The 576,716-nt window shown below is 38.9% G+C and overlaps 3 protein-coding genes, 2 long non-coding RNA genes, 3 other non-coding genes and 1 pseudogene across 15 annotated transcripts; 5 read left to right on the plus strand and 4 right to left on the minus strand.

The window, feature by feature from the left end:
• The first annotated feature begins 3,478 nt into the window (after positions 1-3,478).
• WNK3 (WNK lysine deficient protein kinase 3) lies at positions 3,479-191,692 on the plus strand. The gene is given in 24 exon segments (XM_070366298.1): positions 3,479-3,702; positions 24,250-24,904; positions 50,202-50,374; positions 50,962-51,182; positions 52,041-52,198; positions 63,711-63,799; positions 67,313-67,532; positions 77,517-77,811; positions 78,605-78,724; positions 78,727-78,796; positions 78,965-79,115; positions 130,966-131,030; positions 138,090-138,237; positions 138,876-138,992; positions 140,172-140,327; positions 140,409-140,460; positions 141,999-142,139; positions 142,664-143,592; positions 148,076-148,166; positions 148,702-148,832; positions 149,571-150,190; positions 152,543-152,754; positions 183,713-183,915; positions 188,229-191,692. Coding segments are annotated over 23 exon segments (5,229 nt in total). The 5' UTR covers positions 3,479-3,702; positions 24,250-24,367; the 3' UTR covers positions 188,559-191,692.
• LOC138986553 (small nucleolar RNA SNORD52) lies at positions 36,072-36,133 on the minus strand. Its single transcript, XR_011463366.1, has one exon. It is a non-coding gene; the product is annotated as a small nucleolar RNA SNORD52 (small nucleolar RNA).
• TRNAS-GGA (transfer RNA serine (anticodon GGA)) lies at positions 172,111-172,182 on the plus strand. Its single transcript has one exon. It is a non-coding gene; the product is annotated as a tRNA-Ser (tRNA).
• Positions 191,693-206,854: 15,162 nt separating the features above from the next.
• On the plus strand, positions 206,855-331,585 carry FAM120C (family with sequence similarity 120 member C). The gene is made up of 16 exons (XM_070366291.1): positions 206,855-207,834; positions 253,858-254,104; positions 255,639-255,721; positions 260,496-260,624; positions 275,886-275,985; positions 276,555-276,631; positions 277,080-277,360; positions 278,150-278,423; positions 279,057-279,228; positions 290,483-290,732; positions 309,797-309,911; positions 311,835-312,044; positions 315,451-315,649; positions 320,835-320,973; positions 321,360-321,417; positions 324,967-331,585. Exons 1-16 carry the CDS (start codon positions 207,136-207,138, stop codon positions 325,216-325,218), a joined length of 3,285 nt encoding a protein of 1,094 aa, XP_070222392.1. The 5' UTR covers positions 206,855-207,135; the 3' UTR covers positions 325,219-331,585.
• A 13,843-nt stretch (positions 331,586-345,428) lies between these two features.
• LOC138986452 (uncharacterized) lies at positions 345,429-351,704 on the plus strand. The gene is made up of 3 exons (XR_011463303.1): positions 345,429-345,588; positions 349,081-349,185; positions 351,572-351,704. It is a non-coding gene; the product is annotated as an uncharacterized lncRNA (long non-coding RNA).
• Positions 345,618-349,066, minus strand: LOC138986450 (tropomyosin alpha-4 chain pseudogene; annotated as a pseudogene).
• LOC138986451 (uncharacterized) lies at positions 351,005-364,395 on the minus strand. 2 transcript variants are annotated; one of them, XR_011463302.1, is made up of 4 exons: positions 364,259-364,395; positions 360,950-361,225; positions 359,094-359,183; positions 351,005-351,261 (listed from the first exon to the last, which is right to left on the minus strand). It is a non-coding gene; the product is annotated as an uncharacterized lncRNA (long non-coding RNA). The 2 variants fall into 2 exon arrangements; XR_011463301.1 differs by having other exon boundaries at positions 351,005-354,973.
• LOC138986537 (U6 spliceosomal RNA) lies at positions 361,781-361,884 on the minus strand. The gene has a single exon (XR_011463352.1). It is a non-coding gene; the product is annotated as a U6 spliceosomal RNA (small nuclear RNA).
• Positions 364,133-461,935, plus strand: PHF8 (PHD finger protein 8). 7 transcript variants are annotated; one of them, XM_070366294.1, is made up of 23 exons: positions 364,569-364,761; positions 365,359-365,526; positions 365,728-365,917; positions 395,572-395,657; positions 396,041-396,149; positions 398,664-398,824; positions 400,048-400,189; positions 400,915-401,101; positions 403,500-403,662; positions 410,369-410,456; positions 410,815-410,921; positions 412,120-412,211; positions 414,538-414,627; positions 416,493-416,795; positions 417,562-417,665; positions 422,036-422,214; positions 422,501-422,586; positions 423,068-423,201; positions 423,805-424,118; positions 442,480-442,575; positions 453,762-453,871; positions 458,094-458,430; positions 459,337-461,935. In XM_070366294.1, the coding sequence occupies exons 3-23, from the start codon at positions 365,820-365,822 to the stop codon at positions 459,423-459,425; spliced, it is 3,075 nt and encodes a 1,024-aa protein (XP_070222395.1). In that variant the 5' UTR covers positions 364,569-364,761; positions 365,359-365,526; positions 365,728-365,819; the 3' UTR covers positions 459,426-461,935. The 7 variants fall into 7 exon arrangements, with proteins under 7 accessions (XP_070222396.1, XP_005888522.1, XP_070222397.1 ...); XM_070366295.1 differs by lacking the exons at positions 364,569-364,761; positions 365,359-365,526 and adding an exon at positions 364,133-364,318; XM_005888460.3 differs by lacking the exons at positions 364,569-364,761; positions 365,359-365,526 and adding an exon at positions 364,387-364,526.
• The last annotated feature ends 114,781 nt before the right edge of the window (positions 461,936-576,716 follow it).

A 576,716-nucleotide genomic window follows, 5' to 3' on the forward strand; every position in this document is an offset into this window, starting at 1 on the left:
GATGGAATAGCAAGTGGTCCTGGCATTGAGTTCTGTGCCCCCAAGTGTGGAAGAGATGTTGGAGAGGACACAGTGCCTGAAAAATTCCACGTGGGCAGAGGGCTAGCAGTTATTGACAGGATCTAAGGACTTGGAAGCATTACCTTTACTGTACCCCCTTGCTTGGGTACTACATAAGACCCCTAAACTATAGCATCACCTGGGATAAGGGAAAAGAACAAGAATGACATATTGTTTTCCCAAAAATCTGGTCAAAGGAGGGCTCAGGGTCAGAAACTGAGTTCCAAAAAGAGTCACTATTCTACTCAAGGCTGTAGTAGTCAGCTAAACTTTGATGTTCATCTTAGTTCTATCTTGTTGGTTGAGGAGTTACCATCTGTGTGGTAAAGAGGAGATCAGCACCTAGTAGGGCCATGAAACTAACCCCCATCCCCACCCCTGTGGGATGCTGGGTTCAAAAAATAGTTCCTGTGAAGCCTTTGCTAATTTCTTGGCACCAGAGTCTTCAGACAAGATAAACTAGATTATTGGAAGGATGTTTTCCCAGAATAATGTAAAGCCAAATTACAAGTGGTCAATATGAATTACATTTTCTATCTGGTGAATAGAAACATCACAAGTGCCATTTGAGAGTAAGTGGAAACCAGTGGATCAGAAAGGAATGGTCCCTGCCATACATTACTGGCTAGCTATAATTGCCCTCTCCCCTTTCTTCTTATGGTGGCATCTGTGCTGAGTTATGGACAGGTTTTTTTCAAACAGAAGAGCACATCTATCAATAAAAGGTCTAAATTGAGAAGGGCCTGTATTTTGATGGGAAGCAGACTTAAATTTGATTTTCTAATTTCTGAGATTTGTAAAAGTCATACTACTTCATAGTTGTTTAGCAAATGTTTGACTGAAGAAGAGGACCTTTGCAGAAGGGTTCACATCTGAGCAGGTTGACGGGCTAACACACAAGGCTCAGAAACAAATGAAGAGGAGCAGGCCACAACTGAGGGAGGTACCTGTTGATTTTCTTAAAGGTGGATAGATGTGTGTGGTGGTGGGAGTAAGGTGACATTGAGAAATAAAAGGAAAAGGGCACAAGTTTGTAGTTACCATCTCAGTGGGAGTTGGGACCTACAAAAGCTTGAAATAACTTGGTAGCTTTTGATAGTACCCTTTGGTGGTTATTTGGCTGTACTTCCTGTTTTCCCCATGTGCTGTGTGTGTGTGCTAAGTCACTTCAGTCGTGTTTGACTCTCTTCGACCCTATGGACTATAGCCCGTCCGGCTCCTCTGTTCATGGGATTCTCCAGGCAAGAATACTGGCCGTGCCCAGCGATCCACGTCTTATGTATCCTGCATTGGCAGGCAGGTTCTTTACCACTAGTGCCACCTGGGATTCTACAGGAAAAAGGAACTATCTTCAGGGACAGTGAGGGAAGACAGAGTTTGGGAGACCCCATCCGTTCTGCAGCTAATTTGGAATGCAGAGACCTTTCAGGTAAGGTAGTTGCACTATTTGAAAAAAATCACATCTTGCTCTTTCAATTTTAGCTACAGGTGGAATAGCTGAACCTCATAGTCCTGAATTTAGTTCCTCAGAGTCTCCCTCCCTTGTCAAAAATGGAAAGGGGGTGGATTTATTAAGGGCACACACGGGTCTGGTTTCCTTATATTTTCTGGCAATACTAGGATTAATAAGTGACCTTCAAGACGAAAGGTGCAAAGACAAGAAACAAGGGCTTCAAGGTCTCCCATCATTCCACTCCCTTTGGACTTTGGAAACCTCAGTTAAATTTATTGATTTTTTTTTAAGAGCTGAAAAAGGCTGAGGTTCTGAGGTGTACAGTACGAAAAAGAAAATGGTGGAGAGGAGAGATTAGTACAGCTCTGTGATGGGGCCCCGAGGTTGGCATTTGAAAATATTAGCCTGGCATTTTCCACACACCCTCCTACCCTCAGGGCATCCTACTAAACCTTGAAGGGCATTCAGAAAGAAATACCGCCCTTTAGGAGTTTTCTTCTGGGTCTCTGATACCAGATGCAACCTGAGGGACTGAAAATTTCAGGCGCTCTGGAGTGAACACACCTGGGTTAAAGATCTGACTCTTCCATACATAGTTGTGCCAACTTGAACAAGTCATGTCCATTCCCCGCCTCCCCCCGCCAAGCCTCAGTTTCCTCCTCTGGAGAGTCAAGATTGCTCACGTGAGAGTGATAGAAACAATTCTGTATTGCAGTTGATACAGTGCAGGAAGCAGTTCTTAGATAAAGTCACTGCGTGGAGGTTAACCTGCTGTGAAAGCTCAAAGAAGGTAGCAGTCACTAACAACTAACTAGTGAATCTGGGAGGTGGACTGCAGGAGACGGTGAGAGCCAGCCTCACCGGGAGGTGACCTTTTCGCATGCGCGCAATCTTGGAGCCCGGCAGAGCAGCGAGGGGGAGTGGCCAGGTTTCTGAGGGGTTGCTATGGCACCGAGGGGCCAGGGGAGGTTAACTGAACCCTTAAAACATTATTCCCTCCCCCACCCTCCGCTGCCTCGGCCGAGGGCCATTGTTCCCGGCAAAATGGTGTCAGTAATCCCCCTCTTGGACAGAGGCCTAAGTAAGGCTGAGGTGGGAGTGGGACTGGAGGTGGGAACAAAAACTACAATTCCCAGGGTACACCGCACCCGCCCGCGAGGCGCAGGGCACGTGCCCAGGCCTAGCGGTTACATGCCGTCAAAAATCCGTTTCATAGCTTCCCTTTTCCATCCCAGCTTTCGTGGTTGCCCAGCCCCCGCGCGCGCGCACTGCGGTCCTGGAGGGTAGGGGGTACATACTATGGCTATTGCCGTCGCAGCATAATCGGGAGACCGGTATTTGTAAATGTGTGCTTCGACTTCTAATCCCGAAGCCGGCAGGTATGGGTCTCGCGAGAAAAGTCGAGAGTTGGAAAAAGGGAGTTAGGGGTGGCGGGTGAAAAGATGCTGGCGAGTACCACATCTCGGCCGAGCGACCGCATTTAAAGGCATGTAGAGAACTGAGAATGGGCGGTGGGTATCTAGGAAGAAGTGTGTGCTTGGATTTTCTTTTGAAGGGAAGAGGGTAAAACAGCCGTGGAGAGCTTTTGAACACACAGGAGATGTCACGCGTGGCTCCCCACAGATTTTCTTTTTGGAAAAGAGCGAAGCCTTTCTCTTGACGAGCATCCCTCTCTCCCGCTGCGCTGAGGAGAGTGGGAGAGGAGTGCGCACGCTCTAGTTGGGTAGCCACTCGGCACCTCGCTGCGATAGGGGCACTTCGGAGTTGGGGCTGCTCCGTCTGCTTTCTCCGCCCCTCCCCCCTCCTTTCTTCCCCTCCCTTCCTCGCCCCCCTCCGTCCCCCTCTCTATCTGAATTCCCTGACAGGAGTACGCGTGCGCCTGCTCAGCTCCCGGGCAAGCGCGAGCTTGGGCTCGTACCCCTCCCTTAACCCCGCCCTCTCTTTACCTACCGGCGGTAGCTGGCCGGGTGGGCTCGCGCTGAGACGCTCGCGCGCGCACGCGCACACAACGCGGAGCGGAGCGCGAGACATCTAGGAGGGGAGTAAGAAGCATCTGAGGAGGCGACAGAGGAGGCGGTGTGTGTGTATCTGCGTGTTCTATGGTGTGGCTACTCGAGGGTCGAGCGGAGGCTTGAAAGAGGGCGAGGGAGAAGCGAAAAGAGTCTCCCTCAGCGAGAGCCTCTAATCTGGTGAGGGTCCCGAGCTGGCCGGGACGGTGGGAGTGAGGGAGGAGGCCGGGGGGCGTGTCTGGGATCCGGCTGAGAGATGAATGGGCCGGGGATGAATGGAGGGGAGGCAGCGGCGACCAAGAGTCTGTTCAGAGTAAGCGCGTTAGTGGGGGGCGGTTTGACCGAGGCAGGGTGATTGCAGTCGCCGAGACGTGTGGGACGAGGCCCGGCTCGGGTCGTTAAGAGTTGTCGGAGCTGCTTTCGGTGTGAGCCAACAGGCTGAGAGGAAAATTCTGAGGGGAAAAGTGGGGAAGGGTAGGTTTGAGGTTGAGGTACATTTTTTTTTTTTTTTTTGTCTTTTTCGTTGAGGAGTGACAACTTTGGGAGTTGATGGGAGACTAGGGGATGGGGGGGGGGCGGGAAGGTGAGGCGGTTACATGAGGGGACCGGGTGACGGTTGACAAACTGATCATTTAAGTGAGATTGGAGCTACTGAAAGCGAGGATCGCGTCGGGTTTTGGAAGTTGAGTTTCAGTGTATGAGGGAAAGTGAATTTAATTTAGAGATTCAGTTGATGTGTGAAGGTCGACAAGACTGTATTCATGTGGGGAATGCTGCTGGATGTTTGTGTTAATGGGTTAGGTTCAAGGAGATTGAGAGGTGTTATTTGGGAACGGTGTGTTCTGTGACTGATCGGATGGGAAGGAGATGGTATGGTGAGGTTAGTATGAAAGTGGTGTGGTGTACTGTACTGTACGAGGTTTTGTCTAGTTAAGAATGGTGAAACATTTACGTAGTGGGTTGTGGGTGGATAACCTGCACGTGTGTATCTCCCTATCTTGAGACTTGATAGATCTTGTTAAAATGAGATTGAATCCTCAAAACAGATGCAAGTGGTATGGCTATTACTTCATAAGAGTTACTGTGGACTGAAGCAATTGTATGATAAGTAGCCTTTAAGTTGTGGAAATCTTCTGTATAGTGATGATTACACTCAATTTGGGGAAGCATTGTTACCTGTTTTTCATCTGTAGTAAATTGTAATACCAAGAGAACTTTTAAAGAGGTCTCCATATATGACAACAAAGCAGTAGATGTCTTCTAGACAGTCTCTGTCGTTTGGGTTGATGAATTTAAAAATTGTTTTAAAGTCGGCATTCCAAAGGAAAGATACCTTGCATTAAAGGATAGCTAAAATACCTATTTTGAATGCTAAAATAATTATATGTGATTTTTTTCCATTAATCTGAATTTACCTTGTTTGAAAATTGACACTTTTTGGCGTGAGTTTAAATCACTGCAGATTACTTGGACATGCTGTTCTCTAAATTCATATCTTCTGGTAAGGATGTCTTGTGATGGTCTCATTCTGTTCTGGGTCAAGATTAATAGTTTATGGGTTTCCAACTTTTCATGCTTACTTTTTACATACTTTAATGACATATTCATTTATCTTGGAAATATTGCAAATTTGAGAACTTTCCCATGCCCTTTTTCTTTTATTCTGCTTTGATGTTGGAAAGAGTGTAATCCTTGTTTTGGCTACCCAGAGTTTAAAAAGTTAATACTTCGTTCATATTCTCTTTGATTAAATGAATACTTAGTATACTAAGCAGTAGAATAAAAGTATAAAAGCACCATGAAAGCCTGGAAATGTTGCACCAACTCTGGCAGGCAAGCTGGTCTCCCAGTTTCAAAACTAGATGTTCCTGGAGTGGAAGAACATTCAAGTATTGAGGCAGGGAGTGTAAGCATGGTATATTTGGAGAATGGAATGAGATAAGGCTGGAATCTCAGGTTGAGGCTGAAGTGAAGGACTACCCTGCAGAGTTAGGAGCCTTTGACTATTTACCAAGGAGTGAACAGCATAAGCAGATTTGTGGTGTTCATTCTCTGGCTTTGCTTCTGATCCTGCCCCCCTCCCACCCCAAATCTGGAATTCTCTCTCTCTCCCTCCCATTAAGTTTTAATTCATTCTTTTTATACTGACCTCTGTCATTATTCATGAAAGCCTTTCCTGATCCCCCATTTTTCCTTTTCCCAGCATCCTCCATCAGGCTAGGTTAGGTGCCCCTCTTTAGTGGTCCTATCACACCTTGTACATATTTTTATTACTGTACTTCTTTTGGGAAGCAGGCAGGAAAGTTATTTTCCTTTCCTGAGAAAGAAAACAAGGCTCAGAAAAATAAGACTCACCCTAGTAAGTAAGTGGTCTATCCTGGAGTTCTGACTTCTAGGCCAATGTTGATCCCTGTATCACAAGTCTACATTCATTGATGTAATTATTCTATAGTGTTTTAGGAGTTAAATTTTTGTAATGTGGACTTTACCTTTCTTCCCTAGGGGAATTTTCTTTCATTTAGGTGTCTGTCACTTAGCCAGGAAATGATAAAGCCAGTGGTTGCACAGAATCAAAGTAGTCAGAAGTAAAGATGAGAACTGTTATATTACTATTAAATTTCCAGTCCAGTAATTTACTTAAAAATAAGGGAAGGCCTACATTTTTGTGTGTATGTTTGTGTGTGAGGGGGGAGGGGTAGTGTGTAAGAAAAATCCCTTCCTTCCTCACTCTCCCATCTTAGTATAAGTAGACCAACTCTGTTTGCAGATATACTTGATTATGTCTCTTGGCTAAAAACCAGAATACTTTCAGAGGTGTGGGTCTTTTCCATTTTTGTTTGAGATCATAAAATTTATGGTACTTTTAGGATATATTTGATGACTGTAAAGAACATCTATAAAGGCATTCATACAGAAATTCCCAAAGCTTCAAAGTAGAATTTGATGCCAGTTTTTAAAATTTTTATTTATTTGTTTTATTTTTTGGCTGTGCTGGGTCTTCGTTACTTTCTCATTGTAGTGAGCAGGGGCTACTCTACGTTGCAGTGCAAGGGCTTCTCATTGTGGAGACTTCTCATTGTGGGGCACTGGCTCTAGGTGCACTGGCTTCTGTAGTTGCAGCATGTGGGTTCGGTAGTTGTGGCACACGGAATTAGTTGCTTTGTGGCATGTGGAATCTTCCTGGACCAGGGATCAAAGCTGTGTCCCCTGCCAGTGGATGGCCAGCAGATTGCCATCCACTTTGCCACCAGGGAAGTCCTGATGCCAGTTTTAATTGTTTTGGTAGAGCTTCTTATGAGGTATTTGGTTTGGAAAATGTTGAGATTAACTTACTGCAAGTGTACCTTTATTGCCCCTTCAAGGAATATATTATTTTTTTCATGAACTTTTTAGAAAATAGAAATGAAGAAATCTTCTGTGTTTTAACCTTATAACTTTCTATTGTGATAAAATTCACATAACATAAAATTTACTGTTTTGGAGTGTACAATTCTTAATTGCATTAAATACCTTAATAATGTTGCATATATAGTTCCAAAACATTTTCATCACCCAAAAAGGAAAGCCTATGCTCATTACGTATTCACTCCCCATTCCTCTTTTCCCCCAGTCCTTGGTCACCACTAATTTCCTGTCTTTATGGATTTGTCTATTCTAGATATTTCATACAATATGTAGCCTTTTGTGTCTGGATTCTTTCACTTTGCATATTTTTGAGATTCATTCTCATTGTGGCATGTATCAGTACTTCATTCTTTTTTATGGTTGAATAATATTCCATTGTGCGGATATACTACATTTTGTTTATTCAAAATGGACATTTGGCATTTTTCTCCCTTTTGGCTTTTGTGAACAATGATGTGTGAGTATTTGTGTACAAGTTTTTGTTTGAACACCTGCTTTCACTTCTTTTGGATATGTACAGGTATGGTAATTCTATGTTTAACTTGTTAAGGAACCATCAAAATGTTTTCCACCATTTCCACCTCCAATGTATAAGAGTTCTAATTTTTTTATATCTTCCCCAGCATTTGTTACATTTGGATTTTGTGTTTGTGTGTGTGTGTGTGTATGTGTGTGTTTTATGGCCATCTAGTGGGTGTTTTGTGATATCTCATTGTGGTTTTGATTCCCATTTTACTAATAACTAGTGCTGTGGAGCATCTTTTCATGTGCTCATGTCTATTTAAATCTCTTCTTTTAAGAAATGTCTAAGTCCTTGCTCATTTTTACATTTGGTTATCTTTTTATTGTTGAGTTGTAAGAGTTTTTATAAAATATATTGTCAATACTAGAGCCTGATCAGACATATGATTGTAAATTTTTTCCACTCTGTGTTTATCTATTTTCCAGTTTTATTGAGATAAAATAATGATTTGATTTACAGACATCATGAAATGATTACTGTAGTAGGTTTCAGTTCAGTTCAGTCATTCAGTCGTGTCCGACTCTTTGCAACCCCATGAACTGCAGCACGCCAGGCCTCCCTGTCCATTACCAACTCCTGGAGACCACCCAAACCCATGTCCATTGAGTCAGTGATGCCATCCAACCATCTCATCCTCTGTCTTTCCCGTCTCCTTCTGCCCTCAGTCTTTTCCAGCATCAGGTCTTTTCAAATGAGTCAACTCTTCACATCAGGTGGTGCACACCTATCATCTCATACAGATACAATGTTAAAGAAATAGAAAAAAAATTTTTTTCCTTGTAATGGGAAGTCTTAGGGTTTATTCTCGTAACAACTTTCATGGAGACTTCCCTGGAGGTCCAGTGCTTAAAACTCCACGCTCTTAATGCATGGGGTACGGGGTCAATCCCTGTTTGGGGAATTAAGATCCTGCATTCCGCGTGGCATGGCCAAAAAACAAACCAAAAAAGTTCATGTGTGACATACAACAGTACTAATTATTTTTTTCCATATATTATTATTCTTTTTTAAAATTTTAATTTATTTATTTTAATTGGAGGCTAATTACTTTACAATATTGTATTGGTTCTGCCACACATCAACATGAATCCGCCGTGGGCATACACGTGTTCCCCATCCTGAACCCCCCTCCCACCTCCCTCCTTATTTTTTATCATGTTAAATATTATATCCCTGGTGGTGGTGGTTTAGTCACTAAGTCATGTCCGATTCTTGCAACCCCATGGACTGGGAACCTACCAGGCTCCTCTGTCCATGGGATTCTCCAGGCAAGAATACTGGAGTGGGTTGCCATTTCCTTCTCCAGGGGATCTTCCCGACTTAGGAATCGAACCCAGGTCTCCTGCATTGCAGGCAGATTATAGCCCTAGTGCTTATTTATCTTATAACTGGAAATTTGTACTTTTTGACTACCTTCAGCTAATTCCCCTTTCCCCTACCATCACCTCTGGTAGCCACAAATCTCATCTCTATTTCTATGAGTTTGTTTGCTTGTCTTTGAAGTATAATTGGCCTACAACACTGTGTTAGTTCCTGGTTCACAACATAGTGATTCAGTATTTGTATATATTGCAGTATGATCACCAAGATTAAGTCTAGTTCATCTGTCACCATACAAAGATATTAAATAATTATCAACTATATTCCCCACACTGTACATTTCATATGTGTGACTCATTTACTTTGCAACTGGGAGTTTATACTTCTTAATCATTCTCACCTATTTCTCCCCTCCCCGCAACCTTCTCCCCTCTGGCAATTTGTTTTTGGTGTCCGTGACTCTGTTTCTGTTATGTTTGTTCATTTGTTTTGCTTTTTTTCTCTGAATTATTTCACTTAGCATGATACCCTCTGGCTCCATCCATGTTGAAATGGCAAGATTTCATTATTTTTATGGCTGAGTAATATTCCATTGTGTGTGTGTGTGTGTGGTGTGTGTATATATATATCTATATCTATCTATCTATTTATCTATATATATACATACCTCATCTACTTTATCCATTTATCTGTTGAGGGGCTCTTAGGTTGCTTCCATATCTTGGCTATTATGTATAATGCCATAATGAATATAGTGGTGCATATTATATGTTAAAATCAGTGTTTTTGTTTTCTTTGGATAAATACCCAGAAATGGAATTGCTGGATCGTATGATACTTCTATTTTTAATTTTATGAGAAATCTCCATATTGTTTTCTATAGTGGCTGTACTAGTTTACAGTTCTACCAACAGTGCATGACGTTTCCCTTTTTTTCCACATCCTCACCAATGCTTGTTATTTGTTTTCTTTTTGATAATAGTCATTCTGACAGGTGTGAGGTGATATCTCATTATGGTTTTAATTTGTATTTCCCTGATGATTAGTGATGTTGAGCATCTTTTCATGTGCCTGTATGTCTCTTTTTACTTTCTTTATAGTGTTTTTTGGTGCATAAAAGTTTTGAAATTTGATGAAGTCCAGTTTATTTTTTTCTGTTGTTGCTTGTGCTTTGGGTGTCATATTTAAGAAACCACTGTCAAATCCAAGATCATGAAGGTTTATATTTTCTTTGAAGAGTTTTGTAGTTTTTGGCTTTAATATTTAGGTCTTTCATCCATTTTGAGTTAATTTTTGTATCTGGTATGAGATAAGAGTTCAACTTCATTCTTTTGCATGTGGATTAACTTGAAGATTTTTAAACTATAAAATACATAATAGTACTATACATCTATGTTAAAGCTATTTGTGGTGATACTTAATCACTCTTGGTAGTTGTGGGGAAGAACTGTTTTTAAATGCATTTTGAAGGTCATGTCTTGTATTTGAAGTATGGGGATTCTAAAACTCTTTGTGAATCAATGAGACTTTTATGATCAGGAAACTTCAGTATGGCAAACTAGATGATCCTTATGCTGCTGGGGCTGCTGCTGCTGCTGCTAAGTCGCTTCAGTCGTGTTCGACTCTGTGACCCCATAGACGGCGGCCCACCAGGCTCCCCTGTCCCTGGGATTCTCCAGGCAAGAACACTGGAGTGGGTTGCCATTTCCTTCTCCAATGCATGAAAGTGAAAAGTGAAAGTGAAGGTGCTCAGTTGTGTCTGACTCTGTGTGACCCCATAGACGGCAGCCCACCAGGCTCCCCCGTCCATGGGATTTTCCAGGCAAGAGTACTGGAGTGGGGTGCCATTGCCTTTTCCGATCCTTATGCTAAAGTTACATAAGTGATTATTTCCCCCTTTGTTTTGTTTTTTGTTTTTTTTTGGCTACACCTCATGGCTTGTGGGATCTTAGTTCCCTGTCTAGGAATTGAACCCTCACATTCATCAGTGAAAGCATGGATTTCTAACCACTGGACCACCAGGGAATTTCCCATGAGTGATGTTTTATGTAAAGAATATTATTGTGGTTTTAAAATTGTTTGTGTAGGGTGAAATCTCTACTTACTGGGGAAAAAAAAGTAGATTTAGTTTTTAATTACCAGAAATTGATATTAGGTTTATGCTGAAAGTAATTTATGTGTGTGTGTTGTATAGCTTATGTTTGTGAGCCAACTTCTTGATGAAAACATTTAACAGTTAGTACCGTGTGGAGACTTTTTACTTGTAGCTTGGGCTACATTCATCATATATTATTGGGATAATGTAAGATTATTTGAGTTTGGTTTCTTGTAAAAATGAGAATTAAAATTTAGCACAGCACAATTCTTAAACCTCAGCCTCTAGTTAAGTATAATTAAAATAGAGACAGTAATTAGAATTTTTAAATTAGAGGATGTGTTTTAATACAAGAATGAAAAATCTGCTTAATCAGTCTTAAGATCTATAAGGTGCTAGTTCAGCTCATTATATCCACTGCTACCCAGAGAATAATTTTTGTCCTGCTGGGCAATTGTGGCATTTCCATTGAATTCGTCTTTGATGGTGTCTTTCTGGCAAGAGAAAAAGCTCTTATTGAAGATGTGTATTTCATTTGCTAAGGAATGTTTCAAATATGCTGATAACTTATTCTGAATCTGTGAGTTACAGAATATGATTTACCCAATGTACATGTAGGTTCTACCATTCATTCAACAAATATTTATTATGTTCCTCCTGTATGCCTGGATTGATGTGCTGAGGATGGATGAAAGGAAGCAAAGCAGGCAATGGCCCTGCTATCTTTGAGCTTACATTACAGTGGAGGGCAACATATGGTCAGCAAATATTTCAGAAAATAAATGCTAAGAAGAAAAAATTTTAAAGAGTGTTGGGGTGTTGTGGGGAGCCTCTGGCTCACATGGTTATTTTGTCAGGCTTCTTTGAGAAGGTGACTTTGAACAGAGATCCAGATGTTAAAGAGTATCCCTTCTGGTATTATTTTGTTAAATTGTTAGTTTATCCTTTCTAAAATAAAGCTTTCGTTTCTTTCTCTTAAATGCTCTTTTTTTTTTTTTTTTTTTTAGTTAACTGCTTTTTATTTCTAAGGGGGAAAAAAAAAGAAAACAACAGGTACATTCCTTGTGAGAAGAGACAATGTTCCCGAATAGAACTGTCGGAACTGTCATTGGAGTAGGGGTCAGCCTGGATGCTGGTCTTGCCTTAGTATAATCTTTTGCAAGTCTGTATGTTTCCTTATTTGTTACTAAACAAAAGCACTACCTATTTAGCAGGGTTTCTTTGCAAATTAAATGAAACAATATACTTTGTAAATTATACAACTACATGTGAAATGCAGTGTATCCTATTCATCTATTTTTGGAGTCAATTTAGACATGTTTTCTGACCAGTTTAAAGCTTTTACCAGTCCCTCCCCATCTGGTAAATTTTAGCACCAAATGTCTAAACTCATCGATTAATCAGAAGGGGTTGGGTTCTTTGAAAGTGGTAGTGTGGTAAAAATTATGTTGGATTTGAAGCTAGAAAACTTGGGTTCCAGAATTCTGCCTTTACTTACTAGCTCTGTGACAGGCAAGACACTAAACTTCTTTGAGCCTTCTTAATTTTCAGAATTCAGGCAAATACCAAGTAGCTCTCAGGGTTGTTGTTAGGAGTAATGAGTTAAATAGATGAACTTCTTTTGAAAACTGTAAAGCGAGATTTGATAAACTTTCTCCATAAAGGACCAGATAGTGAATATAGCATTTTAGGCTTTGTGGGCCATGGAATCTCTTTTGCCACCACTCAGCTCTTCTGTGTAGCAGTCATAGATATATATAAATGATGAAAGTGGCTGTGTTCATAAATGCTATTCATGAACACTGAAATATGAATTTTGAATAATTTTCATGTCATGAAATACCATTTTTCTTTTGATGTTTTTCAACCATTTAAAAATGTAAAAATCTTTCTCAACTTAGCTGCTTCACAGAAACAGGCTGGGAGGTAAGGTAGGTTGGCCTGAGGGCTGTATATAGTTTGGCTACCACTGTTGTGAAGGATTAAACTGAATAAAGTGGTAATTAGGGATTAAGGGTAGGTGATTGGTAGATAGAGATTGTTTAAGGAAGATGGAGATGATTTAGATTCTTTTTCTAATGTGGATCCAGAAATATTTTCACATAAAATGAGCATCTTTAATTGAGGGAATGACCTTGCCAAACAAAACTGGAAGATGGAAATGAGGATGAAGACAGTTATAAACTCCCAAGGGCTGTGATGTGGTTATCTAATGTATGTATCTGTACAGTTCAGGATTATGTATAGTGTGTACATGTGGCTCCAAATTATGTGTGGCCCTATATTGATTTGCCAGGTGGCGCTAGTGATAAAGAACCTGCCTGCCAGTGCAGAAGACGTTAAGAGATGGGGATTCTATCCCTGGGTCAGGAAGATCCCCTGGAGGAGGGCATGGCAACCCACTCCAGTATCCTTGTCTGGAGAATCCCATGGACAGAGGAGCCTGGTGTGCTAGGATTCATAGTGTCACAAAAAGTCAGACACAACTGAAGTGATTTACACACACATGCACACACACACACGAGTGGATTTGGGAGTCAGTTGCCTGGGTTTAATTTTGTCCTTGGTTTTTACTAGCTGTGTAATCTTAGGAAAGTTTAACTTAATTTTTTGAGCCTAGTTTTCTCAGTTGTAAAATGGGAATAATTTTATCTTAAGATTCTTACGATTACATGAGAAAATGCATGAAAGGACTTAGAGTGCTTAGCCCAAAGCATTCAGTAAGTGTTAACTGAGAATATTTATTTGGATATAAGTTGTACATACCTAATTTGTTTTGTCCTTCCTTCAGTTATTTTAAGAAATTATAATATCTTTAACTGGTTCTTGGTACAGGTTATTGATGGACAATTCTGCTTTTATGAATTAAAATAATACAGAGGTAGATTAAAACCTTCAAGTCCTCCTTTACCCAATTTCCTGCCCTCCCAGTGGGTAATCATTATTAAGAGTTGAATATGAACTTGTACAGTCCTTTTTCTCTGTATTTACATGTATATGTATGTGCATATGCAAATAAAATGTATTTTTTGACTTATTTTTTTCCCAAAGTATATGTGTTAAGGCTTTCATGTAAGTATATGTATGTTGACTTTGTTCTTTTTAAAGGAGACATAGTATTTCATACTACATGCTTCTTTAACCACTAGAATCAGTTTAGAGCATATCCTTCCAGTCTTTTTAATATGCATTTACACATATATGAGTACATTTAGAAACATAAAGTTTTGTTTGTTTTTATATATGTGTGTGTATATATATATATAACATATGTATATATGATATATAGATATATGTGTTGTACAACTTACTTTTCTTAACAGTATATATATATGTGTGGGAGACTTTTTATACATCTGTATAACCATTTCTCAGTTTTTAAACAGATGCATATTATTACGTAGTACATTTTTATTTCACCTTTCTCTTATGGATGAATATGTAAATTTTATTCATTTTTTTGCTGTTACAAACAATAAAAAGCCCTTCAGTAAAAAAATCCTTGTACATACATATTTGTATACATACAGGAATATTTGTCATGTAAGTACTAAGAAGTGGAATTGTTGGATGACAAGTATGCACTAGATATTTGGAATTTGCCATATGAAAAGGCTATTCCAGTTTATTTGTCAACAGTGCATGGTGTGCTAAATTTCTCACACACTCAAAATGTGATAGTAACAGATAATGTAATTTTCTCTCACCTAATAGACAAAAAATGATATTGAATTGTTTGAATTTGCATCTCCCTGCTTACTAAGGAGTTTGAGCCATCCCTCTGCCATGCATGTATTGTCTATTTATGTTTCTTATTACTGATTTTTTAGTTCTTTATATATTCTGGATATTAATGCTTTGCTATGCATGTTGCAGATGTTTGCTTCCAGTCCCAGTCTGTTGCTTATCTTTTAACCTAGTTCATGGTCAAATGGCCAAATGTATTTTTTTGTCATTGTTATTAATGGTCTTCCTATTTTTATCTTTTTAAGAAAGCCTTTCTTCAGGTTAGAAATATATTCTGCCATATTTTTTAATAGTTACATAGTTTTTTTTTTTAATGTTTAGCTCTTTAATCTATCCGAAATTTATTTTTGTGACTGGTTTTAAGTGGGCTTTAACTTCTTCCCCCTAAATGGATAGCCAGTTATTCTGACATCATTTATTATGCTATCTATTCCTCATAAATTTGAAATCTATCTTTACCACGGAGTACCTTGCTATACATACATGTGTCTGTTTCTCTACTGATTGTTCTCCATTAGTCCAGTTGTGTATTTCTGTGATGAAAGCACATTGTTTAACTTACTATAGCTGTAAGTATTATTTGGTAAGGCAAACTCTCATTGTTCTTCAAGATTTTCTTGGCTTTCCTTGTACTCTTTTCAAATCAATTTGTCAGTTTGGGACAAAAACATCTCTTTGGGATTTCTGTTGGACTTACATTGACTTTGGGATAATCTCAGAGGAGGGTTTCTGAAGATGCTAATATTGGGTCTTTCAAACAAAGAAAGGTGTATCTTATGTACTTCAGTAAAAATTTTAGTCTTCTTTATATAGGTGTTGCATATTTCTTTTGAGTTTATTCCTAGATTAATATTTTATAGCTCTGTTGCTCTTATGAGTGTGTATATATATATCATATATATATACATATATATATAGTAATTGCAGTGACCTGCCTTTCTTTCAGGACACCCTTCCTGCCCTCTCCTGGTGCCATCTTCCCCTGGAGCCTTTACCTTAGGATAGTTGTTTTTTAAATTATATTTTCTAATTGATTATTGCTGATGTGTATCAAAGGTATTGATTTATTTTTTGATTTTGCATTTAATGTTTCTATTGACCTTTGTTGTTAGTTCCTATCATGTTTTTTTTTAGTTGAATTTGCTTAAATTTTCTAGATAGATATTCATATAATCTGCAAGTTTTGAGTTTTGTCTCTTACTTTCCAGTATTTGTATGACATGTTTTATTTCCTTAAGTGTTAGCAGTGATAATAGCAATTCTTGGTTTATTCCTGACTCTATTGTTTATGTGAAAAATGCTTAACCTCACTCATGAGATAAATGCTAATTGAAACCACACTGTGATTCCTGTTTAAAACCTTTCAGAGTGTTAAAAATCAAAATGTTTGACAGCACCTTTTTTTATTGTTGTTGTCAAGGCTCTGGGGTAAAAGACACTTTCACACATTGCTGGTGGGAGTTTAAATCAGTACAATGCTGTGGCAGACAGTTTGGCAGCATTATATAAAGATACACATGAATTTTGTGTACTCTTACTGATATATTAGTGTATTTCAATAAAAGGTAAATGTGCAAATTTCCTTTGAGCCAGCAGTCCCACTTCAGGGAATTTACATTCACACACAATACACACATGTATATACACAGACATACATATATGTGAAATGAAATATTCAATTTTGTCTGTCATAGCAAATAATCAAATACTATTACTATATAGATATAAAAATAAGAATGAAGGAACCTCTGTGTACTGACCAGGAAAAAAGTATTTTAAGTTATTCTGACTATAAAAAATGCTTGATACGTATTATGCTACTTTTCATGTAGAAAAGGAGAGAGAACATATATTTGCTTATTTGCCCTAAGAAACTCTGGAGAGCTACAGAAAATCTAATGAGTGGTTATTTGTGGAGAGAGTTGGGGGGAATTGAATGGATAGGAAACAGATTTGGGAGTGAACCTGTTCATTATATACCTCTTTCTTTGATTTTTGAATCTTATGGTTATATCTTAAAAATTAAATTTAAAATGATTTCTTGAATTATTTCAGCTCTTCCAAGGACATTTTCTCTGTTCTTTCTCTTCTGTGTTATATAGGTTTTCTTCAAATGGCTGCCTCCTGATTCTGTTTGTATTAAATAACGAACTAGTAAAAGGGCTGACTGGGAATTCCGTGTTTCTAGGCAGGGATGTCAACTGGTTTCGGGGGGAGTGTGTGGGCAGCTGGCTTTTACACTTGGAGGGCCCAAATGCCAGAGGGCAGAGGGCTTTGTACTAGGGTGCCCTTATTCTTCCTTGCTGTTGTTCATTCTTCCTAGTTTGTTGAATTCGGTATTGTGTATGCAGGAATTTATTTTGGGGGGAGAGTTCATCAACTGTCATAATTCAGAGCTTCAGTTAATCCATGTATTTAGCCTGTTCTCATTTTAGCCCTCTTTAGGATCAGTCTTCTTTGAGTGTGGAACCCCTCTGGGGTTTTGCCCTGTAAGTCTGCTTCCTCCTGGGTTGGAACCCTTTCTATTTCATATTTTAGGTTGTAGCATTCCTTTGATTTGTATTATCAGCCAGTTCTTTCTTGTCTGCTTTCTGTCATAAATTGTTGAAATCTTGTATTTGCTATGCCATTTTCCATTCCTGTCCTTAACTTGTAATTTTACTTCTGTACTCTTACCATCACTTTTTCAGAGTCTTGGAAAGTACAAGAGACATAGGTGTTCAGTTCATTGTCTTGAACTAGAAGTCAACAGAGGTATATTTTAAGATTGTAAAACTATAGGCTCCTTGAGGACAAAGACTGACTTTTGTTCTTTTAGCCACAGACCCTAACCCGGTGCTTGGCACTTAGAGTGTTTATTGGTATGAACACACGTGTATGAGAGAGAGAATTGTTCTTGGAAAATTTTATTATATAATTCTCATTCCTTATTTTAAAAAATATATTTGTTAATTTATTTGGCTGTGTTGGGTCTTAGTTGCGGCATGCAGGATCTTTGTAGCCTCATGCAGGATCTTTTCGTTGCTGTGCACAGACTCTCCAGTTGTGGCACATTGGATTAGTAGTTGTGGCGTGCGGACTTAATTGCTCTGCAACATGTGGAATCTTAGTTCCCCAACCAGGGATCAAACCCAAGTCCCCTGTATTGCAAAGAGGACATGTAACCACTGGACCACCAGGGAAGCCACATTTCTGGCTATTTACAGATTCAGTCTTACAGTTGCTGGTTCCAAAAGTTGAAGAAATTATTGAGTCACTGACTAAATACTGATTGTATGCTGGATTTCCCATGGATACAACCATGATATGCTTATGGGGGGAAATTATCTTGAGCTTTTAACTGAAATGCTCCAAGCTTGTATATCAAATATATTGAAGGATTAGATACGGGACACAGATTTATGAGATTTTCCCTATAGAGGCTTTCTCTATAGAAGTGCTTTTGTGATTGTCTTTATGCATATTCCTAGGGCTTAAATCAATGTGTTATCATTATATGAAGGAAAAAATGGTCACATGTAGGTTATGATACATAGCTGTTGTACTCGGTAAAGAAATTTCAGGTTTGAGGCCTGATTTTCAATCCCTTGTCACTGAGCTATGTTTCTGCACTGCTGAGGGTGGAAGAGATATTATCCTGATCGTATCCCTTTAGCAATGCCACCATGGTTTCTTACTGGAAAGGTTTAAAAGAATGTATTATATACTTTTCAGCCTTACTAAATAGTGTTCTGAAAAATCATTTTATGTTTTCTTGAGTATTGTTGAGTTGTGCTTTAGTATAGTGCTTCCCCTAGGGGTTAGTAAGATGTAGGAAATAAAAGCTTCCATTTATTTTTTTTATATTGTGCTGGGCACTGTGTTAAGTACTTTACATGTATATTTCCATTTTATTTTCATGATAGTCCTGTGAGATTTTACAAATGAAATAAAAAATGAATGAGGTTAAGTAATTTGCCCCAAGTCTCTGAGGAGTGAGAGGCAGAACCATGATTGATTCCAGGTTTCTCCCACTCCGAAGCCTGAGTTCTGAAACTCTTTTTTATGGTTAAGTAGCTATTGGATGGAGAAGGCGATGGCACCCCACTCCAGTACTCTTGCCTGGCAAATCCCATGGACAGAGGATCCTGGTGGGCTGCAGTCTATGGGGTCGCGAAGAGTCAGACACGACTGAGCGACTTCACTTTCACTTTTCTCTCTCATGCATTGGAGAAGGAAATGGCAACCCACTCCAGTGTTCTTGCCTGGAGAATCCCAGGGACGGTGGAGCCTGGTGGGCTGCCGTCTATGGGGTCGCACAGAGTCGGACACGACTGAAGTGACTTAGCAGCAGCAGCTATTGGATACATGATGAAAAGGCCACTGATATACTCTGCTTAGTGAAGTTCTTTACCTGTTTTTTAAAAGTTTGTTTTTCTTATTCATTGTTTACCCTTAGGCCACCAGCTATTACATTTTATTGTTATCAGGTCTTTTCCCTTCAGACCAATGATTCTTAACCCAAGAGGCCAGGCAAAAGATGAGGAGAGTGGTTAGAATGGGGTGGGGGTGGTGGTGGGGGAGGTAGAGAGTATAGTTTTAAAAAGATATATTTGATATTATGATGGCTTTGATTTTAGTCACAATATTGAAGATTCTTAAAGGACATATTTTATTGAGATATAATTTATATATCATAAAATTCACCAGTATAAGTGTCAGTGGCTTTTAGCAAATTTATCCAGTTGTATAACCTTGATTGCAATCTAATTTTAGAACATTTTCATCACCCCCGAAAGTTTTCTTGTGCTAGTTTGCAGTCAGTCCAGTTCCTATGCCCCAGCCTAAGGCAGCAAGTAATCTATTTTCTGTCTCTATAGATTTGCATTTTCTAGACAATGCATATAAATAAATGTAACCATGCAGTATGTGGTCTTTCCTCTGGCTTCATTCACCTAGCATAATATTATCAAGGTTCATCCTTACTGTTGCATGTATCAATACCTCCTTTCTTTTTATTGCCAAATAATATTGCATTGCATGAATATAACACATTTTTGTTTATCCAGCTGTTGTTAGACATTTAAATTGTTTCCACCTTTCAGCTATTGTGAGTAGTGCTGCTGTGAACACTTATGTATAAGTTTTTATGTGGACATAAGTTTTCCTTTCTCTTGGGTATTCATATAGTAACTCTATGTTTAACTTGTTGAAGAACTGCCAGACTCTGTTCCATTTTACATTCCCACCAGCAGTGTATTAGGGGTCTATTTTCTCTATATCCTTAGCAACACTTGTAACTGTCTTGTCTTTTTTATTGTAATCATCATGGGTATGGAATAGTATTTGATTGTGATTTTTATTTGTATTTCTCTAATGAGTGGTCCACCTTCTCAATTTTCTTTTATCACTTGTATTTCTTTTATCACTTGTACCTCGGTACAGTATGATTTCATAATTTTATTGCATAACCCAGAGTCCCTAGAATTTAATGTTTTCTTCTGAGAGTTTTGTAGTTTTAGCTCTTACATTTAAGTCCATGTTCCACTTTGAGTTCATTTCTTGTATGGTGTGAGGTAAGAGTCCAACTTTATTCTTTTGTATGTGGATATCCAGTTGTCCCAATACATTTTTTGAAAGACTCTTCTTTTCCCATTGAATTGTCTTGACCGCTCCATTGAAAAGCAGTTGATCAGACTCTCAATTCTATTCTACTGATCTATATACACTTATTCTGTTCATTTCTAATTTAATTATTTTGTGGTAGGAGAGTATACTTTGGTTTCAGTTCTTTTAAATTTTTTGAGATTTATTGCATAGTACATGATCTGTTCTGGAGATTTTTCCATGTGTACTTGAAAATAATGTGTATTTTGTTTTTGCTGGGTGGAGTGTTCTATAGATGGCAGTTAGTTCAAGTTGACTGATACTATTGGTCAAGTTTTCCAGATTCTTGATTATTTTATGTCTAGTTTATCTATCTCCCCAGTAGTGAGAATAGGGTATTAAAATCTCCTACTATTACTACTGAATTATTTCTCTCTTTGGTTTTGTCAGTTTTTATTTAATATATTTTGGGCTTCTGTTGTTAGATGTGTATATGTTTATAATTGTTACATTGTCCCGATGAATTAATCTTTCCATGCTTATAAAGTGTTCTTTGTTTTTAGTAATATTTTTTGTCTTAGGGGTTGGTTTTTAAGACTAAAGGAACACTGATTTCCTCATCTCTCTTCTTTGCTGCTGCTTATTCCATGGTTTGGGAAACCAGGTGACCAGACATTATAACTATAGTTGTTATACCAGGGCAGCACTACTTGCCCCTCTATTTTTATATTAGGGTTCTGAGTGAGATTTCATATTTTTTAAAAAAAGAGGTTCTGCCGTTAAAAAATCTTGAAGGCTTTTCCAACTTAAATTCTTTGATTTTTTTTTTTACCTGTTTTTGTCTGCTTAGCAGCAGCAGCAGCAGCAGTCCTTTTGTCTTACTTATGGATCTTTGCTTTTGAGGTTTCTGAATAAGTTACCTTTAGTTAGGTGAAGTGGATAGAGTTAGTCTTAAGAATGTCCAATCTAAAATGTTAACATCTGGGGATGTGAGTGAAGGGTATACTAGATTCTTTGTATATTCTTGCACGTCTTTTTCCAAGTCTAAAAATAAGTTAAAAATATCTCTACCTAAATGAGGCATTGTTAGTTACCTTTTCCCACTTGCAGGTAATACTAGTCTTACTGACTTTCAAAATCTATTAATTTCGCAGTGTAACCTCATGTAGCACATCATGAGCTATTAGTTTCTTAGCTCTGTCCTAGCTGTGTCATCTGATAGGCAAATTTCTAGGAGTTAGCATAGACTCTTCCTGTTCCTTCACAGTCATATTCATTCAGATAGTAAATCTTGTATTTGGTACTTCGTTAATATATCTTACCTCTTGACACTATTTTCACTCAAACCTCAGCAACTCTTCCTTGGATTATTACAGTAGCTCTCTAACTGATCTTGTTTTACATTGTATATCGTAGAAATCCTTGGTGACTATCTGCTCTTTGTCCTCATCTTCCTGCTTCTAGTATTGCTGTGCTTTGTCGTTCAGTCATGTCCGACTCTTTGTGACCCCATGGAGTGTAGCCTGCCAGGCTCCTTTGTCCATGGGGATTCTCTAGGCAAGAATACTGGAGTGGATTGCCATGCCCTCTTCCAGGGGATCTTCCCAACCCAGGGATTGAACCCAGGTCTCCCGCATTGCAGATGGATTCTTTACTGTCTGAGCCACCAGGTCTAGTATTGCTAGTGAATTGTTTATATACTTGTTCTGCTATTTCATGACTTTGCTTGTCATCTTCTCTCTGCTTGGATGAGCTAATTTTCTTTCTTTGAGACTCAGTTCAGGCATCTTTTCCAGGAAGCGTACTTAACCTGGACTCCCAAGAGTCCAACTTCATTCTTGTGTATGTAGACATCCAGTTGTCCTAGCACCATTTGTTGAACAGAGAGTTTTTTCCCCATTGAATTGTCTTGGCACCCTTGTTGGAAATCAGTCGACCACAAATATATGTGTTTATTTCTGGACTCTGTATTTTTATTCCACCTATCTATCCATCTATCCTTATGCTGGTACCACACTGTCTTAATACTGTAGCTTTATAGTAGGTTTTAAAATTGGAAAGGTTGAGTCCACTAGCTCTGTTCTTTTTCAGGTTTGCTTGAACTTAGCTATTCTGGGACCCTTGAAGTTTTATATGAATTTTAGGATCAGCTTGTTAAAGAAACCAACTGGAATTTTGATAGGAATTGTGTTGAATGTATAGAACAGTTTAGGATATGTCACCCAATTTTGTTTGTTTTAGTTTAGAGTTGTTTTTCTTCAGTTTTTCAAATTTGTTATTGTATATTTTTGGTTTAACATGACAAATTCTGCCTTCTAGGTTATATAATATCATAACAGATATACATGCTTAACTTTGTGATGTATGTTTGTGGTGAGAAGGAAAGAATTTTCTATTGGTTTGACCAATCATTTGAAAAACCTTTTAAACAGTTTTCCCTTATATGTTCCACATATTTCCACATGTTCTTTGTGGAAAATATTAGAAAATACAGAAAAGCAGAAAGAAAAAAAGTCCATAATTCCACCTTTCAGAATTAACATCGTGTGTGTGTAACGAAAGTTTGTTGTATATATTTCTTTTTTCATTTAACCATATGACATATGGGAAATGTCTTTTCGTCTCACTACTACAGTGTTTTTAAAATGCTGTACCCTATCTCATTTTGAAATACTTAATTAAACCCCTATTATGCTTGTATTTAGTTATAGTTTTGCCAAATTATAAGTGCTGTAATGAATGTCTTTACAGTTAAATCTTTGCACAGATTCTTGACTATTTTCTATGACAAGTTCCTATGAATGGAATTGCTGGTTCAAGAGGATACATATTTTAAGTCTTTCTTGCCATTTTTAAATAGTATGTGTTATTATTTGATAGTAGTTAAAATCTTCCTATTGAAATATGAAGGCAAGCTCAATAGACAAGTATAATATTTTCATTATTCAAAACTACTGTTGAATGTTCATGGTAGCATTATTCACAATAGTTAAAAGGTGGAAACAATCCACTGACTAGAAGAATGGATAAACAAAATGTGTTATATACATATAATGGACTATTATTATTCAGCCTTAAAAAAGAATGAAATTCTTTTTATGAAATACATGCCATAATATATATATATATATATCAATGAAACTTGAGAATATTATGCCAAGTGAAATATGCCAGACACAAAAGGACAAATATTGTATGAGTCCTTACATGAAGTACCTAGAATAAACAAATTCACAAGGACCTAAAATAGAATAGAGACTACCAGGGTCCGGGGTGATGAGGAATTATTGTTTTAATAGGTTTCAGTTTGGAAGGATGGAAAAGTTCTGGAAATGGATAGTAGTGATGACTGCACAGCATTGTCAGAGTATTTAATGCCACTGAATTGTACACTTAACAATGATTAAATTTTGCCACAATAAAAAAAATCTATGGATTAGTTCCAGAATTTTAGAAAAAACCACCTACTGAGAAATTATGTGCTATTTTTGCTTATTGTGTGTATTATGTGTGTGCATGTTTAGCCATGTCCGACTCTTTGTGACCCCATGACTGTAGCCTGCCAGGCTACTCTGTCCATGGAATTCTCCAGGCAAGAATGCTGGAGTGTTGCCGTTTCCCTTCTCCAGGAGGTCTTCCCGACCCAGGGATTGAACCATGGTCTCCTGCATTGCAGGCAAATTTCTTTGCCATCTGAGCCACCAGAGAAGCCTATTTTGTGTATTACCTTGTAGCTAAGCAAATTCAAGGTTTGGATACTTGGTTTAAATATGATAGATTCATAGAAGGGGCTGAGAACTTGGTTTATAAACAATGTTCATACAGTATGAAGACTTGTTGAGCTGTATGCCAAGTAGTCTGCTAGGCACTGAAGACTGCAATGGTAAACAAGATAAGACATAGTCCCTGGAGGCTGCTGGTTGCTAAGACTGGACAGAAAAAGAACAAACTTCTTATTAAGAAAAAAGGGATTAAACAGTCAGGTGACTTTTCTCCTTAATGATTTCCTTTGTGGGGTGATTTTAATATATCCTTTCCCCCCCCCCTTCAGGTTGCTATGGAAACATATGACCATATAAAAGGAAGTCCATCCTGATAATTCTGATACCTGAGATGCAACTGAACTGAAGAGTGGGACAGGAAAAAGTTTAGTGCCAACCTTAATTACAATGGCTACTGATTCAGGGGAGCCAGCTAGCACAGAAGATTCTGAGAAACCTGATGGAGTTTCATTAGAAAACAGAGTTCCTCAGGTTGCAGCAACTTTGACAGTGGAAGCTAGACTAAAGGAGAAAAGCAATACCTTCTCTGCTTCTGGAGAAACTATAGAAAAGAAAAGATTCTTTCGAAAGAGTGTTGAGATGACAGAAGATGACAAAGTTGCTGAATCTTCCTCCAAAGATGAGAGAATAAAGACTGCAACAAATATTCCAAGAGTAGAAAAGCTTCCTACAAATGTGCTAAGAGGAGGACAAGAAGTTAAATATGAGCAGTGTTCAAAGGGAACATCAGAATCCTCAAAAGATTATTTCAAGGAGAAAAATGAAAAGGAGATGGAAGAAGAAGCAGAAATGAAGGCTGTAGCTACTTCTCCTAGTGGCAGGTTCCTGAAATTTGACATAGAACTGGGAAGAGGAGCATTTAAAACAGTATATAAAGGACTCGACACTGAAACATGGGTAGAGGTTGCTTGGTGTGAGCTGCAGGTGGGTATATAATCTTCTTGGTTTTAATAAATTCCAGTTTCAGCTGGCCTGGACTTCTGAGTGATCCAGGATTAAAATGTATCATGGATTAAAATAAAATGAAGGACTTGTCCCCACATCCCTGAAGTTATGCTCCTTTCTTAAATCCTTTTAGGAGCTCATGCCAAACTTTTTTTTCCCTACTGTTTGCCTCTCTGTTTTAAAGGTGGGAAAGTCTGTTCTGGCTTTCTTTGGGGAAATGATTCTAATTTATTAACCTTAGGAAATTCTCAAAACTCTTAATGTCTCATTTTGAAAGTTTTTAGTAAATGTATGCCTTATGAGTTGATATGTTAGGGATATATTCAGTATGATATTTTCCATTTCTCTGTCAATAGACTTTTGGGGGTTCATGTGCTGTTTTTCAGAACAGGAAATGCTTTCCTTGCTTCTTTGAAGGCTTCTAGTAGTATAAATTCCTCTCCATGCCTTTGAGTTTGCCTCAGAGAGGATCTTTGGATGAAATAATCGCCAGAATCTACTGGGATTAGTCAACTGGAATGTTGTTTAGGAAGGAGAAGTGAAAGCATCAGAAGAATAGTTGAATTATCTAGATATTTGGTTCCATAGTAAATGTCTATATAGTACTTTTAACTAATGTAGGAGTAAATAGAGACAGAACATCATAGAAAAGGTTATAATAGGAATAGTTTCAGACAGATGTAGATCAAACATAAAGAAAACCTTTGTGACCTCAGTCAGCTCATGGGAAATGATCAATGTTCACAAGAGACGCTTAAAATTAAGATTAAATAAATCTGGTTGCTAAATATAGGTTTTTGTTGTTCATATTTCAGTGGTTGCTGCGTGTGGTGTATAGGTATGTTACATGATTTCACCCATTCTGAATTTGCTGTAGTTTGCCGTTTAAATAGGTTGAAATTTAATCTTGGTCCTTTCATTTCTAGGAATCTTTTTGTTTCCGAAATTTACTGTGTTTAAGAGTCACTGTTTGCTTTGTATGCAGATTTAGGAGCCTACATCAGAGATTCAGATTCTGTAAGTCTGGGGTGGGATGCAAGACTACAGTTTTAACAAGATTTGAAGTGCTTTGAATATAGGAAGTCCCTTGATGACTGTTTGGAGTCAAGCCATTAGAGTAGTTCTTGAAAGATGTGTGCATGTGCTATGTGGGCTTTACTTGATTTTCTTCTCACCCCTTTTTACCCTTTAAGAATTTTATTATAAAGTCTGTGTCATAGTAGGAATATTAGATCCTTCAAGTAAACAAACATTAAGATCACCTGAAATTATAATTCTTTGAGGATGCTTTAACCATTTTAACATATATCTTTATGGACTCTTTCTTTTGAATAAATGTATATATGATTGTATGCACCCCCATGGAACCATACTATAAGGTTTGGACAAAACTTTGTTTTTAAACTTAATCATGAACATCTTTTCATTACTGGTAGTTGTACATTTACATCATTATCTTTGATAGATGCCTTTATAAGATATTTAATCAGTCCTCTATTGTTGGACTTCTAGACTTTCTCCAGTATTTTACTATTATAAACATGGTTGTGATAAACATTTTTGCATATATGTGTGTGTGTGTATAAAGTTATGTAAATTTTAATTTAATCTCTGCATTGTGATTTCAGTAACACTCATCTTTTTTGGGGGTAGAGACCTACAAAATGTAAAATACTTATTGTCTGGTCCTTTGTTGTTGTTATTGTTGTTTGCTTTTTTCTTCCAATTTTATTGGGATATAATTGACATACAACATTGTGTAAGTTTAAAGTATACAGCATAATGATTTAACTAAGATACATCATGAAATGAGTATAGCAGTAAGTTTAGTGAACATCATCTCAGATACAAAATTAAATAGAAAAATTTTTTTCCTTGTGATGAGAACTCCTAGGATTTACTCCCGTAACCATTTCTATAGATAACATAGAGTAGTGTTAATTATCTTTATCATGTTGTACATTATGTTTCTAGTACTTATTTATCTTATAAATGGAAGTTTGTATCTTTTGACTGGAGTAACACTCATCTTTTAGTGTTATTCTGTTTGTAAATGGGGGAGATAATTTCCATTCACTTGGTAGTAGGACACATAGTAAAGATGTGTCAAATATTTTGCAAGTTGTATACTCTAGCTATGCTAAAGAATGTTTCTGTAAAACTTGAAAATATTTCAGTAATAAGAACTGCATATGGGAATACCTTTTATTATTCACATGTGGAAAGACTGAAAGATCCTATGAGGTCTTACTACTCCAAGTGTACTCTCTGGACCAGCAGCATGGACATCACCTGGTAACTTAGAGCTGCAGGTCCCCAGGACTCACCCCAGACCTATTGAATCAGAATCTACCTCTTAGTAACATCTGCAGGTGATTTTTATGCACAGTAGAGCTTGAAAAGCCCTGAAATAAGGGATCAATTCCAAGAGCCAGCTGAATCACAGGAGGAATTCCCTTAATACACCAACATTAGCTTTATATAATATTATATCATATATACTGATTCATGGGAGAAGGAAATGGCAACCCACTCCAGTGTTCTTGCTTGGAGAATCCCAGGGACAGGGGAGCCTGGTGGGCTGCTGTCTGTGGGGTCACACAGAGTTGGACACGACTAAAGCGACTTAACAGCAGCAGCAGCAGTAGCAGCATACTGATTCATGGCATCCACTGCAGACTTTCGGCTCAGGAACTTACTTTTATTATTTATTTATGTTTTAAATGCAGTTTTATTATTATTACTTTTTGTTCGTGCTGTGCAGCTTGAGGGATCTTAGTTCCCTAACCAGGGATCAAACCTGTGGCCCCTGCTGTGGAAGCGTGGAGTCCTAACCACTGGACCACCAGGGAATTTCCCCCAGGAACTTAGTTTTAAAAGTTCTCTGGGTAATTGGATATATAGCCAGATTTGGGGATCTGTCATGGAGAGCAAATGTAAATTTTAATTTACAAAGATAAAGTATGTTTTTTGGGGAGCTGCACTGGGCCTTCATTGCTTAGTGCAGGCTTTCTCTAGTTGCAGCGAGCAGGGGCTACTGTTCGTTATGGTGTGTGGGCTTCTCATTGTGGTGGCTTCTCTTGTTGCCATGTTCTAGGCAACATCTTTTGCCATGTTTTAGGCATGCAGGCTTCAGTAGTTGTGGCACACAGGCTCAGTAGTTGCAGCTTGTAGGTACCAGAGCTTGGGCCCAGTATTTGTGGCGTAGGGACTTAGTTGCTCCACAGCATGTGGAATCTTCCTGCACCAGGGATCGAATCTGTGCTCTCTGCATTGGCAGGCGAGTTCTTATCCACTTTACTACCAGGGAAGTCCTAAAGTGTAAAGTACATTTTAATTTACACAAAGAACAACAATTGAAGTTTTCTTTTCTGAATTGGGCTTCCCAGGTGGCACTAATGGTAAAGAATCCACTTGCCAATGCAGGAGACTTGGGTTCCATCCCTGGGTGGGGAAGATCCCCTGGAGAAGGAAATGGCAACTCACTCCAGTATTCTTGCCTGGAAAATTCTGTGGACAAAGGAGCCTGGCGGGCTGTAGTCCACGGGGTTGCAAAGAATTGAACATGACTGAGCGACTGAGCACATTCTGAAAGGAATGTCGAAATTAGTGGACCTAGTTGATATTATTTTTAGACATCATGTTATTTTTTGCGTATTTGAAATTAGGAAAAACTAACTTATTTAGAGGGCATCCCTGGTGGGTCAGTGGTAAAGAATCCACCTGCCAATGCAGGAGACACGGATTCAATCCCTGGGTCAGGAAGATCCCAGGAGAAGGAAATGGCAACCCACTCCAGTATTCTTTCCTGGGAAATCCTATGGACAGAGGAGCCTGGTGGGCTATGGTTCATGGGGTTGAAAAAGTGCCAGACATGACTTAATGACTGAAAACAGCAACAATAAAGTTATTTGGAATCCCAGGAAGATAATAAGGACATCATCTTTTAATTACTTTCCTGTAAGTACTATGTAATTTGTAATGTACAATTTCTCATATTTTTTTCAGTAAAATCTTACTCTTTATTATGTAATTAAGCAATTTTGTTGAAAAATATCCCAGTGAACAGTTTAAATTATTCTATATTCTTTCCTTGGAGAAGGAAATGGCAGCCCACTCTAGTATTCTTGCCTGGAGAATCCCAGGGACAGAGGAGCCTGTTGGGTGCCGTCTATGGGGTCACACAGAGTCGGACACGACTGACGTGACTTAGCATAGGTGTGTATGTATAATATATAAAATTTGAGTGTCTATACTTTTGTTTTATTAACTTGATATGTATTTTCTATTTATTAACATCATTAAAATATGTAAGCTATATTTTTATTGCATACATACCACCTCTTAATCTTCTCCCCTGAAATATGAATTATTTTCCTTTTTAAAATTTTACTTTTTCATGTTTGATTTGAAATTCATAGCTCAGAAAAGACTTTTATACCTTTTTCTCTTGATGGTATTTCCCCCTATGGTAGATACTTGAGCCTTGTCCAGCAATTCTTAAAAACCTCATACCCATTTATTTAGAATACATTGACTTTAGGGCAGTGCAAGAATCAGGATATATAGATTGTACTGCTGATGTTTGACTTTGAGGATGTTAAAAACAGACAAACCCTTTGATGATGTGTGTCAGATTTAGGATTTGGCCATAAATACCTGCATTTCAACAGTTTGTCATATTTTATGGTTTCCGTAATTTGATTTATTTTTTTCTCTTCCATAATTTGATTTTTTAATGCATTAGTGGAAAGACTTTGATCTATTGTTCTTTGTAAACAATTTGTAGATTACTTGGTAATTACTTGATAAATTGGTAATTTACTGTGAGTGAGGGCTGTCAGTCATACGTTTTATTTAGAAGACTTTAGTTCATGATGCAGAGAAGGCAATGGCACCCCACTCCAGTACTCTTGCCTGGAAAATCGCATGGACGGAGGAGCCTGGTGGGCTGCAGTCCATGGGGTCGCTGAGGGTCGGACACAACTGAGCAACTTCACTTTCACTTTTCACTTTCATGCACTGGAGAAGGAAATGGCAACCCACTCCAGTGTTCTTGCCTGGAGAATCCCAAGGACGGGGGAGGCTGGTGGGCTGCCGTCTATGGGATCACACAGAGTCGGACACAACTGAAGTGACTTAGCAGCAGTTCATGATGTTGAAAGACCTGGTCAGATGTTACTGAAAGCCCTGTTTAGTAAGTTTTAGGAGGAGTCGGTCACACGGGTTTGTAATCGTTTTCTCCACTGTCAGCTTGAAAAATCAGTAGCACTTTGCTTTTACACATGGGAACACAACCAGCTTCTGCTTTACTTTCACTAGTATGCCATTTGTTTTCTTGATGGAACTGAGTTTTCATATAATGGGGCTATTTTCCAATCAGAGGAATCACATAGATATATGAATTTTGTTATTTGACTGTTTCTAAATATATTTGCTTATAATAAGCTTCACTGTGGGATCAATTCTGTGATTACGTGCTTTTCAAGGTAATTAAACAGGCCATCTTTAAGTAGATCTAACAACTAGACCTCTAACAAGTCAGCTATAGTCTCTGAACTGAACTTTTAAAAATGCTACTGAAAAGAAAGATTAGAAAAAAGACATAGTTGACTATAGCAGGTTGACATGTTGAGTGAGCATTCTAATACACTTTGATTATAGTAGTGAATATATTCCAAGCAATGCAGTAGAAGTAACAGTTTAAAGATCTATACTTCCATGCTTGAAGTATCTATCAAAATTTTGGAGAAACTTGTTTCTGTTTTATTTTCATTTATCAAAAACACTTTGGGGAGAAGTATATTTTTAGGCAGCCCTACATTTAATTGTGAAATTAGAAAATAGTGTGAAAATACCTGAATTTCCAATAGAGGAAAAGATAATTTTAAAATATATGCTAGAATTTGTTTCTGAATAAATATTGTTGTCCAAAGTATTCATACTGGGATACTTTTGCTCTTAAAATATTTTTGTTATGACCCTTTTGGAAGTGTTTCTAGATTCTGTTAGAGCTATCAAGAAGATGCTTCATTACATATATGCATACCCTGAATAGTGTTATTTGATTTTAATTTCCCACTGTTTTCTTTGGGCTCAGCCCTCAAAGTGGAATACTGTCATAGGCAAAGAATAATTACATCAAATGGAGGAAGAATACAAATTACTTAAATATAGTTAATGCTCTGATTTCCCTGGCAGTACAGTTGTTAAGACTTGGCCTTCTAGTGCCAGGGGTACAGATTCAATCCTTGGTCAGGGAGCTAAGATCCCACATGCTTCATGGCCAAAAAACCAAAACATGAAACAGAAGCAGTATTGTAACAAATTTAATAAAGACTTGAAAAAAAAAGCTATAAACCAAAGGCAGATGTTTTCATGAAATGACAGAGGTTGTGAGAGTAGCAGGAGACAGACTTGGTCTGAGAAATATAATTAATTTTCCCAGTTCAATTAGTTAGTTAGTTTTGAGGTAACTATCTGCTTGTTAGATAACAAATTGATACATATAGTTGTACACTCCAAAGATGTCCATGTCCTAATCCCTAGAACCTATAAATATATTGGTGGTGGTGGTTTAGTTACTAAGTTGTTTCTGACTCTTTTGTGACCCCATGGAATGTAACTTGCCAGGCTCCTCTGTCCATGGGATTTCCCAAGCAAATTTCCTGATGCTGATAGACCTTGGTATGTGTTACCAAGGGAAGCAAAGGAATCTCATTTTTCAGAAGTATTAAAAACATGATAGATTCTTATCTCCCCAACAACAGCATTTAATGGATTCTAGTCTAAGAAGAGAACTGTTCTAGAGAGTCTTGGGATTATTCAAAAGCAGTAGAAGGCATTCTCTAACTTTGAAGAACTTTGAATAAGAGGAGAGAATATGCAACTGTAATATTTTCCAAAAATACTGGACTAAAGTAAAGCTGGCAAACTAAGTTGGAGAGTAGACAGTTATGGCAATGAAGTAGCCATATAAAAAGAGACACAGAATGATGGAGAGGAGAGGCCTTTCAGTGTTGTGGAAGGTAGGGAGAAGATCTAAATCTACATGAGAGCACTAAATGCCATAAAAATAATCTGATGTATTCCATTTCCTCCTCTATAGAAACAAGAATTTTACGTTTTCCACATTGTAAGTTTACTTGTACTGGAGTGGATTGCCATTTCCTTCTCCAGGGAATCTTCCTGACCCAGGGATCGAATCTGTCTCCTGCATTGGCAGGCAGATTCTTTACCACTGAGCTACCTGGCTGCTGCTGCTGCTGCTAAGTCACTTCAGTCGTGTCCGACTCTGTGTGAACCCGTAGACGGCAGCCCACCAGGCTCCCCTGTTCCTGGGATTCTCAGGGCAAGAACACTGGAATGGGTTGTCATTTCCTTCTCCAATGCATGGAAGTGAAAAGTGAAACTGCAGTCGCTCAGTTGTGTCCAACTCTTGAGCTACCTGGGAATCCCTATAAATGTTACCTAATGGATTTTGCAGGTACAATTAAATTTAAGATCTTCTGATAGGTAGATTATCCTGGAATATCTGGGTGGACCCAGTATAATCACAAGGGTGCTTTTGAGAAGAAGGATGCTCATTAGTCAGAAGGAGATCTGACACTGGAAGCTGAGGTTGGAGTGATGGGAATGTGGGCAATCTCTAAAAGTTGGAAGAGGCAAGCAGTTTCTTCCTAGAGCACACAGAAGAAACACAGCCTTGACAACACCTTGATTTTAATTGAGTGAGACTCATTTGGACTTTTGATCTCCACAACTGGAAGATAATAAATTTGTGTTGTTTTAAGCCACTAAATTTGTAGTAATTTGTTATAGCAGCAACAGGAAATGAATACAGAGAAAACAGCTGTCATTCATTCATTGTTCATTCATTCATTCAACAAGTAAATGCTCAGTACCTACAATGTATCAGAGTTATGCTAAGTGCTAGGGACATAATGGGGAGAAAAAGCAGATTCAGGCTCCATTTTCATAAAAGCTTATATAGTTGAGGGAATTTATAATCAGTAAGAAGAAGGCTTGGAGATTGAAATTAGTGAAAAGATGAAAGAGCTGTTAAATATAGATTTGTTTGAAAGAAGTGATAGGGTTGGAAATAGCAAGAAACAGGGATCCTATTTACCAATTAGTTTTTCCTTTACTAATTAGTTTTCTTTTTTATTTTGAGATAATTTGCTATTAACAGAATAGTTACAAAGATAGTATAGAAATTCCTCTATGTCCTTCACTCAGTTTCTTCTTATGCTAATATTTCAACCAGAGAACAGTTACCAAAACTGTAGGAAATTATTATTAGTTCAATACTGTTAACTAAAATATAAAACTTGTTTGAATTTCTCCAGTTTTCCTTCTGGTGTTCTTTTTTTCCAGATCAGGATTCCACATGGCATGTAGTTGTTACGTCCCTTTAGTCTCTTCTCAGTTCAGTTCAGTTGCTCAGTCATGTCTAACTCTTTGCAACCCCATAGACTGCAGCACGCCAGGCCTCCCTGTCCATCACCAACTCCTGGAGTTTACTCAAACTCATGTCTATTGAGTCGGTGATGCCATCTAACCATCTCATCCTCTGTCGTCCCCTTCTCCTGCCCTCAATCTTTCCCAGCATCAGGGTCTTTTCAAATGAGTCAGCTCTTCGCATCAGTCCTTCCAATGAACACTGAGGACTGATTTCCTTTAGGATGGATTGGTTGGATCTCCTTGAAGTCCAAGGGACTCTCAAGAGTTTTCTCCAACACCACCATTCAAAAGCTTCAATTCTTTGGCGCTCAGCTTTCTTTATAGTCCAACTCTCACATCCATACATGACTACTGGAAAAGCCATAGCCTTGACTAGGCAGACGTTTGTTGATAAAGTAATGTCTCTGCTTTTTAATATGCTATCTAGGTTGGTCATAACTTTCCTTCCAAGGTGTAAGCATCTTTTAATTTCATGGCTGCAGTCACCATCTGCAGTGATTTTGGAGCCCAGAAAAATAAAGTATGCCACTGTTTCCACTGTTTCTCCATCTATTTCCCATGAAGTGATGGGACTGGATGCCATGATCTTAGTTTTCTGAATGTTGAGCTTTAAGCCAACTTTTCCACTCTCCTCTTTCACTTTCACCAAGAGGCTTTTTAATTCCTCTTCACTTTCTACCATAAGGGTGGTGTCATCTGCATATCTGAGGTTATTGATCTTTCTCCTGGCAATCTTGATTCCAGCTTGTGCTTCTTCCAACCCAGCATTTCTCATGATGTACTCTGCATATACGTTAAATAAGCAGGGTGACAATATACAGCCTTGACTTCCTCCTTTTCCTACTTGGAACCAGTCTGTTGTTCCATGTCCAGTTCTAACTGTTGCTTCCTGACCTGCATATAGGTTTCTCAAGAGGCAGGTCAGGTGGTCTGGTATTCCCATCTCTTTCAGAATTTTCCACAGTGTATTGTGATCCACACAGTGAAAGGCTTTGGCATAGTCAATAAAGCAGAAATAGATGTTTAGTCTCTTCTAATCTGTGGCAATTCTTCCATCTTGGCATGTTTTTCATGATTTTGAACTTTTTTTTGTTTTTTTTCATGATCTTAAACTTTTAATGAGTATTGCTCAGTTAGTTTGTAGAAAGTGAAATTGTTAGTCACTCAGTTGGGTCCAACTCTTTGCAATCCCACTATAACCTGCCAGGCTCCTCTGTCCATGGAATTCTCCAGGCAAGAATACTAGAGTGGGTAGCCATTCCCTTCTCCAGGGGATCTTCCCAACCCAGGGATTGAACCTGTGTCTCCTGCATTGCAGGCAGATTCTTCACCATCTGAGCCGTCAGGGAAGAGTATTCCTTAATTTGGGTTTGTCTTATGTTTTTATATGATTAGCTTTAGGCTTATGAGTTTTGGCAAGAATACCATAGAAATGATGCTCCATTCTCAGTGCATCATAGCAGGGTATATATGATGTATGGATTACTGGTTATGATAACCATCATCATTTGGTTAGGGTGATGTCTGATAGGTATTCTCTATTATAAATTAATATTTTCCCTTTGTACATATTTATAAATAAAGATCTTAGGAGTAGATACTTTGAGCCTATGCAAATATCTGTTTCTCCTCAAACTTTCCCTTTTTTTTGGCATCCATTAGTATATTTTGCCTGTAATAAGTATTAACTCTGGTGTTCTAATGGTGATTTTCTATTTTCCACTCTCCTCCATTTATTAATTGAAATTACCTTTTAGTTTTATGTGGACTCTTCCTAAATATAACAGTTGGGTTCTGAAAACCCAACAGGTAATTTGTGGTTTGAGGAACTTATCTTAAGTTACTAATAATGGTATTGTACACTTTTGCATTTATCAAAATTAATACATTAATTGAGCACTTATGCAGGTACTTAATTTGAATATTTTATTTAATCTTGCAATAGTTAAAAGAGGTAGGAATGATTACTTTTCAGGTGGTAGAAGTGAGGTTTAGATACATTAAGTAACTTGCCCAAAGGGATAGAGCAGGGATTTATATTCTATTAATTGTATATATATAACACTTGTCAGTTCAGTCGCTCAGTCCTGTCCGACTCTGTGATCCCATGGACTACAGCACACCAGGCTTCCCTGTCTATCACCAGCTTCTGGAGCTTGCTCAAATTCATGTCCACTGAATCAGTGATGCCATCCAACCATCTCATCCTTTGTCGTCCCCTTCTCCTACCTTTAATCTTTCCCAGCATCAGGGTCCTAGTATTAGGTATATTGCTATTGCTATTGCTGAGTCACTTCAGTCGTGTCCAACTCTGTGTGACCCCATAGATGACAGGCTTCCCCGTCCCTGGGATTCTCCAGGCAAGAACACTGGAGTGGGTTGCCATTTCCTTCTCCAATGCATGAAAATGAAAAGTGAAAGTGAAGTCGCTCAGTCTTGTCCAACCCTCAACGACCCCGTGGACTGCAGCCTTCCAGGCTCCTCTGTCCATGGGATTTTCCAGGCAAGAGTACTGGAGTGGGATGCCATTGTATTAGGTATATAAGTACCTGCATATAACACTTACATAGATGATTTAAGAATTTCCTCCTCATTAGTTATTTGAACAGTTCACTCTTTCATGTTTTCAGCCATTTTACAAGAAATTATTTCTTAAATGGGCATTTTAAGATTCCCTCTCCCTAAGAACTTAATTTTTGACATCAAGACCTGCATCAGAGACTCTACTGAGAAATCATCATTCCTGTAAAATAATGTTCTTAACATTAAACTAACTGCTCAAGCTCAAGGGGTACTAGTTAATGGTTTCATTTAAGGACATTCTCTGGCTTGGGGATTCTGAGGAACAGTTTCATGGTTGGGTTGCCCTGGTTCAATATCTGGACTTCACCTTTCGTCAGTGTCCAGAGGTGGTTAGACACGTTGAGGAGACTGACTAGTGCTAACTCAAATGCTTAGATCTAGGACAGAAATTTATTAGTTTAGAACAAATTAATGAATTCATTTAACCTGATATAGTTGTTAGGCCATATGCTCTAATGGTCTGCAGGTTAGATACATGGGAAGGTAAATTATAATCAGAAGCTAGTATAGAGTCAGAACAAAGGAACTAGATGTTCCTGTGTGTCTGCTAAGGCAGTATACTGACCAAATGAACTGGATGTTCAGGTCCTAACTGGATGAAGAATCCTCTGTGTTCAGTGGTACTGGAAGACAAGTGAACCTGGCTATGTCTGCGTTTCATCTCTCTTTCTATATCTTATTTTGACCACCATTGATGAGCACTTTCGTTTAGGTATTGATACATACCATTGCTGTCTAAAAGCTTTAATATGCTCTTATGGCCAAACTGTGATTATTATATGCTGATTTCTTTGTTTATATTCTGATTTCTTGATTAATACTCGGATGTTACCATCTACAAATTATAATTACCCTAGTGTGTGTTTGTTTCATTTAGTTTTAGTTCTAAGGTGCTACACATATCTCTTCATGGAAAGTGGTTTGTGAATGAGGTGTCTGTAGTCATTACTGTGAATATTGTTTCTGAGGGACAGAGCTTTGAACTAGGAAGTGCTTAGAATTCATAATATAGCAGACCTAAGTTCCAGTTTATCTGTGCTAGCTAGGTACTGTGGGTAAGCTAAGTAGTTTAGCATTTTGGAGCTTTACTTTTTCACTTTTTTTTTTAAAAAAGAAAAGTATAATAGATGTTTCTGATATCTGAATAAAGAATAATATGGTGGAAATTGTGTACCTACTGTTCAACTTGAGAAATAAAATGTTGAGAATTAGAGATAATGCTTATAAAGCATGAGGTACCTATTTGAGTATTCAGTAAATGTTAGTGATAAAATACTTAGTGATTTTGTATTTATTCAGAATATTCATTGATATTTAAGAACCATTTTGAAGCCTTCATAGCATTCATCTTTAATTGAACAAGTTATAATACAGCTTTTGTAACAATGTTAATGATTTCTTCTTCCTTCTTTCATGTTTGCAGAAACAGATTCATATAGCCTCTGACCTGGTTCTGTAGTTCATTGTTGGTGTTTGCATTAAGAGACATAGCTGATAAGGCCATAGTTTACCTTTTGGAAACTAAATGCTTCTTATCTTGAATAAATACATATGCAGGTTAATCGTGTTGATATTGTGCCTTGTCTCAGGAAAGATTTTGTGTACATTTTTAGCATTCCATATATTATAATAATGTGTTTAGTTAACATTCATAACAGGACAGTATTTCTTTTGAAAGAAGTATGGAATAGTTGAAATCTATTTGGTAAATTTGTATTTGACCTCTATTATATTTATCAGCCATATAAACTAATATTTATAACACTGAAAATTGATATTTGATACTTTTTGTGACCTTACTGCTTAGAGACAGTAGATTTAGGGATCATTTTTATAGACTATAATTTTTCTGGTTTCTGACTGTGTCATCTCCATTAGCTATCGCAGTTTGCCTTCTAGATCCTTATTCATTTCTTAGTATGAACTCTACTCATTGGCGATATATTACAATTAACTTATAAAAGTGGTTATCATCAATACAATAGAGTATGTGTGTGTGTGTCTACATGTATCAATCTGTCTGTGTTTTAAGATTACTATAGTAGCTGAAAACTTTCCTCTGGATTTTGGTGCTAGTTTGACAGGTTTATTTTCCTCTCACTGAATTAGAAGTGGACCTTTGAAGGTCTTGGCCATACCTTTTTTAGTGGACTTCCAGCAATATTTCTGGGACAGCAGTTGTAATTTTGTAAAGTTGTTTACTTTTAATGCTGACTAGGATCAAAAGGTACAGTAATTTGATTTGGTAGATGAAAGACTTGTTTTCTGCTAATTTAATCAGAAAGCATCAAAATCTATTCGTTATTCTTCAGAGCATATCTACTGATCTGTCATGAGAGGATGACTCCTAGCCAATTTCAGGGACGTTTAGAATTTATTAGTCATTTTAGATTAGATAGAAAAGCATAAACACTTTACTTGTTTTCAGCTGTCTTCTAAATTTGTTATTCCTTGCTTTTGTTCTTTGAGTTCCTTAACTCTTTTTTTTTAGGCTTAAAAAAATTGAGATATGCTGTGTAAATTTAAGGTATAACAACCCACTGTTGGTTTGATACATTTATATACTGCAATATGATTACTATAGTAACATTAGTTAATACCTTTATCATGCATGTTACATAGTTATTTCTTTTTTGTGTTGAAAACAGCCGAGATTTAGTCTATTAGCAACTTTGAAGTTTACTATACAGTATTGTTTTTTAATTTATTTATTTTTGGGGTCTGTTGAGTCTTAGCTGTGGCATACAGGCTGTTCGTTGCGGTTTGCAGGCTTCTCTAGTTGTGTCGAGTGGGCTTAGTTGCCCCGGCAAGTGGGATCTTAGTTCCCTGACCCTACAGGGATTGTCTCTGTCCCTTGCATGAAAGGTGAATTCTTAATCCCTGGACCACCAGGGGAGTCCCAAACATACAATATTGTTGACTATAATCACTGCTGGTTAGATCTCCAGAACTTCCTTCTCTGTTAAGTTTGTACCCTGAAATTACATTCCCCTACCCTTAGTACCTGGTAACCACTATTCTACTCTCTGTTTTTACAAGTTCAGATTTTAGATACCACATATAAATGGTGTCATATGGTATTTGTAATTTGAAGGGATATCTGCATACCCATGTTCATTGCAGCATTTACAGTAGCCAAGATATGGAAACAACCTAAGTGTCTGTCAAAGTGTCTGTCAACAGAAGATTGGGTGAAGTAGATGTGATGTATATATGTATACAGTGGAATATTATTCAGCCTCAAGAAAGAAGGAAATCCTGCCATTTGTGACAACATGGAAAGACCTTGAAGACATTATGCTAGGTGAGATATTATGCTAGGTGAGATAAGTCAGAGAAAGACAAATACTATATGAGTTCCTTAACTCTTTTTTAAAATAAATTTTTATTGTGACAAAATGTAAATAACATAAAATTTACCATTTTAATTATTTTAAGTGTACAATTCAGTGGCATTAAGTACATTCACCCTCACTACCACCCATCTCCAGAACTTTTTCATCATCCCAAACTGAAACCCACTAAACAATAACTTCCCATTCCCCACTCTTCCCAGCCCCTGGTAACTACTATTTTACTTTCTGTCTCTATTAATAATTTGTCTATTCTAGGTATCTCATTTAAGTGGAATCATACAATATTTGTTCTTTTGTGTCTGAGTTACATCACTTAGTGTAATGTTTTTAAGATTTGTCCACGTTGTAGCATGTTTAAGAATTTTATTCCTTTTTAAGAACTTGTATGTATATACCACACTTGTTTTGTCCATTCATCCATTGATGGGCATTTGTATTGTGTCCACCTTTTGGCTATTGTGAATAACATTGCTATGAATATTACTGTACAAGTATCTGCTCAAGTCTCTGTTTTCAGTTCTTTTTGGTATATACCTAGAAGGTGGAATTGCTGTATCCTATGACAATTCTGTGTTCACTTTTTTAGGAATTGCCATATTGTTTTCCATAGTGTTCATTTTACGTTTCCACCAGCAATGCATAAGGGTTCTATTTACTCCACATCTTTGCCAATATTGCGTGTGTGCTTTTTAAATAGCCATCCTATGTGTGTGAAGTGGCATCTCATTATGGATTTGATCTGCATTTTTCCAGTGACTAGAGATGTTGAGCCTCTTTTTTGTGCTTATTTACCATTTGTATTTCTGTTTTGGAAAAATACCTATTCAAGTCCTTTGCCAATTTTTGAATTGAGTTATTGTTGTTGAGAGATAGAGTTCTTTATATATTCTGAGTATTAATCCTTTGCCAGATATGTGAGTTGCAAATATTTTCTCCCATTCTATGGATTGCCTTTTTATACTCTTAATAGTGCGTTTGATACACGAAAGTTTTTAAGTTCAGTTTATCTATTTTTTTCCCTGTTGTTGCCTACGTGCTTTTGCCTTAGAAATTCATTGTGAAACCCAGTGTCATGAAGATTTCCCCCCTATGTTTTCTTCTGAAAGTTTTAGCTCTTATGTTTTTGATGCATTTTGAGTTCATTTTTGTATGTGGTGTAAAGTAAGGTTAACCACTGTGCTACTATGTTTTTATAAGTTCTTCATTATTTTGCACATGGATACTCAATTTCCCCAACTTTTTGTAAAGGGACAATCCTTTCTTCATTGAATAATCTTGATACCCTTGTCGAAAATTATCTATTTGACTATACAAGGGATTATTTCTAGCTCTGTAGTCTGTTCCACTGATCTTTATGTCTGTCTTTGTACCAGTATCACAGTATTTTGATTATTGTAGCTTTGTAGTAAGTTTTGAAGTCCAGAAGTCCAACTTTGTTCCTTTTTTCAAGATCTTTTTGTGTATTTGAGGGGCTTCCCTGGTGGCTCAGAGGTTAAAGCATCTGCCTGGAATGTGCGAGACCCGGGTTTGATCCCTGAGTCAGGAAGATCCCCTGGAGAAGGAAATGGCAACCCACTCCAGTACTCTTGCCTGGAGAATCCCATGGAGGGAGGAGCCTGGTAAGCTACAGACCATGAGGTCTCAAAGAGTCGGACACGACTGAGCGGTTTCACTTTCACTTTTGAGATTCCATATGGATTTTAGCATTTTTTAAAATTTATGCAAAAATATGGGATTTTGACGGATTACATTGAATTTGCAGATCTCTTTTGGTATTGACATTTAACAGTATTAGGATTTTCAATCTATAAATATGGGATGTATTTCTATTTGTTTGTGCCTTCTGTAATTTTAACAGTGTTTTGTAGTTTTAAGTGATAGAAGTCTTTTTGCCTCCTTAGATACGTTTCTTCCTACATATTTTATTCTTTTTGATGTGATGAATGGAATTGTTTTCTTAATTTTCTTTTAGAATTATTTATTTTAGTGTATAGAAACAACTTTTCCTTTTTCATTAGGGTAAATTTATTTATCATTACATGAATACTATCCCCCTTGGGGTTCCTAACTTTATTTATGCAAGATATCCTTTTAAATTCTGCTGCTGCTGCTAAGTCGCTTCAATCGTGTCCGACTCTGTGTGACCCCATAGATGGCAGCCCACCAGGCTCCCCCGTCCCTGGGATTCTCCAGTCAAGAACACTGGGGTGGGTTGCCATTTCCTTTTCCAATGCATGAAAGTGAAAAGTGAAAGTGAAGTCGCTCAGTCATGTCCGACTCTTAGCGACCCCATGGACTGCTACCTACCAGGCTCCTCCATCCATGGGATTTTCCAGGCAAGAGTACTGGAGTGGGGTGCCATTGCCTTCACAGTTTATTTTTGAGTGTTGATTTTGTATCGTGCTACTTTGCTGAATTAGTTTATTAGTGTTTGATTTTGAATGTCAGGAAAAGGAAGCTAACCACTAGTAAAAAGGAGAAACAATATAAAATACTTTTAAGTTAACAGGAATAAAAGGAAGCAGCAAATTAAGATAAATAACTTAGAATAAAATGGAAGGAGTAAAATGAAATATATCTTTTACTGTATCAAATGTGGACATATTATACTTGTTTGTTAAAAAACTCACATTTTCAGATGGGATTAAAAGACAAAACCCACGTGTATTGTTTACTAGAAAAAATACTTAAAACAATGATAAAGCAAAGTTAAGGTGAAGCTATAAACCAGCAAAGAGAAAGCAGGAGGAGTACCAACCAATATTAATATCTATCTCAGAAGAAAGAAAGTAAAATTAAAGCATTAAACAGAAATACCTGTTTATTATGAAGTTATTTGCTTCATAGTTTAAGAAGATAAATACCATTGATAAAGACTTGTAGGCACCAAAAATATTCTGGTTAATATTTTAAATTCAGAACATCAAATAGATGAAAGGAAAATGGATAAATGAATAACTGTAGTAGGAAATTTCATACACTTCTTTCAGAACAGGGCAGATCAAGCAGACAAAAGTGAATAAATAGGAACTGAATAATATCATCCATAAACTCCATTTGACCTTAAATATCCTCCAAATAGGAAATACACATTTTTATAGTCTACAAGCTACTAAAAAATTGGTTAAATATATGGCTCAAAGAAAACCGTATGTTAAAAGAAAAGAGATTTTATATTCTGCATCACTCAAAATTAGAAATAAATAATGAAACAAGTAACAAGAAGATTCTTAACTAACTGGAGATCAGAAATCACAGTCCTATATAAAATTTAGGTCAAGGAGGAAATAAAACTGAAAGTATGAACTACCTAGAAAGCAATGAAAACGAAGGTATTTGCAACAAAATTTGTGAGTCATTGCAAAAGCTACACCCAGAAGAAAATTTATCACTACAATGCCTTCATTATTAATGAACAATAACTAGAAGGAATTTAGTACCTATCTTAAGCCATTAGAGAAGTAACACTGAAAGAAAGCAAAAAAGAGAAAGAGGGAGTTAATATAAGATAATTGAAATTAATAAAAATTATACATATAAAATATGATAAATTCTAAATTTTTTTACTCTCTGAAAAGGGATTAATGAACCTGATGAAGGAAAATATGAGGGTAAAAATATATGAGCGAAGAAATGAGAAATGCAACATAGCCAGCTATGGAAGAGTAAAAGAATGATAAGAGAATGTTACGTGTACATTTGACAATAAATTTTTCTAGCATTTTCTTGTGAAACATTTCAAATCTAGAACAAAGTTAAAAATCTTAGAACATTCATAATACCTACTGTCTAGATTCTATTTTTCACAATGATAACACAGATTTAATTGATAACAGATTTAATTTTAAATCTTAATAGATTACTCCTAATCAAAATTAGGAGAAAAAGAAGAAAAGTAGGCTAGGTATTAAGATGATTTAGAGAGGGGATTTAAGCTCTTCCCCCCGCCCCTCACTTAATACCTGGTAGCTCAGCTGGTAAAGAATCCACCTGCAATGCAGGAGGCCCTGGTTCAGTTCCTGGGTTGGGAAGATCCCCTGGAGAAGGGAAAGGCTACACACTCCAGTATTCAGGCCTGGAGAATTTCATGGACTGTATAGTCCATGGGGTCACAAAGAGTCGGACACAACTAAGTGACTGTCACAATACCAGGGCAAGGAGCCATCCCAAGAATATGCAATGCAAAATTGTTTATAATAAAGTAAACTTTGATCAATCCAAATGCCCATCAATGGGTTGAATGGATAACTTTATTTATCAGTGTGGTAGTACTGTCTAATGAGATCCTGTATAATAGTTAAAATGAATAAGCTCAAATTATACATATCACAGTACATAAATATAAAAACATTGAGCAAAGTAATTTGCAGAAGGACACATAGCATGTGATAACCCACCTATATGTTTTAACATGTGTAAAACTATATTGCTTATGGATACAAGGATATAATTAAAACTTCTAAAAACTTTCATGGATTAAAAACCTAACTCAAGCAGTGGTTACTTCTGGGAGGGAAAGGAAAGGTATTGAATCAAGGAGTAATATGTAGAGGTCTTTAATTCTATAATGTCTTGTTAAAATGGAAGCAAATTTGGCAAAATGTTAAAAATTAAACAAAGCTGGTTGTTACACCTTTTTGTTTATGCCTGAATATTTTTGTAATTTAAAAAGAGAAAAAACACATCAGGAGAAAGTAGATTCAGAGCTTGATTTCTAAACAGCCTTTAATTGACAAGCTGTTCCAATGTTAAACTGTTTAATCCCAGTTAATTTCATGAAGCTGTATAATCTTAAAACTAAATGCTAGTTTTGTACAAAAAGGAAAACTATACCTCAGTCTCATATATGAATGCAGATATTAAAATCCATAGGAAAATATTAGCAAATAGAATTCACCAGTGGGTCAAAAGAATAGTGTGCTAGGCTTTAAGATTTGAAGAATAGTTCTTTGTCAGGAACCTGTCAATAAACCTTATGATCATATCAGTAGGTGTTGAGAAAATATTTGGTAAAATTCAACAGCCACTCCTAATTAAAAAATAAAAGTAACATAGGAATATAAGGAAATTACTTCAACATGTTAAACTATTTGTGGAAATAAAAAAAATACTGTAAACAGTCAAGTTATGAGATAAGGCTGTTTTTTAATTAAAGTACAATAAAAGACAGTCGTGACTGTTATCACAATTATTTTTTGGTGTTGTGGATGTTTCAACAGAATCAATAAGATAAGAAAATAAACAGCATAAACATTGGGGAAGAGATAACGTTATCTCTTCTTTCTGATGGTAGAATATAATACCTGAAAATTCTCAGTCTTTAATATCTGCTCTCTAGAAGACCCATGGAGATGAAGTTAGAAGGTATAGGATGACAAAGTGGAGGCCCAAACCTTCATTTGTATACTAACTTTCAGAGGAATGATTGCTCAAGAGAGCAGAGCCAGGAGTCAAGCCAGCGCCTACCCACTTAATACCCCAAACAGTTAAAGACATTACTAGAAAACTATAGAGCAGTATCCCTCATGAACATAGATGAAAAAATGTTCAACATAACATTAGCTAATAGAATCCAGTAATATATTAAAAGAGTAATACATGATGACTAGTGTGGAGTTTTCCAAGGGATGCAAGGATTGTTCCACATTTGAAACTCAATGTAATTTGACATATTAATAGCCTGTAGAGGAATCAACATGGTTATTTCAATAGTTGCAGGACAAGCATTTGAAGAAATTCAATATCCATTCATGATGAACTCAGCAAACTTGCTGTAAAAGGAAACCTGAACCTGATAAAAGACATCTATTTAAAAAATGCAACTATTAGAATGGCTTAAAACAGCTGGCATCATACTTAATGGTGAAAAGACTGAATGCTTTTCCTCTAACAAGGGAAGGATGTCTTCTCTCAACACTTCTGATATGATGCTCTCAACATCATTGTTCTGGAAGTGCTAGCTAGTGAAATAGGGGATGAAAAAGAAATAGAAGGAATACAGAAGAAAGGAAGAAATAAAACTGTCTTTACCTGCAGATGTCATGATTATCTACATGAAAAATCTCAATGAATCTACAAAAAGTACTTGAAACTAATAAGTGATTTTAACAAGTTTGCCAGATACAAGGTTAATATAAAAAAAAAAGTTATATCTCTCTACAGTAGCAATAAATAATTGGAAATTGCAGTTTTAAAAAAGTACTATTTACAGTAGCACCCAAAATGAAATACATAGGTATAAATAACAAAGTATGTGTAGAATCTGTATGCTGAAAACTAAAAAACACTGTTAAAAGAAATCAAAGATCTAAATAAATGTGTTGGTTGGAAGATTCACTGTTCTTAAGATGTTCATTCTCTCCATATGACCTAGAAATTCAAAACAATTTTAGTAAAATCCCAGCAGGAATTTTTTTTACATGTTGACAGACTGACTCTAAAACTAATATGGGGGACTTCCCTGGTGGTCCAGTGGTTAAGGATCCACCTGCCAATGCAGGGGACATGGGTTTGATCCCTGGTCTGGGAAGATCCCATGTACTTGGGGCAGCTAAGCCTGTGTGCCACAACTACTGAGCCTGCACGCTGCAACTACTGAAGCACTTGCGTTCTAGAGCCCACGCTCTGCAAGAAGAGAAGTCATCACAATGAGAAACCTGCACACCACAACTAGAGAGTAGTAGCCCCCATATGCCACAACTAGAGAAAGTCTGCACACAGCAATAAAGACCCAGTACAGCCAAAAATAAAAATAAATAATAATAATAGTAAAAAAAACCACTAATATACAAAGGCAAGGATAATAAAATAGCTAAAACAATTCTGATAAAGAACAAGTTTGAATAATTCATGTTAACTGATTTCCAAGCTTACTCTAAAGGTGTAGTAATAATACATGTATGATATTGGCGAAAAGGTAGGTACACATATAGATCAGTGGAACAGAATAGAGTTCAGAAATAGACCCAAACAGATGTGGTCAGGTGATTTTAGAAAGAAAAATGGTGCAGTGGTGATTCAGCATAGAAAGGATGTTTTTTTCAACAAAAAGTGCTAGACATACATATTCAAAAAAACGAACCTTGACCTAACTCTCACACATCACAAAATTTTAACTCAAATTATAGCCCTAAATAAATTATAGACCTAAAAGGGGCTTCCCTCATGGCTCAGAGGTAAAGCGTCTGCCTGCAATTCAGGAGACCTGGATTTGATCCCTGGGTCAGGAAGGTCCCCTGGAGAAGGAAATGGCAACCCACTCCAGTACTCTTGCCCAGAAAATTCCATGGATGGAGGAACCTGGTAGGCTACAGTCAGTGGGATCACAGAGTCGGACATAACTGAGCCACTTCACTTCAACTTCATAGACCTAAAAAGTAAAACATAAAACTAGTTTTAGTGCCAGGTGGGTTTTTTACCACTGAGCCACCAAGAAAACCCCTTTTATGTACAAGGTGTCATAAATTTCTTTCAGATTTTTTTCACTCAATAGTAGGCCTTAAGAGATCTATCCACATTACTACACATAGACCTAGCTTATTCGTTTAACTGTTAAATTTGTTTATAGCCAAGTTTAGCATTCTATATAACCCATTTGATCCTGGACAAATTACTTAACCTTCTTAACCTGTTTCTTTATTTGCAAAATGGTAATGACAGTATTAGTGACTATCACAAAGGGTTATTGTAGGGACTAAAAGTGTTAATTAATATACAAAAATATTTAGGACAGTGCTTGGCATATAATAGACTTTGTTATTGACATTGTGATTATTTCTGCTGCTGCTGCTAAGTCACTTCAGTCATGTCCGTCTCTGTGCAACCCCATAGACAGCAGCCCACCAGGCTCCCCTGTCCCTGGGATTCTCCAGGCAAGAACACTGGAGTAGGTTGCCATTTCCTTCTCCAATACATGAAAGTGAAAAGTGAAAGTGAAGTTGCTCAGTTGTGTCCGACTCTTAGCAACCCCATGGACTGCAGCCCACCAGGCTCCTCCATCCATGGGATTTTCCAGGCAAGAGTACTGGAGTCGGGTGCCATTGCCTTCTTTGTGTGATTATTTCTAATTTTTCACAATTACAAACCATGCTGCAACCGACTCTCCTTTTACATATTTTCATATCAAGGAATAATATGAATAAAGTAACCAAAAATGAAATTGTCAGAGCTGTGGCTGTGCTGCTTACCTAGGGTTACTATGAAGTCTTTAAAAAACCTTTTTTAACAGAAGTCTTTTATCAAATTGCCATTTCTTATACTCTCATGAGTTTCATATAACTGCATTCTATCAGGGTATATATTTTTTATCTTTAAAAAATCTTTAGTTTGAACCCATCTCACATTTAAAATACTACTGTAGATTTATTTATATATTTCTTTTGTCATTTTGGTGGGGTGTAGGAAGGGATGGGAATTAATATGTTGTCAACCATCTTGAAATGGAAATCATACCTAAATTTTTAACTAACATAATTTAATTATCTATTGACATCAAAACTTAAAATAGTTCTATCAATCCTTTCTCTCCTCTCCCTTGCCGAAGATAGAAATTGTTTTTATTCTTCCTTCTGTATTAGATTTTAATGAAGTAATTCCAGATTTATCATTTTGCATTACAGTTGGCCTTTGAACAATGTGTGGGTGAGGGGTGCCAGCCCTAAGCAGTTGAAAATTCATGATAACTTTTTAGTTGACTCTCCATATTTGCAGTTCCACATCCAAGGATTCAATGAACAATGTATCATATAGCGCTGTAATATTTATTGAAAAAAATCCAGGTGTAAGTGGATCCATGCAGTTCAAATTTGTGTTGTTCAAAGGTCAGCTGTATATATCTTCAGTTTTAATTACTGTTTAGAGAACATCGCCAACCATATTAGCCACAGTTACTTAAGCTTCTTTTTTAAAAAGCATTATTGAAAGTTTCTTACTATTCATGACATGCTGCACCCTCTTTTTCTAATGATATTATTTGGCCACATTTAATTCTTTGAGTACTATTTTCAGGATTGGTAAATGATGTGGTATACTTCCTGTGTCTTTGTTTTCATAGAAATGTGTGTATTTTTCCCTTGTAAACTTGATTGATAGCTTGTCTGGGTTCAGAATTTGAGAGTCACAGTCATCCCTCAGAATTCTATAAATATTTCTCGTTTGCCTTCTAGTATTTAATGTGGCAAATTACAGGTCCAATGCCTGTTTGAATGTCTTTTACTGGTTGGTAACCTTATACTTCTGTCTGGAAATATGTTGCCAATGTCTAGGTGTCTAACATTCTGTTATTCCTTCCCTGACATTATAGATCCTTAGATGTGGAAATTCAAAGATTTCTTAGGGAAAGTTTTTTATTATCTGTTTTGATTGTTATTGTTGTTCAGTTGCTAAGTCATGTCCGACTCTTTGTGATCCCATGGACTGCAGCATGCCAGGCTTCCCTGTCCTTCACTGTCTCCAGGAGTTTGCTCAAACTCATGTCCATTGAGTCAGTGATGCCATCCAAACATCTCATGCTCTGATGCCTTCTTTTCCTCCTGCCCTCAGTCTTTCCCAGCATCAGGATCTTTGCCAACGAGTCTTCTCTTCGCATCAGATGGCCAAAGTATTGGAGCTTCAACTTCAGTATCAGTCCTTCAATGAGTATTCGGGGTTGATTTCTTTAGAATTGACTAGTTTGATCTCCTTGCTGTCCAAGGGACTCTCAAGAGTCTTCTCCAGCACTACAATTCAGAATCATCAATTCTTCGGCACTTGGCCTTCTTTATGGTCCAACTCTCAAATCTGTACATAACTACTGGAAACACCATAGCTTTGACTATACAGACCTTTTTTGGCAAAGTGATATCTCTGCTTTTTAATACACTGTCTAGGTTTGTCTTAGCTTTCCTTCCAAGGAGCAAGCGTCTTAATTTCATGGCTGCAGTCACTGTCCACAGTGATTTTGGAGACCAAGAAAATTAAGTCTGTCACTGTTTCCATTGTTTCCCTATCTATTTGCCATGAAATGATGGGACTGGATGCCATGATCTTAGTTTTTGAATGTTGAATTTCAAGCCAGCTTTTTCACTCTGCTCTTTCACCTTCATCAAGAGTTTCTTTAGTTTCTTTCTCTCTCTCTCTCTTTTTTTTTTGCCACTAGAGTGGTATCATCTGCATATCTGAGGTTATTGATATTTCTCCCAGCAATCTTGATTCCATCTTGTGCTTCATCCAGCCCAGCGTTTCTCATGATGTACTCTGCATATAAGTTAAATAAGCAGGGTGACAATATACAGCCTTGACATACTCTTTTCCCAATTTGAAATCAGACTGGACTGGTTTTGATTATTACTTTTTCTCATTTTGAGATACTATTTTTCTTTTCCAGCAAAGGAAATTTTATTATTCTAATTTTGTTGCAATATAATTGACATATAACAATGTATCAGTTTAAAGTATACAACAAACAGGGCTTCCCTGGTGACTCAGTGGTAAAGAATCCACCTGTGATGCAGGAGATGTGAGTTTGATTACTGGGTCAGGAAGATCCCCTGGAAGAGGAAATGACAACTCACTCCAATATTCTTGCCTGGGAAATCCCATGGGCAGAGGAGCTTGGTGGGCTGCAGTCCATGGGGTCACAAAAGAGTTGGACGTGACTTAGCAACTAAACAACAACAACAAATACAACAAACAACTGCTGCATTTTGCTCTATGAGAGGAGTCAGAGCAAGTACCTAACAAATATCAGTGATTTTATAGGTACTGAGAAAAAGATTGACAGGTGAAAATAGATACATATATATATATATGCATAAATAAAATACTCATTTGAGTGGTATTATAAATATCCAAGACAATTTCTAGACTTTAATTTGGAACTTGATCTTCCATTTTAGGACCGGAAATTAACCAAAGCCGAGCAGCAAAGGTTCAAGGAAGAAGCAGAGATGTTAAAGGGTCTCCAACATCCCAATATAGTTCGATTTTATGATTCCTGGGAGTCTATATTAAAAGGAAAGAAATGTATTGTATTAGTGACGGAACTTATGACATCAGGAACCTTAAAGACGTAAGTTGACCCTGATAGTGCCAATGGAGTTTTATTTGGAAATAATTTTCAAGAGTCACAAAAGTTTTTGGCAAAGTAACATTACATGGTTAAAGAATTGGTAGAATCTGAATCTAGTGACTGTGTTTCAGGGCAGGTTAAAAAATTAGGGTGTTAATGAAGTTTGTTAGAAAATACAATGTTGAAAAATTAATGTTTGTGGCATATCATGGAACTTAAGAATTAGAAATCATTATAGAGATAATGTCATTTTGTAGAGGATGAAAGATTGGGGATGTGGCAGGTTCAAATATCTAGTGAGCAATGCTATATAATTATAGTCTATTGTTTTGTTTCTGACTAGAGCATTTCATCTGATGGTACAGCCACTTATTTGTGACTGTTATATGTGGTATGTACTTTTTCTGTAGGGGGGGTATACTTTGAGGCTTTATACTTTAAAATATTTTGTTAGACAATAAAAAATAACTCAGTGATGGCAATCATAATACATACTGTATTGGCTGGCTTATGTGATTTACCATAATGTACTTATACAATAAGCTAGGTATGTTTGTTTACATGTGATCTTTTGTTTCTTTGTGTAGGTACTTAAAACGATTTAAAGTAATGAAACCAAAGGTCTTAAGGAGCTGGTGCAGGCAGATTTTAAAGGGGTTGCAGTTCTTGCACACCAGGACTCCTCCTATTATTCACCGGGATCTGAAGTGTGACAATATTTTCATCACGGGACCCACTGGATCTGTGAAGATTGGTGATCTAGGACTAGCCACCTTAATGCGAACATCATTTGCTAAAAGTGTCATTGGTGATTAACGTTTTATAGTTTATTGATTGTGTAAAGGAAGATTTTTTTTTTAACTGTATATTTCTAGAACAGAAATCATCAAACCACAGCCTGTGGGCCAAATCGAACTTCCCTGCCTATTTTTGTAAAAAAAGTTTTGTTGGAACACAGCAATACCCACTCATTTACATATTGTGTATGGCTGCTTTTGCACTACAGTGTCAGAGTTAATTAGTTGTGACAGAGCCCATATGGACTGCAAAGCCTGAAATATTTACTGTTTGACCCTTTATAGAGAAGTTTACTGGCCCCTGGCCTAGAATGTGAGTTTACTTTGAAATATCTATTCTATATTGACTGATTTCAGAGACATCCCAGTGTATTTCTTTTGTGATGTATTTAATAATATTGAAAAATTCTGAGGACTTATAAAGAGGATTTACTACTTCAAAAGTTTTACATAACTAAAATGAAAGATAGAAAGAAAAACAGATTTTTGTAATCATTACCTATGAGCATTGCAAACTGTCCTTTATCAGTATGGAAAATTAAGGAAATTAAGGACATTTTATGTGTGTGTGTGTGTGTATGTATGTATGTATATATATTTATATTTATATATATATATATATGTATGTATGTATGTATTTTTGCTTTTAGGGAACAGAAATTCTCTCAAGTAATCCTTATGGCAAAGGGAATGTGATCTTGGCATAGATTTTTTTTGTCTACAGTACATGACTTGGGGGATCTTAGTTCCCTGACCAGAGATTGAACCTGGGCCCTAGGCAGTGAGAGCACAGAGTCCTAACAACTGGACTGACAGGGAATTCTCTACATTTTTCTTTCTTAAAAATACGTGGTTGTGGTATTTTGTAGGTACTCCCGAGTTTATGGCCCCAGAGATGTATGAAGAGCACTATGATGAATCTGTGGATGTCTATGCTTTTGGAATGTGTATGCTGGAAATGGCTACTTCGGAGTACCCTTATTCTGAATGCCAGAATGCAGCTCAAATATACCGTAAAGTAACTAGTGTAAGTACAACTTTATTCTTTTTACTTCACAAATTGCCACATTTCATGGTAAAGTCAACCACAAGTCAACTTAGTCAAACCTAACTTTGGTTTAGTTCTTTTTAAATAGTGCTAAATTTAACATAATTGTAATGAAACAAGCTTTAGATTTATGCTATGTACCCATACTCAAATGGGGTAATATAAAATGCTCTATATTAGTATCTTTGGGGAAAATGTATAGATATATTATCTATATCCATTTCTTTGTGAAGAATTTTTAGATATTTATTCAGTTCAGTTCAGTCGCTCAGTTGTGTCTGACTCTTTGTGACCCCATGGGCTGCAGCACGCCAGGCCTCCCTGTCCATCTCCAACTCCTGGAGTTTACTCAGATTCATGTGCATTGAGTTGATGATGCCATCAAACCGTCTCATCCTCTGTCATCCCCTTCTCCTCCTGCCTTCAGTCTTTCCCAGCATCAGGGTTTATTCCAGTGAGTCAGTTCTTCACATCAGGTGTCCAAAGTATTGGAGTTTCAGCTTCAGCATCAGTCCTTCCAGTGAATATTCAGGACTGATTTCCTTTAGGATGGACTGGTTGGATCTCCTTGCAGTCCAAGGGACTCTGAAGAGTATTCTCCAACACTACAGTTCAAAAGCATCAACTCTTTGGCGCTCAGGTTTCTTTAGAGTTCAACTCTCCCATCCATATATGACTACTGTAAAAACCATAGGTTTGACTAGGTGGAACTTTGTTGGCAAAGTAATGTCTCTGCTTTTTAATATGCTATCTAGGTTGGTCATAACTTTTCTTACAAGGAGCAAGCATCTTTTAATTTCATGGCTGCAGTCACCATCTGCAGTGATTTTGGAGCCCAAGAAAATAAAGACAGCCACTGTTTGCACTGTTTCCCCATCTATTTGCCATGAAGTGATGGGACCAAATGCCATGATCTTAGCTTTCTGAATGTTGAGTTTTTTTTTTTTAATTTACTTATTTTAATTTGAGGCTAATTACTTTATAATATTGTGGTGGTTTTGCCATACGTTGACATGAATCAGCCATGGGTGTACATGTGTTGCCCATCCTGAACCCCCCCTCCCACCTCCCTCTCCATCCCATCCCTCTGGGTCATCCCAGTGCACCAGCCCCGAGCACCCTGTCTCATGCATCAAACCTAGACTGGCGATCTATTTCACATATGATAATATACATGTTTCAGTGCTGTTCTCTCAAATCATCCCACCCTTGCCTTTTCTCACAGAGTCCAAAAGACTGTTCTATACATCTGTGTCTCTTTTGCTGTCTCGCATATAGGGTTATGATTACCATATTTCTAAATTCCATATATATGCATTAATATACTGTATTGGTGGTTTTCTTCCTGGCTTACTTCACTCTGGATAATAGGCTCCAGTTTCGTCCAACTCATTAGAACTGATTCAAATGTATTCTTTTTAATGGCTGCATGATGTTCCATTGTGTATATGTACCATGGCTTTCTTATCCATTTGTCTGCTGATGGACATCTAGGTTGCTTCCATGTCCTGGCTATTAAAAACAGTGCTGCGATGAACACTGGGGTACACGTGTCTCTTTCAATTCTGGTTTCCTCAGTGTGTATGCCCAGCAGTGGGATTGCTGGGTCATATGGCAGTTCTATTTCCAGTTTTTTAAGGAATCACCACAATGTTCTTCATAGTGGCTGTACTAGTTTACATTCCTACCAACAGTGTAAGAAGGTTCCTTTTTCTCCGTACCCTCTCCAGCCTTTATTGTTTGTAGACTTTTGGATAGCAGCCATTCTCACCAGTGTGAGATGGTACCTCTTTGTGGTTTTGATTTGCATTTCTCTGATAATGAGTGATGTTGAGCATCTTTTCATGTGTTTGTTAGCCATCTGTATGTCTTTTTTGGAGAAATGTCTGTTTAGTTCTTTGGCCCATTTTTTGATTGGGTTGTTATTTTTCTGGAATTGAGCTGCAGGAGCTGCTTCTATATTTTTGAGATTAATTCTTTGTCAGTTGCTTCATTTGCTATTATTTTCTCCCATTCTGAAGGCTGTCTTTTCACCTTGCTTATAGTTTCCTTCATTGTGCAAAAGCTTTTACGTTTAATCAGGTCCCATTTATTTATTTTTGCTTTTTTCCCGATATTCTGGGAGGTGGGTCATAGCGGATCCTGCTGTGATTTATGTCAGAGTGTTTTGCCTATGTTCTCCTCTAGGAGTTTTATAGTTTCTGGTCTTATATTTAGATCTTTAATCCATTTTGAATTTATTTTTGTGTATAGTGTTAGAAAGTGTTCTAGTTTCATTCTTTTACAAGTGGTTGACCAGTTTTCCCAGCACCACTTGTTAAAGAGATTGTCTTTTCTCCGTTGTATATTCTTGCCTCCTTTGTCAAAGATAAGGTGTCCATAGGTGCGTGGGTTTATCTCTGGGCTTTCTATTTTGTTCCATTGATCTATATTTCTTTCTTTGTGCCTGTACCATACTGTCGTGATGACTGTGGCTTTGTAGTAGAGCCTGAAGTCAGGCAGGTTGATTCCTCCAGTTCCATTCTTTCTCAAGATTGCTTTGGCTATTCGAGGTTTTTTGTATTTCCGTACAAACTGTGAAATTATTTGTTCTAATTCTCTGAAAAATACCATTGGGAGCTTGATAGGGATTGCATTGAATCTATAGATTGCTTTGGGTATTATACTCATTTTCACTATATTGATTCTTCCAATTCATGAACATGGTATATTTCTCCCTCTATTAGTGTCCTCTTTGATTTCTTTCATCAGTGTTTTATAGTTTTCTATATACAGATCTTTTGTTTCTTTAGGTAAAAAATATATTCCTAGGTATTTTATTCTTTTCGTTGCAATGGTGAATGAAATTGTTTGCTTAATTTCTCTTTCTGTTTTCTCATTGTTAGTGTAGAGGAATGTAAAGGATTTCTGTGTGTTAATTTTATATCCTGCAACTTTGCTGTATTCATTCATTAGCTCTAGTGATTTTCTGGTGGAGTCTTTAGGTCTTTTCTATGTAGAGGATCATGTCATCTGCAAACAGTGAGAGTTTTACTTCTTCTTTTCCGATCTGGATTCCTTTTATTTCTTTTTCTGCTCTGATTATTGTGGCAAAAACTTCCAAAACACTGTTGAATAGTAGTGGTGAGAGTGGGCACCCTTGTCTTGTTCCTGACTTTAGGGGAAATGCTTTCAGTTTTTCACCACTGAGGATAATGTTTGCTGTGGGTTTGTCATATATAGCTTTTATTATGTTGAGGTATGTTCCTTCTATGCCTGCTTTCTGTAGGGTTTTTATCATAAATGGATGTTGAATTTTGTCAAAGGCTTTCTCTGCATCTATTGAGATAATTGTATGTTTTTTATCTTTCAATTTGTTAATGTGGTGTATTACATTGATTGATTTCTGGATATTGGAGAATCCTTGCATTCCTGGGAAAAAGCCCACTTGGTCATGATGTATAATCTTTTTAATATGTTGTTGGATTCTGTTTGGTAGAATTTTGTTAAGGATTTTTGCATCTATGTTCACCAGTGATATTGGCCTATAGTTTTCTTTTTTCGTGGCATCTTTGTCACGTTTTGGTGTTAGGGTGATGGTGGCTTCATAAAATGAGTTTGAAAGTTTGGCTTCCTCTGCAGTTTTCTGGGAGAGTTTGAGTAGGATAGGTGTTAGCTCTTCTCTAAATTTTTGGTAGAATTCAGCTGTGAAGCTGTTTGGTCCTGGGTTTTTGTTTGCTGGAAGATTACTGATTACAGTTTCGATTTCTATGCTTGTGATCGGTCTGTTAAGGTTTTTTATTTCTTCCTGGTTCAGTTTTGGAAAGTTGTACTTTTCTAAGAATTTGTCTATTTCTTCCAAGTTGTTCATTTTATTGGCATATAGTTGCTTTTAGTAGTCTCTTTTTTTTTTTTTTTTTTTTTGAGTGTATGGAAAACATTTTTCATCCATTAATTTATTTATTCAATCAATTAAGAGACATTTCTTGAGCGCTTATGATGGGCCAAGAAATATGCTAAGTGCTGGAAATACAAAAATAAAAGACATATGATCCATGCCTTCAAAGAACTTATTCTCAAAGGGCAGACAGACACAAACACATAATTATGGTAGATTGATTTGAGTGCTATTATAAACGTATAAGCAAAGTCCTGTTAGTTCCCTGAAAAAGAAAGCTAATAACTTCTTTTTTTAAATTTTATTTTATTTTTAAACTTTATAGTAGTCTCTTATGATCTTTTGCATTTCTGTGTTGTCTGTTGTGATCTCTCCATTTTCATTTCCTATTTTATTGATTTGATTTTTCTCCCTTTGTTTCTTGATGAGTCTGGCTAATGGTTTGTCAATTTTATTTATCTTCTCAAAGAACCAGCTTTTGGCTTTGTTGACTTTTGCTATGGTCTCTTTTCCCTAATTTTTAAGATTTCTTTCCTTCTACTAACCCTGGGGTTCTTCATTTCTTCCTTTTCTAGTTGCTTTAGGTGTAGAGTTAGGTTATTTAGCTGACTTTTTTCTTGTTTCTTGAGGTAAGCCTGTAGTGCTATGAACCTTCCCCTTAGCACTGATTTTACAGTGTCCCACAGGTTTTGGGTTGTGTTTTCATTTTCATTTGTTTCTATGTATATTTTGATTTCTTCTGTGATTTGTTGGTTATTCAGCAGCATGTTGTTCAGCCTCCATATGTTGGAATTTTTAATAGTTTTTCTCCTGTAATTGCAATCTAATCTTACTGCATTGTGGTCAGAAAAGATGCTTGGAATGCTTTCAATTGTTTTGAATTTACCAAGGCTAGATTTATGGCCCAGGATGTGATCTGTCTTGGAGAAGGTTCCGTGTGTGCTTGAGAAAAAGGTGAAGTTCATTGTTTGGGGGTGAAATGTCCTATAGATGTGAATTAGGTTTAACTGGTCTATTGTAGCATTTAAAGTTTGTGTTTCCTTGTTAATTTTCTGTTTAGTTGATCTATCCATAGGTGTGAGTGGGGTATTAAATTCTCCCACTATTATTATGTTATTGTTAATTTCCCCTTTCATACTTGTTAGCATTTGTCTTACATATTGTGGTGTTCCTATGTTGGGTGCATATATATTTATAATTGTTATATCTTCTTCTTGGATTGATCCTTTGATCATTATGTAGTGTTCTTCTTTGTCTCTTTTCACAGCCTTTATTTAAAGTCTATTTTTTCAGGTATGAGTATTGTTACTCCTGCTTCCTTTTGGTCTCTATTTGTGTGGAATATCTTTTTCCCACCCTTCACTTTCAGTCTGTATGTGTCCCTTGTTTTGAGGTGGGTCTCTTGTAGACAGCATATATAGGGGTCTTGTTTTTGTATCCATTCAGCCAGTCTTTCGGAGAAGTCACTGGAAACCCACTCCAGTACTCTTGCCTGGAAAATCCCATGGACGGAGGAGCCTGGTAGGCTGCAGTCCATGGGGTTGCTAAGAGTCGGACACAACTGAGCAACTTCACTTTCATGCATTAGAGAAGGAAATGGCAACCTACTCCAGTGTTCTTGCCTGGAGAATCCCTGGGACGGGGGAGCCTGGTGGGCTGCCGTCCATGGGGTCGCACAGAGTCAGACACGACTGAAGCAACTTAGCAGCAGCAGCAGCCAGTCTTTGTCTTTTGGTTGGGGCATTGAACCCATTTACATTTAAGGTAATTATTCATAAGTATGATCCCATTGCCATTTACTTTGTTGTTTTGGGTTCGAGTTTATACACCCTTTCTGTGTTTCCTGTCTAGAGAAGATCCTTTAGCGTTTATTGGAGAGCTGGTTTGGTGGTGCTGAATTCTCTCAGCTTTTGCTTGTCTGAAAAGCTTTTGATTTCTCCTTCATATTTGAATGAGATCCTTGCTGGGTACAATGATCTGGGTGTAGGTTTTTCTCTTTTGTCACCTTAAGTATGTCCTGCCATTCTCTTCTTGCCTGAAGAGTTTCTATTGAAAGATCAGCTCTTATCCTAATCGGTTTCCCCTTGTGTGTTATTTGTTGTTCTTCCCTTGCTGCTTTTAATATTTGTTCTTTGTGTTTGATCTTGTTAATTTGATTAATTTGTGTCTTGGGGTGTTTTGCCTTGGGTTTATCATATTGGCACTCTCTGGGTTTCTTGGACTTGGGTGACTATTTCCTTCCCCATTTTAGGGAAGTTTTCAATTATTATGTCCTAAAATATTTTCTCATGGCCTTTCTTTTTGTCTTCTTCTTCTGGGACTCCTATGATTCGCATGTTGGGGCATTTAACATTGTCCTAGCGGTCTCTGAAGTTTTCCTCATTTCTTTTAATTCTTTTTTTCATTTTTCGTCTCTGCTTCATTTATTTCCACCATTCTATCTCCTACCTCATTTATCTTCTACCTCACTTATCTTCTGCTTCCATTATTCTACTGTTGGTTCCCTCCAGAGTGTTTTTGATCTCATTTATTGCATTGTTCATTATTTATTGACTCTTTTATTTCTTGTAAGTCCTTGTTAAACATTTCTTGCATCTTCTCAATCCTTGTCTCCAGGCTATTTGTATGTAACTCCATTTTGTTTTCAAAATGTTGGATCACTTTTACTATCATTATTCTGAATTCTTTTTAAGGTAGACTCCATATCTTTTCCTCTTTTGTTTGGTTTGGTGGGCGTTTATCATGTTCCTTTACTTGCTGAGTATTTCTCTGCATTTTCATCTTGTTTAGATTGCTATGTTTGGGGTGGCCTTTCTATATGCTGGCAGTTTGTGGTTCCTCTTTATTGTGGAGGTTACTCCCTGTGGGTGGGGTAGGACAGGTGGCTTGTCAAGGTTTCCTGGTTAGGGAAGCTTGCATCGGTGTTCTGGCGGGTGGATCTGGATTTCTTCTCTCTGGAGTGCAATGAAGTGTCCAGTAGTGAGTTTTGAGATGTCTATGGGTTTGGTGTGACTTTGGGCAGCCTGTATATTGCAGCTCAAGGCTATGTTCCTGTGTTGCTGGGAGAATTTGTGTGGTACATCTTGCTCTGGAACTTGTTGGCTCTTGGGTGGTACTTGGTTTCAGAGTAGGTATGGAGGCTTTTGATGCGCTCTTATCGATTAATGTTCCCTGGAGTCAGGAGTTCTCTGGTATTTTCAGGTTTTGGACTTAAGCCTCCTGTCTCTGGTTTTCAGTCTGATTCTTACAGTAGCTTCAAGGCTTCTCCATCTATACAGCACTGATGATAAAACATCTAGGTTAATGATGAAAAGATTCTCCACAGTGAGGGAAACCTGGAGAGGTTCACAGAGTTACATGGAGAAGAGAAGAGGGAGGAGGGAGAGGTGACCACGAGGAGAAGAGGGGGGAATGAAAAGGGGAGAGACCAAGCTAGAGAGTAATCAATTCCCTATGAGCTCTCCACAGTCTGGACCCCTCAGAGAGGTTCATGGATTTACACAGAGAAGAGAAGAGGGAGGAAGGAGACAGAGGTGACCAGGAGGAGAAAAGGGGGAATCAAAAGGAGCAAGACAGATCCAGCCAGTAATCAGTTCCCTAAGTGTTCTCCACAGCCCGGAACACAAAGAGATTCACAGAGTAGGGTAGAGAAGAGAAGGGGGAGGGAGGAGATAGAGGCTACCTGGTGGAGAAAAAGGAGAGTGAAAAGGGGGAGAGAGCAATCAAGCCAGTAATCGCACTCCCAAGTAAAAATGGGTACTGAAGATTGGGTTCTTAAAGGTACAAAATTGATAACAGATAACAAAAAGGAAAGATTAAAAATCTAGAGTAGAGGTTAGACTCTCAAAAATACAATACTAAAAAAAGTCACAAAAATTATAAAATATATGTATGAAGTTTGCTTTATAAATAGGGAGGGTCTTTTTTTTTTGCAAGGTAATAGTAGGTTATAAAAATGAAAATTAAAGGAGTAATGACTTAAAAATTAAAAAAAAACTTTTTAAAGAATTTAAAAATGATAATAGTAAAAATATATCTAGGAATTTCTCTGGGGCTGTTGTGGGCAATGTGGGGTCAGTTCAGTTTCAGATATTCCTTGATCCGGCTTATACTTCTCAAGATCTATATGCCCCTTCCAATGTAGTCAGTGCTAACTACAGGGTTTTAATCTGTTGCCCCTGTCACTTCCAAAGCGGTTCCCTCTGTTTATTTTAGCTTCTTCTGTTTGCTGGTCTCTTCGGTTTCTAATTTCCGACCTGACACAAGGGGGCGAAGGTGGTCCCTTATTTAGGCTCACTTGTTCAGTAGTGCTGTGGGAAGGGAGGAACACTGCAAACAATAGCACTGGTATGTGAAGGGAGTGCTTACAGTGTCTCGGCTGCACTGGATTTTCCCCTGCTCGTGGTGCGTGCACTTTCCCAGTCTAAACTTCTCAGGCTCTAGGTTGCTCTGCCGGGGAACTGTCTGAGGCACGCCCTGGGTTGCGTGCACTTCCCAGGTCTAAGCTGCTCAGGTTCAGGTTCTTCGGTACTCCACAAAGACACAGACTCAGTTGGGCCTGCATTTTGTGCCCTTCCCAGGTCCGAGCAGCTCAGGCAACCAGGTGCTTAGCCAGTGCACTCTCCCCAGGTGGGGCAGTTTGGAAACTTCTCCTCTTTGATGACTCCCTTCCTGGGATGGGTCTCCATCCCTTCCTCTTCTGCCTCTCTTTTTATCTTTTATATTTTGTCCTACCTCCTTTTGAAGACAATGGACTGCCTTTCTGGGTGCCTGATGTCCTATGCCAGCATTGAGAAGTTGTTCTGTGGAATTTGCCCAGCATTCAGATGTTCTTTTGATGAATTTGTGGGGCAGAATGTGGTCTCCCTGTCCTATTCCTCTGCTCTCTTCTGAGTCCAGTCTCTGAATGTTGAGTTTTAAGCCAACTTTTTCACTCTCCTCTTTCACTTTCATCAAGAGGCTCTTTAGTTCTTCTTCGCTTTCTGCCATAAGGGTGGTGTCATCTGCATATCTGAGGTTGTTGATATTTCTCTCAGCAGTCTTGATTCCAGCTTGTGCTTCATCCAGCCCAGCATTTCTCATGATGTACTCTGCATATAAGTTAAATAAGCAGGGTGATAATACAGCCTTGATGTACTCCTTTCCGTATTTGGATCCAGTCTGTTGTTCCGTGTCCAGTTCTAACTATTGCTTCTTGACCTGCATACAGATTTCTCAAGAGGCAGGTCAGATGGTCTGGTATTCCCATCTCTTTAAGAATTTTCCAGAGTTTGTGGTGGTCTACACAGTCAAAGGCTTTGGCATAGTCAATAAAGCAGAAGTAGATGTTTTTATGGAAGTCTCTTTGTTTTTCAGTGATCCAGCGGATGTTGGCAATTTGATCTCTGTTTCCTCTGCCTTTTCTAAATCCAGCTTGAACATATGGAAGTTGATGGTTCACGTACTGTTGAAGCCTGGCTTGGAGAATCTTGAGCATTTCTTTAGTAGCATGTGAGATGAGTACAATTGTGTGGTAGTTTGAACCTTCTTGCATTGCCTTTCTTTGGGATTGGAATGAAAACTGATCTTTTTATTTCTTAGATGGATGTTATTTTCCAAAGCTAAATAATAAAGATTGGCTAAATGTTTTGAAGACTTTTTCTAGTTCTAAAAGCCTCATTATTAAGTGATAGTCACTGCTATGAGTAATTTTTTACATTAGAAATTACAAGGAATGTGAGTAAGATGTGTTTGCCACCTACGAAGAGTTTACATTTTTAGCAGGGCAGTGATATAAACTCACAAATGACTACAAAAATAAGAGGATTGGAGTATAGAAGGAATTTAAGGGAGATAGAAGCAAAGTGTTAGGATTGTTCAAAATAGATCTCTTTCATGTTCAGTTGGGTGGCTCAAGGTAGGCTGCAAAAGAGATTGTTCACGTGTTTCAGATAACTAATGAGGCTGCTGCTGCTGTTGCTGCTGCTAAGTCGCTTCAGTCGTGTCCGACTCTGTGCAACCCCAGAGATGGCAGCCCACCAGGCTCCCCCGTCCCTGGGATTCTCCAGGCAAGAACACAACTAATGAGGCTGCTGCTGCTAAGTCACTTCAATCGTGTCCAACTCTTTGCGATCTCATAGACGGCAGCCCACCAGGCTCCCTCGTCCCTGGGATTCTCCAGGCAAGAACACTGGAGTGGGTTGCCATTTCCTTCTCCAGTGCATAAAAGTGAAAAGTGAAAGTGAAGTCGCTCAATCGTGTCCGACTCCTAGTGACCCCATGGACTGCAGCCTACCAGGCTCCTCTATGCATGGGATTTTCCAGGCAAGAGTACTGGAGTGGGTTGCCATTGCCTTCTCCAATGAGGCTAGAATGCTCTTTTAATTTGGGCCACAAATGGAAGAGTCTGTGCTTGATTTTTTAAGTTTCAGCTCCCCAGTTATTTCCCCCCAGGAGCAGAGAAAAGCAATAATTTTCTAGGCCTAGGGAGTAATTAAGAGATCAGTGCAAAGGTCAAAGAGGGTATTTTCTATAAGAATTAAAAACTCCATTTTTTGATTGGTAACTTTATTCTTTTATATCAAAGTCACAAAAATGCAATATCACAATTCAGATTTCCATGTCTACTAAAGCTGCTTGAATTTGAGGCCCAAATTAACTCCTAATCTCACCAGATTTATCTACAATATGATATTTGGCTTTCTGATTCTATATACTGTAAGGTAGTGTGACAGACCCAGAACGAAATCTTAGATTGCCTCATTCTGTGATAATTATTCTATTATACCTTTCTGCTTGTAGCTTAATTTGGAATTTTCTATTAAGTGATGGCAGCAATCTCGTATTATTTTTTAAATATAAAACTCATAAATTAAGGGTTATAGAATGTAAAATAAGCAGGTTTAGGCAGCAAGCACAGTTATAAAAACGTTTTGAATTATATGGACCTCATTGATTTGATATTGAATTCCTAGAACATGACAATTAGCTTAAGGTTCTCTCAATATTTTGATATTGTTTAAGGATAAAAACAATATAAATTTCTTAAAAGTTTATGCATATAACTATATATATATATATTATATGTATATTTATTGATTGTGTCTAGCCATTCTAGAAGACTTTGAAATACTGACTTGATATGTTGGCAGTAGAAAATTCCTTATTTAGAATTTCTGAAAGTGTTTTTTTAATAACATTGATTTTTCTGATTCCAAGAAATACTTATTTATTATATTTTACTGATTGGGGTTATACTGTAGGTACATTTTGAAATCCTGTGTTTTTTCTGCTTAATGTTGTAGTATGAGAATTCTCCATTGTTTTAATTACTGTGAGACTATTTTTAGTTTCTGTTTATTAGCATTTGTATTTATATGTATATCACATAGCTTATATACTATTACTTCTGTTATTAAAGATTTAGATTGTTTACAGTTTTTCACTGTTGTTTGTAGAATGGTGACAAAATCCTTGTCAAAAAGTTGTTAAACTTATATTGTTTATATATATTTATTTCATTTAAGGTTTGAATGTGGTTTAGTGTTTAAAAAAATCATTATTTTACTAAGTGTCATGTTGGTCTGGGGTTTCAATTGCTTAATTTGTGACTAGAAACCATTTTTCCTCTTCCAGGGTATAAAACCAGCCAGTTTTGATAAAGTCACTGATCCTGAAGTGAAAGAAATCATCGAAGGATGTATTCGTCAAAACAAATCTGAAAGGTGGGTGCATATATAGTGAAAAGACATAACTAATGGATGAATTTTTCTCTTATCTTGCTTTGGGTCTTTTTCTGACCTTTGAATCATGCTGGGTATGACTTTTGAGTGGAAGCCAAACCACACTGTTTATAGTGAAGTGTATTATTGCCTTTTGTTGCCATTTTAAATTTATATTATGTATTGAATTTTCCTTGACCTGATATTAAGCTTCATCACTTTTAGCCATCAGTTTAACAGTTCCCTCTCAGGTAAACTTTATTCTAACAGTTAATAGATAGTGGAGAGTTTCTGCATTGTCAACTTCACATAAGTACTTAAATGGTTTTTTATGATAGTTTAAGAAAAATTTAAGCATCAACTCACTAGCTATTTTTTTTTTAATTTGTCCATGTGTTCTTGTGTCATGATAATGGTAAAGCTGACAGGGCTATTTTTTTTCAAGAAATAATAATTCTAAATTTATTTGTGTCACAATGTATATTTTTCTCACAATTTTAGTTTTAGCTTTTCTCTTTAATTTGAGCTTTGAACAGTTGCTTACTTAAATTGGTAGGTTAGTGTTTTATCTCCAGTTGATTATGATTAAATTGGATAATAGATCTTTTATAGAAATTATTTCCACCAGCATTTCACTGACTCTCTCCCATTTTTATTAGTTATCTAAGCTTACTGTTGCATATCTGAAAATATAAAAAGCCACTAAGATAAAGCCTGTTTAATTATAGCTTTATTATACAACATTCTTGGTGTTTGTACCAGTAGGCTATATCTATATATTTTAATTATGGTAAAATATAAATAACCTAAGATTTACCATTTTAATCATTCTTAAATGTACAATTCAGTGGCATTATGCACATTCACATTGTTGTACAATCATCACCACTATTTCCAGAACTTTATCATCAACCCAAACAGAAACTCTGTGCCCATTAAATAGTAACTCCCCATTCCCTTTCCCCTCACTGCCTGCCAATCTCTATTCTACTTTGTCTCTACCTCTTTTGTAGGTACCTCCTATAAATGGAATCATAATATTTGTCCTTTTGGGTCATATAATATTTGTCTTTTTGTGCTCTCATACGCACACCATTTTGTTTATCCATTCATCTGTTGATAGATACTTGGGTTATTTCTACCTTTTTGCTATTGTGAATAATGCAGCATGAACATTGGTGAATAAGTATCTTCTTAAATCTCTGCTTTCAGTTCTTTTTGGTATATACCTAAGAGTAGAATTACTAAATCATATGGTAATAATATGTTTAATTTTTGTGAAGAAGCACCAAATTTTTTTCCACAGTAGCTGCATCATTTTGCATTCCTTCCAGCAATGTATGATGGTTCCAGTTTCTTAACATCCGCACCAACTGTTTTTTGGTAATATCCATCTTAATGGGTGTAAAGTGCTATCTCATTTTGGTTTTGATTTCCATTTCCTTAAGGACTAATAATGTTGAGTATCCTTTCATGTGCTTATCAGTATTTGTATGTTTTCTTTGGAGAATTATCTATTGAAGTCCTTTTCCTTTAGAAAAAAATTGAGTTGTTTTATTGTTGTTTTTGAATTGTAGGAGTTTAGGCATGCTTTTTTTAAAAGCTATGCTAAAACTACCATTGAAGTAGCTGTTTTAGTTTGGTTTCTGTTTGTTTTTTATACAGCATTTTAATAATGATCTATTACCAAATAACACTGGAATATTCAAAAAAGGTTCATGGCACATTAGTGTTTTGGAAAGAGCCTAGGCTTCCATAGCAGAAGATTCAAATCTGGAGTCACACTTAGCCAGTGTGATCTTGAGCAAGTTACTTAGGTGTTCCTCAAAATAGGTATTATTTTGATGATTAAAAAGATAATGAGTATAAAATACCTAACAGAATAATAAATATTTAATGAATGATACTATCTGCTGTTATTGCAGTGATTATTCCATAGTAAAAATATCTAGGCAAAACTTTCATTGAGAACCAGAATACTTAACTTAATTGTACCTTCTTAAACACATCTCACGGCCTTAAGACTAATTAGTCTGAGCAAGCATATTCTTTTCATAAAAACTGTCTTAGTTAAATGTTTATCTCTTGATCACTAAAGTGTAGAAGGTTGAAAATCCTCAACTTACAGGATACCGTGCTGTCAACATGCTTTCAGTTCAGTCTCAGTTCAGTCACTCAGTTGTGTCTGACTCTTTGCAACCCCATGGACTATAGCATGCCAGGCTTCCCTGTCCATCACCAACTCCTGGAGCTTGCTCAAACTCATATCCATCAAGTCAGTGATGCCTTCCAACCATCTCATCCTGTATCGTCCCTTCTCCTCCTGCCTTCAATGTTTCCCAGCATCTGGGTCTTTTCCAGTGTGTCAGTTCTTCACGTTAGGTGGCCAAAGTACTGAAGCTTCAGCTTCAGCATCAGTCCTTGCAATGAATATTCAGGACTGATTTCCTTTAGGATTGACTGGTTTGATCTCCTAGCAGTCCAAGGCACTCTCAAGAGTCTTCTCCAACACCACAGTTCAAAAGCATCAATTCTTTGGTGCTCAGCTTTCTTTATGGTCCAACTCTCACATCCATACATGACTACTGGAAAAACCATAGCTTTGACTAGATGGACCTTTGTCAGCAAAGTAATGTCTCTACTTTTTAATATGCTGTCTAGGTTTGTCATAGCTTCTATTTTAAATAGTACAGGAGGAATTATGGAATATATCAGTTTTAGCTCTCACTGGCCTGTAATATAGATATTATTTCTCTATTTTAGAAGTTGGTCAAAGAAAGGGAAATTACCTTTCCAAGCATATAAAAAAAAAATTTGAACCTCTGTCTTTTTTTTCTTCTCTTAACCTAATATTAACCTAATATTAGATTAATCCCTAATATTAGGCTGAGTTGTATCCATTATGTGTATTCTTTGGCATAGGACACTGGCCTTAAATACTTCAAGAAAACTGTATGACTTTGCTGAACTAAATTAGCTTCACCCATGGCATTCTCTAAAGAGTGAATGCAGTACACTGACTAGATTACTGTTAATTGAGTTAATGAGTTCGGTTTATAAATTTTGTTAAAAAAAAGTTTGAATTGCTAATTTACTTTAGAGTTTATATATCTGGAAGAGTTTTTAGTTTCCTTGCTGACAATCCATTGTTAGAGTTTTAGTGACTTAAGCCAGTGATTTAGGGAAGATACTGAATCCATCTAACATACTGCAGCACTTTTCAAATTATCTCTAGGCATACGTTTAGATATGTTAAACTTCAGTATCTGGATATGTTACTGTTAATGGTCCTTAATTAAGATCACTACAAATGCATGTTAATCGAGGTTTGTTTGCATCCTTGATAATAATAAGTGGATATAAGATTTTCTTCTTATAATAAGACAAATTAATGGTTTAGTTAATAGAAAATTTTAAATAAACTTGTTGCTTTGACAGATTTTTTTACTGATTAAGTGTTCTATGTCTTGTTTGTGATTGGAAGAATTGATAACAGGTTTGTATATTGTTTATTAGGTTGTCTATAAGGGACCTACTAAACCACGCATTTTTTGCGGAGGATACTGGACTAAGAGTGGAGTTGGCAGAGGAAGATGATTGCTCAAATTCATCCCTGGCTTTAAGACTCTGGGTTGAAGACCCTAAAAAATTGAAAGGCAAACATAAAGATAATGAAGCTATTGAATTTAGTTTCAATTTAGAAACAGATACACCTGAGGAAGTAGCATATGAAATGGTAAGTGAATCCTATCCCCAGCCTCCACTCCCGTTATAGTATCAGAGTTGCAGCCTTTCTCTTTCTGATTGCTTTCTTTTCTCTCATTTTCTTTATTTAAATTGAAATTTTATTATGAAATATATCTATGCAGCTGAGTATATTAAATTTGTATGTACAGTATAAAGAATAGTAAAACTCTACTTTTGTTAAGAAATGGAACACTACTGGTACCTTAGAAGTTATCTGTGTGTCCCTCCTACTTGCATTCCCCTCCCTCATCACTATAGATAATATCTACCCTGACTTTTTAAAGAATTAATTAATTTACTTTAATTGGAGGCTAATTACTTTACAATATTGTGGTGGTTTTCTCCATACATCGACATGAATCAGCCATGGATCTACCCTGACTTTTGTGTTACTCTTTGCTTTTCATTATAGTGTACCTAAATAATATATATTATTTTGTTTTGAAAACTAGAGTGCCCAGCACACACCTAGCTGGTTACTGAAGTTACTGTTAGGTGAAGATACCCAGGAGAGGTAAGCTGAAGAGTCTCTTGGTCATAGTCTGGCTCAAACTTCCCTATGAATTTATGAGAGCTGAGTCTGGGAAGGTCAGACTTGTTAACCTCTACTTTCAGGCATCTGGGTGGGCCAATAATCAGGGAACCTCTGATGTAAATAGTTGTGCATCTTTTTTCTTGAATTGGCCAGATTCTCCAGAGAATTATCTTTCAGTATCCTGCCTGGAGGTTAAGGATGTGGTTATTGGTGCATTTTGGTAGCCAAGTGGGGAAGAGTGCTGGCAGTTTCTGTGTATGGCATTCAGCATGCATATGGTCATATAATCTTCTTATTTTTCACATGATAGCTATACCTTCAACTGTGCCTGGTGTTCCCTAGTCCAGAGATCCTCTTTTACCCTTTCCAGAGAACAAAATTTTAGACTTTTTGAGTAGGGGAGAAGCAATCACCCAAAGATGTGGAAAGGAGGGTGGGAGATCAGAACCTAATACCTAACTACTTCTGAAAACCTTTTCACTTAATCTTCCTTATTTTAGTCATCTCTTGACTTTACCCACTTCTGTAAGTACCTGGTATGGCTAGTTCCTATATATTATGAGTTTTATTCAGTATAAATGAGAATGATTCTCAGCTTTCCCTGACTCACCTTTACCAGTTATTATCTGTTTTCGACATCCCCAAATGTCCAAAATGTTTGTTGTTGCAGTTGACTTTATTCTGTCTATCCTTGTGAGTTTATGACTTAAAAATCCATTTACTCTGGATTTTTTTTTTGAACTTTGTGAAAGAGTGAAATTAAATATATGGATTCCATCTAACATTTTAATCATTTTTCAACTATGATGAAATTTCCCCAAATCTGTAGAACCTTGAGACATACTTTAAAATACAGACTGTAGAACTGAGAATAATATGCCTGACATCTCTTCAGGTCATTATCTGTGCTACTCAGCCCTATTCCTTTTAGACAACAAGCCCTTAATGTCTCTCATGTAACTCTACTAACACCTAGTAAGATATAGCACTTTGCTATGAGCATACATCAACTGCCTAGAGTGCTGATTGCTGGACTTCATCTACCTCTCCCTCAGTAGCCTTCAAGTTCCTTGTTTTATTTAATCCAGGTCAGACTTTCCCTTCTTCTGTGATTCTTTCTCTACTTCCACTAGAAAGGCTTCTGTTCCTTTAGGGCTTATTTTGAAGCAGCTTATTTCTACCTCTTATTTCATTTTAAATTTTTATACATTTCTTACCACCAGCTTGTGTGTACTTATAGGATAAAGGACCAACTTAGGCACTTATGTTTCTGGAGCCTAGTAATTTTTTTCCTATTCCAGGCTCTGGCATTTGTACATGTCTGACTAAGAAAGAACATTCAGTTCAGTTCAGTCACTCAGTCATGTCCGACTCTTTGTGACCCCATGAACCACAGCATGCCAGGCCTCCCTGTCCATCACCAACTCCCGGTGTCCACCCAAACCCACGTCCATTGTGTCAGTGATGCCATCCAACCATCTCATCCTCTGTCATGCCCTTCTCTTCCGGTCCTCAATCTTTCCCAGCACCAGGGTCTTTTCAAATACGTCAGCTCTTCGCATCAGGTGGCCAAAGTATTAGAGTTTCAGCTTCAACATCAGTCCCTCCAGTGAACACCCAGGACTGATCTTTAGGATGGACTGATTGGATCTCCTTGCAGTCCAAGGGACTCTCAAGAGTCTTCTCCAACACCACAGTTCAAAAGGATCAACTCTTCTGCACTCAGCTTCCTTTATAGTCCAACTCTCATATCCATACACGACTACTGAAAAAACCGTAGCCTTGACTAGACGGACCTTTGTTGGCAAAGTAGTATCTCTGCTTTTTAATATGATATCTAGGTTGGTCATAACTTTTCTTCCAAGGAGCAAGCGTCTTTTAATTTCGTGGCTGCAATCACCATCCACAGTGATTTTGGAGCCCAGAAAAATAAAGTCTGACACTGTTTCCACTGTTTCCCCATCTATTTGCCATGAAGTGATGGGACCGGATGCCATGATCTTAGTTTTCTGAATGTTGAGCTTTAAGCCAACTTTTTCACTCTCCTCTTTCACTTTTATCAACAGGCTCTTTAGTTCTTCTTCACTTTCTGCCATAAGGGTGGTATCATCTGCATATCTGAGGTTATTGATATTTCTCCTGGCAATCTTGATTCCAGCTTGTGCTTCTTCCAGCCCAGCGTTTCTCATGATGTACTCTGCAAATAAGTTAAATAAGCAGGGTGATAATATACAGCCTTGACGTACTCCTTTTCCTATTTGGAACCAGTCTGTTGTTCCATGTCCAGTTCTAACTGTTGCTTCCTGACCTGTGTATAGGTGACTCTAGAGGCAGGTCAAATGGTCTGGTATTGCTATCTCTTTCAGAATTTTCCACAGTTTATTGTGATCCACACAGTCAAAGGCTTTGGCATAGTCAATAAAGCAGAAATCGATGTTTTTCTGGAACTCTCTTGATTTTTCAATGATCCAGCAGATGTTGGCAGTTTGATCTCTGGTTCCTCTGCCTTTTCTAAAACCAGCTTGAACATCTGGAATTTCATGGTTCATGTATTGCTGAAGCCTGGCTTGGAGAATTTTGAGCATTACTTTACTAGCGTGTGAGATGAGTGCAATTGTGTGGTAGTTTGAGCATTCTTTGGCATTACCTTTCCTTGGGATTGGAATTAAAACTGAATTTTTCCATTCAGATGTAACCTAAATCAAATCCCTTATGACTATACAGAGGAAGTGAGAAATAGATTTAAGGGACTAGATTTGATAGAGCGCCTGATGAACTATGGACGGAGGCTCGTGACATTGTACAGGAGACAGGAATCAAGATCATCCCCAAGAAAAAGAAATGCAAAAAAGCAAAATGGCTGTCCGAGGAGGCCTTACAAATAGCTGTGAAAAGAAGAGAAGTGAAAAGCAAAGGAGAAAAGGAAAGATATACCCATTTGAATGCAGAGTTCCAAAGAATAGCAAGGAGAGATAAGAAAGCCTTCCTCCATGATCAATGCAAAGAAATAGAGGAAAACAATAGAATGGGAAAGACTAGAGATCTCTTCAAGAAAATTAGAGATACCAGGGGAACATTTCATGCAAAGATGGGCTCGATAAAGGATAAAAATGGTATAGACCTAACAGAAGCAGAAGATATTAAGAAGAGGTGGCAAGAATACACAGAAGAACTGTACAAAAAAGATATTCATGACCCAGATAATCACAAAGGTGTGATCACACACACTCACCTAGAGCTGGACATCCTGGAATGTGAAATCAGGTGGGCCTTAGGAAGCATCACTACGAACAAAGCTAGTGGAGGTGATGGAATTCCAGTTGAGTTATTTCAAACCCTAAAAGACGATGCTGTGAAAGTGCTGTACTCAATATGCCATCACATTTGGAAAACTCAGCAGTGGCCACAGGACTGGAAAAGGTCAGTTTTCATTCCAATCCCAAAGAAAGAAAGAACATGAAACAAATTAACTATTTTTAATAGCATTTGGAATTTGGGGTAGGAAAATAACTCTGCTAGTAAAAAATAAAAGTAAAAATCTTAAATGTTAAAGATGTGACTTTGAAGAAAATTGAAATTGTATCAAGCATCTTCTCTGACCACAACGCTATGAGACTAGATATCAATTGCAAGGAAAAAGCTGTAAGAAACAGAAACACGTGGAGATTAAACAACACGTTTCTAAATTACCAGTAGGTTACTGAAGAAATCAATAGGGAAATTATAAAATTTCTAGAAACAAATTACAGTGAAAACATGACAACTCAAAACCTATGGGATGTAGCAAAAGCAGTTCTAAGAGGGAAGTTTATAGCTACCTCAAGAAACAAGAAAAACATCTAATAGACAACATAACTTTACACCTAAAACAACTGGAAAAAGAAGAAAAAAAACCCAAAATTAGTAGAAGGAAAGAAATCTTAAATTCCCGAGCATAAATAAATGAAAAAGAAATGAAAAAAACAATAGTAAAGATTAATAAAACTAAAAGCTGGTTCTTTGAGAAGATAAAATCGACAAACCCTTAGCCAGACTCATCAAGAAAAAAAGAAGAATCAAATCAACAAAATTAGAAATGAAAAAAGAAAGGTTACAACAGACAATGCAGAAATACAAAGGATTATAAGACACTATTATGAATAACTATATGGCAATAAAATAGATAACCTAGAAGAATGGACATATTCTTAGAAAAGGTCAGTCTTCCAAGACTGAACCAGGAAGAAATAGAAATGATGAACAACCCAATTACATGCACTGAAATTGAAGCTGTGATCAAAAATCTCCCAAAACACAAAATCCTGGTACCAGATGGCTTCACAGGAGAATTCTGTCAAACATTTAGAGAAGAGCTAATGCCTATTCTTCTAAAGCTGTTTCAAAAAATTGCTGAGGAAGGAACACTTCCAAATTCATTCTACAAGGCCACCATCAGCCTGACACCCAAACCACACAAAGACAAGACAAAAAAAGAAAACTACAGGCCAATATCACTAATGAACATAGATGCAAAAATCCTCAACAGAATTTTAGCAAACAGAATTCAGCAACACATCAAAAACCTCATACACCATGATCAAGTTGGGTTTATTCCAGTAATGCAAGGATTCTTCAATATATGGAAATCAATCAATGTGATACACCATATTAACAGATTGAAAGATAAAAACCATATGATCATCTCATAAACTCAAAATGGATTAAAGATCTAAACGTAAGACCAGAAACTATAAAACTCCTAGAGGAGAACATAGGCAAAACACTCTCTGACATACATCACAGCAGGATCCTCTATGACCCACCTCCCAGAATATTGGAAATAAAAGCAAAATAAACAAATGGAACCTAATTAACCTTAAAAGCTTCTGCACATCAAAAACTATTAGCAAGGTGAAAAGACAGCCTTCAGAATGGGAGAAAATAATAGCAAATGAAGCAACCGACAAACAACTAATCTCAAAAATATACAAGCAGCTTCTACAGCTCAACTCCAGAAAAATAAATGACCCAATCAAAAATGAACCAAAGAACTTTTGAATCAGTTCTAATGAGGTGGATGAAACTGGAGCCTATTATACAAGTGAAGTAAGCCAGAAGGAAAAACACCAATACAGTATACTAACATATATATGGAATTTAGAAAGATGGTAACAATAACCCTGTATAGAACAGAGACAGCAAAGAGACACTGAGATGCTTAAAAATAGAACCTGTATATCTGTAAATTCATTTTGATATTTACAATACAATTATGTAAAGTTTAAAAATCAATTAAAAAAAAAAACCATATGATCATCAGTAAAAATAGCTTCAGCACCGTTTAAGCATTCCCCCTAAGATCTATATATGATAAACCTAGAGCAAACAAAAGACAAAGATCAGGTGTCCACTTTCCCCACTATTATTCAACATAGTTCTGGAAGTCCTAGCTTCAGCAATCAGAGAAGAAAAAGAAATGATTCCAGATTGGAAAAGAAGTAAAGCTCTCACTGTTTGCAGATGATAGGATATTGTACATAGAAAACCCTAAAGATAGTATCAGAAGATTACTAGAACTAATCAGTGAATTTAGCAAATTTGCAGGATACAAAGTCAATACACAGAAATCACTTGCATTTCTGTATACTAACAATTAAAATGTCAGACTTTATTTTGGGGGGCTCCGAAATTACTGCAGATGGTGATTGCAGCCATGAAATTAAAAGATGCTTACTCCTTGGAAGGAAAGTTATGACCAACCTAGATAGCATATTAAAAGCAGAGATATTACTTTGCCAACAAAGGTCCGTCTGGTCAAGGCTATGGTTTTTCCAGTGGTCATGTATGGATGTGAGAGTTGGACTGTGAAGAAAGCTGAGCGCTGAAGAATTGATGCTTTTGAACTGTGGTGTTGGAGAAGACTCTTGAGAGTCCCTTGGACTGCAAGGAGGTCCAAGCAGTCCATCCTACAGGAGATCAGTCCTGGGTGTTCATTGGAAGGACTGATGCTAAAGCTGAAACTCTAATACTTTGGCCACCTCATATGAAGAGTTGACTTATTGGAAAAGACTCTGATGCTGGGAGGGATTGGGGGCAGGAGGAGAAGGGGACGACAGAGGATGAGATGGCTGGATGGCATCACCAACTCGATGGACATGAGTTTGAGTGAACTCCGGTAGATGGTGATGGACAGGGAAGCCTGGCGTGCTGCAATTCATGGGGTTGCAAAGAGTAGGACATAACTGAGCCACTGAACTGAACAATGAAAAATAAGAAAGATCAATTAAGAAATCAATCCCATTGACCATTGCAACAAAGAGAATTAAATATCTGGGAATAAACTTACCTAAGGAGACAGAAGAACTGTACACAGAGCATATTGAAAAGCAGAGACATTACTTTGCCAACAAAGGTCCGTCTAGTCAAGGCTATGGTTTTTCCTGTGGTCATGTATGGATGTGAGAGTTGGACTGTGAAGAAAGCTGAGCGCCGAAGAATTGATGCTTTTGAACTGTGGTGTTGGAGAAGGGTCTTGAGAGTCCCTTGGACTGCAAGGAGATCCAACCAGTCCATTCTGAAGGAGATCAGCCCTGGGATTTCTTTGGAAGGAATGATGCTAAAGCTGAAACTCCAGTACTTTGGCCACCTCATGTGAAGAGTTGACTCATTGGAAAAGACTCTGATGCTGGGAGGGATTGGGGGCAGGAGGAGAAGGGGATGGCATAGGATAAGATGGCTGGATGGCATCACTGACTCGATGGACATGAGTCTGAGTGGACTCCGGGAGATGGTGACGGACAGGGAGGCCTGGCGTGCTGCGATTCATGGAGTCGCAAAGAGTCAGACACGACTGAGCAACTGAACTGAACTCAACTGAATGAAAGAAATCAAAGATGACATAAACGTATGGAGAGATATTCCATGTTCCTGGGTAGGAAGAATCAATGTTGTGAAAATGACTATACTACCAAACACAATCTACAGATTCAATGCAATCCCTATCAAATTACTAACAGCATTTTTCACAGAACTAGAACAAAAAACTTCACAATTCATATGGAAACACAAAAGACCCTGAATAGCCAAAGCAGTTTTGAGAAAGAAGAATGGAGCTGGAGAAATCAAGCTTCCTGACTTCAGTTTATACTACAAAGCTACAGTCATCAAGACAGTATGGTGCTGGCACAAAAACAGAAATACAGACCAATGGAACAAGACAGAGAGCCCAGAAATAAACCCATGTACCTGTGGGTACCTTATTTTTGACAGAGGAGGCAAGAATATACAGTGGGGCAAAGACAGCCTCTTCAATAAATAGTGCTGGGAAAACTGGACAGCTACTTGTAAAAGAATGTAATTAGAACACTTCCTAACACCATACACAAAGATAAATTCAAAGTGGGTTAAAGACCTAAATATAAGACCAGAAACTATAAAACTCTTATAGGAAAGCATAGGCAGAAGACTCAATGACATAAATCAAAGCAAGATCCTCTGTGACCTACCTCCTAGAGTAATGGAAGTAAAAACAAAAGTAAACCAGTAGGACCTGATTAAACTTAAAAGCTTTTGCACAGCAAAGGAAACTATAAGCAAGGTGAAGAGACAACCCTCAGAATGGGAGAAAATAATAGCAAATAAAACAATTGACAAAGGATTAATTTCCAAAATATACAAGCAGCTCATACAACTCAATACCAGAAAAACAAACAACCCAATCAAAAAGTTGAAACTCCAGTACTTTGGCCACCTGATGCAAGGAGCTGACTCATGTGAAAGGACCCTGATGCTGGGAAAGATTGAGGGCAGGAGGAGAAGGGGATGACAAAGGATGAGATGGTTGGATGCCATCACCACCTCAGTGGACATGGGATTGGGTGGACTCTGGCAGTTGGTGATGAACAGGGAGGCATGACGTGCTGTGGTTCATGGGGTCGCAAAGAGTCAGACACGATTGAGTAACTGAACTGAACTCTATCAAAAAGTGGGAAAAAAGACCTAAGCGGACATTTTTCCAGAGAAGACATATAGATGGCTAACAAACAGATGAAAAGATGCTCAACATCACTCATTATTAGAGAGATGCAAATCAAAACTACAATGAGATACCACCTCACACCGGTCAGAATGACCCTCATCAAAAAGTCTACAAACAATAAATTCTGGAAAGGGTGTAGAGTTAAGTGAACACTCTTACACTGTTAGTGGGAATGTAAATTGATATAGCTACTATGGAAGACAGTATGGAGATTCCTTTAAAAACTAGGAATAAAACCACCATATGACCCAGCAATCCCACTCCTAGGCATATACCCTGAGGAAACCAACATTAAAAGAGAGACATATATCCCATTGTTCATTGCAGCACTATTTACAGTAGCTAGAACATGGAAGCAACCTAGATGTCCATTGACAGATGAATGGATAAAGAAGTTGTGGTATATATACACAATGGTATATTACTCAGCCATAATAAAGAACACATTTGAGTCAGTTCTAATGAGGTGGATGAACCTAGAACCTATTATAGAGAGTGAAGTGGGTCAGAAAGAAAGATAAATACTGTATTCTAACACATATATACAGAATCTAGAAAAATGGTACTGAAGAATTTATTTACAGGGCAACAGTCGAGAAACAGACATAGAGAATAGACTTATGGACATGGGGAGAGGCGAGGAGAGGGTGAGATGTATGGAAGCAGTAACATGGAAACTTACATTACCATATGTAAAATAGATAGCCAACGGGAATTTGCTGTATGGCTCAGGAAACTCAAACAGGGGCTATGTGTCCAACCTAGAGGGGTGGGGTGGGGAGGGAGATGGGAGGGAGGTTCAAAAGGGAGGGGATATATGTATACCTATGTCTAGTTAAGGCTATGGTTTTTCCTGTGGTCATGTATGGATGTGAAAGTTGAACTGTGAAGAAGGCTGAGCACCAAAGAATTGATGCTTTTGAACTGTGGTGTTAGAGAAGACTCTTGAGAGTCCCTTGGACTGCAAGGAGATCCAACCAGTCCATTCTGAAGGAGATCAGCCCTGGGATTTCTTTGGAAGGAATGATGCTAAAGCTGAAACTCCAGTACTTTGGCCACCTCATGCGAAGAGTTGACTCACTGGAAAAGACTCTGATGCTGGGAGGGATTGGGGGCAGGAGGAGAAGGGGATGGCAGAGGATGAGATGGCTGGATGGCATCACTGACTCGATGGACCTGAGTCTGAGTGAACTCCGGGAGTCGGTGATGGACAGGGAGGCCTGGCGTGCTGCGATTCATGGGGTCGCAAAGAGTTGGACACGACTTAGTGACTGAACTGAATTGAACTGAACTGATGGCTGATTCATGTTGAGGTTTGACAGAAAACAGCAAAATTCTGTAAAGCAATTATCCTTCAATAAAAAAATTAATTAATTAATTGAAAAAAGAGATGTTATTTGCTTATTATGTTTTGTTTGTAGGTCAAGTCAGGATTCTTCCATGAAAGTGATTCCAAAGCTGTTGCTAAGTCCATTAGAGACCGAGTGACCCTGATAAAGAAGACAAGGGAGAAGAAGCCAGCTGGCTGTTTGGAAGAACGCAGGGATTCCCAGTGCAAGTCTGTAGGGAATATACTCCCTCAGCCCCAAAATACATCTTTGCTCCCTCCTCCTGTTCAGCACACTGGGGCGGAATGTGAAGAAACTGAAGTTGATCAACATGTGCGACAACAGCTTCTACAAAGAAAACCACAATATCATTGCTCCTCTGTTACAGGTAACACAGTTATAATGTATAAAAGGAAACATGTAATTGTATTCCATTATCTTTAAATAGTACTTTTGTATGTTTCAAAGCATTTTGTTATCTATTCTTTCATTAATCCTTTTCCAAAATCTGTAACTAGACAAGCCAGCTAGTTTCCTTACTTTAAAATTAAGAAACTGTTCTGTTAAGTGACTTGTCCAAGGTACTAGTTGAATCAGGATTATAATCTTTTTACCATTTTTAAGAGTCTAACATGAATCTTTTAGTAAAGGAAATATGGATCTAAAGATAGAACTTATTTTTCAAGAGAAAATTTTCTGGACTTTAAGACCTTTTGTATTTTAGACTCAAGTATAAAATTAACAGTTTCTCTAATTTTTCTGGCTGTAATGCGCTCTCTTCTCTAGAAGGACAGAGTGTTTTCATAGTGATAACCCATTGTTCTATAAAGGCAAGGCAGCATTATTTTGTGGCCAGGTTCTATGAAAATGAGAATATTAACTGAAATCCTAATGGCACACATAGATTAGTTAGGATATGCATGAAATGGCCAGCAAATGGAGTTAACTTTTATGTAATTCTTTGTAGTTTTGCTTTACTAATAAAATTTTAGTTATACCATAATATCAGCATGGAAAGTTTACATGATGGTTTTTGATTAATTCTGCAGTGTACATATCTTATTTGAAGTTGTTTCAGGTTGTCAGAGTAAAAAAGAAAAAAAAGAGTGCTTACCATTTCCTATTCCGTCTGGACCTTGTGTTTTGAGTCTTTCTCTTCTACCTTATTTTCTTTGTCGTAGGTGACAATTTGTCTGAGGCAGGAGCAGGATCAGCTATACACTCAGATACTTCAAATCAGCCCAGTGTAGCCTACTCCTCAGACCAGATGATGGGCTCTCAAATGGTTTCTAATATACATAGACTGAAATAAATATTCTGGAGAAAATTTATCCATCCCAGCAACTAGTGGGACATTACCAGCAGATTTCAGGGTGAGATGAACTGTTATATATATATATTTTTTTTTAATATAAATTTATTTATTTTAATTTTGAGGCTAATTACTTTACAATATTGTATTGGTTTTTTAAAAATATATCATCAGTATATTTACTGTAAATGGGAGAATTTATCTTTAATCTTTTTGTTCTTATTTAACAGTTGCAGAAGCAGCCAAAGCTGACTCAGCCCCAAATTTTGCCTTTGGTTCAAGGTCGGTCCACTATTTTGCCTGTACACGTCTTTGGACCTCCAATTGTCTCACAACCCCAGGTTTCACCTTTAACTGTCCCAAAGGCCTCACAGATAAAGGTAAGATACATTTTAGAGGCTCTGTATTCAGTTAAACATATTTAACACTGCCTAGGGCTTCCCTGGTACCTTGGGCTTCCCTGGTAGCTCAGCTGGTAAAGAATCCACCTGCAATGCAGGAGACCCCAGTTCGATTCCTGGGTCAGGAAGATCCCCTGGAGAAGGGATAGGCTACCCACTCCAGTATTCTTGGGCTTCTCTGGTGGCTCAGATGGTAAAGAATTTGCCTGTAATATGGGAGACCTGGGTTCGATCCCTAGGTTGGGAAGATCCCCTGGAGGAGAGCATGGCAACCCACTCCAATATTCTTGCCTGGGGAATCCTCATGGACAGAGGAGCCTGGCGGGCTACAGTCCTTGGGTTCACAAAGAGTCAGACATTACTGAGCAACTAAGCACAGCACAGATTTTTCTGACAGGCAAAGGCTCTCTTACATAGATTCATCCTAGTTTATATAAAAGTCACTGAAAGCTTAAAGTTGTTTGTATTTTCCTCCACTTAAGACATTCTTCTTGAGGATGTGCCTAATATTGTGTAACTAGAATCTTGAGACACTACTTATACAATTGGAAAAGAAACTGAGAATTCCATATACGGATAAAAAATTTATTTAGGACTCTAATCCCTTTTTCTTGGTTTGTTTTTTGTGTTGGACTTCTTAGCATGATTTGGATGTGGAGGGATGTCTTTTGTAGTTAATTAGAAATAGTATCTCATAGACTGTTATAATTTTTAGTACTTTGATCTAAATTCTTGACTTGTTTTGTTCACATTTATTTCTGTAGAAGAACGTGTTTTTTCATTTAGACTCTCAAAGTCAACATAACTCATTTCTGACAACGAGTACACATTCTTTCTGAGTGTTTGTATATCAGTACTATATCCTGGTTTCCTAGGTTATAGACTTTGGATACATGGTTGGGCTTTTCTTTGCCATCCCATTTTCTTTTCTCAACTTCACCATCCCCTACGTGTGTCTTCTCTCTTTGGGAATGAGATCATCTGAGCTCCTAGGCATTCTTTGTATATGATTTAGTTAGCAGCTGGTGCATCTGTTGGTTTTAAGAGATTAGTATATAGTCAAAGTTCATCAGCACACTTTTAATAACTGCCATCTCTCGGGGTATAAAACAAGATAAAATATGGTCCTTGCCCTCAAAAAGCTCAATCTTGTAGGGGAAAACATACACATACTTGACAAATGCCAGACACATTTAAAATCTGCTGGGGATATATTTGGCAACCCACTCCAGTGTTCTTGCCTGGAGAATCCCAGGGATGGGTGAGCCTGGTGGGCTTCTGTCTATGGGGTCACACAGAGTTGAACACAACTGAAGCGACTTAGCAGCAGGGGATATATTTAATATGGTATAGTTGACAGTGCATGGTGTGTGGCTAGTGTTTGTAGCTTATGTGGTATATGTTCATTCTTGAGTTCATGTTGTGGTTGGATTTATCTCTTAAGACTGTAATGCAAAGTGTGTTGGATGGATGCTTAAATTATTAATAATAATTTAGGTTCAACCACATAAATATACAGGTTTGTGTATTTTGAAAAAAAAGGATAAAAAACTTATGAAAGTGTTATTTACCTATTTAAAATAAAACCTGCTGGTGTGGCTAAGTCATTTCAGTCGTGTCCGACTCTGTGACCCCATAGACGGCAGCCCACCAGGCTCCCCCGTCCCTGGGATTCTCCAGGCAAGAACACTGGAGTGGGTTGCCATTTCCTTCTCAATGCATGAAAGTGAAAAGTGAAAGGGAAGTTGCTCAGTCGTGTCCGACCCTTTGCGACCCCATGGACTGCACCCTACCAGGCTCCTCCGTCCATGGGATTTTCCAGGCAAGAGTACTGTGTGAAGTGCCATCGCTTTCTCCAAAAATAAAGTCTGCAAAGTTATAAAGAAGACAGTGAAAACCATATACTATCTCCAGCTAGAAATAAATTATCATTTATATTTGGGGGTAGAGACTCTAGATTTGACTGTGGTTCAGATCATGAACTCCTTATTGCCAAATGCAGACTGAAGTTGAAGAAAGTGGAGTAAACCACTAGACCATTCAGGTATGACCTACACCAAATCCCTTATGACTATACAGTGGAAGTGAGAAATAGATTTAAGGGACTAGATCTGATAGACAGAGTGCATGGTGAACTATGGGCGGAGGCTTGTGACATTGTACAGGAGATAGGAATCAAGACATCCCCAAGAAAAAGAAATGCAAAAAAGCAAAATGGCTGTCTGAGGAGGCCTTACAAAGAGCTGTGGAAAGAAAGGAAGCCAAAAGCAAAGGAGAAAATGAAAGATATACCCATTTGAATGCAGAGTTCCAAAGAATAACAAGGAGAGATAAGAAAGCCTTCCTCCATGATCAATGCAAAGAAATAGAGGAAAACAATAGCATGGGAAAGACTAGAGTTCTCTTCAAGAAAATTAGAGGTACCAAGGGAACATTTCGTGCAAAGATGGGCTCAATAAAGGATAGAAATGGTATAGACCTAACAGAAGCAGAAGATATTAAGAAGAGGTGGCAGGAATACGCAGAAGAACTATACAAAAAAGATCTTCACGACCCAGATAATCATGGTGGTATGATCACTCACCTAGAGCTGGACATCCTGGAATGTGAAGTCAGGTGGGCCTTAGGAATCATCACTACGAACAAAGCTAGTGGAGGTGATGGAATTCCAGTTGAGTTATTTCAAACCCTAAAAGACGATGCTGTGAAAGTGCTGCACTCAATATGCCAACACATTTGGAAAACTGAGCAGTGGCCACAGGACTGGAAAAGGTCAGTTTTAATTCCAATCTGAAAGAAAAGCAATGCCAAAGAATGCTCAAACTACCGCACAATTGCACTCATCTCACACACTAGTAAAGTGATGCTTAAAATTCTCCAACCAAGCTCAGCAATTCGTGAACCATGAACTTCCAGATGTTCAAGCTGGTTTTAGAAAAGGCAGAGGAACCAGAGATCAAATTGCCAGCATCCACTGGATCATCGAAAAAGCAAGAGAGTTCCAGAAAAACATCTATTTCTGCTTTATTGAATATGCCAAAAACTTTGACTGTGTAGATCGCAATAAACTGTGGAAAATTCTTCAAGTGATGGGAATACCAGACCACCTGACCTGCCTTTTGAGAAATCTGTATACAGGTCAGGAAACAACAGTTATAACTGGACATGGAACAACAGACTGGTTCCAAATAGGAAAAGGAGTACGTCAAGGCTGTATATTGTCACCCTGCTTATTTAACTTATATGCAGAGTACATCATGAGAAACGGTGAGCTGGAGGAAGCACAAGCTGGAATCAAGATTGCCGGGAGAAATATCAATAACCTCAGATATGCAGATGACACCACCCTTATGGCAGAAAGTGAAGAACTAAAGAGCCTCTTGATGAAAGTGAAAGAGGAGAGTGACAAACTTGGCTTAAAGCTTAACATTCAGAAAACTAAGATCATGGCATCCAGTCCCATCACTTCATGGCAAATAGATGGAGAAACAGGGGAAACAGTGTCAGACTTTATTTTTTGGGGCTCCAAAATCACTGCAGATGGTGATTGCAGCCATGAAATTAAAAGACGCTTACTCCTTGGAAGGAAAGTTATGACCAACCTAGACAGCATATTGAAAAGCAGAGACATTACTTTGCCAACAATGGTCTGTCTAGTCAAGGCTATCGTTTTTCCAGTGGTCATGTATGGATGTGAGAGTTGGACTATAAAGAAAGCTGAGCACCAAAGAATTGATGCTTTTGAACTGTGCTGTTGGAGAAGGCTCTTGAGAGTCCCTTGGACTGCAAGGAGATCCAACCAGTCCATTCTGAAGGAGATCAGCACTGGGATTTCTTTGCAAGGAATGATATAAAGCTGAAACTCCAGTACTTTGGCCACCTCATGGGAAGAATTGACTCATTTGAAAAGACCTGATGCTGGGAAAGATTGAGGACAGGAGGAGAAGGGGATGACAGATGATGAGATGGTTGGATGGCATCACTAGTTCAATGGACATGAGTTTGGATGGACTCTGGGAGTTGGTAATAGACAGGGAAGCCTGGCGTTCTGGCATTCATGAGGTCGCAAAGAGTCGGACACGAGTGAGCAACTGAACTGAACTGTGTCTTTAAATCTTATGAATGTATGAACTCTAGATTTGTCTTTTTGTGTACACATATAACTTTTTTTATACATACATATGTATATCACATACATACTATTTTGTAGCCTGCCTTTTTCACCTAATATTTAGAATTCACATAAGTAAGCACTTTGACCAGTGAGGGTCTTTTTATAAACCTAGTGGTTTAAGTTTTAGGAATTATTACAGGCAACCTATATGTATTCAACCAACTCTCTCCTCTCCTCTTGAGAGAGCTTCTTTGTTCCTTTTAGCTATGATATTAAAATCCTTTTGAGATTTCTCTTAGAACTTCCACTTTCTGGTGTGTGAAGGTGTCAGATTCAGTTACTCTGAATTTCTACCATGGTTTGAATGAGTTATGTGACAAGTTCAGTAAATGAGAGGCCATGAGCAATATTTTGTTGGGGGCTAGTCTCAGTCTGTTAGTGTCTTCAATTAACATTTGTTTGTGGTGTTATTAATAGAATTTTTATAGGACTAACACTATACCCAACACCTTTTGGATAAGTTCCTAAAATCTTTATAGTGTGTTAGTCTCTCAGTCGTGTCCAACTCTTTGCAACCCTATGGACTGTAGCCTGCCAGGCTCCTCTGACCATGGGATTTTCCAGGCAAGAATACTGCAGTGGGTTGCCATTTCCTTCTCCAGGGATCTTCCTTACCCAGGGACTGAACCCAGATCTCCCGCATTGCAGGCAGATCCTTTTATTTTCTGAGCCACCAGGGAAGCCCCCAAATCTTTGCAACATAGCATTATTTTACCTATCATTCTGTCTGGGACTCCCCCCATTAAATTGAACATGCTATATGCATTTATTTTATTTTTAATTAAAAAATTTTTGGCTACACTCTGCAGCTTGTGGGATCTTAGTTCAATCAAGGATTGAGCCCAGGGCCCTGATAATGAGAGCACCAAGTCCTCACCATTGGAGGCCAGAGAATTCCCATGATACATGCATTTATAATTTGAATTCTTTTGCATCAGCACCAGGAACTACAGCTGAGTTTTGGAGCAGATGTACAAATTTTAGCTCAACCTGTGGCTTTAGACTTGTCAGTTACTGGAGTTCCACAACCAGTCTTGTTTGTAATTTCTCCTTAGACATTGCATGCTTCACAAATGATTTCCCAGGATCTAATGGTTGGTCTTCAACTTGAACTTGACCCTAGAAATGGGAATCAGGCATTAACTAAATTACCAAATGCCAATCAAATTTCTAGTTTCTTATCAGTTAATCACCTCCAGCTTTGTCAAATTATTCTTTTGCCCAACTTGCGAGCAGTGCACAGAATGCTGGTGGTACAGCTTAGCTCCCTTCTAATTGCATTGAGGTGCATTCGAGGGCCCATTAGCCTTCACAAAAGATACATTCAGTATCCTAGCCATAATCAGTGGTATATCAGAAGTCTGTAATTCCAGATTCTTCAGTTCCACAAAGCCAGACTGCATTTAGAGAAGCATTGTTTCTAAGCCTCTATTCAGCAGCAGCCATTAATTTTACAACCTAAGATTATATTGTTGTTGTTCAGTGGCTCAGTAGTGTCTGATTCTTTTTGATCACATGGACTGCAGCACACAAGGCTTCCCTGTCCTTCACTATCTCCCAGAGTTTGCTCAAACTCATGTCCATTAAGTTAATGATGCCATCCAAGCATCTCTATCATCCCTTTCTCCTCCTGCCTTCAATGTTTCCCAGCATCAGGGCCTTTTCCAACGAGTTGGTTCTTTGCATCAGGCGGCCAAAGTACTGGAGCTTCAGCTTCAGCATCAGTCCTTCCAATGAATATTCAGGACTGATTTCCTTTAGGATGGACTGGTTTGATCTCCTTGCAGTCCAAGGGACTCTCAAGAGTCTTCTCTAGCACCACACTTCAAAAGCATCAATTCTTCAGCACTCAGCTTTCTTTATGGTCCAACTCTCACATCTGTACATGATGACTAGAAAAACCATAGCTTTAACTATACAGACCTTTGTTGGTAAAGTGATGTCTCTGCTTTTTAATATGCTGTCTAGGTTTGTTGTAGCTTTTCTTCCAAGGAGTAAGCATCTTTTATTAGATTGTTACAAATGTAATTGTAGTTTCAGACTATGAATTTTAAATCATTATATCTAGACTCAAACACATCTTTATTAATCACATCTTTATTAATCAAACTATAAACCATTACAGTCAACACATTTTTGCCAATGAGAAATAAGTTTGATTATTCTTGTAGTGTAAAAATCTGTGCTTCAGGATTCGATGAACTCTTGGAAATCATTTTCTGCATTCTGCTGGTTGTGGAAGCATTTTCCCTGTAACAAGTTGTCAAGCAACTTTTTAGTTGCTTGAAAAGTGATAGTCAGTTGGCAAGAGGTCAGGGGAATATGGCAGATGAAGTAAAATATCCTAGTCCATTTCATTCAAGTTTTGAAGTGTGGTTGTATAACATGTGGTTGGGCATTGTCATGGAGAAGAATTAGGCCCTTTCTGTTGACCAATGCTGGCTGCAGGTGTTGCAGTTTTCAGTGCATCTCATCAATTTGCTGAGCATATCTCTCAGATATAATGGTTTTTCCAGGATTCAGAAAGCTGCAGTGGATCCTACTAGCAGCTGACCACCAAACTGACCACGACCTTTTTTTTGGTGTAAGTTTTTTTTTTTTTTTTTTTGGGAAAGGAGTATGTCAAGGCTGTATGTTGTCACCCTGCTTATTTTTTTTTTATTATAATTTTTAATTTCAGATATACACATGCTCCCCATCCTGAACCCTCCTCCCTCCCAACCTCCCCATACCATCCCCCTGGGCCCTCCCAGCGCACCAGCCCCAAGCATCCAGCATCGTGCACTGAACCTGGACTGGCATCTCGTTTCATACATGACATTTCACATGTTTCAATGCCATTCTCCCAAATCTTCCCACCCTCTCCCACAGAGTCCATAAGACTGTTCTATACATCAGTGTCTCTTTTGCTGTCTCGTATACAGGGTTATCGTTACCATCTTTCTAAATTCCATATATATGCGTTAGTATACTGTATTTATGTTTTTCCTTCTGGCTTACTTCACTCTGTATAATAGGCTCCAGTTTCGTCCACCTCATTAGAACTGATTCAAATGTATTCTTTTTAATGGCTGAGTAATATTCCATTGTGTATATGTACCACAGCTTTCTTATCCATTCATCTGCTGATGGACATCTAGGTTGCTTCCATGTCCTGGCTATTATAAACAGTGCTGCGATGAACATTGGGGTACATGTGTCTCTTTCCCTTCTGGTTTCCTCAGTGTGTATGCCCAGCAGTGGGATTGCTGGATCATAAGGCAGTTCTATTTCCAGTTTTTTAAGGAATCTCCACACTGTTCTCCATAGTGGCTGTACTAGTTTGCATTCCCACCAACAGTGTAAGAGGGTTCCCTTTTCTCCACACCCTCTCCAGCATTTATTATTTGTAGACTTTTGGATCGCAGCCATTCTGACTGGTGTGAAATGGTACCTCATAGTGGTTTTGATTTGCATTTCTCTGATAAAGAGTGATGTTGAGCATCTTTTCAAATGTTTGTTAGCCATCTGTATGTCTTCTTTGGAGAAATGTCTATTTAGATCTTTGGCCCATTTTTTGATTGGGTCATTTATTTTTCTGGAGTTGAGCTGGAGGAGTTGCTTGTATATTTTTGAGATTAGTTGTTTGTCGGTTGCTTCATTTGCTATTATTTTCTCCCATTCTGAAGGCTGTCTTTTCACCTTGCTAATAGTTTCCTTTGATGTGCAGAAGCTTTTAAGTTTAATTAGGTCCCATTTGTTTATTTTTGCTTTTATTTCCAATATTCTGGGAGGTGGGTCATAGAGGATCCTGCTGTGATGTATGTCAGAGAGTGTTTTGCCTATGTTCTCCTCTAGGAGTTTTATAGTTTCTGGTCTTATGTTGAGATCTTTAATCCATTTTGAGTTTATTTTTGTATATGGTGTTAGAAAGTGTTCTAGTTTCATTCTTTTTACAAGTGGTTGACCAGATTTCCCAGCACCAATTGTTAAAGAGATTGTCTTTAATCCACTGTATATTCTTGCCTCCTTTGTCAAAGATAAGGTGTCCATATGTGCGTGGATTTATCTCTGGGCTTTCTATTTTGTTCCATTGATCTATATTTCTGTCTTTGTGCCAGTACCATACTGTCTTGATAACTGTGGCTTTGTAGTAGAGCCTGAAGTCAGGTAGGTTGATTCCTCCAGTTCCATTTTTCTTTCTCAAGATCGCTTTGGCTATTCGAGGTTTTTTGTATTTCCATACAAATTGTGAAATTATTTGTTCTAGCTCTGTGAAGAATACTGTTGGTAGCTTGATCGGGATTGCATTGAATCTATAAATTGCTTTGGGTAGTATACTCATTTTCACTATATTGATTCTTCCAATCCATGAACATGGTATATTTCTCCATCTATTAGTGTCCTCTTTGATTTCTTTCACCAGTGTTTTATAGTTTTCTATATATAGGTCTTTAGTTTCTTTAGTAGATATATCCCTAAGTATTTTATTCTTTTCGTTGCAATGGTGAATGGAATTGTTTCCTTAATTTCTCTTTCTGTTTTCTCATTATTAGTGTATAGGAATGCAAGGGATTTCTGTGTGTTGATTTTATATCCTGCAACTTTACTATAATCATTGATTAGCTCTAGTAATTTTCTGGTGGAGTCTTTAGGGTTTTCTATGTAGAGGATCATGTCATCTGCAAATAGTGAGAGTTTTACTTCTTCTTTTCCAATTTGGATTCCTTTTATTTCTTTTTCTGCTCTGATTGCTGTGACCAAAACTTCCAAAACTATGTTGAATAGTAATGGTGAAAGTGGGCACCCTTGTCTTGTTCCTGACTTTAGAGGAAATGCTTTCAATTTTTCACCATTGAGGATAATGTTTGCTGTGGGTTTGTCATATATAGCTTTTATTATGTTGAGGTATGTTCCTTCTATTCCTGCTTTCTGAAGAGTTTTTATCATAAATGGGTGTTGAATTTTGTCAAAGGCTTTCTCTGCATCTATTGAGATAATCATATGGTTTTTGTTTCTCAATTTGTTAATGTGGTGTATTACATTGATTGATTTGCGGATATTGAAGAATCCTTGCATCCCTGGGATAAAGCCCACTTGGTCATGGTGTATGATCTTTTTAATGTGTTGTTGGATTCTGATTGCTAGAATTTTGTTTAGGATTTTTGCATCTATGTTCATCAGTGATATTGGCCTATAGTTTTCTTTTTTTGTGGCATCTTTGTCAGGTTTTGGTATTAGGGTGATGGTGGCCTCATAGAATGAGTTTGGAAGTTTACCTTCCTCTGCAATTTTCTGGAAGAGTTTGAGCAGGATAGGTGTTAGCTCTTCTCTAAATTTTTGGTAGAATTCAGCTGTGAAGCCATCTGGACCTGGGCTTTTGTTTGCTGGAAGGTTTTTGATTACAGTTTCAATTTCCATGCTTGTGATGGGTCTGTTAAGGTTTTCTATTTCTTCCTGGTCGAGTTTTGGAAAGTTGTACTTTTCTAAGAATTTGTCCATTTCTTCCTCGTTGTCCATTTTATTGGCATATAATTGTTGATAATAGTCTCTTATGATCCTTTGTATTTCTATGTTGTCTGTTGTGATCTCTCCACTGTCATTTCTAATTTTATTGATTTGATTTTTCTCCCTTTGTTTCTTGATGAGTCTGGCTAATGGTTTGTCAATTTTATTTATCCTTTCAAAGAACCAGCTTTTGGCTTTGTTGATTTTTGCTATGGTCTCTTTTGTTTCTTTTGCATTTATTTCTGCTCTAATTTTTAAGATTTCTTTCCTTCTACTAACCCTGGGGTTCTTCATTTCTTCCTTTTCTAGTTGCTTTAGGTGTAGAGTTAGGTTATTTATTTGACTTTTTCTTGTTTCTTGAGGTGTGCCTGTATTGCTATGAACTTTCCCCTTAGGACTGCTTTTACTGTGTCCCACAGGTTTTGGGTTGTTGTGTTTTCATTTTCATTCGTTTCTATGCAAATTTTGATTTCTTTTTTGATTTCTTCTGTGATTTGTTGGTTATTCAGCAGCGTGTTGTTCATCCTCCATATGTTGGAATTTTTAATAGTTTTTCTCCTGTAATTGAGATCTAATCTTACTGCATTGTGGTCAGAAAAGATGCTTGGAATGATTTCTATTTTTTTGAATTTACCAAGGCTAGCTTTATGGCCCAGGATGTGATCTATCCTGGAGAAGGTTCCATGTGCGCTTGAGAAAAATGTGAAATTCATTGTTTTGGGATGAAATGTCCTATAGATATCAATTAGGTCTAACTGGTCTATTGTATCGTTTAAAGTTTGTGTTTCCTTGTTAATTTTCTGTTTAGTTGATCTATCCATAGGTATGAGTGGGGTATTAAAGTCTCCCACTATTATTGTGTTATTGTTAATTTCTCCTTTCATACTTGTTAGCATTTGTCTTACATACTGCGGTGCTCCTGTGTTGGGTGCATATATATTTATAATTGTTATATCTTCTTCTTGGATTGATCCTTTGATCATTATGTAGTGACCTTCTTTGTCTCTTTTCACAGCCTTTGTTTTAAAGTCTATTTTATCTGATATGAGTATTGCTACTCCTGCTTTCTTTTGGTCCCTATTTGCATGGAAAATCTTTTCCAGCCCTTCACTTTCAGTCTGTATGTGTCCCCTGTTTTGAGGTGGGTCTCCTGTAGACAACATATGTAGGGGTCTTGTTTTTGTATCCATTCAGCCAGTCTTTGTCTTTTTGTTGGGGCATTCAACCCATTTACGTTTAAGGTAATTACTGATAAGTATGATCCGTTGCCATTTACTTTATTGTTTGGGGTTCAATTTATACACCATTTTTGTGTTTCCTGTCTAGAGAATATCCTTTAGTATTTGTTGTAGAGCTGGTTTGGTGGTGCAGAATTCTCTCAGCTTTTGCTTGTCTGAGAAGCTTTTGATTTCTCCTTCATACTTGAATGAAATCCTTGCTGGGTACAATAATCTGGGCTGTAGGTTATTTTCTTTCATCATTTTAAGTATGTCTTGCCATTCCCTCCTGGCTTGAAGAGTTTCTATTGAAAGATCAGCTGTTATCCTTATGGGAATTCCCTTGTGTGTTATTTGTTGTTTTTCCCTTGCTGCTTTTAATATTTGTTCTTTGTGTTTGATCTTCGTTAATTTGAGTAATATGTGTCTTGGGGTGTTTACTTTGGGTTTATCCTGTTTGGGATTCTCTGGGTTTCTTGGACTTGGGTGATTATTTCCTTCCCAGTTTAGGGAAGTTTTCAACTATTATCTCCTCAAGTATTTCTCATGATCTTTCTTTTTGTCTTCTTCTTCTGGAACCCCTATGATTCGAATGTTGTAGCGTTTAATATTGTCCTGGAGGTCTCTGAGATTGTCCTCATTTCTTTTAATTCGTTTTTCTTTTATTCTCTCTGATTCATTTATTTCTACCAATCTATCTTCTAATTCACTAATCCTATCTTCTGCCTCTGTTATTCTACTATTTGTTGCCTCCAGAGTGTTTTTAATTTCATTTATTGCATTATTCATTGTATATTGACTCTTTTTTATTTCTTCTAGGTCCTTGTTAAACCTTTCTTGCATCTTCTCAATCCTTGTCTCCAAGCTATTTATCTGTAATTCCATTTTAATTTCAAGATTTTGGATCAATTTCACTATCATTATTCGGAATTCTTTATCAGGTAGATTCCCTATCTCTTCCTCTTTTGTTTGGTTTGGTGGGCATTTATCCTGTTCCTTTATCTGCTGGCTATTCCTCTGTCTCTTCATCTTGTTTAAAATTGCTGAGTTTGGGTGTCCTTTCTGTATTCTGGCAGTTTGTGGAGTTCTCTTTATTGTGGCTATTCCTCGCTGTGTGTGGGTTTGTACAGGTGGCTTGTCAAGGTTTCCTGGTTAGGGAAGCTTGTGTCAGTGTTCTGATGGGTGGAACTGTATTTCTTCTCTTTGTTCAGTCGCGCTGTGGGGGAGGAGGGAGGATGCTGCAAGCAAATAACACTGGCGTGCGCTCGCAGTGCCTCAGCCACACTGGGTCTGCCCCCGCTCACTGCGCGTGTAGCCTCCTGCCCACACTGCTCGGGCTCTGGGTTGTTCCGCCAGGAACAATCCGAGGCTGGCCCTGGGTTGTATGTACCTCCCAGGTCCAAGCCGCTCAGGTTCAGGCACTCGGGTAGTCCTCAGAGGCGCAGACTCAGTTGGGCCTGAGTATTGTGCTCTTCCCAGGTCCGAGCAGCTCAAGTGATGAGGTGTTTGGCGGCGCCAATGCTGCGACTTATCGCCTCCCGCCACTTCGGTTATCTGGGCGCAAAACCGCGCACCTTCTTAGGCAGATGTTAACCGTCCAGACCCCAAGAAGTTTTAGTTAGCAAAGAAGCCTGCTTACAGTTTTATAGATAATGTCTCTCTGGGGCTGCGATTGCCCCCTCCGGCTCTGGCTGCCTGTCACCGGAGGGGGGTCTGCAGCCGGCTATCTCTGTTCAATTCTTTGTTCCGTCGCGGGCCTGGCGGTCTTAGGTTGGGGCTGGCTTTTCACGTGGTAGATATCCCACAGTCTGGTTTGTTAGCCCAAATTATTTCGCTCAGATAGTGCTTAGGGTATTCAGGCCAGATTCTTACTCTAAGCGATGCAGCCCGGCGCTGCGCCTCCCTGCCCAGCCCCGCTTGTTAATGGCGCCTGCAGGCGCCTCTGCGCTGCTTCTCCGCTGGGGAGTTATCGTAGGACTCGCAATCTTCGAGTTTTAATTGTTTATTTATTTTTTTCTTCCTGTTATGTTGCCCTCTGTGCTTCCAAAGCTCGGCACAGATTCGGCAGTGAGAAGGTTTCCTGGTGTTTGGAAACTTCTCTCTTTTTAAGACTCCCTTCCCGGGATGGAGCTCCGTCCCTCCCTCTTTTGTCTCTTTTTTTGTCTTTTATATTTTTTCCTACCTCCTTTCGAAGAGTTGGATTGCTTTTCTGGGTGCCTGATGTCCTCTGCCGGCATTCAGAAGTTGTTTTGTGGAATTTACTCGACGTTTAAATGCTCTTTTGATGAATTTGTGGGGGAGAAAGTGTTCTCCCTGTCCTACTCCTCCGCCATCTTGGCTCCTCCCCCTGGTGTAAGTTTGACTTTGGAAAGTGCTTTGGAGCTTCTTTTCACACTGAGCTGTTCACTTCTGGTTGTTGTATAAAATTCACTGCCGGGGACCAGCCCCGGCTGATCCAGGGTATTCGAAGGAGAGACGGCATAGGCGAGAATCAGGATACAATAGCTTCAATTAGATATTAATTAAAGATATAAAGAGTAATAGAATAAGGATAGCTCAGTAGGAAAATTCAGTGGAGAAAAGAGGCTGAGTAGCTTGGTTTACGCTGGGAGACCAATAAAACTTCAAGACAAGAAGTTTGCACCACTTACGTAGGCATGGCGCCCTTCCGTTCTCCCGAAGGAGAGGAGACACTGAGGCCTCCCGGTCGGATCTTAGAAGCCCAGGCATAATTAGTAAGCATGGTGGGTTCCGGGTTCGCTCCAGATGGAGACTCAACCAGAGTGAGAGAGCGGCGACATGGGGAGACCAGTATTTCGAGAAACTGATCCCAATTCTTTATTTTCCAGAGTCTGTTTTTATACACTGAGATGTTATACAAAAGTCACGTGGGGACAGCAGTCCTGACTTTTATTAAAGTCAGGTGCTTCACACAAATGTATACAGAGGTCTTAGGGGTATTACATCATCTTCTGGCCAGGGGGGCCTGCTGACAATTCTGACCCTCTCCTTGTGACAGCGGTCAGTCAATCAGGACACTTATTTCTCCAGGGCTGATTATTCTCAAAACAGACGCCACCCAAATAAAGTTACATTCCTACAGGGTGAGGGTGTAGTGGGTTTTAGTTAAGGAAAGAATTTACTTAGCCTAAGGTCTAACGTGATTAATATCAAAGGTTAATACTTATTCCTTCTATATATTCATTAATGTGTGTAAGGGCAGGGGATATGGAGACTTAGCAACAAACATTGGCTCAACAAATGAAAAACCCTTCACCAACACAATTTCTAATCAGCCCATTATACTTATACTAATAGTTTTCTAACTTTTCTAAGGAACCTGTTTTTAGAAGGTTTAAAGCATCTCATGCCTCTCACGTTTGGGAGGCTGTGAGCAATCACATGTGGCCGGACGAGCCTGTCAGGCAGGCTAGAGAACCTTCAGAGGAGTTTGTAGGTTAAAACACTCTTATCACGCCCAGGAATTATTATTAACTGGAGCTCTAGGTTAACTCCTTCTCCGAAAGAGGTGGTGGGGGACAGCCCCTCGTAAAGTCAGAGGTGTAGGTAAGAGCACAAAGTAGTAAAGTAGGCAGGCTCTGGTTATGGGGGTAGATGCTCGAGGAGTTCCAGGGGGACTCCTGAGGCTCGATCCTGCCTTTGCGTATGTCGAGCCTCCTTCCTCATGACCTTTGTCACGGGCGGAGTACCTCACTCTGGCCCCCAACAATTCACTTTTTGTCGCACATCACAGTCTGATCGAGAAATTGTTCATTGTTGTTATGTAGAATAAGTAAAGATGACAATTCAAAACAACAATTTTTTGATTTTCGGTCAGCTCATGAGACACCCACTTACTGACCGTTTTTCACCTTTCCAATTTGCTTCAAATGCTGAATGACTGTAGAATGGTTGACATTGAGTTCTTTGGCAATTTCCCACGTATGATGATGGCTCTCAGTTGGTTGTTGTCAACTTCCGATGGCTGGCCACTACGCTCCTCATTTTTAAGGTGCTCATCTCCTTTGAAAAACTTCTTGAACCACTACTATACATTCGTTATCAATTCCTGGGCCAAATGTGTCATTGATGTTGTGAGTTGTCTCTGCTGCTTTATGACCTATTTTGAACTCAAATAAGAAAATTTCTCAAATTTGCTTTTTGTCTAACATCATTTCCACAGTCTAAAATAAATATAAAATAAACAACAATCAATATATAAATCATTAGCAAAAAACATAAAGCAAGAAATGTACATTAAAAGAATATATAACATAACCACATTTAAGAATGTATCCAATATTAAACAGCAAATTTCAACAATGCAAAAACCACAATTACTTTTACACCAACTTAATAACATCACCACAGAAACATGTTCAGTGGGATTGTACTCTGAAAAATCTGAAACTCATGTAAGTTGCCAGTGTCATTCAGGCCCTGAAACAGCCATCTTATTCTGTTCAACACACTTATTCAGGACCACCTGCAGAACTGCCATCCTTCCCATTGAAGGCTCCTGAGCAGCTGCACCTTGTGATACTTCCGAGGAATAAGCTTCTTAACTCATCACAGCTGACTTACCCAATAAAGGCTTCCACACAGCCTATTTATTTACTACCATCCCAGAGCATCCTGTTTACACTGTACAACCTCTAGCATCACAACCAACCTATTCTATAGACTTCTTATCCAGCCCTACCTGTGGCATAGCCCTCTTATTTGGCCCCAGTCCAAGGGTAGCCTGTTTATACAGTGGAACCTCTGGTTTGGTCTCCTTTTCCAGACCAGCCAGAATGTATAATCCAAGCAGCTTACCCTGTGAAACCTATAGAACAGCCTGCTTACCAGGCATTTGAGTATGTCCCTTATTCAGAACACAGTGCTTACACTATCTAGACAACTTAGCAGACAACCTTCATCACCCAGTGAGTATACAAATTAAATTCTTCTGATGGCAAGCAAATACATATTACAAACTGCACATCAGGACTTTTACTCAGTACCACCTTATGTAGTGCAGACTTCTGAGCAACAAGCTTATTTAACACAACCCCAAGGTTCTTAAACAACATTGGAGCAAAAGACATAAGTCATACTTAACATTAACCTTAGATACACAACACATTCTATTGAGCCTTTATTTAATGTGTAGAATTCAGCCTACCCAACAAACAGATGTCAGTTTTGGGCACCAGCAGCTAAAAGCCCATTCAATTAGCATTACATCTCGGAGGGCTGTGGAAGGACAGCTTCAACACCCGGCACAAATGTCCTTCATGCTGCTGCTGCTGCTGCTGCTGCTGTTAAGTCGCTTCATTCGTGTCCAACTCTGTGCAACCCCATAGACAGCAGCTCACCAGGCTGCCCCGTCCCTGGGATTCTCCAGGCAAGAACACTGGAGTGGGTTGCCATTTCCTTCTCCAATGCATGAAAGTGAAAAGTGAAAGTGAAGTCACTCAGTCGTGTCCGACTCTTAGCAACCCCATGGACTGCAGCCTTCCAGGCTCCTCCGTCCATGGGATTTTCCAGGCAAGAGTACTGGAGTGGGGTGCCATTGCCTTCTCCGAATGTCCTTCATAGGCCTCTTCAAAGACCCAGATCCAGCCCCCATACTTCTCTGCACAGCATTTCCAATCATATTAACAAGAAGCCAGGCTTCTCACTCAGCTTTCTTTCATCAGCAGCAGATGACTAATTTATCTCATAGGCAAGCACAGAAAAGCCACTGTGTACCCAAGAAGATCCCCTAAATCAACAGCAGTCTTTATATATCCAACGTGCTGCTTTCCAACAGCAGGTACCTCATTCACATGCACCTAACCAGATTCAGCCATTACCAGGTATTCCAAAAGCCATTACACATGTGGCCCTGATTATATATCCTTTGCAAGAACAGTTGCAACCAGCGTCACTGAAGCACCAGCATGTAATACAGCCTTTTGAATAGCCTCGAGTGCTTCTGGCATTAGACAGGAATTAAACGTTTCCCCTGCAAAGAAACTTAGCACAGCAGTCCAGCCAGCATGCATTCAGCAGTAGTCTGCTGTCCAGCCACAGTGGCAGTCATCTTCTAGCTTAGCATTTCGTTCTGGGTCATCAGAAACACAATTACAACACCAAACTCTCATCCAGTTCTGGGATAGACCTTACAAATCAGCCATCTTCTTCTGTTCATTTGTCGCCACTTAGTATTCCAGTACAGGCTTCTACTGCCTCTCAGAGCATTTCTTTGTTACGGACAGAGCAGTATTTGCAAGGCCAACAAATTTCAAAGGTAAATTCTCCTGGGGGGAAAATATGGATGATTGTGCATTTTCTGTAATGTTCAAGGATCCAGGATATAGTGAGCTATAGTAAAAATGGCAATGGGACTGGAAGTCACAGTCCCTGTTCCTGGCTTTTTTCCTTAATCAGTAGGTAGCTTTGATTCAAGCCTTTTTAGCATTTCTTCATGAAAGAAGTGAAGGGATTAGACCAGATGATGTTAACAAAAAATATTTGAGCACCTACTTGGAATATATCAGTGAATAAAAGACAAAAATTCTTTCTGTCATTGAGTTTTGTTTCTAATGCAGGGAGACTGTCAATAACCACAATAAAAAGTAAATTATATAATACAGTAAAGGGTTGTTATTCAGTCACTCAGTCATGTCTGACTCTTTGCGACCCCATGGACTGTACCACACCAGGCTTCCCTGTCCTTCACTATCTCCCGGTGTTTGCTCAGTGGAGGCTAAGGAGGAAAGTGGGTTGCAATTTTAAATAAGGTGATGATCTGGGTAGGCCTCATTGAGAAGGTTGACAAATTCAGCACACACTTGAAAGAGGTGAGGGAGTCCTTAGTGCACATTTCAGGCAGAGGGACTTTGAGAGAAAAGTGGGTTTGGCATGTTTGAAGAACAGCAAGTCCTAATACGTTTCAAGTCTATGGCTATCTTACTGTTCTACATTTATTATATAGCATTGGATTTTATGGGATGATAATAATGAGCACTACTGAGTGATTCTTAGGTGCCAAATACTGTTCTAATGGCTCTATGTGTACTATCCTCAAAACAACCCTATGAATAGTAGCTTTCATTAAGGGTAATTGAGGTTCAGAGAGGTTAAATAACTTTCTGAGTATCATATGAGAGGGCCAGGATTTCAACCCAGACCACCTAGCTGCAGAGGCTGTTCCCTTAAATCATTACATCATCCATCCTCTTTAAAAGATAGCTATTCTCCCTGCCAGAATTTGAGTAAAAGAACATGATGACTTCAGTGAGATGTAGTTAACTCATGGGATCGATTGAATTAATTAAAGGTAGGAACTGAGAATTCACTTTATTTTTTCTCTTCTGTTCTGATTCAGGTATTTCTAAAGACTGAATTTATTGAGTTTAGCTAATAAAATGCTTTGAGGTCCTTAGGTGATAGATGTGCTATGAGTTTTTTTTCTTTTTACTGGTGATATTACTGTTTTAAACAGCTATGATCTTAAGTATTGTGTATTTTATGAAATTTCTTCTTCATCAGGGGCATAAAGTATAATGAATTCTAATGTGTGCATGTTAACTTCTATCAGGAATGATCAAGGATTAATAAAGGTCTTTGAAGTTTCTTCAAATCATGCTATTCCAGGACATTCCTTTAGAATAAATTTTTTCACAAGGTATTTTAGATTGGAATGTTCATTTCTGTGGGCATGTGTTGTATACTTTCCTTACCTAATTAAAAATTAGAAAAGACCCTGATGCTGGGAAAGATTGAAGGCAGGAGGAGAAGGGGACAACAGAAGACGAGACGGTTGGATGGAATCATCGACTCAATGGACATGAATTTGAGCAAGCTCCGGGAGATGGTGAAGGACAGGGAAGCCTGGCATGCTGCAGCTCATGGAGTTGCAAAGAGTTGGACATGACTGAGTGGCTGAACAACAAATTAAAATCGGCCCCCCAGCATTTTATTAAGAAGAATTTCAAAGATACAGAAAAGTTGAAGAAAAAGTGAATGTACATATATCTACCAGCCAGATTATACAGTTAATTTTTGTTGTATTTGGTCTATCTCTTATCTATCAACTACTTTATCCATTTATCAGTAAATTCAAAATTAAAGTTGCTGACATTAGTATATTTTATCCATAAACACTTCAGCATGCATATCATTGACTAGAATTCAGTATTTGTTTATATTTTTTAGTTTAAATTTTTTTTGAACTTTTTCCTTTTTTTAATTTAAATTTATTTATTTTAATTGGAGGCTAATTACTTTACAGTATTGTATTGGTTCTGCTACACATCAACATGAATCCGCCACGGGGGTGTACACATGTTCCCCATCCTGAACCACCCTCCCACCTCCTTCCCCATACCATCCCTCCAGGTCATCCCAGTGCACCAGCCCCAAGGATCCTGTATCGAACCTGAACTGGCGATCCATTTCTTATATGATATTATACATGTTTCCGTGCCATTCCCCCAGATTATCCCACCCTCTCCCTCTCCCACAGTTTAAATTTATGTGCAGTAAAATGCAGAGATCATAATTCATTGAGTTTTGACAAATGCTTACACCTCTGTAACCCAAACCATTATAAAAATAAAAAAAAGATGTTGGCAAATATTTTCTGTAGGGTTTAGATAGTAACTATTTTAAGCTTTGTGCTCTATGTAGTCTCCATTGCATTTACTCAACTCTGCTATTGCATGTGTGAAAGCAGCCATAAACAATATATAAAATATTTGGCATGACCGTGTTCCAATACAACTTTATTCACAAAAATGATTGGTGTACCAGGTTTGGCTTGCAGGCTGTAGCTTGCCCACATGATAAACAATATTGCTATTACTGCAGAAATTTCCTTCATTCCCCTTCCCAGTCAGTGTCCAACCACACACCTCCCACCAGTTGACCACTGTTGATTTTTTTTTTCACCGTAGATTAATTTACCCTGCTCTAGACCTTCATAGAAATGGAATCACACAGTATGTACTCCTGTGTAAGATTTCTCTCATTCAGTATGTTTTAAAGATTGATCCATGTTGTGTGTATTAGTTTTTTTTGGGTGGGAGCTATTATGAATAAAGCTGTAATGAACATTCTTGTATAAGTCTTTCTGTTAATACATGTATTCATTTCTCCTGAATAATACCCAGTTGTAGAATTTGCTGGGTCATAGGATAGCTGTTTAACTTTTTAAGAATTCTCAGTTTTCCAAATTGGCTGCTAACACCAGCAATATATGAGAGATTCACACCCTTGCCAACATTAATTTTAGTTATTCTGGTGAGTATGTGTGTGTGTGCTTAGTCGCTCAGTCGTATCCAATTCTTTGTGACTCCATGGAGTGTAGCCTGCCAGGCACCTCTGTCCATGGATTTTTTCAGGCAAGGAATATTGGAGTGAGTTGCCATTTCCTACTCCAGGGCATCTTCCTGACCCAGGGATCAAACCTGTGTCTCTTGTGTCTCCTGCATTTTCTGCATTTGCAGGAAGATTCTTTACCACTGCGCCACCTGGGAAGCCCCTGGTGAATGTGTAGTAGTACCTTATTGTGGTTTTAATTTGTGCTTCCCTGATGACTGATATTAAGCACCTTTTTGTATACTTAGTGGCCTTTGTCTGTCTTTATATGGGGTTATATCCTATGTAAATGCATCATAAATTGAAATAGAAAATGCTGTTAATATACTTAACTTACTGAACATCATAGCTTAACCTAGCCTACCTTACATGTGTTCAAATCATTTACACTAGCCTACAGTTGGGTAAAATCATCTAACACAAAGGCTATTTTATAATAAAGTCTTGAATATTTCTTGCAGCTTACTGAGCACTGTACTGAAAGTGAAAAACAGAATAGTTGTAAATGTATTGATTGTTTATTCTCATGATCACATGGCTGACTCAGGAGCTGTGGCTCACTGCCACTACCCAGCATCACAGAAAAGTATTATACTACATAGTTAGTCTAAGAGAAGTCAATATTCAAAAATAAAAGTACAATTTCTAGTAAATGTGTATTGCTTTCACACCATTATATGGTTAGAAAAAATATTGTGTCAAAGACCAAAAGTCAAAGACCATCTGTATTCTTTCCCTATTGAATAGACTTGGCACTCTTTTTTTTAAGACATAGCACTCAATGAAAATCAGTTGAATATAAAAGCATGAGTCCTCCAATTTTGTTTTACTTTTTCAAGACTATTTTAGCATTTCTGTGTCGCTTGCACCTCCATATGATTTTAAAATCAAGTTTGCAAAAAGAAAAAGAATCTCCTCCCAATATCCAGGTTTTAATAGAGATTGATTTAGTTCTGAATAGTATTGTTCCCTAATAATAATCTTCCAATCCATCAACATGGGATATCTTTTCATTAAATTTTGTGTTCTTTAATTTCTTTCAGCAACATTTTATAGTTTTCAGTATACAAGTCTTACACCCTTATTCTTTTTTATGTTATTGTAAGTGAAATTGGTTTCTTAATTTCCTTTTTGGATTGCTCATTGGTGATGTATAGATATAACTGATTTTTGAGTGCTGTTCTGGTATTCTGTAACTTTACTAAAATAGTTTATTAGCTCTAATAGGTTTTTGGTTATTTTTTTTTTTTTTTTTAGGGTTTCTTTTTTTTTTTTTAATTTTATTTTATTTTTAAACTTTACATAATTGTATTAGTTTTGCCAAATATCAAAATGAATCCGCCACAGGTATACATGTGTTCCCCATCCCGAACCCTCCTCCCTTCTCCCTCCCCATACCATCCCTCTGGGCCGTCCCAGTGCACCAGCCCCAAGCATCCAGCATCGTGCATCGAACCTGGACTGGCAACTCGTTTCCTACATGATATTTTACATGTTTCATTGCCATTCTCCCAAATCTTCCCACCCTCTCCCTCTCCCACAGAGTCCATAAGACTGTTCTATACATCAGTGTCTCTTTTGCTGTCTCGCACAATCGGGTTATTGTTACCATCTTTCTAAATTCCATATATATGCATTAGTATACTGTATTTATGTTTTTTCCTTCTGGCTTACTTCACTCTGTATAATAGGCTCCAGTTTCATCCACCTCATTAGAACTGATTCAAATGTATTCTTTTTAATGGCTGAGTAATACTCCATTGTGTATATGTACCACAGCTTTCTTATCCATTCATCTGCTGATGGACATCTAGGTTGCTTCCATGTCTTGGCTATTATAAACAGTGCTGCGATGAACATTGGGGTACACGTGTCTCTTTCCCTTCTGGTTTCCTCAGTGTGTATGCCCAGCAGTGGGATTGCTGGATCATAAGGCAGTTCTATTTCCAGTTTTTAAGGAATCTCCACACTGTTCTCCATAGTGGCTGTACTAGTTTGCATTCCCACCAACAGTGTAAGAGGGTTCCCTTTCTCCACACCCTCTCCAGCATTTATTATTTGTAGACTTTTGGATCACAGCCATTCTGACTGGTGTGAAATGGTACCTCATAGTGGTTTTGATTTGCATTTCTCTGATAATGAGTGATGTTGAGCATCTTTTCATGTGTTTGTTAGCCATCTGTATGTCTTCTTTGGAGAAATGTCTATTTAGTTCTTTGGCCCATTTTTTGATTGGGTCATTTATTTTTCTGGAGTTGAGCTGGAGGAGTTGCTTGTATATTTTTGAGATTAGTTGTTTGTCGGTTGCTTCATTTGCTATTATTTTCTCCCATTCTGAAGGCTGTCTTTTCACCTTGCTAATAGTTTCCTTTGATGTGCAGAAGCTTTTAAGGTTAATTAGGTCCCATTTGTTTATTTTGCTTTTATTTCCAATATTCTGGGAGGTGGGTCATAGAGGATCTTGCTGTGATGTATGTCGGAGAGTGTTTTGCCTATGTTCTCCTCTAGGAGTTTTATAGTTTCTGGTCTTACGTTTAGATCTTTAATCCATTTTGAGTTTATTTTTGTGTATGGTGTTAGAAAGTGGTCCAGTTTCATTCTTTTACAAGTGGTTGACCAGATTTCCCAGCACCACTTGTTAAAGAGATTGTCTTTAATCCATTGTGTATTCTTGCCTCCTTTGTCAAAGATAAGGTGTCCATATGTGCGTGGATTTATCTCTGGGCTTTCTATTTTATTCCATTGATCAATATTTCTGTCTTTGTGCCAGTACCATACTGTCTTGATAACTGTGGCTTTGTAGTAGAGCCTGAAGTCAGGTAGGTTGATTCCTCCAGTTCCATTCTTCTTTCTCAAGATCGCTTTGGCTATTCGAGGTTTTTTGTATTTCCATATTGTTTTTGTTTTTTGGTGGATTCATCATTTGTCAGGACTTTATGTAAGATATTATCATCTTTTTTTTCCAATTTAGATGCTTTTATTTCTTTTTCTTCCTAATTGCTTTTTCTAGAACTTCCAGTAGTTGTTCCTGATCTTAGTGAGAAAGCTTTCAATGTTTCATCATTAAGTATGATGATCTTTTAATTAGTGTAATAGCCCCATAACTTCATCCTTAGTAATTCTTTCCTCTGAATTCTGCATTTTCTAATATTACATACCCACTCCTGCTTTCTTTTGACTAATGTTAGCATGATATATCTTTTGCCATCCTTCAGTTTTCAACCTGTTTATCTTATGTTTAAGTGAGTTACTTGCAAAAAGCACATTTGTAGTTGTTGTTCAGTTGCTAAGTCATGTCCAACTTTTGTGACCCCATGGACTGCAGCATGATGCCAAGCTCCTCTGTCCTCTATCATCTCCCAGAGTTTACTCAAATTCATGTCCATTGAGTCAGTGATGGTATCTAACCATCTCATCCTCTGCCACCCACTTCTCCTCATGCCCTCAATCTTTCCCAGCATCAGGGTCTTTTCTGATGAGTCAGCTCTTTGCATCAGGTGGCCAAAGTACTGGAGCTTCAGCTTAAACATCAGTCTTTCCGATGAATATTCAGGGTTGATTTCCTTTAGGATTGACTGGTTTGGTTTCTTTGCTGTTCAAGGGACTCTCAAGAATCTTCTCCAGCACAATTTAAAAGCATCAGTTCTTTGGCGCTCAGCCTTCTTTATGGTCCATCTCTCACATCCTTACATGACTACCAGAAAAACTGTAGCTTTGACTTATCCAGACCTTTGTGAACAAAGTAAGTGATGTCTCTGCTTTTTAATACGCTATCTAGGTTTGCCAGAACCTTCCTTCCAGGGAACAAGAATCTTTTAATTTCATGGCTGCAGTCCCTGTCTGCAGTGATTTTGGATCCCAAGAAAATAAAATCTGTTACTGCTTCCACTTTTTCCCCTTCTATTTGCCATGAAGTGATGGGACCGGATGCCATGATCTTAGATATGTGAATGTTGATTTTCAAACCAGCTTTTTCACTCTCCCATATCAGCTTTATGAAGAGGCTCTTTAGTTCCTCTTCACTTTGTGCCATTGGGGTGGTATCATCTGCATATATGAACCAGTCTGTTGTTCCATGTCCGGTTCTAACTGTTGCTTCTTGACCTGCATATAGGTTTCTCAGGAGGCAGGTAAGGTGGTCTGGTATTCCCTTCTCTTTAAGAATTTTCCACAGTTTATTGTGATCCACATAGTCAAAGGCTTTAAGGTACTCAATAAACCAGAAGTAGATGTTCTTCTGAAATTCCCTGCTTTCTCCATTATCCAACATACGTTTGCAACCTGATCTCTGGTTCATCTGCCTTTTCTAAATGCAGCTTGCACATCTGAAAGTTCTCAATTCATGTACTACTGAAGTCTCGCTCTAAGGATTTTGAGCATAACCTTGCTAGCATGTGAAATAAGCACAATTGTATGGTAGTTTGAATATTCTTTGGCATTGCCCTTCTTTGGGATTGGAATGAAAATTGACCTTTTTGAGTCCTGTGGCCACTGCTGAGTTTTCCAAATTTGCTGGCATATTGAGTGCAGAACATTCACAGCATCCTCTTTAGGATTTGAAATAGCTCAGCTGAAATTCCATCACCTCCACTAGCTTTGTTGGTAGTAATGCTTCCTGAGGCACACTTGACTTCACATTCAGGGATGTCCGGCTCTAGGTGAGTTACCACACCATTGTGGTTTGGCTTTTTTTTTTAATTAATTTATTTGTTAATTGGAGGCTAATTAATTTACAGTATTGTAGTGGTTTTCACTATACATTGACATGAATTAGCCATAGGTATACATGTGTTCTCCATCCTGAACACCCCTTCCACCTCCCTCCCCATCCCATCCCTCTGGGTCATCCCAGTGCACCAGCCCTGAGCACCCTTTCTCATGCATCGAACCTGGACTGGCGATCTGTTTCACATATGTTAATATCCATGTTTCAATGCTATTCTCTCAGATCATCACACCCTCGCCTTCTCCCACAGAGTCCAAAAGACTGTTCTATACATCTGTGTCTCTTTTGCTGTCTCACATACAGGGTTATCGTTACCATCTTTCTAAATTCCATATATATGCGTTAGTATCTATATTGGTGTTTTTCTTTCTGGCTTACTTCACTCTGTATAATAGGCTCCAGTTTCATCCACCTCATTAGAACTGATTCAAATGTATTCTTTTTAATGGCTGGGTAATATTCCATTGTGTATATGTACCAAAGCTTTCTTATCCATTCATCTGCTGATGGACATCTAGGTTGCTTCCATGTCTTGGCTATTATAAACAGTGCTGCAACGAACATTAGGGTACACGTGTTTCTTTCAATTCTGGTTTCCTCGTTGTATATGCCCAGCAGTGGGATTGCTGGGTCATATGGCAGTTCTATTTCCAGTTTTTAAAGGAATCTCCACACTGTTCTCCATAATAGCTGTACTAGTTTACATTCCCACCAACAGTGTAAGAGGGTTCCCTTTTCTCCACACCCTCTCCAACATTTATTGTTTGTAGATTTTTGGATAGCAGCCATTCTGACTGGCGTGAGATGGTACCACATTGTGGTTTTGATTTGCATTTCTCTGATAATGAGTGATGTTGAGCATCTTTTCATGTGTTTGTTAGCCATCTGTATGTCTTCTTTGGAGAAAGGTCTGTTTAGTTCTTTGGCCCATTTTTTGATTGGGTCGTTTATTTTTCTGGAATTGAGCTGCAGGAGTTGCCTGTATATTTTTGAGATTAATTCTTTGTCAGTTGCTTCGTTTGCTATTATTTTCTCCCATGCTGAAGGCTGTCTTTTCATTTTGCTTATAGTTTCCTTCATTGTGCAAAAGCTTTTTAAGTTTAATTAGGTCCCATTTATTTATTTTTGTTTTTATTTCCATTACTCTGGGAGGTGGGTCATAGTAGATCCTGCTGTGATTTATATCGGAGTGTTTTGCCATGTTCTCCTCTAGGAGTTTTATAGTTTCTGGTCTTACATTTAGATCTTTAATGCATTTTGAGTTTATTTCTGTGTATGGTATTAGAAAGTATTCTAGTTTCATTCTTTTACAGGTGGTTGACCAGTTTTCCCAGCACCACTTGTTAAAGAGATTGTCTTTTCTCCATTGTATATTCTTGCCTCCTTTGTCTAAGATAAGGTGTCCATAGGTGCATGGATTTATCTCTGGGCTTTCTATTTTGTTCCATTAATCTATATTTCTGTCTTTGTGCCTGTACCATACTGTCTTGATGACTGTGGCTTTGTAGTAGAGCCTGAAGTCAGGCAGGTTGATTCTTCCAGTTCCATTCTTTCTCGAGATTGCTTTGGCTATTCGAGGTTTTTTGTATTTCCATACAAATTGTGAAATTATTTGTTCCAATTCTCTGAAAAATACCATTGGGAGCTTGATAGGGATTGCATTGACTCTATAGATTGCTTTGGGTATTATACTCATTTTCACTATATTGATTCTTCTGATCCATGAACATGGTATATTTCTCCATCTATTTGTGTCATCTTTGATTTCTTTCACCAGTGTTTTATAGTTTTCTATATATAGGTCTTTTGTTTTTATAGGTAAGTTTATTCCTAAGTATTTCATTCTTTTCATCACAATGGTGAATGGAATTGTTTCCTTAATTTCTCTTTCTGGTTTCTCATTGTTAGTGTATAGGAATACAAGGGATTTCTGTGTATTAATTTTATATCCTGCAAGTTTACTATATTCATTGATTAGCTATAGCAATTTTCTGGTGGAGCCTTTAGGGTTTTCTATGTAGAGGATCATGTCATCTGCAAACAGTGAGAGTTTTCTTCTTCTTTTCCAGTCTAAGTTCCTTTTATTCCTTTTTCTTCTCTGATTGCTGTGGCTAAAACTTCCAAAACTGTGTTGAATAGTGGTGGTGAGAGTGGGCACTGTTGTCTTTTTCCTGACTTTAGGGGAAATGCTTTCAATTTTTCACCATTGAGGATAATGTTTTCTGTGGGTTTATCATATATGGCTTTTATTATATTGAGGTATGTTCCTTCTATGACTGCTTTCTTGAGGGCATGGTTTGGCTTTTTATCCACTCTGCCAATGTCTCCCTTTTAATTGGCATATTTAGACTACATTTAAAATAATTATTGATATCTTAGGACTTAGTCTACCACTTAATTTATTTTAATGTTTTACATACTTTTTAAAAATTTATTTATTTTTTATTGAAGGATAATTGCTTTACAGAATTTGGCTGTTTTCTGTCAAACCTCAACATGAATCAGCCATAGGTATACATATATCCTCTCCCTTTTGAAACTCCCTCCCATCTCCCTCCCTATCCCACCCCTCTAGGTTGATACATAGCCCCTGTTTGAGTTTCCTGATCCATACAGCAATTCCCTTTGGCTATCTATTTTACATATGGTAATGTAAGTTCTCATGTTGCTCTTTCCATACATCTCAGCCTCTCCTCCCCTCTCCCCATGTCCATACGTCTGTTCTCTGTCATTTTAGTATTTGCTTTTCCCCTATGTTTTTCTTTCCTTTCTTTCTCTTTTTTTGCTTTACTATGGAGTACTTGTAAATTTTTTCAAATTCCTACTTGTTTTATTTACACTTTTTTGGGTATATTGGGATATAGTTTACTTAGTGATTGCTCTTTCTATTTTTTTAAATGTTTATATTTTATTGAAGTATAGTTAACCTACAATGTTTCAGGTGCACAACTAGGTGATTCAGTTATACAAATAGACACATATTATTTTTGAAATTATTTTCCATCATAGGTTGTTACAAAATATTGACTCTAGTTCCCTATGCTATACAGTAAACCTTTGTTGCTTGTTGCATATCTATTTTTTAGTTAGACATCTAGCATTCTATTCATATTAAGTCAAACGAGTAGAAGTAAAACATAATTTTTTTGTTAGGCAAAAATCCATAAGTTTTCTACAATATATATTATACATATATATATGTATATATACAAAAGCTTTTCTACTACACTTGATAAAAGCTTGAGAAAGAACATCAAAAAATATGAGAGATAGAGAAATTGTAGAACATAAACTAAATGAAATAGGAGTTCTGAATATGAAATAGAAAAAGTGAAACAAACTGGATAAAAGTAAAAGATAATCATATAGTCCAGTTGTTTTTAAACATGACTGTTTATTAGAAACATATCTGGAGTTCTGATGAAAAAAAACAATACCTGAGCATTTGTATTTTTCATAAAATTTCAAGATATTTCGGATATGCATCTGGTTTTTAAAAAGTCATTTCTGGTTTTTCTATTAGATCCTAGTTTTGGTGATATAGAGTTCTAATATTTTTCTGTTGACCAATCATGATACAATGGTATTAAGTGAGTAGTAGTTACATAATCACAATAGTAAAAAATATTTATCAGTTTTCACAATCAATAGCCAGACAAAAAATAAAAGATAATTACAATTGCAAGCCATAATGGGAACACGATTAACTTAACGAGATAAAATAATTACATACAATTTGGGATGTGAAGCAGAATGATGAGGTAAGTGAAAGTGCATACATGCACATGTTTTCACCCACCCAACCAGTCTGTGTCTTTTGGTTGGTGCGTTTAATCTATTTACATTTAAGATAATAATCGATATGTATGATCCTATAACCATTTTCTTAACTTTTTGGGTTTATTTTCTGTAGGTCTTTTCCTTCTCTTGTTTTCTATATAGAGAAGTTCCTTTAGCATTTGTTGTAAAGCTGGTTTGGTGGTGCTGAATTTTCTTAACTTTTGCTTCTCTGAAAAGCTTTTGATTTCTCCATCAAATCTGAAGGCATCTACAAATGCCTTAATTGTAAGTTTCTATATACTGAAAGGACTTTCTTCTGTTTGTTGCCAAACTTAATTTAATGGCATACCTGACATTTCTTTTTAAAGCAGGTTCATTCTTTTACATTAAGGATTACATAATTGGTATGTGTAAGCCCTATCGAATAGAATTGAATATTCTTAAAATATTTCAATAGTTAACCTGTATTCTTGACTTAAAATATAATGTAACAATATTTATGTTGAAAAATTTTAAAATATTTGTAATGCAAAAATATTTCTAAGGAACAAGGAACACCCATATATCCATCACCCAACTTAATAAATAAAAAATTATCAGTGCATTTGCAGTCTCCTGGAGACTTGTATTTTTCTATAAGACTTAAAATTTCATGGAAATGGTATCTTAACATTTATATTCTTCTGCAGTTTTGAAAAAAAATAACATTGTAATATTAATTAAGCTACATGGTGATATATATAGTTCTAGTTCATTCATTTTCCCATCTCCCATTGATGTACAATTGAATTCTTTCCATTAATTTGCTTATTCCTCCATTTCTGGACCATTACTTTGGGATAGAGTTTGTATTATTAATTTTAATGGTTGCTAAGCCTCCTCCCATGTTTTTGCCTTTTTTTTGGCTTATTACCTTATATTTAAAAGTGAAGGTCTGATTGATCAGCATTAGGAGCTGATTTGGGGTTCCTTTCCTTAATTAAAGTATGTTAACTTTGTGGCTTTTAGTTTATTAATCTTCACCTCATATCTCAAGAATGCCTGCAGTAGCAAAAAATCTTTTGTAGTTTGCTGTTCTGTGTGTGATGTTTAAGGGCTGTTTCTGAAGCCTGTCAGGTTCTTCATTTTTAACTACTCTCCAAAGAAAATTTCTTATAAATATATGAATCTTCTCCATAAGAGCAAAAGAAAAAAAAAATTAGTTCAGGATCTAATCCAGGATAACTGGTTGCATTTTATTGTTATGCTTCTTTCATAGTTTCTTCTAATTTGGAACAGATTTTTTTTTTTTTTAGTCTTTCTTTGTCTCTCATGACCTTGACATTTTTGATGAGTATAGGTCAGTTTTTTTTTTTTTTTTTTTGTAGAATTTCAACCCATTTTTAGAGTTAGTCTGATGTTTCTCTGTGATTAGATTCAAGTTAATGCATTGTGGCAGGAATACTGTAACGGTGATGTTGGGTCCTTTTCATTGTATCATATCAGGAGGCACAAGATGTCCCTTGTTTTATTATTGATGATGTTAATCACTGGGCTAAGGCAATATCTATCAGGTTTTTCCACTGAAATGTTATCATTTATTACTTTATAACTGGGCTTCCCTGGTGGCTCAGTGGTAAAGAATCTGCCTGCCAATGCAGGAGACACAGGAGACATGGGTTTGATCCCTGGGTCAGGAAGCTCCCCTGGAGAAGGGAATGGCAACCCACTGCAGTATTCTTGCCTGGAAAATTCCATAGACAGAGGAGCCTGGCAGGCTACAGTCCATGGGGTCGCAAAGGGTCAGACACAGCTGAGCACACACACATGCATTATAATTAGGTAATTTGTGGCAAGTTACTTTGAGACTCTGTTTATTTTAAAACTTTACTCAGTTTTGGTAGCCATTGAAGATTTCTTACCTGTAGCAATCACTATGGTGATTGCCAAATGTTGATTTTGGGATTTGTGTTTATTATTTAAATAAAAGCAGGGGCATCATTTTGCTGACAAAGGTCCGTATAGTCAAAGCTATGGTTTTTCCAGTAGTCATACATAGATCTAAGGGTTGAACCATAAAGAAGGCTGAGCACTGAAGAATGGATGCTTTCTAAGTGTAATGCTGGAGAAGACTCTTGAGTGTCCCTTGGACTGCAAGGAGATCAAACCAGTCAATCCTAAAGGAAATCAACCCTGAATATTCATTGGAAGGACTGACGCTGGAGGTGAAGCTCCAATACTTTGGCCACCTGATGCAAAGAGCTGACTCACTGGAAAAGACCCTGATGCTGGGAAATACTGAAGGCAGGAGGAGAAGGGGACGACAGAGGATGAGATGGTTGGATGGCATCACCAGTTCAATGGACCTGAGTTTGAGCAAACTCCTGGAGATAGTGAAGGACAGGGAAGCCTGGCCTACTGGAGTCCATAGCGTCACAAAGAGTCGGACACAACTGACTGACTGAACAACAGTTATTATTTGGATTAGAACTTTCCATTCTTCCCCATTTATTTATTAATTCATTTATTTAAATGTAACGTGTGAATTTTAATTTTATTCTAGGAACTATAATCCAGTAGTATCATTGTTTACTTTGATGAATGAGCTATCTTTTAGATTCGGCTAGTGATCCTCTTCAGGCTGGTTCCTTTATCCTTTTGACACGTCTCCATCATTCTTTGAACTTATCTTTATACAACAAAGTAGTCCATGCTTTTTCTGTTATTCCCTGCCCCAACTTCATAATTGGTTGTATTTCCGTGAGCTCTGGCTGAGAGGGTTTTATTGGAGATATAATCTCATATTTATAAGAGGAATGATTTATGTGTGAGGGAAAAATAGGTGAGATAAGAGAGAGAAAGGAGAATTAATGGATTGATATCCTTGAGAAGATGCGAGGGGATAAAGTTTAGTTTCTAAATAAAGGAGCTAGCCTTAGCATAGGAGTCCTGACAGGTTGTCCATAATACTGATAATATGGGCAAAGGCAGAGCATTTGGCCACAAATGCTATTGGGTGAGTAGATGTGGTAATGGGAGCTTATGGAACTTCTCTCCTTGTTGCTTTTTTATTTTCTCAGTTAAATAGAGGCAAGGTCATCTGGGCATGACTTTGGGGAGGGAATGTGTGTTAAAAGTTTGACAATGGAGAAGGTATAAAGTCATTTTTTAGGAGAATAGTAGAATGAAAGGTAGTAAGATTGCCAGACAGCTTCAAGTACCTACTTGAAGTTAATTGTTCTAAAGACTTAATTTCTTTGTTGAGTTTGGTGCTTCTCTTCTTGTAAGCCTTGGTGTTTCTCAGGGGTTTGGTGATTCTTGATTTTCTGTCCTTGTATTTAAGGATCCTGCTCACCTGCCTGATTTGAAAACAGTAGTCTACCTCCCTCTAGTCTCAGCAGAGGAGGAATAAGTTATAGAGGGAGCATATTTTCTTCAGTAGTCACCTGTGGATCTGTCCTTCTGCCCAGGCTATAGCTTGAGTTTGGGGGCAGATTTTATTGCTGCTCAGCACAGCACAACGGGGGTTTGTGGGTGGATAGGACTGCCCAGTTGCTCTTAATTTACCTTCGCATTTAATGAATTGAATTCCTCAAGGCCAGCCTATGCTTCTGGTATCTGTTGAGTAGGTTTGGTGCTTCCCAAATCACTCCTAACTTTGTATTCATTTTCTCCTGTATATGTGTGTTTGAAGCTTTCATTTCTGTAGATTTTGTTTCCGTATAGATGTGATCTACTGGTTTCTATTTCTTTGGAGATTCTCCATCATTTATGATTTGTAGATGGCACTCTTTTAGTTTTTTTAGATGTTATATCTTCATTCTAGTTTATTAAAAATGTAATTACTGTTGCTTTCTAGAGTATTAGAGTGTTAACATGTGTTCATTGTTACCATATTGAATCAGTCTCTTGGAATTTTTTTTATGTGCATGAAAAATGTGCATTAACATTTTAAGAGAAAGGTCACTTTCCCTCCTTCAAAAGGTCCCATGCATGCACTTCTACACTCAGTGCCCCCAGTCCTGCAGCAGGTCACTGCTGACCCACCCCCCTGCCGGAGACTCCTGGACACTCACAGGCAAGTCTGGGTCAGTCTCTTGTGGGGTCACTGCTCCTTTCTCCTGGGTCCTGGTGTGCACAAGGTTTTCTTTGTGCCCTCCAAGAGTCTGTTTCCCCAGTCCTGTGTAAGTTCTGGTGGCTCTATGGTGGGGTTAATGGTGACCTCCTCCAAGAGGGCTTATGCCATACCCAGATCTACTGCACCCAGAGCCCCTGCCCCTGCAGACCCGTACCTCCTCAGGAGATACTCAAACACAATTCTGTCTCAGTCTCTGTGGGGTCTCTGGGTCCCGGTGTGCACAAGATATGTTTGAGCACTCTGAGGGTCTCTGATGGGTATGGGGTTTGCTTCTAAACAGGATTTCGCCCCTCCTACCTTCTTGCTCGGGCTTTTCTGCCCTTGGATATGGGATATCTCCTCACAGCCACTCCAGCACCATGTAGTCGCCACTCCAGTGCCATGCAGCCATGTTAGCATATCTGTAGTCATATGCTGTACCACTAAGCTATATCCCCCATGGTAGCATATCTGAGCTGTATATTTGTAAAATTACTCTGGAAATTGTGTTTTTTATTAGCATTTCCTACTTTACTACCGTTTTATCTGTTTTGTAGCTGATCTCTATGGAATCATCATAATTTTCAGCTCCAGTTTCTCAATCAGTGAAATAATATATGTTTCAGTCTTCAGTCAGGTGATTTTAATTCTAGCCATAATATGTTTAAGACCCATAAAGATAGTTACTGAAGATAACAGTGCCTTTCAGATGTTTACTTTATCCCTTGTTATTTAATATGTTTTGTAATCAGTTTCTAAGGCATTCTAAAGAATAAATCTTATAGTTAGGGAGCTGACATTAAGGATCTGCTATGTATCAAGCAGTGTCATTTCATTCAATCTTCATTGTAACTTCATCTATAAAGAAGTTCATTCCATTAAATAAAATGTTTGAGTAAAAATTGATCACTAAAGTTTTGTCTTTGCCTGAAGAGAGAGATTGTGGCTTCCCAGTTATTAGACCATTTATATCAAAATTCTATTTAGCACAATATTGTATTCATGTGAAATTACTTTGCTCTAATTGAAGGGAAATTGGTCTAAACAGCACGTATTTTTGCTGAACATTGTAAAAAAACAAAAAAAAAGTTCCCAAAAGGCACATATTCTTTAGTGTATATTCATAATGTTAAAACTGGTAAATTTAAGGACATTAGTCATTTGGATTGATTTACAGCCACATTATTTAGCCTTTTTTATTTAGCCACATTATTTAACCCATATTTTTGTTCTTTTGTAATGTAAATTAGTTGGAAATAGAGGACTTTGAAGGGATGGGAATCTTTCAGGTTGATCCCATTCTCCAGGAGGGAATCATCCTACAAAATAGGAGCACCACTGACATCTTCGATTTAGGAGGTTAATGAAAAGAGCTGAGAAGCTGGTTATCTGTAGGTTACTGTTATATAAGGTATTTAAGGAAAAGATAAGCTGTTGTTTTGGGGGGATGCAAGAAGTAAAAGTGTTAGTCGCTCAGTCGTGTCAGGCTCTTTTGAGACCCCATGCACTGTAGTCTACCAGGCTTGTCTGTCCATGGAATTTTCCAGGCAAGAATACTGAAGTAAGTTGCCATTCCCTTCTCCAGGGGATCTTCCCGACCCAGGGATCGAACCCGAGGCTCCTGCTTTGCAGACTGATTCTTGATAATCTGAGCCAGTAGGAAATGCACTTAGAAAGTTTATCATACTATGTCTATTATGTTTTCAATTTTTATCTGTTTAACCAGTTTTAAAATACAGTTTTAGCAATTTGAACTTAATACTATTCATTTTAGTACACTGGTTTTTAGTATGAAACTTCCAGTATTTATACCACAAGTTCCCTATTCTTGATTCTTAACTTTGGCTGAGTTTGAAGAATGGCTTTGTGTAATTTTTCAAGGTTACTTGGATATACAGTTTTTAACTCTTTGGCTCTCTGAAACTAACCCATGAAATATAACACATGAAATATTACTTGGCTGAATAAAAAAATAGAGTTAACAGCTTTTCTTTATATCTACAAGATATTTTGTTCTGTTGGTTTCTAGTTAATGCTGCAGAAGAGAAGCCTAAAGCTAGTCAAATTTTTGCTTCCTTTTTCCTCCTTAGTGTTTATAGGTGGCATTTGGTATGTGTCTTTTATATGTCTTTGGTATGGATATTTTAAATCCTCATATGAAAATAGCTTTTTAAAAATAACTTTTATTCTTATACTCTTAAAAATACAGAAAAATATAAAGGAAAATTGCCTGTAACCCCACCTCTGAGAAATTAAAACCTTTGAAGTTTTGCACATTTTTTTTCTGTGCATATACATACACAAGCACATTTTTTAGTATTTATTTGATTAGAATTGGATCATAGTAGCTTTTAAAAAGGTTTCTTTTTTTTTAAATTGAAGTATATAAGGCATATATTTGGAGAAGGAAATGGCAACCCACTCCAATATTCTTGTCTGGAGAATTCCATGGACAGAGGAGCCTAGTGGGCTACACTCCATGGGGTCACAGAGTTGGACAAAACTGAGTGACTAACACTTTCAAGGCATATATACATTGAAGTAGCCTAATCTTAAATGTGCAGCTTGATGTGTTTTTGCACATGTATTCCTATGTGAAATGCAAATGAAGATATAGAGCACTTCCAGCTCCCTAGAAAGTTCACTGACATTCATCCACATTGTTGCATGTATCAGTAGTTTGTTTCATTTTTTTCTTTTTTGGTATGAATTGTTCAATTGTAGAATATACCCACAATTCAGTTATTCATTCTGTTGAAATACATTAAGATTGGTTCTAGTTTTTGGCTCTTATAAAGGTACTGTGAATGCTCCTCTATGTATTTTCGATAGACACACACACTCATTTCTCTTGTGTATGTACCTAGGAGTGGAATTGCTGGGTCACAAGATAAATGTATGTGTAGCTATACTAAATAATGCCAGACAGTTTTCCATAGTATTAATAGTTGTCCAAAGTGCATTCTCAGCAGCAATGTTTAAAGTTCCAGTTATTTCACATCTGTATCAACAGTATTGCTAGTCCTTTACGTTTTAGCTGTTCTGGTGGATGCGATATGGTATATATCATGGTTTACCTTGCACTTCCCTGATAAGTAATGATATTGAGCATCTTTTCATGTAATTATTAAAGATTCAGATATCTTCTTTTGTGAAGTGTGCCTCATCAAGTCATTTTTTAAAAAATTGTTTGTCATTTTCTTTAGTCTGCTTTAATCTCAACCAGTTCTTCAGTCTTTGCTTTTCTTGATAGTATTGAAAGTAGAGGCCAGTTTTTTATACAATGCCCATCAATTGGGTTTGATTAATATTTCCTCATGATTAGAGTCAAATCATACATTTTTGACAGGAATACCATGTATGTGGCATTGTATTCTACTCAGGCCACCTTATTAGGAGGCATACTGGTAATGCCAGTATTGATGATATTAACTTCTATTACTTTATTATTTTATTAATTTATTACCTTTATTACTTTATTAAGGCCTGCTAGGTTTTTGCACCATAAAGTTACATTGTTTTACTTTATGAGTAATTTGTAAGGAGATCTTTTGAGGCCATGTAAATATGCCTTTCCTCATCAAAACTTTCACCCATTAGTTTTAGTATCTGTTCATGATATTCTAAGTTCATCATTCCTCCTTATATTAATTAGTTGGCCTTTATGCCTCCTTTATTCACTAATTCATTCATTCAGTCATTTGTTTATGTTAGTATGGAGTCATGTTGTTGTTCAGTTGTTCATTCATGTCCAACTTTTTGTAACACCATGGATTGCAGCACACAAAGCTTCCCTGTCCTTTGTCATCTCCCTGAGCTTGCTCAAACTCATATCCATTGAGGTGGTGATGCCATCCAACCATCTCGTCCTCTGTCACCGTCTTCTCTTCATGCCTTCAGTCTTTACCAGCATCAGCAATTTTTCCATTGAGTCAGCTCTTTGCATCGGGTGGCCAAGGTATTGGACCCTCAACTTCAGCATCAGTCCTTCCAATGAATATTCAGGGTTGATTTCCTTTAGGATCGACTGGATTGATCTCCTTGCTGTCCAAGAAACTCTCAAGAGTCTTCTCTAATTCCACAGTTGAAAAGCATCAATTCTTTGGCACTCAGCCTTCTTTATGCTCCAACTCTCACATCCATATACACTACTGGAAAAACTGTAACTTTGACTATATGGACTTTTGTTGGCAAGTAATGTCTCTGCTTTTTAATACACTATCTAGGTTTGTTGTAGCTTTTCTTCCAAGGAACAAGCATGTTTTACTTTCATGGCTGTAGTCACCATCTGCAGTGATTTTGGAGCCCCAGAAAATAAAGTCTCTCACTGTTTCCACTGTTTCCCTATCTATTTGCCATGAAGTGATAGGACCGGATGCCATGATCTTAGTTTTCTGAATATTGAGTTTTAAGTCAGCTTTTTCCACTGTCCTCTTTTCACCTTCATCAAGAGGCCCTTTAGTTCCTCTTTGTTTTCTGCCATAAGGGTGGTGTCATCATCTGAGGTTATTGCTGTTTTTCTTGGCAATCTTGATTCTAGCTTGTGCTTCATCCAGCCTGACATTTCGCATGATGTACTCTGCATATAAGTAAAATTATCAGGGTGACAATATGCAGCCTTAATGTACTCCTTTCCCAATTTTGAACCAGTTCATTGTTCCATGTCCAGTTCTAACTGTTGCTTCTTGACCTGCATACAGGTTTCTCAGGATGCAGGTAAGGTGGTCTGGTATTCCTATATCTTGAAGAATTTTCCACAGTTTCTTGTGATCCACACAGTCAAAGTCTTTAGCCTAGTCAGTGAAGCAGAAGTAGATGTTTTTCTGGAATTCTCTTAGTTTTCCTGTGATCCAATGGATGTTGGCAGTTTGATCTCTGGTTCCTCTGCCTTTTCTAAATCTAGCTTGTACATCTGGAAGTTCTCAGTTCATATACTACTGATGCCTAGCTTGCAAGATTTTGAGCCTAATCTTGCTAGCATGTGAAATGAGTGTAATTGTGTGGTAGTTTGAGCATTCTTTGGTATTGCTCTTCTTAGGTATTGGAATGAAAGTGGACCTTTTTCAGTCCTGTGGCCACTGCTGAGTTTTCCAGATTTGCTGGCATATTGAGTGCAACACTTTTACAGCATAATCTTTTAAGATTTGAAATAGATAAGCTGGAATTCCATCACTTTCACTAGCTTTGTTCATTGCGATGCTTCCTAAGGCCCATTTGACTTTGCATTCTAGGATGTCTGGCTCTAGGTGAGTGATCACACCATCATGCTTATCTGGGTCATTAAGATCTTATTTTTTGTATAATTTTTTTCTGTATTCTTGCCTCCTCTTCTTAATCTCTTCTGCTTGTTAGGTCCATACCATTTCTGTTCTTTAATGTGCCCATCTTGGCATAACATGTTCCCTTGGTATCTCTAATTTTCTTGGCGAGATCTCTGGTCTTTCCCATTCTATTGTTTTCCTCTATTTATTTGCCTTGTTCACTTAGGAAGGCTTACCTATCTCTTTTGCTATTCTTTTGAACTCTGCATTCAAATGAGTATATCTTTCCTTTTCTCCTTTGACTTTTGTTTCTCTTCTTTTCTTAGCTATTTGTAAGGCCTTCTCAGACAACCATTTTGTCTTTTGCATTTCTTTTTTGGAGGATAGTTTTGGTCACCACCTCCTGTACAGTGTTACAAACCTCCATATATAGTTCTTCAGGCAGTCTATCAGATCTAATCCCTTGCATCTATTTGTCACTTCCACTGTATAATTGCAAGGGATTTGATTTACATCATATCTGAATGGCCTAGTGGTTTTCTGTACTCTCTTCAAGTTACGTCTGAATTTTTCAATAAAGAATTCATGATCTGAGCCAAAGTCAGCTCCCAGCCTTCTTTTGCTGACTGTATAGAGCTGCTCTGTCTTCATCTGCAAAGAATATGATGAAGAAGTTCTCGAACTGTTGCAAAAGTTCTAGGCCCCACAACAGATTTCCCACCTGGGCATCCGGCAAAAGGACTGAGAATCCCCAGGGAATTTGACTTTTGAAAGGCCAGTGGCATTTCATTACAGAACTTCCACAGAACTGGGGAAACAGAGACTCTTTGAGGACATGAGCAAAACCTTGTGCACACTAGGACCCAAGAGAAAGGAGCAGTGACCCCACAAGAGACTGAGCCAGACTTGCCTATGAGTGTTTGGGAGTCTCCTAGGTGTGGGTTGACAGTGGGTTGCCTTGGGGTCAGGCACACTGACTGCAGCCATCCTGGGAAGGGCAGCATGCTGGCATAAGTTCTTTTTGTGGAGGTCGCCATTACACCTACCTAGTTTGGCCTGGCCAAACTACAGGGAGGGAACACAGCACCATCCATCAGCAGAAATTGGATTAAAGATTTACCAAGTATGGCTTTGCCTACAAGAGCAAGACACATTTTTCCCTACAACCAGTCCCTCTCATTAGGAAGCTTCCACAAGCCTCTTATCCTCATCCATCAGAGGGAAGACAGAATGAAAACCATAATCACAGAAAACTAATCAAACTGATCACATGGACCACAACCTTGTCTAACTCAATGAAACTTAAGAGCCATGCCATGTAAGGCCACCCAAGATGGATGGGTCACGGTGGAGAGTTCTGACAAAATGTGGCCCACTGGAGAAGGGAATGGCAAACAACTTCAGCATTCCTGCCTTGAGAATCCCATGAACAGTATGACAATGCAAAAAGATATGACACTGAAAGATGAACTCCCCAGGTTGGTAAGATGTCCAATGTGCTACTGGAGAAGAGCGGAGAAATAGCTCCAGAAGGAATGAAGAGACTGAGCCAAAGTGGAAACAAGGCCCAGGTGTGGATGTATCTGGTGGTGAAAGTAAAATCTGATGCTGTAATGAACAGCATTGCATAGGAACCTGGAATGTTAGGTCCATGAATCAAGGTAAATTGGAAGTGGTCAAATAGGAGATAGCAAGAGTGAACATCTACATTTTAGGAATCAGTGAACTAAAATGGACAGGAGAATTTAATTCAGATGACCATTACATCTACTACTGCGGGCCTGAATCCCTTAGAAGATATGAAGTTGTCCTCTTAGTCAACAAAAGAGTCCAAAATGCAGTTCAGTTCAGTTCAGTTGCTCAGTCGTGTCCAATTCTGCAACCCCATGGACTGCAGCACACCAGGCCACCCTGTCTGTCACCAACTCCAGGAGTTTACTCAAACTCATGTCCATTGAGTCGGTGATGCCATCCAACCATCTCATCCTCTGTCATCCCCTTCTCCTCCCCCCTTCAATCTTTCCCAGCATCAGGGTCTTTTCCAACGAGTCAGTTCTTCACATATGGTGGCCAAAGTATTGGAGTTTCAGCTTCAGCATCAGTCCTTCCAATGAACATTCAGGACTGATTTCCTTTAGGATGGACTGGTTGGATCTGCTTGCTCTCCAAGGGCCCCTGAAGAGACTTCTCCAACACCACAGTTCAAAACCATCAATTCTTAGGTGCTCAGCTTTCTTTATAGTTCAACTCTCACATCCATATATGACTACTGGAAAAACCATAGTTTTGCCTATACGGACCTTTGTTGGCAAAGTCATGTCTCTGCTTTTTAATATGCTATCTAGGTCAGTTATTTCTCCATTTCTCCATGGGGCTTTGTTTCCTTTTAGCAAGAAAGGTAATTTAAGGATCAAAATCTGGATGTTGGGTGTGTTTGATGCTTCTTGGGAGTCGTAGCTCCTAGGATTCCCATTGCACAGATTAAAATGTGTGTGCACACATGCAGATGTGTGTGTGTGTGTGTGTGTGTGTGTGTGTGTGTATGTATTTCATCCTGATACCTCCAGTCCATTTTAGATTTGACTTTGTTTTCTAGGAAAATTTTTTGCCATATTTCCATAGTATACACCCAATATCTCCACTTGATTGTATAATAGGAATTTCAAATTTAATATGTCCAAAATTAAACACTTTTTTTTGCACTGCCCTCCCACCACCACCTGAAGCCTGTTCTTTCCACAGTTGTCTTCATCTCAGTAAATAGCAACTCAGTCTTTCCTGTTACTCAAGCCATATATCTGTGGTCATCTTTTATTCCTCTCTTCCTCTCATGTTTCACTTCACATCATCAGAAAGTCTTTTGTCTTTTCCCTTGAACTATGCAATCTGAGCACTTGTCACCACCTCCACCATAATTACTGCTGCTGCTGAGTCACTTCAGTCGTGTCTGACTCTGTGCGACCCCATAGACAGCAGCCCACCAGGCTCCCCCGTCCCTGGGATTCTCCAGGCAAGAACACTGGAGTGGGTTGCCATTTCCTTCTCCAATGCATGAAAGTGAAAAGTGAAAGTAAAGTCGCTCAGTCATGTCCGACTCTTAGCGACCCCATGGACTGCATAATGATAACCATGCTAGTCTACTTTCTCTTTCTTGCATCATTTCATTAGACTTCTGATTGTTCTTCCTTGTGCTTTTGTTCTTTTATTACCTTTTTCTCATGATAGTAAGCAGAGTGGCCCTTTTAAAAATGTGTGGATCCATCTAACATATATGGATACCAAAATTTTTCCTTTTCTGCATCCTTGCTGAGTTGGCTTAACTTTATGGGGACTCCTCCTCCTAGAATGCCAAATGACTCAGTCTTCTTTTTATCTCCAATATGCATTCTCACTTCTACCATTAAAATAAACAAACAAAAAACAATGTTGGTTGCTGTCTCCAAATAACTATGGGGCTTCCCTGGTGACTCAGATGTTAAAGAATTTTCCCGAAGTGCAAGAGACCTGGGTTCAGTCCCTGGGTCGATAAGATCCACTGAAGAAGGGACTGGCTACCCACTCCAGTATTCTTGCCTGGAGTATTCCATGGACTTATAGAAAGTTTGGATGGGCTGAGACAAGAGTAGTGCAATTTGCTGGTTGATACAGACTCTTGATAACTCAACTAGCAACAGATACTAAGGGGGAAAATATGAAGTATGTCTCCTTTAAGTTAGCTTCTCTTTGATGAGGCGATCTCTAGGAAGTTGCTGGAATGAAGCCTGAGTAATGTTTTCTTCAGTTCAGTGCTACCTGCCCTATAATTAATGAAATTTCTTCCAGTTTCTATTACTCTTGTCTGTTAATCACTGTGTTGATGGTATGTTTCCATCTTTTTTATTCCTGTTTGTTTAATAGCCTGGGCATCATTATGTGAGTTTATTCATGGAACTATGCTGTGTGTGGATCAGTTATTTCTTAGGGTAAATTTCTTTATTCAGAATCTTGGCTTGGCCAAAAAATGGAATTAGATAAGCAATGACTTTATAGATAAAGGGTTCCATAAAAAATATGGAAATGGGTATCATGCACCTTCCTCACCTGATAATTTTCTTTAATTAAATAAGCAAAATTTCACTGTTAAATAGGTGTATACATCATAAAAATAGGTTTGAGCTACTTTATATCTTTAGTTGGGCCTGAATTTGAATTCTTGCTCCTTTAATTATTTATTGTACGATTTTAGGCAAGTTATTTATTTTAGCTTAGGTTCTTTTCATCTTTAAAATGAAGTTTTAAAATGCCTATCTTGCATTTGGAACTTACTTTGAAATGCATAAAAAATAAGATGGATTGATGGATATACGTTTGATAATGCAAATATAGTAAAATATTGTAGACTGTGGGTGGTAGATGTATGGGCTTTCACTGAACAATTATCAGGTTTTCTGTATGTTGGAAATTTTTCATACTGTTAGAAAAAATGCCTATTTTGAAGGCTAAAGACTACATGAGATACATGTGAGAAGTGCCTCAGTTCAGTTCAGTTCAGTTCAGTCGCTCTGCCGTGTCCAACTCTTTGTGAACCTGTGAATTGCAGCACGCCAGGCCTCCCTGTCCATCACCATCTACCAGAGTTCACTCAAGCTCACATCCATCGAGTTGGTGATACCATCCAGCCATCTCATCCTCTACTGTCCCCTTTTCCTCCTGCCCACAGTCCCTCCCAGCATCAGTCTTTTCCAATGAGTCAACTCTTCACATGAGGTGGCCAAAGTACTGGAGTTTCAGCTTTAGCATCATTCCTTCCAAAGAACACCCAGGGCTGATCTCCTTCAGAATGGACTGGTTGGATCTCCTTGCAGTCCAAGGGACTCTCAAGAGTCTTCTCCAACACCACAGTTCAAAAGCATCAATTCTTTGGTGCTCAGCTTTCTTCACAGTCCAACTCTCACATCCATACATGACCACTGGAAAAACCATAGCCTTGACTAGACGGACCTTTGTTGGCAAAGTAATGTCTCTGCTTTTGAATATGCTCTCTAGGTTGGTCATAACTTTTCTTCCAAGGAGTAAGCGTCTTTTAATTTCATGGCTGCAATAAATGCTCAATACATAATGGTTGTTTAAAAGTACTTTGTGGGAGAGACATGTTTTATAGTGTCATTAGTACCAAGGAAGTTTATAAAATGTTTTAAAATAATAGTACAATCAGGCAGATTATAAAATGTTTCAAATAACTTTAAATAATTTTTAAAATAAAAACGTTTCCCAGTTTTACTGCTTTCCTTCATTCCAGAATAACTGAATAAGAATCTCTAGAATGTGCTTGAGCTTGGATTTTCTTTCCCTTTTTAAAATTTTTTCTCCTTTTTCCTTCTCTCTGCCTTTTCTTCCCTTAAGATTACAAAGTGCACTCAGGGCCAAGAACCATTGATGGGAGGAGGGCAAGTAATAGTGAAGTAAAAGTCTTAAAAAAGAGAGAGAAGGGTTAAGAACTAACAGAAAAGCTTCTGTGGTATGCACAAGACGTCTCTGCTCTTCAGTATTCTTTGGAGTCATTTGTCTATTCATTCATTTTCTTTGTTTTAATTTTTGCCTCCATCAGTTGTAGTCTCAGTTTCCTTATTGGTAAAACAAAAGTAATAGTACCTATGCTTAGAGTTGTCATAAGGGTTGAATTTAGTTAAATAATGAATATAAAGTGCTTCCTTGGTGGCTCAGATGGTAAAGAATCTGCCTGCAATATGGGAGACCAGGGCTCGATCCCTGGGTTGGGAAGATTCCCTGGAGAAAGGAACAGCTATTCTTGACTGGAGAATTCCATGGATAGAGGAGCCTGGCAGGCCTCAGTCCATGGGGTTGCAGAGAGTCAGACATGACTGAGCGACTTTCACTTTAGTATTTAATAAATACTCAATAAATAGTGATTGTTTTGTTGCTATAATAACAATAAAAACAGTAAAAATGGGAACATTATAATAGTGAAAGATTTTTGAGCAGCTATTCTTATTTCAAGTGTTGGTTAGGCACTGGGGATATTGTGATAAATCTTACAGACACAGTCTCTTCCCACACTGTCATAGGAAATAAAGATCAAGTAACAAGTTCAGGAGAGCATTTTATTTATTTTAATATTTACTTATTTGTTGCGTGGGGTCTTAGTTGTGGCAGGCAGGGTCTTTGTTGCATCATACAGGATCTTTCATTGCAGTGCACAGACTCTCTAGTTGTGGCTCATTGGCTCAGTGGTTGCAGCATGGGGGCTTAGTTGCTTCTTGGAATGTGGGATCTTAGTTCTCTGACCAGGGATTGAACCTGAATCCTCTGCATTGCAAAGCATATGCTTAACCACTGCACCACTAGGGAAGTCCCAAGAGAGCATTGGAAATACAAAAAACCTCGAATAGCCAAAGCAATCTTGAGAAAGAAGAATGGAACTGGAGGAATCAACCTGCCTGACTTCAAGCTCTACCACAAAGCCACAGTTATCAAGACAGTATGGTACTGGCACAAAGACAGAAATATAGATCAATGGAACAAAATAGAAAGCCCAGAGATAAACCCACGCACCTATGGACACCTTATCTTTGACAAAGGAGGCAAGAATATACAATGGAGAAAAGAAAATCTCTTTAACAAGTGGTGCTGGGAAAACTGGTCACCCACTTGTAAAAGAATGAAACTAGAACACTTTCTAACACCATACACAAAAATAAACTCAAAATGGATTAACGATCTAAACGTAAGACCAGAAACTATAAAACTCCTAGAGGAGAACATAGGCAAAACACTCTCCGACATAAATCACAGCAGGATCCTCTATGACCCACCTCCCAGAATATCGGAAATAAAAGCAAAAATAAACAAATGGGACCTAATTAAGATTAAAAGCTTCTGCACAACAAAGGAAACCATAAGCAAGGTGAAAAGACAGCCTTCAGAATGGGAGAAAATAATAGCAAGTGAAGCAACTGACAATTAATCTCAAAAATATACAAGCAACACCTGCAGATCAATTCCAGAAAAACAAATGACCCAATCAAAAAATGGGCCAAAGAACTAAACAGACATTTCTCCAAAGAAGACATACAGATGGCTAACAAACACATGAAAAGATGCTCATCATCACTCATTATCAGAGAAATGCAAATCAAAACCACAATGAGGTACCATTTCACGCCAGTCAGAATGGCTGCGATCCAAAAGTCTACAAGCAATAAATGCTGGACAGGGTGTGGAGAAAAGCAAACCCTCTTACACTGTTGGTGGGAATGCAAACTAGTAGAGCCACTATGGAGAACAGTGTGGATATTCGTTAAAAAACTGGAAATAGAACTGCCATACGACCCAGCAATCCCACTGCTGGGCATACACACTGAAGAAACCAAAATTGAAAGAGACACATGTACCCCAGTGTTCATCACAGCACTGTTTATAATAGCCAGGACATGGAAGCAACCTAGATGTCCATCAGCAGACAAATGGATAAGAAAGCTATGGTACATATACACAATGGAATATTCAGTTCAGTTCAGTTCAGTTGCTCAGTCGTGTCCGACTCTTTGCGACCCCATGAATCCCAGCATGCCAGGCCTCCCTGTCCATCACCAACTCCCAGAGTTCACTCAGACTCACGTCCATCGAGTCAGTGATGCCATCCAGCCATCTCATCCTCTGTTGTCCCCTTCTCCTTCTGCCCCCAATCCCTCCCAGCATCAGAGTCTTTTTCCAATGAGAACTTTTCGCATGAGGTGGCCAAAGTACTGGAGTTTCAGCTTTAGCATCATTCCTTCCAAAGAAATCCCAGGGCTGATCTCTTCCAGAATGGACTGGTTGGATCTCCTTGCAGTCCAAGGGACTCTTAAGAGTCTTCTCTAACACCACAGTTCAAAAGCATCAATTCTTCGGCGTTCAGCTTTCTTCAAAAGAATACATTTGAATCAGTTCTGATGAGGTGGATGAAACTGGAGCCTATTATACAGAGTAAAGTAAGCCAGAAAGAAAAACACCAATACAGTATACTAACGCATATATATGGAATTTAGAAAGATGGTCACGATAACCCTGTGTGCGAGACAGCAAAAGAGACACAGATGTATAGAACAATCTTTTGGACTCTGTGGGAGAGGGTGAGGTGGGATGATTTGGGAGAATGGCATTGAAACATGTATAATATCATATGTGAAATGAATCGCCAGTCCAGGTTTGATGCATGATACAGGATGCTCAGGGATGGTGCAGTGGGATGACCCAGAGGGATGGGATGGAGAGGGAGGTGGGGGGGGGTTCAGGATGGGGAACACGTGTACACCCGTGGCGGATTCATGTTGATGTATGGCAAAACCAATACAATATTGTAAAGTAATTAGCCTCCAATTAAAATGAATAAATTTATAGTAAAAAAATAAATGCTATGGTAAACAGGAGAGAATGGTGTTGAAAGGATGTTATTGAACCATGCAAAGATGCAGGGATTCTTCACCTCTGGAGGAGAAGTATTCAATCTGGGGCCAGAGATGAGGCTTAATTGCTTAGAGCTTTTGTGTAATAAGCTTTTATTAAAGTATAAAGGAGATAGAGAAAGCTTCTGACATAGGCATCAGAAGGGGGCAGAAAGAGTACCCCCTTGTTAGTGTTAGCCATGGAGTTATATACTCCCTTATTAGTTATTACAGTGAATCAAAAGAATATCTGGAGGTTATAAAGACCTCACTAGACCTACTCCCATAATTTACACCTTAAGACAACAGGATTAGCCAGAAAGTTTTTTCCAGATACTTTCCTCAAGCAGGATACATTATTGTTATATAATCCTAAGGAATGTAGAGGGACAAAAAAGTTTGTCCTTTCTTCCTCCTTGAGAACTCCAGACCCCTTTCTCTTTGGGAATTCCTGGACTTCTTATCAACCTGCCTAGGAAAGGACTCTCTCAGTGTGGCCCATGGAATTCAGGCCTAGATTTGCTTCTCATTTTGGCCTTGTCCTCATTCTACAAGTGATAAGAGGTACTTTAGTTATATTGAAATTTGCTAGCTAGTTATCAAGGTCTCAGATATCCAGATATCAAAGGTCTCATTAGGAAAAGGGATTCGTATCTGTCTTTGATTTGGATTTGAAGGTAAGGACTGGGGAGAAATGAGAAGAATATACCGTTTTCTACTTTCGCCTTCCCCCATCTAACCCGGTCAATTCATAATGAAGTTTTTTCCCCCTGTATAAATTAGATTGGCTTCTAATTAGAGATTAGATGATTAACTCTTTAATATAATCACTGTTTACATTTCAAAGTATTTGAAAGCAAATATTTTGGCAAAGAGATTTCTTTTTTTTGTACACACAACATTAACAACATCTTATTTTATCCAACTTTAACAAATGTTTGTATTAAAGAAACTTTAAAAAATTATGAGGAGTCCTAGCAAGATGGAGCAGTGACATGGGGTCCTCATGCTTAAATCTGGAGGTAACATAAACAAAACGTAGTTTCTGTGACAACAATCTGGAATTATATTTTATAACCACTTATAATTATTATTAACAATTATTTTGGTCCTCAGAATCAAAGCTAATAGTTGATTCATCTGCTTTTTTAATTGCCAGCTTCATATCAAGTTCTGTCATAATAATTCTGGGAGTTCAAAATTAATATTTGCAAATAGATGCCTGGCCATTTTTGTAGATGTTTTTCAAATTTAGTAAAATGTTCCATTTTTACTTTTGTCTAAAACAACTATAATGTTGCACACTGAAATAAGGGGGACCAGCCCTGAGATTACCAGATTTCAGGGTTGATAAATCTGTATAAAGTTCTTATTACCAAAGCAAGATGAATATAGTTAAGCTTGCTTAAGACGAAGTGTGTATTCTTCTAGATCATTTTATAAGCTTATGCATATATGCAATTTTAATGTAACCATAATGTATATAAATCTTTTTCCACTTATAACATCTTACATGTTTTAGCACATTTTAAAGGGCTGCATAAAGCCTTTAGTATGGATGTACCATTATTTATTTTTGTTGTTGTTCAGTTGCTCAGTTGTGTCTGACTCTTTGAAACCCCATGGACTGCAGCATGCCAGGCTTCCCTGTCCTTCACCATCTCCCAGAGCTTGCTCAAACTCATGTCCATTGAGTTGATGATGCCATCCAACCTTCTCATCCTCTGTCATCTCCTTCTCCTCTTGCCTTCAATCTTTCCCAGCATCAACGTCTTTTCTAATGAATCAGCTCTTCGCATCAGGTGGCCATATATTGGAACTTTAGCTTCAACATCACCCCTTCCAATGAATATTCAGAGTTCATTTCCTTTAAGATTAACTGATTTGATCTCTTTGCTGTCTCAGGGACTCTCACGTCTTCTTCAGCACCACAGTTCAAAAGCATCAGTTCTTCAGTTCTCAGCCTTCTTTATGGTCCAGCTCTCATATCCATACATGACTACTGGAAAAACCATAGCTTTGACTATATGGACCTTTGTTGGCAAACACATGTCTCTGCTTTTTAATACACTGTCTATATTTGTCATAGCTTGTCTTCCAAGGAGCAAGCGTCTTTTAATTTCATGGCTGTAGTCACGATCCACAGTGATTTTGGAGCTCAAGAAAATAAAGTATGTCACTGTTTCCATTGCTTCCCCATCTACTTTCCATGAAGTGATGGAACTGGATGCCATGATCCTAGTTTTTTGAATGCTGGGTTTTAAGCCAGCTTTTTCCACTCTCCTCTTTCACCTTCATCAGGAGGCTCTTTAGTTCCTCTTTGCTTTCTGCCATAAGGGTGGTATCATCATCTGAGGTTATTGATATTTCTCCCTGAAATCTCGATTCCAGCTTGTGATTCATTCAGCCTGGCGTTTCACATGATGTACTCTGCATATAAGTAAAATTAGCAGGGTGACAATATACAGCCTTAATGTACTCCTTTCCCAATTTTGAACCAGTCCATTGTTCCATGTCGTTCTAACTGTTGCTTCTTGACCTACATACGGGTTTCTCAGGATGCAGGTAAGGTGGTCTGGTATTCCTATATCTTGAAGAATTTTCCACAGTTTCTTGTGATCCACACAGTCAGTCAAAGGGTTTAGCGTAGTCAATGAAGCAGAAGTAGATATTTTTCTGGAATTCTCTTAGTTTTTCTATGATCCAACAGATGTTGGCAGTTTGATCTCTGGTTCCTCTGCCTTTTCTAAATCCAGCTTGTACATCTGGAAGTTCTTAGCTCATGTACTGCTGACGCCTAGCTTGCTGGATTTTGAGCCTAATGTGTGTAATTGTGTGGTAGTTTGAACATTCTTTGGCATTGCCCTTCTTTGGTATTGGAATGAAAGTGGACCTTTTTCAGTCCTGTGGCCACTGCTGACTTTTCCAAATTTTCTGGCATATTGAGTGCAACACTTTTACAGCATCATCTTTTAGAATTCCATTACCTCCACTATCTTTGTTGGCAGTGATGCTTCCTAAGGCCCACTTGACTTCACACTCCAGGATGTCTGGCTGTAGGTGAGTGATCACACCACTGTGGTTATCCTGCTTTATCCATCATACATTATTTATTTAATGGAGCAGGTAAAATAAACATGTGTCTATTTTTTTTCTTTTTCTTTTTTGCTGTTTGTAATTATATTCCATGTTGTGAAGAACATCCTTATAGCTAAATCTTTGTATGAACTCTTGATTTATTTCCTGATTTTACTATAATTTACTCAGACAAAAGGACCAGGGTAGTATAAAACTTTTGAATATTATTTTACAAGCTTAAAACCACTGTATGACAAACATTTGATTATCATTTGGCAGTGCCTAGCAATATATGACTAGAATTTTTACATGTTGCAGATTCTAATGTTAAGGTTAGAATTAGAATTATTTACAACTCTTTTGATTCTGTGTTGTCTATAAACTCTGTGGAAAAATATGGAATTATATAAAATGGGATGCTTTTATATCTTCTTTTCCCCCAAAATTACTCAGATTAATAGGATGTGTAGTAAGATATTGTCAAATTTACAGTTTATTGGATTCAGCCTTCTCAGTAAGTACCTACATGATAATATATTGCTATAAGCCTCACCTAAATATTTTTGTTAAAATAAAATATTGTATAATATTGGGTTAAAATCAGTGTTTCTTTGAGTAGCTAACTTTTGTGCATTTGAAGCAGTTCTACTTTTCCATTCTGATATAATTCTTTGTTGTCAGCTGAAAGTGAAAGAAGAAACTTGAACTTGTTAATTTGATTTCATATCTTGGTTTACAGAACACATCTTAAAATCAGTAGAAGAATTAACAAAATGTAATACATTTTTTTTCCATTGAGCACACTTGATATTCTCGTGTGCTTATATTCAGTTATGGCATTTCTTTAAGTTTGTTCCTTTTATAGGAAGAGTATTTATCAATAGGGTTTCCCTGGTGGCTCACGTTGTAAATAATCTGCCTGAAATACAGGAGACCCAGGTTCAATCCCTGAGTCAGGAAGATCCCCTGAAGAAGGGAATGGCTACTCACTCCAGTATTCTTGCATAGAGAATTCCATGGACAGAGGAGCCTGGCTGGCTGTAGCCCTTGGGGTTGCAAAGAGTCAGACACAACTGAGTGACTCACATACAGTTTTTTTTTTTAATTTAAATTTATTTATTTTAATTGGAGGCTATTTTTTTATTATTTCCTTGGGTTAATTTTCTAGAAATGAAATTGCTAGACATTTTAAAAACTTGGATAATTTAATTGTTGAATTACCCGTCAGAAAGGTCTAACCAGTTGACAGTCCCATAAATCCTAGTGGTTTATGAAAATGCCTATTTTTCTATACACTTAGTATTTGCTATCCTTTGAAAGTTTTGAATTATACAATGTAAATAGTAACATAAAAGCAATAAAATGGGGAAAAATAACCAAAAATGCTATTTTCTTAACATGGTGATTATAATATTTATTATAAATAGTCCAGGGAGATGAAGGAATATAAGTAGAGTCACCAGATATGGAAAAGCTCGACTCATTCACAGGAGCTAGAGTTCGGTGTGACTTCAAGGGGAGAAGAACTAGAGAATTAGGCAGGGACCAGTTCATTAAGGACTTAATTTGTCATCCAAAGGGACTTAACCTTATAGAAGATGAGGTGCCATCATTAGAGAATTTGAACTAGGTAGATAAGTGATTGATTTTGATACATTTGCATTTTAAAGTCACTCTGCTGTCACCAGTGGCAGTACATTGATTGGATTAGATAAATGTTTAAAATTATTTTCCAACAGAGTTGAAACTTGCATTTGTAAAGGGCTTAAACTTTTCTCCTAGAAGCCAGTATTGCAGCTGTTGGATACCAACACCTCAAAGGGATTGTTGGCAGTAGTTTAGTGAAGAGAGAACAAGAGAGAGAGAGACCATACAACATGTTAAACCTTGAATCACTGATTTATCTGTTTCTGGAGTGATAGCAATTCATTAGTAGTTTTACTATTAGGACTGGAAGCCATTGAAAGATAACAAACAAAAGTATATGAAACAATGCTATCTTTTTTATGAAAAAGTCTTGGTGAATATCAGTACTGCTGCATTTTGTTTTTCTTTTTCTGGTAGTAACATCAATAGTAGGATTGATATAGACATTCAGTAATGTAGACATTCTATCTGGTTTGTGTGGTAACCAAAATATGAAATGTAACAGACGTGTTTTCTGCAATAATAGCAAATTGCACCTTCAACTGGAAGTTTGCTGTTATAATAAGTTTTATTTCTGTGCTATTTACAGCCTGTATCCCAAGCAGTTGGAGCTGAACAGCAAGCAACTCTTCTAAAACCAGATTTAGTTCGAAGGTGAGTATCTTCAAATTAATACCATGAAAGCAATGAGGGCATGTTGAAGTATTTGCCTTCTTTAGGTGCTTAGTCTCTTGACTACAGAAGCTTCTGTGTTCTAGTATTTGTGTGTATGTTCAATAAAAATAGTAGATATTATTATTACTTTTTATGTTAATAAGGATCATATGGATTGTAATATTATTGACCATTTTCTTGTTCACATTATTATAATAGTCTGGATTTTTTTTTTTTGGCATGCGGGATCTTAGTTCCCTGACCAGGGTTCAAATCTAGGCCCTTGGTGGTGAGAGTACAGAGTCTGAACCACTGGACCACCAGGGAATTCTCTTCATATTCTGTTCTTAAGAAAAGATTGTAAGAATTTTAAAAAGGAAATAATGTAATTTAAAGTTCCAGCTAATCTAAATAAATAATTTACAACCAGATATAATAATATATTATTATAAAAACCACATAATTTTATGTATTGTATATATATAATTGTATTTTCATTTGGTAATAACTTTCTGACCCAGGAATCAAACTGGGGTCTCCTACATTACAGGCAGATTGTTTACCAGCTGAGCTACCTGGGAAGCCCCTATCTTGTTCAGATTGGCTTAATTTCATTTGTTTTGTATTCAAATTCACTGATATTGATTCTTTCCTTTGTCCTATTCATTCTGCTATTGTGCAAAATGAATCGTTTATTTTTATGATTATATTCCTTTTATAATTTCCATTTGGTTCTTCCTTAATATATTCTATTATTATGAGATTTTCTGACTTTGCATTTGTTTCAGGAGTAGTTGTAATTGATCTTTGAAACAATTTGATAATGGCTGCTTTAAAATCTTTGTCAGGTAGTTCTGATTCATCCTGGTTTTGGTAGTTCTGATTCATCCTGGTCTTGGCATCTCTTGATTGACTTTTCACATTCATGTTGTGATTTTCCTGGTTTTGGGTATGACAAAGAATTTTCATTTGTATCCTGGACATTTTGGACATTATGTTAGGATATTCTGGATCCTGTTTAAATCCTCTATTTTAGCAGGCAGTCACTGTGTTTAGGTGCCAAGGTACTCATTTATCGATACTTTTGTGGACTATGGTTCTAATGCCAATTTAGTTTTCAGAGTCCCTGTAGTACTATTCTGGTCTGCTTTGGTTCATCTTGTATCACTGGGGCCCACTGCTGGACCAAGGGGTTGGAGAACAATGCCCTAGGCCCACTGCCCTAGGCTCTCTCTCCAGACCACATGCTACTGGTAGAATTCCCACCAGCATCACCAAGGGAGGAAAGGGCCCACTTTAACTACCTTCTGTTGCTGAGTTGGGGCTCAGGAGACCACTGTGCTTGAGCTACCTTTGCCTTTTGGCCAAGAGTCAAGAGACACTGAACGTGGACTGCTTTCTGTCACTGGGTGGGTAACCAGGAGATGCTTAGCTGATATATTTTTCTTCAAGTCCTGGGAGTCCCTAGCCAGTCTGCCTTCATCTTTTCACTCTTCAGTGCCCTCCTGTGATACTCTACTGTATTATTTCCAGATTTTATGGTTATACTTAGGGGTATAATTTCTGCCATCTTGTTCCAAACCCTAAACTAGTGTTTTAAGACAACTTTGTAAAGTGAATGATACAACTGCATTGACTAAAACTATATCCCTTTTATCCTCTTAATGTGTTATGTTACTGCTATTTCTCTGTCTATTAAAGAACTAAGAGCATCTTCTTTCTCCACTTGTAGTTATGAAAATTCTTTTTCACAGGGACATAGAAAAAATATTAGGTGTTGTTTTTCTTTTATTGTATATCTTTTTTTTAAATTTTATTTTATTTTTAAACTTTACATAATTGTATTAGTTTTGCCAAATATCAAAATGAATCCGCCACAGGTATACATGTGTTCCCCATCCTGAACCCTCCTCCCTCTTCCCTCCCCATACCATCCCTCCGGGTCGTCCCAGTGCACTGGCCCCAAGCATCCAGTATCGTGCATCGAACCTGGACTGGCAACTCGTTTCTTACATGATATTTTACATGTTTCAATGTCATTCTCCCAAATCTTCCCACCCTCTCCCTCTCCCACGGAGTCCATAAGACTGTTCTATACATCAGTGTCTCTTTTGCTGTCTCGTACACCGGGTTATTGTTACCATCTTTCTAAATTCCATATATATGCGTTAGTATACTGTATTGATGTTTTTCTTTCTGGCTTACTTCACTCTGTATAATAGGCTCCAGTTTCATCCACCTCATTAGAACTGATTCAAATGTATTCTTTTTAATGGCTGAGTAATACTCCATTGTGTATATGTACCACAGCTTTCTTATCCATTCCTCTGCTGATGGACATCTAGGTTGCTTCCATGTCCTGGCTATTATAAACAGTGCTGCGATGAACATTGGGGTACACATGTCTCTTTCCCTTCTGGTTTTCTCAGTGTGTATGCCTAGCAGTGGGATTGCTGGATCATAAGGCAGTTCTATTTCCAGTTTTTTAAGGAATCTCCACACTGTTCTCCATAGTGGCTGTACTAGTTTGCATTCCCACCAACAGTGTAAGAGGGTTCCCTTTTCTCCACACCCTCTCCAGCATTTATTATTTGTAGACTTTTGGATCACAGCCATTCTGACTGGTATTGTATATCTTTATACACATACTTCATGAGTAGTTCTTTAGGAGAAAGGACTTAACCTAAAAATCAATTTTAAAAATATCTGGTGCATACAGACCTCATTTAAGTTTCAAATGTATTTATTGAATATATTCAAATTTATTAAGGAAAAAGCTGAAAAATACCTTTGATACAGATCAACTGAAAGTCTGTCCTGTCATAATCATATTGACTTGAACATGCAAAATATAGCTAGTTAGAATTAATCATGTTGAATCATTTTCACATTATTCATTCAGTTTTTTTTAACCAAATTGTGGTGTATTTTTTCTTCTTCCCTCCTCCCCCACTCCCTCCCTCCTCCTTTGTTTGTTTCTTTCTTTCTATTGAGGTAAACCTGACATACACCCTTATGTTAGTTTCAGATGTACAATATAATGATTTACTATGTTTATATATTGTGAAATGATCACAATAAGTCTAGTTTAAAAATTCATCACCATATATAGTTAATAAAGATTTTTTCTTATGATGAGAACTTTAAAAATCTACTCTGAGAAACTTTGAAATATGCAGTACAGTATTATTAACTATCATCTCCATGATGTACATTATATCCCCATGATTTAATTATTTTATAACTGGTATTAATAGTTTGTACATTTTGACTCTCTCCACCCATTTCACCCACTCTCTACCTTCCCCCCATTCCTGCCTCTGGCACCCACCAGTCTATTCTCTATATCTTTGAGGCTGGGGAAGTTTTTGCTTGGTTGTTTTTTCCTATTGTTAGATTACACAAAAAGATCATCAGTTCAGTTCAGTTCAGTTGCTCAGTCGTGTCCGACTCTTTGCGACCCCATGAATCGCAGCACACCAGTCCTCCCTGTCCATCACCAACTCCCGGAGTTCACTCAGGTTCATGTCTCTCGAGTCAGTGATGCCATCCAGCCATCTCATCCTCTGTCGTCCCCTTCTCCTCCTGCCCCCAATCCCTCCCAGCATCAGAGTCTTTTCCAATGAGTCAAACTCTTCGCATGAGGTGGCCAAAGTACTGGAGGTTCAGTTTTAGCATCATTCCTTCCAAAGAAATCCCAGGGCTGATCTCCTTTAGAATGGACCGGTTGGATCTCCTTGCAGTCCAAGGGACTCTCAAGAGTCTTCTCCAACACCACAGTTCAAAAGCATCAATTCTTTGGCGCTCAGCCTTCTTCACAGTCCAACTCTCACATCCATACATGACTACAGGAAAAACCATAGCCTTGACTAGACAGACCTTTGTTGGCAAAATAATGTCTCTGCTTTTGAATATGCTATCTAGGTTGGTCATAACTTTCCTTCCAAGGAGTAAGCGTCTTTTAATTTCATGGCTGCAGTCACCATCTGCAGTGATTTTGGAGCCCAGGAAAATAAAGTCTGACACTGTTTCCACTGTTTCTCCATCTATTTCCCATGAAGTGATGGGACTGGATGCCATGATCTTCGTTTTCTGAATGTTGAGCTTTAAGCCAACTTTTTCACTCTCCTCTTTCACCTTCATCAAGAGGCTTTTTAGTTCCTCTTCACTTTCTGCCATAAGGGTGGTGTCATCTGCGTATCTGAGTTTATTGATATTTCTCCCGGCAATCTTGATTCCAGCTTGTGTTTCTTCCAGTCCAGCGTTTCTCATGATGTACTCTGCATATAAGTTAAATAAGCAGGGTGACAATATACAGCCTCGATGTACTCCTTTTCCTATTTGGAACCAGTCTGTTGTTCATGTCCAGTTCTAACTGTTGCTTCCTGACCTGCATATAGGTTTCTCAAGAGGCAGGTCAAGTGGTCTGGTATTCCCATCTCTTTCAGAATTTTCCACAGTTTATTGTGATGCACATAGTCAAAGGCTTTGGCATAGTCAATAAAGCAGAAATAGATGTTTTTCTGGAACTCTCTTGCTTTTTCGATGATCCAGCAGATGTTGGCAATTTGATCTCTGGTTCCTCTCCCTTTTCTAAAACCAGCTTGAACATCAGGAAGTTCATGGTTCACATATTGCTGAAGCCTGGCTGAGAGAATTTTGAGCATTACTTTACTAGCATGTGAGATGAGTACAATTGTGCAGTAGTTTGAGCATTCTTTGGCATTGCCTTTCTTTGGGATTGGAATGAAAACTGACCTTTTCCAGTCCTGTGGCTACTGCTGAGTTTTCCATTTGCTGGCATATTGAGTGCAGCACTTTCACAGCATCATCTTTCAAGGTTTGAAACAGCTCAACTGGAATTCCATCACCTCCACTAGCTTTGTTGGTAGTGATGCTTTCTAAGGCCCACTTAACTTCACATTCCAGGATGTCTGGCTCTAGGTCAGTGATCACACCATCGTGATTATCTTGGTTGTGAAGATCTTTTTTGTACAGTTCGTCTGTGTATTCTTGCCACCTCTTCTTAATATCTTCTGCTTCTGTTAGGGCCATACCATTTTTGTCTTTTATCAAGCCCATCTTTGCATGAAATGTTCCCTTGGTATGTCTAATTTTCTTGAAGAGATCCCTAGTCTTTCCCATTGTGTTATTTTCCTCTATTTCTTTGCATTGATCATACGGTATTTGTATTTCTGTTTCTGACTTACTTCACTTAGCATAATGCCCTCAACATCTATGTATGTTGTTACAAATGGCAAGATTTCATTCTTTTTATGTTGTTGTTCAGTTGCTAAGTCATATCTGACTCTTCACAACCACATGGACTGCAGCATGCTAGGCTTCCCTATCCTTCACTATCTCCCAGAGTTTGCTCAAAGTCATGTCCATTGAGTAGGTGATGCCATCCAACCGTATCATCCTGTTACACCCTTCTCCTCCTGTCTTCTGTCTTTCCTAGCATCAGGGTCTTTTCCAGTGAGTCAGCTCTTCACATCAGGTGGCCAAAGTACTGGAGCTTCAGCTTTAACATCAGTCCTTCCAGTGAGTATTCAGGGCTGATTTCCCTTAAGATTGGCTGGTTTGATTTCCTTGCTGTCCAAGGGACTCTCAAGTGTCTTCTCCAGCACCATAATTTGAAAGCATCAATTCTGTGGCAATCAGCCTTTTTTATGGTACAACTCTCATATCTATACATGACTACTGGAAGAACCATAGCTTTGACTATATGGACCTTTGTTGGCAAATGAATATCTCTGCTTTTTAATACACTGTCTAGGTTTGTCATAGCTTTTCTTCCAAGGAGCAAGCGTATTCTAATTTCATGGCTGCAGTCACCATCTGCAGTGATTTTGGAGCCCAAAAAAATAAAGTTTGTCACTGTTTCCATTGTTTCCCCATCTACTTGCTGTGAAGTAATGGGACCAGATGCCAGGATCTTTGTTTTTTGAATGTTGAGTTTTAAGCCAGCTTTTTCCACTCTTCTCTTTCAACTTCATCAAGAGGTTCTTTATTTCCTCTTTACTTTCTGCCATTAGGGTGGTATCATCTGCATATCTGAGGTTATTGATATTTCTCCTGGAAGTCTTGATTCCAGCTTGTACTTCATCCTGCCTGGCATTTTGCATGATGTACTCTGCATATAAGTTAAATAAGCAGGAAGAAAATATACAGCCTTGTCGTACTCCTTTCCATTTGGAACCAGTCTGTTGTTGCACGTCCGGTTCTAACTGTTGCTTCTTGACCTACATACAGGTTTCTCAGGAGGTAGGTAATATAGTCTGGTAGTCCCATGTCTTGAAGAATTTTCCACAGTTTGTTTTGATCCACACAGTCAAAGGCTTTAGTATAGCCAGTGATCAGGAGTAGATTTTTTTCAGGAATTCCTTTTATAGCTGAATAATATTCCTTTTGTTTATCTCATTTTCATTTCTTGTTCTGTTTCCTGCACTATTTCTGTCTTCCACACCTCGTCTATCTTCTGTTGATTTTCTTACATGAACAGGTATATTATTTTGAGTTAGAATTGGTTTTTAGAATTTTATTTGAACATATTAATAAGAAAAACCCTAAACAAACAAAATAAAATTGGTCAAGAACATCCACTGATAAAAGGTTCCACAGAGGTCCATCACTAGCAGTGTTTTTTTCACTCCCATTACTGTGAGATGTTTGCCTCAAGTAATCTCAGTGTTTTGTAACTTTTAAAAACAGCTTCATTGAGACATAATTCACATACCATTAAATTTTCACCCATTTAAAGTGTACAATTCAATGGAATTTAGTATATTTGCAAAGTTGTACAATTATAACTTTTTGAGAGATATTGTACAACTTATATATTTTATTTAAACTCATTTATTATTTTGTAATAGAGGGTTTTTCTTAGAATTTTACCATCAAAATGGAATGATTCTAGCCATACAGGGATTTCAGATATAAATCAGTTATAAATCTGATTTGGGTTAAATATTGGACTTTGAGAATCATAGAATAATGTCTTCTCTGAGAAACTGAATTGGAGTTGCTTTTGTTTTTTTTTGTTTTTTTAAATAATAGTTTGAGTCATGATGTGGCACCTGTGAAGGAAAACACAAATACCCTTGATAACCCAAGTGGAAATGGCAAACAAGATCGGATCAAACAGAGAAGAGCTTCCTGTCCTCGGTCAGAGAAGGGAACTAAATTTCAGCTTACTGTTCTTCAGGTCAGTGTGTAAATATGATTTGGTTAAGAGTGCATGTTGAGGTCTGGGCAGTCAGGGAGGGGCAATGTTGCTGTGGCAGTGAGTATAGAGTATTATGAAATTCTTAAGCAGATACCCTTGAGCACAAATCTTTGTATTTGTGGTGATTATTTCCTTATGATAGATTCTTGGAAGTAGAATTATTGATCAGAGTATGAAGATTTTTAAACTTTCTCAATACATATTTCTAGATTGCTGTCCAGAAAGGTTGGACCAGTTTACATTTCTATTATTAGTGTATTTTCCTTTGCTTAAAGGTCAATTTGTGAGATTGGGAGAATTTTGAAAATGATTACCCAGATTTAGATCTTTGCATTGCAGATAGTTATAGGGATTATCGTAACTTTTTTTGTATTTTTATAAAAGTTGTGCTCCTTTCCTTTCCTGATTTTTTTGCTGAATAATTTGAGCCTTAGATTTGTCATACAGTGGTTATTTAGACAGTATTTCACCAAGGGAAAAGCAGAATCTTTTTAGATTCTCAATATTTTAGACCATTTTTTCATATATTTTATGTGAGCTCATCGAAATATTTCCTATTCCCTTTGCAAAAAGAAGGCAATGACTGACTCTTAAACTAGTAAAATATTTGTGTCCAGGTTTCAACCTCTGGAGACAACATGGTGGAGTGTCAACTGGAGACACACAATAACAAGATGGTCACCTTCAAGTTTGATGTTGATGGTGATGCACCAGAGGATATTGCAGACTATATGGTAAGTACAGAAAAGACAAACCGTTTTCCCTTCAGAATTGTTTGTCTTTTTCCCCTTTAATTCTCCCCCCTCATTTACTGAGAGCTGTATTTTCTTAGGGTACTGCTGCTTTTTAAAATTCGTAAAGAGCTAAATTGGTTATGATCAAAAGTAAGTCACTATACCCCCTCTGGTGTCAGTATATTTATGTGTAAAATATGAGGGAGTTTCATTAAGAAAGGAGCTAGGTCAGTGGTTCTTAACTCTAGCTGCATGTCAAAATCAACAGAAGAGCTTTTAAAAAACAGTCCTTTGGGGAATTCCTTAGAGGTCCAGTGGTTAGGACTTGGAGCTTTCACTGCAGTTGCCCAGGTTCAGTCCCTGGTTGGGGAACTAAGATCTTGCAAACCGCATGGTATGGCCAAAAAAACCCTAAGACAAAAACAGTTCTGTTTCCTGGGTCCCTAATTAAATTAGGATTTTGGAGGGTGAGGCCTAAGTATTAATAGTTTATACAGTTATAACATCTTACATATAGGTGTTCAAGTAATGTTCATCATTTCATTTAGTTTTTGTATTTTCTTTGAATTGTTAGGCTTAAGTTAGTATTCCCCTCTTTTTTTAGGGGAATGGGCTAGGGTGGCAGGAAGAGTACATAATACTTTTGTTTCTGCCAGTTTTCTTTGGATATACATTCCTAGCCAAGCAGAATTTAACATTTGAAAATGTTAATAATATTGTGAATTCTGCCTCTTATTCAACTTAGTATTTTCTGAACTGTCTTGGGGCCATACTTTATCATCTTTAGAGATGTTTCATTTTGTGATTTTTGATTTAAAAGCTTTTGGGTTTGGACATCCTAGTTTTAAATGTAAACATTGCCTCAGTTATGTTCTTCAAATTAATTTATAGAGTTAATTAATTTTAATTAATTAGAATTCAAATTAATTTATAGAATGCTAACATTTTTTTAAATGCTGGCTTCTGGTAAGTAGTGCCAATCTGACAAATGCTGGTGATCTCAAGTAGAAAGAATAATTTAATGTGTTGTCTGGCATTTTATTGCTAGTCTTTTCTTAATTCTGTTGTGGCAATCGGGTCTAAATAGCAATTAATTTTTCTTTATGGTAGTCACCATATTATAATTTCAAAGAAACTAAATACATTCTTTTGAATAGACTTACTTTTCCTTTTGGATAGGTTGAAGATAACTTTGTCTTGGAAAGTGAAAAAGAAAAATTTGTGGAAGAATTGAGGGCTATCGTAGGTCAAGCCCAGGAGATCCTTCATGTTCACTCTGCTACAGAAAGAGCTGTTGGAGTTGACTCTGTTACTGTGGAACCCAGCAGTAGCCAAGTAAGAGCAGTTGCTTAGCAAATAGGTCTTCTCGAATATGTATCAGGAACTTCTTTATTTATCTATTCATTTTTAATTCAGACAGGATCATCTGAACAAGTACAGATAAATTCTGCATCCAGTCAAACCAGCAGTAAGTATATTTAACAAAATTTACCATTTGGCTTTTGAAGCAAGACATTTGGAAACTTAATTTACATACCTTGGGAAGGATATCAGCCAATAAAGGAATTTGATAAATTGTTAATATAGGTTTCCCCACACTTTGAAAGGACTTTATAGCTCAGAAATAAGAAGTAAAAAAAGTGAGAAGTAAAACTCTTCTCCAAATTTCCTCCAAGTATTGGTTCTTTACCTGATTAATTTATTTCTGAGTTGTCGTGTGGTATGTTACCAGAAAAGCAGTCACAGTACTGATGACCTTTAACAGCTTTAATGTTTGAATTTAACTGGCAAGTTTTATTTTTCTCCTGATATGAGATGGACAGCGACTTTCTTAACTAAAATCACTGTATTCTGAGTTTGTCTCATGTTTAATATCAGTAGCATTCGTTTCTTGATTTCATTCCACCAATGATATGCTTCTACCTGCTCTGATCACTAATAAGTTTTTGAAAATCAGATACCAGATAAATTTCCATGGACTAAAAATGAGGTCTTCTATTTTCTCTTCTCACAACCTTTTTTCTCCATTCTTTTCAGCTCTGATCATAGATATATTTAGAGTATCTGTGAGGGGGAGAAGAACCATAGACAAATGAGGACCTCTGAAGGAATTACAATAGCATGAAGAAACAACAGGTGGTGTGGGAGTCATGGAACCAGATACCATTATCCTGAAAGTTAGATTGTTTTAGGGTGCTAGGATTCTCCTCTATCTTCATTTTCTTATTAGTAGGAGTTTGAGTAGATTTCTAACTGGCAAAGTAGGGTAAAGTTTAAAAGAGAATTACTTATTTGAATAAGTTAACAAAGTAGGAATACAGATGTAGGGCCTTATTTTACTTTATTTTTTAAGTTGTTATAAAGTAAAATTGGCTTTTTTTCTTTTGGTGTAGAGTTATGTAAATTTTTGTCCTCTTATAGATATGTGTATCTATACACAGATCTATACACATATACACAGGGGCTTCCCTGGTGGCTCAGAGGTTAAAGCGTGTGCCTGCAGTGCAGGAGACCTGGGTTCAATCCCTGGGTGGGGAAGATCCCCTGGAGAAGGAAATGGCAACTCACTCCAGTATTCTTGCCTGGAGAATCCCATGGATGGAGGAGCCTGGTGGGCTACAGTCCACGGGGTCGCAAAGAGTCAGACACGACTAAGCAACTTTACTATAGATATGTGTAAGCACTACCATAATCAAGATACAAAACAAAGATGTAGGTTTTAATGGAAAAAATGCTTTTCATTTTTTTCCAAAAAGAAGTGCCCTGCTTTTCATCACTACTGATGCAGTGTTTGTTTCTGAAGAATCCCAAATCCTTTTCTAAAGATATCTTGCGCTTAGTTTTTTAGAGTATTTGTCAGTCAGGTTTGGGAGGTCTGGTCTTATAAGTTGCTGTTGGAAATAGAGATAAAAGACAATTTGTTGTTTTAACCTTATTTTCTTAGTTAACAAGTTAAATATATTGACAGTTGCTTAGCATATTAATTTTTGCCAATTCTTTCTACAGATGAATCTGCTCCTCCTCAGTCATCCCCAGTTGGTCGATGGCGATTCTGTATAAATCAGACAATAAGAAACCGTGAAGCTCAATCTTCTCCTTCTCTTCAGCAGTACATGCCTACAGTTCCTGGGTTAAACCTACTTTCTAGTAAGTGTTTGTTGGCTGCACCTTTATTCAGACCTGGGAGATGGGGATGCAAAATATATACCGTATCTTTAAGTTGTTTTCATGGAAAAGACCCTAATGCTGGGAAAGATTGAAGGCAAAAGGAGAAGGGGGCAGCAGAGGATGAGATGATTAGATAGTATCACCAACTCAATGGACATGAATTTGAGCAAACTCTGAGAGATAGGAAAGCACAGGGAAGTCTGGCGTGCTGCAGTCCATAGGGTTGCCAAGAGTTGGACACGACTAGCAACTGAACAACAGCATGGGTATTTTATTCCATTTATGAGAATTTCCATAAGCATTTTTGAAGATGTTAATATTAGAATATAACTTAAGCCATTTAAATTTTATTATTTATGAAAAAAATATTTTTCTCCTTGTCAAGAGTAGTTTCACACTGGTTCTGATTTGCCTCTTGTTTCTCTTTGTCCCTTTTGAGTTTGGACTAGTCTATGCTTTGTACTTAACAATACATGCTTAGCCATTCTTTGTTATTATTCTAGGTCCAAGAAACATAAGTAATAAGGAAATATCACAGGACACACTGCTTACTCTAGAAAGTAATCCGTGCCAGCGTGTACTTTTCACCTCCACATCACAACACAAGGATGTAGTTGATGGTAAGATTTCTGAATATGCCAGTGTAGAAACTAAGCAGCCAGCTATACTTTATCAAGTGGAAGATGACAGGCAAATAATGGTACCAGTTGCTAGTAGTTCCAATCATACTGCTACTTCAGTTCGTGCAGTTCCACTTGAATGTGAGGGACTCACCAATGAAGCAGGCATATTTCTACCTGTGTATCCAGGTCACCAAGCTGCCAGTCAGGCAGCTTCTGATGAGTCAACTCAGATTGCAGCTAACTGTCTTACAACCCCGGCATTTATATCTGATCAAAAGCCTCAATCCTTACTAGTGCAGCAGCGAACTACGGATGCCGAATTTATTTCCCAAGAAGGAGAAGCTGCAGTGAACATGGAAGCAAGTTCTCCTAAGATGGTCGTTCCCACTCAGAATCCTGGCATTGAACCAGCCAGCCTTCTATCCTCTACTGTCCTGGAATCAGATGGGGAAAGACCTCCAAAAATGGAATTTGCAGACAACCGAATTAAAACTCTGGATGAAAAATTAAGAAATTTGCTGTATCAGGAGCATAACATACCTAGCATCTACCCTGAGAGTCAGAAGGATACCCAAAGCATAGACTCTCCATTTTCTTCCTCTGCTGAAGATGTACTCTCATGTCCAGTGCCAGAAGTCATAGGCACCAGTCACTGTGGAATTCAAGATAGTCCTGCACAGTCCCCTAATTTTCAGCAGACAGGCTCTAAGATTCTGTCCAATGTGGCTGTGAATCAGCCTGCTAACATATCAGTGTTCAAAAGGGACCTGAATGTGATAACTTCTATACCCAGCGAATTATGTTTACATGTAAGTATCATTCTTTCTAACCAATTCCTTATGCTTTTAAAAGAAATGCCTTCTTTTCTAAAGTTCTGTCCTTTGAAATGAAATTATCTATGTCATAAGATTCTGAGGTCACAGGTGTTTAAAAGGCCATGGCTTAGGATGAAGGGGCCTAAAACTTCTCAATAGAGGCAGTAGAACTATCTTTGGTGAGAGACCCCTCTGTTGAATTAGCTAGGAACTTGTGAGCAATGTTTATGTTTATATTAATGACAGAACAGGACTGATAGATTGTTTTAGGGGGTAGGAAGAACTTGCTTTTAGATTTCCACTTAAAAATACCTATTATCAGTTTCCTTTTAAAAATTGTATGGTTTTAATTTAATCTTGTTTGTGAGTTTTTTATTTATTTGAGAACATTTTTTAAAAGAAAATTAAAATCCCCCATAATCTCCTGACTTGTTTTTTTTTCTTAATTTATGTAATGTAAGAATTTAACTTCTTTTTCTGTTCCTTCAGCTCATAGGGATAACCACTATCTGGTGCTTATCTACTATATGGTACTTATCCTTCTTGACTTAAGCTTATACAGATCTAGTTAAAAACCTATAACTTTTTATTCAATAAAATAGGATTGTGCTATAAACATATTGGTCTACAATTTAATTTTTTATTTTATAGTATATCATAGACATATTTATCACTGTATCTCTATTATTATTATTATATAAGTAATATATGCATATATATAAAGTAAAATTCACCTCACTTCAAAACCTATAGACACAGCTGTTAATAAATCTTCCTAGACATGGTTTTAACTAACATACAAATATTTATATAGCACTTTTTATATGTATTATATCTATTTACAGAGATACAGATATATACTATATATTTATATACATATACTTCCTTATATACATGTGCTGTTCTGCATTTTTCCCCACTTACAGACATCTATCCATATCAGAATACATAGTTTTACCTCACCTAACAGCATAACATCCCATTGAATAAAAATAACTTACTTGTTTTTTTGTAAACTAGTAATTTAAAATTATGCAGTTGATGCATAAACACAAAAATTCAGAAGGATAGGAAATTAAATTGTTGTGTTGACACTCCCACTCCCCAAACATTTAAGTTCCTGGTTTTAGTTCTGTGGTCATTGCTATTAATAACTTGTAAATAATATACTTACTGATTTTTGGATTTAGCAGTTTCATATAATAAAATCTGACTCATTTCTCGGAATGGTGGAGAAATTATATTTTCTCTTTCCTCTATTTTTCTTCCCTGTACACCTCCCATTTTTATTACTTAAATTACACTTTAGCATTAACAAAGTTTATAACATATACATTTTTTAATAGTTGGTTATGCCTTGTCTGTAGGTTGATTGGAAGAATTGAAAATCAGTAAATAACATATTATATGTGTTATCTGATGATCATGTAATGTGATTAGAACCATAAAAAATGAAATGTAATTCTCTATTATTTAAGCTTTGTTGCTCAAAAGAAAATCTTCCAAGTGTCAAAGTCAAATGGATTATTTTATTTGTTTCAAATGTCCACTTGCTACATCTAGATCAAACTTATTACCTGCCACTATTTCTGGTGTCCTAGAATTCCGTTTTGTTTTCCCCCTCAAATGCTTCTATAAATAATATTTTTAAATATGTTGCATGGATTAGCAGTTTGATTTTTTTAAATGTCCAAAAATGTCTTTATTTTGTTTTACCCTTAGTTAAGTATAGGTAGTAACATCATTTTGAGTTAATTTTTGTATATGGTGTGAGATAAAGATCTAGCTTCATTTTTCTGCATATGATCATCCAGTTGTTCCAGCAGTGTTATTTTATTCTCTTTACTGTTATTATAAATGAAATTGCTTTTTTAAATTTCCTTTTCTGATTTTTCATTGGTAGCATATAGAAATACAATTGATTTTTGATTGTTGATGTTATATGCTTCTACTTTGCTTTGTTTATTAGCTGTAATAGCTTTTGGTGGATATTCTATATAATATATAAGATTGTATCATCTGTGAATAGACAATTTTATTTCTTCATTTACTTTTTTTTTTTTTCTTACCTATTTAACTTTTCATTTCATGTTTTCCATCTCGTCCTTTTGCTTTTTGTACTGGGAGAATTTCTGTATTTATAAGCTGTTTATAATCTCCTATTCAGCTATTTTTTATGTGAAGGATTATATTTTTAATTTCTAATAATTTCTTTTTCTTATGGATGTGTATATTCACACATGTCTTTGAAGATATTAAAGCCTTATTCTATGTTATTAATGTTATTTCCTTGGCTATTCTATTTGTTGAGTTTAGTGTTTTCTTAAAGTACTGATTTCCCAAAAGTGTTGGTGATTCTTTATTGCGTACTCAGTTTTTCTTTTTCCCCTATGAGATTCCCTCTTTGTCTGTTTGTAAATGCTATATACAATTACTATAGTCTTACTCTAGTAATTATGAGGAAAGCGTGGGACATGCTTCCTGGCACTGGTTATTGCAACTTGTCTCTGATGCTGCCTAGAGGGAGGTCTAATAGCTAGTCTTCAAAAGTAGCAGGGCTTCCCCTTAACCTCCTAGATCTTATCTCCTCCCTATATTGCTGATATTTTTCTTGGCCACAAACATTTTCCTCTTGCCACTCTTATTTGGGAGCAGATGCCTCTGATGTCTTTTCTTTGTTGTGGAGGTGGGGTAGGAAGGTGCAGAACTGCCTGGCTGTTCCTTGTTTGGTACCCTAACCAGTTCACTCTTCCATTCAGTGGATATCTACTGAGCAGTGAATAAGTCAAGATCTCTGTTTTTTGTGGAACTCATACTCTAGTGGGGGAAAATAAATCCTAAACAAATAAAAAGGGCTACGATAGGATGACTAAGGAATTACTTTAGATAGAGTGGTCACGGAAGGATTGGTTTGCGATGGTGATATTCACAGGTAAGAGACCTGTTTTAGGAACCAAAAGAAGGCCAGTAAGTAGTAGGGTGTTACAAGATGATGTTGAAGTGACAGATAGGAGACAAATTGTGTGTAGCTTTGTAAGCATTCTATCCAACTACTCATCCTTTTGGTTGTTCAGGGTGCTCTCTCCTGCTGCCCATATCTCCCACCTGAGTTTACTGCATTTTGAAACAGTTCTTGCATATGTCATGCAGATTAAAGGAGGCTACTTTTTCCTCCTTTAATCTTATATGCCTGTGTCTACATCTGTTTTTCCTGTTGCACTTATAGCTTTGGGTTGATAAGAGAAGCTAGAACTTGTATTTAATTTATCATCTTGATCCAGTTATTACTTAATAAAAATCTTTTCTGTAATTTCAGTGGGACCAATGTTATTGAGAGTTTTTTTTTTTTTTTTCTCTTTATGAAAGTAGTATTGGTAGTCCAAAATAGGACTTTGGAAAATAAAAACTAGTTGTTCAGAATTTTACTTTTAATGACTGTTGACTCTAATAATTAAAAATGCTTATCCCAAACTGCAGTTTACTTAGTGCTGCTTTTAGGCTGTCTTGGAGAAGGAAATGGCAACCCACCCCAGTATTCTTGCCTGGAAAATCCCATGGATGGAGGAGCCTGGCAGGCTACAGTCCATGGGGTCTAAAGAGTCGGGCATGACTGAGCGACTTCACTTCACTTCAGGCGATCTTCCTTCAGACAAATGCTAAATCCTATTCTTTGAGCTTTTCAATACTTTTTTAATTTTCTAAATTTGTAGGGGCCATTCTCAGGTTTCCCAAAGTATTTGTGGCTATGTATATTAATTTTTTGTATGAGTTATTATAAGGAATTTATTTTTAAAGTACTCAGAAACAGCAGTTAATTCTTATTTTTCGGGGGGAAAATGGGAATACAAGAGGGAAGTGTGATTTTATAGTCAGCTGTGGCCTGATGTTAACAATTTTTAGAGTTTGAATTTGAAATAATTTTGAGATCCATTTTAAATTAAATTTCTGTGTGATTACATAATATAATAAATTTGATTTGGTAATATATTTCTGTAAATCTTAATGCCTAGATATCTTGATTTTCTATGTTTATCATGTGTGTCAGGCATCTTTAACTGTCCTAAGTAATATAAGCATAGATGAAAATTTCCATTTTAAGATGATAAGATTTAACCTTTTTTTTTTTTAGTAAATTGGTGTAATGAAGGTTTTTTATTGTTTTAAATCTGTTTACTTCAGATTTTAATTTTCAGTTTTCAAAGTTGCTATGATAAAAAATATTCTAGGGTGGAAATTTAATATTCTGTGATTTTATTTATGTGAAGTCTAAATAATATTTTTAAAGAAAAAGAAGGCTTAATTCCTATATGTTCAATACTTCAGGTTTAGTCTGACATAGTACTATTAATAGAAATATACATAGCATTCTGTTTTTGATTACTGACTGGTCCATACAAGAAACTCCAATGGTATAAATAACTGCTCTACCTCACGTAAATTATTACCGTTTTGGTTTTCCTCTTTTTGTCTCCATTAGGAGATGTCCCCAGATGCTTCACTTCCGGGAGATCCAGAGGCCTATCCTGCTGCTGTGTCAAGCGGTGGAACCATTCATCTACAGACAGGAGGTGGATATTTTGGCCTAAGCTTTACTTGTCCTAGTCTCAAAAATCCTATTAGCAAGAAATCCTGGACTCGCAAATTAAAAAGCTGGGCATACAGGCTACGGCAGTCAACCAGCTTTTTCAAGAGATCAAAAGTCCGTCAAGGTAGTGTGCTTACAGTCAGGGACGTAGACTAGGTAACATCATTTTTCATTTACTTCTGTTTCTTTCTGTTGTTATTCATACACAAATCTTGCCACCTTTTCCGTATAGCCCATGTATGTAACACGTCCCATTAATGTCATTTCCATTTTATTTTTCCTTTTGTAACTAATTCAGTTTTAAAGTATTCATTTCATATAGACACTAAGTCTCAGGATAAATCTTGAAATGTCTGATTTAGAGGTAGGGGCTTCTACAGTGTTGCTTATTACATTAACACTTTTTTAATTGTCTAGCAGGAGTTAAGCTTTTTCTACTTCATTTCTGGTAATGTAAACAAATGTAATATTAACAAACAATTTTCTCCTTTCTGCTTACAATTTGGCAAAACTTGCAGTGGAAATAGAAGATACGAGATCAGCAGTTGTTCCTGACCCCAGTCATCTGACAGGAGAGTCCACAACTGATACTAGGTCTTTGAGTAAATGTAAAGCAATGAGTGGATCATTTCAGCGGGGTCGGTTTCAGGTTTGTGTCTTTGGTAGAATCATTTTCTACAGGGACATTATGAAAGGTGACAGCATTGAAGATCTAGGTCTGTAGATGGTAATTATTTTAAATGTAGATTATTATCATATTTAATTTTTCCCCCTTATATGTATCTTCTCACCTTCTGTAGCCATCCACTAAAGGTGAGTCTAAAGAAATGAGGATTTTAGTAACTGGAACAGAGCATAGATCTGTGTCATTGTTTTTTGGTGGGTGGGAGTCATCTTTTTTATAAATCTGATTTCATGTCCTTTAGAATCTTGGCAATTAAAATATTTTTAATTTTTTATTGAAGTATAGATGGTTTACAAAATGGTGTTAGTTGTATGTGCACCTATGGAATGTTTTAATTGCAGAATTGTATTTGAGCAATATGTAGCCAACTGAATTTACAAAGGGCCCAACTGAAAACCTTTGAATATGGCAAGAATAAATGGGATTTTTTTTAAACTTTTTTTTTCCTTTGGCTGCTCCATGTGACATGCAGAACTTCCCTGACTAGGGGTCAAACCTGTGGCCCCTGCAGTGAAAGTGCAGAGTCTTAACCACTAGACCACTGGGGAAGTCCTAAATGGGGTTTTAAAGTTTTGGTATTATCAATGTGTATACATTGCAGAAGACCATCCAATTGTCTGTACCATATAATATATTGAATTTCTTTGTGGGTTTACTCTTTGGTTAGGCAAAGCCAGCCACCTCTGCCTTTTTGTATTTCAGGTGATTACAGTTCCCCAGCAGGAGTCAGTGGAAGTGACATCTTTTGGAATAGAACACATACCAGCATTCAATGAAATGACAAGTCAGTCTAGTGAAGAAGCTTTAGCCTTTACTGAAACAGCAAAGTCTCAATTGGTAGAAATGGAACCTGTCACACACAATCCACAAACTTCACTTTCTCCTCAGAAGTTACAAGCTCTTCATGAAACCTTCAAAGAAGATCCAAGAATTTCCAAACAAACTGACAACTTTTCATCTTTTAGTATAGCTTGTGAAACTGATATATCTTCAATGAGTACAGAAAAGGAATTGGAAGAAAATTCAGCCACAGGAAGTAGCATGCAGTCTGGATCTGAACTGCTTAAAGAGAGAGAGATACATACTGCTAGGAAACAGCCTAGCTCTAATTGTGAATTTTCAGCCGCTCTTCCTGACAGAGGGAAATCAATGGCGAAGACTGGTACAGAGAGAGAAAAGTGCTTACCACTCTGTGAAGAAAAAGCCTGTGTTCAAACACAGAGCTCGCACTTTTATTCACCATCTTCCCCAATGAGCAGTGATGATGAGTCAGAAATAGAGGATGAGGACTTAAAGGTGGAGCTTCAAAGATTACGAGAAAAGTAAGAACTGTTTCTCTTTTGTCACAAATCTGATTGCTTTGGGTTTTATAGAACTAAGTATTTGACTGGTAGCTAATTGAGATTGGTGACATTTTGTGCTGTGTGATTAGTCATTCAGTCGTGTCCTACTCTTTGAGACCCCATGGACTGTAGCCTGCCAGGCTCCTCTGTCTATGGGAATTGTCCAAGCAAGGATACTGGAGTGGGTCGCAATGCCCTCCTCCAGGGGATCTTCCCAACCTAGGGATCGAACCCAGGTCTCCTGCATTGCAGGTGGATTCTTTACCATCTGAGCCACCAGGGAAGCCTGGAGTGGATAGTTTATCCCTTCTCCAGGGGATCTTCCCGACCCAGGAATTGAACCGGGGTCTCTTGCATTGCAGGTGGATTCTTTACCAGCTGAGCTACCAGAGAAGCCCTGGTGACATTTTAATGATTCAAAAAAATTTGTTATTGAAAACTACAAAGATAGCATCAGATCCCAGAGGCTAAGGGCTCAGTCCCACAAGACTGCCCCCTTCAGATGCCCATCACAAGTCCAAGTAGTGTTACCTATGCTTCTGACCAACCTGTTACCACAGGTTTCCACAAACCTCTCCTCAGGTTTGATTAACTTGCTAGAATGGCTTATAGAACTCAGGAAAACAGTTTTCTTACTAGATTATTGGTTTATTATAAAAGGATACAACTCAAGAACAGCCAGATGGCAAGGTATAGAAGGGGCAAGGAACCTCATGGCCTCTCAGGAGTGCCACTGTCGCACCTACATGCCTCCTTCAACCTAGAAGCTCTCAGAATCCCTGTAATTCACAGGTTTTTATGGAAACTTCATTATGTAGGCATGATTAAGTAAATCATTGGCCATTGGTAATTAATTCAACCTCCAGCCTCTTTTCCCTCCTTAGAGGTACCCATCCTTAGGGGCTATCCAGAAGTCACTTTGTGATTTAAAGGGGCTTATTTTGAATAACGAGACACTCCTTTATCACTCTGGAAATGTTTCAGGAACTGGAGCTATTTGAGGACAAAAGACCAAACATTGTAACAAAAAATTCTTGGATCACTCTTATCATTTAGAAAATTACAAGGGTTTTAGGAGCAGTGTGCCAGGAATAGGGACCAAGATCAAATAACATCTTATTTTTATTATAAATCATAATATCACAACAGTAAAAATGCACACAAAACAGTCTATTTCTCATGCTCTAACCTCATTTCTCATAGGCAACCACTGGTATATAACTTGTCCATCATTTTTTTATGCATTTACAAATATAGTTTTTAAGTTTATAAAAGTAGGATCATAATATACATGTTATTCTGCATTTTTTGGCTTAACATTGTCTCCTCTTCATGTTTGCACAAATAATCTTTATTCCATGCATTGGGATAGCATATAGCCATTTATTTGTGTGTGTGTGTGTGCACAGTTGCATCTAACTCTTTGTAACCCCATGAACTGTAGCCTGCCAGGCTCCTCTATGAATTTTTCCAGGCAAGAATACTGGAGTGGGTTGCTATCTCCTTCTCAAGGGCATCTTCCCTACCCAGGGATTGACCTCTCGTATCCTGCATTGGCAGGTGGATTCTTCACCACTGCACCACCTGGAAAGCCCCAAAGTTTATTTAATCCCTCCTTAATGAGAATTTCAGTTTTATCCCATATTTTGTTTATATAAAAAATGTTGAAGTGAACATCCTTTTATGTTTGTGTACTTATATTAGAAGGATACCTAAATTCCTGGATTAGAGGTTTGTACAAGTGCCTGTTTTCCCACTCCTTCACAACATTAGACTGGGTGTTATTGATTCTTTTAATTTTATTCCTATCAGATGAATAAAAATTATTTTTTAAAATTTGTGTTCTAATTAATACTAAGGTTGTGCATCATCTCATATTTATTGGCTACTTGTATTTCCTTTCCTTTAGAGTTACTTTTTCTTATTCTTTCCCCCCTTTTCTATAAAGTCATTGATTTTTGGCAGATATTTATATGTTCTGAATAGTAACCTTTTACTATGTTGAAAAATTATTTCCTGTTTACACTTGCAAAGAATAATCATGTTAATATTATCAATACTATGGAACTTTAATTTTTTAAATTATCTTTTACTATATTGAGGTTTTATAAATTTGTTCTTGTCAATTTATTGAGCTTTTTCTTTATGTCTGATTAGTTTAATGTTGCACTTTAGGAAGGCACTGATCATATTAATTTTGTGAAAATATTCTGTATTTCCACATTCTTAATCTAAATTCCTTGTTAAACTTTACTTGTACTGGTAGAGTTCCTTGGCTCATGTATATGGCTCCTGTGCCATTAAAGTGCTTTCTGCATGATTTTCCTTCAGACATATTCAGGAGGTGGTAAATCTTCAAACCCAGCAGAATAAGGAGCTACAGGAGCTCTATGAACGCCTTCGAGCAATTAAAGATAGCAAAGTCCAATCATCAGAAGCTCCTGTATCACCTGCATCACCACGTAGACCAAGATCTTTAAAAAGCAAACTTCGAAGCCGTCCCCAGTCCTTGACACGTGTGGACAGTGGCACAGTTGCTACAGGTAAATCAGTCTTATAAGTGATTTTAAAAGCCTGGTCAAAGATCAGCAAAATTAGAAAAAGAACACTAATAAACTTATTTTTTATTAACCTAAGATTATTTAAAGAAGTACACATTTTTCTGACATTCTTTTCTTTTTGGTGCTGAATGTTCTTTCATTAAATAATGATAAGAATAGGTGATAGATTTTGGAGAGCAAACAAAGGTTGTTTTCATTTGGAAAACAAATACCTGGAAGCCCAATTTCAATCACCAAAACAGTTTTTGAAATGTTGGTAGTCAATGGGAACCGCTGGTCTAGCATTTGGAGTTTGTTGCTAACAAAGATAATCTTGAAAGTAAAGTCATGTTCTATCTGATGTAAGAGATCTTTATTTATTATGAGAATATTAGAAAAAATATATGTCTTTGAATTTGTAAAAAGAGAGGATCAATCTCTACTTAACTAATAAACAAGTTAATCACATCAGACTTCCTTGGTTCCATCTGCATAGTTAAGGTGAGGGTTGAGGGTGAACTATAAGGGTATGTAGGAGATCTCAACAGAATTTGTGGTAGACAGAATAATGATTCCCCCCCAAAGATGTCCATGTACAAATTCTTGCAGCCTATGATTATGTTCAGTTGTATGGCAAAGGGTAATTGAGGTTGTAGATGGAATTAAAGATGGTAATCAACATTTTAAAATAGATATCCTGGATTATCTGAGTGGGCCCAGAGTAATCACAAGTTTCCTCTGAAGTACAAGAGGTAGGAGAAAGGGTCAGAGAAAAGATGTGAAAAAGGAAGCAGTGTCAGAGAGAATGCAGCATTACTGGCTTTGAAGGTGGCAGAAAAGGGTCACAAACCAAGGAATGTAGGCAGCCCTTAGAAGCTAGAAAAGGCGGGGGAACTTTGAAAAAACAAGGTTAATTATTCACAGGTTATGGGGAGTACACATTCTGTGGGGTCACATAATGAGAGGTTTGGTTGGGATATGTGAAACAGGAGCACACACTAGAGAGCAAGAGCAAATACTAGCAGACCTGGGGTTCTTCATTTATTTGGGTTAAGGGTGGGGTACCTAGGGTTTTGCAAGTTTACTCCTTATAGGTTAATTTAAAAAGAGAGTGGGAATTAAAGCATGGGGAGGGAAAAGCAGGATCACTCAAATGATCAGTTACCTAGGTCAGCCAGGACTTTCTAAAAGGGCAGCTTCATGGGTGGGGTGGCCTGGCTCTTTATCTAGTTGTATAGCTGGCAGTGTGTTTATTTGAGACAGATTTCTTTGAAATGTATTGTTTAGTTGTTAGGTCATGTCCCACTCTTTTGAGACCCTGTGGGCTATAGCCTGCCAGGCTCCTCTGTCCATGATATTTCCCAGGCAAGAATACTGCAGTGGGTTGCCATTTCCTTCTCCAGGGAATCTTCCCAATCCAGGAATCTTTTATGTCTTCTGCACTGGCAGGCAGATTCTTTACCACTGAGCCACTTTGAAATACATACCTCAGCAATCAAAAGCTTAATGCCAACCTAACTCTACACCTAAAGAAACTAGAAAAGGAAGAAATGAAGAACCCCAGGGTTAGTAGAAGGAAAGAAATCTTAAAAATTAGGGCAGAAATAAATGCAAAAGAAACAAAAGAGACCATAGCAAAAATCAACAAAGCCAAAAACTGGCTTTTTGAAGATAAATAAAATTGACAAAACATTACCCAGACACATCAAGAAACAAAGGGAGAAAAATCAAACCAATAAAATTAGAAATGAAAATGGAGAGATCACAACAGATAACACAGAAATACAAAGGATCATAAGAAACTATTATCAGCAACTATATGCAAATAAAATGGACAACTTGGAAGAAATGGACAAATTCTTAGAAAAGTACAACTTTCCAAAACTGAACCAGGAAGACATAGAAAATCTTAACAGACCCATCACAAACAGAGAAATTGAAACTGTAATCAGAAATCGTCCAGCAAACAAAAGCCCAGGACCAGACGGCTTCACAGCTGAATTCTACCAAAAATTTAGAGACGAGCTAACACCTATCCTACTCAAACTTTTCCAGCAAATTGCAGAGGAAGGTAGACTTCCAAATTCATTATATGAGGCCACCATCACCCTAATACCAAAACTTGACAAAGATGCCACACAAAAAAAGAAAACTACAGGCCAATATCATTGGTGAACATAGATGCAAAAATCCTTAACAAAATTCTAGCAAACAGAATCCAAAAACATATTAAAAAGGTCATACATCATGACCAAGAGGGCTTTATCCCAGGGATGCAAGGATTCTTCAATATCCGCAAATCAATGTAAAACACCACATTAACTAATTGAAAAATAAAAAACATATGATTATCTCAATAGATGCAGAGAAAGTCTTTGACAGAATTCAACATCCATTTATGATAAAAATCTTCCAGAAAGCAGGAATAGAAGGAACATACCTCAACATAATAAAAGCTATATATGACAGACCCACAGCAAACATTATCCTCAATGGTGAAAAACTGAAAGCATTTCCCCTAAAGTCAGAAACAAGACAAGGGTGCCCACTCTCACCACTACTATTCAACATAGCATTGGAAGTTTTGGCCACAGCAATCAGAGCAGAAAAAGAAATAAAAGGAATCCAGATCGGAAAAGAAGAAGTAAAACTCTCACTGTTTGCAGATGACATGATCCTCTACATAGAAAACCCTAAAGGCTCCACCAGAAAATTACTAGAATTAATCAATGAATATAGTAAAGTTGCAGGATATAAAGTCAACACACAGAAATCCCTTGCATTCCTATACACTAACAATGAGAAAACAAAGAGAAATTAAGGAAACAATTCCATTCACCATTGCAATGAAAAGAATAAAATACTTAGGAATACATCTGCCTAAAGAAACAAAAGACCTATATATAGAAAACTATAAAACACTGGTGAAAGAAATCAAAGAGGACACAAATAGATGGAGAAATATACTGTGTTCATTGATCAGAAGAATCAATATAGTGAAAATGTATATACTACCCAAAGCAATCTATAGATTCAATGCAATCCCTATCAAGCTACCAACAGTATTTTTCAGAGAACTAGAACAAATTATTTCACAATTTGTATGGAGATACAAAAACTTCAAATAGCCAAAGCAATGTTGAGAAAGAAGAATGGAACAGTAGGAATCAACCTGCCTGACTTCAGGCTCTACTACAAAGCCACAGTCATCAAGACCGTATGGTACTGGCACAAAGACAGAAATATAGATCAATGGAACAAAATAGAAAGCTCAGAGATGAATCCACACACCTATGGACACCTTATCTTCGACAAAGTAGGCAAGAACATACAATGGAGGAAAGACAATCTCCTTAACAAGTGGCGCTGGGAACTGGTCAACCACTTGTAAAAGAATGAAACTAGAACACTTTCCAACACCATACACAGAAATAAACTCAAAATGGATTAAAGATCTAAACGTAAGACCAGAAACTATAAAACTCCTAGAGGAAAACATAGGGAAAAAAACACTCTCCGACATAAAACACAGCAGGATCCTCTATGACCCACCTCCCAGAGTAATGGAAACAAAAGCAAAAATAAACAAATGGGACCTGATTGAACTTAAAAGCTTTTGCACAATGAAGGAAACCATAAGCAAAGTGAAAAGACAGCCTTCGGAATGGGAGAAAATAATAGAAAACGAAGCAACTGACAAAGAATTAATCTCAAAACTATAGAAGCAGCTCATGCAGCTCAATTCCAGAAAAATAAATGACTCAATCAAAAAATGGGCCAAAGAACTAAACAGACATTTCTCCAAAGAAGACCTACAGATGGCTAACAAACACATGAAAAGATGTTCAACATCACTCATTATCAGAGAAATGCAAATCAAAACCACAATGAGGTACCACCTCACGCTGGTCAGAATGGCTGCTCTCAAAACCTCTACAAACAATAAATGCTGGAGAGGGTGCGGAGAAAAAGGAACTGTCTTACACTGTTGGTGTGAATGCAAACTAGTACAGCCACTATGGAGAACAGTGTGGAGATTCCTTAAAAGGCTGGAAATAGAACTACCATACGACCCAGCAATTCCACTGCTAGGTATACACACCAAGGAAACCAGAACTGAAAGAGACCTGTGTACCCCAGTGTTCATCGCAGCACTGTTTATAATAGCCAGGATATGGAAGCAACCTAGATGCCCATCAGCAGACAAATGGATAAGAAAGCTGTGGTACATATACACAATGGAGTATTACTCAGCCATTAAAAAGAATACATTTGAATCAGTTCTAATGAGGTGGATGAAATTGGAGCCTATTATACAGAGGGAAGTAAGTCAGAAAGAAAAACACCAATACAGTATACTAACGCATATATATGGAATTTAGAAAGATGGTCACGATAACCCTGTATGCGAGATGGCAAAAGAGACACAGATGTATAGAACAGCCTTTTGGACTCTGCGGGAGAGGGTGAGGGTGGGATGATTTGGGAGAATGGCATTGAAACATGTATATTATCATATGTGAAACGGATCGCCAGTCCAGGTTCAATGCATGATACAGGACGCTCGGGGCTGGTGCACTGGGATGACCCAGAGGGATGGGATGGGGAGGGAGGTGGGAGCGGGGGTTCAGGATGGGGAACACATGTACACCCATGGGAAAAAAAAAAAGCTTAATGCCAGGCACTTATTTATATTACAATCAAACAAATTGTCAGGCACTTGCACTACACCGCATCTTTCTAATCAACCATGGGATCTCCTGGTAAGAAAACATGCCTTTTGAGATTGCCTTTTTTGACTCAGAACATTGTCTTTGCTATTTTTTAAGTTATTTTGTGTTTTAATAGCTTTTTCCTTTTTGTTTCTGAGTAATATTCCATGGCATCACATGGCATGATGTACCACAGCTTGTTTATCTATTTACCTGTTGAAAGACATTAGGATTGTTTCAGTGTTGGGTTTTACAAATAAAGCTGCTGTAAATATTCATGTGCAGCTTTCCAGTTCACTTGGATAAAATACTCAGAAATAAAATTGCTCAGTCATATATATGTACATTTTAAATTTTTAAGAAACTTCAAAACTGTTTTCCTAAGCAGCTGCATCATTTTCCATTCCCATCAGTAATGTATGAAACTTCTGGTTTCTCTGGATGCTCTCAGCATATCATATTACTGGTATTATTAAGTTTAACAAATGTAATAGGTGTGTGGTAGTATTACATGGTGGTTTTAATTTTCATTTCCCTGATGATTTGTGATATTAGATATTTTTTTCCCTTATGCTTATTTGCTATCCATATATCCTCTTTGGTTTAGTGCCTATTTTAGACTTTTGCCATTTTTTTGTATCCTGTTTTTTTAGAAGGATTTATAAAGAATTAGTGTTAATTTTTCCTTAATTGTATGGTAGAATTAAACAATAAAGCCATCTGGACCTTGGTTTTATATGTTAGAAATATCAATTCAGTCTCCTTCCTCGTTATAGGTCTATTAAGATTTTTCTCTTTCCATGAGTCAATGTATGTGATTTTATAGAAATCTGGCCCTTTCATTCAAATTACGAAATTTGTTGTCATATGAAATTTCATAGAATTCTCTTAAAATCTTTTTATTTCTGTAAGATTTATAGTGATGTCCCCTCTTTTATTTATTTTTATTTTAGTACTTTGAATCTTTTCTCTCTTTTGTTTTCCCTTGGTCAGTCTAGTAAAAGGATTGTCAATTTTGTTGATATTTTTTAAAAAAACAACTTTTAGTTTCACTGACTTTCTTTATTGTTTTTGTTTTCTTTATCTCCATTCTAATCTTTATTATTTCCATCTTTCTACAGGCTATAGTTTACTCTTCTTTTAAAAGTTTTTTCTAGAATAAACTCAATGAGATTCATACTAGATAACACTGACTTTATCAGTTGAATTATGATATGCATAGATATGAATCTCATTGATATTTTTTCTGCCCCTTTCTGTTCACCTTTTGGAACTTCCATTATGCATATTTTGTAATGCTTGATGGTATTCCACAGGTCTTCAAGGTTTTCTTCATTTTGTTTCATTCTTTCTTTCTGTTTCTCAGAGTGGATTTCTCTATTATGTGATCTTCTTGTTGGCTGATTCTTTCTTTTGCTCACTCAAATCTGTTATTGAGCCCCTATAGTGAATGTATGGGAGAAGCTACTGGCACCCCACTCCAGTACTCTTGCCTGGACAATCCCATGGACAGAGGAGCCTGGTGGGCTGCAGTCCATGGGGTCGCTGAGATTTGGACACAACTGACCGACTTCACTTTCACTTTTCACTTTCATGCATTGGAGAAGGAAATGACAGTCCACTCCAGTATTCTTGCCAGGAAAATCCCAGGGACAGGGGAGCCTGGTGCTGCCGTCTATGGGGTCGGCACAGAGTTGGACACAACTGCAGCGACTTAGCAGCAGCAGCAGTGAATGTATTTCAGTTTTTATACTTTTCAACTCCAGAATTTCTCTTTTTTTAAAAAAAACTAATTTCTGTCTCTTTGTTTATATTCTCTATTTGGTGTGAGACACTGTTATCATACTTTAATTTTTTAGGCAGAGTTTCCTTAAATTTGAATACATCTATAATAGCTGATTTTAAAGGCTTTGTCTACTACATCCAAAATGTTGGCCTCTTTCAGGACTTTTTTTTCACTCTTTTTTTTCCTTCTCAGTGTATGTGATATACATCCCTATTTCTTTGCATTTCTGTTAATTTTGTGATGAAAACTGGATGTTGTAGATTGTAATAGCTCCTATACCAGATTCTTCCACCCCCTTCCTCACCATAGTTTGTTGTTGTTGCTGTTTTCTGTTTGTTTGTTATTCTGGTTTTATTTTCTTGTTGCTGTGTATTTTTTTAGTGATTTTCCTTCCCTAACTCTGTATTCCTTGAGTTATTTGCTAGCTAGAAAATTTCTAAAAAATTTTTAAAGCCTGGTATACTGGGGTTCACATCTGGGCCAGTACATTTAGTGGTGAGCAAGTAATTGGTCAGAAAGGAAGTGAAAGTGTTAGTCACTCAGTCATGCCTGACTATTTGACCCCATGGACTGTAGCCCACCAGCCTCCTCTACCCATGAAATACTGCAGGCAAGAATACTGGAGTGGGTAGCCATTCGCTTCTCCAGGGGATCTTCCCCAACCAGGGATTAAACTCAGGTCTCCTGCATTGCAGGCAAAGACTTTATTAAACGCCTTACCATTCAATATCACAGTAATCCAAGTCTATGCCCCAACCAGTAACGCTGAAGAAGCTGAAGTTGAACAGTTCTATGAAGACCTACAAGACCTTTTACAACTAACACCCAAAAAAGATGTCCTTTTCATTATAGGGGACTGGAATGCAAAAGTAGGAAGTCAAGAAACACCTGGAGTAACAGGCAAATTTGGCCTTGGAATACAGAATGAAGCAGGGCAAAGACAAATAGAGTTTTTGCCAAGAAAATGCACTGGTCATAACAAACACCCTCTTCCAACAACACAAGAGAAGACTCTGTACATGGACATCACCAGATGGTCAACACCGAAATCAGATTGATTATATTCTTTGCAGCCAAAGATGGAGAAGCTCTATACAGTCAGCAAAAACAAGACCAGGAGCTGACTGTGGCTGAGACCATGAACTCCTTATTGCCAAATTCATACTTAAATTGAAGAAAGTAGGGAAAACCACTAGACCATTCAGGTATGACCTAAATCAAATCCCTTATGATTATACAGTGGAAGTGAGAAATAGATTTAAGGGCCTAGGTCTGATAGATAGAGTGCCTGATGAGCTATGGAATGATTTCGTGACATTGTACAGGAGACAGGGATCAAGACCATCCTCATGGAAAAGAAATGCAAAAAAGCAAAATGGCTGTCTGGGGAGGCCTTACAAATAGCTGTGAAAAGAAGAGAAGTGAAAAGCAAAGGAGAAAAGGAAAGATATAAACATCTGAATGCAGAGTTTCAAAGAATAGCAAGAAGAGATAAGAAAGCCTTCTTCAGCAATCAATGCGAAGAAATAGAGGAAAACAACAGAATGGCAAAGACTAGAGATCTCTTCAAGAAAATCAGAGATACCAAAGGAACATTTCATGCAAAGATGGGCTCGAGAAAGGACGGAAATGGTATGGACCTAACAGAAGCAGAAGATATTAAGAAGAGATGGCAAGAATACACAGAAGAACTGTACAAAAAAGATCTTCATGACCAAGATAATCATGATGGTGTGATCACTGACCTAGAGCCATACATCCTGGAATGTGAAGTCAAGTGGGCCTTAGAAAGCATCACTACGAACAAAGCTAGTGGAGGTGATAGAATTCCAGTTGAGCTATTCCACATCCTGAAAGATGATGCTTTGAAAGTGCTGCACTCAATATGCCAGCAAATTTGGAAAACTCAGCAGTGGCCACAGGACTGGAAAAGGTCAGTTTTCATTCCAATCCCAAAGAAAGGCAATGCCAAAGAATGCCCAAACTACCACACAATTGCACTTATCTCACACGCTAGTAAAGTAATGCTCAAAATTCTCCAAGCCAGGCTTCAGCAATATGTGAACCGTGAACTTCCTGATGTTCAAGCTGGTTTTAGAAAAGGCAGAGGAACCAGAGATCAAATTGCCAACATCCGCTGGATCATGGAAAAAGCAAGAGAGTTCCAGAAAAACATCTATTTCTGCTTTATTGACTATGCCAAAGCCTTTGACTGTATGGATCACAATAAACTGTGGAAAATTCTGAAAGAGATGGGATACCAGACCACCTGACCTGCCTCTTGAGAAATCTGTATGCAGGCAGGAAGCAACAGTTAGAACTGGACATGAAACAACAGACTGGTCCCAAATAGGAAAAGGAGTACATCAAGGCTGTATATTGTCACCCTGTTTATTTAACTTATATGCAGAGTACATAATGAGAAACGCTGAACTGGAAGAAACACAAGCTGGAATCAAGATTGCCAGGAGAAATATCAATAACCTCAGATATGCAGATGACACCACCCTTATAGCAGAAACTGAAGAGGAAGTAAAAAGCCTCTTGATGAAGGTGAAAGTGGAGAGTGAAAAAGTTGGCTTAAAGCTCATCATTCAGAAAACGAAGATCATGGCATCCAGTCCCATCACTTCATGGGAAATAGATGGGGAAACAGTGGAAACAGTGTCAGACTTTATTTTTCTGGGTTCCAAAATCACTGCAGATGGTGACTGCAGCCATGAAATTAAAAGATGCTTACTCCTTGGAAGGAAAGTTATGACCAACCTAGATAGCATATTCAAAAGCAGAGACATTACTTTGCCAACAAAGGTCCGTCTAGTCAAGGCTATGGTTTTTCTAGTGGTCATGTATGGATGTGAGAGTTGGACTGTGAAGAAGGCTGAGCACCGAAGAATTGATGCTTTTGAACTGTGGTGTTGGAGAAGACTCTTGTGAGTCCCTTGGACTGCAAGGAGATCCAACCAGTCCATTCTGAAGGAGATCAGCCCTGGGACTTCTTTGGAAGGAATGATGCTAAAGCTGAAACTCCAGTACTTTGGCCACCTCATGCGAAGAGTTGACTCATTGGAAAAGACTCTGATGCTGGGAGGGATTGGGAGTAAGAAGAGAAGGGGACGACAGAGGATGAAATGGCTGGATGGCATCACTGACTTGATGGACATGAATCTGAGTGAACTCTGGGAGTTGGTGATGGACAGGGAGGCCTGGCTTGCTGCGATTCATGGGGTCGCAATGAGTCGGACACGACTGAGCAACTGATCTAATCTGATCTGTCTGGTTTTTGTTGCCAAGGAAATTTCTGTGAGAAGGCATGCCTTCAGGCTTCAGTTTGCAAGGCATATTTGCAGTTTACTTCCTGGTTGCCCATGAACTCAAGTTCAGTCACAATTAAAGTGACTTGTCCCTTTTCCTGTTTCAGGTCTTTCCTGTCCTGGCATATGTTTACATTCCTGGGGATATGACAGAGGTTTTTTAAAGTTTCTTACGGTCATCTAGTTGCCCTGAAAAGTGAAAGTCACTCAGTAGTGTCCAACTCTTTGGAACCCCATGGACTATACAGTCCATGGAATTCTCTAAGCCAGAATTGTGGAGTGGGTAGCCAGGGGATCTTCCCAACCCAGGGATTGAACCCAGGTCTCTTGCATTGCAGGCAGATTCTTTACCAGCTAAACCACAAGGGAAGCCCAAAATTACTAGAGTGGGTAGCCTTTCCCTTCTCTAGGGGATCTTCTCAACACAGGAATCAAACCAGAGTCTCCTGCATTGCAGGCAGATTCTTTAGCAACTGAGCTATCTAACATTCTTTTAAAGTTGTAGATCAGGCTCTTATTTGCCCCAACTGAAATCATAGTCTTAAGCATCTGAGTTGTTGCCAAGCACTTTCCTATTGTTTCAGCAATGTCCTGGAGGTAGCTCCCTACCTTCCCCACCCACCCCATACCTATGCCTGGCAGGGCTGAACTGAACTCTGAGTGAAATCAAACATCTACCTCACTCTCAATAGAGATTTCCCTAGGTTGTTGGACAAAATATTGATTTTGCTCTAGGGATGGTGCTTTTGTTGTTATTGTTGTTCAGTCACTAAATCTTGTCCGACTCTTTGTGACCCCATGGACTGTAGCATGCCAGCTTCCTCTGTACTCCACTATCTCCCAGAGTTTGTTCAAACTCATGTCCACTGAATCAGTGATGCTATCTAACCATCTCATCCTCTGTTGCCCCCTTCTCCTTTTGCCTTCAGTCTTTCCCAGCATCAAGGTCTTTCCCAGTGGGTCAGCTCTTTGCATCGGGTGGCCAAAGTATTGGAGCTTCAGCATCAGTCCTTCCAATGAATATTCAGGGTTGATTTCCTCTAGGACTGACTGGTTTGATCCCCTTGCAGTCCAATGGACTCTCGAGTCTTCTCGAGCACCACAGGTGCTTAGAAGAGAGCTCGAAAGAGTTCTTTCTCCATTGTTGCAGTGCTGGGTTTTGGCTACTGCGACACTGAGCTGAGGAGAAAGCAGGAATGTGAACTGCCACAGTTTAAAATGTCACAGACCTCAGTAGTTTGTCCTGGGTAAATGAGTTTTATTTTGTTCTTTGTCTTTGGATAATTCTCAGAGTTCTGAAATGGTTGGTTTTTGTTGTTTTGCCCATATTTTCATTGTCTTAAAAGTAAGTTCAGCTAGGTCCTTACTCTGCAGTTTTAGAAGGCTTTCTCCTCCCTCTTCTTCTATTTTCTGAAAAAGTTTGTGTTGAATTATCATTTCTTCTTTAAATGTCTCGAAAAATTTTCAGGTGAAACCATGTGGGCCCAGAAGACTTATTTTTTGGAGGTTTATAACTGCAAATTCAAATTCTTGAATAGTAGTTATGCTGCTGCTGCTGCTAAATCACTTCAGTCGTGTCCGAGTCTGTGCGACCCCAAAGACGGCAGCCCACCAGGCTCCCCCGTCCCTGGGATTTTCCAGGCAAGAACGCTGGAGTGGGTTGCCATTGCCTTCTCCAATGCATGAAAGTGAAAAGTGAAAGTGAAGTCGCTCAGTCGTGCCCGACGCTTAGCAACCCCATGGACTGCAGCCTACCAGGCTCCTCTGTCCATGGGATTTTTCAGGCAAGAGGACTGGAGTGGGGTGCCATTGCCTTCTCTGGAATAGTAGTTATAGGATTATGCAAATTCTTGAATAGTAGTTATAGGATTATGCAGTAGTGATAAATTTCCTATTGGGTGAGTTTTGATAGTTTGTGGTTTTTGAGAACTTGATCCATTTCATCAATGTTGCTGAATATTTTTGTTTAGAGTTGTTCATTATTATCTTTGTAATGTCTTGGATATCTGTAGTGATATCACTCCTTTCATTCCTGATATTTGTAATTTGTGTCTTCTTTTTTTTTTCTTTGTTAGTCTTGATAGAGGTTTATTAATTTTGTTAATCTTTTCAAAGATCCAGCTTTGCTTTTATTGATTTTCTCTGTTGTTTTCCAATTTTAAATTTCATTGATTTCTGCTCTTATCTTTATTATTTCCTTCCCTATACATGCCTTGTTTTTATTTCATTCTATTTCTGGTTTCTTAAAATGGAGGCTTAGATTTTTGATGTGAGACCTTTCTTTTTATAATACAAGAATTTCATGCTAAAAAATACAAGTATTTGATGCTATAAATTTTCCTTATAAGCACTACTTTGTTGGATCTACTAAGATTTTTTAAAATTAAGCTTTATTTTGGTGGGATAGTTTTAGATTTATGGAAAAATTATTAAGATAGTACAGAAAGTTTCCATACACCTCACACCCAGTTTCCCCAATTATTAGCATCTTATACATTAGTATGGTACATTTGTCACAAATAATGAATCAGTCTTAATATATGATTGTCAACTGAAGCCCATATTTTACTTTCATTTCCTTAGTTTTTACTTTATATCCTTTTTCTGTCCCAGGATCTCATCTAGGACACCACATTATATTTAGCAGTCATGTATCCTAGGCTCCTTTTGGCTTAACAGTTTCTCAGACTTTCCTTGTTTTTAATGACCTGACAATTTTGAGGAGTACTAGTCAGTTATTTTGAAGAATTTTGTTTTTGAACACTTCTTTACTTACCATTGTTGGGGGGAAGAAATTTTTCTCTTTCCTTCTAGGTTCTGACTGGTCTAAGAATTAAATTAACATGAAACAAAGGAGAAAATCAAACAAAATTTTAATAACATGTATACTTTTATTAGGAGAGAGACCTAATTATAGGAGAGACCCAGGAAAACTAAATAACTCACCAAAATGACTGAAGCCCTCACCTTAAATACCATCTTTAGCTAACGACAAAAGAAGATGTTGGGGGAACTTCAAAGGGGAGTAAGGCATTTCCTATGAAGATGGAAAAACAAATATTTGCTGGGCCATGCAGAGAAAGTGAGACACAGAATGGACTCTGATCTTTAGCCCTGCCTAGATTTACCCTCGGAGAAGGCAATGGCAACCCACTCCAGTACTCTTGCCTGGAAAATCCCATGGACAGAGGGGCCTGGTAGGCTGCAGTCCATGGGGTCGCTAGGAGTCGGACACGACTGAGTGACTTCACTTTATTTTTTCAGTTTCATGCATTGGAGAAGGAAATGGCAACCCACTCCAGTGTTCTTGCCTGGAGAATCCCAGGGATGGGGGGCCTGGTGGCTGCCATCTCTGGAGTCGCACAGAGTCGGAGATGACTTAAGCGACTTAGCAGTAGCAGTAGCAGATTTACCCCATGTGGCACAGTGGTAAAGAATCTGCCTGCAAATGCAGGAGATGCAAGAGACACAGGTTCAAGCCCTGAGTCAGAAAGATCCCCTGGAGTAGGAAAGAGCTACAGTCCATGGGTTTCCCTGGTGGCCCAGATGGTAAAGAATCTGCCTGTAATGCAGGAAAATAGGATTTGATCCCTGGATCAGGAAGATCCCCTCCAGAAGGAAATGGCTACCCACTCTAGTATTCTGTTTTTTTGAAAGGTATGAAGTGGATTTATTTTTGTTGTTGTTGTTGTTGTTGTTTGTTTTAATTTATTTATTTTGATTGGAGGCTAATTACTTTACAATATTGTAGTGGTTTTGCCACACATTGACATGACTCAGCCATGGGTGTACATGTGTTCCCCATCATGAGCCTCCCTCCCCATCCCATCCCTCTGCACCAACCCCGAGCACCCTGTCTCATGCATCAAACCTGGACTGGCGATCTGTTTCACATATGATAATATACATGTTTCAATGTTATTCTCTCAAATCATCTCACCCTCGCTTTCTCCCACAGAGTCCAAAAGACTGTTCTATACATCTGTGTCTCTCTTGCTGTCTTGCATATAGGGTTATTGTTACCATCTTTCTACATTCCATATATATGCGTTAGTATACTGTATTGGTGTTTTTCTTTCTGGCTTACTTCACTCTGTATAATAGGCTCCAGTTTCATCCACACTCAGTATTCTTGCCTGGAGAATTCCATGGACAGAGGAGCTTGGCAGGCTGCAGTCCATGGAGTGGCAAAGAGTTGGACACGGCTGAGAAACACTTTCACAAAGACACCAGAAGACTCTCCAAGCTCATCTTGTATATTTCCTGCTCCTAGAAGCCATTGTTTCCACAAGGAACCATAAATCATTTTATTGGAGAACAGATTAGAAACGAAGATCTGGGTGTTTGGTGTACTCCTTGCTTCTGGGATGTCATTGCTTCTAGATTCTTTTAGCTGAAAGATAAAGAATATGCATATTAACTCATATATATCCATGTCTATGAATATTTCTGTATGTAACTATCTGTATCTATATTAAATACACATTGATATTATCTCCAACTCTAATCCATTACCATATGGATTATATAGCTTTCTCTTGTTTATCTATAACCTCCCAGTCCAACAGTGAGAGGCTCTCACCATCCCCTTTCCCTTTATTTAATTGTTCAATTTCAGTATAATGTATAGTGGTTTCAGATTTGTTAATTTGTAACCCAGTTGGAAATACCTTTATCAACTAGAATGCAGTGCTTATGTATAGTTTCTTTTGCCTTTAATATTAACGGTGCCACTCATTTCCAAAGTTATGTAGGTCAGCACTTGTTCCTCTACTCCTTTATGTGAGATTCTATTATACATTTGTAGGGGATCCAACCAGTCCATCCTAAAAGAAATCAGTCCTGAATATTCATTAGAAGGACTGATGTTGAAGCTGAAACTCCAATACTTTGGCCAACTGATGTGAAGAACTGACCCATTGGAAAAGACCCTGATGCTGGGAAAGATTGAAGGTGGGAGGAGAAAGGGACAACAGAGGATGAGATGGTTGGATGGCATCACCGACTCAATGGACATGAGTTTAAGTAAACTCTGGGAGTTGGTGATGGACAGGGAGGCCTGGCATGCTGCTGTCTATGGGGTCGCAAAGATTCACACACAACTGAGCGACTGAACTGAACTGAACTTAATATGATTAGGTTCTTTTGTTATATTCTGGGATTCCATCCTGGGATTCCCGACCTCCTAAATGATTTTTTAAAATTTTCATACATTTCATTCTAATATTTTGTTGGCTTTCTCTGCTGTAAAGTTCTATCAGTCAGTTCAGTTGCTCAGTCACGTCCAGCTCTTTGCAACCCCATGGAATGCAGCACAGCAGGCTTCCCTGTCCATCACCAACTCCCAGAGCTTGCTCAAACTCATGTCCATTGAATAGGTGATACCATCCAACCATCTCATCCTCTGTTGTCCCCTTCTCCTCCCACCTTCAATCTTTCCCAGCATCAGGGTCTTTTCCAATGAGTCAGTTCTTTGCATCAGGTGGCCAAAGCATTGAAGCTTCAATTTCAGCATCAGTCCTTCCAATGTATATTCAGGACTGATTTCCTTTGTGACTGACTGGTTTGATCTCCTTGCTGTAATGTTCTATATTTTTTGACAAATGCATCCTATACTGGGATCTTATTACCTCCTAAGTGATTTAAAAATTTTCCACACACTAAGTTTTAGTCTTTATTCTCTAGAGCCTCTATGTTTTGATATGCTGTATTTTGGGGGCTTTTTCAGTTCCAAATTTTTTCTTCTCTTGAGACTTCCTCTTTCTTCCATGTTTATTTGGTTATGTTTAATTTCCACATGTTTTGAGATTTTTCTTATTATCTTTGTTACTAATTTGTACTTCAATTACATTTTCATCAGAGAGTATATTTTCAGTGGTTTTGATTACTTTCAATTTGTTCTGATTTGTTTTATGACCCAAGATATGGTTTATTTAGGTGAATGTTTCATGTGCACTTGAAAATAATGTAAACCCTGTTGTTGTTTAGTAGAGTTTTCTATAAATGTTGGTTAGATCTAGATGTTTGAATGGTATTGTTCAATTTTTCTATATCCTTGCTCATTTGCTATGCACTACTTCTCTTGTTTTTTAAAATCTTTATTGAATTATAGTTGCTTTACAATGTTGTATCAGTCTGCTATGTAGCATAGTGAATCAGCTCTATGTATACATATATCCTGTCTTTTCTGGATTTCCTTCCAATTTAGGTCACCAGAGGCCATTGAGTAGAGATACCTGTGCTATACAGTAGGTTCTCATTAGCTATCTGTTTTATACATAGAGATGTATATATGCCAGTCACAATCTCCTCATTCATCCCACCCACTCTCTCCCTAAACCGCATTACTACTTCTATTGTTGACTGAGAGAAGAGTGTAGAAGACTCCAACTGTAATTGTAGATTTGTCTCTTTCTCCTTTCAGTTCTATCAGTTTTTGCCTCATGTATTTGAGGCTGCAGTTACAAACACAGCATTGTTTTATCTTCTTGGTTAATTCTTTTAGTATTATGTATCCATCTTTATTCTTAGTTATTTTTGCTTGCTTTGATGTCTCCTTTGTCTGATATTAAATACCCATTCCATCTTTATTTTGGTTAGTGTTTGCATGGTGTATCTTTTTCATCCTTTTAGTTTTAATCTGTCTATATTATTACATTTGAAGTGAGTTTCTTGCAAATAACTTACGGTCACATGAAAAAGAATCCATTCTGGCAGTCTTTGTTTTTCACTTATTTTTAAGCCATTTATAGTGAATGTAATGATCAGTATGTTTGGATTTTGGTCGGTCATATTTTAAATATGTTTTCTGTTCATATTTTTCATTCCTTCTCCTTTTCTACCTTCATTTGGTTTATTCAAATGTACTTTTAATATTCCATTTCAGTTTATCTATTATGTTTTTTCTTCATTTCTTTTTACATTTTAAGTGGTTGTTCTAGGGATTATAGCTTTGCAGTCTACCTAAAATCAATCTTTTACTACTTCAAGGGGAATGTAGAAACCTTACATTCATATAGGTTTCTTTATTCTTTATAATTATCTTGTGTATTCCATCTACATATATGGAAAGCTGTATCACACTGAATTATAATTTTCATTTTCACTTGGATTTCAGGGTATTTGATATACCATTTCTGTATGTCTGCCTTCATTTCATGCTCTTTCATGTTTCCTACTTTTATAAGTTCCCTTCCTATAGTGGTCTTCCTGTGTGTGTGTGTGTGTGTGTGCACACACGTGCTCAGCAACGTCCAACTCTGAGATTCCATGGACTGTAGCCTGCCAGGCTCCTCTGCCCATGGAATTTTCCAGGTAAGAATACTGGAGTGGGTTGCCATTTCCTACTTCAGGGAATCTTAACCCACCCAGGGATTGAACCTGTATCCCTTGCATCTTCTACATTGGCAAGCAGATTCTTTATCACTGCCCAACCTGGAAAACCCTTCCTTTAGTGTTACTCTTTTAGAACAGATCTACTGGTGACAAATTCTTTTAAATTTTTTTCATCTGAAAATGTCTTTTTTCACACTTTGATTCCTGAAGGATATTTTTGCTGTATACAGAATTTGGGGTTGACACGTATCTTTTAGCATTTTAAAAATATTAGTCCACTTCTTTCTAGCGTCCATGATTTATAATGAGAAATCCATAGAAATTTGAATCATTGTTTTCCTGTATAAAATTCCTACATTGTTTTTTTCTGGTTGCCTTCAGAATTTTTCTTTTCTTTAATTTTCAATAATTTTTATGAAAATTATTTCTGTTTCAGCAATTAGTATGTATGTTGGCATGAGGTTCTTTGTGTTTATTTCTGTTCTGAGTTCACTGAGCTGCTTGAATATGTGGATTTATATCATTTGCCAAATTTAGCAAGTTATCAGCAAATATTTTTTTCTTATCATGGTCTTTTTTTTCTCTCCTTCTAAGACTCTGATGACACAAATTTTAGACTTTTTGCTTTTGTCCCATAGGTCCCTTACTTTCTGTGCATGTTTGAGTTTCAGTATTATTTCTCTGTTGTTTAAATTGAATTTTTTGTGGAGTGGGTGGAATGAGTGAATTAGGTGAGGGAAATTAAGAAGTACAAACATCCAGTTACAATTAAAAGAGTCATAGGGATGAAATATATAGTATGAAAAATATAGTCAATAAAAATGCAATATTTTTTTGTGGTAACAAAGATGGGCAAAAGGTACAAATTTCCAGTTATAAGATAAACAAGTAGTAGGGATATAATGTATAACATGATTAACACAATTAACACTGCTATATGTTTTATGAACGTTCTTAAGAGGGTAAATCTGTGTTCTTACCACAAGAAAAAGAAATTTTTTTCTTTTACTTTGTTATCTATATGAGATGGTGAATGTTCACTAAAGTTACCGTGGTAATCATTGCATAAGGTGTTCTAGTTCAAATCATTACGCAGTATACCTTAAACTTATGCAGTGCTATCTCAATAAAGCTGGCAAAAATTGAATTTTCTTTTGTCATCTCCCTTCTGTTACTGAGTTCATCCAAGGAGGTTTTTTGGTGGGTGTTTTTTGTTGTTACCATTTTTGTATATTTTTTGGTTCTAAAATTTCATATATGTTCTTCTATTTCTTTGTTAAGATTTCCAGTTTTGTCATTGGGTTCAGTAGTTTTTGTGATTACCTATTTGAGCATTTTTATAATAGCTGCTTTAGAGTATTTATCAGACAATTCCAACACCATAGCCTTGACTAGACGGACCTTTATTGGAAAAGTAATGTCTCTGCTTTTTAATATGCTGTCTAGGCTATGGTTTTTCCAGTGGTCATGTATGGATGTGAGAGTTGGACTATAAAGAAAGCTGAGTGCCGAAGAATTAATGCTTTTGAACTGTGGTGTTGGAGAAGACTCTTGAGAGTCCCTTGGACTGCAAGGAGATCCAGCCAGTCCATCCTAAAGGAGATCAGTCCTGGGTGTTCATTGGAAGGACTGATGTTGAAGCTGAAACTTCAATACTTTGGCCACCTGATGCGAAGAGCTGACTCATTTGAGAAGACCCTGATTCTGGGAAAGATTGAGGACAGGAAGAAGGGGACGACAGAGGATAAGATGGTTGGATGGCATCACTGACTCAATGGACATGGGTTTGGGTGGACTCTGGGAGTTGGTGATGGACAGGGAGGCCTGGTGTGCTGCAGTTCATGGGGTTGCAAAGAGTCGGACATGACTGAGCAACTAAACTGAACTGAACTAGGTTGGTCATAACTTTCCTTCCAAGGAGTAAGCATCTTTTAATTTCATGGCTGCAGTCACCATCTGCAGTGATTTTGGAGCCCAGGAAAATAAAATCTGACTGTTTCTACTGTTTCCGCATCTATTTCCCCATGAAGTGATGGGACCAGATGCCATGGTCTTAGTTTTCTGAATGTTGAGCTTTAAGCCAACTTTTTCATTCTCCTCTTTCATTCTCATCAAGAGGCTTTTTAGTTCCTCTTCACTTTCTGCCATAAGGGTGGTGTCATCTGCATATCTGAGGTTATTGATATTTCTCCCAGCAATCCTCATCCCTGCTTCCCTGGTGGCTCAGAGGTTAAAGTGTCTGCCTGGAATGCGGGAGTCCCAGGTTCGATCCCTGGGTTGGGAAGATCCCCTGGAGAAGGAAATGACAACCCACTCCAGTAATCTTGCTTGGAGAATCCCATGGAGGGAGGAACCTGGGGGCAGTCCATGGGGTTGCAAAGAGTCGGACACGACTGAGCGACTAAACTTTCTTTCACTTTCCAGCAATCTTGATTCCACCTTGTGCTTCATCCAGCCCAGCATTTCTCATAATGTGCTCTGCATAAGTTATATAAGCAGGGTGACAATATACAGCCTTGACATACTCCTTTTCCTATTTGGAACCAGTCTGTTGTTCCATGTCCAGTTCTAACTGTTGCTTCCTGACTTGCATATAGGTTTCTCAAGAGGCAGGTCAGGTGGTCTGGTATTCCCATCTCTTTCAGAATTTTCCACAGTTTATTGTGATCCATGCAGTCAAAGGCTTTGGCATAGTCAATAAACCAGAAATAGATGTTTTTCAGGAACTCTTTTTTTTTTTTGATGATCCAGTGCATGTTGGCAATTTGATCTGTGGTTCCTCTGCTTTTTCTAAAACCAGCTTGAACATCTGGAAGTTCATGGTTCACGTATTGCTAAAGCCTGGCTTGGAGAATTTTGAGGATTACTTTACTAGCGTCTAAGATGAGTGCAATTGTGCGGTAGTTTGAACATTCTTTGGCATTACCTTTCTTTGGGATTGGAATGAAAACTGACCTTTTCCAGTCCCGTGTCCACTGCTGAGTTTTCCAAATTTGCTGGAGTATTGAGTGCAGCACTTTCACAGCATCATCTTTCAGGATTTGAAATAGCTCAACTGGAATTCCATCACCTTCACTAGCTTTGTTCATAATGATGCTTCCTAAGACCCACTTGACTTCACATTCCAGGATATCTGGCTCTAGGTGAGTGATCACACCATTGTGATTATCTGGGTCACGAAGATATGTTTTGTACAGTTCTGTGTATTCTTGCCTCCTATTGTTAATATCTTCTGCATTTGTTAGGTCCATACCATTTCTGTCCTTTATCGAGCCCATCTTTGCGTGAAATGTTCCCTTGGTATCTCTAATTTTCTTGAAGGGATCTCTAGTCTTTCCCATTCTATTGTTTTCCTCTATTTCTTTGCACTGATCACTGAGGAAGGCTTTCTTATCTCCCCTTGCTATTCTTTGGAACTCTGCATTCAAATGGGTATATCTTTCCTTTTCTCCTTCACTTTTTGCTTCTCTTCTTTTCATAGCTATTTGTAAGGCCTCCTCAGACAGCCATTTTGCTTTTTGCATTTCTTTTTCCTCGGGATGGTCTTGCTCCCTGCCTCCTGTACAATGTCATGAACCTCCATCCATAGTTCATCAGGCACTCTGTCTATCAGATCTAGTCCCTTAAATCTATTTATCACTTCCACTGTATAATCATAAGGGATTTGATTTAGGTCACACCTGAATGGTCTAGTGGTTTTCCCTACTTTCTTCAATTTAAGTATGAATTTGGCAATAAGGAGTTCATGGTCTCAGCCACAGTCAGCTCCTGGTCTTGTTTTTGCTGACTGTATAGAGCTTCTCCATCTTTGGCTGCAAAGAATATAATCAATCTGATTTCAGTGTTGACCATCTGGTGATGTCCATGTATAGAGTCTTCTCTTGTGTTGTTGGAAGAGGGTGTTTGTTATGACCAGTGCATTTTCTTGGCAAAACTCTATTTGTCTTTGCCCTGCTTCATTCTGTATTCCAAGGCCAAATTTGCCTGTTACTCCAGGTGTTTCTTGACTTCCTACTTTTGCATTCCAGTCCCCCATAATGAAAAGGACATCTTTTTGGGGTGTTAGTTCTAAAAGGTCTTGTAGGTCTTTATAGAACCATTCAACTTCACCTTCTGCAGCATTACTGGTCACGGCATAGAGTTGGATTACCGTGATATTGTATTTTTTGCCTTGGAAATGAATAGAGATCATTCTGCCGTTTTTGAGATTGCATGCAAGTACTGCATTTCATACACTTTTGTTGACTGTGATGGCTACTCCATTTCTTTGAAGGGATTCTTGCCCACAGTAGTAGATATAATGGTCATCTGAGTTAAATTCACCCATTCCAGTCCATTTTAGTTCGCTGATTCCTAGAATGTTGACGTTCACTCTTGCCATCTCCTGTTTGACCACTTCCAATTTGCCCTGATTCATGGACCTAACATCCCAGGTTCCTATGCATAAGTACTCTTACAGCTTCAGACCTTGCTTCTATCACCAGTCAAATCCACAGCTGGGCTTTGTTTTTGCTTTGGCTCTATCCCTTCATTCTTTCTGGAGTTATTTCTCCACTGATCTCCAGTAGCATATTGGGCTTCTACTGAACTGGGGAGTTCATCTTCAGTGTCCTGTCTTTTTGCATTTTCATACTGTTCATGGGGTTCTCAAGGCAAGAATACTGAAGTGGTTTGCCATTCCCTTCTCCAGTGGACCACATTTTGTCAAAACTCTCCACCATGACCCATCCATCTTGGGTGGCTCTACACGGCATGGCTTAGTTTCATTGAGTTAGACAAGGCTGTGGTCCATTTGATCAGATTGGCTAGTTTTCTGTGATTGTGGTTTCAGTCTGTCTGCCCTCTGATGCCCTCTCTCAGCACCTACTGTATTACTGCAGTTTCTCTTACCTTGGACGTGGGGTATCTCTTCATGGCTGCTCCAGCAGAGTGTACCCATTGCTCCTTACCTTGGACGTGGGGTATCTCCTCTCAGCCGCTGCTCCTGACCTTGGACGTGGGGTATGTCGTCTGGGCCACTCTGGCGCCACAGCACCGCCATTGTGTTTGAATTGCTATTCAAAAAGAGCTGATGCAGAGTTAACAGGAGGAGTCCTGGGCAAAACGCCACAGATTACATAGTTCTTAAAAGTTGAGTGGTGTTCATGAACAACACTTTTGATTTTGTTGCATGCCTTTGGCCAAATTCCACATTGTTGAAATAATTGTTTTCGAGAGTTTTGTCCAGTTTTATTACTGCTTTTGAGGGAGAGAATTTGATAACCTCACTCTGTCATGCTGGAAGACAGAAATTATTTTTCATCAGGTAGAAATGAGAGTATCTATTAAACTTTCATTTAAATAATTTATTTATTAAAATATTTAGGTTAATTCCTAAGCATACCTAATATGAAAATATTATTTCCCTAAACGGAAGCTAAATTATTTTCATTTTTTCTTTCTTTTAAGAATCTATTAAAGACAGGTTTGCAAATATAGAGTGTTCCACACATAGCTTCTAGTGGTTGTATTACTTCGTGGACCATCACAGAACCAAGTGATTTCACATGTCTAGTTCTAATAGCTTTCCTTCAAAGCTTGCTGATGTTTAATATTTTCCCTATTTGGCCATGATTAATGAACACATTTGTTGGCCTTAGCACAGCATTTTATAAGCTGTCAGCAAGGAGTTAATAGGTGTTGTATGGTCAAATAGGAAATGTTGGAGTCAGTCATATAAAAATCATTTTTCCTCTGTAGAACCTCTTAGATCCTTTAATATGCTAATATGTATTGAGAATTTTCACGAAAGGGAATAAATGTACATTTCCTCAAACAGTTTTACCAGAGAACCTTCTTTTCACAGAATACATTTTACGAAGCACTGCCTTAACATGTATACTAAGATCCATATCCATCTTTGTCTGCCCGGAGTTATACCTATTTTGAGAAACATGAAATGATGCATATTGCAATGTAATGGTATTTACAATGCAGGTGTGTGATTAACTTATAATATTGAATGTGAGCACTGTGCTAAACTATGCTGAAAAGAGTTAATATAGTAGATACAAGACTGCTGTCTTTAGGAAGGCCTGTTTCTGAGGTTGGACTTTGGCTGTTGTGTAGGAATTTGGTTTCCCTTTCTTCCCTGGTAAGTATAGTTCACTTTGCCTAGATTGTTGGTACAAATCATGTGATTTATGCTGAATAAAGACTCTTTTAGAGTGTGGTAGTTTGGTTCATGCTAGGCAAAAAGTGCTTATTTGACCTGGGTCTTAACAAAAACCTGAGTCTCTTTTGGTCTTCCCTGGCCAGATATTTACCCATATGTTGCTGTCTTTTTTGTTGCTGAGAGAAAGCAGCATACTCAAGAATGCTCCCTCACCTTAGGAAGAGAGCATAAGGAAATCTGTGCATGAATTTCTCTAGATTCCTCTGTCTTTTTCCCTTGCTGATCTTATTGTGCATCCTTTTGCGCTAGTAAACTCATTTGTGAATACAACTATATGCTGAGTCCTGTAAGACTTTCTGTTGAATCACTGAATCTATGAGTTGTCTTGGGAGCCCTGAAGCATAACCTCTGAGCCACCAGGGAAGCCCATAATCACATTACTTAATCTCAATCCTCAAAACATCTCTCAACTAGTTAGAAGTAAGTCTGTCCTTACAAGGAGACTAAAGTTACTGGGGTTAAGCAGATCTGACTCCAAAGCCTTGGTTCTTCACTGTTATATTGCATTGCTTCTCAATACCAGAAATTGTGTCTGCACTGGATTGAAAGGAGGCAACAGGAGATCATCTAAAGGCAATAGTGGTCTGAGACTATTTCATTCAGGAAATAGGATTTGAGTTGGTGTTGAAAGGTAAATGGACTGGATTAAAATTGATAAAGTGGAGTGTGAAGAGTATTGTCCGTAGGTAGAACTGCATGATACAAAGAAATGCAAATCATAAACTGTTAAGATTTATTTGGGAGAAAGAGAATATAACAGTTGAGTTAAATGGAGGACATAACATTAGCAGGTGTTTCCCCACACTTTAAAAAAATTGCTATAGTTTGATGTAAGATAATATATCTAATCTAGCACTTTATTCAGAGAAGGCAATGGCACCCCACTCCAGTACTCTTGCCTGGAAAATCCTATGGACGGAGGAGCCTGGTAGGCTGCAATCCATGGGGTAGCTAAGCGTCGGGCACGACCGAGCAACTTCACTTTCACTTTTCACTTTCATGCATTGGAGAAGGAAATGGCAACCCACTCCAGTATTCTTGCCTGGAGAATCCCAGGGGTGGCGGAGCCTGGTGGGCTGCCGTCTGTGGGGTCGCACAGAATCAGACATGAAGAAGCGACTTAGCAGCAGCAGCAGCAGCAGCAGCACTTTATTATGTATTTAAGCTTAATGATATAATGTTTAAGGATAATAAATAAGATAATGAATGTTTGCATGCTCTGCAAAGATAATGATGACTACCAAGGACTTTGCCACCAAAACAAGTTGAAAACCCACTACTGTTAGTTCTAAGAAACTATTAAAGTTTGGGTTTGAGGGGTTTTCTTTGAGCAGAGGAATGAAATGCTGAAAACAGCATGTAACTGGTACTAATCTGATGGCCCAGATCTTCACGACCCAGATAATCACGATGGTATGATCACTGACCTAGAGCCAGACATCCTGGAATGTGAAGTCAAGTGGGCCTTAGAAAGCATCACTACGAACAAAGCTTGTGGAGGGAATGGAATTCCAGTTGAGCTATTTCAAATCCTGAAAGATGATGCTGTGAAAGTGCTGTACTCCATTTGCCAGTAAATTTGGAAAACTCAGCAGTGGCCACAGGACTGGAAAAGGTCAGTTTTCATTCCAATCCCAAAGAAAGGTAATGCCAAACAATGCTCAAACTACCGCACAATTGCACTCATGTCACATGCTAGTAAAGTGAAGTGAAGTAGCTCAGTCATGTCCGACTCTTTATGACCCCGTGGACTGTAGCCTACCAGGCTCTTCCCTCCATGGGATTCTCCAGGCAAGAATACTGGAGTGGGTTGCCATTTCCTTCTCCAGGGGATCTTCCCAGCTCAGGGATCAAACCCTGGTCTCCCACATTGCAGGCAGACGCTTTAACCTCTGAGCCACCAGGGATTCCCAAATGCTCAAAATTCTCCAAGCCAGGCTTCAACAATATGTGAACCATGAACTTCCTGATGTTCAAGCTGGTTTTAGAAAAGGCAGAGGAACCAGAGATCAAATTGCCAACATCCGCTGGATCATGGAAAAAGCGAGAGTTCCAGAAAAACATCTATTTCTGCTTTATTGACTATGCCAAAGCCTTTGACTGTATGGATCACAATAAACTGTGGAAAATTCTGAAAGAGATGGGAATACCAGACCACCTGACCTGCCTCTTGAGAAACCTATGTGCAGGTCAGGAAGCAACAGTTAGAAATGGACATGGAACAACAGACTGGTTCCAAATAGGAAAAGGAGTACATCAAGGCTGTATATTGTTACCCTGCTTATTTAACTTATATGCAGAGTACATCATGAGAAATGCTGGACTGGAAGAAACATAAGCTGGAATCAAGATTGCCGGGAGAAATATCAATAACCTCAGATATGCAGATGACACCACCGTTATGGCAGAAAGTGAAGAGGAACTCAAAAGCCTCTTGATGAAAGTGAAAGTGGAGAGTGAAAAAGTTGGCTTAAAGCTCAACATTCAGAAAACGAAGATCATGGCATCCGGTCCCATCACTTCATGGGAAATAGATGGGGAAACAGTGTCAGACTTTATTTTTCTGGGCTCCAAAATCACTACAGATGGTGACTGCAGCCATGAAATTAAAAGATCCTTACTCCTTGGAAGGAAAGTTATGACCAACCTAGATAGCATATTCAAAAGCAGACATTACTTTGCCAACAAAGGTCCGTCTAGTCAAGGCTATGGTTTTTCCTGTGGTCATGTATGGATGTGAGAGTTGGACTGTGAAAGGCTGAGCGCCAAAGAATTGATGGTTTTGAACTGTGGTGTTGGAGAAGACTCTTGAGAGTCCCTTGGACTGCAAGGAGATCCAACCAGTCCATTCTGAAGGAGATCAGCCCTGGGATTTCTTTGGAAGGAATGATGCTAAAGCTGAAACTCCAGTACTTTGGCCACCTCATGCGAAGAGTTGACTCATTGGAAAAGACTCTGATGCTGGGAGGGATTGGGGGCAGGAGGAGAAGGGGACGACAGAGGGTGAGATGGCTGGATGGCATCACTGACTCGATGGACGTGAGTCTGAGTGAACTCTGGGAGTTGGTGATGGACAGAGGGGCCTCGCGTGCTGCGATTCATGGGGTCGCAAAGAGTCAGACACAACTGAGCGACTGAACTGAATCTGTTGTCATTTTGAAGAGTGTGTTAGCTAGAGCCAGGGAGTCAATCTATTTAGATCATTGCCATCATAGCAGTTCATGTATGAGATAATTAAGAGTTTAGAGAATTACGGAAGTGAAAATAGATAAGAGATGTAGTACAGGATGAATTGCTATGATGTGGTGATAAACTAGATATGTGTGTTTGTGGGCAGATTCAAAGGGTCTTAGTCTGAATGGAAAAAATGTGGTATCTTTAACAGAAGTACACCATTTAGGCAAACTGTCATACTAACAGAATGATAGGTGTATTTAATTGAACAATTTATTGAAGTTGAATTGGAAAAACACATTTGGGAGTTGTGTGCGAGGTTGTATTGAAGAAAGATCAAGATTTGAGGTAAAGAGATGGAAACATTTGCAGTTGGATGATTACTGGAACTACCTGAATGTAGGAATTAACTTGGGTGAAAAACAAAAAAGAACACGAAGGACTAAACTCTGACTTTACTCATTTCATCAATAAGAAATGAATATTAAAAGAGCACTTTTGAAGTTAACCCTCTTCCACCAACAGTGGAAGAGGGTTCCCTTTTCTCCACACCCTGTCCAGCATTTGTTGTTTCTAGACTTTTGGATCACAGCCATCTGACTGGCGTCAGGTGGTACCTCATTATGGTTTTGATTTGCATTTCTCTGATAATGAGTGATGTTTAGCATCTCTTCATGTGTTTGTTAGCCATCTGTACGTCTTCTTTGGAGAAATGTCTGTTTAGTTCTTTCGCCCATTTTTTGATTGGGTCGTTTATTTTTCTGGAATTGAGTGGCAGGAGTTGCTTGTATATTTTTGAGATTAGTTCTTTGTCACTTGCTTCATTTGCTATTATTTTCTCCCATTCTGAAGGCTGTCTTTTCACCTTGCTTATAGTTTCCTTTGTTGTGCAGAAGGTTTTAATTTTAATTAGGTCCCGTTTATTTTTAATTTTTTTCCCAATATTCTGGGAGGTGGGTCATAGAGGATCCTGCTGTGATTTATGTCGGAGAGTGTTTTGCCTATGTTCTCCTCTAGGAGTTTTATAGTTTCTGGTCTTACGTTTAGATCTTTAATCCATTTTGAGTTTATTTTTGTTTATGGTGTTAGAAAGTGTTCTAGTTGCAGATGACATGGTCCTCTACATAGAAAACCCTAAAGACTCCACCAGAAAATTACTAGAGCTAATCAATGAATATAGTAAAGTTGCAGGATATAAAATCAACACACAGAAATCCCTGGCATTCCTGTACACTAATAAAGGAAACAATTCCATTCACCATTGCTACAAAAAGAATAAAATACTTAGGAATATATCTACCTAAAGAAACAAAAGACCTATATATAGAAAACTATAAGATACTGATGAAAGAAATCAAAGAGGACACTAATAGATGGAGAAATATACCGTGTTCATGGATCGGAAGAATCAATATAGTGAAAATGAGTATACTACCCAAAGCAGTCTATAGATTCAATGCAATCTCTATTAAGCTACCAATGGTATTTTTCACAGAACTAGAACAAATAATTTCACAATTTGTATGGAAATACAAAAAACCTCGAATAGCCAAAGCAATCTTGAGAAAGAATGGAACTGGAGGAATCAACCTGCCTGACTTCAGGCTCTACTACAAAGCCACAGTTATCAAGACAGTATGGTACTGGCACAAAGACAGAAATATAGATCAGTGGAACAAAATAGAAAGCCCAGAGGTAAATCCACGCACCTATGGACACCTTATCTTTGACAACAGAGGCAAGAATATACAATGGAGAAAAGACAATCTCTTTAACAAGTGGTGCTGGGAAAACTGGTCAACCACTTGTAAAAGAATGAAGTGTATTTCTTTTAATATACATTGGTTGGATAATTTCTGGTTTGTGAACTTTAATATGACATGAATAACTTTTAAATGAAATCAATCAATAAATGTTCCTTCCATGTGTAAAACATAGTTAGGCACTGAACAACATTCAGTAAGGTATACAGAAGTAGAAATACAGTGTTGTACATATGAAACATATAATGTTGTAGATCAATGTTTTCTCAATAAAAATAAATAAATAAATACATCCTCCACTTGTTGGCAATTGTAGCATTAGTGTAGCGGCCATCACTGACCACCAGTTGAGTGCTCAAGATCACTTGTTCCACCAGATTTGTACACAGGAAAAATCCTGACACTGGGTTTTCCATTAGTACAGAAATGTTCATAAATGAATGACATCCAAACTTAGCTCTTTGTAACACGTTTTTTTCTAATAGAAACTAAAGGGGAATGAGCACAGAAATACTCCTCCAGATTAGCTGTGTGGGCAGAAATGCTGGCACTTGATAATATGTATAGAAGATTGTGATACATGTATAGAATATATATGTATAGACTATTATGGTATGAATAGAATGATAATATGTATATGTTTCTGGCTATTGTCTCCTTTTCATTCCTACCTGCTGACATTTTTCCAGGGTAAGAACACAATCTATAAAAGGCTTCAGCTCCAAAGTCTTCCCCAACATTGTTGTGCTATTTGTTTGCTCATTGGAGTTGGCAGAGAATCAGATGAATGTGCAGAGGGAAAACAGGAAAAACTGATACTTTTATTATAGGCTGACTTGTATGTTCTTGGATTTTAAAACTTAGAAAAGTAGGAATTCCAACAAGATTGGTACATCAGTTTTTAGTGCACCATTGTTGCCCAAAATTAGTAAAAATTAATTTTGTGAAACTTTTATATATGAGAATATGTTCCATTTATTTCATTAAACTCTTTTTAAGCAATTTTCACTAATATGTTTCCATTCAATTTTTTTATTAACAAAAGTCCATACTTTAATTTCCTTAGTTTTTACATAAATTATTTTTCTGTTCTAGGATCCCGTCCAGGATACTACCTGATATTTACTTGTCATGTCTCTAAGCTCCTCTTGGTCTGTCCTCAGACTCCATTGCTTTTTTGTTTGTTTGTTTTTAAATTTTATTGAAGTGTAGTTGATTTGATTTACCATGTTGTGTTAATTTGTTCTTTACAGCAAAGTGACTCAGGTGTACATACATACATATATATAGAGAGAGTTTTTCATATTCTTTTCTATTAAGGTTTGTCACAGGATATTGAATATAGTTCCCTGTGTCCATTTAATTTTTAATATCCTTGAATCTAAGCCTTCAGTAGCTCAGGAGTCATAGAGAATGACAGATTATATATAAGCAATCTTGAGATTATTATGTTCCTCCTTATTAAGGAATTTTCTTATCCTTTTCCCATGGGAAAAGGAAAGCACATTGACAAAACAGTCAGGATACTTGGTTCTAACCCCAGCATATAACCTCAGCTGTTTACCCTCTGGATTCTAGTCTTCCCATCCCCAAAATAGAATGATAACTTGCTGAACCTATATCATGGCCCTGTTATGAGTTTCAAAGAAGATAAAAGTACTTTGAATGTGTTAATATCGAGGTTCTTGCCTTATCTTTTACATTTTAAATAGTTTTTCACAATTAAAAAAAGTAACAACAATTGTACAAGATTTTGTCACTTATGTATTTAATTAAATCCCTGGAAGTGTTATTGTGCTTAAATTTCACAACTGCATTTCCTAAAATTCATTTTAGACCCACTTTGTAAGTTTTGACTTGTAAATCAGTCAGAGGAACTTTATGATTCTTTCTGTGAGAATGATTTAGTTAGCTTGTGTAAGAGTACTAAATTAAAGACTTAACTATGATGTTCAGATTAGGAGACTCTTCATTGATGGAGACATCTATATTTGATTTCTTTCATCTATTTGTACATCTTGTGCTCTAGAACTCATGAGACTAACAAACCATCTGCCTCCTGGTTTCTGCTATTCTAGATATAAACAGAAATATTGGTTTAAAAAAATAAATGAGATTCTAGTTTTCTGAAAAATTTGAAAGTTGGTATGGTATATTAAAAAGAGAGAGTTCTCATTTAGATTTTAGAGTTCAGGCCTGACTCTGCTGGTAACTGAAAGCTCTCAGGCATGTCAATTTATTTTTTCTAGGCCACATTTCCCCATTATAAAACAAATAGTGGTTTGAATTAGGATTCTAAGGTTCTTTCTACTTTTTAACATTCTGATTGTTTTTTAACTCTTCTAAGTATGTATCTGAGGAAACTGATGAAAAGACTATAGAGTTGATACTGATGTTTCTGAGATACTGTTTATTATATTTGACTTATACCTAAGGTGACCATATAATTTGCCATCCAAACAAGAGGAAACTTTTGAGAGTGAAGGGCATACTGTTAGTAATAACACCAGGACAACAGCTTTAAACCAGAACTGTCCCAGATAAACTAGAATACCTGGTTACCCTATCAATACCCAATAGGTAGTTCTGCATTATCAGCCACAAAAGAGTATTTGTTTATGTTTTAATTCATTTTCATGGTTTCTCTGTTTTTCTTCTTATAGATCCACTATGTGTGGAAAGTAGTGCAGCATCATTCCAGCAATCTTCAGTTAGTAAAAAAGGAATGTTCACAGATGACTTACACAAATTGGTGGATGACTGGACAAAGGAAACAGTAGGAAATTCGCTTATTAAGCCAAGTTTAAACCAACTTAAACAAAGTCAACAGAAACTAGAAACAGACAACTGGAACAAAGCATATGAAGTAAGTAGTTTATACCTGACTTTATTTATCAGAACTAAAACCATAAAAATTGATTAACATAGGTCTGTGGTTATAATTACCATGAAAGAGTGGTGTGACTTGACAGTATAGAGACACTTATCCTTGCCTAGTTCATTATGTCTTCAAGCAAATTATCTTTTAGGGCAGAGGCCTGCAAACTTTTTTCTGGGAAGGAGCCAATTAGTAAATATTTTCAAGCCATGGGGTTGTAGCTACTCAATGCTACAAAAACATACATAGACAGTATATAAACAAGTATGCATGGCTTTGTTCCATTAAAATTTGATTTGGAAAGAGTTGGCAGGCTGTAGATTGCTGACCCTTGTTTTAGGCTATTATACCTGGAAGAAAAAACATCAAGTATCAAAAAAGAAAGCATCTGGAGTAAGGGTTAATTCAGTTTTGTGGTACAAGAAGTTTGGATTTTGAGGAAAAGCTATCTTATGTTAGTGGTAGATCAATATTCTCAGAGCCAGTAAATTATTTTATGTATTCAATATGAAAAAGAATTTTAAAGATCTTTAATTATTATAACAAATGTCTTAAGTTTATGGATGAGATGTCTGGTTAATTGCATCTGGTCTTAGGTGTACATGGCAATTGGAGTGTAGAAAGATGTCCAAAATGCATTCTGGAGTAGAAAGAAGATAGGATCACAGAATAGTATATATAGTATTTAGGTAAAATTATATATATTAGATACATGTATATATGCATATGGGCTTCCCAGGTGGCACTAGTGGTAAAGAACCCACCTGCTAATACAGGAGACCTAAGAGATGTGGGTTCAATCCCTGGGTTGGGAAGAGCCCCTGGAAGAGGGCATGACAACCCACTCCAGTGTTCTTGCCTGGAGAACCCCATGGACAGGCATGCCTGGTGGGCTACGGTCCATAGTGTCACAAAGAGTCAGACACAACTGAAGCGACTTAGCCTAGCCTAGCCTATGCTGCTCCTGCTAAGTCGCGTCAGTCATGTTCGACTCTGTGCGACCCCATAGACAGCAGCCCACCAGGCTCCACCGTCCCTGGGATTCTCCAGACAAGAACACTGGAGGGGGTTGCCATTTCCTTCTCCAATGCATGAAAATGAAAAGTGAAAGTGAAGTCGCTCAATCATGTCCGACTCTTAGCGACCCCATGGACCGCAGCCTACCAGGCTCCTCTGTCCATGGGATTTCCCAGGCAAGAGTACTGGAGTGGGGTGCCATTGCCTTCTCCGAGCCTAGCCTATATATGCATATAAATAGGAAAAGCCCTTAAAATATCCTGGATGGTGGAATTTGGATCTAATTTTACTTTGTTGTTTTCTGTGTGTGAATTTTTAAAGTATCATTTTTTTTCAAAATGAGTAAATCTATTAAAATGTGAATCACAGCTTAGAATCTGAACCCATATCATTGAAAGAGATATGTCTGTGTCTGTTATGTTTGTGTACACATATGTGTGTGTATATATAGTCATTGCATGTAGTTTGGTAAAGAGTCTGAAAATACATTTAGAGTTATCATTGAATAAAAATTTTCAAAAGCCTAGATTTTCCAAACTAGTAAACAGTGTATCTCCTTGAGGGCTCTCTGTATTTATATTATTCTTGGCATGGATTTATACACAGATAGTATCACCATTGTAAAAATTGGAAGCCATTAGAGGCAGATTTCAAGGCATAAACGTGTTTGCGCTGCCAGTGAAAGATGCTCTGAACATGTGAATGGAAGCCTTTGTTGCTGAGTTGAAGAGTGGTTTATTGCAGTTATAATGAGGGATGCTTGGAGGAAGAGTGTATAGGAAATGGAGTATGAATAAAAGTGGTAAACGTTCTTAAAACAGACTTGGTTCCAGGTCAGGTCAGTCATTTACTAGTTATGTGACTTTAGACAAGTCATTTGTGCCTCAGTTTCCATGCCTTTAAAACAGGGATGATACTTTCTTGTCTGCAGGATTGTTGTGAGGATTAACATCTATAAAGTGCCTAGCACATAGTAGTATCCTGTATGTGGTAACTGTTTTTGTATTTTTAAGTTCAGTTGATTATATCTTTATGTGGAGAGCCTGTCTCACTATCTAATGATCTTGCGTAGTACTGTTGTGTAGCTTTAGAAAACTGTCACAGTTATATTCCAGGTCCTTTACTATGTGCCAAGCCCTCTGCTAGGCACTGGGTTTGATTAGTAAGAACAAGTGTTATGTTCCCTATTCTCATGGGACTTATATGCTGGTGGGAAAGTTAGATATGAACAGACTTGTATAAAAAATATAAAATTGCAGCTGTAATAAGGACTACAAAAGAGAGATATAAGATATCATACAGTAAGGGAAATTTGACCTAGTAAAGGGAAGTCAATGAAAGCTTTCCTGAGAAAGTGATGATTAAGCAGAGATGTGAAGGGTAAGTATTAACTAGGTGAAAACAGGAGGGAATATGATTCTAAGCAGGAAGAATAGCATATGCAAAGCCCTGTATGGGGAAACAGAGACTGAAAGGACTCAAATCAGGCCCATTTGCCTGAAGTGAAGAGAGCAGAGAGGAGTTGGTGCACAGTGAATCTGTAGGGTCTTAAAAGTGGTGATGATAAGGATCTTTGTCTTTACTTTAAGAATGATAGCCATTGAAGCCCTAGGGTTGACATGATCAGATTTGCTTTTTGAAAAGATCACTCTGACTTGAAGCAAGAAGAAAGATTATTGAAGATAAGCTTGGTAGACCAATCAAGAATTAGTCACAGTAGGCCTGATAAAGAGAAGTTGAACTTTTAAACTATTTTATTTAAAAAAGAGAGAGAGACAGACAGAAGCTGAGATGAAGAGAAATGAACAGATTCCAAAAAATGTTTAAGAGATAAAATGGACCAGATGGAGGTGTCAAGGCTAGGTTTCTGGCTGGTATAACTGGCTATCATTCCAGTGTACCAATTATCAAAAAGGGGAACATGAGCAGGCAGTGTGTTTTGGTAGTAGAAAAATCATACATTTCATTTTGGTTATTTGAATCTGAGGTGCCTTTTAAATATCCAAGAGAAAATAAAGTATAACAAGTCATCTCCAATTCAGTCTTTGTTAAAAATAAAAATCACATTGGTATTGTTTGTAAAATAATAATGTGTATTATAGAAGTTAATCAATGCAGAAAAGTACAAAATTTTAAAATACCACCTTCAAATCCCACCACCCAGAAATGATTGTCACTAACTTTAGATAAACATCATTTCAGATATCTTTGTATATCTATATATGATACATAGAAATAGCTTTACAAACATATGATCATACTATTTGTGTTATTTTTAAACCAGAAGTATTTAATTTTACTTTAACAACAAAAATGCTGATATAAAAATTGGATTGCTGGACTTTAAATAAAAGTTCTTTTTTCCCCTCAAGAGATCTTGTCATTTATTCTTGAGTCAAGCAAAAAAACCTTTATCCTAACTTAAACTTGAAACTTTAGTTGAAAGGGTTTTAACTTGACCATCAATTTAAAAGAACTAAGAATTTGGGACTGATACCAAGCTCTCCCTCAAGGAAGAATTATTTACTTTCATTTAGACATATTATTCCCATGTGCATGTGATTCCAGTAATCTCTATGTGTGTGCTTAGTTGATTTTAGTAATCTCTATACATACACATAATCACAATATGATATAATAAGAATCAAGCAGGAATATATTTTCTCAGAACTGTCAAAAACATAATTGTCTTGAGTTTAAATTTCCCAAAATATAACAGAAATATCAGACTTCAAATAGTGAGTAGTAGAAAGAGGTAGGGAGGTGACATTTACTGAGCACCAGGCTCAGTATATGCCAGGCTGTTTTCCCTATGCCACACTAAATTATGATCCTCTTCCGAGAATTATGTAGTAAGATGAACTATTATTGTCTGCGGCCCTGAATGAAAGAATGCCTGGGACTGGCAGAAGGAAGTAAAAATAGAAGAGTAGTGCTAGCATGAGGAAAGGAACTGTGAACAGAAATTTACCAGGGGCCTTGGAGTTATCTGGAACTGTGTTCAACTCCTTACCTTACTATTAATTTGCTAAGTGGTGATGGGCATTATTAATTTTGAGCTTCTGTTTCCTCATCTAAAAATGCTTGTCTTGCAGGACAGTTATGAAGATGAAATGAAATAAGGTATATAACTGTGAGCACACAGAAAGTTACTCCCAAAATGGTAGACACTCAGAATAATAATGATAGAGTAGTAGTAAGACAAAAAAAGAATAGGAAGGAATATAGAATAAAAGCATCTATCAAATAAACTGATCTTTTGTTTTTATTTTTGTTTTTGTTAGAATACTCCATCTACTATGGGCTACACACCAACATGGATTTCTTCTCTGTCCCAAATCCGTGGAGCTGTCCCAACCTCCTTGCCACAAGGACTGTCACTCCCTTCATTTCCTGGGCCATTATCATCATATGGAATACCCCATGTTTGTCAGTATAATGCTGTGGTGGGGCCAGGGTATCCAGTACAGTGGGTAGGAATTTCAGGAACACCACAACAGTCTCTAGTAATTCCTAACCAACCTGGGGGACCGTTCCAACCAGGGATGAATTTGCAGGCATTTCCAGCTTCATCAGTGCAGAATCCATCCACAATCCCTCCTGGTCCCAAGTAAATCAGAGTAGATAATGAAGAAAAGGGAGTTTTCTTTATAATTATTTTCAGGATACCTAAGGTATTAAACTTTCTTCTTCTTGGGTTCTGCCATACTTTCCCTCATTTTGAGTTTACTTTCCACTCTTATTTTTTGTTCCAATGTAGTATTTGATATAGCTCATCACCTGTAGAACTGTGCAGTTTATACATAGAACACTGCACATAGAAATGTTTTTTCACTTCAAATCCTATCCTCTTTGATACTTGATTTTTTTAAAAAAATACTGTTTAGAATGCTTTAATATGCTCAGCTTGAGCATTGTCATTTCCAGGACACTTTCCATGCATTGCTGAGGAGCCCCCATTTTTTTTTATTGCAGTTCTCTGCAGCTAGATGATACTTTTCTTTAAAAGGTATAAGAACTATTTAAATTTATATTCCCCAAACATACACAAAGTGAGACTCTCCAGCAGGGTCTTATGAGATTCTTCATGTTGTTTATCTTAGGTTTACCTTTCACAGAAGGCAGGGTAACTTGCTGCAGGAAATGTTTTGGTGTATAAAATTAGAATAACTTTGTCAACCAATATAGAACATGAGCCCTTTTTAATGTGATTTTCTTCCCGTCGTCACAGCAGTAGGAGTGAAGCCTTGTTTTAGGTGAGGCGGAGAGGAAGGAAAAAACAGAACTGTAACAGTTCTTGATTCTGCAGATAATGTAGCTGCTTTAGGATTTCCATAGTAATTCAAAGCAGCTATCTCTTTGTTTCTCATGTGCACACTACATGTATTTGAGCATGAGAGGCATTGGTTTGGCTTGCATTCTTTTGCAAGGGATATACTGCAGCTGATATGAATCTCTTTTGGGGGGAATCTTTGTATTCCTAACAAAGACAATTCAAGTTACACCTCTATTAATCCATTCTTCTGAAGAGAAATTTACTTGATAAAGTAGGTTTTGAGACTTACACATGAAACACTGGCTTTACAAGGTTCTAAGAGATGAACAGTATGAAAAGGCAAAATGATAGGATATTGAAAGAGGAACTCCCCAGGTCGGTAGGTGCTCAATATGCTACTGGAGATCAGTGGAGAAATAACCCCAGAAAGAATGAAGGGATGGAGCCAAAGCAAAAACAATACCCAGTTGCAGATGTGACTGGTGATAGAAGCAAGTTCTGATGCTGTAAAGAGCAATATTTCTTAGGAACCTGGAATGTTAAGTCCATGAATCAAGGCAAATTGGAAGTGGACAAACAGGAGATGGAAAGAGTGAACGTCAACATTCTAGGAATCAGTGAACTAAAATGGACTGGAATGGGTGAATTTAACTCAGATGACCATTATATTTACTACTGCAGGCAGGAATCCCTTAGAAGAAATGGAGTAGCCATCATGGTCAACAAGAGTCCGAAATACAGTACTTGGATGGAATCTCAAAAATGACAGAATGATCTCTGTTCATTTCCAATGCAAACCATTCAATATCACAGTAACCCAAGTCTATGCCTGAAACAGTAATGCTGAAGAAGCTGAAGTTGAATGCTTCTATGAAGACCTAAAAGACCTTTGGGAACTAACACCCAAAAAAGATGTCCTTTTCATTATAGGGGACTAGAATGCAAGAGTAGGAAGTGAAGAAACACCTGGAGTAACAGGCAGATTTGGCCTTGGAATACAGAATGAAGCAGGGCAAAGGCTAATAGAGTTTTGCCAAGAGAACACACTGGTCATAGCAAACACCCTCTTCCAACAACACAAGAGAAGACTCTACACATGGACATCACCAGATGGTCAACACCGAAATCAGATTGATTATATTCTTCGCAGCCAAAGATGGAGAAGCTCTATACAGTCAACAAAAACAAGACCGGGAGCTGACTGTGGCTCAGATCATGAACTCCTTATTGCCAAATTCATACTTAAATTGAAGAAAGTAGGGAAAACCACTAGACCATTCAGGTATGACCTATATCAAATCCCTTATGATTATACAGTGGAAGTGAGAAATAGATTTAAGGGACTAGATCTGATAGAGTGCCTGATGAACTATGGACTGAGTTTCCTGACATTGTACAGGAGACAGGGATCAAGACCATCCCCATGGAAAAGAAATGCAAAAAAGAAAAATGGGTGTCTGGGGAGGCTTTACAAATAGCTGTGAAAAGAAGAGAAGCGAAAAGCAAAGGAGAAAAGGAAGGATATAAGCATCTGAATGCAGAGTTCCAAAGAATAGCAAGGAGAGATAAGAAAGCCTTCCTCAGCGATCAATGCAAAGAAGTAGAGGAAAACAACAGAATGGGAAAGACTAGAGATCTCTTCAAGAAAATTAGAGATAGCAAGGGAACATTTCATGCAAAGATGGGCTCGATAAAGGACAGAAATGGTATAGACTTAACAGAAGCAGAAGATATTAAGAGGTGGCAGGAATACACAGAAGAACTCTACAAAAAAGATCTTCACGATCCAGATAATCACGATGGTGTAATCACTCACCTAGAGCCAGACATCCTGGAATGTGAAGTCAAGTGGGCCTTAGAAAGCATCACTACGAACAAAGCTAGCGGAGGGGATGGAATTCCAGTTGAGCTATTTCAAATCCTAAAAGATGATGCTGTGAAAGTGCTGCACTCAATATGCCAGCAAATTTGGAAAACTCAGCAGTGGCCACAGGACTGGAAAAAGTCAGTTTTCATTCCAATCCCAAAGAAAGGCAATGCCAAAGAATGCTCAAACTACCGCACAACTGCACTCATCTCACACGCTAGTAAAGTACTGCTCAAAATTCTCCAAGCCAGGCTTCAGCAAGCTGGTTTTAGAAAAGGCAGAGGAAGCAGAGATCAAATTGCTAACATCCGCTGAATCATCAAAAAAGCAAGAGAGTTCCAGAAAAATATCTATTTCTGCTTTATTGACTATGCCAAAGCCTTTGACTGTATGGATCACAATAAACTGTGGAAAATTCTGAAAGAGATGGGAATACCAGACCACCTGACCTGCCTCTTGAGAAACCTATGTGCAGGTCAGGAAGCAACAGTTAGAACTGGACATGGAACAACAGACTGGTTCCAAATAGGAAAAGGAGTATGTCAAGGCTGTATATTGTCACCCTGCTTATTTAACTTATATGCAGAGTACATCATGAGAAACGCTGGGCCGGAGGAAGCACAAGCTGGAATCAAGATTGCCAGGAGAAATATCAATAACCTCAGATATGCAGATGACACCACCGTTATGGCAGAAAGTGAAGAGGAACTAAAAAGCCTCTTGATGAAGGTGAAAGAGGAGAGTGAAAAAGTTGGCTTAAAGCTCAACATTCAGAAAACGAAGATCATGGCATCTGGCCCCAACACTTCATGGGAAATAGATGGGGAAACAGTGGAAACAATGTCAGACTTCATTTTTCTGGGCTCCAAAATCAGTGCAGATGGTGACTGCAGCCATGAAATTAAAAGACGCTTGCTCCTTGGAAGGAAAGTTATGACCAACCTAGATAGCATATTCAAAAGCAGAGACATTAGTTTGCTAACAAAGGTCCATCTAGTCAAGGCTATGGTTTTTCCAATAGTCATGTATGGATGTGAGAGTTGGACTGTGAAGAATGCTGAGCACCGAAGAATTGATGCTTTTGAACTGTGGTGTTGGAGAAGACTCTTGAGAGTCCCTTGGACTGCAAGGAGATCCAACCAATCCATTCTGAAGGAGATCAGCCCTGGGATTTCTTTGGAAGGAATGATGCTAAAGCTGAAACTCTAATACTTTGGCCGCCTCATGCAAAGAGTTGACTCATTGGAAAAGACTCTGATGCTGGGAGGGATTGGGGGCAGGAGGAAAAGGGGACGACAGAGGATGAGATGGCTGGATGGCATCATCGACTCGATGGACATGGGTTTGGGTGAACTCTGGGAGTTGGTGATGGACAGGGAGGCCTGGCGTGCTGCAATTCATGGGGTCGCAAAGAGTCGGACACGACAGAGCGACTGAACTGAACTGAACTGAAGAGATGAGGGGTATACACTGTCCTGCAGTAGATAGTAGACCCTCAAAGGATACTATTTAAGTTGTCCTTAGCTTATTTTTTGGGGGGGATTACCGTTTTGTTTTTTAGTTGTTATAGTTATCTTGTTAAGAGTCTGTAGCATCTTAGATGATTTTGGCAGCCTCTTTAGAATCTGAGAGAGATCACTGTCAAGTTGCACTTTACTGGGTTTTATCCAGTTTTAGGAGGAAGGGAGGCAATGTCAGAATATACACTTTTGGTTTTCAAGAAAGTTAACTAATATTCTTAAAAGTCTGGTCACAGAGTTACCTAATGCTTGATCAATCTGTGAAACCCAAATATTGAATTCTAAAATGGTATTTATCAACTACCACATATAAACATGTTTAAAATACTTTTCACTCTGAAGATTTCAAAGTCATTTCTAGGACACATTTACCTAATAATGAGTTCTACTGGTCAACATTCCAGATGATCACCCAACATTTCTATTGACAGATTTTCCTCCATATTCCTCTAAAAATTTTACCCTATGATCTTGCCAGGTAATGAGGAAAACTTAATGGGTGTACTTTTTTTTTTTTTTGCACACTCTACTTTGTGACATTCAGCACCCTTTTTCAAAAAAGAAAAATGTCTTCTGTTGCTTACCTGAGGATCACACTCAGCATCATGAAGATTCTGTTACTATCATTTGGGGGCATCCAGGATAGCATTTTGAGAACTGCTGTTGATAAGAGTCACAGCTTCTTTTTATAAAACATACTCTGGTTTGGATGAGTCTTTCTAAATCTTATGTACAGATTCTTCAAATTTCTTCTACAGTATTATTTGCAAGTTGAAATGGTTTTAGGACATTAGTGTAATGCAGATTCTCGCATTGCCGTTTTCCATGTGTATAAAAAACAATGTGCCTAAAATCTGTAATTCTTTCAAACTGCTTGCGTTTCATTAGTAGAGTCAGCTTTGTGTGATTACATTGAGACTTAAAATTTATAAGCTGAAAATACTGCAGGTTTTATGATCCTTTTTGGAGTTACAATCCTTTTAAATAGTGTACCCCAGGATGAAAAAAGCTCCATGGATGACATTTATTAATGGCTGCTCTATATCATATGTCCCACATTTTGCCATCACCTCTGTTTTATGTACAATTCATCATTCTTTTGCCTGCAGACTTTTGCAGTGCCTTGTAATATTTAGAATCTTTTCAGATTTTTTGCTGGAAAGAAAAGTAGTCTTCTAAAGTTTGAAGATGGTGAGTAGTGTACTGCTGTCTCCATGCTGACTGCAGTAGTTGGGTTAACATATATGTTATGTATACATGATGTATATGTAACGTGTATAAGTTTAAAAATACAGAAAAAAATGAGTTTTGTGCAGAAATTAAGAAAACAGTGTTATTCACATCACTGTGGGTTTTTAAGTTATTTTTTTCCCATTACTTAAATGTTTGACTCAGATTATAGTCACTTTGACTGTAAATATTATCTAGTTTTCTATCTAGGGGTTTTGCATTATTTCATAATTTTGATAAATCATGATAGTGCTGTTTTCATCCTTGCTGAGGTACTTTTCCTCCCCAGAAATAATTAACTCTTGAGGTATAGCTCAGAAATTCCCTTCTTACTTAACAAAGAGCCTACTACAAAGAAAGGCCTTCTTTTCATTTCCAACACACACCAAAACCTGTCCTTTCCATTTTCCTTCTTGTAGAAGAAAAAAGGTTACACTAAACAATCCTGCTTGTAAAGCTTTTTTGAGGGTAGTCAGTATGTCCAACCATCATGTTTACTTCTCAAAGTGCAAGTCTGATGAATAGTACTGTATCTCCATATGTGGCAATGTGAGCATTTCATCATGAAGTACCTGCTGCTATGTTTGTGAAGTTGGGTGTAACATCATAAGAATATGAAACAAGTATTGGTGTAAATCTAATGAAAATAACCCTATGTATTTGTACCAGTCTTGAATCTCTATTTAAGGCAATTTGCTGTAGTTAACAAATATCCACTTCGTTTTTCATCTTTTCTTGCCAGTTTTATATCCAGCATGAATTCCAATGGTTTGACAGCAAACTTATCTGTGAAAGTTTAAAAGGCACTTTTCTGCTGCAATTTTTGGATTGAGTGTGGAGTGTTATGTATAATACGATGGGCTATATCATTTTAGAACCCCATATTTAATCCCAATCTAATTACAATTTTTTATCTACCTCTTTCAAAGCTGTTTTGGGGTACACATGAAAACACTGCCTATGAAACTTGTTTTTTTGCCTTGATTCTCAGTATTCTTTCAGGTTATAAATCTGGCATGCCTTCTTATCCCAGTGCTGTGAGTTTGAAATGAGAGGGACCATCACTCTGCCACCAATCTATGTTTTAAGTGATGAGAGCCACATGCGTCTAAAATAAGCTTTGGGGATGTAGGGATGGAGAACAGAGAAATAAATCCAGCTGGTGGCAATATAGGACTTAGTGGTAGAAGTTAGTTGTAAACAAACAAATGGTAAGAAAGTACCTAAATTAGACAGTCCAGTGCCTGTAACTTCGCATCTTTTATTAGAGATGCATTTCTTGTCTGTGTGCCTAAAGGGCTATGGGTTGAAATTGCTTTAACTATCACAATGAAATATTTGATAAATCTTATAGCAGTGGCCTGTCATTCAGCATACTAGCATACAACTAAGTATTTGTAGTGATATTTTATTACCTTAAAATGGCTATATGCTTTTAGTTGAATTGTAGTTAGTTGTAACTGTTCATCCAATCTCTAACATTTATTAGAGGCATTGACTTTCCTCTTTGCTGTCTTCTCTGAGTGATAAAAATGATGCATTCCTTTTTTTCCCCCAGAAGACTGAGCAAATGTTTGTAAACCACATGTTGTTTCCCTTGTTTACTATGTGTAACACTAAAGCATATTTAATGTTAGTACTAATATTGTATTTCCGGCTTCATCTACAAGTACATTCCTGAAGTATCCTTGCCATCAGTTTGGGATTTAGTTATTTAATCTTCTGTTTGGTTTAGAAGAATATTGAGATATTTGAGGTGTTGTGCAAGCCATTATTTCTAGAATAGATTGTTCATTTTTCATCCTGGATGAAAGTTTGATGAAAGTAGTTTCCTGGGGACTTGTTTTTTCCCCTTTTATTTAAAAGATGACCCAATCAGGGAAGGGAGCATAGAAAAGGTCATTGATTTGGTTAAGCGTAATTTCTGAGATTGAAATAAAAAACCCACAAGTAGTTCAGACTATAAAATGGTGACACTCAAACTTGGTAAAATCCTTTGAAGTGAAATTAGTATGAAATTTTTTCTGAAATGCTTTCAGGTCACCCTGGAAATAGTCTTTGTATGCGAAGGATGAACACAAACATTGGTCAGAAACCTTGACAGCCAACATAGGCATGGGCCTGGGATAGTAACTAGGTTACGCTGAAGGTATTTTCAACTGAGATAGCTGGAAGATTATATAAACCAACAGCTCCCATTCTGGAAGATTTTCCTTTAATTAAAAGAACCTCAAGCAAAAAGGCTTAAAGTCAAGCAAGAAGGGAAGAGAGAAACTGGGCTCTTGAGAACGAAATCAGTGCCACTGAAAAATAAAATTCCTAAATCCATGCTTGTCATCCTTCCCATTTTTGTTTTTTTTTAAAGTTGCATTTCTTCTCCACTGTAAGATTTCAGATTGAAGTTTGTGGTCCAAAACATACCCTCAGCAGAAACAGTGATTGATTGGAAAGTGCAGTTGTTCAAGGTCTGTCATGCTCAATCACTTAAAGCTGTAATTTGTTTGATATGAATATTAAGCATGTAGACCTAGTGCAGCATGGGAGCCACTCAGGAAGTTTATGCAATTAATAAACTTTCATGCATAATTTACTATAAAATATGCAGAATTTTAGCCACTTCTCTACACTTAACCTTTAGTTGTATATGTCAACTCTCCTTTCTTAATTGGGGAATGTAGCATTATATGGAATGTTGTTAAACCTAATTTTAATCCTTTTATTATTTTTTTTATAAACCTAAGCAATCTGCCTTTAAGCAGTTGTCTGATTTTGGTTCTTTGAAACTGTGATTTTTATTTCATTTGTACCCAACCATTGTTAAGTATTTTGTTTCCTGGAAATTTTGTTTTGAAACAGAAAATAAAGGCTGTGTTAAAATGAGTATATTATCTTATTAAAATGCTGTCATAGTCACTGCAATCACCTGGCTTAAGCTGATTCTTCATTTACCAAATCTAACTTAACAGATTTAAAAACTTTAATCCTGTAGCTATGTTGGCTGGACAAACTAACCAACCTGTATGTTACCTCTTGATTTATAGCCCAACAAATTTTGGAGTTGGACCTCTTCCCCTGATTTGTCAATGAGCCATAATTGTAACAGTCACTATGATTTACTGAATAATAGGCTTGTGATATTTTTAATTCACAAAACAATCCTATAAGCGAGATCTGTTACTATCTCAACAGAGAAAATTTGAGGGTCAGAAAGATTACATAATTTACCAAGGCATGATAGCTAGTAAATGATGAAGCCTGGATCCAAAGCCAGGTCTGACTCCAAAGTTCATGTGAAAAATCCCAGGCCATGCAGGAGACCCTGGTTTGATCCCTGGGTTGGGAGGATTCCCTGGAGAAGGGAATGGGTACCCACTCCAGTATTCTTGCCTGGAGAATTCCATGGACAGAGGAACCTGGTGGGCTACAGTCCATGGGGTTGCAAAGAGTCAGACACGAATGAGTGACTAATAGTTTGACTTTCATACTGACTCTCAGAAAGTGGAAGTGAAGTCGCTCAGTCATGTCCGACTCTTTGTGACCCCATGGACTGTAGCCTATCAGGCTCTTCTGTCCATGGGATTTTCCAGACGAGTGCTGGAGTGGATTGCCATTTCCTTCTCCAGGGGGTCTTCCCGACCCAGGGATCGAACCTGAGTCTCCCGTATTGCAGGCAGACGCTTTACTGTCTGAGCCACCAGGGAAGCCTCAGATATACTGTAATAATAACAATCAAAATTCATTTAGACTAACTTTTCAACTAATCATTATGATTAGTATATATTTTCATATATCTTTCTTGTTTTTAATTTATTTATTTTAATTTTGGCTGTGCTAGATCTTCACTGCTGTGATCGGGCTTTCTCTAGCTGTGGTGTGTGGGGGCTACTCTCTAGACGTGGTACACGGGGCTTAGTTGCTCTGTGACATGTGGAATCTTCCTGGACCAGGGATCAAACCTGTGTCCCCTGTATTGGCAGGAGGATGCTTATCCATTGCGCCACCAGGAAAGTCCTTCATATATCTTACATGAGGTTATATCCAGTGCTTGTTTTATAATTTCAGGATTAGATGTATATGTTTATGATACAAGCAATGATTCAAAATGTGCTCTTTGCACAAACTTATGATGGGGTATTTCCATTTGTATTGATAGTGTTTATGGTCCACCTTCAGGGAAAAAAAGTGCATTTGGAAATCTCCCTTGCACATCTTTCATTTACCACACTACAGTGACTTGGGAAACTGTCAAATGAGGTCAGATCCCTTGTTCATTTGATAATTTAGGTAGAAGACTCATGAATATATTTATGCAAATAGCCCTGGAGGCAGAATAAGGGCTCTATTAGAAATATTCAAGATTAGATGAGGATTCTTAAAATGTTTTTAAAAATCTATTACCTTGATTTAATGATTCATTGACTCCAAGGTATTCACTCTTAGGTGATCCCTAAAGGGAAGATCTGGAGAAAGGAAATGGCAACCCACTCCAGTATTCTTGCCTGGGAAATCCCATGGACAGAGGAGCATGGCAGGCCACAGTCCCTAGGGTCACAAAAGAGTCAGACACAACTTAGCAACTAAACAACAACAAAGGGAGGATACACAATGGAACAAGCACAGGTTTTTTGATTTACAGACCTCTCAAACCTCTGTTTTCTCATTTGTAAAATGAGGTGGTTTTGACTATTAAATGAGATATGTCCCAAATTTGCTAAGTGTGCTTATTGTTAGACATCTCTAGTGACCTTCACAACGAACTTGCACTTGGGAAATCAGGCTGGTTTAGAAATGGGCCCTGGTTCGGATTATAGTTAATACAGATGCCTTTTGGAGTCCAGAAGACCTGGATTTGTATTCTAGCTTTGTGAACTTAAGAAAATTACTTATTAGCTTCAATTTCCTTATCTGTAAAAATACTTCAGTGGTAGTATTTTGAGACTAAGTAAAAAAAAAAAAAAAAAAAAACATAAAGGGCTTAGCACTGTGCCTGGCACATAGTAGGTTTGCTCATATAACAGTAACAACTCCTGAAGGGACCTTACATATCACTAAAGAGAAGAGGAAACAGTCATAGAGATGTAACAAAGCTGAACCCAATCTGCAAGTCAACAGGAAGTCGGCTGGGGAACGATTGAGTATTGGCTGCAATGATAGATGATGTAAAGTGAGGTTCAGAGATGAAAATATTTAAGTTGGGGGATAAAACACCATAAAACCCATTTAAAATGTGCCATCATTAATGAGCATTATATAAAAGAATGAGATGACATAATTAAGTCTGTGACTAAAGAATTTAGGAGGAGCTCAAGTAGTAGGAGTTGAAGAAATACAGAAGGTGGGTCTTAAGACAGGAGCTCAAGACACAAATGAAGTACAGCATAGATGATAGTCTGAATAGGAAGAGGACTTTGGGATAAATAGATGAAGAATTAGAAAAGACTAGCTCACATGCATGTTACAAATGAGGAAATAGACTCAGGAATTTAACCAGAATTTGTAAGATTTCTCCATTCCAGCTCAGAGGTTCTTATCCCTGTTTGCATATTAAAATCACCCAGGAGGTATTTTTAAAAATTAGTGCCTTGGTTGCACAACAAAGTGAATATACTTAACACTACTGAACTGTATGGCAAAAACCACTACAATATTGTGAAGTAATTAGCCTCCAATTAAGAGAAATAAATTAATTTTTTTAAATGGTTAAGATGGTAAATTTTGTGTTGTATTTTACCAGAATGTAAAAGAAAAATAGTGTCTGGGCCCCATCCCTCTATTTAGTATTGTTTTAAAAAGCTCCCCAGATAATATATTAGTATCATATTAACCTAACTAGGGTTGAGAACCACAGTCATTGTTTTCTTTACTAAGCAAATGACCTCCCTGCTATTATTGCTGGTTTAAGAAACAGAAGCCTCATTAGACCTTCTAATGAATTATTTCCTATTACCATTATAAGCTTACAGCCTCTCAAACAGCCCCAAAGATTTGGGTAATAAAGAAGGCTAAGTGGGGCCCTTACAGAAACTAAACAGCTAGTCAACTACTTAGGTGGAAGATAATAAGATTTAATCCAATGTGACCTCTCCATGCAACCTCTTTATGCTTCTCTCTACCTTTCACTTTAATGATTAAGATTTGTTAGGTGCTTACTGTGCCAAACACTTTATTATATCATTAAATCTTCACAAGCTTCTGAGGTAAGTATCATTAACATCTCCTTTGTAAGCTCCTTGACTGTCTTGAGAACTCTTTACTCCCAGCCTAGTGTTATTCCTGGCACATAGTGGGCTTCCCTCATGGCTCAGATGGTAAAGAATCTGCCTACAGTGTGGGAGACCCGGGTTCAATCCCTGGGTCGGGAAGGTCCCCTGGAGAAGGAAATAGCAACTGACTTCAGTATTCTTGCCTGGAGAATTCCATGGACAGAAGAGCCTGGTGGGCTAAAGTCCAGGGGTCACAAAGAGTCAGACACGACTGAGTGACTAACACTAACTTAACTAAAGTGTTATTCCTGGCACATAGTATGTACCAAATAAATCTGCTGAAAACTTAATGAGTCTATGTTTCACAGATACATTAAGGGCTCAAGAGGTTAAATAACTTGTTGATGTTATATAGCACGTAAGGGGTTGAACAGGTTTTGGAGCCCAGATCTCAGCTCCAAAGCACACACTTTAACCACTATTCTGTGACATTCACTGTCCCTTTTTATTTTCAGGGCTTTGGCCTCTGTTTACTGTACTCTCTCTATGGCCTATATTTAGCATAAAGTTTCTCTTGTGCTGTATGTTTCATGTTTTTAAGTAACAGAAACCCAATTTGAACAAGCTTAAACAAAAAGAGGAATTTATTATAAAGTTGCTGGTATCTGACAAAACACAAGGATAATGCAGATGGCCCTTAGGAACAAATAAATTAGGTGCTGAAATGCAGCCAGGATTTATCATCTTTCCTCCTCCAGCTCAATCCCAAATTCTCTGGGAAGGTACATAAAGAATGGCTTCTGATGCAACCATGAGAGTAAGGTAGAGAAAAGGGTAGCAGAGGGGTATAGAAGAGACAAAATAGATGTTTACATACAGTCCTCCTTTTGATTGCCCTATAAACACATATGCCATTTCCCCCATATCTACAATTCCAAAATGCCCACACCTAACAATCTATGGACAACTGCCAATCACATGCAGCTACTGCATCCAGAGCAACAACATGGCATGGACATGCCCCTTCTTCATCTAGTTCAGTGCAATCTAAATGTGGATCCTGCAACCTCTTTATAACTTGACTGCCACCAATAGATCTAACATGCAATAATAGAGAAATATTTAGATTAACCACAAAGTTTCCTATTAGGAAAGCAAAGGGGCACACCTTTATCCAGTCACCGGTCCGAGTATACACCATTCCACCTGGATAGGAAAGAAGGAAGGAAATAAATTACAGGTGTAGAAAAACTTATGAGAGTCAGTTATACTGATGGTCCTTCTTGTTTTACCAGTCTGTACTTGGGCCTTGGGATTGCTCTAGAAGAGCAGTGATTCTCAAACTTAAGAGTACATAAGAATCATCTGGAGAACTAGTGCAACCTGCAAAAACACTCAACACAAACACTCCATTCAAACACCTGCACTAAAGAGACTAGACAAAACTTGGCTTCTAGCCTTTTAAGTCTCTCAGTTCAGTTCAGTCACTCAGTTGTGTTCAACTCTTTGTGACCCCATGGACTGCAGCACACCAGGCTTCCCTGTCCATCACCAAATCCCGGAGCTTGCTCAGACTCACATACATTGAGTCGGTGATGCCATCCAACCATCTCATCCTCTGTCATCCCCTTCTCCTCCTGCCTTCAATCTTGCCCATCATGAGGGTCTTTTCCAATGAGTCAGTTCTTTGCATCAGGGGGCCAAAATATTGGAGTTTCAGCTTCAACCTCAGTCCTTCCAATGAATATTCAGGACTGATTTCCTTTAGGATTGACTTGTTTGATCTCCTTGCAGTCCAAGGGACTCTCAAGAGTCTTCTCCACCACCACAGTTCAAAAGCATCAGTTCATCAGTGCTCAGCTTTATGGTCCAAGTCTCACATCCATATATGACTTCTGGAAAAACCATAGCCTTGACTAGACGGACCTTTGTTGGCAAAGTAATGTCTCTGCTTTTTAATATGCTGTCTGGGTTGGTCATAGCTTTTCTTCCAAGGAGCAAGCATCTTTTAATTTCATGGCTACAGTCACCATCTGCAGAGATTTTGCAACCCAAGAAAATAAAGTCTGTTGCTGTTTCCATTGTTTCCCCATCTATTTGCCATGAAGTGATGGGAACAGATGCCATCATCTTAGTTATTTGAATGTTGAGTTTTAAGCCAACTTTTTCACTCTCCTCTTTCACTTTCATCAAGAGGCTCTTCAGTTCTTCTTCACTTTCTGCCATAAGGGTGGTATCATCTGCATATCTGAGGTTATTTATATTTCTCCTGGCAATCTTGAGTCTAGCTTGTGCTTCATCTGGCCCGGTATTCCACATGATGAGCTCTGCATATAGGTTAAATAAGCAGGGTGACAGTATACAGCCTTGACATACTCCTTTCCCAATTTGGAACCAGTCTGTTGTTCCATGTCTGGTTCTAACATGTTCTAATATGTTAACATGTCAGAGTCTCTGGGATGACCCAGTTTTCATCTGGAAAAGCTTGGGGCTGTAAAAAGAATGTGTAGCTTGTTCTAGCTGACATCTGACAATAGACTCCTGACCTCTCTTTCTTAAGAGTGTTTACCAAAAAGGGCTTACAATTATGAATTCTTCCCCTGTGTGTGTGTCTCAAGGACCAATCCTTTGAAATGTAATCATTATGAAGGCTAGGGCTTCTGTCTCTCAGGAACTGTGGGAGGATATAATACTGACTTCAAAAATTGCCAATGAGCAGACACAGCTAGCCTAATTGCATTTACACTGGCCAGCCCTTTGTAATTTTTCCCTTTCCTGCTTCTACTTGAGCCCCACCTCACTCCTCCTCCCTCCTTCTCCCTTTAAAATGCTGTCACCTCTGCACAAATGGAATGGAGCTCTGCTCTTTCCCCTACTGTCAGTAACTGAATAAAATCTGTTCTCACTGCTTTAACTAATGTCAGCCTTTGTTTATCTTTGACACCACTTAAATCACAGATTGGCCTTCCCCAATGGCTCAGCAGGTAAAGAATCCACCTGCAAAACAGGCCACAGAGGATCGATCCCTGCATCAGGAAGATCCCCTGGAGGAGGGCATGGCAACCCACTCCAGTATTCTTGCCAGGAAAATGCCATGGACAGAAGAGCCTGGCAGACTACAGTCCATGGGTTGCAAAGAGTTGAGACACAGCTGAAGCATCTGAGCACAAAGACACAAACCACAGATTACTGGCCTCACCCCCAAGAGTTTCTGATTCAGGAGGTCTGGAATGAGGCCCAAGAACTTACATATCTAACAGATCCTAGGTGCAGATGTGCTAGTCCATGTACCATACTTTGAGAATCACTGCTGGCTCATGGTCGCTGTTCACTAAATATGATTTTCATCTTCAAAACCTCATAGGACTGCTTGTTGATTTCATTTGAGGGGACTCACAATGCTAATAAGTGCCAAGAATCTAATCAACTTATGCACTTTGAATCTTTAGATTTGCTAAACAGAGTAACCTGACTCATTCTGTTGCAGCTCTATTTCTTATATCTGTACCTAAGGACTTGCATCCTTCTCCCTGGCATTCTGCTCAAGGTGTCCAGTTCAGAGCACAGATAGAAAACAGTAGGCTGATTTAAAGGATGTGACGCTTCTCTTTTTTGACCTGCTCTGGGAATGTTACACTTACCCACTTTCTCTTGTATTTCAGCTGAATGCATGTACAGAGGAAGAGATCTTCACATTTGGGGGCTTTGGCTTATATAGATGGCTTCCTTGGTGGCTTAGATGGTAAAGAATCTGCTTATATAAATAACCTCATTCCAACTGCCTGGATGCCAGTTTCCTAATTAGTGAAATATTTGAAGTGAGACAGAGTTCTACAAGTCAGCAAAGCCGATGAATATCTGACCGTCAACAGTTGCCAAACTCTTGATATATGCAGAAGGGCTGCTGTTTTTGAGTGTCAAGAGCAATAAGCAACTATTTCATTGCCAAATAACAGAATGCAAACTTCCAATTAATGATACGAGAGATCTCCAATCTCTGCCAGTCCTACAGTTTAGGGTTTGTAATTTGACATACCCCATTTCTGGTACCAGTTCTTGAATTAATATTTTTTGGTCATGAGTAGTTTCTAATTCAATTCTACCTTAAAAATAGTAAGGGTATGAGACTGCTTCAGAGAAACCAAGGACAAGAATATCTAAAGAATGATCTAAAACCTGGGACTTAAACATGATGAAGGCTTCCTATTTCCCATCTCTTTTCTGAGTCTGCATCTTTCTTCCCTTCCTTCAGACCAGCATCTTTTACTTTTGTTCATCTAATGGGAAAATTGACTGCTGATAGTGTCCAAGATTTAAATTTCAAGAAAAACTGGTCTCTTTGGTCCAGTTTCAAATTTCTAGAATGAGATTCTGATCGACCCAGCCTGAATTCATTATCTGCCTTTGACCCAGTCAGCTATGGTTATGGTTAACATGACAGTTTTTGTTATAACTGTAAATGGGGAGAGGGTTAATTCTTAGGAAAGGAGGGCTGAGTAAACAATCATTTAGGTATCCATTATACTAGAAAAACCTCTATTCTTTCCATCCGCCATCCTTTCAAGGCACTATTCTCTCTTTCACTGCTTGTTTTCTCAAGAGTTATTTATGTGCATTGCTTCAATATCTACTTATTCTTTGCCAATCTGGCTTGTTCTATCTCCATTAGTCTTTTATGATGACTTTCTTTATGGAGTTTGATGCTTTTTCAGCTTTTGCATCCCCATACACTTTTCTCAATGGGCTACTTGTCCACGGGGCTGCAAAGAGTCAGACACGACTGAGTGATTAACACTGTCACACTTTTCTTGGGCTTCCCAGGTGGCACTATTGGTAAAGAACCCGCCTTCCAATGGCAGGAAACGTGAGTTCCATCCCTGGGTCGGGAAGATCTCCTGGAGGCAGGCACAGGAACCCACTCCAGTGTTCTTGCCTGGAGAATCCCATGGACAGAGGAGCCTGGCAGGCTAGAGTCCATAGGGTCACAAAGAGTCAAACACAACTGAAGCAATGTAGCATGCACTCACACTAGTCTCAGACTTCATTTCACCTGGACTACTCTTGGGTTCTGCACTTTTGTGTTCTTATTTAGCCTGCTTTTATCTCCTGCCTTGTATTAAATTCCAAGACAGATCTGACTACTACTCACAGAACAGAATTAATCTTCTTTGCTACCCTCCTCCTATTGAAACAGTGGGCTCTAAAAGCCAGTCAGCCAGCCAGAAGACTGGCACAATATCATAATCAACCAAGGAGAATGCTAAAAATAGTTTTTTCAAAAGATGATTCTGTACTGTTAGGGGAAAAACTGAAACCGCCTGCCCTAGCCAGGCAAGATAGTAGCCACTTGCATGAGTTATCTTAACAACAGGAGATTCCTGGTAAGGACCATGAAACTAACAAGCTACCACCAACCAGAAGAATTCAGGAAAGGTCAAAAAGAGAAGATGCCAGTCCATATGTCCTACCAACCTCCCAGAATCCTAACTGCACTCCATCTTGGCTGAGCAATTCACACAACACCAGTAAGAGCCCAGAGTCAGAATGATTGGCCAGAGACAAACTGGAAACTAACCCCATCACCATAAACTCCAAGGCTGCGAGCTACGTGGCAGAGCACTTCTCCTGGGTTCCCTTACCCTATTGTTCTCTGCTCTGGTGCCCTTTCCTGATAAAGCCTCTTGCTCTGTCAGCACATGTCTCCTCAGACAATTCATTTCCAAGTGTTAAACAAGAGTCCACTCTCAGACCCTTCCTTCATTATGTCTGGAATTGGAGCCCTTACTGCTATTTTCTCAAGAGCTCCCCAACAAATTAATTCATAGTGGTTGCAAATAAATGTCCTAACTATATGACATTGTAGCTCAAAGAGTACCAGACGGGTACAACTTGTAGTTTAATTTGTGTTGATGCTCATCTCCCTAAACAAAGAGATCCCGAGTACATTGGATATCCCATTTCACTTTGTCTCTGCATTACCTTGGGCAAATAAATAATATAAATCTCACTATTCATAAACTGGGGCCAAAAAACTCTTCCTCAAAGAATTACCTTAGCTAAAAAGTTATGTGGCTTATTACAGAACTAAGGTTATTTTACAACCTAAGATTATATTGTTATTGTTATCCAGTGGCTCAGTCATGTCCGAATCTTTGCAACCCCATGGACTGCAGCACGCCAGGCTTCCCTTTTACTATTTCCCAGAGTTTGCTCAAATTCATGTCCATTGAAGTCGGTGATGCCATCCAACCATCTCATCCTCTGTCCTCCCCTTCTCCTGCCTTCAATCTTTCCCAGCATCAAGGTCTCACAGAAATGGTGGTGGTGATCACTTTTACCTTTCATATGTGTCCTTTTCAATAATGTGCTACCCACGTTATTCCTTCCCCCCAAAGGAAAATTCTTCCTTCGTGGGAATCTTATAATAGTTAAGGTGAATTATAATAATCCACTTTACTTCCTTTCCCATGATGCATCACTACCCCCCAAACTCCTTTTCCTGGGAAAGGCGATGAACAGCCTGAAGCAACTCGGTGGATGTAGAGTTGGAGTGCAAATCCTAAATGCCTATCAGGCCCCGCCCCTTGATACCTAGTGAATACAAGGGTAGACGAAGGTGGTAATTTAGTTCCAACTCTTTATCCTGAAGCCTTAGAAGAGAATACAACTCCCAGGATGCCCCGCTTCCCTGCCCCGCCCCCGCTACTCCCCCACCCCCGCCTCCAACTGGAAAGCGTGTACCACAGAGAAGAGGCAATATGGCTCCCGGAGGTGGCAGGAAAAGGCTTTACCCCTTTTGAAGCGGTGAAGAGCGGCGGCAGAGGGATACAAAAGTGACTAGAGCCTGTCATCGATTTTATCCTCCCAGCCTCTCCTGAGTCCGGTCGGCCTCTCCCCTTCTCTCCTCCCAAATCCAGTCAGCTGTCTCCTCTTCACCCCGCCCTCGTTCCCTCTCTAGCTCACCCTCCCCTCGGGAATCCTTTCCCCGCCCCCTCGCCCCCCGTGGAGTGCGCACGCGCCCGCCCCCAGCTTCGCGCCCAGATCGCCGCCTAGCTTGCTCGCGCAGCCGCCGTCTCATCTGCCCACCGACGAAGCATGGGCGTCCAGGGCTTCCAAGAGTTCCTGGAGAAGCGCTGTCCTGGGGCCGTGGTGCCCGTGGACCTCCTCAAACTCGCGCGCACGGTCTCGCGCCAGCAGCAGCAGCACCAGCATCGCCAACTGCCGCCTACGGCAGCCCTAGCGCCCGGGGCTCCACGCGCCGCCAGGGGCTCTGCGCCTCAGCAACCGCCATTCCCGCCCGCCGCCTTGGGCGCCTACTCCGGGGGCGCGGGGCCTACTCGGCACCATCACCCCGCTCACCACTTCCACCATCACGGCCAGGCGCACCCCGGCCTGCACCCGCCGCCGCCGCCGCCGCCGCCGCCCCCTCCGCTGCCCGGGGCCCGGGTGCTTGTGGACGCGGGCTCAGCGCTGCCGCGGCTTTATGGCGGCTACCAGACGGATTGGGTGTGTGGCGGCCAATGGAACGCCATGCTGGGCTACTTGTCAGCGCTCTGTCAGGCTTGTGCCTATCCCGGCGGCGACGGCCTGGAGCTGGTGGTCATGTTCCCCGGGGGCTTGGGTAAGGACCGGCTGGCCGAATGGGGCCGTCGGTGCCAGGCCGAGCGGCAGACAGCGCAACTGATCGTGGGACACGTGGGCAACAAGGGCACCCCTCCTCCTCGGGCCTGGTTCCTGCCACCGGCCTGCCTGAGCCACTGCGTGAGGCTAGCACTCATCCGCTTCCGGGTCAAGGTGAGGGAGGGGCCGGATCTTAAATAACTCGCCCCACACCTATTCCCTCAACTAAACACCTAACCACCCACCCACTTACCTTTCTCCCATTTACCCACTCACCGCCCAGTCAGCTAACCCACTTGCCTAAGCACCCTTGATCATTTTATCCATCTACCCAACCCTTCATACCACCCCCTACTGATTCGCTCACCTGCATAACCACATCTCTCTGCCCATGTCGTCCCAATAACCCCCTTTACCCAGTTGGCCTATCTCTGGATTTTAGCAGAATTTCTTTTGTAGCTCCATCTTTCTCCTGCTGTTTTCTGCCTCAGGCTGAAATGCCCTTTTCAAATTTTACAGTTGACATCCTTCTGTTTCTCTTTCCAACCCTGCAGCAGATCAGTTAAACATGTTAATTGAACACCTTTCTTCTACAACTTTTCCCCGATTTTTGAACCATTGCTTCTTTTGCACCCATCTGTCCATTCAACCATTTTCATTTCAACCTGTTTCTATCTCATCCTTCCTTAGCCTAAACAAACAAACAAACCGACTGGTTCACTTTTCAACAAGTATTAACCCACTAAGAGTAAGGTGTTTAAAAGACATGTGAGACATGGTTCCTGCCCTTGGAAAATCAGAATATACACATGAAACATTTATTCAATGATATAAATGTGTTATGTGATTACGCTTTATGGTAAAGATTGTAAGTATAGTACTTGTTTGGTGTATGTGTGTTGGGGGGCAATATTTGGGCTAAAATGCTCAGAGGAGGCTTTCTTGAAGTTGGACCTCACCTGGATCTTTTAAGAATGAATTGGATTTGAATTACTTGCAGGCTTGGGAAGAGGCTTCTTTAAAGGAGAGAAAGAAAGTGAGCAGAAGCAAATGGGAATATCAAGCATGTGAGGCCTCATGGGGGCCAGTCTAATCTCTGCATTGGGTCACTGCATATGGAGGGGCCTGGAGAACAGCTTGGCAGCACCCCCCAGTTCTTGGTACAACTGCTGTTGCTTTGTTTCTTTCCCATACTCTTAAGTTTCAAGTTCCTACGTGTAGGGAATAGCAAGGCTTGAGAATTAAAGGAGTTGGGCAGGAAAAAAAAAAGTAGTACAGGGTTGAGTAGGACAGAACCACAAACCTATTCCCCAACCAAGGCTCTTGAGGATGTACACACAGTCAGAAGACGACATGGAACTGGAATCATAAACTAAGGAAATGGTGCTGGGTGGAGTAATGAGGAGGGGAAAATCTCAGCTGAGAGGTTGAAAGACCCACGTAAAGAAACTTGCAGTGGTCATACAGCTTTTGGCTGAAGTCTAGTCATGCTAGACTTCTTGTGCTCAGCATCTAATACGTGCCTAGGCTGGGTAGATTATAGCTGTTTTTAATAATTTTTTTTAAAATTCAATCATAAGCTATCTCAATACAAAGTGGAAGAAATATATATATCAGACTCCATTTGCTTGCCTTCCTGACGGGGCATTTTTTCAGTAGTTTGTCCATTCATGGCCATTCTTTCCAGTTTGTTTTCACTGCTACCACTCCATCTTTAAGGACTTTTTACCTCATTGTCATTAACTTGGTTGCTGTCAACAGTGACTAAGGTTGATGGAATGCTCACTGTGTGCCAGCTGCTAATCTGGGTGCTTTATCAAATGAAAATTATATCATTTGATCCTCACAATAACCTGTGAAACAGTATTATCGTTTTTCAAACTAGGGAACTGAGGAACAGGAGGTTTAGGAACTTGCCCAGAGTCACCTGGCAATAAATGGCAGAGCTAGGATACATGCCCAGGTGATCTGGCTCCAAAGCTCATGCTCTTAGCAACAGTGCTCTAAGATGAAGCCTTCTAAAGTGCCAGATTAAATCATTTCCATATTGGACTAAAATCTTCTCTGGCTTCTGGGTAAAGACAGGTTTGGGGCTGTTTGTTGTTATTTGTTGAGTACCTATAGGCTAGTAATATGTTGATTGCTGAGGATTCAGAGTGAGGTCAGGGGATCACTACCCTCAAGAAGGTTAGATTTTAGTAAACGAGACAAGCTGAAAACAAAGTTGCAGATACTGTGAGCTAATTGCTCATGATTGAAAAATATGGTCCCTGTAGGGAGTATTGGTTAATTCTGGTTGAGAGTGAAAATTGAGGGAGGTTTCACAGATTGGTACTGAGCCTTGAAGAGGTCTGGAAAGGGTGGTTCAGAGAGTGGACACAGATGTGGAGACATAAAATGGCCTTTGAGCTCTGAATAGATTTTGATTAGAGGTTGGCAGGGTAGTTGAACACTGGGTTTGTGGTTTTCCAACTTCTTTGTTCATGCATATCATCAGCAAACATTTTTGAGAGGCAACCCTAAAATGACCTACTAAGATTCTTCAATACACATAGGCTCACTTTTAAAATCCCAGCAGTTCATAAAAAATGTATCTTGGATTGGATAGATGGATTCCCTGGTGGCTTAGATGGTAAAGCGTCTGCCTACAATGCGGGAGACCCGGGTTCAATCCCTGGATTGGGAAGATCTGGAGAAGGAAATGGCAAGTACTCCAGTACTCTTGCCTGGAGAATCCCATGGATGGAGGAGCCTGATAGGCTACAGTCCATGGGGTCGCAAAGAGTTGGACACGACTGAGCGACTTCATTTTCACTTTTTTTTTTTTTTTTTTTGCAAAGCAAATGTAGTAAACATGGTAAAGTCTCAGTCGTGATTAGTTTAATGTTCACTATGAAATTGTTTGAACTTTGCTATATGTTTAAAGTTTTTTGTAACAAAATGTTGGGGGAAAAATTTCTCAGTAGTCATAAGCACTACTGTTTGCAAAATATGTCTTGTTTCCCATGCTAGATTATAAACAACTCTTTGATCTTTTCATAGTCTCCATAATAACTTGTTTATTTTAGGTGCAGGATATCTTTTTCCTTCAATGAAGAGGTTCAGTTCAGTTCAGTTGCTCAGTCGTGTCCGACTCTTTGCGACCCCATGAATCGCAGCACACCAGGCCTCCCTGTCCATCACCAACTCCCAGAGTTTACCCAAACTCACGTCCATTGAGTCAGTGATGCCATCCACCCATCTCATCCTCTGTCGTCCCCTTCTCCTCCTGCCCCCAGTCGCTCCCAGCATCAGGGTCTTTTCCATTGAGTCAACTCTTCGCATGAGGTGGTCAAAGTATTGGAGTTTCAGCTTCAGTTTCAGCTTCAGCATCAGTCCTTCCAATGAACACCCAGGACTGATCTCTTTAGGATGGACTGGTTGGATCTCCTTGCAGTCCAAGGGACTCTCAAGAGTCTTCTCCAACATCAACGTTCAAAAGCCTCAATTCTTCAGCGCTCAGCTTTCTTCACAGTCCAACTCTCACATCCATACATGACCACTGGGAAAACCATAGCCTTGACTAGACGGACCTTTCTTGACAAAGTAATGTCTCTGCTTTTTAATGTGCTATCTAGTTTTAACTTTCCTTCCAAGGAGTGAGTGTCTTTCAATTTCATGGCTGCAATCACCATCTGCAGTGGTTTTGGAGCCCAAAAAAATAAAGTCTGCCACTGTTTCTCTATTTCCCATGAAGTGATGGGACCAGATGCCATTATCTTTAAGCCAACTTTTTCACTCTCCTCTTTCACTTTCATCAAGAGGCTCTTTAGTTCCTCTTCACTTTCTGCCATAAGAGTGGTGTCATCTGCATATCTGAGATGAAATGAAGAGGTTAGTGATCTTAATAGAATGCATTGTAGGAATGACTTTTTAAAAGTGTGTAGTGTGGCTCTTAATATGGTGGATTTAAGACTGGCTCCAAACTGCATCTGTAAAGTATCTGTAGATGTAATCAGTGACTGAAGTTTTCTCTCCTTGTTCTGGTCAGTGGTTGTTGTCGGAGTGATGGAGAACTTCTTGGTTTCTAACACAGACTTGAAAGGTGTTGGTTAATAACTGATTGTGGTTTGCATTTTCAGGGGGGGTGTTTCACTGTCTTGAAGATAACAGTTTTTCACTTGAATGATTTGCATGCTTTCCATTTCTTTTGACTGAAATGCTAGTGATTCAGTCCAAAACCCACTAGTGTATTTCTCCTTCCCTTGGTTCTGTTCTTGAGTCTAGGTCACAAGTTCAGCCTTTATTCCCAATCTGACTTTCATTTGTGATAGAGAAAATAGAGGGATTAAATAAAAGATAAATTGCCAGATTGTCTGTTTAGGTTTAAACAATTTAGGACTTCCCTTGAAAATATTCAGTGTTATATTTTACTGGGATGAATTTTTGTTATTTGGTTGGTTTCAATTGTATGTTCTGCAAACCTTTGTACGTGATCATTGCCAGTAGCACAAAAATTAAGTAAAACCACAAATCGCTACCTAATCTCTTCCCAAGGGTCTCAGAGCAACCATAAAGCAGTTTTAGAATGTGGTTTCAAAGGTGATGTAGTGTGGTTAATGGTACGAATACTTTGTTTTAATGGTTAGTATATATATATTACAAAAAAATAGAACACATGAAACCCGTAGTTTCATAGGTATAACTCTTTAGAATGAGGCCAATTTTTAAAAAGTAAGTTGATTTAAATAAAAGTATTAAGGTACAGCACTTGGATATAGTACTTGGAGGGGCTTCCCTGGTGGCTTAGTGGTAAAGAATCCACCTGCTAATGCAGAAGATGTGGGTTTGATCTATGGGTCAGGAAGATCCCCTGGAGAAGAAAATGCCTAGCCACTCCAGTATTCTTGCCTGGCACATGCCATGGACAGAGGAGCCTGGTGGGCTGTAGTCCATGGAGTTGCAAAATAGTGAGACATGACCTTGCGACTAAACAACAACAGTACTTGGATGTTGCGGAAATCATGTTGATAGTAAATGAATAAAGTTTGAGAAATCTGACCAAGAGCATACACCATTTTGTGCTTCTGTTCTCTAGAATACAGTATAGCAGTGGCTGCTGTGGCTCCTGATTATTATTTTCTTTGCCACTTTATTTTTAATTGAAGGATAATTGCTTTACAGAATTTTGTTGTTTTCTGTAAAACATCAACAAGAATCAGCCATAGGTAAAACCATGTCCCCTCCCTCCCATCGCCCTCCCCATCCCACCCTTCTAGATTGTCACAGTTTGAGCCCCTGTTTGAGTTCCTGAGTCATACAGAAAATTCCCATTGGCTGTCTATTTTACATATGGTATTGTACGTTTCCATGTTATTCTCTCCATACATCTCACTCCTTCTTCCCCTCTCCCCATGTCCAAGGTCTGTTCTCTATGTCTGTTTTTCCACTGCTGCCATGAAAATAAATTCATAAGTACCATCTTTCTAGACTCTGTATATATGTCATTATATGGTATATATATTTCCTCTTACTACACTCTGTATAATAGGCTCTAGGTTTGTCCACTTCATTACAATGGACTCAAATGCATTCCTTTTAAGGCTGAGTAATATTTCATTGTATATATGTACCACAGCTTCCTCGTCCATTCATCTGTCAATTGATATCTAGATTGCTTCCATGTTCTAGCTATTGTAAATAGTGCTGCAATGAACATTGGGGTACAGGTGTCTTTTTCAGTGTTGGTTTCCTCAGGGTATATGCCTAGGACTGAGATTGCTGTGTCATATGGAGGTTTTATTCCTAGTTTAAGGAATCTCCATACCATCTTCCATAGTGGCTGTATCAGTTTACATTCCCACCAGCAATGCAAGAGGGTTCACTTTTCTCCACTCCCTCTCCAGTGTTTATTGTTTGTAGACTTTTTGATGGCCATTCTGCCTGGTGTGAGGTGGTATCTTAGTATAGTTTTGATTTTCATGTCTCTAATAATGAGCAATGTTGAGCATCTTTTCATGTGTTTGTTAGCCATCTGTATGTCTTCTTGGAAAAATGTCTGTTTAAGTCTTTTCCCCCACTTTTTGATTGGGTTGTTTGTTCTTCTGCCATTGAATTGTATGAGCTGCTTGTATATTTTGGAAATTAATTCTTTGTCAGTTGTTTCCTTTGCTATTATTTTCTCCCATTCTGAGAGTTGTATTTTCACCTCACCTTGTTTGTAGTTTCCTTTGCTGTGCAAAAGCTTTCAAGTTTAATTAGGTCCCACTTGTTTATTTTTGTTTTATTTCCATTACTCTAAGAGGTGAGTCATAGAGGATCTTGCTTTGATTTATGTCATCAAGTGTTTTTCCTGTTTTCCTCTAAGAGTTTTATAGTTCTGGTCTTACATTTAGGTCTTTAATCCATTTTGAGTTTATCTTTGTGTATGGTGTTAGGAAGTGTTCTAATTTCATTCTTTTGCATGTAGCTGTCCAGGTTTCCTAGTACCACATACTGAAGAGGCTGTCTTTGCCCCATTTTTTATTCTTGCCTCCTTTGTCAAAAATAAGGTACCCATAGGTGCCTGGTTTTATCTCTGGACTCTCTATCTTGTTACATTGGTCCCTATTTCTGTTTTTGTGCCAGTGCCATACTGTCTTGATGACTGTAGCTTTGTAGTATAATCTGTAGTCAGGAAGGTTGATTCCTCCAGCTCCATTCTTCTTTCTCAAGACTGCTTTGGCTATTCAGGGTCTTTTCTGTTTCCATATGAATTGTGAAATTTTTTGTTCTAGTTCTGTGAAAAAATGCCATTGGTAATTTGATAGGGATTGCATTGAATCTGTAGATTGCATTTGGTATATAGTCATTTTCACAATACTGATTCTTCCTACCTAGGAATATGGACTGTCTCACGATCTGTTTATGTCATCCTTGATTTTTTTTCATCAGTGTCTCATAATTTTCTGTATACAGTTCTTTTGTTTCCTTAGGTAGGTTTATTCCTAGATATTTTTTGTTCTTGTTGCAATGGTGAATGGGATTGATTCCTTAATTTCTCTTTCTGATTTTTCATTGTTAGTATATAGGAACGCAGGTGATTTCTGTGTATTGACTTTGCTAAATTCCCTGATTAGATCTAGTGATTTTCTGATAGTATCTTTAGGGTTTTTATTTATAGTACCAGTCCATCCTAAAGGAGATCAGTCCTGGGTGTTCATTGGAAGAACTGATGTTGAAGCTGAAACTCCAGTACTTTGGCCACCTGATGCGAAGAGCTGACTCATTTGAAAAGACCCTGATGATGCTGGGAAAGATTGAGGGCAGGAGGAGAAGGGGACGACAGAGGATGAGATGGTTGGATGGCATCACCAATTCAATGGACATGGGTTTGGGTGGACTCCGGGAGTTGGTGATGGACAGGGAGGCCTGGCATGCTGGGGTTCATGGGGTCGCAAAGAGTTGGACACGACTGAGCAACTGAACTGAACTGATGTATTGTCATCTGCAAACAGTGAGAGTTTTACTTCTTTTCCGATCTGGATTCCTTTTATTTCTTTTCTCTAATTGCCATAACTAGGACCTCTCAAAACTGTGTTGAATACTAGTGGTGAGAGTGGACACGCTTGTCTTGTTCCTGATGTTAAAGGAAATGCTTTTATTTTTACATCATTGAGAAGTGTTTCCTGTGGGCTTATCATATATGGCCTTTTCTATGTTGAGGCAGGTTCTGTCTATGCCGATTTTTTGAAATGTTTTTATCATAAATGGTTGCTGAATTTTGTCAGAGGCTTTTTCTTCATCTATTGAGATGATCATATGGTTTTTATCTTTCAGTTTGTTAATATGGTGCATCACATTGAATGATTTGCATATATTGAAGAATCCTTGCATCCCTGTAATAAACCTGGCTTGATCATGGTGTTTGAGCCTTTTGTTGAATTCTGTTTGCTAGAATTTTGTTGAGGATTTTTGCATCTCTGTTCATCAGTGATATTTGCCTGTAGTTTGCTTTTTTTGTGTTGTCTTTGCCTGTTCTTGGTATCAGGGTGATTGTGGCCTTGTAGAATGAGTTTGGAAGTGTTCCTTTCTCTGCAATTTTTTGAAAGAGTTTCAGAAAAATATTCATTAGCTTTTCTCTAAATGCTTGATAGAATTCCCCTGTGAAGCCATCTGGCCCTGGTGTTTTGCTTTTGGGGAGATTTTTTATCACAGTTTTGATTTCATCGTTTGTAATTGGCCTGTTCATAATTTCTATTTCTTCCTGGTTCAGCCTTGGGAAGTTAAACTTTTCTAAGAATATGTCCATTTCCTCTTGGTTGTCCATTTTGTTAGCATATACTTGTTCATAATATTCTGTTATGATCCTTTGTATTTCTGTCTTGTCTGTTGTAACCTCTCCTTTTTCATCTCTAATTTTGTTAGTTTGATTTTTTTCTCGATGAATATGGCTAGTGGTTTGTCAGTTTTGTTTATCATCTCAAAGAACTAGCTTTAATTTTATTAATCTTTGCTATTGTTTTCTTCATTTCTTTTTCATTTATTTCTGCTCTGATATTTATGATTTTTTTCCTTCTGCTGACTTTGGGGACTTTTTGTTCTTCTTTTTCCAGCTGCTTTAGTTGTAGTTAGGTTGTCTATTTAGTGCTTTTCTTGGTTCTTGAGGTAGAATTGTATTGCCGTAAACTTCTTTCTTCGAACTACTTTTTCTGAGCCCCATAGGTTTTGGGTCATTGTATTTTTGTTGTCATATGTTTCTAGAAATCTTTTTATTTCCCTTGTTTCTTCAGTAACCTCTTCATTATTTAGTAGTGTATTATTTAATCTCCATGATTTTGTGTTCTGGGCAGTTTTTTCCCTGTAGTTGATAACTATTCTCATACCGTTGTGGTCAGAGAAAGACATTTGATACAATTTCAGTTTTCTTAAATTTCCTGAGGCTTGACTTGTGACTCAAGATGTGGTCTATTCTGGAAAATGTTCCATGTGCACTTGAGAAGAAATTGTATTCCTCTGCATTTGCATGGAAAGTCCTGAAGATACCAATTAGGTCCATTTGGTCTAATGATTCATTTAAGGTTTGTTTCTTTATTGATTCTCTGTTTTGATGATCTGTCCATTGGTAAACGGTGTGTTGAAGTCCCTTACTCTTATTGTGTTACTGTTGAGTTCCCCTCTTATGCGTGTTAGTGTTTGCCTTATGCGTTGAGGTTCTCCTATGTTGGGTACATAAATATTTGCAACTGTTACGTCTTCTTGGATCAATCATTTGATCATTATGTAGTATCCGTCTTTGTCTCTTATAATATTCTTTATTTTGAAGTCTATTTTGTCTGAAATAAGGATTGCCACTCTGGCTTTCTTTTGGTTTCCATTCACATAGAATATCTTTTTCTATCCTTTTACTTTCAGTCTGTATATGTCTCTAGGTCTGAAGTGTGTCTCTTGTAGGCAACATATATATGGATCTTGTTTTTGTATCCATTCTGTCAGTCTGTATCTTTTGGTTGGTGCATTTAATACGTTTACATTTAAGGTAATTAGTGATATGTATGTTCCTTAATGTATGTCAATACATTAAGAGAATGTATTGACATTTTCTTAATTGTTTTGGGTTTGTTTTTGTAGGTCTTTTCTTTCTCTTGTGTTCACTGGCTATGTAATTCTCTTTAGTATTTGTTGTAAGGCTGGTTTGGTGGTGCTAAATTCTCTTAACTTTTGTTTGTCTGTAAAGCTTTTGATTTCTCCATCAATTTTGAATGAGGTCTTTGCTGGGTATCATAATCTTAGTTGTAGATTTTTTTTCTTTCTTTCAGTACTTTAAATATATCTTGCCATTCCCTTTTGGCCTGCCACATTTCTCCTGAAAGATCCACTGTTAATCATATCAGTTTTCCCTTGTATGTTAACTTGTTGCTTTTCTCTTGATGCTTTTAGTATTCTTTCTTTGTGCTTAATCTCTGTTAACTTAATTAATATGTGTCTCAATGTTTTTCTCCTTGGGTTTATCCTGTAAGGGATTCTCTGCGCTTCTTGGACTTGATTATTTCCTTTCCTGTGTTGGGGAAGATTTTAACTATAATTTCTTCAGAAATTTTCTCAGTGCCTTTCTTTTTGTTTTTCTTCCTCTGGGACCCTTATAACTCAAATGTTGGTGTGTTTAATATTGTCCCAAATGTCTCTGAGGCTATCCTCAATTCTTTTCATACTTTTTTCTTTATTCTGATCTTCAGCAGTTATTTCCACCTTTCTGTCTTCTAGCTCACCTATCCAGTCTGCCTCAGTTATTTTGCTATTGATTCCTTCTAGAGTATTTTTAATTTCAGTAATTGTGTTTTTCATCTCTGTTTGCTTATTCTTTATTTCTTCTATGTCCTGGTGATTGTATTAACTGTGTTAATTGTTTCTTGCATTTTCTCCATTCTATTTTCAAGTCTTTGGGGCATCTTTACTGTCATTATTCTGAATTCTCTTTCAGGTAGATTGCTTATTTCCTCTTTGTGTATTTGGTCTTGTAAGTTTCTACCTTGTTCTTTCATTTGTACTGTATTTCTCTGTCTTTTCATTATTTTCCTAACTTGCTCCACTTGAGGTCTCCTTTTCCCAGGCTTTGGAGTTGTATTCCTTCTTCCTCTTGGTTTTTGCCCTTGGAGGGAAAGGTTGGTTGAGTGGTTTGTGTTGAATTCTTTTTAGGGGTGACGTCTGCCTGTGTTCTAGTCAGAGGAGACCAAGCTGATCAAGCAGATAATTACAGAAATACTGGGACATATACACACACTTCCACACATAAAGTTACAAGCAAAGTATTCTAAAGAAAAGAGTACAGGAGACTGACTTCGTGAAGAAGGGAAACGAAAAATGATATCAACCAATTAAAACCAGAGCTAGCTAATGCTCAATCTGAAAAACTGAGCCTGAGCAGAGTGCCAACTGGGGAATATAGCAAAGAGAGCTCAAGAATTTAATGTACTTGGTGAAAAAAAGAAAATGAAGGAAAATAGGGAAAAGAAAAAAAGAAAAGGAAAGGGTGGAAAAGAGGGTAAAAACAAGAGAAAAGAAAAATAGAAAAGCAAAGATAAATAGACATATGTGAAAGATTTATACATATTCAGGAATAGCTACAACTGGTAAGGAACTATAAGAAAAGCAGTCAAATATAGCAAAAACAAAATCTAAGAAATCCCCTAAAAAAGGGTTGAAAAAGGAAAAATAAATCTTAAAATGAGTTTTTTGTTTACAGGAAAAACAGAGGAAAACTCCACACCACCACAAAAGGCTAATGTGAAGGTAGAAATATGTAAGTGGAATAAACTGTGATTTATAAGAAAAAAAAAGTTTTCAAGGTCATAGTTCTTCTTGGCTGTGGATTCTGCCCCAGTGGATGGGGGCTGGATTAGTGTACTGTGATGCTTTCCTGGTTGGGGGAGCTTGTGCCTGTGTTCTCATTGATGTACCTATATCTCATCTCTCTGAAGGGCAATTCAGTTTCCACTAGTAGGTTTTGGGGTGTCTGGGTTCGGTATGTCTTTGGGCAGTCCGTCTAGCTTTAGCAGTGTTACACACATCTATTTCCACAGCTGTGTCAAAGCCCTCTCAGCATATCTTCATTGCCGCCAGCCCCCTACTTGTCCCTGGAATCTTTGCTGGTGCTTCTGTTCCCCAGTCCTGCCCTGCACTGCACTGCAAGACAAAGCTTGATAGATGGGGTCTTATGTGGATCTTTTCTCGGCTCCCAAACTGTGCACTCTGCTTTGCAGAGACCTGTGTGGGCTTCCCTCAGGCCCCTGAGGTCACCCTCTGCTTCGTGGGGCTTGTGTACACTTGTCTTGGCTCCCTGAGCCCACACTCTGCATTGTGCTCCTTGTGTTCACTTGTCTCAGCTCACCAGGTCCGCCCTCTATGTCTCAGGGCTTGTGTTCACTTGTTTCCGCAACCTGGGACCACCCTCTGCATCCTGGGGCTTATGTGCACTTGTCTCGGCTCCCTGGACCCGCTGTCTGGGTCTCGGGGCTTGTGTGCACTTGTTTTGTCTCATCAGTCAGCTCTCTATGTTGCAGGTCTTGTGTGCACTTGTCTTGGCTCTCCAGGCCTGCCCTCTGAGCTGCAAGGGTTGTGTGCGCTGGAGAGGTTTGTATGCTGCGCCTTGCTCGTCACCCCAGGCCCACCCTCTTCACTGGGGGACTTCTGTGGGCCTCTCTCAGTTCCCTGAGCCCACCATCTGCTCAGGGCCAGAGTCCGTGAGTTGTTTATGGGCTGAGTAGTGCAGCTTTTTCTGTTTTCTGCCCTCTAAGTCCTTGCTTTGCCAGTTTTCCCAGATTCTGCATCTCCCCCTTGGGCCTGCCTGTGAGGGAGGTTCCCAGCACACAGGAACTCTTCCTGCTTCAGGATTCCCTCCCTCCCTCGGGCACAAGCTCCCATCCAGAAGTTTTCTGTCTTTTCCCTTTTTATGTCTCCCGTTCTCTCTCCTACCTCATTCCAGGGAGCTTAACCTATCCCCCTGGAGGCCTGGAGTCTTCTGCTGTCACCTAGAAGTTGCTTTGTAGGCGTTGCTCTTTATCTTGATGAGTTTTTGATGTATTAGTGGTAAGGCTGGCAATTTCCCTGTCTTACTCCTCTGCCGTCTTCTTGCCTCCTGATTATTTAGTTATCCTCAGTCATTGACACATCCTGAAATGTTAGTGACTCTTCTAGATGCACCAGTGGTAGGAAAAATTACCACAATAGTAATTACTTCTGTTCTTGAGCACCAGGTTGTATAGCAAGTGCTTTTTATCTTGTTTAATCCACATAAGCTCTCAAAATATGTGCTTTTCTGCCCATTTAACAGTTGAATAACAGATGCAAAGAAGTGAAATGATTTTTCTTTGGTCTAGATATTAGTACTGTTCATGGGGTTCAAGCAAAAGGCAAAGGAGAAAGGGAAAGATATACCCTCTGAATGCAGGGTTGCAAAGAATAACAAGGAGAGATAAGAAAGCCTTCTGAAGTGAACAATGCAAACAAATAGAGGAAAACAATAGACTGGGAAAGACTACAGATCTCTTCAAGAAAATTGAAGATACCAAGGGAACGCTTCATGCAAAGATGGGCACAGTAAAAGACAGAATCGAAAAGGGCCTAACAGAAGAGATTAAGAGGAGGTGGCAAGAATACACAGAAGAACTATACAAAACAGCTATTAATTACCTGGGTAACCCCAATGGTGTGGTCACTCATCTAGAGCCAGACATCCTGGAGTGTGAAGTCAAGTGGCCTGAGGAAGCATCGCTATTAATAAAGCTAGTGGAGGTGGTGGAATTCCAGCTGAGCTATTTCAAATCCTAAAAGATGATGCTGTTAAAGTGCTGCACTCAGTATGCCAGCAAATTGGTAAAACTGAGCAGTGGCCACAGGACTGGAAAAGATCAGTTTTCATTCCAATATCAAAGAAGGGCAATGTCAAAGAAAGTTCAAACTACCACACAATTGCACTCATTTCACATGCTAGCAAAGTAATGCTCAAAATCCTTCAAGCTAGGCTTCAACAGTATGTGAACTGAAAACTTTCAGATGTGCACGCTGGATTTAGAAAAGGCAGAGGAACCAGAGATCAAATTGCCAACATCCATTGATCATAGAAAAAGCAAGAGAATTCCTGCAAAACATCTGCTTCATTGAATATGCTAAGCCTTTGACTGTGTGGGTCACGACAAACTGTGGAAAATTCTTCAAGAGATGGGAATACCAGACCACCTTATCTGCCTCCTGAGAAACCTGTATGCAGGTCAAGAAGCAACAGTTAGAACCAGACATGAAACAATGGACTGGTTCAAACCTGGGAAAGGAGTATGTCAAGGCTGTATGTTGTCACTGTACTAATTTCACCTATATGCAAAGTACATTATGTACTTACATGCAGAGTACATCACGTGAAATGCTGGGCTGGATGAAGCACAAGGTGGAATGAAGATTGCCAGGAGAAATATCAGTAACCTCAGATATGCAGATGACACCACAGAAAGTGAAGAGGAACTAAAGAGCCTCTTGATGAATATGAAAGAGGAGAGTGAAAAAGCTGGCATAATACTCAGCATTCAAAAAATGAAGATCATGGCATCTGGTTCCATCACTTAATGGCAAGTAGACGGAGCAACAATTGAAACAGTGACAGATTTTATTTTCTTGAGCTCCAAAATCACTGCAGATGGTGTATGTAGCCATGAAATTAAAAGACGCTTGCTCCTTAGAAGAAAAGCTATAACAAACCTGAGAGGCATATTAAAAAGCAGAGATATCACTTTGTCAGCAAACATACATCTAGTCAAAGCTATGGTTTTTCCAGTAGTCGTTTAAAGATGTGAGAATTGGACCATAAGGAAGGCAGGGTGCCGAAGAATTGATTCTTTCGAACTGTGGTGCTAGAAAAGGCTATTGAGAATTCCCTGGACTGCAAGGAGATCAAACCAATCAATCATAAAGGAAATCAAACCTGAATATTTATTGGAAGGAGTGATGCTGAAGCTGAAGCTCCAATTCTTTGGCCACCTGATGCGATGAGCCCACTCATTGGAAGAGGCCCTGATGCTGGGAAAGATGGAGGGCAGGAGGAGAAGGAGTCGACAGAGAATGACGTGGTTGGATGACATCAGCAACTCAATGGACATGCATTTGAGCAAACTCTGAGAGATAGTGAAGGATAGGGAATCCTGGTATACTGCAGTCCATAGGGTTGCAAAGAGTCCGACATGATCGGGTGAGTGAACAACAACAAAATATACAGTAAATAGTGTATAAAATTCTGTCCTGGATTTGTATTGCTTAAAGTCTGTTTCCACAGTTTCACATGGTTTCCTTTTTGTACATTCTTGTGTCAAATTGTACACTTTCTAGCCAGATAATATGCAATAAAATTTTGAAGAAGATTTATTGGGCACTTCTGTTCATTTGAGAAGGCAATGCCACCCCACTCCAGTACTCTTGCCTGGAAAATCCCATGGACAGAGGAGCCTGCTGGGCTGCAGTCCATGGGGTCGCTGAGGGTCGGACAGGACTGAGCGATTTGACTTTCACTTTTCACTTTCATGCGTTGGAGAAGGAAATGGCAACACACTCCAGTGTTCTTGCCTGTAGAATCCCAGGGACGGGGGAGCTTGGTGGGCTGCCGTCTATGGGGTCACACAGAGTCGGACACGACTGAAGTGACTTAGCATTAGCATATGTTCATTTGCTAAGTGGACAGTACTGCCAGTACAAGCAAATGTGTAAGCTCAGTGCCAAATGAGTGACTCATATAATGATTTTATAGGAATTCAAAAGTAGCAGTCTCTCTTTTTTCCTACTTTTTAAGTCTCTCCCTTTCTGGTTTCTTTCATTTATAAGTACATATGCATATATAAATAACCTTTAAAGAATAAAAACTTCCTCTTTGTTTTGTAATTCCCTTAATCCCTCTTCTTCCCTTTTAACCATCATTCTTGAAGATATAAGATTTTATTAATTTCCATTCCCTAGCCTATTGCCACTTGATTTGTGATGTCACCATTCTGAAGCCACCAAAACCATTTCCATTCTTACCCTTTATTAATGCTCTATAAGATATCCTTTCTTTGAATTTCCTTTCTTGGATTCCATAATGCAGCTTACTGCTGATTCTCCCATATAAGTCTCTAGTTGTTTCTCCTCCTCTTACTGCTTCCTTAAGCATTGGTGCTCTCATGATTTCTGCCCTAGCCCTATTTTTCTACATACATATTCTGAGCAATCTCATCTGTTATTATGGCTTTAAGTGTTAACTGTATTATGATTATTCCTATAGCTGTTTTTCTCTAGCCCAGCCTCTCTCATAAGCTTTCAACACACCTTTTCAATGTCTTGTAGGTCACTTATATTAAAAAAAAAAAATCCAAAATGTCCTATAGGTCACTTATATTAAAAAATACCCAAGATGGAGTTCATTATTTTCCACCAAAACTTGTTCTACTTATGATGTTCTCTTTTTCTATGAATGTCATCTTTCATCCATTTCAAGCCAGAAACCATGGAGATCTTCTCAATTCTTCAGTCTTCCTGTCACTTCTCCTATCTACTTGGTCACCAGATCTTGTCACCTCTACCTCAAATATGTCTCCTGAATCCAGCTACTTCCACCCCCATTGCTGTAGTTCAGGCTGCCATCATTTCTTATCTGAACTGTGAAAATTGCCTCACTCTTTGTGCCATAGTCCATCTTATACATTTCTATCAGATAAGCTGACGTTTTCCTATGCCCAAAGATACCCAATGACTTTTTGCCTAACCTTACTAAACTCAGACTTGTGAGCATGGCAGACAATGCCATTCACACAGTCTGATCCCAAACTCTCTCCAGCTTACTTGGTGCTTACCTTTGCCCACACCTGTTCCAAACATTGGAAGGTCCCAACCATTCTGAACTTTCTTTTTTTAACATTCTAGACATACTATGTCTTCTCATATAGTGCTTTTCTTATTTAACTCTCACTCTTTGTGTAGCAGATTCCTACTTATTCTTGCTAAAATGTTGTCACTATGAAACCTTTCCCAGCCAAGGTAAATGATGCCTTCCCTAGTGCTATCAGAGTGCTTTTAAAAAAAAAATTCTCATTTTTTTTTCTCATAGTATTTTCATATCACATTATGATTCTCTTTTTTTTTTCTCCCATGCCATGTACACTGTATCCCTAGAACTTACTTACCTTATGACTGGAAATTTGTATGTCACTCAGTTCAGTTGCTCAGTTGCGTCTGACTCTTTGTGATCCCATGGACTGCAGCACGCCAGTCTTCCCTGTCTATCACCAGCTCCCAGAGCTTGCTCAAACTCCTCCCCATTGAGTCGGTGATGCCATCCAACCATCTCATCCTCTATCATCCCCTTCTCCTCCCCACTTCAATCTTTCCCAGCATCAGGGGCTTTTCCAATGAGTCAGTTTTTTGAGTTAGGTGCCGAAGGTGTTGGAGCTTCAGTTTCAGCGTCCACCCTTCCAATGAATATTCAGGACTGATTTCTTTAGGATTCACTGGTTTGATCTCCTTGCAGTCCAAGGAACTCTCAAGAGGCTTCTGCAACACCACAGTTCGAAAGCATCAGTTCTTCAGTCTCAGGTTTCTTTATGGTCCAACTCTCACATCCATACATGACTACTGGAAAAACCATAGCTTTGACTAGATGGACGTTTGTTGGCAAAGTAATGTCTCTACTATTTAATATGCTGTCTAGGTTGGTCATAGCTTTTCTTCCAAGTAGCAAGTGTCTTTTAATTTCATGGCTGCAGTCACCATCAGTGGTGATTTTAGAGCCCAAGAAAACAAACTCAGTCACTGTTTCCATTGTTCCCCATCTATTTGCCTGGATGCCATGATCTTAGTTTTCTGAATGTTGAGTTTTAAACCAGCTTTTTCACTCTCCTCTTTCACTTTCATCAAGAGGCTGTTTAGTTCCTCTTCACTTTCTACCATAGGGGTGGTGTCATCTGCATCTGAGGTTACTGATATTTTTCCTGGCAATCTTGATTCCAGCTTTTGCTTCATCCAGCCCAGCATTTTGCATGATATACTCTACATATAAGTTAAATAAGCAGGATGACAATATACAGCCATTAGGTACTCCTTTCCCAATTTGGAACCAGTCTGCTGTTCCATTTCAGTTCTAACGGTTGGTTCTTTTTTTTTTTTTTTTTTTAATTATTTTTTTTTTACTTTACAACATTGTATTGGTTTTGCCATACATCAACATGCATCTGCCACAGGTGTACACGTGTTCCCCATCCTGAACCTCCCTCCCCATACCATCCCTCTGGGTCATCCCAGTGCACCAGCCCCAAGCTTCCTGTATCCTGCATCGAACCTGGACTGGTGATTCGTCTCTTATATGATATTATACATGTTTTAATGCCATTCTCCCAAATCATCCCCCCCCCCAGCCATTAAAAAGAATACACTTGAATCAGTTCTAATGAGGTGGATGAAACTGGAGCCTATTATACAAAGTGAAGTAAGCCAGAAAGGAAAACACCACTACAGTATACTAACGCATATATATGGAATTTAGAAAAATGGTAATGGTTGGTTCTTAATGACTTGCATACAGATTTCTGAGGAGGCAGGTAAGGTGTTCTGATATTAGCATCTCTTGAAGAATTTTCCAAGTTTGTTGTGATCAATACTGTCAAAGTCTTTGGTATAGTCAATAAAGACGAAGTAGATGTCTTTCTGGAACTCTCTTCCTTCTTCTATCATCCTATGGATGTTGGCAATTTGATCTCTGGTTCCTCTGCCTTTTCTAAATCCAGCTTGAACATCTGGAACTTTTTGATTCACATATTGTTGAAGCCTCACTTGGAGAATTTTGAGCATTACTTGGCTAGTGGGTGAGATGAGCACAATTGTGTATAGTTTGAACATTCTTTGGTATTGCCTTTCTTTGGGATTGGAATGAAAACACCTTTTCCAATCTTGTGGCCACTGCTGAGTTTTCCCAATTTGCTGGCATATTGAGTGCAGCACTTTCAAAGCATCTTCTTTCAAGTTTGAAATGGCTCAACTGGAATTCCATCACCTATCAGAGATCAAATTGCCAACATCCACTGGATCATTGAAAAAGCAAGAGAGTTCCAGAAAAACATCTATTTCTGCTTTATTGACTATGCCAAAGCCTTTGACTCTGTGGATCACAATAAACTGTGGAAAATTCTGAAAGAGATGGGAATACCAGACCACCTGACCTGCCTCTTGAGAAACCTGTATGCAGGTCAGGAAGCAACAGTTAGAACTGGACATGGAACAACAGACTGGTTCCAAATAGGAAAAGGAGTACGTCAAGCCTGTATATTGTCACCCTGCTTATTTAACTTATATGCAGAGTACATCATGAGAAACGCTGGGCCGGAGGAAGCACAAGCTGGAATCAAGATTGCCAGGAGAAATATCAATAACCTCAGACATGCAGATGATAACACTCTTACAGCAGAAAGTGAAGAGGAACTAAAAAACCTCTTGATGAAAGTGAAAGAGGAGAGTGAAAAAGTTGGTTTAAAGCTCAACATTCAGAAAACGAAGATCATAGCATCTGGTCCCATCACTTCATGGAAAATCGATGGGGAAACAGTGGAAATAGTGACAGACTTTATTTTGTGGGGCTCCAAAATCACTGCAGATGGTGATTGCAGCCATGAAATTAAAAAACACTTACTCCTTGGAAGGAAAGTTATGACCAACCTAGATAGCATATTCAAAAGCAGAGACATTACTTTGCCAACAAAGGTCCGTCTAGTCAAGGCTATGGTTTTTCCAGTAGTCATGTATGGATGTGAGAGTTGGACTCTGAAGAAAGCTGAGCACCGAAGAATTGATACTTTTGAACTGTGGTGTTGGAGAAGACTCTTGAGAGTTCCTTGGACTGCAAGGAGATCCAACCAGTCCATTCTGAAGGAGATCAGCCCTGGGTGTTCTTTGGAAGTGTTGATGCTAAAGCTGAAACTCCAATACTTTGGCCACCTCATGTAAAGAGTTGACCCATTAGAAAAGACTCTGATGCTGGGAGGGATTGGGGGCAGGAGAAGAAGGGGACGACAGGATGAGATGGCTGGATGGCATCACCGACTCAATGAACGTGAATCTGAGTGAACTCCAGGTGTTGGGGATGGACAGGGAGGCCTGGCGAGTGGCAGAGAGTCACAGAGAGTCGGACACGACTCAGCAACTGAACTGAACTGAACTGAACTGAACACTTGCTTTGTTCATAGTGATGCTTCCAAAGGCCCACTTGACTTCACACTTAGGATGTCTGGCTGTAGGTGAGTGATCAGACCATCATGGTTATCTGGGCCATGAAGATCTTTTTTGTGTAGTTCTTTGTGTTCTTGCCACCTCTTCTTAATATCTTCTGCTTCTGTCAGGTCCATACCACTTATGTCCTTTATTGTGCTTATCTTCACATGAAATGTTCCCTTGGATCTCTAATTTTGTTGAAGAGATCTCTAGTCTTTCACCTCTGTTTCCTTGCATTGTTCACTGAGGAAGGCTTTCTTATCTTTCCTTGCTAATCTTTGGAACTCTGCATTCAAATGTGTATATCTTTTTTTTTCTCCTTTGCCTTTAGCTTCTCTTTTCTCAGCTATTTGTAAGGCCTCCTCAGACAACCATTTTGCCTTTTCGCATTTCTTTTTCTTGGGGGTGGCCTTGATCACTGCCTCCTGTACAGTGTCATGAACCTCCGTCCATATTTCTTCAGGCACTCTATCATATCTAATCCCTTGAATCTATTTGTCACTTCCACTGTATAATCATAAGGGATTTGATTTAGGTCATACCTGAATGGTCTAGTGGTTTTCCCTACTTTCTTCAATTTACGTCTATATTTGGCAATAAGCTGTTCATGATCTGAGTTGTTCATGATCTGAGTTTTTCATGATCTGAGCAACTGTCAGCTCCTGGTCTTGTTTGTGTTGACTATATAGAGCGTCTCCATCTTCAGCTGCAAAGAGTATAATCAGTCTGATTTCAGTAGTGACCATCTGGTGATGTCCATGTGTAGAGTCGTCTCTTGTATTATTGGAAGAGGGTGTTTGCTATGAGCAGTGCATTCTCTTCACAAAACTTTGCCCTGCTTCATTTTGTACTCCAAGGTCAAACTTGCCTGTTAACTCCAGGGATCTCTTGACTTCCTGCTTTTGCATTCCACTCCCCTGTGATGAAAAGAACATCTTTTATGTATGTTAGTTCTAGAAAGTCTTGTAGGTAGTCATAGAACCACTCAACTTCAGCTTCTTCTGCATTACTGATTGGGGCATAGACTTTGATTACTGTGATATTGCATGGTTTGCCTTGGAAATGAACAGAGATCATTCTGTCATTTTTGAGACTGCACCCAAGTACTGCATTTCAGACTCTTTTGTTGACTATGAGGGCTACTCCATTTCTTTTAAGGGATTCTTGCCCCAATAGTAGATACAATTGTCATCTGAATTAATTTTGCCCATTCCTGTCCATTTGAGTTTACTGATTCCTAAACTGTTGATGTTCACTCTTGCCATCTCTTGTTTGACCACTTCCAATTTACTTTGATTCGTGGACCTAACATTCCAGGTTCCTATGCATTAATGTTCTTTACAGCATCAGACTTGACTTCCATTACCAGTCACATCCAGAACTGGGCGTTGTTTTCACTTTGGCTTTTCATTCTTTCTGGAGTTATTTCTCCACTCTTCTCCAGTACCATACTGGGCACCTACCGACCAGGGTAGTTCATCTTTCAGTGTCATGTCTTTTTGCCTTTTAATGCTGTTCATGAAGTTCTCACGGCAAGACACTGAAGTGTTTTTGCCATTCCTTTCTCCAATGGACCACATTTTGTCAGAACTTTCCACTATGACCCATCCATATCGGGAGGCCCTATTATCTCTTAATTGTGTTCAAAGAGGGCAGAGATTTTGCTGCAGGGCTTGATGAATTGTGAATAATAATGGTTATTGAAAGAGAAAGAGGTAAGTTGATAGACTCATTTACTGTAGAAGGCTTTGAAAGGCAGATAAGGAAGAATGTAGAGCCAGTGTTTTATAATTTTATAGGTTCGTTCCATGAAACTTATTCAATTTCAAATGTAATTGCCACAATTTGTTAAGGAAAAGTAAGCTTTGTAGCTGTTTAGCAATGCATTTATGGAATAAATTTCCCCTTGGTCTTAGTAATGATAGCTACCACCTGTGCTAAGTAACTTATATAGATTCATTATGTTAATCTTATTTACAGACTTTATTCGGAGAAGGCAATGGCACCCCACTCCAGTACTCTTGCCTGGAAAATCCCATGGATGGAGGAGCTTGGTAGGCTGCAGTCCTTGGGGTCGCTAAAAGTCAGACATGACTGAGCGACTTCACTTTCACTTTTCACTTTCATGCATTGGAGAAGGAAATGGCAACCCACTCCAGTATTCTTGCTTGGAGAATCCCAGGGACAGAGAAGTCTGGTGGGCTGCTGTCTGTGGGGTCGCACAGAGTCAGACACAACTGAAGCAGCTTAGCAGCAACAGACTTTATTGTGAGTATTAAATTAAGTTCAGTGCTTAGAACATTATATGCAACATAGTAAATGCCATATAAATGACAGCTTCAATTACTTTGACCAAAATATATTGTATGCCAAATAAGTTGGACATTGACATTTCACTCTCATGCCTTAAGCTTGACATGACATGGAGGGTACTTCTTGATCTGCCTACCATTCTCTGGCCTCATTTAACCCCATTTTTCTTATCAGAACAGTGAATGCTTTTTAGCATTTTTTGAACACCTGTGTGAGACCCTGTGCTCTGCACTATGAACAGTGGAATTTATTCCTTAAACAAATGTTTAATGGGCTTCTACTGTGCTCTAGGCACAGTTTAATATTGAGAGGATAAAGCAGTGATCAAAACAGGTTTCTTACCTCATGAAGTTTATATTCTGGTAGGAAGGACAAACAATAAACCAGATAAAAAGACAAAGTGTATAGTATTTTAGGTAGTATAGTAAGCGCTGTATGGAAAAATGAACTAGGAAAGTGAGATCAGGGAACACTGCAGTCAGGTGGAGTGGTACTCTAATCCTCCAGGAGCTCATAGTCTAGTAGGAAAGACAAATAAGAAAATACTAACAGTAATAGCCCTGAGGATCTTTTCTCTGACCCTTGTCATAGGCCCAAGGACATAGTGAAGGTGGCAGGACCACAATTTGCATTTCAGATACCAAAACTTTTGTCTTTTCATCTGTACCACAAAGAAAATCACAAGGATTATGGCAAGGATGGCAAACTGGCAGCCCATAGCGCCACACATTTTTTAAAAGAATTCCATTGATTTTCATTGATCAGTAGTGTTCATCAGGATCTAAAGTCACATTGTGGGTTTGGATTGAATATTAAGGCATCATCTAGTTGGATGGTTTTTCATTTCCCTCTATCATTTAACTTGCATTTTACAAACTCATTTCTTTTTTAATAAGTATGGATTTGTTGCCAACATTTTAAAAATTGTGAAATATTACCAAGAATTTTAACATTGTAGCTGCTCTTGAAATATCATCCTCATGCAACACTGACTTGTCCCTTTTATCAAGCCACATGGTCTTCATTTATTGGAGTCTGTACTACTCCATGGTGTCTGACCAAGTGCCACTTGCCTGTCATGATAGCCATTTTCTACATGGCTCCCAGTCCCATCAATTCACAGTAGGTAGGTGGGGAAACAGTGGAAGCAGTGGCTGCCTTTATTTTTCTGGGCTCCAAAATCACTGCAGATGGTGATTGCAGCCATGAAATTAAAAGACGCTTGCTCCTTGGAAGGAAAGTTATGACCAACCTAGACAACATATTCAAAAGCAGAGACATTACTTTGCCAACAAAGGTCTGTCTAGTCAAAGCTACAGTTTTTCCAGTAGTCATGTATGGATGTGAGAGTTGGACTGTAAAGAAAGCTGAGCACTGAAGAATTGATGCTTTTGAACTGTGGTGTTGGAGAAGACTCTCAAGAGTCCCTTGGACTGCAAGGAGATCCAACCAGTCCATCCTAAAGGAGATCAGTCCTGGGTGTTCATTGGAGGGACTGATGTTGAAGCTGAAACTCCAATACTTTGGCTACCTGATGGGGAGAGCTGACTCATTGGAAAAGACCCTGATGCTGGGAAAGATTGAGGGCAGGAGGAGAAGGGGACGACAGAGAATGAGATGGTTAGATGGCATCACTGACACAATGGACATGGATTTGGGTGGACTCCGGGAGTTGGTGATGGACAGGGAGGCCTGGCGTGCTGCAGTTCATGGGGTCTCAAAGAGTCAGACACGACTTAGTGACTGAACTGAACTGACATGGCTCCTAGTAATTCCCACTTCCTGGTATTCACACTCTTGTTTAATCTACCTCCACCTCCTGTGTGTGGGCTGGACTGTGGCTTGCTTTTAATGAACAGAATATAACAAAAATGATGAGATGTCACTTCCAAAATTAGGTTATAAAAGACTGCAACTTCCATCTTGTTTGCACTCTCTCTCCCCCTTGGATTTTTTGCTTGATCACTCTGGTGAAGCAAACTACCATGTTTTGGGCTGCCCTATGAAGAAGCTCACGTTACAAGTAACTGAGGGCAGCCTCTGACCAACAACCAGTGAGGAACTGAGGTCCTCAGTGCAACAGCCCACAGGAACTAAATCATGCCAACAGCCACTTGAGTGAATTTGTAAGCAGATCCTTTCCCAGTCGAGCCTTGAGATGACTGCAGCCTTAGCTGACACCTTGATTGCAGTCTGTGAGAGACCCTGAGCCAAAGAACCCAGTTAAGCCACATTCACAGACACTATGAGAAAATAAATGCTCTTTAAGCTACTAAATTTGGGGGGTAATTTGTTATATAAAAATAGAAAATTAAAACACCGTTGATTGTTGTGCTTGTATTATTGTTTTGTTTTGTTTTCTTTTTTGCTTGTCCTTTTTTTATAGTAGTTTTGAAGAATATACAATATTTCTTCTACCCATATCTGAAAAGTGGAGAAAACATACAGAAGGACAAATATTTAAAGGAAAATTAAAGGGAGCCTATTTCCTAGTGGAAGTGATGATGCATCTAAACACAGTGTGTTTGTTGAAAGACTATAACTTAAGACACCATTTAAAAATAAACCATTGTAAGAAATATGACGAGTATACAAGAATAATAAGTGCTGAATCAAAAAGAATTTTTAAAAGGGATTGGAATTTCATTAGGTCGTTTTTTAATACAGACAGAATTAAATAATACTGCCATGAAATGTAACCCATTCCAGTGTTCTTGCCTGGAGAATCCCATGGACGGAGAAGCCTGGTAGGCTGCCGTCCATTGGGTCGCACAGAGTCGGACACGACTGAAGTGACTTAGCAGCAGCAGCAGCATCAGCAGCAGCCGTGAAATGTGATTATATATTACATGAAAAAATTGCCAGGGCTTGAAAGCCTTTTGTAGGTAGTGATTTAAGAAAAGAGTGTTGAGTACAGCAGAATTTTACATCATGAATAAACATTTGCAAAAGTAGTAGATACTGTTGTTCAGGATGTTTAAGACTGGTGGCTGAACATTTTTGTGACAAATTGTGTCAAGGAGTTAAATTATAAAGTTTTAGATTACAGTTGGTTACAACAGATATAAACACTGTACATTTAAAAATACACTTAATTATGTGTCTAGCCAGTAGTTCTCCAAGTATGGTCCCTGATCAACAGCACTGTACCACTTGGGAACTTGTTATAAATACACATTATCAGGCCTTACCCCAGACCTACTGGAAATGAAGCTTGTCAATTTATTCTAATAAGCCCTCCAACAGATTCTGATACACTCTAAAGTTTGAGAACTGTACCTAGATATATAATTTATATGTTAATAATTTTGATGCAATCTAACTCTTTTGGAGTTGCTTGTGATGGGTTCATCTACAAATATCTGGATTTTGTATGTTGAGAAAAGTCTTGAAATTTTTAGTATAGATTGGTCAAAATTAATGAATATGACTACAGATGGTGCTTCTGCAATAATGTTAAACTGTTGGCCTTAGGAAGCTTCAATTCTTTTTCAGAAACATTTTACAAAGACTTAAGGCTGTTCATTGTATCACTCCTTTGGATTCCGTTTTTTATGCAGAAATGTTCAAAATGAATCATGTCAGTAACTGGTAATTAACATTTTGGTTTGCACCAAACATAGTTGAATACTTTGGTGAATTTTTAGATTCATGTCATGGAAATCTGCCCTATTATGGAGATTAATTGACCTAGTTGAGGTATGGTGCTGAAGATACTGGAGAAAAACAACTTACTTGGCCTCCAAAAGGCATTCAGCACACCAGCAAAGACTAAAATAAAATATTTGGCCTATTTGGTTGACATTACAGTTCAGTTTGAATAAAAGTAAGGTTGTTCAGAAATATGTTCCAAATGTGTGGCTGTATTTGCTCATTCCTAGCAAAATTATCGGAGAAGGCAATGGCACCCCACTCCAGTACTCTTGCCTGGAAAATCCCATGGGCGGAGGAGCCTGGTAGGCTGCAGTCCATGGGGTTGCTGAGGGTTGGACAGGACTGAGCAACTTCACTTTCACTTTTCACTTTCATGCATTGGAGAAGGAAACGGCAACCCACTCCAGTGTTCTTGCCTGGAGAATCCCAGGAACAGGGAGCCTGGTGGGCTGCCATCTATGGAGTCGCACAGAGTCGGACACAACTGAAGTGACTTAGCAGCAGCAGCAGCAAAATTATGCCTTAGGACCACTCATTTGGCAGAAGATAGACTGGCTCACTTTGCTGAAATTGGTTTCCAGTAAATGAACATGATGGTCTGAATTACATTCCCCAAATTGTGGAGTTGTCTACTGAATTCCAGTAAAAGTTTCTCTGACCTTATATTCTATGAAAATAACCTTTTCCAATTGATGTTCATGGTGTGAAAGAATAGCTACAGTTGTTTTTGGTCAGTCCCTCAGTTGGGTCTTACTCTTTGCGACCGTATAGACTGCAACATGCCAGGCTTCCCTGTCCTTCACTCTCTCATGTCCATCCATTGATGGATGAGTCGGTGATGCCATCCAACCATCTCATCTGTTGCCCTCTTCTCCTCCTGCCCCCAATCTTTCCCTCCTTCCCTCAGTCTTTCCCAGCATCTGGGTCTTTTCCAATGAGTTGGCACTTTACATCAGGTGGCCAAAATACTGGAGCTTTAGCTTCAGTCCTTCCAATGAATATTCAGCGACAGTGGAGATAACTGATGCAGTGTTCTGTGGTACTGAAATTGAAGCATGATGTCATTCAAATGCCAAAATTCTACAAATATCTGAGGAGTAGTAATCCTAAATATAAAAAACACTATGCAAGACATCTATTTATGTTTGGAAATTCCTACATTTCAAAGCAGCTGTTTTCCATTATGAAATAGGATAAAATTAATCATTCCCAGTAAAAGGATTCAAGGCTAAATTCTTTAGTACCCATGTAACACAAAAATATAAGACCTAACATTGACCTCTTGGTACATTAGAAAGGCATCAGACCTCCTGTTCCAAGTCAAAGGAGCAGATGCAAAAATGTAATGGTTAAATTTTCCTATGTTTAACTTTTTTTTTTAATTTTGAATTTATAAACTCTAGTATTTTAGTTGTTCATATTGTTAACACCCACAGTGTAGTTTAGGGAAAATTTTTTTCTGGTGGTTGATTTTCTTAACCATTTTCATTTATGTTAGCTGCAACCCCTAATTCAAGGACTGTTAGAAATTTCTCAGCATCATTGTCACCTCTCCAGTTCCTGTCCTTGCCAAGGTAACCCAAAAGCTACCTTGGACTGTTGTTCTTCTCTTATTTCTTTTTTTTTTTTTTTTTAATATTTTTTATTCTTTTTGGCTGCACTGGGTCTTTGTTGCTTTGGGCAGGCTTTCTTTAGTTGTGGTGAGCAGGGGCTACTCTTTGTTGTGGTGCACAGGCTTCTCATTTCAGTAGTTCTCTTGTTGCAGAGTACAGGGTCTAGGCACATGGGCTCAGTAGTTGGGTCATGCAGGCTCTAGAGCATGTTGCCTTCTGTAGTTGTGGTGTACAGGCTCAGTAGTTATGGAGCACAGGCTTTGTTGCTTTACCATATGTGGAGTCTTCTGGACCAGGAATCGAACCCATGTCCCCTGCAGTGGCAGGCAGACTGTACCACCACTGTACCACCAGGGAAATCCCTGTTCTCCTCTTATTTCTAAGATTACCTTTCATCGGGCCTTCTGATTTTTCAATCCTAAAGATGTTGCTTTGGGTAGAACAAGTGCCTATTCTGGAATCTACTTGTTTCAAATATTCCTGAGGACCTGCAGAGAGTAATATGTACCATAGAATTCATCTTCGTAGAAGAAACGGACTGGGCTTTATTTCATAATGATAATTTCAAAGTCTTACAATTAGGTAGGAATATAACAGAATCTCTACTTTATAGATGAAGAAGTTAAATTACTTGCCCATGATTTGCCCCACAACTTCAGTTTGAGCATAGGTCCATTGAATGCTGAAGTTTCTGCTGATTACAACAGTTATGCTCAAAATAGTCTCCAGCCCCCAGATGAGCCACAACAAATTAAATAAATCTAAGTTATTATTCTTATATTTGATAGGCAGTTTCACCTACAGAAATGAGCTGGCTCTTGGCAGCCTAAGAGCAATTTAAGGGTACTAAAATTGAGTATTCACAAATTAAAATGACCATCTTTAATAGCCTTTGGTAACTCTGGATCAGTATTTACCACCTCTAGCTTGACTGCACTATTTAATGGCAAACTCTACCAGTGTGTGTGTGTAGATAACTGATATTCCTATAGTTGAGAGAGAGGACCACTTTTTGAATGTTGCCTTGAATTGGCTATGATTTTGATTGCTACTATTCTTACTTTTTACAAGAAGATTGATTGATTGATATTTGGCTTCACTGGGTCTTCACTGCTGCATACAAACTTTCTCTAGTTGCAGTGAGTGGGGGCTACTTTTTGTTGCAGTACCCAGGCTTCTCATTGAGGTGTCTTCTCTTGTTGCAGAGCATGGGCTGGAGGGTGTGTAGGCTTCAGTAGTTGTAGCATGTGGACGCAGTAGTTGTGGCTCACAGGCTCTAGAGCTTGGGCTCAGTAGTTGTAGCACAGAGGCTTTGTTGCCCCATAGCATGTGGGATATTCCCGGAGTAGGGATTAAACCAGTGTCCCCTGTATTGGCAAGTGGATTCTTAACCACTGGACTCCAGGGAAGCCCTATTCCTACTTTTTAATTTGACATTATTCTTAGCTTTGTGATTATCAGTTTAGTTTTTTAATGGTTGTTGAACTCCACAGTATGCAGTGGCACAAATTTGCATCAACAGTAGTTTTAGTCTGTAATTTTAAGGTAATTAGACTTCAAGGCACATAGACCTTGCAGTTGAAGTATAAGGCCATCCATATTTCTCCCGATAAAGCACACTTACACATAATCCATACCTGCCCTTTACTTTTCTTATAAAGTGCTGCTTCCTTGTCATCTTTGATTTCTTCAGAATTGAGAACAGGTGGACCACAGAGCCCTGTCTGAGTCTGACACCAGTTTCATGTATTAAACATGGTAGGGAAATGAGGCTAGTATCCCAGCAGAATTTGGGATGAACTGGAGAAAGTCATATTGCAGAGGTCAGAAAGCAGTATTACCTCTGGATTAAACCTTCTGTGGTCAGGCAAGATTCTAGAGATAGGTATAATATAACCATTGTAACTAGCAAGCTTGGACTTCTCTGGTGACTCAGTGGTAAATAATCTGCCTGCCAATGCAGGAGGCAGGGGTTCGATCCATGGGTGGGAAGATCCCCTGGAGTAGGAATTGGTAACCCACTCCAGTATTTCTGCCTGGGAAATCCCATGAACTGAATCCCTGGCAGGCTACAGTCCATGGGATTACAAAAGAGACAGACACAACTTAGTGACTAAACAATTAACAGCTAGCAGGCTTACAATCTAGATATTCTCTATGGCTCTGTGCCTATTGTGAAATATTAGCACCATGCTCTACCAAACTGAGCTAACTGCCCCCCCCCCACTGTGAAATATTAATCACTAGAATGTCAGCTTCATGAGGACAGGAATGTGGGGCTCTTGTTCACTATTGTATCTTAACACCTAGGTCAGTGCCTGGCATGTTTCAGTGCTTGGCTCAGTAAATATTGGTTGAAGCCCTAAATGGTTCACTGATGTTCTATCCACTGGAGGTATACCAGTAAACAAAACAGACGAAGAAATCCTGGCTTTATTGGAGCATGCATTCTAGTGATAAATACTTACACTTGTTTTTAAATGCAAAATGTTGTTCAGTAAGATATTTTTTGAAAGAGCCAAAATACAAAATAGATAAGATGGAGAATATGAGCTCAGGTTGAAGAGAAAATAGGAGCACTTGCCCTGTCTGGTTATTTGGTCCACTTCTCCAAATCCTGGTTTGGGAAGCACAATTTGAAAGCCACTGCTGTAGAGTATGGACAAGGCAATGGCAACCCACTCCAATACTCTTGCCTGGAAAATCCCATGGAGAGAGGAGCCTGTTAGGCTGCAGTCCATGGGGTCGCTAAGAGTCGGACATGACTGAGCGACTTCACTTTCACTTTTCACTTTCATGCATTGGAGAAGGAAATGGCAACCCACTCCAATGTCCTTGCCTGGAGAATCCCAGGGATGGGGGAGCCTGGTGGGTTGCAGTCTATCGGGTCACACAGAGTCAGACACGACTGAAGTGACTTAGCAGCAGCAGCAGCTGTAGAGTAGGGGCTTCCTGGGTAGCTCAGCTGGTAAAGAATCCACCTGCAATGCAGAAGACCCCGGTTCAGTTCTTGGGTCGGAAAGTTCCCCTGGAGAAGGGATAGGCTACCCACTCTAGTATTCTTGGGCTTCCCAGGTGGCTCAAACAGTAAAAAAAAATCTGCCTACAATGCGGGAGACCTGGATTGATCCCTGGGTTGGGAAGACCCTTGAAGGAGGGCGTGGCAAACCACTCCAGTATGCTTGCCTGGAGAATCCCCATGGACAGAAGAGCCTGGCGAGCTACACTCTGTGGGGTCGCAGAGAGTCAAACACGACTGAGCGACTAAGTACAGTAAAGCTTTAGACTACATGTCTACATTGGAAAATAAGACATTAAACTTTTCTCAGGGAGCTGTTTTCCCTTGAATTTTATAAATAGGTGTGCTTCTTCTAGAAAGCATTACCTCACTGACTGGTTACGTGTCTTTCCTCTGTGTTCCAGTGGTACCGTGCTTATAGCTTTTTGTGTTCTTTTTAAGTGACTTACTCTGTGCTATCTGCATCTTGACATTTGTAGTCCCTCAATTCATGTTCGTTAGACTGAACAGTAAGCCAGCAATTAAAAGCTGTAGATAGTTGTTCAGAATCTCAACTCCTGCTTTCTTTAAAGCTCAAATGTGCTCCTTTTCTGATTAGTTGTTTGCATATATTGTTGTTTAATCTCACCTAAATAATTTTAGTCTCCTGGAAAATTGTAAGGTTAACTGAACTGGCCCACTTTAGACTAGGAACTCATTGTGCTTCAGAGGGTAGTAGTCATCATCTTCTTTATTCATTTATCTGCTGGTGGACATTTAGGTTGCTTCCATGTCAGTTCAGTTCAGTCACTCAGTCGTGTCTGACTCTTTGTGACCTCATGAATCTCAGCAAGCCAGGCCTCCCTGTCCATCACCAACTCCCAGAGTTCACTCAGACTCACGTCCATCGAGTCAGTGATGCCATCCAGCCATCTCATCCTCTGTCGTCCCCTTCTCCTCCTGCCCCCAATCCCTCCCAGCATCAGAGTCTTTTCCAATGAGTCAACTCTTCGCATGAGGTGGCCAAAGTACTGGAGTTTCAGTTTCAGCATCATCCGTTCCAAAGAAATCCCAGGGCTGATCTCCTTCAGAATGGACTGGTTGGATCTCCTTGCAGTCCAAGGGACTCTCAAGAGTCTTCTCCAACTCCACAGTTCAAAAGCATCTGGCTATTGTAAACAGTGCTGCAATGAACACTGGGGTGCATGTATCCATTTAGACCATGCTTTTCTCTGGGTATAGGCCCAGGAGTGGGATTACATGGTCATATGGCAGCTCTATTTTTTAAGGAACCTACATACTGTTCTCCATAATGGCTTTACCAATTTACATCCCTACCAACTGTGTAGGAGGGTTCCCTTCTCTCCACACCCTCTCCAGCATTTACTGTTTGTGGATTCTTTGATGATAGCTGTTTTCGCTGGTGTGAGATGATCTCTCATTGTAGTTTTGATTTGCATTTCTCTAGTAATTAGCTATGTTGAAAATCTTTTCACATGCCTCTTGGCCATCTGTTTGTCTCCTTTGCAGAAATGTCTCTTTGGGTCTTCTGCTCATTTTTTGGTTGGGTTGTTGTTATATTAAGCTGCATGTTTGTAAATTTTGGAGACTAATCCCCTGTTTAAAAAGTAGAAAAGGAAATATATACCCATTTGAATGCAGCATTCGAAAGAACAGCAAGGAGAGATAAGAAAGCCTTCCTCAGTGATCAGTGCAAAGAAATAGAGGAAAACAATAGAATGGGAAAGACTACAGATCTCTTCACGAAAATTAGAGATACCAAGGGAATATTTCATGCAAAGATGGACTCGATAAAGGACAGAAATGGTATGGACCTAACAGAAGCAGAAGATATTAAGAAGAGGTGGCAAGAATACACAGAAGAACTATACAGGAAAGATCTTCATGACCCAGATAGGTGATCACTCACCTAGAGCCATACATCCTGGAATGTGAAGTCAAGTGGGCCTTAGGAAGCGTAACTACAAACAAAGCTAGTGGAGATGATGGATTTACAGTTGCACTATTTCAAATCCTGAAAGATGATGCTGTGGAAGTGCTGGACTCAGTATGCCAGCAAATTTGGAAAACTCAGCAGTGGCCATAGGACTGGAAAAGGTCAGTTTTCATTCCAATCCCTAAGAAAGGCAATGCCAAAAAATGCTCAAACTACTGCACAATTGCACTCATCTCACATGCTAGCAAAGTAATGCTAAAAATTCTACAAACCAGGCTTCAACAATATGTGAACCGAGAACTTCCAGATGTTCAAGCTGGTTTTAGAAAAGGCAGAAGAAGCAGAGATCAAATTGCCAACATCTGCTGGGTCATCGAAAAAGCAAGAGAGTTCCAGAAAAACAACCAGGTCTACTTTATTGATATGCCAAAGCCTTTGTGTGGATCACAATAAACTGTGGAAAATTCTGAAAGAGATGGGAATACCAGACCACCTGACATGCCTCTTGAGAAACCTGTATGCAGGTCAGGAAGCAACAGTTAGAACTGGACATGGAACAACAGACTGGTTCCAAATAGGAAAAGGAGTACGTCAAGGCTGTATATTGTCACCCTGCTTATTGAATTTATTTGCAGACTACATCATGAGAAAGACTGGGCTGGATGAAGCACAAGTTGGAATCAAGATTGCTGGGAGAAATATCAATAACCTCAGATATGCAGATGACACCACCCTTATGGCAGAAAGTGAAGAAGAACAAAAGAGCCTCTTAATGAAAGTGAAAGAGGAGAGTGAAAAAGTTGGCTTAAAGCTCAACATTCAGAAAACTAAGATCATGGCATCTGGTCCCATCAGTTCAAGGCAAATAGATGGGAAACAGTGGCAGACTTTTTTTTTTTTTGGGGGGGGGGGCTCCAAAATCACCACAGATGGTGACTGCAGCCATGAAATAAAAAGACACTAATTTCTTGGAAGAAAAGTTATGACCAACCTAGACAGCATATTCAAAAGCAGAGACATTACTTTGCCAACAAAGGTCCATCTAGTCAAAGCTGTGGTTTTTCCAGTGGTCATGTATGGATGTGAGAGTTGGACTATAAAGAAAGCTGAGCACTGAAGAATTGATGCTTTTGAACTGTCGTGTTGGAGAAGATTCTTGAAAGTAGCTTGGACTGCAAGGAGATCCAACCAGTCCATCCTAAAGGAAATCAGTCCTAAATGTTCGTTGGAAGGACTGATGCTGAAGCTGAAACTCCAGTACTTTGGCCACCTGATGCAAAGGGCTGACTCATTTGAAAAGACCCTGATACATGGGAAAGATTGAGGGCAGGAGGAGAAGGGGACGACAGAGAATGAGATGGTTAGATGGTATCACCGACTCAGTGGACATGAGTTTGAGTGAACTCAGGGAGTTGGCAATGGACAGGGAGGCCTGGCGTGCTGCAGTCCATGGGTTCACAAAGAGTCAGACATGACTGAGCAACTGAACTGAATCCCCAGTTGGTTACCTCATTTACGAATATTTTCTCCCAGTCTGTGTTGTGTTCTTATTTTGTTTATGGTTTCCTTTGCTGTGCAAAAGCTTTTCTGTTTAATTAGGTTCCATTTGTTTAAGTTTGTTTTTATTTTCATTTCTCTGGGAGATGGATTGAAAAAATCTTGCTGCTATTTATGTCATAGAATGTTATGCCTATGTTTTCCTCTAATAGTTTTATAGTGTATGGTCTCACATTTAGGTCTTTATTCCATTTTCGGTTTACCTTTGTGTATTGTGTTAAAGTGTTCTAATTTCATTTTTACATACAGCTGTCCTGTTTTCCCAGCACCATTTGTTGAAGAAATTGTCTTTCCCATTGTGCAGTCTGGCTCCCTTTGTCATAGATTACTGACCATGTGTGCTAGAGTTTATTTCTAGACTTTTAGTCTTCTTCCATTGATCTATATGTCTGTTTTTGTACCAGTGCCATACTGTTTTGATGACTATAGCTTTGTATTATAGCCTGATCTGGGGGAACCTGATTCCTCCAGCTCCATTTTTTGTATTCAAGACTACTTTGAGTATTCCAAGTCTTCTTTGTCTCCATACAGATCTTAAAGATTTTTCCTTCTAGTTCTGTGAAAAATGCCATTGATAATTTGATGGGGATTTAATTGAATCTGTAGATTGCCTTGTATAGTATAGTAATTTTGACAATGTTGATTCTTCCAAGCCAAGAACGTAGTATATCTTCTCATCTCTTTGTGTCCTCTTCAGTTTCTTTAATTAGCACCTTATAGTTTTGGGAGTACAGGTCTTTTGTCTGTTCAGTAGGTTTCAGATCAGATCAGTCGCTCAGTCGTGTCCGACTCTTTGCGATCCCATGAATCGCAGCAAGCCAGGCCTCCCTGTCCATCACCAACCCCTGGAGTTCACTGAGACTCATGTCCATCGAGTCAGTGATGCCATCCAGCCATCTCATCCTCTGTCGTCCCCTTCTCCTCTTGCCCCCAATCCCTCCCAGAATCTGAGTCTTTTCCAATGAGTCAACTCTTCGCATGAGGTGGCCAAAGTACTGGAGTTTCAGCTTTAGCATCATTCCTTCCAAAGAAATCCCAGGGCTGATCTCCTTCAGAATGGACTGGTTGGATCTCCTTGCAGTCCAAGGGACTCTCAAGAGTCTTCTCCAACACCACAGTTCAAAAGCATCAATTCTTCGGCGCTCAGCCTTCTTCACAGTCCAACTTTCACATTCATACATGACCACAGGAAAAACCATAGCCTTGACTAGACGAACCTTTGTTGGCAAAGTAATGTCTCTGCTTTTGAATATGCTATCTAGGTTGGTCATAACTTTCCTTCCTAGGAGTAAGCGTCTTTTAATTTCATGGCTGCAGTCACCATCTGTAGTGATTTTGGAGCCCAGAAAAATAAAGTCTGACACTGTTTCCACTGTTTCCCCATCTATTTCCCATGAAGTGATGGGATCGGATGCCATGATCTTCGTTTTCTGAATGTTGAGCTTTAAGCCAACTTTTTCATTCTCCACTTTCACTTTCATCAAGAGGCTTTTGAGTTCCTCTTCACTTTCTGCCATAAGGGTGGTGTCATCTGCATATCTGAGGCTATTGATATTTCTCCCGGCAGTCTTGATTCCAGCTTGTGTTTCTTCCAGTCCAGCATTTCTCATGATGTACTCTGCATATAAATTAAATAAACAGGGTGACAATATACAGCCTTGACGAACTCCTTTTCCTATTTGGAACCAGTCTGTTGTTCCATGTCCAGTTCTAACTGTTGCTTCCTGACCTGCATACAGATTTCTCAAGAGGCAGATCAGGTGGTCTGGTATTCCCATCTCTTTCAGAATTTTCCACAGTTTATTGTGATCCACACAGTCAAAGGCTTTGGCATAGTCCATAAAGCAGAAATAGATGTTTTTCTGGAACTCTCTTGCTTTTTCCATGATCCAGCGGATGTTGGCAAGTTGATCTCTGGTTCCTCTGCCTTTTCTAAAACCAGCTTGAACATAAGGAAGTTCACGGTTCACATATTGCTGAAGCCTGGCTTGGAGAATTTTGAGCATTACTTTACTAGCGTGTGAGATGAGTGCAATTGTGCGTTAGTTTTAGCATTCTTTGGCATTGCCTTTCTTTGGGATTGCAATGAAAACTGACCTTTTCCAGTCCTGTGGCCACTGCTGAGTTTTCCAAATTTGCTGGCATATTGAGTGCAGCACTTTCACAGCATCATGTTTCAGGATTTGGAATAGCTCAACTGGAATTCCATCACCTCCACTAGCTTTGTTCATAGTGATGCTTTCTAAGGCCCACTTGACTTCACATTCCAGGATGTCTGGCTCTAGGTGAGTGATCACAACATTGTGATTATCTGGGCCATGAAGATCTTTTTTGTACAGTTCTTCTGTGTATTCTTCCCATCTCTTCTTAATATCTTCTGCTTCTGTTAGGTCCATACCATTTCTGTCCTTTCTCGAGCCCATCTTTGCATGAAATGTTCCTTTGGTATCTCTGATTTTCTTGAAGAGATCCCTAGTCTTTCCCATTCTGTTGTTTTCCTTTATTTCTTTGCATTGATCGCCAAAGAAGGCTTTCTTATATCTTCTTGCTATTCTTTGGATCTCTGCATTCAGATGTTTATATCTTTCCTTTTCTCCTTTGCTTTTCACTTCTCTTCTTTTCACAGCTATTTGTAAGGCCTCCCCAGACAGCCATTTTGCTCTTTTGCATTTCTTTTCCATGGGGATGTTCTTGATCCCTGTCTCCTGTACAATGTCACAAACCTCATTCCATAGCTCATCAGGCACTCTATCTATCAGATCTAGGCCCTTAAATCTATTTCTCACTTTCACTGTATAATCATAAGGGATTTGATTTAGGTTATACCTGAATGATCTAGTGGTTTTCCCTACTTTCTTCAATTTAAGTCTGAATTCGGCAATAAGGAGTTCATGGTCTGAGCCACAGTCAGCTCCTGGTCTTGTTTTTGCTAACTGTATAGAGCTTCTCCATCTTTGGCTGCAAAGAATATAATCAATCTGATTTCGGTATTGGCCATCTGATGATGTCCATATGTAGAGTCTTCTCTTGTGTTTTTGGAAGAGGGTGTTTGCTATGACCAGTGCATTTTCTTAGCAAAACTCTATTATTAGTCTTTGCCCTGCTTCATTCCCTATTCCAAGGCCAAATTTGCCTGTTACTCCAGGTTTTTCTTCACTTCCTACTTTTGCATTCCAGTCCCCTATAATGAAAAAAACATCTTTTTTGGGTGTTAGTTCTAAAAGGTCTTGTAGGTCTTCATAGAACCATTGAACTTCAGCTTCTTCAGTGTTGCTGGTTGGGGCATAGACTTGGATTACTGTGATATTGGATGGTTTGCCTTGCAAATGAACAGAGATCATTCTGTCGTTTTTGAGATTCCATCCAAGTACTGCATTTCGAAGACTTTTGTTGACCATGATGGATACTGCATTTCTTCTGAGGGATTCCTGTCCACAGTAGTAGATATATGGTCATCTGAGTTAAATTCACCCATTCCAATCCATTTTAGTTCGCTGATTCCTAGAATGTCGACGTTCACTCTTGCCATCTCTTGTTTGACCACTTCAAATTTGCCTTGATTCATGGACCTGACATTCCAGGTTCCTATGCAATATTGTTCTTTACAGCATTGGACCTTGCTTCTATCACCAGTCACATCCACAGCTTGGTATTGTTTTTGCTTTGGCTCCATCCCTTCATTCTTTCTGGAGTTATTTCTCCACTGATCTCCAGTAGCATATTGGGCACCTACTGACCTGGGGAGTTCCTCTTTCAGTATCCTATCATTTTGCCTTTTCATACTGTTCATGGGGTTCTCAAGGCAAGAATACTGAAATGATTTTCCATTCCCTTCTCCAGTGGACCACATTCTGTCAGACCTCTCCACCATGACCCACCCGTCTTGGGTGGCCCCATGGGCATGGCTTAGTTTCATTGAGTTAGACAAGGCTGTGGTCCTAGTGTGATTAGATTGACTAGTTTTATGTGAGTATGGTTTCAGTGTGTCTGCCCTCTGATACCCTCTTGCAATACCTACCGTCTTATTTGGGTTTCTCTTACCTTGGGCGTGAGGTATCTCTTCATGGCTGCTCCAGCAAAGCGCAGCCACTGCTCCTTACCTTGGACGAGGGATATCTCCTCACCGCCGCCCCTTCTGACCTTGAACGTGGAATAGCTCCTCTAGGCCCTCCATGCTGCTTTTGGGAACTCAGTTCCCTGACCAGGGATTGAATCTCGGCCATGGCAGTGAAAGCCTGGAATCTTAACCACTAGGCCACCGGAGAACTCCTTGAGACAGGGTATTATTAAGAAACTCTTGTTAATTTTATTCAGTGAAATAATAGCATGTTTGTCATTTTTAAGTCTCTGTTACAGGTACATAATGAAGTATTTAGAGGTCATTTGATATCTGAAACTTGCTTTCAAGTGTACCAAAAATGACCAGTGATCATATGAAAGGATGATCAGTATCACCAATCATTGGAAAAGTGCAAATCAAAACCACAGTGAGCTATTACTTCATACTCATTAAGATAACTACTATTTAAAAAAGGAAAATAAGTGTTGGTGACGTTGTAGAGAAATCGGAACCCTTGTGCACTGTTGACAGGCATCTAAAACAATGCAACCACTATGAAAAACAATATAGAGTTTCCTTTAAAAATTAAAAGTAGAATCGCCATATGATCCAGCAATTCCACTTCTAGGTCTTTATCCAGAAGAACTGAAAGCAGAATCTCAAAGGTATATTTGCACACCCATGTTCATAGCAGCACTATTCACAATAGCCAAGAAATGGAAGCAACCTAAATGTCCATTGATAAAGAAAGAAGATGTATATACATACAATGGAATATTGTTCATCCTTAAAAGGAATAAAATCTTACTACATGCTACAACATGGATGAACCTTGAAAACATTAAGTTGAAATAAGCCAGTCACAAAAGGGCAAATACTGTTTGCCCCCAAAAGTAGTAAAATTCATAGAAACAGAAAGTAGAAAGGCGATTGCCAGGGGCTGAGGCAGGGGGAATGGGAGTTGTTTAATGGGTATAAAGTTTCAGACTTTTAAGTTGAAAAAGTTCTAGAGCTCTGTCTCAAGGTGAGTATATTTATCACTGAATTATACACTTCATAAAATGGTTTAAGATGGTAAATTTTATGTTGTGTGATTTTTCTTATCACAGTAAAAACTTATATTTAAAAACTGCCATACAAAAGAAAGCAGATGAAAGAAGAATGACTTAACATTGATATATGAAACTGGATAATGGTGTCATGAAGGTTCATTATGCTAGTCTCCTTACCTTTCTATTTTGCAATTTTCCAGAATCAAAAGCTTTTAAAGTGCGTTAGTGAGCTTAGGATTTGTGGGCAGAGCTAAATTTTAATCCTAACTCCACTTTTAAAAAACTGAGATAAAAAAAAAAATGAGATATAATTTACACACCATAAAACTCACCATTTTAAAGTATACGATTCAGTGTCATTTAGTTACTTCACAGAATTGTGCAACTATTACTACTATCAAATTCCAGGACTCTTTTTATCATCCCCAAAAGGAAACCCAGTATCTGCTAGCAGTCATTCTCCAATTTTCGTTCCTCCAGTCCCTGGCAACCACTATCTTTCCATCTTTGTATATTTCCAATACTGGACAATTTATTGGAAATAAGTCTGTTTGTGGGACTTCCCTGGTGGTCCAGTGGCTAAGATGCTACACTGAAAAAGTAGGGGACCAGGATTCAATACCCAGTCAGGGAAGTAGATCCCATATACCACAACTAAAGATTCCAAGTGTATTAACTAAGACCTGGAGCAACCAAATAAATTTTTTTTTAAATATGTATTTGGCTGCTTTCACTTTATAATTTTTTCAAGATGCATTCATGTTGTAGCATGAATCAGCATTTCATTCCTTTTTATGGTTGAATAACATTCCCTCTTATTAATATACTCTTTTGTTTATCTGTTTTTTAGTTGATGAACATTTGGGTTGTTTCCATTTTTTACTTTTGTGAATAATTCTACAAACACTCATGTACAAGTTTTTGTGTGAATGTATGTTTCTAATTCTCTTGTATATATACATCTGTGAGTGCAATTATTGGATCGTGTAATAACCCCATGTTAGCCATTTGAGGAACTCCCAGACTGTTGTCCAAAGTGACTGCACCATTTTATGCTTCTACCAACAATGTATGGAGGATTCGTTTCTCCACACTGTTGTTATTTTACATTTTAAAAACTATAGCCATGTTAGTATGTCTTAATTGGTTTCTCATTGTGGTTTTTTGATTGGCATTTCTCTAATAACTAATGATGTTGAACATCTTTTCATGTGCATATTGGCTAGCTTCATTTTTTAGCTGTGTGACTTTGGTCGAGTTCTTCAACCTCTGAGCCTTGTTATTCTGTCATCTGTAAAAGGGAGATAATAATGCATCATGATGTTATTGGAAGGTTAATAGACATGAGGTGTACTTGGAACAGTGCCTGGTACATAGTAGGTACTCAGTTGATACCTAATATTACTTTGCTACTTGATATCTAAATAACCTGCGGTCCAGGAAGACTTTTCCCAGTGACACTGGTACATCAATTGTTGAAGTCAAATACTCAGATGATAGTGCCCTATTATTTGCCAGAGCTGCTTTCCCTTTTTACAACCTGTGTAGGCCTTTCTTTGCTATTCTGTCAACCCCAGCTCTATGTCCTCTCTAAGTGTTGGTTAGGACTGTGGAGGATACACATGAGAGTACCAAGGAATCTGTGGTCTTACAACTTGGCAGGTGATGATATTGTTGAGTTACTTCTTGATGGTGTCAACTGTCTCAGTGCTGTAAGAGTTAAGAGGAAAGAAATGTAAGAGGGGGCCTATGGAAAGTATTTGGAACATTGGAAAAGAGAGGCAGTATGGTATTCTAGGCAGGGAAACCAAGGGAGCAAAGAAAAGGAAACAGTAATCTTAGAGAAGGGTAGCTAGGAAACTAGCCTGGTAGGACCAGGGTGCTGGGGAATTATGATATTATTGTTCTCTTGTTTTCCATTATTTACCCCAGAATATGCAGTGAAAGAAGTTTTATACCTGGCATCATGAGACTTTTGTTCTAATCTTGGTTCTGCTACAGATTAACTAGGTAACCATGTCAAGTCATCTATCTTTTCTAGGGGGCTAGTTGCTTAAGCAGCAAAATGAGTAATTGGGCATATGTATATCATATCACTTTGATGTGCACTTTAATTATAGCTCAGTTTTTAAAGAATCTGCCTGAAATGCAGGAGACCCCTGTTCAATTCCCAGGTCAGGAAGATCTGGGAATAGGCTACCCACTCCAGTATTCTTGGGCTTCCTTTGTGGCTCAGATGGTAAAGAATCCACCTGTAATGTGTAAACAGTTGTTGCTGAACCATGAAAAGATGCTGGGATTCTTGGCCTCCAGAAGAGAGGAATTCAATCCAGGGCCAGAGACGAGGCTTGATCACTCAGAGCATTTGCGTAATAAAGTTTTATTAAAGTATAAAAGAGATAGAGAAAGCTTCTGACATAGGCATCAGAAGGGGGCAGAAAGAGTACCCACTTGCTAGTGTTAGCAATGGAGTTATATACTTTACAGTGAATCAAAAGAATGTCTGGAGGTTGTAAAGACCAGACATCCTGGAATGTGAAGTCAAGTGGGCCTTAGAAAGCATCACTATGAACAAAGCTAGTGGAGGTAATGGAATTCGAGTTGAGCTATGTCAAATCCTGAAACATGATGCTGTGAAAGTGCTGCATTCAATATGCCAGCAAATTTGGAAAACTCAGCAGTGGCCACAGGACTGGAAAAGGTCAGTTTTCATTCCAATCCCAAAGAAAGGCAATCCCAAAGAATGTTCAAACTACCGCACAACTGCACTCATCTCACATGCTAATAAAGTAATGCTCAAAATCTCCAAGCCAGGCTTCAGCAATACGTGAACCGTGAACTTCCAGATGTTCAAGCTGGTTTTAGAAAAGGCAGAGGAACCAGAGATCAACTTGCCAACATCCGCTGGATCATGGAAAAAGCAAGAGAGTTCCAGAAAAAACATCTGTTTCTGCCTTATTGACTATTCCAAAGCCTTTGACTGTGTGGCTCACAATAAACTGGAAAATTCTTCAAGAGATGGGAATACCAGACCACCTGACCTGCCTCTTGAGAAACCTATATGCAGGTCAGGAAGCAATAGTCAGAACTGGACATGGAACAACAGACTGGTTCCAAATAGGAAAAGGAGTTCGTCAAGGCTGTATATTGTCACCCTGCTTATTTAACTTATATGCCGAGTACATCCGGAGAAGGCAATGGCACCCCACTCCAGTACTTTTGCCTAGAAAATCCCATGGAAGGAGGTGCCTGGTGGGCTGCAGTCCATGGGGTTGCTAGGAGTCGGACACGACTGAGCGACTTCACTTTCACTTTTCACTTTCATGCATTGGAGAAGGAAATGGCAACCCACTCCAGTGTTCTTGTCTGGAGAATCCCAGGGACGGGGAAGCCTGTTCGGCTGCCATCTATGGGGTCGCACAGAGTCGGACACGACTGAAGCGACTTAGCAGCAGCAGCAGAGTATGTCATGAGAAATGCTGGGCTGGAAGAAGCACAAGCTGGACTCAAGACTGCCGGGAGAAATATCAATAACCTCAGATATGCAGATGACACCACCCTTATGGCAGAAAGTGAAGAGGAACTAAAAAGCCTCTTGATGAAGGTGAAGGAGGAGAGTGAAAAAGTTGGCTTAAAGCTCAACATTCAGAAAACTAAGATCATAGCATCCAGTCCCATCACTTCATGGAAAATAGATGGAGAAACAGTGGAAGCAGTAATCACTGCAGATGGTGATTGCAGCCATCAAATTAAAAGACGCTTACTCCTTGGAAGGAAAGCTATGACCAACCTAGATAGCATATTCAAAAGCAGAGACATTACTTTGCCGACAAAGGTCCATCTAGTCAAGGCTATGGTTTTCCAAGTAGTCATGTATGGATGTGAGAGTTGGACTGTGAACAAAGCTGAGCACTGAAGAATTGATGCTTTTGAACTGTGGTGTTGGAGAAGACTCTTGAGAGTCCCTTGGACTGTAAGGAGATCCAACCAGTCCATCCTAAAGGAGATCAGTCCTGGGTGTTCATTGGAAGGACTGATGCTAAAGCTGAAACTCCAATACTTTGGCCACCTCACACGAAGTGTTGACTCATTGGAAAAGACTCTGATGCTGGGAGGGATTGGGGGCAGGAGGAGAAGGGGACGACAGAGGATGAGTTGGCTGGATGGCATCACCGACTCGATGGACATGAGTTTGAGTGAACTCTGGGAGTTGGTGATGGACTGGGAGGCCTGGCTGTCCTGTGCTGGGATTCATGGGGTTGCAAAGAGTGGGACAGGACTGAGCAACTGAACTGAACTGTAAAAACCTCACCAGACCTACTCCCATAATTTACATTTTAAGATAACAGGATTAGCCAGAGGGTTTAATCCAGAGACTATCCTCAGGCAGGATACATTATTGTTATATAATCCTAAGGAATATAGAGGAAAAAAAGTTTGTTCTTTCTTCCTCCTTGAGAATTCCAGACCCGTCCCTCCTTGGGGACCCCTAGACTTCTTATCAACCTGCCTAGGAAGTGACTCTCTCATTTGGGAGACCTGGGTTCAATCCCTGGGTTAGGAAGACCCCCTGCAGAAGGGAAAGGCTACCCACTCCAGTATTCTGGCCTAGAGAATTCCATGGACTGTTAGTCCATGGGGTCACAAAGAGTCGGATATGACTGAGTGACTCTCAGTTTTACTTTAAATGTGTAATAATTCTGTATGTCAGTTATACCTCAATACAACTTTTTTTTTAATGAGTAATTAGATTAGCTCAATGGTTCTTAATTAGGAGTGTGCATCAGAACCTACTGGAAGCTAATTTTGGAATATAGGCATTCCAGTCACCTTCAGGAGATTGTTTCAGCAGATCTGAGGTGAGGCACAGGTTTGTAGATTTTGAAAATGCTTTCCAGGTGATTGTGATTTATATTCCTTATGAGAGCCATCAAATTTGTTAAAGATCACTAGTCTTTGACTTTCTAGGGTTGAAATCACTTGGATGGTGGCATAATCAACTACATACCAGCTAAAGGTAATGTGATGTTGTAGAAAGACCATGGGCTTTGGTGTCAGTCTTATCTGGGTTCCTGTTTCCCAGCTCTGTAGCCCTGAACATACCACATCACTTCTCTGAGCCTCAGTTTCCTTACCAGAACCACAGGACTTATAATGCCAACATAGTCAGGTTTTGATGATGAGAAAGAACGTATCACAGTCAGCACTGTGCCTGGTACAATGTAGATAGATGCTCAGTCAGTGACTGGTATGAGAGGTATATGCTGGAAGAAACTGTCACCAGGGGATAGCCCAAAACTGTACCCCTACCCAGACCCATCTGGAGTTAATTGTAACTCTAGACATAAATATGTTGTGGCGCAAAGTAAGGTTTTTTGCTTCCTTTGCCTGGATATCAAATAAATACAGACCTTGCTTTGTTATTTGCTTACAAGTGTCCCTCCTTCTGCTGTGACTTAATATGTGACATGGCTCTGTACTGCAACTAGAGCCTCTTTCCATAGCTTAGAGAAAGCTTAATGCATTGAAACTCCTGTCAGACTCCAGAAGAACTGCTGCTGCTGCTGCTAAGTCGCTTCAATCGTGTCCGGCTCTGTGTGACCCTATAGACGGCAGCCCAATAGGCTCCCCCGTCCCTGGGATTCTCCAGGCAAGAACACTGGAGTGGGTTGCCATTGCCTTCTCCGCCAGAAGAACTACCATTCCTCTAAAACTTAAATTAAAAATTAAGTCAATTGAGTTCAACAAAATTATTGAGGTCTGTAGGCTCTGGAGACAAACTCCAGGCTTTATTCCTTCCAGCTATGTGACCTTAGAGATGTAAAATGGAGATAATAATAATAGTTATAGCCTCATTGGATTGTTTTGAGTATGAAATGAATTAATACATGTAAAACAATTGGAACATTACTTAGCACATAGTATATGTTCAGTATCTGTTAGTAACTATTATTCATACTGCGGTGCATCAGATCTTATGTGGGAGCCAGGAATACAGAGATTATAAAGTTTCTGCAGTCAAGGAACTTAGTATGGCAGAACCAGTATGCAAATCACTTTAGTATCCTTTATGTAGAGCAATAGATGTGTGCACAAGAAGGGCACTTAACAGTCTGCCTCTATTACATTAAAAATAGTGCTCTCCAGGAAGAAGCCTGGTAGAATGGGAAGTGTGCATTTCTGGAGTCAGATCAGCTTAGGTTTGTATACCTGTGTATACACCCTCATTATGCAACTTTGGGGGCAGCCAACCTCTCACACCCTTAGTTTTTCCATTTCTAAAATAGAGTGAAGTTTCTGGCTTCTAACTGTTGGAAGCGCCCCATTTAGGTGCCCTGTGGGCCAAGGTGCTCCCAAGAAAGAGAGCAGGGATTTTTTAAAAAGAGTTAGATGAACTTAGATTCAGGCTCTAGTTATATGTTATTTAACCTTTCTATGTCTATTTCCACTTGTATGTTTTTTCATTTATATCTGCCTTGTCCTTGATTGTTCTGTTGATGAGATAATGTATGTAAAGCACACACAGTATATAGAAGGTACTAAGCAGTATGTAATAGCTTTATTATCTTTCTAACAAAGTTCTCATCTATTATTATTTAAAGTAAAAACTTAAATACTATAAACCATGTTAATTTCAATATTCTTTTAAAGAGCTTCAGGCCATAGTTCCATGCAGGGAGTCAAAAAACTGGTCATTTGAATGAACAAATGGATAATGCTGCCTGTGTTTACAGGAATAATCCAGTTTAGGCTAGGAAAGGCTTTCTTTATTTTAAGAGTATTTTGTTCAGCCTTGTGTTGTGCTGTGCTTAGTAGTGTCTGACTCTTTGTGACACCATGGACTGTAGCCCGCCAGGGCTACTTGTAGTCTGTCCATGGGGATTCTCCAGGCAAGAGTACTGGAGTGGGTTGCCATGCCCTACTCCAGGGGATCTCCCCAACCCAGGGATCCAACCCAGGTCTCCTGCATTGCAGGTAGATTCTTTACCAGCTGAGCCACTGGGGAAGCCCAAAAATACAGAAGTGGGTAGCCTATCCCTTCTCCAGGGAAACGTCCAACCCAGGAATCAAACTGGTGTGTCCTGCATTGCAGGCAGATTCTTTACCAGCTGAGTTACCAGGGAAGCCCTTTTTAGTTTTATATTTAGTTATATTATATTTAGTCTTAAATTTCAACAAACTATAAAATTCAGTTTCTAGCCTTTCTGACTTTTAAACAAATATAGGTCAGCTTTTGTTGCATGATGTGTTCTCTTTTTCCCTCCTAGGTCTTTCAGAGCCTTGAAGACCACCATTTGGAAGTGGTGGCTTTTTTCAGGGAAAATGGCTTCCATGGTCTTCTTGCCCATGACTCCGAGTATGCGCTCTACAATATTCCATCTTACTATAGTTCCCATGCTCTGAAGCTGAGCTGGAATGGAAAGAACCTCACCACCAACCAGTTTCTGATGCAGGAGGTAGCCAAGCAGCTAGGCCTGAAGCGGATGAATTTTCCCATATTTGCTGCACTGCTAGGTAGGTGGTCCAAAGAACAGACTCTAATGATCATGTAAGTTTCCTCTTTCAGTGTTAAGAGATGAAAACCAGAGCAATGGTTATCACTGTTGGATTTATCTTCTGAAAATTTGCACGCCAAACACTGTGCTTTGGGGCTTCTTACTAGAAACTCAGCATGTTTTATTATTTATTAATACAGGATATTCCAGAATATTATTTTGATTCTTGTAAAACTTTTTCTTCCATTACATTCTGTAAGTATTTTATGCAGAGTACTGTCTTAGGCCAAATATCTTATTAGCCCTAGGCAACTTTGGTTTCCCACTCAGAGCATTAGCATCTCTTCCCCACTGTTTAACTTTAGATCAAAAACACAAATCATTCTGCATATTTTTCTTTTTGTTTCTCTTGTGCTAACATTTTATTATGAAAAGTCCCAAAAGTACAGCAAAGCTGCAAGAATTTGCTCTGAAAATCCTGTTTCTACCACCTGTATTCTGCCAATAACATTTTACTAAACTTGCTTTATCGTATATCTGTCTTTATATCCATCTATCAGTTTTTCTTTAAAAAATGTATTTCAAAGTTACTGAAGACTGTTGATTATGTTTGATTTGGTTTTCCAAGTACTGACAGCATGAAAATTAATATCTTGTCTCAGGTGTGACCTCTGTTTATAATCCCAAAGGATTTGAGCTTGGATAATCTAGTCGAGTCTAGAGAAGGCAATGGCACCCCCACTCCAGTACTCTTGCCTGGAAAATCCCATGGACGGAGGAGCCTGGTAGGCTGCAGTCCATGGGTCACTAGGAGTCGGACACGACTGAGTGACTTCACTTTCACTTTTCACTTTCATGCATTGGAGAAGGAAGTGGCAACCCACTCCAGTGTTCTTGCCTGGAGAATCCCAGGGACGGGGGAGCCTGGTGGGCCGCCGTCTATGGGGTCGCACAGAGTCGGACACGACTGAAGCGACTTAGCAGCAATAGCAGCAGCAATCTAGTGGAGTCAGCACAAGTTTTGGCATTAGGCCTTGGACAAATCACTGAAGTTACACCTCCTGGTTTCAGTTTCCTCATCTGTGAAATGGAATAATAATACCTCACAGTGTTATTGATAAGATTAAATGAAATAAGATATATAAAATGCCCAGCACTTAGTAGGCAGTCAGCAGTTGGTGGCTATTATTATAAAAGGCAGCATAACCAGGTGACAGAAAATAGCATGTACTTTGGAGCCAGACAGTCCTAGATTCTTAGCCTGGTGTGGGCACTTATTAGATGTGACACCTTGGGTAAAGTCAAGAGACTTGCTCAAACCTGTTTTCCTATCTATAAAAATGGAGATAATATTACCATACACAGTTAGTATAAAGATGATATATATAATGTATGTGATTCATAGTAGATAATCAAACATACTGTAGTTGTTAAATTAAGAACATAGATATGTATGAATTATTTGATTGTCTTTTTTCCCCAAAGTCCATTCATGGCCTGGAGATTCTAAGAAAACATTTGTACAGTCAATAAATGACAGATATACTTTATAGGTAATCACATTCTCCCAGATGAGGACCTGGCTGCTTTTCACTGGAGCCTCTTGGGACCAGAACATCCCCTTGCATCACTTAAGGTAATGTGCCCCATTTCCTGCCTGTGCATCCATGCCTAGAGGACATCACGTTTTGATTGGAATTTTGATAGAGTAAATCTTTCATTAGGCTTAAATTATTTCAGATACTTAGAAAAAAATTATAATTATGGTTGAAATTATAATTATGGTTGAAAAGGAGAAACTGAGTTTCTACCTACTGTATAGGGAAAAATCTAGTTATCCCCCCCTGTGTCGTTCTTCCCTGTGTGTTCTTCTCTCTCACACTACTACCACTGTCACATAGAGTACTTCACTTTTGACACTTCTAGTCACTAAACATGTGGTGAGTTTTCCCCGCACCAAACAATCTTCTGTGATACCAGCTGGGTATCCTACAATTTAACTGAATTCTAACACTACTACCTGAAGATAGTGTCAGATTGCACAGGTTCAGGACTCAATTCCAAGGACCGCCCCACCCCTCACACACTTTCAGATGGCAGGTGCAAGCCCAGGTTATCACCTGTGCTTCTTACTAACCAACTAGCTATAGTTTTGAGGTTTCAACAACTCCCTTCTCGGGTTCAATAAATTTGTTAAAGCACCTCATAGAACTCAGGGAAATACATACTTACATGTATCAGTTTATTAAAGGGTATGATAAAGGATGCAGATGAACAGCCAGATGAAGAGATACATAGGATGAGGTCTGGGAGGATCCTGAGCACAGGAGTGCTCTTACCACCTAGGATATTACAAAGATTTTAGGTGCTCTATGCCAGGAACTGGAGAAGGCAATGGCAACCCACTCCAGTACTCTTGCCTGGAAAATCCCATGGATGGAGGAGCCTGGTAGGCTGCAGTCCATGGGGTTGCTAAGAGTGGGACACGATTGAGCAACTTCACTTTCACTTTTCACTTTCATGCATTGGAGAAGGAAATGGCAACCCACTCCAGTGTTCTTGTCTGGAGAATCCCAGGGATGGGGGAGCCTGGTGGGCTGCCGTCTGTGGGGTCGCACAGAGTCGGACACGACTGAAGCAACTTAGCAGCAGCAGCATGCCAGGAACTGCGGTCAGAGAACAATATATGTTTTCTACTATCTCACACCCTTATTATCTTAAGGATTCATACAAACCTATGAAGGAAAATATTAATACTAATATGCTAGTAAATAAAAAAATGAGCAAAGGAAAGAAGCAGACAATTCACAAAAGAGGAACTAGAGTGGCCAATAATATGACTAGGTGTTAAACCTCACTAGTGATCAGAGATGCAAATTAAATGAGCAGTGTGATTTTTTTTTAACCTAACAGTTTAGAAAATATTGAAAGATTAGTCTACCCACTCCTGTCAAGGCTGTGTTGAGACTGGTGCTGTCATATACTTCTTGTGGTAGTATAAGTTGGTGGTGGTATTACACTTCCCTAATCCTTTCACTCTCCTAGATGTCTATTTCACATCTTTCCTTCTCTCCTCAAGCCTCTAATTCTCCTTCCTTGCTCATTCTCAGCTCATGACCTGGCTTCCTATTTCACTCAGAAAATTGAAGCAATGGGAGCAAAACTTCCACCAGGTCCCACCCTTTCAACTTCTCACCTGCATGCTCTGCCTGCCTTGGATGACTTATTGTTCCTGTCTTAGGCCAGCCCTTCTGCTCTTATGCTGAATCCATGCCTCCTTGCTAACTTAAGGACATCACTTCAGAAGTTCTCCCCTCTTTCTCCCACATCATTTTCCCTCTCTCATTGGCTCTTTCCCATCAGATGCATAAGCATGCATCCATCAGAAAAAATAAAACCTGCTCTTGATTTTACTCCCTCCACCCAAGCTACTGCTCCATATTTCTTCTTCCCTTTTAGCAAACTCTTCTAGAGAGTTGCCTATGTTTGAGCTGTTTACTATCCCCTTTCCCTCTTCTCTCTTCACTTTGCTGTGCTGAAATTGCTTTCAACAGTAACCAGTGACTGTGATGTTAATAAATCTAATGACTAGCTCTCAGTTTTCATCTTGCTTGACTAATCAGCAGTATATGACCCACTTGCTCACTCTCTGAGAACATGTTATTCACTTGGCTTTAAGGACCCTATTCTCTTGTAATCCTACCTACTTCACTGGCTGCTGCTTCTATCTCCTTTGCTGTTTCCTTGTCTTATGTACTTAACTTTGGAGTGTCCCAGAGTTCTATCTTCAGTCCTTTCTCTCTTCTATCCACACACACTGCCTTGGTGATTGATCTCATCTGGGGTCATGACTTTAAATACTATATGTCCATTAATGACTCCTAAATATATGTCTCCAGCTTTGATCTCACATTTGAACTCTAGCTCCCAATATCTAATGGCCTATTAAACATGTCAAAGAAACACATCCAAATGGAAACTCCTGATCTTTCCCCTAAACCTGTTCCTTTCCACAGCCTTCCCTAATTTTCATTAACAGCAACTTCATCCTTCTAGTTGCTCAGTCTGAAAGGCTTGACGTCATCCTTGACTTCTCTCTTACTCATGCTCCACCTCTCCTCTGGTCAGGAAATACTATCAGTTCTTCCTTCAAAATATATCCACTTCTCACCATTTTCATAGCTACTACCTTGGGCAAGCCATCATTCTTGCCTGGATTATTATACCACTTTACTAACTATTGGTCTTCTGCTTTCACTATTTCATGTCCCAATACCTCTCACCCCCAGCCCCAAATCTATTCCCAGTACAACAGCCAGAGTCATTTTAAAAACTGACTAAAATCATGTCACTTCTCTTTTTAAAATTCTCTAATGGCTCTTCATGTCACTCACCTAATCTTTACCATGGCCTACAAAGCCCTATGCTGTCTGGCCCTCTTGTACAGCTCTGATCAAATTGCCAACATCCACTGGGTCATCAAAAAAGCAAGAGAGTTCCAGAAAAACAACTAGTTCTGCTTTATTGACTATGCCAAAGCCTTTGACTGTGTGGATCACAATAAACTGTGGAAAATTCTGAAAGAGATGGGAATACCAGACCACATGACCTGCCTCTTGAGAAACCTGTATGCAGGTCAGGAAGCAACAGTTAGAACTGGACATGGAACAACAGACTGGTTCCAAATAGGAAAAGGAGTACATCAAGTCTGTATATTGTCACCCTGCTTATTTAACTTAAATGCAGAGTACATCATGAGAAATGCTGGGCTGAAAGAAGCACAGCTGGAATCAAGATTGCCGGGAGAAATATCAATAACCTCAGATATGCAGATGACATCACCTGTATGGCAGAAAGCAAAGAGGCGCTAAAGAGCCTCTTTGAAAGTGAACGACGAGAGTGAAAAAGCTGGCTTAAAACTCAACATTCAAAAAACTAAGATAATGGCATCCGGTCCCATTACTTCATGGCTAACAGATGGGGAAACAATGGAAACATGACAGACTATTTTCTTGGGCTCCAAAATCACTGCAGACGGTGACTGCAGCAATGAAATGAGAAGATGCTTGCTCCTTGAAAGAAAAGTTATGACAAACCTAGACAGCATATTAGAAAGCAGAGGCATTACTTTGCCGACAAAGGTCCATCTAGTCAAAGCTATGGTTTTTCCAGTAGTCATGTATGGATGTAAGAGTTGCACCATAAAGAAAGCTGAGTGCCAAAGAATTGATGCTTTTGAACTGTGGTGTTGGAGAAGACTCTTGAGAGTCCCTTGGACAGAAAGGAGATCAAACTAAAGGAAATCAGTCCTGAATATTCATTGGAAGGACTGATGGTGAACCTGAAGCTCCAATACTTTGGCCACCTGATGTGAAGAGCTGACTCATTTGAAGACACTGATGCTGGAAAAGATTGAAGGCGGGAGGAGAAGTGGACGACAGAGGATGAAATGGTTGGATGGCATCACTGACTTGATGGACATGAGTTTGAGTAAGCTCCGGGAGTTGGTGATGGATAGGAAAGCCTGGCATGCTGCAGTCCATGGGGTCGCAAAAGCACGACATGGGTATTCAAGGACATGACTGAGCTACTGAAGTAAACTGAACTGAAAAGCTTTTAAGAAGTTGATAGCCTTTTACTCAGCAATTATCATTCTAGAAAACATGTAATTAGATAATTGGAAGGTGGACAACAAGTCATACCTACATTTCACCATAACATTTTAAATTTTCAAGCACCACAAAAATAGAAAAAGTAATATATAGTTAGCTGTCACTGTAACAACTTCCATAGCCAGTAGTTGTTAACATGTGGCCATGGTTGCTTGAGTTTTTGTTGTTGTTGTTGCTCTTACTCATATATTTTAAAACAGATGCCAGTCCTCAAGTTATTTCACTCTCATGTTCTTTGATATGCATCTGTAAAACATGAGCATTTTCTTACACAGGCACAATGCCATTATTACTCCTAAGAAAATTAATGATAATTTCTTGATATCATCTTAATATCTAATCCATTTTTAGATTTTCCTGCTTGTCTTACAAAAGCTTTTTTGTGGTTACTTCAAATCAGGATCTAAACATGATTCATACATTACCTTTAATAGCAGAAGTTTGGAAACAGCTAAAATGTATCATGACAATTTATCATGATTAATTATGATAGTGCAATAAAACAGTAATCTTTGGTGTGGGATTATGCTGATATGGTTTTTTTTTCTTCCTTTATCCTTTTTAATCTTGATTCCAAGTGTTCTGTACTAAAAATTAGGGGGAAATTAATTTAAAGAAAAGATGATAACTATCTCTCAGTGGATTTACTGAATTTGAATTCTGTATCTCACCCCTGTCTCACCTTTTTTCTTAATGATCCATCTTAGACATCAATGTGCTTTGCTTATCTGCTTCTAGGTCAGAGCTCATCAGCTGGTTCTTCCTCCCTGTGATGTGGTAATCAAAGCTGTTTCTGAGTATGTTAGTTCCATCAAAGACCCCTCAAACCTGGATGTGGTTGGGAAGGATGTTTTCAAACAGTCTCAGGTAAGCTAGCCTTCACCTTCCTAAGAATGGCCAGTTTTCTTACTTCACAAGTAGCACCAGCAGATTTGATCATTTTTGTGCTGCCTGCCTTCTCTCCTCCTAGGTGCTTATCTTCTCCCTTCTTACAGACTAGAGCCCCAAAGTTTCTTTTAGAAAACATCACTAGGCCTGGATTTAAAGGATTTTTTTTTTTACCTTTTTTCTACTGATTATTAAAGTTATATGAACTCATTCTACAGAATTTAGAAAATGTCACTTATACTCTCATTACCCAGAAACAACTTGCCATAGTTATCACTCTGGCATATATCCCTCTCTTTTTTTTCAGTGTATATTTTAATATAAAGGAGGTCTTGCTTATTGGAGTAAAATGAGTGCTGAAAAAGGCTACTTAAGTATGTCCATATGAAACAACAGTGTTTCATTATTAATAGTGAAAAAAGGGCTCACCTAGGATTTTATCTTGTGAAATGAAACTAAAAGTTAGGAAAATAAGTTAGTTTTATTTTTGACAATTTCATTTATACTTATCCTCTGGGTTTTTCAGTTCTATTTTAAATTTAAAAGTCAATAAAACTGACTTGTATGGTTATATGGATTTTTAAAACATGTATAGATTTGTGTAGCCAATATCACAATCAGGATCAGAACAGTTGAACCTTCCCTGAAATTTCTCATGCTGTCCCTTCATAATTACACCCAAACTCATCCCTAATCCCTGGAAACTACCAGTCTATTCTCTGTCATACTTATATCTTTTAGAGAATAGTATGTGAATGGAATCATAGAGTGTGTAATCTTTTAAGAATGGCATTTTTCATGCAAAATAATGCCTTTGAGATTGTTTTAAGTTGTTGAATGTTGCATCTATAGATAATTCGTTCCTTTTTATTGCCATAGTATCTATTGTGTCACTCTATGTCATTTTCTTTATGCTTTCACCCCTAGAGAATATTTCAGTTGTTTCCAATTTTTGGTGGTTCAAATACAGCTTCTATAAACATTTCTGTACAAGTTTTTGTATGAATACGTTTTCATTTCCCTACTGTAATACCTAGCAATGGAAATTCTGGGTCATATGGTAAGTGTATGTTTAACTTAAACTTTATTTTTTTCATTTTTTAAAATTTATTTATTTTAATTGGAGACTGATTACTTTACAGTATTGTAGTGGTTTTTGCTATATACTGACATGAATCAGCCATCGGTGTACATCTGTTCCCCATCCTGAACCCCCCTCCCACCTCCCTCCCAATCCCATCCCTCTGAGTCATCCCAGTGCACCAGCCCTGAGCACCCTATCTCATGCATCAAACCTGGACTGGTGATCTGTTTCACATATGATAATATACATATTTCAATGCTATTCTCTCAAATCATCCCACCTTCACCTTCTCCCACAGTGTCCAAAAGACTGTTCTATACATGTGTCTCTTTTGCTGTCTCGCATATAGGGTCATCATTGCCATCTTTCTAAATTCTATATATATGCATTAATATACTGTATTGGTGTTTTTCTTTCTGACTTACTTCACTCTGTATAATCGGCTCCAGTTTCATCCACCTCATTAGAACCGATTCAGATGTGTTCCTTTTAACAGCTGAGTAATATTCCATTGTGTATATGTACCGCAGCTTTCTTATCCATTCGTCTGCTGAGGGACATCTAGGTTGCTTCCGTGTCCTGGCTATTATAAACAGTGCTGCGATGAACATTGGGGTACATGCGTCTCTTTCAATTCTGGTTTACTCAGTGTGTATGCCTACCCAGCAGTGGGATTGCTGGGTCATATGGCAGTTCTATTTACAGTTTTTTTAAGGAATCTCTACACTGTTCTCCATAGTGGCTGTACAAGTTTGCATTCCTACCAACAGTCTAAGAGGGTTCCCTTTTCTTCACACCCTCTCCAGCATTTACTGTTTGTAGATTTTAGGATAGCAGCCATTCTGACCAGTGTGAGATGGCACCTCATTGTGGTTTTGATTTGCATTTCTCTGATAATGAATGATGTTGAGCATCTTTTCATGTGTTTGTTAGCCATCTGTATGTCTTCTTTGGAGAAATGTCTGTTTAGTTCTTTGGCCCATTTTTTGATTGGGTCATTTATTTTTCTGGAATTGAGCTGAAGGAGCTGCTTGAATATTTTTGAGATTAATTCTTTGTCAGTTGCTTCGTTTGCTATTATTTTCTCCCATTCTGAAAGCTGTCTTTTTCACCTTGCTTATAGTTTCCTTTGTTGTGAAAAAGCTTTTAACTTTAATTAGGTCCCATTTGTCTATTTTTGCTTTTATTTCTAATATTCTGAGAGGTGGGTCATAGAGGATCCTGCTGTGATTTATGTCAGAGTGTGTTTTGCCTATGTTGTCTTCTAGGAGTTTTATAGTTTCTGGTCTTAGGTTTAGATCTTTAATCCACTTTGAGTTTATTTTTGTGTATGGTATTAGAAAGTGTTCTAGTTGGATTCTTTTACAAGTGGTTGACCAGTTTTCCCAGCACCACTTGTTAAAGAGATCGCTTTTCCCCATTGTATATTCTTACCTCCTTTGTCAAAGATAAGGTGTCCATAGGTGCATGGATTTATCTCTGGGCTTTATTCTTTTATTCTTCCCTTGAGAACCCCATGAACAGTATGAACAGTATGAAAAGGCAAAAAGACAGGACACTGAAAGATGAACTCCCCAGGTCAGTAGGTGCCCAGTATGCTACTGGAGATCAGTGGTGAAATGATTCCAGAAAGAATGAAGAAATGGAGTCAAAGCAAAAACACCCAGTTGTGGATGTGACTGGTGATGGAAGTAAAGTCCAATGCTATAAAGAGCAATATTACATAGTAACCTGGAATGTTAGGTCAATGAAACAAGACAAATTGGAAGTGGTCAAACAGGAGATGGCAAGAGTGAATGTCGACATTCTAGGAATCAGCGAACTAAAATGGACTGGAATGGGTTAATTTAACTCAGATAACCATATTATCTACTACTGTGGGCAGGAATCCCTTAGAAGAAATGGAATAGCCATCATGGTCAACAAAAGAGTCCAAAATGCAGTACTTGGATGCAATCTCAAAAACGACAGAATGATCTCTGTTCGTTTTCAAGGCAAACCATTCAATATGACAGTAATCCAAGTCTGTGCCTCGACCAGTAATGCTGAAGAAGCTGAAGCTGAATGGTTCTATGAAGACCTACAAGACCTTCTAGTACTAACACCCAAAAAAGATGTCCTTTTCATTATAGGGGACTGGAATGCAAAAGGAGGAAGTCAAGAAATACCTGGAATAATGGGCAAATTTGACCTTGGAGTACAGAGTGAAGCATGGCAAAGGCTAACAGAGTTTGGCCAAGAGAATGTGCTGGTCATATCAAACACCCTCTTCCAACAACACAAGAGAAGACTCTGCATGTGAATATCACCAGATGGTCAATATCGAAATCAGACTGATTATATTCTTTGCAGCCAAAGAAGGAGAAGCTCTATACAGTCAGCAGAAATAAGACTGGGAACAGACTGTGGCTCAGATCATGAATTCCTTATTGCCAAATTCAGAAAACCACTAGACCATTCAGGTATCAGTTCAGTTCAGTTTAGTTGTTCAGTCGTGTCTGACTCTTTGCGACCCCATGAATCGCAGCACACCAGGCCTCCCTGTCCATCACCAACTCCCAGAGTTTACTCAAACTCATGTCCATCGAGTGGGTGATGCCATCCAGCCATCCCATCCTCTGTTGTCCCCTTCTCCTCCTGCTCTTCATCTTTCCCAGCATCAGGGTCTTTTCAAATGATTTCGTTTTCCACATCAGGTGGCCAAAGTATTGGAGTTTCAGCCTCAGCATCAGTCCTTCCAAAGAACACAGAGGACTGATCACCTTTAGAATAGACTGGTTAGATCTCCTTGCAGTCCAAGGGACGCTCAACAGACTTCTCCAAAACCACAGTTCAAAAGCATCAATTCTTTGCCGGTCAGCTTTCTTCACAGTCCAACTCTCACATCCATACATGACTACTGGAAAAACCATAGCCTTGACTAGACGGACCTTTGCTGGCAAAGTAATGTCTCTGCATTTCAATATGCTATCTAGGTTGGTCTTAACTTTCCTTCCAAGGAGTAAGCGTCTTTTAATTTCATGGCTGCAATCACCATCTGCAGTGATTTTCGAGCTCAGAAAAATAAAGTCTGACACTGTTTCCACTGTTTCCCCATCTATTTCCCATGAAGTGATGCGACCAGATGCCATGATCTTTGTTTTCTGAATGTTGAGCTTTAAGCCAACTTTTCACTCTCCTCTTTCACTTTCATCAAGAGGCTTTTTAGTTCCTCTTCACTTTCTGCCATAACGGTGGTGTCATCTGCATATCTGAGGTTATTGATATTTCTCCCGGCAATCTTGATTCCAGCTTGTGCTTCTTCCAGCCCAGTGTTTCTCATGATGTACTCTGCATATAAATTAAACAAGCAGGGTGACAATATACAGCCTTGATGTACTCCTTTTCCTATTTGGAACCAATCTGTTGTTCCATGTCCAGTTCTAACTGTTGCTTCCTGACCTGCATATAGGTTTCTCAAGAGGCAGGTCAGGTGGTCTGGTATTCCCATCTCTTTCAGAAATCCCTTAGGACAATACAGTGGAAGTGACAAATAGATGCAAGGGATTCAATCTGACAGACAGAGTGCCTGAAGAACTATGGACGGAGATCCATGACATTGTATAGGAGGCAGTGATCAAGATCATCCCCAAGAAAAAGAAATGCAAACCGGCAAAATGGTTGTCTGAGGAGGCCTTACAAATAGCCGAGAAAAGAAAAGAAGCAAAAGGCAAAGCAGAAAAGGAAAGATATGCCCTTCTGAATGCAGAGTTCCAAAGAATAACAAGGAGAGATAAGAAAGCCTTCCTCAGTGATCAGTGCAAAGAAATAGTGGAAAACAATGGAATAGGAAAGACTAGAGATCTCTTCAAGAAAATTAGAGATACCAAGGGAACATTTCTTGCAAAGATGGGCTCAATAAAGGACAGAAATGGTATGGACCTAACAGAAGCAGAAGATATTAAGAAGAGGTGGGAAGAATACACAGAAGAACTATACAGAAAAGATCTTCATGACCCAGATAATCACAATGGTGTGATCACTCACCTAGAGCCAGACATCCTGGAATGCAAAGTCAAGTGGGCCTTAGGAAGCATCACTATGAACAGAGCTAATCAAATGGGCCTTAGGAAGCATCACTATGAACAGAGCTAATGGAGGTGATGGAATTCCAGTTGAGCTATTTCAAATCCTAAAAGATGATACTGTGAAAGTTCTGTACTCAATATGCCAGCAAATTTGGAAAGCTCCGCAGTGGCCGTAGGACTTGAAAACGTCAGTTTTCATTCCCATCCCAAAGAAAGGCAATGCCAAAGAATGCTCAAACTACCTCAAAGTTGCACTCACCTCACATGCTAGTAAAGTAATGCTCAAAATTCTCCAAGCCAGACCTTAACAGTACATGAACCGTGAACTTCCAGATGTTCAAGAAAAGTCAGAGGAACCAGAGATCAAATTGCCAGCATCCTTTGGATCATCAAACAAGCAAGAGAGTTCCAGAAAAACATCTATTTCTGCTTTATTGAATATGCCAAAGCCTTTGACTGTATGGATCACAACAAACTGTGGAAAATTCCTAAAGAGATGGGAATACCAGATCACCTGATCTGCCTCCTGAGAAATTTGTGCAGGTCAAGATGCAACAGTTAGAACTGGACATGGAACAACAGACTGGTTCCAAATCAGGAAAGGAGTATGTCAAGGCTGTATATTGTCACCCTGCTTATTCAACTTATATGCAGGGCACATCGCGAGAAACGTTGGGCAAGATGAAGCACAAGCTGGAATCAAGATTACCAAGAGAAATATCAATAGCCTCAGATATGCAGATGACACCACCCTTATGGCAAAAAGTGAAGAAGAACTAAAGTGCCTCTTGATGGAAGTGAAAGAGGAGAGTGAAAAAGTTGGCTTAAAACTCAACATTCAGAAAACTTAAGGTCATGGCATCTGGTCCCATCACTTTATGGCAAACAGATGGAGAAACAGTGGATATAGTGACCGACTTTTTTTGGGGGGGGCTCCAAAATCACCACAGATGGTGACTGCAGCCATTAAATTAGAAGACACTAGCTCCTTGGAAGAAAAGTTATGACCAAGTTAGACAGCATATTAAGAAGCAGAGACATGCCTTTGTCGACAAAGGTCCGTGTAGTCAAAGCTATGGTTTTTCCAGTGGTCATGTATGGATGTGAGAGTTGGAGTATAAAGAAAGCTGAGTGCCAAAGAATTGATGCTTTTTAACTGTGGTATTGGAGAAGACTCTTGAGATTCTCTTGGACTGCAAGGAGATCCAACCAGTCCATTCTAAAGGAAATCAGTCCTGAATATTCTTTGGAAGGACTGATGCTGAACCTCCAATACTTTGGTCACGTGATAAGATCAACTGACTCATTGGAAAAGACTCTGATGCTGAGAAAGATTGAAGATGGGAGGAGAAGGAGACGGCAGAGGATGAGATGGTTGAATGACATCACCGACTCAACGGACATGAGTTTGAGCAAGTTCCGGGAGATGGTGAAAGACAGGGGAGCCTGGCATTCTGCAGTCTATGGGGTCACAGAAAGTTGGACATGACTGAGCAACTGAACAACAGCTAAAAAGTTTTTACATGAATAAAGAATAAGTTTACCAAACAAAATTTTCTGATAGCTCTCATACCCACTAGGTCACGTTTAAATTTCTAGCATGATTTAAGTGCTGGGTTTGTTTTAATAAAAAGCATACTTGGGTTATATTTTCTTAAAAGATTTACATTCTTTTGATATTCAAATCATTCTTTTTTCAAGTGCCTTTCCTGCCATGATCTTTCATAATTCTCTCTTACATCATTGTTGAAGACTAACTGTAACAGATCCTCATTGGTCTGTGACTTCTAGCATAATGTGAGCCATTTTCCATCATGTGTCTTTACTTTGGGAAATCCTGACTTTATGACAGATTTACCTGTTTGCTTTGTTACTTTGCGTTGCAGTTTCAGCTGTTTGTATGAAACAATTATGAAGAGATTGACCCACAAAAAAAGAAGTTGCCATGTTTGGTAGAGAGAGATCCTAGTATTTATTAAGCAGGGAATACTGTTTAAATGGAGAATACATTTTCCTGCTGATTTTTTATTGTGATAAAAATGCATATAAAATTTACCATCTTAAACATTGTAAATATATGTTCAGTGGTATTAATACATTCATAATATTGTGTAACCATCACCATCATTCATCCCTATAACTCTTATTATCTTGTAAAACTGAAAATCTACAACCATTAAAAGATAAGTCCCCATTCTCTCCTCCCTCTCTGCCTATTCTACTTTTGATCTCTGATTTTGACTACTCTACATACTTCATATAAGTGGAATTATACTATATATAGGAAATTCCCAGTGGCTTAGTGGTAAAGAATCTGCCTTCAGTGCAATAGGCATAAGAGACACAGCTTCAGTCCCTGGGTGAGGAAGATCCCCTTGAGAAAGGAATGGCAACCCACTCCAGTATTCTTGCCTGGATGAACAGAGGAGCCTGATGGGGCTATAGCCCATGGGGTTGCAAAGAGTCGGACATGACTGAGCCTGCTTGCATGCCCATTTGCAATGGGCTGATTTCACTTAACGTAATGTACTTAAGATTTTTCCATGTTGTAGGATGTGTCAGAATAACCTTCCTTTTTAACATTGAATAATATTCTGTTGTCCCTTTCATGAATCACAGCCTTGTAATGGCAAAGGGGCTTGTATAACTCAGTGAAGCTGTAAGCCTTGCTGTGCACGGCCACCCAAGATTGACGTGGTCCACTGGATGAGGAAATGTCCACCCACTCCAGTATTCGTGCTTGAAGAACTCCATGAACAATATGAAAAGGCAAAAATATATGACACCAGAAGATGATGGTTATAGCAAACACCCTTTTCCAACAACCCAAGAGACAACTCTGCATGTGGACATCACCAGGTGGTCAAAACCAAAATCAGACTGATTATGTTCTTTGCAGCTAAAGATGGAGAAAGTCTATACAGTCAGCAAAAACAAGACCTGGAGATGACTGTGGCTCAGATCATGAGCTCCTTATTGCAAAATTCAGACTTAAATTCAAGAGAGTAGGGAAAACCACTAGGCCCATTCAGGTATGACCTAAATCAAATCCCTTATGATTATACAGTGGAGGTGGTAAATAGATTCAAGGGATTAAATCTGGTAGACAGAGTGCCTGAAGAACTATGGATGGAGGTTCATAACGTTTTACAGGAGGCAGTGACCAAAGTGTCTCAAAGAAAAAGAAATGCAAGAAGGCAAAGTGGTTGTCTGAGGAGACTTTACAAATAGCTGAAGAAAGAAGTGATGTGATAGGCAAGGGAGAAAGGGAAAGATACCCATCTGAATGCAGAGCTCCAGAGAATAGCAGGGAGAGATAAGAAGACCTTCTTAAATGAACAATGCAAAGAAATAGAGGAAAACAATAGAATAGGAAAGACTAGAGATCTCTACAAGAAAATTGGAGATATTGAGGGAATATTTCATGCAAGGATGGCCATGATAAAGACAGAAACGGCAAGGACTTAACAGATTAAGAAGAGGTGGAAAAAATACACAAAACAACTATACAAAAAAGGTCTTAATGACCTGGATAATCACAATGGTGTGGTCACTCACCTAGAACCAGACATCCTGGAATATGAAGTCAAGTGGGCTTTAGGAAGCATTATTGTGAACAAAGCTAGTGGAGGTGACAAAATTCCAGCTGAGCTATTTAAAATCCTAAAAGATGATGCTATTTAAAGTGCTGCACTCAGTGTGCCAGCAAATTTGGAAAACTCAGCTGTGCCCATAGGACTGGAAATATCAGTTTCATTCCAATCCCAAAGAAAGGCAATGCCAAAGAGTGTTCAAACTACCATACAGTCATGCTCATTTCACATGCTAGCAAGGTAATACTTAAAATCCTTCAAGCTAGCCTGGGAAAATCCCATGGACAGAGGAGCCTGGTAGGCTGCAGTCCACAGGGTTGCAAGGAGTCGGGCACGATTGAGTGACTTCACTTTCACTTTTCGCTTTCCTACATTAGAGAAGGAAATGGCAACCCATTCCAGTGTTCTTGCCTGGAGAATCCCAGGGAAGGGGGAGCCTGGTGGGCTTCTGTCTATAGGGTCACACAGAGTTGGACACAACTGAAGCGACTTAGCAGCAGCAGCAGCAGGCTTCAACAGTACAGGAACCAATAACTTCCACATGTATAAGCTGGGTTTCAAAGAGGGAGAGGAGCCAGAGATCAAATTGCCAACATTAATTGGATCGTGGAGAGAGCAAAGAAGCTCCAGAAAAAAAAAAATCTAGCATAGTCCGCTTCACTGACTATGCTAAAGCCTTGACTATGTAGATCACAACAAACTGGAAAATTCTTAAAGAGATGAAAGTACCAGACGACCTTACCTGTCTCCTGAGAAATTTGTATGCAGGTAAGAGACACGGGTTTGATCTCTGGGTAGGGAAGATCCCCTGGAGGAGGAAATGGCACCCATTTCCAGTGTACTTGGGACTTCCCTGGTGGCTCAGCCAGTAAAGAATCCGCCTGCAATGCAGGAGATGCAAGAGACATGGGTTCAGTCCCTGGGTTCGGAAGATCCCCTGGAGGAGGAAATGCAACCCACTCCAATATTCTTGCCTGAAAAATCTCATGGACAGAGGAGCCTGGTGGGCTACAGTCAGTTCAAACGGTTGCAAACAGTTGGACCTGACTGAGCGACTAAGAAAGCAAGAAGCAACAGTTAGAAACAGACATGGAACAACTGACTGGTTCAAAATTGGGAAAGGAGTACAACAAGGCTATATATTGTCACTCTGCTTATTTAATTTATATGCAAAGCATCATGCAAAATGTGGGCTGGATGAATTATAAGCTGGAACCAAGATTGCTGGGAGAAATATCAATAACCTCAGATATGCAGATGATACCACTCCAGTAGCAGAAAGTGAAGAGGAACTGAAGAACCTCTTGATGAGGGTGAAAGAGGAGAGTGAAAAAACTGGCTTGAAACTCAGCATTAAAGAACTAAGATCATGGTATCTGGTCCCATCACTTCATGGCAAATGTAAGGGGGAAAAGTGGAAGCAGTGACAGATTTTATTTCCTTGGGCTCCAAAATCACTATGGACAGTGATTGCAGCCATGAAATTAAAAGACACTTGCTCCTTGGAAGGAAAGCTATGACCAACCTAGACAGCAAATTAAAAACCAGAGACATCACTTTGTAGACAAAGGTCTCTATAGTCAAAGCTATGTTTCCAGTAGTCATATACGGATTTGAGAGTTGGACCACAAATAAAGCTGAGTACCGAAGAATTGATGCTTTTGAATTGTGGTGTTGGAGAATACTCTTGAGAGTCCTTTGGACTGCAAGGAGATCAAACCTGTCAATCTGAAAGGAAATCAACCCTGATTATTCATTGGAAGGAGTGTTACTGAAACCTGATGCAAAGAGACAACTCATTGGAAAAGACCCTGATGCTGGGAAAGATTGAAGGCAAAATGAGACAGAGGTGGCAGAGGATGAGATGGTTAGATAGCATCAGCAACTCAATGGACATGAATTTGAGCAAACTCCTGGAGATAGTAGAGGACCGAGGAACCTGGCATGCTGCAGTCCATGGGATTGCAGACTCAGACATGACTTAGAGACTCAACAGCAACAACAATATTCCATTGTTTGTAAATGGAGGAAAATTTTTGTACATGCTCAATTGAGTGTTGAATATTTTTAATGTTATAGCTTTTGCTTGCCTTTGTAACTTAATAACAAGAATCCCCCTTTGACTAAACAAAATAAAATTGTTTAATAGTGACTTTGCTTCTAATTCCATCCTAAATGTTTTACAATATTTCCTAGTCCTCTTTATATGTCTAATGTGGTAGTCAGCTCAGTGTAGTCATCTTTAACTTGCTTTTTCCACTGAACATTATGTCTTAAACCATTCTTCATTGTTGCTATATAATTTTCACAAATATTTTTAACAGTTATAGAATTATCAGAACTGTTTTAAAAAAACATACAAAATCTGCTAGGTAACAGCATCAAATTATGAATTTCTACTCTGCTACTTGTGGCCTCTGTGGATCTATTAATGAAGAGGTTAGGGGCTTCCATGGTGGTCCAGTGATTAAGAATCCACCTGCTAACACAGGGGACATGGGTTCAATCCCTGGTTCAGCAAGATTCCACATACCACAGGGCAACTAAGCCCATGTGCCACAACTACTGAAGCCCTCGCACTCTAGAGCCTGTGCTCTGCAACAAGATTAGTCACCACAATGAGAAACTTGCACTCCACAACTAGGGAATGTCCGTGCAGCAATGAAGACCAGTGCAGCTGAAAAAATTAATTAATTAAAAAATAAATATGTAAAACAAAAAGAAAATGGTAGGGCTTAATTAAATATGATCATATGTAAAATATTGAGTAAACTTCTATAGATAAGTCCCATGTTAGCAGAATGTCAGTATGAATAAACCATTCTTTGTCCTCATAGAACTTGAGGTTAATGGGGAAGGTTGAAGCAAATAAATAAGTACAACAAAGGAAAAAACAATAAAGTTTTCACAGAATGAAAGATTTCATAGAATTGGTGCCCCTTGAAGGAAAAGTAAATGTTTAGCTTTCGGGAAACAGAGCAGAGTGGGACAGTGAGGGAAGTACGTGTGATTCAGTATTTCAGGGTATTGGGTCATAGATGTATACTCACTGACACATAATAATTTATAAGACATACTGTTAAGTGCAAAAGGCAATTTGAAAAACAATATACAATTCCACTTATGTGAAAAAAAAAAAAACAAAGCTGTATTTATTTACATATGTGTGTGTGTGTATAAACAGCAAAAGTTATGACAGGACACATACCAAACTGGTTACATTGGTCACTTTGTGGAAGGGATGAGGGTACAGAGGTAGAGATATTAAGGAAGGTTCTGTGTATGGCTTGTGTGTCTAAAATGAGGCTAGATGACCTAGACATCTTAATATCTGTATTTGTGTGCCTGGTGGTTTAGTCGGTTAGTCATCTCCAACTCTTTGCAACCCCATGGACTGTAGCCCACCAGGCTTCTCTGTTACTTAGCACACATGCATTGATGATGAGAGTATAACTTGAGACATCTGCATCTGAAAGAGGTTTATATCATGTGTCAAGAGTCTATGAAAATAACTATATCCTTTGACCTAGTAATTCCACTTCTAAAAATATCTCCTATGAAATAACCTAAGAAACATGTAAAAATATGCTTATTAGAACATTATTTATAATTAGAAATGACTTTAATATCTTACATTCTATTTGATGAAATATTATAAAGGTCATAAATTATATTCAAGAGGATTTTAAAATTACATCGGAAAACCCCCTTCTCAATCATCCCCAATCCCACAGAGATAAGTGGTATTTTCTATTGCCATAAGTAAGTTTCACTTCTGTGCATGTGTGCTAAGTCGCTTCAGTAGTGTCTGACTCTGTGTGACCCTGTGGACTGTAGCCTGCCAGGCTCCTCTGTCCATTAGATTCTCCAGGCAAGAATACTGAAGTGGGTTGCCATGCCCTCCTCCAGGAGATCTTCCCAACCCAGGGATGGAACCCAGGTCTCTTATGTTTCCTGCATTGGCAGGCAGGTTCTTTACCACTAGTGCCACCTGGGAAGCCCAAGTTTCACTTCTACTTGGACTTTCAGTTCAGTCAATTCAGTCGCTCAGTCATTTCTGACTCTTTGCAATCCCATGGACTACAGCACGCCAGGCCTCCCTGTCCATTGCCAACTCGCAGAGTTTACTCAAACTCATGTCCATTGAGTCGGTGATGCCATCCAACCATTTCATCCTCCGTCATCCCCTTCTCCTGCCTTCAGTCTTTCCCAGCATCAGGGTCTTTTCCAGTGAGTCAGCTCTTCACATCAGGTGGCCAAAGTATTGGAGTTTCATCTTCAATATCAGTTCTTCCAATGAACACTCAGGGCTAATCTCCTTTAGGATGGACTGGTTGGATCTCCTTGCAGTCCAAGGGACTCTCAAGAGTCTGCTCCAACACCACAGTTCAAAAGCATCGATTCTTCGGTGCTCAGCTTTCTTTATAGTCCAACTCTCACATCCATACATGACCACTGGAAAAACCATAGCTTTGACTAGATGGAATTTTGTTGGCAAAGTAATGTCTCTGCTTTATAATATGCTGTCTAGGTTGGTCATAACTTTTCTTCCAAAGAGCAAGCGTCCTTTAATGTCATGGCTGTAGTCACCATCTGCAGTGATTTTGGAGCCCAAGAAAATAAAGTCTATCACTGTTTCCATTGTTTCCCCATCTATTTGCCATGAAGTGATGGGACCAGATGCCATGATCTTAGTTTTCTGAATGTTGAGTTTCAAGCCAACCTTTTAACTCTCCTCTTTCACTTTCATCAAGAGACTCTTTAGTTCTTCTTTGCTTTCTGCCATGAGTGTGTTGTCATCTGCATATCTGAGGTTATTGATATTTCTCCCGGAAATCTTGATTCCAGCTTGTGCTTCATCCAGCCCAGTGTTTCTCATGATGTACTCTGCATTTAAGTTAAATAAGTAGGGTGACAGTATACAGCCTTGACGTACTCCTTTCCCTATTTGGAACCAGTCTGTTGTTCCATGTCCAGTTCTAACTGTTGCTTCCTGACCTGCATACAGATTTCTCAAGAGGCAGGTCAGGTGGTCTGGTATTCCTATCTCTTTAAGAATTTTCCAGAGTTTGATGTGGTCCACACAATCAAAGGCTTTGGCATAGTCAATAAAGCAGAAGTTGATATTTTTCTGGAACTCTTTTGATGATCCAACAGATGTTGGCAATTTGATCTCTGCTTCCTCTGCCTTGTCTAAATCCACCTTGACCATCTAGAAGTTCATGGTTCACATACTGTTGAAGCCTGGCTTGGAGAATTTTGAGCATTACTTTACTAGTGTGTGAGATGAGTGCACTTGTGCATATGTACTCTTTTGTCTGCTTCTCCTTTCACTCATTATTATGTCTGAGATTAGTCCATATTGTTGCATATATCAGTCCTTTGTTCTTTATTACTGTACAGTTTTTTTATCATATGTATATATCATAATTTATCCATTCTTCTGTTGATAGAATTATTTCTAGTTTGGTGCTATTAAATAAAGCTGTTGTTAGTATTCTTGTTTATATTTTTCCTGGATAAATACTTAAGAGTAGGATTGCTGTGCCATATGGCAAATATATGTTTAGCATAATAAGAAACTCCCAAACTGTTTTCTCAGCTCTACCTATGTATATTCCTACAAGCAGTGTATTGGACTTCCAGTCAGTCCATATCCTTGCCAGGGCTGGATATTTATAATCTTAAATTTTAACCATTCTGGAGGATATATAGTGATTTCACATTATGGATTTTCTGTATGTTTAAGTGGTTTTGGTTGTAATGTTCATACTTTTTGAACCAGTAATTCCACTCTGGGGACATTTTCCTAAGGACATAATTTGAAATCCAGAAAAACTTTTATGTACATATATGTTCTTTGTTGTGTAACTTATAATAGCCAAATGTGAGAAATAAGTGAGACATTGGGTATTAGAGAAGTAGTTAAATAATTTATGATACACTTACAGTGATAAGATATTCAGCCATTCAAAATTATCTTGTACTATAATAAAAGCAAGACATGAAATTTTACATAGAGTATGGTATCAACTATAGGAAAAAAATAAATGTTAGGTTGGTCAAAAAGTTTGTTCGAGTTTTTCCATAAGCTATTACAGAAATGTATTAAAATAGACTAGCTGTACTTCAACCCCCAAAAAAATGAATTTTAAAAATCAGTGGAAGGAAACACATCAAAATACCTTTGGGTGATGGTACCGTGTAGTTTTTTTCTATCTTTATGTATTTTTTCTAATGATCATATAAGAATTTTAGAATAGCACAAAATGTAAGTAAACATTTTTAAACAATTTTTTTAAGTATTTGAGCTTTAATGTTCTATAATACTCTCTCCCTAACCTAATCTTTTCTGCAGTATAAAAAAAAATTGCTCTCTTGGGTTTCTTGAAACATTTTATTTCTGTGACTATTTTGAATCTCAAATTATAAATTGCATGAAAAAGGCACACTCATGTTATTTCTCCTTCTGAACATCTGATATTCCTATATCCAGTCCAGGACAGAAGATAAAATAGAACGATTCAAGAAAGCAGTTGAGTACTATTCAGTTACAACCAAACTCTCTTCACTGCCAGTGGGGCCCTCCTTTCTAGGTAAGGCTTCCATTTGACCCCGGGCTGCTCTTTATGTAGAAGAAACTGAGTCTCTCAGAACTCCTGGGACAGAGTGTAATCACTTATTTGTATTGCACCCTCCTAGAAGTTATTCCTATTTGATAGACATTTGCCTTTTGATTTCCACGTAATAAGAGAGGTGACATGAAACGGGGCCCTCATTTCTTGAATTTATAGATGGGATCCAATGCCATTTCCTTAGCTTGGGCTTCTTCTGGTGCTAATCTCTGTTGTGGCCTGGTATATGTAAAATTGCCCCGTCTGTGGGGGTCAGGCCTGAATTTGAATTCTACCTCTGTTATGTACTCACTGTGTGATCTTTGCAAGTCACATTTACATGAAATGTGGTTCATGATACCTCCTTAATAGAGTTGTTATCAGAAGAAATAATTTTATGTAAGGTTCTTAGTGTAGCTTGTAGTAGGTGTTCAATAAATTGTAACTCATATATTCATAATAATTTCTCAGATGATATGAGGTTACCAGAATGTAACAGAGTAGAATTATTAGGATTGACTAAAGGAGATAGCGCTTTCTCTTTGCTTCAGGTTTTCGAAATAATCGCCTTGGAAATCCTCCCATTCCACGAAATCAAATGGGCACTCTCTCTGCTGGGAAGCCGATGGTAAGTATCTTTTAAGAAGCTTGAGACCATTTGATAGCATTAGACTAGGTTTGTTTCCTAATTTTTATAATCTTGAGTTAAGGAGTTCGGGTGATTCAGTATTATCAGAATGTCAAGGTTGTATATACCTATGTCACGTTCTCAACTTGAGGCTGGCAGACTCTAAAGAAAACATTCAAATCAGCAACCACTAGGTCATTGTGAATGTAGATTAGCTAATATTGAAAGAATGACTCTAGGAGACATAGATTGGTCTGTTGTCCTGCCTTTGAAGGATTCTGTCCATACATCACTGTTAGAATTATTTCTTGTTATTCTCAGTATGTTCTTTGTATCCCAACAATTCCAGCTACTGGCCTCATCCACTGTGTCACAACCTTTGGGGGAACCATCTTGGAGCCTGGTAAAATGTTAAATAAATAGCTTTTGTGTCTGTTTCATCCTTTAGTTTTCTCACCACGTGCCCCAGAAAATGAAATATCCACCACCATTCCCAGTGAGACCCAACTCCTCTCTTCTCTTCTCCCCCCATGCTTTGGGGGAATCCCATGCTTTTTCTGAGGATTCCATGCTGCAGGACAGCCCCTTTGCCAATTGGGCTATCTCTTATGATTCCTCTGCATCCCAGTTTCCCAATTACCTGACTTCCAAAGCCTCAACTCCTTTGGGACCAGACTCTTCCCACTCCTCTTCCTCTGATGGTGATGAGCCAGAAGGAGCCAGCTCTGAGTAAGTAGCTATACGGGCACCCCAGGGAATAGATTTCTGAAGTACTTTTAACCTAGGTAGGGAATGTGGGAAAGTGTATGTTCCTGGCTTTTTTCTATGACTCTTTGCACTTAAGTGAAGTAGGAAAACTCTATGTTTTTGTCACTTCATGATCACTTGGACCCTGTACAGGTAATAATTTTCAGATACCCAGGCCACTGAGGTAGAAGACAGCATAGCAGATGGCTAGGGACGCCCTGGTAGGGGTGCGCTATGTATCATGTCTTTCATCTCTCAGTTTGTGAAGAACAGTAGATTGAACATTAAAAAAATTGAAAGTTTTATAGAGTTGAAATATTAGAACAGTTGAGTATGCAGTTATATTGCTTGGTAACTAAAAAAGTGTAGCTAAAAAGGTTCTGAGGATCAAAACAGTGGGATTTTGTATAATAACATTTTTCTTAGATTATTCTTCCAAGCAGATTATTCCTGGAAGACAGAGCCACTTTGAGGTTTTAATTGTAGTTATTTCCTTAGAACATAAGCAGACTTTAAACATGACTTTTATAAGGTATAAAGGACTCAGAATGGAGCCCATGACTTTTGATTGCTTTGGTTTATATCTGAAGAAAGAAGCTAGGAGGATAGTGATGGCCACTGAGAGGAATGATATCAGATCCAGTGCTAACCCAGTGTCCTGGCTTCTAGAGGGTTTGTAAGATTCCTTGTAATCAGAATAGACATCTTGAGTTGAAATATCTTTATTAACCTCCTTTCTGTTTTCCACACTTATCTTTTTAAACCTTATAGTCGCATCACAGAAACACTTCAGCAGCAGCCTGGATGGGAGGATCCAAATAGTGACAGAGGGTCTTGGGTAGAGCCCATTGATGCTGGAGTTTCAAATGCCAGCCTGGGTGATGGTGAGCCCCACATCCCATCTCTGCTGTCTATGTCTACAAGGAACCATATGGACATCACCATTCCACCCTTACCTCCAGTAGCTCCAGAAGTCTTGCGGGTTGCTGAACACAGACATCGAAGGGGTCTTATGTACCCATATATCTACCATGTCCTCACTAAGGTAAGAGAACACATCGACACTTACCTCCCTGCTCTCTGCACTGTACTTCAACTTCCTAGGACTGTAGGTTACCAGAGAAAAGTCTGACCTTTGTATCTGAAAGGAGATCAAAAGAGACCAAGTATGCTAGGGCCCTTCATGTGTCGAGGGTCTCTAGTGAGGTGAGACCAGCAAAAGATGGGACTGTGCAGGAAATGAGGCCTAGAGGAGAAGGGTAATTGTGAGATTTTGGAGAAGACAATGTACCATGTTTGTAAAGTCTGGTCTAGGGATGAACACACTCTAAGAAGAGGCATTATACCCTTGGTCTTTACCTCTCCCTCTACTTCTCCTGAGCTATTCCCCTCCTCTAGCCTTACCATACAAATCCATTCCCCAGCAGAATGTCTAAGATAAATTTTCCCCATTTAGTCAGCTGTAGTTAATCATAGCAGAGACTTTAAAAATGGAATAGCTTTAAGCTGTCTAATACTCAGCTGGGCTCTTACAACTTCTTTTTAGTCTGAAATTTTGTCTAAATAAAAGTAGAAAATTTAATAGCTAGGCTACAGTTCATTACTTGTTCTTCTCAGCTCAATTCCAAACCTTGAGGTAACTCATTCTCTCCTTTTTCCTGAACCATTTTCTTTTTAGGGTGAGATTAAGATTCCTGTATGTATTGAAGATGAGTGTAACATGGAGCTTCCTCCAGCTGCCATCCTGTTCCGGTCAGCTCGTCAATATGTATACGGGGTTCTTTTCAGTCTGGCAGAGACACAGCGGAAAATGGAACGCCTAGCCATACGGCGGCGGCTACCTGTAGAAGGTAAATGTGGTTCTAGCTTTGGTAGTTCTCTGAAAGCTTTGGCTCAGAACAAAAATGTCTATGCAAGCACATCATACTTTTGGCTGTGGAACAGTCTTTGAGAAAGTGCATAATTCACCAGAATACATATTGGTTCAGTTCAGTTCAGTCGCTCAGTCGTGTCGACTCTTTGCGACCCCATGAATCACAGCACACCAGGCCTCCCTGTCCATCACCAACTCCCGGAGTTCACCCAGACTCACGTCCATCAAGTCAGTGATGCCATCCAGCCATCTCATCCTCTGTCGTCCCCTTCTCCTCCTGCCCCCAATCCCTCCCAGCATCAGAGTCTTTTCCGATGAGTCAACTCTTCGCATGAGGTGGCCAAAGTGAAATACATTAACTTAAGCCCAAATTCTTTAATCGTTAAGCATTCAGAGTAACTATTACTTATAAGATCCGTGCTGAACTTTGGGAATGTGGAGATGTATCTGATGTAGTCTCTCCTCCTCAGTGTGGTTTTTGTTTTGAAATTCGATCTTGTAGGTAATTAGAGCCATTGAGATGTTTTAAGCTCCAGAGTAATATGGTCAAATTAATACATTCAAAAGAACCAACTAGATTTCTGCTTATGGGAAGATGGAGTAGATGTATTTTTACCTATTCCTCCTGCTAAATAAAACTAAAAGCTCAGGATATTCTATATTAAAAAGCACAAGATGCTCTAGAAGGTGAAGAGGTGACAGATTGGCTAAGGGCCTTGGGCTCCAAGGAATGAAGCAGTAGTAAGTTCCCTTGGTTTTCCCTGTGTTTTACATAGCCCATGCTGGGTACAGGACAACCTCACAGCCCAGAAATGCCAACAGCTACAGACCAAGAAAACCAAGTATTTTGGTTTTCTCTAGCCAAAGTACCCAAAGGAACAACCTAGCAATACAGAAAGCGTTTAGATAATAACCATTCTACTCCAGCCAAACACTATAGAAAAACTATAACCTACTTTTGCCCCAACCAACAAAGGCCAAATGAAAAACCTGGAATTCTACCTTTGCCATACTATAAGAAGGTATGCCACCTACACCCACTGTGGAGGTGACAGACATAGCCAGGTGGGAAGCTAGGACTTCTTCTCCCACTTGCCAGTAAAGAGACAGCATCCTCCTTCACCCACCAGAATGTTAACAGAAAAGACCTGCTAAAACACAAAATTTAAATAAGATCCAGAGTCTCTTAAAATGATACCCAAAATATCAAGGTTTGAATTGAAAATCCCCCTTTATACCAAGAACCAGAAAGATTTTAAACTGAGATCTCAAACTGAGTAAAGAAAATCAATAGATTTGTGTTATCAATAGAAAATGAAATCATTGTAACACAACTGATTAAATTACCTGCTAAGGATTTCAGAGCAGCCATGAGAGAGAAATGCTTTGACAAACAATTTTGAACATTGTTTTTCTTCTTTCTATTTATTTATTTTTAGCCACACTGCTTGGCTTGTGGGATCTTATTTCCCCAACCAGGGACTGAATCCAGACCCCTGGCAGTGAAAGCATCAAGTACTAACCACTGGACTGCTAGGGAATTCCCTGAACATTCTTCATGCAAATTAAAGACGGAAAGTCTTAGCAAAGAGATCTAATATACAAAGAAGAATAAATGGAAATTAAGAATTAAGAGATACAATAACTGAAATAAAGTACACAAAGGATGGGTTAAACTGCAGATTGGAGACAACAGAGAAAATAATTTTGAACCTAGAGAAAGAAAAACAGAAATTATCTAGTCTCAATAACAGAAAATAGACTGAAAAATGAACAGTGATCAGTGGAATTATAATAAAAGATCTAATATTTGTGTAAATCAGAGTCTCAGAAGGAGAAAAGAATTACTTAAAGAAATAATAGTTTAAATATTCTCAAATTTGGCCAAAACAAGCCTACAGAGTCAAGAAGCTGAAAGTGAAAGTTGCTTAGTCGTGTCCGACTCTTTGCGACCCCGTGGACTGTAGCCTACCAGGCTCCTCAATCCACGGAATTCTCCAGGTAAGAATACTGGAGTGGGTTGCCATTTCCTTCTCCAGGGGATCTTCCCGACCCAGAGATTGAACCTGGGTCTCCCGCATTACAGGCAGACGCTTTACCATCTGAACCACCAGGGAAGCCCCAATGTATGTGTTTTACACATAGTAGTGTATATATGTAAATCCTAATCTCCCAATTCATCCCACCCTTCCCTTCCCCCCCATGTCCATAGGTCCATTCTCTATGTCTCTGTCTCTATTCCTGCCTTAGAAATAGGTTCATCTGTATCATTTTTCTAGATTCCATATATATGCATTGAGTTTTTAATGATGGCTATTCTGACTGGTGTGAGGTGATACATCATTGTAGTTTTGATTTGCATTTCTCTACTAATTAGCAGTGCTGAGCATTTTTTTTTCATGTGCCTTTTGGCCATCTTTATGTCTTCTTTAGAGAAATGTCTATTTAGATCTTCTGCCCACTTTTTGATTGGGTTGTTTGGTTTTTCAGTACTGAATTGTATGATCTGTTTGTGTAGTTTGGAAATGAAACCCTTGTCCATCCTAAGACAGAAAAATTATTGAAAGCAGCCAGAGAGAAATGATGCTTTACATATAGGGGAAAATAATACAAATAAAGGCTGATCTTTCATCAGAAGTCATGGAGTCCCTTCTGCCTTTATAAAAGTAAAGGCTCCACTGTTAAAGGATATACACAAAAAATCTCACACAGTCCAAGACTCAGGACAGAAACAATAATTTGTAAAGAGGCTGGATCAGGCCAAGTGCTAATTTAGAGAGCCTCCCAGAGAGACAAGAGGTAATTGAAACATCATCGTGCAGACATCAAGCCAGCAGTAGCCATTTTGAGGAGTTCATCCTGTCATGGGTATATTGGTGCTAATAAGTGCCATCTTGGAAGCTTCCCTTTAGTTTATTAGTGCCTGGACCCAGCCCCACCCACCAGCCAATTAGCACCAGTCTTAGGACATTCCAAGCCAGACAGATAGCTGGGCAGATACACAGACCTACCCACCAGTACACTGGCTGCTGTACTGAGCTGCCAGCCACACCAGGACCCAGGCCCATCCAGCTACAGGCCAACATCAACTCCAACACACTGGGACCTATCTCCACCCACAAATGGGCCAGCACTAGCCCTAGGACCTGGCTTCACCTACTAGTGGATGGACAGCAGGCCCTGGACCCTCTGGGCCCCAGCCCCACCCATTAGCCTTTCAACACCAGCTCCAGGCCTAGAGACAAAGGACATTACATAATGAACAAAGGATCCATCCAAGAATATACAAAAATTATAAACATATATACAGCTAACATAGCAACTAAATACATAAAGCAGATATTAAGAGACCTAAAGGGAGAAGTTGACTGTAGCATATTAATATTAGGGAACTTGAACATCCCACTTATATCAGTTGACAAATTATCCAGACAGAATATAAATGATACACTGGCCTTAAATGACACATTAGTCCAAATGGACTTAGTAGATATATAGAAGTTACATCCAAAAGTAGCAGAATACACATTATTTTCAAGTGTACATGGAGCATTCTCCAGGATAGATCACATGCTGGGCCACAAGATAAGTCACAGTAACGTTAAGAAGATTGAAATCACATCAAGCATCTTTTCCAACCACAACAATATGAAGCTAGTTATTTACTACAAGGGGGAAAAAAAAAGCCTGCAAAAAAAATCTCAAACATGGAGGTCAAAGGTTATGCTGCTATAATAAATTGTAGCATAATAAATAATAATAGCATATATAAATAATCAATGGATCACTGAAGAATTCAAGAAGAAATCAAATAATACCTAGAAACAAATGCAAATAGAAACACAGTAATTGAGTATATACGGTGGGATGCACCAAAAGCAGTTCTAAGAGGCATAGTGATGCAACCCAGCCTCAGGAAAAAGAAAAATCTGAAACAACATAACCTTACACCTAAAGAAACTAGAAAATAGGAGCAAAAACCCCAAAGGTAGTAGAAGAAATGTTAAAAATCAGAACAGAAATAAATGCCATGGAGACTAAAAATAAGAAAGATCAATGAACTTAAGACCTTGTTCTTTGGTGTTTTTCCTTCTGGCTTACTTCACTCTGTATAATAGGCTCCAGTTTCATCCACCTCATTAGAACTGATTCAAATGAATTCTTTTTAATGGCTGAGTAATACTCCATTGTGTATATGTACCATAGCTTTCTTATCCATTTTTCTTTGAAGTGATAAAATTGGTAAATTTTTGGCTAGATTCATCAAGAAAAATAGAGGGCCCAAATCAATAAAATCAGAAATGAAAAAGGAGCAGCTACAACCAACACCACATAAATGAAAAAGATCATAAGAGATTACTATGGACAATTATGCATCAATAAAATGGACAACCTGTATCAGGGGGAAGGTGGGAAGAGAGACTGGGAGTTTGGGATTGATATGTGCATACTGCTATACTTAAAATAGATAACCAACAAGAATCAGGGAACTCTGGTCCGTACTCTGTAAAATAACCTAAATGGGAAAAGAATTTGAAAAAGAATAGGTACATGTATAGGTATAGCTGAATGCTTGTATGCCTGAAACTAACACAACATTGTTAGTATGCCTGAAACTAACACAACATTGTTAACCAACTATATTCCAATATACAACAAAAATTTTTAAAATTAAAAAATGAATAAAATGGACAACTTAGAAGAAAGATAAATTCCTAGAGATGTATAATCTCCCAAGACTAAATCAGGAAGAAATAGAAAATATGAACAGGCCAATTTAATGAAATTGAATCAGTAATCGAAAACTCCCAACAAACAAGCACGTAAAGATTAAAATAAACCAGTAAAACACTGTAAAGCTATTATCCTCCAATTAAAAAAATTAAAATACCTGGGAATAAATCTAAACAAGGTGTTAAAGGACCTATATTCAGGAAATTATAAGACCTTGATGAAAGAGAGTGAAGATGGCACAAACAGAAAGGTATAATTGCTTGTTAATTTTGTTAATTATTGTTAATTAATATTGTCAAAAACCATACTATCAATGTCAAAAGTTAATATTGTCAAAAACCATACTATCTAAGGTAATCTACAGATTCAATGCAATCCCTATCAAAATAGCAACAATGTTTTCCACAGAACTAAAACAACTCTAAAATTTATATGGAAATACAGAAGACCCAAATAGCCATAAAGTCTTAAAAACAAAAAAACATTGATAACAGTATGGTGTTTTTCCTTAAAAAACTAAAACTAGAACTACCATATGATCCAGTAATCCCACTCCTGTGCATATATCTGGAAAAGGTGAAAACTAATTTGAAAAGATATATGCAACCCAGTGGTTATAGCAACACTATATATAGTATCCAAGACATGAAAGCAGCCTAAATTTCTATCAACAGAGTAATGTATGAAGAAGATAATGGAATACACTCTCTCTCTCTCACACACACACACACACACTAGGCTATTACTCAAGCCATTAAAAAAGAATGAAATAATGCCATTTGCAGCAGTACAGATGGAACTAAAGATTCTCATACTAAGTGAAGTAAATCAGACAGAGAAAGACAAATATCGTATGATACTCCTTAGTGTGGAAAATCTGAAAAGTGGTTCAAAAGAACTTATTTACAAAACAGAAACAGACTTACACACTTCAAAAACAAACTTATGGTTACCAAAGGGGAAAGGCTGGGGAGAAGGGATAAATTAGGAGGTTGGGATTAACATAAACAGCGCTTGTGGTAAAGAACCTGCCTGCCAATGCAGGAGATAGAAGAGACATGGGTTTGATCCCTGGGTCAAGAAGATCCCCTGGAGGAGGAAATGGCAACCCACTCTGTATTCTTGCCTGGAAAATTCCATGGACAGAGGAGCCTGGTAGGTTACAGTCCTTGGGATCACAAAGAGTTGGACATGACTGAAGTGACTTAGCATGCATAGCATGCATGCATAAAGCAGATAATAAGGATCTACTGTGTAGCCCAGGGAACTCAACTTAATACTCTGTAATAACCTATATGAGAAAACAATCTGAAAAAGGACATATATATGTTATACATATTATATAGTTATAATTATATATCTTGTATTATATATTCAAGTTCAGATTCTCTACTGCCTGGCTACCAGGGAAGCCTATATATAATGTGTATATATATATGTATAAAATGGAATCACTTTGCTGTACACCTGACACTAACACAGTGTTGTAAATTTTAAAGAAAAGAACAAAACAGGAGGCATCACAATCCCTAATTTCAAACTGTATTACACACAAAGCTTCAATAATCAAAACAGAATGGTACTGCCACATAAACAGATATATGGGTCAATGGAACTGAATGGAGAGCCCATAAATGAGCCCAAAAGAGGCAAAAATATGCAATGGTGAAAAGGACAACCTCTTCAATAAATGGTGTTGGGAAAACTGGATAGCTACATGCAATGGATTAAACAGTTAAACATAACACCTGAAACCATAAGAACTTCTAAAAGAAACCTAAGCCCTATGTTCTTTGACATCAGTCTTGGGTTTTTGTTTTGTTGTTTTTTTTTTGATATGTCTCCTTATGTTAGGTAAACAAAAACAAAAATAAACAAATGGGACTCCATCAAACTGAAAACTGCATAGCATATGAAACTATCAACAAAACAGGAAGGCTATCCACTGAATTGGGAAAGATTTGTGAATGATCTATCCAACAATGGGTTAATATCCAAAATATACAAAGAATACTTACAACTCCACATCAAAAAGCCAACCCAATTAAATAATTGGCATAGGATCTGAATAGACATTTTTCTAAAGACATACTTATGGCCAACAGACATGTGAAAAAATGCTCAACTTCTCCAGTCATCAGGGAAATGCAAATCAAAACCACAGTGAGATACCACCTTACACCTTGCAGAATGGTTATTATCAAAAAGACAACAAATATTGGCAAAGGATGTGGAGGAAAGGGAACCCTTTTTTAAACTTTTATTTTATATTCAGGTATAGTTGATTTACAGTGTTGTGTTAGTTTCAGGCATACAGCAAAGTGAATCAGTTATCAGTTCAGTTCAATTCAGTCGCTCAGTCGTGTCCGACTCTTTGCGACCCCATGAATCGCAGCACGCCAGGCCTCCCTGTCCATCACCAACTCCCGGAGTTCACTCAAACTCAGGTCCATCGAGTCGGTGATGCCATCCAGCCATCTCATCCTTTGTCGTCCCCTTCTCCTCCTGCCTCCAATCCCTCCCAGCATCAGAGTCTTTTCCAATGAGTCAACTCTTCACATGAGGTGGCCAAAGTACTGGAGTTTCAGCTTTAGCATCAGTCCTTCCAAAGAACACCTGGGGCTGATCTCCTTTAGAATGGACTGGTTGGATCTCCTTGCAGTCCAAGGGACTCTCAAGAGTCTTCTCCAACACCACAGTTCAAAAGCATCAATTCTTCAGCGCTCAGCTTTCTTCACAGTCCAACTCTCACATCCATACATGACTACTGGAAAAACCATAGCCTTGACTAGACGGACCTTTGTTGGCAAAGTAATGTCTCTGCTTTTGAATATGCTATCTAGGTTGGTCATAACTTTCCTTCCAAGGAGTAAGCGTCTTTTAATTTCATCAGTTATACATATATCCACTCTTTTTCAGATGTTTTTCCCATAGAGGTTATTACAGAATATTGAATAGAGTTCCCTGTGCTTTTCAGTAGGTCCTTGTTGCTTTATATCTTCTATGTATAGTAGTGTGTATGTTTTAATCCCAATCTCCTAGTTTATCCCTCCCTCCCAGCCCTTTCCTTTTTGCTTTGTTAACCATAAGTTTGTTTTTGAAGTCTGTGAGTCTGTTTCTGTTTTGTAAATAAGTTCATTTGTGTGTGTGTGTGTCTCTCTCTCTCTTTTTTTTTTTTTTGGCCTCACTACTCTGCTTGCAGGATCTTAGTTTCTCTGACCGGGGATTGGACCTGGGCTCTGGCAGTGAAAGTGCCCAGTCCTAACCACTGCACCATCAGGGAATCCCTTGTGTCATCTTTTTAGATTCCACAGTGTATTTAATTGGTGTCATTAGACCAATTTACTTTACTTTACCAAGTTACTTGTATTTAATGTAATTATTGGCATGTTAAAGCTTAAGTCTGGCATTTTATTTTTACTTGTTTGTTCTGTTTTTTATGTCTCTGTTTTCCTATCCTTCCAATCCTATAGATATGTGAACTTATTTTAGAATTTCATTTTTATTTATCTGTATGTTTTTGAATGTATCTCTTTGTATAACTACTTTAGTGTATTTAGCAGGTATTACATTGTATATACATAACTTATCATACTCTATACTGGTGTTGACATTTTACCAGTTCAGGTGAGGTGAACCTGACCTCTATTGCATCTTTTTATCTTTCTCCATTTATAATTGTCTTAATTATTTTCTCTACAGACATTGTTATAGTTTTTGCTTACTGTGAGATATAATTTAGAAAACTCAGAAGAAAGAAAATATATTGTATTTATCCATATATTTGTTCTTTTCATTGTTTTTTTTTTCCTTCCTGATAATTCCAAAATTCCTTCTTTTATCATTTCCTTTTTGTGTAGAGAAATACCTGTAGTCATTCTTTTAGGATAGGTTTGCTTTTTTAAAAGTATCCTAGTTTTCCTTCATCTGAAAATGTCTTCATTTCCCCTGTATTCTTGAAGGATATTTTTGTTTTATATAGAATGAGTTTAGAGGCATTCCTCCCTCTTCAGTTGTTTTGGAATCATTTGAGAAGGATAGGTGGTAGCTCTCCTTTAAATTTTTGGTGAATTCACTATCAGATTATCTGGTGCTGGACTTTTGTTTGTTGGGAATTTTTTTCAAAATTAATTGTATATAGATTTAACAGAGTTTATATCTAATTCTATCAGGATTCTATATATATGAAGATAAGATTATTTTAATATTTATATGGAAAAAGAAAGGACCTAGCATAGCTAATACATTTTTGAGAAGGAATAATAATTTGAGAGCAATCACTCTACCTGATTATAAGACTTAATATGTCGCTACAGTGATTAAGACTGTGATCAACAGTGGTATAGACCAATGGGACAGAATAGAGAACCCAAAAATTGCCTCACACAAGTACAGCCAACTGATTTTTGACAGAGCTGCAGAAGCACTTCGTTGGAAGAAGGATTGTCTTTTTAACAAATAGTACTGGATCAATTGGAAATCCACAGGTGAACAAGTGCCACATATCTAAACTAGTATCTGAAATACTCTGAAAGAAAGTATCTGCAAGAACTCTCAAAACTGAACAATATAAAAATAATCCAATTAGAAAATCAGGAAAGACATTCACAGACATTTCACTGAACAAGATATATGTGTGAAATATAAAGACATGAAAATATGTTCGCCATCATTAGCCATTAGAGAAATGCAAATCAAAACCACAGTGAAGTATTACTATATACCTATCTATCAGAATGGCTAAAATGAATAATGGTGTTAATAGAGCATGCTAGATTGAGTGTGGGAAAACTGGATTACTCATGATTTGCTGATGGGAATGTAACATGATGCCACCACTCTGGGAAACAATTTGGCAGTTCCTTAAAACTAAAAGTAGACTAAAAATAAGCGTGTAGCACTACATTTTTGGAGCATTTATGCTAGAGAATGAAGACGTATTTTCATGCAGGAACTTATACACAAATATTCATAACACCTTTATTCATAATAGCCCCAAACTGGACATAACCTAGATGTCCTTCAAAAGGTAAACCGTGTACATCTATACCATGGCATATTACTCAGCAAAGTAGGAATGAGCTATTGATATATGCATCAACATGAATAGATCTCAAGAGCATTATTCTGAGTGAAAATGCCAGTCTCAAAAGGTTGCATTCTGATTCAATTTATATAACATTCTCAAACTGACAAAATTATAGAGATAGAGAGCAGATTAGTGGTTGGCAGAGATCAAGGATGGTGCCAGAGATCATTGCATGTGACCATAAAAGGGGTAGCACAGGAGAAATCTTTGTGGTGATAGAATAGTTTTATATCTTGATTGCAGTGATAATTGCATGAATCTACACATGATGTAGAACTATACACACAGTTGTACCAATGTCTATTTCCTATCTTTGCTATTGTATTAAAATCATTTTATTTTATTCATTTATTTTTTTGGCCACACAGTGAGGCATGCAGGATCTTAGTTCCCCAACCAGGGATTGAACCTGTGTCCACTACAGTGGAAGTGCAGAATATTAACTGCTGGACAGCCAGAGATGTCCCTATAATCAGTTGAAGTGCTTGTGTTCAAGTAATCATTATTTTACTTAATAATGGCCCCAAAGTGCAAGAGTAGTGATACTAGCAGTTCAAATATGTCAAAGAGAAACAAGAAAGTGCTTTCTTTAAGTGAAAAGGTAAAAGTTCTCAATAATTGATAATTAATTATTAAGTTCTCAATAATTAATAAGGGAAGGAAAAAATGATATGCTGACATTGCTAACATCTGTACTAAGAACAAACAGATGTATGGTAAGAACAAGTCTTCTATCTGTGAAATTGTGAAGAAGAAAAAAGAAATTTATGCTAGTTTTGCTGTCACATCTTGAACTGCAAAAGTTATGGACACAGTACATGATAAGGGCTTAGTTAAGATGGAAAAGGCATTAAATTTGTACAGTAAGATATTTTGAGAGAGAGAGAGAACCACTTTCAGATAATTTTTATTACAGTATAATTGTTCTATTTTATTATTGTTGTTAATCTCTTGCATACCTTTATCATAGGTTTATAGGTATAGGAAAAACCATAGTATATACAGGATTCAGTACTATGCATGGTTTTGGGTGTCCACTGGGGGTCTTGGAATGTATTCCCTGTGAACAATGGAGGGACTACTATATGACTATAGAACTATGTGACAGTTGAGCTTTGATTGTTTTTCATTTATAAAATGGGTACTATATTTTGTGATAATATAATCATAATGCTTCTCTCTCAGGTTTGTCTAGAGAAATAAGATTTACATTTATATATAAAATACTTAATACATGCCAAGCATCTGATAAATGTTTGCTACTCTCGCCATTACTGCTGCTAACAATAAAAATTATAGTGACAGAAAATATAAAGATGTTGAAGTGTGATGGATTCTGTCAGTTGTGACCAGCGGCGAAATGCTCAGAGTCTTTATAGCCTGTTTTTCCTCAATTTCTGTCTTTTAGTTCCTTCAGTGATTCTTAAAGAGTGGTCTGCCTATAAAGGGAAGTCACCTCAAACCCCAGAGCTGGTGTCTGCACTGACATTTCGGGAATGGACTTGCCCAAACCTCAAGAAGCTCTGGCTAGGCAAAGCAGTTGAGGACAAAAACAGAAGGATGCGTGCTTTCCTGGCCTGTATGAAGTCAGACACACCCAGTATGCTCAATCCAGCTAACGTCCCCACCCATCTGCTGCTCATGTGCTGTGTCCTCCGGTAAGCTATGTGACCCGGAAGTGGTCAGTTCATTTCTCTTTTACTTTTTTGACATTTCCCTTAAGCAAGTGGTTTTTATGATATTTTGAAGTGGGAAGGTTTTATGCTGACTTTAGACTTCAGAAACACTGGAATTGATTGCCATGACATATATATGGGCTTCCCCAGTAGCTCAGACAGAGAAGGCAATGGCAACCCACTCCAGTACTCTTGCCTGGAAAATCCCATGGACGAAGGAGCCTGGTAGGCTGCAGTCCACGGGGTCGCTAAGAGCCGGACTCGACTGAGCGACTTCACTTTCACTTTTCACTTTCATGCATTGGAGAAAGAAATGGCAACCCACTCCAGTGTTCTTGCCTGGAGAATCCCAGGGACGGGGGAGCCTGGTGGGCTGCCGTCTATGGGGCCGCACAGAGTTGGACACGACTGAAGCAATTTAGCAGCAGCACTAGCTCAGATGGTAAAAGAATCTGCCTGCAATGCAGGAGACCTGGGCTCTATCCCTGGGTTGGCAAGATCCATATCCATGTACAATCTCTAGTGATGTTTATTTGTATAGATTTTTTTTTTCTTTTTAAACACAAGAGATGTTGTACATCTCATTTCTATTTCTTAGTTTTTTCACTCAGTGTTCTTTTTTAGATCTATCCATATTCATATATGGTTCATTCCTGATGACTGCTGAATTATATTCCAACAAGTACTAATATCACAGTACTTTATTTGTTCTTTGATAGATAAGTTTCCAGTTCTTAGGTATTCCAAACAGTGCTGCAGGGAATATCTTCACAGATGTCTCTGTCTCTTTGTGTTCCTGTGTCAGCTTATCAGAAGTATGCATTTTAGAGTAGAAGTCCTGGATCCTGTAAAATGTGCATATAAATTTTTCACCAAATATTGCCAGATTTCTCTAGAAATTTGTTCTAAATTATGAATAGTGCATAAGAGTTTCTATTTCTTCATATTATTGCCAGTTCTTATATAACTTCTTAATTTTTGCCAATCCATTGGGTTTCAAGTAGTATCTTCAGAGGAACAGTTCTATTAAGAAGCAGAAGATTCATTCATAGCAATAATAAAACATTTGAGTTAATCATGTGCCATCCTGATATATAAAGATGCATAAGAAATAGTTTTTGTTCACCTGACAGAATAATTCTAAGGTATGTTGGAAAAGCAAATGAATAAGAATAGATTATAATTTTTTATTTTTTAATATAAATTTATTTATTTAAATTGGAGGCTAATTACTTTACAATATTGTATTGGTTTTGCCATACATCAACATGAATCCGCCACGGGTGTACACGTGTTCCCCATCCTGAACCCCGCTCCCACCTCCCTCCCCATCCCATCCCTCTGGGTCATCCCAGTGCACCAGCCCTGAGCATCCTGTATCATGCATCAAACCTGGACTGACAATTCGTTTCACATATGATACTTTACATGTTTCAGTGCCATTCTCCCAAATCATCCCACCCTCGCCCTCTCCCACAGAGTCCAAAAGATTGTTGTATACATCTGTGTCTCTTTTGCTGTCTCGCATATAGGGTTATCATTACCATCTTTCTAAATTCCATATATATGCATTAGTATACTGTATTGGTGTTTTTCTTTCTGGCTTACGTCACTCTGTATAATGGGCTCCAGCTTCATCTACCTCATTAGAACTGATTCAAATGTATTTTTTTAATGCCTGAGTAATACTCCATTGTGTATATGTACCACAGCTTTCTTATCCATTCATCTGCCGATGGACATCTAGGTTCCTTCCATGTCCTGTCTATTAAAAACAGTGCTGCGATTTTTTAAAAGAGCAGTAAAAGGAGTCTTGGCTCAAACAACATCAACAAAAAAGCCAGGGTATATTATAACATATACTAAAATGATGTGATACTGACACAAAAATTGACAGGTCATTGTTTTAGTGCAGCTAATACTGAGTTAGACTCTAGACACATGATAACTTAAAATATGCTAAAGAAACCTTCTCAAATCAATGAGGAATAGATGAATTGTTAATAATTGTTGAGAAAATTGGGTTGGTATTTGGGGAAAAAAACATCATGTTAGAGCCTTACCACACATAAATTCTAGACAAATTTATTATAGACATAAATGTAAAGGAAAAAATAACAGGTAGAATAAAAGGTGAGCAATGATTTACCCGATCTTGAGACAAGAAACACGTTTCTTCAATGAAAATAAAGAGGCCTTCAAGCCCAGGGCATTGTCAAAAATAATAGCAAAATCAATGGCAAACAATCAGGTGGGACAAATACCTTAGTTGTCTGTGGTTGCAATACACCATACAAAAATTTAACTGGGACATCTGAGAAATAAAACAACCATAAATGGCTTGAATAAGCTCCCATATAGTCCTGGGAATCTGGAAGATTGTGTAGATATGCATGGCTACATATAGACTCAGGAGAGGCTTAGAAGAGCCCCGATTACATATTCATACCTGGTTGAACATGAGACCTGCACAAGGAAAACAATAAAAGCCAGACATAAATTGCTTGAATTTTTAATGTATGCCCTAACCTACACATTGATCCCTTTTGTAAAAATGAAAGCTTTATTGGCCCAAGATGTTTCTGCACAACCTTTGACTAATCATTGGCTGATGAATAAACTATGATGATCCTAGGGAGACTCCTAGGAAGCTAGACTTAAAAATGACATGAATTAAAAGTAAAAATCTGAGCAAGGACATCAGGCTACACATTGCAGGAGACACAGACTGTCCAGAATTAGCTCAGACATGTCACTAAACAAATAAACTAAAAAGCAGCAACTACAGTGCTTTGGGAAGGAGTCAAAAGTCCAGAGTTGCTATATTATCAAAACTGTCCAATGTCAAATAAAAAGTTAAAAAACTTGCAAAGAAATAATAATATGTGGCTTATACTCAGGACAAAAAACAGTCAATAGAAACTGCAGCCTACCAGTCTCCTCCGTCCATGGGATTTACCAGGCAAGAGTACTGGAGTGGGGTGCCATTGCCTTCTCCAGTAGCAGCAGCAGCAGAGGGCATATGTATATAGGACATAGTAAATAAACACTTTCAATCAGCTCCTATAAATACATTCAAAGAACTAAAGGAAAACATATCTAAAGAATTAAAGTATGCTGACAATGACCCATCAAATAGAGAACAGCAATAAGAAAATAGATCAAGATGGTCGAGTAGAAGGAGACGTGCAACTCACCTTGCCCCATGAACACATAACAATTCTCACTGAAAACTAATTGGAAACTGGCAAAGGGCTCCTGTACAACCAAGACAACAAAAAAGGTTCATCCGTAATTAGGCAGGAAGGGAAGAAAAGCAATCAGGTCAGGCCTTGTACCCCTGGGAGGGAACTCAAAAGAACAGGGAGATTACATGGGTGGAGATTCACCCTGGGGAATAAGTTGTTTGAGCCACAAATTGGGAAGGCCCAGGATCCGACGCAGGGGAGACAAGCTCTCTTGACTGATTGGAGGACTACAGGGACTAACAAGAGGGCTGTGGGAAGCCTGGATTGAGTATGAGAAGCATGTGTATACTAGCTCACCAGCAAGGCAGGGCAGAGTGAGGACTGCCTCAGTGACTGCCAGGTTTCCCACAACTGCCCCAGTGCCAACCCCAATCGAATGACTGCTCCAGACCCACTTATCCACAGTGCAGCACAGCATTGGATCTAGAATTGCCACAACCAGGTAGAAAGCTCAGATGTGGTACACAGAGGCTACTGAGTTCCAGGGGGGTGTCTGGGTGGGGCTGTGATGTCCATTGTTGGTGCTTATTCAAGATGAAAGTGAAAGAGGAGAGTGAAAAAGTTGGCTTAAAGCTCAACATTCAGAAAACTAAGATCATGGCATCTGGTCCCATCACTTCATGGCAAATAGATGGGGAAACAGTGGTTGACTTTATTTTCGGGGGCTCCAAAACCACTGCAGATGGTGATTGCAGCCATGAAATTAAAAGACTCTTACTACTTGGAAGGAAAGTTATGACCAACCTAGACAGCATATTAAAAAGCAGAGACATTACTTTATCCACAAACGTCCATCTAGTCAAGGCTATGGTTTTTCCAGTAGTCATGTATGGATGTGAGAGTTGGACTATAAAGAAATCTGAACGCTGAAGAATTGATGCTTTTGAACTGTGGTGCTGGAGAAGACTCTTGAGTGTCCCTTGGACTTCAAGGAGATCCAACCAGCCCTAAAGGAGATCATCCCTGAATATTCATTGGAAGGACTGTTGTTGAAGCTGAAACTCCAATACTTTGGCCACCTGATGCGAAGAGCTGACTCATTTGAAAAGACCCTGATGCTGGGAAAGATTGAGGGCAGGAGGAGAAGGGGATGACAGAGGATGAGATGGTTAGATGGCATCACCGATTCAATGGACATGGATTTAGGTAGACTCCGGGAGTTGGTGATGGACAGGTAAGCCTGGCATGCTGCGGTTTATAGGGTTGCAAAGCGTTGGACACGACTGAGTGACTGAACTGAACTCAAGCAGTGTATTAGAAGTAGCCCAAAACTCTTGACAGTGGACACTCCAGCACAGCTCACCTCCCCGTAAGCACTACGAATCAGTGCAGGCCCCACCTGCCCTGAGTGTCACTCCAAAGCAGGGTTGGGGAAGTGGAGGCTGAGGGCAGTAATTGGATGTGAGAGACAATAGGGAGTTGAACTGAGGCTGCATCTGAGCAGAGCAAGGGAAACAGTTTCTGGCGCCTGCACAAGCAGTGCCTTGGAGACAGCTTGTACCTCCTACAGCTGACATGAGCTCTGAGCTCGCGTGGGCCCCCCTTGCTTCAGCATGATCTCCCTCTGGGGCAAAAGTCCTAGTGCAGGAAGGGGGGAAACACATACTTAGAGGGAACAGAGCCAACTCAGCTAGATCCTAAGGGCTTCCATTTCAGTATCTTGGGACTTGATCCAAATCCCTGACAGGATGATGATGGCCACTGAGCAGAGAGGAAGCCCTGCCTCATACCAGACTCCACCCCAGCACCTCCATCTCCAGCCCCACCTCCTACCACAGCAATAGCTTCCTGCACACCCTGAGGAAAGACAGTGACTTGCAACCACATCAAATCCAACCCCCCCACCAAAGGCATTAGGCACACGCAGTCTATATGGGACACTCCCATATAAAGACATCCCCGCAAGACCACAATAGGTAACTGTTTCACCTAATTTCATAGGCACAGAGCAAGTTTAGCAAAAATGAAAAGACAGAAGAACTGGTCTCAATTTAAACAGCAAGAGAAAACCCTTGGAAAAACAAATAATGAAAAGAAATAATAAAGAATTTGAAGCATAAGTAATAAGAATGTTAATTGAATTAAAGAACAGAGCAGATGAGCACAGTGAGAATTTTAACAAGAACTTGAAAATATAAGAAAGACCCAATCAGAAATGAAGAATTCACAAGAGTTGGATTCTGAATATACTCCCTTTGAAAGGTCATTTAGATATTTAAATAGAAATGTTCTGTAAACAGTAAATATATGTGTTTAGAATGATAAACTTCCAAGATTATAGATAAATCAAAATAACACTTGCAGTATTTATTTATTCATATGATAAAACACTTAGAGCTTAACTGATTCAAGTAGATTAAATAAGTATAGTAAGTATAATAAGATTGTGAAAAGTATGAAGATAGCTGAGAAAAAAGAGCTTACTATAAATAGCATACCAAAACAATAACTTTTAGAATAGGAAAAGGAAGAAATGAATAATTGATTAACTTAAATAAAAAACACACTAGAAAGAATGAATAGCAGACTAAGGGATTCAGAAGAAAGCATAAATGATCTGGAAGATAGAATAATGGAAATCACGCAGTCAGAAAAGCACAAATAAAAACAAATTTTTAAATATGAGAACAGTTTGAGATCTCTGAGATAACATTAAGCATACTAACATTCATATTATAGGGGCCACAGAAGGAAAAGAGAGAGAAGGGGATCAAAAATATATTTGATGAGATTATAGCTAGAAACTTCCCAAACCTGAAGAAGGAAACAGATATCCACATACAGGAAGCACTGGTACTACTAAGTCACTTCAGTCGTGTCCGACTCTGTGTGACCCCATAGACGGCAGCCCACCAGGCTCCCCCGTCCCTGGGATTCTCCAGGCAAGAACACTGGAGTGGGTTGCCATCTCCTTCTCCAATGCGTGAAAGTAAAAAGTGAAAGTGAAGTCGCTCAGTCGTGTCCGACCCTCAGCGACCCCATGGACTGCAGCCTACCAGGCTCCTCCATCCATGGGATTTTCCAGGCAAGAGTACTGGAGTGGGGTGCCATTGCCTTCTCTGACAGGAAGCACAGAGGGTCTCAAAAAAGATGAACTCAAATAGACCCACACCAAGACATATTATAATTAAGATGACAGTCTGAGTGTAAATCAACAGATGAATGGATAAAATACATATGGTGTGTTTCTATCTGTGTCTGTGTGTGTACACACATACACATATATATATATACACACACACATATATATACACACATATATATAGTGGAACAGTGCTGAGCTGTAAAAAAAGAATGAAATGCTTCCATTTACAGCAATATGGGTAGACCTAGAGAATATTAGGCATAATGAAATAATTCATACAGAGAAGGACAAATTACTGTATGATGTCACTTATTTGTGGAATCTAAAGTAAAACAAATTAATGTATATAGCAAAACAAAAACAGTTTCACAGATATAGAAAACAAACCAGTGGTTACCAGTGGGGAGAAGAAAGAGGGCAGTAGCAAGATATGGTTATGCAGTTAAGAGATACAAACTACTATGTATAAAATAGATAAGCAACAGGATATATTATATAGCACAGGAACTTATAGCCATCATTTTGTAATAGCTCTATTAAAAGTTATAGAGTGTAATCTGTAAAACTACTGAATCATGGTCCTGTATACCTAAAACTAATATGATGTTTAAACCAACTGTGCTTCAATTAAAAAAAAGATAAAAATTACTAAAAGAAACAAAATAGATATTCTGAAGTGGAAAAGTATGTCTTCATTGAAGTGAAAAATTAACTCAAGGAGTTCAATACCAGATTTGAGCTGAGAGAAGAAAAAAAACATCAGAGAATTTGAAGGCAGATGAATAGAGATTATCAAATCTGAAGTTCAGTTCATTTCACTTGCTCAGTTGTGTCTGACTCTTTGCGACCCCATGGACTGCAGCATGCCAGGCTTCCCTGTCCATCACCAACTCCCAGAGCTTGCTCAAACTCATGTCCATCAAATCAGTGTTTTTTTTTTAATATAAATTTATTTATTTTAATTGGAGGCTAATTACTTTATAATATTGTAGTGGTTTTGCCATACATTGCCATGAATCTGCCACGGGTGTACATGTGTTCCCCATCCTGAACCCCCTCCCACCTCCCTCCCCATCCCATCCCTCTGGGTCATCCCAGTGCACCAGCCCCGAGCATCCTGTCTCATGCATCGAAACTGGACTGGCGATCCAATTTCACATATGATAATATACATGTTTCAATCCCATTCTTCCAAATCATCCCACCCCCACCCTATCCCACAGAGTCCAAAAGATTGTTCTATACATCTATGTCTCTTTTGCTGTCTCGCATACAGGGTTATCGTTACCATCTTTCTAAATTTCATATATATGCGTTAGTATACTGTATTGGTGTCTTTTTTGCTGGCTTACTTCACTCTGTATAATAGGCTCCAGTTTTATCCACCTCATTAGAACTGATTCAAATGTATTCTTTTTAATGACTGAGTAGTATTCCATTGTGTATATGTACCACAGCTTTCTTATCCATTTGTCTGCTGATGGACATCTAGGTTGCTTCCATGTCCTGGCTATTATAAACAGTGCTCTGATGAACATTGGGGTATAACATTGGGGTTATGACCAACCTAGATAGCATATTGAAAAGCAGAGACATTCTTTGCCAACAAAGGTCCATCTAGTCAAGGCTATGGTTTTTCCAGTGATCGTGTATGGATGTGAGAGTTGGACTGTGAAGAAAGGTGAGCGCCGAAGAATTGATGCTTTTGAACTGTGGTGTTGGAGAAGACTCTTGAGAGTCCCTTGGACTGCAAGGAGGTCCAACCAGTCCATTCTGAAGGAGATCAGCCCTGGGATTTCTTTGGAAGGAATGATGCTGAAGCTGAAACTCCAGTACTTTGGCCACCTCATGCAAAGAGTTGACTCATTGGAAAAGACTCTGATGCTAGGAGGGATTGGGGGCAGGAGGAGAAGGGGACGACAGAGGATGAGATGGCTGGATGGCATCACTGACTCGATGGACATGATTCTGAGTGAACTCCGGGAGTTGGTGATGGACAGGGAGGCCTGGCGTGCTGCAGTTCATGGGGTCACAAAGACTTGGACACAACTGAGCGACTGAACTGAACTGAAAATCCCAGATGGCTTCTTTGCAGAAATTAACAAACTGACACTAAAATTAATGTGTAAATGCAGTGGGCTCAGAGTAGCCAAAACAGTGTTGAATTTGAAAAAAAAAAGGCAGAATGGCTGCGATCCAGAAGTCTACAAATAATAAATGCTGGAGAGGGTGTGGAGAAAAGGGAACCCTCTTACACTGTTGGTGGGAATGCAAACTAGTACAGCCACTATGGAGAACAGTGTGAAGATTCCTTAAAAAACTGGAAATAGAACTGCCTTATGATCCAGCAATCCCACTGCTGGGCATACACACTGAGGAAACCAGAAGGGAAAAGAGACATGTGTACCCCAGTGTTCATCGCAGCACTGTTTTTAATAGCCAGGACATGGAAGCAAACTAGATGTCCATCAGCAGATGAATGGATAAGAAAGCTGTGGTACATATACACAATGGAGTATTACTCAGCCATTAAAAAGAATACATTTGAATCAGTTCTAATGAGGTGGATGAAACTGGAGCCTATTATACAGAGTGAAGTAAGCCAGAAGGAAAAACACCAATACAGTATAGTAATGCATATATATGGAATTTAGAAAGATGGTAACAATAACCTGGTGTACAAGACAGCAAAAGAGACACTGATGTATAGAACAGTCTTATGAACTCTGTGGGAGAGGGAGAGGGTGGGAAGATTTGGGAGAATGACATTGAAACATGTAAAATATCATGTAAGAAACGAGTTGCCAGTCCAGGTTCGATGCACGATACTGGATGCTTGGGGCTAGTGCACTGGGACGACCCAGAGGGATGGTATGGGGAGGGAGGAGGGAGGAGGGTTCAGGATGGGGAACACATGTATACCTGTGGCGGGTTCATTTTGATATTTGGCAAAACTAATACAATTATGTAAAGTTTAAAAATAAAATAAAATTAAAAACAAACAAACAAAAAGCGTAATTGTAGATTCATACTTCTTAATTTAAAAATTTACTACAAAACTACAGTAATTGAGACAGTAGTATAAGGGTAGGCATATAAATGATGAAGTACATTTGAGTGCCCAGAAATAAACCCTTCCATTTATGGTCAACTGATTTTTGGCAAAGATACCACAATAATTCAATGGGGAAAGATAGTCATTTTAGCAAATAGTTTTGTGATAACTGGATAGCAAATAGTTGTGTGATAACTGGACATTCATATGCAAAAAAGTGAAGTTGGATCTCTACCTCACATAATATACAAAAATTAACTCAAAATGTATCATAAGCCTATATGTAAAAACCCAAATTATAAAACTTTTAGAAGAGAACACGTGTAAATCTTCATGATCTCAGATTGGGCAATGATTTCTTAGATATAGTGCCAGAAGCATGACAGAAAGAAAAGTACATAAATTGGAGTAGATCAGAACTAAAAGCTTAATCCACAGCAAACATTATTCTCAATGGTGAAGGACTGGAAATATTTCTTCTAAGACCAGGAAGAAAACAAGGATCCCCACTCTCAGCACTATTATTCAATATAATTTTGGAAGACCTCACAATAGCAATTAAACAAGTAAAAGAAACACAAGGAATCCAGAAAGGAAAAGAAGTAAAACTATTAGTGTTTGCAGATGACATGATACCATACATAGAAAATCCTAAAGATGCCACCAGAAAACTACTGGAGCTAATCAATGAATTTAGTAAAGTCACATAATACAAAATTAATACACAGAAATCTCTTGCATTCCTATGCACTAACAGAAAAAAATCAGAGATTAATGAATCAATCTCACTCACCGTTGCACCCAAAAGAATAAAATACCTAGGAATAAACCTATCTAAGCAGACAAAAGACCTGTATGCAGAAAACTATAAGACACTTAATGAAAGAAATCAAAGACAACACAAATACATGGAGAGATATACCACGTTCTTGGAATGGAAGAATCTATATTATAAAAATGACTGTACTATCCAAAGCAATCTGCAGGTTCAGTGCATTCCATATCAAATTCCCAATAGCGTTTTTCACAGACTAGAACAAAAAATTTTAGTTTGTATGGATATGCAAAAGACCCCCAAATAGTTGATGCAGTCTTGAAAAAGAAAATGAAAAGGAAGGAATTGGACTCCCTGACTTCAGACTGTACTACAAAGCTGTAGTAATCAAAACACTATGGTACTGTCACAAAAACAGAAATATAGATCAATGGAACAGGATAGAAAGCCTGGAGATAAACCCACACACCTTATGGTCAACTTATCTTTGACAACAGAGACAAGAATATATGATGTAGGAAAGATAGTTTCTTCAATAAATGATGCTGGGAAAACTGGACAACTACATGTTAAAGAATGAAATTAGAACACTTCTTAGACCATACACAGAAATAAATTCAAAATGAGTTAAAGACCGAAATGTCACACTGAATACTATAAAGCTAGAGGAGAACATAGGGAGAACACTGTTTGCTATAAATCACAGCAAAATCCTTTTTGACTCACCTCCTAGACCAGTGGAAATAAAAACATAAATAAACAAATGAGACCTAATTAAACTTAAAACTTTTGCACAGCAAAAGAAACTGTAAACAAGATGAAAAGACAACCCTTAGAATGGGAGAAAATAATTGCAAACAAAACAACTGACAAAGGATTGATCTCCAAAATTTATAAGGAGCTCATGCAGCTCAATATTTTTTTTTTTTTTAAAAAAGCCCAAACAGTGGGCAGAAGACCTAAACACACATTTCTCCAAAGAAGAAATACAGATGGCCAACAAACATATGAAAAAATGTTCAAAATTCCTCATTTATTAGAGAAATGCAAATCAAAACTACAATGAGGTATCACCTCACACCAGTTAGCATGGCCATCATCAAAACATCTGCACTCTGTAAAATAGGCTCCAGTTTCATCCATCTCATTAGAACTGATTCAAATGTATTCTTTTTAATGGCTGAGTAATACTCTATTGTGTATATGTACCATAGCTTTCTTATCCATTCATCTGCTGATGGACATCTAGGTTGCTTCCATGTCCTGGCTATTATAAACAGTGCTGCGATGAACATTGGAAGAGACACTGATGTATAGAACAGTCTTATGGACTCTGTGGGAGAGGGAGAGGGTGGAAAGATTTGGGAGAATGGCATTGAAACATCTAAAATATCATATAAGAAACGAGTTGCCAATCCAGGTTCGATGCACGATACTGGATGCTTGGGGCTAGTGCACTGGGATGACCCAGAGGGATGGTATGGGGAGGGAGGAGGGAAGAGGGTTCAGGATGGGGAACACATGTATACCTGTGGCGTATTCGTTTTGATATTTGGCAAAACTAATACAATGATGTAAAGTTTAAAAATAAAATAAAATTTAAAAAATTAAAAAAAAAAACATCTACAAACAATAAATGCAGTAGAGGATGTGGAGAAAAGGGTACCAACCCTCTTGCACTGGTGGTGGGAGTATACATTGATGCAACCACTATGGAGAACAGTATGAAGGAAAGTAGGAATAAAATTATCATATGACACAGCAGCCCCACTACTGGGCATATAACCTGAGAAAGACCATAACTCAAAAGAACACATGTACCCCAATGTTCATTGCAGCACTATTTACAGTAGCCAGAACATGGAAGCAACCTAGATGTACATCAACAGATGAATGGATAAAGAAGTTTTGGTTCATATATACAATGGAATATTACTCAGCCATAAAAAGGAATGAAATTGGGTCATTTGTACCGATGTGGATGGACCTAGAATCAGTCATACAGAGTGAAGTAAGTCAGAAAGAGAAAAATAAATATCGTATATTAACACATATATATGAAATCTGGAGAAATGGTACAGATGAACCTATTTGTAGGGCGGGAATAGAGACAGAGATGTATGGAACAGACTTATGGACACAGTAGGAGAAGGGGAGGTGGGATATGAATTGAGAGAATAGCATTGACATATATATGCATTGCCATGTGTAAAATAGATAGCTACAGGAAGTAGCTGTATAGCACAAGGATCCCAGCTCAGTGCTCTGTGATGACCTAGAAGAGTGGGATGCTGGGTGGTGAGGAGGGAGACTCACAAGGGAGGAGATATATGTGTACTTATAGCTGATTCACGTTGTTGTACATCAGAAACTAACACAACATTGTAAAGCAATTATACTCCAGTTAAGAAATTTAAAACTTATGCTCCAATCAAAAAAAAATTATACTACAATTAAAAAAAAAACTAAAAGCTTGTGTGCTAGAGACAATGCCATGAAGAAAAGTGATAACAAAACTCAAAGAATGGGATAAAATGCAAATCATATATCTGATAAGTATCAAAAGCATCCAGAATGTATAAAGAATTCTTTCAACTCAATAATAAAGGAGAGATGATTTGATTTAAAAATCAAATGGGCAAAAAAATTCATTTGACATTTCTCCAAAGTAGATATCAGATCAGTCACTCAGTTGTGTCTGACTCATTGCGACCCCATGAATCGCAACACACCAGGCCTCCCTGTCCATCACCAACTTCTGGAGTTGTGCCCAAACTCATGTCCATCCAGTTGGTGATGCCATCCAGCCATCTCATCCTCTGTCATCCCCTTCTCCTCCTGCCCTCAGTCCCTCCCAGCATCAGGGTCTTTTCCAATGAGTCAACTCTTTACATGAGGTGGCCAAAGTATAGGAGCTTCAGCTTTAGCATCAGTCCTTCCAATGAACACCCAGGACTGATCTCCTTTAGGATAGACTGGTTGGACCTCCTTGCAGTCCAAGGGACTCTCAAGAGTCTTCTCCAACACCACAGTTCAAAAGCATCAATTCTTCGGCGCTCAGCTTTCTTCAGAGTCCAACTCTCACATCCATACATGACCACTGGAAAAACCATAGCCTTGACTAGACGGACCTTTGTTAGCCAAGTAATGTCTCTGCTTTTCAATATGCTATCTAGGTTGGTCATAACTTTCCTTCCAAGGAGTAAGCGTCTTTTAATTTCATGGCTGCAGTCACCATCTGCAGTGATTTTGGAGCCCAAAAAAATAAAGTCAGACACTGTTTCCACTGTTTCCCCATCTATTTCCCATGAAGTGATGGGAACAGATGCCATGATCTTCATCTTCTGAATGTTGAGCTTTAAGCCAGCATTTTCACTTTCCTCTTTCATTTTCATCAAGAGGTTCTTTAGTTCCTCTTAACTTTCTGCCATAAGGGTGGTGTCATCTGCATATCTGAGGTTATTGATATTTCTCCCGGCAATCTTGATTCCAGCTTGTGTTTCTTCCAGTCCAGCGTTTCTCATGATGTACTCTGCGTAGAAGTTAAATAAGCAGGGTGACAACATACAGCCTTGACGTACTCCTTTTCCTATTTGGAACCAGTCTGTTGTTCCATGTCCAGTTCTAACTGTTGCTTCCTGACCTGCATATAGGTTTCTCAAGAGGCAGGTCATGTGGTCTGGTATTCCCATCTCTTTCAGAATTTTCCAAAGTTTATTGCGATGCACACAGTCAAAGGCTTTGGCATAATCAATAAAGCAGAAATAGATGTTTTTCTGGAACTCTTTTGCTTTTTCAATGATCCAGCAGATGTTGGCAATTTGATCTCTGGTTCCTCTGCCTTTTCTAAAACCAGCTTGAACATCTGGAAGTTCACGGTTCACATACTGCTGCAGCCTGGCTTGCAGAATTTTGAGCATTACTTTACTAGTGTGTGAGATAAGTGCAATTGTGCAGTAGTTTGAGCATTCTTTGGCATTGCCTTTCTTTGGGATTGGAATGAAAACTGACCTTTTCCAGTCCTATGGCCACTGCTGAATTTTCCAAACTTGCTGGCATATTGAGTGTAGCACTTTCACAGCATCATCTTTCAGGATTTGAAATAGCTCAACTGGAATTCCATCATCTCCACTAGCTTTGTTCATAGTGATGCTTTCTGAGGCCCACTTGACATACCAGGATATCTGGCTCTAGGTGAGTGATCACACCATCGTGATTATCTGGGTCGTGAAAATCTTTTTTGTACAGTTTTTCTTCTGTGTATTCTTGCCATCTCTTCTTAATATCTTCTGCTTCTGTTAGGTCCATACCATTTTTGTCCTTTATGGAGCCCATCTTTGCATGAAATGTTCACTTGGTGTCTCTAATTTTCTTGAAGTAATCTCTAGTCTTTCCCATTCTGTTGTTGGGTGGCTATAATTAAAAAGGCTGACAACAAGTGTTGGTGAGGATGTGCAGAAATTGGAACACTGCTGGTAAGAACATAAAATGAAGACACATACTCACACAGAAACATGTTCTTGAATATTCATATAGCATTACTCATAATACCCAAGAAGTAGAAATAACTCAGATGTCCATCAACTGATGAATGGGTGAACAAAATGTAGTATAGTCATACAATAGAATATTATTCAGTTATAAAAAGGAATTAACTGTTGATTTATGCTATAACGTGGATGAACCTTGAAAAACAGTAGGCTAAATAAAATTCACCAGTTACAATATGGCATATATTGTTCTGTTTATATGAAATGTTCAGAATAAGCAAATCTGTAGATATGGGATTACCAGGGGTCTGAGGGAGGGGCAAATGTAGAGTGAATGCTAATGGATATGAAGTTTCTTTTGAGGGTGATTTAAATGTAGTGGTGACGGTTACATAGCCCTGTGGATTAACAAAAATCAGTGACTTATACACTATTAATACATGAGTTGTATAATAATTTTATCTTAATAGAGCTGTAAAGTAGAAAGGAAAATGAAATAGATCCCCAGATAACCAAAGATTAAGAGAATTAGTGCTGTCAACTTGCCATATAAGAATTATTAAAAGATGTCCTTCACATTGAAAGGAAATGACACCAAATGAATAAATGAATAATAAGCACCTGTAGTGGTAGTTACATTGCTAAGTCACTTCAGTCATGTCGAACTCCGTGCAACCCCATGGACGGCAGCCCACCAGGCTCCCCCATCCCCAGGATTCTCCAGGCAAGAACACTGGAGTGGGTTGCCATTTCCTTCTCCAATGCATGAAAGTGAAAAGTGAAAGTGAAGTCTCTGAGTCGGGTCCTACTCTTCGCAACCCCAGGGACCGCAGCCTACCAGGATCCTCCATCCATGGGATTTTCCAGGCAAGAGTACTGGAGTGGGGTGCCATTGCCTTCTCCGGGTAGTTACATAGGTATATGTAAAAAGTGGTATAAATATATTTTTTCTCATTTGTTCACTTAACCTATTTAAAAGACAACTGCATAAGTCAATAATTATAAAATTGTGCGTTGGTTTTAGAATAATAGCATAATACACACCACAATAATAACATAGTGGAGGGAGGAAAGGAGAGAACTGTATTGGAGTAACGTTTCTTCTACTGGAATTACTTAGTACTAATTTGATGTGGTGTGTCAGTTAAGATGTATTTTGTAATCTACACAGCAACCATTATGAAAATAACTAAAATATAGTAAAAAAAATAAAATAATTAAAATGCTATACTGGAGAGTATTTAATGCAGTAGAAGACAATAAAAGAAAAAAACAAAAAAGCAAAAAAGGTATGAAACCTATAAATCTAAACTTATCAACAACTATATCAAATGTAACTGGACTAAACATTCCTATCAAAAGGCAGAGATTGTGAGATTCGATACAAAGCATGAGCTATCTACAGGAGATATACTTTGGATTCAAAGACACAAATAGGTTAAAAGACAAAGAATAGAAGAAAATATACCATGCAAGCAATAACCACATGAGATATAATAGCTGTACTAATATCAGACAAAATAGACTCTAAGACAAGTAATGTTACAATAGACAAATAAGAAAATTTTATAGTAACAAAAGGGTCAATTCATCAGGAAAGTATAATAATTATAAACATATATTCCTAACAACAATATCCCTAAATACATGAAGCAAAAACTGGTAGAATTTAAGAATGAAATAGACACTTCAACAATGATAGTTGAAGGCTTCAATGCCCTACTCTCAATAATGGCTAGAACACCTAGACAAAAAGAAAAAATATGGAAGATTCACAAAACATCATCAACCAACTTGACGTGACCTGATAAAAATGATGAATATAGATCCTTCACACTATACACAAAAATGGATCATAGACTAAAATGTGATAGTTAAAACTATCTAACTTACAGGAGAAATTTTTCATGATTTTGAGTTAGGCGAAGATTTCTTAGATACAACAGCCAAAGCAAAATCAACCTAAAAAAATAGATTTCATCCAAATACAAAATTTGTACACTTCAAAAGGCACCATTACAAAACAGAAAAGAAAAGCCACAGACTAGAGAAAATATTTACAAATCATATATCTGATAAAGGACTTGTATCAGAATATATATAATAAACTCTTAAAACTTATAAGAAAACAGACAACTCAGTCTAAAAATGAATAAAAGATGTAAATAGACATTTCACCAGAGACAATATAGGGTTGTAATATAAGCACATGAAAAGATTCTCATCTTCAGTAATCACTGAGGAAATGTAAACCATACTGAAACATCACTTCACTCAGCTGAAATGATTATAATAATTTTTAAAAAATGACAATGACAAATGTAGGCCTGGCTGCAGAGAATTGGGATTCCCTCATACACTGATGTAAATTTAAAATGGTATAGCTACTTTGGACATTAGTTTGGTATTTTCTTAACAGGTTAAACATAAATATATAAATAGTCAGTTGTATCCAACTCTTGTGACCCCATCGACTATAGCCCATCAGGCTCGTCTGGCCATGGGATTCTCCAGGCAAGAATACTAGAGTGGGTTGCCATTCCCTTCTCCAGGGAATCTTCCCAACCCAGAGATCGAACCTGGATTACCTGCATTGGCAGACAGATTCTTGACTGACTGAGCCACCAAGGAAGCCCATTCAAATAATCATATGACTCATTTATTTCACTCCTAGGTATCTGTTGAAAAAAATAGGTCCACACAGACTTGCACATGAATGTTCAAAGAAATATTATTCATAATAATCAAGAAGTAGGAACAACTCAAATATCTGTTAACTGGGAAGTGGATGTGATATGTCCATCAATAAAATATTAATCAGTAAAATAAAACTACTAATACATGCCAGAGCACTGAACCAACCTCAGAATCACTCTGCTTCATGCCAATGAAAATAATCAAAGAAGGAACGTTCATGGACTTACCATTGTAAAGCTGTCAATTCTTAGATTGATCTGTAGATTTAACACAATTCCTGTGGGCTTAATGCAAGGTTTTTTATGAATGAAGACAAACTTATTCTAAAGTTTATGTGTAAATTTATATAGGCCCTTACAATAGCTAAAACAATCTTGCAAAAAAGAAGTATAGGAATCACTCTACCTAATATTGTAGCCAAAATAATCAAGACTGGAGTTATTTGCAAAGGGATAAGCACATAGGTCAATGGAACAAAATTAAGAACCTAGAAATAGAACAACACAGTTATACTCAAAAGTGTAAAAACAATTCAATGGAGAAGGGATAGCCTTTCAACAAATGGTGCTGGAACAATCGGACATCCATAGGCCAAAGAAACAAACACTTCAATCTGAACCTCACACATTATACAAAAATTAACTCAACCCTGTCTAAAGAAGGCATCCTAGGAACTTGTTTAGAAAACTGGGAATTTTTGAAGAAAGCATTAACCATTCTGTCTCTAAACTGCTGTTCTAATCTACAGATCACAAACTTGAATTGTCACATTTCCTGCTTCCAGCCAACCCTGTTTGCTTCAGACTGGCCCCCCCATAATCGTAATTGGCTAGAGCCAATTCCTTAATACATATCTTGTTACTCCTGTTTGTCCTGAATTCAGTGGTTTCTGTGTACTGGCAGACTCCTTGGTTTGTCTCGAGGCTGAAGTCAAGGGGAAATTCTCTCAGCACCAAGAACCTCTCTGTTCAGTCCTGAATGGATTTTCCCTCCAATTGCAGGGCTTGTGCCTATACTTGTGCCACTAAATGTATAAAGGTATATAGTTATACCACCTCCAGATTCTCATTGTTGAATATATTGTGCAGTGTTAAATACATTGCACCCTTAAAGCCATGTGTCCATTTTAAAAATCTGAACGAAGGGCCAGCATGTTCTTGAGGTAAATTTAATAAAATAAAAATGATCAGCACTTCTAGAAGTCTATCTTGAATGAATAATCAGAAATACAGATGAGATTTAAATATGTGAATATCTTTATAGTAGTTTTATAATAAAAGAAAATGAATAGTATGTTTCTAATATTATAGGAATATTTATATAAATTGATAAAACACATGAGGAACATGAAGTCATTTACAATCATGTTTTTGACAACTATTTAATGAATGAAAGGTTCTTACAATGCTGAATGAAAAAAGCAAGATAGAATATTCTATATGTAGTATGAAAAAGAGAAAAAACTGAGATTTGAGGTGCTAGGAAGAAAGAAGCCATAAACTTAACAGCAGTTATACGTGAATGGTGCCTGTCTCCTCTACCATCTAGATGAAGTAACCAAAGGCAGAGATTCTTTTACTTTATTTTAGAACCTAGCTAGCATCTGGGCCATGGTAGGTTACACTTAGCTTATTAAGTTTTTGTGAAATGAATAAATGAGCTTTTGTCACTTAACAATGATGCTTTTATCTTCTAGATACATGGTTCAATGGCCTGGCGGCCGAATCCTGCATCGCCATGAGCTAGACACCTTCCTGGCACAGGCAGTTTCTACTCAACTTTATGAACCAGATCAACTTCAAGAACTCAAGGTGATTTGAACTATCCTCATTTAAATTATTTTATGAGCTCATAGCTCTATTTTAGGTCTTTTTTTTCCTGCAGCTGAGGAGAAGAGCAAGTTCTTCAGGTAAATGTTTGATTTACTTTAGCCAAATATTTATGTCTATTAATAAACCCAACACTGCTTAAATACTGATGGGTGAGAATGGGTAGAAAAAATGGTATTGTGTAAGACTGGTAAGTTGTGGCCCATAGATCACAGTAAGGTTTCCAACTCTTTCAAAAGATGCTACAGGGGACTTATCCTGGTGTTCTGTTTGTCTTTGAGTAAATATCTACCCTCTCTCCCTGGTGGCTCAGTGGTAAAGAATTCACCTGCAGTGCAGGAGGTGCAGGGGACATAGGTTCAATCCTTGGGATGGGAAGTTCCTCTGGAGGAGGAAATGGCAACCCACTCCATTATTCTTGCCTGGAGAATTCCATGGACAGAGGAGTCCATGGGCTACAGTCCATCAGGTCACAAAGAGACCGACACAACTGAGCACGCACACAATCCAATACTTGATTTACAATATTACATTAGGTTCAGGTGTTAGCACAGTGATTTGGTATTTTTTGAAGATTATATTCCATTGTAGACTATTATAAGTTAATGGATATAATTCCCTGTGCTACCCTCCTTTTAAAAAATAATACTGAGTGTTAGAGGGAAGTCTAGACAAGCAAGAGGAAGCAAGTAAATCCAACATAATAACTGAAGTCAGTAGAATATAGTAGGTTAGAGAGTAGGCTCTGAAGCCAGGCCGCCTTGGCTTTGAATCTTAGCTCATTAGGTTGCTTAACCTCTGTAGTTTCAGTTTCCTTACTTATAGTATTATGAGAATATTAAATAAAATAATCTATGCAAAACACTTACAAGAGTGGGTAGCATGTTCTAAGTATACAGTACTCAATTAGGTATTAATGCAGGACACTCCTCTTGTGACTTAAGTAGCCATGGTCCTTTGAGACCCTAGTATAAACTAGAAGAAAATCAAGTCTAGTAAGACTTAAAAATCTTGATGTGAGATCAACTAAGGAAAAGATGAAAACAGTCTTAGACAAACAGTGTTGGTTCCTTTCTACAGTAAATGTGATATTGCTTGGTACTAGAGCAGGTACTGACAACTCCACACCACACCTAGGAGGGGACCTGCATGTACTATCCCTTTTCCTATTAAAGCTATCTAACATGTCAACTTGAGATAACCACTGTGTGTACATTTTTATGGTTTCTTCCAGCCTTTTGTCATGCATTTTCTACATGGTTGATATATTATGTATGTAATTATATATTATATTTTTAAACTTAGCATAGAACATAGTTTCTATGTCTGAAAATTTTATAGTAAATATTTTATCATATGGATGTATCATTTAATTATTCTTTTTTTGGCCATTTGGTTTCCAGATTTCACTTACTATATGTAATAATTAACATCTTTATGTATTAGAGCCTTATTCACATCTTAACTTCCTTAGAATAGATTCCTAAAAGTAGAATTTCTGAATCAACAAATGTGACCATTTTAAGGTTCTTGATGCATATTGCTTAATTTTAGTATACATTGCTCATTAGTTTTATTTGAGTGTGCCATTTATTTCACCATATCCTCGTCAGCATTGGACGTTCTTTTGGTCTTTTGTTTTGTTCTAATTTTTTTCTTATTTGACAGGCAGAAAAATTGGTATCTCAAGTGGGTATCTTTTTAAGATTTGAAAGTTGATTTTTTTTTTTATAATGAGTATCTTCCAAACCATCTCAGGGAAGGAAATGGATAGAGGCTGCTTATGTACTCAAATGTCCATATTGAAAAGTAACATGTTCTTATTTAACTGAAACAGGAATAAGAACAAATGTAACCAATAACAGCAGTTTCTTAATGGTAGTTTTTCCTCTATGGTGGTTTCAGATTGAGAAACTGGATGCTCGAGGGATCCAGCTTGCTGCTCTCTTCATGAGCGGAGTTGATACCGCCCTGTTTGCCAATGATGCCTGTGGCCAGCCAGTTCCTTGGGAACACTGCTGCCCCTGGATTTACTTCGATGGCAAGCTGTTCCAGAGCAAGCTAATTAAAGCAGGCCGAGAGAGAGTATCCCTAGTTGAGCTCTGCGATGGCCAGGTACCAGCATGTTGGGTAGCTACTGAGATCAACTGTGATGTGCTGTGAAAGTGAATGGCAGAAAAGGGTAAAGGAGCAGAGAGACTGGCGAAGGAGGTAGCAGAAGTGGGAGAATGTGTTTGACCTTAAACTAACTTGGTCAGGGATGCTCCCAAAGGCCCAGGGTCTATGTACATGTTACAAAATCATGTTGGCATAGTTTTGTAAGTTTTGGCCATAGCAATCAGAGCAGAAAAAGAAAAAAGGAATCCAAATTGGAAAAGAAGAAGTAAAATTCTCACTGTTTGCAGATGACATGATCCTCTACATAGAAAACCCTGAAGACTCCACCAGAAAATTACTGCTACTGCTGCTAAGTCACTTCAGTCATGTCCAAGCTAATCAATGAATATAGCAAAGTTGCAGGATATAAAATCAACACAGAGAAATCCCTTGCATTCCTATACACTAATAATGAGAAAATAGAGAAATTAAGGAAACAATTCCATTCACGATTGCAATGAAAAGAATAAAATACTTAGGAATATATCTACCTAAAGAAACAAAAGACCTATATATAGAAACTATAAAACACTGGTGAAAGAAATCAAAGAGGACACTAATAGATGGAGAAATATACCGTGTTCATGGATCGGAAGAATCAATATAGTGAAAATGAGTATACTACCCAAAGCAATATATAGATTCAATGCAATCCCTATCAAGCTACCAACAGTATTTTTCACAGAACTAGAACAAATAATTTCACAATTTGCATGGAAATGCAAAAAACCTCAAATAGCCAAAGCAATCTTGAGAAAGAAGAATGGAACTGGAGGAATCAACCTGCCTGACTTCAGGCTCTACTGCAAAGCCACAGTCATCAAGACAGTATGGTACTGGCACAAAGACAGAAATATAGATCAGTGGAACAAAAAAGAAAGCCCAGAGATAAATCCATGCACCTATGGACACCTTATCTTTGACAAAGGAGGTAAGAATATACAATGGAGAAAAGACAGTCTCCTTAACAAGAGATGGGAAAACAAGGTGCTAGGAAAACTGGTCAACCACTTGTAAAAGAATGAAACTAGAACACTTCGTAACACCATACACAAAAATAAACTCAAAATGGATTAAAGATCTAAACGTAAGACCAAAAACTATAAAATTCCTAGAGGAGAACATAGGCAAAACACTCTCCGACATAAATCACAGCAGGATCCTCTATGACCCACTTCCCAGAATATTGGAAATAGAAGCAAAAATAAACAAATGGGACCTAATTCAAATTAAAAGCTTCTGCACAACAAAGGAAACTCTAAGCAAGGTGAAAAGACAGCCTTCAGAATGGGAGAAAATAGCAAATGAAGCAACTGACAAAAAATTAATCTCAAAAATATACAAGCAACTCTTACAGCTCAATTCCAGAAAAATAAATGACCCAATCAAAAAATGGGCCAAAGACCTAAATAGACATTTCTCCAAAGAAGACATACAGATGGCTAACAAACACATGAAAAGATGCTCAACATCACTCATTATCAGAGAAATGCAAATCAAAACCACAATGAGGTACCATTTCACACCAGTCAGAATGGCTGCTATCCAAAAGTCTACAAGCAATAAGTGCTGGAGGGGGTTGGAGAAAAGGGAACCCTCTTAAACTGTTGGTGGGAATGCAAACTAGTACAGCCACTATGGAGAACAGTGTGGAGATTCCTTAAAAAACTGGAAATAGAACTGCCATACGACCCAGCAATCCCATTGCTGGGCATACACACCGAGGAAACCAGAATTGAAAGAGACATGTGTACCCCAATGTTCATCGCAGCACTGTTTGTAATAGCCAGGACATGGAAGCAACCTAGATGTCCATCAGCAGACGAATGGATAAGAAAGCAGTGGTACATATACACGATGGAGTATTACTCAGCCATTAAAAAGAATACATTTGAATCAGTTCTAATGAGGTGGATGAAACTGGAGCCAATTATACAGAGTGAAGTAAGCCAGAAAGAAAAACACCAATACAGTATAGTAATGCATATATATGGAATTTAGAAAGATGGTCACGATAACCCTGTATGCGAGACAGCAAAAGAGACACAGATGTATAGAACAGTCTTTTGGACTCTGTGGGAGAGGGCGAGGGTGGGATGATTTGGGAGAATGGCACTGAAACATGTATATTATCATATATGAAACGAATCACCAATCCAGGTTCGATGCATGATACAGGATGCTCGGGGCTGGTGTGCTGGGATGACCCAGAGGGATGGTATGGGGAGGGAAGTAGGAGGAGGGTTCAGGATGGGAACACGTGTACACCCGTGGCGGATTCATGTTGATGTATGGCAAAACCAATACAATATTGTAAAGTAATTAGCCTCCAATTAAAATAAATAAATTTATATTAAAAAAAAAACAAAATCATGTTGGGAAGAGTTTGTTTTTTTTTTTATAATGGGGCTTCAAGTTTTCATATTCCTTTTTTTTGCCCTGAGTTATTTTTTCCCCATGAAATGAATGCTCAGATATATTATATGCCTTTCCCTCATTCTTAGAATTTCATTTCACTTATTTACAAAAATTAAGTCACTTTTTCAAATGATATTTTTGTAAAGGAACTATTTTATAAATAGAAGAGGGTATTAAAATAGCTCACAGAGTAAAAGCAGGGGATATTTTTTGCAATAAAGCCTTGGGAAAGATGAAAGAAGGCAAGGGAAAGGAGCCCTTACTTTCTTCTTTGTCCATTTTTGGGAAATACGCTGAGAGAGAAGAGGCTAGCAAACTACAGAAAGATTTTTTTAAATTTGAATTTTTATTCCACTAAAATTTTTTGAAACATGGCCACATTCATTCATTTACATATTGTCCATGACTGCTTTCATATTACAGTGGCAGAGTCAGGTAGTTGTGACAGAAACAGTATGGCCCTTTTCAGAACAAGCTTGCTGACCTCTTGATTAGAGGCATGGACTTCTCCTGGATAGAGGTCATGATCTCTGATCCTGAGTATGAGGGAGAAGGTTAAAAGGGTTTGTATGTGTCAAGTTTTGTTCTGTCTTTACATAATTCTATTACCTCCCCCTTAAAAAATAACCTAGCCTATTGCTGGGTGTGTGATCGGGCATTACTAAATACTTGTTGTATTTGTCTTTCTTGACCTAATCATGGTGCCTCATAAGCCCTTGGTCAGAACTAGTATGATGGTAGTTTGGCATCATGCAAAGAATGGGAGCTTTGTTGTCAGGCAGGCTTCCCTGAGTATGTTACCTTGAGCCATTTAACTCCAGGTCATGATTCCATTCATGGGAATAGACTTGTGAGTTTGTACATAGACCGCCCAATACTGTGCCTGAAACATAGGAGAAGTTTTAAAAATTGCAGCTGCTATTATTACTCTGTTCTTCATTTGAAGGCTGACCTGGCAACCAAAGTGGAGAAGATGAGACAGAGCATACTTGAAGGAGTCAACATGAACCATCCACCGCCTTCTCTGCTTCCATCACCTACCTTCGTGCCTCCCATGGTGCCCTCTCTCTACCCTGTTTCACTTTACCCCCGAGCCATGGGCCCAATGCCACCTCCCCCTCAAGGAAGGAGCCGGGGGTTTGCAGGTCAGTACCTAAGAATAAGGTGTGTGTCAGTGTCAATCTATTTCATAATAACCCATCCAGTAATTATTGCCAGTTACAAAATCAGCAGTTTCGTGTATATCTTATCTCATTTACGGTCTGTGCTGTAGTGTGGTTTGAAGAGTAGCTTATTGAAATGGAGGGGTGTAGCCTGGAGAAGAAAGCCCACTGACTTCCCAGACTACTCTCCATGGAAGTTATTAGTCCCTAAGGTTTTGACTTATGAAGTAACTGATGTAGAAACCAAGAGTCACATTTTACTTTTGAGAACTGCAGTTCATGTGAACTGGGTCTTCATGGTTGCTGGTTAGCTCACTCATTCCCCATAGACAGGTGTACACAGGAACTTGCAGAAAGAGCAGTGGGAAGTCAGTAAATGCCTAGTGTCAGCAAACAACCATAGCTTGATATGCCCATTTCCACTCTGAGAGTAGACCTAACACATTTCCAGAAGCATAGAGAGAAATAAGTCACAGTCTGTACCCTCTAGGGGGTTGCGTTTTAGTGAAGAAAGCAAATACATACATACACATGTGGATCCACATATAAATATACTGGGTTAGCCAAAAAGTTCCTTCATTTTTAAAGTTAAAAAACACAGTTTTCATTTTCACCATGAACTTCATTGAACAAGAATTCATCATTTTGTTCCATTACCTTCTGCCATTTTTCAGGCAACTTCATAATTGCATCTTCCCAAAACTTTTTTTTTTTTTGCAAAGAATAGTTCCAGGTGTCTTTGATAGTCTTCCAAAGAATTGAAATTTTTTCCATTAGGAGAATTTTGTAAAGACTAAAATAAGTGGAAATCTGAAGGTGCAGTGTCTGGTGAATACGGTGAATGAATCAGAACTTTGCAGCCAAGCTGTAACAGTTGTTGCCTGATCATCAAAAAACATATATCCTTGCACTATCCTGATGGAAGATTTTGCATTTTCTGTTGACTAATTCTGGATGCTTTTTATTGGGTGCTGCTTTCAGTTGATCTAATTGGGAGCAGTACTTGGAATTAATTGTTTGGTTTCCCAGAAGGAGTTCATAATAGAAGACACCCTTCCAATCCCACCATATACACAACGTCACCTTCTTCAGATGAAGACTGAACTTTGATGTGGTTGGTGGTGGTTCATTTCACTTACTGCATGATCTCTTCCATTCCACATTATTGTCCAGTATCCACTTTTAATTATCCATCACAATGAAACGTTTTCATTACGTTTAAGTAGAGAATCATAAGCAGAATTATAGTCAAGAAGGTTTTCCCTTAACTTTTGTGGAAGCCCAACATCAAAGTGATGAACATAACCAAGCTGGTGCAAATGATTTTCAACATTTGATTTGAATATTTTGAGTATATCAGCTATCTCCCACATGGTGTAACATTGACTGTTCTCAATGTCTCAGTTTGATCCCAATCAACTTCAACTGGTCTACCTGACTCTGGAGCATTGTCCAGTGAGAAATCTCTAGTACAAAATTTCTCAAACCACTTCTGATGTGTTCGATCAGTCACAGCACCTTCTCCATACACTGCACAAAATTTTTTTTTTTTTTGCATTTCAGTTGCGTTTTTACCTTTCTTTTTTAAATAAATGCACGCTGATAACCACCTGACCTGCCTCTTGAGAAACCTATATGCAGGTCAGGAAGCAACAGTTAGAACTGGACATGGAACAACAGACTGGTTCCAAATAGGAAAAGGAGTATGTCAAGGCTATATATTGTCACCCTGCTTATTTAACTTATATGCAGAGTACATCATGAGAAACGCTGGGCTGGAAGAAGCACAAGCTGGAATCAAGATTACTGGGAAAAATATCAATAATCTCAGATATGCAGGTAACTGCGCCCTTATGGCAGAAAGTGAAGAAAAACTAAAAAGCCTCTTGAGGAAAGTGAAAGAGGAGAGTGAAAAATTTAGCTTAAAGCTCAACATTCAGAAAACGAAGATCATGGCATCCAGTCCCATCACTTCATGGGAAATACATGGGGAAACGGTGGAAACAGTGTCAGACTTTATTTTTTTGGGCTCCAAAATCACTGCAGATGGTGATTGCAGCCATGAAATTAAAAGATGCTTACTCCTTGGAAGGAAAGATATGACCAAACTAGACAACATATTAAAAAGCAGAGACATTACTTTGCCAGCAAAGGTCTGTCTAGTCAAGGGTATGGTTTTTCCAGTGGTCATGTATGGATGTGAGAGTTGGACTCTGAAGAAAGCTGAGCGCCGAAGAATTGAGGCTTTTGAACTGTGGTGTTGGAGAAGACTCTTGAGAGTCCCTTGGACTGCAAGGAGATCCAACCAGTCCATCCTAAAGGAGATTAGCCCTGAGTGTTCATTGGAAGAACTGATATTGAAGATGAAACTCCAATACTTTGGCCACCTGATGTGAAGAGCTGACTCACTGGAAAAGACCCTGATGCTGGGAAAGACTGCAATTCATGGGGTCGCAAAGAGTCAGACACGACTGAGTGACTGAACTGAACTGAACTGAAGCGCTACTAGAGCCATCTTACAAAAAAAAAAAACCTTTTGACCAACACAGTATATATACACACATGTATGAATAAATTATGGTGATATCTGGACTGTGGCTTAATGACAAACAAGCACTCTTGCTTAGGTAGGTCAGGTACTGATCCTGATAATTCAAACAACCTTTTTCCCTGCTGAAACAGTATTTTAATGGGGACATTTTAACATGAAATGTCAAGATTCTGTGATGGGGTGAGAGTGGTATGGTTGAAGTGTGTGCTGTGTATTGCTCATCACTTTAAAAATAGTAAAGCTTGGAAGTTGAAATTTGTCTTAAATTTAGGGTCACAAAATTCAACATGGATGTTTTAGTTCAAGGATGTGCCTAGGTGAGCAGTGTAAATGTCTGCTCAGTTCACTTAGGTCATGATTAGGTCTCACAAACCAGGGAGCCAACCCTTCATTCCATCCTTTGAAGATGTTTTTACAGATGCCTGCTCTCATTCTTTACATGCTGATTTTATTGTGTCTCAGAAGATAGCTTTAATTAAGGCCAAGTTCTCAGAAGGTCCTCACCATTGTCCCAGCTCCCAGTGATAAAACCTAGTCTCCAGTTACTGGTGGCTCATGAGGAGCCTCCTGCCTTCTTAAAGGCCACAATAGGATCCCCAAATGCAAGTCTTTCTTGCCCTCTTAGGATTGGCTAGTCACCTAGTTCCTTAGACTCCCATTTTTATATAAATGAGGGGCTCTTTGCTAACAACCTGCTAAGTGAGTGAAGAGTTATTAATATTTGGGTTTTTCCATAAAATAAAGTTAAAGGCTTACTAACATTCCCTATCTTATGAAAGCTTTCTTTTGTGCCAAATTTCAGACCTGAGCTGTGCTTGTGAGCTCACACACAGAGTTGGAATTTCCTGTTTTAAGATGATATGCTATCTTGTCTTTAATTGCTTCTGGTTTTAAACTGTTACTGTTCTTACTTTGTAATCATAAATCACTGTTAGTTTGTTGTTGTTTAGTCACTAAGTTGTGTCAGCTCTTTGCGACCCCATAAATTGCAGCACACCAGGCTTCCCTGTCCTTCAGTGTCCCCCAGAGTTTGCTCAGACTCATGCCCATTGAGTCAGTGATGCCATCCAACCATCTCATTCTGTCTCCCCTTCTTCTGCCCTCAATCTTTCCCAGCATCAGGGTCTTTTCCAGTGAGTTGGCTGTTCGCATCAGGTGGCCAAAGTATTGGAGCTTCAGCATCAGTCTTTCCAATGAATATTCAGGACTGATGTCCTTTAGGATTGACTGGTTTGATCTCCTTGCTGTCCAAGAGACCCTCAAAAGTCTTCTCCAGCACAATTCGAAAGCATCAATTCTTCATTAAACTGTTAGTTTAATTTCATTATTTTTTGTTGTTTGGTTGTTTGACTAATCCTCCAGTGTGTAGTGACATGCATTTGAATCAAAAGTAGTTTTGGCCAGTTACATGAGGATGTATAAATTCATGTATCAGTTCAGTTCAGTTCAGTTGGTCAGTCGTGTACAACTCTTTGCCACCCCGTGGACTGCAGCATGCCAGGCCTCTCTGTAAATCACCAACTCCCAGAGTTGGTGACTCAAACTCGTGTCCATTGAGTCGGTGATGCCATCCAACCGTCTCATCCTCTGTCGTCCCCTTCTGCTCCTGCCCCCAATCCCTCCCAGCATCAGGGTCTTTTCCAATGAGTCAAATCTTCCATGAGGTGGCCAAAGTATCGGAGTTTCAGCTTTAGCATCATTCCTTCCAAAGAACACCCAGGGCTGATCTCCTAATTTAGAATGGACTGGTTGGATCTCCTTGCAATCCAAGGAACTCTCAAGAGTCTTCTCCAACACCACAGTTCAAAAGCATCAATTCTTCGGCACTCAGCTTTCTTTATAGTCCAGCTATCACATCCATACATGACTACTGGAAAAACCATAGCTTTGACTAGACGGACCTTTGTTGTCAAAGCAACGTCTCTGCTTTTTAATATCCTGTCTAGGTTGGTCATAACTTTTCTCCCAAGGAGTAAGCATCTTTTAATTTCATGGTTGCAGTCACCATGTGCAGTGATTTTGGAGCCCAAATAAATAAAGTATGCCACTGTTTCCACTGTTTCTTTATCTATTTGCCATGAAGTGATGGGACCAGATGCCATGGTCTTAGTTTTCTGAATGCTGAGCTTTAAGCCAACTTTTTCACTCTCCTCTTTTACTTTCATCAAGAGGCTCTTTAGTTCTTCACTTTCTGCCATAAGGGTGGTGTCATCTGCATATCTGAGGTTATTGATATTTCTTCCGGAAATACATGAATACATGTGTACATGAAATAAATTCATTTCCTGCTTTAAAAGGTAGTTTGGGCCTATAATTTTCCAATAGCTAGATCTTAAGACCTCATTCTCTCTCCACAAATATTGAATGCCTACTGTGTATAGGTTCTGTAGTTGAAAAATGAATTAGGCCCACCCCACTTGCTAAGTGGATGTATGTAGATTTTCAACCCCTTCCTCTGAAATTTGCTTCCACCATGACCCTTTGTTGTTATCACAGTCTTTTTATCATAGAGAAATGGAAAAATACATAGAGTAGGTGGGCTGTGGATCTTTTATTCCACCTCTTATCCTACCTTGCACTTGCCATTCACTGCTGCCATTGTTCCTCTCTTTCTAGGACTCCATCCAATCCCACCCCAAGGAGGAAAACTGGAGATTGCTGGGATGGTTGTAGGCCAGTGGGCTGGCAGCAGATCCTCCAGGGGGCGAGGCTCCTTTGGCATGCAAGTGGTTTCTGTCGGTGGGCCAGGAAAGGGGTATGTATTTGAATAGGTTGGTATAAGCTTGTATCAATCGAGGTGCTCTTGGGAAAATGCCCAGCTATTGAACCCTTTTATTAACGTAAGAGGCATGAACTAACTTTGCATTTTTAAAGCCAGTTTTCAGTTGAGTTCAGTAAACATATAATAAATGCCCTGCCTTGAAACAGTCTTTCCCCTAGAGGGGGACTTGGGACACAGGACAATTCAGTATAACATAGAAGTGACAGATACAGGTTTACACTGGTAACACAGAGGAGAGGCATCTAACCTAAGAGGGTCAAACTTGCTAGTGGAGGTGAGTAGTTAATTAAGTGAAAATGGAGGTATGGGCTTTATGTGTTCCTCATGATCACTTTCCCCCCTCCCCTAACTTTCTCAAGGCATGGAAAAGAACAGACTGGTAGAGGAGCCAAAGGACACAAAAAAGGAAATAAACAAGTAAGTACCTTTTTGAGATGATCTACCTCTTCTGTTTTTTTTGTTGTTGTTGTTGTTTGCAAGAGATCACATCAGGCATGGAAACCTGGGAGCTTTCGTAGCTTCTCCCAGCATTTGATTTCATCTGCCTACTCTCTAGCAGTCTTTTGAGGGTTAACCTGCCCAGGCTGTTCCCACAGGGCTGCAGAGTGTTATCCTTTTCCCTGAGTGAGGCCACAAAATAGAAACCTGGTACTGTGTCCTAAAGACCTGCACTTAGCAAAGCATTACTACATGAACCATAAGGAGGCCAAAGTGAAATTAACAGTGGGATTCCAACAGCACACCTCAGTTTCTGTGGTGCTACCAGAGATGCTTAGAAAATTGGACTTTTGCCTTTGCTGATGATGGGAGAGGAGGAGGCACTGCCATTCTGCTTATTCTTGATGGTTCAGAATGGTCTGAGACTCACTGGTCTTCAAATTCACTGGTCCCCCATCCCCCTGTAGAGATCCAAAATCTTGTACTGGCTTCAGACCGCTGGGCTCCTCATAGCATAGTAACTATCATGTCTTAAGTGCCTGCATTCTCCAAAGGCCTCTACTAGACATTTTACATGTGGTTTCTAATCCTCACAAAGGTCGTTGATGAGACCATACTGCAAGGCCATTTTATCATCAGTCCTCAATTCCAGCTCAGCTCTCATGTATATAGCCAGCACTCATTGCATCCATGTTACTCCCATTTTCTAATGTTTTCGCAAGGAATACAAATTTGCTTTAATGTTATTTTGAGTCCAATATGAAACTACAGTGATAAGTCCCCTACACAACATATTTTGTAATGTACTCCAAAGCCAGAAAGCAATGACTTTGGGTTTTTCCAAAGCTTCTCAGCTTTTTCCAGAAACTGCTCAGTAAGGGAAAAGGGATTGCACTGTGCAGGAACAGATCACTCGGGTTGTCTCCCATAAGGTAGTACCCTATAAGATAGCCCTTTCATAAGGTTGGAGAAGGGAATGGCAAACCAATCCAGTATTCTTGCCTGGAAAATCCCATGGACAGAGGAGCCTGGTGGGCTACAGTCCATAGGGTCACAAAGAGTCGAACATGACTGAGCACACATAAACATACACATACACATACACATACACATACACAAGGTAGTACAGCCTTGATGAATTCACCATGATTCAGGGACTGATCAGTAGGCATACAGCCTAAAAAACTTGATATCTTTGGTGCAATCATAGTGGATCCATCTTTCAGTGGTTGGCTCACATTAACCAACATCACAGAAATAGCTTTGTGGATATGGCTAAAGGAGTGGGGGAGGGGACGAGAAGGGAGAAGGTGAAAGGTAAAGTACTAATTTACAGTGGAAAGAAATAATTATCACAATATATTGTATACTTTTTCCTAGTCACTCTTATAAATACATGTATTTATTATTCCCATTTTAAACAGGAGAAAACTGAGGCTCAGAAGAATGAAGCATCTTGACCATCAAGTTAGTATTAGAGTTGGCATTCTAGCTTGAGCTGACTGATTCCAAAGCCCTGTACTGTGCTAATTCTGATACAGTATAACAACTGTAATTGTTAGACAAGATTCATACCTAGGCCTGCCTGACTCTTATATGCATGCTCTTAACCATGTCTAATCAGAGCTTTCTTTCTCTAAGAGCAAGCTGCCAAGGAGGCCATGGTATCAGAAGTTTGCTTGAGGGTGTGGAATCAGAACAATAATATTAGCTACCAATTATTGAGTTCTTACAGCATGCCAGACGCCACCATGCTTTACATGGTGTGTGTCATTGAATCCTTATATGAACCTGTGATATAGATATTATTCTCTCTTATTTATGGATACCTAGTTTATGGATATTCTCTCTGGTTTATTTGATATCTAGTTAATATATACTATTCAGTTCAGTCACTCAGTCGTGTCAGACTCTGCAACCCCATGGACTGCAGCATGCCAGACTTCCTTGTGCATTACCAACTCCTGGAGCTTGCTCAAACTCATGTCCATCGAGTCAGTGATACCATCCAACCATCTCATCCTCTGTCATATACTATTATTCTCTTCTAGATGGGGAAACTAGGGGGAAAAAAGGAATGATAGATGATCTTAAATTCCTCTTAGCTAAGATTTCTGGGGGTACTATTACCTACTTTAGAGGTACCCTGGCCAAGGAAATCCTTACATTGACTTTGTTTGTAGCTAAGGCATCTTCCCATCTGAGATAATTGTTCCAGTTTATTAAATATTCCATTACAGTCCTATCTTCATGAGATTATTTCTAGGTCAGTGGAGTTTTGTGTATTCTCAAATTCTTCAGTCCCATATTTATTATGTTTTTATTTCTTTGTTGACTCACATGGCTAATTCCTTCCATTACTAGTTTCGTCTTATTTCCAGGTTCTTGAGAAGAACTTCACAGTAACCTCTATGTTGTATAGGTATTGGAGACAAATGATCTAGCATTGAATCTGGTAGTGCCACTTACCAGTTTTGTAACTTTGGGCAAGTTACTTACCCTCTCTGTGCCCTAGTTCCCTCATCTATAAAAATGAAAGAATTGGTATCTACTTCAGAATTATTCTGAGTGTTAAATGAGGTAATATAGTGAAGTATTTAACATAGAACCTGGTACATGGGAAGTGCTCAATAAATATTGGTAGTTATTATCTATAATGACCACATATTCAATGGGCATTAGATTTCCATTATGTATGGTGTCAGTGGAAAGAACATGTCTTTGGAATAAAACAGACTTGGATGCAAATCTGGGTATGCCAATGGCCTTGAGCAAGTCATTTTACTTTTTTGAGCCTCATTTGTCTTTCTTATCTGTGAAACCAACATCAGAATACCTGGCATGTCCAACCACTTAATAATCAGAAACTCCTATTATTCCTAATAATACTCATTGGGAGCCAGTACTGTACTTCAAGGTCATGCAGTTCATGGCATTAGCATTTCAGGAGCAGTTACCATTGCTGAAATTAAAACCAAGTGATTGTTTTTAGTTATGAAAGATTCTGTGAAATATTACACATAGATCTTATTGTTTGTTTTCTTTTCCTTTCATTTACAAACCCAGCTGTCAGTATTGGATGGCTGCATGGAAGTTAAGAGAATAAACTTTAGAGACTGACTGACCTGGAGTGGAATCCTGGCCCCACTACTTTCTACTTGTATCTCCTTAAGCAAGTTACTTTAATCTTTTTGAGCCTCAGCTTCCTCATCTGTAAATGGGATGTCATAATATCTACCATTTAAGGTGCCTTTTGGCATTTGAAAAAATACATTGTAAAACTTGGTAAATAGTAGCTGGGCCATTATTGTGTTGTTGTCATTGCCATTAGATTCGAGTTAGATCCTTTTGTTGTCACCCTAAGTTCTCCAGACAGTGTCAGAGTGTACTAGGTGCTAACAAGCTTTGGGCTTTCTGGTGTTTTTTAAGAGCTGAAGCAGTTTCCACAGGCTAGCTTATAAACATGCTTGGGAAGGATCAGCTAGTTTTGGGATTACCATTCCTACTGACTATCTCTGTTTTTGACAGAGCTCTTCAGATGGAGTTTCTAAATCCCTGGAGCCTCAACAAGGTCGGTCTAGCTCACAGGTAGATGGAAACAGTGGCACATTGATCAAGGAAGAGAAGAATGATCATCTTCCATCTCCATCACAGTCTGCCTTATCCAGAGACAACAGTGTGTGTAATAACGGTAACCGGTACTTCCCTGGGAAGAATGGCGAGAAGAACCACTTACAAGAGCAAAAGCTAGGAACTGTGACACAACAGAAAGAGGAGTAACAAGCAAGAAGATGGCTTCAGCAGATCAGGAAGAGGGGAAAACCTATACTTCTCTGATTGTAGGCCTAAGTTAGAGGAGGACATGAAATGCTTATCCTAGTTTTGTTCAGGATTTTGATGAGGGTGTTCTTTGGTATCCATCTTTTCCCCTTCCCTGTCTTTTTCTGGGCTTCCAGACTCAGCAGTCTGTTTCTAGAGAAGCTCTGATCAAATATGAATGACAACAAGACTAGTTCCTATTCTCAAATTGAATATATAGTGCCAATATTGTCTTTACCTCCCCTGGGAGGCTATTAAGGCACAGACTATTGGGTATCATCACGTAAGGACCTACAGAAAAGTCTAGCTTTGGTTTTCTGAGTCTTTATTATGATGTTCATTTACAAAACCCATGGGATGGTGGATACAGCTACTTATGGCTTCCTAACTTGGTTTTTTCTTTATGAACTGGTAGGGCCTTCATATATAATCAGTATCCACATCCTTCTAACTCTTTTCCCCATTCACCTATGCCAGGGATTTGTACTACCGCCTCTAGCTCTGGCCTGACAATCAGATAGGTAGATGTTTTCAGGGAAGTGAGGTAGTATTGGTTATTTTTTTTATTCTTTTTTTAATTTTATACACTTAAAATAACTACCAATGGCCTTTGTACTGGGGGATTCAAGTGAGTCGAAAAAGTACTGGGCAGATTTTTCCTGCCTCTGAACTAAAGCATTATTTGTAAAATAGAAGATGTGGTGCAGTTCACCCACTCCCTGCAAGGGTGGGAATCAATGTAATTAAATGATGTTCTAAAGGGAACTCAAAAGACTGTGTGCGTGCGTGCGTGTGTGTGTGTGTCTATCTGTCTGTGTTCGGATGTTTGGGTGGATGTATATATGAATGTGTATATCTATATGCATACACATACCCTTTATATAAAGAGACAGATCTATTTATCTATATATATTTTATATATATATATATAAATATATGTGTATGTATGTATATATAAATATATATATGTTGTGTGTATGTGTATATATATATATATATATATATATGCACACACATACATACATGATGATGTCCCAGAAGATTTACTGAATTTCCCAGAAATGCTTCCACTGCTATGGAGTGGTGGGTTTCAGAAGACCACATTTTAGAAATCCTTACTAAGTCGTAGCCCATCACAATTACAAGAAGATGGGCTTCTCTAAGCAGACAAAAAGTACTTTCCAGAGATTGCCTGTTCAGAACAACAAACAGTTGGATTGTTACAAGCTTAATCTTGATCAGAGTCCTCACATCCCCTATGGTAAAAACAGGAGATTGGAGTAGGATTGGGAAGAGTTGGGCATTTTCTTATGAAGGAGCAGCCTGGTTGGGAGAGAGAAGGGGGGTGGAAGGTAATTACCAGGGCTTGCAGCCAGTTTGGGGAAATCTTATCTGAAACTCTAGCATCAAACTGGCCTTAGGCTAGAATTGATTGCCATGCATCCCTGAAGGACAGTGGGTAGGGAAGTGTGAGGAAATCGACAATTTGATTTTACATGCCTAGATTGTTTCATTTATTCATTGACATTTTGACTACTGGATCTTTTCATTTGCTTTGCAAGGAAGACTTCAGAGGACTCTGGCCTGGGCCAACAGGGATGTTCTATGAAAGGTTCCCGGCCCCCAGGTAAGATCAGAATCTGCCCAGGACAAAGAGTCTGTTACTCTTTGCCAGAAATACTCTTGAGACAACCTTGCACTTCCAGTTTCCCTCCTCAGCAGCCTAAGTATAAGGGATGGGAACATGACTTGCAACAGATTAGCATGTGTCTTCATTCAGGAATTGAGGCTTTTAGCCTCATACACCTCCTTTTGGGCTTTGGAATATTCTTGCCCAAGAAGTACCATTTCTACAGGAACACAACTGACTAGACTTCTAGCAGGGTCCTCTCTCTTTTTGAAAAACCTCATGCACCTTAACCCAGAGCAGGTCCTTGGTGACATTTTTCCAGACAACCAGAAAGGTGTTTGCTTACTGCCCACTTACAGTAAGTGTATCATCATGAAAGATTAAAGATGTCTCAGACTGTTTTATCCTAGTCTGGCCCAGTTTAAGAGAACCCACAGTTTGCAGAGGTGGGGAGGTCTAGAATGCCTCTTCCCCTACCCAGACACTTCTTACATAAGCCAGAGCAGGATGACAAGAATGCATACCCAGGCAAATGTAACCAGTGATAAAGTGTACAAAAGCTTCCTCTATGGAATTGGCTCCCCTAGTTTTCCCCGCTCTTCTCCTAGCCTGCCCAGCCTTTCACAACATCTTGACGGTTAGGACTTCTGTTTCCAGCAAGAGAAGGATTTAATAGCGAACTTACATGACTTGGAAATTTCTTTCTGGAACCACAGAGGGAGGAATCCTTTGGAGCTCTAAAGGTAACCAGAATCACCGAGCTGTGTTAACTAGCTAGCTAGCTCCATTTTCTATTAGGAACTACTTGGAGTTATATGGAAAGGTATTTTCTTCAGCTGCTGTTTCTGTGAATCTTGAATCTATTTGATACGATCAAATGACAGTATTGTTAACTCTCACAGCATTAAGAAGATATATTATTTTGTAGGCATTCACTGTGAGAAGTAAAACAGCTATTTGACAGGGATGATTCCAGTTTGCCAAAAGGCTTGCTTTTCTCCCTTCCACACACCTCCACTTTCTCCTAGCCTGGCCCAGGATGAAACAAGTGACTCACTTCCAACTTTGATTTTTATTTAGATTCAGAATTTTGGGTTTGTAAGGTTACAAGAAAGAACTATAAAGGGCCATAGTCCTATATTTTATCTGCCAAGACATATAATTTAGAAGTCAGAAAGACTAAGGTTTATCACTGGAAGATTAAGTTTTTCTAGTTTCAAGATCAACTTTTTCTAATTTCTTTCAAATTAGGGATCTGAGTCTGCTCTTTGTTGTGAGTACCACTTGAAGAGACTGTCATCCTTCATTTAAGGTTCAATTTCTGACTATAATGTGGCCTTTCTTGAACAAAGTCATACATCATTTAGGAACCCCCAGGAATGACCCCTTTACTTTGTAAGGCCATAAGCAAAAGCACCCCGGATATATACAGCCACAGATCCTCAAGGACTTGCAGTTCTTGATTTCTGCTGGTGTATCTTGGGGTCAGCCTATAACTCCCACCCTTATTCAGTGGCCAGTCTAGTCTGGACCAGGCCTGATAAAACTTCTGCTCACTTGTACCATTTTCATTCTAAGCCAGTAGGACTTTGGGTAGATTTTAAAACCCAAGAAATGGCACTTGCTTTGGCTAGTGACATTTGATTTTTGTCTGCATCTTGATTTCCTGGCATCATTGGCCAAGTCACATTAACTTGTTTTAATCACTGAGAAAAACAGTCATGTAAGGCATTAGTGTGGTTAAGAAGGGGCTTGGGGAAAGAACGTTTATGTAGGGTAGAAAGAATGTGGAAGTAACTGCTTGGCTATAGAGATCCAGTCCACTGGAACCTTAGAAGGCTTCTGTAAGCATGTCAGTGCTACCCTTTCAGCCTTTAAGACTCCCCACCCCACATTGAAATGACAGTACAAGTAGACCACAGTTTAAGTAGTTAGTTAATTCTACTAAGGTTTAATCATTTTACTTGTTCAGTTCCTAATGCATATTTCCCAAATATGCTTGGGGTTTCAGGGGGTAAGTTCTCACTATTCCATTGTGTGTCACCCTATATTTTTCTCCCTTTTGTGACTTTGGCACCTTCTTTTATTTGACTTTCCATTTTCTTTTCCCTTAGCTTATTGCTATAGTCTGCTGGTGCAGGTAGAGCTCAGTGTACCTATTCCCCTATTACTGCTAATTATCTTCAGGATTGTCAGAGGTTATTTTGCTGTTCTAAGAAAAGAACTTCATATTTTTTTTACAAAACATTTTTTCCAAGGTAAAAGCAAAATAAAATACCCCCTGTGCTAGGGTGCCCACTGCAGCTTTTGACATTGCCCTTGTACTTTTTTATAGATGCTCTCTTTGTCCGTGTTGGTAGTAACTGATGACTAGTGGATTTTCATGTAAATGAAACAAATTACATATTTCAGTTTTTATTAATTGTTCATAACCCCGCCAAAGCTGATGAATTCATTTTAGTTACTTCCCAGAAGATACTTCCTCAGCCACCTTTTATTTTATTCTATTCTATTTCTAGAATAACATACTAGGTAAAGAAACTTTAACTACAAGGATTCATTGATTTTTAGTGCTCCCTGATAAATGATGTTATTGACAAAAGTAAAATCTTTCATTGTTTTTTCCTGTGTTAATCTCTCTTCTCCTGTGCTCTTGACAGTGTGTTTAGTGGATGGATAATATGTATTTCTCTTCCAAATTCCCTGCCTTTTTGGCCCAACTCACCACAAAAGCTCCATAGTTTATTAATGTAAGTTTGAATGGATGCTTCTTAGGGGAAACTGCAGGAGTTAAGGAAAGTGTTTCAGAAAGGAATGAAAATGTCTCAGGAGTTGTTCTGTGATGGAAATTGGTCTGGTGTTCTGTTAATGCTGATGGAAAGAAACTTACAGTGCTTAATAAAAGTCTATTCTTTCAGTTAAAAAATGTGAAATAATTTTGGGTGTGTGAAGTTTAATTTCTTTTCCCATTTCTGGACTTTTTTCTGTAAATGGAGGATATACTTGTCTCAATTTAAAAGTGTTACACAGAGACTTAGAAGCCTGTTTGTAGTTGAACATTAGGGCAAGGGAGCCAGTACAAGAATCATTAAAAGGAAAGGCATATTTTTTAATATAAATTTATTTATTTTAATTGGAGGTTAATTACTTTACAATATTGTATTGGTTTTGCCATACATCAACATGAATCTGCCACAGGTGTATACGTGTTCCCCATCCTGAACCCCCCTCCCACCTCCCTCACTGTACCATCCCTCTGGGTCATATTTAGCTTCCTGCTGAACTTCTTTATTTGGATGTTCTAAAGGCACCTTTGACTTCACATTTCCCAAACTAAACCTATCTTCTCTTCCAAAGCCTGCTTCTCTCCATGAGTGACACTACCTTCTACTCAATTGTCTATGCCACAAACCAACCTGGGAGTTATCCTTGATGCATGCCTTTCCCTCATTTCTCAAGTCCAGTTTATGACAAGATCTGTTGGTAACACTCAACCATCTTTCTTTTTCTCACATCTGTCTCTTTTATCTCCCCACTTGCTGTGGTTTAGTTCAGGCCTCCTTATGTCTCACCTGAATTGGTGTAGTTGCTCCTCTGCCTTATTCCTAACCAGGCAACTGTGAGCAAATTTTATGTCTATGTGTATGTACCTTTTTCCAGTGAAAGGGTGTGTACCTTCTTCTATTGCTTAAAGAAGTCTTAAGAAGTTAAGAACCACTGCTTTAATCCATCATGCTTATCAGCTTCCAGAGGAATCTGTCCTGACATGCTACATGCCGCTTCCATGGTGCCTTCATGATCTGGCAGCCTTATTTCCTGCCACCCCAACTTACTCTAGCTACACTAAAGCGCATCCTACACATTACACTGTTAATATCCATTTCTTCTCATTTGCTTATATCATTTCCTAGAATCCCTCTCTCTCCTTGTCTCTGGTGCAGTGTCAACTTTTCCCTCCAGATTCAGCTCATGTCTTTTGGGTTCTTTTCCTGATCCCTTACTGGGGTCCCTGTACAGACTCACCATAGCCAGTCCCTGTAGCACTTCACTGCATCTCTGCCACTAGACTAAACTTGAACAACTTTGTCTTGGCATCTACCACCGTGCATGCACTTAGAAATGTTTGATGACTAAATTAAGGACAGCTAAAACACGTTTGAAAATGTTACATGGTGCAAAACAGATTGTAGATTTTTGAGGCAGAGGATGTGTTAGTGACAAAGTGCAGGAAGATTGAATATGAATGTTCATCACTGAATGCTGTTCATTTAAATGTGCTTTTAAATGGGGCTCTTAAAAAAAAAAAAGAATCCTGACTTCCCTGGTGGTTCAGTGGTAAAGAATCTACGTATCAATGCAGGACACAGATTCCATCCCTGATCGGGAAAATCCCACATGCTACAGAGCAACTAAGTTCATGCGCCACAACTATTGAGCCTGTGCTCTAGAGCCTGGGAGCTGCAACTACTGAAGCTCATGTACCCTAGAGCCAGTACTCCACAACAACAACAGAGACCACCGAAATGAGAAGCCTGCACACCTCAACTAAAGAGTATCCCCTGCTCACCGCAACTAGAGAAAAGCTTGCACAGCAGTGAAGACCCAGCACAGCCAAAAATAAAAATAAAATTTTAAAGAGTTAAAATAAAAAATAAAAAAATTAAAAAAGAGTTCTGAGTCATCTTTGAGCAATAGACTGATGCTTAAAGCAGAATCTGAAGCCAGAACTCTAGAGTAGATTCTTACTTTACTGCTTCTGCTAAGTGTTGCTAGCTAGGCTTGACCTCCATGACTGCTCTGTGCCCTGTGTGTACAGGTTGTAGAAGGAAACAGCTGAGCCTAAAGGCAAGCATTAGAGGTTACTGAAGTTTGTAACCACTTTCCCTTAAATGAAAACTCGTTTGTAAAACTTTGTTTTATAGTTGGTTCATTATGGCTATAGATGTCTTTTCCTAACCTTTGTTCTCTAGGTGTTGGGTCTCAGAATTTGATAGTGGGAGCCTTGATAATCTGTTCATCTTTTAAACCTTGCTAATAAAGATGAATAAATGTTTACATAGACATCAACTAGTCTAACCAGATGGGCCAAAGAGGTCACTTTTCAGAACCTGTTTTCATATCTAAACTGAGTCACTGCAGACTAATACAGAGCTCATCCTTTTCCCAAAAAAACCTACTATCTCTGCAATACTTTTAGGGTTTGACATCATTGGGAAGGCACAGTGCAATTTAAGAAATAGATTGTTACATCCACCATGGATAGAAGAGTACTTATTCATATAGTGATACATGTGCCTTTCCTTTTTCACTAGTTTCATATTCCTAGGCTTTCCTTTTGTTTTTGTGGTGCTTATAAGGAAAACAGGCAGAATCCAATAAGAAAGTTCTAGTCAGTTGAAAAGACTTTAAAATCAGAAAGTTTCTTGCTGTCATAGGATGAGCAAATGAGGGATTAACCGCAGAAACTGGACATTCAAAATACCTCTCCTAAAAACCAGTCCCACAATCCTATTTTGGCAGAATATGTGAAGAGGAGACCCAGTTTCTAAATGAAGAAACTTTGCCTTTTCTCTCTCATGTTGAAAAGTTGACATATAATGTAGGTGATACTCTGTCCCTTAACTATGCCTTTTTTGACTTTGTATATGTTGAGATATCTTTCGAGGAACATGTGTCAAGCAGGAACCTTGGCATGGATTTGGTTTCAGTTGTTTTAAGGCTTAAGGAAATGCCTTTATTAGCTTTCCAAACTTTTTTTTTATATATGAATACAACAGACTGAGGAGCTGGATCTTCTGCTGTACTCACATGCCTAAAGCTATCATTACTGTCTTGGACAAAGTGGCAAAAGATAACATAAAATCTTTGTTGTGAATTAGTCAGTAGGGTCTGACACATGCTAACAAGGTTCCTGACTAGTGCCTCAGTATTTCAGCACCTTAAGCATGATAAGGGCTTCCCTGGTGGCTCAGACAGTAAAGCATCTGCCTGCAATACAGGAGACCTGGGTTCAATCCCTGGGTCGGGAAGATCCCCTGGAGAAGGAAATGGCAACCCACTCCAGTACTCTTGCCTGGAAAATTCCATGGACAGAGAAGCCTGGTAGGCTACAGTCCATGGGATCACAAAGAGTCAGACATGACTGAGCAACTCCACTTCAAGCATGATAAAATTCAGTCAACAATAAAGTGAGTGTTTCAACTAGAAAAAAGAATTTAATAGTGGGAAATCTTTACATTTGGCCTTTAAAAGTTACTGTTAACTGAGGACCTATTAGGTACCAAGCATAGGACTAGGTTTCTCAGGTGATGCTAGTGGTAAAGAACATGTCTGCCAACGTAGGAGACATAAGAGACGCGGGTTCAGTCCTTGGGTTGGGAAGATCCCCTGGAGGAGGGCATGGCAACCCACTCCAGTGTTCTTCCCTAGTGAATCCTATGGACAGAGAATCCTGGTGGGCTACAGTCCATGGGGTTGCAGAGTCAGACACTACTAAAGTGACTTAATACAGTACTGAGAGTTAACTTTGGCAGGTTGATAAGGAGTCCAAGCCTAAGGCCCCTTTATGGAGGAGGTAAGCATTCTTTTTCACATTCTTTTGCTATAGACAAATAGGCCTTGTAGGCAGCAGTATTTCTTGTTCAAGGACATGCCTCTTTTTGAGCTTTGGATGTATTTTATGGGGAAAGTCTGGGTAAAAACTTCCACAGCCTTGGGCTCTGGATTAACCTGTTCCTTCTGACTAATCTAGTGCTGATGTCATCCCAGGATGTATGTTACAGGAAAGGGTCAGCAAAGTTCTCACAGCCTTAAGGTATTTTTTGTCTATTCTCAGATGTATATAAGGCCCTACTTAAATTAGTGAGGTGCGTACTCTTCTGCCCCCTTCTGATATCTATGTCAGAAGCTTTTTCTGTCACTTTCACTTTAAATAAAATCTACACAAAGCTCTGAGTGACTGAGACTGTCTTTGGTCCCAGAGTTAAATCTCCTTCGGAGACCATGAATCCAGCGGCACTGTTCACTGTTTACCAATAAGCTATCATCTTTGGTGCTCGTCCAGGATCTTCAAGACAAGGTAAGGACACTTGGAGTTCTAGTTCTTTTGTTGTCCTAGTAAACACGTTTTCTGCTTTGTTAACTCTACAGTGTGCCTGTGCAAGTGATTGACTGAAAGCCAGAAATGCACAAAACAAGTGCGAAGCGAGAGTAGAGCCCAGTTTGTGTTTCCGTGGCACCTCATAATGACTGAGGGCAGCCCCAAAAGGGGAGCCTGTCAGGGATTTATACTGAACTGGTGATACCCAGAGGCAGCCAACGTCCCTGTGAGGGGAGTAGCCTGAAATGGGTGAAGTGTGTGGACCAAACTTTCCTTTCTTGGTCACCTTTTCCTGGTCTTTTTGACCATTTTGTAACTGCCTGGAGAATTGAAACTACTAACCTAATCTGTCAAATCTAGACTTTCAAGGGACTTGCCATCTATTCTGTTACTGTGTACTATTACTTAGACCTCAAATTTGGATTGATAGTCACAAAGCACCTAGTCTTGCTAGAAGCCAAAAGTTACACCTGGATTGTCTTTTCATGCACTGCAGACAGGAGCACAATTGGGAGCTGGGTGGAGCTCTGACTCCAGGAACATTTCTCAGGCTAGAGGTTGTTCCCTTAGCTGCCTGCCTCGGGCCAACAACCTGAAAATGAATCCTTGTTACAGCTGTGCATCTGGTCTATATGGATGGAGGCACTCCATCTGTGGCAACTGTGAGATTTCTGAGGACACAGATTGGGAATTCCAGGATCTGGTCAGATTGGAAGTGTGATGGGCTTCATTTGGTAAGGCTGGCTCTTAGCGGACCAGAGGAGGTTCTCCAGTGGCTTTTGTCTCAACTCCTTAGATATTCTTTCTGTGTAATCTGTGAAAATGAACTGGAAGGATTGGCCCTAATAGCTCAACAAAAATCACTTTTTCCTCGCTGGCTGGCCCTTCACCACCTATTTTTTTTCTTATCACCCCGGCTGGCATCAGAGGAGGAGCAGAAATCATGCAAAGGCATTAATAGTGAGGAACTGGACATCAATCTGGGATGCCATCAGGACTACCCTCGCTGCATCTCCACCCCACCTTGGTGGTAGAATGGGGAGGGATGGTAATAAGACACCTGCATCGGTAAGTTCAATTTAGTTCAGTTGCTCAGTATTGTCCGACTCTTTGTGACCCCATGGACTGCAGCACACCAGGCTTTCCTGTCTATCACCAACTCCTGGAGCTTGCTCAAACTCATGTCCATCGAGTCAGTGATGCCATCCAACCATCTCATCCTCTGTTGTCCCCTTTTCCTCCTGCCTTCAATCTTTCACAGCTTCAGGGTCTTTTCCAAAGAGTCAGTTCTTCCCATCAGGTAGCCAAAGTATTGGAGCTTCAGCTTCAGCATCAATCCTGCCAGTGAATATTCAGGACTGATTTCCATTAGGATTGACTGGTTTGATCTCCTTGCTGTCCAAGGGACTCTGAAGAGTCTTCTCCAAAGCATTGTTCAAAAACATTAATTCTTCAGTGCTCAGCTTTCTTTATGGTCCAATTCTCACATCCATACATGACTACTGGAAAAACCATAGGTTTGACTAGACAGACCTTTGTCAGCAAAGTAATGTCTCTGCTTTTTAATATGCTGTCTAGGTTTATCATAGCTTTTCTTCCAAGGAACAAGTGTCTTAATTTCATGGCTGCAGTCACCATCTGCAATGATTTTGGAGCGCAAGAAAATAAAGTCTATCACTGTTTCCATTGTTTCCCCATCTATTTGCCATGAAGTGACGGAACCAGATGCCATTATCTTAGTTTATTGAATGTTGAAGTTTTAAGCCAGCTTTTTCACTTTGCTCTTTCACTTTCATCAAGGGGCTCTTTAGTTCCTCTTCACTTTCTGCCATAAGGGTGGTGTCATCTGCATATCTGAGGTTATTGATATTTCTCCCAGCAATCTTGATTTCAGCTTGTGCTTCATCCACCTTAGCATTTTGCATGATGTATTTGGAATATAAGTTTAAAAGCAGGGTGACAATATACAGCCTTGATGTACACCTTTCCCAATTTGGAATCATTCCACTGATCCATATCCAGTTCTAGCTGTTGCTTCTTGACCTGCATACAGATTTCTCAGGAGGCAGGTAAGGTGGTCTGGTATTACCATCTCTTTAAGAATGAATGTTCAACAGTTTGTTGTGATCCACATCGTCAAAGGCTTTAGCATACTCAATGAAGCAGAAGTAGATGTTCTTCTGGAACTCTCTTGCTTTCTCTATGATCTAACTGATGTTGGCAATTTGATCTCTGGTTCCTCTCTCTGCCTTTTCTAAATCCAACTTGAACATCTGGAACTTCTCAGTTCACGTATTGTGAAAGACTCGCTTGGAAAATTTTGAATATTTGCTGGCGTATGAGATAAATGCAATTATACAGTAGTTTGAACATTCTTTGGCATTGCCTTTCTTTGGGATTGCAATGAAAACTGACCTTTTCCAGTCCTGTGGCCACTGCTGAGTTTTCCAAATTTGCTGGCATGTTGAGTGCAGCACTTTCATCATCTTTTAGGATTTGAAATGACTCAGCTGGAATTCCATCACCTCCACTAACTTTGTTCATAGTGATGCTTCCTAAGGCCCACTTGACTTTGTACTCCAGGATGTCTGGCTCTAGGTGAGTTACCATACCAGCATGGTTATCCAAGTCATTAAGTTCTGTTTTGTATAGTTCTTCTGTGTATTCCTACCACCTCTTCTTAATATCTTCTGCTTCTATTAGGTCCATACTGTTTCTGTCCTTTATTGTGTCCATCTTTGCATGAAGTTTTCCCTTGGTAGCTCTAATTTTCTTGAAGAGATCTCTAGTCATTCCCATTCTATTGTCTTCCTCTATTTCTTTGCATTGATCACTTAGGAAGGCTTGCTTATCTCTCCTTGCTATTCTTTGGAACTCTGCATTCAGATGGATATATCTTTCCTTTTCTCCTTTACCTTTCACTTCTTTTCTCAGCTATTTGTAAGGCCTCCTCAGACAACCATTTTGCCTTTTTGTGTTTCTTTTTCTTGGGGATGGTTTTGATCACCGCCTCCTGTACAATGTTACAAATCTCCATCCATAGTTCTTCATGCATCCTATCAGATCTAATTCCTTGAATCTATTTGTCACCTCCATGGTGTAATCGTAAGAGATTTGATTTAGGTCATACCTGAATGGTCTAGTGGTTTTCCCTACTTTCTTCAATTTACATTTGAATTTTGCAATAAGGCATTCATGATCTGAGCCACAGTCAGCTCCTGGTCTTCTTTTTGCTGACTGTATAGAACTGCTCCATCTTTGGCTATGAAGAATATAATCTGTCTGATTTTGGTATTGGCCTTCGGGTGATATCCATGTGTATAGTCTTCTCTTGTGTTGTTGGAAAGGGTGTTTGCTATGACCAGTGTGGTCTGTTGGCAAAATTCTGTTAGCCTTTGCCCTGCTTCATTTTGTACTCCAAGGCCAAACTTGCCTGTTACTCCAGGGATCTCTTGACTTCCTCCTTTTGCATTCCAGTCCTCTATGATGAAAAAGACATTTTTTTTTTTTTTTTTTTGGTATTAGTTCTAGAAGGTCTTGTAGGTCTTCATAGAATTGTTCAGCTTCTTCAGCTTTAGTGGGGCATAGACTTGGATTACTGTTGGTAAGGGACAGTTTAACTCTGGCCAGGGAAGGAAGCTTAGGTGGAAGGCCTGTCTACACCCCTATCTAGAGCAGGGAGGGTCGCCTCCAGTAGAAAAAAGCCACGGCACTGGGCGCTGCTTTTTTCTCTCACAAATGGGAGCTAGCAGTCCTAAAACTACCCCCTTTGAATTGTATCTTGGAAAAACTGGGGTAAGTTTCATCCCCAGAGCCCAAAATGTCCCTTATATACAGGATTTCTTTAAGAGAAGACCTCACTTGCCCAGAGAGACAATCCCTGCTGGGACAACATCTTATCAATCAGTCTACCCCTGTCATCAGAGCCAATTTGAACACTCTGGTTTAAATTTTAGCTATGAAACTGTGACTACAAAAAGAAGAGATGACATTTTTGACACTGAATGGCCATGATATTTTTTAGACTCTGGAAAAAATAGGTTAAAATGAAATCTTTTTGAAATTGCAAAACCAGTTCTTCTAGCACATGCAATTAGGAAAAAGCTGACTTGTTAAAATACTTTTTTTGGAGCTCCGATCCTGCCTGAGAAACAGAAAACATGCCTGGGGAAGAAACTGAAGTTAACTCTTATCATGTCCTTGAGATACACAGCCCACTCTGTCTGGGACTCCAACCATGAGCAAGTTGGCAGAACTTCAAGCCAAGAAAAAAAAGGGGGGGAGCAAAGAGACATTTTATATTTCAAGTGGAAAACTGTCAGGTCTCTGTGTGTGTCTTTGTCCTTGGACAATATTGCTGAAGCCTAATTGGCCTAGAGAGAAGTAAGCACTTAGAAATCAAACAATTCTAAATTCAAAAAAATTAAAATGAATTTCAGGCTTGTGTAAACTGGGAAATATTCACTATTGAATTAATATCTAGTATTGATGTTTGCTTATTGACCTAATTAACATAGACATTGTGAAGATACTTTTGCAAATGACATAGCTTTGGGTGATTTATATTTACCAATCTACAAAATGATGATATAAAGTACAGTTCATGGTTGCTAAAGGAAAGATGTGTGTTTTCAATAAAAAGGTATAAGAAATGAAATTACATTCTATTAAGAAAAAGAAAGTAAATCTGAACTTAGAGGTGGCTGTTCTCTGAATGGGCAAATAAAGTGATAAATACAGAAAATACAAAAAAGGTTTGTGACAAATGAAAAAAGATTTGTGGCAAGTGGAAGACAGTTTTGTGCAAGATACAAGTTTCTTAAGATATTAAACTGCCTTTGAGGTCTTTTATTGTTACTTTGACTAAGTGAACAACTATTGTTTCACAGTGAACGTAAGCTGGTACCAAACTGGAATTTGGTTTTCTCTCCCTGATTAAAAGAACAAAGTTTTCTTGAAATGTGGCTTTTAATAATGGACTATGATGCACATAGACAAAGCTCATTCTGCTTCTACAAAATTAACCCCTCATCAGGGAATTTAAAATGGATAAAGAATGGCTGTAAACCAAACAGTCAGGGCTATGGGAGGTCCAACACAGCCGCTTGGCTTTTTCCGGCTCCCTGACAAACCTCACTTTTATTTGATAGGCTAAAGCCTTTCCTGGCTGTGGGGTTAATATCTCACAATGGGAAAAAATGGTTAAAGTGTGTTTTCTGCAGTCTCCAGTGATTGGGGCACCCACTTTGCTGGACAGGTCATACAGACATTGGCAAAAACTTCATGAGCTTCTTGGAGACTATTGCTTTCGCTGATGTCCTTGGTCATCGAGCAGGAATGGCAGAATAAAGGGGTCAGTTGCATGGGATTGAGTAGACTGCAAAATATGACTACAATTTTCATGACTTTTTGTCTGATGTATTACTGTCTTCCAATCTTTGTTTTCAGATATAAAGAAGCTCTTCTTCTCAAGTTACTGATGGTTTAAAGCAATTTAATGATTTACATCTATGGGTAAAATTAAAACATTTTTCTTCTCTCTCTGCCTCGTCCCTCCGAAATTGGAGACACTTGGGTTCTGGACAGCCTTATCAAGGTAAAAAAGACTGTGTCCCAACATATACAGAAATCTCAAAGTGTTCTGGGGAGCTCTAAAAGAAAAATCCACCCAACTGATGTCAGGCCTATGGCATCTATCATGTTTCACTGAGTATTACATTCTAGTTTTATTAACTAAGGTCTGTATTTACTGACTCACTTCTGAGTTAGTTCCTTGTGGTTATATTACATTGCTAAGAGGTTTAATTAAGTTATTAAAAAGGACACTCTGAGTTTGTTTCTAAAGTTTATCCCAGTAACCAGTCTTTAAATAAAGATCCGATTAACCAGTCTTTAAATAAAGATCCGATGCTCCAGGATCTACAACCAGAAGATTAACAGCAGGCTATAGTCATTTAACAAACTCAGTCAGATGACCTGGAGATATCACTGGGCTATACCTAATTAAGTTCTTGACTTAAGGTCTTACTTGTGATTTTACTATTACTGCTAACTATATTGTTTTCTATATTGCCTGTTTCAAGAAGTGTTGTCCCTTACATTATCAAGTATGTGATGGAGCCACTGATATAATGATGGTGTACAGTTCTATATAAAATCCATAATTATAATGATATGACTCTGTATATGAAAAGAAGCAAGAGGGAATATTCTCCTGGACCAAGAGACTAGTGAGACAGGTGCAGTCTGGAGATTTTGCTACTCACAGGGCCTAGTCCAGTAACAGCACATTGAGTGGCCTATCAGTGAAATCTTCAACAGACCTGGTAATGAGTTTTCCAAGCACTGTGGGACAAGATGGCCATGAAACGCCCCCAAACCATGGTCAAACTCATGGCCATAAAGGGGCCCTGTGCCTGGAAACTGGCCCTTGCCATCTGCCTCTACAAAGATTAAATCATGGACACTACAGCTGCTGACCTTCGACATCCTCTTAAAGGAGTTCAGGGTGAAAATCAGAGATTAGACACTTGGTTTGTGCTCTGAAAAAAAATGGACAAAACAAGCCTTTGAATAGTCAGATATTTTCAGGTAAAAAAATTTTTGAGCCCAAATTCTTGCATTTTCTCATACCTAGAAAAACACTATCTACAATTGTTAATAGTGACAACTACTTTGGCTTATATGTTAATACCACAATAAGAGGCTAAAGCCTACTTGGACAAACTTAGACAACTAGCTCTGACCATAGTGAAAGTGAAAGTCACTCAGTCGTGTCCGACTCTTTGCAACCCCATGGACTATACAGCCCATGGAATTCTCTAGGCCAGAATACTGGAGTGGGTAACCTATGACTATAAATCTCCTTAAAACAGCTGTATACATAGGGGTTCAGACTCATTCTTCTAAAAAGAAATGGTAAGATTTATTTTGTCTGTTAAGCTTCAGGCTGTCACTCCTTCAACTACTTCTAACTGGGTTTGTTATACCCACATTCAAAATGTATATGAACATGCCAAATGGCTCCATTCTTATAAATAGGGCAGCCCAGGTGTTGACTATATCTAAACCAGGATCAAAGTTACTACCAAATGTAACCTGATTCTTACTCTTGCTTGGACTGCTGATTACAATAATTCTTTTACTGATTTTTGGTCTCTGCCTTTTAATCTACTTGTCTAGTTTGTTCTTTCTGAAGGATACAACAGCTTCCCATACAAAGTAATGGTGATACAGAGATTCTGGTCACTCTTCAAAACTGGACTTCCCTGATGTTCCACTCTAGTCATAGATATAATCTTGGTTTACAAGCTCTCCTTGGTGAAAAACTATCTTGACTGTAATACTTGTAATCATTCTGATTTTGCTGTTTTTTTCCTTACATCTGTAACTGTGTAATGAGATTTGTTTCCAACCGTCTGAAAACATTTAAATTACAAATAATTGTTCATGCTCCTACAATTTCTACTGCCTCCTCTAGCTATTACTTGGGATCCTTGGATCAGAAACCCTAAATAAAGGGGTAATGAGAATATGTTGCTTCAACAACTTAGGGTCTGCCCCCCCTCACCCGCAGGAAGCAGTTACTGACAGATTTCTCCTCCCCTTTCTCCTCAGCAACAATATTCTCCTAAAAGAAAAAGGGGAGAATAAGAGAGTTAATTTAGGCAGGTTGATAAGCAGTCCAAGCCTAAGGCCCCTTTATAGAGGAGATACACATTCTTTCTTTTTCACATTTTTTTTGCCATGGACAAGTAGGCCTTTGTAGACAGCAGTATCTCTTGTTCAAGGACATGCCTTTTTTTGAGCTTTGGATGAATGGTATGAGAAAAGTTCTGGGTAAAAACTTTCACAGCCTTGAGCTCTGGGTTAACATGTTCCTTTTGGCTAATCTCACGCTGATGTCATCCCAGGATGTATGTTATGGGAAAAGGTCAGGACAAAATTCTCATAGCCTTGAGGTATTTTTTATCTATTCTCAGCAGCTAGTTGAGAAGTATATAAGGCCCAGCTTAAACTAGTGAGGTGGGTATTCTCCTGCCCCCTTCTGTTGTCTATGTCAGAAGCTTTTTCTGTCACTTTTACTTCAAATAAAATCTACACAAAGCTCTGAGTGACTGAAACTGTCCTTCAGAGACCACAAATACAGCAGCATCACTCACCTCTAAGCTATCAGTACTAGGCTCTTGTACATTGTTTCTAAACCTTGAACAACTCTGCAAAGTAAATACTATCCTCACTTTACACATGGGCAAACTGGTTCAGTGTTACATAAGTTCACATACAACTAATAAGTGATTAAAAACCAGAGTTCTAAATCTAATTTTGTTTTGACTAAGTAGATAATACTGAACCCTGCTCAGCATTCCTTCCTCCTATGGCAGCAGTTAAGCCTAGATTTTTACCCCTTTGGGGAACTTCTCCTTCCAATCTTGGGATAGAGGTGGATTGACCATCAGTCACATGGCTTCACCTCCCCCAGTGCAGGGATGGATATATGACCCAAGCAGTGCCAACTCTGTTATTTGCATGGACTTGAAGAACGTGACCAAGAAGGCAGATATCTCTCCTAAAATCACAAGCATTAAGAATAATGTGAGCCTAGAACATTGTCTTCTATTTATATCTTCAACTAATCTTTATTTGTGTGTAAGAAATAGGAAAATTCTGTGCTCATTTATTAGGAGCAGATGCAGAAAGTGATCTTTTTGAGGGATTACTATGTGCCAGGGAGGATTCTAGTCACTTTATACCTTTAAAAATTTTTCATTTTATTATTAAGTCCTTATACATTTATAATCTTTAATTCTAGAAAAGGGGAATGTATCAGTTGGATGGCCTAGATTTTGCTGCTATGCGTGTATGCATGCTCAGTTGCTCAGTTGTGTCTGACTCTTTGCGACCCTTTGGACTGTAGCCTGCCAGGCTACTCTGTCCATGGGATTTTTCAGGCAAGAATACTGGAGAGGGTTGCCATTTACTCCTCCAAGAGATCTTCCTGACTCAAGGATCGAACCTGCATCTCCTGCATTGCAGGTGGATTCTTTATCTCTGAGCCATTGGGGAAGCCCTTTGCTGCTATAATAATCACAAAATCTCACATAATAAAGGTATACTTCTTGCTCATTATGTCCAACATAGATTGGCAGGGGAGCTCTGTTCATCCAAAGCCACTTGAAAACTCAAACCAACAGAAGCCCCATCACTGAGTTAGGAAGGGATGTGACCAAAACACACACTGATCCTTACAGCTTAAAATGTCACCCATCACTTCTCTCTTCATTACCCAAGAAATGGCCCACATGGTTGCACCTAATTTCCTGGAGGTGGAAAGTACAAATCTACTATGTCCCTGAAACACGGAAGAAATAAGTTTGGTGAGTCAAAATAATAGCATCACAGGGAGAAATGACCCATTTCTGGGTAGATTTGATTCATTGCCTTTTTTCCCACCCTGGGTTGGCAGTTTATTTAAAAAAAAAAAAAAAACAATTATCTTATTTTCTTCCTTGCCCATCATTTTTCTTAACAGAAAAAGTTATAAAAAACTGGGGAGGGGAGTTATATTATCTTTGCAGACTGATATATTTGCGGAGGACTTATGAATAATAACAATGATTCAAAAGTTCCTAGGTTTACTCCTGAATCCTTTGCAAAGAGCAAAGGACAACACAAGAAAGAATTTTGTTTACAACAAGCTCGTAATACCACATTGATTATGACAGTGCAGTGGTTACGATTATGTTTACGATAGGATATTCCTTGCCCAAACACCAGACACGCTAAAGTCACTTGGCTGCTTACAAACTGGAGGAACCAGTGCAGTCATCTGTAGAGCAGGAACCAGAATGGGTAAGGCTTCTCTGGCGGTGAGACTCTGACATCAGCAGCTTCTCACCTGGGCCACCCTCCCTCACTTTGAGTCCTAGTCTTTGGTTTCATCTAAGAGGGCTGAGTGGATCCCCAGCTTTTTGAGTTCTTCCACCAGGTCCTCATTCTGGTGCATCTGCAGGAGAATGTGACAGCCCCCCCACCCCCAAGCTCGCCGTTGAGGTACACTTGCAGGATGGTGGGCCAGTTGGAGTAGTCTTTAATGCCTTACTGGAGCTGGGGGTCATCCAGCACGTTGTAGGCCGCATAGTAGCAGATGCTGTGTAGCTGGAGAATCTGTACCACTGCGTTGCTGAAGCCACACTGGGGCTGCTCCAGCGTCCCCTTGAGGAAGACCACCACCTTGTCCTCCACCAACACATCCAGGTGCTCAGACGAGCCGCTGCCACCCTCAGGCCGGGGTCCCACCAGCCACCGCCACCAGGCCCAGGGAACCGCTCCAATTAATTGCCTTTTGATTGGTTGCCACTGCCTAACCACTTGAGTTATTATACCTAAAATTTGTAATGGAAGAGTAAAGCATTCATTCCCATTCTAGTGTCATAGGGCTTCTCTGCATGTGCACTGAAGTGGATATAATCTGGGGGTAAAGCAAGCATTGAGTTTAGCTCCCCCTAGACATAGTGTATGTAAAATGCCCGGCATATAATGCAGCCTCAATAAATGTTAGCTGTTACAGGTTTGGCCAGGGGGTAGGGGAAGAGTTGGTAGTAGATGAAAGACTTGTCTAAGCTCCAGGTCCTGATTTCCTCGTAACACAGTTCTCCCTAGCCTATAATCTGGCATCAGCCCTTCCTATTTGAATGTGGCTGCTTCCAAAGGTGACGTGTGCACCCTGTCACCAAGTCCACAGTTTTCATACAGGCATCTTGCTGAGGCCTTCCACAGCAATTGACATTGAAATACAACCCATTCATGAAACTCTCTGGCTTCCTTGACACTTCTCTGCTGTTTTGCTTTCCTTTTTTGACTATTTAAAAATATTATTATGTACTATTTAATAAGGGCTTCCTAAGGTGGTACCAGTGGTAAAGAACTCACTTGACAATGCAGGAGACTAAGAGATGCATGCTCGATCCCTGGGTTGAGAAGATCCCATGGAGGAGGGCATGGCAACCCACTTCAGTATTCTTGCCTGGAGAATCCCATGGATAGTGGAGCCTGGCGGGCTACAGTCCATAGGGTCACAAAGAGTCGGACATGACTAAAGCGACTAAGCACACTCACACATATTATTTGATAAATGCAAAAGGGTATGTAACATATGTTATAAAATTCAATAATAAACTGAACTCTCCTGAACCCGCTGCCCAACCTAAGAACTATCCCATCTCTCTGCCTTCCCCAGAGGTAACCAGTATTTTCACTTTCAGTTTTCATTCCCTAGATTTCTTCTTAAATAGTTATATCACATATGCAATTATTTTTTAACAACATAGTATTAGGTTGTACTTGCTTTCTAATTTTATAAAAATGTTATTTTATGTAGGTTCTGCAACTCCCTTTTCTCATCCAACTTTTTTTTTCCTCTAAGACACAAACACATTGCTGCTATGCTGCTGCTGCTGCTAAGTCGCTTCAGTCCTGTCCAACTCTGTGTGACCCCATAGATGGCAGCCCACCAGGCTCCCCTGTCCCTGGGATTCTCCAGGCAAGAACGCTGGAGTGGGTTGCCATTTCCTTATCCAATGCGTGAAAGTGAAGTCGCTCAGTAAGTGTCCGACTCTTCGTGACCCCATGGACTGCAGCCTACCAGACTCCTCTGTTCATGGGGTTTTCCAGGCAAGAGTACTGGAGTGGGTTGCCATTGCCTTCTCCACATTGCTGCTATAGCTGTAGTTAATTTTTCACTTCTATATAGTAATACCACAGTTTATCTACCCATTCTTTTTTTTTTTTTTTTGGAGTAAAAGTTTATTTGACCAAAATGTAGAAAAAGTGATACTATTACATATGATTCAGTTGCAAGAACCTAAATGAAAAGTGTGGGTTTTATTCAGTTGCACAATTTGCTAGTGTATTTCTTGCATAGTGTGGTGCTTAATAAATAGGAGTGAGGGCAGAGGATTCAGATAAGCTAGAAGCAGTGTGATTTTTTAGTCAGAATTGTAACCTTGAGTTGGCCCCCACACTGCTGGACAATGTGGAATGTTTCAGCTCTGAGATGTTAACTGAGAAAGCAGAAATATAACAAGGCTAAAATGTGCAGCCCTGTCTACAAAATACTGCATTTTCAGTTTAATCATGAGTTTCTTGTTTTTTTATTAACTTGGTCCTGAAGAAGGAATTAAAATTCTAAATAAGTAAATCTCCAATTTGCCATTCCCTCGAGTATAGAGGCGATGAAGTTGGGTCAATTACTTCTTTTATTTTTACTTTGTAGTCTGAGAGGGCCATTCTGTCCAATATTTGTTCATAGAAAAACAGTCTTGCTCAATTACTGATGGCTAAGCAGTCTTTATGAAAAAGACAGCTTCTCCTAATAGGACTGAATTCTCCAACATTCATTTCTCCTAAGTGAATGGCCTCATATCAAAGCAGATAAGCATGTGTCATTACTGGAATAAGACATCAGCTCCTCAGAGAACAACTTTAGAGTGAAAGAAACGTATAGAAGAATATATCAAGGATCAGTCCAGAAAACATTTGGGTGATTATTACGACTCTTTTCCAAGCATTCTTACACTGGCTGCTCAGATAATGTTCTGAATGGTGGAGTGTGGAAAAGAACCAGGATGATCAGGTTAACCTCTTGGTAGTTTATGACTTCCCACAGTAACCTCACCCGCCTTTTTTGCTCTGGTGGAAAATCACCACCCATTTTAATGTAGGGTTGGGAATATCCACTTGAGATTTTAATATGATGATCCCTGGCCTCCTACAGTGTGACCAATGGTGGAATTCTTCAACCTTTTAAACTGACCCATGACCAGATGTCAGAATCTGTGTTTTGAAAGTGTGGGTTTGTCTATTCTCCCAGGAACCAAATGCCCTCAGTCTTAAAAGAGAGTATGCTCAATATGAAATACCCTGCCTACCTTAAGAATATATGCAAGGTAAGGATAAAAATAGAGCTGAAAAAACTGGTGCCACTTGAAAAAAAGAAAGGAGTAGATTTAACTGGTGCTCAAAGCTTCTCTGATACAAAATATTTTTCATGTATTCATAATTTCCTTGACATTTCCAGCAAGGCGAAGAGGCAATAACAAAAGAAACTTCTTACAAGAGAAGAGAAAGACATGGAGCTCTGGAGTTTCTGTTGGAACAAGACTCTTCTGTTTTGGTTATATACAGTTTAGTTCATTCAGTGTCTGATCCAGTGTCTGAGATAAGCCCCTGTTCTCTTCTTTGGCCTGGGCAAGTTTTTCTTCCAGGTCATCAATTGTCTTTTCCAGTTTCACAACTGTTCTCTGCAAATTTGGTATGGGTCTCAGCCTCTTTCAGTTTGTCAGACTGAAGTTTAATTTCTTCTTCATATTTGTTCTCCTTTTCAGAATACTTTAAAGATGCAGCCTCTAGCAACTTCAGGTTGTTAGTGACATTCTTGAGTTCTTCCAGGTCACCACATTTTAGTTCAGACACCTCATACTCCTCCGCCCTCTCCAGCTCGCCCTCCAGGATGACCAACTTACGAGCAACCTCCTTGTATTTGTGGTCAGCGTCCTCAGCAATGTGCTTGGCCTCTTTAAGCTGCATCTCCTGAATCTCCATCTTCTCATTTTTCATGGCTGGGTTTTCTATCACCTTCATCCCTCTCTCAGTCTCATCTGCAGCCTTTTCTGCCTCCTCCAGCTTCGGCAGGGCTGTGGCCAGTCATCCCTGAGCCCTGTCCCACTCCTCCTCGACAAGCTGGATGTGTGGATTGAGAGCTGCCACGTCATCTTGGTCTTTCTCGTGCTGCTCATGCTGCAGGCCCTGTGTGCGGTCCTCCGCCTCATCTGCTTGCTGCTGCAGGGCCTACATCTTGCGTTTCACCGCCTCCAGGGAGTTGAGGCCAGCCATGGCACAGAGGTGTACACAGCGGGCAGTGGTGGGTGCTCAGCTCTGGTCAACTCTGGCAAGCTCTACCCATTATTATTTCCATCAATGTTGCCATGAATGCTTGTGTATATGTCTCCTGCTGGGACCTAAGGCAGGCAAATGCTCAGTTTTATAAGATAATGACAAAATTATTTTTAGAAGTAGTATTAAATGGGAATAGTTATGCCTGCTTTACCTCCCTTATAGGTAGTTGTAAGAGTAACACAAGCTAGTGGATGTGAAAACACGTTACACATTAATACATTAAGGTGGCACAATTGGCATGCTGGTTTTGAGTCCAAGCTCAGACTCCTGAAGGGTGTGTCCTGTGCATACTGATTTCAAGGACCAGAAAGACTGACTGTTCCATATCAATTTAAAGTATTTCTAGAATTTTCTCATGATAAAGACTAGACTCTTAGATTCTGAGGCAGATGTCTGTTTGTTTTCCTACCTGATCAGCAGCCTTTCCTCATTTCTTCCAATAACAGCACCTGAATTTTCCAAAGAACTACCTCTGTTCCATTGAGGACACTTGAGTGTCCTCAAGTGCCCTGCTCTCCCTAGCCAGCTTACTGGGGTTTATTACTGCTATTGTCATGGCTTTGTTTCTTTGCTTTATCTTGCTTGATCTTTAAAGACTTCTTTCACTTCTAAGTCCAGCATGATAAACTGATTACAAAAATGGTCACAGGTGTTTACACCTCTCTGTATGTACACCTTTTGCAGCTCTTCCCTTTAAGAGATGACATCTGTTTCTCTACCCTTCAAATCTAGAATAGTCTTGTGTTTTCCTTTGATCAATAGAATGTTGCAGAAGTGATATTATGTCAGTTCTAAGCCTTGCATGCTTCTGCTCACTCCATTGGACCCCTGGAGTTACCATGGGAATGAGCCTGGGCTAGTCTTCTGGAGGAGAGACCCATTTGTCTAGCTATATCCAGCCAGACCAGCTTAGACCTGTCAGTCCTCAACCAACCCACAAGCCACAGATACATAAGTGAGCCCAGCTAAGATCTGCCAAGCCTAGTGCAGATCAACAGAGCACTGACCTATAGACTCTTGAGCAACAATACATGGTTTGGTTTCAAGCTACTGAGTTTTGGATGGTTTATCATGCAGCAGTTGCTAACTCACACAATAAAAAATATGTTTTATGCCAAATCTGGTTGTTCTTTCGTAGGAACGCCCTGCTGCTGCTGCTGCTAAGTTGCTTCAGTCGTGTCTGACTCTGTGCGACCCCATAGATGGCAGCTCACCAGGCTTCCCCGTCCGTGGAATTCTCCAGGCAAGAACACTGGAGTGGGTTGCCATTTCCTTCTCCAATGCATGAAAGTGAAAAGTGAAAGTGAAGTCGCTCAGTCGTGTCTGACTCTAGCGACCTCATGGACTGCAGCCTTCCAGGCTCCTCCGTCCGTAGGATTTTCCAGGCAAAAGTACTGGAGTGGGGTGCCATTGCCTTCTCCGAGGAACACCCTTCAAGATATTTATTCTTCTGTACTATCTCTCTGACTACTTCACCATTTTCTTCTTAGAATGTCTCTTAATGTCATTTCTGAGTTTCTATTTTCAGCTACCTTCTCACTATTCTCCCTGGTCAGTTTCATCCTATCACATGGCCTCAACTCTTACCTTTATACAGATGACTCCCAAATCTACCTCTGTGTGAACTTTACTGAGCAGAGTCAGAGTTCAAATGGTCTACTGGGCAAGTCTATATAATATTCTCCCAGAAAAATCATGACTCAATATGTTCAAATGTGAAGTCTTACTCACACTCCTTCATTGTTTCCTATATCTCCTCATCCTCTAGCTTGATTTCTCTATCTCTAGATAGTGTCACTACCATCCTCACATCACCCAGGCCAAAAAGTTCATCACCTAAAACTCTCCATATGCCCAGTAATTCTGCAATGTCTCATATCTGTCCCTTCTCTCTATCTTCATAGTCCCTCCTCCTTCTGCTTCTTTTTTTTTCCTCTTTTCCTCTTTCTTTGTTCTTGCTATCAAAGTGTGACCAGTAGTCCAGCAACATCAGCATCATTTGGGGAGACTATTAGAATGCAGAATATTGGGCCCCATCTAAAGATCTATTCAATCAGAATCTGCATTTTAACAAAATCCCTGCTGCTGCTGCTAAGTCACTTCAGTCATGTCCAACTCTGTGTGACCCCATAGATGGCAGCCACCAGGCTCCCCCATCCCTGGGATTCTCCAGGCAAGAACACTGGAGTGGGTTGCCATTTCCTTCTCCAATGCATGAAAGTGAAAAGTGAAAGTGAAGTCGCTCAGTCGTGTCCAACTCTTCGCGACCCCATGGACTGCAGCCTACCAGGCTCCTCCATCCATGGGATTTTCCAGGCAAGAGTACTGGAGTGGGGTTCCATTGCCTTCTCCAAACAAAATCCCTAGATAATTCATATGCACATTAAAGTACAGTTAGCAACTCCCTAGTTAAGTCTCAATCAGGATAGGTATAAGTCCTCACCAGTGTATAACCTATGCACCATGTTAGTGGCACTCAAGCCCAGCTGCACATCAAAATACCTGAGAAGTCTTCAATTTTCCATTTATCTTTTTATTATTTAATCTTTTTAAAAATAATACATTTATTAGTTGTTTCTTCAATAGAGAAATACAAAGAAGGAAATTACAGTTGAATTATGCCTTGCCCAGATAATGCCAAATGACTTTTCTTTTTTGACAAAAGGAAAATTTACCTAAGGTTAGGCAACTCAAACAGAATAAAATATACAAAATGAAGAACTGCTAGCACCACCTCAATTCCAACTCTTTTTCTCAAATATTGCTGTTCTTAATCAGAATTAACATCCTAGGAAATAATTAACCACATACCTGCATATATGTTTATTCTTTTGTTTAAAAAGTGTAAATTACTCCCTTTTAATCATCATGATTTTTATATTTAATATATCTTATTTTTCTACAAGCATATACAGAGCATTTCATAATTGTTAAACCACATGGTATTCCATTAGATAGATGATTCCATCTGATGGATCAATTCCCTATTGACAAGTACTTTGACTGCTTCCAGTTTTAGCTATTACAAACAATGCTGCAATTACCATGCATCGGCATATGTGTGTGTGTGTGTGTGCACACACGCGCCCGCGCTGTGTTTAGTCGTGTCCAACTCTTAGTGACTCTATGGACCGTAGCCTGCCAGGCTCCTCTGCCCATGGGATTTTTCAGGCAAGAATACTGGAGTGGGTAGACATTTCCTTCTCCAGGGGATCTTCCCGACCCAGAGATTGAACCTGCATCTCTTGCATTGCAGGCGGCTTCTTTACCTCTGAGCCACAAGGGTAGTCTATCCATCAGCATATATTTTGATAAAGTTCTGCAAGTATATCCATAGGGTAAATTTTTAGTCCAAAATTGCTGAATATATTGGTTAGGGTAATTTTGGTTACAAGTAACGAAACACAATTCCAGGGGTAGGGTGAGCTAGAGCTACCCAGTTTCTTTAAGTGTCTCTACTGTGCAGTCCCTACTTTATCCAAGTAGTTTTTTTCAGTGTGATCCCTGGACCAGCAGCATCAATCTCACCTGAGAATTTCTTAGAAAAGGAAATTCTTTGTCCCTACCACAGATCTGCAGAATTTGAAACTCTGAAAGTAGATAAAGATCAGCAATCTATGTTTTAACAGATTAGGTGATTCTGATGAACACTAAAGACTGAGAACCAGTGCTTTAAGCCAAGGTGCCAATGAAATCGCTGACAGTGGCAATGGAAGCTTTGAATCTCTTCATCAAGTCCAGCAGAGAAGAGAAAACTCTGACCCAACATTCCAAGTAAGTAGGACTCCCATGGTTCTCCCTCACTGACTTGCTTAGGTCACAAGTCCTCTGAACTAATGTTGTTTGTGGTCAGAAGAACTGAGAATAAAATCTGTTTACCCGCAAATACGTGGGCTATGAGTGGGAAGAATAGACACATAAATAAAAATCTACAACTTCTTGGGAAGGAAAAAAATGGGGAATGATTACTGAGAAGGCACGAGCAACACCTACAACATTCAAAGAATATCTGCATGTTTTATTTTGATATATTCTACCAAATTATACATCAAAAAAGTTGTAACAACGTCAAGCCCACCAGCAGCATATGAAAACATCTAGGATTTCTTCATACCCTGACTTACTCTGTTTAAATCATACTTTAAACATTTCCCAGTCTTATAGATAAAGATGGCATTTTATTGTTTTGATTTATATGCCTTTACTCATGGATGAAATTAAACATCTTTTCAAATCTCTATTGATGTGTGCATGTCTTTCTCTGTAGATTACTTGCTTATTCTTTAGCTCACTTTACTATTGGGTTTTGTCTTTTTCATGTTAGTTCTTCTGAATTTGTTGTAAATTAAATTAGCCTTTTATCATATATGATGCAAATATGTTTTCCCAGCTTTGTTGACCTTTTGAATTTGTTTATGGTATTCTCCCCCACCCTCCCGCCACCAAAGCTTTAACTTTTATGCAGTGAAATTCATCAGTATTTTTCTTTACTGGAATCTGTATTTGGGATTTTGCTTTAAAAGGGCCTTCCCCCATGTCCACCTTTCCAGGTGAACATCAGTCAAGTCTGTAAAGCTTTTAAAAATTAAGGATGCTGGGCCTCCACTCCAGACCTAATAAAGCAGATTTTTAAAATGTGACCCTCCGTACTGGGTTGAATAGTGTCCTCCCAAACTGTGATTGTGACCTTATTTGGAAATATGGTCTTTGCAAATATAACCATGTTAAAATGAAATCATATCACATTAGGGTGGACCTTAGTCCAATGACTGGGATCCTTACAAGACAGAAATTCAGGTACACACATGTGATGATGGAGGCAGAGAGATACACCTACAAGTCAAGGAATATCAAAGACTGCAATCACTAGAAGCTAGAAAGAGACAAGGAAGGATGCTTTGCTAGGGCTTTCAGAGTGAGCATAGCCCGCCATCACCACTTCTAGCCTCCAGAACTGTAAGGCAATAAATTTCTGTTGTTTTAAGCCACACAGTTTGTGGTACTTTGTTGTGGCAGCCCTAGGAAACTATATACACTCTATTTGTCCAGTCGCTTAGTCACGTCTGACTCTGCAACCCCAAGGACTGCAGCACGCCAGGCCTCCCTGTCTTCCACCACCTCCCAGAGCCTACCCAAACTCATATTCATTGAGTCAGTGATGCCACCCAAACATCTCACTTTCTGTTGTCCCCTTCTCCTCCAGCTTTCAATCTTTCCCAGCATCAGGGTCTTTTCTAATAAGTCAGCTCTTTGTATCAGGTGGTCAAAGTATTGGAGCTTCAGCTTCAGCATTAGTCCTTCCAATGAATATTTAGGGTTCAGTATGAAAGGGAAAAAAGATATACACACTCTATATCTAAATTTAAAAATAAATCAAGTGTGATTCCAAAACACTACAGGTTGTGAAACACTGGACCAAATAATTGTCATAACCATCCTCGACTCACTCAGTACTAAGAGTAGAAAAACAGGATGACTGAAATATTTCTCCTTTAGAAAAGGGAGTCCTAGGTATTGTGACAATCCTTTGAAAAAAATTAAGTTATCATTATCAAGTTCACTATAATAAACTCTAAATGTGTTCTAGAAGCTAGGGACAGGACAAGATCCCTACTTTCATGGAGTTTTCGATCTAAGGAGAGACAGACCATGAACATATAAACAAAAGTTGGGTAACTTCAGTAAGAGGTGATCTATGAAGAAAATAAATTAAGGTAATGAACTAGGGCACATCTTAATGTAGAGAGGGTGGTTGATTTAGTTAAGGTGGTCAGGAAAGGCCTTTTGGAAGAAGTAATATTTGAGCTGAGCCCTGAGGGTGTCAGCCATAGGAACATCTCGGGGAAAAGAGTTCCAGATAGGGGAAATGCAAAGGTTTTGAGAAGGAAATGAGTTTAAGGTAGGTTATAGACCTAAATGGAAAGCACTATAACAGAATGAGAAAAAAAAATAATATGGTTGTTGCCTTGGATAAAAAAGGTCTTGCAAAGCAATAAACAAAACAGAAAATCCACAGAAGAAAAGACTGATATAAATATATCAAATGGCTACACAAACATCTAAAACTCCTGTATGATAACACAAACTATAAACATGGTACATACTATAGGAAAATATCAGCTATATATATATGTGTGTGTGTGTGTGTGTGTGTATATATATATATAATAGACAAAGGATTAATATCCTGAAATATAAATGACTTCAACAACTCAATATGGAAAAAAACAACCCTTTAAGAAAAACTAGGCAAAGGTTACAAACAGTTCACAAAGAACAGGCCAATAAACATCAGATAAAAAGATGCTCAACTGCACTAGTGAGGGAAAATGCAAAGTTAAAAACAAACACAAGTTACCATTTTTTTTCTCCATCAGATTGGCAAACAGTTTAAAGGTTGGAGTCTTAGGAAATGTGAAGCTACACTGCTGATGGGAGTGAAAACTGACATAATGGTTTTGAAAGGCAATTTGGCAGTATGTATTAAGATTGAAAATATCCATACCCCATGGCCCAGCAACTCGCTCGTGAGTGTCCACCTACAGAAACATGCCTGTGCACAAGGAGGCCCTTACTAGTATGTTCACTGCAGCTCTGTATTACTGAAAAATTAAACCATTGTAAATATCCATCAGGGGAATGGAGAAATAAATCAAGAGCCATCCAAATCATGGAATTCCCTGAACAAGAATTCAAAAAAGAACAGGGTTGATTATTTTGCTTGTAGAAAGATCTCCAAGATATTGCCAAGTGAAGAAAGCAGTTGGCCAGATGATACGGACAGTATGATCCTGTTCACATGAAAATGATTGATACCTACACTAACCTCCATTTTCTGTGTTGTCATCTTGTTTCTACCCACCCCCACCTCCTACTCCCAGTGAAAAGGAGTTTGGTTAGGGCGGTAACCATTTGAGTGGCTACAATTCCCTCAAATCATCTCACAATTACCATCCAGCAGGAGTGAGAGCCTGCTACATAATTTGTAGGGCCCAGTGCAAAATGAAAATGAAGGGTTCCTTGCTCAAAACCTAGGGGAGAGATGGGAAGTACAGTTAAAGGCATGAAAATAAAATGTTTTTTCTTTAAAAATATTTTACTTATAAAACATAATGGTGATAATAGTGATAGCTGAAAAATAATTTACAAATTGCAGAATATTTTTATAATTTATATAATAATAAATGTACTAATGTGATATCTTGATTGATCATAAGATTTTTCTGCCTCTCTTTTCTGCAAATTCAATTACTTAGTCATTTTAGCAAGCTCATTTTGAACCAACATGATTGAAGGCAACATCAGTCACAAGATTGTAAATGTTTGATAACTTTTCATTTTGATAAGGAGCTTTCTGCTGATGCATTAGCACTGTTTTTTGTAGGGTGTGAAAACAATGGGATAAATTCCTGATCAATTTTTCAAAATACAAATTTTCACACATCTAGACCTGATGATTCCTGTAGAACACTTCTAAAAAGATTTAACTCTTCACACAGATCAGTTTTGTCCAAGTCTAAATCTAATTTTAAATATAATTTTTACAATGGCATTTAATGTTTCCTCTAACATTTCCTGTAACTTGTGGAGGTATGCTATATAGACTGAATGCTTGTGTCCCTGACCCCCAAAGTCATATGTTAAAATACTAACCCCCATAATGTGATGGTATTAGGAGGGGGGAGCCTTTGGTAGGTGATTAGGTCTTGAGGGTGAGGCTCTAATAAATGAGATTAGTGCCCTTATAAAAGAACCTCCAGAGAGCTCTTTCACCCCTTCCCCCAAACAGCAAGATTACCATCTATGAGCCAGTGTCTGGCTCTCACTAGACACTAAATCAAGCCAGCACCTTGATTTTGAACTTCCCAGCCTTCAGAACCATGAGAAATAAATCTTTGTTCATTAGCCACCCAGTCTATGGCAATTTTATTATAGCAGCCTGAATAGACTAATACAAGGTCGTACAAGAAATGAAAATAGCTTCATAATTTATTTATAATTTAAAACATATTTGTATGCATTCTACCAATATACCTTCAATTATAAGGAAAACACTTTTAAATTATCTTCTTCATTAATAATTGGTTAATCCAGTTTTTATCTAATGTGTCTACTTTGATGATCTTTAAATTTAATTTTCACTTTCTAGCCTGTGGATATTTTCTTTGCAATTTTGCACTAGTTTTCAAAATGAGATATTCTACACAGCTCAAAAAATTCTAACAACCACACCTCAAAGTAATTTACTTTGAAGGCAAACCATTCAATATCACAGTAATCCAAGTCTATGCCCCAACCACTAATGCCGAAGAAGCTGAATGGTTCTATGAAGATCTACAAGACATTCTAGAACTAATAACAAAAACAAGATGTCCTTTTAATCATAGGGGACTGGAATGTAAAAGTAGGAAATCAAGAGATACCCAGAGTAACAGGCAAATTTGGCAATGGAGTACAAAATGAAGCAGGGCAAAGGCTAACAGAGTTTTGCCAAAAGAACGCACTGGTCATAGCAAACACCCACTTGAAACAACACAAGAGATGATTCTACAAGTGGACATCACCAGATGGTCAATACCAAAATCAGATTGATTATATTCTTTGTAGCCAAAGATGGAGAAGCTCTATACAGTCAGCAAAAACAAGACCTGGAGCTGACTTTGGCTCAGATCATGAACTCCTTATTGCAAAATTCAGACTTAAATTGAAGAAAATAGGGAAAACCACTAGACCATTCAAGTATGACCTAAATCAAGTCCCTTATGATTATACAGTAGAAGTGACAAATAGATTCAAGGGATTAGATCTGATAGAAAGAGTGCCTGAAGAACTATGGATGGAGTACTGACATGTACAGGAGGCAGTGATCAAAAACCAATAAAAAGAAATGCAAAAAGGCAAAATGGTTGTCTGAGGAGGCCTTACAAATAGGTGAGAAAAAAAGAAGCAAAAGGCAAAGGAGAAAAGGAAAGATATATCCATCTGAATGCAGAGTTCCAAAGCCTAGCAAGGAGACATAAGAAGGCCTTCCTAAGTGATCAATGCAAAGAAATAGAGGAAAACAATAGAATGGGAAAGACTAGCAATCTCTTCAAGAAAATTAGAGATACCAAGGGAATATTTCATGCAAAGATGGGCACAATAAAGGACAGAAATAATATAAACCTAACAGAAGCAGAAGATACTAAAAGAAGTGGTAAGAATATACAGAAGAACTATGTAAAAAAGATCATAATGACCCAAATGATAATGATGGTATGAAAACTCACCTAGAGCCAGACATCCTGGAATGTGAAGTCAAGCGGGCCTTAGGAAGCATCACTATGAACAAAGCTAGTGGAGGTGATGGAATTCCAGCTGAGTAATTTCAAATCCTAAACGACGATGCTGTGAAACTGCTGCACTCAATATGCCAGCAAATTTGGAAAATGCAGCAGTGGCCACAGGACTGGAAAACTTCAGTTTTCATTGCAATCCCAAAGAAAGGCAATACCAAAGAATGTTCAAAGTACTGCACAATTGCATTCATCTCACATGCCAGCAAAGTAATGCTCAAAATTCTCCAAGCAAGGCTTCAACAGTATATGAACTGAGACCTTCCAGATGTTCAAGTTGGATTTAGAAAAGGCAGAGGAACAAGAGATCAAATTGCCAACATCGGTTGGGTCATAGAGAAAGCAAGAGAATTCCAGGAAAAACATCTACTTCTGCTTTATTGACTACACCAAAGCCTTTGACTGTGTGGATCACAACAAACTGGAACATTCATTCTTAAAGAGATGGTAATACCAGACCACCTTACCTGCTCCTGAGAAATCTGTATGCAGGTCAAGAAGCAACAGTTAGAACCAGACATGGAACAAAGGACTGGTTCCAAATTGGGAAAGGTGTACATCAAGGCTGTATATTGTCACCCTGCTTATTTAACTTAAATGCAGAGAACATCATGTGAAATGCCAGGCTGGATGAAGCACAAGCTGGAATCAAGATTGCCAGGAGAAATATCAATAACCTCAGATATGCAGATGACACCACCTTTATGGCAGAAAGCAAAGTGGAACTAAAGACCGCTTGATGAAAGTGAAAGAGGAGAGTAGAAAAGCTGGCTTAAAACTTCAACATTCAAAAAATTAAGATCATGGCATCCAGTCCCATCACTTCATGGCAAACAGATGGGAAAACAATGGAAACAGTGACAGACTTTATTTTCTTGGGCTCCAGAATCATTGCAGATGGTGACTGCAGCCATGAAATTAAAAGATGCTTGCTCCTTGCAAGAAAAGCTATGATAAACAATCTAGACAGCATATTAAAAAGTAGAGACATTATTTTGCTGACAAAGGTCTATTTAGTCAAAGCTATGGATTTTCTAGTAGTCATGTATGGATGTGAGAATTGGACCATAAAGAAATCTGAGTGCTGAATAATGGATGCTTTTGAAGTGTGGTATTGGAGAAGCCTCTTAAGAGTCCCTTGGACTGCAAGGAGATCAAACCAGTCAATCCTAAGGGAAATCAGTCCTGATTCATTGGAAGGACTGTTGCTGAAGCTGAAGCTGCAATACTTAGGCCTCCTGATGTGAAGAACTGAATCCTTAGAAAAGATCCTGATGTTGGGAAAGATCGAAGGCAGGAGAAGTGGATGACAGGATGAGATGGTTGGATGGCATCACCAACTCGATGGACATGAGTTTGAGCAAGCTCTGGGAGTTAGTGATGGACAGAGAACCCTGGCTTGCTACAGTCCATGGGGTCGCAAAGAGTTGGACATGACTGAGCAAGCGAAATGAACTGAACTGAACTGAAAGTTGTTCTGCAATGTCCATGAGTACCTTTTTATTTTGTAATAATTTACTGACAAAGTTTACTGCCTGAATGCTAGCAGTTCCTGACCCAGTTCTCAGGCCAGAGTTAATATTTGTGTATAGTGGCAGGGACAGGTTCTGTGACAGAAGGGCAAGATTGCCTCTCACCACAGGTCCCATCACTACCCCCATGCAGAGGCTATCCTTTCTCTCAGGGCTACGGCTACTGCTACCTCTGCTGCTGCTGCTGCTGCTGCTGCTACTGCTGCCACCATTGTCATTGGCTCAACGTCCCCCACTCCAGGTCCCATAGTGTCCCAGACTGCCCCTGATTTGCTTATACATACCAGGCACTGCCATGTCCACAGGCTGTGCTCACTGCCACTCAGTATATCTCTTCTGCTCATGTGTATGCTCCATTGTCACACTGGACCATACTTAAAAGACACAGATTCAAACATAAAATTAAGAATGTCAAGATAGTGCCAGGCGAGCATTAAATCAAGCCTGAAGTCTTTTCTGGGAGTATAGCTCTGTATATCTGGCACACCCCAAGATGGCCATGGAGGAGTGGGCTGGTGTTTTTAGTTACCTAGTTCGGCACCTGGGGGACTATATTGTTAGTTTTCATTCTAAGTGAGTGTAAACCCTATTTTGCTTCTGTGATTCAAATTATGCAAAAAACTGTTGATCGCCTTCTCCTATTACATGGATCTTAGAGTCACCAGTTACCGTTAGATTCACAAATGGAGTGGTGAAAAGCCTGGAGTCTGGTCCTGTATCACCAGGAACCCCAGCTTGCATACATACTAGCCATATGGCCTCGAGCAGGTGGTTTTAAGTGTCTACACTCAGCTTATCCATAAAATGGGGATAGTACAAGCACTAGTACTATCATTGGGTTAGTACCCAATGTACTAGTATCACTAGTACCTCATTGGGTTGCTGTAAGGATTGAGTTAATGCACTTAAAGAGGTTAGAACAGGTGCTTAGCACACCATAGCTTCTCAGATAATGTTATTTATTGTTATTTTGTCTGTTTTCACTGTCTTTGTACTTTCCAGTCTATTTTGGAGCAAGTCTGTTCTTATGTAATGCTTTCATTTTCCCCGTTTTTCTTCATAAATTTTATAGTTCACTTTGGCCCTCATAATTTTTTATCTCAACAGTTATATGTATGTACATTTAGACAGATAAATCAGAAAAGAGCTCACTGAGGTTCCTTCTAGGAAAGCAAGCAGGGATTGAATGGTGGTCAGGGTGGATCTTCAGCCTGTTTGGATGTTAATCTACAATGGGAATGCATTTCCTATGGTTTATGTAGTTAAAAGTAAATGTTTACAGCTGTTAAGTAGAGGTGGGGTAGAGGAAGAAAGTTTCCAGGGCAGCCTTGTGCTATGGCGGCCAGTTCAGATCAAGCACTGATGTTGTAAGGCACAACTGGAGCACACATTTTCAGGGCATCAGCGGGCTGCCTCCCAACCAGGGCAGTGTGAGTTACTTTGTCAGCAAATCTAACTGGCTCGATTTAGCCCCCTTACAGCTTTGCTTTCCCCATTATCTTTTATGCCACCAACCTCACCACTCAAGATCACTGGGGATAATTTTAGGGATGGGTACCACTGTACCTAGGTCAAACACCACCTCCTGTGAAGCCTTTCTTGACACATCCACTGAATACATGTGAATTAATTGTGGTTCCCTTTCTGTTTATACATGTCATTCATACCTCTAGTTAGCACTTGAGAGGGTTTAACCTTTTAAGCCTTGTTATTGTTCATTGAATCTTGCCTTCCTAATTAGATTGTACAGGGTCTCTAATTCATGTCTGGAGACCCCACCCCCAAAACCCACCAGTCCATCATAAATGTTCAGGAGATGTTACTGAGAGAGAGCCCTGAAATGGCCCCTACAACCAAATTAGGGACTTTACACTTTTTATTCCTTTTATCCTGTCCCTGGCCAGCTCTTCCTGTTATTCAGGTCTTCTGCTCACATGTCAGCTTCTCTAAGAGGCCTTCCTTGACTATTTAAAATAGACTAGTGTCTATTTAAATCTTTGTCTCATAACTTGTTTTATTGTCCTCATTGCGCTCACTGCAGTTTAAAATTCTCTTACTTAACTCAATTGTCTCGCTCTCTGGAATGTGAACCACAGGAGGGCAGGGACCTTGTCTGAATCCTCGGTGTCTAGAACAGTACCTTGTATATAGTTGTTGTTCAGTTGTTCAGTCATGTCTGACTCTTTGCAACCCCATGGACTGCAGCATGCCAGTCTTCCCTCTCCTTCGCCATCTCCCAGGGCTTGCTCAAATTCATGTCCATTGGGTTGGTGATGCCATCCAACCGTCTCATCCTCTGTTGTTCCCTTCTCCTCTTGCCTTCAATCTTTCCCAGCATCAGGGTTGTTTCTAATGAGTCAGCTCTTCACATCAGGTGGCCAAAGTACTGAAGTTTCAGCTTCAGCATCAGTCCTGCCTGCCAATGAATATTCAGGATTAATTTCCTTTAGGATTGACTGGCTTGATCATTTACAGTAGGTGTTCAGTAAATATATTAATGAATTGTACATGATTATTGACTGATCTCCATGAAGAATGTTAATATCACAAGGGCCAGGACCTTGTCTGGGTTACTACTACATCTTCACACCTAGTATAGTACCTAGTGAATAGTAGATGCTCAAGAATTATTGAGTGAGTGAATTAATGTTCCACACACTCTTTAACCCAGCATATTCAGAACTGAACTTAGTCTCTTCTGCACGAAACCTGCTTTTCCTTCTATGTACCCTGGCTCAGTCAATGGCATCATCATCCAGAAATGACACCCAATCCATAAATGAACTCATACTCCTTTCACTCATTCATCTACTATTTTCAGTTAGTCTCCTAGCCCTGCCTATTCAACCTCCAAAATACCCCACTTATCTGATCATGTTCTACCCCCTGCTGCAACTATTCTGATTCAGGCCTCATCTTTTTTTCATGACTATTGCAACTGCCTCCTCTCTGCCTTCCCCCTTTTCTGCCATTTATTATGGAATCCTTCATAAATTTGTATGTCATACTCATACAGGGACCATGCTTAATCTTCTTAGTGTCTTTTCAATCTTAATATATGTGCTGCTTAAGCAAACATCCTTCTGCCTTTGTGTGAAGTTAAGAAAGCTTAGCTGCAGGGTTTGTCACCTGCCATTTGGTTATGTGGTTATATGTTTTATAAAGTTTACAAAGTGTAATTAAACCACAATTGGTTAAAATTGCTGTCCCTTTCTACTGAGAGTTTTCCTGGTCACATTTTCCTTGTAGGTGATGTAGGAGCGCCTCAGACATTTTTGAGATTCAGCTAAGTAGAAGTTGATTTGCAGGATAAATTTAGTTTGGGTTTAGTGGGGACATCTGTATGTTTGTGCCATTTCCATTTATATGTTATTACCCAGGTATAAGAATGATTTCTAGAAAAAACTTTACCTTTTAATGTAATTTTGCATTTACAAGTCTATATTTTTTTTCCTAATGAAATGAACCTCACAAACTGTATAAGCTTCAGGTCCCACTAAACCTGGACTGTCATCTGCCTAAGCCACAAATGTGACGCTGTTGCTTCTGCTCAAAAACTATAGTGATTTCTTATTGCTTCCAGGATAAAATCTAATAGTCAACTTTTTTGTAAATGTTTTCCCATGTGCATCCATGCATTTGTACACAATGTTTGCTTGTGTGTGTGTGTCTGTGCATGTGCACGCACTCAGTGGTGTTTGACTCTTTGCAACCCCCATGGACTGTAGCCCACCAGGCTCTGTCCATGGGATTTTCCAAGCAAGAATACTGGAGTGGGTTGCCATTCCTTTCTCCAGGGGATCTTTCCCACCCAGGGATCCAACCTACATCTCCTATATCTCCTGCATTAGCAGGCAGATTCTTTATCACTGAGCTACCTGGGAATCCCGTTTGTACATCATAATCCTTTTACATACAATGTTCTTGTTAATTTAGTGAACTTTTATATACTCTCCAAGTCTCTCTGAAATCTTCCTTGACATCATCAAGCAGCTTCTGAGGCACTTTCTTAGCCTTATTGTACATTTTGCGAGAGGTATCTGTGTACTTATTGGATGCTGTATTCCAATCGTTTACTTGCAGCCTTGTCTCCTGCACTGGCTGGCAATTTCCCACTGCAGTGTCCCTCTTTTTCATCATTCTATCCCCAGGGCCTAACCCCCTCATCACTTAGGAAATCGGAGCGCACACACGCGTTTTCTTTTCTAAAGCAGTGGGACCGGTTAAGAAAATGAAATATTAAGCGGATTCCTAGAGAATTTTCTAGACTGTCTGAGAAAACCAGCGCCACCCTGAAGCATGCGTGTGGAGTTCCGTCCCTTCAACCTCTTCTACTCCATCCTCAGGCTGTAGTAAGAAAATCATGGGACAGGTGCATGGAAACCCTTCAGTTGTATCTGAACTGAACTGGGGCGGGGGGGCGGTGTGGGTGTGAAAGTGAAAGTTACTCCTTTGGGTCTGACTCTTTGCGACCAGTTCATGGAATTCTCCAGGCCATTAGACTGGAGTTCATAGTGTTTCCCTTCTCCAGGGGATCTTCCCAACCCAGAGTTTGAACCCAAGTCTCCCAAACTGCAGGCGGATTCTTTACCAGCTGAGCCACCAGGGAAGCCCAGAGGGGGTTGGGAAGTACCAAAGAAGAGAGATTTCAGAGGGAGCTGGGGAGTTGACAGAGGCTTTATGGAGGGACTGAGGGCAGGACCCCAGGGGTAGTAGAGGGTGCAAGGTTCAACTTTCTTGCTCTGAAACTCAAGCAACTTGGCTTCCCTAAGCCCGTGTCCTCACTCGGTGATGATAGATTCTCCTGCATTGTGTAGATTAAAGACCTGGAGACTCTGTGAAACAGGCCGACCTGCTGAAGGTGCTCAGTGAACAGGAGCCTCTGTGAGCACTCGCCCTCCCCCACGTCCCCCACGCCGCCACCTATTAAGTTTGCGGCGCACAGTCGCAGAGTTCACCTCCTCTCATAAGAAAAAGCTGGGGAGGAGTAGGAAGAGATAGTACGTGTGTGTGTCAGAGTCTGTTGGTGGTGGGTGCTTAACTCCCTGCTTGCCCGGAGGAGGGGGAAAGCAGGGAAGGCTCTGGCCCCACTCAAAATGGAGCCAAGTGCCCGCCTCGCCTAAGATGGCGGCCTCTCCGCCTCTTGGTTCCGGGTCCTCGGCGTCCACTGGGTACCTGGGGAGTCCAGCGGGTCCAAAGGTGGCTGAGCCCCGCCCTGCTTCTCAAGGTGATGCTCCGCCCCTCGTGGCGTCACGCGGGAGCCGGGGCCCGCCTCTGCCGCGGTTACCTCGCGAGTCTGGACCTCATAAGATGGCGGTTGGGTCGCCTCCCCACGGCGGTGCCGCCACTCTCAACATGGTAGCTGTTTACCCCGTGTTTCTCCTGCCCTCTCCGCCCCAACTTCCTCGTTGTTTTGAATAAACTTTATTGACTACTCCGAATTACCTACCACCGCCGCTGAGCATCTCCCAGCGACTTTCCGGACTGCTTTTCTCCAACCCGGCCGCCGGTTCGTCTCTTTCTTCGTTGGTTTGCTCGCGGCAATCTCCTTCCAGCCCAGCGACGCCGCCGCTAGCCCGTTCATTGGGCGGCCGCCGGACTAGGCCCGAGCCGAGGGCTCCAGTAGGCCCTAACGGCCGGGCCCGAGGCAGAGCTGTGGAGAAAGCTGCCCTGAAGCACCGCCGGGCGGCCAGCGAGACCCAGCGGGTGGTTCGAGGGTAAGGCGAGCGAGGTTCGCCGCGTTGCCGTGACGATCCCACAATTCGGCGCGCGCAGCCTGTGGGGCCGGAACTGCCGGCCGAGCCTCCCGCTGAGAGAGGCGCTGAGCCGCTCCAGAGCGAGCCTGGCCGCTGGCAGTTCGGTAGGACTGAGCTGCGCGGGCTTGAAGACTCTCTGCAGCTTTACGGATGAGGAGGTCCCTGTAGGGTTCGGGACCGAAGACGCTCTTGTCAGGTTTGGGGCATGAGGAGGTTCCTGTCAGTTTGGGAGGCGTGAGGAGATTCTCCTAAGTTTCTGGGGCTGGAAGGATATTCCTGTCACTTTGGGATCTGTGATGAGATACCTGTCAGTTTTAAGGGGGCAGAGGAGTCTTGGTCAGTTTGAGGAGGCTGTGAGGATATGTCTGCCAATTTCAGAGCTGTGGGAGGAAAATCCTCACTTGGTTGCGGAGTGTGAGGAAATTCTAGTCAGTTTCAGGGGTTTTGAAGTGAACTATTTGAGTTTCTGGGGTGCAACAGAAGCCTGTCAGCTTTGAAGTAGTGGGTGAGCTGATCAGTTTTGGGGTTGAGATTTATTTCAGTTGTTGGGGTGATGAGACTCCCGTCTGGTCGTGGATGGAATAATTTTGAAAGTGAAGGAGCAGATAATTTAAACTCTCAGAACACGACCCCAGAACTGTGATTTTAGTTGGGCGCCTAGTCTTGTCTCCCTCGTTCCTGAAGGCATGGAGGTAATTTTCGAGTAGTCTGAGGACTTCCAGGGATCCCTATTCTCTCTGTCTTGTTGCCTTTATTTTTGGAGTGAGAGAAGGGGCTTTTTCTATACCCCCAGCCTCATCCTCTAGGCTGTCGTTTGCGTCATAATAAAGAGAGCTCTGGGAAGCAGCGTTGCTAACAAGGAGAGGTTGCAGTGAGAGATTAAAGGAGCTTCCTGAAAAGGCGTCAGATCTTTCCCTGAAATCCGGAAAGAAGTTATCACTGACGCAGGGGGCTGAAGGAGGTAAGGAGGGGAAATAAAGCTACGAGAGCAGAGCGCTGTTCTTTATTTGTTAAAGCGGCCCATGGACTTTCTCCAGTTGCCCCCTACAGCCCCAACCAGCTGTGTTGCATCCCGGCGGCAGCGGTAACTGTCCATTTGAGAGCTGAGGGTTGGTACCCTGGGGGACCTGATTCACTCTGTAAAAGTGTCGTTTGTGCCCAGCTTTGGTCCAGAGGGGACGCGTGCTGCCGCCTCCTGCTCCTTTTGAAGCTAAGATCCTGGCCCACTGCAGAACACTCCAAGGCCTGGTGAAGATGGCTTCAGTACCAGTGTATTGCCTCTGTCGGCTGCCTTATGATGTGACCCGCTTCATGATCGAGTGTGACATGTGCCAGGACTGGTTTCATGGCAGGTAAGGAGGGCAGGGCATCCTGGACAGGGTGCAGTGGCCAGGTGCTCACTGGCTTGCTCCTTTCTCAACTCTGGTTCAGGTTCCTCCTCAGAAACTTAATTTCCCCTCTCTCCGCTACAGTTAGGTCCAACCCACCCCCAGACACAGGTTCTTACATCCCTCCTTGTAGATTATGGCCTAGCTTAACATTGACATTTGGTTTCTCCTCTTTTTTCTTTTCCTATATATATTTCTATTTTGAACCCTTCTTCTATTTTGTATTTTTTTTCTTAGAAAAATACTTTCTTTTCAGTTACAAAGAATGTATCATCTTTGTATTCTGGTAATTTTGTTTTTCCTCAGAGGCTGGCTTTGGGAGAGACTGTACTGCATTTTTGAGATATTTGAGTCCAACAAACATGGATTTGAGTTGTGGTTTTGCAGCTTACTATCAGAGTGACCTTGGACAAGTTGCTTTGCTTCTCTGAGTCTCTTTGTCTTCAGGCAGACAGAGTGTTTTCTTTATCTATTAGATAAAATATATCTAATACAGCCTTCCTCTTTATTTAAAGCATTTTTGCATGCACCTAGTAAATGGAGGCAGAAATGCAATAGCATTTTATTTCTACAGTTTTACCTGCAGAACCATCCAGGTAAATTGAATTAAGCAGAGGAGATATTGGGTAAAACAGTAGGAGTAAAACCACTAATGAAATCCCTCCAGGTAACCATGTGTGCACATAAGCACCTGTCACCCAGGATTCCAGAAAGGTTAGTGTCTGGAATAAACCTGTACTATTATCCCATTATTGGGACTTATGTCAGCTCTGGAAAGAAAACCATGCAAGGATTTGTACATTGGAGTACAACAAAACAGTGTATGGCGCCCTCCTGCTGTTGCATGTTGTTAGGTTCTAGAATTTTCAGTTATCAGTCTTTTTCAAAGGGAAGCTTCACAGAGGCTCTAGTGACCTGCCAATGCAGGAGACAGAGGAGACGCGGGTTCAATCCCTGGGTCAGGAAGATACCCTGGAGGAGGAAATGGTAACCCACTCCAGTATTCTTGCCTGGAAAATCCTATGGACAGAGGAGCCTGGCAGGGTACAGTCCACGGGGTCAAAAAGAGTCGGACATGACTTAGTGACTGACCACATGTGCACTTTCCGAAGGAGGTGTTTCTGTTACCACACCCAAGACCAAACTGAAGGTTTTGGTACTGGTAAAATTCTACTCTTAGCAAGGACTGTCCCATGCAGCACATCTAAATTCATATTCAGCTGATCTTTGTTGAGTATTTACTGTGTGCCAGGTGCAGAGTTCTATTTACTGCCTCATATTATTTCATTTAAGAGGGGACAGACCTAGATGATGGGGCATTTTTCTTTCCCCTGGAAATAAATGGGGATTAAGATGTCTTTCAGAAAAAAAAAAAGATGTCTTTCAGGATTCCTGGTATCTTTGCTAGTGCTAATCAAGTCACTCCTCTGCTTAAAATTCTTTCAGTGATCCTCCTACATAATAAAAATCAGTCTCTTTTGTGTGACAGACAAAACCTTTTGTGATATACTTGTTCGGTCTCATTTACCACCACTCCTCCTCCCTTGTTCTTTATATCCCAGAAAGACTGAACTACTTATAGTTCTGGGGAAATTTTATACTTCCTTATGCCTCTTTGTCTTTGCACATGCTATTCCCACTAATGTCCTTCCATTTACAACTCATAGCATACCTCTTTTGTAGAAGGCCTCCTTTTGGGTTCCCATGGCACTTTATGTATATTCTTATTGAAAGTAATTATTTCATCATATCATAGTTATAAATGTATTTTTGTCACTCACTAGCAAGAGCTACCTGAGGGCAGAGATGCAATCTTTTCATATTTGGTATCCTCAGAACCTAGTTCAATGCTAAACTTGTAATAGATGCTGAGTACATTTTTCAATGAACAAATGAATGAATCTTCTTGATTCATTGCCTGTGGGCCTTGCTTTGGATTGTGTAGGTTTAAACCTGAAAAGTGAACTTCTGCATGCAGTACAGAGACCCTAACTCTGCAGTGTGGGAACAGGAAATAGGAATGAATGCTTCCTGAGTGCTTATTGTGTGCCAGGCCCCATGACAGAGACTTGGCATACATTTATCTCATCTAATGCAAATCCAAGCCTGAAAGTTAGATATTTCGTTTTCAAATAATATTAAAAATTTTTCCCTGACTATATAAGTGAGACATGCTTATTGTAGAAAATGCAGAAAAAGAATAAAAAAGGAAATAAAAATCATCCATGGGCCTTTTATCCAGCACAGTCTACTGTTTAATTTTTTGTTGCATTAACTCCCATTGTTTGACTTAGAATATAAATGTATATTTTATTGGGTTGGCCAAAAGATTCATTTGGGTTTTTCCATAACATCTTACAGAAAAACCTGAACCAATTTTTTTGGCCAACCCAATACAATGTGGGATTGTATTATAAACACCATTTTGTAACATGATTTTTATTCCTACTTAACATTATAAAGTTACGGTCATTAAATATTGATCTAAAGATGATTTCTGATATCCCATTATATATCTTTGTCATCAGTTACTCAGTCATTTCCTTTGAGGTTGGATACTTAGGTTGTTTCTACTTTTTTATATTATAAATAATACTATGATGTGAGGGAAACTTTAGGGTTTCTGGAAATGTTTGGCATTTTTATTTGGGTGCTCGTTGAAACAAAAGGGAAAACATTGTGGAAAGCATCTTTGCACGGTAGAGACCTGACATAAGGAATACCACTGAGACCTTTAAGAATTCCAAATTTACAATATGAAAATGTGTTTATGGGCCAGGCCCCTTCTTAATCACATTTCTGTGGTGAGTCCTGTGTTTCTGTGCACACCCTGACATAAGTTAACTGCCTTAATTTTTTTTTCCCATGAAAGAGACCAAAATTTTATCTCTTATCATGCTTTTCTATGGACTGCCAGAGAATAAGGAAGCCAGCTGAGAATCAGGTCCTTGGTGGGTGGCTGTTCTTGGTTACTAAGTGCATTGCACACATGCACACACATGCACACACAAACACATACATATACACACATCCTAGGCTCGTAATACTTTAGCATAATTGAAAATTACTAAATATTTTGCATTTTTCATGGTTGCCCACAATAGTTAAGCCCACAGATGCCTGTAGATGATATAAATCTGTTCATATCTCTGATGACTTACAAAGGCCAGATTTCTTAAAGTCTAGTTAGGGATTAGTAATGCCATGTTACTTCCTGGAAAGGTTATAACAAGGAAGATGACTATTCCATTTTGGTGGTGAGAATCTGGAACTCATGGAAGTTAAGTTACTCTTTGAGTCTGGATTTGAACTTAGAATTATCTGGCTTGAGACCAGGCTCTCAAAAGTGGAAAAAACAGTGGTATAGCTCCATTCCTCTATTGTAAGGGGCTGGATTTTGAAGAGCAGTTTGATTTGTAGAGAAGTGGTTCTCAAACTTTAGGGTGTATCAGAATCACTTGGAAGACCTCTAAAAAGATGAGATAGGTAGGCCCCACCCGCAGGATTTCTGATTCAGTATGTGAGTGGGAGCTACTCTCAGAACCACTGATTTAGAGCATTATTCTGTCTCAATTCTTTCCCATTCTGTGGAGTGTGACAGCTTCTGATATTGTGGGATGGGTGGGCTAACATATCATAACTGTACACTGTTGTTCTCAAAATGTGGTTCATTAACTGGAAATTTGTTAAAAATGTAAATTCTTGGGTTGGAAGCCAGCAGTCTATTTTTACAAACAGGTGGATTCTGATGTATCCTAACTTTTGAGAAACCTTGCTGTACACTAGTGGAGGAAGTTGGTTGGCAAGCATATATCTGGGGCTTTGACAAAACCTCACTCCTGTACAGTTTTCCTGTCTATAAAGGAAGTATTGGTTGGCACATCCCCAACATGGTGGCTGTGGTGTGGACTCTTAAACTCTAGGGAAATTGGCACTGGCTTCAGATCTGGGTTCAAATTCTGACTGTGTTACTTTTTAGCAAAGGATTTCATCTCTGTAAAGCCTCAGTTTCCCCAAGAGAAGTTGTGATGATTTAAATAAAATGGTAATGACTATTGTTTATTGAGTACTAGCTAGTCTGCCAGTCATTATGCTAAATACTTTACTTATGAAACTCCAATACTTTGACCACCTGATGCGAAGAGCTGACTCATTTAACAAGACCCTGATGCTGGGAAAGACTGAGGTTAGGAGGAGAAGGGGACGATAGAGGATGAGATGGATGGAAGGCATCACCAACTCAATGGACATGGGTTTGGGTGGACTCTGGGAGTTGGTGATGGACAGGGAGGCCTGGCGTGCTTCAGTTCATGGGGTCACAAAGAGTTGGACACGACTGAGCAACTGAACTATCTTTAATCTTTTTTTTGAGTTTTAAAATTATCAGTTCAATTCATTCAATAGTTACCAGATCAGATCAGATCAGTCGCTCAGTCGTGTCCGACTTTGCGACCCCATGAATCGCAGCACACCAGGCCTCCCTGTCCATCACCAACTCCCAGAGTTCACTGAGACTCACGTCCATCGAGTCACTGATGCCATCCAGCCATCTCATCCTCTGTCGTCCCCTTCTCCTTCTGCCCCCAATCCCTCCCAGCATCAGAGTCTTTTCCAGTGAGTCAACTCTTCGCATGTGGTGGCCAAAGTACTGGAGTTTCAGCTTTAGCATCATTCCTTCCAAAGAAATCCCAGGGCTGATCTCCTTCAGAATGGACTGGTTGGATCTCCTTGCAGTCCAAGGGACTCTCAAGAGTCTTCTCCAACTCCACAGTTCAAAAGCATCAATTCTTCAGCGCTCACCTTTCTTCACAGTCCAACTCTCACATCCATACATGACCACTGGAAAAACCATAGCCTTGACTAGACGGACCTTTGTTGGCAAAGTAATGTCTCTGCTTTTGAATATGCTATCTAGGTTGGTCATAACTTTGCTTCCAAGGAGTAAGCGTCTTTTAATTTCATGGCTGCAGTCACGATCTGCAGTGATTTTGGAGCCCCAAAAATAAAGTCTGACACTGTTTCCACTGTTTCCCCATCTATTTCCCATGAAGTGATGGGACCAGATGCCATGATCTTCGTTTTCTGAATGTTGAGCTTTAAGCCAACTTTTTCACTCTCCACTTTCACTTTCATCAAGAGGCTTTTCAGTTCCTCTTCACTTTCTGCCATAAGGGTGATGTTATCTGCATATCTGAGGTTATTGATATTTCTCCCGGCAGTCTTGATTCCAGCTTGTGTTTCTTCCAGTCCAGCATTTCTCATGATGTACTCTGCATATAAATTAAATAAACAGGGTGACAATATACAGCCTTGATGAACTCCTTTTCCTATTTGGAACCAGTCTGTTGTTCCATGTCCAGTTCTAACTGTTGCTTCCTGACCTGCATACAGATTTCTCAAGAGGCAGATCAGGTGGTCTGGTATTCCCATCTCTTTGAGAATTTTCCACAGTTTATTGTGATCCACACAGTCAAAGGCTTTGGCATAGTCCATAAAGCAGAAATAGATGTTTTTCTGGAACTCTCTTGCTTTTTCCATGATCCAGCGGATGTTGGCAAGTTGATCTCTGGTTCCTCTGCCTTTTCTAAAACCAGCTTGAACATCAGGAAGTTCACGGTTCACATATTGCTGAAGCCTGGCTTGGAGAATTTTGAGCATTACTTTACTAGCGTGTGAGATGAGTGCAATTGTGCGTTAGTTTTAGCATTCTTTGGCATTGCCTTTCTTTGGGATTGCAATGAAAACTGACCTTTTCCAGTCCTGTGGCCACTGCTGAGTTTTCCAAATTTGCTGGCATATTGAGTGCAGCACTTTCACAGCATCATGTTTCAGGATTTGGAATAGCTCAACTGGAATTCCATCACCTCCACTAGCTTTGTTCGTAGTGATGCTTTCTAAGGCCCACTTGACTTCACATTCCAGGATGTCTGGCTCTAGGTGAGTGATCACACCATTGTGATTATCTGGGCCATGAAGATCTTTTTTGTACAGTTCTTCTGTGTATTCTTCCCATCTCTTCTTAATATCTTCTGCTTCTGTTAGGTCCATACCATTTCTGTCCTTTCTCGAGCCCATCTTTGCATGAAATGTTCCTTTGGTATCTCTGATTTTCTTGAAGAGATCCCTAGTCTTTCCCATTCTGTTGTTTTCCTTTATTTCTTTGCATTGATCGCTGAAGAAGGCTTTCTTATATCTTCTTGCTATTCTTTGGATCTCTGCATTCAGATGTTTATATCTTTCCTTTTCTCCTTTGCTTTTCACTTCTCTTCTTTTCACAGCTATTTGTAAGGCCTCCCCAGACAGCCATTTTGCTCTTTTGCATTTCTTTTCCATGGGGATGTTCCTTTGGTATCTCTTTTAATAGTTAAAGGACTATTTAAATTATCTATTTTATATAGGATATGTTGTGGTAGTTTGTGCTTTCCAAGGAATTGATTCATTTCTTCTAAGTTGTCAAATTTAGTGTGTACCATGGTTCATAATATTCCCTTATTATCCTTTTGATGTCTGCAGGCTGGCTCTGTGGTGACATCTCATTTCATTTCTGATATTGAAAATTTTTATCTTCTTTTTTTCTTTTCAGACTTGCTATAGTTTTGTCAATTTTATTGATCTTTTCAGAGACCAAGCTTTTTATTTCATTGAATTTCCCTATTATCTTTCTGTTTTCAGCTTTGCTGATTTCTACACTTTATTATTTCCTTCCTTCTGTTTGCTTTGGGTTCATTTTGCTCCTCTTAATGTCTTGAGGTGGGAGCTTAGGTTATTGATTTGAGACTTTTCCTGTATTCTAACATAAGTATTTAGTGCTATCAGTTTTCCTCTTAGTACTGATTTAGCCATGTCCCTCAAATTTTTAATGTTTTCCTTTTCATGTAGTTCACTCTAATTTTTAATTCGCTTAGGAACTTCGTGTTTGACCTGTGAATTGTATAGAAGTATGTTGTTTACTTTCCATGTGTTTGCAGATTTTCCTGTTATTCTGTTACTGATTTCTGGTTTGTTTCCATAGAATATACTCTGTACAATTTCAGTTCCTTTAAATTTACTGGATTTTGTTTTATGGCCCAGGATATGGTCTGTCTTGGTAGATGTTTCCGTGGTCACTTGAGAAGAATGTATATCCTGCTGATGTTTGGAGGAGTTTTCTGTAAATGTTGATTTACCCCTGTTGGTTGATGTTGTTGCTAAATTCTCTGTCTTTGCTGATTTTATGTATAATTGTTCAGTCAGTTGTTGAGAAAGAGGTGAAGTGTCCAGGTATAACTGTTGATTTTTCTATTCTTCCTTTCAGTTTTTTCATTTGCCTCATATCTTACAGCTTTGTTGTTTGGTGCAGATGCATTTAGGAGTGCTGTGTCTTGGTGGATTGACCCTTTAATTATTATGTAATGTCCTCTGTCACTGGCAGTTTTCTTTGCATGGAAGTCCATTTTATAGGATATTAATATAGACATTAAAATAGCCACTCCTTTCTTTTGATTAATGGTTGCCTTATGTCTTTTTATATCCCTTTACTTTCACTTTACTTTTACTGACACCATTATATATAAAGTGAGTTTCTTGTAGACACATATAAGTTTGGAATTATTTTTTTCCACTCTGCTAATCTCTATAATTGGTATATTTAGACCATATATACTTAATGCAATTATTGATGTGTTAGGGCATAAGTTGGTAATTTTTTTGTTTTGTTTGTTTTCTCTGTTCATTCTGTTTTCTTTCTCCTGCCTTCCTTTGGGTTACTTAAATCTTTTCAATAATTCCATTTTGATTTATCTATAATAAATTTAGATATAAATATATACATAAATAAATATGAATTTATCTATAATGTTTTTTGAGTGGATCTCTTTGTATAGCTTTTTCAGTGCTTGTTCTAGGCATTGACATAATACATACATAACTTATCACAATCAACTGGTATAGACATTTTACTAGTTTGAGTGAAGAGTAGAAATCTTATTTTAAATTTCTTTATGCTCCCCTGCTATAGTTATCTTAAATATTTCATCTACATATGTTGAGAACCATATCATATAGTGGTATAATTTTTGCTTCAACTGTCAAATATGATGTAGAAAACTCAAGTGGAGAAGGAAAATACATTGTATGTACCCATATTTTCAGTCTTTCCCTTGTTCTGTCTTACTTCCTGGTGTTCTTAAGAGTCCTTTTATCATTTCCTTTCTGTTTAGAGAACATCCTTTAGACATGCTTTTAGAATTGGCCTATTGGCAACAAATACTCTTAGTTTTCCTTCATATAAGAATGTCTTGATTTCCCTTGAATTGCTGAGGGGGTCTTTTCATTTGATATCAGATTCTAGGTTTCTAGTTCTTTTCAGCCCTTGAAAACTGTTGTGCTACTGTCTTTTGGCTGCCATGGTTTCTGATAAGAGAGCTTCTGTCATTTAAATTAGCATTCTCCTTTAGGAAATATCATTTTTCTCACTGATGTCAAGATTTTTTCTTTGTCTTTTTTATGTTCAGGAATTTGATTTTTTTTTTGGCTGTACCACATGGCTTGTGGGATCTTAGTTCCTGAACAAGGATCAAAGCTGGACCATGGCAATGAAAGCACTGAGTCCTAACCACTAGACCATCAAGGAGTTTCCTGATTATGCTATTTCTGAGTGTGGATTTCTTTGGGTTTGTTTTTTTAGTCTACAGGTTGCTAAAGCTCTGTTCATTTTTCTCTATTTTATTTCAGTTTTATTGAGATGTAATTGACATACAGTACTGTTTAAGGTATAGAGTATAATGATTACCACAATTAGGTATAGATACAATAACTATACCACAATAAGGTGTAGAATGAAATGATTACCACAATTAGTTTAGTTACCATCCACCATCTCATGTAAGTACAAAAAAGAAAGGAAAACTAAGCTTTTTGCTTGTGATGAGAACTTTTAGGAATTACTCTTAGCAATTTTCAAATATACCATGCAGCGGTGTTAACTATAGTCATCATGTTGTGCATTACATCCTCAATACTTATATATCGTGTAACTGGAAGTTTGTACTTTTTACTACCTTTATGCAATTCTCTTACCCCACCCCCGCCTCTGGAGGGTAACCACAAATCTCACTTTTTCTATGAGTTTGGGTTTTTTCCCCTAGATTTCATATATAATTGAGATCATAGAGTGGTCTTTGACTTATTTCACTTAGCATAATGCCTTCATGTATCTGTTGGCCATCTGTATGTCTTTGTGAAAATGTCTGTTCAGTTCGTCTGTTTACTTTTTCTTTTTTAATTGGATGATAGTTGCTTTACAATATTGTGTTGGTTTCTGCCATATATCAACATGAATCAGCCATAGGCATACACATGCCCCGTCCCTCCTACCTCCCACCCCATCCCAACCCTCTAGGTCATTACAAAACACCAGGTTTGAGCTCCCTGTGTCATACAGTAAATGCCCACTGGCTATCCATTTTACTTATGGTAAAGTACATATTTCAGTGCTCCTCTCCCAATTCATCCCACCCTCTCCTTTCCCACCTGTGTCCACAAGGCTGTTCTCTGTGTCTGCGTCTCTATGGCTGCACTACAAATAGGCTCATCAGTATCATCCTTCTAGATTCCATATATAGGCATTAATACACGATATTTGTTTTTCTCTTTCTGACTTCATTCTGTATAATATGCTCTAGGTTCATCCACCTCATTCAAACTGACTCACATGTGTTCCTTTTTACGGCTAAGTAATATTCCATGGTATGTATATACCAGAGCTTCTTTATCCATTCATCTGTCAGTGGACATCTAGGTTGCTTCCATGTCCTAGCTATTGTAAATAGAGCTGCAGTGAACATGTGGTTACATGTGTCTTTTTCAGTTTTGGTTTCCTCAGGGTATATGCCTAGTAGTAGGATTGCTAGGTTGTATGGTGGTTTTATTGCTACTTTTTTAAGGAATATCCATACTGTTCTCCATAGTGGCTATATCAGTTTACATTCCCACCAATAGTGCAAGAGGGTTCCCTTTTCTCCACACCATCTCCAGCATTTATTGTTTGTAGTTTTTGATGCTGGCCATTACAATGACATATTACCTCATTGTAGTTTTGATTTTCATTTCTCTAATAATGAGTGATGTTGAAAATCTTTTCATGTGTTTCATCTGCCCACTTTTTAACCAGGTTTTTTTTGCTATTGACCTGTAGGAGTTCTTAATTTTTTTGAATAATAAGCCCTTATTTAATATATAACATATGATTTGCAAGTATTTTCTCCTGTTCGATAGGTTACCTTTTTATTTCTGCATAGCAGAAACTTTTTAGTTTGATGTGGCCAAACCAAATTTTTGATTTATTTTTGCTATTACTTATTTTTGATTTTGTAACTTTGTGCTTTCAGTGTCACAGCCAAAAAATTATTGCCTAAGTTCCACATTAAGGACCTTTTTTCCTGTGTTTTCTTCTAGGAGTTACATGGTTTTTGATCTTACATTTAAATCTTTAATACATTTTGAGTTAATTTTTGTGAGTAATATAAGTCAGGGGTCTATTTTCATCCTTTTACATTTGGTTTTTTTTTTTTCTTTTTTTCTAATATAAATTTATTTATTTTAATTGGAGGCTAATTACTTTACAATATTGTATTGGTTTTGCCATACATTGACATGAATCCACCACAGGTGTACCTGTGTTCCCCATCCTGAACCCCCCTCACACCTCCTTCCCCATCCCATCCCTCTGGGTCATCCCAGTGCACAAGCCCCAAGCACCCTGTATTATGCATTGAACCTAGACTGGTGATTGGTTTCACATATGATAATATACATGTTTCAATGCCATTCTCCCAAATCATCCCACCCTCGCCCTCTCCCACAGAGTCCAGAAGACTGTTCTATATATCTGTGTCTCTTTTGCTGTCTCGCATACAGGGTTATTGTTACCATCTTTCTAAATTCCATATATATGCGTTAGTATACTGTATTGGTGTTTTGCTTTCTGGCTTACTTCACTCTGTATAATAGGCTCTAGTTTCATCCACCTCATTAGAACTGATTCAAATGTATTCTTTTTAATGGCTGAGTAATACTCCATTGTGTATATGTACCACAGCTTTCTTATCCATTCATCTGCTGACGGACATCTAGGTTGCTTCCATGTCTTGGCTGTTATAAACAGTGCTGCGATGAAGATTGGCGTACACGTGTCTCTTTCAATTCTGGTTTCCTCAGTGTTGTATGCCCAGCAGTGGGATTGCTGGGTCATATGGCAGTTCTATTTCAGTTTTTTAAGGAATCTCCACACTGTTCTCCACAGTGGCTGTACTAGTTTGCACTCCAACAGTGTAAGAGGGTTTACACTGTTGGTAAGAGGGTTCCCTTTTCTCCAACCCTCTCTAGCATTTATTGTTTGTAGACTTTTGGATAGCAGCCATTCTGACTGGCATGAAATGGTACCTCATTGTGGTTTTGATTTGCATTTCTCTGATAATGAGTGATGTTGAGCATCTTTTGATTAGTTTGTTAGCCATCTGTATGTCTTCTTTGGAGAAATGTCTGTTTAGTTCTTTGGCCCATTTTTTGATTGGGTCGTTTATTTTTCTGGAATTGAGCTGCAGGAGTCGCTTGTATATTTTTGAGATTAATTCTTTGTCAGTTGCTTCATTTGCTATTATTTTCTCCCATTCTGAAGGCTGTCTTTAAACCTTGCTTGTAGTTTCCTTCATTGTGTAAAAGCTTTTAAGTTTAATTAGGTCCCATTTGTTTATTTTTGCTTTTATTTCCAATATTCTGGGAGGTAGGTCATAGAGGATCCTGCTGTGATTTATGTTGGAAAGTGTTTTGCCTATGTTTTCCTCTAGGAGTTTTATAGTTTCTGGTCTTACATTTAGATCTTTAATCCATTTTATTTTTGTGTATGGTGTTAGAAAGTGTTCTAGTTTCATTTTTTTACAAGTGGTTGACCAGTTTTCCCAGCACTACTTGTTAAAAGAGATTGTCTTTTCTCCATTGTATATTCTTGCCTCCTTTGTCAAAGATAAGGTGTCCATAGGTGCGTGGATTTATCTCTGGGCTTTCTTTTTTGTTCCATTGATCTATATTTCTGTCTTTGTGCCAATACCATACTGTCTTGATGACTGTGGCTTTGTAGTAGAGCCTGAAGTCAGGCAGGTTGATTCCTCCAGTTCCATTCTTCTTTCTCAAGATTCCTTTGGCTATTTGAGGTTTTTTGTATTTCCATACAAATTGTGAAATTATTTGTTCTAGTTTCTGTGAAAAATACTGTTGGTGGCTTGATAGGGATTGCACTGAATCTCCACATTGCTTTGGATAGTATACTCATTTTCACTATATTGATTCTACCAATACATGAACACAGTATATTTCACCATCTATTTGTGTCCTCTTTGATTTCTTTCACCAGTGTTTTATAGTTTTCTATATATAGGTCTTTAGTTTCTTAGGTAGATATATTCCTAAGTATTTTATTCTTTTCATTGCAATGGTAAATGGAATTGTTTCCTTAATTTCTCTTTCTGTTTTCTCATTGTTAGTGTATAGGAATGCAAGGGATTTCTGTGTGTTGATTTTATATCCTGCAACTTTACTATATTCATTGATTAGCTCTAGTAATTTTCTGGTGGAGTCTTTAGGGTTTTCTATGTCGAGGATCATGTCATCTGCAAACAGTGAGAGTTTTACTTCTTCTTTTCCAATCTGGATTCCTTTTATTTCTTTTTCTGCTCTGATTGCTGTGGCCAAAACTTCCTACACTATGTTGAATAGTAGTGGTGAGAGTGGGCACCCTTGTCTTGTTCCTAACTTTAGGGGAAATGCTTTCAATTTTTCACCATTGAGGATAATGTTTGCTGTGGGTTTGTCATATATAGTGTTTATTATGTTGAGGTATGTTCCTTCTAGTCCTGCTTTCTGGAGGGTTTTTATCATAAATGGATGTTGAATTTTGTCAAAGGCTTTCTCTGCATCTATTGAGATAATCATATGGTTTTATTTTTCAATTTGTTAATGTTGTATATTACGTTGATTAATTTGCAGATATTGAAGAATCCTTGCATCCCTGGGATAAAGCCCACTTGGTCATGATGTATGATCTTTTAAATATGTTGTTGGATTCTGTTTGCTAGAATTTTGTTACAGATTTTTGCATCTATGTTCATCAGTGATACTGGCCTCTAGTTTTCTTTTTTTTGTGGCATCTTTGTCAGGTTTTGGTATCATGGTGATGGTGGCCTCATAGAATGAGTTTGGAAGTTTGCCTTCCTCTGCAATTTTCTGGAAGAGTTTGAGTAGGATAGGTGTTAGCTCTTCCCTAAATTTTTGGTAGAATTCAGCTGTGAAGCCGTCTGGTCCTGGGCTTTTGTTTGCTGGAAGGTTTCTGATTACAGTTTCAATTTCCGTGCTTGTGATGGGTCTGTTAAGATTTTCTATGTCTTCCTGGTTCAGTTTTGGAAAATTGTACTTTTCTAAGAATTTGTCCATTTCTTCCAAGTTGTCCGATTTATTGGCATATAATTGCTGATAGTAGTCTGTTATGATGCTTTGTATTTCTGTGTTGTCTGTTGTGATGTCTCCATTTTCATTTCTAATTTTGTTGACTTGATTTTTCTCCCTTTATTTCTTGATGAGTCTGGCTAATGGTTTGTCAATTTTATTTATGTTCTCAAAGAACCAGCTTTAGGCTTTGTTGATTTTTGCTATGGTCTCTTTTGTTTCCTTTGCATTTATTTCTGCCTTAATTTTTAAGATTTCTTTCCTTCTAATAACCCTTTGGGTTCTTCATTTCTTCCTTTTCTAGTTGCTTTAGGTGTAAAGTTAGGTTATTTATTTGATTTTTTTCTTTTTTCTTGAGGTAAGCCTGTATTGCTATGAACCTTCCCCTTAGCACTGCTTTTACAGTGTCCCACAGGTTTTGGGTTGTAGTGTTTTCATTTTCATTTGTTTCTATGCATATTTTGATTTCGTTTTTGATTTCTTCTGTGATTTGTTGGTTATTCAGCAGCGTGTTGTTCAACCTCCATATGTTGGAATTTTTAATAGTTTTTCTCCTGTAATTGAGATCTAATCTTACTGCATTGTGGTCAGAAAAGATGCTTGGAATGATTTCAATTGTTTTGAATTTACCAAGGCTAGATTTATGGCCCAGGATGTGATCTATCCTGGAGAAGGTTCTGTGTGTGCTTGAGAAACAGGTGAAATTCATTGTTTGGGGGTGAAATGTCCTATAGATATCAATTAGGTCTAACTGGTCCATTGTATCATTTAAAGTTTGTGTTTCCTTGTTAAGTTTCTGTTTAGTTGATCTATCCATAGGTGTGAGTGGTGTATTAAAGTCTCCCACTATTACTGTGTTATTGTTAATTTCCCCTTTCATAGTTGTTAGCATTTGTCTTACATATTGTGGTGCTCCTATGTTGGTTACATATATATTTATAATTGTTATATCTTCTCTTGGATTGATCCTTTGATCATTATGTAGTGTCCTTCTTTGTCTCTTTTTACAGCCTTTGTTTTAAAGTCTATTTTATCTGATATGAGTATTGCTACTACCCCTGCTCTCTTTTGGTCTCTATTTATGTGGAATATCTTTTGCTAGCCCTTCACTTTCAGTCTGTATGTGTCCCTTGTTTTGAGGTGGGTTTCTTGTAGACAACACATATAGGGGTCTTGTTTTTCTATCCATTCAGCCAGTTTTTGTCTTTTTGTTGGGGCATTCAACCCATTTACATTTAAGATGATTATTGATACATATGATCCCATTGCCATTTACTTTATTGTTTTGGGTTCCAATTTATACACCCTTTCTGTGTTTCCTGTCTAGAGAAGATCGTTTAGCACTTGTTGGAGAGCTGGTTTGGTGGTGCTGAATTCTCTCAGCTTTTGCTTTTCTGTAAAGCTTTTTATTTCTCCTTCATATTTGAATGAGATCCTTGCTGGGTACAGTAATCTGGGCTGTAGGTTATTTTCTTTCATCACTTTAAGTACGTCTTGCCATTCCCTCCTGGCTTGAAGAGTTTCTATTGAAAGATCAGCTGTTATCCTTATGGGAATCCCCTTGTGTGTGATTTGTTGTTTTTCCCTTGCTGCTTTTAATATTTGTTTTTTGTGTTTGATATTTGTTCCTTTGATTAATATGTCTTGGGGTGTTTAGCCTTGAGTTTATCGTGTTGGAACTCTCTGGGTTTCTTGGACTTAGGTGACTGTTTCCTTCCCCCTTTTAGGGAAGTTTTCAACTATTATCTCCTCAAGTATTTTCTCATGGCCTTTCTTTTTGTCGTCTTCTTCTGGGACTCCTATGATTCGAATGTTGGGGTGTTTAACATTGTCCCAGAGGTCTCTGAGATTGTCCTCATTTCTTTTCATTCAGTTTTCTTTTTTCCTCTCTGTTTCATTTATTTCTACCATTCTATCTTCTACCTCACTTATCCTATCTTCTGCCTCGGTTATTCTACTGTTGGTTCCCTCCAGAGTGTTTTTGATCTCATTTATTGACTCTTTTTATTTCCTCTAGGTCCTTGTTAAACATTTCTTGCATCTTCTCGATCCTTGTCTCCAGGCTATTTATCTGTAACTCCATTTTGTTTTCAAGATTTTGAATCATTTTCACTATCATTATTCACAATTCTTTATCAAGTAGATTCCCTATCTCTTCCTCTTTTGTTTGGTTTGGTGGGCATTTATCCTCTTCTTTACTTGCTGAGTATTTCTCTGCCTTTTCATCATGTTTACATTGCTGTGTTTGGGGTGGCCTTTCTGTGTTCTGGCAGTTTGTGGTTCCTCTTTATTGTGGAGGTTCCTCACTGTGGGTGGGGTTGGACAGGTGGCTTGTCAAGGTTTCCTGGTTAGGGAAGCTTGTGTCCGTGTTCTGGTGGGAGAAGCTGGGTTTCTTCTCTTTGGAGTGCAATGACGTTTCCAGTAATGACTTTTGAGATGTCAGTGGGTTTGGTGTGACTTTGGGCAGCCTGTATATTGAAGCTCAGGGCTATGTTCCTGTGTTGCTGGAGAATTTGAATGGTATGTCTTGCTCTGGAGCTTGTTGGCACTTGGGTGGTGCTTGGTTTCAGAGTGGGTATGGAGGCATTTGATGAGCTCCTATCGATTAATGTTCTCTGGAGTCAGGAGTTCTCTAGTGTTCTCAGGATTTGGACTTAAGCCTCCTGCCTCTGGTTTTCAGTCTTATTCTTACAGTAGCCTCAAGACTTCTGCATCTATACAGCACTGATGATAAAACATCTAGGTTAATGATGAAAAGTTTCTCCACACTGAGGGCCACCCGGAGAGGTACACAGAGTTACATGGAGAAGAGAAGAGGGAGGAGGGAGATAGAGGTGACCAGGAGGAGAAGAAGGGGGAAACTAAAGGTGAGAGAGCAAGCTAGCCAGTGATCACTTCCTTATGTGCTCTGCACAGTCTGGATCCCTCAGCGATGTTCATGGAATTACACAGAGAAGAGAAGAGGGAGGAAGGAGACAGAGGTGGGCAGGAGGAGAAAAGAGAGAATCAAAAGGAGAGAGAAAGATCTAGCCAGTAATCAGTTCCGTAAGTGTTCTCCATAGCCCAGAACACACAAAGATTCACAGAGTTGGGTAGAGAAGAGAAGGGGGAGGGTGGAGATAGAGGCGACTTCGTGGAGAAAAAGGAGAGTCCAAAGGGGGAGAGAGCAATCAAGCCAACAATCTTGCTCCCAAGTAAAAATGGGTACTCAAGATTGGTGTCTTAAAGGTACAAAATTGATAACAAATATCAAAAACCGAAGATTAAAAATCTAGAGTAGAGGTTAGATTCTCAAAAAAACAAAGTCACAAAAATTATAAAATATATATAGATATATGAAGTTTGCTGGAAAAATAAGGTCTTTTTTTTGCAAAGTTATAGTAGGTTATAAAAATGAAAATTAAAAGAGTAATAGAGGACTTAAAAATTAAAAAAAAATCATAATAGCAAAAATATATCTAGGACTTTCTCTGGTGGTGTTGTGGGCAGTGTGGGGTCAGTTCATTTTCAGAATGTTCCTTGATCCAGCTTATACTTCTCAAGATCTATAGGCCCCTTCCTATGTAGTTGGTGCTAATTGCAGGATTTTAATCTATTGCACCTGTCACTTCCAAAGCATTTCCCTCTGTTTATTTTAATTTCTTCTGTTTGCTGGTCTCTTCGGTGTCTAATTTTCACCCTGACACGAGGGGGTGGTGGTGGTCACTTTTTTAGGCTTACTTGTTCAGTTGTGCTGTGGGGAGGGCAGAACACTGCAAGCAAATATCACTGGCTTGTGTGGGGAGTACTTGCAGTGCCTCGGCCACACTGGGTTTGCCCCCGCTCACAGTGTGTGTGCTTTCCCAGTCTACACTGTTCAGGCTCTAGGTTGCTCTGCCAGGAGCTGTCTGAGGTGGGCCCTGGGTTGCGTGCAGTTCTCAGGTCTAAGATGCTCAGGTTCAGGTTCTTGGGTACTCCACAAAGGCGCAGACTTGTTTGGGCCTGTGTTTTGTGCCCTTCACAGGTCCGAGCAGCTCAGGTGACCAGGTGCTTGGTAAGCGCAGTTGCCCCCAGTTGGGGGCTGTGTCTTATTGCCTCCCCGGTCCCAGCCGCTCAGTTTTCTGGATGTACAACTGGCGTGCCTTCTCAGGTATGTGATATGTCTCTTCCGGGAGCTGATCTCTGGCTGTGACCCTTCTGGTGGATGTCGACCATCCAGAATCCCAAGAAGTCTTGGTTAGCAATGAAGCTTGCTTGCAGTTTGGTAGATGATGCCTCTCTGGGGCCGCGATTGCCCCCTTCTGGCTCTGGCTGCCCTCACCTGCCTGTCTCCAGCGGGGGATGGGCCGGTCTGCAGCCTGCTAGCTCTGCTTAGTCCTTTGTTCTATGAACAGGCCTGGCAGTGTCTTAGGTTAGGGATTTTCATGGGATAGCTATCCCACAGTCTGGATTGCTATCTTAAGTTAGTTCCCTCAGATTGCCCTCGGGCATTCATGCCCAGTCCTTATCCTAAGCAATGCAGCCTGGGCCTGCCTGTCCAGACCCCGCTTGCTAGTGGCGAATGCGGAGCATCTGTGCTGTTTCTCCACTGGGAGTTGCCATTAGGCACGTAATCTTTGGGTTTTAATTACTTACTTATTTTTCTTCCCGGTTATGTTGCCCTCTGAGGTTCGAAGGCTTGCCACAGACTCGTCGGTGAGAGTGTTTCCTGGTGTTTGAAACTTCTCTCTTTTTTAAGACTCCCTTCCTGGGATGGATATCCGTCCCTACCTCTTTTGTCTCTCTTTTTATCTTTTATATTTTTTCCTACCTCCTTTCGAAGACAATGGGCTGCCTTTCTGGGTGCCTGATGTCCTCTGCCAGCATTCAGAAGTTTTTTTTATGGAATTTGCTCAGTGTTCAAATGTTCTTTCAATGAATTTGTGGGGGAGAAAGTGGTCTCCCTGTCCTATTCCTCTGCCATCTTAGGACCGCCCCTCCTTTTACATTTGAATATCCAATTTTCCCAGCACCATTTAAGAGACTTGTCTTTTCTGCACTGAGTATTCTTGACTCCTTTGTCCATTATTAGATGATTGTGTATGCAGGGTTTATTTCTGGGCTCTTGATACTGCTCCTTTGGTCTATGGGTCTGTTTTATGCCAGTACCACACTGTTTTGATTACCATAACTTTGTAATACAATTTGGAATCAGGAAATGTGATACTTCCCACTCTCTTCTTTATCCGAATTGCTTTAGCTATTCTGGGTCCTGTGTGGTTCCATATAAATTTGAATGTTGTTTTTTCTACTTCTTTAAAAAAATACCATTGGAATATTTTTAAAGATTTATTTTGAATTGGAGGATAATTGCTTCATAACGTTGTGTTGGTTTCTGCCATACATCAACATGAATCAGCCACAGGTATATGTATGTCCCCTCCCTCTTGAACCTTCCTCCTTTCTCCCACCCCATCCCACCCTTCTGTATTGTGACAGAGCACTGGGTCTAGCTCTGAGTCATATAACAAATTCCCACTGGCTACCTATTTTACATATGGTAGTGTATATGTTTCAGTGCTACTCTCTCAATTCAAAAATATGAAATGCTTCATGAATTTGCATGTCATCCTTATACTGAGCAGAGGACCCACAAACTGGAAAACAATTATACCAAAGAAATTCTCATACTTTTGTGAAAATTCTAGGGCCCATAACAGATTTCCTAACCTGGGAATCTGGCATAGGGTCTGAGAACCCCCAGGGAATTTGACTTTGAAGGCCAGTGGGATTTGATTACAGACTTCCATAGGACTGAGGGAACAGACTTCTGGAGGGCACAAACAAAACCTTGTGTGTACCAGGATCTAGGAGAAAGTAGCAGTGACCTGACAAGAGCCTGAGCCAGACTTGCCTGTGAGTGTCCAGAAGTCTCTGGCAGAGGCGTGGGTCGACAGTGACCTGCCGTGGGATTGGGGGCAATGAATGCAACAGTCTCATTAGAGAGATGAAATGCAACAGAGCCATGGCATGCTGGCATAAGTCCTTTTTAAGGAGGTCATCATTACTCGTGCCATAGTTTGGCCTGAGGCCAAACTACAGGGAGGGAACAGCCCCACCCATCAACAGAAAATTGGATTAAAGATTTACTGAGCATGGCCTTGCCCAGCAAAGCAAGACCCAGATTCCCCCACAGCCAGTCCACTACTCAGGAAGCTTCCACAAGCCTCTTATCTTTATCCATAAGAGGGCAGACAGAATGAAAACCACAATTACAGACAACTAATCAAACTGATCACATGGATGACAGCCTTGTCTAATTCAGTGAAATTATGAACCATGCTGTGTAGGGCCACCCAAGATGGATGGGTCATGATGGAGAGTTCTGACAAAATGTGGTCCACTGGAGAAGGGAATGGCAAACCACTTCAGTATTCTTGCCTTGAAACCCCATGAACAGTATGTAAAGGCAAAAATATATGACACTGAAAGATGAGCTCCCCAGGTAAATAAGTGCCCAATATGCTACTGGAGAAGAGTAGAGAAATAGCTCCAGAAAGAATGAAGAGGCTAAGCCATAGCGAAAACAGTACCCAGCTGTGGATACGACTGGTGATAGACATAAAGTCTGATGCTGTAAAGAACAATATTGCATAGGAACCTGGAATGTTAGGTCCACGAATCAAGATAAATTGGAAGTGGTCAAACAGGAGATGGCAAGAAAACATTGATATTTCAGGAATCAGTGAACTAAAATGGACCAGAATAGGCGAATTTAATTCAGATGACCATTATATCCACTATGTGGGCAAGAATCCCTTAGAAGAAATGGAGTAGCCATCATAGTCAACAGAAGAGTCCAAAATGCAGTACTTGAATGAAATCTCAAAAATGACAGAATGATTTCTATTTGTTTCCAACACAAACCATTGTATATGACAGTAACCCTAGTCTATGCCCAAACTTCTGGTGCCAAAGAAGCTGAAGGTGAATGGTTCTATGATGACTTACAAGACCTTCTAGGACTAACACCAAAAAAGATATCCTTTCCATTATAGGGGACCGGAGTGCAAAAGTAAGAAGTCAAGAGATCCCTGGAGTAACAGGCAAGTTTGGCCTTGGAGTACGAAATGAAGCAGGGCAAAGGCTAACAAAGTTTTGCCAAGAGAATGCACTGGTCATAGCAAACACCCTCTTCTTTTTTTTTTTTCCCAAACACCCTCTTCTAACAACACAAGAAAAGACTCTACACATGGACATCACCAGATGGTCACCACCAAAAGCAGACTGATTATATTCTTTGCAGCTGAAGATGGAGATGCTCTATACAGTCATCAAAAACAAGACCGGGAGCTGACTGTGGGTCAGATCATGAACTCCTTATTGCAAAATTCAGACGTAAATTGAAGAAAGTAGGGAAAGCCACTAGACCATTCAGGTATGACCTAAATCAAATCCCTTACAGTGGAAGTGACAAATAGATTCAAGGGATTAGCTCTGATAGAGTGTCAGAAGAACTATAGATGGAGGTTAGTAACATGTACATGAGGCAGTGATCAAAACCATCCCCAGGAAAATGAAATGCAAAAAAGGCAAAATGGTTGTAAGGAGGCCTTACAAATAGCTAAGAAAAGAAGATATGTGAAAGGCAAAGGAGGAAAGGAAAGATACATCCATCTGAATGCAGAGTTCCAAAGAATAGCAAGAAGAGATAAGAAAGCCTTCCTGAGTGATCAATGCAAAGACATAGAGGAAGACAATAGAATGGGAAAGACTAGAGACCTCTTCAAGAAAATTAGAGATACCAAGGGAACATTTCATGCAAAGATGGGCACTGTAAGGACAGAAACAGTATGGACCTAACAGAAGCAGAAGATATTAAGAAGAGGTGGCAAGAATACACAGAAGAACTACACAAAAAAGATCTTCATGACCCAGATAATAATGATGGTGTGATCACTCACCTTGAGCCAGACATCCTGGAATGCGAAGTCAAGTGGGCCTTAGGAAGCATCACTATGAACAGAGCTAGTGGAGGTGATGGAATTCCAGCTGAGCTATTTCAAATCCTGAAAGATGATGCTGTTGAAGTGCTGCACTCAATATGCCAGCAAATCTGGAAAACTCAACAGTGGCCACAGGACTGGAAAAGGTCAGTTTTCATTCCAGTGCCAAAGAACGTTCAAACTACTGCACAATTGCACTCATTTCACATGCTAGCAAAGTAATGCTCAAAATTCTCCAAGCCAAGCATCAATAGTACATAAACCTAGAACTTTTAGATGTACAAGCTGGGTTTAGAAAAAGCAGAGGAATGAGAGATCAAATTGCCAACATCCTGTGGATTATAGAAAAAGCAAGGGAATTCCAGAAATACATCTGCTTCGTAGACTATGTGAATGCCTTTAACTGTGTCGATCACAACAAAGTGTGGAAAATTCTTTAAGAGATGAGAATCCCAGACCACCTTACCTGCCTCCTGAGAAATCTGAATGCAGGTCAAGAAGCACCGGTTAGATCCAGACATGGAACAACAGACTGGTTTTGTATTAGGAAAGGAGTATGTCAAGACTGTATATTGTCACCCTGCTTATTTAACTTATATGCAGAGAACATTATGTGAAATGCCAGGCTGGATGAAGCACAAGCTGGAATTAAGATTGCCAGGAGAAATATCAATAACCTCACATATGCAGATGACACCACCTTTATGGCAGAAAGCAAAGAGAACTAAAGAGCCTCTTGATGAAAGTGAAAGAGGAGAGTAAAAAAGCTGGCTTAAAACTTCAGCATTGAAAAAACTAAGATCATGACATCTGGTCCCATCACTTCATGGCGAATAGATGGGGAAACAATGCAAACAGTGACAGACTTTATTTTCTTGGGCTCCAGAATCATTGCAGATGGTGACTGCAGCCATGAAATTAAAAGATGTTTGTTCCTTGGAAGAAAAGCTATAAGAAACAATCTAGACAACATATTAAAAAACGGACATTACTTTACCGACAAAGACCTGTCTAGTCAAAGCTATAGCTTTTCTAGTAGTCATATATGGATGTAGTAGTTGGGCCATAAAGAAAGCTGAGTGCTGCATAATTGATGCTTTTGAAGTGTGGTGTTGGACGAGACTCTTGAGAATCCCTTGGACTACAAGAAGATCAAACCAGTCAATCCTAAGGGAAAGAAGGACTGATGCTGAAGCTTCAACAATCTGGCTACCTGATGCGAAGAACTGACTCATTAGAAAAGACCTGATGCTGAGAAAGATTGAAGGCAGGAGGAAAAACGGACGACAGAGGATGAGATGGTTGGATGGCATCACTGACTCGATGGACTTGAGTTTGAACAAACTCCTGAAATTGATGATAGACAGGGAAGCCTAGAGTGCTGCATTCCATGGGGTTACAAAGAGTCAGACAAAAGTGACCAACCAAACTGACTGACTTGCACAGGGGCCATGGTAATCTTCTCTGTATCATTACCATTGGAATCTTGATAAAGATTGTTTTGTATCTATAGATGGCTTTGGGCAATGTGGACTTTTCAACAAAATTGATTCTTCCAATCCATAAACCCAGGATATCCTTCCATTTCTTTGTGTTTTCTTCAATTTCTTTCACTGATGTCTTGTAGTTTTCAGTGTAGAGATCTTTCACCTTCTTGATTAAATTTATTCCTGAGTAGTTTATAGTTTTTGGCACTACTGTAAATGGAATTGTTTTATTTATTTTTCAGATAATGTTTTTGGTTTATAAACATACTACTGATTTTTTCATATTAATTTTTTAAATTAATTTTTTGTTTTTGGTTGTGCTAGGGCTTTGTTTCTGCGTGTGGGCTTTCTCTGTTGCAGTAAGCAGGGGCTCCTCTTTTATTGCAGTGTGTGGGTTTCTCATTATGGTGACTTCTCTTCTTGTGGAACATGGGCTCTAGGCCCATGGGCTTCAACAGTTTTGATGCATGGGCTTAGTTACCCCATGGCATTTGGGATCTTCCCAGATCAGAGGTTGAACCTGTGTCCCCTGCTTTGGCAGGTGGATTCTCAACCACCAGGGAAGTCCCGCATGTTAATCTTTTTATCCTATAACTTTACAGAATTTATTGATTAGCTGTAACAGTTTTGGGATGGAATTTTAGGATTTCTTATATATAAAATCATGTCACCTGCAAACAGATAATTGTGCTTCTTCCTTTCCAATTCTGATGCCTTTTCCCCCTCTCTTGCCTGATTGCTCTGGCTGGGATTTCTAGTACTCTATTGAATAGAAGTGGTGAGAGTGAGTATCCTTGTCTTGTTCCTGATCTTAGAGGAAAAGCTTTCAACCATATACCATTGAGTCTGATGTTAGCTATGGGCTTATCTTATATGGCCTTTATTATGTTGAAGTACATTTCTTCTCTACCCTACTGAGTGTTTATGAATCAGTGTTGAATTTTGTCAAATGCTTCTGTATCTTCTTTTGAGATCACTTTTTTCTTTCATTCTATTAATGTGATGTATCACCTTTATTAATTTGTTTATGTTGAACCAGCTTTGTGTTTCAAGGATAAATCCCATTTGATCCTGGGAAATGTTCCCTTTAGTTTGCTGCTGAATTTGGTTTGCTAGTATTTTATTGAGAATGTTTCTATGTGTATTCATCAGGGATACTGACCTGTAGTTTTCTTTTCTTGTAGTGTTCTTACCTGTCTTTGGTACCAGGGTAATCCTGGCCTCATAAAATGAGTTCTGGAGTGTTCCCTTCTCTTTGATTTTTTAAAAAAGAGTTTAAGAAAAATTGGTGGTAATTCTTCTTTAAATGTTTGATAAAATTTACCAATGAAGTCATCTGGTCCTGGGCTTCTCTTCTCTTTGGGAAATTTTTGTATTTATTACTGATTCAATCTCCTTATTAGTCTCTTCAGATTTTCTATTTCTTCCTGATGCAGTTTTTTCAGGTTGTATGTTTCTAAGAATTAATCTGTTTCTTCTAGGTTGTCCAATTTTTTGACTTATAGTTGTTCACAGTTCAATCTATTTTCTTTCTGTTGTTCAGATTGGATAGTTTCTGTTGTTCTGTCTTTAGGTTTACTATTTTTTTCCCTCTATTGTCTACATTCTGCTGTTGAGCCCATGCAGTGAGTTTTCATTTAAGTTGCTTTAGTTTTTTCTAAGGGCTTCCTTGGTGGCTCAGTGGTAAAGAATCTGCCTGCCAATACAGGGGACACAGATTTGATCTCGGTTGGGAAGAGTCCCATGGAGAAGGATATGGCAACCCACTCTGGTATTCTTGCCTGGGAAACCCCATGGATAGAGGAGCTGGTGGGCTACAGTCCATGGAGTCTCACAAGTGTCAGACATGACTTAGTGACTAAGCAACAACAGTTTTTTCTAAGAATGTCATTGGTTCTTTTCTATATTTTCCATTTCTTTGCAGAGATTCTAGTTTTTGCTTATACTTTTTATTTATTCATTTGTTTCTGGCATGTTTATAATTGTTATTGAAGCATTTTTGTGGTTGCTCTTTTAAAATTTGTCGGATAATTCCAGCATCTGTGTCATCTCATTAGTGAGATTACTGATTTTCTTTGTTCATTCAAGTTGTGATTTTTCTTGTTCTTGATAAGCTGAGTCATTATTTTCATTATATCCTGAATATTTGGGGTATTACGTTATGAGACTCTGGATGTTATTATATCTTGTTTTTGCAGACTTCTTCAGACACTGCACTTCATTGTCAGGGTAAGGGGTAGGTACTACTCTTTACTGCCAGGTAGAAGTAGAAGTCCAGGTTCCCCCACTTGCTGTCTGTTGACACTCACTACCTCAGGTACTGCTGTCATCTGGTCAGGCTGCCTTCTCTCCATTTTTCAGAGTCATTTTACCTTTTATTTTTCTTACTGTCCTAGATTTTTAGCTGTACTTAGTGAGAGTAATAGGGAGAAGTACATTTACTCCATTATTCCTGAACCAGAAGTGACCGATTAATCTTTCAAATAGCTCTTTGGAGCTGTTATTTTCTCTCATGAGGTTAAATAGCTTGCTCAAAGCTACACACCCAGTTAGTTGTTCAACCACAAGTCAAACTTGGGTCCCTTGGACTCTTGCTATAGGATATAATACTGTAGATAGTATAAGGCACTGCTGGGTTAAACCATTTTCAAGTGGGAGATAGAGAAAATCAGGCTTATAAGCTCACACACACTCCACATTTTTGTTCCAAGTGAAATCAAGTTAAAGTGGATACCACTCTCTTTAAAGCAGCAGAAGGGTAATCCACAGCTTTCAGAGTGTGTAGCAAAGGGAAGAGAAAAGAGAAGGCTTAGCATTCATATTCAGAGTTTACTAGATGTAGTATATGGGCTGCTGAATCCCTGGTCTGGAGAAAGTCTTGTAGGGTGTGGAGTTAGAAGGATCAGAAGGACAGCCTGCTCTGTTAGGGCTCATAGGTTGTTTTTGGAGTGGCATATTTTTTTAATAAATTTTATTTTTTAATAATTATAGATTCATGAAAAGTGAAAGTGAAGTTGCTCAGTTGTGTCTGACTCTGCGACCCCATGGACTGTAGCCTACCATGCTCCTCCATCCATGGGATTTTCCAGGCAAGAGTACTGGAGCAGGTTGCCATTTCCTTCTCCAGAGGATCTTCCCAACCCAGGGATAGAACCTGGGTCTCCCACATTGTAGGCAGACGCTTTACCGTCTGAGCCACTAGGGAAGTCTCAGCCTTAGTCCTTTACATTCTATTCATCTCTCTTTGCCTGCCATCCCCTGGCAACCACTGATCTTTTTACTGTCCCCATTGCTTTGCCTTTTCCAGAATGTTATGTAGTTGGAATCATAAAATATGTAGCCTGATGGTGTTCTTTCAAAGTTTCTTTCATATCTATTCATGGCTTGATAGCTCTTTTATTTTTTTTCAGTGCTGAATAATATTCAGTTGTCTGAATGTACCACAGTTTATCCATTCACCTACTGAAGGACATCTTGGTTGCATCCAGATTTTGGCAATTATGAATGAAGTGGCCATAAACATCTGTGTGCAGATTTTTGTGTGGACATAGTTTTTAGTTACTTTCAATACAGAGAGTGCAATTGGTTTTGTAAGAAACTGCCAAATTGTATTCTAAAGTGGCTGTGTTTTGCATTCTCACCTGCAAAGGATGAGAATTCCTGTTGTTCCACCTCCTCGCCAACATTTGGTGCTGTCAGTGTTCTGAATTTTGGCTATTCTGTTATGTGTATAGTGATATCTCATTGTTTTAATTTGTATTGTCCTATTGATATATGAAGTGGAACACCTTTTCATATACTTATTTGCTATCTGTACGCCTTCTTTGGTGAGGTATTTCTTCAGATCATATGCCCGTTTTTAATCGGGTTGTTCATTTTCTCACTGTTGAGTTTTAAGAGTTGTGTATTTTGGATAACAGTCCTTTATCAGATATGTCCTTTGCAAATATTTACTGTCAGTCTTTGGCTTATCTTTTCATTATCTACCTTTCATAGAGAGGGTTTTAATTATAATGCAGTCTGGCTTATCAATTCTCATTTTCATGGACTGTGCCTTTGGTATAACATCTAAAAAGTCATTGCCAAACTTAAATTTATCTAGATTTTTTCCTGTTATCTTCTAGAAGTTTTATAGCTTTGCATTTTGTATTTCAGTCTGTGATCCATTTTGAGTTCTTTTTTGTGATGAGTATAAGGTCTGTGTGTAATTTCATTTGTTTGCATGTTCAGTTGTTCTGGCACCATTTGTTGAAAGGCTGTCTTTGCCACATTGTATTACCTTTGCTCCTTTATCAAAGATCAGTTGACTCTATTTCTGTTGATCTGTTTCTGGGCACTCTTTCCTGTTCTATTGATCTGTTTATTCTTCCATCAGTACCATACTGTCTTGATTATTGTAGCTTTTTAAAATTTTTGCCACACCATGCAGCATGTGGGCTCTCAGTTCCCTGATAAGAATTGAACCTGCTACCCCTGCATTGGAAGCACAGAGTCTTTACTGCTGGACCACCAGGGAAGTTCTGATTACTGTAGCTTTACAATAAGTGTTTGAGTCAGGTAGCATTGGTCTTCCAACGTTGTTCTTCTCCTTCAATGTTGTGTTGGTTATTCTATGGCTTAGATATTTTGGACACTTAGTATATTGTGGCACCAATCCATTTAATGATTTTTTTTCTTCTAGCCATGTCCAGGGGTTCAGTGGATTGAGCCGGGGCTTGGATTTGCACGTGGGAGTGATGTAAAGGCAGTGGGGCAAGTGAGTTGAGGGTATCTGTAAGAGAATGGTTGAAGTGAGGAATGATGGAATCTATAAACTAGATAGGGAAGAAGGGTGAAGGCAATAGTAGTTGAACAGGTGAAAAGTAGAATCAAGAGATTTTGAGGGCAAAGAACAGGTGTAAAAAATGAGACCTGGATGGATGACCTTGTGGTCAGAGAGTAATGTGTGCATTTTATATTCCAGAGGTGTAGCAGTTGCAAGTATTGATAGGGTTTTGCGGGATGGCCATGAGAATTGGTAGCTGAAATTGGAGTGGAATCTCTGAAGATGAGAAGGTCAATGTGCTAAGAGGCTGGGATGTTAGGCCTCTATATCCTTTACTATGTCACGTGAGAGGTTGGCAGGACTTGAGATGGAGAGGAATCTGTGAGCAGGTTCCTCAATGAATGAAAAAGGTATGTTTGGGAGATGAGTAGCTGACAGTGAAGAGGAGTGGGAAGAGGTATGGATGAATGATACAAAACTCAGAAGAGTAGGAAATCTTATACAAAGATAGAGGAGAGATGATTTCAGAGTCTCACTGGAAAATGAGGGGGACGTCCACCGCTAGCCCAGCCCTGAGTTGTAAGGGTCTGGGAGAATGTACAGCTTCTACCTGACCAAGTTCTAACACAGTGCTTCTGAGACTTTCTGAGGTGAAGGACCAGGGTATTTTTTTTTTTAATTTCCAATCTGTAATGGACTAATGCTTTTATGAAATAAAATGTCCCCAATTTATTGATCTGCAACAGATTTACAGGGTTAGCAATGGGGAAGGTGATGGCGTCCTGATTCCAGGAAGTCAGTTCATGAGCATCGTCTTGAACCAAAATGGTTGGAGCTCTGCCTTATTTTTATGTTCCCTGTTCTGTGTGGCTGACCAAAGATTTTAAGAGTTAGATCTTAGCCAGAAGATTTTTAGAGGGCTGCTGATGACTTCTTTGGTGAGGAAGGGTTTACATTTTGTGAGATTACTAGCTCACGTACATGTAAACTGAGATTTCCAAAATTATGTCTTTCTCAGATATTATAATATGAAATTAATAATGCATGTTCATTGTAGAAAATTAGGAAATACAGATAAGGAAGAAAAAATGGTTACCATAATCCTTCACTGAGAGGGAAGCACTGTTTTCATTCCTTTTCATTTAATAAATTGCTCAATAAAGTTTAGGAGAAGGCAATGGCAGCCCAATCCAGTACTCTTGCCTGGAAAATCCCATGGACGGAGGAGCCTGGTAGGCTGCAGTCCATGGGTTGCGAAGAGTCGGACACAACTGAGTGACTTCACTTTCACTTTCCACTTTCATGCACTGGAGAAGGAAATGGCAAACCACTCCAGTATTCTTGCTTGGAGAATCCCAGGGACAGGAGAGCCTGGTGGGCTGACGTCTATGGGGTCTCACAGAGTCGGACACAACTGATGCGACTTAGCAGCAGCAGCAATAAAGTTTAAATGTTTGATTTTATATAGGAATAATATTTTAGATATAGTGGTTAAATAAAATATTATTATTAAATTATTATTAAAATTAACTTCACTGTTTCTTTTTACCTTTTTAATGGGGCTATTAGAACATTTAAAATTATATATTTGACTCACATTATATTTCTGTCAGACAGCACTGCTCTAGACTCTCTTCCAGCTTTGACCATTCTGAGTCTTAATGAAGCTTTATTGTCTGTACATTTTTAGCTCTGTCATAATTATTTTAGACCGTTGTGGTACAATAGAACTTTTTGCGTTGACAAAACAGTTTGATAATCTGCCCAATATGGTAACCACATGTGGCTATTGAGCACTTGAAATGTTCCTAGAGTGATGGAGGAACTACATTCAAAATTTTACTTAATTATGTATTGAACAACACAGTTCTAGACCTTATGAAAAATAAAATTTCCACAAACATTGGCTGATTTTCTCTTTTCTAGTTGTGTTGGTGTCGAAGAGGAGAAGGCTGCTGACATTGACCTCTACCACTGCCCCAACTGTGAGGTCTTACATGGGCCCTCCATTAGTAAGTAGATCTTGGGGTTTTAAAGAGAAGGCAATCCAGACAGACAAAGCAAAGGAAGCTTGGAAGGGAAATTGCCTTTGCCTGAGTGCTTCAGATTTGTCTCCCTTGGGAAATAGGAGAAGCTTATGTAGGCCCTGCAGGCCAGCAGCTGCTCCACTCAGAGGGCAGAAGTGCAGTTTCACCTCCCTCCCTTATTTAGGGATTCCCCAAAGGAAGCACCTATCCTCACCAAGTGCTTTTCTGAGTCCATGAGGGCTTCCTTGACTCCAGATGCTCCAGTGCGTTGTTAGATTGGAAGAGAAGCAAGATCTGCTGAGCCTTTTGCTTTTAGAACCATAGCCTGTAGCCATTTTGACTCAGTCTCTTGTCTTTTTCTGGCTTAGTGAAAAAACGCCGTGTATCTTCAAAAGGCCATGATACACACAAGGGGAAGCCAGTGAAGACGGGAAGCCCTACATTCATTCGAGAGCTCCGGAGTAGGACCTTTGACAGGTGAGGACCCCCTACTCCAAGGGCCAGTGAACGCTACTGCTCTGGGAAGCTGGGACCCATCTCTTCTCAGCTTTTCTACTGGCTGTCCCACTAGGTGCCTCCATCATTTGGGGATGTTTGCAGGGCTCTGTGAGTTCCCTTTGTGGGGAGATCTTCTGTTTTAGTCAGTTTCTGAGAAACATTGTTAGAGTTTCATTTGATGTACAGAGTACATTAAGGTCTACTTGTAGAAACTATGAGTAGATAGAGAGGCAGTTTTTGCCTCAGTCAGGAGAGGATATTTACATGTACCTAGGGAATGCTATAACTAGAAAGAGTCTTAAAAACCAGAAATTTTAATTCTCTCATTGTAGAGAAGGGGAAACTTTCTGGAAAAAAATTTTTTTGAGTAGTCATGTATTTCTTTTCCAATCAAGAAAATACTTGTTTCCTCAAAAAATTAAGATTGGCTTATTGAAAATAAACTACTTGAACAAAAATAATGAGTTAGAAAAATTAATGAATAAAACACTCTTTTGCTTAGTTTTTAATTCATTTGACCATTTTCAGCTCTCCTGTAAATGAAGTGTTATTTAGGATTATAAGTATTTCTTCAACTTAATATTTGTTTTATTTAAAGGCAATGAGTCTCATTTTTACCCTACCCCCCTCAGGTCCCTTCTCCAAAGTCAACCAATTTCTTGTGCATTCTTTCAGAAATAGTTTTTGCTTATACAAACATATATGAATGTGTGTGTTGCCCCTTTTTTAAAATTAAAAAACACAAATAGAAACACTTACTGTTCTATATCTTGCTTTTTAAAAAGTATAAATTCTGTATCTTAGAGGTCAATCCATAACAGCATATTCCGATGTTCTTCATTCCTTTTCATGGATATTTAGTACTCCATTGTATGAATGTATAGTTATTTAAGCAGTCCTCTTGATGAACATTTAAATCGATTCTAGTATTTTGCTATTAGGAAAAAAACGCTGCAGTTAATGTCTTTGTACTTAAGTGTTTGAATATGTGAGTGAGTGTATGTGTAGATTTACTACCTAAAAGTAAAACTGCTAGGTCAAAGGGTATGTGCTTTAAACATGTTTATAGATATTGCTAGGTTGTTTCTAATGTGACCACATCATTTCATACTCCCACTAAACAATGTGTGAGGGTCCCTATTTCCCTATTATCCTGGCTAACACTGCTGCTGCTGCTGCTAAGTCGCTTCAGTCGTATTTGCCTCTGTGCGACCCCATAGACGGCAGCCAACCAGGCTCCCCCATCCCTGGGCTAACACTATTTATTATCAAACTTTTTTTTGCCTTTCTAATAAGATAAAAAATGAGATTTCACTGTTTCCATGTAAAACATGATTAAGGAAGCATGTATATTATGATGCATTTATAAGTCATCTTTATTTTTCTTCTCTGTTAACTATCTGCTTACATTGTTTGACAGTTTTTCTGTTGGGTTACTGCCTATTTCTTATTGATTTTTAATAGCTTTCCATGCAGAAAATTTTAAATTTTAGGTAGTTTAATTTACTTATTACTATTTTTTGTGGCTACTGGGCCTTGTCTTTTCCATAATTTTTTCTACCCTGTGGCTTTATTTTTTTCTAATTTAATCTTTGTTCCATATAGAATTATGTAAATAATGAGCCAGACATTGATCTTAATATTTTTCCAGATGTTTATCCCAACACAATTTGTCAAATAGCCCATCTTTTTCTCCAACATGATTTTAAGAAAACCAGAAACCCCTGTTTTCTAGTTAACTAACTATGTATGTGAAGAGAGTGGTTGTAAAAATTGTTTTTGTTTTCTAAATCAATCTTTTCTCTATTTTCCAGTATTTTAAAATGGGGTAGTACTGCTCTGAAAGTGAAAGTCACTCAGTCCTGTCTGACTCTTTGTGACCCCATGGACTGTATAGTCCATGGAATTCTCCAGGCCAGAATATTGGAGGGGGTAGCTGTTCCCTTCTCCAGGAGATCTTCCTAACTCAGGGATCAAACCCAGGTCTCCCGCATTGCAGGTGGATTCTTTACTAGCTGACCCACCAGGGAAGCCAAAGAATACTGGAGTGGGTAGCCTATCCCTTCTCCAGGGAATCTTCCTGACCCAGGAGTCAAACCAAGGTCTCCTGCATTGCAGGTGGATTCTTTACCAGCTGAGCTACCAGGGAAGCCCAAGGTGCTGCACTGGGTTAGTGTAAATCAGCTAAACTTGTCTGATACCTCTTTTCTTCTGGGGCAGGCTGTTGACTGGTTTGTTCCTTTGTCATCTAAAGAAGAGCGTTATATTGACAGGATATCCTGGATTTAACTTCCCACCTCTGCCAGTGGCCTGGCTTCTTGCCTTCGATAGGTCATTTCTTAGCTGGGATGTGAAGTTTATGCCACTTATTAATTGCCAGCCCACATTATGTCCCCTCAGGAAGACCCCACACCTTTGGTGAGTGAAAGCATCCAGTGAGGCCTTCAGTAGCAGAGCTTGTAGGGTTCATGCTTTCTCTTGTGTGGCCCACAGTTCAGATGAAGTGATTCTGAAGCCCACTGGAAGTCAGTTGACCGTGGAATTCCTGGAAGAGAATAGCTTCAGTGTGCCCATCCTGGTCTTGAAGAAAGATGGATTGGGGATGACGTTGCCCTCACCATCATTCACTGTGAGGGATGTGGAACACTATGTTGGTAAGCACCACAGACCCTTTTAACTGTGACATTGTTCACTCCCATCAAAACATATGACCCTTCCCTTCCAGTTTTCATTTCTTTTCTAGCCATCTTGGAAATCTGAGGTGATGTACCTTGCCCAGAGTCATTCTTAGGCAAAGCTAGAACCAAAATCGTGGTCTTTTTTCCTTTTCCTCCTGCTGCTGTTGCTGCTAAGTCGCTTCAGTCATGTCCAACTCTGTGCGACCCCATAGATGGCAGCCCACCAGGCTCCGCCATCCCTGGGATTCTCCAGGCAAGAACACTGGAGTGGGTTGCCATTTCCTTTTCCAGTGCATGAGAGTGAAAAGTGAAATTGAGGTTGCTCAGTTGTGTCCGACTCTTAGTGACCCCGAGGACTGTAGCCTACCAGGCTCCTCCGTCCACGGAATTTTCCAGGCAAGAGTACTGGAGTGGGATGCCGTTGCCTTCTCTGCCTTTTCCTCCCGCTGCTGCTAAATCACTTCAGTCATGTACGACTCTGTGTGACCCCATAGACGTCAGCCCACCAGGCTCCCCCATCCCTGGGATTCTCCAGGCAAGAGTACTGGAGTGGGGTGCCATTGCCTTCTCTACCTTTTCCTTCTAATAGACCACAAACTCCAGGCTGAGCCCCATCTTTTACCTGGGGAATTCCAAAGATTGTTATGACCTCTTTGTACTCTGTTGAAATGAGAAAGCCTTTGACTTTTGCCCTCATATGCTAGTTGTATTCTGGACATGAGTTTTAGGGGAGAGGAAGAGAAGTGAGGAAGCAGGACCCAGGCAGATGGATTGTACTGTGAGACTGTGTGTCAGGCATTTCTGTTGCCCTAGCATGTCTGGACCTGGCACATAGGTCTAAGGAGAGTGTGAGGAATACCTACCCCCACTTCCCATATGTGTCCGACTCTGCGACCCATGGACTGTAGCCTGCCAGGCTCCTCCGTCCATGGGATTTTCCAGGCAAGAATACTAGAGTAGGTTGCCATTTCCTTCTCCAGGGGATCTTTCCGACGCAGGGACTGAACCCGGGTCTTCTGCATTGCAGGCAGACTCTCTGCCATCTGAGCCACCAGGGAATAATTCCCCCACTTCCCATATATGTGTAGACAAACACATTGAGAGCAGTTTTCAGTGTAAGGTCACTCTAGGGACTGATTAGGGGATGAGTGTTCCCTGGTCCCTGAGGCCACTTGGTACAGAGCCTGTCTCTATTCCAGGTTCTGACAAAGAGATTGATGTGATTGATGTGGCCCGCCAGGCCGACTGCAAGATGAAGCTTGGTGATTTTGTGAAATATTATTATAGCGGGAAGAGGGAGAAAGTCCTCAATGTTATTAGTTTGGAATTCTCTGATACCAGGTAAGAGGGGCAGGGGTAAGTAAAAAGCCTCACAGAGTACCCAGGACTTGTATATACTGAGTATGTATTAGTGTTCCTCTCCCTTCCTTCGGGTGGTTTCTTCCTTTGGCATGGGGAGCTGGTTTATACTTTCTAGGGTAGTTGCTCACATTATAACAACCAAATCATGTTTCTCCTTTACAGTTTCTAGCATTGGATAGATTATTCAGTGGCTGTTTTAATTAATTTTTGTCTCTTTTAAGATCCAGGACAGCTTCCTTAGACCTTTTTTTCTGGTATGTAGATTGTGGCATGGTCACTGTTTAACTCCCAGGATAGCGCCACTGTCCCAGATAAACACTTCTTTACCTGAAACTGAGCTCTGACAGGTTTCTCTACTTGATCTTCATAAAGAAGACACTATGACATAGGGACAATACAATACTATTAAACACCACATGCCAAGTGAGTGGGCCTGGGTGTGGAGATTCTGAGCATTCAGTGGAGGAAATGATCACCTGTGACTGGGGATGGCTGTGGAGCTGGGACTTGGAACTTCCATAGCTGAGTAGAAAGAGAATGCTGACTTGTCTTACAAAAATAAGTGTACTATGTGCTCTTGGGGATTCTGTGGAGAGAACTTCTTTGTCTTCCCTGGTTCTCACTAGGATGGGGGGCATTTTATACTGGCTTCAACCTTCGATTCCCAATCAGCTGACATCTGCTCTCCACCCCTTCCTTGATAGGCTTTCTAACCTTGTGGAGACACCCAAGATTGTTCGGAAGCTCTCATGGGTGGAGAACTTGTGGCCAGAGGAGTGTATCTTTGAGAGGCCCAACGTGCAGAAGTACTGCCTCATGAGCGTGCGGGATAGCTATACAGACTTTCACATTGACTTTGGTGGCACCTCGGTCTGGTACCATGTGCTCAAGGTAAGGATGGGTATGGTTTCTGAAGACAGCCAGGCCTTGGGCCTCCCTGTTTGTTTCAAGTGGTAGCATAAAACAGGCTGCTAAGGCCTACCTGCATCCCAGATTCTATTTGGGTAACATTTACACATAACTACTCTTATCAAGGTTGGGTATTGAGTGGATATGCAGTATAAGTTGTCTCTGCTTCATAGTTTTGATGATTAACTTTTTTAAAAATAACAACAGATGTCTAAGGTTTTCTTTGTTATCTTAATTGAACCAATCTGTACTCCTACCTCTAGGTATGGAAATGTCCGTATTTACTGCAGAAATTTCTGGTAACATGAGACACTCAACCTCCTCCCAAGTTTATTGAATTATAATTTTTGTTACTATGACATTCATCGGTTTTAAGTTTATAGTTTAATGAATTTTGACAATTGTATAAATAGTTGCATGACTGCCACCACTGAAGATAGAGCATGTATGAAGTGTTTGGTTTTTTAAAAAAGTTTTATTTATTTATTTTTGGCTGCACTGGGTCTTCATTGTTGCACATAGGCTTTCTCTAGTTGCAGCAAGTGGGGGCTACTCTCCAGTTGTGGCGCATGGGCTTCTCATTGCACTGGCTTCTCTTGTTGCAGAACATGGGCTGTAGGGCACATGGGCTTCAGTAGTTGTGTCATACAGGCTCAGTAGTTGTGGCTCGCAGGCTCTAGAATGCAGTTCTGTAGTTGTGGCATATAGGCTTAGCTGCCCCAAGACATATGGAATCTTCCCGCATCAGCGATCAAACCTGTGTCCCCTGCATTGATAGGCAGATTCTTAACCACTGGACCATCAGGGAAGTCTGAGATGGTTTTTTTAAATGTCAGCCTTACTATAGTTTCCCTTTTCATGGTTGTTACAGTTTTGTAATTAGCATATTGATTGTCAATGACTAAAGGATTTTTGAGGTCTGGTAAACAAATTTCTTAAATAACTTATTGTTTTCTACCACTGTTCATGCTATTTAGTTTTCTTATCAGAAATGCCAAGAAAAGAGCAGAAACTTGGATATGGCTCTTGTACAAATGATCACAAATCCTGAACTAGTTGTTTATCATGAAGAAATTGGAGTGTGTAAATTAAAGTGCTATTATGCAAATGTTATATTTAACTGTTTATTTTATTTTTTGACTTTTTATTTTGGAGTATAGGCCATTAACAATGTTGTGATAGTTTCAGGTGGACAGCAAATTGACTCAGCCATAAATATACATGTATCCATTCTCCCCCAAACTCCCCTCTGATTGAGGCTGCCATATAACATTGAGCAGAATTCCCTGTACTATACACTAGGACCTTGTTGGTTATCCATTTTAAATATAGCAGGAGATCCCAAACTCCCTATCTCTTCCCCTATTAACGTTTTAATTTTTAAATAGTTTCATTTTTACAGAAAAATTGCTAATAGGAAGATTTCCTGTGTGCCCTTCACTCAAATTCCTATGTTACTATTTTATTATATTCTCTTTCTCTGAAGCAAACGTAATAAAATAATCTTACATATATATTTTTTCTGAAACACTCAAAAGTATTTTCAGACATGATATCCCTTTATCTTATAATAATTCAGTGTGTATTTCTTAAAAACAAGGGTATTCTCTTATATCATCACAATATAGTTATCAGAATCAAAATTAATATTGATATAGTACTATTATCTAATCTACAGATCTGATTCAAATTTCTCCAGTTGTACAGTAGATATTTTCTAGTGTTGCTTTTCTACACTGAAATGTATTGTCATGAAATATTGGTTAAACTAATCAAGCTATGGGTTGGGGAGATTTTTGTGCTAGTGGGTTTTTCTTTCTTTTCTGCCAAACTACTTATGTGGTGATTATCCAGGCAAAGCATAATTAAGAAATAAAGTGTTCTTCCAACAGATAATCACCCAACATATAATCTTCCAGAAGTCCTTGGGCGATTACTGAACTTTTAAACTTTTATTAGCTGTGATTACAGGTGTGAGAAGAAACACTCTCTGCAAATGGCATTTAAAGGCAAATTCAATTTTCTTCTCATTAGTAATGTGGCCTTAAATTCTCCTGGGGCTGGTAGTATTGATCTGCTCATCTGTAGAGGACACTTTCATTTGGTATTGCAGGAGCCTTTGGTGTACATTTGTCTTAAGTTGACAATTTTGTTTGAAATGCCCTTTCCCGATTGTTTTTGTTAACCTTATAGAAGCTTAAAAGTACAAAGTGAAAAGGAACTTTTTAAGTTTTCCATATTTGTATATAAATGATCCTTGGACAGAAAGAATTCTAGCATACTACATGGTCCTGGAACATGAGAGAATATTCTTTTGGAGACTCCTGGAAGTCTTTACTGGAAACCCTTGATGTCTTTGGCCCTTCCATCTTTGTTTCAGGGTGAGAAGATCTTCTACCTGATCCGTCCAACAAATGCCAACCTGACTCTCTTTGAGTGCTGGAGCAGTTCCTCTAACCAGAATGAGATGTTCTTTGGGGACCAGGTGGACAAGTGCTACAAGTGTTCTGTGAAGCAAGGACAGACACTTTTCATTCCTACAGGTCTTCCCTGGGCCCCTCTGGGAGGGTTTGAGGAAGGTGGGAAGAAGAAGGGAACTTGTGGCACCAGAACCAACCCCTTCCCATAATGTTTTGACCTGAATGTGAGATACCCCTCTCATATCAGTTAAAGACTCAGAATTGCACATCAGGAAAATTCAAGTGGTGACCAAAGTGGTGACCAGTGTGGTTGTTTGGGGAGGTCCAGAAGGAAGTTGATAGGCTTCTTTTGCACTGAACTGATGTCAACTTGGTGGACAGTTAGAAAACAGGACTCTCAGCCCCATGACTCTAGAGATAGTGACTGGAGAGACTGGCATTGTAAGCTGTAAGTCAGAATGACCTGGGTAGGGATAGGTTTTTTTTTTTTCTGAAACAATAAGTGCCTAGGCTTTACCCCTAGAATTATGAATTCATAGGTCTGAAGTTTGGTCTGAGTGTGGCTATTTTGGGGGAAAAAACCTAGTTGTCTCAATTTGGGGAAAGTTGACATCTTTAGTATGTTGCATCTTCCATGAACACAGCATGTCTTTCCATTTATTTAGATTTTTCTTGAGTATCTAATTTCTTAATTCCTTGATTTCAGAATTAGTGTTAAATTTTCTCAAAATGTTCAGTGTCATTCTCTATTGCAGCCACACGGACCTAGAGCTTTCCCTTTTGGGAAAGATTTTAATTAACATTCATTTTCCTTAAACTTTATTAGGCTATTCAAGTTATTTTATACTGGGTGAGTTGCAATAGTTTGTGCTTTTGGAGCAATTGACCCATCTTATCTAAGTTGTCAAATTTATATGTGAAGAGTTATTCATAGTATTTCTTATTATTCTTTTGATATCTTCTAAGTCTCTAGTGTACCCTCTTTTCATTCTTGATGTTAGTAATCTGTGAATTTCAATTTTGTTGAACGTTTAAAAGAATCATCTGTTGTTTCATTGTGATTTTCAATGTAGTCTTTCTGTTTTCAATTTCATTGATTTCTTCTTTTATCTTTTTTCCTTCTTTCTGCTTACTTTGGGTTTATTTTGCTCTCCTTTTTTTCAGTCTTGAGACAATAACTTAGATTATTGACTTAAGATTTTTCTTCACTTTTAATGTATTTAGTGCTATAAATTTCCCCCTCAGAACTGATTTAGGTATGTCACATATTTTGATATGTTGTAGTTTTCATTTTGTTAAATGTGCTTTTTTAAAAGAAATTTATTTATTCATTTGGCTGTGCTGGGTCTTAGTTGTGGCATGTGGGAATCTAGTTCCCTGACTGGGGATCAGCCCAGGTCCCCAGCAATGGGAGTGCAGAGTCTTAGCCACTGGACCACCAGGAAAGTCCCCTAAATGTGCTTTTTAAAAAATTGAGATATAATGCACATACCATTAAAATTACCATATTGTTAAAGGATACAGTTCAGGTTTTCATCAAGTTGTACAAACATCAGCACTAATACCAGAAAGTTTTTATCACTTTAAAAAAAAAGAAACCTTGTACCTATTAGCAGTCACTCCTCATTCCTTCTCCTCGCCAGCCCGTATCAGCCACTTTTGTACTTTTCTTTGTATATGAATTTTCCTTTTCTGAATAGTTCATGTAAATAGAATCATGCAGTATGTGGTCTTTTATGTGTGGATTCTGTCATGCAGCATATCAAGGTTCATCCATGTTATAGCATTTATCAATACTTCATTCTTTAAATGGCTGAAAAGTACTCCATTTGTAAGGATACACCACATTTTGTTTATCCATTCATCATTTTATAGACATCTGGGTTTTTTTCACCTTTTGCCTATTAAGAATAGTACTGTTACGAACATTCATGTACAAGTTATTGTGTTAACAGATATTATATTTTCAGTTCTCTTGGGTATATCTACTTAGGAAAGGGATTGCTGAGTCATATGGTAACTCTGTGTTTAACTTCTTAAGGAATTGCCAAACTATTTTCTAAAGCAGGTGCATTTTACTTTTCCACCAGTGATTTATGAGGGTCTCAGTTTTTCCACATCCTTCCCAACACTTGTTTTTGTTTATCTTTATGATTATAACCATTCTGGTGGTGTGAAGTAGTAGCTCACTGAGATTTTTATTTTGTGTTTCTTTAATGGCTACTGATCTTAAACATTTTTTCATGTGCTTATTGGATGTTTATATATCTTTTTTAAAAGAAATATCTATTCAAAACTTTTGCCCATTCTTTAGGTAATTTATCTTTCTATTGTTGACTTGTAAGAATTCTTTATGTATTTTGGATTAGACTTTTATTGGATGTATGATTTGCAAATACTTTTGCTTATTCTTGGGATTGTCTTTTCACTTTCTTGCAATTGGTCTGTGAGGCACAAAAATCCAGTTTATCTATTTTTTTTCTTTGCTTGTGCTTGGTATTATATCTAAGATACCATTGCCTAATTCAGAGTCATGAAGAGTAACACCTGTGTTTTCTTCTTAGTTCTTACGTTTATGCCTTTCATCCATTTCATTTTAATTTTTGTGTATGATGTGAGATATGGGTCCAATTTCATTCCTTTGCATGTGGATGTCCAGATGTCCTGGAACCATTTGAAAAGACCATTCTTTCCCCATTGAATTGTCTTGACACCTTTGTCAAAAATCAATTGACTGTAGACCATATGTTGGTTTGTTTCTGAACTTTGAATTCTATTCCGTTGATCTATATGTCTGTCTTTATGACAGTATCACACTGTCTCAGTTACTGTATATTTGTAGTAAGTTTGAAATTGAAAAGTATCAGCCTTCCAACTTTGTTTTTCACCTTTAATTTCCATATAAATTTTTTAGCTTCAGATTTTATATAGTTTTTTTTAGTGTTGGCTCTAGTTTTATATGTGTGAATATATATGTGTACACATGTATACACATATGCATATGTACATGTATAGATAAATATGTACATGTGTTTACATGTGTAAATATGTCCATATCTATATATGTATATACATACATACATATATGAATCTTACCACAGTCTACTGGTATTGACGTTTTAATTGACATTTTACCAGTTTGAGCAAAGGGTTCAAACCTTACCTCTTTTCACATCTCTTTACCCTTTATAATGTATTTGCCTTAAATATTTCCTCTGCATACATTAGATCCACATCACATCGTGTTTTAATTTTTGTTTCAACTGTCAAACGTAATTTCAATACCCATATAGCAGGGAAGTCTGTTGTTTTTACCTGTATTTTTACTCTTCCATTGTTCTTCCTTCTTGGTGTTCCAGGATTCCTTCTCTTATTTCCCCTCTGTTTAGAGTTTCAGGGTAGGCCTGCTGCCAATAGATTCTCTTAGTTTTCCTTCATCTGTAAATGCCTTGATTTCCCTTTCACTCCTGAAAGATATTTTTGCTGGATGTAGAATTTTGGGTTGATAGTTATTTTCTTTCAGTACTTTAATGTTGTGCTGTTTCCTTCTAGATTCTATACAAAAACATTTTGACTATCCTTCAAATTATTTTTTCTCCTGTATGTGTTATTTCTTGCTACTTTCAATATTTTTTCTTTTTTATTTAGTTTCTCAGCAATTTGACAATAATATGTGGATTTCTTTGGGTTTATACTGTTATATGTTCACTGAGCTTCTTGAATGTGTAGGTTTATGTCTTTTGCCATATTAGTGAAGTTTTTAGATATTATTTCTTCAAATACTTTTTCAGCCCCACACTCTTTAACTTTTCTTCTGGGTCTTTGATGATACGAATATAACACATTTTGCTGTAGTCTCACAGGTTTCTGAGGCTTTTTTTCTGTCCTATTCCTTGGTTCTTAATTTTTTGGTCTTTTAAAAAAATTTTACTGACATATAGTTGATTTACAGTGTTTCAGGTATACAGCAAAATGATTCAGTTTTACATATATATATCTTTTTTAGATTATTTTCCTTTATAGGTTATTATAAGATATTGAGTATAGTTCCCTGTGCTATACATATACAGTAGGTTCCTTGTTAGGTTCCTGAGTTTATTTTTCACTCAGTCTGTTTCCTTTCTCTTGTTCATGTTGGGTGCTTTCTGTTGCCCTCTTAAAATTCTCTGATTCTTTTCTTCATTGTCTCCATTCTTCTGTTGAATCCATTGTTTCATTATATATTTCAGATGAAGTAATTTTTTAGTTCTGTAATTTTCATTTGTTTATTTATGGCTTCTCTCTCTACTTCTTTTGCTTGTTTCCAGCATGTTTGTAATTGTTAGTTGAAGCATTTTTATGATGATTCCTTTAAAATTCATGTCATATAATTCTAACATCTTTGTCTAACATTATATTGTATAATTCTGGACTTTTCTGTTACTCAGATCTATTTGTTTATTCTTATATTGATTTGATTACATTGGTTTTATAAAATGTTTAAGGCAAGTCACACACACCCACCCCCATACCCATCTGCTTTCCTCTTTTATAGTATTCTATTCCCAGGCATTTATTTACCCATCTTTAAATTCTTTGCTGAGTTTTACATGGTTGTTTTTTTTTTTTAACACTGGACACTTGGTAACTGGTAAATTGAACTTGTCTACCAGAGATTTGAGTTGGATTCATTTGTTTCTTGGTAGATACTCCCACAACTGGGGGCAATCTGCTTAGTTCTACAAGCATTTCATGTTTACTGTCTGCCCCAACATTGTGCTAGGTGCTAGAGATTAAACATGTATAGGCCATTTCAGTATAATGTTCTAATAGACACAATAGAGGTATTCACCAGAAGTTTGGGGAGCACAGAGAAGAACACTTAGTCTGGCCAGAAGTTTGTGACAATCTTCTCAGAAGAGTGACACCTGAAGGGTAAGTGGCTATTGATAAAGGAAATAAAGGTATAAAAGACCTCTCAGATTAGGGAAAGGCATAAGCAAAGCAAAGATGTGTGAAGCAGTTTATGAATACTAGAGCCTAAAGACCAAAGGCTGGGAGCAGATGAAGCTGAAAAGATTGGCAGGCTGAACTTACTTCAGAGGCAACTGGGGACTATTAAAGATTTATTTGTTTAATTTCTCATGAAATATTTTAGATGAAGCAAAAGATATAAAGAATAATATAGTGAACATTTATGTGTTTATAACTTAACTAAAAATATAATATATTACAAACATATTTGAAGCCTTCTGTATATCTCTCCTCAATTTCCCATTCTGCCCTCTCAGAGCTAGCCATTGTCCTAAAGTTGATGATATCATTCTCCTGCATTTTTATCCCTTTATTACATAGGTAATGCCTTACTAAGCAACTAAGCAGTGTATAGTATTGTTTTACATGTTTTTTTGGGGGGAGGGGTGTGGTCTTAACCTCCAGTCACTACAGAAGTCTCTGGTTTACATGTTTTTGTTATATAAATAGAATCATATTACATGTATTTTTCTCTGAACATTATAATTGTGAGATCCTGTTGATACGTGTCGCTATTGCTCATTCATTTTACTTGCTTTCTATTATTCCACTCTACAGCAATTTATGTATTCTCCCGTGTATATACATTTCATTTAAGAGTTTCAAGCAAGAGATGATATGGGCAGATTTGTATTTTGGATATATTACTTAGGATTGGGATTTGGAAGATAGACTTCAGAGATCAAGATTGTTGTGGAGCAGTAGTTTACAAACACTTTGGACTCTAGCTGTCCTTATACCCTTAAATATTATTGAGGATCCCAAAGAACTTTTATTTATGTGGTTTATATATATTAATATTTACCAAATTATAAATTAAAACTGATAATTTAAAAATATTCATTGAGAGAAAACAAGAATAAACCCATTATATGTTAGCATAAGTAACCATTTTTATGAAAAATAACTATTTTAAAACTAAACATTTAGTTAAAAGGTTGACCTTTACATTTCTTCAAATCTTTTTAATGTTTGGGTTAATAGAAAACTTAAGGCCCTCAAATCTGCCTCTGCATGTTATGATATCATGTCCTATACCCTTTGAAAAACTCCACTGTATACCTATGAGAGAATGAGAGTTAAAAAGACAAATAACATCTTGGTATTATTATGAACATAGTTTTGACCTTGCATATGCTCTGAAAGAGGCTCTAGGAGCCCCAGGATTCCCTGTATCACCCCTTAAAGAACCATTGGTGTTAGAGGAGACAGTTTGGAGGCTGTTATAAGTAGCATAAGTAAGAAATAATGAGGGCTCTGAACCAAATCATTAGTAGGATGGATGGATGAAGAGGAGATGAATATGAAAGAGATTTAAGAAGGAAAATCAGGAAGTCCTAGAAAGCAGTATAGGGTCAAGGGCAAGGAAAATAATTTAGTTTCAGCTAGGTACATTCTTCACAACCTGTGAAGTGGATATTTAGCTAGAAAATGGCAGGATTTGAACCCATGTCTAACACAAAAGCTCTTTGTTTTACTTAGGGCAGAGTTCGAAGAGGTAATCATAGCAAGTAGATGATGCCTTTCTTAGTGATAAGAGAGAAGATAGGTGAGGCACCAAAGAGATTTTGAAGTACAGACAGAGAGGGGGATGTAGAAGGAGTTTATTAACCCCATAGGTTGGTCCAGTACAGGGTTATAATGATGGCAGACTTGGCCAGGATGAGTGTTGGGAATATGGAGGAACCTAGAATATTCTGAGTTACTGCCAGACTGGATGCTCTAAGGTATTGTGTTTGAGCTGAGTGGGCAGTGGAGATGTCCAAAGGAAGAAAGGCCCGCTGCCAGCTATGATTTTTGCCTTGTTACACTGCAGGATGGATTCATGCTGTGCTGACCCCCGTGGACTGCCTTGCCTTTGGAGGGAATTTCTTACACAGCCTTAATATTGAAATGCAGCTCAAGTGAGTCCTGAAGCTCTGGTGATCCCAAGTTGGCCATTTCCATCTGCTGGAGTCCTTGAGTTCTCCCCTATAGTGAGGAGTACAGCATAGAAGGAGGCGAGATGATCATAAAGGAATGGATATTGGTTCCTGATGATGTTCAGTGGAGGATGAGTACCTCTTCCTCACTTAGCCGTTATGTGACTATCAAGTCACATAATGTTTGAGCTCAAATTTCGTAACCCATAAAATAAAGTCTTAAAGGATAGTTGTGAGGATTAGAGATAATGGATACAAAGCATCCAGAACAATACCTGATATATAGTAGGTGCCCAGTAAACAGTATCCTCATCATTGTTATTGTAACTACTTCCTCCAGAGCCTATGAGATTGAGAAACGGTTGAGCACAGCAGACCTCTTCAAGTTCCCCAACTTTGAGACCATCTGTTGGTATGTGGGAAAGCACATCCTGGACATCTTTCGAGGTATGGAGCCCTTTGCCAACTGTCCTTTTTGCCCTGTTCTCATAACCAACACCTCAATCAAGATACAGTACTATTCCATCACCACAAAAATCTCTGTAGTGCTACCCCTTTATAATCTCACCCACTCTCTCCCGTTAAACTATCCATAACTTTAGGAAACCACTGATCTGTTTTTCATCTCTCTAATTTTGTCATTTCAAGAATGTTATAAAAATGGAACCAAATGTTGTGATCTTTTGAAATTGGCTTTTTTACTAAGTATAATGTAGGGTAAGGCATGGATTTTAAATATCATTTAATAAAAGGAGCTGAGAAAATTGGATCACAGTAAAATTATTCCTATTCTTAAAATAAGAAACTCAATCTGAATAGTGTTAGAGTTCTCTAGATATCCCTCCCCTGGGGACAAGACCCAGTCCTATGCTGACCTCATTGGTTTGGTCTTGGGTATCAGCCCAAGTGGAAGCCAACCTACTGGGTTTCTTCTTTCCTGGTTTGCTCTGAAATAGAGTGGCTCCCTTACTCAGACCTGAGATTTCCCAAGTGACTTGGCCAGGAAGAGTTACAAAGAACCTCAGAGGCCAATGAGTATAGTCTCTTATGCAATACCTCAAGCCCTTATTCTGCCACCTAGATAGGCCGTCATGTAAGTGTTCATTCAGGGGCTAGATGACTAACTGCTTATTATCTGTTCTGAACATCTTAGTTCAGTAGAAAATTCTTTATTGAGCCTAAATTTGGATGTTTGTTATAATCTCCTCCTGGAGTAACTCAGAACAAGGCGTTAATGGCTCTTCAGATCTGTGTAGGTGGCAATTGTGGTCCTCTTGAGTGTTCATATTTGGAAACCCAAGAGGCAGAGTAGTGTAGAAGGAAGACTGGTGTCAGATTCTGACAGACGTGGTTTCAGTCTTGGCTTTGTCACTTACCAGGTATGGCCTTTGTATTCTTTGCCTCTCTGGGCCTTACTTTCTGAACTATAAAATGAAGATGATATCTGGCTTACAGGGTTGGGTATAGGGTTCAATGAGATAGTAGATGTCAAGGTACTCATAAAATGAACACCATTATAAGAACTGAGATCTAGAGTTGTGCTCAGAACCTTGAACATTTTCTCTGGTTGTCTGAAAAAATTAAAAAGTCCTTCACTTCCCTGCATGGTTTCTTTGACACTCTACCTTCCTCGTTCCCCCTGTAGGTTTGCGAGAAAACAGGAGACACCCTGCCTCCTACCTGGTCCATGGTGGTAAAGCTCTGAACTTGGCCTTTAGAGCCTGGACAAAGAAAGAAGTAAATATACTTATTTCTCTATCTACTTTAGAGGTCTACTGTCAGTAGGGACTGGCTTTGGGAAGATCTTCTGGGGAGGTAGAAGATACCAGGGAGGTTTGTGGGCTCCTGGCATTAGAGTGGAGGACAGAAGAGTATTAAGAAAGAAAAACTTCACCTGTAATTTTAACACTCACACAGGGAATTAACATGCGGGTATATTTTGTTTTGTTTTTTTGTAATAAGCATTTTTAAAACATGATTTCTATCACCCTATACATATAATTTTGTATCTGAATTGATTGGTTTATCTTAATTTTTCTGTGTCACCAAGTTCTCCAGAAACATTGATAGTTACATGATATTCTTTTGCTGGGATGTACCATCCTTACCTAACCACTTGTTTATTGTTGCTTCCTTTTTATTTATTTATTTGGGGAATAGTTCTAGAAAATCATGCAGTAAATATCTATTTGCATTAGTCTTTGTCCTTCATTTCTTGATTGTTTCTTCAGGATAGATTCCTAGAAGAGCAATTGCTAAATCAAAGTATATGAAAAATTTAAGACTCTTGATGCATGCTGCCAAAATGGCTTTTTAGGAATATACCAATATCCATCTATCCAACTGAATACTAAACAGCTATAAAAGAGATTAAGGAAGCTGTCTATGTACTGATTTGGGAAGACTTCTAGAATTTATCATGTAAAGGTGTCTAACTGTGTGTATAGTGTGCTGCCTTATGTGTAAAGGCGGGGAGGGGATAAGAACTATATTTGTATGTGCTTGTATTTGCCTGAGGACACAATCTGGAGGGATTCAGAAGAAAGTAATAAAAGTGGTTACCTGTTGGGGTGGGCTAGAGGGGCTGATGGCAGGGACAAAGTTTTTTCAGTATGTATCTTTTTATATTGTTTGATTTTTGAGCTATGTGAATGGATTACCTATTCAAAATGTTGGATTTATTAAAAAAAACAATTTTAAGAAATGCAAAAAAGGAAATATCAATATATTCTTTTATACTTCTGATATTCTTATAGATTCCTTCCCCTGCATACAGTAGCATGAGGAGACTCTTCAGCCACCGAAGGCTTGATTTGCTCAATTTCCCCTTTTCCTGTTGACAGCCTTCCCCTCAAATATTCTTGGACTTCATGTTTGGGGCCTTCTCTTGCTCCCTGGACTCACCTGCACCTGGGCTTTAGCCTTTGATTGTTTTGCCACATCCCTCAGGTGTGGCTGCCTTGGGTTTCATTTCTGACTGTGCATACCACCAGCCCCTTGTCTGAAGTGAACTTCTGATTGACTCTGCCTCAGGAACACCTTTAAGGGAGGGAGATGGGTAGGTCCTAAGCACTCGTGTCCTGGGCCAGGATGGCCTCAAGGACCAAAGAATGGCCCCAGACAGTGTGACCAGAGGGAGCTGGAAGAGAGGAGGACATATAACTGAGGAGCCCGCACTCATGGAAGAAAACTTCTGTGAAGTGCAAATGGTTTCCATGAGAAGCACTTGCTCCTTCACCTTTCCAGAGCCCCTGGGCAGGGAGGAGAGAGCTGTCAGGGTTATCCAGTTGGGTCACATGGGTTCTCAGCCCCCATTGCTGCCCAGCCAACCAAAATAAATTCCAGATGATTAAAAGAGTTAAACCATGGGAAGCAAGGAAGAAGTGCTGAGGAATTTTTATCAGTACTCTCTGGATACAGAATTCAAGTCAAAACTGGTGGAAGAAATCACAGAGGAAAAGCTTGAGAGGTCTGTCTGCATAAAGATGTAAATAAAATTGTTAATGAATTAAAAAAGAGATAACCAACAGGTCCCTCCCTGGGTTGCTGTTGGGCTAGCTGTGGGCCTGCCTATAGCTGCTCAGCACTGAGTTCTGTGCTCACAAGTGAAGAGGCTGGGTTCTTCCTGAGGTTCTTGACTTTCTGAGGGGTGTGGTTCAAGCTCACAACTAAGTTCCTCACACCTCTTGACACTGTTTTGCAAATATTTCCTCCCAGTCAGTGGTTTGCCTTAACAGTGTTTTTTTAATAAGTCTAATTTATCAGTTTTTCTTTTATGATTCATACTTTTTATGTCCTAAGAAATCTTTGCCTAACCTAAAGTCACAAAGATTTTCTCCTCTGTTTCCTTCGAAAAGGTTTATAGTTTTAGTTATGGCATTTAGTTCTATAATCCATTTTGAGTCTGTGTATGTCTGATGCAAAATATAGAATGAAGGTATTGTCTTGCATGTGGATATCTGATCAGTCTAAGTACCCTTTCTCCATTGAATTGCCTTGGTAACTGTTGAAAATCAGTTGTTTCTTATGTGTGGATCTATTTCTCATGCCTTTTGTTTGACAGGCTCTGCCAGACCACGAGGATGAAATCCCAGAGACAGTGCGGACTGTTCAGCTCATTAAAGATCTGGCTAGGGAGATCCGCCTGGTGGAAGTAAGAAGCATGGGAACAGGGGAGGCATTGGAAAAGGGCTTAAGACTCAAGTGGCAGGTAGCTCAGCTACTCAGGCTTTTGTAGCTGGCGTGGGAGCTCAGGGGAAGGATTGAGAAGACCCCACCAAGGACCCTATTCATTCATTTAAATAATTATTCTGTGCCTCAAGTATGCCACATGTTGGGTTAAGTGCTTAGGACACATAAATAACTACAGTGCCTGCCCACAAAGAACTCACAATCTAGTAGAGTACCCTGGGCAAAGTTAACCTGTCTGAGCCTGTTCCTCATCCCTAAAGCGGCTATAGCTAATAACTACTGAGGGATTGTTAAGAGGATTGAATAAGGTAATATAGATTGAGCACAAAGTATAAGACTGGGCAGATAGTGGGTGCTCAATAAATTCTGATGGTGGGTCATGTGATTGTGGGTGGTGGAGGTCATAGTAGTAGTTGTTGTTATTAATATTTTGACTCAGTCTCTGCATTCTACAAAATGACAGTTCTCCTGGGTTGAAGATGATTACAAAGCCATGTTTCAACAGGTGGCATATACCACGAGGCAGTGAGGTGTAGTGGTAAGAGACTCAGAGAAACTTGGGTTCTGGTTCCTGCTCTGTCACTTGCTAGCCGTTCAGGGCCTCAGTATCCTTATCTGTAAAGTGAGGACAATACCACCTTTTCAGAGTTTTGTTATAATTAAGAGCTAATGTATGTAGAGCCCCTCGCACAGTGCCTGGCAGAGTAAGTACTCAATAAATGTGAGCCATTGTTGTTACTAGACTTTGCAGTGAAGAGAGAACTCAGTGTGGGCTGGTGAAGTAGCAGAGGCACCAGAGGAGAATTGGACTTGAAGTTTCAACTTTCCTTTAGCTCAGAAGCTGTAAGATTCCATTTAGCACCCAGAATATAGGCACTAAACATGCTAAAGGGTGGTCAGAGTGCGCTTATGGGAAGTTGGACTTCTAGCCTCACCTCTTGCAGCATGTTCCACTACCTGCACCATTACACCATGGCTTAACGTTGCCCGTCTCCTACCTCATTTTCTTCCACTTCCATCTGTCAGAATCTATCAGGGTTTAGTTAAAATGCCTGTCTTTTCTCTAACTATATAAGTTTTGTATACACGGAACTTTGGGCTGGTTGGAAGAGGACTTAGAGGTGGATCATATCTTTTTCACTGGCTTTCAAATGTTTTGAAGAAGTGAAATCCTTTTTTTCAAATGAAATCTTACATGGAATCTCAATATATGCAACCAATTGAAGCATAACTACTATGAATAAGTAGCAGTTACGAAGGTGGGAGGCTTAGAGCTCCACTTGCTTCTCTTATTTGCCTTCCACCTACCTCCAATCCTCAGGGCTCTTCCCAAGAAGTTCAAAGAAGCCACAGAGCATCTTTGAAAAGCAGTCTGCTCCTTTACATTTACAGCTGAGAAAACAGATCCCCAGAGTGATCAGAGCACTTACCCTTGGTCACAGAGCTAATGAGTAAGCAGATTTAGAACTAGAAGCTCTCTTCTCTTAAATCCTGTAGTCCTTAGAGTTGGAACCACACATTTTAGTACTCATTTATTTTCTGTCTCATGTCAGCTGCTCTTGGAGTCTTTTCTCTCCAATTTTGATAGTAGTGCTGGGCTTTTTCTCTGCTCGTCTTCTTACTCGTCAATGGCTGGGTAAAGAAATGCCACCCGGTAAATTCTTGATGACTTATTGTGCAAAAACTAGGGTGTGCATAAGTGCCTATGTGGAGCATCTTTAAACCCCTTCATGGCAGTACCACCAGTGCCATGAACAGACCTCTGCTCTTAGTGTAGAGAGAACCCTTGAGTAAGCTCTAACCCCTCGTGTCCTAACACTCTTGTAGGATATCTTCCAACAGAACGTTGGGAAGACGAGCAATATCTTTGGGCTGCAGAGGATCTTCCCAGCCGGCTCCATTCCCTTAACCAGGCCAGCCCATTCCACTTCAGTATCCATGTCCAGGCTGTCACTGCCCTCCAAAAGTGGTTCAAAGAAGAAAGGCCTGAAGCCCAAGGAATTCTTCAAGAAGGCAGAGCGAAAGGGCAAGGAGAGCTCAGCCTTGGGGCCTGCTGGCCAATTGAGCTATAATCTCATGGATACATACAATCATCAGGCACTGAAGACAGGCTCTTCCCAGAAAGCAAAGGTGGGTGCTGGCCAATGGGTTCAGCCCAACCCTTTCGGGTCCCTTGGAAGAGCAGAGTATCAAAAGGAAAGGCTCTCCTGTCCTCCCACCTCCCTTAGGGCCCCTGGTGTTTGGCTGCCAGTCCCACTCATTTAATAGGCATTTATTGAGACCTTGTCTATGCTGGGCACTGTGATAGCTGCTGCAGACAATAACCCTCAAGAGGCCAACAGGCTAGTGAGAAAGATAGGCATAAAAAGAAATGAGTGCAATGAGATGTTGTGGATGCCACAATTAAGGGTGAGTGTGGGACCCTGAGACACAGGGGAGGGGATGATTGTATCTGGGTAGGGATGATGGTCAGGAGCTCTTCTCAGAAAGCATGAAACTTGAGCTGATCTTGAAATACTAGGATAAGAATGATATTTGAGTACATGGTATATGAGTGGCAGGTTGGAGCCTTGAACAGATTTTTTAGAAAAGTCCTCCTCCAGGGCCCCACCTTGCTTAAAGATTGTGGTACCCTCCATGGGCATGTGAAGATGCTCCACCCTCCTTTTAGGGAACATGTTTTGCAAGATTGACAGGTTTCCCCTGAGCCAGCCATACATTCTCAACCTTCTGCTCTTGTGATCATTTGGGTTGGGGATGGGGGGACAGCATAGTTGAAGACCTTGGTTCAGGTGGTTTTGATAGTGAACTCCACCAGTAAAACCAGAGGGAACTGGTTATTCTGATTCACATGGGAGTTTCAGACAGGTGACAACTGAGCCTCCTCCTCCTGCAGTTCAACATCACTGGCACCTGCTTGAATGACTCAGATGATGACTCGCCAGACTTGGACCTTGATGGGAATGAGGGCCCGCTGGCCCTATTGATGTCTAATGGCAGGTGAGGTGGGAAGAAGAAGCAGAGATGCTGGGATTTTTGGTAGCAATATGCAAGGCATGGAATTGGGACCTGGGGCTGGGACATGGGTGAGGGAGGGACTGTACTTGGGGAAATACCCAGATATTATCAGAAAACATTGCTTAGTACAGAGAACCATGGTAGTGCTGGGAGTGGGTAAGGGGAGAGGTCTGGAACTAATTGGCAATTCTGAGAAAAATCTTGTATAAGTTCTAGAAATTTCAGCAAGTCAGTGGATCAGAACTGTTGGCAGGAATAGGAAGTAGTATAGTATACTGGTTAAGAGCAGTAGTTTTTTATATACCTTTTGCGATTCAATTTTTAGGAACTTATTTTGCAGAAGTATTTGCCAGGTGTGTGAAAGAGTATTTCTCTTTCACTATATTTATAGTGAAATATATTTCACTATATCATTGTAATAGTAAATAGTTGGAAGCGTTCATTAATAAGGGTTGGATAAATGATGGTACATCTATGGAATAGAATACTGTGTAACTTAGAATGAGTTTAGTATCTATTGATGTGAAAAGATTTCCAAGATACATTTTAAGTGGAAAAAATCAGGTTGCAAGATAATATATGGGAATAGTTCATTTTAATTTTTTAAAAAGGCATGTATGCATATGTGTGTGTGTAAAAAAGTAACATACAGTCTTCTACATTTATTTATTTGGCTGTATTGGATCTTAGTTGCAGCACGTGGGATCTCTGTTGCGTCATGTAGCATCTTTCATTGTGGAACAGGGACTCAGTAGTTATGATGCGCAGGCTCTATGGTTGTGTCATTTGGGCTCCAGAGCATGCGGGTATCAGTAGTTGCAGCATGTGTGCTGTCGAGTTGAGACACACAGGCTCCACAGCACATGGGCTCAGTAGTTACAGCATGTGGCTTTGTGGCATGTAGAATCTTAGTTCCTGACCAGGGATTGAATTCCCTGCATTGCAAGGTGGATTCTTAACCACTGGGCAACCAGGGAAGTCCCTTGCCTTTATTTTTAATTTAACTTTTTAAAAGAGGTTTAAAATTTATGCAGCTTAAAATTCAATAAGTGTGAAAGAATACATAGGAAAAAATTTTGCTCCCACCCTTCTCTGTTCTCCAGTTTTCCCCTCACACATGGAACACCAGTGTCAGTGCTTTCCTTCCAGAGATGTTTATACACATTCACTCAAATATATCAATATTTGTTATATATTTTATGTTTGTCACACCAAACTTGTAACAGTAGTTATCTCTGGAAAGTAGGATAGGGGAGGCAAGACAGGAAATTTTCACTTCAAAAGCATTTGAATTTTGTACAGTGAATATATATTAGTTTTCTTAAAATAATTTTTAGCAGACTGTTTTCTAAAAGAATAAAAGCACATCTTGACAAAAAGCTTGAGCTTGGGAATCAGACAATCCCGAATTTGAATCCCAGCTCTGACACATATCTGCATCTCTCTGTCTTCATTTTATCTGTTCTATAGATAAAACTTATCTTAGGGTTGTTGGAGGACTAAATGAAGTAATGTATGTAAAGTGCTTATTGCAGGTCCCGGCACATAGTAAATGTTTAATAAGTGGTTGCTTTTATAAATATAATAATGAAGTTGAAAATGAAAGATGACAGTGGTGGTGATGATGATGATAGTTGTGGGTATGGCCGGAAGCTAACTAGGTTGTCAGAAATCCTCAAACATGTAGGGAAGCAGAGGAAGACAGTAAAAGTTATTTTCTGGACACTCAGAACACCAGACAGGAGCAGTCAAGAGCTAAGTATAGAGTATGAACAGTGTAGGAACATGAGGGACAAGGATACTTTAACAGCCTTTTTTTAGGAAAAGATTGTTTTCAGATCTCAAGGGTGAGTATAGTAAGTCTACCTGGCTGGGAAATACAGGAAAAGGGAGTGTGAAGGCAGGGCAGATTCTGAAAGCAGCAGAGCTATCTTTGTGGTTTGAGAACATCGTTACTCAAGAATAAGATAGACTGAGCATTGCCTTTATCTAGAACCTATGGTTGGTCTGCTGGGGAAGAGAAAGTTGAGAGTCCTGAGGTTCCAGCCTGTAATGTTTATTAAGGACACGAGACGTTTTCCCTTTCCTCATCAGTCTTCCTTGTGCTGCTTCTAGTACTTCCTTCCACCTGCTAGAGGCTGCTGCTAAGTTAACCTAGGGAGTCCAGGTACAGTAATATTTACAGACGATATGATACTTATTATGTCTGATCTTTTCTCCAGAATAGTGCCATGTTTTGTGGAGGCTGAGGTGCAAATAAAACAAGATTGGCTGTATGTTGATAATTGCTGAAACTTAGCTGGGTCCTAGATACATGGAGTTTTTAATATTTTTTAAGTTTGTCATTTTTAATAATTAGAAGTTAATAAAAGATCAAGGTTGAATAGCTACCATTTATTGAGCACCTGCTTTGTGTCAGACTCTATGTTAGCAATTTACATACATTATTTAGCCCTTACAACAACCCTTAGGGGTAAGTGTTGTTATCCGTATTTTACTAATATGGGAAAGTGAGACCCAGAGAACTATAAGATTAGCTACTATTGGGTCACTTGTTATATGTCAGTCTCTACATTAGCTCATTTATCCTCCCAGCAACCCTTTGAGGTAGAAAACAGCTAATTCACTAAAAGCCAGTTCACCAAATGACTATTTGTTGAATGTATATTCACTTACCAAAAACTTGTTTCTCTTGATTTATAAGGCTTATTTGAGCAGTTTGTACTGGTTAACATTGTTTACCATGTGTGGTAGAATTATTAAGATTTAAGCTACTTTTGAATTCTTTCTACTTTATATATTTTAACACGTTTTTTGAGATATAATTTACATATCATATAATTAACCTTTTTAAGTATATAATAAAATGACTCTTAGTAAATTTAAAGAATATGCAACTGTCACCACAATCCAATTTTGGAACATTTCTATCACATCAAATAGATCACTCATATCCACTTACATTCAGTCCTGGTTTTCTTCCCCAGACCCAGGCAACCAGTAATCTTCTTTCTATCACTATGAATTTGCCTTTTTAGATACTTCATATAAATGGAAGTCATTTAGTTCCTATGTAAATGTAGTCTCTTGTGTCTGGCTTCTTTCACTTAACGTGTTTCTGAAGTTCATCCATGATGTAGAATCTATCATTAATTGATTCCTTTTTATTGCTGAATAGTATTTCATTGTGTGGATCTACCACATTTACTTTATCCATTCTTTAGTTGATGGTCATTTGAATTGGTTATGCTTTTTGACTGTTATGAATAATGGTGCTTATGAGCATTTGTATGCTAGTTTATGTGTGGACATGTTTTTGTTTCTCACTTAGAAATAAAATTTAGGGTCATATGGTAACTCTGTTTAGCATTCTAAGTAACTGCCAAAATTTATCCCAAAGCATCTACCATTTTACACCTCCACCAGCAATTATGAGTTTTTCCATATATTATCTAATGCTTATTATTGCCCATCTTTTTTATTATAGCCATTTTGATGGATGTAAAGTGGTATCTTATTGTGGTTTTAATTTGCATTTCCCTAATGACTAATGATGTTGAGCATCTTTTGGTGTGATTATTGGACATTTATGTATCAACTTTAGAGAAATGTCTATTCAGATCTTTTACTTACTTTCTAATTCGTTTTGTCTTTGTTGTGTTCTAAGAGTTATTTAAATATTCTGGATACACATCCTTTTCTAGATAAATGATTTACAAATATTTTCTCCCAGTCTGTGGCTGGTCTTTTCTTTTTCTTAATGGCATCTTTTGAAGCACAAATGTTTTGAATTTTACCTAATCCAGGCCACAAGATATTTTCCTACATTTTCTTTTAGAAGTTTTATAGTTTTAGCTTTTACATTTAGATATATGATCCATTTTTAGTTAATTTTTGTGTGTGATATAAGGTTAAGAGTTCACATTCATTTTTTTGCATGTAATATCCACTTATTTCAGCATCATTTGTTAAAAAGACTGTTCTTTCTCCACTGAATTGCCTAAGCACCTTTGTCAGAAATCAATTGACTATAAATTTAAGGATTTAGGTCTAAATTCACAGTTCTGTTCCATTCATTTTTATCCTTATGCCAATATCATACTACCTTGATTACTGTAGCTTTATAGTAAATTTTTAAATTGAGTAGTATAAGTCCTCCAACTTTGTTCTTTTTTGAAATTGTTTTGGCCATGTACATAGCCTTTGTATGCCCATATACATTTTAGTATCAGTTTATTAATCTCCACAAAACTAGATGCATTAGATAGGATTGCATTGAATCTATAGAACAATTTGGAGAGAATTGCCTTTGTGTGAGACTGTTTTTATGTTTTCCTTCACTCTCTCTCCAGTACCAAGAAGGTGAAGAGCTTATCTAAGTCTCGGCGAGCCAAGATCGTGAAGAAGGCAGACAAGACTAGGGTGGTGTCAGAACAGGTGATGGAGGATGAATTGGACTTGGATTCAGATGATGAACTGCAGATTGATGAGAGACTGGGAAAGGAGAAGGCGACCCTGTTAATAAGACCAAGTATGTATTTGTTCTTTTTCTTTCTTGCCCTGCCCATTTCAGTTTGGTTTTAGTCCCTTCAGTAGACTTAAGACCTTAGGCCTGAGCTTGTTGACTTTCTGATTTACCAGCTCTGTAGGCTTTCTTTGCTCTAGAGATTAATTTATGAACTAATTCCTTACCTCCCTAAATTACTTATCTGTGGTCATTACTTTCAGGAAAATTATAGTTTTATTCTCTTTCTCCTGGATATTTGGCTCAGATACTAACCTTAGCTTCATGGTAAGTACATTCTATTGCTTTCTAGAATTTCCCCGAAAGCTGCCTCGTGCGAAGCCTTGCTCGGACCCCAATCGAGTTCGTGAACCAGGAGAAGTTGAGTTTGACATTGAGGTAGGAGCCTTCCCTGTTTCTTATCTTCTGCTTGTTCTGGTTACAGAACCAGAATATGATTTGTCATTTTAGTTGAGGTTGGGGGAGACAGCCTATGCATTCAGTTCCTAAAATATTTATAAAGTGAAAGATTGTATGCTAAGTGCTCCTGAATATATAAATGGAAGATTATACTTTAGTTGAAATATTTAAAAAATCTTTAATATAGAGTAGACTAAAAGGCAGTGTGATGTAGGAGAAAGAGTATCTGATTTGGAATATCTGATTGTGACTTTGCATACATATTTAACTTCACTGAGCCTTAGTTTCCTTATCTGTAAAATGGGAGTTAGTACTTGCCTCACAAAGATGCTTCAAAGACTAAGATGAAAAAACAAATATTCTGCTTAGTACTTGGTAGATACTTGGTGCTCAGAAGATATTAGTGTCAACCATATATTAGGGCCTGGGCAGCTGAGGTGATATCCCTTTTGTCCAACAGGAGGACTATACAACAGATGAGGACCTTATAGAAGGGGTCGAAGGCAAGCTTGGAAATGGGAGTGGAGCCGGTGGAATTCTTGATCTGCTCAAGGCCAGCAGGCAGGTGGGGGGACCTGACTATGCTGCCCTCACGTGAGTACTGGCTTTGTTCTCCCCTTTCTAGGTGATCAGACAACACACACCCCCACCTGCCACCTTTGGCTAGGTCAGCCAATCAGTAGGTATTAATTGAGTCATTTAAAGGGACAAAGAATTATCCAGGGCATTTGGGCTGAAAGAATAAAATAGACATGAAATCTGTCCTGAGATATTTAAGATATGACTTAGAAAGGATGTACAGATTTCAAGGGCAGTGAGTCTGGGTTCTTTGGAAGTCAGAAGAGGCATGAAAGGAGCACTGGGCCTTTTCTGGATCTTGTTGTTTTTTTTTTTCCTTTAAAAAAAAAGAATGCGGCCTGTGTGAATAGGAAGGGAGGTGCACCCTTTTTCTTGCCACTTTGCCTGCTGTCTATGGAGAGACTTCAGTTAAGAAGGACTGGCCTTTTTATGGAAATAGTCTTTGATACTATTTTGATCTTTAGTTTGGTTTCTAGTTTTTCACTTGGGATGATTCTCTTGTGCTTGTTCCTATCTTGACCCAGGCAGCTCTTGTCCCTCCTCCCTGACTATTCTGATGACTAGTTTCCTCTGACAACTAGAGAAACTCCTTCAGCATTTCTTTTCTGTCCCTTACAGTGAGGCTCCTGCCTCTCCCAGCACTCAGGAGGCTATCCAGGGCATGCTGTGCATGGCCAACCTGCAGTCCTCATCATCCTCACCAGCTACCTCCAGCCTGCAGGCCTGGTGGACCGGAGGGCAGGACCGAAGCAGCACGAGTTCCAACAGTGGGCTGGGCACAATGTCTAGCAGTCCTGCTTCCCAGCGCACCCCAGGGAAGCGGCCCATCAAGCGGCCAGCCTACTGGAAAACCGAAAGCGAGGAGGAAGAGGAGAACGCCAGTCTTGATGAACAGGACAGCTTGGGAGCATGCTTCAAGGATGCAGAGTATAGTAAGGGCAGCTGAGCACTGGAGTCAAGGCTAGGAGGGTTCCCCCTAGCCCCAATCTCAATCCCAAATCCAGTCCAGGACAGTCTGTAGTGAGCAAAGGCCTCACCATAAGCCTGATACTCAGTTTCTCTGTGCTGTATTTTCTTAATCTGTAAAATGGGAATATCTTACAAGTTGATGTACAGACTACCTGACACAGTGTCTTGCTTATGGGAGGCCCTCAAAAAATGATAGCTATTATAAGGACTTCCCTGGTGGTTCAGTGGTTAAGGCTCTGTGCTCCCAATGCAGGGGGCCTGAGCTCAATCCCTGGTCAGGAAGTTAGATCTCGTCTGCCACAACCAAGATCCAGTGCAGCCAAATTTAAATAAATAATTTTTTTAATGGTAGCTATTATCCATTTTTATCATTGTCCAGTTATCACTGCAGGTGACTCTTTTTTCCCTCTTACCTATTATACTTCCACTTGTTGTTGTTTAGTTGCTCAGTCGTGTCCGACTCTTTGCGACCCCATGGAATGTAGCCTACCAGGCTTTTCTGTCTATGGGATTTCCCAGGCAAGAATACTGGAGTGGGTTGCCATTTCCTCCTCCAGCAGACTTTCCCTATCCAGGGATCGAATCCACATCTCCTGCATTGGCAGATGGATTCTTTATCACTGAGCCACAAGGGAAGCCCCTTTACTTCCATTACCTGTATCATTTGTGTTATGTGTTGTTCAGTTCATCTCTTGCAAAGGTATATGACTTTTTAGTGGGCTTTTCACATTTAATAGATGACTCCTTTTTTAAACTAAAATGTATTGAGTATGCAGTGTATAAAGCACTTTTTTTATAGTGCAACTGAGTTGTAGGTTTTCGTTTTAACATTATTTTAAAAAGTAATCCTTGATGACCAAAAGTAGGACAGAGAAAGGAAAAATTCCCTTTGACTAACATTCTCCCCTCTCTGAGGAAGTTATCCAAAGGTAACATTTATTATCAGTTTGAAGTATACCTTTTAATTTTTTGTGTTTATACCCATTTGTAGACATAAATAGAGGTATAGTTTTGTTTTGTGTGTATGTGGTTCTACAACTTGCTTGGATTTCTTTCAACATCAGTATGTAGAGGTCTACTTCATCAATGCATTGGGATCTACCTGCTGCATAGTAGTCTGAAGCATAGGTGTACCATCATTTGTTTAACTGTCCCCTACTGGTTAACATTTAGGTTATTTCTAATTTTTAGTGTTATGAAAATTCTTGTAAATAACCTTTTGTTTTCATGTGCCAGTTAGCATTTCTCTAAAGTAGCTAGACCTGCTGAGTTGAAGGGTATATACAAAATAAATGTTAATGGTGCTGAATTCCCTCCACAAGGGTCAGTATATGAGCAGTGTATGAGAAATACCTGTTTCCCTACAGCCTTACCAACAGTGGTAATTTTTAATTTTTGCCAATCTGATGGCAAAAACTGATGTCACAGTTTGTTTTATATGTTTATTGACTTGTGCTTATTCCTTTCCTGTGAATTAATTACTCAGTTATTCACTCATTTTTAGAATGTTAGTTTTTCTTATTGATTTATAAGAATTCTTTATATATTCTCAATTTGTTGGAGTGTTTTTTATATATTCTGAAAATGTTGAAAAATATTTTCTTTTAGTCTGTTGCTTGTATTTTAATTTTACTTATGGTATCTTAGTGTGTAGTAGATTTCAGTTTTTACATAGTCGTCTTTGTCAACATTTTGTATTTTATGTTTTGGTAAGAAAATTTCTTATATTTTCACCTAAAAAGTATATAGAAGTTAAAATTTTATTTTTTCTGGAATTAAGTTTTATGAATTGTGGGAGGTAAGAATCTAACTTATTATTTTCCACACGGATAGTCATTTGCCCCAATAACCATTTATTGACTAGTTCATCAATTATCCCCTGATTTGAAGCTCTTCTTCTGTCTTAAACGAAATTTCCTTATATGTGTGGATTTCTTTCCTTTTTTTTTTTTTTTTTTTTTAATTAGGGGATGAGATGCTGAGTGGCTTGTGGGATCTTAGTTCCCTGATCAGGGATTGAACCCATACCCTCATCAGTAAAAGCACAGAGTCCTAACCACTGGACTTCAAGGAATTCCCTGAATTTGTTTTTCTGCTCTATTCCCAGTTCTATTGCTAAATAGCTATATTACTTTGGGCAAGCTAATTAACTTCTCTGTGATAATAGTATTTACCTCTTAGATTGTTGTGAGGAATAAATGAATTATACGTAAAGCAATTAGAATATTGCCCAGCACATAATAAGTGCTGTGTGTTAGATGTTATTAATAGTACTCTGTTCCATAAAACCAATTTGTCCATTCCTGTGGCACTACCTCATAGGTTAGTTACTACAGGCCTTGTGTCTGGTAGAGCAGATCCCCTCTGCAGAACTTGCTTTGGACCTAAGGAGAACAAGGATGTTCAGCAAGCCCATTATGTCTGGGTTGAACTGTGATTAGTCTTAATTTGTTACCAAGTTTCCCTGGCTACTCATCCTACCTTTAGCAATCACATTGACCAATAGGATTAGGGTTAGGGGAACTAACCTTAATAAGATTACCTTAAGTAATCCTTGCCCAGTTTGAACCCATTTGCATTTGCACCCAGTACTGTACTGGGTAATCAGTGGATCCTTTGTAGCCTTAAACTCTGCCTGGGCTTCTTTTAGAAGTAGGTTCTTGAGGGTATTTGCTCAAGATAGATAGCAACTTCATTAAATTAAAATCTGATCTAGAGCCTAGTCATCAGCAGTCTTTGTTGTTGGTTTTAGACACAGGGAGAAGTGTCTTCACAACTTGCTTCATGTGCACTTTCCACCATCCTCCTCGCCCACTGGCACTTAATTTTGTAGAAAACAAAGCCACCATTTGCCCTTCCTGATAGGAGGCACTGTTGTAGGATTTTTAGCTTTTATATGTAGATCTTCATATATAGGTTTTCTCTGAAATGTGAGAAAACTTACCACTAATTGGTTAAAAACAACATGCCAGGGAAAATTGCTTTTGAACCAGTGCAACTTCTAGATGACATTGCTGTCATTCTGCCATTTACCTTTGAATAGTCACAAAACAGGCCATCTTGTCCTTTTGTTTTCAAACACGGTCTGGCTCTATTCATGCTTTCTTGTATATCTCTTCTTCAGTTTATTACTATGTATTTTATTTTATAGTTTGGTTCCCATTGAAAATGGCACTTTTTATCTATCATATTTTCCAATTGGCTGTTGCTAGTATGCAGGAAAATAGTTGATTTTTCTATATTGTTCCTGTGTTACCTTACTATACTCTTGTTAGTTCTGTTAGTTTAGTTTTTTAGGTAATTGTCTTGGGCTCTTGAAGTAGGTGATCTATGTCCCCTATCTTAGTTTGCTAGGGCTGCCATAACAAAATACCACAGACTGGATGGCTGGAAGTGAAGTGAAGTGAAAGTTGCTCAGTCATGTCCAACTCTTTGCAATCCCATGCACTGTAGCCTGCCAGGCTCCTCTCTCCATGGAATTCTTCAGGCAAGAATACTGGACTGGGTAGCCGTCCCCTTCTCCAGGGAATCTTTCCAACCCAGGGATCAAATCCAGGTCTCCCACATTACAGGTAGATTCTTTACCATCTGAGCCAACAAGGAAGCCCAAGAATACTGGAGTAGGTAACCTATCCCTTCTCCAGGAGATCTTCCTGACCCAAGAATTGAACCAGGGTCTCCTGCATTGCAGGTGGATTCTTCACCAGCTGAGCTACCAGGGAAGCCCACAGAACAATAGAAATTATTCTTTTCACAGTTCTTGAGGCTAGAAATTCAAGATCAAATTATTAGCAGAGTTGCTTTCTCCTGAAGACTCACCTTGGCTTGCAGATGATCTCCCTCTTGCTACATTTTCACGAGGTGATCCCCTATGCATACAGGCTCCTATTGTCCCTCTGTATATCCCAATCTCTTCTTAAAAAGGGAGCAGTCTGATTGGGTTAGGGCCCACCCTAGTGGCCTCATTTTAATCTAATTACCTCTTTCAAAGCCTTATCTCCAAATACAGTTATAGTCTGAAGTACTAAGAGTTAGGAATTCAACATACGAATTTTGGAGGGAGGACACAGTTATCCCATAACACCCCCTTTCTTTCTGGTATTTATACCTCTAGATTTTCCTAGTTTTATTACAGGTGGTAGAGGCATCCTTATGTTGTTTCTGACTTTACAGGTAATGTTGACAGTGTTTATCCAATCAATATATAGGGCTCTGTAGGTCTCCAGTAGACTACTCTCATGAAGTTCAGGGGAGTCTCTATCTAGTTAGAGAGGTTTTTGTTTGTTTTAAAAACTGGAGTGGAATTAGGTTTTATCAAATTTTGGGGGGGCACCTTTTGATATAAACACATAGTTTTTCTCTTAATTTGCTAATGGTGATTTGTATTAATAGAATTACTGATTTAGAATTGATATTTCTGTCTTAAAATTAACTGTATTTGGGGCTTCTCAGGTGGCGCTAGTAGTAAAGAACCCACCTGCCAGTGCAAGAGACAAAAGAGACCCAGGTTCAGTCCCTGGGTCAGGAAGATTGCCTGGAGGAGGGCACAGCAACCCACTCTAGTATTCTTGCTTGCAGAATCCTATGGACAGTGGAGCCTGTTGGGCTATAGCCCATAGGATAGCAAAGAGTCAGACATGACTGAAGCAACTTTGCACTCAATTTCTGGCTTTATTTTATTCCTTTTTCTTAATGTACTTTGTACAACATCTTGAGTTGAAAGCTCTGTTCATTTATTTTCAGTCTGCCCTTTTGATAAAATATTTTTTAATTTTATTTTTTAAATTAACATTTAAATAAAATTGGCTTTGTTGATATACACATGCTTAGATTCTTGTAACCACCACAATCACCACTACTACCACAATGAGTAGAACACAACCCCTCCAAAGTCCTTTATATTATCCCTTAGTAGTCATGCCCTCCCTCTATCCCTAACTCCTGGCAACCACTGTTCTCCATCACTGTGATTTTGCCTTTACCAGAATGTCATATAAAGGAATTACACAGTATGTAATATTTTGAGACTGACCTCTTTTACTTAGCCTAATGCCTTTAAGATTTATCCATGTTGTCACATATCGATAGCTTGTTCTTTTTTTATTGAAGAATTGTATGAATCTACCACAGTTTCATTTTGTTTATTTTGGGTGAGCCATGTGGCATGCAGGATCTTAGTTCCTTGACCAGGGATCAAACCCCTGCCCCCTGCAGTAGAAGCACAGAGTCCTAACCACTGGACTGTCAGGGAAATTCCTCTACCACAGTTTATTAATTTACCCATTGAAGGACACTGGATTATTTACAGCTTTGGGTGATTATGAATTGGGCTGCTGTGAACATTTGTGTGAGGCTTTTGGGTGAACATGAGTTTCCCTAGGGTAAAGACCTAGCAATAGCATTCCTGAACGGTGTGGGCAGTAGATGCTTTAACTTTATTGGAAACTGCCAAACTGTTTTCCAGTGATTGTGCCATTTTACATTCCCACCAGAAATATGTGAGAGTTCCAATTGTTCTGCATACTCACCAGCACTTGGTATTGTTAGTACACTTATTTTAGTCATCCTAATACGTGTGTGGTGATACCTCATTTTGTGGCTCATCTAATGGCTAATTATGTTGAGCATCTTTTCATGTATTTATTTGCTACTCATATACTCTTTTTTGAAATGTCTTTAAACAGACACTTGGAACAACTACTGCCTTTTAAAAAATTAGGTTGTTTAACTGTTGAGCTTTGAAAGTTCTTTGTATAGTCTGGATTCAAGTCTCTTGTCAGGTATGTGATTTGCAAATATTTTCTCCCACTCTGTGGCTTGTATTTCATTCTCTTATGGCTTTCTTAAACACGTTCACATTCTAGAAAGTCTAGTTTATCAGTTTTATCTTTCATGGCTTATGCTTCTTTTTAACAACTCTTTCTGTAAACTCAGGGTGCACTTTTCTCCTTTTTTAACCTAACAACTGTATGGTTTTAGGTTTTGCATTTCTATCTGTGTTCCATTTTGACTAAATTTTCACATAACATATGATGTTTAGGTTGGGTGAACCTTTTTTTGGCATATGGGTGTCCACTTGTTCCAACACCATTTCTTGAAAAGAAGATTTTTAATTTTTATTTTTCTATTAACTTGCATTTGTACCTTTGTCAAAAGTGGAATGACCATATTTGTGTGGTTCTGTCTCTGATTTGTTCTTTTCCATTGATCTGTGTTATCAATCCCTTTGTCAAAACTTCACTGTCTTGATTGCTGAAGCTTTATAGTAATTCTTTTTTTTTTAAGATTTATTTATTTTTGGCTGCACTAGGTCTTCGTTGCTGTATACAGGCTTTCTCCAGTTGTGGAGATTTGGGTCTACTCTTTGTTGTGGTGTGCTGGCTTCTCATTGAGGTGGCTTCTCTTGTTGCAGAGCACTGGCTCTAGGTGCACAGACTTCAATAGTTGTGGCACCTGGGCTTAGTTGCTCCGCGGCCTGTGGGATCTTCCCTAACCAGGGGTCAAACCTGTGTCCCCTGCATTGGTGGGCAGATTCTTAACCACTAGACCACCAGGGAAGCCCTATAGTAATTCTTAAAATCGAGTAATACAACGTCTTCAATTTTTTCTTTCCATAAAATTTAAGAGTCAGTTTGTCTGAATCTACAATAATTTCTGCTAGGGTTTTGGTTGGAATTATGTTAACTATATAGATCAATTCAGAGAGAATTGTGATCTTTATTTTTTATTAAGGTGAAATATATAGCTAAACATATATATATGTATATATAATTAAACATGAAATACATAATTATAAACATTTTAAAGTTTACAGTTCAGTGATATTTAGTGCATTCACAGTGTGGTGCAACCACAGCCTCTCTCTGTTTCCAGTATATTTTCGTGGCCCCAGAAAAATATCCTGGATCCATTAAATAATTGTGTCCCATGTCCCCACTCATCTCATCCCCTGGTAACCACTAATCTGCTTTCTGTCCATATGGATTTGCCTGTTACGGATATATGATATAGTAGTAATCATATAGTATGTGATCTTTTGTGTCTGGCTTCTTTCACTTACCATAATGTTTTTAAGGTTTATCCAAGTTATAGGATGTATCAGTATTTTGTTCCTTTTTATGGTTAAGTAGTATTTCATTGTATGGATATACTACATTTGTTTATCCATTCATCTGCAGATAGGCATTTGAGTTATTTCCACCTTTTGGCTGTTATGAATAATGCTGCTATAGATGTTTGTGTGCATGTTTCTGTGTGGGCACATGTTTTCATTTCTCTTGGACATATACCCGGGAGTAGAATTACTCAGTCCTATGGTAATTCTGTGTTTAACTCTTTGAGGGACCACTGAAACATTTTACACAAGGACTGCAAGAGAATTGTCACCTTAGATATATTGAATCTTCTAATTTGTGTGCATGATATGTTCCTCCATATTTACTCTTTGAAAAATTTCATCAGCGTTTCATAGTTTTGAGCATACAGATCCTGCATATGCTTTTTTTATTAGATTTATCCCTGAGTTCTGTATTTTTTTTGCAAATACTGTAAATGGTACCTTTTTAAACCCTTGGTTTCTAATTGTTTATTGCTAGTGTAATGTGTGTGTGTGTGTGTGTGTATATGTATATAAAACACAAAGACACGACTTAGCAACTGAACAACAAGTGTATATAAATATGATTGATTTATATTGACTTTATATCCTGCAACCTTGGTAAACTCACTTATTCTAGGAATTTTTTTGGAATTGTTGTTCAGTCACTAAGTCATGTCTGACTCTTTGTGACCTCATGGACTACTGCATGCCAGGCTTCCTCGTCCTTCACTGTCTCCTGGAGTTTGCTCAGACTCACATCCATTGAGTCAGTGATGCCATCCAGCCATCTCATCCTCTGTCGTCCCCTTCTCCTCCTGCCCCCAATCCCTCCCAGCATCAGAGTCTTTTCCAATGAGTCAACTCTTCGCATGAGGTGGCCAAAGTACTGGAGTTTCAGCTTTAGCATCATTCTTTCCAAAGAAATCCCAGGGCTGATCTCCTTCAGAATGGACTGGTTGGATCTCCTTGCAGTCCATGGGACCCTCAAGAGTCTTCTCCAACACCACAGTTCAAAAGCATCATCAATTCTTCGGCACTCAGCTTTGTTCACAGTCCAACTCTCACATCCATACATGACTACTGGAAAAATCATAGCTTTGACTATGCAAACCTTTGTTGGCAAAGTGATGTCTCTCCTTTTTAATATGCTGTCTAGGTTTGTCATAGCTTCTTTTTTGGTATATTCTTTGTATTTTTTTGTCTAGATGATTGTGATCATGTCATGTGCAAGTAGGGACAATTTTATTCCTTTCTTTCCAATCTTTGTTTTCCTTCTTGCCTTTTTGCTCTGGCTACGATTTTCAAGCACAATGTGGTGAGGGTGAACTAACACCCTTGCCTTGTTTCCAATCTAAGGGAGAAATCATCTTTTTACTAATACGGTGTTATCTGTGTAGGTTATCAAGGTAAGGAAGTTCACTTCCATTCCTTTTTTGCTGTTTTTTGTTTTTTTTTTTTTTTTTTATGAATGAGTGTTGAATTTTCCCAATGTGTTTATTCCACCAATGGATATAATCATGTTGTTTTATTCATTTAATCTGTTAAGATTGTAGGTTACATTGATTGATTTTCAAATATCACAGAATTAAAATCACAGGATAGACCTTAATTGCTAATGATGTATTATTCTTTTTATATATTATTGGATTTGATTTACTAGTATTTCACTGAGGATTTTTGTGTCTTTGTTCATGAGGGATATTGGTCTATAATTTTTTTTTCTTATATTTTAGTTTTGGTATCAGGGCAATCAGTGCTGGCCTCAAAGAATGAGTTGGGAAATGTTCCTCCTCTATTTTCTAGAAGAGATAATGTAGAATTAGTGGGTTTTAAAAAATGTTTAGTAGAATTTTTGAGTGAAACCACCCAGGCCTAGGGATTTCTTTTTATGTTTTAACTATGGATTTATTTTCTTTGGTAGATATAGAATTATTCAGATTTTCTATTTTGTCTTGGGTAAGTTTTGATAGTTTGTGGTATTCAAGGAATTGGTCCATTTTAGCTAAGTTGTAGAATTTATGAGCATAGAGCTGTTTGTAGTTTTCCTCTATTATCCTTTTAGTGTCCGTGAGGTCTTTAGTGATATTTTTAATTTGATGTTATCTTTTTCATTTTTATACTTAATGTTAGTAATTTTTATCTTTTATTGTCGTTCTTGTTGGCATCTTATCCATTTGATCTTTTCAAAGAACAGTTTTTGGTTTCACTTAAACTTCATTAAGATTTGTTTTTTTCACATAGGATTTAGTCTATCTTGATAATTTTGTGTTGTAAACTTGAGAAGAATGTATATTCTGCTACTGTTGGGTTGAATATTCTATCAGTTTCAATTTAATCTTGTTGATTAGTGATAATCTGTATCTTTGCTGATTTTTCATCTACTTATTTTCTTGATTACTGAGAGAGATGTGTTGAAGTCTCCAAGCATAATTGAGAATTTATCTGTTTCCCTTTTTAGTTCCATCGGTTTTTGCTTTGTACAGTTGGAAGCTCTGATGTTAGGTGCATCCACATTTAAAGATTGCTTTGTTTTCTTGTCATTATGTTTACCATCTTATCATTCTTTTCTATCCCTTTTCATCCCTGCTAATTTTCCTTGGTCTGAAGTTACTTTATACATTATTTATTTATAACTGGATATTTGTGCCTTTGACCACCTTCATCCAATTCCCTTACTCCTCACCTGCTGCCTCTGGTAACCACAAATCTGATCTCTTTTTCTATCAGTTTGGGATTTCTTTTTCAGGTTCCACATATAAGTGAGATCATATATTATTTGTCCTTCTCTATCTGACTTATTTCACTTAGCATAATGCCCTTCAGTTCACATATGGTAGGATTTCTTTCTTTTTTTTTGGCTGAGTAGTATTCATTCATTTGTATGTGTATCATTTTCTTTATTCATTTGTCTATTGATGGACATTTAGGTTGTTTGATTTTCTTACGTTGAACCACTCTTGCATTCCTGGGATAAATCCCCCTTGGTCATAGCATATACTTATTTTAATAGGCTGCTGAATTTGGTTTGCTAGTATTTTGTTAAGGATTTTTACATCAGTATTCGTAAAGCATATTAATGTGTAGTTTCCCTTTCCTGTAGCATCTTTTTTCTGGCTTTGATATCAGGGTCGCATAGAATGAGTTAGCATGTGTTCTCTCCTCTTCTGTTTTTTGAAAGAGTTTGACAGGGATTGAAATCATTAAATGTCATGTATGGATGTGAGAGATGGACTATAAAGAAAGCTGAGCACTGAAGAATTGATGCTTTTCAACTGTGGTGTTAGAGAAGACTCTTGAGAGTCCCTTGGACTGCAAGGAGATCCAACCTGTCAATTCTAAAGGAAGTCAGTCCGGAATATTCATTGGAAGGACTGATGCTGAAGCTGACACCCCAATACTTTGACCACCTGATGCCAAGAACCGACTCATTGGAAAAGACCCTGATGCTGGGAAAGATTGAAGGCGGGAGGAGAAGGGGACGACAGAGGATGAGATGGTTGGATGGCATCCCTGACGCAATGGACATGAGTTTGAATAGGCTCCAGGAGTTGGTGATGGACAGGGAAGCCTGGAGTGCTGTAGTCCATAGGGTTGCAAAGAGTCAGACAGGACTGAGTGACTGAACTGAATTGAACTGAACTGAGAAACCACCAGTGAAACCATCAAATAACCTTAACTTTTCTTTGTTGGAAGCTTTTTGATTTTTTATTCAATCTCTGTACTTAATATACGTGAGTTCAGATTTTCCACTTCTTCAGTCAGTTTAGGTGATTTGTGTGCTTCTAGGAATTTGTCATTTTGTATAGTTTATCTAATTTGTTAGCATACAGTTCATAGTATTTTCTTATAATCCTTTTTATTTCTGTAAAGTTTGCAATAATGTCCCCACTTTCATTTCTCATTTCAAGTATCTTTGTCTTCTCTTTCTTCTTCTTTGTTAGTCTAGCTAAATATGTGCATATTTTGTTGATTATCTTTCAAGCAACCAAATTTTGATTTTGTTGATTCTGTTTTTCTTTTTTTATTTCACTCATCTCTGCTCAGATCTTTATTATTCCCTTCCTTCTGTTAGTTTCAGATTTAGTTTGTTCTTTTTCTAGTTTCTTAAGGTGTAAAATTAGGTTACTGATTTGATATCTTTCTTCTTTTTTAATATTGTAAGCATTTGCACGCATAAATGTCTCTCTGAGCACTGCTTTTATTGCATCCCATAAGTTTTGTGTTTTGGTTTTCCTTCCTCTTAGAGTTTTTAAAAATTAACTTTTGATTTTTTCCCTCTAATCTATTGATTTTTTTCAGAGTATATTGTTCAATTTTCACCAGTTTATAAATTTTCCAGTTCTGTTACTGATTCCTAGTTTTATTCCATTGCTTTTGAAGAACATACTTTATATGATTTTATTCTTTTAAATTATTGAGACTTGTAGGCTAAATTATGGTCTATCCTGGAGAATAATCCATGTATACTTGAGGAAAATGTATATTTTGCTGTTTTGGGGTGAAGTTTTCTGTATTTGTTGGTTAGGTCTAGTTGACTTATAGTGTTGTTCAAGTATTCCATTTCTTTATTGATCTTCTATCTGGATGTCTTATTCACTATTGAAAGTAAGGTATTGAAGTTGCCAACTATTATTATAGAACTGTTTCTCCCTTCAAGTATGTCAATATTTGCTTTATATGTTTTTGGTTGAATGACCTTTTTATTACTGTGTAATACCCTTCCTTATCTCCTGTAACAATTTTGTACTTAAATTCTATTTTGCCAGATATTAGTATAGCTACCCTAGCTCTCTTTTTGGTTACTGTTGGCATGGGATACCTTTTTCTATCCTTTCACTTTCAACCTAATTGTTTCTTTGGACCTACTGTGAATCTCTCATATGTAGTATACAGTTGAATCCTGTTTTTGACCGAGTCTATCTTTCTTTGCCTTTTGGAGGGTGAATTTTTTTTTTATTAATTTTATTTATTGGCTGCAGTGTGTCTTTGTTGCTTTGTGCGGGCTTTTTCCAGTTGCGGTGAGTGTGAGGCTACTTTTCATTGTGGTGTGTGGGCTTCTCATTGTGGTGGCTTATTTTGTTACAGATCATGGGCTCTAGGCATGCAGGCTTCAGTAGCTGCAGCATGCGGGCTCAATAGCTGTGACTTGCAGGCTCAGTATTTGTGGTGCAGGGTCTGTGGTGCATGGTCTTAGCCACACTGCAGCATGTAGAATCTTCCCAGACCACGGAGCAAACCTGTGTCCCCTGCATTGGCAGGCAGATTCCTACCCAGTATGCCACCAGAGAAGTTCTGAAGAATGAGTTTAAACCATTTACAATTAAAGTGATTTCTGGTATGGAAGGACTTCAGTTCAGTTCAGTTGCTCAGTCGTGTCCGACTCTTTGCGACCCCATGAATCGCAGCACGCCAGGCCTCCCTGTCCATCACCAACACCTGGAGTTCACTCAGACTCACGTCCATCGAGTCAGTGATGCCATCCAGCCATCTCATCCTCTGTCGTCCCCTTCTCCTCCTGCCTCCAATCCCTCCCAGCATCAGTCTTTTCCAGTGAGTCAACTCTTCGCATGAGGTGGCCAAAGTACTGGAGTTTCAGCTTTAGCATCATTCCTTCCAAAGAAATCCCAGGGCTGATCTCCTTCAGAATGGACTGGTTGGATCTCCTTGCAGTCCAAGGGACTCTCAAGAGTCTTCTCCAACACCACAGTTCAAAAGCATCAATTCTTCAGCGCTCAGCCTTCTTCACAGTCCAACTCTCACATCCATACACAACCACAGGGAAAACCATAGCCTTGACTAGACAGACCTTTGTTGGCAAAGTAATGTCTCTGCTTTTGAAAATGCTGTCTAGGTTGGTCATAACTTTGCTTCCAAGGAGTAAGCGTCTTTTAATTTCATGGCTGCAGTCACCATCTGCAGTGATTTTGGAGCCCAGAAAAATAAAGTCAGCCACTGCTTCCACTGTTTCCCCATCTATTTCCCATGAAGTGATGGGACCGGATGCCATGATCTTCGTTTTCTGAATGTTGAGCTTTAAGGCAACTTTTTCACTCTCCGCTTTCACTTTCATCAAGAGGCTTTTTAGTTCCTCTTGTCATCTGCATATCTGAGGTTATTGATATTTCTCCCGGCAATCTTGATTCCACCTTGTGCTTCTTCCAGCCCAGCGTTTCTCATGATGTACTCTGCATAGAAATTAAATAAGCAAGGTGACTAGATACAGCCTTGACGCACTCCTTTTCCTATTTGGAGCCAGTCTGTTGTTCCATGTCCAGTTCTAACTGTTGCTTCCTGACCTGCATATAGATTTCTCAAGAGGCAGATCAGGTGGTCTGGTATTCCCATCTCTTTCAGAATTTTCCACACTTTATTGTGATGCACACAGTCAAAGGCTTTGGAACAGTCAATAAGGCAGAAATAGATGTTTTTCTAGAACTCTCTTGCTTTTTCCATGATCCAGCGGATGTTGGCAAGTTGATCTCTGGTTCCTCTGCCTTTTCTAAAACCATCTTGAACATCAGGAAGTTCACAGTTCACGTATTGCTGAAGCCTGGCTTGGAGAATTTTGAGCATTACTTTACTCATGTGTGAGATGAATCAATTGTGCGTTAGTTTTAGCATTCTTTGGCATTGCCTTTCTTTGGAATTGAAATGAAAACTGACCTTTTCCAGTCCTGTGGCCACTGCTGAGTTTTCCAAATTTGCTGGCATATTGAGTGCAGCACTTTCACAGCATCATCTTTCAGGATTTGAAATAGCTCAACTGGAATTCCATCACCTCCACTAGCTTTGTTCGTAGTGATGCTTTCTAAGGCCCACTTGACTTCACATTCCAGGATGTCTGGCTCTTGGTCAGTGATCACATCATTGTAATTATCTGGGCCTTGAAGATCTTTTTTGTACAGTTCTTCTGTGTATTCTTGCCACCTCTTCTTAATATCTTCTGCTTCTGTTAGGTCCCTACCATTTCTGTCCTTTGTTGAGCCCATCTTTGCATGAAATGTTCCCTTGGTATCTCTAATTTTCTTGAAGAGATCTCTAGTCTTTCCCATTCTGTTGTTTTCCTCTATTTCTTTGCATTGATCGCTGAAGAAGGCTTTCTTATCTCTTCTTGCTATTCTTTGGAACTATGCATTCAGATGCTTATATCTTTCCTTTTCGCCTTTGCTTTTCGCTTCTCTTCTTTTCACAGCTATTTGTAAGGCCTCCTCAGACAGCCATTTTGCTTTTTTGCATTTCTTTTCCATGGGGATGGTCTTGATCCCTGTCTCCTGTACAGTGTCACGAACCTCATTCCATAGTTCATCAGGCACTCTGTCTATCAGATCTAGGCCCTTACCTATGCTATTTTGTTATTTGTTTCAATATGTCTAAATTTTTTTGTTCCTCATTTCCTAAGTTACTGCTTTCTTTTATATTTAATTGATATTTGGAGGATGGTATACCAAATTGACTCACTGAGTTCCTTTTTTATGCTTTTTAGTTTTCAAAAGTGGTTACCCTGGGGATTACAACTAACATTCTAACTTTATAACAATCTAGTTTGAATTAATACAATCCAGCTTCTATAGCATACAAAGACTGCTTCTATATAGCTCTCCCACCCATGTATGTTATTTTTGTCACAAATCACATCTTTAAACATTGTGATCCTTTTGACATAGACTTATGGTTACTGTTTTATACATTGGAACTGTTAAATAATGTAGAAAAAAAGAGTTAGAAATCACAACTACAGCAATACTGACTTTTATATTTACCTCTGTAGTTGCTTTTATTGATGTTTTTCTATACTCTCAAATGTCCTTTTATTTCACTCTGAAGGACTTTGTTTAGCATTTCTTAAATGGCAGATTTATTAATGGACTACCCCAGCCTTTGTTTACTTGAGATGTCTTAATTTGCCTTCATTTTGGAAGAATTGTTTTTCCAGATATACTTTTGGTTGACAGTTTTTTCTTTCAGCACTTAAAATATATCATCTCACTGTCTTGTGGCCTTCATTGTTTATGATGAGAAATTGGTTGTTTTATTGTGCTGTCTTGCTGCTTTCAAGATCCTCTCCTTTGTCTTTCTTTTATTTTTTCTTACACAAAGCAGAACTCTAGTAAGTTCTCCTTTTTATTTCAAAATTAAAGTGCGTTTATCATTAAAAAAAAAAGTAAACAAAGTCCCCCATGTGGCACTGCCAGATAAACTACAGAACTTCCCATTAATTTAGGATTTCAGATAAACAACAAATAATTGCATGAACATGCTTGTTCTAAAAACAAATATTTGCCGTTTATCTAAAACTTAAATTTCATTGGATGTTTTGTATTTTTTATTTGCTAAGTCTGGCAACTCTATACCATAACCCAGTTAACACTCTGGGTAACATGTTGAGGTGTATTTATACACTTTTAAAATCCCGTCTTTCTTTTGACAAAGTAGTTCTATATTTTCTTCTTCCTTGTCTTTGTCTATTGACCGTTTAAATATCATTCATCTCAGTGTGAATATCTGAGATTATCCTACTTGGAATTTGTTGAGTTTCTTAGATGTATATTTTCATGTATTTCATAAAACTTGGAAAGTTTTTGGTCATTGTATCTTCATGTAGTTATTCTGCCTTTTTCATGCTTTCCTCTCCTTCTGACACTCCCATATGAATATGTTGGTTAAGCTTGATAGTGTCCCAACAGTCCCTTTACCTCTGTTCATTTTTCTTTTTTCTTTCTTTCTGCTCATCAGATTAGATAATTTTTTCTTCATATTTGCTGAGTCTTTGCCTACTCAAAATCTGCTTTTGAATCCCTCTCGTGAATTGTTTATTCAAGCCATTGTACTTTTCAACTCCAAAACTTCTATTTGGTTTCTTTTTATATTTTCTATTTCCTGATTGATAGTCTCTTGTTAAATTGAGACATGGTTATTTTTTTAATCATATTTAAGACAATTGATTTAGTCTTTGTATAGTAAGTCTAATGTCCAGGCTTCCTCATGGATAAATTTTATCAATTTTTTTTCTATAAATGGGACATACTTTTCTGTTTCTCTGCATACCTTATAAATTTTTTTGTTGAAACCTGGACCTTTTGAATAATATACTGTGATAACTGGAAATCATACTTTCCTTTCTCCCTAGAGATTAACTGTTATTGCTTATTGTGAGCTACAATTATCTATTTACTTAATGAATTTACAAATGATTTTTTGCAAATACTGTGTTCTTGTTGTGTGTGGTCACTGAAGTATCCATTTCATTGCCTCAGCAGTCAGCTGAGGTTTCCTGAAAGAATTTTTATAAGTTCCTTAATTTAGCAGGTTTTTTCTTTGTTAAACATTCCTTTTGTTGTTGTAAGTTTTTGATTGGATTACAGAATCACCCAAAAGTTTATTATATAAGTTTTTGACACCCTAATGGTTGCTTCAATAAAAAACAGATCCTTGGAGCTCCCAATTCCATCATTTTTGGAGGGGGCATCACTCCTCCCACCCTCATATTTTTAATATGCATATTTTAACTTGTATTTTTTAAATGTCTGAAATGAATTATTATCTACATCTTATTTCATCTTGACTAAGACATGAACCTTAGAGTAGATTTCCTTTTGTATATTACTTTATACCTTATGATCTCTCAGTCCTCAGAACTTTGCAAGGCAGGTAGCATCTATTATTTCAATTTTATGGTTGAGGGTAGTGAGACTTACAGAAGTTCTTGGCTACAGAGCTAGTGTGTCAGTCCAAATTTCAAAGTAATTGTCTAATCCTGAAACTCGAGGTCTTTCTACCATACCGCACTTCTACTTTCCTTTAGGTGGAAAAAACCTTTCAAACTCAATGAAATAATCGACAAACCCAACATTGACAGCCATTAGGCTAGTAGGGATGGAACCTTTGTCAAACAACTCTGTTACCAGTAGTCTTTTCTTTCTAGGGACAATTAATAAAATTTTTTAAAAATTTAATGAGTCAGGAGGCAGAGGTTTTACTTCTTTGCTCAAGGAAGAAGGCCTGAAAAACAGACTCATTTTCCTACAGAGAGGCCCATCTGGAAAGAACTGTGAGAGTGGATTCCTCTCTCTGATGAAGTAGAATTCTAGAGAAGTTTGAAGCTGATCCTTAGTAGGAATGGGAAAATTAGGAGGAAATTTTCACTAAGAAGAAATTTTCACTCTCATTTTGCTTTTCTTTTAGGTTTAGCAGCAGTAGAGTAACCTCATCAGTAGGACCTTTCTAGACTTTCTTCCTATTAAATCATATAGATGTTGTATATATATGATAAAACTAGGTTTTTGTATGTATTTGTATAGGATAAAATATATGTGTGTGTTTTGTCATTCACATCATTCAATTCCAGTTATCTTGTTCCCAGTTCAGCCTAAGTGGTCTTTTTGTTTCCTTTGCATGAATGTGTGAGGCACTTCTTTTTCCATTAATTTAACAAACACTTACTGAGCAGCTACTCTACACTGTGTTTGGCTCCCTTAGTTTAAAATCAGATAATACATATCCTTGCCCTCACAGTAAATTAGAGGTGGCAGATTTACTAATTATCTCTTAAATACTATGTAACAACTCCAATAGAGGTATACACAGGATACTATGGAGAGTTGAGGAGGCATCTGAAAGAGATTAAGAGGAGAGGGAAAGCTTATTTAGGAAGTGAATCTAAAGCTGAATTTTATAGGGTCATTAACTCATGAAGTTGGAGAAGGCAGTGGCACCCCACTCCAGTACTCTTGCCTGGAAAATCCCATGGACGGAGGAGCCTGGTAGGCTGCAGTCCATGGGGTCGCTGAGAGTCAGACACTACTGAGTGACTTCACTTTCACTTTCATGCATTGGAGAAGGAAATGGCAACCCGCTCCAGTATTCTTGCCTGGGGACTCCCAGGGACGGGGGAGCCTGGTGGGCTGCCGTCTCTGGGGTTGCACAGAGTTGGACACGACTGAAGCGACTTAGCAGCAGCAGCAGCAACTCATGAAGTTATTCATTAAATGGTTGTTGGACAAGTGAAATCAGAGTTAGATGATGCTGGGAGAAAAACATTTGCAGTAAGGGTGCACAAAGTAGAAACACATGAAAAGTATGTGACATATTCAGGAGTTCCTACAGTTGAGTATGGATTAAGTAAAGGGTCCACTTGTAGGGGAGTGGGAGGAGCCCAGGTAGGTATCATTCTGTTGTCACTATTCTGGATGAGATCTCAGTTTATCCTGCTTTTCCTTCTCACGCAGTTTACCCTTCCCTGGAGTCTGATGATGATGACCCTGCTTTGAAATCTCGACACAAGAAAAAGAAGAATTCAGATGATGCTCCATGGAGTCCTAAAGGTGATCCAGTATTCTGTCCTTAAACTCTGTGGGGGCAGTTGGGAGGGAAATAGACTGGCTAGGTGGGACATTTAATATAGGAAGACACTTATTTGATGAGTATCTGCTGTATGCCAGGTACTGTGTTAGGTACTGAAACAAAAATGATCAGTAAGACACAGAGTTCATGTACTCACATCAGCAAAGCCAGAGGTAATGGAGCATGTTGCTTTTGATATTATATGGCTTGAGATGAAAGGAGGAAGACCTTGAACAGACTTCAGCAAGCAGTCAAAGGCTCCTGAGAACATTCAGCTACCATCATCCAAGCCTTTTCGTAATAATATTGTTGTCAAAGGAGGAAAATTCTGCTGACTGTTGAGTTCTACAAGGCCCAAGACTCCTTAGATTGTCACCTATACTGGCTGAGAGTCCACCTCTGAGGAAGAAAGGAAAAATGATTGTTGAGTTGAATATGGAATTTAGAGGGTAATAAAACAATTGTATTCATCTCACTGGTTGGGTGGTTTTTACAGTGGATGGTATGTCAGTTAGCCAAACCACTCAAAACTTAGTGTCTTACAACAATAGTTGATTGTTTCTCATGATTCTGTACATTGATTGAACTATTATTCTAGTTCTGGACCAGATTGCCTGGGGCTGGATGGTCTAAAAAGATCTCCCTCAGGTGTCTGGGACCTAATTTGGGGTGGCTGGGGCCTTTCTCCAGGGGGTATTTCATCCACCAGGAGGAGGTCAGCTTAAGCTTTTTCACATGGTAGGAGAAGGGTATCCAGGAGCAAGAGAGGATAAGCCCAATGTGCGAGCACTCTGCAAGCCTCTGCTGTGTTGTTTTCTATTGTCCTATTAGTCAAAGCAAGTAACATGGCCAAGCTTTGATTCCAAAAGTGGAGAAGTAGATTCTGTTTCTTGGGAGTGGAAGCTGCAGTGTCTTCCTTGGCATACAAGGACATGTGAACAAATTGAGAGCCATTATTGCAACAGCCTGCCATAGAGGGTACTAACATTCCAGTATCCCTGTGGTTTTCTAGGAAATAAAGGGCCTTGTGTCCCCACCCAGCCTTATTTGACCTTTCTGGTAGTTGCTTAGGATTGGGGGAGTGGGCAGGCAGGACAGTCCTGGGAAGTGTTCTCTTAGTGAGTCAGTCAGCAAATGTTTCTTTTTTTCTTCCTTGAGGCCTCTTTTATGATTTTATTTTCTCCTATACTTTCTGGCTTTTAGCATAATAGAACATTTGGAAAATACAGTAAATCGAGGAAAGGGTAAAGAAGAAATCACCCATGATTCTGCTACCCAGAAGCAGCTATATTTCCTTCTAGTCTTTTTTTATGCATTTTTCTTTTTATGGTTGAAAGCACAATCATATATCCTGTTTTAAAATTTCTTTTGCCTTTTAATCAAAATAATGTCTATATTTAGTAGCAAATAATACAGAGGAGTTTAGGATGAAATGCAGTGGTCTACCTCTGCTTTCCCTACTTCCAATCCCATGCCTGAGAGGCAACATTGTCATTTTCATTTTTCTGGTAGTTGAGTCCAAAACCCAAGATAATAGGGTTTATACTACCATTTCTTGATTTATTATCTTAATCTCTATTTCTCCTTCCATTGGCTTTTGTCAGTCTCTCTTGATTACCTACTGTCTAAGATGTGTATATTAATGCTGCTACTCTTTTTTTCTTTCTCCAACCTTCTATAAGCTGTATATTTTTGTTTATATTGTCACGGTTGTTAACACTGTCTTGTAATTAATACTCCATGTTGACTCGAAGTTGACTGTAAAAATTGAAAACCAGTAAATATATCTGGCCTTTTGGATATTATATCATAAACATATCCCTATGCCATTATTTATAAATAGTATTTTAATGGCTACAAAATATTCTATTCCATGAATATACCTAATTTACCTAACCTCTCTAATATGGGACATTTAGCCAATTGCCAAATTTTTACAATTAGTGATAACATTTGGAGTGAACGTTTTTCTCTGTAAGTGTGTCTCTATTTATATGCTTTAGGATAGATTCCCATGAAACTCCTGAAGGGCCAAGTCAAAAGTGATTCCCATGAAACTCTTGAAGGGCCAAGTCAAAAGTCTCCCTCCCACCCCTGTTCCACAGCCTTCCAATTCCCCACCTGGAGTCAACTGCTGTTATCAGTTTCATGTGTATCCTTTTAGACATAGTTTATACATATACATGTAAATGTGTGTATATATTTTCTTTCACCCCTTAACTCAATTGGAAGCATACTTTATATACTGTTATGTGCCTTTACTTTTCTCATTTAACAATTACATGTTGAACATTGTTTATACTCCCACAAGCAATACATGAGTGTGCCTGTTTCCCTACACTCTTGCCAATATAATTTGTTAATATGAATGTTTTAAAAGCTCTTGATGTGTATTACCAAATTGTTTTCCAGAAAGGTTTTACTGGTTTACACTCCCACCAGCCATGTGTGAGAGTATTTGTTTATGAATCCTCATAGGCATTGAGCATATAGCTAAGAATAGTCTTTGCCTATGAGTAATAGAAACCTCTCAGGCATCCTTAGTGAGTGCTTATCCCCTCCAGTGGAAGGGTCTGAGTTGCAGTTAGGAAGAAGAGGAAGAGCAAAAGGAGAAAGGAATAGGCCTGGTGGGCATTCCTCCCCAAGGAGTTTTAAGTTCTACTTAAAAAAAAAATCTCCTTGGCTGAAATTGTGTCATGGCCAATGTTATCTGCTAAAAAGGCCAGGAAGTATAGTTTTTAGTTAGATACCAATTAGCTAAGTTGTTCCACGAAGTTAAATTTTTTATTAGTAAACAAGAAAGAGAGAATGATACTGAGTTGAAAACAAGCAGTCTCTATTATGGTATTTTTTTGACCTTTGGTGATTCACAGGCAAACAATAATATTTCACCAATTTAATTTCAATTTTTTGATTAGACATTTCCTATATGTTCATATTAGCATTAGAATTTCTTCTTTTGTAAATTACATGTCTGACTTTTTTCTCATTTATTCATGTAGGTCTTCAAGATTTTCAGAGGCCCTCTTTATATATAAGAAGTAGTCAAATATATATAATTTATTTATGATACTTTTTCCTCATTCTACATAAAAAATATGAATATTTCTATGTCAAAATGTGATCTTATCCATTGTTTCCCTTTTCAGAGAGCAGATAATTAACACGACTGTATTTTTTATATAAATATGCATATATGCATGTATATTTCTCTAAAGAGAAAGCCAATAACTTTTATCACATTTTCAAAGTAGATTGACGCAGTCTACTAAAGATTTTCTCTTTAAAATGAGGAATAAGACAAATATACCCATCATCACTGCTGTTATTTAGCACTACTGTAGAAGTTCTAGACAGCGTAATTAGGAATGAAGCAGAAATAAGAACTATAATTATTAGAAATTAAGAGACCAAATTATGATATGAGGCACTGTAAGGGTGGCAATCCTGATCATTATATCTGTAGCAACTTGCAGAGTGCCTGGCACATGGGAAATAATAAGTATTTGACAAGTGAAAGAAATGATATGACTGTATAACTAGAAAAATGTAAGGGAATCAGCTGAAAAACAACTAAGACTAATATGAGAATTTAATAAATTAGGTAATCTCTGCATATAAGCCACATATCTAAGAATCAGGAATTGCCAGTATCAGTAATAACCATAATACACTGAGGGGGGAAAAAAGATCCTATTGACAATAACAACAATTATATAAAATACCCAAGAATAATCTTAAGATATGTGTGAGACTTATGTGAAGAAACTTCAAAACATTACTGAGGAACATATGCTAAGTCGCTTCAGTCGTGTCCAACTCTGTGCGACCCCATAGATGGCAGCCCACCAGGCTCCCCCGTCCCTGGGATTCTCCAGGCAAGAACACTGGAGTGGGTTGCCATTTCCTTCTCCAATGCATGAAAGTGAAAAGTGAAAGTGAAGTCGCTCAGTCATGTCCGGCCCTCAGCGACCCCGTGGACTGCAGCCTACCAGGCTCCTCTGTCCATGGGATTTTCCAGGCAAGAGTACTGGAGTGGGGTGCCATTGCCTTCTCTGGAGGAACATATAAGAAGACCTAAATAAATAGAGTTATAGCATGTGTCTGATTATAAAGACTGATTTTTATAAAGGGTCATTTAATTAATATATATACTTAACACTATCCTAAATCAAAATCCTAATGGAATTTTGTGGGGAACTCATTCTAAAATTAATTTAAGAGAGTAAACAGATATGATGAAAGGAAATTAGCCTTTTAAGATTTAAATATACTATATTTCTATAATAAATGGTTACAAGAATAGTGAATATTTTTTCCTTTGTGTTTAAAGAATTCTTGCTATGAAAAATTTCAAATATACACAGAATTAGAGAGGCTGGTATCATGAATACTCATATACTTATTACTGAGATTTAACAACTAATGTTTTACTATATTTGCTTCATCCTTTTTTTTTAAGCATTTTATGGGAAATTTCAGACATCAGGACATTTCTGTTTCCTTGCTTACTTTATGTCTAATTGTTCTATCCATTAGAATATTGGAAGTAGGATATTGAAATCTTTAGCTATTGTTGTTGAATTATCTGTTTCTCCCTTCAATTCAGTCAGTTTTTGCCTCATGTATTTTGGGCTTCTGCTGTTAAGTGCATATGTGTTTATAGTTCTCATACCTTCTTGATCTACTGACCCTTTTATCATTATAAAATGTCCTTTGTTTCTAGTAACAGTCTTTTTCTTAAGCAATTAAGTCTATTTTTTCTGATATTAGTATAGTTTTGAATCTGAATTGTGTTTCTTGGAGACAGCATATAGTAATTATGGTTTTTTATCCATTCTGCCAATCTGTGCCTTTTAACTGGGAAATTTAGTTCATTTGTACTCAGTGTAATAACTGACAATGTAGGGTTCACATTTCTGTGTTTGTTTTCTCTATGTTTTATTTCTGTTTTGTTCCTCAATTCTTCATTTCTGCCTTCTTTTGTGTTTACAAACTACTTTCTAGTGTCCATTTTAATTTTTTTCTTTTCTATATATATTTGAGTTGTTTTTTTAGTGATTATTCTAGGGATTAACATTAATATCTTAATTGATACAGTTTGAATTCAGATTAACATCAACTTAATTTCAATGGTATATGAAATCTTTGCTGCTGTATATTAGTTCCATTCCTTTAACCTTTATGTTATTACTGTCACAAATTAAATATAACATTTTTCTAAATTGTGTGCCCAAGAGCATAGAGTTATAATAATTGTTTTATGCAACAGTCTTTAATTAGGAGGAAAAAATGAGATAAAACAAAAATATGTTTATACTTCCTTGTATATTTACATATATAGTTACCTTTACTAGTGCATTTTATTCATACGGATTTGACTTACTGTATAGTGTCCTTTCATTTTAAGCTGAAGAGCTCTCTTTAGTATTTCTTATAGGGCAGGCCTACTAGCAATGAACTCTGTGAAATTTTTTTGCCATTTTTTAAGAGTGATCATTTATTATTATTATTGGCCACACTGTGTGGCATGCAAAACTTCCTCCATCAGGGATTTAACTTGGACCCCCTACTTTGGAAGTGTCGAGTCTTTAACCACTGGACCACCAGAGAAGTCCTGTATTTGTTTATTTGGGAATATTCTGATTTCTTCTTTTTTGAAGGATAATTCTGCTGGATTTAGATTTCTTGGTTGACAGTGATTTTCTTTGAGCATTTTCATTATGTGATCCTACTGCTTTTTATCTAACTCCATGGTTTCTGATGATCAGTAAACTGTAAGTCTTTTATGAGTCACTTCTCTTTTGCTGATTTCAAGATCCTCTGTCTTTGGTTATGATATATAAATTCTTTGAGTTTATCTGTCATGAAGTTTGTTGAACTTCTTGGATATGTAGGTTAGTTTTTTTAATCAAATTTGGGAATGTTTCAGCCATTATTTCTTCAAATAGTCTTTTCACTCCTTTTTGTCTCTCCTATATGCGTATGTTGATAAATTTGATCACATCCCACAGATCCCTTTGGCTCTGCTCATTTTCCTCATTCTTTTTTCTTTCTGCTCATTAGACTGGGTAATCTCAAATGACCTCTCTTTAAGATCACTGAATCTTCCTTCTGCCTACTCAAATCTATTGTTGAAACCTTCTAGTGAAACTCTCATTTCAGTTACTTTTCAACTCTAAAATATCCATTTGCTTCCTATTTATGTTTTGTCCCTTTCTTGGTATTCTTTATTTGGTGAAACATCATTCTCATATTCTCCTTTAGTTCTTTAGACATGATTTCCTTTACCTCTTTGAACATGTTTGAAATAGGTGGTATAAAGTCCTTGTCTAGTAGGTTGAACTTTGTTTAGAAAGTCATGGAGGGTTTTTTTTGGTTACTTTTTCCCTGTGTGTTGCTACCCTTTCTTGTTTCTTTGCATATCTTCTAAATATTTTTGAAAACTAAACGTTTAAGTTTAATGTGGCAGCAACTCTGGAAATCAGGTACTCCATACTTCAATCCCTAGGGTTTGTTTTGTTGCTACTTGTTATTTATTTACAGAATTTATTCAGAAAAATCACTAACGTACAAGTTTCTACTCACTTAGCTTAGTGGTCAGCTAATAATTGGATGGTGATTTCCTTAAATGCCTGGAACCAATAAATCTTCCAGGGCTTGACAAAGGGCTCTGTATGCATGTTGGGACATACTTTCAGCACTCAGGCAGCCAACTTACAACTCTGCCTTAGCCTTCACTTCCTGCTTTGCAGAGCCTCAAAGTCAGCCACATGTGAGTACTTAGTATTTCTCAAGTCTTTCCAGATTATGCTCACAGCCCCTGTGCATGCAGAAGTGAAATTTTGGAACCCCTTAACTGCTATTTTTGCTGATGTCATTCCATCATGACATACTAAATATCAATGGTACAGTATTCATCTCTATGAAAATGACCTTTTCTTCTATAATCATAGTACTATTATTTGACACCTGAGTAAAGTAACATTTATTTCCTAATATCATTTAATACCAAATGCTTATTCAAATTTCCCCCAATTATATCAAAAATATCTTATATAATTTGCTTATTTAAGCCAGGATCTGTTCAAGAACTATACATTTCATTTATTTTTTATAACCACTTAATCTTATTCATTATTTGAAATTTTATGAGAATTTTCAAACGTGTAAATGTAGGAGAGAACATAAACACCCATATTCTCAATACTTTGATCCTACAGTTGTAATATTTTGCTGTATTTGCTTCATTATCTATATCTATCTGTCTATAGTTTTTGCTGAGCCACTTTAATGTGCAGCCACCGTAACATAGTATCTTACCCCTTAGTACTTCAGTATCTCCTAAGAATAAGAATGCCCTCCTGCATAACCACACTACCTTTGTTTTACTTAATAGTTAATAATTCCCTAAGATCTTTTAATAACCTAGCCCATGATCAGATTTCCTCAACTATCCCTACGAGATGTCTTTTATAGTTTTCCCCCCAAAATCCAGGTCTGGTCAGGAGGTTAATTTTTTTTTTCAGATTAAAATAACTTGCTCATGTGTTAACAGGTCAGGAATTTGGAAAGGACACAAAGGGGACAGCTTGTGTCTATTCTGTGATGTCTGGGACCTCAGCTGGAATAATTTGAAGACTGGATGATCAAGAGTTTGGATCATCTGAAGTTTCATTAACTCATGTTTGGTGCCTGGGCTGGGAAGACTCAAAGGCCAGAAGTACCAAGCAGAGTGCCATTATGTGACCTCTGCATGTGACGGTTAATAGCTTCCTCACTGCCTGATGGCCTCAAGGCAATCAGACTTCTTATGTGGCTGCTTAGGGCTCTTAAGTGTGAGTGTTCCAAGAAGCAACATAGAAACTAAAGTTGCTTTTTCTGACATAGTCTCAGAAGTCATGCAGTGTCACTTCTGTCACATTCTATAGGCTACAAATGAGTCTGCTCAGGTTCAGTGTGAGGAAACATAGACACCACCCCCACCTATTAATAGGAAAAATGTCAAAGAATTGGGGGTCTTGTTTTAAAACCACCACACATATAAAGCTATGTTGTTGTTTAGTTGCTAAGCTGTGTCCTGCTCTTTTGTAACACCATGGACCCCTCTAGGCTCCTCTGTCATTGGAATTTCCCAGGCAAGAATATTGGAGTGGGTTGCCATTTCCTTCTCCAGGGAATCTTCCTGACCCGAGAATCGAACCTGCATCTCCTATATTGCAGATGGGTTCTTTACCACTAAGCCACCAGGGAATCTCTACAAAACTATAGAGAACACTATAAAATACACCCAAGAATCCATGACTGAAAAGTATGCAGTAGCATTTTTGCTAGGTTGGCTCCAGATTATTTTTAAAACATATAAAACATCACCTTTAAAAAAAGGACTTCACCCTCCTGAATTGCCTGTTCTAGAATTGGCATACTGCTTATACAGAAAGTCTCCTTTATAGTAATAACAATAGGTAACCAACCAAGGAATCTTTAAATATAGATCCAATAGTACCACCACTTCTTTTTTTCCTATGACATTTTTTTCATTAATTAAAAAAAGTGAAATCTGATATATCCACCACTGAGAATCAAGTTATAAAAATTTTGCTATATTTGACTCATCTATAACTTTCTTTTTTTAAAACTGTCTAAAGCAAATCCCAGATAGTGTCACTCCCTCCCTCTCCACTCCACCACATACTTCAGTATGCATCTCTAAAGTATACATTTGCTCACATAACCACTGTCCTGTAATCATACATAACAATATAATAATTTTATAATTTGCCTCAATGTTACTAATACTAACTGTAATCAAATTTCCTTAACTGTCTAACAAAAAAGCACTTTCATAGTGGATTTGTTTACATCAGAGTCTAAACAGGGTCCATATGGCATTGGGCTGTCTTGTTTTTTGAATCTCTCTGAATCCAGAGAAAGCCCTTCCTTTCTTGTTTGATGCTGTTGAATTGTTACAAAAACTAGTGTAATTGTCCTGTAGCACATTCCACCTTCTAGATTTGTTTGCTTCCTTGTGACATTGTATCTTTAAAGAAACCAAGCCAGTTATCTTGTAGGATGATTGTTTGCCCTCAGTGTCATTTAATTTTTAAAAAGTCTCTGTGTTTCTTGAAAACTGGAAGTAATATGAACTGCTTACTTGACATCAGGTCTGTGGCAAAACTACCTCCCGGGTGATGCTGTAAATTTCCTATTACATTACACTTAGGAGGTGCATGAAGTTTGCCATCTTGCTGTTAGTGACAGTAAGAGGTGAACTCCTGATCTCACCATTGTAAAATTCTTTTTTTTTTTTTCTTTTGAGACTAGCAAGTAATCCGTAAGATAATACTTTGGTACCATCTGAATATCCAGTTCCCTAAAATCAGTTCATTCATTAGGGCTTGCAAACCTGTGGTTTTTTCTTTTTTAAAAAATATATTTTTAATTGGGGGAAATTGCTTTACAGTGTGTGTTGGTTTCTACCATACAATAACACAAATCAGCCATAATTATACATATATCCCCTCCCTCATGAGCCTCCCTCCCCTCCCTCCATCCCACCCCTTTAGGTCATCATCACAGAGCACCAGGCTGGGCTCCCTGTGTTATGTAGCAACTTCTCAGTAGCTATCTGTTTTACACATGGTAGTATATATATGTCAACACCACTTTCTCCATTCACCCCCCTCTCTCCTTCCCCCACTGTATCCACAAGTCCATTCTCTATATCTGAGTCTCTATTCTTCCTCTGCAAATAGTTTCCTCAGTATCATTTTTCTAGATTCCATATATATGTGTTAATATGTGATATTTGTTTTCCTCTTTCTGACTTACTTCAATCTGTATAATAGGCTCTAGGTTCATCTACCTCGCAGGAACTGACTAAAATTCATTCTTTTCTATGGCTAAGTAATATTCCATTATATACATATGTGCCACAGTTTCTTTATCCATTCATTTGTTGATGGACATCTAGGTTGGTTTCATGTCCTAGCTATTGTAAATAGTGCTGCTATGAACATTGAGGTCATGTGTCTTTTTCAGTTATGGTTTTCTCAGGGTATATGCCCAGTAGTGGTATTGCTGGGTCATATGGTAGTTCTTTCTATTCCTAGTTTTTTTAAAGTATCTCCATACTGTTCTCCATAGTGGCTGTATCAATTTACATTCCTATCTACAGTGCAAGAGGGTTCCTTTTTCTCCACATCCTCTCCAGCATCTATTGTTTGTAGATTTTTTGATGATAGCCATTTTGACTGGTGTGAAATGATACTTTATTGTAGTTTTGCTTTGCCTTTCTCTAATAATTAGTGATGTTGAACATCTTTCCATGTGTTTATTGGCCATCTGTATGTGTTTGGAGAAATGTCAAACCTGTGATTTTCCAATTTTGTTATTCCTTCTACATTTATTAGCTGCCATCTGTAAAGAGCTTTTGCTCATCATCTGGGGCTGTTTGGGTATCCTGAAATACAATTCCTATATAAAATGTGGGATGAATAACTATTTTTTCATTCAAGATTGTTGACATTATAAAAAAGGTTTTACAAGAAGATGATCTTCTTCAGGAATTCATAGCCTGGTTATTAGACAAAATAGCACACATTAACATTAGGGAATGAGACAGGATGGTATGTGCTGTGTATTAAGTGAGTTGTACTTAAGTTCAAAGGAGGGAGGGGTCAGTGTGAGCCAAAGAAGCCCTAGGTGTTTTACATAGAAGATTGATTTTGGCTTGCCTTTGAATAATGGGCAGGTTTTAAAGAGGTGGACAAAAGGGAAGTGGGTACTCCAGGCAGTGTGGATGGTGAGGATGAGGGCACAGGGGGATAGGATGAGCTGTATGTGTTCTGGAGGTATATATAATAAGGAAACCATTCTGTCTGTAGAAGCTGAGGATATAGGAGAGGAAATAAGATTGGGGAGGTAGGTAGGGAGCAGAACATGGACAACTTTACATGCCAATTCAGGGAAATTAACTTATCTTTTAATCAATGTGTGGTTTGTGTACCTTGGGCATTTATGAATTAGCTTTTTACCCATTGGGAAGCAAAATCTGGCTTTGTAAAAAGCTAAATGGAGGAAAACTAAGGAGACACCTTTTGGGGGATCAGGGTTCAGGAATATGATTGGCATTCAGATAAATGTCTTCATCCTGTTCTCTCTGCAGCCCGTGTGACCCCAACTTTACCGAAGCAGGACCGTCCTGTGCGTGAGGGGACCCGGGTAGCTTCCATTGAGACAGGCTTGGCTGCAGCAGCTGCAAAGTTGGCCCAGCAGGTAGGTGCTGACACTTAGGCAATGGCTCTGCCACTGATCACAGTTTGACTTGGAGTCTCAAAACTCAGACCTTCAGGCTGATAGGATCCCACTGTTCTCATTGGGAAGTGGGTAACTTGTGATCTTTATCCATGTCAGTATTCCAGCTCTCTCCTATATCCTACATATCCCAAATGGCAAAGCTACTTCCATAGGTCACACAGTTGACATGATTTAGAGTGAAAGAAAATAAGGGGCCAGAGAAAAGCCCTTGCATATATCACTTGGGTGTGTAAAAACCTCTCATATGGGAAGGACCAGGTGTCCTTGGGTGAGAGCATTTGGCTTCAGATGAAGCTCTGAGGAGGTGACTCAGTTGAGTACACTCAATTTCTCAGTCTCCCATTAGTATTGGAATTTGTTTTTGTTTTTTCGGAAAGAGGCTTTTCTCATCCTCTATACCAGATCCTATTACCTTGATCTTCACCCTCTGCTTCCCAAGAAAGCTTCACCCACCAAGTTTTGCCCTAGAATCAAGTTGACTTCCTAGCATGTTATAGTTTTCAAAGTTCTTAAATGTGCTCCACCTGGAAGCAGTTGGAGGTGAGTCTTAATGGTTCTCTCCTTATCAACATCCCCTTATATCCCACATCGTATAGCTTAGAGCATTTATTCACCATCAGCTTTATGTTAAGTGCTTCCATGTACAATGTTTCATGTAATCTGTCCAATAGCCCTGTACAGTAGGTGACATTTTCATCATTTTGCAGGTGAAGAAAATGAGGCTCTCTTTAAGTGACTAGTCCAGGATAATACAGCCAGTAAATGGAGGAGACAAGATTCAAACTCATATCCTCTTACTTCAAATTTCATGTTACGTGCTATTTAAATAAAATTAAATAATTAAATGTCTATATGATTCAGTAATTACATCCTATTTAAATTAAATTTTAATAGAATGATGTTTTTTAATATGATGTTCTTTGAAGTTCTAGAGTTACTTGGAAATGTCTTGGAGACTTTTGATGGGAGCCAGCAGAAACCAACCAGGCCAAGTGGCCATTCTTTGTCCAGAACTTCTCTCTGTTATGTGTACCATGTAAGATGTAATTTGAAAAAAAAAAAAAAGAGAGAGAGAGATTTGATTGCTTTAAATAAACAAATTAATTAAAGTTGTAAAAACTACTCTTAGTCCCTTCTGAGGAGCTCACTTCTGGTTGAGTTCATCAGGGATGACCTCAAAGAAGAGGTTTTGAATTTGGGAAGGGTTTTGCAAGCTAAACTTTTGGAGGAGATAGGGAGGCATTCCAGTATAAGGGAATTCCTTGGTACAGCACACAAGGCCCTCTTGATTTGCTCTCTGATTACCTCTCCTCCCTGACCTTATATCAGCCCTTCATGTATGCCATTTATACCAGTCATACTGTTGCATTACAGTATTTATATTCATTCTGTGTATCAGATTGTCTCAGGCCTCTGTGCCTTTGCACAAACTGTTCCCTCTGCACATTGGGAATCATGCCCTTTTAGATGCCTTTACCTAACACCCCTTCACACCATCCACCACCAGTTTATTTCAGTGGCCTTCTGTGCTTCCATAGCATTCTCTCATGATACTTACAATGTGTACTTTTCTGTGTTTCTTATTAAACTGTAAGGGCCTCAAGGGTGGAGACATGTCTAATTTAACTTGGTATCCCTACTATGTTAAGCATGTGTTTAGTCATTGTTGACTAACAGAATGAATGAATGGATGAACAGATCTTTCTGGATTATAGACTTCTTGTTGGGGAAGGGAGTAAGATAGAGTTTAAAAAATGTGTTCCAGAGCCAGCTGCTTGAGTTCAAATCTTCACCCTTTCACTTAAGCAAGTAACTTAATTTCTCTGTGCCTCGGTTTCCTCATAGACTCTATTTGAGGATTAGATGAGGTAATATGTGTAAAAGCTCTGAGAACAGCACTTGCCACAGAGTAAGTACTATAGGCACATTAACTTTTCATCATTATCATTACGGGTTAGCTAGGTATAAGTGACCAGACTGTGGAAGACCATGAATGTCAGGCCAGGGAGTTTGTACTTGGGTAATGGCCTTTTGAACAAAGAAATTGATAAGGTAAAAGTGGCCCTGTCATAAGATAGATTAGTCTTCTGTGGGGGAATCTGGATGAATATATGAGAAGGAGATTAGCAACAAAGGTAGAAAAATTTAAGTGACCTAGGTGTGAAGAGATAATTTCTGGATTCAGATGAGAGAAATGGGATCAGAAACAGAGTTCTTGGTATTGATGGAGTAGCAAGCACTTTGGCTGAGAAAAGAGACTCTGAAGACAGGTGGTTCCCAATTTGGGATTATGTGACACAACTCTTTATTCATCCCTCCCATTATTGTTCCTGTATGTGTGTATGTTAGTTGCTCAGTCATGTCTGACTCTTTGCGACCCCATGGGCTATAGCCCACCAGGCTCCTCTGTCCATGGAGTTCTCTAGGCAAGAGAACTGGAAAATGACTTAATCTTTCTGTGCCAGTTTCTGCTCATAAAATTGAAATTATAATTCTTCTTTCTCATGTTTCATATGAGTATTAAATGAGTTAAATTATAGAACAGTGCTTGGCATGTATTACTAATGTTATTATTCTTGTGCCCTAGAAATTCCTATGGTAGCCACAGCCTGTCAGATCTTCCAAAGGCAGGAATAGGCCTGTGTTGCCAAAAGAAGGCAAAGAAATGTAATCACTGAGTTGGTCTGTGTGGCTGTGTAGCATTTCAGGAGGTGAAGTTGTTCACAAGCTCCCAGTACCACTTTTCCAGGTTCTCAGGGGTCCGGGTACTCATTATAAAGGTACTCACTACACACTGGATAGTATATCTATAGTGGGATGGATGGGTGATACCCAATATATTGCAAGAAGTGACACAACTCCTTATTCATCCCTTCCATCCAAAATTGAGATTTTAAGATCTAGTAACCTGGAAGGCTGCAGTCCATGGGATTGCTAAGAGTCAGACATGTCTGAGCAACTTCATTTTCATGCATTGGAGAAGGAAATGGCAGCCCACTCCAGTGTTCTTGCCTGGAGAATCCCAGGCACGGGGGAGCCTGGTGGGCTACCGTCTATGGGGTCACACAGAGTCGGACACGACTGAAGTGACTTAGCAGCAGCAGCAGCAACCTGAAGGACTGTCCTTTATTTAAAAAAAAAAAGACCATCTAGGTTGCTTCCATGTCCTGGCTATTATAAACAGTGCTGCAATGAACATCGATGCAGGATACAGGATGCTTGGGGCTGGTGCACTGGGATGACCCAGAGGGATGGTATGGGGAGGGAGGTGGGAGCGGGGTTCAGGATGGGGAACACGTGTACACCCATGGTGGATTCATGTTGATGTATGGCAAAACCAATACAATATTGTGAAGTAATTAGCCTCTAATTAAATTAAATAAATTTAAAAAAAGACCAGAAAGAAGATGTAAGAGATGAAGATAAAATAATAGTTTACCACTTACTGAGTACCTATTATTTGCTATGTGTTTTTATATTTTTTGATGTTTCCAACAACCCTAAAAAACAGCTATTGTTTTGCTCATTTTACAGAGGCAATTGAATTTCAGAAAGGTTAGTAGCTTGACCAAGGTCATCCAAATTAGGGAGTACAAGCATAGATTTAAACCCAAATTTATCTCATTCCAAAGCTGCTGCTCTTTCACTTGCAGATGTCCCATTTTGAGAAGTGTGCAGGGTGGGTGTTCTAATATACCTAGTTGAAACCTGAACCCAACAACTCTTTAGCTGTGAGGCTTTGGGCTTAAGTTACTTAATATCCTTGTACCTCAGTTTTCTCATGTGTAAACAGGAATTTTCCTTCTCAGGGCTGTTCTAAGGATTATATGAGGTCAAACATTCAAAATGCCTCAGCTGCTAGCATAAATTTAGCTATTATTATTAGGCATGTCCTTGGTCCACCTCATAAATGGCAATGCTAGGACCAAAACCCAAGTTTCTAAACTCATTTACCCTTCTGTTGCCACTGTACTAATTAGTAGCAGTGAAGAATGAAGAATGGATGGTACTAAAGGACCTGCAGTATTGGAAGGCCTGTGTGCTGTATGTACAAACATCCAAGCTAAGCAGGGTAGTTGGGGGGGAACCATACTGACCACTGTCTAGTTTACTTTCTGGGGAATTTTCTTCTCTTTTATTCATTCCTAAATTCTCCCCTCTTACTTGGCTTGTGTTTTAGGAGCTACAGAAGGCCCAAAAAAAGAAATATATCAAGAAGAAGCCTTTGTTGAAGGAGGTAGAACAGCCTCGCCCTCAAGAGCCCAATCTCAGCATGGCAGTACCAGCCCCAACTCTGGCTGCTACACCCCAGCTTCTCACCTCCTCATCACCCCTGCCTCCTCCTGAGCCTAAACAAGAAGCGCTCTCAGGAAGTCTTGCTGACCATGAGTATACTGCTCGTCCCAATGCCTTTGGCATGGCCCAAGCAAATCGCAGTACCACACCCATGGCCCCAGGTGTCTTCCTGACCCAGCGGCGCCCTTCAGTTGGCTCCCAGAGCAATCAAGCAGGACAAGGTATAACTGCCACATGGTTATAGAACTGAGAGAGATCTTAGGATCACCGGCTTCAAACCCTAAGCACTCTGGTAAATTAAAACACCCAGGAGGGACACTGATGGGCAACCTAAGATGCTTGGATTTGACCTCATAGTTCATGAAGAGACATTGGTGTTAAGCAGAGATTAACTCAGATATGAGTTTGGAAAGATCTTTCTAGTGTGCCAAAGTGGAGGGTGAGTTGAAGGTGGGAAGTCTAGGAAGGAGATGCATACACAAGTCCAAGCTGTAGTGAAGTGAAGCTAAGGGCTCTGGCAGAGGGAATGAAGGAGGGGATAAGTTGATCAAATATGGAAGAGTTCACATGGGACATAGGAGGTGGTTTGATGTGGGGGAAAAGGATGGGGAGGGTTCAAGCTCTCCTTTTCCTCACTTTGGCTCTGAGAGTACACAGCTCAAGGGTGATGAGATTGGTGTAGCATTGGGGTGATGAGGATAGGGGTTTCTAATGAAGCAAGGCCCTGGGAGTGGCAACTTCAGAGACACTAGCTATAATCTCTAACCAGGCACTTGTTCAATCCTGCTGGGCAGGATAAGAGGATGGGGAGGCACAATCACCTCCTTGCAGAATTTAGGAAGGAAAATGATTGGGACTAAAGAAATCAGTGGGGAAAAAGAATCAGAGTAACCAGAAAGTCTGTAGACACTGCAGGAGGTCAAAGAAGGAACAGCCAAAGCATGTGGTGTTGGATGGAAGTAACTAAGGAGGGCTTGTTGGCCCGAGATGGTCCTGGAGCCAGGCATAAGGATGGAGAGGCTCTGTGGGCAGAGGAACAGGGTGGGGATGGCTCAAGGACAGTTGGTTCTGGAGCTGCTGCCATCACCCTTGCCATAGCCTTTGCTTACCTCTCCTTTCCCCCACAGGAAAGCGTCCCAAAAAGGGCCTGGCTACAGCAAAGCAGAGACTCGGCCGTATCCTGAAAATCCACAGAAATGGCAAACTGCTTCTGTGAGCTCCTTTGTGTTCTGCCCCTCACCCCTTCACCCCCATTGCCTTCTCCATTGTCAACTCTCGGGGCACTCCTGGATCCTACCTGCCCCGGACAAGGTGCTGAGGCGCATTGTCCTGCTTTCTTGGAACTGACCAAGGGCATGGACTCTCCCCATGGGCCCCTTCACCTACTCCCACGACTCCCTTCCCCACTTCCAGTAGAGCATCCTGCCTTTCTTTTCCATATCTCTGAGTAGCAGATAAATGGGAGAGGTTTCCAGCTGACTAGAATCCTCTCTCTGCTACTCCAATCCATTTCCCTTTCACCAGCCTTGTCTGCCCTTTTCTCTCATCCCCACTTAAAGCTGGAAGGCAGAGTGAGAAGAAGCATGAGGTGAGCCTGGGCCCCTTGGTGTTTCCCTGGTCATGAAGTGGGAGGCCCAGCGCTCAACACTTTCTGCAGCTCTAGCCCTGTCTCCAGAAGCCTACCCATCTCTGCCCATTCTCCTTCATCCCCTCAGCCCAGTGGATGTGTCTCACTCAAGACTCATTCCTGGGAGAAGGCTCTGGCTTCAGCCCCCTCTTGCCAAATGCTTCATGGAAATAAAGAGGAGGGCCCAGAGTCTTCTTACTGCCCCATTTCCAGGGTGGCCTAGAAAGCCCATGGACTGACTTCATTCATCTTTGGAAAGAAGAAAGATTCCTGTCACTTTTCAAGGTGGGGACAGGACCAACACCCAAGACTTTGGTTGAGACTTTGTTGCCTGTTGGAGGAAGCTACTTTTGGGTGACTATAGACAAAGCCACCTCTCCCAAGGTGAGCTCCAGGGATTTGCCTGGAGTTTGAGGTCCTGCAGAACATTATCCACAAAGCTTTGGCTGGGCACCAGAAGGCAAAAACCATCTCCCAGAAGCTTGAAAGCATCTGCCACTGAAGCAGATAGCCCATGCTCAATGGCCTGATCCCTTCACCTAAACCACGGAGCACAGCCTGGACCTTCTGGAGAGGATGTGGCAGGACAGTTCATCTCGGGTTCTCCATCAGGAGCCTCCCTGCTTCTCTCCCCACCTTGAGGTCTTGGTCTAAAGAAGGCTACAGAACTCACACTTTTACTCCTGGGGCTCTGTACTCCCAGATGTCAGGTAGATGCTCAAACAGAGTGCTGACGGGTCACTCAGAACCCTGAGTGTAGGAGTGGTGATGCCCCTCTGTAAAGGAGCAGATCATCTGGTCCTCCCACCCTCTCTTCCCTTTGTGAATGTTTCTATTGTCCAGACAGAGCCCACTCCCTTCCTGGCCCTCCCCCAGCTCCCTCCACCTCCACCTGTCTTCCCTCCCTGGTGACCTGGACTGAATGGAGAATGTCTCCCTCTCTCCATTTTTGGCACTACCCAAGTGGAGTACTTCCTTGTCCTCTACCCCCCACTTTAATGTCACCTCAGTTTTCCCAGTGCTTCTGGGGAACCTAACAGCTACCATGCAGGCTGCAGGGAATATGTGAGGCTTCCTTAGTCATCTTCATGTCACCATTTTGTCTTTCTTTTCTCCACAGCCCCACATCTACTCTCCTTCATTGGAATCAGGGGTCCCTTAGCCCCATTTGCCTTTTCTGTCTTTTGGGACCCCGGGGCCAAGCAGTCCTCCATCTAGTCACACCAAAGGCAGAAAAGCCTGGCTACCTCCCCCCTAGCACTTGGGGTTACCACTCCCTTCCCCTCTGTTTCTGCCCAGCTTTGCTTTTCTTGGGGATTTCAGAGCAACAGAGGGTAGTGACGGGAGGGAAGGAGGGCAGCCTGTGTTCTTCTGTAGGCAACTGCCTGACTAGGCCCTGACTGCTGTAACCAAGACCAGGACCCCAGCCCTTCTGCCCATTAACAACCTCCTCCCCTTGCTCTTTCAAAGGCAGCTAATTACTAGCATATTCCCCCTGGTTCCAGGCCTCTTTCCCCTGTTTCTTTGTTAAAAGTTTCTGTGGAGCTGAAACCCAACCTCAGTTTGACTGGGTTTCTGTTTAATTTAGCTGGGCTCTCAGAGCCTGCTGTTTGTTGTTTTGTGTTTTAAATGAAAAGCAAGTTTACCCTCAGATTTATGCTTTTCCAAAGAGGCTAGTGTATTTTTTTTTTAATGTTTCAGGTTCTAAGTGAGTTGGGAAGGGATTGGGAGTGGCCATAACCAAGGTTTAGAACATGGTGAGAGAGTTACCTCTGGTCTCTAATCCCCAGCACAAAGCTGGGGGTTGGAAAGGGGGCAGGGAGAGAGGATTTCTATTTACCTTTAATATATTTTTACAGAAAAGCAATTTAAAAACAAACCCACCGCTTCTGTACATGTCTAAATATATTTTTAGAAGTGGGTAGGATTGTGAATTTCTGATGCAGGGCCTTTTTATAAACAGGTTAGAATAGCATCATACAGACATCTCTGTTGTTTTTTTTCCCCTGTTTTTTTCTTATGTTGTGTTACTAATGTAATTTATATTTTTTTTTTGATCCTTCTTTTCCTATAGAGATAAAAGTGATTTATCTTGGCAATTGCTTTGCTCGGCATTCTTTTTTTATTTTTATTTTTTTTTTGGTGGTGGTGGTGGGAGTGGTGGTGTGTTGGGGTCCAGGAGTATTGCCTTCTCTTCACATTCCGTCTGTCTCTTCCATCAACTCAGCTCTTCCCTAGTGCCCAGCCTTATACCTGAGGTGGTGATGGGATAGGATCCCTGCCCTCACAGGAGACACAGTTCATACACCAAAAACAGATAATCGAAAGTACAGTGAGCAGAAAAGCGTGCAACAATTCAAAGGGGCCTGACAAGTTTGTTGGGAAGGCTTTCCATAGCTTCTGTTTTTACTGGCTATACCTGTATCTTCTTTCTGTGAATGTGGAGTTGTGGGGGTTTTATTTTTTATTCCCCTTCTCTCTCTCTGACATGCTTCTCCAGACTGCACTTGATTACTGTGTTTAGGGCCACTGCAAAGGATATAATTATTAGAGCTAGCATATCATGCTTATTTCCTTGTGCTAGACATTGCTCTTAGCATTCTATTTATATTCATTTCATCGTCTCCAATAGCTTCATCCTACTGATGAAGGAATAGGCAAAAGAAACTTCTGGCATCACACATCTTACAAAGTGGAGCCAACCTGGTTCCACACTCTGTATTCTTTTCCTATCACTCTGTTCTAGCACCTCTCACTGATAACTGCTACCATTTAAGTGCCTTTTCTGTGCCAAGGGTTGGGCTAGGGATTTTATCTGGGATATGTCATTTAATCCTCATTGACAACCCCAGGAGATAGTTATTAGCCCTATTTTACAGTGAAGGTGACTGAAGCTTGCCACTGGCCTTCCATAGCAGGATCTGCCTGACTTGAAAATCCATGTTCTTTCCTTTTATCATGTGAGAAGATCTTTAGCAGCTCAGTGACCCAGTAGATGTTTATTGAGCATTTGTGTGCACCATGTAGCATTGACAGTGTATCCTGAGGAGAGCCTCAGGGGTGATGTTGGAAGCCTCAGTTCCAAATTTACCACCACCTGGACTCTCTCTGTGACCAAAGGCAGGCTGCTTACTGTCTGAGGGTCACTGTAAAAGAAGTTTGAACCCAATCAAGATTTCTTTATCTTGGAGATTTTGCTTCTGTGTCGCTAGGGTATGGCTGGCTGGGTTTAGCACCTACTAGTTAAATGACTGTCCCCCCCTCCAGCTTTCCCAGTATGAATCTTGACATTGGGCAGGATTTAGATAGAGAAGGTTCTTGTCTGGAGCATGGGGAACTGTGTCTCCTGGTAGAAAGGCAACAGGGAAGAGGAGGGATTTTAGAGCCCTTGCAGGAATGGTGGGCTGGGTTCTTTTTGTCACCAACTCCCACCCCACCCTTTCCAGTAAGGGGACAGAGCACTGTCACTAGCCTCCGATTAGCAGATAAGAGTCTTGGTCACCTTACTCTCTCATAGGATAAGAGGTACCAGCAGATAAGAGGCTTCTGTCTGAAAAATGGAAAGAAAACAAGAGCACCCAACTTCAGTCTTCTCTCCAGTGTGAAGTGTAAAAGTGCACAGAACTTGTCACTAAGAGCCTGCCGTCTCAATGACTAACTGAGTAATTTAGGGGAGATTGCTTGTCTTGATACCAGTTTCTACATTTGTCAGATGGAATTATCTCAGCTCTGAAGCCCTCTAATGCATTGTCACTCCTAAACTTCCTGGATGCTGTGATGCCCAAACTGAATCTCTAGTCCTGACCTGTCCTTAGTACACACACACTTCTGCTTGCCTGTGTTGTATTCTCTGCCTCAAGTACATGGACTCCTCCCTTTCCATCAAGACCTTGTTCATACCAGAAAGTGAAAGAAAGTGAAGTTGCTCAGTCGTGTCCAGACTCTGAGACCCAATGGACTGTAGCCTACCAGGCTTTTCCATCCATGGGATTTTCCAGGCAAGAATACTGGAGTGGGTTGCCATTTCCTTCTCCAGGAGATCTTCCCGACCCAGGGATCGAACCCAGGTCTCCCGCATTGTAGGCACATGCTTTACCATCTGAGCCACCAGTTGACTGAAATGGCATTTGCTCTCCAGTAAACTGAGTGGAGGAGAAGAGCACCATATGGTACAGTGTGGTGATAGAGATGAGCACAGGATGCTGGTCAGGGAAGCTGGGAGTTCAGACAAGGCTTCCTTTCTGGGGGCAGAGTGGGGGGAGAGGTGGGCAGGGGGAGGGTGGGTGGGATGTTTGAAGCTGAAGGATGAAAATTAAGTAGCCAGTCAGGCAGAGAACAGTGGGAAGAATATTCCAAACTAAGGCAATACCATGAATAAAAAACAGAAGTGGAGGCAAAAAAAAAAAAAAACCCACATGCATATAGAGGACAGGCAATTTAGTATAACTGTAGCTGTGATTTTCATCTAGGGGAACATACAGAGTCTCCAAGAGGGAATGTGTAGTTTGAGAAGTCATATGATCAAAATTGATTAGTTTTTTGGCGCAATATTAATTTCAAAACCTCAGATAATGGAGGATATATAATTTGATGTTTGTCCAAAGACTTAACTGTATCCTGTGAATGACAGAGAACCATTAAAGGGTTTTAAGCAGAAAATGGCATGATTCAACTCGCCTTTTAAAAAGATCCTTTCTTTTTACTGAAAGAAGCATGGGGAGGGTACCATCTTCTAATGCCCTATCAAATGCCACTCCCCTAAGGAAGCCTTCACCCAATTCTGTAGTTGATTCTGACCTTTTTCTGGACTTTTGCATCTCATAAAGGGTGGATATTCCAGGTCATTTCCAGGAGGCTGACCCATGGAGTCAGCCACTCATACAACACAAGAGATAGAAGTTGCACTTCTCTATCCCCATTTTCAGCTTTAACTCAAGAAAGTTCTCCTTTCCTATAGGACCACAACATTTTGCCAGCACTCAACAATGAATGTGGTAAGAGAGATACAATATCCATTTTATATTTTCCTTGTCAGGAGTCCAGCAAGCCTCTGTCATATTCTATCTCATTCTGTCATACACAACTTTTCAGGGTTATCTCCCAAAAGTCCTCATTTTTTCATTTCTTCCTGCATAAAAACATCTATGGCTTTCCACTGCTCTTTACACATGAGTTTCAAGGTTTTTCATACCTGGCCCAACCTGAGACAATGGGCTATGATGGAAGGAGGATCTGCCTGGGAGTTGAGAAAACCAATGACTCAATTCCAACTCTGCCAGTTATGGGATCTTGAGCAGGTTGCTTCATGTTTCCTTGACTCGGTTTCATCATTTATAAAAATGAAGATAGAGGATTGTTGAGAGTGTTGTTAACCCTATCAGTGTCTTTAAACAACTTAATTCTATGCCTGACATTCAGGTAAATCAAGTTTAATTTTCCCCAATTAAAATGTGCCCAACAATGCCTGGGTATTTCCCAGGTAGCTTAGTGGTAAAGAATCCACCTACCAATGCAGGAGACATGGGTTTGATCCCTGGGTCAGGAAGGATCACCTGGAGGAGGAAATAGCAATCCACTCCAGTATTCTTGCCTGAAGAATCCCATGGACAGAGGAGCCTGACAAGTTACAGTCCATGGGGCCACAAAGAGTCAGACACAACTGAGTGACTGAGCACAACCACTACCAACAAGGCCTGTAATCTTAAAGATTACAGAGAAAGTAAGCCTTAAGGGAATTGGAGAGAATATTTCAACCTGCGGTGGGAAATCAAGTTGGCTTCATGAGGAACATATTTTAAGGACATAGAGAGATGACTGAGTTAATTAGTACAGTGAGCCTTACACTCTTTTAGAGGAAATACAACTAAATCTATGACAAAGTTGTTGGAAGGTGCTAGATTATCATCCATGCCAGTTCAATATCATTGGTTCCATTCCACAGTGATTTATCAAAGCTTTTGTGTCAGGCCCTGTACATGCCTTTGGAGGACTTGATCCTAAGGAGCATGTATGTGGTTTAGTACCCAGACTTGGAAATCCAAATATAGCAATGCTAGGATAAATACTATGTTACAAATTAGTATAGGATGATATGAGAGCATGAAGCAGACCAAACCCAGTCTGAGGATCAGGAAAGATTTCAAGAAAGAACACCTGAATTAACTATTGAAGGGTATTCACCTGGCAAGAGAAGGCAGAAGAATGAGTTGCAATAGCATTATAAGCAAAAGGAGAAAATCAAAGCATCTTGGCGTGTAGGTGGAACTATAAGCTTTTGAGTTGGGTTGGTATACAGGCTGGGGTTAGATGGCACATGTTGGGGGATGAAACTGAAGAGGTTGGCAGGAACATGATCGTAGAGGTCCAGTTTATGCTTCAGGATGTTTTTTCTGGTGATCCTTGGAGTGGGGAGAGACAAAAGCACATAGTGTGGAGGCCAGTGTGAAGGTGGTTGCAAGATTCCAGTTAAGATGCAGTGAGGTCTAACCCAGGGCAGTGGTTATGAAGATACTAGAGGTGTTAACCCACCCCTCCCTTTTTTCCCCTTGATATTTTACTATAACATTTTCAAACGTTCAGAAAGTCAAAGTAATTGTACAGTGAACACCCGTATATCTACCATCTAGATTCTACAATTAGTGTTTTACTACACTTGCTTTGTCAAATATATCTATTATATCCATCCCTCTATCTGTCCATCAGCCCATCTTGTTTTTATGCATTTCAAAATTTGATACCTGTACACATTCTCTTAAACACTTCTGCATGCATGCCATAAACTAGAGTTCAATATGTTTGTGATTCTTTTTTAGCTAAAATATTCACACAATGAAGTGCATATAAATTGAGTATAATTTCATGTTTTGATAAATGTATATATACCCGTGTAATCAACACCCCTATCAAGACGCAGAACATTACCATCCACCCAGAAAGTTCCCACATGTTTCTTTCCAGTCACAGCCCTTCTCCCTTCCACAGTAGGTAGGCCTTGTTTGAAAGGATAGGATTTGAAAATAGATGATCCAGGTGGAGAGAAACTGGATGGCTTCCCTTTTCAGCAAAATCACAAAGGCAGGTAGTCATGGGGGATACACAGGCTTTACTAAACAAGCTTGAATGGATAGATGCCTTTCAGCCTCCCTCCTTTCCCCTTCCTGGGCCTCATCAATGCATGAAATGGTGAGGCAGAGAGAAATTGAGTCAAGGGACTGCCAGGCCCCCAGGAACTAACAATCTTGTGAGGAAGACAGAAACAGTCACAATTCTATGTAACAGATGTTGCATGTTGTACCAGGGTCAGTGCTATAACAGAGGAAAGGATGGAAAATGAGATAAAACAGCACAAAAGTTCTGTGGGGGTTTGGAGTGTGTGTAGGTGGGTGGAGAAGGAAGAGATAAAGCAAGTGGCTCAGACTTTGGAGGGACTGGAGGAGCTCAAAGGAAAAAGGGAGGAAGAACCGTTAACAGCCATGAAAAATTTCCTGGAGGTGAGAGGACTTAAGTCTTGAATGATATTGACTTTGATAATATGAATGGCAGACACAAAGATATTTTAAGTTCCAAGTAACAGAAAATGCAAGTCAAGCATGGGACATTGGCTTATGTAATGGAAAAGTTTAAAAGTATGTGGATTTTAGGCACAGTTTCATCAGAGCTTTGGTTCTGATTTTTTCAGATCTGCTCTCTTCTGTATGTGTTAGCTTTCTCTTTGGGATATTTCTTCATGGTTAAAAGATGGCTGCACACAACAGCAAAGGAAACCATTAAAAAAAAAAAAAAGAGGAGATAACCTACAGAATGGGAGAAAATATTTGCAAATGGTATGAGAGACAAAGGCTTAATCTCCAAAATACACAAATAGCTCATACAACTCAGTAACAAAAAAAGCTAAAAATCCAACTGAAAAATGAACAGATCTTAATAGATATTTTTCCAAAGAAGACATGCAGATGCCCAGTAGGCCCATGAAAAGATGCTCAATATCACTAATTATTAGAGATATGCAAATCAAAACTGTTAATACAATGAGATACCACCTCACACTGGTTAGAATGGCCATCACTGAAAAGTCCACAAATGATAAATGCTGGAGAGAATGTGGAGAAAAGGGAACCCTCCTACACTGTTGGTGGAAATGTAACTTGGTGCAGCACCTGTGGGAAATAGTGTGGAGGTTCCTCGGAAAAGTAAAAATAGAATCACCATATGATCCAGCAGTCTCACCTCTGGATATATACCCAGAGCTATAATTCAAAAAGGTCAGAAAGAAAAACACCAATACGGTATATTAACGCATATATATGGAATCTAGAAAGATGGTGACGATGACCCTATATGCGAGACAGCAAAAGAGACACAGATGTAAAGAACAGACTTTTGGACACTGTGGGAGAAAGCAAAGGTGGGATGATTTGAGAGAATAGCATTGAAACATGTATATTATCATAAGTGAAATACATCACCAGTCTAGGTTTGATGCGTGAGACAGGGTGGTCAGGGTTGGTGCACTGGGATGACCCTGAGGGATGGGATGGGGAGGGAGGTGGGAGGGGGGTTCAAGATGGGGAGCACATGTACACCCATGGCTGATTCATGTCAATGTATGGCAAAAACCACTACAATATTGTAAAGTGATTAGCCTCCAATTAAAATAAATAGTTAAAAAACAAAAAGATACATATCCACCTATGTTCATAGTAACAGTATTCACAGTAGCCAGAAAATGGAAACAACCTAAATGTCCATTGACAGATGAATAGATAAAAGAGATGTGGTACATATATATAATGAAATACTATTTAGTCATAAGAAACCAAAATAATGCCATTTGCAATAACATGGATGCAACTAGAGGCTATCATACTAAGTAAGTCAGAAAAAGACAAATACTATATGGTATCACTTATGGAATCTAAAATATTGCACAGATGAACCTACCCACAAAACAGAAACAAACTCACAGACGTAGAGAACAACCTGTGGTTGCCAAGGGGGAGGGATGAGGGAGGGAAGGACTTTAGGATTAATAATGAGGAACAAAAGGGCTACTACACACAACACAGTGCTTCCATTTGTGCTCATTTGCCATCTTATACTTCCTCTTTGGTGAAGTGCCTGTTGAAATCATTTGACATTTTTTATTGGTTTGTTTGCTTACTATTGAGCTTTGAGAGCTTTTTATATGTTTAGGATACAAATTCTTTGTTGGATATGTGATTTGCAAATATTTTCTCCCAGTCTTAGCTTATCTTTTTATTATCAGTACCTTTTACTGAGCAACAGTTTTTAATTTTGATAAATTCCAATTTATCAATTTTAGTTATTTTATGGATTGTTATGTTTAAGAATTCTTTGATTAACCCTAGTTCATGGAAATTTTCTCCTATGTTATCTTTTAAAAATGTTTTACATTTAGACCTATGATCCATTTTGAGATATTTTTGTATACTGTAAGAGGTTTAGGTCAAAGTTCTTTTTTTGCCTATGAAGTGTTCAATTGTACCAACATTGCTTGTTGAAAAAACTGTCCTTTCTCTGTTGAATTACCTTTGCCCTTTTGTAAAAATTCAAGTGGCCATACTTGTGTGGGTCTATTTATGCAATCTCTATTCTATTCCATTAATCTTATGCGTCTATACTTACACCAATACCACACTATTTTAATTGTTGTATATAGTAACCCTTAATATCAAATAGTTATTCCTCCCACCCCAGTCTTCTTTTTCAAAATTGTTTATCTATTCTAGGGCCTGTGCCTTTTCATACACATTTTAGAATAAGCTTTCCTGTGCCTGAACATATCTTGCTGGTATTTTGAAAGAAATTGCATTATATCTATAGACCAATTTGGAGAGAATTGACATGTTGTTGAGGGGTTTTATTCATTTATTTCTTCATTTTTTGTTGCACTAGGTGTTGGTTGCTGTGTGTGGGCTTTCTCTAGTTGCAGGGTGTGGGGGCTATTCTTCGTTGTGGTGCTCAGGCTTCTCATTGTGGTGGCTTCTCTTGTTGCCCAGCACAGGCTTTCGTCATGTGGGCTTCAGTAGTTGCAGCACACAGGCTCAGTAGTTGTGCATGGGCTTCAGTAATTGTGGTGCATGGGCTTAGTTGCTCTGTGGCATGTGGGATCTTCCCAAACCGGGGATGAAATCCATGTCCCCTGCATTGGCAGGAAGATTCTTATTCACTGAGCCACAAGGAAAGTCCTTATTGAGGGTCTTTAAATATTTTTAGCTTTTTATTTAATTTTAAACTGAAGCATAAAAAGTATAATATATATAGAGAAAGGCACAAACTGTAAATGTACAGATTAAGAAATTGTCATAAAGTGAACACATTCCTGACATGATGCCAAAAACAGAAAAAAATTTGACAAATTGAACTTCATTAACATCTTGTTCTAACACCCTGTTTAGAGGATTAAAAGGCAAACTAAAGACTGGGAGAAAATATTTGCAAACCACAAATCTGACAAAGGACTCATATCTACAATATATAAAGAACTATCAAAACTCAACATTAAAAAATCAGATGTCGTTGAAGAGGATATATAGATGGCAAATAAACATGTGAAAAGATGTCTAATGTCATTAGCCATTGCTGCTGCTGCTGCTAAGTTGCTTCAGTCGTGTCTGACTCTGTGCAACCCCATAGACAGGAAATGCAAATTGTGCCTATGTTGGGACATCTACACACCTCTCAGCTAAAATAAAAAAATAATGAAAATGCCAAATGCTGACAAAACTGGGAAACTAGTTCTGTCATACATTGCCAGTGGGAATGTAAAAAGATACAGCCACTCTGGTAAACAGCTTTTCAGTTTCCTAAAAAACTTATCATATGACCCAGGAATTTGACTCCTAAACATTTACCCTAATTAAATGAAAATGTCTGCATAAAAACTTGTACACATACATTCATAACAGCCTTATTTATTATTTAATAGCCAAACACTGGAAATGAACTTTTGATATACACAACTTGTATGGGCCTTAAGGTCATTATGTTGAGGAAAAGCCGGTCATGTGCTGTATGTCAGTATGTAAATGGTTTAAACAAACTGATACATCTATGCCATTAAATACTATTCAGCAACCAAAAGTGGTAAACTATTGGTGCATACAACTTGAATGGGTTCCAGGGTCATTATGCTGAATGAAAAAAGTCAATCTTAAAATGTGATATACTGTTTGATTCCATTTATATGATGCTCTGGAAATGACAATTATAGAAATGGAAAAAAAAGATTATTAATGGTTGGTAAGGATTAGGGATGGTGACAGGGAAAGTGAGAAGTATAACTATAAAGGGGAAGCATGAGAGAGATCTATATGGCAATGGAATAGTTCCATATCTTGATTGTGGTGGTTATATGAATCTGCACATGATAAAATGACATACAACAATACAAAAATAAAGTTAAATTCCTGATTACACACACAGACTATGATATAATATTGTATTATAATTAAGATTCATCCATTATAGGAAGCTGTGTGAACATGAGATCTCCTGAACTATCTTTGCAACAGTCTTTATAATTTCAAAATAAAAGTTTAAAAATCTAAGTCAAACCATATGATTCCTCAGCTCAAAATCCTGCAATGATTCCTTTGTTGTTGTTGTTTAGTCACTAAGTCATGTCCAACTCTTTTGTGACCCCGTGGACTATAGCCTGCTAGGCTCCTCTGTCCATGGGATTTTTCAAGCAAGAATACTGGAGTTGGTTGCCATTTCCTCCTCCAGGGGGTCTTCCCGACCCACATTGAACTTGCTCTTCTGCATTGGCAGGCAGGTTCTTTACCACAGAGCCACCAGGGAAGACCACAATGATTCCTTATCTTAGAGTAAAAGTCCAAATCCTTAGCTTCCTTACATGTTGTCCCTGTCAACTCTCTGGCTTCTTCCACTCTCCCTTCATGCACTCTAGTCAAGCCCCACCAGCCTCCTTGCTGTTCCTTGAAAGTGCCAGGCATTCTTCTGCCCTTGCTCTAGCTAGAAATTTATAAACCTCAGTTCTGGGGATTTTTCTTTACTTTTTGATCACATCTTTCCTTTTTCTCCTGTAGTTTCTGGAATCTCTATTATTTGGAAATTAGCTCTTCTAGTCTGGAGCTCTTATTTTTTCTCATTTCTTTCCTATTCCTCCACCCCCTTCCTTTCCCTCAATCAATATTAATTATTTGGATTTATTTCCTCAAAGATTTCTTCAAACATATTGTCCACCCTTCTAGCAAGTTTTTCATTTCTGCTAAAGTATTTTTCCCCAAGAGTACATTTTTCGTTGTTTTAAAAATAGTATTCTGTTCTTGTTTCATGAATATATCTTGAAATCTTCTAAAGAATATTTCTTTCTTCTGAGAAACAGTTAATAGCTTTTAAAAAAGGTTTCCTCTTATTGCATAGTTTCCTTCAAGTTTCTTCTCATCCCTCATTATCTTTCATGTTAGACTTTCTTCAGGAGACTAATAATCTGTTTGAACATGTTCTCTCTTTTTTCAACTTTTTATTTTGTATTGGGGTATAGCTGATTAACAATGTTGTGATAGTTTCAGGTGCACAACAGAGCAACTCAGCCATACATATACATGTATCCATTTTCCCCCAAACTCCCCTCCAGTCCAGGCTGCCACATAACAATGGACAGAGTTTCCTGTGCTATACATTAGGTCCTTCTTGGTTATTCATTTTAAATATAGCAGTGTGTACATATCCATACCAAATTCTGTCACTGTCCCTTCCCCCAGGTGACCATATGTTTGTTCATTCTACAAGTCTGTGAATCTCTGTTTTCTAAATCAGAAACATTATATCATTTCACTTGTATCATTTCTTTTTTTGATTCCACTGTAAAGGATATCACAATATCCCTTTGTCTGACTTACTTCACTCAGTATGAAAAACTCTAGGCCACAAAGCTATAGTCATCAAAACAGTATGGTATTGGCACAAAAATAGAAATATAGACTAATGGAATAGGATAGAAAGCACAGAAATAAACCCACACACCTATGGTCAATTAATCTATGACAAAGGGGGCATGACAACACAATGATGCTGGGAAAACTGGACAGATACATGTAAAAAAATGAAATTAGATCATTCTTTAACACTATGCATAAAAATAAGCTTAAAATGGATTAAAGACCTAAATGTGAGACCAGACACTATAAAACTCTTAGAGGTAAATATGGACAAAACATTCTCTGACATAAATTGCAGCAGTATCTTTTTGGACCCAATTCCCAGAATAATGGAAACAAAAGCAAAAATAAATCAGACCTAATTACACTCAAAAGTTTATGCACAGCAAGGGAAACCATAAACAAATAGACAACCCATAGATTGAGAGAAAATATTTGCAAATGAGGTGACTGACAAAGGATTATTTTTTAGTTGTTCAGTCGTGTCTGACTTTTTGCAACCCCATGGCCAGACTTCCCTGTCCGTTACCATCTCCTAGAGCTGGCTCAAATTCACGTTCATTGAGTCAGTGATACCATCCAACTGTCTAATCCTCTGTCATCCCCTTATCCTCCTGCCTTCAATCTTTCCCAGCATTAGGGCCTTTTCCAATGAGTCGGCTCTTTGCATCAGGTGGCCAAAGTATGTTGGAGCTTCAGCTTCAACATCAGTCCTTCCAATGAATATTCAAGATTGATTTCCTTTAGGATTGACTGGTTTGATCTCCTTGCAGTCCAAGGGACTCTCAAAAGTCTTCTCCAACTCCACAGTTCAAAAGCATCAATTCTTTGGTGCTCAGCTTTCTTTATGGTCCAACTCTCACATCCATACATGACTACTGGGTAAACCATAACTTTGACTAGACAGACTTTTGTTGGCAGTGATGTCTCTGTTTTTTAATATGCTGTCTGGGTTTGTCATAGCCTTTCTTCCAAGGAGCAAACGTCTTTTAATTTCATGGCTGCAGTCACCATCTGTAGTGATTCTGGAGCCCAAGAAAATAAAGTCTCTCATTGTTTCCCCATCTATTTGCCATGAAATGATGGGACCAGATGCCATGATCTTTATTTTTTGAGTGTCGAATTTTAAGCCAGCTTTTTCTCTCTCCTTTTCACCTTCATCAAGAGGCTCTTTAGTTCCTCTTTGCTTTCCGCCATAAGGGTGGTGTCATCTGCATATCTGAGGTCATTGATATTTCTCTCTGAAATCTTGATTCCAGCTTGTGGTTCATCCAGCCCGGCATTTAGCATGATGTACTCTGCATATAAGTTAAATGAACAGGGTGACAATATACAGCCTTCATGTACTCCTTTCCCAAAGGATTAGTCTCCAAAATTTACAAACAGTTTATCAGGCTTAATATCATCAAAACAAACAGTCCAATCAAAAAAATGGGCAGAAGATATAAATAGACATTTCTCCAAAGAAGACATACAGATGGCCAAGAGGCATATGAAAAGATGCTCAACATAACTATTAGAGAAATGCAAATCAAAACTACAATAAAATATCACCTCACACCAGTCAAAATGGCTATCATCAAAAAATCCACGAACAATAAATACTGGAAAGGGTGTGGAGAGAAGGGAACCCTCCAAAATTTTTGGTGGGAATGTAAATTGGTATAGCCTCCATGGAGAACAGTATGGAGTTTCCCTCAGAGACTAAAAATAGAGCTACCATATGACCCTGCAATCTCACTCCTGAGCATAGACCTGGAGAAAAAGATGGTCTAAAATAATAGATGCACCTCAGTGTTCATTGTAGCACTGTTTACAATAGCCAAGACCTGGAAGCAATCTAAATGCCCATCAATGGAGGAATGGATTAAGAAGATGTGGTACATATATACAATGGAATATTACTCAGACATTAAAAAGAATGAAAATGCCATTTGCAGCAAGATGGATGGAGATTGAACATGTTGTCTTAATTCCCTGTTCTAATATAGGCTTCCTAATCTCAATTTTGTCTATGGTTTCCCATTCCAGAGACCCTGTTTCACCCTCTTCTAAAAATAATCCTTGAGTCTTTTGCCAGGAAACAAGAGGTAAATTGGCTAGTCCACAGAATTTGGAGGGGATCTGAAAATCTAAATACTTCTTAAACAGACTTTCATGCACTCCTTCTGTTTTTAGCTCCACTTTCATTACCACTTCCAGAAGTATCTGAAGTATCCCAATGGCCTTTTCTACAGAAATAAAAAAGTCAGTCATAAATTCATATGGAACTTCAGGGGACCACAAATAATTAAAACAATCTTGACAAGTGCAAAGTTGAAAATTTCCTATTTTAAAACATAATATAAAGCTAGAGTAATCAAAATAGTGTGGCAGTGGCATAAATATAGATAGGTAGACCAATGAAATAGATCTGAGATTCCAGAAATAAACCCATACATATATGGTTAATTGATTTTTAACAAGTGTTACATGACCATTGAATTTTAAAAGAATACTCTCTTCAACAAATGGTGCTTAGCTAGCTGGAAATCTACAAGCAAAAAGATGAAGTTGGACCCATATCTCACACCATATACAAAATTTAAAATGAATCAAACAACTAAATGTAAGAACTAAAAATATAAAAATGTTAGAAGAAAATATAGAAGTAATTTTTTATGACCTGGGTTTGGCAATGGATGAATAGATAGGATATTAAAGGACAAGCATAAGAAGAAAAAAATAGATAAATTGGACCTCATAAAAATTTAAAACTTTTGTGCATCAAAGGACACTAAGCTGAAAGTGACAAGATAACCTACAGGAAGTTTTGGCAAACCATATCTCTGTAAGGATCTAATAACCAGAATATATAAAGAACTTTTACAATTTAACAATAAAAAGACAACGCAATTAAAATATAGGCTTGAATTGACTTTTTTCCAAAGAAGATATACAAATGGCCAATAAGCACATAAAAATATGTTCAGCATCATTAGTCATTAGGATAATAAAAATACAAACCACAGTGAGATGCCACTTCATACCCACTAAGATGGCTCTAACAATAATTTTAAGAAGCAGAAAATAACTACTGTTGGCAAGGATATGGAGAAATTGGAACTCTTGTATTTTGCTCATGGGACAGTAAAATGGTGTAGTCACTGAGAAAGAGAGTTTGGCAGTTCCTAAAAATAGTTAAACAGAATTACCATATGACCAAGCAAATTCACTTTTAGGTGTATACTCACCCAACTGAAAACAGATAAACAAATACTGGTACATGAATATTCATAGCAGCTCTATTCACAATTTCCATCAGCAGATGAATAGATTTTAAAAATTTGGTATACAATGGAATATTATTCAGCCATAAAAGGGATGAAGTAATAAAACATACTACAATCTAGATGAACATCACCTTCCACCACTAAATCTATAAACTGATTTCCATTTCCTCCAACCTTTTCTCTTTCCCTCCTGTTATCTAAACCTTACTCACTGTTCTGCACATAGTTCCTTTCCTGCACTTTCAGTGTCTTGCTTTAGTGATTATCTACTTTATGTGGCTGTATTATATTTCCATCTCTAAAGGACCCATCTCATGAGTATTAAAATACACTTAGGTATATTAAAAAGTAGTTTATGTAGCACTGTTCTTATTTACTCACTATTCATGCACTTCTCTACCCACATCAGTCAAGCTGGGCCTCCATCACTCATAAATGGTATTCTTCTAATACACTAATGACCAATACAGTAGATGCTAAACTCAATGGCCATTTTTAGTCTTTATCTCATTGACATCTTGTCAGCATCGAAAGCTTATAACTCCCTCACATTCAAATCACTCCTGGCTTTATATTCCTTGATATAACACTCCTTGATATAACATTTTCCTCATATCCTCCAGTTATTCTACTGAGTCTATTTTCCCAGATATTTTACTATACGCAACCATTAAAAATTCCTCAGAGGTATTTCCTAATGCTCTTCTGTATATTATGCTATCCTCCTAAGAGATCTCATGCATACATATGGATCTAAGTACCACCTGTGTGCTGATATTGGAGAAGGAAATGGCAACCCACTCCAGTATTCTTGCCTAGAGAATCCCATGGACAGTGGAACCTGGTGGGCTGCCATCTATGGGGTCGCACAGAGTCAGACATGACTGAAGCAACTTAACAGCAACAGCAGCAGTGTTAATACTTTTAATGTTTCTTATGACAAAATCAAGCAATACAGAAACGTACAAAGAAAGGAAAAAACACACATTAAAATGCCACACTCCAAATCAGTCATCAACATTAGATGAACATTATTTCAGGCATCTCCCAATGCATGAGAAAATGCTATTTATTATGTTCTTCTATAAGATGATGCACCAGTGGGAAATTTTCTTCTTTCTGTTGGGTTGTGCTTTCCTTCAAGTCAAGTTTTAACCCTGTCTTTGCATATTATGTTCCTGTTTACTTTTTTGCTTTACTATGTTTACATAATTGCCTTTCTTTTCATCTTGCTCATATTTAAAAGGAAAACTGTGTACAGTCTGCTGTTTTCTCTGATATGGGATGGATGAATATACTCACCTGATCTGAAAATTTTTGCCTTCTTCTCAGGATTATAGTCCTTGACATCTCCTCCCCGTCTATGTTGTGGCAATCACTGTCCTTGGCCTGAAAGTGAAGTCGCTCAGCCGTGTCCGACTCTTTGCGACCCCATGGCCTGTAGCCTACCAGGCTTCTCGGTCCATGGGATTTTCCAGGCAAGAATACTGGAGTGGGTTACCATTTCCTTCTCCAGGAGATCTTCCTGACCCAGGGATTGAACCCGGGTCTCCTGCATTGTAGGCAGACGCTTTACCATCTGAGCCACCAGGGGAATCCAACAACAATTTCCTGCCCCACCTTTCCCATGCATAGATCCCTTGATTTCAAGGAGGAAATAAGAATTGTTCTAAATGAGTGATGCGGTGCACAATCCTCTTAGTTATTGATTAGCCTAAGGGTGGGCATGCAAGGGAGGCTAATGTGCTACAAGAGGGATTCTACTAGGGAGAAGTTTCCCTTTCTGAACCAAATGACAAGGCCTCACAGGAAGAAAACTTTTCCTGCTTTTCTCTTCTTCTTGCCTTGGACTTGAATGCATTTGAACAGCATTTGTGACCATGAGGGGGAAAGCCAAGAGAATTATGGAGATGTTGGCGTTGACATTTTAAATCACAGAACCAGCTCCAACAGCCACCCTCGTCTAGACCTTTTGTTTTATGAACGTTTAAGGCCCATTTGTTTAAACTATCCCTAATTGGGTATTCTGTTGGCATCTGCATTGGTGGTGGAGTTGCTCAGTCGTGTCCGACTCTTTGTGACCCCATGGACTGTAGCCTACCAGGCGCCTCCATCCATGGGATTTTCCAGGCAATAGTACTAGAGTGGATAGCCATTTCCTTCTCCAGGGGATCTTCCCGACCCAGGGATCGAACCCAGGTCTCCCACATCATAGACAGACGCTTTACTGTCTGAGCCACCAGGGAAGTCTGCATTGGTAGCAGCAGCCAAAAGAATGACTAACCGTGACACATTTATTGCACACACCTCAAAATGAACATCATAAGTGAACTCAGGATCCTCTCCACTGAACTTGAGTCTCTTTCAGTCTCTTTCACTTTTGTAACTTTTACACCATCCACCCAGTAGTCTAAACAAGTCAAAAAACATGGGTTTCCCTTAAATCTCCCTGCCCTGCCATCCCCCATCCCCGCCACACACACCAACATTCTATCACCAAATACTGTCAATTCTATCTCATAAATATCTCTCCAATCGTTTCTTATCAGCTGTCACCAGTCCAGTCCAACCCAGCAGCACCTGTTGCCTGAACTACTGAAAAATGGTTCTTACCACATCTCCTCGGGCCCATCTCCAGTACGATCCCCCAAACCAGCAATCATGATGTCTTTAAAGAAGCATATCTGATTAAGTCCATCCTCTTCCTTAATATTCTGTAAGGATTTCCCACATAACTTGGAGTTAAAGTCCAAACTCCTTACAGGGACTATAAGACCTTAAGGGATGTGATCCTTGCCTGCCTCTCCAGCTTGCTCTCAGACTTGGTCCTCCTCAATCTCCAGACTGGCATTACTGGCCTTCTTTTACTTTTGCAGCCACTTTAAGCTCTATTTCATGTCTATTTCATTATACACACACACACACACACACATGTATATATAGTATTTATTGTGTACAGCATGCTCAGTCATGTCTAACTCTCTGCAACCCCATGGACTGTAGTCCACCAGGCTCCTCTGTCCGTGGGATTTTTCAGACAAGAATACTGGAGCGGGTTGCCGTTGCCTACTCCAGGGGATCTTCCCAACCCAGGGATCGAACCCACGTCTCTTGCATCTCCTGCATCAGCAGGTGGATTCTTTACCACTGTGCCACTTGGGAAGCCCATAATATTTATTATATAATTATATATTCTATATAATATGTGCTATATGTTATATAATGCATAATTGTATAATATACAAAACATTATAATGTCATGTTATATAATGTATATAATTCCCTCAGCCTAGTGTACTTTTCCCCCAATCTTTGCCTCAGTAACTCTTCCTCATCATTCGGGTCTCGGCTAAAATGGCATTTCCTTAGAGAGCCTTCTATGGACCCACGAGACTACATCAAATCCGTCATTGAATGCTACCACAGCACCATGTTCCCTTTCAGCATGTATAACTTCTAATCACTTACTCCGTTTTCCCGCTGGACTGGGAAGCTCCTTGTGCACAGGCACCGTGTCTGCTTTGAAACAAAAGCCTCATCCTCCCACAATGGATCTTTAAACCTACGTTAGTTCTGAACCCAGCCTCTTCCTCCTGTTGCAAGGGAGAAAATGTCTCTCCTCCTGTCCCTTCACTTGTACTTTGGATCCCATCATCCCCCGACTTTTCGAACACTTCGAACATATGACTCCAACCCCTGCCTCGCAAGCACACCCTCTTCAGAATCAGTAATCTGCCCATCTCCTTTGGGTCACTAACATTAGTATTTAAGCATGTTCTAGTAGATCCCATCTTAAAAAGAAGGGGGGAAAAACCCTTGCTTGAGTCCCCATCCGCGTCCTGCTACTCTACTGCTTTTCTACTCTCCCTCATAGACCATTTCACACTGAAGAGATAGGCAAAACTTCGAGATTTAGACAATACTGAGTGTTCATAAGAATATGGAGCAAAGACGCAATCATTGTAGAGAGTAGAATGTAGATAGTTATTTAGAATAACTGAGTAAAGTCAGAGATACCCATAATCTATGATGCAGCAAATTCCACTTTTAGTTGTGTATCAAAGAGCAAAGCTTTTTCAAAATACTCACTATGAAACTTTAGTAAATACATTGTGAAATTAATGTAGTGGGTTGTGACGACCATTAAACAAGTGAACTAAAAGAAAACAGAATAGAAAATGTCAGATTGCATTGCCAGTAGTAAGGGTAGGAATTGCTTTATGAAAATTTCATTTACATGTACATGGGTGTGTCTGTATAAGTATGTGTATGCATACTTGTGTTTTAAGGCACAATATATTTCTTTCTGGGGTCCCTGTCCAAAAAATTTGAAAAGCACGGTCCTAGAGAATCTCTTGAACATGTATCAAAGGATATCTGTACAAGAGTGTTTGATGCAGTGTTGATTCAAGCCCTAGGAAATAGCCTGGCTGGCTTGCACAGACAGCTCCCTATAATTCACCTAATCGTTAAGAACTTCCTTCACAGTAGTGGCCCTTTAGTGAGCGTTCACATGAGACACAACTATTCTCAAATTCTGGGCCCGTTCAGAGAGCTCCATCCACACACCTCCTCCACAAATCTTATCACCAGTCTGCCAGTCTTATTCCATCTCACAATCACCAACCACAGCCCCATATATGAGTGTAAACCCCCACATCAGTCCTCTGTACTTTTGGGGGAAATGGGCAGATGGTAAGTTTACCAATGTTCTTCTCACTGTGAGGATTTCGCTTTCCCCACTGTACTCCAGGGCCGCATCTCATCGGGACTATAGTATCGCAGCAGTTCATTTCCACGTGGTTCCAGCACATTCCATAGAACCCTTCATTAGACTACCGTCTTTCTCCCCAGTCACCAGGTTATAAGAAACTCCCAATGAACCCCTCTGTGTGAGTTGTGGAACAGGTGGCAGCAGGGAGGAATAAAAGCCCAATTTTGCATATACCATTTCCCTTTGATGATAGAGTTCTGCTTACGACATGAGACTTTATGGCTTAGTGTATTAGTCAACATCCAGTGCATGAAAGGCAGTTCAGGTCACATGGCCATCTGGTTTCTCAAGGTCAGTCTCTACCAGGGCCAGTAGCAAGCTAGGTTCAGTCTCTCAAAAAAGACAATAGCTACTTGTTTGTGGAGACATGGATTGGATTTGCTTCAACTGATTTGAAGGGTCCACTGATTTGATTATCTTATCAAGGATTACTGCAGACTCCCATATGGCATCATGATCTGTTACAAATACTTCAAGCACCATTGGATTTCCTGGGTCACAAGGGTTTGGTGGCAGGACTGCTTGAATTGCAGTGTGGGACAATCAGAGAGTCTTCATTTGCTCTGGGCCCTATTTGGTACTGGCTATTTTTCTTGTCACCTACAAAATGAGTTGGAGCAGGACACCCAAAGGTGGAAAATTTTATCTTCAACATCCAAATTGGCAGACCAAGTGTTGTGCCTCATTACTGGTAGAAGATGAAAGGAGGAACTATCATTGAGGACATTCTATCATAGTCCACACTGGAGGAACTATCTTGATGTATCTCAAGCCACTGACCCTCTAGCAATTTCACAGAAGTAGCAGGCTCCTGTAACTTCAAAGGATTTAACTCAAAGCCTCCAGAACCTCAAAAATGTTTCCAAGGCATCTAGAGGATATTGCTCCTTCCTCTCCTTTAGGTCCTGTCAGCAGGATGTCATCAACAGTGGACTAGCATAATTCCCACTGGATGGTGGTGTGGTTAAAATCTCCAAAGACTAAACTGAAGCTCTGACTTGGAGATATGCTAGATCTCTGGACAGGACGGGAAAGGTATAGAACTTTCTATGTCAGGAAAATCAAACGGCTTTTACTGTTCTCTGCTTCCTGGAATCTAGGAAAAAAAATACTGATTTGCTTCAGGAAAGAGGCCGCATCTGGGATGGCAACTGCTGTGGAGTTACCACCTGATTATATTTATGATGCTCCAAGTCCATCCATCTCTTACATGGCTAAAATTGGAATGAGAATAAGATACAAATCATACCTCTGCATCTTTTAATAAATAGTTTTTCAGTGGCATGAAATTTCTGATATTTCCACAGGCATGTGATATTGCTTTTTTTAATTTTTATTTTTAAAATTAAGACAGTATGATAACACACTTGCAGGAGACTTGGAAAATACAGAACAAGGTTACACATAGTCCCACTATATATATTACAATAATTTTTAAGTAGATAAATTAAGATTTTTAGTTGGAGTTTCAATATCAAGCTCTCAAAAATTAACAGAATGAATATACAGAGAAGTAGAAGGATATAGTAGACCTGAAAAGCTCTGTGAACCAATTCAACATAACTAAGATTTATACAATTTTCACACAACAGTAGGATACAAACTCTATTCAAGTTCCCATAGATAAACTAGGAGACACTGGAACATATCCAGGGACATAAAAAAAGGTGCAAAGATTTCACGGTCTAAAGGTATTGAAATCATACAGAGTCTGTCTGTTCTCTTATCACTGTGGAATTATGTTAGAAATCAATGTGAAAAGATATTTGAAAATGACCCACATATTTTCAAGTTCCACCAAGGAAACTCAATAATTAGACTCATCATAGTAAAAGTACAGAACATCAGAAACAAAGCAGACAGTGAGATAATGCAGATTATCAATACAGAATGACCATTAGACTGACTGAAGACTTTGCAAGGAATAATGGAAGTCAGGAGATGATATGAAATTACCTACCCAGCTACAGCTATATTTAAGAGTGAGATAAAAATAAAGATAATTCCAGGCAAATATGCACTGCAAGAACTTTTAAACAGGCACCTCAACAGGAAGAAAGCTATACCCAGATGCAGGAACAAACATTAATCAAAGAAATTGACTGAAATAAAGCTGATATCAAACTAGCATATTTTATCTGTGTAAAGACAATTTTAAAAACTCTGGATGTCTGTTGAAGAGTCATCTGAATCATCATCCCCTGAACTTCAGTCCCTGACTTGAGTCGATTCATAGACCCAGAGCCCCTCAAATGAAGGGGAAGCCAGGGGACAAACACAAGTGTATAATATGAGCCAACATTCCATAGTAGCATTCCACCGAGGGGCTTGCAGCCTTTTAGTTAAGTATATATACGCTACAAAAAGGGAAATACCCAAACTTTTTAATGGTTATTGAGTATTAGCTCTAAGCTAATACTTTGCCTTGGAAAACAGAATGCCACTGTGGTCCATCAGCCAGAGGGAGACTTATGAGGGTCAGACAATGAATTTTGAACTGGAAGAAACTGGAAAAATCTCCACATTGTTTCTCTAACCCATGGAGTAAGAAGGGCTAAGAAGTCACTAGATTGTCCACCCTCTACCAAGATACCAAAGCAAAAGCAATATCGCTGTTATGGCTTCTTAGATACACCATCATTTAAAAGTGGACATTTAATTTCCAAATACATGGGATTTTGTTTCAAATACCTTTAATATTAATTTTTCATTTTGATACTAATTTCTCATTTAAATGCTCTCTTCTCTGCAATCACCCTCTGTGTTTTTTGTGCAAGTTTATTGAGCCTTTCGCTGCCTAAGTTGAAGATCCCTCTTGATAAATGTCACATTGCACTTGAAAATATGTGGGTCGGAGTAAGTGATTAGAAGTTACACATGCTGAAAGGGAACATGGTGCTGTGGTAGCATTCAATGACGGATTTGATGTAGTCTCGTGGGTCCATAGAAGGCTCTCTAAGGAAATGCCATTTTAGCCGAGACCCGAATGATGAGGAAGAGTTACTGAGGCAAAGATTGGGGGAAAAGTACACTAGGCTGAGGGAATTATATACATTATATAACATGATATTATAATGTTTTGTATATTATACAATTATGCATTATATAACATATAGCACATATTATATAGAATATATAATTATATAATAAATATTATGGGCTTCCCAAGTGGCACAGTGGTAAAGAATCCACCTGCTGATGCAGGAGATGCAAGAGACGTGGGTTCGATCCCTGGGTTGGGAAGATCCCCTGGAGTAGGCAACGGCAACCCGCTCCAGTATTCTTGTCTGAAAAATCCCACGGACAGAGGAGCCTGGTGGACTACAGTCCATGGGGTTGCAGAGAGTTAGACATGACTGAGCATGCTGTACACAATAAATACTATATATACATGTGTGTGTGTGTGTGTGTGTGTATAATGAAATAGACATGAAATAGAGCTTAAAGTGGCTGCAAAAGTAAAAGAAGGCCAGTAATGCCAGTCTGGAGATTGAGGAGGACCAAGTCTGAGAGCAAGCTGGAGAGGCAGGCAAGGATCACATCCCTTAAGGTCTTATAGTCCCTGTAAGGAGTTTGGACTTTAACTCCAAGTTATGTGGGAAATCCTTACAGAATATTAAGGAAGAGGATGGACTTAATCAGATATGCTTCTTTAAAGACATCATGATTGCTGGTTTGGGGGATCGTACTGGAGATGGGCCCGAGGAGATGTGGTAAGAACCATTTTTCAGTAGTTCAGGCAACAGGTGCTGCTGGGTTGGACTGGACTGGTGACAGCTGATAAGAAATGATTGGAGAGATATTTATGAGATAGAATTGACAGTATTTGGTGATAGAATGTTGGTGTGTGTGGCGGGGATGGGGGATGGCAGGGCAGGGAGATTTAAGGGAAACCCATGTTTTTTGACTTGTTTAGACTACTGGGTGGATGGTGTAAAAGTTACAAAAGTGAAAGAGACTGAAAGAGACTCAAGTTCAGTGGAGAGGATCCTGAGTTCACTTATGATGTTCATTTTGAGGTGTGTGCAATAAATGTGTCACGGTTAGTCATTCTTTTGGCTGCTGCTACCAATGCAGACTTCCCCTGGTGGCTCAGACAGTAAAGCGTCTGTCTATGATGTGGGAGACCTGGGTTCGATCCCTGGGTCGGGAAGATCCCCTGGAGAAGGAAATGGCTATCCACTCTAGTACTATTGCCTGGAAAATCCCATGGATGGAGGCGCCTGGTAGGCTACAGTCCATGGGGTCACAAAGAGTCGGACACGACTGAGCAACTCCACCACCAATGCAGATGCCAACAGAATACCCAATTAGGGATAGTTTAAACAAATGGGCCTTAAACGTTCATAAAACAAAAGGTCTAGACGAGGGTGGCTGTTGGAGCTGGTTCTGTGATTTAAAATGTCAACGCCAACATCTCCATAATTCTCTTGGCTTTCCCCCTCATGGTCACAAATGCTGTTCAAATGCATTCAAGTCCAAGGCAAGAAGAAGAGAAAAGCAGGAAAAAGTTTTCTTCCTGTGAGGCCTTGTCATTTGGTTCAGAAAGGGAAACTTCTCCCTAGTAGAATCCCTCTTGTAGCACATTAGCCTCCCTTGCATGCCCACCCTTAGGCTAATCAATAACTAAGAGGATTGTGCACCGCATCACTCATTTAGAACAATTCTTATTTCCTCCTTGAAATCAAGGGATCTATGCATGGGAAAGGTGGGGCAGGAAATTGTTGTTGGATTCCCCTGGTGGCTCAGATGGTAAAGCGTCTGCCTACAATGCGGGAGACCCGGGTTCAATCCCTGGGTCAGGAAGATCTCCTGGAGAAGGAAATGGTAACCCACTCCAGTATTCTTGCCTGGAAAATCCCATGGACCGAGAAGCCTGGTAGGCTACAGGCCATGGGGTCGCAAAGAGTCGGACACGGCTGAGCGACTTCACTTTCAGGCCAAGGACAGTGATTGCCACAACATAGAAGGGGAGAGATGTCAAGGACTCTTTTGGTTACATGGATTTAGAGAACAAAAGGGAAGTCCAGACTTGAACTATGGAATTATGCTGTCAGCTGCCATGGAAAAGCATGGTGGCATACAGTCAAGTCACAGAATGTCATACCTCCAATATCTACTAAACTTGGAACCCAGAAGAAAGACTGCAAAAATCCAGCAAAAAGCACATCAAGTCACAACAAAACAATTTGAAAACTGGTTGAGGTCAGACCCTCCAAATGACTGTTCACCTCCATCACTATTCCCACTCTTCCTTAAGCTACAGTGACGTGGACAATTTGACACATGTAGGGCTTCCCTGGTGGCGGACTGAAAGAATCTGACTGCAATGCAGGAAGACCTGGGTTCGATCTCTGGGTGGGGAAGATGCCCTGGAAGATAGAATGGCTACCCACTCCAGTATACTTGCCTGGAGAATTCAGTTTACAGAGGGGCCTAATGGGCTATAGTCCATGGGGTCACAAAGAGTCAGAGACGATTGTGTGACTAACACTGACTGACACTTACTTACAGTGTAGACCTGTTCAGTTCAGTTCAGTTCAGTCACCCAGTCTGACTCTGAGACCCCATGGACTGCAGCACCCCTGGCCTCCCTGTCCATCACCAACTCCCGGAGTTTACTTGGACTCATGTCCATTGAGTCGATCAGGCCATCCAACCAGCTCATCCTGTGTCCTCACCTTCTCCTCCCACTTTCAATCTTTCCCAGAATCAGGGTCTTTTCATATGAGTCAGTTCTTATCAGATGACTTAACTATTGGAGTTTCAGCTTCAGCATCAGTCCTTCCAATGAATATTCAGGACTAATTTCCTTTAGGATGTACTGGTTGGATCTCCTTGCTGTCCAAGGGACTCTCAAGAGTATTCTCCAGCATCACACTTCAAAAGCATCAATATTTCAGTGCTCAGCTTTCTTTACAGTCCAACTCTCACATCCATCCATACATGACTACTCAAAAAATCATAGCTTTGACTAGATGGACCATTGTTGGCAAATTCATGTCTCTGCTTTTTAATATGCTGTCTGAATTGGTCATAACTTTTCTTCCAAGGAGCAAATGTCTTTTCATTTCATGGCTGCAGTCACCATCTGCAGTGATTTTGGAGCCCCCCTGCCCACCCCAAAGTAAAGTCTGCCACTGTTTCCACTGTTTCCCCATCTATTTGCCATGAAGTGATGGGACCGGATGCCATAATCTTTGTTTTCTGAATATTGAGCTTTAAGCCAACTTTTTCACTCTCCTCTTTCACTTTCATCAAGAGGCTCTTTAGTTCTTTTCCACTTTCTGCCATAACAGTGATGTCACCTGCATATCTGAGGTTATTGATATTTCTCCCAGCAATCTTGATTCCAGCTTGTGCTTCATCCAGCCCAGCGTTTCTCATGATGTACTCTGCATAGAAGTTAAATAAGCAGGGTGACAATATACAGCTTTGACATACTCCTTTCCCTATTTGGAACCAGTCTGTTGTTCCATGCCATGTTCTATCTATTGCTTCCTGACCTGCATACATATTTCTCAAGAGACAGGTTTGGTATTCCATCTCTTTAAGAATTTTCCACAATTTGTTAATGTCCACACAGTAAAAGGCTTTGGCGTAGTCAGTAAAGCAGAAGTAAATGTTTTTCTGGAACTCTCTTGCTTTTTCAATGATCCAATAGATGTTGGCAACTTGATCTCTGGCTCCTCTGCCTTTTCTAAATCCAGCTTGAACATCTGGAAGTTCACAGTTCACATACTGTTGAAGCCTGGCTTGAAGAATTTTGAGCATTACTTTACTAGCGTGTGAGATGAGTGCAATTGTGTGGTAGTTTGAGCATTCTTTGACATTGCTGTTCTTTGGGATTGGAATGAAAACTGCCCTTTTCCAGTCCTGTGACCACTGCTGAGTTTTCCAAACTTGCTGGCATATTGAGTGCAGCACTTTCACAGCATCATCTTTTAGAATTTGAAATAGCTCAACTGAAATACCATCACCTCCACTAGCTTTGTTTGCAGCGATTCTTCCTAAGGCCCACTTGACTTCACATTTCAGGATGTCTGGCTCTACGTGAGTGATCACACCATTGTGATTATCTGGGTCATGAAAATTTTTTTGTGTGTAGTCCTTCTGTGTTTTCTTGCCACCTCTTATTAATATCTCCTGTTTCTGCTTCTACCATTTCTGCCCTTTATTGTGCCCATCTTTGCATGAAATGTTCCCTTGGTAGCTCTAATTTTCCTGAAGAGATCACTAGTCTTTCCCATTCTATTGTTTTCCTCTATTTCTTTCTTTTTTTTTTTTTAATTTTATTTTATTTTTAAACTTTACATAATTGTATTAGTTTTGCCAAATATCAAAATGAATCCGCCACAGGCATACATGTGTTCCCCATCCTGAACCCTCCTCCCTCCTCCCTCCCCACACCATCCCTCTGGGTCGTCCCAGTGCACCAGCCCCAAGCATCCAGTATCGCGATCAACCTGGACTGGCAACTCGTTTCTTACATGATATTCTACATGTTTCAATGTCACTCTCCCAAACCTTCCCACCCTCTCCCTCTCCCACAGAGTCCATAAGACTGTTCTATACATCAGTGTCTCTTTTGCTGTCTCGTACACCAGGTTATTGTTACCATCTTTCTAAATTCCATATATATGCGTTAGTATACTGTATTGGTGTTTTTCCTTCTGGCTTACTTCACTCTGTATAATAGGCTCCAGTTTCATCCACCTCTTGTTTTCCTCTATTTCTTTGCATTGATCACTGAAGAAAGTTTTCTTATCTCTCTTTGCTATTCTTTGGAACTCTGCATTCAGATGGGTATATCTTTCCTTTTCTCCTTTGCCTTTCACTTCTCTTCTTTTCATAGCTATTTGTAAGGCCTTGTCAGACAACCATTTTGCCTTTTTGCATTTCTTTTTCTGGGGGTTGGTCTTGATCACTGCCTCCTGTACAGTGTTATGAACCTCCGTCCATAGTTCTTCAGGCACTCTGTCTATCAGATCTAATCCCTTGAATCTATTTCTCACTTCCACTTCATAATCGTAAGGGTCAGGTATGACCATGTACTCTTCATTCTTTCTGGAGTTATTTCTCCACTGATCTCCAGTAGCATATTGGGCACCTACCGACCTGGGGAGTTCATCTTTCAGTGTCCTATCTCTTTGCCTTTTCATACTGTTCATGGGGTTCTCAAGGGAAGAATACTGAAGTGGTTTGCCATTCCCTTCTCCAGTGGACCATGTTTTGTCAGAACTCTCCACCATGACCCAACCATCTTGGGTGGCCCTACATGGCATGGCTCATAGTCTCATTGAGTTAGACAAGGCTGTGGTCCATGTGATCAGATTAGTTAGTTTTCTGTAACTGTGGTTTTCAGCCTGTCTGCCCTCTGATGGAGAAGGATAAGAGGCTTACGGAAGCTTCCTAATAGGAGAGACTGACTGAGTGGAAACTGGGTCATGTTCTGATGGGGCAGGGCCATGCTCAGTAAATCTTTAATCCAATTTTCTGTTGATGAGGGGCTGTGTTCCCTCCCTGTTATTCACCTGGGGCCAAAATTCTCCAAGCCAGACTTCAACAATACAGTGAACTGTGAATTTCCAGATGTTCAAGCTGGTTTTAGAAAAGGCAGAGGAACCAGAGATCAACTTGCCAACATCCGCTGGATCATCAAAAAAGCAAGAGAGTTCCAGAAAAACATCTACTTCTGCTTTATTGACTATACCAAAGCCTTTGACTGTGTGGACCATGATAAACTGTGGAAAATTCTGAAAGATATGGGAGTACCAGACCACCTGACCTGCCTCTTGAGAAATATGTATGCAGGTCAGGAAGCAACAGTTAGAACTGGACATGGAACAACAGACTAGTTCCAAATAGGGAAAGGAGTATGTCAAGGCTGTATATTGTCACCGTGCTTATTTAACTTCTATGCAGAGTACATCATGAGAAACGCTGGGCTGGATGAAGCACAAGCTGGAATCAAGATTGCTGGGAGAAATATCAATAACCTCAGGTATGCTGATGACACCACCATTATGGCAGAAAGTGGAAAAAACTAAAGAGCCTCTTGATGAAAGTGAAAGAGGAGAGTGAAAAAGTTGGCTTAAAACTCAAATATTTAGAAAACAAAGATCATGGCATCTGGTCCCATCACTTCATGGCAAATAGATGGGAAAACAGTGGAAACAGTGGCAGACTTTATTTTGGGGGGGCTCCAAAATCACTGCAGATGGTGACTGCAGCCATGAAATGAAAAGACGCTTGCTCCTTGGAAGAAAAGTTATGACCAATCCAGACAGCATACTAAAAAGCAGAGACATGAATTTGCCAACAAAGGTCCATCTAGTCAAGGCTATGGTTTTTCAGGTAGTTATGTATGGATGTGAGAGTTGGACTATAAAGAAAGCTGGGTGCCAAAGAATTTATGCTTTTGAACTGTGGTGTTAGAGAAGACTCTTGGGAATCCCTTGTACAGCAAGGAGATCCAACCAGTGCATCCTAAAGGAAATCAGTCCTGAATGTTCATTGGAAAGACTGATGTTGAAACTGAAATTCCAATACTTTGACCACCTGATGTGAAGAGCTGACTCATTTGAAAAGACCCTGATGCTGGGAAAGATTGAAGGTGAGAGGAGGAGGGGATGACAGAGGATGAGATGGTTAGATGGCATCACTGACTTGATGGACATGAGTTTGAGTAAACTCTGGGAGTTGGTGATGGACAGGGAGGCCTGTGGTGCTGCAGTCCATGGGGTCGCAAAGAGTCAGACACAAGTGAGCAAATGAACTGACTGACTGAAACTATGGTGGAGGTAATGAAGATAATGGTGACCTCCTTCCAAAGGTCCCATGCCCCCACTGCTACACTCAGTGCCCCCAACCCTGCAGCAGGCCACTGCCGACCCACACCTCCACCCCACACCTCCACCAGAGACTCCTGGACACTTACATGCCAGTCTGGGTCAGTCTCTTGTGGGGTCACTGCTCTTTTCTCCTGGAGCAGCAGCTGCATGTCACTGGAGTGGCAGCTGCACAGTGCTGGAGTGGCTGTGAGCAGATACCCCATGTCCAAGGACAGAGAAGCCCCAGAAAGATGGTAGGCATTGGAACTGCATCTGCATGGCACTGGAACAGCTATGAGGAGATACCCCATGTCCAAGGGCAAAGGAGAAGCCCCAGAAAGATGGTAGGAGGGGCAAAATCACATTTAGAATCAAATCCCATACCCCCCAGTGTTGCTCAGAGGGCTCAAACAAACCTTATGCATACCAGGACCCAGAGACCCCACAGAGACTTAGAACTATGTTTGAGTGTCTCCTGTGGAGGTACAGGTCAGCAGTGGACTGCCACAGGATCAGGGGCTCTGGGTACAGCAGGCTTGGTTATGGCATAAGCCCTCTTGGAGGAGGTTGCCATTAACCCCACCATAGAGCTGCCAGAACTTACACAGGACTGGGGAAACAGACTCTTGGAGGGAACAAACAGAACCTTGTGCATACCAGGACCCAGAAGTGTAGTCCTGAGAAGGGGGCAAAAAGTTTCCAGATCAGGTGAGTATACTACTTCATCTACCCCATATCAGAGAAAATAGTGGACTGCACACAGTTTTCTTTTTAAGTATGAGCAAGATGAAAGGCAGTTATGTAAATGTAATAAAGCAAAAAAGTAAATAGGAACATAATATGCAAAGATGAGTTTAAAACCTAGCTTGAAGGAAAATACAACCAAGGGACAGAAGAAAATTGCCCACTGGTGCATTATCTTATAGAAGAACTTAATAAACAACATTTTCTTATGCATTGGGAGATGCCTGAAATAATGTTCACCTAATGTTAATGACTGATTTGGAGTGTAGCATTTCAATGTGGTTTTTTGCTTTCTTCTTTGTACTTTTCTGTATTGATTGATTTTCTCACAAGGAACATTAAAACAAATCAGCATATGGATGGTACTCAGATCCATAGGTATGTGTGCAATCTCACAGGACAATAGCATAAATATACAGAAGAGCATTAAGAGATATCTCTGAGGAATTTTTTAATTTAATTGCTGAATATAATAAATTTTTTTGGCAAAATGGTGTGAATGTGTTATACAGAAAGTTAAGGCCAGGTGTTCAGAATGGGAGAGAGTAATCAACTCTGTGTGAAATGCTGTTGAGTGGTCCATGAAATGAGGACTTAAATGTAGCCATTTAGTTTACGAATTTGTAAACTAATCGATGATCTGAGAAAGAGCAAATTTAGAAATGGTGGGGGCCTAAACCAGAATTAAGTAGGTTGAGAAGCACTTGAAAGTAAAGTGAAAGTGAAGTCGCTCAGTCGTGTCCAACTCTCTGTGACTCCATGGACTGTAGCCCACCAGGCTCCTCCGTCCACGGGATTTTCCAGGCAAGAGTACTGGAGTGGGTTGCCATTTCCTTCTCCAGGGGATCTTTCCAACCCTGGGATCGAACCCAGGTCTCCCTCATTGCAGGCAGACACTTAACCGTCAAAGCCACAAGGGAAGCTCTTGATTTATGAGGAAATGAGAATGCTGTCATGTAGACTGTTCTTCCAATATATTTACATTGAAAATACAACAACACAAGGGGCTACAACACTTCAAAATTCTCAGAATGCTGAAAAGATGAAGAAACTACAGGTGGTGGGTCAAGTTTAGATAAGGGAGGGTTTGGTACAAATAGAGATAGCCTTATAGATTTGGTGGTGGAGAACATGTTTTTCCAGATGAGAGCTTCTATTTTGTCTGTGAAGAAGACTAGTTCATGTGCTAAGTGTGAGGGATTAGGTGGTGGGGTGATAGTGTATGTACATTTATGGAAGTGTAAATTCACAAGAGAAGTATGATAGACTCACTGGGTAGTTTAAAGGGCTCATTTGTCACCATTCATCTAGAGTGGTAGCAATGTGCTACATTTTATGACTTTCTACAGCTATTCTTGGGAGCCAAGTGCAAGCAGGGAGAGAACACAGTCACCTGTGATTGTGATGTTTCTAACGTTTGCAAAGAAAAGTCAGTGGAGAAATGGAATTGGCAGGTATTTGCAAGACAGTCATTGAAAGTATGAACCATGGATTCTAGTTTGGGTAAGGGAAAAAGGACACAGGAGAGAGAAAAATGAATGCAAGAGAGTAGATGTGTCAGTTCTATCAATCTTGATGAAGTCTAAGAAGTGAAAGCAGTGGAGTATCAAACTATAAGGAGAGAAGGTTTTGGTCAGAGTAAGATGTTTAATAGGATGTTTCTGAGGTGGATAAATTTGTTTGTGGTAAAATCCAGAATGTGATTGTAGGCATAAGGAACTGAGATGAGTGGAGGGAAAAGGGCATTAGAGATGAGATCATGGAAAGGATGTTGGCTAGAATGAATACTGAATTTATCAGGGGTGTAGCATGAGTTGAGATGAAGAGGACTGTGAGACAACTGCCAAGGTTATACAGGTATGAAGTGATGTGTCTAATAGGTTTGCTGGTGACAGTGATAAAGAGTTTTAGACACAAATGGCCTCAAAGAAGCATAGTGTTATTCATGATAGAGGGTATTGGTTGGCAGTAGTATTGTGAAATCATAAGGTCACCATCTTTATGTCTCTACTCTGTTACATGTGGGGAATATGAGAATGAGCAGCTTGCACTGCAGAGAGCTGCTGTATAAGTATGGTGACTGGGTATGGCTTGGGTGGAATGAAGGCAAGAGGAGAATATTCAGGGAAGTTGAGAATGTAGGAGAGTTTGTGCATCATAGTGCAGAATCTCCAGGGAGCATGTTGTAAGGATTTGAGAGAGCAAGGAGAGGTGGTAGAGTGCATTATGTAAAAAGAGAAGACAGAACATTAGGGATATAGGGAAAATGAGAAAATGCATTGATTTGGACAGTGACCAAGGAATACAGGATTAGAGGCAGGATAGAATTAGATCACTAGATTGTCAAGACAGTAAATTCTGACTATAGGTTAATGTTCACTAATACCATCGGAATTCTGTTGCAGTCTGGTAGAGAAGCTCCAAAGCCAGCATAATAGACCATGTGTTTCTGGCCCCAGAAACTTTAAGGACCCTCATGCTGAAAGGGTATATGCAGTGTTGTAGCTTAGCATACTGGGTTTAGGGTAGTGAGGAGGATGCTGTATGGTCAGGTACACTGTCTAATTGATGGAGTGCTTCTGTGGATGGGGATCAGTTTTGGCAAATCCATGGTCCTGAGAGTCGGATGTTGGGGGTAAGTACAGTGCTGGAAATGTTTAAAGGAGTTAATGTAGGTTCAGAGAGTTTAAATAACTTGCCAAGGACACATCTGAAAAATGGAAGAGCTGAAATTCAAAACAAGATCTGTTCTTGTGAATCAAAATTATTTCAAAATAAAAAGGTTTTTTAAAAGGTTGACAAAAGGAGATCTACATAATTCTGAACCATTGCCCTGACTTTTCAGATAGAAAGGGATACCTATTAAAGAAAGAGTATCAAACTAATATCAGTGGTTTCATTCCCAAATCTGAATGTTAGAAAATAGTGGAGCAATTTCTGGCATTGGCTAAGGACAATAGAGTCTTCCAAAACGAAATAAAAGTTGGCAAGTCACAGCAGGAGTTAAGTCACGAGAAAAACCCCAAGCCTCAAAAACAGGGACTTGTGTACAACTTAACTGAGCATGCCAGGGAATCAGAGCTCCTTTGGAAACCCCCAGGTTCCCTGAGAAAGATACCAGGCCTAGACAGAAATGCACTGATGTAACCAAACAGCTCCTTGTGGTCAGTTATCCCCAGTGTTCTTCTCAGGGCTGTCCCTTGAGGACAAGGACAGGGGAAATCTGCCAGGAGGTAGAAACTGGAGCAACCAGATTTGATAACAAAAGATTTGTTTCCCTTCCAAGGATGTAATCCAACAACTTCTGACCATGACATTCATGATTCTGTCACATATGTGCCCTGCTGAGTGCAATATATGCACTGAACAGATGTAGCTGAACTAAAGGTTTTCTTTCTTTCTTTCTTTTCCCCTTCTTTCCTCCCTTCTTCCCTTCCTGCTTCCTTTTCTTTCTTTTAATTAAAGTTTTGTCGTGGTTGCACCATTTTTCTTCCACCATTTTGATGAGTCAATCTTCTGAGTCTCTCTCTCAGGAATTTGGTTTAATTTAGTATAATTCTTATGGTGTTTAAGATGATATGAAGAGTGAAAATATATATATGTATGACTGATTCACTTTGCTGTACAGTAGAAACTAACACAACATTGTAAAGTAACTATACTCCAATAAAAATTACTTTAAAAAATTTAAAAGATGATATGACTGTCAGAGGACCCAGGGATAAAGGAATCTTTCTCCAGACCACTGTTAACACTCCCTATAAAGTTACAAGTGGAGAAACATATGCAGGGTAAAATGACAAATGAAAAATAAGATGGAACACTAAATGCATACTAGCTTGGTATCACCTATTCTTGTACCACAGAGTGTTCCCCAGTTATTCCTCCTGTTAAGGGTCCCCCTCATGCTCCCTCCTGATCACTAAGGCTCTCCAAATATTAGCTATTATCCTAACTTTTAGCATATTAGATGAGTTTTACATGTTTTTGAATTTTATGTAAATGGAATTATATAGTATGACAGTCTTTTTTCTCTAGCGTCTTTTGCTAAACACTATAAAATTCAATCCTGTTGTGTCTAACAGCAGTTCATTTATTGTCATTGTTACAGAGTTTTCCATCTTGTAATGCACATTTTTTTGTTAAAATGAGAACAATTTCAAAGTAAGGAGGCTTTTAAAAATCATTAATATGAGAGAGGAAGAAAGTGCCAGTGACTGACTTCTGACTTGATAGAGGACCTTACAAATAATTATTTAAAACCTTTAGTAACAGAGATATAAATCGCAACATTATTACAAAGGCAAAAATTTATCAAGAAAGACAACCAATCAGAATCTCAGGCTTCTCTTGGAGACTATTTTCACAGTACCTGGCAACAATTTCTCAAGTTTTTGGAATTTTACAAGATCCTGTTGTACAAATGATATTTCCAAGGTTAAATTTACAAGGAGAGAGAATATAACAATTGATAACAGAGATTCTATACACAGAAATCTCTCTCGTATACAAAGAAACAAAAGTTACATTGTTGTGAATATTTTCAACCTAAAAACACTTTATCAAATTACATTTTTAAAATAGTTTGGGATAAAAAATGGTAACTCTGTGGCTATAGAGGGAAGGAACAACTGCATCTATTTCTGAGACTCCTTTTTAAAAAATAATCTTTTATTGTTAAATAAAACATAGATATGAAAACCAAATGAATCAAATGTATGGCTTAATGAATTATTATAAGATTAAAACCACTCAGGTGTGAAATAGAACTTTGCCAGTCACCTAAGACATCCCTTCCATGTGCCACATCACACAGACTGTCCTGTCCCCAATAGGAAACCACTACCCTGACTTTTATAGTAATTAATTCCTAGTAATTTTTTGTAGTTTTATCACCCAAATGTGAATCCCTAGACATAATTTAATGTTGCTCATAAATCTATAGATTCCTTTTGCATCTTTCCCACTTCCTTACCATTTATATTTATACTAATATTTACTACCAATACAATTACTGAAGATATTAAAGCATTTTTGGCACATATTCTGCTCATTTTCCTCCACCACCAATTTTTGAAAATAGTCATACCATTTTTATATTGTTCTATATCCTATATAACACTTTGTCCCACTCAATGGACATAGATTCTTAGTCCTACAATAATTATATACTTAATGCTCACAACCAGTCCTTATGTCTGGTTAAGCACATACCTTGTTATCTGGAGCTGCTTCTCTGGTAGATTCTTCCTCAGGAAGAATCATAGTCTTCCTCATGGGAATCATAGTCTCTAAATCTTGCATATTGATTAACAGTTTCTCTGTGTCATTGTTAAGTCAGGTTTGTTGGATATAAGATCTTTAGCTAAAACTTGCTTTTGTCATATTAAACATGTGGCCCTGTTTTCTTTTGGTATAAAATGCTTCTGTTGAAAAACCTAATGGTAATCTAAATTTGTTCACTTTGTAGGTCACAAGTTCTTTTGCTCCCAAAATGCCCAGAATATTTTCACATTTTTAAAAAAGGCCCAGTAATTTTGTGAGACTATATCTTAATATTGGACTCTCTGGGTCAAAAATTTCTATTACATAGTGTGTTCTTTTAATGTGTAAGGGAAGGGCTACATGGTTCTGTCTTTCCTTTTTCGTGTTAGTTGACTGTTGGTGATGCAGTTGGTCTGGCCTGCTACTCCCCCAGCTCTTGGCATTTATATCTTCTTTAATTTCTTTCATCAGCAACACATAATTTTCATCATACAGATCTTGTACAATTTTTGTTAGATTTATACATAAATATCGTATTTCTTTTGGAGCAATTGTAAACAGTATTACCTTTTTACATTTTGTTTTCCACTTGTTCATAGGTTATAGAAATGTGAATGATTTTTATGTGTTGACCTTATACTGTGTGAAGTCACTGAACTCATTTTTTAATCTAAGGTGTTTTTTTTTTTTTTTTATGTTCCTTTAATTTTCTACATAGACAATCTTGTCTGTGAATAGAGATAGTTTTGTTTCTTCCTTTTCAATTTGTATTACTTTTTTTCTTTTTCTTGCCTCATTGCAGTGGTTAGATCTCTTGTTACTGTGATGAGAGTAGATACCTTTGCATTGTCCTCAATCTTAGAGGCAGAGCATTTAGCCTTATATTGACATATCTTTTTGTCTTTCTATATTGTTCACAGGGTTCTCCCAACAAGAATAATGGAGTGGTTTGGCATTCCCTCCTCCAGTAGACCACATTTTGTCAGAACTCTCCAAGTATCTACTCCTGTTTCATTGACTACGTGAACGCCTTTGACCTTGTGGATCACAAAAAACTATGGAAAATTCTTAAAGAGGTGGGAATAACAAGCCATCTTACCTGTCTCCTGAGAAACCTGTATGTGGGTAAAGAAGCAACAGTTAGAACCTTACATGGAACAATGGACTGGTTCCAAATTGGAAAGGAATACGACAAGGCTGTATATTGTCACCCTGTTTATTTAACTTCTATGCAGAGTACATCATGAGAAATGCTGGGCTGGATGAGTTATGAGGTGGAATCAAGATTGCTGGGAGAAATAACAACCTCAGATATGCAGATGATATCATTTTAATGGCAGAAAGGGAAGAGGAACTAAAGAGATTCTAGATGAGGGTGAAGAAGGAGAGTGAAAAAGCTGGCTTAAAACTCAACATTCAAAAAGTGAAGATCATGGCATCTGGTCCCATCACTTCATGGCAAATGGAAGGAGGAAAAGTGGAAGTAATGACAGATTTTCTCCTCTTGGGCTCCAAAATCACTGCAGATAGTGACTGCAGCCATGAAACTAGAAGACACACTTCTTGGAAGGAAGCCTATGACAAACCTAGACAGTGTATTAAAAAGCAAAGACATCAGTTCTGCAACAAAGGTCTATATAGTCAAAGCTATGGTGTTTCCAGTAGTCATGTAAGAATGTGAGAGTTGGGCCAAAAAGAAGGCTGAACACCAAAGAACTGATGCTTTCAAACTGTGGTGCTGGAGAAGACTCTTGAGAATCCCTTGGACTGCAAGTGGATCAAGCCAGTCTACCCTGAATACTCATTGAAAGGACTGATGCTGAAGCTGAAGGTCCAGTACTTTGGCCACCTAATGTGAAAAACTGACTCATTGGAAAAGACTCTGATGCTGGGAAAGATTGAAGGCAAAAGGAGAAGAGGAGGCAGAGGATGAGATGGTTGGATAGCATCACTGATTCAATGGACATGAACTTGGGTGAACTCAAGGGAGATGGTGAGGGATAGGGAAATCTGGCATGCTGCAGTCCATGAGGTCGCAAACAGTTGGACCTGACTTAGCAACTGAACAACAATTTAGCCTTATGCCATTAAGTATGATGTTACCTGTAGGGTTTTTCTTTATTAAAAAAGATCTTTTCAGGTTGAGGAAGTTCCTCTCTGTTCCTCGTATAGTAAAAGTTTTTCTTCTTATAATCATGAATAGACTTGGATTTTGTTGAATCCTTTTTCTGTGCAAGTTGATGTGCCAATCCCATATATCATTAGGATAAAGAAGGTCATGTGATGACTATTATTATTTTTTCTCCTGCTGATATGCTAGATTGCACTGACTGATTTTTGACTATTGAACCAGACTTTCATACTTGGAGTAAAACCTACATGTTTGTGCCATATTATTCTTTTTATATATTATTGGATTCCATTTGCTACATTTTTGGAGAATTATTAAAAAAAATTTTTGGGGGGTTGGAGGATAATTGCCTTACAATATTGTGTTGGTTTCTGCCATATATCAGCATGAATCAGCCATAATTGAGGGGAACTCTTGAATCTATATTCAGGATAATATTCATATATAGTTAAATTTTTATATGCAGTCTTTTTCTTATTTAGTATCAGGGTAATTCTGACATCATAAAATGAATTGTGAGGTTTTCTCTATTCTTCCATGTTTATGTAAAACTGATGTTATTTTCTCTGAATGTTTGGTAAAATTGTTGAGTAAAACCACCTATTTGTCAAGGTTTTTTTTTTTTTTTTGGAGAGTTTTAATACATATTTTTCCTTAATGATTATATCAATATGTATATTTAGGTTGTCTTTATCTTCTAGGCTAAGTTTTGGTCGTTTGTGGTTTTTGAGAACTGGCTTATTTCTGCTCAGCTGTAAAATTAAATGAATATAAACTTATTTTTAGTATCCCTTACTTTTTGATTTTTTAATAATTGTGGTAAAATATACATAACATAAAGTTTACTATCTTACCATTCTTAAGTATACAGTTCAGCAGATTTAAGTACATTTATAGTGTTACACAACCAATCTCAAGAATTTTTTCATTTTGCAAAACTAAAACTCTCTAAACTAAAACTAAAATTCTCTCCATTGCCCAATTCCTCCAGGCCCTGGAAACCATCATTCTGCTTTGTATCTCTATGAATTTGACTACTCTAGACTTCTCATATTAGCGGAATAATATAGTATTTGTCTTTTTGTGACTGACATATTTTACATAGCATAATGTCTTCAAAGTTCATCCACTTTGTAATGTATGTCAGAATTTCCTTCCTTTTTTGTTTAAGACTGACCAATACCCCATTGTATGAGTATACCACATTTTGTTTATCCATTCATCCATCAGTGGATGCTTGGGTTGCTTCCACATTTTGGATATTATAGAAAGTGCTGCTATGAACATGGGTGTACAAATATCTCCTTAAGATTTTGATTTCAATTATTTTGGATATATACCCAGAAGTAGGAATTGCTAGGTAGTATGGTAATTTTATTTTTAATTTTTTGAGGAAACACCATACTGTTTTCCATAGTGGCTGCACCATTTTACATTCCCAGCACAGTATACAAGAATCCAATTCTCTACATCTTTGCCAACACGTCTTTCCTTTTCTTTCTTTTTCTTAATAAGTCATCCTAGTGACCTTGAGGTAGTATTTCACAGTGGTTTTGATTTGCATTTCCCTAATTACTACTGATGAGCATCTTTTCATGTGTTTGTTGGACATTTGTATATTTTCTTTGGAGAAATGTCTATTCAAGTCCTTTGTCCATTTAAAAAATCAGGTTGATGTTTTTGTTGTTGTTGAGCTATAGGACTTATTTATATATTCTGGATATTAAACTGTTATGGGAGTGTGTCTTCCCTAAATTCATGTTGAAGCTCTGGTCTCCATATCTCAGAATGTGACTGAATTCAGAGATAGGATCTTTAGAGAAGTGACTAAATTAAAGTGAGGCATTAGAGTTGGTCCTTTAAAGAAGAGGTAATCTGAACACACAAGACACACAAGGAGTATACACAGGACAGGACAGCCATGTGAAGAGGCAGCAAGAGGGTAACCATCTGCAAGCCAAGGAGAGAGGTCTCAGAAGTACCCAATCCTGTTGGCACACTGATCTTAGACTTATATCCCACTGAACTATGAGAAACTAGGTTTCTTTTGTGTAAGACACTCAGATATGGACTGAATTATGTACCCCTAAAGTTCATACAAACAGCTGAGAAAAGAAGAGAAGCAATAGGTAAAGAAGAAAAGTAAAGATATACCCATTTGAGTGCAGATTTCCAAAGAATAGCAAGGAGAGATAAGAAAGCCTTCTTAAGTGAACAATGAAAAGAAATAGAGGAAAACAATAGAATGGGAAAGACTAGAGATCTCTTCAAGAAAATTAGAGATACCAAGGGAACATTTCATGCAAAGATGGGCACAATAAAGGACAGAAACAGTATGGACTTAACAGAAGCAGAAGATATTAAGAAGAGGTGGCAGGAATACATAGAAGAATTATACAAGTAGTATCTTCATGAGCCAGATAACCATGATGGTGTGATCACTCATCTAGAGCCAGATATCCTGGAGTGTGAAGCCAAGTGGATCTTAAGAAGAAGTGCTACAAATAAAGCTAGTGGAGGTGATGGAATTCCAGCTGAGCTATTTCAAATCCTAAGAGGTGATGGTATTAAAGTGCTGCATTCAATATGCCAACAAATTTGGAAAACTCAGCAGTGGCCACAGGACTGGAAAAGGTCAGTTTTCATTCCAATCCCAAAGAATAGCAATGCCAAAGAATGTTTAAACTACTGAACAGTTGAGCTAATTTCACATGCTAGCAAGGTAATGCTCAGAGTCCTTCAAGCTAGACTTCAACAGTACATGAACTGAGAACTTCCAGATGGACAAGCTGGATTTAGAAAAGGCAGAAGAACCAGAGATCAAATTGACAACATCTTGTTGGATCATAGAAAAAGCAAGAGAATTCCAGAAAAACGTCTGCTTCGTTGAGTATGCTAAAGCCTTTGACTGTGGATCACAACAAACTGGAAAATTCTAACGAACTGGTTCAAAATTGGGAAAGGAATAAGTCAAAGGCTGTATATTGTCACCCTGCTTATTTAACTTATATGCAGAGCACATCATACAAAATTCTGACCTGGATGAGATGGTTGGATGGCATCACCAACTCGATGGACATGAGTTTGAGCAAGCTCCAGGAGTTGGTGATGGACAGAGAAGCCTGGCATGCTGCAGTCCATGGGGTCACAAAGAATTGGACATGACTGAATGACTGAACTGATACTGAAGGGAAAAGGGAGGATGGGATGGACTGGGAGACTGGGATTGACATATATGCAGTACAATGTATAAAATAGATAACCAATGAGAACCTACTGTATAGCACAGGAAACTCTACTCGATGCTCTGTGGTGACCTAAATGGGAAGAAAATCCAAGGAAGAGGGGATATATACATATGTGTGTGGCTGATTCACTTTGCTGTACAACAGAAACTATCACAACATTGTAAAGCAATTATATTCCAATTAAAATAATTAAAATTTTTAAAATAGAAAATTTGAATAACCCTAAAACAAGTGAAGAAATTGAATTGATATTTGAAATCATCCCCAAAAGACAAGCACAAACCCACAGAGTTTCACTAATTCTATAAAATATTTTTAAAAGAAATAACATCAATTTGTAATAAACTCAGAAAATAGGAAAAAGAAAGTTTCTTCCAACTCCTTCTATGAGACCAATATGACCTTGACATCTTGATACAAAAGCATCACAAGAAGTATAGATAGAGCTATTATCCCTCATGATTACAGATGTAAAAATTCTCAATAGAATATTAGGAAACCAAATCTAGAAGCATATAAAAAGGATTATATACCATGAAAACTTTGGATTTATCTCAGGAATGAAGGTGAGTTTAAAACATGAAAATCAACTCATATAATTAATTCACCAGATGAAAAGAATAAATGTGAAAATTGATCATGTCAATAGATGAAGAAAAAGCACTTGACAAAATTCCTCATCACCTACTGACATGCAGTGTTGTTAGCCATACAGTAGCATCCAACTGTTTGCAAACCCATGGACTATAGCCTGCCAGACTCCTCTGTCCATGGAATTCTCCAGGCAAGAATACTGAAGTGGGTACCCATTCCATTGTCCAGGAAGTCTGGGATTGAACCTGGGTCTCCTGCATCACAGGCGAATTTTTACAGTCTGAGCCACCAGGGAAGCCAAATGACATGGAGCCCAGCCACAATTCAACTTCCCTCTCACAACCTGACCCTGTCTTATCTGCTCTGCATCCCTCTTTATGTATCTCACCACCCCCGCCCACCATCCTTCTCTCTCTCTCACCAGCCTTCTCTGAAAACTCATTTCCTTAACTCTGGTTATGTTTTCCACAGCCCACACCCACCATCAGCCATAATATTCACCTGTCCCTGACTAATATCATCCATGGTACACTTGTTGTTCAATTGCTGAGTTGTGTCCAACTATTTATGACTCCATGGACTGCAGCATGCCAGGCTTCCTTATCCCTCACTATCTCCTGGAGTTTGCTCAAACTCATGTCCATTGAGTTGTTGATGCCATCCAATCATCTCATCCTCTGTTGCCCCCTTATCCTCCTACTCTCAGTCTTCCCCAGCATCAGGATCTTTTCCAATGAGTTGACTCTTCCCATCAGGTGGCCAAAATATTGGAGTTTCAGCTTCAGCATCAGTCCTTCCAGTGAGTATTCAGGGTTGGTTTCCTTTAGGATTGACAGGTTTGATCTCATTTCAGTCCAGGGGACTCTCAAGAGTCTTCTCTAGCACCACAGTTCAAAAAGCACTGATTCTTTGGCATTCAGACTTCTTTATGGTCCAACTACCCATCCATACATGACTATTGGAAAAACCATAGCTTTGACTATATGGACTTTTGTTGGCAAAATAATGTCTCTGCTTTTTAATATCCTCTCTAGATTTGTCATAGCTTTTCTTCCAAGTAGCAAGCGGCTTTTAGTTTCATGGCTGCAGTCACCATCTGCAGTGATTTTGGAGCCCAAGAAAATAAAGTCTGTCACTGTTTCCATTTTCTCCCCCATCTATTTACCATGAAGTGGAGAAGACTCTTGAGAGTCCCTTGGACTGCAAGGAGATCCAACCAGTCCATTCTGCAGGAGATCAGCCCTGGGATTTCTTTGGAAGGAATGATGCTAAAGTTGAAACTCCAGTACTTTGGCCACCTCATGCGAAGAGTTGACTTATTGGAAAAGACTGGGCAGGAGGAAAAGGGGATGACAGAGGATGAGATGGCTGGATGGCATCACCGACTCGATGGATATGAGTTTGAGTGAACTCCGAGAGATGGTGATGGACAGGGAGGCCTGGCATGCTGCGATTTATGGGGTCGCAAAGAGTCAGACACAACTGAGCGACTGAATTGAACTGAACTGATAGGATGAGATGCCATGATCTCAGTTTTTTGAATGCTGGGTTTTAAGCCAGCTTTTTCAATCTCCTCTTTCACTCTAATCAAGAAGCTCCTTAGTTCTTTTTTACTTTCTGCCATTAGGGTGGTATCATCTACATATCTGATGTTGATATTTCTCCTGGCAATCTTGATTTCAGCTTGTGATTCACCCAGCCTGGCATTTCACATGATGTACTCTAAATATAAGTTAAATAAGCAGAGTGACAATATACAGCTTTTACATACTCCTTTCCCAATTTTGAACCAGTCTTTTGTTCCATGTCTGGTTCTAGCTGTTGCTTCTTATCCTGCATACAGGTTTCTCAGGAAGCAAGTAAGGTAATCTGGTATTCCAATCTCCTTAAGAATTTTCCAGTTTGTTGTAATACACACAATCAAAGGCTTTAGTGTAGTCAATGAAGCAGAAGTAGATGTTTTTCAGGAATTTTCTTGCTTTTTCTATGATCTAATGGATGTTGTCAATTTAGTCTCTGGTTCCTCTGCTTTTTCTAAATCCAGCTTGTCCATCTGGAAGCTCTCGGTTCATACAATGTTGAAGTCTAGGTTGGATTTTGAGTATTACCTTGCTAGCATGTGAAATGAACAAAATTGTATGGTAGTTTGAACATTCTTTGTCATTGCCTTTCTTTTGGATTGAAATGAAAACTGACCTTTTCCAGTTCCGTGACCACTGCTGAGTTTTCCAAATTTGCTGGCATATTGAATGTAACACATTAACAGCATCATATTTGAGGATTTGCAACAGCTTATCTGGAATTCCATCACTTCCACTTGCTTTGTTAGTAGTGATGCTTCCTAAGGCCCACTTGACTTCACATTCCAGGATGTCAGGCTCTAGGTGAGTTTTCATACCATCATTATCCTCTGGGTCATTAAGATCTTTTTTATATAGCTCTTCTGTGTATTCTTGCCATCTCTTCTTAGTCTCTTTTGCTTCTGTTAGTCCATATCATTTCTGTCCTTTATTGTGCCCATTTTTGCATGAAATGTTCCCTTGGTATCTCTAATTTTCTTGAAGTGATCTCTAGTCTTTCCTATTCTATTGCTTTCTTCAATTTCTTTGCATTGTTCACTTAAGAAGGCTTTCTTATTTCTCCTTGCTATTCTCTGGAACTCTGCATTTAGTTGGGTATATCATTCCCTTTCTCCTTTATCTTTCCCTTCTCTTCTTTTCTCAGTTATTTGTAAGACCTCGTCAGACAACCATTTTGCCTCATTGCATTTCTTTTTCTTAGGGACAGTTTGGTCACTGCCTCCTGTACAGTGTTACAAATCTCTTTCCATAGTTCTTCAGGCACTCTGTCTACCAGATCTCTCCATTGAATCTATTTGTCACCTCCACCTTATAATCATAAGGGACTTGATTTAGGTTATACCTGAATGGTCTAGTGGTTTTCCCTACTTTCTGCAATTTAAGACTGTATTTTGCAAAAAAGAACTCATGATCTGAGCCCCAGTCAACGCCCAGTCTTGTTTTTTACTGACTGTACAGAGCTTCTCCATGTTCAGCTGCAAAGAATATAATCAATTTGTTTTCATCATTGACCATCTAGTGATGTCCATGTGTAAAGTTGTCTCTTGTGTTGTTGGAAGATGGTGTTTGCTATGATCAGTGTGTTCTCTTGGCAAAACTCTGTTAACCTTTGCACTGCTTAATTTTGTCCTCCAAGGCCAAACTTGCCTATTACTCCAGGTATCTCTTGACTTGCTACTTTTGCATTTCAATCCCCTATGATGAGAACATTTTCTTTTGGTGTTAGAAGGTCTTGTAGATCTTCTTGAACCATTCAGCTTCAGCTTCTTTGGCATTAATGGTTGGGGAATAAACTTGGATTACTGTAATATTGAATCGTTTGCCTTGGAAATGAACCTGGGTCATTCTATTGTTTTTGAGATTGCACCCAAGTACTGCATTTCGGACTCTTTTGTTGACTATGTGGGCTACACCATTTCTTCTAAGGGATTCTTGCCCACAGCAGTAGATATAATGGTCATCTGAATTAAATTTGCCTATTCCCATCCCTCTAGTTCATGATTCCTAAAATGTTGATGTTCACTCTTGCCATCCCCTGTTTAACCATCTCCAGTTTACCTTTATTCATGGGCCTAACATTCCAGGTTCCAGTTCAATATTGTTCTTTACCGCATCACACTTTACTTTCACTACCAGACACATCTACAGGTGAGCGTCATTTCTGCTTTGGCCCAGCGTCTTCATTCTTTCTGGACCTATTTCTCTGCTCTTCCCCAGCAGCTTATTGGACACCTAGTGACCTGGGGAGCTCATCTTCCAGTGTCATATCTTTTTGCCTTTTCATACTGTTCTTGGGGTTCTTGAGGGAAGAAGAGCTTTCCTTGTGCCTCAGGTGATAAAGAATCTGCCTGCAATGCAGGAGACCTGGTTCAGTCTCTGGGTTGGGAAGATCCCCTGGAGAAGGGAAAGGCTACCCACTCCAGCATTCTGGCCTGGAGAATTCCATGGACTGTATAGTCCATGGGGTCGCAAAGAGTCAGACACGACTGAGTGACTTTCACTTTTACTTTCGAGGCAAGAATACTGAGGTGGACCACATTTTGTCAGAACTCTCCACCAAGACCCATCTGTCTTGGGTAGCCAGCATGGTATGGTTCATAACTTCATTGAGTTACACAAGGCTGTGATCCATGTGGTCATTTTGGTTAGCTTTCTGTGATTGTGGTTTTTGTTCTGGAGGCTGGGGGATTATAGTTCTTGCTTCTTCTGTCTGCCTTCTGATGGATGAGGATAAGAGACTTGTGCAAGCTTTCTGACGGCAGGAACTGTCTATGGGGGAAACTGGGTCTTACTCTGGTTGGCAGGGCCATGCTCAGTAAAACTTTAATCCAATTTTCTGCTGACAAGTGGGACTGTACTCCCTCACTGTAGTTTGGTCTTAGGTGGCCCAGTCCTGGAGTCTACAGGCTCTATGGCAGGGCTAAAGGCTGCCTCCAAAAGGACTTAGGCCAGCAAACACGTGCCTTCCAGGACTGCTGCTGCCAGTGCCCCTGACCCCATGACAGTCCACTGCTGACCCACACCTCCACAGGAGACTCCCAAATACTCACAGGCAGGTCTGGCCCAGTCTCTTGTGGGGTCATTGCTCCTGTCCTCCGGGTTCTGTGTGTATAAGGTTTTGTTTGTGCCCTCCAAGCCTATTTCCCCCAGTCCTTCCTGTGGGAGTTCTTTAACTAAATCCTTCTGTCTTTCAAAGTCTAATTTCCCGGGGATTCCTAGTCACTTTGCCAGATCCCCAGGTTGGGAAGTTTGAATTGGGGCCTAGAATCTTCACAACAGTGAGAGAACTTCTTTGGTATTATTGTTCCCCAGTTTGTGTGTCACCCACTCAGTGGGTATGGGGCTTCTATTTAACATGATTGGGGCCCTCCTATAATCCCGTTGCAGCTTCTCTTTTGTCCCTGGACACGGGTGTATATATATATACATATATATATTTTTTTTTTTTTTTTTTAAACGGGTGTATTTTTTTGGTGGACTCCAACATCCTTCTGTTGATGGTTGTTCAGCAGCTAGTTGCCATCTTGGTGTTCTTGCAGGAGAAGATGAGTGCACATCCTTCTATTCCACCATCTTATGTGTGTGGTACATTTAGGTAGTGACAATTTGATGTCCTGCTTCTTGAAGGTCTGTAGCAATCTAAAACAACAGAAATTTATTTCTCACAGTTATAGAGCCTAGACAAGTCCAAAATCAAGTTCCAGCATGGTTGCATTCTGGAATATCCCTCTTCCTGGTTCATAGCAAGCACCTCATTTCATGTGAAACTTTGTCAGAATGGCCTTTATCATCAATATTTCTACCAACATTCTATTCATGATCACTTAGGTATTCTCTAAGAAGATTGAGGCTTTCTATACAGCCCTCATCTTTTCCTTCTGGTCAATTCAGTAGAAATTGCCTTTGCATGTCTGTTCACAGCAATGCAGGCTTTTTCTTCTAGTCTGCACCTCCAAACTCTTCCAGTCTCTACTCATCACCTAGTTCCAAAGCCACTTCTACATTTTAAAGTATTTGTAATCGAGATTTATTTCTCACAGTTCTGGAAGCTAGATTAGGTTTTGGTGAAAGCCCTCTTCCAAGTTGCAGATTGCTGACTTCTCACTGTAATCTCAGTTGGCTGAAGGGGTTAGAAATGTTTGTGGAGTCTCTTTTATAAGGGCACTAATTCCACACATGAAGGCTCCACTCTCATAACCTAATCACCTTCTAAATACCATCAAAGACCATCACCTTTAGGAGTTAGGATTTTAACATGTAAACTTGGAAGAGACACAGTCAAACTACAGAAATAACATTAAACAAGATATTGAGTTTGTCTCAATTATGTAAATCCATCTATAATTTCTGCCTTGCTTTATACTTTCCTATACTTTGAACATTTCTACAGCAGGAAACTTGTATATTGGAGTTGAGGGGAGGTCAACAAAATAATTTGGTAAAGGATAAAGGAATCCAGAATAGTGATAGAGGTTTGTAAAAAGCAGAGCTCACCGAAGACAGATTCCAATAAATTGCCTAGTAGAAAGGGTGGGGACAATGAGAGAAGATTCCACTCCACTTCAACGGGAGTGGGGGAAAGCCTTCCCTTCTTTTTTTTAATTAATTAATTTATTTTAATTGGAGGATAATTTCTTTACAATATTGTGGTGGTTTTTGCCATACATCGACAAGTATCATCCACAGTGCACACGTGTCCTCCCATCCTGAACCCCCCTACCACCTCCCTCCCCACCCCATCACTCTGAGTTGTCCCAGGCACCAACCTGAATGCTCTGCTTCATGCACTGAGCTTGCACTGGTCATCTACTTTACATATGGGAATATTCATGTTTCAATGCTATTCTCTCAAATCATCCCACCCTTGCCTTCTCCCACATAGTCCAAAAGTCTGTTCTTTATATCTGTGTCTCTTTTGCTGCCTTGCATATAGTATCATTGCTACCATCTTTCTAAATTCCATATATACACGATGGAGTATTACTCAGCCATTAAAAAGAATACATATGAATCAATTCTAATGAGGTGGATGAAACTGGAGCCTATTATACAGAGTGAAGTAAGCCAGAAAGCAAAACACCAATACAGTATACTAATGCATATATATGGAATTTAGAAAGACGGTAACAATCACTTCATGGGAAATAGATGGGGAAACAGTGGAAACAGTGTCAGACTTTATTTTTCTGGGCTCCAAAATCACTGCAGATGGCGACTGCAGCCATGAAATTAAAAGACGCTTACTCCTTGGAAGGAAAGTTATGACCAACCTAGATAGCATATTCAAAAGCAGAGACATTACTTTGCCAACAAAGGTCCGTCTAGTCAAGGCTATGGTTTTTCCAGTGGTCGTGTATGGATGTGAGAGTTAGACTGTGAAGAAGGCTGAGTGCCGAAGAATTGATGCCTTTAAACTGTGGTGTTGGAGAAGACTCTTGAGAGTCCCTTGGACTGCAAGGAGATCCAACCAGTCCATTCTGAAGGAGATCAGCCCCGGGATTTCTTTGGAAGGAATGATGCTAAAGCTGAAACTCCAGTACTTTGGCCACCTCATGCGAAGAGCTGACTCATTGGAAAAGACTCTGATACTGGGAGGGATTGGGGGCAAGAAGAGAAGGGGACGACAGAGGATGAGATGGCTGGATGGCATCACTGACTCGATGGATGTGAGTCTCAGTGAACTCCGGGAGTTGGTGATGGACAGGGAGGCCTGGCGTGCTGTGATTCATGGGGTTGCAAAGAGTCGGACACGACTGAGCGACTGATCTGATCTGATCTGATCTGAACGATAACCCTGTATGCGAGACAGCAAGAGAGACACAGATGTATAGAACAGTCTTTTGGACTCTGTGGGAGAGGGAGAGGGTGGGATGATTTGGGAGAATGGCATTGAAACATGTCTAATATCATATAAGAAATGAATCGCCAGTCCAGATTCGATGCAGGATACATGATGCTTGGGGCTGGTGCACTGGGATGATCCAGAGGGATGGTACGGGGAGGGAGATGGGAGGGGGGTTCAGGATGGGGAACATGTGTACACCCGTGGTGGATTCATGTTGATATATGGCAAAACCAATACAATATTGTAAAGTAAATAATAATAATAATCAGTAAATTATAAATGATTAAAAAATAAATAAAATGCTGTCTAGGTTTGTCATAGCTTTTCTTCCAAGGAGCAAGCGTCTTTTCATTTCATGGCTGCAGTCACCATCTGCAGTGATTTTGGAGCCCAAGAAAATAAAGTCTTGTCACTGTTTCCATTGGTTCCCCATCAATTTACCATGAAGTGATGGGACCAGATGCCATGATCTTCGTTTTTTGAATGTTGAGTTACAAGCCAGGTTTTTCACTCTCCTCTTTCACTTTCATCAAGAGGCTCTTCAGTTCCTCTTTCCTTTCTAAAATAAGGGTGGTGTCATCTGCATATCTGAAGTTATTGATATTTCTCCCAGAAATCTTGATTCCAGCTTGTGCTTCATTCAGTCTGGCATTTTGCATGATGTATTTTGCATAGAAATGAAATAAGCAAGGTGACAATATACAGCCTTGACGTACTCCTTTCCCAATTTGGAACCAGTCCATTGTTCCATGTTCTAACTCTTGCTTCTTGACCTGCATGAGCTTCCCTGGTGGCTCAGATGGTAAAGCATCTATCTGCCTACAATGTGGGAGACCCAGGTTCGATCCCTGGGTCAGGAAGATACCCTGAAGAAGGAAAGGGCAACCCACTCCAATATTCTTGCCTGGAAAATTCCATGGATGGAGAAGTCTGGTAGGCTACAGTCCATGGGGTAACAAAGAGTCGGACATGACTGAGTGACGTCACTTTCATTTTCTTGATCTGCATACAGATTTCTCAGGAGGCAGGTAAGGTGGTCTGGTATTCCTATCTCTTTAAGATTATGTCCCATGATACTATTTAATGTGTTCTTCCATCTCCTGTATTTCCTGTAAACTGATAGTTAAATCTAGGGTTTCATTGGATATAGGTTCGTTTTTCATTTGTGACAAGAATATATCATAGGTGGTGCTTGTGTACTTGTAAACTTCCTTTTGTATCTCATCAGATGACACTTGATATCAGTTCTCTTACTCTGTAATGTTAAAATAGACAAATGTTCAACATTACTTATGAAGCATTCTTACCAAAAACTCAAACATGAATCTGATACAGATTCTATAGCCAGCAATTATTTTTTAAAAAACCCACTGATGCCAGAGGAACATGTCAAATAAAAGCTCATAGCCAAATCCAGAATATGGAAAACTCTAAAGAACAAGAGACCTAGTCTCTTCTATAAATAAACAAAAAATTAAGAAGAAGGAAGGGAAAGTGTTACAGATTGAAAGACAAATCAGCCAACTGGAATGACAGGCATCACTTGAATCCCTTGCAAAGAAATTAGAGAGAGGGAAATTATACAGTAAATGAGAATTAAGAAATGTGTGCAACTTATTTGGAACCTGATTAGAAAAAAAATGTAAAAAAAATTTTTATGCAACAATCAGGACAATTTGAACATTGACCAGATATTTTATGATATTAAGGATTTGCTGTTAATATTATTTATATGAAAATGTTATTGTGGTTTTTCTTTCTAAAGTCCCTACCTTTTACAACAGTGGTTTTCAATTGGAAGGGGAAGAGGATTTTTTTCCCCCAAGAGGACATTTGGCAATGTCTCAAGTCTGTTTCTTTGTCAGAACTGGGGTGGAGTTCAGTACTAGCATCTAGTGGTTAAACATGAGGGATGCTGCTAAGCATTCTACAGTGCACAACACAGCAGAACACAGAAACCATTCATCTAACCAAGAAGTCAATAGTGCCAAGATTCGGAAACTGAAGGCAATGGCACCCCACTCCAGTACTCTTGCCTGGAAAATCCCATGGATGGAGGAGCCTGGTGGGCTGCAGTCCATGGGGTCGCTAAGAGTTGGACACGACTGAGCGACTTTACTTTCACTTTTCACTTGCATGCATTGGAGAAGGAAATGGCAACCCACTCCAGTGTTCTTGCCTGGAGAATCCCAGGGACGGGGGAGCCTGGTGGGCTGCCGTCTATGGGGTCGCGCAGAGTCAGACACGACTGAAGTGACTTAGCAGCAGCAGCAGTTAAGTAGTTGAAGTATTTGTGGTTGAAACAATATACGTATTGCTTTGCTATAAAATAACTGAGTATATGGGACTTCCCTGGTGGTCCAGTGGTTAAGAATCCATCTTCCAATGCAGGGGACATGGGTTGGATCCCTGGTTGGGGAACTAAGCTTCCATATGCCCAGGGACAACTAAGCCCACATACTACAGCTACTGAGCCTGCATTCTCTAGACCCTGCACCACAACTAGATAGAAGCCCGTGCACCAAAAGAGAAGAGCCCACACTCTGCTACAAAAGACCCCGCATACTGTAAGAAAGATCCTGCATGCCACAGCTAAGACCCAATAGCTAAATAAATAAATAAAATTTTTTTTAAAAAACAATACTAATTGAGTATAGAAAGGGGATCAATGGCAGAGTGCTACCTATGAGTTGATAAATAATTTTTCTAACTTCATCAAGATATAATTGACAGAGAGGAGCTAAGATGGCGGAGGAGTAGGACGGGGAGAACACTTTCTCCCCAAAAATTCATCAAAAGAACATTTAAATGCCGAGTAAATTCCACAAAACAACTTCTGAATGCCAGCAGAGGACATCAGGCACCCAGAAAAGCAAACCAAGTCTTCAAAAGGAGGTAGGAAAAAATATAAAAGACAAAAAAAGGGACAAAAGAGGGAGGGACGGAGTTCCATCCTGGGAAGGGAGTCTTAAAACGAGAGAAGTTTCCAAACACCAGGAAACCTTCTCACTGCCGAATCTGTGCCGAGCCTTGGAAGCACAGAGGGCAACATAACAGGGAGGAAAAATAAATAAAAAATTAAAACCCACACATTGCGAGCCCTATGGTAACTCCCCCAGCGGAGAAGCAGCGCAGACGCCTGCATCCGCCATTAGCAAGCGGGGGCTGGGCAGGGAGGCGCGGCGGGGGCTGGGCAGGGAGGCGCGGCGCAGGCTGCATCGCAAGAATCAGGCCTGAATACCCCGAGCACTATCTGAGAGAAATAATTTGGGCTAGCAAACCAGACTGTGGGATATCTACCACGCGAAAAGCCAGCTCTAACCTATGACACCGCCAGGCCCACACACGGAACAAAGGACTGAACAGAGATAGCCGGCGGCAGACCATCCCCCTCCAGTGATAGGCAGCCAGAGCCGGAAGGGGACAATTGCAGCCCCAGAGAGACATTATCTATAAAACTGCAAGCAGGCTTCTTTGCTAACTAAAACTTCTTGGGGGTCTGGACGGTCAACATCTGCCTGAGAAGGTGTGCCGGTGCACACCTAGATAACCGAGCGGCGGGGAGGCGATAAGTCGCAGCAATCGCGCGCGCCAAACACCTCATCACCTGAGCTGCTCGGATCTGGGAACGGCACAAAACGCAGGCCCAACTGAGAGTCTGCGCCTCTGAGGACTACCCGAGTGCCTGAACCTGAGCGGCTTGGACCTGGGAAGTACAGGCAGCCCAGGGCCGGCCACGGATGGTTCCGGGCGGAGCAACCTAGAACCTGAGCAGCGTGGGCAGAGAGGCTACACGCGCTGTGAACGGAGGGCAGACCCAGTGTGGCTGAGGCACTGCGAGCACACACCAGTGTTATTTGTTTGCAGCATCCCTCCCTACCTCCCCTCAGCACGACTGAACAAGTGAGCCTAAAAAAAAAAAGTGTCCTCCATCGTCCCCTTTGTGTCAGGGTGGAAACCAGACACTGAAGAGACCAGCAAACAGAAGAAGCTATAACAGAGGGAACCGACTTGGAAGCTACAGGCAATAGATTAAAACCCTGTGGTTACTACCAACTACATAGGAAGGGGCCTATAGATCTTGAGAAATATAAGTCGGACGAAGGAACTAGCCAAAAATGAACTGAACCCACAATACTCACAACAAAACTGGAGAAAGTCCTAGATATATTTTTACTATTTGTACGATCATTCTTTCTTTCTTTTTTAATTAAAAAAAAAATTTTTTTAAGTCCTCTATTATTCCTTTAATTTCCACTTTCATAACTGATTACTTTGCAAAAAAAAAAAAAAAAAAGACCCTATTTCTTTTTAAAAGCAAACTTCATATATTTATTTTTATAATTTTTGACCTTTTTTTTTTTCTTTTCTTTAACATTATATTTTTGAAATTCCAAACTCTACTCTAGATTTTTAATTTTAGCTTTTTGGTATTTGTTATCAATTTTGTACCTGTAGTTTTTTTAATAATTTGTGCGACTTTGTTTTTTCTTCTTTGTTTTTTTTTTTCCTCTTTTTCTTCTTCTTTTTTTAACATTGTATTTTTGAAATTCCAAACTCTACTCTAGATTTTTAACTTTTGCTTTTTTGGTATTAGTTATCAATTTTGTACCTATATTTTCTTTATAATTTTCGCGACCTTGTTTGTTTTTGTTTGTTTGTTTTTTCTCTCTTTCTTTTCCTTCTTCTTTTCTTTAACATCATATTTTTGAAATTCCAAACTCTACTCTAGATTTTTAATTTTTGCTTTTATGTATTTGTTACCAATTTTGTACCTTTAAGAACCCAATCTTCAGTACCCATTTTTCACTAGGGAGTGAGATTACTGACTTAATTGCTCTCTCTCCCTTTGGACTCTCCTTTTTCTCCACCAGGTCACCTGTGTCTCCTCCCTAACCCCTCTCTACTCTACCCAACTCTGTGAATTTCTGTGTGTTCCAGACGGTGGAGAACACTTAGGGAACTGATTAATGGCTGGATCTGTCTCCCTCCTTTTCATTCCCCCCATTTATCCTCCTGGCCACCTCTTCCACCTTCCTCCTTCTTCTCTTCTCTGTATAACTCTGTGAACAACTCTGAGCGGTCCAGTTGTGGAGTGCACATAAGGAAGAGATTACTGAATAGCCCACTATCTCCTCTATTGATTCCACCTCATCTCATTCGGGTCACCTCTAACTCCCTCCTCACTCTTTTCTTCTCCATATAATGCTGTAAACCTCTCTGGGTGAAACAAGTTTCAGCGCAAGACATACCAAGCAAACTCTCCAGCAGCGAGGAACACAGCCCTGAGCTCCAAGATACAGGCAGCCCAAAGTCACCCCAAAACCATAGACATCCCATAACTCATTACTGGACATTTCATTGCACTCCAGAGAGAAGAAATACAGCTCCACCCACCAGAACACCGACACAAGCTTCCCTAACCAAGAAACCTTGACAAGCCACCTGTACAAACCCACACACAGCGAGGAAATGCCACAATAAAGAGAACTCCACAAACTGCCAGAATACAGAAAGGACACCCCAAACTCAACAATTTAAACAAGATGAAGAGACAGAGGAATACCCAGCAGATAAAGGAACAGGATAAATGCCCACCAAACCAAACAAAAGAGGAAGAGATAGGGAATCTACCTGATAAAGAATTCCAAATAATGATAGTGACATTGATCCAAAATCTTGAAATCAAAATGGAATCACAGATAAATAGCCTGGAGACAAAGATTGAGAAGATGCAAGAAAGGTTTAACAAGGACCTATAAGAAATAAAAGAGAGTCAATATACAATGAATAATGCAATAAATGAAATTAAAAACACTCTGGAGGCAACAAATAGTAGAATAACAGAGGCAGAAGATAGGATTAGTGAATTAGAAGATAGAATGGTAGAAATAAATGAATCAGAGAGGATAAAAGAAAAATGAATTAAAAGAAATGAGGACAATCTCAGAGACCTCCAGGACAATATTAAATGCTACAACATTCAAATCATAGGGGTCCCAGAAGAAGAAGACAAAAAGAAAGACCATGAGAAAATACTTGAAGAAATAATAGTTGAAAACTTCCCTAAAATGGGGAAGGAAATAATCACCCAAGTCCAAGAAACCCAGAGAGTCCCAAACAGGATAAACCCAAGGTGAAACACCCCAAGACACATATTAATCAAATTAACAAAGATCAAACACAAAGAACAAATATTAAAAGCAGCAAGGGAAAAACAGCAAATAACACACAAGGGAATTCCCATAAGGATAACAGCTGATCTTTCAATAGAAACTCTTCAAGCCAGGAGGGAATGGCAAGACATACTTAAAGTGATGAAAGAAAATAACCTACAGCCCAGATTATTGTACTCAGCAAGGATCTCATTCAAATATGAGGGAGAAATCAAAAGCTTCTCGGACAAGCAAAAGCTGAGAGAATTCAGCACCACCAAACCAGCTCTCCAACAAATACTAAAGGATATTCTCTAGATAGGAAACACAAAAACGGTGTATAAACTCGAACCCAAAACAATAAAGTAAATGGCAACCGGATCATACTTATCAGTAATTACCTTAAACGTAAATGGGTTGAATGCCCCAACCAAAAGACAAAGACTGGCTGAATGGATACAAAAACAAGACCCCTACATATGTTGTCTACAAGAGACCCACCTCAAAACAGGGGACACATACAGACTGAAAGTGAAGGGCTGGAAAAAGATTTTCCATGCAAATAGGGACCAAAAGAAAGCAGGAGTCGCAATACTTATATCAGATAAAATAGACTTTAAAACAAAGGCTGTGAAAAGAGACAAAGATGGTCACTACATAATGATCAAAGGATCAATCCAAGAAGAAGATATAACAATTATAAATATATATGCACCCAACACGGGAGCACCGCAATATGTAAGACAAATGCTAACAAGTATAAAAGGAGAAATTAACAATAACACAATAATAATGGGAGACTTTAATACCCAACTCACACCTATGGATAGATCAACTAAACAGAAGATTAACAAGGAAACACAAACGTTAAACGATACAATAGACCAGTTAGACCTAATTGATATCTATAGGACATTTCATCCCAAAACAATGAATTTCACCTTTTTCTCAAGTGCACATGGAACCTTCTCCAGGACAGATCACATCCTAGGCCATAAAGCTAGCCTTGGTAAATTCAAAAAAATAGAAATCATTCCAAGCATCTTTTCTGACCACAATGCAGTAAGATTAGATCTCAATTACAGTAGAAAAACTATTAAAAATTCCAACATATGGAGGCTGAACAACACGCTGCTGAATAACCAACAAATCACAGAAGAAATCAAAAAAGAAATCAAAATATGCATAGAAACTAATGAAAATGAAAACACAACCCAAAACCTGTGGGACACTTTAAAAGCAGTCCTAAGGGGAAAGTTCATAGCAATACAGGCATACCTCAAGAAACAAGAAAAAAGTCAAATAAATAACCTAACCCTACACCTAAAGCAACTAGAAAAGGAAGAAATGAAGAACCCCAGGGTTAGTAGAAGGAAAAAAATCTTAAAAATTAGGGCAGAAATAAATGCAAAAGAAACAAAAGAGACCATAGCAAAAATCAACAGAGCCAAAAGCTGGTTCTTTGAAAGGATAAATAAAATTGACAAACCATTAGGGAGCCTATTATACAGAGTGAAGTAAGCCAGAAGGAAAAACATCAATACAGTTTAATAACGCATATATATGGAATTTAGAAAGATGGTAACAATAACCCTGTGTACGAGACAGCAAAAGAGACACTGATGTATAGATCAGTCTTATGGACTCTGTGGGAGAGGGACAGGGTGGGAAGATTTGGGAGAATGGCATTGAAATATGTGAAATATCATGTATGAAACGAGATGCCAGTCCAGGTTCGATGCACCATACTGGATACTTGGGGCTAGTACACTGGGACGGCCCAGAAGGATGGTATGGGGAGGGAGGAGGGAGGAGGGAGGAGGGTTCAGGATGGGGAACACATGTATACCCGTGGTGGATTCATTTTTATATTTGGCAAAACTAATACAATTATGTAAAGTTTAAAAATAAAATAAAATTTTAAAAAAATTTAAAAAAAAAGAAACAAAGGGAGAAAAATCAAATCAATAAAATTAGAAATGAAAATGGAGAGATCACAACAGACAACACAGAAATACAAAGGATCATAAGAGACTACTATCAACAATTATATGCCAATAAAATGGACAAAGTGGAAGAAATGGACAAATTCTTAGAAAAGTACAACTTTCCAAAACTGGACCAGGAAGAAATAGAAAATCTTAACAGACCCATCACAAGCATGGAAACTGAAACTGTAATCAAAAATCTTCCAGCAAACAAAAGCCCAGGTCCAGACGGCTTCACAGCTGAATTCTACCAAAAATTTAGAGAAGAGCTAACACCTATCCTGCTCAAACTCTTCCAGAAAATTGCAGAGGAAGGTAAACTTCCAAACTCATTCTATGAGGCCACCATCACCCTAATACCAAAACCTGACAAAGATCCCACAAAAAAGGAAAACTACAGGCCAATATCACTGATGAATATAGATGCAAAAATTCGTAACAAAATTCTAGCAACCAGAATCCAACAACACATTAAAAAGATCATACACAATGACCAAGTGGGCTTTATCCCAGGGATGCAAGGATTCTTCAATATCCACAAATCAATCAATGTAATACACCACATTAACAAATTGAAAAATAAAAACCATATGATTATCTCAATAGATGCAGAGAAAGCCTTTGACAAAATTCAACATCCATTTATGATGTTGAAAAACTCTCCAGAAAGCAGGAATAGAAGGAACATACTTCAACATAATAAACACTATATATGACAAACCCACAGCAAACATTATCCTCAATGGTGAAAAATTGAAAGCATTTCCTCTAAAGTCAGGAACAAGACAAGGGTGCCCACTTTCACCATTACTATTCAACATAGTTTTGGAAGTTTTGGCCACAGCAATCAGAGCAGAAAAAGAAATAAAAGGAATACAAATTGGAAAAGAAGAAGTAAAACTCTCACTATTTGCAGATGACACGATCCTTTACATAGAAAACCCTAAAGACTCCACCAGAAAATTACTAGAACTAATCAATGATTATAGTAAAGTTGCAGGATATAAAATCAACACACAGAAATCCCTTGCATTCCTATACACTAACAATGAGAAAACAGAAAGAGAAATTAAGGAAACAATTCCATTCACCATTGCAACAGAAAGAATAAAATACTTAGGAATATATCTACCTAAAGAAACTAAAGACCTGTATATAGAAAACTATAAAACACTGGTGAAAGAAATCAAAGAGGACACTAATAGATGGAGAAATATACCATGTTCATGATTGGAAGAGCCAATATAGTGAAAATGAGTATACTACCCAAAGCAATTTATAGATTCAATGCCATCCCTATCAAGCTACCAATGGTATTCTTCACAGAGCTAGAACAAATAATTTCACAATTTGTATGGAAATACAAAAAACCTCGAATAGCCAAAGCTATCTTGAGAAAGAAGAATGGAACTGGAGGAATCAACCTACCTGACTTCAGGCTCTATTACAAAGCCACAGTTATCAAGACAGTATGGTACTGGCACAAAGACAGAAATATTGATCAATGGAACAAAATAGAAAGCCCAGAGATAAATCCATGCACATATGGACACCTTATCTTTGACAAAGGAGGCAAGAATATACAATGGATTGAAGACAATCTCTTTAACAAGTGGTACTGGGAAAACTGGTCAACCACTTGTAAAAGAATGAAACTAGAACACTTTCTAACACCATACACAAAAATAAACTCAAAATGGATTAAAGATCTCAACATAAGACCAGAAACTATAAAACTCTTAGAGGAGAACATAGGCAAAACACTCTCGGACATACATCACAGCAGGATCCTCTATGACCCACCTCCCAGAATATTGGAAATAAAAGCAAAAATAAACAAATGGGACCTAATTAAACTTAAAAGCTTCTGCACAACAAAGGAAACTATTACAAGGTGAAAAGGCAGCCTTCAGAATGGGAGAAAATAATAGCAAATGAAGCAACTGACAAAGAATTAATCTCAAAAATATAAGCTACTCCTGCAGCTCAACTCCAGAAAAATAAATGACCCAATCAAAAAATGGGCCAAAGAACTAAATAGACATTTCTCCAAAGAAGACATACAGATGGCTAACAAACTCATGAAAAGATGCTCAACATCACTCATTATCAGAGAAATGCAAATCAAAACCACTATGAGGTACCATTTCACACCAGTCAGAATGGCTGTGATCCAAAAGTCTACAAGCAATAAATGCTGGAGAGGGTGTGGAGACAAGGGAACTCTCTTACACTGTTGGTGGGAATGCAAACTAGTAGAGCCACTATGGAGAACAGTGTGGAGATTCCTTAAAAAACTGGAAATAGAACTGCCTTATGATCCAGCAATCCCACTGCTGGGCATACACACTGAGGAAACCAGAAGGGAAAGAGACATGTGTACCCCAATGTTCATCGCAGCACTGTTTATAATAGCCAGGACATGGAAGCAACCTAGATGTCCATCAGCAGAGGAATGGATAAGAAAGCTGTGGTACATATACACAATGGAGTATTACTCAGCTATTAAAAAGAATACATTTGAATCAGTTCTAATGAGATGGGTGAAACTGGAACCTATTATACAGAGTGAAGTAAGCCAGAAAGAAAAACACCAATACAGTATACTAACGCATATATGTGGAATTTAGAAAGATGGTAACAATAACCCTGTGTACGAGACAGCAAAAGAGACACTGATGTATAGATCAGTCTTATGGACTCTGTGGGAGAGGGAGAGGGTGGGGAGATTTGGGAGAATGGCATTGACACATGTATAATATCATGTATGAAACGAGTTGCCAGTCCAGGTTCGATGCATGATACTGGATGCTTGGGGCTGGTGCACTGTGACGACCCAGAGGGAGGGTATGGGGAGGGAAGAGGGAGGAGGGTTCAGGATGGGGAGCACAGGTATACCTGTGGTGGATTCATTTCGATATTTGGCAAAACTAATACAATATTGTAAAGTTTAAAAATAAAATTTTAAAAAAAGATATAATTGACATATAACATTGTGTAAGTTTAAGGTGTACAATGTGATGTACTATGTGATTTCACATGTATATATTGTGAAATGTTTACCATGATAAGGATAGGTAACACATACTTTACCTCACATAATTGCCATTTTACTGTTGTTTTTGGTGAGAACATAAAAGCTCTACTCTCATAACAACTTTAAAGTGTATAGAACAGTATTTCTAACTATGGTTATCAAAACTTATTCATCTTATAATGGAAAGTTTGTACCTTTGACCAAAATCTCCTCCTTTCCCTCAACCTTCAGCCCCTGGAAACCTCCCTTCTACTCTGTTTCTTTGAGTTCTGTGTTTTTAGATTCCATATATAAGTGAAATTATATAGTTTGTGTGTTTCTCTGACTTATTTCACTTAGTGTAATGCCCTCAAGATCCATCCACATTGTCACAAATGGAAGAATTGGCTTCTTTTTAAGACTAAATATCATTCCATTGTATATGTACCACATTTTCTTTATCTGTTTAGCCAATGGTGGACAAGCTATTTCCATGTCTTGACTATCATGAATAATGCTTCAGTAAATATGGGAGTGCAGATATCTCTTCAAGATAGTGATTTCCTTTGGATAAATACCCAGAAGTGGAATTTCTGGATCATATATATGGTAGTGCTAATTTTAATTTTTTTGAGGAAACTCCATATTATTTCCCATAATGGTTGTGCCAGTTTGCATTCCCAACAATGCCCAGTGGTTCCTTTTTCTCCACATCCTCCATAACACGTGTCTCTTGTCTTTTTGATAATAGACAATCTAAAAGAAGTGAGGTAGTATCTCGTTATGGTTTTAATTTGCAGTTACTTGAGGATTAGTGATGTTGAACATCTTTTTATGTACCCGTTGATCGTGTGTATGTCATCTTTGGGAAAATGTCTACTAAAATTCCCCTGCCCATTAAAAAATTCAATCACTTGGAGGTTTTTTATTATTGAGTCATATGAGTGTTTGTTTTTTTTTTTTCTATTTTGGATAGTAAACGCTTATCAGATAGATGATTTGCAAATATTTTCTCACATTCCATAGGTTGCCTTTTTATTTTGCTGATTATTTTTTTGCTGTGCAGAGCCTTTAAGTTGATGTAGTCCCACTTGTTTATTTTTACTTTTGTTGTCATATCCAAAAAATCATTGGCAAGATCAATGTTAAGGATTTATTTCCTCATATTTTCTTCTAGGAGCTTTACACTTTCAGGTCAGATATTTAAGTCTTTAATTCATTTCAAGTTTATTTTTGATTAGTGTAAGATAGGAGTCCAATCTCATTCCTTGGCATGTGAATATCTGGTTTCCCCAGCACTATTTATGAAAAAGAATAAGAAATGCTGGAGAGGGAGTGGAAAAAAGGGAACCCTCTTACACTGTTGTTGGGAATGTAAATTGGTGCAGCCACTATGGAAAACAGGATGGAGGTTCCTCAAAAAACTAAAAATAGAGTTGTCATATGATCCAACAATTCTACTCCTGGGCATATACCCAGACAAAACTATAATTTGAAAATATATATACACTATGTTCATAGCGGTAGTTTGAACATTCTTTGGCATTGCTCTTTTGGGGGATTGGAATGAAAACTGATCTTTTCCAGTCCTGTCGCAACTGCTGAGTTTTCCAAATTTGCTGGCATATTGAGTGCAGCAGTTTCACAGCATCATCTTTTAGGATTTGAAATAGCTCAACTGGAATTCTATCACCTCCACTAGCTTTGTTCCTGGTGATGCTTCCTAAGGCCCACTTGACTTCACAATTCAGGATGTCTGGTTCTAGGTAAGTGACCACACCATGATTATCTAAGTCATTAAGATCTTTTTGTATAGTTCTTCTGTGTATTCTTGCCACCTCTTCTTCATCTCTTCTGTTTCTGCCATTACTGTCCTTTATTGTGCCCATCTTTGCACGAAATGTTCCCTTGGTACCTCTAATTTTCTTGAAGTCATCTCTAGTATTTTCCATTCATGCTTTCTAAAATATATGTATTATATATATTATTTATATATGTGTATACAAAGTCTTTTCTACCATACTTAATAAGAGCTTGAGAAAGAATATTTTTGAAGAAGAGATGGAGAAATTGGAAAACATTCCCTGGTAGTTCAGCTGGTAAAGAATCCGCCTGCAGTGCAGGAGACCCCAGTTTAATTCCTGGGTGAGTAAGATCCCCTGGAGAACAGATAGGCTACCCATTCCAGTATTCTTGGGCTTCCCTGGTGGCTCAGATGGTAGACAATCCACCTGCAATTTGGGAGACCTGGGTTTGATCCCTGGGTTGGGAAGATCACCAGGAAGAGGGCATGGAAACCTACTCCAGTATTCTTGCCTGGAGAATATCCATGGACAGAGGAGCCTGGCAGGCTGCAGTCCATGGGGCCCCAGAGAATCAGACACGACTGAGTGACTAAGCACAAACTAAATGAAATGGGAGCACTGAATATGAAATAAAAAGTGAAACAAACTAGATAAAAGTTAAAGATCCTCATATAGTCCAGTTGTTTTTAATCATGGCTGCTCATTAGAAATATATCTGGAGCTCTGGGGGGAAAAGCAATACCTGGGCATTTGTATTTTTCAAAGAAATCCAGCATAATTCTGATATGCATCTGGATTTTAAAAGGTGATTACAAGTTTTTCTATCAAATGGTAGTTGTGGTGATATAGAATTCTATTACTGAATGGTAGTTTTGGCGATATAGAATTCTATTGTTTTTCTGTTGACTAATCATGATACAACTGTATTGAGTAATAGTTACATAATCACAATAGTAAAAGATGTTTGTCAGTTTTCATGGTCAATAACTAGACAAAAAAAAAAGATAATTTTTACAAGCCATAATAGGAACATGGTTAACCTAACAATATAAAATAATTACATACAATTTGGGGGGGGTCAAGCCGAGTGATGTGGTAAGTGGAAGTGCATACATGCACATGTTTTCATCTGCTCAGCCATCTGTCTTTTGGTTGGTGCATTTAATCTATTTACATTTAAGCTAATTATCAATATGTGTGATCCTATTACAATTTTCTTAATTGTTTGGGCTTTACTTTCTGTGGGATTTGCTGGTGGCTCAGATGGTAAAGAATCCACCTGCAATGTGAGAGACACAGGTTCAATTCCTGAGTTGGGAAGATCCCCTGGAGAAGGAAATGGCTTCCCACTCCAATATTCTGGCCTGGAGAATTCCATGGGGTCACAAAGAGTTGTATATGACTGAGCTACTTTCACTTTATTTTCTGTAGTAGGTCTTTTCCTTCTCATGTTTCCTGCCTAGAGAAGTTCCTTCAGCATTTGTTGTAAAGCTGATTTGGTGGTGATGATTTCTCTTAATTTTTGCCTGTCTGGAAAGTTTTTGATTTCTCCATCATTTCTGAAGGAGAGTCTTGCTGAGTAGAATATTCTTGGTTGTATGTTCTTCCCTTTAATCACTTAAAATATATCATGCCATTCCCTTCTGGCTTGTAGAGTTTCTGTTGAGAAATCAGCTGATAGCCTGATGGGAGTTCCCTGGTATTTTATTTGTCGTTTTTCTTTTCTTGCTTTTAATATTTTATCTCTGTTTTTAATTTTTGTCAGCTTGATTACTATGTGTCTCAGTGCGTTCTTCCTTGGGTTTATCCTGCCCGAGACTCTCTGTGCTTCCTGGACTTGGTCAACTATTTCCTCTCCCATGTTAGGGAAGTTTTTAGCTATTATTTCTTCAAATATTTTCTCAGATCTTTTCTCTCTCTTCTTCTTCTGGGACCCCTATAATGTGAATGTTGGTGCATTTACTGTTGTCCCAGAGGTCTCTTAGGCTGTCTTCATTTCTTTTTATTCTTTTTTCTATATTCTGTTCTGTGGCAGTGATTTCCACCATTCTGTCTTCCAGGTCATTTATCCGTTCTTCTGCCTCAATTATTCTGCTATCAATTCCTTCCAATGTATTATTCATCTCTGTTTGTTTGCCCTTTAGTTCTTGTACATCTTTGGTAAACATTTCTTGCATCTTCTCAATCTTTGCCTCCATTATTTTTCTGAGATGCTGAATCATCTTCACTATCATTTTTCTGAATTCTTTTTCTGGAAGGTTGCTTATCTCCATTTCATTTAGTTGTTTTTATGGGGTATTATCTTGTCCCTTCATATGGGACATAACTTTCTGCTTTTTCATGCTGATTAATTTTCTGTAATGTGTTTTTTGTTTTGGTCACTGTGGGACTGTGGTTCTTCTTGCTTCTTCTATTTGCCCTCTGATAGTGGAAACTAGCTTTTGTTCAGATTTTAAGGGAAGAGGTAGCCTGTCTTCCCTTGAACATGAACAAGGAAGCATGTAGCCTGGTCATTGCTGTTAGCCATCTTGTGAACATGTGGAAAGTCTACCTGAGAATGGGGCTGACAAATGGAGAAGGCAGAGCCAAGAGAATTACAGAGAAACGAACCATACTCCTGATCATACCAGGCCTGAAATCTTCCCTGCCTATGGACTTGTCAGTTAAGTGAGCCAATAAATTGCATTTATTATTTAAGCCAGTTTGAGTTGGGTTTTATATTGCTTGAGCATGAAAGCACTATAAGTTATACTTGTTGCTGTCTCTTTTTAGAGAAGGAATGAGTGCACTTTTTTGTTATATGTGAAAGCTTATTTTTAGAATAAGTCTGGAAAGAAGGGTATATGTGGATCTTGGACAACCAAAGGAGTGAACTCTATTGGCTACCTAGTATCTAAATCTCCATCCTGTTTGGGAGGATTCCCCTTCATGTTAATCTCAATGAGACAGAGGACCCCACTTCCTCTAAGGTAACTGAAGATGGTCAGACTTCCTTTCCCTGTCCACCAGGTGGCAAGGGCTGAATACTCTGTTCATGGTTTTGAATCCAGAGTGAGAAACACAAAGGAGACAGGATTATACAAGATTAACAGGTAGATGACAGATTAGGAGAATATATTTGTAATGTACAAGACTGATGAAAGATTAATAAGTAAAAAAAGTAAATCCAGTAGGAAAATGGGAAAAGAAAATGAGTAATTAACAGGGGGAAAAGCTTGAATTAACACAAGAGGAAACTTGAATACATTAAGAGATTTTCAACTCTGCAAATAATTAGAGAAATGAAAATTAAAATAACATTGAGAAATCAATATAAGAATAGCAACATGGGGAAAGTCAGATATCATCAAAGTGCTGATGATGATGAGAGGAAAAGAAAACTGTGGGTGGAGTGTAAAATGGTACAGGATTGGACTTGTGTCTCCTGTGTCTTCTGCATTGCAGGCTAATTTTTACCACTGAGCCATCAGGGAAGCCAGCATTGTTTATGGTAGTGAAGAACTGGAAGCATGCTTATCCACCATGGGACTGGATGATCAAACTGTGACACATTTATAGGACGGAATACATAAAATGATAAGACAGTATGGTACTGGCACAAAGACAGAAATATAGATCAATGGAACAAAATAGAAAGCCCAGAGATAAATCCATGCACCTATGGACACCTTATCTTTGACAAAGGAGGCAAGAATATACAATGGAGAAAAGACAATCTTTTTAACAAGTGGTGCTGGGAAAACTGGTCAACCACTTGTAAAAGAATGAAACTAGAACACTTTCTAACACCATACACAAAAATAAACTCAAAATGGATTAAAGATCTAAACATAAGACCAAAAACTATAAAACTCTTAGAGGAGAACATAGGCAAAACACTCTCCGACATAAATCACAGCAGGATCCTCTATGACCCACCTCCCAGAATACTGGAAATAAAAGCAAACATAAAAAAATGGAAAGAGACACGTGTACCCCAATGTTCATCACAGCACTGTTTATAATAGCCAGGACATGGAAGGAACCTAGATGTCCATCAGCAGATGAATGGATAAGAAAGCTGTGGTACATATACACAATGGAGTATTACTCAGCCATTAAAAAGAATACATTTGAATCAGTTCTAATGAGGTGGATGAAACTGGAGCCTATTATACAGAGTGAAGTAAGCCAGAAGGAAAAACACCAATACAGTATACTAACGCATATATATGGAATTTAGAAAGATGGTAACGATAACCCTGTATACGAGACAGCAAAAGAGACACTGACGTATAGAACAGTCTTATGGACTTTGTGGGAGAGGAGAGGGTGGGAAGATTTGGGAGAATGGCATTGAAACATGTAAATATCATGTATGAAACGAGATGCCAGTCCAGGTTCAATGCACAATACTGGATGCTTGGGGCTAGTGCACTGGGACGACCCAGAGGATGGTATGGGGAGGGGAGGAGGGAGGAGGGTTCAGGATGGGGAATACATGTATACCTGTGGTGGATTCATTTTTATATTTGGCAAAACTAATACAATTATGTAAAGTTTAAAAATAAAATAAAATTAATAAAAATAAATAAATAAATTTAAAAAATGGGATCTAATTAAAATTAAAAGCCTCTGCACAACAAAAGAAACTATAAGCAAGGTGAAAAGACAGCCTTCAGAATGGGAGAAAATAATAGCAAATGAAGCAACTGACAAACAACTAATCTCAAAAATATACAAGCAACTCCTGTAGCTCAATTCCAGAAAAATAAATGACCCAATCAAAAAATGCACCAAAGAACTAAATAGACATTTCTCCAAAGAAGACATACAGATGGCTAACAAACACATGAAAAGATGCTCAACATCACTCATTATCAGAGAAATGCAAATCAAAACCACTATGAGGTACCATTTCACACCAGTCAGAATGGCTGCGATCCAAAAGTCTACAAGCAATAAATGCTGGAGAGGATGTGGAGAAAAGGGAACCCTCTTACACTGTTGGTGGGAATGCAAACTAGTACAGCCACTATGGAGAACAGTGTGGAGATTCCTTAAAAAACTGGAAATAGAACTGCCATACGACCCAGCAATCCCACTGCTGGGCATACACACCAAGGAAACCAGAATTTAAAGAGACACGTGTACCCCGATGTTCATCGCAGCACTGTTTATAATAGCCAGGACATGGAAGCAACCTAGTTGTCCATCAGCAGAGGAATGGATAAGAAAGCTGTGGTACATGTACACAATGGAGTATTACTCAGCCATTAAAAAGAACACATTTGAATCAGTTCTAATGAGGTGGATGAAACTTGAGCCGATTATACAGAGTGAAGTAAGCCAGAAAGAAAAACACCAATACAGTATACTAACGCATATATATGGAATTTAGAAAGATGGTAACGATAACCCTGTATGCGAGACAGCAAAAGAGACACAGATGTATAGAACAGTCTTTGGGACTCTGTGGGATAGGGAGGCGGGGGATGATTTTGAGAGAATGGCATTGAAACATGTCTAATATCATATAAGAAACAAATCGCCAGTCCAGGTTCAATGAAGGATATAGGAAGCTTGGGACTGGTGCACTGGGATGACCCAGAGGGATGGTATGGGGAGGGAGGTGGAAGGGGGGTTCAGGATGGGGAACACGTGTACACCCGTGGCAGATTCATGTTGATGTATGGCAAAACCAATACAATATTGTAAAGTAATCAGCCTCTAATTAAAATAAATAAATTTAATTTAAAAAGTATAGCTGAATTTATGTTTAGCCACATAGATAGGTCTCCAAAAACTAGAGTTGAATGGAAAAGGTAAAAAAAGAGAATGAGATTTAAAGCACAAATTTACCATTTTTGTAAATGTAAAAAAACATTATAATATCCTGGATGTGCATATATGTAAATAGATCTATGGAAGATGGGTTGGAAGTGTGTATACATGGCATACACTAGAGTCACTCACTAGGTGGGCAGGAAAGTGGGGCTTGGGGTGGAAACTGACAGGGAAAAATAATGAAAATAATGAAATCAAGAAAAAGAGAGGCCTTGAATGGACTGATGAAAATAATATGCCATGAACTGAAGAACATGATTAACACAGTCTTGAAGTTGACCACAAGTAAGTGAGAATAGACAGAAAGATGATTAGGGTTTGTCTTCAGTGGCACATGACGATAAGATGATGTCCAGGGGTCAGAGCAGCGGGGCTTGCAGTGCCCATAGCAGCATTTGGATCCAGTTGTCCCCACAGGGTGGCCTTAGCTGTGGCTTCTCCTGCCCGATTCTCCAGACTTTTGTGAGCTACAAAAGTGACCTTGCAATAAGTTCCTCTTCTGCTTAAGTTAATTAGAGTCAGTTTCTGTCACTTGCACCCAACAATCCTGACTGATATGTCACATATTTTCTTGGAAGACATTCTCAAGTTATTTCTTAATAAAGGTAATTTTTTGTACTTAAAAATGTAGCATTATTTGACTTATATATTTAAATGATAGTTTGACTTTAAAATTCTATATTAATTTTTTTCTCTAAATTATTAAAATCTGTGCTTGCTGTTTTAAAATGTTACAATGATCAACCCAGAAGTGTGGTGTTTTATCCCCCATCTGTTCTGCTAGACACTTGGTGAATAGACCCTTTTAATCTGATGACTCACATTCCTCTACTCTGAGAAATCAGTGTTTTGTTTATTAATTTCCTCCCCTTCATTTTCTCTACTCTCTCTCCTCTAGAATTCCTATTATTTGGATGTGTTTCCTAGATGATTATCTTTTTATTTTTGCTAGTTTACACGTTTTATTTCATATAATTTTATACACTTACAATAGTTTTAGTTTAGTGAAATACGCAATTTTATAAGCATTGTTAAACTGTTGAACATTGAACCCTATTGCTATTCTCCTATCTGGTGAGAAGAGCTAGCCCAAATATGGATTCACATTGTCTATATTGTCTCAGTTATCTTTTATTTTTTATTTTTTTCTGTTTATTTATTTTACTTTACAATATTGTATTGGTTTTGCCATACATCAACATGAATCTGCCATGGGTGTACACGTGTTCCCCATCCTGGAACCCCCTCCCACCTCCCTCCCCATACCATCCCTCTGGGTCATCCCAGTGCACCAGCACGGAGCACCCTGTATCATGGATTGAACCTGGACTGGCGATTCACTTCACATATGATAATTTACATGTTTCAATGCCCTTCTCCCATATCATCCTGCCCTCGCCCTCTCTCACCGAGTCCAAAAGACTGTTCTATACATCTGTGTCTCTTTTGCTGTCTCGCATACAGGGTTATCATTACCATCTTTCTAAATTTCATATATATGCGTTAGTATACTGTATTGGTTGGAGAAGGCAATGGCACCCCACTCCAGTGCTCTTGCCTGGAAAATCCCATGGATGGAGGAGCCTGAAAGGCTGCAGTCCATGGGGTCGCTGAGGGTCGGACACGACTGAGGGACTTCACTTTCACTTTTCACTTTCATGCATTGGAGAAGGAAATGGCAACCCACTCTCCAGGCAAGTGTTCTTGCCTGGAGAATCCCAAGTATGGGGGAGCCCTGGTGGGCTGCTGTCTATGGGGTCTCACAGAGTCGGACACGACTGAAGTGACTTAGCAGCTTAGCAGCATACTGTATTGGTGTTTTTCTATCTGGCTTACTTCACTCTGTATACTAGATGATTATCTTTGTATTTTATTTTCTCTCAGATTTTCCATGTTTTTGTGGGGTTTTAAAAGTTTTTTGATTGGTATAATTGTAGATTCACATTCAGTTTTTAGAAATAATATATTTTGCCTGGTCTCCTCAATGATAATATTTTACAAAACCTTAATATGATATCACAACTAGAATATTTTAAAAATTACTGTATTTTATTTTGAAAGCAGTTTTATGTTTACAAAAAATTGAGTGAAAAGTACATAGAGTTCTCATATACCTCCTCAACCTTCCCCCAATTTTCCTTATTACTAACATCTTGCATTCGTGTGGTACATTTGCTACAATTCATGAGTGGATATTAATATACTATTATTAACTAAAATCCATATTTACATTAGATTTTGACAAGTTGTATAATGACATATGCTCACCACTATAGTATTATGTGATTTGTTGCTACCCTAAAAATTTTCTTTGCTCCACTTCCCTTCCACCTTCTCAAATACCTATTGACCACCAATTTTTAAATTGTCTGCATACTTTGGGCTTTTATTTTTTTTTATTTTTATTTTTTACAGTTTTATTTTTTCTTGCCCCAATCCTCCCAGCATCAGAGTCTTTTCCAATGAGTCATCTCTTCCCTGAGGTGGCCAAAGTACTGGAGTTTCAGCTTTAGCATCCTTCCTTCCAAGAAATCCCAGGCTGATCTCTTCAGAATGGACTGGTTGGATCTCCTTGCAGTCCAAGGGACTCAAGAGTCTTCTCAACACCACAGTTCAAAAGCATCAATTCTTCAGCGCTCAGCCTTCTTCACAGTCCAACTCTCACATCCATACATGACCACAGGAAAAACCATAGCCTTGACTAGATGAACCTTTGTTGGCAAAGTAATGTCTCTGCTTTTCAATATGCTATCTAGGTTGGTCATAACTTTCCTTCCAAGGAGTAAGCGTCTTTTAATTTCATGGCTGCAGTCACCATCTGCAGTGATTTTGGAGCCCAGAAAATAAGTCTGACACTGTTTCAATGTTTCCATCTATTTCCCATGAAGTGATGGGACCGGATGCCATGATCTTCGTTTTCTGAATGTTGAGCTTTAAGCCAACTTTTTCACTCTCCACTTTCACTTTCATCAAGAGGCTTTTGAGTTCCTCTTCACTTTCTGCCATAAGGGTGGTGTCATCTGCATATCTGAGGTTATTGATATTTCTCCCGGCAATCTTGATTCCAGCTTGTGTTTCTTCCAGCCCAGCATTTCTCATGATGTACTCTGCATATAAGTTAAATAAACAGGGTGACAATATACAGCCTTGACGTACTACTTTTCCTATTTGGAACCAGTCTGTTGTTCCATGTCCAGTTCTAACTGTTGCTTCCTGACGTGCATACAAATGTCTCAAGAGGCAGATCAGGTAGTCTGATATTCCCATCTCTTTCAGAATTTTCCACAGTTTATTGTGATGCACACAGTCAAAAGCTTTGGCATAGTCAATAAAGCAGAAATAGATGTTTTTCTGGAACTCTCTTGCTTTTTCCATGATCCAGCGGATGTTGGCAAGTTGGTCTCTGGTTCCTCTGCCTTTTCTAAAACCAGCTTGAACATCAGGAAGTTCACGGTTCACATATTGCTGAAGCCTGGCTTGGAGAATTTTGAGCATTACTTTACTAGCGTGTGAGATGAGTGCAATTGTGCGGTAGTTTGAGCATTCTTTGACATTGCCTTTCTTTGGGATTGGAATGAAAACTGACCTTTTCCAGTCCTGTGGCCACTGCTCAGTTTTCCAAATTTGCTGGCATATTGAGTGCAGCACTTTCACAGCATCATCATTCAGGATTTGGAATAGCTCAACTGGAATTCTATCACCTCCACTAGCTTTGTTCATAGTGATGCTTTCTAAGGCCCACTTGACTTCACATTCCAGGATGTCTGGCTCTAGGTCAGTGATCACACCATCGTGATTATCTGGGTTGTGAAGATCTTTTGTGTATTCTTGCCATCTCTTCTTAATATCTTCTGCTTCTGTTAGCTCCATACCATTTCTGTCCTTTATTGAGCCCATCTTTGCAGGAAATGTTCCTTTGGTATCTCTGATTTTCTTGAAGAGATCTCTAGTCTTTCCCATTCTGTTGTTTTCCTCTATTTCTTTGCATTGATCGCTGAAGAAGGCTTTCTTATCTCTTCTTGCTGTTCTTTGGAACTCTACATTCAGATGTTTATATCTTTCCTTTTCTCCTTTGCTTTTTGCTTCTCTTCTTTTCACAGCTATTTGTAAGGCCTCCCGAGACAGCCATTTTGCTTTTTTGCATTTCTTTTCCATGGGGATGGTATTGATCCCTGTCTCCTGTACAATGTCACGAACCTCAGTCCATAGTTCATCAGGCACTCTATCTATCAGACCTAGGCCCTTAAATCTATTTCTCACTTCCACTGTATAATCATAAGGGATTTGATTTAGGTCATACCTGAATGGTCTAGTGGTTTTCCCTACTTTCTTCAATTTAAGTCTGAATTTGGCACTAAGGAGTTCATGGTCTGAGCCACAGTCAGCTCCTGGTCTTGTTTTTGCTGACTGTATAGAGCTTCTCCATCTTTGGCTGCAAAGAATATAATCAATCTGATTTCAGTGTTGACCATCTGGTGATGTCCATGTATAGAGTCTCCTCTTGTGTTGTTGGAAGAGGGTGTTTGTTATGACCAGTGCATTTTCTTGGCAAAACTCTATTAGTCTTTGCCCTGCTTCATTCCATATTCCAAGGCCAAATTGTATTGGTTTTTAATTTGTGGCAAAATACACATAACCTGATACTTACACTTCAACCATTTTTAAATTTTTTTTCCATTTTAACCATTTGTAAGTGTACAGTCCTATAGCATTAAGTATATTCACATTGTTGCACAAACAGTCTCAAGAAGTTTTTCTTCTTGCAAAATTGAATATCTGTACTTATTAAACAACAGTTCTCATTTACCCTTACCCTCAGCTCCTGGCAACCACCATTCTCCTTTCTATATCTATGAATTTGATTATTCAAGGTACTTCATATAAGAATGAGGTAGAATCATACAGTATTTGGAATATTTAGAATCATACAGTATCTATCTTTTTGTGATTGGCTCATTTCTCTTAGCATAATGTCCTCTGGATCTATGCATGTTGCAACATGTATAAGAATTTCCTTCATTTTTAAGGACAAATAATATTCCATTGTATGTATATATCACTTTTTGTTTATCTACTCATCTGTTGATGGACACTAGTGTTAATTCCACCTCTAGGCTATTGTGATTAATGCAGCTGTGAACAAGATAAAACTATCTCTTTAAGACCCTGTTTTCAATTCTTTTGAGTGTATACTCAAAGTGAAATTGTTGGATTATATGGTAATTCCAGTTTTAGCTTTTTGAAGAACCATCATACAGTTTTCTCTAGTGGCTACCATCTTATATTCCCAGCAGCAGTGCACAAGAGTTCCACTTTCTCCACATCTTTGCCAAAAAGTAATTTTATAGTAGCAGTCCTAATGGTTATGAGGTGATATCTCATTGTGATTTTAATTTGCATTTTTTCAAATGATTACTGATGTTGGACATCTTTTCTTATGCTTGTTAGTCATTTTAACATATTCTTTGGAAAAACGCCCACTCAATTCATTTGCTCATTAAAAATTTTTTAATTCATTTATTTATTGTATGTTTATTTATTTATTTATGCTGTGCTGGGTCTTCGTTGCTGTGCATGGGATTTCTCTAGTTGTGGTGAGCAGGAGCTACTCTTAGTTGTGGTATGTGGGCTTCTCAGTGCAGTGGCTTCTCTTGTTGTGGAGCACAGGCTCTAGAGCACAGGCTCAGTAGTCATGGCCCACAGGCTTAGTTGCCACACAGCACGTGGGATCTTCCCAGACCAGAGATCAAGCTAATGTCTCCTGCATTGGTAAACAGATTCTTTACTATTAAGCCTTCAGCCACACAGATTTATAGCTATATTATATATATATTATTACACTAACATATAGAAGTATTCACATCTATATGTTATAGATATTTACATCTACATGTAGAAAGATATTTTAATATATGTATGGAAGTATTTATATCTACATATATAGAGATTTTTATATTTATATGTATAGAGGTATACACATACCTGTATGGAGATATACACATCTATAAGTATAGTGGTATTTTTCTGTTATGTGTAGAGATTTTAACATGTATATGTATAGATGTATTTATATGTGTACAGGTTTTTACATCTACAGGTACAGAGATTTTAATATCTATGTGTATAGAGGTATTTACATTTTTATGTATAGAGATTTTCACATCTACACATATATAGATGTATACATCTATGTATGTACATATTTTTACTTCTATGTTTATGTACTAAGTTTATGTACTAAGATTTTATGTACTAAGAGTTTATGTACTAAGATTTTTGCATTTATTTATATACAGTTTTATACCTAGTTAATACATGTATGGAGAGAATTACCATATGATCCAGTAATTCCACTTTGAGTATATAACCAAAATAATTGAAGGCAGAGTCTTTTTTTTTTTTAAGTACAGTCAACATTTATTGTAAGCCTATTGCTGACGGAAGTCATATTTTCCTGTTATATTACATAACACTTAACATTATCAAGGGCCTTTCTGGTGGCTCAGATATTAAAGAATCTGCATGTAATGCAGAAGACCTGGGTTCAACACCTGTGTCAGGAGGATCCCCTGGAGAAGGGAACAGCTACCCACTCCAGTATTCGTGTCTGGAGAATCTCCATGAATAGAGGAGCCTGGCAGGCACAGTCCATGGGGTCGCAAAGAGTCAGATACGACTGAACAACTAACATTTCAAGGGTATATATTGTTTACCAAGCACTGTCCCAAATGCCTTCTATGTATTCACATGAGTTTATGGGAAATTTGAAGACTGATTTGTTGGGAAGCCAGAGTAGGAAATGCCACGATCTTGAGGAATATTCAGTTCAGTCAGTTCAGTCGTTTAGTCGTGTCTGGCTCTTTGCAACCACATGGAATGAAGCACGCCAGGCTTTCCTGTCCATCACCAACTCCCAGAGCTTGCTCAAACTCCTGTCCATCAAGCCAGTGATGATATCCAACCATTTCATCCTCTGTCGTCCCCTTCTCCTCCTGCCTTCAATCTTGCCCAACATCAGGGTCTTTTCCAATGAGTCAGTTCTTCACACCAGGTGGCCAAAGTATTGGAGCTTCAGCTTCAGCATCAGTCCTTCCTATGAATATTCAAGACAGATTTCCTTTAGGACGGACTGCCTGGATATCTTTGCAGTCCAAGGAACTCTCAAGAGTCTTCTCCAACACCACAGTTCAAAAGCATCAATTTTTTGCTGCTCAGCTTTCTTTATGGTCCAACTCTCACATCCATATTCGACTACTGTAAAAACCATAGCTTTGACTAGACAGACCTTTGTTTGTCTCTGCTTTTTAATATGCTGTCTAGGTTGACAGCTTTTCTTCCAAAGAGCAGGCTTCTTTTCATTTCATGGCTGCAGTCACCATCTGCAGTGATTTGGGGGGTCCCAAAAAATAAAGTTTGTCACTGTTTCCATTGTTTCCCCATCTGTTTGCCATGGGGTGATGGGACTGGATGCCATAATCTTAGTTTTCTGAATATTGAGTTTTAAGCCAGCTTTTTCACTCTCCTCTTTCATTTTCATCAAGAGGCTCTTCAGTTCCTCTTCACTTTTTGCTATAAGGGTGATGTCATCTGTGTATCTGAGGTTATCGCTATTTCTCCCAGCAGTCTTGATTCCAGCTTGTGCTTCATCTGGTCTAGCATTTCCATGATGTACTCTGCATGTAAGTTAAATAAGCAGGGTGACAATATACAGCCTTGACATACTCCTTTCCCAATCTGGAACCAGTCTGTTTTTCCATGTCCAGTTCTAAGTGTTACTTCTTGACCTGCATACAGATTTCTCAGGAGGCAGGTAAGGTGGTTCAGTATTCCCATCTCTTAAAAATTTTTCCACAGTTTGTTATGATCCACATAGTCAAAGGCTTTGGCAAAGTCAATAAAGCAAAAGTAGATGTTTTTCTGGAACTGTTGGTTTTTCTATGATCCAATGGATGTTGGCAATTTGATCTCTGGTTCTTCTGCCTTTTCTAAATCCAGCTTGAACATCTGGAAGTTCTCAGTTAATGTACTGTTGAAGCCTCTCTTGGAGAATTCTGAGCATTACTTCGCTAGCATGTGAGATGAGTGCAACTGTGCAGTAGTCTGAACATTCTTTGGCATTATTGCCTTTCTTTGGGATTGGAATGAAAACTACCCTTTTCCAGTCCTGTGGCCACTGCTGAGTTTCCCAAATTTGCTGGCATATTGAGTGTAGCACTTTCACACTACCATCTTTTAGGACTTGAAATAGCTCAGCTGTAATTCCATCACCTCCACTAGCTTTATTCGTCGTGATGCTTCCTAAGGCCCACTTGACTTCAGACTCCAGGATGTCTGGCTCTAGGTGAGTGATCACACCATCGTGTTTATCTGGGTCATTAAGAACTTTTTTGTATAGTTCTTCTGTGTGTTCTTGTCACCTTTTCTTAATATCTTCTGCTTCTGTTAGGTCCATACCATTTATGTCCTTTATTGTGCCCATCTTTGCATGAAATATTCCTTTGGCATCTCTAATTTTCTTAAGGAGATCTCTTATCTTTCTCCTTCTGTTGTTTTTCTCTATTTCTTTGCACTGATCACTTAAGAAGGCTTGCTTATTTTCCTTGCTATTCTTTGGAACTCTGCATTCAGATGGGTGTATCTTTCCTTTTCTCCTTTGCCTTTAGCTTACCTTCTTTTCTCAGCTATTTGTGAGGCCTCCTCAGACAAACGTTTTGCCTTTTTGCATTTCTTTTTCTTGAGGACAGTCTTGATCACTGCTTCCTGTCATGAACCCTGTCCATAGATCTTCAGGAACTCTATCATATCTAATCCCTTGAATCTATTTGTCACTTCCACTCTATAATTGTAAGGGATTTTGGGCATACCTGAATGGTCTAGTGGTTTTCCCTATTTTCTTCAATGTAAGTTTGAATTTTGCAATAAGGAGTTCATGATGTGAGCCACAGTCAGCTCCTGGTCTATTTTTTGCTGACTGTATAGAGTTTCTCCATCTTTGGCTGTAAAGAATATAATCAATCTGATTTCAGTATTGATCATCTGGAGATGTCCATGTGTATGTAGTGTCATCTCTTGTGTTGTTGGAGTATAATTTTCATTGAAGTTTTGGTTGATATCCGTTTCTGGAGAATATCATTGCTCTTTTGCAAACTTAGGCCCAAGTCGACTTTGATCTTCACATTTCTCTTCCACTCTGTCCCTTTTAAAGGCTTTGAAGTATTCATATATGTTGTCAGTGTCTGTTTAAATCAGTTTGGATACGTGAGGCTATTGATTAATTTTGTTATCAAGTAAAGATTTCAGTTGAAATCTATTATATTCTTTTACTAAATTTAGTATTATTAACAACATTTTGGCAGTTGACTTGAAAATATTAAAATTGTCAATATCATAGGTAGATTTAGGAGTGAACAACGTTCCAACTTCAGTTTCTTTAGTTTGGCTTTTCCATGTGAATGTTTTTTTTTTTTTCCCCCAAATGTAAATTTTTTATTTTGTATAGGAGTATAGCCAGTTCGGAGAAGGCAATGGCACACCACTCCAGTACTCATGCCTGGAAAATCCCATGGACGGAGGAGCCTGGTAGGCTGCGGTCCATGGGGTCGCGAAGAGTTGGACATGACTGAGCGACTTCACTTTCACTTTTCACTTTCATGCATTGGAGAAGGAAATGGCAACCCACTCCAGTGTTCTTGCCTGGAGAATCCCAGGGACAGGGGAGCCTGGTGGGCTGCCGTCTATGGGGTCACACAGAGTCGGACACGACTGAAGTGACTTAGCAGCAGCATAACCAATTAACAATGTTGCAGTAATTCCAGGTGAGCAGCAAAGGGACTCATCCATACATATACATGTATCAATTCTCCCCCAAACCCTCCTCCCATCCAGTCTGGTACATAACATTGAGCAGAGTTCCATATGCTATACAATAGGTCCTTGTTGGTTATCCATTTTAAATATAGCAATGTGTATATTACCTTCCCCAAATCCCTAACTATCCTTTCCCCCGGCAACCATAAACTCATTTTCTAAATTTGTGAGTCACTTTCTGTTTTGTAAGTTAATTTGTATCATTTATTTTTAGATTCTACATATAAGGATATGTACATATTCTACATAAGGGTTATGTCATATGGTATTTCTCCCTTTCTATCTGATTTCACTCAATATGACACTAAGTCCATCCATGTTGCTGCAAATGACATTATTTCATTCTTTTAAATGGTTGAATAATATTCCATTGTATACTTGTACCACATCTTTTTTATTTGTTCTCCTGTAAATGGATATTTAAGTTTCTTCCGTATCTTGGCTATTGTAAACAGTGCTGCAATGAACACTGGGGTGCATGTATCCTTTTGGATCATGTTTTTCCCTAGATATATGTCCAGGAGTGGGATTGCAGGGTCATATGACAGCTCTATTTTTAGTTTTTTAAGGAACTTACATACTGTTCTCCATAGTGGCTGTACCAATTTACATTCCCACCAACAGTATAGAAGGGTTCCCTTCTTTCCACATCCTCTCCAGCATTTGTTGTTTGTGGATTTTTTTTTGATGTTACCCATTCTGACAGGTGTAAAGTGATATCTAATTGTAGTTTTGATTTGTATTTCCCTAATAGCTAGAAATGTTGAACATCTTTTCATGTGCCTATTGGCCATCTGTACGTCCTCTTTGGAGAAATGTCTATTCAGGTCTTCTGCCCATTTTGAGTGGGTTCATTGTTTTTAAGCTATTAAGCATCACAAGCTGTTTGTTTTACAATTGCATCAAAAAGAATAAAATATCTAGAAATAAACCTACCTAAGAAGACAAACTACCGCACAATTGCACTCATCTCACACACTAATAAAGTAATGCTCAAAATTCTCCAAGCCAGGCTTCAGCAATACATGAATCGTGAACTTCCAGATGTTCAAGCTGGTTTTAGAAAAGGCAGAGGAACCAGAGGTCAAATTGCGAACATCCGCTGGATCATCGAAAAACAAAGAGAGTTCCAGAAAAACATCTACTTCTGCTTTATTGGCTATGCCAAAGCCTTTGACTGTGTGGATCACAATAAACTATGGAAAATTCTGAAAGAGATGGGAATACCAGAACACCTGACCTACCTCTTGAGAAACCTGTATGCAGGTCAGGAAGCAACAATTAGAACTGGACATGGAACAACAGACTGGTTCCAAATAGGAAAAGGAGAACGTCAAGTCTGTATATTGTCTCCCTGTTTATTTAACTTCTTTGCAGAGTACATCATGAGAAACACTGGACTGGAAGAAGCACAAGCTGGAATCAAAATTGCCAGGAGAAATATCAATAACCTCAGATACGCAGATGACACCACCCTTATGGCAGAAAGAAGAGGAACTAAAAAGCCTCTTGATGAAAGTGAAAGAGGAGAGTGAAAAAGTTGACTTAAAGCTCAATATTCAGAAAACTAAGATCATGGCATCTGATCCCATCACTTCATGGGAAATAGATGGGGAAACAGTGGAAACAGTGTAAGACTTTATTTTTGGGCGGGCTCCAAAATCACTGCAGATGGTGACTGCAGCCATGAAATTAAAACACACTTACTCCTTGGAAGGAAAGTTATGACCAACCTAGATAGCATATTCAAAAGCAGAGACATTACTTTGTCAACAAAGGTCTGTCTAGTCAAGGCTATGATTTTTCCAGTGGTCATGTATGGATGTGAGAGTTGGACTGTGAAGAAAGCTGAGTGCCGAAGAATTGATGCTTTTGAACTGTGGTGTTGGAGAAGACTCTTGAGAGTCCCTTGGACTGCAAGGAGATCCAACCAGTCCATTCTAAAGGAGATCAGTCCTGGGTGTTCTTTGGAAGGACTGATGCTAAAGCTGAAACTCCAATACTTTGGCCACCTCATGCAAAGAGTTGATTCATTGGAAAAGACTCTGAAGCTGGGAGGGATTGGGGGAAGGAGGAGAAGGGGGCAACAGAGGATGAGATGGCTGGATGGCATCACTGACTCAATGGACATAAGTTTGGGTGAACTCTGGAAGTTGGTGATGGACAGGGAGGCCTGGCGTGCTGCGATTCATGGGGTTGCAAAGAGTCGGACACGACTGGGCGACTGAACTGAACTGAACTGATTGTTCTACATTCAGTGTCTCCATGAGGGATTTAGGGCCTGGAATTATTCAGTTCAGTATTTTGCTGATGTCACTCCATTTGGCCATTTGTTATATTGAAGCATAGCTGATTTACAATTTTGCATTAGTTTCAGATGTGCAACAAAGTGATTCAGTTATATATATATATGTGTATTTTTCAGATTGTTTTCCATTATAGATATTACAAAACATTGAATATAGCTCCCTATGCTACACAGTGAACCCTTCTAGCTTATCTATTTTATATACAGTAGTGTGTATCTATTAATCCCAACCTCCTATTTTATCCCTCCCAACCTATTTTATCCCTCCCTAATCCCTTTCCCTTTGGGTAAGCATAAGTTTGTTTTCTATAGCTGTGAGTCTATCTCTGTTTTGTATATAGATTCATTTGTATTATTCTTAGATTCCACTTTTAAGTGATATCATATAATATTCATCTTTGTCTAATTTGCTTCATTGAGTATGAAAACCTCTAGGTGCAATTATGTTGCTGCAAATGGTAATATATCATTTTTTCATGGATGAGGAATATTCCATTCCCCTTCATGGAAGAACCATGGATGGAAGTTCATAACACTGTACAGGAGGCAGTGACCAAAATCATCCCCAAGAAAAAGAAATGAAACAAGGCAAAGTGATTGTCTGAGGAGGCCTTACAACTAGTTGAGAAAAGAAGGGAAAAGAAAAGGAGAAAGGAAAAGATATACACACCTGAATGCAGAGTTCCAGAGAATAGCAAGGAGAGATAAGAAGGCTTTCTTAAATGAACAATGCAAAGAAATAAGAGGAAAACAATAGAATAGGAAAGACTATGCTGCTGCTGCTAAGTCACTTCAGTCGTGTCCGACTCTGTGCGACCCCACAGACGGCAGCCCACCAGGCTCCCCCATCCCTGGGATTCTCCAGGCAAGAACACTGGAGTGGGTTGCCATTTCCTTTTCCAATGCATGAAAGTGAAAAGTGAAAGTGAAGTCGCTCAGTCATGTCTAACTCTTCGCGACCCTATGGACTGCAGCCTACCAGGCTCCTCCGTCCATGGGATTTTCCAGGCAAGAGTACTGGAGTGGGGTGCCATTGCCTTCTCTGAGGAAGGACTATAGACCTCTTCAATAAAATTGGAGATATCAAGGGAATATTTCATTCAAGGATGGACACGAAAGAACAGAAGAAGTAAGAGTTAGGACCCTATGTCTGTTAAGGACAGAAATGGTAATGACCCAAAAGAAGCAGGAGAGATTAAGAAGAGGTAGCAAGAATATACAAAAGAACTGTACAAGAAAGATTTCAACAACCAAAATAACCCTGATGGTATGGTCACTTATCTAGAGCTAGACAACCTGGAGTGTGAAGTCAAGTGGGCCTTAGGAAGCATCACTATGAACAAAGCTAGTGGAGGTGATGGAATTGCAGCTGAGCTATTTAAAATCTTTAAAGATGATGCTGTTAAGTGCTGCACTCAATATTTTAGCAAATTTGGAAAACTCAGCAGTGGCCACAGGACCAGAAAAGGTTAATTTTCATCCCAATCTCAAAGAAGGTAATACCAAAGAATGTTTAGACTACCATATAATTGAGCTCATTTCACATGCTAGTAAGATTATGCTCAAAATCCTTCAAACTAGGCTTCAGCAGTGCGTGACCAAAAACTCCCAGATGTACAAGTTGTATTTCAAAGAAGCAGAGGAATCAGAGATCAAATTGCTAACATTCGTTGGACCATAGAGAAAGCAAGGGAGTTCCATGAAAACATCTACGTCTGATTCATTGACAACACTAAAGCCTTTGTGTGGATTGCAGCAAGCTGTGGGAAATTTTTTAAGAGATGGGAGTATGAAACTTACCTGTCTCCTGAGAAATTTATATGTGGGTCAAGAAGCAACAGTTAGAATTGGACATGGAACAATGGACTAGGTCAAAGTTGGGAAAGGAGAATGACAAAGCTGTATATTGTCACCCTGCTTATTTAATTTATATGCGGAGCACATTATGTGAAATTCCAGGCTGAATAAAGCTCAAGCTGGAATCAAGATTGCCAGGAGAAATATCAATAATCTCAGATATGCAGATGATACCTCCTAATGGCATAAAGTGAAGAGGAACTACTGGCACAAAGACAGAAATATAGATCAATGGAACAAAACAGAAAGCCCAGAGATAAACACACACACCTATGGACACCTTATCTTTGACGAAGGAGGCAAGAGTATACAGTGGAGAAAAGACAATCTCTTTAACAAGTGGTGCTGGGAAAACTGGTCAAGCACTTGCAAAAGAATGAAACTAGAACACTTTCTAACACCATACACAAAAATAAACTCAAAATGGATTAAAGATCTAAACATAAGACCAAAAACTATAAAACTCTTAGAGGAGAACATAGGCAAAACAGTCTCCGACATAAATCACAGCAGGATCCTCTATGACCCACCTCCCAGAATACTGGAAATAAAAGCAAACATAAACAAATGGGATCTAATTAAAATTAAAAGCTTCTGCACAACAAAAGAAACTATAAGCAAGGTGAAAAGACAGCCTTCAGAATGGGAGAAAATAATAGCAAATGAAGCAACTGACAAACAACTAATCTCAAAAATATACAAGCAACTCCTGTAGCTCATTTCCAGAAAAATAAATGACCCAATCAAAAAATGTGCCAAAGAACTAAATAGACATTTCTCCAAAGAAGACATACAGATGGCTAACAAACACATGAAAAGATGCTCAACATCCCTCATTATCAGAGAAATGCAAATCAAAACCACAATGAGGTACCATTTCACGCCAGTCAGAATGGCTGCGATCCAAAAGTCTACAAGCAATAAATGCTGGAGAGGATGTGGAGAAAAGGGAACCCTCTTACACTGTTGGTGGGAATGCAAACTAGTACAGCCACTATAGAGAACAGTGTGGAGATTCCCTAAAAAACTGGAAATAGGACCGCCATACGACCCAGCAATCCCACTGCTGGGCATACACACCAAGGAAACCAGAATTGAAAGAGACACGTGTACCCCAAAGTTCATCGCAGCACTGTTTATAATAGCCAGGACATGGAAGCAACCTAGATGTCCATCAGCAGAGGAATGGATAAGAAAGCTGTGGTACATGTACACAATGGAGTATTACTCAGCCATTAAAAAGAATACATTTGAATCAGTTCTAATGAGGTGGATGAAGCTGGAGCCGATTATACAGAGTGAAGTAAGCCAGAAAGAAAAACACCAATACAGTATACTAACGCATACATATGGAATTTAGAAAGATGGTCACGATAACCCTGTATGCGAGACAGCAAAAAAGACACAGATGTATAGAACAGTTTTTTGGACTCTGTGGGAGAGGGAGGGTTGGGAATATTCGGGAGAATGGCATTAAAACATGTATAATATCATATAAGAAACGAATCGCCAATCCAGGTTCGATGTAGGATACAGGAAGCTTGGGACTGGTGCACTGGGATGACCCAGAGGGATGGTATGGGGAGGGAGGTGGGAGGGGGGTTCAGGATGGGAAACACGTGTACACCCGTGGCAGACGATGTTTATGTATGAAAAAATCCAATACAATATTGTAAAGTAAATAATAATAATAAATATAAATAAAAATCAAAAAAATAAAATAAAGAGCCTCTTGATGGAGGGGAAAGAGGGGGGTGAAAATGTTGGCTTAAAACTCAGCATTCAAAAACTAAGATCATGGCATCCAGTCCCATCACTTCATGGCAAATAAAAGGGGGAAGAGTGGGAGCAGTGACAGATTTTATTTTCTTGGGCTTCAAAATCACCATCCAAAATTTCATGGACAGTGACTGCAGCCGTGAAATGAAAAGACACTTGCTCTTTGGAAGAAAAGCTATGCAAACCTAGACAGCACTATTCAAAAGCAGAGGCATTACTTTGCTAACAAAGGTCCAGATAGTCAGTTATGATTTTTCCAGTAGTCATACAAAGATGTGAGAGTTAATCCATAAAGAAAGCTGAATGCTGAAAAACTGATGCTTTTGAATTGTAGTGTTTGAGAAGACTCTTGAGAGGACTTCGTATGAAGGAGATCAAACCAGTCAATCCTAAAGGAAATCAACCCTGAAAATTCATTGGAAGGATTGATATCGACGCTGAAGCTCCAATACTTTGGCACCTGATGTGAAGAGACACTTCACTGGAAAAGATCCTGATACTGAGAAAGATTGAAGGCAAAAGGAGAAAGGGATTGAAGAGGATGAGATTGTTAGATATCATCACCAATGCAATGAAAATGAATTAGAGCAAACCCTGGGAGATAGTGAAGGACAGGGGAGCCTGGTGTGCTGCAGTGTATGGGGTCACAAAAAGTAGGACACGACTTAGTGACTGAACAACAAAGACAATAACAACAAACGTTCCATTGTATATATGTGCTTCATCTTCTTTATCCATTCTTCTGTTGATGGACATTTAGGTTGTTTCTGTGATGGTGGGAATGTAAATTGATACAGCTGTGATGGAGAACAGTATGGAGGTTCCTTAAAAAAAACTAAAAACAGGGCTACCAGATGACTTAGCAATCCATTCCTTTACTTTTTAGGGAAAAAACTTTAAACTTTGTATTGGGGTATAGCTGATTAACAATTTTATGATAGTTTTAGGTGAACAGTGAAGGGACTCAACCATAAATATACATGTATCCATTCTCCCCCAAACTCCCTTCAAATCAGGCTGAAAGAGACAAAGAAGGATGCTAAATAATGATCAAGGGATCTCTCCAAGTAAAAAATATATATATATATATATATACACACACTCAATATAGAAGCAACTAAATATGTAAGGCAAATACTAAAAACCATAAAGGGAAAAATCAACAGTAAAGCAATAATTGTGGGGGGATTTAACACTCTACATTCATCAATGGACAGATCATTCAGACAGAAAATTAATAAGAAAACACAGGCCTTAAATGACACTTTAGATCAGTTGGATTTAATATGTATAGAGCAGTCCACCCAAACTCCACAGACTACATATTCTTCTCAAGTGCACATGGACATTCTCTAGGGTTGACCACATGCTGGGCCACAAGGTGAGCCTTGGTAAATTTAAGAAAGTTGAAATCATATCAAGCGTCATTTCTGATCACAATGCTATGAGATTAGATATATACTACAAGAAAAAAAATTATAAGAAACACAAACACATGGCTGCTAAACAATATGCTATTAAACAACCAATGGACCACTGAAGAAATCAAAGAGGAAATCAAAATATACCTAAAGACAAGTGAAAACAAAAGCACAAAGGTCCAAAACCTATGGGATGTAGCAAAAGTAGTTCTAAGAGGGAATTTTATAGCAGTACAATCTTACCTCAAGAAACAAGAAAATCTCAAGTAAAAAAACCTAATCTTACACCTAAAACAACTAGAACAAACAAAACCTAAAGTTAGTAGAAGGAAAGAAATCATAAAGATCAGGGAAGAAATAAATAGAGACAAAGAAAACAATTGCAAAGATCAATAAGACTAAAAGCTGATTCTTTGAAAAGATAAACAAAATTGATAAGCCCTTAGCCACACTCATCAAAAAAATGAGAGGACTCAAATCAATAAAATTAGAGATGAAAAAGACATTACAACTGACTCCACAGAAATACAAAGGATCATAAGAGACTACTATGAGCAACTATATGCCAATAAAATGGACCACCTGGAAGAAATGAAAAAACATGCCTTTACTTTTACTCTGTGTCTATATAATTAAACTGGTTTTCTTGTAGTTAACTGTTATGTCCTGGTTTTGGTCCACATTTGGAATCTGTTTTTTTTAACAGGTAAATGTAGACCATTCAGGTTTAATTATTGATATAATTGTATTAATAACTACTGTGTTACTGTTTTTCAGTTGTTGCTCATGTGCTTTTTTTCTTTTTTATTGTCCTCATTTTTATGAGTTCCCTGGTTTTGAGATTTTATGATTCCATCTTTTTCTCCTCTCAGAATGTCAATTATACTTCTTTTCTAAAATATTTTTAATTTAAATTTATTTATTTTAATTAGAAGCTGATTACTTAACAATATTGTATTGGTTTTGCCATACATCAACATGAATCTGCCACAGGTGTACACGTGTCCCCATCCTGAACCCCCCTCCCACCTCCCTCCCCGTACCATCCCTCTGGGTCATCCCAGCGCACCAGCCCCAAGCATCCTCTAAACTGCATTGAACCTGGACTGGCAATTCGTTTCTTATATTATATTATACATGTTTTAATGCCCTTCTCCCAAATCATCCCACCCTCTCCCTCTCCCACAGAGTCCAAAAGACTGTTCTATACATCTGTGTCTCTTTTGCTGTCTCGCATACAGGGTTGTCGTTACCATCTTTCTAAATTCCATATGTATGCGTTAGTATACTGTATTGGTGTTTTTCTTTCTGGCTTACTTCACTCTGTATAATCGGCTCCAGTTATATCCACCTCATTAGAACTGATTCAAATGTATTCTTTTTAATGGCTGAGTAATACTCCATTGTGTACATGTACCACAACTTTCTTATCCATTCATCTGCTGATGGACATCTAGGTTGCTTCCATGTCCTGGCTATTATAAACAGTGCTGCAATGAACATCAGGGTACATGTGTCTCTTTCAATTTTGGTTTCCTTGGTGTGTATGCCCCGCACTGGGATTGCTGGATCATAAGGCAGTTCTACTTCCAGTTTTTTAAGCAATCTCCACACGGTTCTCCATAGTGGCTGTACTAGTTTGCATTCCCACCAACAGTGTAAGAGGGTTCCCTTTTCTCCACACCCTCTCCAGCATTTATTGCTTGTAGACTTTTGGATTCTGACTGGCGTGAAATGGTACCTCATTGTGGTTTTGATTTACATTTCTCTGATAATGAGTGATGTTGAGCATCTTTTCATGTGTTTGTTAGCCATCTGTATGTCTTCTTTGGAGAAATGTCTATTTAGTTCTTTGGGGCATTTTTTGATTGGGTCATTTATTTTTCTGGAATTGAGCTGCAGGAGTTGCCTAAAGCAACTAGAAAAGGAAGGAATGAAGAACCCGAGGGTTAGTAGAAGAAAAGAAATCTTAAAAATTAGGGCAGAAATAAATGCAAAAGAAACAAAAGAGACATAGCAAAAATCAACAAAGCCAAAAGCTGGTTCTTTGAGAACATAAATAAAATTGACAAACCATTAGCCAGACTCATCAAGAAACAAAGGGAGAAAAATCAAATCAATAAAATTAGAAATAAAAATGGAAAGATCATAACAGACAACACAGAAATACAAAGGATCATAACAGACTACTATCAGCAATTATATGCCAATAAAATGGACAACTTGGAAGAAATGGACAAATTCTTAGAAAAGTACAACTTTCCAAAACTGAACCAGGAAGACATAGAAAACCTTAACAGACCCATCACAAGCATGGAAATTGAAACTGTAATCAGAAATGTTCCAGCAAACAAAAGCCCAGGTCCAGATAGCTTCACAGCTGAATTCTACCAAAAATTTAGAGAAGAGCTAACACCTATCCTGCTCAAACTCTTCCAGAAAATTGCAGAGGAAGGTAAACTTCCAAACTCATTCTATGAGGCCACCATCCCCCTAATACCAAAACCTGACAAAGATGCCACAAAAAAGAAAACTACACGCCAATATCACTGATGAATATAGATGCAAAAATCCTTAACAAAATTCTAGCAATCAGAATCCAACAACACATTAAAAAGATCGTACACCATGACCAAGTGGGCTTTATCCCAGGGATGCAAGGATTCTTCAATATCTGCAAATCAATCAATGTAATACACCACATTAACAAATTGAAAAATAAAAGCCATATGGTTATCTCAATAGATGCAGAGAAAGCCTTTGACAAAATTCAACATCCATTTATGATAAAAACTCTCCAGAAAGCAGGAATAGAAGGAACATACTTCAACATAATAAACACTATATATGACAAACCCACAGCAAACATTATCCTCAATGGTGAAAAATTGAAAGCATTTCTCCTAAAGTCAGGAACAAGACAAGGGTGCCCACTTACTCCACTACTATTCAACATAGTTTTGAAAGTTTTGGCCACAGCAATCAGAGCAGAAAAAGAAATAAAAGGAATCCAAATTGGAAAAGAAGTAAAACTCTAAAAAATTTTAAAAGTGTTTACCCTTTGGTATGCTCAGTTGCTCAATTGTGTCTGACTTTTAAGGACTGTAGCCTTCCAGGCTCTTCCATCCATGAGATTTTCCAGGCAAGAATATTAGAGTGGGTTGCCATTTCCTCCTTCAGGGGATCTCCTCAACCCAGGGATTGAACTTGCATGTGGTGCATCTCCTGCATTAGCAAGTGGATCCCTAATCAGCTAGTTCCCAATACAAAATAAAACAAAAAACAAAACTACAATCAGGTATCACCCAAGAATGGCCATCATCAAAAAGTCTACAAAAGGAAATTGGTTCAAGTTGGTGGAATAGAAGGATGTGTGCTCACCTTCTCCTGCAAGAAAACCAAAATGACAACTAACTGCTCAACAGCTGTTGACAGGAGGACACTGGAACCCACCAAAAGTGATACCCCATGTCCAAAGACAAAGGAGAAGCCATAACAAGACAGTAGGAGAAGCACAACCATGATAAAATCAAATCCCATTCTTGCCAGGTGAGGGATGCACAAACTGGAGAACAACTATATCACAGAGGTTCTCCCACTGTTGTGATGGTTCTAAGCCCCACACTAGGCTTCCCAGCCTGGGAAATTTGGCTGAGAGAGTAGGAATCCCCAGGGAATTTGACTTTGAATGACAGCGAGATTTGATTGCAGGACTTCCACAGGACATGGGAAAAGAGAGGCTCCACTCTTGGAGGACACATACAAAATCTTGTGTGCACCAGGTCCCAGGGGAAAGGAGCAGTGGCCCCACAGAAAACTGAACTAGGCCTGCTTGTTAGTGTTGGAGGATCCCCTGTAGATGTGTGGGTTGGCAGTGGATCACTGCAGGGACAAAGGCACTGGCAGCACCAGTCCTAGAAAGCACCTGAGTTCTCCTGGAAGTTGTTGCCATTAGTCCTACCATAGAGCCTGGAGAATCCACAGCTGGGTTGCCTCAAGTGAAACAACTAACAGGGAGGGAGCACAGCCCCACTCATCAGTGAACAAGTGGATTAAAGTTTTACTGGCCACAGCCCTACCCACCACCAGCCCCTTCCATCAGGAAGTACAAGCTCTTATATAGGCTCATCCACCAAAGGGTAGACAGCAGAAGCAAGAAGAACTACATTCCTGAAGCCTCCAATACAAAACCCACAATTGAAGAAAGTTAATCAAAATAAAAAGGCAGAGTATTATGTCTCAGTTGAAGGAAAAAGATAAAACCCCAGAAAAACAACTAAATAAAGTGGTGATAGTCAATCTACCAGAAAAAAGATTCAAGATAATGATAATGAAGCTGATCCAAAATCTTAGAGAAAGATGGAGGCAAAGATGGAGAAGATGAAAGAGATGTTTAATAAAGACTTAGAAGAATGAAAAAACAAACAGAGATGAATAATACAATAACTGAAATGAAAAAATACACTAGAAGGAATCAATAGTAGAATAATTGAGGCAGAAGAATGAATAAGTGACCTGGAATACAAAAAGGTAGATTTCACTGCTGCATAATAAAATAAAGAAAAAGGAATGAAAAGAAATGAAAACAGCCTAAGAGACAACATTAAATGTACTGACATCCACATTATAGAAGGTCCAGGAGGAGAAGAGAGAGACAAAGGGCTTGAGAATATATTTGAAGAGATAATAGCTGAAAACTTCCCTAACATGGGAAGGGAAACACTCAACCGAGTCCAGGAAGTTCAGAAAGTCCCAACCAAGATAAACCCAAGGAAGAACCTGCCAAGACACATAGTAATAAATTGACAAAAATTAAAGAGAAAGAAAAATTATTAAAAGCAACAAGGGGAAAACAACAAATAATGTACAAGGGAACTCCCAAAAGGTTATCAGCTGATTTCTCAGCAGAAAATCTGCAAGCTAGAAGGGAATGGCACAATATAAAGTGATTTATATTTATATTTATATTTATATTATTATATTTATTAAATGGCACAATTTAAAGTGATGAAAGAGAAAAAACTACAACCAATTCAGATTTGCTGGAGAAGTCAAAAGCTTTACAGACAAGCAAAGGTTAAGAGAATTCAGCATGACCAAACAAGCCTTGTGCTTCCCTCGTAAAAGCATCTGCCTGCAATGCGGGAGACCTGGGTTCAACCCCTGGATTGAGAAGATCCCCCTGGAGAAGGAAATGACAACCCACCCCGGTACTCTTGCCTGGAAAATCCCATGGACAGAGGAGCCTGGTAGGCTACAGTCCATGGGATCACAAAGAGTCAGACACAACTGAGCAACGTCACTTCACTTCACTTCAAACAAGCCTTTTGATAATTGCTAAAGAACTTCTCTAGGCAGGAAACACAAGAGAAGGAAAAGACATGCAAAAGCAAACACAAACAATTAGGAAAATAGTAATAGAAACATCCATATTGATAATTACCTTTAAAGTAAATGGATAAAATGCACCAACCAAAAGAAATAGACTGGCTGAGTGGCTGCAAAACAAAGCTGTACGTATGCTATCTACAGGAAACCCACCTCAGTCCTAGGAACACATACAGATTAAAAGTGAGGGGATGCATGCATGCATGCTAAGTTACTTCAGTAATGTCTGACTTTTTGCAACTCAGTAAACTCTAGCCCTCCAGGCTCTTCCGTCTATGGGATTCTCCAGGCAAGAATACTGGAGTGGGTTGCCATGCCATTCTCCAAAAGTGAGGGGATAGAAGAAGGTATTTCATGCAAATGAAAATCAAAAGAAAGTCAGAGTAGCAATACTCATATCCGACAAAATAGACTTTAAAACAAAGACTAAGTGACAATGTAGGACACTACATAATGATCAAGGGATCAATCAAAGAATATATAGCATTGTGTGTGTGTGTGTGTGTGTGTGTGTATATATATGTATATGTGTATATATATATATATACATACCCCCAATATAGGAACTACTAAATATGTAAGGAATACTAACAGCCATAAAGGCAGAAATCAACAGTAACACAATAATGGTGAGAGATTTTAACATCTCACATTCACCAATGGACTGCTCATTCAGACAGAAAACTAATAAGAAAATGCAGGCCTTATATGACACTTTAGACCAGATGGACTTAATTGATATTTATGGAGCATTCCATCCAAAAGCATCAGGCTACATCCTCTTAAATGCACATCGAACATTCTTCAGAATTGACCACCTGCTGGGCCACAAAGAAACCCTTGGTAAATTCAAGAAAACTGAAATCATATCAAGCACTTTTCTGATTATAATATGAGTTTAAAAATAAAATACAAGAGAAAACTATTTAAAAATCACAAACATAGCAGCTAAACAATATGCTACTAAACAACCAATGGATCACTGAAGAAATCAAAGAGGATATCAAGAAACACCTAGAGACAAATTAAAATGAAAGGACAATGATCCAAAACCTATGAGATGCAGTAAAGCGGTTTTAATAGGGAAGTTTATAGCAATACAATCTTACCTCAGGAAACAAGAAAAATCACAACTAAAAGCCTAACCTTATGCCTAAGACAATAAGAGAAAGAAGAACAAACAAAACCTAAAGTTAGTAGAAGGAAAGAAATCATAAAGAACTGAGTAGAAATAAATGAAATACAAAAACAATAGCAAAGACCAATTAAACTAAAAATTGTTTCTTTGTAATGATTTAAAAAATGATAAACCTTTTAGCCAGACACATCAAGAAAAAAGACAGAGGACTCAAACCAATAAAATTAGAAATGAAAAAGGAAAAATTACAACTGACACCACAGAAATACAAATGACCATAACAGATCACTACAAGCAACTGTATGCCAATAAAATGGACATTCTAGAAGAAATAGACAAATTCTTAGAAAGGTATAATCTCCCAAGACTTAACCAGGAAGAAATAGAAAATATGAACAGACCAATAACAAGCACTGAAATTGAGACTGTGATCTAAAAATTTCAAACAAACAAAAGTTTAGGACCTGATGGCTTAACAGGCAAATTCTATCAAACATTTAGAGAAAAGCTAAAACACCTATCCTTGTGAAACTCTTCCCAAAAACTGCAGAAGAAGGAATACTCTCAAACTCATTCTATGAGGCCAACATTACCTTGATACCACAACCAGACAAAGATACTACAAAAAAGAAAATTATAGGCCCATATCACTGATGAACATAGATACAAAATTCTCAACAAAATGCTAGAAATTAGAATCCAACAGTATGTTAAAAGGATCACACACCATGATTAATTGGGATTTATCCCAGGGATGCAAGGATTTTTCAATAACAACAAATCAATCAGTGTGATATACCACATCAACAAATTGAAGAACAAAAACCATATGATCATCTCAATGTATGCAGAAAAATCTTTTGGTAAAACTCAACACCAATTTATGATTAAAAAAAAACCTCTTCAGAAAGTGGACATAGAGGGAATATACTTCAACATAATAAAGGCCATATATGACAAACCTACAGCTAACATCATACTCAATGATGAAAAGCTGAAAATATTTCCTCTAAGATCAGGAACAAGACAAGGATGTCCACTCTCATCACTTTTATTCAACACAGTTTTGGAAGTCCTAGCTACAGCAATTAGAGAAGAAAAAAAAAAGGCGGGGGAATCCAAACTGGAGAGTGAAAGTGTTAGTGGCTCAGTTGTGTCTGACTCTTTGCAACCCTATGGACTGTAGCCCACCAGGCTTCTCTGTCCATGGAATTCTTCAGGCAAGAATACTGGAGTGGATTGCCATTCCCTTCTCCAGGGGATCTTCCTGACACAAGGATCAAACCCATGTCTCTTGCAGGCAGTTTCTGCAATGGAAAAGAACTGGGAAAACTGGAAAAGAAGTTAAATTGTCACTGCTTGCAGATAATATGATACTATACTAGAAAATCCTAAAGATGCTACCAGTAAACTAGTAGAGCTCATCAATGAATTTGGTAAGGTTGCAGGTTACAAAATTAACACACAGAAATCGGTTACATTCCTATACACTTACAACACAAGATCAGAAATAGAAACTCAAGAAACAATTCCATTTATCATTGCATCAAAAAATAAAAAAGGAATAAATCTACCTAAGGAGACAAAGGTGGCATTAATGATAACCCGGCTACCAACGCTGGAGACTTAAGAGATGTGGGATCAATCCCTGGGTCTGGAAGATCCCCTGGAGGAGGAAATGGCAAACCACTCCAGTGTTCTTGCCTGGAGAATCCCAGGACAGAGAAGTCTAGCAGACTACAGTCCAAGGGTCATGAGGAACTGGACATGACTGAAGCAACTTAGCACAGCAAGGAGACAAAAGACCTGTACTCTGAAAACTATAAGACACTGATGAAAAATCAAAGAAGACACAAAAAGATGGAAAGACATCAGATCAGATCAGATCAGTCGCTCAGTCGTGTCCTACTCTTTGCAACCCCATGAATCGCAGCACGCCAGGCCTCTCTATCCATCACCAACTCCCGTAGTTCACTCAGACTCACGTCCATTGAGTCAGTGATGCCATCCAGCCATCTCATCCTCTGTCGTCCCCTTCTCCTCCTGCCCCCATCCCTCCCAGCATCAGAGTCTTTTCCAGTGAGTCAACTCTTCGCATGAGATGGCCATACTATGTTCATGGATCAGAAGAATCAATATTGTCAAAATGACAATACTATTCAAGGAAATCTACATATTCCATGGAATCTCTATCAAACTACCAAGTGCATTTTCACAGAACTAAAACAAAAAATCTTATTAATAAAATTTGTATGGAGACACAAAATACCCTGAATAATGAAAGTAATCTCGAGAAAGAAAAATGGAGCTGGAGGAATTCAGACTTCAGACTGTACTACAAAGCTATAGTCATCAAAACAGCATGTTACTTAAACAAAAATAGAAACCTAGATCAATAGAACAGGATAGAAATCCCAGAAATAATAATCCCATTCAACTATGGTCAAACTATGACAAAGGAGGCAAGACTACACAATGTTGCAAAGACAGTCTTTTCAACAAATGGTCCTGGTAAAACTAGACAGCCTACATGTTAAAAAAAATGATATTAGATCATTTTTTAACACCATACACAAAAATAAACTCAAATGAATTAAAAATCTAAATGTGAGACCAGACACTATAAAACTCCTAGAGGAAAACATAGGCAGAACACTCTTTGACATAAATTGCAAAGACAAATTTTTTTATTTATCTCCTCGAATAATGGATATAAAAAGAAAAATAAGCAAATGGGACATACTTAAACTCGAAAGTTTTACAGCAAGGGAACAATAAACAAAACTAAAAGACAACCCACAGACTGGGAGAAAATATTTGCAAATGATGTGACCAAAAAGGGATTATTCTACAAAATCTACAAACAGCTCATGAAGCTCAACATCATCAAAACAAAAACCCAGTCCATAACTGAGCAGAAGACTGAAGTAGACTTTTCTTCAAAGAAGACATACAGAAGGCTAAGAGGCACATGAAAAGTTGCTCCACATCTGTAATTACAAGAGAAATGCAAATCAAAACTACAATGAGATATCACTTCACACCAGTCAAAATGGCTATCATCAAAAAATTCACAAACAATAAATGGTGGAGAGAAGGGAACCCTCCTACACTGTTGGTGGGTGGAAATGTACATTGGTACAGCCACTATGGAGAGCAGTATGGATGTTCCTTTAAAACTGAAAATAGAGCTACCGCATAACCTTGCAATGCCACTTCTGGGCATATATCTGGAGAAAAATAGGCCCGAAAGGATACATGCACCTCAGTAATCACTGTAGTACTGTTTACAATAGCCACAACACAGAAGCAACCTAAATGTCCATAAACAGAGAAATAGATAAAGAAGATGGACCCATGGACCTAGACACTGTCATACTGAGTGAAGTAAGTCAAACAGAGGAGCAGAAACATCATATGACATCCCTTATATGCAAAATATAAAAGACATGATACAAATGAACTTATTTACAAAACAGAAACAAACTCACAGACTTAGAGAATGAACTCTTGGTTGCTGCAGGGAAGCATGGTGGGAAGGGATAGTTAGGGAGTTTGGGATAGACAGGTGCACACTGCTGTATTTAAAATATAACCAACAAAGGGCTACTCTATAGCACAGGGAATTCTGCTAAATATTATGTGGAAGTCTGGTTGAGAGGGTGTTTGGGGCAGAATGGATACATATATATGTATGCCTGAGTCTCTTCGCTGTTCACCTGAAACTATCACAACATTGTTAATCTGCTATACTCCAATACAAAATAAAAAGTTTAATTTAAAAAGTCTACAATCAATAAATTCTGGAGAGAGTGTGGAGAAAAGGGAGTCATCCTACATTGCTGTTGGGAATGTAAATTTCTTCAGCCACTATGGAGAATAGTATGAAATTTCCTTAAAACACTAAAAATAGAACTACTATATGATCCAGCAATACTACACCAGAGAAAACCAAAATTTGAAAGGATACATGCACCCCACTGTTCATAACAGCACTGTTTACAATATTGAAGAAATGGAAGCAACCTAGATGACCATGACAGATGAGCAGATAAAGAAAATGTACTTATCTACAATGAAATGTTGTTGTTGATGGTATTCAGTTTCTAAGTAATGTCTGACTCTATGTGACCCCATAGACTGTGGCACACCAGGCTCCTTTGTCTCCACTATCTACCAGAGTTTGCTCAAATTCATGTGCATTGAGTTGGTGATGCTATCTGACCATCTCACTCTCTGCTACCCCATTCTCCTTATGCCTTCAATCTTTCCCAGCATCAGGGGCTTTTCCAATGAGGCAGTTCTTCACACAACCTAACCAGAGTATTGGAGCTTCAGCTTCAGCATCAATTCTTCCAATGAATATTCAGGGTTGATTTCCTTTAGGGTTGACTGGTTTGATCTCCTTGTAGTCCAGAGGACTCTCAAGAGTCTTCTCTAGCACCACAGTTTGAAAGCATCAATTCTTCAGGGCTGGCCTTCTTTATGGTCCAACTCTCACATCCAGGCATGACTACTGGAAAAACCATAGCTTTGACTATACAGACCTTTGTTGGCAAAATGATGTCTATGCTTTTTAATACGCTGTCTATGTTTGTCATAACTTTCCTTCCAAGGACCAGGTGTCTTTTAATTTCATGGCTGTAGTCACTGTCTGCAGTGATTTTGGAACAAAGAAAACAAAATCTATCATGCTTCCACTTTCCCCCTTTCTATTTGCCATGAAGCAATGGGACTGGATGCCATGATCTGAAATTTTTTTGATGTTGAGTTTCAAGCCAGCTTTCTCAAAAGAAGGTAAGTATTATTAGCAAAATATTAATTAAATATTACTGAGCCACAAAAAAGAATGAAATAATGCCATTTGTAGCAACATGAATGGACCTGTTGCTGCTGCTGCTAAGTCGCTTCAGTCGTGTCCGACTCTGTGAGACCCCATAGATGGCAGCCCACTAGGCTCCTCTGTCCCCAGGATTCTCCAGGCAAGAATAGTGAAGTGGGTTGCCATTTCCTTCTCCAATGCATGAAAGTGAACAGTGAAAGTGAAGTCGCTCAGTCGTGCCCTACTCTTAGCAACCCCATGGACTGGAGCTTACCAGGCTCCTCCACCCATGGTATTTTCCAGGCAAGAGTACTGGAGTGGGGTGCCATTGCCTTCTCCATGAATGGACCTAGATATTGTCATACTGATGAAGAAGTCAGATAGAGAGAGACAAATATCATATGATATCGCTCACATGTGGATTCTAAAAAAAAAAAGATACAAATGAACTTATTTGCAAAACATAAATAGAATCACAGATATAAAAAACAAAGGTGTGGTTACCTGGGGGCAAGTGAAGGAATAAATTGGAATATTGGAGTTGACATATACACACTGCTATATATAAAATAGATAACTAATAAGGACCTACTCTATAGCACTTCCCCTCAATACTCTGCAATATGCCTATATGGGCAGACAATCTTTTTTTTAAAAAGTGGATATATATAACTGATTCACTTTTCTGTACAACAGAAACTAACACAAGATTGTAAATCAACTGTATTCCAATTTAAAAAAGAAGAGAGTAGATGCATATTTCTCCAGAATTCATAGACACAGAGAAGGTTAAATAAAATGAAAAGCCAGAGGAACTACTCCCAGTTAAAAGATTAAGAAAAATATCCTGAAAGACAAAATAATGAAACAGAGCTCACCAGAATATCAGATTTTAAGTTCTAAAAGTGGTAATAAAAAAGATAACTAAAAAAGATTATCAATAGAAATGCATATCACCATAACAAGAAACTTCAAAATATAAAGACAAACCAATAAAAAATTGATAACTCAATTGCTGAAGTAAATCTGCAAGATGCAAAATTCTTAGGCAGAAATCTGAAGATCAGAAAGAGAAATTCAAGAAACAATCCCATTTACCATCATATCAAAAAAATAAAATACCTAGGAATAAACCTACAAAAGATCTGTACTCTGAAAACCATAAGATACTGATGAAAGAAATCAAAGAAGGCACAAAACAGGTGGAAAGACATACCATGTTCTTCAATTGGAAGAGTCAATATTGCTAAAATGACTATACTACCCAAGGAAATCTACATATTCAATGAAACCCCTATCAAATTACCAAGGTAATTTTTCACCAAACTAGATCAAAAAATCTTAAAGCTTGTATGGAGAAATAGAAGACCCCAAATAACCAAAATAATCTTGAGAAAGGAAAACTAAGCTGAAGGAATCAGGGTCCCTGACTTACGACTATACTTCAAAGCTATAGTCATCAAAACATGACTGGTTTTGATGACACCAAAACATGGTACTGGCACAAAAACAGAAATATAGATCAATGGAACAGGATAGAAAGCCCAGAAAAAACCGACACATCTATGGTCAATTTGTCTACAACAAAAGAGGGAAGAATATGCAATGGAAAAAAGACAGTATCTTCAACAAAGAGTGTTTGGAAAACTGGACAACTACATGTAAAAAATGAAACTAGAACATTCTTTAACACCTAACACAAAAATAAACTCAAAATGGATTAAAGTTCTAAATGTAAGACTGGTACCATAAAAATTTAACAGAAAGTATAGGCAGAAGACACTTTGACATAAATCATGGCAGTATCTTTTTAATTTTTCTCCTAAAGGAAATAAAGACAAAAATAAAGAAATGGGACCTAATTAAACTCAAAAGCTTTTGCACAAAAAGGAAACAACAAACAAAACTAAAAGACGACCCACAGAGTGGGAGAAATAGTATATTCTCAAATGATGTGGTTGACAATTAGTCTCCAAAATGTATAAACAGCTCATGTGGCTTAATATCCAAAACACAAACAGCCCAATCAATAAATAGGCAGAAGATATAAATAGACATTGCTCCAGAGAAGACATACAAGTGGACAAGAGGCACATGAAAAGATACTCAACATCACTAATTATTAGAGAAATGCAAATCAAAACTACAATGAGATATCACCTCACAACCATTTGGAATGGCCATCATCAAAAAATCTACAAATGATAAACTCTGGAGAGGGTGTGGAGAAAAGTAAGCCCTCCCCTACACAATGGCAATGTAAATTGTTACAGCCACGTTGGAGAACAGTATGCAGATTCCCTAAAACACTAAAAATAGAGCTACTATGTGGTGCAGGAATCCCACTCCTGGGCATATATCTGGAGAAAACCATAATTGAAAAAGACCAGCTCTCCAACAAATACTAAAGGATATTCTCTAGACAGGAAACACAAAAACGGTGTATAAACTCAAACCCAAAACAATAAAGTAAATGGCAACGGGATCATACTTATCAGTAATTACCTTAAACGTAAATGGGTTGAATGCCCCAACCAAAAGACAAAGACTGGCTGAATGGATACAAAAACAAGACCCCTACATATGTTGTCTACAAGAGACCCACCTCAAAACAGGGGACACATACAGACTGAAAGTGAAGGGCTGGAAAAAGATTTTCCATGCAAATAGGGACCAAAAGAAAGCAGGAGTCACAATACTCGTATCAGATAAATTAGACTTTAAAACAAAGGCTGTGAAAAGAGACAAAGAAGGTCACTACATAATGATCAAAGGATCAATCCAAGAAGAAGATATAACAATTATAAATATATATGCACCAACATGGGAGCACCGCAGTATGTAAGACAAATGCTAACAAGTATGAAAGGAGAAATTAACAATAACACAATAAATGTGGGAGACTTTAATACCCCACTCACACCTATGGATAGATCAACTAAACAGAAAATTAACAAGGAAACACAAACTTTAAACGATACAATAGACCAGTTAGACATAATTGATAGCTATAGGACATTTCATCCCAAAACAATGAATTTCACCTTTTCTCAAGCGCATGGAAAAAAAAAAAAAAAAAAAAAAAAAAATGTACATTAGGACTTCTCATTATTTGGAAATAATCGACTTAAAAATAATCCTATTGGATTCAAAGTTCATTTGTTTTATCATAAGAAATCGCAGCAAGAAATCACAAGACATTTATACGTAGAACTGAAAAGAGAAAACATTATTTGGTTCTTTAAATATAATTTCAGCAGTTGAAAAAAAAATATTGATTGAAATTGTGCTGAAACCATATTTAACCGTCTGTGAATTGCCATATTTGACAAATAAAAATATAGTATGCAAAAAAAATAAATAAAATAAAAAAAAGATTTGGCAGAGGAATCAAAAGCAAAAGCAGAGAACTCAGCACCACCAAGCCAACTTTATGACAAATGTTAAAGGAACTTCTCTAGGTAGGAAACACAAGAGAAGGAAAAGATCTATGAAAACAACCTAAAACAGTTAAGAAAATGCCAATAGGAACATATATATCAATAATTACCATAAATGTAAATGTATTAAATACTCCAATCAAAAGACATAGAAAAAAAAAAAAGAAAAAGACACATGTGCCTCAACGTTTGTTACAGCAAGATTTACAGTAGCTAGGACATGGAAGCAACTTAGATGCCCATTGACAGATGAAAGGATAAAGAAATTGTGGAACAAATATACAATAAACTATTACTTAGCCATAAAAAAGAACACATTTGAGTTAGTTGTAGTGAGGTGAATCAACCTAGAGCCTGTCATACAGAGTGAATTAAGTCAGAAAGAGATAAATTTCATATATTAACACATATATATGGAATCTAGGAAAATGCTACAGATAAACCTATTTACAGGCCAGGAATAAAGACACAGATATAGAGAATAGACTTCTGGACATTGCAGGAGAAGGAGAGGGTGGAACGAATTGAGAGAGAAGCATTGACATATATATACCACCATGTGTAAAATAGATAGCTATTGGGAAGCTGTTGGAGAAGGCAATGGCAACCCACTCCAGTATTCTTGCCTGGAAAATCTCATGGACAGAGGAGCCTGGTAGGCTGCAGTCCATGGGGTCGCTAAGAGTCAGGCACGACTGAGTGACTTCACTTTCACTTTTCACTTTCATGCTTTGGAGAAGGAAATGGCAACCCACTCCAGTGTTCTTGCCTGGGGAATCCCAGGGACGGGGGAGCCTCGTGGGCTGCCGTCTGTGGGGTCGCACAGAGTTGGACACGACTGAAGTGACTTAGCAGCAGTAGCAGCAGCAGTGGGAAGCTGCTTTATAACACAGGGAGCTCAACTCCATGCTCTCTGATCATTTAGAGTGTGGAAAGGGGGTGGAAGGTAGGTTCAAGAAGGAGGAGATATATATATATATACACATACATATAGATGATTCACTTTGTTTTACAGCAGAATTTAATACAACATTGTAAAGCAATTATACTCCAATAATAACATTTTAAAAAGAAAGTTAAAAAATGATAAATAAAAAGAATGAAATAATGTTATTTGCAGTAAAGTGGATGGACCTGGAGATAATCATACCAAACAAAGAAAGTCAGAGAAAGACAAATATCACATGATACTACTTATATGTGGAATCAAAAAAATTATATAAATGAACTTATTTATAAAATAAACAGACTCACAGACTTAGATAAGGAACTTATGGTTACCAGGGGGTGGGAGGAAGGGATAGATTGGGGGTTTGGGATTTACATGTGCACATAACCAACAAGAATATACTTTAAAAATATTTTTTAAAAATAAGGAGGACTTTAACAGTGGTGTGCATACAGCAAAAGCTCAATAGGTACTTATTGAATTAAAAATCACATCTACATCAAGTATTAAATGTAATAAAAATATTAAAAGTTTCAGTCGAAAAATTTCATTCTGATAATAACACATCTGTTATATCTGATTCTGGTTCTGATGTTTGCTCTGCCTCTTCAAAATGTGTTTTTGTCTCTTAGTATGCCTTTTAATTTTTATGTCTGAAAGCCAGACATAATGCACTGTGTAAAATTAACTGAGATACATAAGCCTTTAATGTGAGGTATTGTGTTTATCTGGCTAGAATCAAACTATGCTTATAGGGTTTCCTGTAGCTATACATGTCAAAAGCTAAAATTTCCTCTACAGTCCTTGTTTTTGTCTCCCATTTTGTCTTTGGGTTTCCCTTGAGATCTCTTCTTAAAATACATCTGATATAAACAATTCTTTATGTTTTATTACTCTGTTATTATATAGAAGCCCTGCTGGGCTAAGGTGTCAGGGGAGAAGAATTGTTCTATAGTCCTATAATGAAACCTCTATGTTGGTCAACTGAGCCCCTAGACTGTGAATTTGAAACGTGCTTCTCACTGTTTTTTCCCCTATTAGGTGATAGAGGAGGCTAGAAAAGCCTGGAAGTGGGTATTTTTATTCCTCCAGTTCAGTTACTGTCTGATAAAACTCTAATCACTTAGACTGTGGTAAAATGGTTCACTTTAAGAGCAGACCTTTTTTTTTGTTTTCGCGTGTGGAGCTGGAATTGGTTATGCCATACAGCATGCAAGATCTTAGTTCTCTCACCACGGATAGAACCCACACCCCCTGCAGTGGAAGCATAGTGTCTTAACCACTGGACTGCTATGGAAGTCTTGGGAGATTGGGATTTATATATGTACACCACTATATATAAAATGGATAACTAATGAGAACTTACTGTATAACAGAAAACTACTAAATGCTCTGTGACCTAAATGATAAGTAAATCTAAAAAAGAGTGTGCACACACACACACTCATGCATATATATATATAACTGATTCACTTTGCTGCCCAGTAGAAATTAGTACAACATTGTAAAGCAACTATACTCCAATTAAAAATTTTAAATTAAGAAAAGCAGGCCTTATTTAGAACACAACACTTTGGGCTTATTTTAAATGACCATTAATCCACTCTCCCTACCAGATGCAGGAGATGATTTTTCCTCAGTTTTCACTATGAGAATCTGGTAGAGTGCCTGGAAGTGAAACTCAGGAAAGTGCCGGAGACCACCAACTATAGGCCTCCTTGGAACTTTTAATTTTTCAAATTTTTCCACTCTAAACCTCTAGTAATTCATCAATTACTCTTTGGGTTTTCCCACCCTGGCACTATTTCTTATGGAGATTTTTGCTCCTGGCTTGTGCTCCAGTAAGCTGTGATTTTCTTTACTTGTTGGGGTATCTCCTCAATTTGGGAGGTAGACATTTTCCCTATGGCCACAGTTCTGTTATAGATCTAAAAAGAGTTGTTAATTTTCGCTTTATTCAGCCTTTTTCTTGTATGGAGTGACAACTTTCAATCTCCTTACATGACAGACCAGAAACTGAAAGTATACCATTTTTTTGATTGTTTTTTATTATACATTCTGAAACATTTTCTTGACATTACCCTCTATAAAGTTTATTATTTTAGGAATTGTTTTAAATTTCTAAGCACCCTTCTTTATTCTTCAAAGGTACTTTTTCCATAGCATGCTTTTCTTCTCTGTATATGTGCTTAACAAAACTTTACTGGAACTTTAAGGATAACAGAAGAAAATTACGAGGCCAGAAATAAAAAATTTAAATGGATACCAGATACCATCCACAAGAATGTCAGCCGTGTTCCTCTGAAGAGGCCCACTTACTGGCTATCACTCTTTTTAGCCCTCTAGTCTGGTATCATGTGTGGCAAAGATTATTATTATCCACTAACTGGATGGTTTTTGGCCATATGCTCCCTAGCTGGAGTCCAGATCTCCAGCTCTCACCTTGATATCACAGAGCAGGTCATTGTTCTTTTTGCCACTCCCAGATGAACTGTACTTCCTGCACCAGCATAGCACTCCCCATATCCTTTTTCTTTCTGGAACATTCTCACACCTACTTCCCACAGTGGTGACCTGATCCATGTGACCTACACAAGGCAATTGCGGTAGTCAGCAGCACATTTCACAGAGTGGATTGTTTTTAATGTTAAATAACAATATATGTTGTTGTTGTTGTTCAGTCACTGAGTTGTGTCCAACTTTTTGCGATTCCATGGACTGCAGCACACCAGGCCTCCCTGTCCTTCATTATCTCCCTGAGTTTGCCCAAACTCATGTCCATTGAATGGATGCCATCTAACCATCTCATCCTCTGTCCCTCCATTCTCCTCCTGCCCTGAATCTTTCCCAGAATCAGGGGCTTTTCCAATGATTGAACTCTTTGCATCAGGAGGCCAAACTGTTGAAACTTCAGCTTCAGCATCAGTACTTCCAATGAATATTCAGGATTGATTTCCTTTAGGATTTATTGTTTTGACCTCCTTGCTATCCAAGAGACTCTCATGAGTCTTCTCTAGCACCACAGTTCAAAAACATCAATTATTTGACACTCAGCCTTCTTTCTGATCTAACTCTCACATTTGTACATGACTACTGGAAGTAGATGGGGAAACAGTGTCAGACTTTATTTTTTTGGGCTCCAAAATCACTGCAGATGGTGACTGCAGCCATGAATTTAAAAGACGCTTACTCCTTGGAAGGAAAGTTATGACCAACCTAGATAGCATATTCAAAAGCAGAGACATTACTTTGTCAACAAAGGTCCATCTAGTCAAGGCTATGGTTTTTCCTGTGGTCATGTATGGATGTGAGAGTTGGACTGTGAAGAAGACTGAGTGCCGAAGAATTGATGCTTTTGAACTGTGGTGTTGGAGAAGACTCTTGAGAGTCCCTTGGACTGCAAGGAGATCCAACCAGTCCATTCTGAAGATCAGCCCTGGGATTTCTTTGGAAGGAATGATACTAAAGCTGAAACTCCAGTACCTTGCCCACCTCATGCAAAGAGTTGACTCACTGGAAAAGACTCTGATGCTGGGAGGGATTGGGGGCAGGAGGAGAAGGGGACGACAGAGGATGAGATGGCTGGATGGCATCACTGACTCGATGGACGTGAGTCTCAGTGAACTCCGGGAGTTGGTGATGGACAGGGAGGCCTGGCGTGCTGCAATTCATGGGGTCGCAAAAAGTCAGACACGACTGAGCGACTGAACTGAGCTGAACTGGAAAAACCATAGCTTTGACTATACAGACCTTTGTCAACAAGATGATGTCTCTGCTTTTTAATATGCTGTCTAGGTTTGTCATTGCTTTTCTTTCAAGAAGGAAGCATCTTTTAATTTCATGGCTGCAGTCACCATCTGCAGTGATTTTGGAGCCCCCAAAAATAAAGTCTGTCACTGTTTCCAGGGTTTCCCCATTGATTTGCCATGAAGTGATGGGACCAGATGCCATGATTTTAGTTTTCTGAAGGCTGAGTTTTAAGCCAGCTTTTTCACTCTTCTCTTTCACCTTCATCAAGAGACTCTTTAGTTCCTCTTCACTTTCTGCCATTAGGGTAGTATCATCTGCATATCTGAGGTTGTTGATATTTCTCCTGGTAGTCTTGATTCCAGCTTGTGATTCATCCAGCCCAGCATTTTGCATAATGTACTCTGCATATCAAATTAGCATATCAAATTAGCAGGGTGACAATATACAGCCTTGACTACTCCTTTCCCGATTTGGAATCTGTCTATTGTTTCATGTCTGGTTCTAACTGCTGCTTCTTGACTTGCATACAGGTTTCTCAAGAGGCAGATAAGGTGGTCTGGTATTCCCATCTCTTTAAGAATTTTCCACAGTTTGTTGTGATCCACATAGTCAAAGGCTTTAGTGTAGTCAAAGAAGGAGAAGTAATGTCTTTCTGAAATTCCCTTGCTTTTTCTATGATCCAACGGATGTTGACAATTTGATCTCTGGTTCCTCTGCCTTTGCCAAATCCAGCTTGTACATCTGGAAGTTCTTGGTAGTGGAAATAATAATCCAGATTAGTTCCTTTTTGCCATCTTTCTTCCAACAGGAGCCAGCAGCAATCCAAGCCTGAACATTTCTTGGTGGTTCATATTAAATGTCTTCTGTGAGCAAAGGCTATGCACATACATCTCTCAGGAACAAATAATAATTTTCAGGGACAGTCCAGTCGAAGCCCATGAATATGATGAAAAACTAACTCAGTAGAAGTATAATACTGTTAAAATACACCCAAATTATGTCACTGCTCAGAAAGTTTAACATTTGTATCACAGAGGATAACATTTGCCAAGTGCTTATTCAGTACCAGGCCCTTGAGTTACCTTCATTTCATAAAGAATGAAAGTGAGGTTCCTAGGTGTCCATTGCACAGGGTCACAAAGCTAATAAATGGCAGACAGGAAATTGCACCATGACTGTCTAACCACAGTTAACCCATGTAACTGCTACACAGTGCTGTACTGGTTTCCAGCAGTCCCATTTAGGTTAATAGTGATGGCACAATTTTCTGTCAGATCAGTGGGTAGACACCCAAGATACCTTAGTCCAATAAAGAGCCAATTCTGGTTAGTTAGCTTCTAAGGCTAATTGATGTCCTTTTCTCTGGAGACAGCAACTACCAGCTTTTTTCAAAAGTTTTTCTTTCATAGAAACCATAATATTTTATTTCTAAGTTTTTATTTTCATCAAAGTAATATTAATACTTTACATAGTTAAAAAAATAATGCTAAAGATCTCATAACAAACCCCAGTGATATCCTGTCTGACTCCTTCCTACTGCTTTCTAGAGGCAACTGCTTTATTTTACCATTCTTTGGCTTTTTCTTCTGGCATTTACTACTCCAAACCCCCCCTTCTCCCTTGTCATCTCCCTTTCTGAAACTGAAGAACCAGATACTTTCTTGGCTTCGCTTGCATCTAGAGAGATGGCCATGTGTTCCAGTTACGGCCATGATATATTTGCTGGTGGCCTTTTGAAAGGCTTTGTTTTCCTAAGACACACAATGTAACCTTCCTTCTTTTTTCTGCCTTAAATATAATTCTACTGCTTGGAGCCATGACAGCAATCTTGTGATCATGAAGGGATGAACATGAGGATGTAGACACCACACATTAAGGAAGAAAATGTTAGAAAGAACCTAGATCCTTGATGGCATCATTGAACAGCTGAACCGTGGCATGGCACTTCTGTTAATAATAAACTGACTTCTTGTAAAATAAATAAATAGGGACTTCCCTGGTGGTCCAGTGGCTAAAACTCTTCACTCCCAATGCAGAAGGCCCTGGCCCAGAAACTAGATACATCTCAACTAAGAGTTCACATGCCATAGCTAAAGATCCCACATTCTACAAGGAAGATCAAAGATCCCACAGGGCACAAGATGCAGCACAACCAAATACATAAATGAAAACAAAAGAACATTTGAACGCTGAGTAAATTCCACAAAACAACTTCTGAATGCTGGCAGAGGACATCAGGCAAGGAGAAAGGCAGCCCATTGTCTTCGAAAGGAGGTAGGAAAAAATATAAAAGATAAAAAGAAAGACAAAAGAGGTAGGGATGGAGATCCATCTAGGAAGGGAGTCCTAAAAAAGAGAAGTTCCCACACACCAGGAAACATTCTCACTGGCGAGTCTGTGGTGAGCCTTGGAACCTCAGAGGGCAACATAACCAGGAGGAAAAATGAATAAATATTTAAAACGCACAGATTGCGTGCCTAATGGTAACTCCCAGCAGAGAAGCAGTAAAGATCCTTGCATCCACTAGCAAGCAGGGGCCAGACAGGGAGGCACAGGCTGAATTGCTTAGGGTAAGAACCAGGCATGAATGCTCCGAGGGCAATCTGAGGGAACTAACTTGAGACAGCAACCCAGACTGTGGGATAGCTATCCCGAGAAAAGCCCTAACCTAAGACACCACCAGGCCCGCTCACAGAACAAAGGACTGAGCAGAGCTAACTGGCTGTGGACCGGCCCATCCCCCACCGGAGACAGGCAGGCAAGGGCAGCCAGAGCTGGAAGGGGGCAATTGCAGCCCCAGAGAGGCATCCTCTACCAAACTTCAAGCAGGCTTCATTACTAACCAAGACTTCTTGGGATTCTGGATGGTTGAAATCTGCCAGGAGGGTCACAGCCAGAGATCAGCTCCCCAGAAGAGACGCACGGTACACCTAGAATGTGTGCTGGTTGTACACCCAGAAAACTGAACAACAACTGACGGGGGAGGTGATAAGTTGCAGCCCTCACCTCGGGTGACTGCGCTTACCAAGCACCTGGTCACCATAGCTGCTTGGAACTGGGAAGAGCACAAAACGCAGGCCCAACCAAGTCTTTGCCTCTGGAGTAACCGACAACCTGAACCTGAGTGGCTTAGACCTGGGAACTGCATACAGCTCAGGAACAGACTCAGACAGTTCCTGGCAAAGCAACCTAAAGCCTAAGCAGTATAGACTGGGAAAGCACACATGCAGTAAGTGGGGGCAAACCCAGTGTGGCCAAGACACTGCGAGCACTCCCCACACATGCCAGTGATATATTTTTTTTTTTTCGCAGTGTTCCTCCCTCTCCACAGCACAACTGAACAAGTGAGCCTAAAAAAGTGACCACCACCACCCCCTTGGGTCAGGACAGAAATTAGACACTGAAGAGACCAGCAAACAGAAGAAGCTAAAACAAACCGAGGGAACCGCTTTGGAAGTGATAGGTGCAATATATTAAAACCCTGTAGTTAGCACCAACTACATAGGAAGGGGCCTATAGGTCATGAGAAGTATAAGCCGGATTAAGGAACTACCTAAAAATGAACTGACCCCACACTGTCCACAACACCAGAGAAATTCCTAGATATATTTTTACCATTATCAGTTTTTAAATTAAAAAAAATTAAGTCCTGTATTACTCCTTTAATTTTCATTTTATAACCTAGTATTATTTTGCAAAAAAAGACACTATTGTTTAAAACAAACCTTATATATATATATATATACACACACACACACACACACATATATAATTTTATAATTTTTGTGACTTTGTTTTTTTCTTTAATATTGTATTTCTGAGAATCCAACCTCTACTCTAGATTTTTAATCTTTGTTTTTGGTATTTCTTATCAATTTTGTACCTTTAAGAACCCAATCTTCAGTACCCATTTTGACTTGGGAGCGAGATTACTGGCTTGACTGCTCTCTCCCCTTTGGACTCTCCTTTTTCTCCACCAGGTCACCTCTATCTCCTCCCTCCCCCTTCTCTTCTCTACCCAACTCTGTTTCTCTTTGTGTCTTCTGGGATGTGGAGAACACTTAGGGAACTGATTACTGGCTAGATCTGTCTCTCTCCTTTTGAGTCCCCCTTTTATCCTCCTGGCCACCTCTGTCTCATTCCTCCATCTTCTATTCTCTGTGTAACACCATGAACATCTCTGAGGGATCCAGACTGTGGAGAGCACATAGGGAAGTGATTACTGGCTAGCTTGCTCTCTCCTCTTTTGATTCCCTCTCTTCTCCTCCTGGTCACCCCTATCTCCCTCTTCCCTCTTCTCTTCTCCATGTAACTCTGTGTACCTCTCCTGGTGTCCCTCAATTTGGAGAAACTTTTCATCTTTAACCTAAATATTTTATCATTGGTGCTGTATAGATGCATGTCTTGAGGCTACTGTAAGAATAAGACTGAAAACCAGAGTCAGGAGGCTTAAGTCCAAATCCTGAGAACACCAGAGAACTCCTGAATCCAGGGAACATTAAACGATAGGAGCTCATCAAATGCCTCCATACCTACACTGAAACCAAGCACCACCCAAGGGCCAACAAGTTCCAGAGCAAAACATACCACACAAATTCTCCAGCAACACAGGAACATAGCCTTGAGCTTCAATATACAGGCTACCCAAAGTCACACCGAAACTATTGACATCTCAAAACTCATTACTGGACACTCCCTTGCACTCCAGAGAGAAGAAATCCAGCTCCATCCACCAGAACACTGACACAAGCTCCCCTACCCAGGAAACCTTGACAAGCCACCCATCCAAACCCACACACAGTGAAGAACCTCCACAATAAAGAGGAATCACAAACTGCCAGAATATGGAAAAGCCACCCCAAACACAGTAATATAAACAAGATGAAAAGGCAGAGAAATACCCAGCAGGTAAAGGAACAGGATAAATGCCCACCAAACCAAACAAAAGAGGAAGAGATAGGGAATCTACCTGATAAAGAATTCTGAATAATGATAGTGAAAATGATCCTAAATCTTGAAAACAAAATGGAGTTACAAATAAATAGCCTGGAGACAAGGATTGAAAGATGCAAGAAAGGTTTAACAAGGACCTAGAAGAAATGAAAAAGAGTCAATATATAATGAATAATGCAATAAATGAGATCAAAAACACTCTGGTGTGAACCAACAGTAGAATAACAGAGGCCAAAGATAGGATAAGTGAGGTAGAAGATAGAATGGTAGAAATAAATGAAACAGAGAGGAAAAAAAAAAATGAATTAAAAGAAATGATGACAAACTCAGAGACCTCTGGGACAATGTTAAATACACCAACATTAGAATCATAGGAGTCCCAGAAGAAGAAGACAAAAAGAAAGGCCATGCGACAATACTTGAGGAGCTAGTAGTTGAAAATGTCCTTAAAATGGGGAAGGAAATAATCACCCAAGTCCAAGAAACCCAGAGAGTCCCAAAGAGGATAAGCCTAAGGCGAAACACACCAAGACACATATTAATCAAACTAACAAAGACCAAACACAAAGAACAAATATTAAAAGCATCAAGGGAAAAACAACAAATAACACACAAGGGGATTCTTAAAAGGATAACAGCTGATCTTTCAATAGAAAGTCTTCAGGCCAGAAGGGAATGGCAGAACATACTTAAAGTGATGAAAGAAAATAACCTACAGCCCAGATTACTATACCCAGCAAGGATCTCATTCAAGTATGAACTAGAAATCAAAAGCTTTACAGACAATCAAAAGCTGAGAGAATTCAGCACCACCAAACTAGCTCTCCAACAAATGCTAAAGGATCTTCTCTAGACAGGAAACACAAAAACAGTGTATAAACTCGAACCCAAAACAATAAAGCAAATGGCAATGGGATCATACTTATCAATAATTTCCTTAAATGTAAATGGGTTGAATGCCCCAACAAAAAGACAAAGACTGGCTGAATGGATACAAAAACAAGACCCCTATATATGTTGTCTACAAGAGACCCACCTCAAAACAAGGGACACATACAGACTGAAAGTGAAGGGCTGGATAAAGATATTCCATGCAAACAGAGATCAAAAGAAAGCAGGAGTAGCAATACTCATATCAGATAAAATAGACTTTAAAACAAAGACTGTGAAAAGTGACAAAGAAGGACACTACATAATGATCAAAGGATAAATCCAAGAAGAAAATATAACAATTATAAATATATATGCACCCAACATAGGAGCACCACAATATGTAAGACAAATGCTAACAAATATGAAAGGGGAAATTAACAATAACACAATAATAGTGGGAGATTTTAATACTCCACTCACACCTATGGATAGATCAACTAAACAGAAATTAACGAGGAAACACAAACTTTAAATGATACAATAGACCAGATACACTTAATTGATATCTGTAGGACATTTCACTTTAAAACAATAAATTTCACCTTTTTCTCAAGTGCACACAGAACCTTCTCCAGGATATATCACATCCTGGGCCATAAATCTAGCCTCGGTAAATTCAAAAAAATTGAAATCATTCCAAGCATCTTTTCTGACCACAGTGTGGTAAGATTAGATGTCAATTACAGGAGAAAAACTATTAAAAATTCCAACATATGGAGGCTGAACAGCACGCTGCTGAATAACCAACAAATCACAGATGAAATCAAAAAAGAAATCAAAATATGCATAGAAACAAATTAAAGTGAAAACAAAACAACCCAAAACCTGGGGATACTGTAAAAGCAGTGCTAAGGGGAAGTTCATAGCAATACAGGCTTACCTCAAAAAAAAAAAAAAAAGTCAAATAAATAACCTAAATAACTCTACACCTAAAGCAACTAGAAAAGGAAGAAATGAAGAACCCCAGGGTTAGTAGAAGGAAAGAAATCTTAAAAATTAGGGCAGAAATAAATGCAAAAGAAACAAAAGAAACCATAGCAAAAATCAACAAAGCCAAGAGCTGGTTCTTTGAGAACATAAATAAAATTGACAAACCATTAGCCAGACTCATTAAGAAACAAAAGGAGAAAAATCAAATCAATAAAATTAGAAATGAAAATGGAGAGATCACAACAGACAACACAGAAACACAAATGATCATAACAGACTACTATCAGCAACTCAATGCCAATAAAATGGACAATGTGGAAGAAATGTACAAATTCTTAGAAAAGTACAACTTTCCAAAACGGAACCGGGAAGAAATAGAAAACCTTAACAGACCCATCACAAGCACGGAAATTGAAACTATAATCAGAAATGTTCCAGCAAACAAAAGCCCAGGTCCAGACAGCTTAACAGCTAAATTCTACCAAAAATTTAGAGAAGAGCAAACACCTATCCTACTCAAACTCTTTCAGAAAATTGCACAGAAAAGTAAACTTCCAAACTCATTCTATGAGGCCACCATCCCCCTAATACCAAAACCTGACAAAGATGCCACAAAAAAGAAAACTACACGCCAATATCACTGATGAACATAGATGCAAAAATCCTTAACAAAATTCTAGCAAACAGAATCCAACAACACATTAAAAAGATCATACATCATGACCAAGTGGGCTTTATCCCAGGGATGCAAGGATTCTTCAACATTTGCAAATCAATCAATGTGAAACACCACATTAACAAATTGAAAGATAAAAGCCATATGATTATCTCAATAGATGCAGAGAAAGCCTTTGACGAAATTCAACTTCCATTTATGATAAAAATCCTCCAGAAAGCAGGAGGATTTCCTGCTTTACCTCAACATAATAAAAGCTATATATGACAAACCCACAGCAAACATTATCCTTCATGGTGAAAAATTGAAAGCATTTCCCCTAAAGTCAGGAACAAGACAAGGGTGCCCACCTTCACCACTACTATTCAACATAGTGTTGGAAGTTTTGGGCATAAAAGGAATCCAGATTGGAAAAGAAGAAGTAAAACTCTCACTGTTTGCAAATGACATGATCCTCTACACAGAAAACCCTAAAGACTCCACCAGAAAATTACTAGAGCTAATCAATGAATATAGTAAAGTTGCAGGTTGTAAAATCAACACACAGAAATCCTTTGCATTTCTATACACTAACAATGAGAAAACAGAAGGAGAAACTAAGGAAACAATTCCATTCACCATTGCAATGAAAAGAATAAAATACTTAGGAATATATCTACCTAAAGAAACAAACTATAAATAGAAAACTATAAAACACTGGTGAAAGAAATCAAAGAGGACACAAATAGATGGAGAAATATACCATGTTCATGGATCAGAAGAATCAATATAGTGAAAATGAGTACACTACCCAAGACAATCTATACATTCAATGCAATCCCTATCAAACTACCAACAGTATTTTTCACAGAGCTATAACAAATAATTTCACAATTTGTATGGAAATACAAAAAACCTCAAATAGCCAAAGCAATCTTGAGAAAGAAGAATGGAACTGGACGAATCAACCTGCCTGACTTCAGGCTCTACTACAAAGCCACAGTCATCAAGACAGTATGGTACTGGCACAAAAACAGTAATTTAGATCAATGGTACAAAATAGAAAGCCCAGAGATGAATCCACACACCTATGGACACCTTATCTTAGACAAAGGAGGCAAGAATATACAATGGAGAAAAGACAATCTCTTTAACAAGTGGTGCTGGGAAAACTGGTCAATCACTTGCAAAAGAATGAAACTAGATTTTTAAGGAATCTCCACACTGTTCTCCATAGTAGCTGTACTAGTTTGCATTCCCACCAACAGTGTAAGAGGGTTCCCTTTTCTCCACACCCTCTCCAGCATTTATTATTTGTAGACTTTTGGATTGCAGCCATTCTGACTGGTGTGAAATGGTACCTCATAGTGGTTTTGATTTGCATTTCTCTGATAATGAGTGATGTTGAACATCTTTTCATGTGTTTGTTAGCCCTCTGCATGTCTTCTTTGGAGAAATCTCTGTTTAGTTCTTTGGCCCATTTTTTGATTGGGTCATTTATTTTTCTGGAGTTGAGCTGTAGGAGTTGCTTGTATATTTTTGAGATTAGATGTTTGTCAGTTGCTTCATTTGCTAATTTTCTAACATTCTGAAGAAAATTTTCACCTTGCTAATAGTTTCCTTTGATGTGCAAAAGAATTAAATAGGAATTAGGTCCCATTTGTTTATTTTTGCTTTTATTTCCAATATTCTGGGAGGTGGGTCATAGAGGATCCTGCTGTGATGTATGTAAGAGAGTGTTTTGCCTATGTTCTCCTCTCAGAATCAGTTCCAATGAGGTGGATGAAACTGGAGCCTATTATACAGAGTGAAGTAAGCCAGAAGGAAAAACACCAATACAGTATACTAATGCATATATATGGAATTTAGAAAGATGGTAAATAATAACCCTGTGTACGAGACAATAAAAAAGACACTGATGTATAGAATAGTCTTATGGACTCTATGGGAGAGGAAGAGGGTGGGAAGATTTGGGAGAATGGCATTGAAACATGTATAATATCATGTATGAAACGAGATGCAGTCCAGGTTTGATGCACGATACTGGATGCTTGGGGCTAAGCACTGGGATACCCAGAGGGATGGTATGGGGAGGGAAGAGGGAGGAGGGTTCAGGATGGGGAACACATGTATACCTGTGGCAGATTCATTTTGATATTTGACAAAACTAATACAATCATGTAAAGTTTAAAAATAAAATTAAAAAAAAAAAAGAATGAAACTAGAACACTTTCTAACACCATACACAAAAATAGACTCAAAATGGATTAAAGATCTAAATGTAAGACCAGAAACTATAAAACTCCTAGAGGAAAGCATAGGCAAAACACTCTCTGGCATAAATCACAGCAGGATCCTCTATGACCCGCCTCCCAGAATATTGGAAATAAAAGCAAAAATAAACAAATGAGACCTAATTAAAATTAAAAGCTTCTGCACAACAAAGGAAACTCTAAGCAAGGTGAAAAGACAGCCTTCAGAATGGGAGAAAATAATAACAAATGAAGCAACTGACAAACAACTAATCTCAAAAATATACAAGCAACTCCTACAGCTCAATTCCAGAAAAATAAACGACCCAATCAAAAAATGGGCCAAAGAACTAAACAGACATTTCTCCAAAGAAGACATACAGATGGCTAACAAACTCATGAAAAGATGCTCAACATCACTCATTATCGAAGAAATGCAAATCAAAACCACAATGAGGTACCATTTCACACCAGTCAGAATGGCTGTGATCCAAAAGTCTACAAGCAACAAATGCTGGAGAGGATGTGGAGAAAAGGGAACCCTCTTACACTGTTGGTGGGAATGCAAACTAGTACAGCCACTATGGAGAACAGTGTGGAGATTCCTTAAAAACTGGAAATAGAACTGCTATACGACCCAGCAATCCCAGTGCTGGGCATACACACCGAGGAAACCAGAATTGAAAGAGACACGTGTATCCCGATGTTCATCGCAGCACTGTTTATAATAGCCAGGACTTGGAAGCAACCTAGTTGTCCATCAGCAGAGGAATGGATAAGAAAGCTGTGGTACATATACACAATGGATTATTACCCAGCCATTAAAAAGAATACATTCGAATCAGTTCTAATGAGGTGGATGAAACTGGAGCCTATTATACAGAGTGAAGTAAGCCAGAAAGAAAAACACCAATACAGTATACTAATGCATATATATGGAACTTAGAAAGATGGTAACAATAACCCTCTATGCGAGACAGCAAAAGAGACACAGATGTATAGAACCATCTTTTGGACTCTGTGGGAGAGGGCAAGGGTGGGATGATTTGGGAGAACAGCATTGAAATATGTATATTATCACATGTGAAACGAATCGCCAGTCCAGGTTCGATGCATGAGACAGAATGCTCAGGGCTGGTGCGCTGGGACGACCCATAGGGATGGGATGGGGAGGGAGGTGGAAGGGGGGTTCAGGATGGGGAACACATGTACACCTGTGGTGGATTCATGTCAATATATGGCAAAACCAATACAATATTGTAAAGTAATTAGCCTCCAATAAAATAAATAAATTTATATTAAAAATTTTAATGGGAGGATAATTGCTTTACAATGTTGTGCTGGTTTCTGCCATTAGACAACTGAAATCAACCCTAATTATATGTATATCCCCTCCCTTTCAGCCTCCCTCGCCACCCCACCCTTTTAGGTCGTAC

The sequence above is a fragment of the Bos mutus genome, chromosome X (genome assembly GCF_027580195.1).
Source record: "Bos mutus isolate GX-2022 chromosome X, NWIPB_WYAK_1.1, whole genome shotgun sequence".
Classification (NCBI taxonomy): domain Eukaryota; kingdom Metazoa; phylum Chordata; class Mammalia; order Artiodactyla; family Bovidae; genus Bos; species Bos mutus.

Bases quoted from the DNA above. Each gene is read 5' to 3' on its own strand.
- FAM120C (XM_070366291.1), top strand. From the start codon at position 207,136: ATGGGCGTCCAGGGCTTCCAAGAGTTCCTGGAGAAGCGCTGTCCTGGG. The intron at 255,722-260,495 runs GTAATGTGCCCC...ATCTGCTTCTAG, and splicing joins ATCCCCTTGCATCACTTAAG to GTCAGAGCTCATCAGCTGGT. The intron at 279,229-290,482 runs GTAAATGTGGTT...TCTGTCTTTTAG, and splicing joins GCGGCGGCTACCTGTAGAAG to TTCCTTCAGTGATTCTTAAA.
- PHF8 (XM_070366295.1), top strand. From the start codon at position 365,820: ATGGCTTCAGTACCAGTGTATTGCCTCTGTCGGCTGCCTTATGATGTG. The intron at 410,457-410,814 runs GTGAGTCCTGAA...TACTTCCTCCAG, and splicing joins AATATTGAAATGCAGCTCAA to AGCCTATGAGATTGAGAAAC. The intron at 416,796-417,561 runs GTGGGTGCTGGC...CTCCTCCTGCAG, and splicing joins GCTCTTCCCAGAAAGCAAAG to TTCAACATCACTGGCACCTG.